Source organism: Vulpes lagopus, chromosome 6 (genome assembly GCF_018345385.1).
Source record: "Vulpes lagopus strain Blue_001 chromosome 6, ASM1834538v1, whole genome shotgun sequence".
NCBI lineage: Eukaryota > Metazoa > Chordata > Mammalia > Carnivora > Canidae > Vulpes > Vulpes lagopus.
In genome coordinates, this window is record NC_054829.1 from 12634825 (window position 1) to 13143489 (window position 508665).

Genomic DNA, 508665 nt, shown 5'->3' on the forward strand with positions numbered 1-508665 from the left:
GTTCATAGTTGAGAGTGGATGAAGGGAAGGCCTATTAAGTTTTTTGCAAAAACATTTTACAACCAGCATATTCTTTGATTTTTTTTTTTTCCTTTTAGACCACGCTTAAACTTTTCTTCCCAGAATTTTTTTTTTCTCTGCATAAGTTGTCTTTAAATAATAAAATCCGTACTTGTGTGCACTGCTTGTAATGACTTCAATGAAACATTTAGGTCATTTGAAGCACAGGACTGTTTTGTGATTCACATCATTACAAAATATGTCCCATTAAGATGATGCACAAGCTGAACTGGAGCTAATGAACCTGCCTTCTTGCAAGATAATTCAAACTTTAAGAGTGATATTAACTTAAATAAAATAAGAAAGGGAAGAAAAATCAGGTTCATTGTACACCAGAGATCATGATCCTCTCAGTTCATAAAAGCGTATGTGTTGCTTGGTTACTCTCAGACCATTATTAGAGTGGTTGTAGAGCCCATATACATATATAATTAAGTACCCCTCTGTGGCCATAAAAAGACTGCTGTGTTTCCACAGGGAGTGTGCAAGGAACTTGATTCATAAGCCTTTAAGAGAGTGTGGGTACCTTTAACCTTTCTGGAAAGCAGGATGGAATGTGTGGCATATCTCCACTTCGTATTCAAAGCAAGGGTGGGAACACTATAGCCTGAGGCCACATTAGGCCCACTGTTTGTTTTGTAAATAAAGTTTTATTGAAACACACCCACACCCATTTATTCACATATTGTCTGTGGTTACCTTTAGCCTGTAACAGCAGAATTCAATAGCTGCAACAGAGACGGTATGGCCCAGTATGGCTCTTTAAAGAAAAAGCTTGCAATTCTCAACCTAAAGAAAAACATTTGTTCCATAATTGATGGCCATATATGTAACTGCAGAATGAGTAAAGCCTATATTAAATTAATGAAATATTATTTCAGAGCACACTATTTACATTACACATAGTGTCAAAGTTCCAGGATCCTCTTGACCTACTTAGAAGTCTTTTAAATAAAAAAGCCTACGCTCGGTATTTTAAACTCTTCTTCCATTGTCAAGAAATAAAATAAATAAATAAATAAAAACAATAGCCACTAGTTTTGTAAACCCTCCTGAAACACAATGTCTCGTGTTCCCCTTCTGGCTCTGTGGCAGCTGTTAACCATCAAATACTATTTCTAGAACTGTGCTGACATCAGTTGACGATCATCCACAAAGCTGTTTGGCAGGACATGCCCTGTGCGAGTCTGTTAAAATGAAACGGCTCTGTTAAAATTAACTCTATTCACATCACAGGGAAAATATCTACATTTGCCAAATCAAACCCTTCCTATATCAGTGGGAAGAACCATTTCCAACCTCTAAAAAGGTAATTCAGACGCAGGAGAGGGAAAAAAAACCCTCCAAAATTAAAATGATAAAACAAAAATTTGCTTGACAGCAAAAGTACTTCCAAATGTATGAAATTGAATCCAAAACTGAGCCTGCAACAAATTTAACTGACAAGAAAGTCTGCATAATGGACTTGGTTTTATTATTAATGCTAATATGGGTACATTTTTGTTCTATTGTGCTGATGGCAAGAAGATAAATGCCCACCCAAGGCACTAAAATATCTCTACTCCGCTGAAACACTGATTGTAGTTAGAATGCAAACACTTATTCTTCACTTGTAAGGAAAAAAGAAAAAATATTTTTTTAAAGGAAGTGCTACTATAGAGGCCATTTCAGAATCAGGTATAAGCTTTGAAATAGAATTTCTTAAAATAACTAAATGCAACCCTTAAACACCAGCATTTTGTGAAATTTAAAATTATGTGGCTCTGACTCTGTCAAAATGATAACTCTATTCCTTACGATTTTTAATTAGCACTTACGAATTAAGAATTAGCCTTACAGAGTCCTTATGAGCAGTGATGGAAGTTTACATGCAGGGCAAACAAGTCAAACGATGTACATGTTTTATACATCTGCTCTCCCCGCCCCCCTCCCGCACATCTCCCTGAAAATCAATACTCAAAGTTCTCCCCACCCCAAGTCACCCCAGGGGACAAGCAGCAGCCAGACAGAGGGTTGTAAGAGGTGGGGACTGTGCCCAAGAATATCTGGCCGTTTTCAGGTCTGCAAGCCAAGGATGGAAGCTCCACAGTTGTTGGTAGTCAGCTGGGCCAAGCGTCCGGAAGCCAGGGAATTCAGGCCAAGCTGGGCTGTGTCAAGCCAGTAAATGAGTTCATCTGAGAAGGAGCCATTGGGTTCTGCAGACCAAGACGAGCAGAAGGTCAGAAATTCTGGGAGGTTAGTAACAGCAGGAACACAGAATGTAGGAATGTCAGCAGTTAAGATGAGTCTACACATACTTGCTTTGAGGGGTCGGCTGTGTGCAGTGTCCCAGTTGCAGACATTCTGAGTGAAGCTGTGAGGGATGAACCCTGATCCCAGCTGCTGCCAGCCACTAATTACAAGGAAGCTGTTACAGACCTCCCTGAGGTCAACATTATTTAAATAGCTATTATACCTGTGCTCTAAGCCTGTGCTAATTGGTCCAAATGCTTCCACCACTTGTCTTCTCTATTAATTTATTGAACCTTGTTCTACCTTCTAGATTGCTTCTATCTGTGGTGGACAGAAATTTAAGATGGACCCCAAGGTTCTCCCCCTTGCCTGGGTATACACCCTGTATCATCATCTCCTCTTCCTGAGTGTGGGTGGACTAGTGGGTAACAGGGCCTCTGATTGTTACTCGTCTCAATTGCCTTTTGAGTTAACACAAAAGGGAAAATACCCTGGATAGGCCTGACCTAATCAGGAAACCCTTTTGAAGAAAGTGAAGGGCCAAAGAGATAATATCCTGCTGGCCTCAAGGGGAAAAAATAAACCATTACATGGAGAGAAGAGGGAAACGCGTGGTAAGGACCACAGGAAGCCTCTAGGAGCTGCAAGAAGTCCCTTGGTCATACAGATATGACAAAAGAAATTCTGCTGACAACCAGTGAGTGGGGAAAACCTCAAACCTCAGGGGAGATCCCAGCCCACACCTTGATTTCAGCCTGGTGAGACTCTTAGCAAAGCCTTCTGACCTGTGGAAACTGTGACATAATAGATTTGCCCTGTTTTAAGCCACTAAGTTTGTGGTAATTTGTTACACGGGAATAATAAGAAATGAATACATTACCCGATGGAACTTTCTCCCATAATGGAAAAGTCTTATATTTACGCTGTTAATCTGGTAGCTGCTAGCCACATGGGGCTATTGAGGATTTGAAAAGGGGCTAGTGCAACTGAGGAACTTAATTTTTTAGTTTATCTTATTTTAATTAACTTAAACTCGAATGGCCTTATGTGACTAGTGGCTACCCTACAGGGCAGTGCAGCTCTAGATGAATGATAATGAAGACAACAATCCTTTAATTTGAATGTTCTAGATTACAAATAGCTCTCCTCCGAATTCAATTTTCAAAATTCGATCTTAAATCCTCCAGGAAGACCATATCATACAGTTTCTCCTAAGTCATGTGTGACTGGCTATGCATGACCCAGCTCCTGGTGAGACACACTCTCTGTTTTCAGCTCTTTCCCTTCTGCAAACTGTAAGGCTTCTTCCACTCATGCGAGTGTCTTCAGCTTGTGCTCACCTGAAGTCTTCAGGACCCTCTTCTGCATTTGTCTAAGACCTACTTAATACTTCCGGCCAAATGTCACTTTTCTTGGAGAAGGATTCCCCAGCGCCCTGCATTAGTTAGCTATTGCTAGGTAACAAACTATGCCAAAACTCAGGGGTTGAAAAAAATAATCGTGTTTTTATTATAGTCCGTGTGCCTATGGGTCAGTTGAGTCGTCTGATATAAGCTGGGCTCACACGTGTGCATGAGGGATGGCTGAAGGCTCTGCTTTAAACTGGAATTGACTGGGGCACATTAGCAAGGGCAGGTCATGCTGGGTATCACTCTTCCTTCTGGAACCAGCAGGCTGGCCTGGACATCCTCTTTGCAGGAAATGGCAGACGTGTAACAGGCAAGGATAAACACAGGTGGACTCCTTAGGTTTAGGTTCATGATCAACCCAATGTTTGCCTCCTATTGGTTAAATCAAGTCACAAGGCCAAAGCCAGAGATGAAGGGTGAAAAGTGGAGTAGCCCCTTTTGTGAGGAGGTCTGCAACAATCATATGACAAGGGCTTGGATCCAAGCAAGTGTGATGAATTGGAGGCCCAGTGGGATCTTCCATATTTCCTTCATTTAAATTAGATCCTCCATTCTTAATATCTCATAGAAGAGATTTTCTTTCAAGGCCCTAGTACTTGGCAATTGTGCATTTACTTATGAAATCATTTGTTCACTGATGGTCTTCCCCACAACACTGGGAGCTCAGTGGGGCCAGGAATCATTTTTATTTTATCCACTGCTGGGCCACCAGAACCTATGACACCCTTGATTATTTCTTGAATAAATGAATAGATCAAACGTCTGAAGACCATTTTAAAAGCTGATGTGTTCCGATGAGCAGGAGCCAATAACGCCTAGTTAAAGGTTATGCAAAATTTGGCAGCTGTCATCAGAGCACAAGGAGGTGTTTAACAAATTAATTTATGAAAGTCGAGAGTAGTTGAAAAGTGAGAATGTGTGTATGAGTGTGTATAAAATTTGTATGTGTATGTATGAATATATACAGGCCAGGGAGTTGGAAGGAAGACCGAAACAAGGAATTGACAAGTTTTAACAATCACAGACCAGGTCCCTCTCTCCAAGGAATAATGCTAGAATCTTCTAATAACCAATGAGTAATCAACCAGACTCTACTTCACGTAGGAGCCAATAATAGAAGAATGATAGACTCTTTGTATAGAATATGGTTTACATTTGAAGATGCACCTTTTCAGTCGGGCAGGTGTCTCTAACAATGATAGTCCTACGACCCAGCACACATCAAGTCCACTTTTTTAAATATAAATTTATTTTTTATTGGTGTTCATTTTGCCAACATCTAGAATAACACCCAGTGCTCATCCCATCAAGTGCCCCCCTCAGTGCCCGTCACCCAGTCACTCCCACCCCCCCGCCCACCTCCCCTTCCACCACCCCTAGATCATTTCCCAGAGTTAGGAGCCTCTCATGTTTGGTCTCCCTTTCTGATATTTCCCACTCATTTTTCCTCCTTTCCCCTTTATTCCCTTTCACTATTTTTTATATTCCCCCAATGAATGAGACCATATAATGTTTGTCCTTCTCCGATTGACTTATTTCACTCAGCATAATACCCTCCAGTTCCATCCACGTCGAAGCAAATGGTGGGGATTTGTCATTTCTGATGACTGAGTAATATTCCGTTGTATACATAGACCACAGCTTCTTTATCCATTTGTCTTTCGATGGACACTGAGGCTCCTTCCACAGTTTGGCTATTGTGGACATTGCTGCTATAAACATCGGGGTGCAGGTGTCCCAGCGTTTCACTGCATCTGTATCTTTGGGGTAAATCCCCAAGAGTGCAATTGCTGGGTCGTAGGGCAGGTCTATTTTTAGGTCTTTGAGGAACCTCCACACAGTTTTCCAGAGTGGCGGCACCAGTTCACATTCCCACCAACAGTGCAGGAGGGAAGTCCACTTTTGATTAGTAGCGGTTGCAGATGTTTTTACAGATTTTTTTTTTCTCTCATCACTTCATGGCCAGTCAGGATCTCAAAAATTTAAAAAGTCCCTCCATCTCCTATGGCTATATTCCAATTATTCTGTTATTTGAGAATTCTCTGCAATGTTTCTCAGGTTTGTTATTTGGGAATTCATAAAAGGCATATGGAAAGGATCACGGAAATGTAGCTGCCCTGGCTTAGCTGCTGTGTTGCTGGGATGACTGTAGAGCCATCTTTGATTGTCCCTGAGCCACACAGAATTTGAGAGCCAAACACAGGTTTTTGGGTTTGGTGTTAGTCTAGTTAATCTCAGATTCCGGTAAAGATTTTGCGCGTGTCTTCATTTTGTTTGCAGGCGTGATATGCATATGTGTATATGTCCTTTTGAATCAGGATCACAAAGAGCTGCAGGGTGTTAACGACATATTACTTTCTTTCCTACCAGCAGCATCTTGAACTCTGAGTCACCGACAGCAGTCTAATCATAGCCCTGCGAGCCAGCAGGGTGCAGAGTTTCTAAGGGCCTTAGACGCAGTGTCTTTTAAAAGTTGTGCATTTGCTGTTGATCCTGATGTAAATGCATGCAGAAATACTTATTGAGCACCTACTATCTTCTGGTGCTCCAGAAGGTGGACGACCAGTTCCCTGTCTTCACGGGGCATACCATCGGGTACGCGAGGCAGACATGCAGAAGCAATGGATTCCAAAGAGGTGGGCTGCGTGAGTGAGAGAAAGATGCGAACAAAGTCAGGGAGAAGGGGAAAGATGAACTGACTAATTTTGCTCAGAGGGTGCTTTGAGAGGAAGGTGATGCCTGAGCTTTGGATGAGTAGGAATGTGACAAGTGGGTAAGAGTGAAAGGCAGACCAGGCAGGAGACGAAACTTGAGAGATGTCAGGGTCATATCATGGAGGACCTACTTTGTTTAACTAAGAGGTCTGGGTCTTACTACTCTACCTCAGTTGTTTCTCAAAGGGTTGTTTCTGGAAACTTGTCAGAAATGCAAATCGTTGGTTCCCACCTCCGACTGAGTTGGAAATTCTGGAAATGTTTTCACAAGTCATCCAAATGAGTCGGCTGAGTACCCACATTTGAGAACCACTGCTCTTGGTACATGAGGAGACACCAATACATCTGGGTGGAGAAGTGGCTGGACCAGATCTAGATTTTTAGGAAGGTGTCTCTGGCCACGACGTAGAGCATGGATTTGACTTGGGATAGGGGGTGGAGGAGAGTAGAGGCAGTGATACCCCGAGGGAGAGACTGAGAGTGTCAGTGGGAGCCACGATGAGTAACTGGGATCCCCAGGGAGGATCTTGCCTTTGCTCTGAGTCAGACACACAGACCTTAAAGGTCTAGGTCATTGGGAGGCTTCACACCCCATCATGTAAATCAGTGGCAGAGGAGCCTCGAGGCTGTTGAAGAATTACTACAAAGGGTTTATGAATCCATGTACTCACCTAGACTCAATAAATCATGGTGCTCCATGTATGGGAGCTACAGCTTCCGCTGCACACAGTCGATTCACAGTAATAATATACATATTCATTTAAAATAACTTCCAAATCCTTAGCAACTTTTTGTCGTTCTGTGTTTGCATTGGATACTAAAATATGGCTACCACTCCATAGGGGATCCTGGAAATTCTGGAAACATTATAGGGAGTCCTCACACTTGATAAAGCTCATGATCCTCTAGATACAGTGTCTGGAGTGCCACTGTGTTAAAATCATTGGTAATGGAAACTCAGTGCAGCATTTGAAGCTCGCAGACGTGGAAGTTTTAATTTTTTATTTTTAAAGATTTTATTTATTTATTCATGAGAGACACACACAGAGAGAGGCAGAGACACAGGCAGAGGGAGAAGCAGGCTCCATGCAGGGAGCCCGATGTGGGACTTGATCCCAGAACTCCAGGATCACATGGGCCAAAGGCAGGCACTGAGCCATCCAGGCATCCCGACATGGAAGTTTTAATGCTGTTGCAGCGCCCTGATACTTTCTTTTGCTTTACAGGTTGCGTTTGTAAGCTCAGCACTCAAAAGACTGTTTAGTTCCTATTAGTACTTTGCATAGGATTAGGGTGCTGGCCGCAAGGAAGTGATGATTCTTACATTAGCGCTTTCCAGTCTAAAAACCCCACATCTCCCGAAGGTCTGATTAGCCGAAAGATTAAGTTATTTTACAACCTAATTATAACTTCTTTTTACAAAGAAGAGATCTCTTTATTAAAACAGATAACAAACATTAAAAAGCAAAGAAGATAGCCCCACAGAGCAAATTACTAAAGAAAATATACACCTAAGTATCTTCACTCTGTTTCTCCCCCATCCTTGAATCTTATCAATCATCGTTCATCTTTGTTTTAGTCTTAAAGCTTCGTGGACAATTTCCATTCTCAGTGGTTGGAGCCTTTATACCTCCAAAGCTTCTGGCTGCTGTGACTAGTCCCATAGCTTTCCCCAGATGCCCAACCCAAGTGCCCAGCATGAGTCTGTGTGCACATCTAGTAGGATTAATGAAAGAGGTGGACTTTCCGGGGCAATTGGCTCCTCTGCTCTCACCTACGCACTGCAAGGTTGAGGCCAGTGGGCTCATCCTTCATTTTGTTAAAAATCTAAGACTTGTTCTGAACTTCCTTCAATGGGAGCTGGGATGACTCTAACTCCTGGTTGCTCACAGCTACACCCACCAAAGCCTTGTTTCTCCTCAAGCTTTGAGTTGCACTGTTTTTCTCTCATGTGACAACTCTGTGTGTGTATGTGTGTATACATATACATATACATATACTACTCATATGTGTACAGAGATTTTAAGGAATTTTTGTAAATAGACTTATTTGTAGAGCAAATTAAACTTTATAGCAAAATTGAGGAGAAGTACAGAGATTTCCCCTACCCCCCCCCCCACACACACATAGTCTCCTCCACTTATCAACATCCCCAGCCCTAGTGGTACGTTTGTTATACTTGATGAACCTCCACTGACATATCATCATCACCCCAGAAGGCCATGCTTTACACTAAGTTTTACTCTTGGTGCTGGGTAGTCTCTGAGTTTGGACAAATGTATAATGACATGTGTCTGTCATCCCAATATCACAGAGTAGTTCACTGCCCTAAAAATCCTCTGTACTCAGTCTATCCATTCCTCCTCTGACCTCCCACCCCTGGAAACCACGCATCTTTTAGCTGTCAGAGTCTGGCTTTTTCCAGACTGTCATATGGGTGGAATCATGCCGTATGTAAGGCTTTTCAGACTGGCTTCTTTCACTCAGTAATATGCATTTAAAGTTCCTCCGTGTCTTTTCATGGCTTGGTGCTACCATTTCTTTTTAGCATTGAATAATGTGTACTTGTCTGGAGGTACCAGGACTGTAGTCTTCTTTATATTAAGGCATTCAACTGATTGGACGAGGCCCATCAAATTCGCTTTACACCAAGTCAACTGATTTTTTTTTTTTAATTTTATTTATTTATGATAGGCACACAGTGAGAGAGAGAGAGAGGCAGAGACACAGGCAGAGGGAGAAGCAGGCTCCATGCACCGGGAGCCCGACGTGGGATTTGATCCCGGGTCTCTAGGATCGCGCCCTGGGCCAAAGGCAGGCGCCAAACCGCTGCGCCACCCAGGGATCCCAAGTCAACTGATTTTTAACTGTTACTCTTATCTAAAACTTATCTTCACAGCAGCATCTCTACTGGGGTTTGGCCAATTATCTGGGTGCTATGGCCTAGTCAAGTTGACACATAAGATTAACCATCCCCTGTCTGCCCCCTGTATCCTTGGCACCCATATACATCCCTTAAATCGTGCTTTATCTCCAAATAAAGACAAAGACAAGGCCGTAACTCCACCTAACGATACAACTACCCTCCATACAACTGAAAACATGTTCACCCTTTCCCCAGAGGAGGATGAAAAGGTGGTATTTACCCTTCTCCTTGGTATCTTATAATATGAGTACTATGATGTAAAATTAGCAATATTTAAATAGTATAATAAAAAGTCATGTTGTACATAAAAAAATCATTTGTGTTACATTATAAGTTGATAACGGAGAAGAAAACAAAGATACTTGATATCTATATATCTTCCTATAAATATCTACCTATAAACATTTACAACGTAATGGTTACTATTCTTATGTCTGTAGCTGATTGCGTGCTCATAGCTGGTATTTATAAATACCTCTACCCCGTCCCCATCCCGTATTCCTTTTGCCCTCAGCAAGCGCCTCCACTGGTCATGGTTCTTTGCCTGGCTGGTGACCCAAACCTTCATTCCTGAAGGCTGTGGGCCACCGGTAGTGCTGGGTTGCTGGGGTTTCCCTCCACCTTAATCACAGTGCATGGGGATGGTATGAGACACTGTGGAATTTCATGTATTCCAGACACACACTTCCTTACCTACACCGTGGGGCGGCAGGCCAATTTCCCCTTGGTAACCAGGAATAATCACTCCATTCAGCACAGGACTCCTTCTTTGCCTGTTGATCAGAAGCAGGAGGAGGCCAAAATGTCTGGATGGCAGTCCTAACTTCCAGTTCAGTGGAGTCATTGCTGTAGACAGAAGACTACTGCCCCTTCCGTGATGGAAGCAGCCCAACATAATCAACCAGGTATCTGGTTAATGACCTTGGGGTGTGATGCTATACCAGGGGCTCAGTGTTGGTCTCTGCTGCCAGAAGACTGGACACTCAGCAGTGGCTAGAGCCAGCCTGACCTTGGTGACTGAAAGTCCTTGTTGCTGAACCCGTGCATGATGTCCATCCCTGCCATCCCAGCCATTTTGTTCATGGACCCATTGGTCAACAACAGGACTGGCTTGAAGGAAAGAGACTGAATAGTATCCACAGAGCTGGCTGTCCTACCCACTCTATAATTAAAATTCTTGCGAGGGTCCCCTTTTGGTGAGCACTCATAGGGGACATAGACATTCTAACATTTTTTACCCATTCAGAGTGGTCTGTCCACATACCTCTTCTCCAGACCAATTTTCACCAATTTTCCAATCATAACCCCTCCAAGTCAAACCACAGACCTCACATGGCCACAGACCATGAATCCGTATCTAATTGCATGTCTGGACATTTTTCCTTCCAAGCAAATGACCAATCAGGTACATTGCTCCAAGTTCTGCCCCCTGAGAGTATTTCACGTCACCGCTGCCCTTCACAGATGTTCCAGAAAGGCGCTGCAGTGTTGCAGCTGTCCACTTTTGAGGAGTGGCTACATATCACGCAGAACTGTTGTAAACAAGACACACGTGTTCTCTTCTTCCAGGTGATCACATGGAACTGTCCATGAGGGCATGGGTGCAGGCTGGGAGAGAAAAGGCAGTACAACAGGAGGAGAGACCCCGGAGAGTTGACACTGCAGCTTGACTCCAAAGGCAGCCTCTTGTCAGAATTCTCTCTCACTAGGTGGTGGTTGGTCTTTTTTAATTAAGACCTTCAACTGATTTGATGAGGCCCACCCACATTGTGGCAGGTAATCTGTTTTACTCACAGTCTACTGATTTAAATGCTAATCTCATCTCTAAAAATGCCTTCATAGGAACATCTGGAGTAATGTTTGACCAAACATCTAGGTACCGAAGCCTAACCAAGTTGACATGAAATTAACCATCATTATGTTCTTTTCTAACAGATAAAAGCTCATCCTCCCAACCTCCACCATTCCTCCTTCTTTTTTTCCTTCACTCTTTTTCTTTTTTTTTCCTATAAGCATTTCCTGAGAGCCCACTAGATTCCCAATCCTATAGGCCTACTGATGATGCTGAGCTGTCTCCTTGGTAACCATGTCTAACCCAGAATGGAATACAGACTGCCTTCTGAGGCAGACGATCTTCTTTAAAGGGATCATATATCCCTTTCCAAATTTAAACCCTAACTTACAAGAACACCATTTTACTATTTCTTTTAAACAGAAAAATAGCTGTTGTACAAAGAGATTAATGACCGAGGCTGGCAGGAGCACTAATTTAGATGCTGCTGATTTAAAATTTGTGGTGATTTGGTCAGAGATCAGCTCAGAGATTACTTTTGTATTACAGGGTTTGTCATGGAAATGAATGATTTAAAGATATTTCAGAGGAAAATATTAAACCCGCTTTAGAAAATAAACTGCTTTTACCCCATTTAGGTGGTGGAATATATAATTAATGAAACACGTAAGTTCCACTACATTTTAAAATACATTTATTAAAGCAGCTCCAACGATGTCCTATGTGTCAAAACAAACTAGAAAAATTTTGTAAGTCTACTTTAAATGATCATATTACTCACAAACTTTTTATCATGGGGACTGCTTTTCTAGACATGGGACTGCTACCCAAACTAGTACAGGAGGAGACTGAGCCCAGACCCTACGGAGTCACGCACCCAACGTCACACATTGCCATGCTGCAAACCTCATGTCTGTTCTTTCCAAATCCCCAGAATGGGCACAAACCTCTCACCACTGTCCAGGCTGCAGCAATGCTCATGGTTCATTCCCAGCATCAGGCTCCTCCTGCCAGTCCTAATGGTCTGCCGGTCTTTGGTCTGTGGCCATGATGTGCCTCAAAGTCTTGTAACACCGACATTTAAAATCCCTGGTGATACTCTGCCCTTGAAATTGGGTACAGTCTTAGCACACGTACACTTTTGCTAGTCATTAATGGCTCAAACATCTAACCAGAGCACAAAATGAGTATCAAAAAGAGAGTCCACCACCACTGAAACCATGCATTACAAGACTCTTTTAAGTGGCACATCAGAGAGCGAGAGTTTACTTTGCTTAAATACTAATAGTTCTGTAGTTCTTTTGCACTTTTCTGGGTATTAAAAAAAAAAAAGGCAATGATGGTGGTCATTAGGGAAATTCTGCTAGAGTTTTCAAGAGGAAACTTCCAACTTACCAGAGCATGACAAGATTGTGAACAGGACTATCAGAGAAGAAGATAGGAGGAGATTTCAATCTTAAAACACCTGTACATTTGTCTTTTTTTTTTTTTAGCCTCCATGCATGGGCCAGATACACACCTGCACCCATCTAAACTAGACCATAAGCTCCTCCAGAGCAAGAACCCAACATTCCTTGAAACGGCAAATGTCTGATTGTTAACATTTCTTCTTCCTTCTCTTTCTTTCCTCCTTGAGTTTCTCCTGAAGAGCTGTCTCCCTATCACGTAGGTCGTATTCAAATGTACCTTCCAGTTTATGGAATTATATGGGTAACTTGTTACTGTGCCATGACTCATTGTCTTTCCTTTAGTCACTGTTGTTTGGTCTTTCTCCTTCTTCATAATCTAGTTGAGAATTTGCTCTCTATGATTTAATAAAAAAATATTCAGAGGAGGGAGATTCTGACTACATCAGGAGCTAGATTAAGGAATGGAGACATAGACTTGGTTTTCTGTGTGTATGTGCATGCACAAGCATGTTGGTCATATAAAAAGCATACTTATGTTAAATATTCTTCAACCACTTAAAAGCATTTCCATATTTTATATAATCCATCCCACCAAGTGATCAAGAAACACTTCAACACTTCATCCTCTTCAAATGCAGAAACAAAGTGCATATTCCAGAAGCAAGTATTAGACAGAGGTAGATGATCTGTCTACTTAATAGTGTCTAGTGCCGGGGATGCCTGGGTGACTCAGTGGTTGAGCATCTGCCTTCAGCTCAGATCATGATCCTGGAGTCTCGGGGTCCCTGCAGGGAGCCTGCTTCTCCCTCTGCCTATGTCTCTGCTTCTCTCTCTCTCTGTGTCTTTCATGAATAAACAAATACAATCTTAAAAACAAAACAAAACAGAGTCCAGTGCCAAAGAGAGAAGGTTAGTGTGAACCAGGCCTCTCTTGGTTCCCTGTAGGTAGTATCAGGAGCGGGGGTGGTGGTGATTTTTTGGCATGCATATTTCCATCACCTCCATGTGCCCATGGCAGGCATTGTTAATCAGCCATGGGATTCCTTCCTGCTGGGCACAAATGTGAGCTCAGAAGCTTTCCAAATTTGTAACCCTCTGAGGACTATCCCAGTGGTAGGAGTTGACATGTAAGGTAAGACCCACTGAACATTTCTGGTATGCAAAGTGGGGTTTAGAATCCAAGAGGGTGGTTAAAAGATAAGAGGCTGCCTACTGTCTATAAAATATCCTTATGGTCACCTGAAGATGGTGGGAAGAAATCCCCAGGGCAGGGTTAAAGGCGATGTGTTTGTCATGAGGCAGGTGAAGAACGAGGAGGTAAAGTCCATTCAATCTTCAGTAAACAATTACCAAGAATATAAATATCTGAGCTGCTAGTAATTTTCTTTCCATTTTAGAGTTCTAAGTTACAGTTTCTTTTTTTCTGAATTCCTTGCTCTAAATTACAGAACTTTAAAACAATGGAACCTCCCCTGCATGAAGGAACCTCCTCTTCATCCTCTCCATTAATGAGCTATTGATGTCTCATGAATAAGTTGCACAAATCTGTTTATACACCACTTTGCTCCCCCTGCATCTGTCCCCCCTCCAGGCGTCGTGCTTTTTGCTCTTGCTTTGTCTTGTTTGGGTGTTGGTTTTTTAATTACAAAGGACATCGAAATGAATAGAGGCCCCACTACTCTGAAATTCATTTACTGCTTATTGACTTTTCAGTGTTATGAGCAAAACAACATGTATTTTCCTATCAATTTAGCTTCAGACAGTATGACTCGCTAAGGGCCTTCTTTCCTAGAGAATACTGCTCCACCTTTGTTTATGGGTGGGCTTTTTCGTTCACTCATTTTTAAACAAAGAATCCATTCTTCAAAGAAAATAGACTATGGTATTAGCTGCCATTCTTATTCATTTTAAAGGAACAATGCCTTTTTTGCAGCAATAACTACCCTGGCCAGAGGTCATTTTTTCAATCATGTCAGTCATAGAGAACACAGCTGAAAGAAAAAGGCCTCTGAGAAGTTAAAATGAGCACCATAGATCTCGCTCACTGAGCTCGTCGTGCATTTTATTTCCCACTTCTTTTGCTGTCACGCAGCAACTGCCTTTTCCCATTTTAGACATGATCTTAATAAACCTGGTTACCTAGTTTCTTAGCCCGCAGAAGATTAGAAACAACTAATTCAAAGGAGATCGAGAGGTCTCTAGAAATCGACACGATGGCTGGTGACCAAAGACAGAAAAAGAACTGGGCCCAAGGATGCAAGCTCCGTGGCAACTAGAGGCCGTTTGATGTTTGGTCACATAGTCCTACATAGAGCGAGCAGTAATCTCCATTACCCTGGAAATCCTGTTCCTAACTATGTCTCTGAATCGTCGAGTTTATTTCATGTTCAATATTTTCCATTTTAGGAGGGACACCTGGGTGGCTCAGCAGTTGAGCATCTGCCTTTGGCTCAGGCTGTGATCCTGGGGTCCTGGAATCGAGTCCCACATGGGGCTCCCCGCAGGGAGCCTGCTTCTCCCTCTGCCTATGTCTCTCTCATGAATAAATAAATAAAATCTTTTTTTTTAATAAATAAAATCTTAAAAAAAAGTTTTTTTCCATTTTAGGAGAGGTAGATATATAATATACTTCAAGAGACTCCTGGATAATGAAAGTAATACAGTAAAATGAGAATAGGGTGGGCTTCTGAGTAAAATAAATTTTTTTTTTCCTTCCTGCAGTTTAATTGAGGTCTAGATCTGAAGTATAGATACCAGGTATAGACCTCAAGTAGGGACACTGCCTGCCCACATTGGGCTCTGTGTTTAAATTGGGGAAAAAATGAGTACAGGAAGCATTTCACCTCATTCATCTTTTCTGAATAGTATTTAAAATTTATGGGGCACCTAGGTGGCTCAGGTCATGATCTCTGGGGCCTGGGGAGGAGCCCCACATCCTCCAGCTTCCTGCTCGGCAGGGACTCTGCTTCTCTCTCACTCTCCTTCCCATGGCTCCTTCTCTCTCTCAAATTAATAAGTAATATCTTTTTTGTTGTTGTTGTTTTTTAAAGATTTTATTAATTTATTCATAAGAGAGAGAGAGAGAGAGAGAGAGGCAGAGACACAGGCAGAGGGAGAAACAGGCTCCACACAGGGAGCCTGACATGGGACTCAATCCCAGGTCTCCAGGATCAGGCCCTGGGCTGAAGGCAGCGCTAAACCGCTGAGCCACCCAGGCTGCCCAGTAAAATCTTTTTAAAAAATAAAAATAAATTTTAAAAATTAAAAATTTTTTTCTAAAATAGACTTTTTTAGAGGTCTACAGCAAAACTGAGGGGAAGGTACAGACATCTCTCATGTACCCCCTGCCCCCACACATGCAAAGGCTCCCCTGTGATCAACACCCTCCACCAGAGTGGGACATTCGTTACAGCTGATAAATGTACACTGACACACCATTATCATCCAAGATCCATACTTTCCATCAGTGTTTGTTCTATGGATTTGGACAAATGTATAATGACATATGCCCATCACTATGGTATCATACAGAGAAGTTTCACTGCCTTAAAATTCCTCTGTGCTCAGCCTATTCATCCCTCCTCTGACCTCCCACCCCTGGAAACCACTGATCTTTTGACTGCCTCCACCGTTTTGCCTTTTCCAGAATGTCACATAGTACGTAGCCTTTTCAGACTGGCTTCTTTCACTTAGTCATATGCATCTAAAGCTCCCTCCATGTCTTTTCATAGCTTGATAGTGCATTTCTTTTTAGCCCTGAGGATTATCCATTGTCTGAATGCACCACAGTTTATGTAGTCATTCACCTACTGGAATATAGCTTGGTTACTTCCAAGTTTTGGCAATCATAAACAAAGAAGCTATAAACATCCATGTGCAGGTTGTTGTGTATTGTGTAGATGTTAAGTTCTCTACCCCTTTGGATAAATATCAAGGAGCACAATTGTTGGATCATATGGTAAGAACATATTAAGTTTTCTAAGAAACTGCCAAACTGTCTTCCAAAGTGGCTGTATCATTTTGCATTCCCACCAGCAACTGAATGAGAGAGAATTCCTGTTGCGGCACATCCTTACCAGCATTTGGTGTTGTCAGTGTTCCAGATTTTGTCCATTCTATTAGGCATGTAGTGGTATCTTGTTGTTGTTTTCATTTGCACGTCCCAGATAACATATGATGTGGAGCCAGTTTGGGAGATTTTTAAGTGAACTGTAAATGCAGTCCTTCTCTCCACTACAAATCACATAAAGTTCTTCACCAGACTGTAAGGATTTCTTTTCGTTGATTCATTCACTCATTCATTCATTCACTCACTCAGCTTTCAAAAATACAGCGTGCCTACTACATACCAACCAGCACATACCATACTGTGCTAGTTTCTAGGGATAAAAAAGTGAAATAATGGTGGTTGTTTAAAAAAAAAATAGTATCAAGAATGCTTCCTGTTCAACCACCATCAAAATCCTGGAAAATATGGAAGCTCCCCACTATAACACTTGACATGTGTCAACTTTGAGTTGACATTAAATTGGGTCAACATTCAGTGGTGACAGAGGGAGCAGGATTCATGTTTTTTGTTGTTGTTGTTGTTTCTTAAAGATTTATTTATTTTAGAGAGACAGCGCACACGAGTGTGTGGTGTGTTTGCGCCCAAGTGAGTGGAGGGGAGGAACAGAGGGAGAGGGAGGGAAAGAAACAGACTCCCCACTGAGCATGGAGCCCAATGCAGGGCTTGATCCTACCACCCTGAGACCATGATTTGAGCCTAAATCAAAAGTCAGACACTCAACCAACTGAGCCACCCAGGTGCCTCTCAAGATTAATGTTGTGTTTAATTTCCTCCCAAATATAGAGAATTAGATGAACTAAGGAAGATATAGGAAGAGAGGGGTTGGTCTTGAATTGGCAATCAGCAAGGAGAAGACTCCTCTTCTGCTCTGCTGTTAGGCATTGGCATGATATCAGCCCCTGCAAAGACTGTATAGATTGGATTTTGGTCAACAGGAGAAGGGTAAATGGGTACAACCCCTAGTTTTGACAAGTGGTATTTTGTTCAGCAATGAGAGCAGGTCTTCATATTAGGCTAGTCTTCTATCATATCTTAATAACCTATTGAAAAATATTTATTACTTATATTTACATCAAAAAGTTTATCTGAGATCAGGTTTGAAAGATGGATTTAGGGATGTCTGGGTAGCTCAGTGGTTGAGCATCTGCCTTCGGCTCAGGGCGTGATCCTGGGGTCCTGGGATGGAGTCCCACATTGGGCTCCCTGCAGGGAGCCTGCTTCTCCCTCTGCCTATGTTTCTGCCTCTCTCTCTGTGTCTCTCATGAATAAGTAAATACAATCTTAAAAAAAAAGAAAGATGGATTTATATGTTGTAGTTACTAGAACTAGAAAAGATGACTTTATTCATAAAGTGGTGTTTATTACTTTAAAGATTCAACAAAATACCAAAGAAAAGTTACTTTAATTTGGGGCGTAAAGAAAGGGGTCAAAGTTATATGGCATTCCAAATGGCCTATCACAGCTGTGCCCAAGAATAGAGGGGGAAAAAATCTCACATTATCTTAGAATTTATTTTCTTCTCTTTATTGATTTTGGCCCTGGCAAGTCTTAGAATTATGGTCTCAAAGACCCTGGGGATTCTCAAGTGATCACCTGTTTCATTTTACTGATCAGAAAATTGAGGTTCAAAAAGGTTAAGTGATGCTTATGGTTGTCTCTTGTATTGGAACAGAGAATTTACTGGACACAGACACGGAGGAAAGACACAGCTGTTGTTTTTTTCTCTGAAAAGCCTCTCAGGCAGCACAACATCTGGAACATGATATTTGGAATATCTTATATGGCTATCAAGAGTTTCATAAACAAGTCAGAGGTACTTTCATAAAAGGAATTATTAATCAGTTGTTGCCACATTGCTTTATCTGCAGTGCCTAGGTTAGCTCTTTTTTGCTAAATTTGATAGCAGTTAACATCAGTTTCAACTTTTGCCTCTTTTATTTTCCTCTAAGTGTGCCAACACAAAATGTCCAGGGTTGTTCCTTTGAATTTCACAGCTTCCTTCTGTACCACTTTGCTTTAGCAGCAAGACACACACTTGCTGTTTATCTAATAAAATTGTAAATGTGTGTATGCATGCATGTGTGTGTGTACAACCTAGTGGTCTAGGGAATTTAACAACCCAGTTTAACAACACAGTAAATGGGATTTTACATTACTAGCTTTTTTTCCTTCTATGTGGTGAAGAAACGATTGGTCTTTTAATTTAAAGTCTTCTCTTAAAAAGAAGGTTGCATCAACTATAATAAATTCTGGATAAAAATGTTTCTGCTAATTAATTTTTCACTGAGCCAACCAGTCTGCCAACCAAGCTGCTTCTTTACTTGAATTCACATTGATAGTGAAATATTTTAAAGCAATAGATTTGTGGTTTCTTTTCTTTTATGACTTTTTTTGATATTTAAAATCCAATACTGCAGAGTGTAATGATCTTTTTCAACAAATATTTGCCATGACTTTGGAATTAAGTTGTATTGTTTTAGGAGCACAAGGTAAATAAAAATGCACTGAACCAGGTATGGAAATCCTAGATTCCAAATGACTATATGACCATGAAGAAAGCTCTTAACCTCACTGGGTCTCATTGTCTATGTTTATAAAGCAATAGAAATGGGCTAGAGGATCTTTTTTTTTTTAATAAATATTTTATTTATTTATTCATGAGAGACACAGAAAGGGAGAGAGAGGCAGAGACATAAGCAGAGTGAGAAGCAGGCTCCATGCACAGAGCCCAACATGGGACTCGATCCTGGGATCCCAGGACCACGCCCTGGGCAGAAGGCAGGCACCAAACTGCTGAGCCACCCAGGGATCCCTGGGCTAGAGGATCTTTAATGTATCTTCTAGTCTAAGATGTCATGTCTCTGTATGCTTGACTTGGCCAAGAAGTATAAGAGTCTTACCTAGTCCCAAGGCTTCAAATGGCATCTAGATGTGAATGATTTCCCAATCTTTTATCTGTAGCCTAATCTGTCTCTGGAATGCTGGATCATGTACCAAAGTAGTTATTTGCTATCTCCATTTGGATGATCAGTAGGCATCTCTAATGTAACATAGCCACAGCAGCATTCCCAGTCTACCCCATTGACCTCCAAATGAGCTTTCCCTTAGTTTCCCCAAATCTGGGGGATGGCTTTACTGTCCACAAGTTGCTTAGGCTAGAAATCTAAGAGTTATCTTTAGCTCTCTCTCCTTCTCCACCAACATCCAGCTATTGACAAATCCCATTGACTCTGCCTTCAAAAGCTATCCTGAGTCTTTCCATTCATGTTCCTCTCCTTTCTCTTACCTTCAGCCAAGCCCTCTGTAGCCCAGCTTCTGGTATTCCTCTCTGCAAACTACTTCCTGAACAAAAGGTAAAGTGAGCTTTTAATAATATAAATCAGACACTGTTCCTCTCCTGCTTAACGCTGTTCTGTGGCTTCCTACCACAACTAAGATAAATTGGAACTCCTTACTCTGACTTATAAAGCTCTACATGATATGGCTTTTGTCTCTGTCCACTGCTGCATCTTCCCCTTTCAACTTTCCTCAGTTCCATTGAGTAATTCCATGACCTTATTTCCTTTTTTTTTTTTTTTTTTTTTTTACCATCCCAGTCCAATTCAGGGCTCTTCAGAGAGGACCAATAGTGCATTGATATTTATGTTTATATATACATTGCAGTTATATTTATAAAAGGTAAATTATAAGGAATTGGCTCATGGGATTACAGAGGCTGAGAAGTTCCATGATCTGCCATCTGCGAGGTGGAGACCCAGGTAAGCCAATGATGTGGGTTCTATTCTGAATCCAAAAGCCTAAGAAGCAGGAATGCTGATGGAATAAATATCAGTCTGAGGGCAAGAGAAAACCAATGGTTCAGCTCAAGTATTTAAGCAGAGAGAGCAAATTCTCCTTTTCTCTGCCCTTTTGTTCTGTTCAGGCCTTCAGTAGATGAAATAAAATGCCCATCCATTGGGGAGGGTAATTTGCTTTGCATAGTTCAACAGTGCAAATGCTAACCTTATCTGGAAACACTGTCACAGACACACCTGAAAATAATGTTTAACCAAGTATCTGGGCAACCAAATGTACTGTGACCCACTCAAGTTGACCCAGAAAATTAACTATCACACATGTCAACCTTACTCATCTCTTAGGGTCCTTGTGATAATTCTCTCATCTGCCTCAAGTATTTTTCCAATAATCGCACAGCTGGTTTCTTCATGTTATTCAATTATCACCTTGAGAGTCACCTTCTCCAAAAGAATCCTTCCCTAACCATCCAATGTAATCACTCACATTACTATTTATCATGTCATTATAATCATCAGCACAACACTTATGACTGTTTGATAGCTTTCTTGCTATTTATTTATTTATTGCTGTATTTATCCAAAGAATGTAAGTTCTATAGGGACAGATACCTTACAGTGACCACCAAAATACCCCTAGTACCAGAATAGTGCAGCATATGATCGAATCTCAAATACTTGCTGAATTAATGTTGAATAAAGGACATCTCTCAGAACCTTAAGAACCCTAGATAGTGTTAACCAGATAATATTGTTTGTCCCCTTAAATATTTGCTCACAAGTGAATGGTGATTTTGGAAGGAAATTTATGCATTATGGACACATTGTAAATCTCTTGAGATCTCTTAAGGATTTATCTAGTAGAGTAGAAGTGGTTGCATAAGGTGATACAGTTGTTATAAGTTCTGTGTGAAGTACCGTATCATTGAAAATCAAGAGGAAAAATAGTCAATAGAAACAGGCCCATAGATAATCCAGACATTGGAAATAGCAGACAAGGCCTTTAAAATAACTATGATTACCATGTTCAAGAAAATAGAAAAGATGACTTAGAATCCATTAAAAAAAGAATAACGTGAGAATTCTAGAATTGGAAAATCTGCTCTCTAATATTAGGAACCTATTGAATGGGTTTCATAGTATATTAGACACAGAAGAACACAAGAAAAACAAGTTAATTAACAACACTACCTAAAGCATAGATAAAAAGAGTAGGGGGGAAAACAGAAGAGAAGATAAAAGATATATGAGATACAGTGAAAAGTTCTAACATATACATAGTCAGAGACTTGGAGAGGAGAGAGAAAATGGACAGAAGCTATATTTGCAGTAGACTGGCTGAGCATTTTCCAAAACTGATGAAAAATATCAATCTACAGATTTGAGAAGTTTAATGAATCCCAAGTAGGATGAATACAAAGAAATCACACCTAGGAACATCATATTACACTGCTAAAAACTGAGAAACAAAAACAAAAATACTAAAACCAATCAGAGTTGTGAAGCTAGATGAAGCTGAGAAGGACATAGACAATCCAGAAACTGGGCGGGTTTGTCCTTGAATAATCTAGAACACAAGGTGAATTCATTTTAGTCATAGCTATACTTTTATTTGTTACAATAGCTTTGAAAAAAATAAATTATATATTGTCATACATTGAATTTGTCATTATTGCTTACTACTCAACATAATTTTCACTCATTCATTCACTTACTCATCCATTCAACCATTCTTGCAGGTATTTATCCAAGTGCCTTTTGTGTGTCAGTCCGGGGTTATCCTCTTGGGATATGGTAGCAAACAGGAGAGATACAGTTTTTGTCTTTTTGGCACTACCCCACATACTTAAAAAAAAAAATGTCTTGCTTACTACTCCCATCCATTCTACAAAAAATGTACATTTTACAGATGAAGAAACTTAAATGCAAAGATATTAAGTAAATTTAGCATGGTCCCAGAGCCTGAAAGCAAGAGTGGTGATTCAAAACCAGGTGTGTCAGATATCAAAGCTTAGATTCTCTCTCCTGAACCACCTTGTCTCTATGGAAAGTCATCACATTTCCCTTTGTTTATCCCATCCCTTCCGAGTGCAACTGAAATCCTTTATTCTCTCTGAGATCTTTGACTAAACCATTGACTCTCTTCCCCTGATGGCCTATAGCCACACAGGTTATCACCACATTTTATGCTGTCTTATTGAAAGATATTTTGAGTGATTTGTGTAGTCTTCCTCAAAGCCCTGGAGGATGAGGTCTTAGCATTCTTCTGGGTTCTTTTGTACCTAGCACAACACTGTCATTATAGATTTGTAGCTTAATTAAAATCAAAGTGTCGGGCAGCCGTGGTGGCTCAGCAGTTTAGCGCCGCCATCAGCCCAGGGCCTGATCCTGGAGACCCCAGATCAAGTCCCACATCAGGCTCCCTGCATGAAGCCTGCTTCTCCCTCTGCCTGTGCCTCTGTCTCCGTGTCTCTCATAAATAAATAAATAAATAAATAAATAAATAAATAAATAAATAAATCTTAAAAAAAAAAACTAAGTGTCATCCATTTATCCTAACTACTGGATTAAGATTGAACCAGAAGGCAAAGGACATTTTGATAAGCCCATAATGATCTTTTTAACCTGAGGGCTATGGAGTCCACAAATTACCCTGAAATCATTGCCATATATATTTTTTAAAGGATTTTATTTATTTATTAGAGACAGAGAATGAGAGCATGGGCAAGGGGCAGATGGAGAGGAAGAAGCAGATTCTCCACTGAGCAGGGAGCCTGACATGGGGCTCAATCTCAGGACCCCAGGATCATGATCTGAGCCATCCAGGCACCCTGCCATATATTTTTAAATTTCATTTATTTATTCATTCATGAGAGACACTGAGAGAGAGGCAGAGACATAGGCAGAGGGAGAAGCAGGCTCCCTGTGGGGAGCCTGATGTGAGACTTGATCCCAGGACCCCAGGATCATGCCCTAAGCTGAAGGCAGATGCTCAACCACTGAGCCACCCAGGGGCCCCACCACATTTTATGTCTTTATATATGTATGTGGTTGCCTCAAATTCTCAAGGGAGTGTGAGATCCACAGAAGGTTAAGAAACATTCAATGTCATCCCGATGGCCTACTTATTAATGCCCCATCTCACTTTTCTCCACATCTACCTTTTTTATCTAGAAAATTAGAATTTATATGTTCTGAGGCATCACAGGTCATTTCCCCTTTGACACTCATCCTTGTGGCCTGGAAGAGAAGAATTGCCTGTTTCCACTCTGGAACAACAACAACAACAACAACAAAGTTCAATCCTAATCATTTTGAGGCAATTATGAGAAGTAAGACATGCACCACTACATTTCTGACAGGCTTTTACAATCCAGTTTTATTATTCAGCTCTTACTAAAATGCTACTCCCCTGGGAGAGGAAAAAAAAATCTCTGTATGAGTTCTTTAGCACAACAAACATCTTAAATGAAATATGAAGTAAAAATCACATTGATGTAATTTCAAAAATTCAGTAGGGAGTAGGAATGACCAGGGACCCTCTATCACCCCTGAGAAAGAGAGGGATGATGGAATAAGTAGATTATATAAAGTAGGGTGAGCTGCATTGGGAGGTGGGAAGGTAAGGAGGCACAATTGCCTAAATCCCTGAGCCGTAGGGATAAGCCACTGAGGAGAGTTGAGGCTGAGATTTTCTGGTGACGTACACCCTAGTACAACAACCCAGGAATAATTTTTAGAGCAATGCTAGAACACATCCTCCCAAATAGATTAGCCTTCCTATCTTGACATTAACAAAAGCAAATCCTACCACATGATCTGGCTATATAGTCTCCTGCCAATAACAAATTTAAAGCACATCACGGGGGCACCTGGGTGGCTCAGTGGTTGAGTGTCTGCCTTTGACTCAGGTCATGATCCCGGGGTCCTGGGATCGAGTCTCACAGTGGGCTCCTGGCAAGGAGCCTGCTTCTCCCTCTGCCTGTGTCTCTGCCCCTCTCTCTGTGTCTCTCATGAATAAATAAATAAAACCTTAAAAAAATAATAATATAAAAAATAAAGCACATCACAGTGTTTCACCCTCACCACTATCAAGAAGTGGTGAACTTCTCATTTAAAAATTCTCCTGGCCACACCTGTGGATCTGCCCTTGGAATTCTGTTCTAGAAATTAAGATGACAGACTGTATAGAGCCCTATCTTACATCAGTGGGATGGACTAAATTGGTGCTTCTAAAGGTTCTTACTTCTGCCAAATTCCTATGAAAAGGAAACATTGCCCAAGGGAATGAATTTAGGGCTCTTGTTTGTGTTACTAACTTTGTCTCTAATCCAAGTTCCCATTTTGCTTGGCAGATATACTGAAGAGGCACACATGGTGATCAATCCCACTTTTCAGATAGCACGAACCAGGGCGCACGAGGATAAGGAGGGATGGCATTTTCACAGTAAAGGAAAGCTACGTGTCTAAGACCGTGGTTGGCCTTTGGGCACAGCAGTGTCCAAAGCTTCCTGGCTTGCCCTCTCTCTGTTCCACCTTAGCTCTGTGATGGGGCTTTGAATCTCTGAATCCTGTAAGGAGGATCATAGGGATGATTTCGGAAGCCTATCTCCAAACCTCAAACCTTTGCATATGTCCCTCTTCATCGAACTTTGTTCAAATATCAAAACTAGCTTTACTCCAAAGCCATGGTACATGCCTTGAACCCCCAAATTGATAAGTGGGTTTTTGTGTTGCTTCCCTGTCCTGCTAAATTATCTAGGAGCAGAGGCTCTCTAGGGAAAGCTCCTCAAACTCAGCCCTGGGGCTAGGGACTCTTTAATCACCAATGGAATATCTGAATTCAGACTGTTGATCTGGTTTCTGGGTCCCTGTTGCTTTGCTGGCTCCATACCTCAGCATGTGAGTGCACCCTGTGATGCAGCCACTGTACTAGGCCACCTGCTGTGGTGGATGCATCCCAGCACCTGTAAATGGGTTGATGCCATCCCAGTCCACTTCTGGGTCCAATTTTAAGTCTTGCTCTGGGTCCTGATGCTTCCCAATCTACTCGTCCTGTTACAGCCACGAGACTGCATCTACCTGGGTTCTGAGGTACAAAAATATGCCTTGCTCAAGAGCAGATCCTTAAAACTTCCCTGCCCAAGCTCTGGAACTGTTCTAGACTCTAGAAATTTCTATAACCTAAAGATTGGCTTAGGGCTATTGCCACACAGGTGGGGTTAATGGTTTCAGCTGCAAGGAGAGGAGAACTAGAAGCCGGGGAAATGGGGGCTGTCAAGGGAGTCGTAAATAAGCCTCTCCTGAGAACAGGAAGAGAATGCAAGGAAAAAACAATAAAGAGAATATTAATCCCAGCTTTATCTTCTTCTTTTATCTCTCTTCTGGTGATTCCTAGGCCCAGCTGGGGCTCAGACTCACTACGTGAGATGACTGATGTGAGTGGTCCAGGGATCGCATCCCAAGAAACACAGCTACGGAGGTTACCACTACCTGTGGCCCAGCGTATGTGGCATCACAGGGGAAGTCATGTTCACATCTAGAAAAGGACCCATTCGGACCCCAGACAGGACAAAATCCTGGTTGGGACAGATTTCAGTACAGCAGCCCCAGGATGTCCTCCGATCCTGCAGCTGTTCCGGACTGGAAAGGCCAGGCACAGTGCCCCGGTGGGGCTGAAAGCAAAGGAAGACAGACTTTCTCCGTCTGGGCCAGGGAATATCAGGTTTCATGGGTCTCCCTCCACGTTTCCATGAAAGGCCACCGAAAAACCTGTTTAAAAGACTAGTTTGTCATTTGTGCTAGAGGAGATCAGATTCAGCTTTGAAGAGCAGCAGCCATCCTCCAAGACCCAATGGCATCTCTTGGAAACCTTTACTTCATACAAGCTCATGCAGTGTTAGCTGGCCCTGAGTGGTGTACACAGTGGGTGCTCAACCTTCCTTGCCCCCACATGGAGGGCAAGCCCCATGCCCACCACCCCCTCATCACTAATGACTCTGAGCCCCTCAGCAGCAACACATTCTCAGGTCAATCTTTTAAATTTTTTCCTTAGTTTATAAAAGCAATATATAGTTATTATAAAAATTCAAATACAAAAAAAGGACTTTACTAAAATTGTTAAGGACTTACGAAGGTGCAAAAGATAGGCAGTTACTCATGCTCTGCTCTTGTGCTAGAGAAGAATATAATGATGTAAGGAAAGGACCCTGCTTTAAAAAAAAAGATTTTATTTATTTAGTCATGAGAAACACAGAGAGAGAGGCAGGGGCACAGTCAAAGGGAGAAGTAGGCTGCATGCAGGGAGCCCGATGCAGGACTTGATTCCAGGACCCCAGGATCATGCCCTGAGCTGAAGGCAGATGCTCAACTGCTGAGCCACTGAGTGCCCCAGGACCCTGCTTTTAAAGAGCAATCACTTAGCAAACCGTATAAGCCATACATGCAAGCATACAAATTACAAGACAGTATCTGGTAGGCTCTGCAAGTTGCAAAAACAATAAACACCTTTACAATGTTTTCCCATGTGTGATCTATGATGTCATCTATATTAGAATCACTGAGGGGTTTATTAAACATGTTCATTTCTGGACCTAACCCCAGACCTACTGAAACAGAAGCTCTGGAAGGGGGACTTTGGAAATTGTGTGACTGAAAACCATACCATATGAAACCTTGCACCACAAAGTTAAGAACCACTGCCTTGGAGCCTGGAAGATAGAAAGTGTTTCCTCCATTAGGTGACCCAATGTCAATGTGCTGGTGACATAGGAGATTCCCTGAAGCAGGCTCATGGGTAATACCACTGCAGAATTCATCACATTGTGATGTAACTTCCTTTTCCTTGTCCATCTTTCCAGTGGATTAGGAGCCCCTCGAGGGAGAGATTTGTCTTCTTTGCTGGAATTGAGTTGGGCCATAGCTGGCCCTCAATAAATGTTGGTTGAACAAATAAATAATTGTGTATGATCTAAACAGGTTTGTCATTTGTGCCGGGCGAGATCAGATTCAGCCTTAAAGAGGTTTGAACAACCTACAGAATGGGAGAAGATATTTGCAAATGACGTATCAGATAAAGGGCTACTTTCCAAGATCTATAAAGAACTTATTAAACTCAACAGCAAAGAAACAAACATTCCAATCATGAAATGGGCAAAAGACATGAACAGAAATCTCACAGAGGAAGACATAGACATGGCCAACAAGCACATGAGAAAATGCTCTGCATCACTTGCCATTAGGGAAATACAAATCAAAACCACAATGAGATACCACCTCACACCAGTGAGACATGGGGAAAATTAACAAAGCAGGAAACCACAAGTGTTGGAGAGGTTGTGGAGAAAGGGGAACCCTCCTGCACTGTTGGTGGGAATGTGAACTGGTGCAGCCACTCTGGAAAACTGTGTGGAGGTTCCTCAAAGAGTTAAAAATTGTTCTGCCCTATGACCCAGCAATTGCACTTCTGGGGATTTACCCCAAAGATTCAGATGCAATGAAACGCCGGGACACCTGCACCCCGATGTTTATAGCAGCAATGTCCACAATAGCCAAACTGTGGAAGGAGCCTCGGTATCCATCGAAAGATGAATGGGTAAAGAAGCTGTGGTCTATGTATACAATGGAATATTCCTCAGCCATTAGAAACGACAAATACCCACCATTTGCTTTGACATGGATGGAACTGGAGGGTATTATGCTGAGTGAAGTAAGTCAATCGGAGAAGGACAAACATTATATAGTCTCATTCATTTGGGGAATATAAAAAATATTTATGCATTTTGCATATTAAGGGAATAAAGGGGAAATAAAGGGGAAAGGAGAAAAAATGAATATTAAGGGAATAAAGGGGAAAGGAGAAAAAATGAGTGGGAAATATCAGAAAAGGAGACAGAACATGAGAGTCTCCCAACTCTGGGAAATGATCTAGGGGTGGTGGAAGGGGAGCTGGGTGGGCGGGCGGGGGGTGACTGGGTGACGGGCACTGAGGGGGGCACTTGATGGGATGAACACTGGGTGTTATTCTATATGTTGGCAAATTGAACACCAATAAAAAATAAATTTATATAAAAAAAACGAGGTTTGAGTCCAGGACAGGATTCTGGGAGAAGAGACACAGCAAAATTTTAGTGATGGGAAAATCAAGGTCAATAATCAAGTATGTGAGAGAGAAAGGATAATTTAGGTGAATAAGTGTTATAGGCTAGAGAGCAAGAATGTGAGAGAGGGTATGAGAGTCCTCGGGTGCTCACAGAGGGGTATAAACCATGTGCTGTATATTCTGTGGGTGATGGGAGTCACCGAAGACTGGGGGCCAGAAAATGATGGAACCAGAATGCATTTTAGGACAACTCATTACATGGCCACGGGCAGCTTCCCTGGGAGGAGGAAGTGAGTGGAGGCAGGTAGCCGTGGATGAGCCCTGGGAGTCACGAGGGATGGGAAGGACTTGCTGAGATCTTCCATTCAAGCATCAGAATCATCCAGAGTCCTTACCCCCCCAGACATTTTTGTTCTTTTTCTAGCATCCATCTTCTCAGACTCCCAGGTCTGATGGGCTTTTCTCCCCTCTACTGCCCAAGGAGCACATCTCACCTGGCACAAAGATAACTGGGAAGCATTGCAGAGGATGTCAGGGATAGAAGTAGTGGTCAAGAGATGAAGGGGGTTGAACCAAGGCAGAGGCTGTGGGGATGGTGTGGAGGGACCAGGGATAAGAACAATTTCCGAAGCAAAATCTACAGAATTTAGTGAATGAACAGTGCAGGCACAATGAAGGGCATGTTAAGGCTAATTTTGAGGTTTCTGGATGCTAATTCTAGAAATACAGAAAGAGGGTGCTTACAGCAGAAGGGCAAATAATTCAGATTGGGGCATATTGAATTTGAATTTGACATAACAGCAAAATTTCCAGGTGGAGGGTTCTTGGAGCTTACTTGAGACAGAGCTTTGAAGTTCAGGAGGAAGTTGAGTGCTGATTATTGATGATTTGCGTATCATTCGAAGGTGCGAAAGTGGATGTGATCACCAGAAAGAGCAGGTGGAAAGAAGAAAAGAGCCGATGGTAAAAACACCAGCATTACGAGATGGGCAGAGAAGGAAGAGCCAGTGAGAGAAACCAAGAAGGACTCGCCGGAAAGGCAGAAGGAAAACCAGGAGAAAGCGGAATTCGAGAAAGGCAAGGGTTTCCAGAAATGGCAGTAGCAGCCTTGCCCAGCGCAAACAGGTAGAGTAAGCCACAGGGCACTCGTTAGTGCATTGTGGGAGCCAGGTTGAGGAAGGCATGGGAGGAGGGGAGGTGGATGGAAACCCCACAGCCCCCCACTCTTTGCCCAGTATCCAGGGAATAGTCACCTTCCTCACTGAGTAACAGCCTCTGGACAACCGATCGCAAAGGAATTCCACATGACAGATGGAGGGCGGTGGTTTTCCTTGAGGCCTCTGCTTCGATTCTCTTCAATCCACCCTGCTTTCATTTAAGACCCGTTTATTCAGGGCTGCTAATGGTAGTGTCAGTGAAAGCCTTAATGATATCTTTGCCTTCTTGTTTTGTAAGAAAGTATTCCACTTCCCCATTTAACTTGTTTGGAGAATCTTCTGAAAAACTTGCCTTCCTGGTTTTTATCAATGGAAGTTCATATTTTCTCAGTCTTTTGAGGAATCAGCTCGTAGCTCATTGAGACAAAATGATCCATCTCACATTGAAAGCTTCTTATTGTCGAGTTCAGTGTCATCAGGAGGAGTCAATGGACGAATTACAAGTATTTACCATGATGTGATTGCTATGAGACAAAAAGAAAAGGCTGAATAAAGAGGATGAAGCCTGAATTGAAACATTTTCTTCTCTATTTAAAAAAACAGCAAGAAGAGGGGAGCCTGGGTGGCTCAGTGGTTTAGCGCCTGCCTTCAGCCCAGGCATGATCCTGGAGTCCCAGGATTAAGTCCCACGTCAGACTCTATGCATGGAGACTGCTTCTATCTCTGCCTCTCTCTCTGTGTGTGTCTCTCATGAATACATAAAGAAAATATTTTTTTAAAAAACAGCAAAAATGATGTTTTCCCTGTCACTATGGAGGTTTTGTTTTGCTTTGTTTTATTTTGTTTTCATTCTGGCTCAAACTCTAATGTTTTACATTGTTTGAAGTCATAGAAAAGACTCTACCCTGCCTGTGGTACCAGAAACACGAGTCTACAACCTACATTTTACCCATGCAGAAATATATCAACGTCTCCGGTTGATTCATGTATCACCAGCAGCCAAGGTAGTTAAATTCACCATAGGAGCACCTGGCTTATTCCACGGCCACGGATAGCCCCACATCTAAGTGTTATGGCAAGAGGAATCTGGTCATAAGAAGAGTGGGTGATCAGTGCAAACCCAGCACTACTGCTTGAAAAACAATCACTGGGTTGTTACAACTGGTATCCAAGAAAGAGACTATGGGACATGGCCCTTGTGTCAGTTGACAGAAGCTGACTCTGGATGATCTAAGCAGAAAATGCATTCATGTACAGCATGGTGGGTGGCAACAGGAATCCTCAGGAGGGCTGGAGGACTAGCTCTAAGATAATACAGCTTGGATCAAGGCCCAAAGTCATGTTGTAGACTGGTCTGCTGATGGCCCTGTCATTGCCCCCAAGGATGCTGTCCTCTGCCTTAAAGCTGCTGCCCCCTCTATGGCTACTGGATTCAGAACCGTCCCACTTCTTCCTATCATCAGCTGCAGGGAGGATCTAGAGTATAAGCCTCCCCTCCACTGTAAGAAAGGCTGAGGAAATGGCGTTTGGTATCTCCAGTTTTCAGTGGGGAGGTGGCTCTGCCTCCTGAGGTTGGGGATTCCCCAGACACAAGAAGGAGGTCCTGGGCAACTCGAAAGACAGATGTCATTCTTGCCCTTGAACCTGGGACTAGGTCTTCACCTTCATTATGGGCCTAGACCCATGCCCCGAACAGAGCAGATGCCAACAAAACTTTTGGTTATGGATGCTCTGCCAGCATCCATTCAGGAATGAGTCACATGGAGCACCTGGGTGGCTCAGCGGTTGAATGTCTGCCTTTGGCTCAGGGTGTGATCCCGGGCTCCTGGGATCAAGTTCCACATCAGGCTTCCGTGAGGGAGCCTGCATCTCCCTCTGCCTGTGTCTCTGCCTCTCTCTCTCTGTCTCTCATGAATAAATAAATAAAATCTTTAAAGTAAAAAAAAAAAAAAAAAAGAGTGAGTTACACGTCCCAGATTGCTATTAGCCTAGAGAGTTAAGCAGCTTGACAATACACGTAGTCTTTGCTTTTTAAAGGTGTGGCTCCTTTGCTGAGCCTGTTATAATGTGGCCATAATAGTCACCATATTATGTGGCCATATTATAGTCGCCTTTTTGTGAGGAAGGGGAAGGAGCAGGGAGAGAGGGAGATAGAGAATCTTAAGCAGGCTCCAGGCCCAGCGCGACATAGAGCTTGACCCTGAGATCATGGCCTGAGGTGAAATCAAGAGTCAGATGCTTAACCAGCTGAACCACCCAGACGCCCATACAATCACATTTTTTGATGGGATCTTTGTTAAGGTCATTAATGAAACTCACTATCCACTCACTGAAAATCTCCTTCTGACCCCCATGAATACATTACAATTTGCATGGCATTAAAAAAAGAAAAAAAGGGAATAAAAGTATGTAAACCCTCTGGTCTCTGTTAAGTGAGAGAGAGAAGAGATATCCTCAGCATTTTAAGATGAACATCTCAAAACCGTACTCGGGGTGGCAAACGATATAATCTGTAGTGTTATTTGACAAGATTGTTCTCCTCATCACTGTCCACCGAAAAGCAAAGCATGGAGCTGATTGACTGGCAAGCCATCCATTTTCTGTGAAATAAGGAAAGCACTGGGGGCTGAAATGGTAAAGTTATCAAATATCTTACATCCAAACAGCTACCTTAAAATGACTTCCACACAGGCAACGTTTTCTTCCTGACAGTAATGTTTGCCATTTTAGCGTACAATATGGTGCCTTGCAGACACTAGAAACTCAATGAATTTCTTGCTGGTGATAACTGCTAGAGATAACATAAATTGCCTCTTATTTTGGTAACAAAAAACTTGGTGGGTTTTATTTTTTATTTTTTATTTTTTGGACCCTAAGGCGGAATTTTCACGTCCTAGACCAGAAAGTATAGGTAAAGCGTTAGACCTACTGTGTAGGCATTACTGATTTTGATGCATTTTCAAAAGATTATTGTTGCTGTTGGAGCCTTTGTTGCCAAGAAAGAAGAGTTCCTGTACACCACTCATCCAACTTCCGGTAACATTAATATCACAAATAGCCATGACAGGTGTATCAGAACTAAGAAATTGACATCGAAATGAACCGTCAACTAAACTGCACACTTCTTCGAATTTCCCTACCATTTCTTGTCATTGTGAAACTTGAGTACTTATTTGAACTTGAGGGTCCCACCCAGCCGCAGAACCACATTAATTCAGATGGACTGGGATTAGATACAGAGGTGGTCCAGAAAGACTATAAAATCTACCATTTTATTTTATTTTATTTTTTGCTGAAGAATTTATTTTTATTACTTTCATTGTACTTGATTTATTTTTTAATAATAAATTTATTTTTTATTGGTGTTCAATTTGCCAACATTCAGAATAACACCCAGTGCTCATCCCGTCAAGTGCCCACCTCAGTGCCCGCCACCCAGTCACCCCCACCCCCCTGCCCTCATCCCCTTCCACTGCCCCTAGTTCGTTTCCCAGAGTTAGGAGTCTTCCATGTTCTGTCTCCCTTTCTGATATTTCCCACTTATTTTTCCTCCTTTCCCCTTTATTCCCTTTCACTATTATTTATATTCCCCAAATAAATAAGACCATATAATATTTGTCCTTCTCCGATTGACTTATTTCACTCAGCATAATACCATCCACGATGTTTATAGCAGTAATGTCCACAATAGCCAAACTGGAAGGAGCTTCGGTGTCCATCGAAAGATGAATGGATAAAGATGTTGTCTATGTATACAATGGAATATTACTCAGCCAAAATCTACCATTTTATATGCCAACCATCAATATATTTTAAATTTTGACTTCAAATAATTTGTGTGCATGTCCTGATGTCATGCTCCCTGGAAACCAAGAATGTGGATACTCTCATACCCCACTTTACAGCTAAAACAGCAGGATTTGGGATTTCCAGCATTGTTTGCAAGATAGTTTAGCTGGGAAATGGCATGGCCAGGGTGTGGACGAAGGCCTCCCAGGGTCCAAAGCCCATGGCCTTGGCCATCACTACTGCAGTATGGACTGAAGGACATTTATCACAGGTGTGGTACCTTGGCCTGTCCATCTGCAGTCTTGCCCAGGACCCACCTCCAAAGTTCATTGGGATGAGCTGGGGCAGGTGAGCCCGATTTGGGAGTTTGTCCTGTAATGATGACATGTGACTCTAAGTGAAGGAGGGTTTTTCTGTGATGTGTGGAATCATTTCAGCCCTCAACACCCACCCCAACCCAGCTCCCTCCAACAGGAAGCCCCCCCCCCTCCCCGCATGGCAGTGTGGGGCCACCCTGCTGCTGGACTGTCCTCCAGCCAGAGCAGCTGGGAGGAGCATGGTGCAAACATCTCCATGTGCCTTTTGCTTTTTTTTCCCCTCCTGTGTTTCAAGGCTCAATTAACGCTTGTAAAGTGATCTGAAATGCAGGAATAAAAAGAGCTGGGGAGCTGCAGAGTGTCGGTCATTACCTGAGGTGAGACAGCTGAAAGAGAGGGGCCTAGGGAGACAAAGGGGGTCTGGGGAGAGGCGAGGCGTTCAGCTCAGCAGCCAGCTGGTTGGCACAGAGCCAGATCGGGCTGTTTCTGGCAGCGCTCTGCCCCAAGCTCTGTGTCAAGGCCTCTATTACAGTTCTCAGAATTCCTCCAGGACTGAGCCCAAGCAGGACTGTAACCGGCCCCATGGAGAGGGGACGGGATGCCACCCATCCTCCACCGTTTGCCAACACAGAATCGTTTGCAAATTCCTAGATTCGGTCAGTGAAGGAGGGGATGTGACCAATAGCAAAGATATGAATGATGCAAAGTGAGCTTTGTTCGTTCCTTTTGACAAGCATGGGTTCGTGGTAGTGATTTAGTACTGTCACCTGTGGGAGGCAATAAATCCCTTATAAAGTGATGGGTGGAAATAATGAAGTCCGAGTCACGTCTCCCAAGTGTGTGTGAGTGAAAGGATGAGGCTACTGGTTTTGTGGAGAACGTTAAGTCTCATGACATCACACGGTGAAGGCAGGTGGCCTTTTATTGCAATGGAAACACGCAAAGAAGCAAGTGAAACATCTTGCTTTCACTACCACTTGATACCACCTGTATCTAGAAAGTCAGGGAGGGTTACACAGTTCGCTCCAGCAGGGCGAAGATTTCTGGGCACCTCTGTGTGTCATGAACAGTGGCTATCTATACAGCCTATTCTAAACTGTTTATGATGATGGAGGAGAAAAAGATTTGTTTGGATAACCCGAAGTTTATATTAGGCTTTCATCGTGTTTTTATGTCCTGCTTAGGCTAATGGTTGGGTTGTTCTCCATCTCTTGAGCCCACAAACTGAGGATGTGGCTGCTGGCAGCACCCTGCAGCTTGGCAACTGGAGCAGAAGGAGGCCCACTTCCCCTGACTTCAGTTGGAGAATTCCAGAGGACTCTAGTGGGTCTGGCAGGGGGCCGAGGGTCCGCTCCAGGGCCAATCCTATGGAAGGGGAGGGAGGGTCACCCTCTAAGTTGCCTTCTCCTGTTCAACACCAGTCCATCGTGTGACATGGAAAACCCCCAAAGGAGAGCCAAGTAGCCATCCCCACTGTCGTTTGTTCCAACTGAGCAGTAAGAGGCCAGAGGACGTTATTGTCTCCAGCCTGCCCCAGAGGACTTCTCTGTGGCCAGGACCCACGGCAGTCATCACCTTTGTTCTTTTCTGAGCATTGCGTTTGTGACTGACTCCCCCTGGAGTTGTGTCTGTGTAATACTCATTACATGTAATAGCATGTGTCGCCCGTGGGCCACTGAGAGGTTGTTTGAAGCCACCAGTGATGGTGTCCTTCAGGTGCGCATCGATTCTTGCCTGATCTAGTATAATAATAACCTCCTAAGTCTCCCTGTCTGTGTCTTGTTCCCTTCTAAATCATTCTCCCTACAGGTCCTAGAATGATCCTTGTAAGACAGAGAGAGTCCCTTTTAATACTCTGATGGTGCTTTTTATGTCAACTTGACTGGGCTAGGGGGTGCCCAGATATTTGCTCAGATACTAGATATGTCTGACATGGTGTTTTGAGTGAGATTAACATTCGATCAGCAGACTGAAAATAGGGGATTGCTCTCCCTAATGTGGGTGAGCCTCATCTAATCGGTTGATGGCCCCTGAATAGGACAAATCAGCTGAGTAAGAAGAAACTCCTCCTGCCCAACTGCCTTGAGCTGGGACATCTGTTCTTCTCTGCCTTTGGACTGGAACTGATACGTTGGCTCTTCCTAGATCTCGAGCCTGCCAACATTCAGACTGGAACCACACCATTGGCTCTCCTGGGTCTCCAACTTATTGGCTGTAGATCTTGGGACTTGTCAGCCTCCCTAGTTGTGTGAGCCAATACCTTATCATAAATCTTCTCTCTATATTTTCATCCTACTAGGTCTGTTTTTCTGGAGAACTCTGACTGATACAAATACCTTCTGATTTACTAACTTCATTCATTCATTCATTTAAAAAAATTTATTGAGCACCTATTATTGGCTGATCACTGTTTCACGTTCTTGGCATTATCAAGGAACAAAACAAAGAATCCTGGCCCATGGAACTTTTATTCGTGTGTGTGTGTGTGTGGTGGTGGTGGGGGGGTTGGTGATGGAGGGAGCCAGACGATGAATAATGGGAATAAGAGGATTAGTAATATGTTAGAAGGAAAAAGTGGAGCATGACATGAAGGATCAGGCGGGATCGAGAAGGGGACATTTGAACAAAGGCTTAGGGGAAATCAAGTGGCCTGCCACATGGACATTATGATAAAGTTCACACCAGTGGACACTGGCCCCCACAACATCTCCAGTGGGATCTGTAGGCACTTCTTCATTAGAAACCTTTGTTTTAGCCACGCTGCTCCCAAGCAGCACTCTGACCTGCCTTGACCTTTGCCCAGGCCTACAACATCCTGTCCCGTGAAGATCGAAAAAGATCATCTTCTCCCCACTTGTGTTTATATCTTAACCCCTCCTTGCCCTGGAAGGTTCCGTCTAATGGCTTCTACCAGGGATAACTACCATGGTGATTTCTTGACCGTCTTGAATTGGAGAACAACTGTCCCCTATTCATCGTGCAACCTTGGGTAAGTTTGTTCATCTCTAAAATGGGAATAAAATAGTCCCCTGGTTAAGAGGACTAGAATGAGAAAAAAAGCACATAAAATGACTCAGTGACTCTTAGCTGCTACAATTATTGCTCCTATGTCCCTCCTCCCCTGTTCTGTTATCCCAGAGACTCCAGAGTCTGCCCCTCCGCGGCTGGTCACATTCCAGAACCATTTCCAACCAGCCCACCTTCCCTGCTCCACACCCTGGCTGGATGTCCTGTTTCCTCACTCATAGCTCCCACCTTCCTCTCATCAACCTCTCCCCAGACCACGTTCTGGCTTCAGTGTTTTCTTGGCTTCCCTGGGCCTCTTATCCCTTGCTGGGTGGGATATTTCTTGATGTTTTAACTATTAAACTCTGTGCTTTAGCTCCCTATAAGCAAGCCCCAGACCTGCTAGATCAGGCCTATGGCCCCTGCTTGGGAAGGGAGGCAATGGGGTTTCTATAGTAGAGGGGAAACAAAGCCACCTCACTGTTTACCACAGAAGGATTTTTTAAAAGACATTATGTTTTTAATGACTGTTTGCAATGTACAGACAAATTGAGAAGATAGTACAGAGAGTTCCCACATACCTCATACCCAGTTTCCCTTGTTAGTAACAGCTTACATGTTAATGTGTTTTTAAATTTTTTACTTTGCTTATTATTATTTTTAGAGGGAGAGAGAGAGAGCATGTATGCAAGGTGTGGGTGTGTGGTGAAGAAGAATGAGAGAGACAATCCCAAGCAGGATCCATGCTCAGAGTGGAGCCCAACATGGGGCTTGATCTCATGACCCTGAGATCATGACCTGAGCCGAAATCAAGAGGCAGATGCTTAACTGACTGAACCACCTGGGTGGCCCCTTATATGTTAACATATGGTACATTTATTACCATTGATGCACCAATATTGATAAATTATTGCTACCTAAAGTCCATATTTTATGCAAATTTCCTTAGTTTTTCCGTTCCAGGATCCATCTGGCATACCACCATACATTTAAGATACATTTTTAAGGGCAGCCTGGGTGGCTCAGTGGTTTAACCCTGCCTTCAGCCCAGGGCCTGATCCTGGAGACCCGGGATCGAGTCCCACGTCTGGTCCCCTAAGTGGAGCCTGCTTCTCCCTCTCCCTCTGCCTGTGTCTCTGCCTCTCTCTCTCTCTCTCTCTCTGTGTGTGTGTCTCTCATGAATACATAAATAAAATCTTTAAAAAAAGATACATTTTTAAGTCATCTCTGTACCCAATGTGGGGCTCGAACTCGTGACCCCAAAATCAAGGGTGACATGCTATGCAGACGGAGCCAGCCAGGTGCCCCACACCACCGTACATTTAATTATCTCCTAAAGCTCCTCTTTGTAGTTGTTAGCATGTCCTGATTTGTACGACGTTGACCTTTTGGAGGACGTGCTGCTCAGGTATTCGGTGAGATGCCTTTCCCCTGGAATTTTCTGATTGGCACAGGAAGAATTTAATGCAGGGGATTGCTCACACAGGTGGTAGAGGATTTGAGACGGAAAGCAGAGACCATGAAGTTACCCACAGACTCATTTCAGCAGAAAGCCATTAACATTTGACGCTGGGATGTCAGCAGAATGAGGCAGTGTCACCTAGGCCAGGAGTTGGGGTCAGCTGGCAAAGCCTCACTCAGCCAGTTGCCGCCACTGGGGCAGATCCCATCACAGGCAAGAAGGAGGTGAAGAAATCCTCTTTCCTCCCATTCTCCACTCTTCTTTCAGCATGTCCTGTTAACCATACCTCACCTTTAACCAGCCCACCCGGGGGGCTGTGAACACAGCCTGCAAATCTGCTCCAAGTAGTACAGAGTAGAGGGTGCCATTGCCAATGGCCCATGACTGGGACAGTTGGCATTTGAACACAGAGCACCTGTGACGTGGTTTTACTATAGCACTAGCACCACTGTTGTGCAGTTCTTTGCTTGTCCATGGGCTCTGAATGATGAAGAGGGCTTTGAGGGCATTGTTTATTTTTTTATACCCAGAGCCTAAAAGAGTACCTTGATCACGTTAGGTTTTCAACATTTGAGGTATACGCAGTTGAATGAATGAATGAATGAATGAATGAGTTTCTTTGGACCACCCATCTCTTCTGATGTGCTCCAGCTTTGAGGAACCGCTCACCACCAGCACATCTTTTCAGCTTCTCATGACCTCCAACGGCTGCCAAGATGACTTGCATTTGCGACATTTGAAGGCCACGTGCATGGTGTGACTACCAACTAATTAGAGCAGTTTTCAACAAAGGGATCAAATTAATTCATCAAGGAAGTTTTACATTAATCCTCCTGAGCTGTTTTTCAGGAAGGTCATCTGCATCTTCCAATGATGCTGCCATGCCCAGCCTCTTTCTTATGAGCTGCCCAAGAAAAGGAATGAATAATTTTTAAGAATAAAATGTCTCTGTCTTTTCAGCTAAATGTCACCCAGCCCTCACCTGCTGGTATTTAAGTGGGTGGGACACATCATCAGAGAAGCTACATTTCCTTGCAGCAGAGGGGAGGAGGCAGTGGACTGACACCAACGGAACTGACTTTGGCTTTCCCATGGGTGCAGGAGGGCTGAGAAGCCACACCCGGTTGTCACTAGGTCTGGGCAAGGACACCCTAGATACCTCAGTAACAGGACACCTGGTATCTGAAACACCTGAGGTTCCAGAGTTTTTCGAGGACTTTTGGGGCTGAGACTGCATGTAGAAAACCAAGTTCCACTTGAGAGGACCTCATCCTCCAGGTGCCAAGGGGATCTCAGTCTCTGATAGGACGCAAAGGTGTCTAGGGAACAGGAGCCTTCTTCAGCCCCAGAGTTTTCTAGTTTTCCGTCTGCCCCAGACAGCCACGGGACAGAAATCTGACCAGCCAGCATTCTTGTTTAGTGGAGACTAAAATATTTTCAACTATCCTCTTGTTTCCCTTCTGGTTAGTTGCTCTTCTAATACAGGTAAGAAAAGGTGGCTACAGAAGGCTACTTGCATTTTTGTTTCGGATGCCTCATGTTCCAGAGCTTAATGGGGGAAATCGTTGGGAGGGCAGGTGGCGCACTTGAGAAGGCTGAGGTTGTCAGAAATGTTGGGGAGTCCCCAGCCTCTGGGTATACTAGCTGAGCTGATTTACCCTACGGGACTTCCACTTTCTCAATGGAAAATTGGGAATTAGAATGTCTGTCTTATCACAGAGGTGTGGTAAAGATATGAGATGTACGGGCGAGGACTTTGAAGATCTACAAGTGTGACATGTTACAACTAGGTTTTTTTTTGCATGGACATAAGGCAGCAGGAAAGGTATCTTTGATGTTTAATTAATACTAAAAATCCTCCATTACATTTATTGGCCATAATCGGGAAGGAGGTGAGCTCGAGTAATTTTCAAAGGGACCCTTTCTGCTCCAGAAATAGAACTCTGAAAACACATTATTTGATTTTCCTTTTGGTGTCAAACCACAGCACCATTGTTATGAGCAGTTTTACAGAATTGTGACCTTCAGACTTGGTGATATCAAGACTGAAGACACGCTCCCAGTCCTGAAGCCTTTCAACCAGGCCCTTCAAACTAAAGCACTTTTATTTTGAATTAAGGGCTAATAGAATTGCCCTCTTAAATGAGCACTTGCAAGTTTAAATGTTGCCTTCCAGGTGGGCTGCAGTCAATGAATGTGCTAGGAGGTTGCTGAAAGCCCTATTGGGGACCATGAGGGGAATCTGCTATAGGGGTCCATGTGACACCCTTTCCTGCAGTTAGAAGAGAAATCTAGACCTTCCATTTTCCTAATTGTTCATCAGCTGATCTGCGTATACATCGAGGACCATCATTTACTTTCAGTTTACCGAATTTGTGAATTTTTCACATTTGTTTCAATTCGTAATTAAGTTTTCTGTATGAGGCACGCCACATGCCACCATTAATTCTTCCTCCTTGATTGCTTAGGAGATACACGGGTGCATATTTTGATGCAATTTTTGAGGTCTTCTGGAAATCAAATGCCTCTGCGTTTGGCCATATGGGCCTTTGTTATTTAAAATAGCATAGGACAAAGTAAGAGGAAGCAAAACGCAAAGAGGACCTGTTAGAAAGCAAAACATTGGAAGCCTGCGTAAAAAAAAAAAAAATGTTATGAACACACCAATTTAAAAAAATTTTATAAATTTATTTTTATTGGTGTTCAATTTGCCAACATCTAGAGTAACACCCAGTGCTCATCCGGTCAAGTGCCCACCTCAGTGCCCAACACACCAATTTTCAATCTTTCTTTTCTTTTTTCTTTTTTTTCTTTTTTTTTTGCCTTATATTTTTGAGATCTGTCTTTATGGATCCCCCCCTCCCCCGCCCCGCCGTGTGTCTTCCCGTCTGCTAAGGTGCCGAATTACAAGTGCCACAGCGGGCAGGCAGACCGCTAGAGAAACCGGTTCCTGCCCCGGTGCCCGGTGCCGTAGAGACGCGGAGGGGCTGCAGATCCGAGCACCGGCCTCGGGCGAGTTCACTTGTAGCCGCGTCTGCGGCCAGGGCTTGACCCCGGGCGCCCCCCCGCCCGTCCGCCCGCGCGCTCGGAGCCCGGTTTTGGGAGGGGCCGACGGGTCGGGCCCGGGCGGCCGGGGCCGGGGGTGCGGGAGGTCCCGGCGCGCGCGAGCCCCCGCCCGGAGGTCCGGGCTGCAGAGCGGGCGGCGGGGCGGGCGCGCGGCGCGCACTAGGACCCAGCGGGGCTCCGGGCCCGGGTGGGAGCCGCGCCGCCGACCCCGGGCGGGCGCCGGGGCTGGAGCCGGGGTTCCGGCCGCGATCGGCTGCAGCTCGGCCGGGAGACGGCGCGACCCGGCGGCGGGGCCCCCGGCGAGTGCAGCCCCCGATGCGGCCGCGAGGAGCAGCGGGGGGGGGCCCCGGCGATCGAAGGTAACGAAAATGGGGCTCATTTCCTGCCTCCCGAGCTTGTGCTCGGGCTCCAGCATTGTCACGAGAAGCCCTCGCCGTTCTGGCGGCTGCATTTTGGGGGGCATCGTTTCATTTCTGTTTGTTTGTTTTTTTTTAAAGGTGTCGCCCCCTCCACCCCCCCACCCCCTCCACCCCTGCACGCTCCCATTTCCACCTGGGTTCGGGAGTGATTTATAGAGCTTGCAGCCCAGATGGGGGGGAAGATGCGGGCACATCGCAAGTTGACTATTTTTCATTAGTTTTGGCTCAAAAGTAAGTTCATTAAAAAAAAAAAAAAAGAAAAAAAAAGTTTCTCAGGAATTGGTGAATCGTCTTTCAAAAATTCTTTCGGAAGACCCGACGGATGGTTAATTAAAAAAAAAAATGTGTTTTGTTTTGTTTTGTTTTTTTGTGTTTTTTTTTTTTTTTTATTCCCTCCCCCAGGTAATTGATGCGATTCTGGTAATGACTTCCCAGGGCTTGACTTTTGTGGGGGGTCCCCGGGCGTTACTTTTATTTTCAAGGCACTAGCGTGTTGCATGGGGAGTTGGGCTCGGGGAAGAGTTTTTACAGCATTTTGCTGTCGCCACTGTTTTTTTTTTTTTTTTTTTTTTTTTTTTGCTATCAGTTACCAACCGTGTCCGACCCGGGGTGGGGGGAGGTGGGGGGGGGGGGCGGGCGGTGGAGACCCCTTTGCAAACCCTGTCGCTGGTTATCCTGATGTGACATGTCCAGAGGAGAGTTTCCTTTGAGGGCAGAAGCGAGGATCTCTGTCCTTTTTTGGAGCCGCGTTGTTTTGAGGAGCAAACCCCGAGGACTGGCTGGGAGGCTGAAGACAGACTATTTCTCATGCTTTGTTTATACTCCTGGGCTGACATTTGGGGGAGGGAAAGGCGGGCCTCCCCGGCAGCTCAGCTCTTAATCGTGGGATCATTAATTCACTTCATTGATTAGTTTCCACTGGCTGGGCTCGGGGAGCCCCGTGTCAGGCCCGTCTGCAGGCGGTCGGGACCCAGGCTTGCAGACTCGAGCTGCGCCTGCTGCGGCCCGGCTGCGGGGGCTCCCGCGCGGAGCTGTCGGGGGCCGCGTGCTGCGCGCCCCGGGCTCGCGGGGGGAAGAGGGGACCCTGCTCCTCGGCTCCCGGGGAGGCATCCTGTTCTGTTCCTTTTGTTCGCTGTTTCTCATTGATCGCCAGCTCTGCCTGGAGAGGGGAGAGCAGCCCAGAGTGCAGAGCGGAAGGCGGCCCAGATGACTACAAACCACTTCAACTCTCACCCTGATTGGTCAGCGAGATGGAGACTTAGGAAAACAGCCACCCCGGACCTCCTTTTTTTTTTTTTTTTAAGTCTCGCTGTAATTTCAGGTTAGCTTTTCCCAAGCGCGCGGATTCCTGCAAGATAAGATGGCTTTTTTAAAATTTCGGGTGCCGTTTGCTCGAGACAGCCTTGAAGTCTCATTTTTTTTTTCTCTCCCCCCCCCCCCCCCCCGTTGTTGTCTCTATCCGGATAAAGTAGGCCATTTTGGTGACAAATTTCTTTGCAGACGTCAGCTACTAGCTTGCATTTATAGACCTATCACTTTACGATGCATGCTGCATGCTTCTTTCTCCTCCGGAGCCGTACGATGCAAAGTTGTTCAACTTAGAATAATTTCTCCTTGGCGTGGTTTTTTTTTTTTTTTTTCTTCTTCTTCCTTTTTTTTTTTTTTGACCTGGATATTTAAGCGTCGCCATCGGCAGATGGATGTTTAGCTGGATCTTTACTTGGGTCGTTTAAGTGTCCTATGCATGGACACGGATCACGCACTAAATTTAAGTCTGCGACGGTTGAAGAAAAAGGCAAGGAAGAGCAAACAAAATGAGCTTGCACACTATTATAGGAAATTGTGGCATCTGGCTTGAGGAGGATGCGTTCCACGTCCAAGAAAAGGGGCATTCTTTGCCTTATAAGAATAGGAATTAGTAAATATCGTGGCATTGTGTATCTATAAAACCCCCCCAAAAAATGCGTAAGACCCGTGGACATCTTCATCTGAGCCTTAAAGCAGCTCAATGACAGAAGCACTGTCTCAGAAGTTGTTAAATGTATAAACACTTTTCTGATTGGCTTAAAAATTTAGACACAGGAAGTGGATGGTATCTAATAACCGATGAGTGGAGACTTGGTTGTCATGGAAACCGGGAATAGTAACCCCCACACCCCCATAGACTACCATAACCACCCCCTTAAGAAAAACAGCAACAACAACAACAACAAAAAAACCCTGCATGTCATCACAGATGCCTGGAGAACATGTTGGCTTCTGTAAGCTTTCCCACAGCATCTGCTGAAACCCGAGACCATGCCTGTCAGATCAAGGTCATTTTACAACAACAACCAAAAATGCAGCCTCCTGGATTTCGTAACTATTTTCTTAAAAATACGCGAGGAGGAGAACCTCTTAAGGCCAGGATGAGCCCACGTGCTTACTTAGCAGTTTGCTACCACTGAGCTGTGCAAGGAAAGGCAAAGAAGCAGGTATTGGAGCGCTTAATTGTGGAATCAAACTGATTTGTAGGTCTGCGGTGAGAAGGAAGCTCTTTTTAGAGCCCTAAAGACTAGAGCGTTACCTGTGGCTGAGGAGTCACTTGGGGAAGGTATAAATGACGAGTTTCTGTTTGCAAGAGGGGTCCAAAGTTGAACTGTGGCAATTGAAGTCAAAGAACTGGCATTTTGGAATCCTGCACCAAGGTTTCAGGAGCAGGCATAAAGAAAGGCTGTGTCTGGTGCTTTGGGAAGTACCGGGGAGGGTGTTCTCAGCGGCTGAGCAGGAAGGAGAGAACTCCTAACTAGGGCTACACTGTGCTCAGAACTGCAGTTAGTATTTGATGAATTTAGAACAGTTCCCTCTTCTCTTGCAGATGAGAAGGCTAATCCGGAATCAAAGTTGCTAATAGTTTTCAGCATCTCAGGGAGTGAGTGGTTTCAGTGAGGTGGGTGAGGAAGGGAGAAAAGTTTGGAGACCTTCCCCCTTTTCACTTTGCTGAGTGAGGAAATAACCAAGGAGGCCCTCTCCTCGAGGTTGACTTGGGCGGTCAGCGTGGAAGCTGGTACATATAATGTCAACGCACTTCTGACGTTTCTCTAATCTTGTCAGTGGTGGCCTTTAAATTCTAAATTCTTGATATTCCTTTAGTGATGGCTTCCTGCCAATCATGATTGATTGCATTGTACTGCTTTATCTTAATTGAAGATGGTCAGTTTGAAATCTTCCTTAACACTTGGATCTTTTTAAAAAGCAGCACATTTTCCTTGTTTTTATCAGCTAATTGCATGGGGCGGGGAGAGAGAAAGTGGAAAGAATCCTGACCGTATTTTAATGTTTATATAACATCCTGCCCCTATGCCAGAGGAAATACAGTGATAGAACAATCACCTGTTGGGTTGATGCAGCGTATATATTTCATGATCCCATGTTGTCAGATATTTAACTGACTGGGATTTGGTGAAAAAGGTTGCATTTCATGGCACAAGGCTTCTCTTTTAGCAAAGGATTTCCTGCAGGGAGCTTTCTTATCTATAAGTATGGTCATTGGCAGGAAGCAAGTCGGTTGCTTGTTTTTACAAACTGAAGGAAATGAATGGGATTTGTTGGTTTCTAGAATCTGCCTTCCTTCTCCATTGTCTGTCAAATAGTTTGCTCAGAATTTCTAAAGAGACTCCACATCTTTGGCATTTCTGTTTATTTGTTTTTGACTTTGGGGTTAGAAAAATTGGGCTTTAGACTGCTATGTACGACTTAAATTTTACCGATACAAATGAATAAGACGTTCAGTCGTGTTCAAATTCATTTTCAGTGGTCAGATGTACACATACTCACCTGAAGCTGGCATTTTTTGATAGCTATGCCAAATTTCTAATGATTAATCCAGAATACCAACCAAATGCCAGTTTCATGGAGAGGTAAAGAGAGAGGAGCATCTTCACTCTTTTCTTTGCATCCAAGAAGAAAATTCGTAAAGACTGAATGTCAGGTATATATATATATATGCCTCCTTTGCTGATGGCAGAAGGTTGGTGGGGGGGTGGGGGGGGAAGCCCGAAGTGGGGGGTGAGGGTGGGAGTGTCAGTCGTACAATCCAGATGAGAAAAACAAATCTTAACCTTGAAGAGATTTCTGGTGCAAAAACTCTGGTTTACTTTTAGGATATTGTAAATAAATGGATTTGATTGTTTTACTTTATGTATGTTTCAAATTCTGGAAGAGAAAACAAGGGTGAGCTTCCTCAAAGGAAAGTAAATACATAAACCTGCATTCCAAGGAAACAGCCCCGGGGGGAGGGGGAGGTAATGGGTGAAGAGCGTCTGGAGAGAATGATTTGTTGCAATGGTTTTCACACATTTTTGAAGACATCATTTTTGTTTTATATTTAGCACCAAAAGCGGAATCTTATGCAAGACCCTAGTACATGAGCGGAATAGGAACAGAGCTGCTTTGGGGGAAACCAGGAACCAGGAGCCCAGAGCCTGACGTCTTCCCCTGGGCTGTGCCCGGGGCCTCGCCCTAGAACCCTAGTACCTCCGGTGAAACAGTTTGAAAATCACTGCTTTTAAAGTGTCCAAAATATTCTCTAAAGAACGCCCAAGGGAACGGCTTGCAGAGCCCTGGAACCTCTTTCGCTGAAGAGAGAACTTCTGCCCTGACAGTTTAAGAGGCGCTTGTGCTCAGAGTGAGTAGGAAAAAGGCCTGTATACCGTGTCCTCTAATAAGCCAGCACGTCTATAGCGAGTGATTGGACTGGCTGTCGGTATGAAAGAGCCCCGGACCAGTCTGTACGAAGGGAAGGGAGAGGGTGTTTTGGGGGTTACTTCCTTTTTTTTTTTTTAATAATTTTTTTTAAAATTTTTATTTATTTATGATAGTCACAGAGAGAGAGAGAGAGAGAGAGAGAGAGAGAGAGAGAGAGAGGCAGAGACACAGGCAGAGGGAGAAGCAGGCTCCATGCACCGGGAGCCTGATGTAGGGTTCGATCCCAGGTCTCCAAGATCGTGCCCTGGGCCAAAGGCAGACGCCAAACCGCTGCGCCACCCAGGGATCCCGGGGGTTACTTCCAAACCAGGGCCCCCCTTCCTTTATGAGTCATGGGAACGTCTCACAGAGCCATTTGAAAGTACTTGGTTGCGATTCTTCCAGAATACGTGGATTTACTCTGTTGCCACCTCGGGATCTGTTATATCACTGTTATTCTAGTTGTCAGCGAAAATTATTTCATATTAAGTGTCGTTGATGAAATGAAAGTTTGCCAAGCTATATAATCTGCTTGGCAGACTCAGTAGTGTTTTGAGTGTTGAGTAAAATGATAACACACAGATGATGTTTGAATATCATCAAATATAGTCGCATTATCTCCTCTCTTGTGCGAGTTACTGAAACGGCAGTGTCGGGGTTGGGCTCTCCTAAACATCCCGGAGCTACGAGTACTAAGATTTCTAGGTGTGGTGGATGGAGAGGTCCTCTTCTGCTCCACTCTGGATTTTCAGGACCCCTCGGTTCACGTGAGCGCTGTTAGAGAAGCGAGGAGGAATCAGTGGACACTTCTGGCAAACTGTAGTGCCTCCTGCTTCTTGTGGCCACTGCCATCCTCCGTGCATCACTCCTTCCCTGGAGGATGCTCAGGGAGGGAGTTTGTAGAAGTAGGAAGGACAGGAGCGCCTGGGTGGCTCCGTGGTTGAGCATCTGCCTTGGGCTCAGGCCCTGATCCCAGGGTTCTGGGATCGAGTCCTGTACTGGGCTCCCCGCAGGGAGCCTGCTTCTCCCTCTGCCTCTGTCTCTGCCTCTCTCTGTGTGTCTCTCGCGAATAAATAAATAAAATCTTTTAAAAAAGAAGTAGGGAGGACAGACCCCTCTCTGCATTCTCCTTTTCCTCCGCTCTGCTTATAGTTCCTGTTACCTGCCCGGGGTTGGAAATGGCAATTAGAATAATCGTGTTCTGGGAAGTCGCAGGTCTTCCAACAGTTTGTGCTGGAACTTTTCCTTTTTCTTTCTTTTCTTTGTAAAGTAGGCTCCACATTCACCGCTGGAACTTTTCCGTTTTCTTTCTTCCTTTTCTTTGTAAAGTAGGCTCCACATTCACCGTGGGGGCTTGGACTCGCACCCCTGAGATCAAGTGTCCTGGGCTCTACCCACTGAGCCAGCCAGGCGCCCCCAGGGGAACTTTTTCTTTTCTTTTCTTTTCTTTTTTTAAGAAAATATTTCCTCTACAAAGATGAAACTAGGAAGAGCACAAAATAGTTGGAGGTGGTAGTGGATGGAGAGAAAATGATTGTGGTCGACTTTTATTTGTTGAGTTGTGTGGAAGAAAGCTTTTCATGTGTAGGCTGTTTAAAGCTATCTTATTCCTCCTCCCCCTGCATTTCAAAGAAGAGTGAGTGTGTACCCGCAGAAACCAATGGAACTGTCCCAAGGCAACCAATGGAACTGTCCCAAGGCGTATTCATGAAAATAGACCAGTGATTCCTCTTGAGTGAGCATTTAAACTCCGAGGTTCTTGGGGACTTGTGTTTTCCAACTCAAGGATATGATCCAGTTACTGGGACCTGGCAGGAACTGCTGATACTGGACTCCAGACATTATGCAGAGTGTGCGCTGGGTACCTTTGTGGATGTCACTTCCTTAAAATTCGGATAACAGCAAGTCCTCCTTAAAGAGAGGATTTTGGTTAAAAAAAAAAAAAAAGAAAGAAAGAAAAAGAAAAAAAAGAGGATTTTAGTGTATTATACCAGATAGATTTTAGATGATCTCAGGATCATCTCACACCTGGCAGTTTCTGATTCGGCAAACTGGACATTTTTGCAGCCTTTAAAACAATTACCGTTTAATGACTAATACAAATCTCTGAGTTAAAGTAGTCGCATTGTTTCGTGGGACTAGATTGAGCATTTATGATGGTCTCTTGAAAAAGAAAGAAGTTGCCCTGGGTAAGTTTGACAATATTGGGTAACAGAAAAAATTGTATGACACTGGTAAGAGGCTTTTCTTTACAAGCGCCTCCCTGGGGTGCCTGGGTGGCCCAGGTCTTGATCTCAGTATCCTGGGGTTGAGTCCTGCCTTGGGTACTGCGGTCAGTGGGAAGTCTCCCTCTGCCCCTCCTCCTGCTCATGTGCGCTCTCTCTCAAATAAATAAATAAATAAATAAATAAATAAATAAATAAATAAATCTTTTTTAAAAAAAGGTACCACCCCTATATGACTTTAATTGATTCTTAGAATAATCTAGTTTTCATATACCACTACTGTTGTTACTACTCAGTAATGATAAATATGCATTAATGTCCCGTTTTACAAATGAAGAAACTGAGGCCCTGTGTTCCTAGGGCCACATACTCATTGGTAGCCAAGCAGTTCTCGTAACTCCCAAATTCCAGGCTTTTTTTCTTTTTACCTACCTCACTGGGGCTACCTCACAACTGTTCAACCGTTTCTGTTCCAGGGTTGATGACTTCCCCTTCCATGCTTGAAATGGAACCTCCTCCTGGGAAAACTCAGAGGGCGGGGTAGGGAATATTTGATGTGATTTTGGCAAGAAGTAGGGTTTAGCTTCGTGACATTCTGTGTTCCCAGGTCTGGCTGTTAGGGATGCAAGGGGCTTTGTAGTTCCCTTGACAGAGACTTCCGTAATTCCTCTTCATCTTCTGAATTTTCTTTCATCTACCTCTGAGCACATTCACCTACTTGGTAAACCAAAGGCTCTTACCACAGGGATGTGACTTTCCTGAATTACCCAAGTATTACACCTGGCCTTTCTGTTGTGGCCTCCACAGAAAGAGATTTCCTGGGACATTCACTTTTGTAATTCCTGTGAGCTGCCCAACACACTCAGAGGTGCAAATGCAGTGACATCTCCTTTGTTTTCTGAATAAAAACCAGTGGGCCTAACTTGTCAGATTAGTGGGTTGTCTGGTATCTCCTTCCTGGGGGCCCCCCTACCCCTAACTCCTAGAAACCCCATATGGGTTTGTACAGACCCAAGTGGAGCGGGGTCACTTTGACTTCCTCATCTAAGCCCAGAGCTCTGCTGCTTGCAAGCTGGCAGAGCAGACTTCAGCCAGAGAAAGTTCCTGGGGGACTTGTTCATGCCATTGGCCGCAGTCAGAGGTTGGGCTGGCGCATGCTGGGATGTCAGCCCTGAACGGGAGGTGGCCAGGGCATCACCACCTCCTATGACTGCTCTTATTCTTTCACTCTTTCCACCAGAAAGGTAGACATTTTAGAAGAATGATAATTTTATTTATTTGTTTGTTTATTTATTTATTTATTTATTTATTTTTAAAGATTTTATTTATTTATTCATGGGAGGCACAGAGAGAGGCAGAGCCAGAGGCAGAGCCAGAGGGAGAAGCAGGCTCCCTGTGGGGAGCCTGATGTGGGACTCCCGGGGACCCCAGGATCACGCCCTGAGCCGAAGGCAGATGTGCAACTACGGAGCCACCTGGGCGTCCCAGAATGATCGATCGATCTATCTATCTATCTATCTAAAGATTTTATTTATTTATTCATGAGAAACACAGGGAGAGAGAGAGAGAGGCAGAGACACAGGCAGAGGGAGAAGCAGGCTCCATTCAGGGAGCCCGACGTGGGACTCGATCCCGGGACTCCAGGATCAGTCCTGGAGCCACCCAGGGATCCCCTGATCTTTTTTAAATAATCCTCTGAACTTCAAAATGAACGAAGGCCCTGGGAAAATGTCTTTTCAGTCCAAACAAATGAGAACAAGAGATGTAGTGCAAGTTCCAAGCATCCAGGCAGAAATTGTGAATGAGGGCGTTCATTTGGTTGTGGTTTTTCTCTGTTGCCACCCTTTATCCCATTTCCCAGGTTGGAAAACTTGTCCACCTACTTGTTCTAGATCCATGTATCTAACCTACCACCGGGGCTGCTTGCTGCTTTCTTGGAAATCCACCTTCTATTCATCTCCTCCTCTTGAGTTCTGGTGCCTCATGCTGGGGACACTGCAGGTCACCTTGAAGGGGCTCTGTCCCTCCTGGTCCCTTGCCTTCCTAGGGACTCTTGCAGACCAGTTGCCCCCAGAACCCTCTGGAAGTGCCTCTACCCCTTCGAGCTGTGCGTGACCTTGACCTAAGACCCAGTGATATGGAAATAAGACTGAGTAACGTGGAAATCCTGAACGGGTCATTGTGAAATCCTAGAGTCCCGGAGAAGCACTTGGCATGGAGCCTGGCACGTAGTCACAAATTATTGTAGCGATTTGTATTGTTGTGTTGTTACCGTTGTTAGGGCCCTCGGCTCCTGAGAGCCATGGCGGGTGCTGGCTCTCTGTTGCCCACCTTACCAAGTCTTCCTTTGTCTTTCAAGACCTTCTGTGGTCTGGCCCTCCCTGTTAGGGCTCAGGGAATGCTTCTGGAACTGATCCCTGAATTTGCTCTCTCCTTCCAGCTCCCCTGACCTTGTTTCTATTGTCCCTGGTTCCTATGATCCTCTGACCACAACCTTCTTCCTCCATTCACATGTTGGAAAGACACCAGTTTTACCCATCCTGCAACTCCACTATATAGAGAAAATGCAATTTATTCATTTTTTCCTACAGTAAACCTTCCTCCCCGGCGCATACCCATTATATCAGGAAAAAGAATAATTTTTTTTTTTTTTAGATTTTCTTAATTTATTTGACGGGGGCGAGAAGAGCACAAGCAGGGGGAGCAGAAGGCAGTGAGAGAGGGAAAAGTAGACTCCCTGCTGAGCAAGGACCCTGATTGTGGGGGCTCAATCTCAGGACCCTGGGATCATGACCTGAGCCCAAAGCAGACACTTAACTGACTGAGTCACCCAAGCACCCCAAGAATAATAACTTCTGATCCTCTTTTAAAACTCAGTGTGGTGATAATCCACATAGTCTCTTATAGTATTCCTAGTCTTCCTAGGAGAATAATGCCCATTTGCTCATGTTGCCCCCACTCCTTTGTCTGATGGTGTGTGTGTGGGAAGTAGTGTCGAGCACATTCCTTCCTTGTATTTCTGATTGAGGTGAGCAGATTCAGGCTCCTTAGGTGGGGTGACCACTGCTCCTGGGGGCTCTCTTGCCCACTGGTGCTTCTTGTTTTATATGAGCAGCTGAAGCCTGTGACTCTTATTACATGTAGTCTAATCCAGTGATTTTCAATGACCCACAATAAGATATAGACCCACGCTCTCTAAAATAAATAAATCTGGGGATCCCTGGGTGGCTCAGCGGTTTAGCACCTGCCTTCAGCCCAGGGCGTGATCCTGGAATCCCAGGATCGAGTCCCATATCGGGTTCCCTGCATGGAGCCTGCTTCTCTCTCTACCTGTTTCTCTCATGAATAAATAAATAAAATCTTAAAAAAAAAAACTATTTATTTATTTATTTTATTATTTTTTAAAAAACCGTGCATGACCTTGACCTAAGACCCAATGGCATGGAAATAAGACTCAGCTCAGCCTCCTCCTCCTCCCACCCAGCCCTGGACCTCACTACTCTCTCTGCTTGGGCCTGCTGTCGCACTGGGCTGATGAAGCTGTGCCCCACTGGTGTGGGTCATCTCTTCTCAGGGCTTCAAGGAGTATAGGGAGATGGGCACAAGGATGTCTCTCAATGGTACTTTCTGCAGTCAGGAGGCAGTCACCCAGGAGGGGTCAGGCCAAGCAGGAGCCACTCTATCCACTGTCCTCTTTTTCTTCTCTCCTGTTTCTTTCCCATAATTATCTGGACCCAGAAAGGGGTGGACGTCCCCTTAGCTCCCCTCCTTGCACCCTGAAGGCAGGAGATCAGGGACTGCTCTGTCCCTGATGGGTGAGATTAGTGTCTTCTGCCATCTTCTGGTAGATTCTTTTGTGTTGAGTCCTCTAGATTCCTGGTAAATGGTGGAAAATCCTGTCCTGGGACAAAGCCTGACTTTCAAGGCTGTGGAATTTCTGCCTGTGATAGCGTCTCCTAGTTTCCTATCTGTCTATTCTGTGCAAATTTTAGTGGGGATCAGCTAACGATCACAATTCTAAGACTCCATTGCAGCTAAGAATGGCAAAATTCTAGCTTCTGGGATTCGAGTAGATGTGTGGGGTGTCTGTGTGGTTTGTGTCCTTGTTTTTCTTTATAGCTTTATCACATATTTTTTTTTTTTAGCCCAAAACTACAATATTGTTCAGTTTTGCATGCTTTGGTATAAATGGAAACATTATAGGTATGGGTGTGTGTGTGTGTGTGTGTGTGTGTGTGTGTGTGTGTGTTTGTACTGTCTCATGGTTTAAAATGTTTCTTATTAGAAACAAAATGAAAAACCTCTGTATTATGGAAACTTCAAAAAGTGCCTGTGACAATTTATAATCCTCACAGTAGTGAATAGGTTTTTTTGTTGTTGTTTCATGTTCTCAAGACATTTAATATTGTCAGACTGTAGAAGTTCTGCTAGTATAATAAGTGTGAAATAATCTCATTGTTATTTAAATGGTTTTGGTTATTAATAAGTTTTAAATATCTTTTCATAAGTTTATTGGTTATGTATGTTTCCTCGTTTGTAAAGTTCCTATTTGCCTTTCATCTTGTAGTCAGAAACTTTTAGTTTCTTAGATCTTCTCTGTAGTATCTCTTTCTGTTTATTTTCCACTTGTATCTTTATTCTTTTGACTCTTTTGGGTTTATTATATTTTTTTAATTTCCTAAAGTGACAGCTTTTGAAGTTTTCTTTTCTATTTTTTCTTTTAAATATTTTATTTTAAAGTAATCTCTACACCCAACATGGGGCTTGAACTCAGGACCCTGAGATCAAGAGATGCAGCCTCTTCTGACTGAGCCAGTCAGGTGCCCCAGAAGTTTCCTTTTCTAATGCAAAAATACAAGCTGTAAATGACCTATATTAGTGCTGTCTCAGGAATTGTTATATGTAAAATTTTCACTGTTGTTCAGTTCTAATTAACTCCTAAATTTATTATGACTTTTTCTTTGTTCTATGAATTATTTAAAAGTGTTTTGTATCTTTCAAGTTATTTTTTTCATTATTGATTTCTAACCATTGTATTTTTGTCATAGAATACAGTCTTATGATGTCAATTATGGAACATTAAGTCAAGCTTGTTAACCTAATTTTTAAATCTTTACTATTTTTATCAATACTTTGCCGATGTATTTTTAATTGAGAGAGAGAGAAGTGAACTAAAATTTCTCATTGAGAGTAGATTACCACTTTTCTTCATATATTTTGAAGTTGCATTATTTGGTGTATATATTTAGAATTCTTCTGTCATCTTGGAGAATTGAATCTTTTATTATTATGAAGGAATGCACTTTAATGTTCATACTGCTTTTTGTCTTCAAGCGTATTTTGTCTGATGTTCATGCAATAATACAAGACAATTGTGGGAAATAATCAGCTTCCTCTTTATTAATTCTTGCTGCTTGTTTTTCCATCCTTTGTTTTTTTAAACTCTTTGTATCCTAGTATTTTGGATATATCTTTTATACATGACATAAAGGTAGATAATGTTTTTAGGCAGCCTGTAAATACTGAAATATGTAATGTTCATATTTATTGTAATTATGGATATGTTTCAATTTACTCCTTCATGTTATTTTATCCTTTCCATTTGTTTTGCCTCTTCCACGTTTCTTTTTCTTTCATTTCTTGCCTTCTTTTGAATTGATGAGGTTTCCCTTCTTAATTTATTTTTTCTATTGTGGTTTTGAAGTTTTACACTTTTACTATTCTTTTAGTGGTTCTCTGGAAGTTTGGGCAGGTATACTTATCAAAGTCTAAACCTAATTCATATCTGTCCTTTCCTCTCAAACAATGAAAGAATGTTAGGCTACTTAACTCTAGTCTCTGCCCCCCACTTCCCAACTTAGGTCCCATTTTTGATCAGTGTTTTAGTTGTATCTTATTTTTTTAAAACTTCACACATTAGACATTACTATTTTATTCAGATTTACCTACATATTTACTACTTTTTTGCTTATAATTCCTTCCTCTGCCCCCAGTGACCTACTCCTGAGGGTCACTTCTCTTCTTAGATTTCACTTAGAGGGGATAGGTTGAGGGAAAATTATTTCAGTTACTGTTTGTTGGGAAGTTCTATTTTTTTCCTGTTTTCTAAAAATATAGTTTTGCTAGGTATAAAATCTTTTTGCTAAATATACAATTTAGTTATTTTTCTGTCAACATGTTAACAATTTTCTGTTGTTTTCTGATTTCCTCTTCTGAGAAGTCAATACTAAATCTAATTGTTGCTTGTCATTGAAGGGTATTCTTTTTTCAATAGTACTTTATGACTGCTCTTAAGATATTTTATTGTCTTTGGTGTTCTGTGGTTTTATTGTAAAGTATCTAGATGTGAATTTCTCTTCTATGTATTTATTTTGCATGGGATTTTTCTGGGTTTTGTGTATTTGTGGATTGAATTTTTTCATCAGTTCTTGAAGATTCTCAGGTTATTGTCCCTGCTCTCTACCCCTCTTTTCTACTTCTAGATTTCAGAATAAGTATATGTTAGACTTTTGTTCCTTGTCTTCTCTATGTTTTAACCTCTTTTTCATGTTTTCTGTCTCTGTCTTTAGTATCTCTATGTGTTAGAGTCTAGATATTTTCAGTGTTTGTCATTTTCCACTATCCAATCTGTCTGATCTTGCCAGCAGCCTATATACTTATTTCCTTCTATTATTTAAACATTTATTTTATATTGTGTGTCTGATGATTTGAAAGTTTGACGTCTTTGTGTGTGCATTTCTACTATCTCTTGTTTCTGCTAGTTGTTCATGATGCTTTGTTTCCTTATGCATGTGTGTATGGGGGTTTTGTCTTATTTTACTGTGACTTAATTTCTTTTTTTGTGTGTGACTTAATTTCTTTCTTTCTTTCTTTCTTTTCTTTTCTTTTCTTTTCTTTTCTTTTCTTTCGACTTTGTCAATGGGAATTCTTTGAGGTTTGCACTGAGGTGAATTCTCTAGATTTTGCATTTGTTTCTGCCAGGTGCATGGCATCATAAACGATCTGCAAAGCGAGGGCTTAAAATTTTCAACTTGAGGTTTGGGGAGTAATCACATAATCAATTCATATTCAGAAATCCTGTGAGGGCTCTCTTGTGATTACAGATTTTCAGTAAAGACTTTTCTCTCCTCTACTCAATACTAATTTTGGAGACAGGCAATCCTGGTGGCCTTTTGGAGTCCTATTATAGCAGAGTACCTCCTAGTATACTTTCTTCGTACCTTGGTGAGTCCTGGCTTTGTGCTACCAAGATTATTTGCTGTCCCCTATGCTGTGCTTTGTTATAAAAACAGAAGCTCAAGTTCTCCTGTTTGTTACATGCCTTCAAGGTGAAAGCTGATGTAATTGCTATGCTCTGGTATGCCTCATTTTCTTGTTGGCTCATACTAACATCATTTCAAACTATTTTGAAGAAGTATTTTGTTCAGCATCTTTAGTTGTTTGAAGGATTGGACAGGTATCTTTTTTGCCATAGTGCCAGAAAAGGAACTCCCATCCTTATTTCTCTTTGTATTCCTTCTTTAATAGTGCCCGAACATATGAATGCCTCTGGGTAACTAGAGTAGAGATCGCTGTGTGCATAAAGCAATAGAGAAAAAGCACAATCATTATTTTCAAAGTATTACCTCCTTCTACACATAATTTAAGCTCTAATTTGTATTAGTTGAGGTAATACTATCTGCTTCAATAAAACCAACAGTGCATGACTCAAAACAATTCAACTTTATTCCTTACATATCCAAAGTGAGTGTCCTGAACTGGAGAATGGCTCTCATTCAGGTGGTGATTTAGGGAACCAGGCAGTTTTCATTCTGTGGCTCTGCCATGTTCAACCAATAGCTCCCAAGGTCATTCGGCTACTTTGGATCACAGTAGCAGAAAAGGGAAAGAACATAGAAATTTAGGAGTGACAGATTTTTACTGGCCATCCTAGATGGGCACCCTCCACTTCCTTTCCCCATAACCAGCTGATACTTGGTAGGATTGTCAAATCTGCCTGCGAGGAGGCTTGCTGGGAAAGGTAGTCTGGATGTGTGCCTAGGAGGAAGAAGAACAGGTGTAATAAACAGCCGGTCTGTCTGTGCCATGTATTTCTTTTCTGAAACTTTGGCCTAACCTGTTTCTCACTTCTCTGAGGGCCTTTTTCACTTAGAATCAGTGCCACCGAGTTTAGGATTTAACCGTCCTGAATTATTTCATGTTCATCCAGTTTAAATCCCCAACTATATAATAACTTCCTGGAGCGTGTGAGTTTTGTGCTGAACATTTGAAAATGTGCCTTGTCACGCAGTTTTGAACACACAGTATGCGCTACAGAAATTAAACCCCCAAATGAAAGGAGAGCATTCTTTTGTTTTAAGGAGATGACCGCTAATGTATTTAGGGATGCAGCATTGTGATCTGCAACTTATTTATTAATGTTATTCCTTTACATTTTTTCCTTAGACTTGAAATTTATCAAAATAAACATTTGGAGAAAAAAACCTTGAATTCCCTGAAGTTTGAAGTGGGCACTACACACAATAGTGGCATTTCCACGAGGGGGTCATTTTAATCTATCTCACTTGATTCTTCTGAAATGTCTTGTTGTCAGCCCTCTTGGTATCCTCCAAGTTGTTATGGAAATTTATCCCGTTCTTCTGGAAATATTCGTTGAGGTCTATGAGGTGCTAGATACTGTGGAGCAGATGGTTCTAGGGGTGTGAGATAAGACCCTGTCCCAGAGCCAATCAGGTGAGGGGGTGCAAACAACTGCTTTGAGTGGAGAAAGACCTTTGCAGTTGATTCTGTATTTGATACAGTTTTTTTTTTTTTTTTTAATAGGATGGGGAGGATCAAGGCTTGGTGCAATCTTAAGTCCTTTAGGAGGGACTTTTCACTTCTTTTTCCTTTGCTTTTAGGCCTTACTTGAGGCTAGCCCTTTTCCAGGCAAGTAGCAAACCAGCAAGTTGAGTGTAGCTCTTATATATTCTCTAGGGCCACAGATAATCCAGCCGAACTGGACCCTGGCTTATTGGCCTCAGTGTAACTCTCTGCTTGAGTTGAACTCATTTCTTTGTTGCTAGGCTCTATGTTTTCAATTCTCTATTTTTATTTTCTGTTGCTATTGGTCTTAGTAAATGAGAATGACATATGGACTTGAGTTAAACTGTTGGAATCATCGTTTGTTTTCTTTTCATTGCATAGTTTTCTTTCTGTACTGTACTGCACTGTGGATGGGAAAATACACTGACATCTTAGTAACTCTAATCTATTATCCACCTGCTCGGATGCAAGCACAATGCATGTGGCAAATTACTTTATATGCCAATAAAGCCTGTGTTTTGGAAAAATGTTGGGCTGTTTATATTCAAAACATTGTTTTGAATCAAGCCATCTAAAATATGCAGATTAGGAATAGGAAGTGGTATCCTGGATAGCATCCTCAAAATTCCAGGAAGGGTCAGGCTGCAAAATACAAGATGTGGTGAGTCTATAATTAGGTATCGACCAAGTTTTTTTTTGCCTGAGCTCTGACTTAGCTCGGCACTGGGCAGAGAATAGCTCTTGAGTCCAGAGGAGTTCACTTTAGAAGATGACCCAGCAGGTAGATGTGGCTCCCTCAGTAGCCAAGACAGAGCAAGCCATTGTTTCATTCATGGAACAGGACATAGAATTTCTGGCAGGTAAGAGCAGAGTACAGCATTTTTAATAAAATTGATGAAGTGCAGATAGGTGGGTGCACAGTGTTCTTCTTGGAAATTGTGTCTATTATATTCTTAATTCTAAAGCTTCTCTCTTTAGAATTTTTTCTTGTGTTTGAGAAAGTTACCAAAACTACTCTTTTGGAGGTACTGAGTCTTAGCCAAAGACATTAATGATATATACAGCCCAGGACCTAGCATACAGGGTAGAATTAATTTATATACATATATATGGATTTATTTATTTATCTTTAGGGAGAGAGAAAGCATAAGCATGGGAAGGACAGATGGAGGGGAGAGAGAGACAGAGAGACAGAGAGAGAGAGAGAGAGAATCCTCAAGCAGAATCCCCGTGAGCATGGAGCCCGATGCACGATATGGTCCTGTGACCCCCCAGATCATGACCTGAGCCAAAATCAAGAGTGGAACGCTTAACTGACTGAGCCACCCAGGTGCCCCGTTAAATTAATTTATATTTTTAAAATCAGAGTACTCTGTGCAGTATTATTGGGGTGACATATATCCTGACTTGTTTGTAATAGTTTTGGTGTATGCCTACTGCCTCAGTGTAATGACTCCTTTTATTTTCAAAGTCATTGTGGTTTATATGATAAATTATTGTCACATTACATATAGTGGTAGTCAGTGTATCTAGCAATAGTAGATCTGATTTGTTCAGACCAGCTCATCTGCTGAGAAAAGCTGCTTAAAATTAAAAAGAAAAAAAGTTTGGAAGCATTGGAGAGTCATCAAGGCAATGAGGAATGGTAAAGCCAAGATTCAGGAAAGGAAAGCCCTAAGAGATGAGCACAGCTTTTGGATCTTTTTCTTGAGACAGTTGTCACTTCTAAAATTAGTAGCCAAGAGACTAAAAAACTTAGCAGAGCTTTCAACAGACTCATGGGATTGGGGGCATTTTAACTGTATTCAAGTCCTGCCAAGGAGCAGAAGCCCTAGTAAACAACCTGGGGTTTCATTTGGAACCCTGAGTCAAGACAAACCAGAAATAGAAAAACTCACACAGGAACTGAAGCCAAAAATCAAATATTTTCAGATTAGTGTCCCTAGCTTAGTTGCTTGCCAGAAACAAAAGTTAAAATCCTCTCTGGAGGAAGATACATCTTACAGAGCCTCATGTTGTTACTAGAGTTTTTCATGTACTGTATCTATCACCTGGTGAAAAATAACTAGACCTATGAGAAGACAAGACATGATTTAGAAAATCAACAAATAAGACATACCTGAAAGTGTTTGTCTTTCTCTGAGTGACTTATTTCACCTACCATTATATCCTCTAGGTTCATCCATGTTGTGACAAATGGCAAGATGTCATTCTTTTTTATGGCCGAGTAATATTCCATTGTATGTTTATATCTATATATCACATCTTCCTTATCATTCACATGTGGAATTTAAGAAATGAAACAAATGAACAAACAAATGAACAAAGAGATAAAAAATCTGACTTGAATACAGAGAACAATTACTTGTGGTTGCCAGAGGGGAGGTGGGTGGGGAGATGGGTGAAATAGATAAAGTGGATCAAGAGCACACTTCTACTGATGAGTACTGAGATATGTACAGAATTGTTGAATCGGTATGTTTTATACCTGAAACTACTATAACACCATATGTTAAGTATTTAAAAAGAAAACATAAAGGATATAGGAAAGATTTAAAGATGTATTCTAGATAACTGAAGTTCTTTAAAGTGAGAAATAAAGATAAAGAAGAAAAAAAAGGTACACCTAAAATAGATCCAGAGAGTGGATTAATCAGAGGTGATCTCTAAAACAACTGTGATTAAATATTAAAGGAATTAAAAGGTAAGATGTAAAAATATTCCAGACAACTGAAAATTATAAATAAGAATCTGGTACTGAAAAATATATTTACTGAAGTTTAATAGATAACTTATAAATCGATGAACTTCTTGGGGTGATGGAAGTCCTCTAAGACTGGATTATAGTGATGGTGATGGTTGCACAATTGAATTAATATGCTGAAACCATTGAGTATATTCTTACAATGGGTACATTTTATGGTTTGTAAATTGTACTTTAGTAAGTGTTAAAACAGCTCTTGCTAAAGAATAGATGAGGTCAATGGAGTAGATGCAGTTGAAGAGAGAGTTAGTGAACTGAAATACAGAGGAGAAGAAAATACCCAAAATAAAACATAGAGAGACAAGATGATGGAAAGTAAATGCAATTTTTTGAAAGACGTGAAATATTATAGAAAGGCCTAATATAAATGTAATTGGAGTTTCAGTAGAGAGAGAATGGAGAAGAAATAATTGGAAAGAAATGGCTAAAAATTCTCCAAGACTAACAAATGACATAAAGCTGCAGAATAAAAAGCCCTAAGATAGCAAGCAGGTTCAACAAGTTGAAAGTAGTCATGGCTGGAAGAGTGGTTAACTCTTATTTTCAAAGGAACAATGATAATATTGACAACTAGCTCTTCAATGAAACAATAGAGATCAGAAAGAAATGGCATGAGATCTTCAAACTGCTGAAAGACAATAATTGTTAACTGTGAATCCTAAGGGATTCCTCAAAAATGACAAAAAAAAAACTAAAAGTACTTTTTAAAAAAATTATCATGAGCTCATCTACACTAAGGGAGCTGCCAAAAGGCATCCCTCATTTTTTTTTTTTTTTTTTAAGTAGGCTACATGCGCTCCATGGAGCCCAACGTGGGTCTTGACCTTAGGAACTTGAGATCAAGACTTGAACGGAGATCAAGAGTCAGATGCCCAACTGACTGAGCCACCCAGGTGCCCCTAAAAGGCATCCTTTGGATAGAGGTAAAATTATTTCAGATCAAAGCTCAGAGATGTAGGAAGGAATGAAGAGTAATAGAAATAATAATCAAGTAACTAAATAAATATTTATTCTACAAAATAATAAAAATTATTCCTGTTGTAAATATATGGTGAATAAAATATAAAAGGAGAACCTAAGTCTGAAGAGATTAAGGAAGTTAAAGTTCTATGATCCATGTATTGTGTAGGAAATGATTTTTAAAAAACTAATTTGTATTAGCTATTAATATATCAGGGGTGCATGTTTTAAGCTCTGGATAATCTTCGGGGTACATGGGTGGCTCAGTCTATTAAGTTCTGCCTTTGACTCAGGTCACAATTCCAGGGTCCTGGGATTGGGCCCTGCATTGGGCTCCCCACTCTGCAGGATGCCTTCTTCTCCCTCTCTCCTGCTTCTCCTTCTCCCCTGCTTGTGCGTGCACTCTCTTTCTCACTTTCTTTCTCTAATACATAAATAAAAGTCTTTTAAAAAATAAGCTGGATAATCTTTAAGAGAATGGTAAAGGAATATAGAAATAATAAGCTAAAAGAAGGGAACTAGAATAATATAACATACTCAGATAATTAAAAAGAGGGTAGAAAATGGAGAAAAAGGATCTTATAGTAGATAAAACAAATAACAATAGATTTAAGCCCAAACACACCAGCAATTATATGAAATATAAACAGAGTAACTACTCTATTTAAAAATCAAAGATAATCAGTTTGCATTTGAAAAACTTATATACTGCTTTAAAGAGACATACACTATTTAAAAAGATGCAGAAGGGCCAAATGTAAAAGGATGTAAAAAGATATACCATACAAACACTAGCCAAAAGAAAGATTGCATATATATATGCATGCATGTGTGTGTGTGTGTGTGTGTGTGTGTATACACACACATTTTTAAAAAGATTTATTTATTTATTTTAGAGAGAGAACACATGCATTCATGAGTGGAGGGTGGAGCAGAGAGTGTGAGTGAGAATCTCAAGCAGATGCAGAGCCCAGTCTCACAACCTGAAAATCACAACCTGAGCTGAAATCCAGAGTCAGGCATTCAACCCACTGAGCCACCCAGGTGCCCCACATAGCTATATTAACATCAGATAAAGTACACCCTTTATAAGGCAAGAAGAACCACTGGAGATGAAGAGAGATATTTCATAATAAAGAAAAATTTAATTCACTGGAAAAATATATTTCTAAATGTGTATGCACTTACTAAACATACATACACACAATTTTAAGACCTGCAAGGTGAACTAGAGCAATCAATATAATTAGAAATTTTAACACATCTTTCCTAGTAACTGATACACCCAGTAGACAATAAAAATCAGTTAAGATGGGGTGCTTGACTGGCTTAGTCAGTAGAGCATGCAACTCTTGATCTCAGGGTTATAATTTCAAGCCCCACATTGGCTACAGAGGTTGCTTAAAGATAAAATCTTTAAAAAAAAATCCATTAGGATATAGACAGTTTGAACAAAGTTAATTAACAAACCTGATCTAATTATGAAACCGTGCATTTCATAGATAGAGAATATACACTCCTTTCAAGTGCATATAGAATATTTGCCAACATTGCCCATGTTCAGTCATGAAGCAACTCAGCACATTTTAAAGGATTGAAATTACTCAGGGTGTATTTTTAGATCACAGTGACGTTAAACTAGAATTCAGTGACAAAAAAGGGTAACTGAAAAATCCCCATATGTTTTAAAATCAAGCAATCATGGGCCAAAAATGAAAATTAGCTGATATTTACTTATTTGTTTATAAAATTTATTTATTTATTTTAGTTAGAATGTACATGAGCAGAGCACAGCACAGAAGAAGAGGGAGAGAGAATCCTCAAGCAGACTCCCTGCTGAATGCAGAGCCCATTACAAGGTGCAATCCCAGGACCCTGAGATTATGACCTGAGCCAAAGAGTCAGATGCTTAATTGACTGAACCACCCAAACACCCCTCAAATTAGCTAATATTTAGAAATTAATGGCCATGAAAATATGACCAGCCAAATGGGGAATGCTGCAAACACCAAGCTTGAAGGGACATTTGTAGCCTCAAATGTATGTATTAGAAAAAAAAAAAAAAGAGGCTTAAAAATAAATAGCTTAAGGGCAGCCCGGGTGGTTCAGAGTTTTAGCGCTGCCTTCGGCCCAGGGTGTGATCCTGGAGACCCAGGATCGAGTTCCATGTCAGGTTCCTTGCATGGAGCCTGCTTCTCCTTCTGCCTGTGTCTCTGCCTCTCTCTCTCTCTCTCTCTTTCTCTCATTAACAAATAAATAAAATCTTTAAAAAAAAATAGCTTAAATATTAATCTCAAGAAGTTAAAAAAGGGACGCCTGGGTGGCTCAGCAGTTGAACTGAGCCTTTGGCTCAGGACATGATCCCAGAGTCCTACGATCGAGTCCCACATCAGGTTTCCTGCATGGAGCCTGCTTCTCCCTCTGCCTATGTCTCTGCATCTCTCTCTGTGTCTCTCATGAATAAATAAATAAAATCTTTAAAAAAAAAGTTAAAAAAGGACAATTAAATTTTTTAAAAAGGTAGGAAGAAAATAGCAAAAATAAGAGAAGAAAGTAATGACATAGAAAACACATATCCCATAGAATCATCATTAGTGCCCCCAAACTAATAAAATCAATAAATCCTGGTGAAAGTAATTAAGAAGAAAAAGGATAAATAACCTATATCAGGAATGACACGAGACGTCATTACATTTAAAAGATAATAAAGGAATGTGATGAATAACCCAGTGGCAATCTTACAGAGTAAAATTTTAGAAGAAAAGAACAGATTTTCTAAAAATGTCACTTACCCAAACTGACATAAGAAAAATAAGAGTCTGACTAGCCCTGTATCTACTTGTATGAATATGTAATTAAAAACCTTACCACAAGGACAACTTCAGACTCAGATGATTTTTCTGTTGAATACATTAAATATTTAAGGAAGAAATAACACATATTTTCTACAAACTCTTCCAGATAATAGAAAAAGAAAGCACATTCTCAGCTTGTTCTAAGAAGTCAGCAGAATTCTGATGCTAAAATCTGACGTGATAAGAAAGAAAAATTCTAGGCCAATTTTATTCATGAATGTAGATTCAAAACTCCTAAACAAAATACTAGCAATGTTGAATCTCGCAATAAATTACTACATCATGATCAAGTTGATTATGTTCCAGATATGCAAGGTTAGGGTAATATATTTAAAAATCAGTCAGTGTAACTCAGTATATAAAGAACAAAGAATAAAATATAGAATAATGCAGAATAAAGACAAAAATCATATGATGATCATCTCAATAAATGCAGGAAATGTATGTGTTGTAATCCAATATTTATTTTTAAAGACTCACTCAAACAAATTTTCTTATTCTAAGAAGGTATCTACAGAAAACACTCTTATCATTAAAAAATAGGAAACTGCATGCGTAACGGAGGGTAAGTTAAAACTTTCCCCATGCTGGTAGGAAAGGACAGACCAGTTATCATCACCTCTGTTCATCATTGTCTAGTGGATCCCTGCTAATGCAGTGAGTCACAGAAGTGGAAATAAAAATATTAGGATTAAAAAGGAGGTAAAGCTATAATTATGGGGAGTTTCAAGTACTATATATGTAGGAAATTCAAAAGAAATTTCAGGTAAATTGGTGCAACTACAAAGTGAAGTTAGCAAGTTTGCAGATACAGGTAAATATTTAAAAATGTGTTTCTATTTATCACTAAGAAACAAATTGAATTTAATTAGAATAAAAATGATCAAATACTTAGCAATAAATTTAACAAAAGTTATGAAGTCCTCCATATTGAAAAGCATTTAACCTTACTGAGAGAAATGAAAGGAGATCTAAATCAATGGAGGAATATATCATATATATGTATATATATATATGAAATATGAAGTTTTCTTTTTTTCTTTGTTTTGTTTTTTAAAGATTTTTTTTATTTATTCATGACAGACACAGAGAGTCAGAGATACAGGCAGAGGGAGAAGCAAACTCCCTGTGGGGAGTCCAGTGTGGGACTCGATCCCAGGACCCTAGCATCATGACCTGAGCTGAAGGCAGACGCTCAACCACTGAAACACCTAGGTGCCCCCCAAATATGAAATTTTCTAAAGATGTCAATCTCAAGCTGATATTCAGAGTCAGTGCAATCTCAGTCAAAATCCCAGGAGGATTTTTGTGAAATTCGATAAGCTCGTCCTAAAATTTGTATAGAAACATGGAGGACTGAAATAGCTAAGATACTCCGGAAAAAGGTAAGAGAAGAGGACTTGCTCTGTCAGATATTAAGGTTTATTATTAAAGTAGAGGAGTTGAAGCAGTATGGCACTGGTGCAATAGACCAGTGGAAAAAAATAGAGTCCAAAAAATAGAGTTATGGATATATAGACATGCTATTGGTGACAAAAATGACACTGTAGAACATTAAGGATGGAACCTATTTTTAAAACTTTATTAACAAAGTTTTTTTAACCAAGTTTTTTTGTGGGGCTTGAACTCATGACCTTGATATCTAGAGTTGCATGCTCTACTGATGGAGCCAACCAGGTGGCCCAGAATTATCTTTTTAAAATAAACAGCTGTGGAAAAATTAGGTGTTAATATTAAAATATAATAAAACTTAAACTTATACTCTACACCAAAACCCCTTCTAAGCGAATTCAAGAGCTAAAAGTGGAAGATGAAATAATAAAATATCCAGAAGATGATGTAGGATAGTGTATTAATAATTTCGGCTAGGGAAAGAATTCTTGCACAAGACCTTAAAAGAACCAATCATAAGAAAAAGATAAAATTGGATCATATTAAAATGAAGAACTTAAGTTCATGAGAAGACCTCAAAAGACACAGTTAACGAGAGAGGCAAGTTAGAGACAGATTTGTAACGTCATGAGGAGGATATACAAAGAATGCTTACAAGTCAATAAAAGAAAGACAAAATTGAAAAATGGGCAGTAGGCTTAAATGGGGACTTCCCAAAAGGTGATAGCCAAGTATCCCGCATACATGGGAAAAAGTGCTCAACCTCCAAAGTCTTTAGGGAAGTATAAATTAGAAACTACATCAAGTGTGACTACATTTCCACCACAATGCCTAAAATTAGAAATGACTTCAGGTACCAAGAGGTGGGGAGGATTGGGAAAAGTGAGAATTCTGCGCTGGTGGTGAGGGTGTAAATTGGTACTGCCACTTGGAAGAGGTTGGAGGCGTCATGAAACGCTAATTGAAATGGAACATAAGCATATTCCTTGAGCCTAAAGTTCTACTGTGATGCGCAGATTCAATGAAAAGTGGATACGTGTAATCCAGAAATCACAGATGGGAATGTTCATACGGTGGTGTTCATAGTGGCCCCAAAGGGGAAACTACTCAACAGTGTCCACGCACATACATGGACATACACACATTTTATTATCTATTTATGCAAACGAGAAACAATATGCGAGTAAACAAAGTCGAGCTGTTCAGTGTAGATGAGTTTCATCCACATGTGTTTGTGAAGGAAGCCACACACACGTACGCACACACACATCTATATCTCATTGGTATAGAGCTCAACAAACAGGCGTAACGGAACTATAGACGTTAGGGATACATGCTGAGATGCAGAATGATCAAGTGCTATACAGGTTAAGGTAGCTGTAAGGGAGGGCTGTGGTGATAATTAGGAGAGAGAATGATGAGGGAGTTTCAGGGATGTTGGCAAAGTTCTATTTTTTTGACTTGGGTGGTGATTACATGGGTACCTGTTTTGGGATAAATCACTGAGCTGTCGATTTTTGTTTGTGCACTTTTCTCAGTATATTTCACAATATCAACGTCTTAAAAATCAATAAATAATGTACCCTTGCCACTATTTTCTTGATTGTGAGTCAATGTAAAATATCACCTATTGACTTGCTATTATAATTGAGACCCGTCCTCCTTGCCTTCTTTTGAGTTGACACTATATTATGTAAACACAGTTCATCAGCGAGACCGGTGATATACTATGATGACAAATCCTTTCTTGTGCAGCTTTTAGGTTTTTTTTTTTTTCCTGTTGAAAACCATACCTCTTTTTGATTCATGTATATATTTGTATATTTACAAACATATGCTTCCCTCCTTCAGTCCTTCTTTTCTTCTTTTTTTTTTCCTTCTAATTCTTTGCATGCCTTTGAACAGCATCTTTCAATCCGATTTTGCTCTTGGCCAAACGTATCAGATAACGTACCAGTTCCATTTTGTTTCTCCTGCTCTGATTTGTCCTTGTTGCTCAATGAGCCTGTCTGGGAACAGGGAAATTGTGCGAAGATTTCTATATTGTTTCTGTTCCTTGGATCCCACATTTTCTTCTTTTTTGGTTTGCTACTTTAGGTGGGGCACGTCACTAACAATTTACTAAGCAAGCCTAGGAGATAAATTTTCCAAGAACTTAAATCTCTGAATATATCTTTAATGTACCCTCCTCCCCTTCATCAGTAGTTTGGCTAGGCATATAATTCTAGATTGAAAATCATCTTTCCTCCGCATTTTGAAGCAATACTCGATTGACTTTTAGCTTTTACTGTTGCTTTTGAGAAGTCATGGGCCATTTTGACATTCATCTTTTATATGTGAATAGATTTTTTTCTTCATGGAGGCTTCTGGAATTTTAATTTTATCCCTGCAGTGAAATTTCACGATACTATACTTTTGTTGTCTTTATAGATCACTTTGCTGTGGATTTAATCGGGCCTCTCAGTTGGAAGATTCAGGCTCCTGTTCTGTGAAATGGTTCTTAAGGATTTTGTGTTTATATGTTTGCTTCTTTTGTTTTTTAAAAGATTTATATATTTTATTTGAGAGAGAGAGGGGTTTGAGGGAGAGCACGAGTGAGGGGAAGGGCAGAGGGAGAAGGAGAGAGAATCCTCAAGCAGATGCTTGCTGAGTGTGGTGCTTGACCAGGGGCTTGATCCCATGACCCGGAGATCATGACCTGAGCGGAAACCAAGAATCGGACGCTCAACCAACCAAGCCACCCAGGTGCCCTTGTGTTTGCTTATTTTATTTTATTTTATTTTATTTTATTTTATTTTATTTTATTTTATTTTTTAAAGATTTATTTATTCATGAGAGACACACAGAGAGAAGCAGAGACACAGGCAGAGGGAGAAGTAGGCTCCCTGAAAGGAGCCCAATGTGGGACTTGAACCCAGAAATCCAGGATCATGCCCTGGGCCAAAGGTAGATGCTCAACCGCTGAGCCACTCAGGTGTCCCTGTGTTTGCTTATTTTAAATCATTTTTTTTCTTACCATTTTCTCTGAACACTAAGAAATTCTAGTAGTCGAACTTTGGACTGATCCTTTTCTTACTGTTTTCCTTTTTTCTTGATAATCTCTTCGTCATATTGCCTTACCTTCTGGATGGTTTCCTTTTTATTTCCAAATCATTGGTTTAATTTTTAATTTTTAACTTAGCCCATTGTATTTGTAATATCCAAGAGCTTAAAATTTTTTCCTGCATGTTTCTTTTCACAGCATCCTTTTCTTCTCTTTTTAACAGAAGCAGTTCTTTCTCTTATGAAATATATCAATTATAATTTTTGATATTTTCTTCTGATTCCTGCATGATCTCTCTTCTTTTGCACCTTCTTACTTTTTAAAAGATTTTATTTATTTATTCATGAGAGACACAGAGAGGCAAGACATAGGCAGAGGGAGAAGCAGGCTCCCTGCAGGGAGCCCAATGTAGGACTTGATCCCAGGACCCCAGGATCACACCCTGAGCCGAAGGTGTGATACTCAACCAGTGAGTCACCCAGGTGCCCCTCACACCTTCTCATTTTCCTGATCATTGAGATGTCTGCCTTTCAGTGTAGGTTTTACTTTCACTTCTAAGTGTAAGGATCAAAAGAGCTTATTGGGAGCTTTGTGCTTGAATAGGGCTCACTCAAGAACTGAGCAGCTGCCGTTTGGAGTGCCCAGGTAGTGAGCTAGTTTAGTTTCTTCAAATTTCAGTATGTGTCAGGAGTTGTCCTCTGGGGCCATTGCATTTTTTTTCAGAGAAGGATCTTCTAGTCCCGTGTGATGTTCTGAAAGTCAGATAGGCAGGGGACAGACTCTCCCTGTTCCATTTGCCCTCTGCTCTCTGCCTGATGGCCACCCCTGCTTCTCTTTGACATCTCCAGCATGAAGCCTGGCTCATAGTGGGAAAAGGGGAGGGGAATTGTGTGGTTAATGCCCAGGTGGGCTGAGAACTTGGGGGGTCTAACTTCTCACCGTTGAGTCCAAGTAACCTCCATATCTCACTCCCACCTTCCCCTGTGTCATCAGAGGCCTCCAAATACTGAACCTTTCTGGGATTCTGTAAGGCCAGTCCACTCATGTTGGTGGGTTTTCCCCTCCACTGGAATTCCGGTGTCAGCTTTCTTCATTATACTGAAATTCAGCTATCTCTTTCCCATTTACCCACCATCTTCAGGACATCGGTTGACAGCTCTCATCTGCTGTTGTCCCCTCTCTCATTCTGTTTGTCCCCATGGGCATATGTTGACTTTCTGAGGGCAGAAACCATGACTTGCACATCTTTTGTTTTCTTGCGGAGCCAAGCACAAAGGCTTAGGGAGCACTTGATTGATTGATCAGTTGATTGGTTGACTGATGCCTGCCTCACTCATCAATGAAGTACTCTGCCTTTCTGGCCTTCTTGAACCTTCCCTCCATGTTGTCTCTTGTTTCTTATTTGTGGGTGTGTAGATGCAGATGATAGCATCTCCATGGGTGATACATCCAGCTCTTGGTGGCTTCTTGCTCCTTTCTGTTGCCTGGGTGCCCTGGATCCTGCCAGGCATCACCCATCACCTGTGCCAAACACTTCCACCTCCTTTGGCCAAGCCATCTTGATTCCAAACTGGAAAGGAGGAGTAGAGTGGGGAAGGGGGACAACTCTCAGATGCTTGAAGGGGCTGAGTTTCCCTTCCTCTTCTAAACACAAACAGGGTGCTCTTAAAATAGCTTTTCAGAGATTTTTGATGTTGAATATAGCCACACAGCCCTTCTTAGGATTGGCTTATTGTTGAAAATAAAAATATCTGGGAACATATATGCCACACTTCATGCTCATGACAGATTTTGAGAAGCTACATCTAGATTGCTGTTTGCTGAGTGGTTTCAGGATAGAGAGCAGCCAACTTCCAGGCCTGGGCTGGCGTTCACAGCATCTCTAATTTAGGCTGCATGGCGCTGCTGCATCTGTAGACCTCAGCCGGGTGGGCTTTTTCTCCCTCTTCTCCTCGTACCTTTGAAGTTGGCAGTATGAAATATTTCCAAGGCTGTGTGCACTGTGGGATCCTAGAATCATGAGGAGCTCTGAGACCGTGCTCAGTGATCAGTAGGGCCCTTCTCCCTCTCTTTTCCTTCTTAGTAACTGGGAAATTGTTTAAGCATGGCCAGTTTCTTTGGCTTTCTCGAGGTTTTTTGTTTGTTTTGTTTTGTTTTGTTTGTTGTTTTGTTTTTTTAAATGAGACTCACTTGATTTTTCACCAGTAATTTGATTTGGTGGAAATTACTAAAGGTTCTGACCAGAGCTATTGTGTCTTGCTATTCCCATAACATCTCATGCCATCAAGGCATCATTTGCTTTCCAAAGACGAGGACCTGGAAAATTAAAAAGAAAAGAGTGTATTGTGTTTGAAGTGGCCCACACCTAGAGGTACACTTGAAATGCTTCCGTAAGTCTGGTTTCACGGTAATCTGGAGGGAAGAGTGCTCCTTATCTAGAGATTATAAGAACACATTGTTTTACACAAAGGCAATATGATTTTAGTCACATAATCTGGAAGGGCACGTGGTAAACACTGAGCTATGCTGTGTAGTTATTGCCAGGAAGAAAGATGGCTACAGTTCAAATATTCATTGTTTTCTTTTTTTTAAGATTTTATTTTTTTATTCACGAGAGACAGAGAGAGAGAGAGAAAGAGAGAGAGGCAGAGACATAGGCAGAGAGGGAAGCAGGCTCCCTGCGGGGAGCCCGATGTGGAACTCGATCCCAGGTCTCCAGGATCACACCCTGAGCTGAAGGCAGGAGCTCACCAACTGAGCCACCCAGGTGTCCTTCTTAAAGAATTAATAATATATATATATTTTTGCGGGGGGTAGGTATTTTCTTACCTTAAATTGGTTGATGGTTAATGATACCGTACAGCAGGTCCCTTAATTGGTGGCATATGTTTTGCAACTAGTAAATCTTTGAGGGCACACCAAAAAGTTGCACAGTTGAGTGGCAGATATGTTACACCCTGTAAAAGATGTGTGTTTGGTTATGTCTCACAAAATTCCAGGCTAGATGTATTTTGGGCATGGAAATTTGATTGCCCATTTGTCTTTATATCAAAGTGGCTTGAAATCACTTTTGCAAGGGGATTGTTGGCTCTGCCTACAGGTGCCGAGTGCTTTTATTTAGATTTGTATCTTTGCCAAGCCCTTCTTTTTGTTGTTGTTGTTTTTTTTTAAAGATTTTATTTATTATTCATGATAGACACAGAGAGAGAGAGAGGCAGAGACACAGGCAGAGGGAGAAGCAGGTTCCATGCAGGGAGCCCGATGCAGAACTCGATGCGGAACTCGATCCTGGGTCTCCAGGATCACGCCCTGGGCTGAAGATGGCGCTAAACCACTGAGCCCCCCGGGCTGCCCACACATCCCCATACTTAACTGACAACACAGGAGAGCTACATTCCAGATGCTGGCTGGAAGTTTTACCTCAAAAATACTGCTACCCAACACTGATTGGACCTTTGGTGGAGCAAGGTAATGCTTATGAACCATTGCACATTGTCTGGCCTATTCCCAAATTCAACTTGACCACTAGAAAGCTCCATACCTGCCATATTAGCCTTGAGCTTTCACCGAATTGTGCTTTGTTCTGATGCCATTGTGCAGTGTGGATGTCAATGCTACAACAAAAAAGCTTCCGGCACCCTTTGGTGTGTTTGTTACTGTATCCAAACCATGGTTCCTGGGCTTTATTTAATTTGTAGATAATTGTTGCTTGACCCAGACAAGGGGCTTCAAAAGTTTTGAATTTGATCGCCTACAGATGAGGCACGTACCTGGTACTCCAGGATCACGCCCTGAGCCGAAGGCAGGCACTCAACCACTGAACCACCCAGGTGTCCTTAAAGAATTAATAATATATATATATTTTTTTAGGGGTAAGTATTTCCCTACCTTAAATTGGTTGATGGCTAATGATACCATACAGCAGGTCCCTTAATTGGTGGCATATGTTTTGCAACTAGTAAATCTTTGAGGGTGCACCAAAAAGTTGCACGGTTGGATGGCAGATATGTTACACCCTGTAAAAGATGTGTGTTTGATTATGTCTCACAAAACATGATTCCTGTGGCCATTTGAGTTTACAAATCTTGCTTTACAGAGTGTGGTGGTTAATTTTATGTGCCATCTCAATGAGGCTGTGGTACCCAGATAGTTGGTCAAACACCAGTCCAGATGTCTCTGTGGAAGTATTTTTAGATGAGATTAACATTTAAGTCAATAGGCTTTGAGTAAAGCAGATTCCCCTTCATAATGTGGGTGGGCCTTATCCAATCAGTTGAAGACTTTAAGAGAAAAAGACTGAGATCCCTTGAGGAAGAGGGAATTCTGCTTCCAGACTGACTTAAGACTTGAGCTGCAGCATCAGCTCATCGCTGGGTCTCTAGCCTTCTGGACTATGCTGTAGACATTGGGCTCTCCAGTTCCCATAATCCTGTGAGCCAGTTCCTTAGACTAAATCTTTCACTCTATGCATGTACAGATCTGTTAGTTTTGTTTCTCTGGAGATATTTAATGCAGACAATGAACTCTTTATAGGGACCTGCAGGAGAAAACAGTTGGTTTCCTTATATCTTATGAATACTGAGTCATGTAATTGAAAATATTTCCTTCTTTGCATTAACTTTAAAAGCTTACAACCAAATCTGTGTCTTTTTTTTTTTTAAGATTTTATTTATTTATTCATAAGAGACACACAGAGAGAGGCAGAGACACAGGCAGAGGGAGAAGCAGGCTCCTAGTGGGGAGCCTGATGTGGGACTTGATCCCACAATCCCGGGATCATGACCTGAGCTGAAGGCAGACACTCAACCACTGAGCCACCCAGGCGTCCCCCAAATCTGTGTCTTAACTGTAGCTGCTTTAGCAAATACCTGATAGATACGGACTACACACACACACACACACACACACACACACACACACATACACACGCCACGAGCAGCAGAGACTCACCAAGAGAATGGTAATGGGGATACCGTATTAAGGTTGTATTGGGAGACCATTTGGTTTGCGCATTTGATTTGATTCTTCTCCATCATCCTCCATTTGGTAAATGTCTTAGTCCTTTCAAAGTGCTGTAACAAAATACACAAAGGCCGGGTAGTTTAGGAAACATCAAATGTATTGGCCAAGTTCTGGTTGGCTGGGAAGTCCATGATCCTGGCAATGGTGGATTTGGTGTCTGATGAAGACCCACTTCCTGGTTCTCAGATGACTGACACTGTGCTGCATCATCACATGGCAGAAGGGACTAGGGATTGCTTTGGGGTCTCATTTGTAAGGGTGCTGATTGTAAGGGGTCCACCTTCAGAACTGAATCCCTCTCCAAAGGCCCCACCTCCTAATACTCTCACATTGGGAAGCTAGCATGCCGACTGATGAATTTGGAGGGGGGCACAAACATTCCCTCTGTCACGATAAGCCATTTTAAATATTTTTAGAACAAGACAGAGGCATATGCGACCAAAAAGATAGTCTACCTTTTTTTCATCCATCTATTTCAAGGCAGCCTTACACTTTTGAGTCATGATCAGAGAGCAGTTTCAACTGAGCAGTTTACTAGCTTTGTTCCGGAGGCCGTATAAAGTCTTCAGCTGCCTTACGCAAATGCACCACAAGCAAGGTAGACCAGGTCATCTTCGGACCTGGGTTTTGTGAGTCCATCCATAGTAAGAGTCCCACTGTGCAGGGTGCTTTGGTAGCATTTTCTTTATTTTTGGCATTGAGCTCAGCTCTTGGAGTGCACTTTCTCCTACTGACCTCATCTCTTCTCTCACTTCCCTGCTTTTGTCTCGGTTTTCACATTTGGATATATTCCCAGCTGATTTGAAGCCTGACCATTCATTTTTTTGTCTGTGCACCATACAGTACTCTTGACTCACTTCTCCATGCTAGGCACTGGGACTGGGTGATTTGAGAGTAGAAATACAAAGCAGAATAATAAAAGATTATGGAAAGATTACAGGCATGAGAAACAGCCTTGTGGCTCCTCTCTCATTTCATTCAAGCTTTCCCGCACATGGTCCTTCTCACTTAAAGCCACCTGGACCACTCTATTCAAAATTGCAACCTGCCCCATCCCTGCCATCCCTGGCATTCCCAAATCCCCCTTGCCCCGCTCTACTTGTTGTTTATGCCAAGCACTCTTCATCTTTCAGCATAATATATAGTTTACTTATTTGTTGCTTATATTGTTTATTTATTGCTACTATGTGTCTCCCTCTGCTAGAATGTCAGCCCTACAAAGGCAGGCTTTTTTTTTTTTTTCATAGGTTTTGCTCACTGATGTATATACCAAGGGTCTCCAGTAGTGCCTGACCCATGTAGATGTTCAGTAAGTATTTGTTTATTGAATGAATTTCAATAAGGTAAACCTCAGAGATTTAAAGGACCAAATTTCTCTAATATGCATATAATGAGGGAATATTTTAAATTACATATGTTCTTACTTAACTATAACAACAACAACATAAGTAGAATTCAAAGTAGAAAGTTAGAAATGGCAGAAGAAAGAGAATTTTGGGGAAGTTTAGATGAAGAAACCATTACTCAAACTGGGCTCAAGGTAGGCTTGAGGAAAGTTGTAACACCTCAACTGGGACCTGAAGGGTAAACGGAAGTTGATGGGCAGAAATGTAGGTGAAAAAAACCATTAAATCACTTAAAGCAAATGGGACAACATAAGCAAAAATTAAGAGGTGCCTTGTTGGCTCAGTTGGGAGAGTGTGTGACTTGATCTCGGGCTCATGTGTTCAAACCCCACATTGGGTATAGGGATTACTTAAAAAAAAAAAGCAAACATTTAGACAGAAGTATGAGATGTGAGTGTAGGGCCTTATGAATTGAGTTTGACTGGAGCAAATGGTGCATAAAGAAAAATACTAGAAAAATCAGAAGAAAAAGTGAGATTGGCCAATTTAAAAAAATGGACAAAAGATTTGAACAGATACTTCACCAAAGGACTATGTGGATTGCAAGTAAGTATGTGAAAATATGATCACCATCATTGGTTATTAGGGAAATGCAAAATAAATCCCCAGTTCTGCACCGTCAATTTGAATGGATAACATTTTAAAAACTGACCATACTTAGTCTGACAAGGAAGCAAAGAAATTGTAACTCTCATATGTTGCTGGTGGGAATAGAAAATTGTATAACTGGTTTGAAGACGGTTTGGCAGTTTCTTAAAAAGTTAAATATGAGCCGACCATAGGATCTGGCCATTCCAGTCCTAAGTATTTACCTAAGAGAAATGAAAGCATACAGCCATACACCCCAGGGTGTGACCCGGGGTATACAGATCTTCATAGCAGCTTTATTTAGAATAACCCCAAAATGGGTTTAGAATTACCCCAACCCAGGGGTTCTTGGGTGGCATAGTCAATTAAGCATCCAACTCTTGGTTTGGGCTCAGGTTGTGATCTCAGGGTCATGAGATTGAGTCCCGTGCTGGGCTCTCCATGGAGCATGGAGTCTGCTTAGGACTCTCTCCCTCTCCCTTTGCCCCCCTCCCCCACATTTTCTCTCTTTCTCTCTCAAATAAATAAATGTTTAAAAAAAGAGAAAGGAATTACCCAACCTAAATGTTTATCAACAGGTGAATGGAAAAATTATGGTACATTCATCCAATGGAACACTATTGAGCAAGAAAAATAAATGAATTCTTGATACATGCAACAATGTGAATGAGTCTTAATTTTGTTAGTGAAAGAAAAAGAGTACGTATTGTCTGATTCTGTATATGCACATATATATTTATAGAAGGTGCAAACCAATCTATAATGACAGAAAGCAGTTGAGGGCTTGCCTGGTGATGGGAGGGAGGAGGGGTTTCAGAGGGACATGAGGAAACTTTTGGAGGTAATGAGTATGATCACTAGCTTGACTGTCATGATGGTATCACAGGTGTAGACAAATGTTAAAACGCATCAAACTGTATTCTCTAAATATATCTTGTATCCCAGTAAAGCTGTTTACAGAGGTGAGGCTGGAGTTAGTATACCGTGGGTCATCATGGGTAAGCCAAGGTGTTTGTATCCTCTCTGTTCATTTGTTCATCTGGATTAAAAAAAAATTATTATGCATGCTGATGGTACGCCAGACACTCGTTGTGGCCATTCATAGAGAACATGGGAGAAGGAAGTAGGAAGTAAATGATGAGTTTCATTCTGGAAACGCCAAGCTCAGGGTGTCTGAGGAATAGTCTAGTCGAGCTGTGTGGCAGGCAGTTGGAGACATTGAGACCTGCCTGGGAAGAGAGAGGGGTAGAGCTAATGATTCAGATCTGTCCCACAGAGAGAAGACTACTGCAGCCCAGAGGTATAAAGAGATATAAGGTGTATTAAAAGTACAGCATGTAGAACATGTGCCATGAAACCCGATGGGCATATTAGTTTTATTCTCCCTGAGGCAGAAGACCTCAAAGAGTTATTTGTCTTGCACCCTTCCCAAGAAAGCAGTGAAATGTTTGTATTCTGAGTCTAGACTCCCTTGCCTCAGAGGGTTGTGGCAATGTCTTTGTGTCCTGGGGCTGAATGTTGGGTTTCCAGATATTTGGAAGTTGACCTCTACCCAGACTTTCTTGAGGAAAGTAGATGGAAGTCACAGATGTGGGGAAGGCAGGTGCTGCAAAGTGAGGGTACAAGAACAGTTCGGTCTTGAAGATGGGAGTTCTAGGGGGGGCTGGTGGATTTCTGGAACTTTAGGAGAGGGCCTGGGGGTTAGGGGGAATGCCTGGAAGGAGAGGCCCATGCTTGCTTTCCTTGAGCATGCAAGAATGTGCTGAGTTCTATGATGGGGTGGAACGTGGATGCTGGAAGGACTTAACATCAAGCACCGTGGCCCCTGGAGCCACAACCAAGGACTCCTGTGGTCCCGATTGGTTTGAGGGTAAAGAACAGGTACTGGGAAAGGGGGTGGCTGATTGGCATCTTGGAGGCGGGTCTGGGAACTGACCCCCACAGAGCATTTCACCCGTTCTTTGGGCCCTGGGTAATCCCCCAAGATGTTTCTCTAACCCTGGGGAAGGGGGAAGGTCCCTAAAAATACTTTAGAAATAATTTCCATTGAAGGATGTCTTGAGATCCAGATTTAATTGGATTTGGAAGAAATAGAGTCACATCCTATCCCTTGTACTCAGTGTGCACTAATTATGGAGCACGGGGATGCCTATTGCAGGTGAAACCAGGTCAGGTTTCACATGCTACGGGGAACACATGCTATGGGGGAGATCAGCCTCTTCTGGAGAGTTGATTAGGCCATTAGGTGTTGGTACAAGGAATCGTACAGATGAGGACTGGGCAGGGGTGGGACCCTCTAGAGATCATCTCTTCCCTTCCCTTGCCTAAATCTTTCAGTGGGATGATATCACATCGTCCTTAAAGGGTATAGGGTGGTTCAGAGGTCGAGCGTCTGCCTTCAGCCCAGGGCGTGATCCTGGGATCCTGGGATCAAGTCCTACATTGGGCTCCCCACAGGGAGCCTGCTTCTCCCTCTCCCTGTGTCTGCCTGTCTCCGATCTCTCATGAATAAATAAATAGAATCTTAAAAAATACATAAAGGGTCTGGGGGAAGTTGGTCCACGTTTGGCAGTATTCTGGGGTCCTTTTGTGTCTATGTGATTACCCACTTTGAAAACCCCACACAGTGGTATCTGCACAGAACATATTCTAGTTAAAATGACACAGCATGGTAGTCCCGATTGTCCTCTGAGAGTTTATGAAACTCTTTATAGTCTGGAAGGAAAAGATTTCTCCAAGAGAAACTCATTTTCTTCACCCATTTTATAGATGACAACGTGATGGAGGAACAAATTCTGATCTTCCTACAACAAGTTCCCAGGTGATATGTTTCTGGAAAATCTTAGGAGTGGATGGTCAGCACTAATCTGGTGTGGGGAAAGATGGGCCACAGAGCCTTCGATTTGGGTTCTAATTCTGGCTTTGCCTCCAATTACTTGGATGGCCTTGGACGTATCCCTGGAAATCTCAACTGTCTCCTCTTTGAAGTAGGAATAATCTATCTCACAAACATAGGAAAATAGAGGCAAATGTATTTACTTATTCGTTTATGTGCTTACTGAGCAAACGTTACCAGGTATCTCCCCAGTGTGCCTGGAGATTGGTGAGTTGAGTGAGGAGGGAATGAAATGGCAGGATTCCATCGTGTCAGGTCTTATAGCAGGAGGAGCTTGGATTTTCTAGTAGGTGTAATGGGAACCTGCTAGAGAATTTGAAGGGAGTCACAGAGTCTGCTGCATTTTTTTAAGAGAACGTTCTGGCTACGGTGTGCAGGATGGAAGTGGAGAGACCAGTCAAGAGGTATGATAGTATCTGGAAGAGGAGAGGAGCTTCCACTGAAGTAGAAAGAGTCAGGATGCATTTTGGAAGTACAGTCCATGGATTGGAAGTGGAGAATGGGGGGAGGATAAAGGATCCACAGAGGATTATTTTAGGATTTCTTATGGTGATGTCCTTTCCTGAGAGGGGAAAGACTTAGGGCGGGGAGGTGGTGACCAGGGTTTCTGTTTTGGACAGCCTACCCCTGAGAGCATGTTGGGGACTTTAGGAAAGGCAGCTGGACTCTACGGGCACGTGGAGTTGGACGTGTGGTGCCACAAAAGCCAAGAGAAGAATCGCTTTGGCCAGCCAGCCTGGGACACACAGTAGACACTCAAGGAGAGTTAGTGTCCCCTTTCATGTTAATAGTATCATTCATTTATTTTAGGTCTCTTAAAAGATAAAATATTACCTTTCATCCCAGCATAAATTCAATTTGCGGTGGCATTTTTTTTCCCTCTTTCATATGTCTCTCAAAGTTGAAATATAGAGCCCCGAAGAGTCATGGGTTGGTCACCCCTCTTCAAAAGCATACATTTACCTGCCTGCAGATCCACCAAGTGAAGATTTCTCTTTTTCTGCCTTAAGTTCACATGATTTAATTTGCCCGAGTAACCTGCTGTCATAGGTTTTCATGGAGTCCTGGTATCTAACGGAGTAATTAATGCTTTAGGCTTTTAGGAACTGTTTCAGGTTTTTATTAATCACTGTTGTGATTGCACATATGAATTATGAAGGAGTTATTTTGGTAGTTGGATTTCCCCTTCAGAAAAATTTCCATATTTGTTCATTATGAACTGATAGCCTGGAGAGGAAGAATAAAAATGGAGAATGTTCCCTGGGTCCATTGCAGACATTCAAATTATCCAGAGTAAGGATCACTTTATAGTAAACAGAGAGAGGGTGAGTTGTTTGAAGTTGGTAGTTAAACGTTTTCTCTTTCCCCCCACTGCAAATTATTTGGGGATTCTTTGCGACTGCCCTGAATGTATGGATTTTGTGACCCCGTTTAAAGATGGGTGACAACATCCGAAGGAGTTTGTGGGTTTTGTGTGATTTGTCTGATTCCCAGGTTTGGAGGAATCACTCCTAGGACCTTCACAGTTCCATGTGCTGTTCTTTTGGGAGACAGAGCTCTACAGGTAACTGAGAGGAAACAGAAACCCGTCCCCCTTATTCCTTCTAATTTTTTTTAGGGAAAAAGTCATGGATTTTCAACATTATGTGATTATATTTTGAGATCAGCGTATGAAAAAGGACCGTGTGATGGTTGGTGTCAAGTGGTTAGAATTCAATTCTAAAGTGTAGGAGACCAGACCCAGTAACTATTTTCGTGGAAGCTCCTCCCCCTGAGGCATCCACCCCAGACATCTGCAGGCATCATGCATAATAAATGTTGGTGTGGCTGCTTGTGAGTCCTGCTCGCCGCTTTCCTTGGCATGGGGGAAATGTTGATCTCCCCCGTGTTTATAGGAAATTTTACTCCCTGCCTTTTACTCTGACAAGAGAAGACTAGTGGCTTTACTGGGAGCAGGGCTCTTTTCAGTGATGAGGGTGATTTTCCTCGATTCTCCCATACTTGGAAAAAATTTTTGAGCCTACAAATAAAAGACAGAGTAGTCCTATCACTGTATTGATGGAGGCAGCCACTCTGCTAGGATCCAGTGCCTTGACTATTAAGTGAAAATACCTGTTATTGCTCTAACTGCCATTTTTACTCTTCCTAAGTGGCCGGTTGGGATGGGGAGTTGGGGGGGTGGGTAGGGGAGAAGCAGCTGGGTTGGGCAGGAGGAAGTCCCATTTGCAAAGCCACCGGGGGAAGTCATCAGGTGGGGCCTCAGATGTGACCTGAGTTCTGTGCAGATAAGGGGAGGATCCTGTTCTGTGTAGACGGGCCACCCTGCTCGTTCCACGGTAACTTTGCTGTGACACACCGCGCCCTTCTCATCCGATGGTATTTTCATCTTAATGGACTTGCAACCTGCTTTCTGTAGGTAACAGCATTTCTGACAAAGGTGATAAATTTGCTAAAGCTTAACGTTCAGATTCCTTCCCCATATGAGTGTTATATAATTATATATACATTTGAGCTCAAAGGTCCCAGTCTAACAAACTCCCTTCACGGGAGTACCAGCTGAGTGCCCATTCTCTCATTAATTTTATTTGACATTTATGTCAACATTACATTCCTAGCCTAAAAGGAGAAATCACTTGCGTACGCAGGGGCGTGTTTTCAAGCGGAGTATGTAGTTTGGCAGTGCAAAGCAGCCAGCTAAGTCTGCTAAAGCGGAGTTTTCTAAATTAGTTAATATGCAATGGTCTAAAACGCACCAAATTTAAATTGTTCTAACAAAGCCCCAAAGGCCGGTGCACGTGTCTGTTTGGATATTTCTAACGTGTTTTCCTCCAGGGCTTCCAGGCTAAACTGGTGTCTCTGGAAAATTAAGTTGGGAGCCATCAGGGCTGAAAAGAAAGAACTGGAAAAGTAAGACATGATGGTGTCAGGAGGGGGAGAATTTGCCTCCGTGAGACCCGGTGCAAAGGCCCAAGACCCCCCCGATCCTTGTCCCACCTATGGTGACTTCGGAACCGGAGAGTCACCAGTTGGACCAGTCTGTGTGCAGTTTGCAGTTCAGCTGGATGAGGGGTTCACAGCCCTGCTGCCGAGGCGAGGGCGGCGGGCACCCCATCCGAGGGCAGGCGCCCCATTATTTCTCTGACCCAGCGATCACACGGCCACGGTGTGGCTTAGGCTGACAAAACAGTCAACAAAGGCATGATTTGGGGTTATTGGCCCTAAACAAGCAACGATTGTTGGGATACCATCAATACCTTGTGGCTTGGGGTCGAGGCTGCCCTTGGCATCGGCAGCTGCCCCCAGAGACGAAGGGCACTTACCCGTAAGCAGCATCCAAGGGACCAAACGTGGCAGTTTCTTTTTCTTTTGGTTCCAAAATGCTGACTTTTACATACTTTGTGGTTTGTGTGCTCTAGAGCTGGGGTTTGTGCGCGGCTCTAACGATGGATTGCAGACGGGGCTTTTGTTCTGCAGAGAATTCAGCAGCGCTGGAGAAGGCCCGGCCTTTGGCATAAGCGGGGAGCGGGCCATTGTCAAACCTCCCTTCCCCACTCATCTTCATTCTAGTATTCACCCCTACTCCCCATGGCCCCCAACCCCCAGCCCTGCCAGGGTTCACTGACCCCAAACATGCACTCGGGGCCCCTCCAGGCTGTCTTCAGCATGATTCTTGAAGTGCCAAGTGATTGGTGACCAGCCGTGGCAAGGTCCCTCTAGGGCGATACTAGAGTGATTTCAACTATGATCTTCTGGAGTCCTTGTCTCCTTGACAGTGTCTCGGGTGGGCTGGCCAGTTCACGTCATCCCTGAGAGGTAGGAATTCATCAGGGAAGAGGAGGAGGAGAGCAGTTGCAGTTAATGAAGGAGAAACTTGGCGTCCGTATTGGCTTTCGTCATCATCAGCTCAATGGCCACCACGTTCTCAGCATTTTACTGTAGCTTTGAGAATTTTGTAATTTTTCTTAAAACTGATCTCATCGGCTTTAGCCTGTGACTAGCCCTGGTAGGTATGTTTGCGTTTGGGGGTACGCTCTGGTGGCCGTGATACTGTGTTTTGTTCCAGAGTTCTGGTATATCCTTCCAACCCTCTTAAAGGCATGACATGCAAGACTAAGAGAGTCAGAGTTTTCTGGCTGTCAGGGCAATTCTGGATTTCCTAGGGAAGAGATTTGGAGAGGTGGAAGGGGCTTGGAGGTCTGGGCCACCTTTGCATGCGTAGATAAGCCCAGAGAGGTAAGGAGCTGGGCCTCTGGACACCTGCCCAATCATCCTTCCAGCCACATCCTGCAGGATGACCAGAGAAACTTCTCCCTGTGTCGCCCGCGCAGTGGGATGCAAAGTAGTAGCCATCCCTAACCAACTACGTTCCAGCACCCTTTGAGGATGTGGAGTTGAATCCCGAGGCAGGAGCTCAAAGTCGGGGGGCAGAGTGGGGGTGGGGGGAACTTGGGCTGACACCCAGCTCCCTTGAGACCTCAGTTCAGTTATTCTCTTCCACGTGTTCTGAGTGGAAGATGACTAGAGGCACCCCCTGGCACGTTCTCTCTCTGCTCTCTTCCTGCCAGCTACTGAATGCATCCCTGCCAGGCCTTTATCACCCCCAAAGAAGACCTAAAATCTTATTAGGGAAGTATTTACCACAGAACTAATCTGTCCGTATTGAGGCCATGGCTGTGTTTCTAACTCAGTTAAATGAACTACCATTCCCTCGGAAAATATCCATTTCTCTGGATCTCTTGCTGCTGGCACCAGCTGCTCACGGGGGTCTTAGTCTATAACAAAGTACCGCAGACAGGTGGCTTACAAACGACAGGCATTTGTTTCTCACAGCCCGGGAGTGGAGGTCTGGGATCAGGGTGCCAGCATCCTTGGGGGAGGGCTCCCTTCCAGAAGGTCGCAGACTTCTTGTTGAATCCTTCCCTGGTAGAAGGGGCTGGGGAGCTCTCTGGGGTCTCTTTTATTTACCTTTAAGGGGACAGGGCAAAACTGCATTGCAGCCAGGTGGCCACATGTCCCATTCCCTACACTTTTGGTTCTCAAGTAATCAGCAGCACCCCATTTCGTTCTCAGAAGGACCCTGGTTAGATGATCATGCTGCATATCACAGACTCAGCTTTTGGCTCAGAGTCTCCACCTAGTCTGTGGGGGCAGACCGCCTGTCCTTGCCACCTTGACCTCCAGAGGAGCCACCCCTGGGGAGGTAGGTGGCTCCAGGTTTGGCTCCGGGTTGCAAGGCAGTAGGGGTAAGAGAGCCTGACTTCGAAATCAACTTTTCTGATTTAGGAAAGCGGTCTCTTTCCTAAAGTCATAGAGGATTTACTTAATTTAGATCCTGCTTGATAGGTTAAAAAATAATGAAAAGTGTTTTTCATAGTTTTTAGTCTCCTATTGTGTTAAACCAAACCTCTAAAGACTCCAATTATTCCCTGGATAAATTTTTATAATGGAAAAAAACAAAAACCAAACCCCCCAAAAGGCCCTCCCTCTCCTAACACCCTCACATTGGGTATTAGGATTCCAACATGTGAATTTGGGGGGACATGACCATTCAGATCACAGCGAGGGGTGACACTTTTCAGCCAGGAAGTGGTCAAGGGTCTGTTCCATGGGGGACTGAGTGAGTGGCTGCAGGGAGCGGCTCAGATCAACGACAAGTGTGGACCGTGACCTCGGACATAATTCCCTCGGCCTCCAATCGCCTTAAAAATGACTCCTCTTTGCCACTAGGAGACCTTGCTTTATACGGATGTGCCCTCTGCCTTTAACCTTCAAGCCTGGGATGGAGAACTGTGCTTGAGTTCTTGCCCCCCGCCCCTCACCCTGGCACTTATTACAGTGCCTGGCTCATTGCCTGGCCTGGTTAGGGGAGCTCAGGTGAGGTCCACACTGTGTGAAGGGGAGCTCGTGTGCAAGCTTTCCTCTCTTGCACAGCTGAGAATTGACTAGTGAACCAGCTCAGCAGGTGGAGGGCCCAGTCGCTTCTTCAGCAAAAATACCCAGAAAGCAACAAGTACAGCTGGTCTTCTCCAAGTGCAGCTTTATTGGCATCTGGCGTCTTGTAATATATTTTTAATATACTATGTATTCTGTATCTGAGTAAATCAGCAGGTATGTTTTGAAATTAAATATTTGCTAAGGGCTAGGTTCTTCTGGTGTTAAATTATTGATAACAAACTTCACAGACACTGTATGAGACTTGATGATATATGATTTTTGAGTGACCTGCCATTTATTAGACTTTATCTGCCCACGAAATCCATTTCCAATTCAGACCATATCTACTTTGGGATTGCTTGCCAGAAATCTATTCCCAGGTTTCTCCTTATTTCAGTGAAATATCTCTGTCTCAGCACCTTTCCCAAGGTGGCTGATCTAATCGGGGGCCAATCATTTATCGCTTCTCATTTCCTTTGGCAGGTCTGTCAAACTGGGAAGTGCATCTCAGGGACACTCAGAAGTATTGGGCGGCCCACCCCCTTCGCCCTTTCCCTCTGCAGCGGAAGGTTGGAAGGAGGGAACTCCCCCAACCAGGGCCCTGCTCCGGGGCCTGTGAACAGAGACAGGACCACCTTCACGGCCAGGGGAGCAGAAGTGGTCCCCCTGCTTTCCCTTCTGTCGGGAGCTGTCAGGAACCTCTCTGCGCTGAATGGTGCTCAGTGACCCTCCAGCAATTAGAACTCATTTGCAAGGCAGAGAAGGCCACCGGGCCCTCAGATCTTTCTCAGCTCCCTCTTCCTGTGTGACTTCTCTGCAGGCAGGTGCATGCTTCTGGCTGCTGCAGGGTCCAGCTGGCGGGAGGACTCTCTACCTTGTCATCACTGAAATAAAATTTGTCACCCTGGTGTTCCCAACCTCTGTTCTTTCATGTTTAACCAGCGCTTTGAATCTTTATAAACATGTCAGGGTTTCTATTTTTATTTCCCAATTAATTCAGAAAAGGAGCAGAAGACGTTGCTAATGATAGAAAAGAGAAAGGGACACGTAGAACTGAGGGGGCTTTGGTTTTTGAGTTTGATAAAATTGAGTGAATATGGGCATCCAGCAATTCGAGCAATTTCTTGGGCTTGCTTGCCAGTACTTTGGTGATTCTTGGGCTGTCCTGGAGCTGGTCAGACTTATGAACAGGTCCAGGGGCACCTGGGTGGCTCAGCAGTTGAGCACCTGCCTTTGGCTCAGGGCATGATCCTGGAGTCCCGGGATTGAGTCTCACATCAGGCTCTCTGCAGGGAGCCTGCTTCTCCCTCTGCCTGTCTCTCTGCCTCTCTCTCTGGGTCTCTCATGAATAAATCAATAAAGTCTTTAAAAAAATTAATGAATAGGTCTAAACCTATCAAATACAGTGAGAAGATTTTCTTCCGATACTAACAGATGATGATACTTCATTTTCCCATGCACGAGGGAGAACAAAAGTTTTTGCATATATTAATCTTCAGATTATTTGAAATGTATTGTTTTTTTTTTTTTTAATTTTTTATTTATTTATGATAGTCACAGAGAGAGAGAGAGAGGCAGAGACACAGGCAGAGGGAGAAGCAGGCTCCATGCACCGGGAGCCTGATGTGGGATTCGATCCCGGGTCTCCAGGATCGCGCCCTGGGGCAAAGGCAGGCGCCAAACCGCTGCGCCACCCAGGGATCCCTGAAATGTATTGTTTTTAACACTACTTCTGAAATTATATTCTCTGAGTACACTAACCCTAATTTACCCTTTGTCTTGATGATTCAAAATCATCTTTCTAAATACATACAACTGTGGACTTTAGTGATAACAGTCTCAGGGGTGTAGTGTTTTAATTAAATGAGCATTTCCTCTGTCCCATTGTTACCAAAAAGGCTAAAATAGTAGACATGAAATAATGGAAAGAGTCCTTAACTTAGAGCCAAAACTCTGGTTCTATGTTTAATCGTTAATTAGCTGTTTGACCTTTAGCAACTACCTTAACCTCTCTCTGAAAATTTATTTCTTCATCTCTAAAAATGGAGGAATTGGACCATTGCATTCCCAAGGTTGTTTAGATTTCTAAAATTTTATAATTTTATGATGAAGGGCCAGACTATGCTGTTATGTCAATTGTCCTAAAGGCTTTTGAGTTTAGGATTATTTGTTTCTTTATGATATGGTCCCACATTGCTAAGATTTTCTAGATATTGTGTTGGCTTTGAAGCTTTTCACCAATCCCTGGGTTGTAAACTACAGCCTCCAGGCCAAATTCGACCCACCACCTGTTTTTGTAAATAAAATTTTATTGGAACAGAGCCACACTCATTCACTTACATCTCTAGCTTCTTTGGAGAACCGAGTAATCACAGCTGTGAAGGTATGAGCCAGCCACACTGCCTAAAACATTTGCTATCTGATCTTTATGGGAAAAGCTTGCCAACCTCTGCTTTCTTCTTTAAAAAAAAAAATCACACACAAAAAATTTTTCCCCCTTTCAGTCTATTACTTTTTATTGCAATCACTATCTCCCTCCAGGATTTTAGTTTTAATTTACTAATCCACCTGGCTAGAGGCTAAGATGCCAGTTGACACAACTAACCAGAATTAAGTTCAAAGAAAGAGTCCGTAGGTTCTAACAAAACTTCAAGGGGATGGTCAGGGCAGGTGCTGAGTGCTTGGGCTCTTTAGCTGCTTAGAGAGCCTGGCCTTTCTTATTTATGTTTCTGGATCATTCTTGATAGTTATCCTGTGGAGATGAAGTCTTACCACCCCTGGAAATTTCTAGAAATTGTTGCTTTAATTTTGCCGATGGTTCTGGGTTTGCCATAAAGTCTGCTGCCTGTACGGGTACATATACCACCTCATGCGTGTGGTTTTACCATCACGGGGAAGCTCCCTGGGAAGGCAATGAACTCAACCTGAGACCCAAGGGATGTCATGTGTTTCAGCATCACCCTTCAGCCGCCCTTCCCGCCGTTTGGGTGGACCGGTTGTGATACTGATCCTCCAAATTATAGAAAATGAGATGAGCCCCAAGCCATCGTGGGCAAGACACTGCGCCTTCCAGTCTCCCCCCCTGCATCCTCCCCTGCGTGCGGCCAGGTGAGTCAGCCTCACCAGAGCAGTGCGTCGTAGGCTCAGGTCATGAGACACTGAGACTTTGATCCCCGTGAAGCCCCTGTCCCCCCTCCACCTGGGTGGCTCAGTGGTTGAGCGCCTGCCTTTGGCTCAGGGCATGATCCTGGGGTCCTGGGATCGAGTCCTGCATCGGGCTTCCCTCAGGGAGCCTGTTTCTCCCTCTGTGTCTCTGCTTCTCTCTTTCTGTGTCTCTCATGGATAAATAAATGAAATCTTAAAATAAAAAAAAAATACTGACTCCGATATGTGCCAGGCTTCTGCTAGTTGTTGGAGTTAGAGCAGTAACAAGGACAGAGGAGGCCTTGCCAGGGAGGAATTCATATGTGATTAACAAGTAAACACGTGAAACAGTTGCAAATTGTGATAAGACTCAGTGAAGGATACAAATGTTAGGGACCAGCCCTCAAGAGGGGATGTTTACAAAGAGCCTTAAAAATCCAGAAGGAGCTTCATTATGCAGATGAGGGAAGAAAGAGCTTCCAGATGGTGGGCACAGCATGTGCAAAGATCCTGAGGCTGATGGAGCCCAGTTCAACAGGGTGAATGTGTGGCCTGGGTGGAAGGCCCAGGAGGTGAGCAGGGGCAGGCTGCTCCTGCGGGGGGGGGTTGGTTATTGTTGCTGCCATGGTGAGAGCCCCTTACCAGTTTCACGCGTTCAGGTCTGTATTGAGCGGGTCACTTGTGCTGCCGTGTGGAGTGTCCTCAGTGAGACCAGGCACGTGATAGCCCCAGACCGGACTAAGTAAAAGCTCTGAAGTAGAGAAGGTGAGGAGAACTTTCTTGTGGGTTGATGTAGAAGTCAGGAGGGGCGGGGAGGTGCTGGGATGCTGACATCTAGCAGGTGGCATTTCTTGAGATGAGAGAAGTTGAGGGGAGTGGAAGGACAGATGTGGGGGGAAAAAGTCTAAAGTTCTGCTTTGAAGTCAAGTGTGTTGGTGGCACAGGGCACCTTGTGGGGCCGGGAAAACTTGAATCAGGGCAACTGTTCTTATCCCTGCCATTCGTGAGTCACTCTGTGCTCGGATGAATGACTAGCCCTCCCCCTGCATACGAACCTCCCCCGGGCACCCCTCTGAACCCAGATTTATACCGTGTCGCACCTCTGTAGTTAGCACCATCGCCCGCGTGTGGTAGGTGCTCAGGCACCAAGCATCCCCAGCTCATTCAGAGAACCCGGTTCCAAAGCAAGAAAAAGAAACTGGTTGAAGGGGAAGCGATGCCAGGGAAGAGGGACTTTTGTGGTGTCCAGTGACAAAATGGCTATTTTTCGAAGAAGGGACTTGGGACACATGATGAAGAAATGGGGACACATCCAGAGGCCCAGCCTTCGCAGCACCTGTCTTCACTTGTGTACCTGGAACCTCGGATCAGCTGTGCCAGGAGCAGGCTCTCACTGCACACCTGTCTTCTCTCGCCTTTTCAATTTCTTCTCTTTTCCTCCTCTTTGCTCTCTTATTGGCCCCTTAGAAGAGGGAAAAAAAGGTAAAGTGATGAAGAGGAGGAAGAGGGAGAGCCAAGCCATAGGCTTCATTCAGGTGTAGGGTGAGGGATGTCATTTGGAATACGGAGCTGCTGTCACACACACACACACACACACACACACACACACACACACACACACGAATGAGTCGTGAGTCATTTCATCTCTCAAAACCAGCACAATGAACATTATTTTCGCTCCACGGTTTTCACTGTTCTGGAAGATTGAAGCTAGTGATAGTGGTACCACTTATTCACCTAAAAGTGCATTTCTGTGATAGGTCCCATGTCCCGAACTAGTAATTTTTGACAGTGCAAAATAATGAGGGCAGTGTCTTGCGATTTTTAGCAGCTGAGCATTTGTTGCATCGAAAAAAAAAAATTTAAGTTATTCCTTTCCCTGTAGGAAAGTAAAGAAATCCGCGATAAAATAATAATTAAATGCTGACAGTGCTAAATTTCTACCCAGCATGAGCTGGCAGCGGTTTCGTACCAAAACATTAGGTCATTTGAAGAAGAAAAAAAAATCTGATTAAATACCTCTGTAGGCTTCTCTGATTAGCCGTTCTTAAAAGAGTCTGTGACAGTAATGAAAGGGTGCAATTTGACAGCCGTAATTTCCCCTTGAAAGAAAGGTAACACAGAATAGTGGGTGCGTGTGAGGTTTTTACGGGAATTTCTTGTTGGTCTTTACTAGTGGGTTTGTTTTACTAATCACCAGTTTCTTGCAGGTCTGAGGAGCCCACCAAGCAGGAATTATGTGAGATGAAAAGTCTTCCGGGGGGTTGAGGCTTGGGGGGGACAATTTCGATGCCAGCCTTTCTCTCTTTTCTTCTCGGCGCAGTGGGTTTTGTATTTCTGGGGTTAAATGACCTTGACACGGGCAGGTTTGGGAAATGGAGTGTAGGTTGCAGAGATCCTCCGTGCATCCCGTGTATTAATTTTCTGCGTCTGGCAGCTCCCAGCGTCTCATTGTATTAACTCGCCCTGGCATGAGGGCTGGAGGCCAGATTTGACGGGAGATGGAATGATTATGTGGCATATGGTAAATGCAACAACCACCACTAATTACTCTTTCTTTTCACTTTCTCCTTGGCTTCCACGGGTGATGGGAGGGCTTCTTGAATTGGGGAGTGTTTACCTTGTGGCAGCCCCATTATATACTCTCACCCTCAGCGGATTCACGGGAACAGCTGACTTTCTGGGCCATAATGTAGTAGAATTGGAATTTCCAACCTACAAGCAGACTAAACTGCTCATCTGGCCCCAGCGCTTGGTTTGGAAGATGAAGATCCTTGAAGGGGAGGTCAGCCTGGGAGGCTGTTGCAGATTGGAGCCTACAAGTCCAGTCTCCCAAGCCCTGGGCAAAACAGGGTTTCCCTTTGCTGGCCTACCTCTCAGGGGCTGAAGGAGAGCCAAGTACCACATGCTGGGTGGCTCAAAGTCACAGAAATTTATTTTCTTGCATGTTGAGGAAGTTAGAAATCTCAAGTCAAGGTGTTGGCAGGGCCCTGCAGACTGAAGGCTCGATGGCTTTCTCCCCCTTCTGGTGTTGCTGACCATCCTTGGCAGTCCTTGGCTATGCCCGCAGAGCTCCGGTGTCCGCCTCCAGCATCGCATGGCTCTCTTGCTGTGTGTGTCTCTGTGTCTCTCCTCTTAGAAGGACACCAGTCAAGTTGGATTTGGGGCGCACCGTATTCCAGTCTAACCCCGTCTTCACTAATTGCATCTGCAAGATCCTTTTCTGAATGAGGTCACATCGGGAGGTTCTAGGAATTAGGACTTGGGGGGCTGAGGTGGGGGGGACATAATTCAGTGCCCAGCGGGAGGCGTGGGGTTGGGTTTTCCAGGGAGGGTTTTTGGAGACGTTTAACTGTGATGAATCGCGATCACCTTCAACTGTACTTTCAGAGCTTGTTCTGTCTTTATGCTTTTCCTGTCAAGTGCAGGAACCTGAGTCCTTTCCATTTATTATTAATGATGATGATGTGTAGCTTTCACTTTTTAGCAAGGAGCTAGAGGCATGTGAGTCAACCCAAGGATTAGCCATAAAAAAAAAAAAAGGATGACATTAAAAACGATTCAGAGACAAGATTTGCATTGTAGATATTTTCGTAGAGATTCTCTGGGTTCTTTTTTCGGTCTCCCAAAAGCCTTTCAGTTTGGAGGGTCCATCCTATTTATTTTCTATGTTTGTTTTGTATGCATTTATAATTTAGAATATACAACAATTTGTCCTATAATTTAAGCAATCCCAATTATCCCGTCTTTCTTCTTAACTGTTATTTATTTATTTTTCCCACCATCCCTCAGTCTAACTTCACCTTCTGCAAAGAGTGACCACTTTTAATTTCTTCAGTCCTGTCATACAGCATCCCTGGTGGCACCCCATTTCCTACTGTCATTATCAGCCTGCTGTGGCCCTCACACCAAACGGATCTGCTCCCTGACCTCCGTGGGGTTCTTCCTACCTCCCTACCTCCGTGCTCTGCTCTGGCTCCTCTTTGCCATCTGCTATGGTGTTCCCTTTCCCTGCTGCCCCCCACAACATGCCACCACCCCCAACCCCTCTCCAGGGCTTGCATCCCTCATCCTCAGCTTCCTGGATGCTACTCAGACAGGAAGTGATCTCTTCCTGAGTGAGGGCTGGCCCACCTCCTTGTCACTACCTCGTTTGGGTCCCCCAGGACTGCTCGGTGGTGCCATCTCTTTGTAAAATAGCGGCTGGGAAGCCACAAGAGCCCCCTTCTACTCATGCTGCCCTTCCCGCTTTGCGTGGCTGTGGGATGCTTCCGAGACGGCCTCCCTGCCTCTCTGTGGTTCTGAGAATCCGATGACATAGAGTATTAAAATCACTTGAAAGTCCTCTCCAAGAAGTGCTGTTCAAATATTTTTCACGTAATGTGCCTCCGCATCCTTACCTGTAAAATGGACCAGTGAATCTGAGTACCCGGGGGGATTAATTTGGTAAGGCACAGAGGGTAGTACCTGGCCTGCAGTGATTCATCAGCCCTAGCTGTCATCCTCCCCGTCATTGTCACTATCTTTGCAGGCAGGATTGTGTGCCTCTTTAGGACCGAGGTTGTGTTTTGGAATCCCCGCCATGCAGAGGATGGAGCCTTGCCCTGGATGATCAGTAAACATTTGCTGGCTAAACGGAGGGTCCCGATCTTGCTGTGTACAGTCCCTGCACCCTCCTCCTCTGTCTCCTTTTTCCTGGGACATTCAAATTCCCCGCCCTCCCCCCTCATCACTCTTTAGCCTGGAGGTTTTTAAATGAATAGAAATCAACTCTCTGACAGCAGTGTTGATTTTGGCTCTAAGCCTAAATTAGTTTGATAGGTGAATCTCTGTGGTAACGCGGATGTCATCATTCAAAAGTGGTCCAAATTCATTTTCTTTTGATACCTCCTCGTCAGGATGTAACACGGGCATGTGTTGAAATGGAATATCCTCGATTCGTTTAATTGGATGTGGTTTTGACAGCATCAAGGTTGGTGTAATAGCCCCGTGGTAACCCTTTGAACGCACCTGTGAGGACGGAATCGTGCTGCAGAACAGTGGGGCAGAGGGAGCCTGCTTCTCCCTCTGCCTGTGTCTCTGCCTCTCTCTGTGTCTCTCGTGAATAAATAAATAAAATCTTTAAAAAAGTGGTGAGGCAGAAAATTTCTGGTTCATTGTGTGGTGTAGGGTAGCTGGGTGAATGACTGTGGGTCGATGAGTAGAGAGAAAAACCTTGCAGGTGACTACTTGGAGGTAAACTTTAATATGTTGCCTAAAAACTCCTGGTACAATTTGCTCCCATACTTACAAAATTTGCCAATTACATGCTCTTTGATATTAGTGTGATTTTTGAATTCCTCTTGACCCTCCTCCTTGTGTGTGAATCTTACAGAGACACTTTCCTCAACGCATCCCATTCTACCCATACCTATTTTTTTTACATGGCCATAGGAATAGAAATTCCTTTGGGCAAAAATATGAGCAGATCTGTGTCTTCTCCATGTATCCGTCAGATGCCCTGAAGGGCGCTGACGCTCCAACTCTGTTGATAAGACAGACTCTTTCTAGCACATAGGACTTGGGTGATTTTGTCAAGAATTCGTGGTGTGGTAGCAAAAGTAGTGATGTTCGTTTAGGAAGAGTTTTCCTGCATGGAGCTGATTGGGAAAATGTTCAAGTCCGACTGCATAGATACAGGTCCAGGAAGACAAGTGGAGCCTCTACAGGGGGATCCAGGAGACCAAAGAAATCTTGTCCTTTTGATGTGATTATGAATGAGTATCATAATCACGCTGGAACCTCTACATACACACATACTCACGCTCACACACACATGTTCCCTTCTGAGCCTTGTTACAGGATCGCACCCACCCAACCAGAGCAGCAGTAATGATAATAAACAGCCTTTCTTGCAAATGCCACTGTGCATCATTCACGGACAACTCTTCTGTAGGTAGTTTGGGAAGATCCCCTCTTCAGTTTTCTTCTAAATTCACGTTCTGGAAAGCCCAACCAGTTTAATTTGGCCGATCCTATGGCGCTCTGCACAGACTCTAAGGGCACCCCATTTCCTGCCCTTGCTCCCCCCTTGTACTTGCCTCGCTGGGCCTCCCTGCCAACAGAAGGCTCCACTTCCCCACCTCCGAGTGTGCCCCGTACCACCCCAGCCCCGCCATCCTATGCTGTGCCCCTCTGGCCTTGTGGCATGGTGTCCCCTCCCCTGCCACCCCTGAGTGCGGCCTCCCCGCAGGGGCTCGCATCTGCACCCCTCCCTCCTGGACGCTGCCTGACAGGTGACATGCTCCCGGGGAAGTCCAGCGGGCCCCCTTGTCGGAACCTCACTCCGATCTCACAGGGCCGCCTGGGGACGCGGCAGGCCCTCACTGTGGAAGCCAGTTCCTGGTGAGGCCTACCGGCCAGGACCTAGTGCCTTCCTCCCTGTCCCCCTGTACCCGCCCCCCCGTCCCCGGCCCACGCAGACCCCCACCTTTTGCTCCAGCTGCTCTGCCTCCTGACCGCCCCGGCAGGGCCGCACCTGCTGCCCTCCAGCTCTTCCACCAGGTGCCTACGTGCGGCCACCAGGCGCCTAGACTCTCATCTGTCACCCGCTGCCTGCGCCCCTCGGTTGGCCTGGGCGCAGGGCACGGCAGGGGTCACGGGCTGTAAGGGATCTGGAGCGCCTCCGTTGGAAATTCCAGAACTGAAGCTCTGTCCGGAGCCTGCAGGGCAGAGTCAGGAGGGCCAGACCTGTTTTCCGGGCTTTGGCTGCTGTGTGGGCTCAAGAAAGTCGCTTTTGTCCCCCGAGAGCCACACCGGGCTTTGGAAAGCGTCTGTCTCCGAAACGGTCGCACAGCACCCATTCAGGGGGTGGCGTAGCCAGTTTTACGTTATCCAAATCCTCCGAGATAGCAAAAACGTAAATCCTTTGAAAGCAGGCACTACTGGGTGATGTAATTTGGGGTCCGTAAGGATAGGTCATTATAGAGCAATGGGACTCAGACGTGCAAACTGGCTCTGGAGCCACTTCTAAAACTGCTGGCCACATCTGCCACCGTTCATCAAGCCGGCAGAGTCCAGGGCTAGATTTTTGCTGTCCGCAAAGTCTGTGCCAGGAAAGTCTGTGAGTGGTGTGGGCACCTTGGGGCAGGGGAGAGCCCTGCCTCCCTGCTCCTAGCCGAGACAGGCTATGTGAGGGGTCCCACGTTCCTCCCCCAGAGGTCCGGGGGCTGTGTGGGACCACAGCCAGGCCAGCCGGGCCTGGGCTCATTCCTGGTTTGTGCAAGGAGAGCAGGCCGGCAGACCCTCACCGTTTTGGGAAGACTCCCTCCTTCCCCCAAAGTGCAAGTTTGAGCCTATACAGTTGTCTCTGTCCCCACCGCTGCTGCTGCCCCATCCCAGAGCTACCGAGAGAAACTGTCCCCAGGACTGGCACCCTCCCCTCGTCCTTAGGAGGACCTTGGCACCCTGATGCCATGCACGTGTGCAGAAGTTCTGATATGTGGCATCACAAAACTCAGCGTCCTGTGAGCTTGTGGTTGCGCTTTTCTTACCCCTTTTGGTAGCACCGCGCCTTCCAGGGGAGGTAGGCGAGGGTACGAAGGGCTGAATAGGAACGAGCTCCACGTTCAGACAGGCCTCAGGCTGCTCCAGTGCCAGCAGGTGGCACAAGATGTGTTAAGCATCTCAGGCAGTTAATGAAACCAAGCTGTGGCCCATCTTGCCCCCTTTTCCCCCCGGCTTTCTAGCCGGTGCCCCAGGGCCTCCTGGAGCCACCGTGATGCCACCGAGGTGCCACCTCGCCTGCTTCTTCCCTTACCCCGGACTGGGTCTGCCTAAGCCCTGAGCTCTGGAGGCAGCTGTCTCTCCTCACTGCACCCCCAGGCCAGCTCAGCCTTCCCTGAGGGATGGGGCTCACCCCTACCTGGGGGAGGCTTGACCTGAAGCAGTGTTTAAGGAGCTTGATCCTAGAATCCCCCCACTTTTTAAGAAGACTTTGTTTATTCATGAGAGACCGAGGCAGAGACACAGGCAGAGGGAGAAGCAGGCTCCATGCAGGGAACCCTACATGAGACTCGATCCCAGGACTCTGGGATCATGCCCTGGGCCCAAGGCAGATGCTCTACCACGGAGCCACTCAGGTGCCCCGATCCCAGAATCCTTCTTGCCTTGTCCCTTGTCCCCCCCAACTTTGACCTTGAGCCCTGTTTTTTGTTTTTTTGTTTTGTTTTGTTGTTTTCTTTTTTTTTATCAGTTCTCTAAATTGGTCCTCAGATCCCCACCCTGTTTCTGAGCCCAACCCTCCAGGCTTATGTACCTGGCCGGGGACCCAGGGACTTGGGGCTTGTGCTCAGCCTTGACCTGTCCATAGAGGAGAGCCCGCCTCTCACCACCAGCCAGACAGATGGGCCCTGCCCGCCACCCCCAGACTGTCTGCCTGTCAGCTTTGCGTGTGCGCTGCTCCTAACCTGCTTCGCTCGCCACGTCGGGCGTTCTGTTTTCTGCCTTTACACTGCCTTTCTCCTGCCCTACTACTTGTTTGTCCTGCCCTACCACACAGTGGGGATACTTCATGCAGGTTTTGACCATATGCTCCTGGCCCAGGTGGGTCGTAGATAGATATTATCCGGAGAAGTAGAAGCAAGCCTTCAGTCCATCTTCATTGTCCCGTCAGTAACTATATGCTGTGAATTTTTACATCTATAAGGTTTCTTTATCTTAAGCTAATTCTTAATTTTTTAAAAAGATTTTATTTATTTATTCACGAGAGACACAGAGAGAGAAAGGCAGAGGCACAGGCAGAGGGAGAAGCAGGCTCCCTGTGGGGAGCCCAATGTGGGACCCGATCCCAGGACCCCGGGGTCATGCCCTGAGCCAAAGGCAGATACTCAACCGCTGAGCCACCCAGGTGCCCCTAATTCTTAATTTTTAAAAGCAATTTTGTCTACACTTACATTTTGCCGTATGTTTTGGTGTTGGGACCTAATTTCTATGCAACATGAGGCCATGTTTTGTGTGACATGGAAGATATCCTCCTAGCGCCTGTGATAGGATCTCTGCCCTCTGCACCTGCCCCAGCCCAGTGACTGGAGCCCTGCGGGAGCCCTGCCCGGAGCCCCTCTGTGCAGCTCACCAGACAAGTCAGGTTATTTTTTTTTAAATTTTTATTTATTTATGATAGTCACACACACACACAGAGAGAGAGAGAGAGGCAGAGACACAGGCAGAAGGAGAAGCAGGCTCCATGCACCGGGAGCCCGATGTGGGATTCGATCCCAGGTCTCCAGGATCGTGCCCTGGGCCAAAGGCAGGCGCCAAACCACTGTGCCACCCAGGGATCCCGACAAGTCAGGTTATTGCACAGGCCACAGGCTGGGCATGGAGCTGGCTGGTTGGAGCCAGTAGCAGGGCCACCCAGAACTAGGTTAGATTCCCACAGAACGGCCCACCTTTTGGCTGTATTGCTGAATTACAGTGGCTCCCTGTGTCAGGGTAGGAGCTCCATCAGCCTGCAGTGGTGTTTCCAGACCACCCTACCATGTGTACGTGCTCAGGATTTTTCAGTGAGGTGAAGACCGACCCTCCAGTAAGAGCAGGAATGGAGAGGAGAGTTTTTTCATCTTTTTATGGAAAGGACTACTCTCGAAGGAAACCAACAGATGGATGTAACTAAAAGGATGCGATCGGTGCCTTTGCTGCAGGTGTAAGGTCAGACTTGTGGACCATCACTCATCCTGTGGTCCAGCCAAGCAGGCCTTCCCGACACTCAAGACCTTTGGTGATAGTGGCAAGGTTTTAGATCTAGGCCCCACCCGGTGCAGCTGGGCCGATGATCGCCAAACCACAGCTTAGATCCCTGAACCCCCGTCCACCGAGTCCTTTCCTGCCTATCAGGTTCTGGGTCGCATGCAGGCCCTCAGAGGCAGCTCTGATTGTGTTAGCGTCTTTCTCCTTTTGCCCCATTGCTGGCAACTCCGGATCCCTTGCCCTCTTGCCCCCTACTTTCCCCCTAATGTGGGGCAGGATGCATGTCTTCAATTTTCTAGCTTCTTTCTAGCCCTTTTCCCAAATCAACCGATACTTTCCATCCCATACCCCTTTCTGGCAAACTAGAGACCGCATCCCCAAAATGGACCAGAGACCACTTAGGAATCAAAATCCTAGGTTGGATCCAGAGGCATTCCTTGTCAATAGGCAAAAATTGACAGGCCCCTGTGGGATGTGACTGTCTTCTCTCTCTACCCCCACCCCAATTCCCAGGGGGGCTCCTCCTTTGCCCCATCCTGGGAGTTGGTGCATTCATTCTCCCCCTGAATGCTTCAGTAGGGGAGGCCTGTGCTTCCTGGAGAAGGGAGCATGTCCATCCTCCTCTAACCTCCCCTCCACCTGAACATCCTGCTCACCCAGGGATGACAGGCTCATACGCTGGTGATGTACATGGAGAGCCAAAGCTTCTCTAGGCTGTGGCCCAAACAACAGAAGGAGAATCATATAGTTTTGCCATTCTTTTTTTGCCTGTTATACAATGAAAACTGGCCAGGTAAATAGAAAATGCAAATTCATCCCTAAAAAAGAAAAAAAAGAGAGAGAGAGAGAGAGAACACTTCTTGTCTTTTCTACAATCTAAGAGGCTTTTTGATGCATAAACATAGGCATGCAGAAATCATTAGACTAGAAGGTAAAGGATGTGAATTCTAGGCCTGGCTGGGACTTAACTGTGAGTTCTTTGGCCAGATCTGCTAACAATCTAAAGCTCAGCTTCCTGAGCTCTAAAATAGGAATAAAATTGTTATGCCTCCTTACCAGCTTATTGCAGTTATTAAATTAGACAAAATTCTATGAAGGGGCTGAAGGCATTATAAAACACTCAAAGACCAGTCTGGATATTATTTAGTAGAGAGATTGCCTTTAATAAAGATAAAGAAAGTAGTAGAAAGTCATCTAAGACAGGAATGTGCAGATGGGGCACGTGGGTGGCTCAGTCAGTTAAGCGTCTACCTTTGGCTCAGGTCATGATCCTGGGGTCCTGTGATCGAGCCCCTCATCAGGCTCCCTGTTCAGTGGAGAGCCTGCTTCTCTCTTTCCCTCTACTCTCCCCCTGCTTGTGCTCTCTCTCTCTCAAATAAATCTTAAAAAAAAAAAAAAAAAGAATGTGCAGTGGATAGAAAAGGAAATAAATGGCTCTTAAATGTGTTGAAAGATGCTTATCTTCTCACTGCTACTAAGAGAAATACGAACTAAAACTTTTAAAGATCAAGTTTTTACCTGTTAGATTACTGAGGTTCAAAATACAGCTGGCCCTTGAACAACAGGAGTTCAGCTGTGGGGGTCCACTTACAGCGCTGAAAATGTGTTTTCTCTTCCTTGAGGTTTTGTTAATAAACTTTTCTTTAGATTATTGAGTCCAGTATATTGAGTGCAGTATATGGTACATAGAACAAACAAAATATGTGTTAACTGACTTGTCAGTAAGGCTTCTGGTCACCAGTAGGCTATTAGTTAATTAAGTTTTAGAGAGTCAAAAGTTCTATATGGATTTTGAACTGTGTGGGGTGAGGGGTGTCCTGTCAGCACCCCTAACCTCCTCCTTGGTCAGGTGTCAGCTGTGGTTGATGGTGCTCTGTTAGCCAGGGTGAGGAGAAGCAGAGCTAAATTGTCGATGGGAGTATAAATTGATACAGCCTCTAGGAAAAGCACATTGGTCATATTAATTGAAGCAGAAAATGAATATATTGGTGGGTAAGCAAATCCATTTCTTGAAATTTATCCTTTAGATGTACTTGCACTTGTACAAAATAAGGCAGCTGTATATGTACCACCCATAAGGAATGATCTCAAAGTATGCTAAGTGAAAAATGCTAAGTACGGGAGTTTACAAAAAAACATTTGATTTTTCTTCCCCCCTTTTGGTAGTATTTCCTGTTTTGCATTGGTTCTGTTTTTGTTTTTTGTTTTTCTGCTAAGGGGTGGAATTGGGTGGCTGGTGACAGGGGTGGTAAAATTTACTCTACTTTTTTTTTTTTTTAAAGATTTTATTTATTTATTTGTGAGACACACAGAGGCACAGGCAGAGGGAGGAGCAGGCTCCATGCAGGAAGCCCGATGTGGGACTCGATCCCGAGTCTCCAGGATCACACCCTGAGCCGAAGGCAGACACTCAACCACTAAGCCACCCAGACATCACTATTCTACTTTTCGATGTATTTTGAACCTTTCGAATTTTATACCATATGCAGATATTACCAAATTTTTTTTGAAAAAAAAAATCAAAAGTAAAAAAAGATCAGCCAAAAAGTATGGCCAAAGCCCCCAACTTTTTTTATTTTCCTCTGGCTAAATTAACATTTAAAATAAAATAACGAGAGGAAGAAAGTCAAGGAAAGGGAATTACTGGCTTCTTGGTTTGGTTTTTTTTGTTTTTGTTTTTGTTTTTTGTTTGCCTTTATCATGCTTGACTTTCATATGCCTTTTTGTTGGTTAAAGTGAAGAGTATTTTCCTTTCACTCTTTGGGTGCGGGCAAACTCGCTTACATTGACTCCTTACAGCGGCAAAAAGTGACATTATTTCCACGATTCTAATGAGCCAAACGGTCCTGTCTGTGCTTTTCCCTTGATCTGCCAGTCATTATTTCTGAGATCTGAGTAACCCTTGAAAAATTGTGAGCAGCAGACCTAACCTAGATACTCATTTTCCCTGACCTGCCCATGAGTGGTGGAGCTGGCGAGAAGGGAGCCTTGGGGCCTGCTGCCCAGAGGATTAATCCCATGGGCAGAGAGCTAGCTGTCTGGGGCTGGGGCTCCTAATTGGGTATCGAACATTTTTTTAAATGCCTCAAGTTCTACCTCCTTGCTTTATTAGAAATTACAAGTTGTGTATTTGGGGGTTATACTTCCAGAGTTCTGGTTTCTTGATTCTTTCTTCACTTGCCACATGTTTAGGCAAAGGGCTCCTTTCATGGGGCTGGTCTTTTAACTCAATTAAGCCATAAGCACTACTTTATAGTTCTTCCTTCCCGTCCCCTTTGTGTAACATGGGGAGCTGGGTGGCCTCTTTGCCGTGAAGGCCAAGTGGAGCCCCCCAGACCAGGCGCGCAGGCTTTTGAAAATTTTCAGATGAAGAGGCCCAGTGTGAATGAGTGCCAAGTGGGGTGTTTGAGAGAGCCCCTTCATGTTGACTTACTGTCTGTCGCCTTCGTTAGGAGAATTCACCACAGCCCACGTGGAGACCCCCTCCAGGCTCCAGTAAAGAGCTTGTTTTATTGTGTACATAGGCAATTTGGAGTTAAAGGCTAACGTCAACGCAGGGCCATGTTTACTTTTCTATTGTGAACCAGAGTCACTTGTTTGTTTGAACGGGGCTCAGCTCGGCTATCCATTATTCATACCTGTGAGTCGGAGATGACATGCATGGTCGTGACATATATGTGTGAACTGCGTGCTTATATTTGCTGGTAGGGACTTGAGTTTGGCTAATGTTTTCCCAGGACGTTTCCAGCAATCCTTACAGCCTCACTTAAGCAAACAAATAGTGATATCCGTCACGGAACAACCAGGCCGCAGTTCTGAGTGCTTTTTCAGATGCTCTTTACAATGATTGGCCCAAGGCCTATCCTAACATCGTGTACTATAGAAGCAACTCTCAGTTCTTTGAAGAAGAAGGATAAATCTCGGGGCAACAGATTTCCTTCTGTTTTCCTTCAAGTGTTTGGCTCTAATTCAGTAATTAGTTATACAGAGATCATCAAATCATGAAAATGATGGCATTCGGGATTATTACCTTTTCTTAAGTGACAATTACGAGGTTCTCAGAATCTCTGGGCTCCTGGCTTCTTGGGGTCTTGCATAAGAACTTTTGCCATGGCATGAGATTAAAACAAAAACAAATAAACCAAACAGCTCCAGCAAGAGAAGGTTCTGATGTCCAAGACTGAGTCACGGGTGAGGCCCTAAAAATAGCATACACCTCAAGACAGGCAGCTATCTTGCAGAAAGGAAAGAAAGAATGCTGGGGGTGGCGGTATCCAGACTGTTGTTCTACGAGCACCTCATGAGAATTTATGCTATGCTCAACACTGTACTGGCTGGGCCCGTAGTCAACCAGATAGACATGACCCACCTTAAGGAATAAACCCAAGACTAGATGCTCTAGAAAGCTGTGTAGGGACAGAAATGCTAACAAGGGTCTCCCTCATGCTTCTGTAGAAGATGATATTGCCCTTTGGACTCCAACTTGAGGGTAGGAGAGAGCTGGGGGTACCCCTTTTTGTAGGGGGTGAGAATGATTGCAGAGACATAGTGGTGTCGGTAGGAAGGACAGGTGTTGTTAGGGCAGGTGGGACAAGGGATGGGTTCAAGGGAGAAGGGAAGTATCAGGACCTATTTCTGCCTCGATAGCTTTGACTTGAGTCCCACACAAGTGATCTGAATAGTACAGAAGATTAAAAATAAAGGAGATGAACCCCAGAAAGCTAGACCTACACCTCTTGAATCCCTCAGCACAGTGGAGTGCCTCACAGAAAGGATGATTTCCCCTACCTCACCATCCTATCATTTGTAATTAAAAAAAAAAAAAAATTGGCTCTTTTGCCTTGTGCCGTGGTAAAAATATTTCTTTAATTTTTGGTAAGTAAATGGAATCTTAAAGCTTAAACCTCTGCCCTGGGCAAGGAACCAAAGGATGTCATTGTGCATAACTTCAAAGGCTGATAAGATGTTTAAAGTCACTACCCTCTGAAAGAGTTCCTTTCTTTTAAGGTCAGCCAGAAACATCCGTGTGCACCACGTCCCACCACGATTCTGACGAGAAGTAGAAGACCGTTTCTTCACCACATGTCTGTTGAGACTCCTGTGTGCATTCCTCTACCCCACAGAATATATTTTCTTTCTTTGCTCCCTACAACGGTCGTACTGTGCTTTAGATGATGGATGTCCAGTAAGCATGATATTAAAAACAGCACCTTTTCCATCTGGAGGAATCAAAGGAGCAGTGATCTGTGTTGTCCCGTTTCCATGTTGGGATGAAGCAGTCACCCAAGGACCTGGGGGTTCTTGATGTTTTGGGGGATTATGACCGGTGTGATCTATAAACTGGTGAAAAATAAGCTGCTTTCTCGCTGTCTCTGGTCATCCACCACTGAAAGCCTGTTGCTGACAGGTTGTACAGGTTTAGTTCAGAGTCTGCTGTTCATCCAGGACACTTTGCTCTCTTTTTTTTTTCAGTTTTATCCCTGGGCCACGCCGAATATGCTGGTTTCTCTCTCTCACCAGCAGACAGTTGGGCACAGCAGATGCCCGCAACCTGTGAAAGCAGGGGTGGAGGATTTTCAGTCAATTGTCCAGGAAATAAGGAAATACTGGCTGTGCTGCTGGAAATGTTTGATGTTCACTGCACATTCTTTCATGCAGAACATCTCCCAGTTATAATAATTTTTTTTCTACGTTTTGACTTTGCAAACAGAGGTCTGCACTGTCAAGTCTCAGAGGATGAGGCCTCGGAGTAGAATGGATGGAGTCCTGGAAATGATTCATTACCCCCCGAGGTAGAGGGTAGAACATGGATGCTTTGATGGCCCAAGATGGTGGCATTTCTTATGCATCTCTCTAGCCCAGCGCTTGGAGCCCTGAGCCCCTCCACCCCATGCCTAGGGGTTGCTTAATGCAAGTGTGATTTAGGTTTCTGATGGTTGCTTGTATTTCCCTTGCCCTGCACCTGACTTCCTGGCCCTGAGGATAGAGAAAGAATTCTCTAGTCCTGCCCAGTGATGCCACTGTGCATTGCTTGGTCCAGGGGCATCACGTTGTTGCCTTCCATAGAAGGAGCATTAGCCAGCCTGCCAGAAAAAAATGTGACGTAAATGAGGACTTGGGAACCTCACAGTTTGAAGCGCCCATTTTCACATTCCAGACTGATGCCCTCAGGCAGACTGGAGATAGCTTAATACAAGCATATTTGTAACACTCCGGTTCCAACCAGATCAAAGGGCAGAGAGCCTGCCTGGCTTGCGGCCTCCAAGATGAAAACTGGACTCTGGAACAGAGTCTGTGTGACTTGGCCATGCCTTGAATCCAGGAAGAAATACCAATTCTGTTATGGATATTTGAGCCATCAGATGGAGACTTTGAAGTCTCTTTGCCTCTAATAAATTGGATTCAGTGCCTTCCTCACCCTGCCCCCCACCTTGGACTAGTTTAAGATTGGGGGTTTCTCCTCCCATTGGGGCTCTTGGGAAAAACGAAGGGAACACACACAAGCCCGGGTAGGTGCTAGAGTGCTGGGAGCCAGGGAGGGCTCCGCTCAGACACTGGATCTTTAGGGGTGTTCCAGATGCTTTTGTGACTGGGGTGAACAGAGGAACTGAAGGTAGGAATTGCTCCTCACACAGAATATGGAACTGTTGCCAGCCTTTTGTAGATGCTTAGATTCCACAGACTAGTAACATTTCAAGAGAAAATTTCTATTCATCATCTTTTTGGGGGGGGGGGAAATAAGGGCTTTAAAAATTACCATTCGTTATCACCATAATTTCATAAAACCACAGACCTTTGAACAAACAAAACAAACAAAAATTCGGTAAGAATTTGGTTTCAGAACAAAAGCAGTCTTTTAAATATTATGCATTTAGCATGATAACAAACAAACCCTTAATACATATTGTTATAATTTTCCTCATTTTGCCTCTGGCCTGTAAAAACTTTGTCACTAAGCACTATTGGTCTGTGAAGAGATATTTGGAAACTGTGTTAGGTATTTGAAAATTGTATCAGGTTACGTAGATTATGTACCATATAAGACACCCATCTATCCATACATACACATATACATACCTGAAAGAAAAATTATAATTATTATGTTAATAACACATTTATATTACACTTTTAATTATGGATTACTTTCACATATATTATCCCACATGATCAGTTAGTGTATGCCCTTAAACATAAATTAGTCTTAATAGCCTGAGCTAAATAGAATTAAGAATTAGAAGGGAAATCTAGTGTTTAAATTGTTAGTGTCCTAGAGTCAAATATGAATAATTTTAAAAATTATCTACTGCTTTGATTTTTCTGCATCTCTGTTACCCTGCTGTATTAGCAAGAATAAATAAACAGATAATACTGTGATGTGCATATGCACAACATCTTCATAACCATATGTGTAGCCTGCTTGGATACATGCATGTATGATGTTCTTTCTAAATAGAAAATCAGGGCATATATTCTGAGAAACAAATATACTTGTGGGGAATAATAAAATTATCTAAAATACAGTATGAGAAAATCTGAGGGGTGCATGAGGCAGGGATTAAGGGGGAAGTGAGAGGAGGAGGGAGGAAGAAAAGGCAGGCGAGTAAAAGAGGGAAGTTTTACTCAGAGTAGGGGTGTTTCTAGTCTCAAGTTTGTGTTACTTATTTATATTTTTTTAAAGATTGAAGAGAGAGAGCATGTGCAGGAGCCAGAGGAGGGGCAGAGAGAGAGAGGGAGAGAGAGAATCTCAAGCAGTCTCCCCACTAAGCATGGAGCCCCCAAGCAGGGCTCGATCTCAGGACCGAGTCATGATCTGAGCCAAAACCAAGAGGTGAACGCTTACACTGAGCCACCCAGGCGCCCCTCAAACTTGTATTTAAAAACAAATAGATATTTTGACTTCCTCTTAAGTGTCTCTGTCTTGAACATTTGAAGATATAGGTGTTTCTGATTTAGAATGTTCTCTTTGAACAAGATAATACAGCATTTTCCCTTTGCCAGCTTCTTTTTCTTTGGTCTCCTAGGGTTACAGTTTCCCTCAGGTTCCCTAAAGGACGATGCTAGCATTAGCGTTCTGGTTTGCAGGTGTTCCTCTGAAGTAAAACCTATTTCAAGACCTGTAGCCTAGTTGTTAAGTCTGCAGTCTGCCTTTTGAAGACCCTCTACCAAGGAAGAACTTGAATTAGGCATTAATTAGTCAACTAAAGTCTTCAGACACAGATATTTACTGGGTGCCTCATCCATGTCAGCCTTGGTGTTAGGCAGGGGAGAGACTAACAGAGCTCAAGATAAAATAGCATCTACCTTTGGAGAGCTCATAGTCTATTGGGAAGACAGACCAACTAGGATACAACAAATAATAGAAATAGTGATTAATTCTGAATAGGAAACAAATGGGGTGCTATCATTGATAGACTTGAAAAAAGCAGGCTTGCAAAATAAATCAGATAAAGAGAAAATTCGACACCGATAATATTGTGTGTGTATGTATATTTATATGAAAAAGACAAAGATTATATGCTATGTTTGTATATGATATATTTATAACATAAAACATTATTTTAAGAAAGGAAACCATTAGGAAAAGAAAACACTAATTGAATTTTCTCATGGCATCTGCTTATTGAGTAATTCTTATGCAAAGCCACAATTTAGTAGATGACTTACAGGGAGCAAAAGGCACTCCGGTTGGAAGGGTAGAGCCAATTGATCAACTTAACATGAGCACTGTGGACTCTTTGCATGACATATAGCACTGGTGGTTTGACCAGATATCCCAGAGTATCCATAAACTAAAAAATAAAATAAAATAAAATAAAGAAAATAAAGAAAGAAAAAACAAAGAAAGATTTTGTAATCTTTTGAGGTTATATTTACATGTTATTTTGTTCTCTCCCAGTAAAAAACAAAATCATCTAACACACGATGAACATCTCTTCTGAATAAGTCCCTAAGCTTGCACTCAGAGGACAGGAGAGAGGATAATGATACATGAAGGTTGAATATAGAGTAGAAAGGGTTTGGTGCAGGAGCAAAGCTACCGGTAACAGAGGGAGAGCCTGGTTGGGGAGGGGGAGCCCAGCAAACAGTCTCTGGGTTGGCCTTCCAACTGAACCTTAAAGCGCGGCCAAGCATCAGACTTCTAGAAAGTGGCAGTGCCATGCACCTGCTCAGCCACCTCCCCAAGCTCTTGGGAACACCTCTTCTTCACATTAAAACTAACAACTCTTTGTTTCCTGAGGGCATATGTCTTGTTAGGGAGCAATAATAATATATCAGTTTCCATCAAGTTGTGTTTTATCATCCTAATGGTCACGGAGGAGGCTGCTTTTAGCTCCTGTAGTGCATTTTAATGTGTTGCAAGAAACATGGAACCTGACTAAAGGCGTAATGGATCCATAATGGGTGAGGAGCTGGCGAGGCCACAAATGGGACCTTCCCTGGCTGGACCATGAAAGCGCTTCACTTGCAGTCACGGTGGCCTGTGCGCTAGAAGGAGCCAATGAGCAGAGATGAGCAGAGTCTGCGACGTGTGGGCAGAGTTGCTGGTCTGCGTCGGAAGTGATCCGTTAGGAATGCTGCCAAGGGTGTTTTTCTAAAAGAGAAAGAAAAGTTTGCCACTAAGTGTGAGCCTAAGTTTTGGGCATTCAGAGGCCAGGCGGGAGGGCCTGCTTTGTACCAGACCCTGGGAAAGGACACGCGTGGCCTTTGAGCCATCGGCCCTGACCATTTTTGGTCTCGTTAGTCTAGTCAAGTGTGTCTTGGAGGTGGCTTTCATAAGTGAACACCATAGATGCCAGACTAAGTTTTTTTTTTTTTTTTAAGATTTCATTTATTTATTCATGAGAGATACACAGAGAGAGGCAGAGACACAGGCAGAGGGAGAAGCAGGCTCCCTGCGGGGAGCCCGATGCGGGACTTGATCCCAGGACACTGGGATCACGCCCTGAGCCACCCAGGGGTCCCGGATATTGTTGGTCTTAAAATAAAATCTTGTGTATCCCAGACCTGACCACCCGGTAGAATGAACTTTAGTCAGTCCTACTGTCTGATAAATTAGGCTTTAGTTGGGCGTTGGGATATTTTTTTTGTCTTTCCCTGTTTCCTGAGTTTGGAAGCGAGTGAGTTACAGTACATTTTGATTCAGTTTTAATCCATCAAAATCAAGTTAGTTATAAGTGATGGAAGAGCTCACTTTGTGTAGTCCAGGCTGCCTGGAGACATCAGCCACATGCCAAAAGCTTGCTCGTTGCCCGGCAACCTTGCCGGAGGAATAGATTTTCTGCCACTGGCTCCCTTTTTAGTCGAGGTGGAATCTATTAACACTACTATTCTGGTCCAGAGAACCGGAGCTGGAATTTAACTGAAAGGAATGGTCAGAGTTTTTTGTTTTCTTTCTTATTTATTTATTTTTTTTGATAACCAAACATCATGTTTCTAGCTTCTAAACTCCACTGCTAATTCCTTTGACTTCTAAAGAAAGGCTTAGAGTTTATTAATATTGCTGAACGTTGCTGAAGCTGAGCAGGCCAGTCCTGTGCCTGTTGGGCCCGTCGGGAAGCGCAGAGTTTGACTTCTACAGAAAGTGTCACACGGGGAACGGGTGGGATCAGGAGCCTCCCCATTGCATGTGGAACAGATGAGAAGGACCTCCTTTGCCCCCAGACTTTTCTAGGTTCTCCCCAGGTGTCCTGGCCGGCTCCCACTCTCAGAAACTTACCTTCCAGCTCTGGAAGCTGTTATTTCTTCAAGTATTCGCGATCTCGCTCTGATTGAAGAGCGGTTGTGTATTCCTTCCTTTTATCCTTCAATCAAAGAGTGTCTTTTCTCCTTTTGTAGCTAAATACTTCACCATCAGGATTGATGGTTTCCATGTACCAGGGGAGTTTGCTTTACTGTCAGCTCTATTGTTTTGCTCACGCTCTTAATGTAATAGCTTTGGGTTGTAGCAAGGGAAGATGTTGGTGAAGCCCAGCGTCTGGTGGCTGGAGTTATGTGCCTCTGCCGAAATGCAATTTTAATAATGGCCTGTATCAGCTCAATGTGTCTACTTGCCCCTTTGTAAAACAAAGGAAGCTCTCAGAGCGTTAACCCATTGGAGGCAGGAGAAATCAAAGTCACCAGGAAGCCCTTAATGAAATGACACTTGCATCCCAAATGAGAATGCCTGCAAACAGGCTGCAGAAATTCTCTGGATAGGAGAGGAGGGGGTTGTTCCTTTTTTTTCAGTGAGTGGGCATTAGCCACCTCATCAATCCCACTCTTTTTAAGGGCCAGATGCAGGAAAGTACAGTTTGTGATTTGGCAGAGAAATGAGTGAACTTGATAGAACTGTGACTAACTCAGTAAAACAGTCTTGGAGCGCATTTCTTTATTTGTTCCAATCATTCTAGACTTACGTTAGTTATGAGTAACTCAGGTATTTGGGTTTATAGTTTCCCAAGTAATCTTAGAATCTGACTGATGTAAGTAAGAGACCTTCAAATGCACAGTTCAAGTGCCCAGTTTTACAAAAGGAAACCAACCAGTGAGCCTCTTTCTCAGCACGGCCTGTGGAAGTGGCAGCCATGTCCTACTTGGCATCACGGCCACCCTCAGACCTCTAGCGGAGCCCAAAATCATTAAAGAGACGACCGAGGGGTTCATCTGGGGCCAGTCAGACCCATATGTCAAAATTAAGTGCGACTGGCAAAAACCCAGATGCATTGGCAATAGGGTGCTCAGATTTTAAGGGCTCGATCTTGATGCCCAGCATTAGTTATGGGAGCAACAAGGAAGCAAAGCCCATGCTGCGCAGTGGCTTCTGGAAGTTCCTAGTCCACAACATCATGGAGCTTGAAGTGCTGCTGAAGTGCAACAAGTCTCACTGTGCAGAGATTGCTCATGGCGTCTCCTCCAAAAACCACAAAACCACTGGGGAAAGAGCACCCCGTTGGCCCTCGGAGTTGCCAATCCCAATGCCACGTTGCCCAGTGAAGAAAGTGAATACACAACTTATGTGCATGTTGTATTTGTGTTAATAAAACCATAAAACCACCAAAAAAAAAAAAAAAACCCAAACCCCACCCAAAACAAAACAAAGGAAAGCAGTGAGGTGTAAAAGTTCACTCAGGGATGCATAGCTATGTCGAGAATGAAGAGCAGGGACTAAATCCTGGCCAATTGACTCCTAATGATGATACTGCCCAGATGATGTATTTGAGATGAAATGAGTGAGGAGAAGCGCCTGTATACATAATTCTCATTTCATTAATACGTCCTGCAGATATTAATGCACGTGGTGTGTGTGTGCATGTCTGAGGCTGGGTGCTGGGGAAAAACAAGATCTTTACCTTCACACAGTCACATTTAGAGGTAGGGAAATCCCATGGTGGACAATGAAGCAGGTAAGAGAAATACTGGGATAACTACTTAGCCAACATACAAGGTGAACACAGGCGACAGATAACAAAGTCTAAAGTACTTTAAATTTTATCTTTTTAAAGTACTTTGCTCTCGGGGAACACTTCCATTCTTACCACCATCCGAAAAGTGAATTGGATAAAACTTGAACCTCTGGAAGTGTTCATTGTCACACGTGAACATATCACAACAGAGAGGGCTGTCTGGCCAGGTAGTGAGCTCTCATGACATGGTGTATGCAGAAGATCTCTGCTGGTAACTATCTTAGGGCTCTTCCTCCAGTCATAGATACTGTGACCCCACCGTGTCATTTGTCCATCTATCCATCCATCCATCCATCCCTCCATCCATTCATTCACTTCCTTCAGCAATAAATACATATTAGACATTTTCAACCGAACCGTTGAAATTTTTTGTGCAACAAAAGAATATTCAAGACCCAGGTGGACACACTTCTATCGAGGACGATTCCATACAAACTTCTGTTAGCAGCAGTGTTGGGACATTTTATCCTAAAAAATTTGATTTTTTAAAAATTTTTATTTATTTATGATAGTCACACACAGAGAGAGAGAGTGAGAGAGGCAGAGACATAGGCAGAGGGAGAAGCAGGCTCCATGCACCGGGAGCCCGACATGGGACTTGATACCAGGTCTCCAGGATCGCGCCCTGGGCCAAAGGCAGGTGCCAAACCGCTGCGCCACCCAGGGATCCCAAAAATTTGATTTTTAAAGTCATAAAGCTCATTCTTTTTCTTTCAAATTGGTTGCTTTAGTGTCCCAGGCACTTTTATATGCAAGATTTTTTTTTTCTTAGGGTGCAATACTGTGCAACTCCAGTGTGAAGCTTTGCTTTGGGTTTGGGTCTGTATTAAGTGTGTTTTTTTAAAGGGCAGTTGGGAAAAACTAATTTACTTGGCCAAGGGAGGCATCTGTTTTTAGAGTCTTGATCTTACCATGTGCCACATGGTCACTTGCTGCTGGCTTTACCGCTCTCTCTATACTTCCTCAGAAATATCCTGGATCCCAAAATCTGCTATAAATTTACCATAGATGGATGGATTTTGCATTTCCCTCCACTCTCGTACTGCACACACCACTTGGAAGAAATGAAGTGAGAACACAACTAAAAGTGTTTATCCCGCTGTTCTTTGCATTTTCTTTGTTCTCCAGATGCATCATGATATCTGGAGATCAGATTTCATAGACAAGTAGAAACAGCTGGGGGCACTTGTTTTTGTAATTTCATTTTAACTTCATTTCCTTAAAAATTTGTCTTAAAAATCTGTCTTGAGAAGAGTTTTCTTCGGACTTTTCTCCCATTTTGGTGTGCTTCTTTTTCTTTCCCCATAGGGTTTCATTTTAGCCTGAGAAGACACAGCCATGGTGGGCGACCCCTAATGCACTATGATGCTTTCTAAACATGGAAGGCTTGCTTTGTGCTAAGCGCTCTGTGAATGATTTAACTCAGTAAATACCTCCACTCACTCTTAGGGGCAGGTAATGCCATTATTCCTATTTGGCTGATGTGGAAACAGGCTGAGAAAGCTTAATTAAATTTTTTTTAAAGATTTTATTTATTTATTCAAGAGAGAGAGAGAGAGCGAGAGCAAGTGTACTTGTGAGCAGGGTGTGGGGTCACAGAGAGGGAGGGAGAGGCAGAGAATTTCAAGCAGATTCCTGCTAGCTGCAGAGCCCGACACGGGGCTCAATCACACGACCCTGAGATCATGACCCTAAGATCATGCATGACCTGAGCTGAAACCAAGAGTCGACTTGGTTAACTTGCTTAACTGACTGAGCCACGCAGGTGCCCCAAAGGTTTAATCATTATTTTTAAAGATTTCATCTATTTATTCATGAGAGACACAGAGAGGGAGACAGAGAGGCAGAGACACAGGCAGAGAGAGAAGCAGGCTCCCTGTGGGGAGCCCAGTGAGGGACTATCCCAGGACCCTGGGATCACGCCCTGAACTTAAGGCAGACGCTCACCCACTGAGCCATCCAGCCATCCCAACTTTAATCAATTTTTTCTTAAGATTTTATTTATTTATTTATTCATGAGAGACACACAGAGAGAAACAAGAGACACAGGCAGAGGGAGAAGCGGGCTCCCTGTAGGGAGCCTGACGTGTGACTCGATCCCCGGTCTCCAGGATCACATCCTGGGCTGAAGGCGGCGCTAAACCGCTGAGCTACCCGGGCTGCCCAGTTTAATCAATTTTTAAGCCAGAGTCACACAGTGTAAGTGGAGAGGCAGACCAAAGCTTATTGTTTATATAATTTAACCAAAGTTAATTACTTATATAATTTAAAAATCTTTCTCTTGCTGTTGATGCTAGCTAATGCCCCCCCTTTTCTCCATTCTAGGTACCCCCCTTTTTCTTTTAATCTGTGATGGAGTCCTTAAAATAAAAAGGGGGAGGTGATTTGTGTATCATTTTCATTAGACCAGTATTTTCAATGTGCTTTTTTCAGAACACTAGCCTATAAGATGTTTCTAAAAAAACAAACAAAAGACTCTTGCAAATTAATTTGGTCCGAACTGCACATTACATCCCCTGCTAGGAGATTCTGAATTCAACTTTACATATTAAGAGATCTGAGAGGTCCTTCAGCAAAAAAGTGTTTTTATTTTTAAAATTGAAAAATTTTATTTTTATTTATTTTTTCTAAATTTCCATTTGACTGCACACCTCTTCTTCTTTTTCTTCTTATTCTTTTTTTCCCCTCCTAACACCTTTAAAAGCACAATTTGGAAAAGTCTTCAGTGAAAAGACAAATAATGAACTTGGTGCATCCGACTATGCAATTGAGGGTTTTGTAAGAGAAGTGGAAGAAAACAGAATGCTCTAAGGCCCCCTGAAGATCACAGCCTCCTGCTTCACTCCAGTTCACTTTAAAACTGTTTTATTTTTACGCAGATTCCTCCAAGGCAAGAAATGCAAGTCTCCTGCTCTTAATCACCTACCCTGAGACTTATATTTATATATATATATTTTGCCTAATATATGACTAGTTTTTTTTGTTTTTGTTTTTGTTTTTGTTTTGCAATCACTGCCCCTTGGCACCCACCAGTGTATGGTAAGCTCCTTGAGGGGAGGAACTGGGCTATAGCATCTTTATGGTTTGATGGTGACTTAGTAACTATGTAGAAAATAGAGAAATTAGCTGCATTTAGGAATAAAAGAACAAATGCAGTCTATGGATCTGTTTTTCTGAGTTGACTCTAGCCAAGTAAACAACCCTCTCTTTGAGTGACAGTGAGAAATTTAAGAAGCTGCAGTAACTCATTTATATCACTAGGGTTCCATTTGGAAAATGATACCTCCTGTAGTCTAATTTAATTAGTAATTGTGTTTTCAGTTCCAATTGAAAGCCTCAGAAGAAAGGATGGTAATAAACTGTGGTATTTTGTATTATTATTGTTATCTAATTATATTTACTATTGTGATGGTTTTAGATTAAGACACTTTTCAAGAAGGTACTTGTCAGTGTTATCTAATTGGTTTTTCTCCACCTCTGGTGTATTCTAATGTCCAGTATTAAGTAAGAGCCCTCTTTTACAGACATATAAATCGATGCACACAATTTTGTTATTATTGTTTGTTTGTTTGTTTGTTTGTTTTAACACATGGCCTGAGGTTTCATGGCAAGTCCATTCTGGATACAGAGTCTGAGTTTCAAGTGTTCTCTGAGAGAGGTCACCTGTACATTGGCAAAGGCTGTGTGGACCTGGGGATGATGGCCCTACAGGAAGTTGGAAGATGTGGGGTCTGCTTTGGCCCTGCCATTACTTATTGGGTGGCTTTGAACCGTTCACTCATTTATTCATCAGGCATTTTATGGAATACCCATCAGGTGTTCGGTGCTTGGCTAGATGCAAGGACTACCCAGATGAGTAGGGCAGTGCCTTGTTCCAAACAAACTTGTTTAGTCTGCAGACTCAGACCCATAAAGGAACATGTTCAGAAAAATGCCACGGTTTTGTGAGAAGTGTGGGCAGGTAGAGTGGGAGCCCAGAGGAGGGAGGAACAACATTGTGGCACTATAGAAAGGCTTGATGGCAGTACTGATTTGGGGTTGAGTTTTGGGGGAAAGAATAATATTATCAAGGGATTATCAAGGGATTGCATCATGATAAAGAGTTTGGACTTGATGCCTCAATTAGTTTTCTGATCATGGAAGCCAATGAAGAGTTTTAAATAGGTAACAATACAGTCATTTTTGCACTTTAGAAAGATGGGGTGGAAGATGAGTTGACTTCATCTCTGGGAGCCTCATTTTTTTCATCTGTAAGATGGGCTCACTTCTCTTGCCTCATTGGTTGGGTTGGGTTGCATTTCTGTCTTTGAAAGGCAGTAAGAACCACTGACATGCACTCACTGCTTTCTGAGCACTTGCTCCTCAGAGCAACCCTGTGAAGGTCAGTATTGCTCTTACGTGCGTTTTAGAGGTAGGGATGGTCACAGAGGTGGAATACGGACCCAGGGACACACAGCCTAGTGCTAGTGGCACAGTCAGGATTGGAACTGAAGTCTACCAGATTCTGGAATCCCGGTTCCCTGAGCTACCAATGCTGTTAAAGTGCTGGCAAGTCTTTCATCCTCATCGCTCACCTGAAACATCTTACCTGGTGGCTGTGTTTTTGCCTCTAGTGACTTTAGCAAAGAGTTGATGTAGTGGAAAGACTCAAATCAGCACCAAACAAATGTGCCATTGTTTTCTACTATTTAATCTTTGTCTCTGATAATATGGTCTTTTATCATTAAATAGGTCCACATTTATGGAGTAGAATTATGTGACTTTAATTCTTTTGTACTAACTGGGTGTTACAAACAATGTATGTTTCTGAGGGCAAAGTCATAAATCTTCCTTCCAGTGTTAACAGAAAATCAATCATGACTCTGACTCCATCCTTTTGGGGAGTTCTTTGGAAGATCCGTATTATGAGTAGGTAAAAGTAGAATTGAAGAGATGTAATGAGACAGATTAGAGCAAGGGAAAGACCTTGGATGGGGTAAGTTTGTCAAGAGGAGTTGCCAAAGAACAGAACAGACAAAGGTAAGGAAGTAGATTTGGCAAAGTCCGCAAGCTCAGCTTGTTGAAAAGACAGTCTGGAAAATGTTCTCCGAAATCACACACACAGGCAGTTGCAATCAAGGGCGAGTTAACAGCACCTCTTTGGTAAAAAGTTTATTCACTATATTTTCTCCATACTCGGTCACTGCAGGGTGAAAAAAGGCTGCATTTTCTGCTAACTGTGAATGAGTGCCTTCAGGTATTGGTGCTCGAAGATTCAGGAGGTTCAAGAAGAATAATTAAAATAAAATGCTGTTCCATGTCTTGACCTGTGTTCAGTGTGCCAAAAAAATAGCCCTGAAAAATGCCAGGGTTACACATTTTGTGGTCTGAGAGGAACGTTGTGATCAGCCTTCAGCTGCTCATAAAAAATAAATACTGCCGTGTTCTTATTTGGACTGTGTCTTGAAGATCTTTTAGAGTAGATTTTCAGCTGAAATTTCACCTCAACAAAAAAAAAAAAAAAAAAAGAAGGAGAAGAAAAAGAAAGAAAGAAAAGCAAAGCTGTGCCTTACTTAAAACATTAGGCATGTCATGCCAGAGTAAAATAATGGAATCAGAAAGAGAAAATGCTCCATTGAGATAAAACAGCTGTCTTTTATACTCACCACTTAAGTATAATTCACCTGCTGTTTGTAGGTTATGCTTTAATGGGAAGGAATATTAAGGGAATGAGAAAGAATTTCTTTATTAAATGGAAGCTCATTGCAAAAAAAAAAAATATATATATATATATATGTATATATATATATATATATATATATATATATATATATATATCCCCAACTGAAGCAGCTGTTTTAGAAGAGCAGGTTCTGGAATGTGAGTGAAAGTCTATCTCCCAAGATCCTGCCGCCTGGCATGTGGGAATAGTGGAGTAAATATAAGATGCACGGAGCTGTCGATAGAACAGACTTCACGGCGTCGGTGTGAGGTTTAGGGGGTGTCACTGCCCAGCTCACTGGTTCTCAAACTTGGATGTACTTTGGAATCACCTGGGTAATTTGGGGGGGAACACATAATGCCCGATTCCATACTCAGAGATTCTGGTCTAATTGCTCTGAGGTGTGGGATTTTTAAAAGCCCCCCCAAAGACTCATGCACAGCAATGTTTAAGGACCACTGGCCCAGAGGATGACTAATTTCTTTGTCCTCTTGTGTTCTTTGCAGCGAGGGCCCTTTACTCCAGGGACATAGGTTTGAAAGCCTTGGTCCTGAGTGGGGAGCTGAAACCTTCAAAGCTGGACTCAGAGAGTACTTCACTAAGTCTTCAGTTTGATGGATTCCTCTCTGTAAAGGGGCTAAAAAGTAACATTACAATGTTCTTTTGAAAAATGAGCCCTGAGATTTTTTTTTCCATCACAGAGAAAGTATAAGTGTGTTCTCTCTGAACTTCATCGTAGGAAAAAAGAGAAAATGAGCACATCCAGATGCAGGCAAAGTTCCGAGTACAGTAATGGAGAGATGGGGGAGCTATTGTTGTTGACCAGGGTATGGGGGGGTGGTTTGAGTCTTGATCCTAATTTGCTGCTGTTTAAAAAAAAAAGAAGAAGAAAGGAAGGAAGAAAAAGAAAAGAAATAGAGCTTCATTCTTGATTACAGGTCAGCAGATCAGAACCACGGATCCCAACTCAAGTGGGAGCTTTTCTTTTTGGGATTTCTAGGGAATGCCAGACAGTATGGTACAACCTAAATAAGAAGAAATGTGGCTTTTACTTGGTACTTTGCTAATGATAAGCTTTAACCTTCAATAATTCACTTTTATGAGACAGGTTTTCTTTCTTTTTTTGAAAGATTTTATTTATTCCTGAGAGACACACACAGAGAGAGGCAGAGACCCAGGCAAGAGGGAGAAGCAGGCTCCCCATGGGGAGCCTGATACGGGTCTCGATCCCAGGACCCCGGGATCACGACCTGAATGGAAGGCAGATGCTCAAACGCTGGCGTCCCTGAGACGGATTTTCTAAAGTGGGAGTAATACTTTCCCTTCTGTCTTCTACTCCAAAATCAGACACACTTTGATAAAGGGCTTTTAATTCCCTATAAGCAGTTCCCTCCTGAGCCAGTACCTTAGCATGGAGTGATTGAGAACCAGAGCCTTTGCTTCATCACCAGCCAGAAATAACGTTGGGAAGTCTCGGGGTGGGGAGTGGTGTCCAGGTGGAGCCAAGAGACAGAGAAGGCTTGAGTGGTGCTCCTCAGGTGGAACGTGCTCACGAATCTTGAGATGCTGTTAAAACACAGATTCTGATTCAACAGGTCCAGGGAGGGGCCGAAGAGTGCATTTCCCACAGACAGCACCTCCAGGGGATGCCAATGATGCCCATCTGTGGGTCACACTTTGGTGGCCTGGCAGTTCAGAACAGCTCTGTGCTGGGGTGGATGCTTTCCTTAGGGCAGCTGGAAGAGATCAGTTGTGGCCTGTGAAGGCTGGTGTTGTGTAGTTGCTGTCCAAGCAGCAGATCAGTGAAGCACAAATATGGGCATAATTTTGTGTCTTTGAGTTCAGGCACCTTGGTGTGATCAATGCCTATTTATCTTCGAGACGGCCCTTTTTATAGATGCTAATTTTTATCTACGTTCCATTTTCTATATGACCCTCAGGAGAGCCTGAGTATAAAAATTTAGGTTTTTTTCCCGTTAATTTTTCCCCCCATTTTTATTGAATTCTGGCATGTCTCGGCCTCCCATCTTTCTCTATGATTCAATCTACCCTATCTCTTGAGTCTTCATTCCCTACATGCAGAGAAAGGTTTCTTTTATCTGGTACCTACAACAATGATTTTTTTTTTTAATTCTATAGATAAATGCCAGAATTGCTCAAAATAATCATCCGGTTGACCTCATCCTCGTTGGCTATCAGTGGAAATGGTGGCGTAAAATCAGCCTGCCAGCACTGTTCTAAATAAGATCCTCTAATTATATATTTTTTGCCCAACTGATAGACTTTTGTTTTGCCGCTATAAGTTGGGGGCTGTGTTGTGTTTCCCCGATCACTTCATGATGTTCTTACACACTGTTTTTAGGTTTGTAAAGTTTAAGAATAGATGTAATTTCATGTGTTCTAATTTGAACATGGAGTTTGGAAAGGGAGGAGGGTTTTAAAAAAATATGGTTGTGACATGTTTATTATAAACATGTGACAATGGAACCAGTGATTATGCTGGTGGTATGTACATATTGTACCTTGTCAACAGAGAGCTTTTATGTTTGTGTATTTAACGTGGTATTTTCTTTCTTTAAAAAAAAAATTAGAAGTGATGACATTTCTGGGAAGACTTTAGATGCATTCTGGTTTGAAATAGTCCTCTATGGGGGTGCCGGAGTAGCTCAGTTAGTTAAGGGTCTGCCTTCAGCTCAGGTCATGATCCCAGGGGCCTGGGATTGAGTCCCACATTGGGCTCCCTACTCAGTGGGGAGTCTGCTTCTCCCTTTCTCTCTCCCTCTGCCTCTCCCCCTGCTTGTGCTTGTGTGATCTCTCTCAAATAAATAAATACAATCTAAAAAACAAAAAAGAGTCCTCTATAACTAGGCTTCTTTTTGACGTTTCCATGGCTTTCTCTCAGAACCACAGACCTTTTGAAATTTGGCTGATTCTGACCTGTCATTCCCCATTCTCGAAGCCCATGATTCTTGCACAGCAGAGCCTAATTAACACATGACTGCTGGGCTCCATCTCCAGAGTTTCTGATTCAGGAGCTGTGAGGTGGGACCTGAGAACTTGCATTTCTCCCATGTGGCCAGGTGATGCTGACGCTGCTGCCCCCCCCCCCCCCCCGCATCACACCTGGAGGACCACCACAGGTTAAGCCTTGGCGGAGTGCTGTCTGGAACCAGCAGCGTATCTTATCATACCTGGGATCTTGTCAGAAATACAAAGTCTTAGGTTCCAGCCTGCACTTACTTGCTGAATCAGAGTCTGCATTTTTCCCAAGGTCCTATGTAGTTTGTGTGCACACTGAAGTTTGAGAAGCCCTGCATGAAGTAACTTGGAACACCAGAAGTGCTCTGCCTATAGCATTGAGATTATATAGTCACCGACACATGGGGGAAAAAAAGAAGTCACAGCATCTTCTCTGGCAGGCTGAGGTCAACCTGGCCATAGTTGAGTTTGCTTAGGGGAGTTCGATTCTATACCATTCCAGAAGGAAATGTTTGATTATTCCTTTAATTCTGGGGAAAATTATGTGTGCATTTATTTGAAACCACTTACTTAAAATCATCATATTTACAAATTGCTTATTGTAAAAAAAGCAAGTGCAGATAATCAGATTCATTCATTGCATGTTCCGCCAACAAATTTTGGAAATACTCAAGAGATCGTAGCAGACAGATGGGCCCATAGATCTGGGAGATTTGTTAGGGGCAGAATTTTCACCACCTTTCTTTCTTTCTTTTTAATTTTTTTAAAAATTTTAAGTAATTTCCACACCCAACGTGGGGCTTGAATTTATAACCCTGAAATCAAAGGTTGCATGCTTTGTACTGACTGAGTCAGCCAGATGCTCCTCTTCCCCACCTTTCTCAACAGCCACAGGACTATATAGTAAAACCTGAAGTTCATAATTATAATCCGGAGATATTGGCTAATCCAGCGGAAAGTAAACAGCAACAACAAAAGGTTTTCTGGAATGGTCAGTTATTCAGAACCAAAATGCTCCCTTCCTGAATAAGTAAAGAGTCTGTGTTTTTTTTCTTTCAATCTGATTAAATGACAAACCTTTGGAATTCTCAGGTGTTACTTCCTTCAAAGAGGAAAGTAGTATCTGACATTGGCAAATGTATATATATATATTTTTGTCCCAGTTTTCCATTATAAGTGAAAAAAAAGAGGAGTCAAAGAAGAGAGTAGCAGTATGGAAAGATAATAAAAGTATCTAGGCTTTGCAATTTTGTAAAAAATTTTTGTATTCTTTAGTTGTAAGCAAAGAATACACCAAGAAAACAGGGTACATCTTCCTGTGGTATCTATTTAACATGAAGGATTGTGGCAGGAAATGTTATGCAATCTGGCTAGTAATTAATATTAAACATTATATTTATGTTCAAACAAACACAGACCATTTATGTACTAGGAAGTAACATGTACAAATTTTTAAGATACAGTGTGAGGGGGTTGCCTGAGTGGCTTGGTCGGGTAAGCGTCCGACTCTTGGTTTCTGCTCAGGTCATGATCTCGGGGTTGTGAGATCTTGCCCATCATCAGGCTCTGCACTGGGCGTGGAGCCTGCTTCACATTCTGTCTCACCTCTCTCTCCCTCTGCCCATCCTTTTCTTCAAAGAAAAGAAAGAAAGAAAAGAAAAGAAAAGAAAAGAAAAGAAAAGATAAGATACAGGTGAGACTTTTTTTTTAAAAGATTTTATTTATTTATTCATGAGAAACACAGAGACAGAAGCAGAGACATAGGCAGAGGGAGAAGCAGGCTCCATGCAGGGAGCCCAATGTGGGACTCGAACCTGGATCAATGGGATCAGGACCTGAGCCAAAGGCAGACGCTCAATCGCTGAGCCATCCAGGCATCCCAATACAGGGTGAGACTTAAAGAAATTTGGTTTTTGTGGCTGGTTGCTGTTGGGGTTACATCTCCAGATCCCCGGAGTTTTATTTGTTTTCTTCTATACAGATTCTTTGGTGGGAAACTTTAAGAAGCATGTCTTAAGATATCAGGTAATCTTTTTTTTTTTTTTTTTTAAGATTTTATTTGTTTATTTGAGAGAGAGAAGCAGAGAGAGGGGAGGGGTAGAGTGAGAGGGAGAAGCACACTACTTGCTGATTGGGGAACCCTCCGCCATCCCCAATACAGAGCTTGATCCCAGGACCCTGAGATCATGACCTGAGCCAAAGGCAGACGCTTAACCGACTGAGCCACCCAGGTGCCCTCAGGCAATCATTTAAAAAAAATACCTTTATTGAGGCATACTTGATACGTAACCCGCTGCACATTTACAGTGTGCAGTCTGATAAGTTTTGATATGTGTATCCACCTGTGAATCCATCCTAACAATCATGATAATGAAGATACTTGTCACCTGCAAAAGCTTCTTCAGTCTCCTTTGTAATCTCCCCTTTCATCCCTCCCTACCCTCCATCAAGTAGGCAAGAGACCTCTAATCTGCCATCTGTCACTTACAGGTTACTTTGCACTGTCTAGAATTTTATATAAGGGCAATCATATAGTATGTACTTTTGGAGGGAGTGTGTCTGGCTTCTTTCATTCAGCATAATGGTTTTAGGATCCATCCACGTATGCGAGATGTATACATATGTAGAGTATGACTTAACCCTCCGGTAGTATCCGGAGGGTAGTATCCCACTGAATGGATATATGGCCCTTTGTTTTCCCGTTCACCTTTTGATGGACTTTGGAGTTGTTGCCAGTCTATGGCTATCAGAAACAAAGCCGCCGTGAACGCTTGCGTACAAACACACGTATGGTCCTATGCTTTGTTTCTCTTGGGTAAATGCCTAAGATCGGAACGTTTAATTTTTTTTTTTTGGACCGTTTAATTTTTAAGAAACTGCCAAAATGTTTCCCAGATTATTCGTACCATTTTATATTCTCATCAGCAACGTGAGAGCTCAAGTGGCTTTATATCTTTGCTAAGACTTGGTATGATCTTTATAAGTTTTAGTCATTCTACTAGGTGTTTGGTGGTAGTATCTCATTATAGATTTCATTTGCATTTCCCTGCTGACTCATATTGTTGAGCATCTTCCCATGTCCTTCTTTGCCATTAATTTATTTTCTTTAGTGAAATGTCCATTGAAGTCTTTGCCCATTCTGTTGTTGGGTTGATTATCTACTTACTATTGAGTTTTGAGCTTTTAAAAAATATATTTATGATATAAATTCTTTGTCAGATGTGTGATCTGCAAATATTTTATCTGACTTGTGTTTTCATTTTTTGACCATGTCTTTGGCAGAACAGATATTTTTCATTTTAAAATCCAGTTTATCAATTATTGCTTTTATGGGTTGCACTTTTGGTGTTACATCTAAGAGGTATGGGCTTAACATGATTTTCTCTTTCGTTTTTCTCTAAAAGCTATATAGTTTTACATTTAGATCTGTGGCCCATTTTGAATTAATTTTTATATGTGATGCAAGATATGCATTGAGCTTTATTTTTTAAATATATGGATTTCAAATTGTTCCAGAACCATTCATTGAAACAAAGTTATTTCTCTACTAAATTACTTTTATACCTGTTTAAAATTGATTGACTGAGTATGTGTGAGTCTATTTCCAGACTCTTTATATTGTTGCATTGATCAATTTGTCTATCCTTTTTTAAAAAGTACTTATTTATGGGGCACCTGGGTGGCTCAGCAGTTGAGCATCTGCCTTTGGCCCAGGGCGTGATCCCCGAGTCCCGAGATCGAATCCCACATCAGGCTCCCTGCATGGAGCCTGCTTCTCCCTCTGCCTGTGTCTCTGCCTCTCTCTCTGTGTGTGTCTCTCATGAATAAATAAATAAAATCTTAAAAAAAAGGTACTTATTTATTTATTTAAGTAATCTCTACACCCAACATGGGGGTTGAACTCATGACCCTGTGATCAAGAGTTGCACACTCTTCCCACTGAGCTGGCCAGGTGCCCTGTCTTGATGCTAATCCCACAATATTGATTATCGTAGCTTTATAATGGGTCTTAGGGTCATGTAGCGAAATTCCTCCAAATTCGTTCTGCCTATTGTTAGACCTGTTCTCAGTTCTTTGTGTTTAAACGTGATTTGGTAATCAGCTTGGCAACTGCTACAAAAAAAACCCTGATGCTCAATTTTTAGATTAATTTAAAGAGAATTAATACCTTAATAGAGTTGAGTCTTCTAACCCATGAACATGGTCTATATGTCCATTTATTTAGGTCTTTAATTTCTCTCAACAATGTTTTACCATATGTAATTTTACCATATGAGTCTTGCACACCTTTTGTCAGATTTATCCCTTGGTATGTCCTTGTTTTTATGTTACCGTGAATTCTGCTTTTTAAATTTTAATTTCTGATTGTTTGTTAAGATAAAGAAATACAACCACTTTTTGTTTATTCATGTTGTAGTGTGCTGTCTTGCTGAATTCACTTATTCTGAAGGCTTTTCTTTGTAAATTGTTTGGTATTTTCTACCAAGATGATCATATTATGCAAACACAATTTTACTTCTTCCTTTCCAGTGATTACATTTTACTTCTTTTGCTTGCCTGATAATTCTGGCTAGACCTCTAGTGCAAGACTAAATAGAAGTGTTGGGATGGGGTGCTTGGGTTGCTCAGTCAGTTAAGCATCCAACTCCTCATTTCTGCTCGGTTCATGATCTCAGGGTTGTGAGATCAAGCCCCATGGTGGGCTCCGCGCTGGGTGTAGAGCCTGCTTGAGATTCTCTCTCTCCTCTGCCCCTGCTCCTCACTCTAAAAAAAGTAGAAGTGGTGAGAGAAAATCTTGCCTTGTTCCTGATCTTAGGAGAAAAGCATTCATTCTTTTAAGTATGATAGTATGATAGATACATACGCTATAGAATTTGGCTTTGTTTTTTCCTCTTTTTTTTTTTTCTCTAATAGATGCTCTTTAATAAGCTGGGGAAGTTCCTTTCTATTCCTAGTTAGCTGTTGATAGATTTTACCAAGAAGAAATATCATATTCTGTCAAATGCTTTTTCTCTGTTTACTGAGATGATCATATGATTTCCTTTTTAGTTGTTACTGTGTTTACTGAGATGATCATATGACTTTTCATTTTTAGTTGTTACTATGGTGAATTATATTGATTTTTTCTGATGTTAAATCAACCCCACAGTACTAGAATAAACTCCACTTGGTCTGTATTATCTTTTACATTTATTCTTAGATTTGATTTGTTCATCCTTTTTTTGTTGTTGTTAATAATTTTTGCATGTATATTCTTGAACGATATTGGTCTTTAGTTTTCTTTCCTTGTATACCTTTGTCTAGTCTTGCTACTGGAGTGATCTTGGTCTCATATAATAATCAGTGGAGAAAATTCTCCCCTCTTAAATTTCTCAGATGTTTTGTGTATAGTATTAGTTTTATTTGAAATGTTTGGTAGAATTCACCGCTGAAACTAATCTGGGCTTGAAGTCTTTGAAGGGAGATTTTTAGCCACAAGTTCAAGTTTACAAATAGATGTAAGATTATTCAGATTATATAATCTCTCTTTTTTTAAGATTTTATTTATTTATTCATGGAAGACACACACAGAGAGAGAGGCAGAGACACAGGCAGAGGGAGAAACAGACTGCCTGCAAGGAGCATGAGGTGGGACTCGATCCTGGGTCTCCAGGATCACATCCTGGGCTGAAGGTGGTGCTAAACCACTGAGCCACCCAGGCTGCCCTATATATCTCTTTCCCGTTGATTGCTGTTAATTTGTATCTTTTAGGGAATTTGTCAACTAAATTATTGAATTTATTGGCATAAAATTGTTACCACTGTCCACCTATTATACTTTTAATATCTACAGATGATAGTAGCATCACCTTTCTTATTCCTGATATTGGTAATATGTTTTTTTCCTGATAATACTGATTAGAGATTTATCAGTTCTATTGACCTTCTGAAAGAACTAGCTTTTGGTCTAATTAAAATCCCCTATTTCTTGTTTTTTAATTTTTTTCTATTTAATTGATTTTTTCCCCCTCTATTCTTTCCTTTCTTCTCTTTGCTTTGGGTTTCATGTGCTGTTCTTTTTCTAGTTTGTGAGGTGGAAGACACTGAAGTTACTGATTTGGGATCTTTCTCCTTGTCTATATAGACTCTTAGGGTTATAAATTTTCCTCTTATTCTGCTTTAGCAGTGCCCTACAAATTGTAATATATTGTTTTCATTTTCATTCAGTTTAAAATACTTTGTCATTTCCCTTTTGATTTATTCTTTGACTTGTGGTTATTTAGAAACATGTTATTTATTTTTCAATTGTTTGGGAATTTCTCAAATATTGTTCTGTTATTGATTTCTTTTTTTTGAGATTTTATTTATTTATTCATGAGAGATACACAGAGAGAAGCACAGATACAGGCAGAGGGAGAAGCAGGCTCCTCACAGGGAGCCCAATGTGGGACACAATCCCAGGATCGGGATCGTGCCCTGAGCCAAAGGCAGATGCTCAACTACTGCGCCACCCAGGCGTCCCTCTGTTATTGATTTCTAGTTTAATTCCATTATGGTCAGAGAACACATTTGTATAACTTTAATCCCTTTACATCTATTGATATGTTTTATGGCCCTGAATATGGTCTATCTTGGTAAATGTTTCCTGTGCACTTGAACGGGTAGTGTTCTGTTGTTGGGTTTGGTATTCTTGACATTATATCAGTTTTGTTGATAGCATTCAAGTGTCCTTTCTTTGCTGATTTTCTGTCTTCTTATTCTCTCAGTTATTGAGAGAAGGTTGCTGAGATCTATAATTATGGATTTATTTTTCCTTATAGTTCTATCACTTTTCTTCATGTATTTTAAAATTCTGTTGTTAGGTGTCTACATATATAGGGTTGTGTTGTTCTCTTGTTAATTGACCCCACTATATTTATGAATTATTCCTTTTACTTTGGTAATATTCTGTAGTTTAAAATCTACTTTGTCTGCTATTAATACAGCCATTCTGTCTTTAGATTAATACTAGTATAGTAGATTTTTTTATATTTGTGACGTTGTAGTTAAAGTGGATTCCTAAAAAAAAAAATAAATAAAAAAAATAAAAAAAAATAAAGTGGATTCCTTGTAAGCAGCATGTGGTTTAATATTATGTTTTTTTCTCATTTGACAATCTCTGTGTTTTATTTTTTTATTATTTTTTTAATCTCTGTGTTTTAATTGGGATATTTAGATTATTTACATATAATATAGTTATTGATTTAGTAGAGTTTAAACCAACCACTTAGTTATTTGTTTTATGTTTGTCCAATCTGTTCTTTAGTACTCTTTTCTGCTTTTCTGCCTCCCTTTGGAGGGATCATCCTTTTTTGATTCTATTTTATTGTTTGTATTTACTTAATAGCTGTATCTCTTTGTATTATTTTATTTTATTTTATTTATTTATTTTTAAAGAATTTATTTATTTAGTCATAAGAGACACAGAGAGAGGCAGAGATATAGGCAGAGGGAGAAGCAGGATCCTTGCAGGGAACCCAATGTGGGACTCGATCCCCGGACTGGGATCACGCCCTGAGCCAAAGGCAGACGCTCAACCACTGAGCCACCCAGGAGTCCCTCTTTGTATTATTTTAGTAGTTCCTTTAGCATTTGTAGTATATATCATCATCACAGTCAACCTTCAAGTTTTATTACACTAGTTATTGTATAGTATAAGAATCTTTCAAAGAGTATATTGCTATTTCTTTACTCCTGACCTTTATACTATGGTTATCATATCTTTTATTACTTCCATATTTGTTATAAACCCCACCGTTCATTGTTAGTATTTTTGTTTTAAACAATTGGATGCCATTTAAAGTTGCCTTTTAAATAATAAGAAAAAGGTATTTTATATTAGTCTCCATAGTTATTGTTTCTGGTGCTTTTTATTCTTTTGTGTATGTCCAGAGTTCCATCTTGTATCACTCTCCCTGGACCTGAATGATTTCCTTTATCATTTCTTACAGTGCTGATCTGCTGGAAGTGAATTCTTTTAGTTTTTGCATGTCTGAAAAAGTATTTAGTTCAGTTTGTTTTTAAAAGTTATTTTCACTGGATATAAAATCCTAATTTGACAGGTTTTTTTTTTCTTTTCGCACTTTGAAGATGTGTTTCCACTGTTTTGTGACTTGCATTGTTTCTGATGAGAAATCTACTGTCATCTTTATCTTTGATCTTCTGTCCCTAATGGGTTTTCCACCCTTTCTGAGTGCTTCCACCATGTTTTGTTGCTGAGTTTTGGTTGTTGTTGTTGTTGCTGTTGTTTAATCCCTTTTTTCTATTTTTCCCTTTTTGACTATTATGTGCCCAGGCGTGGCTCTCTTTATATGTCCCTTGCTTGGTGTTTATGGATCTTCTTAAACATGAAATGTGTGTCTTTTTTTTAAATCAAGTTTTTAATTTTAATTGCAGTATAGTTAACATACAATGTTATATTAGTTTCCGGTGCATAATATAGTGATTCAGCAATTCTGTATATTACTCAGTGCTCATCATGATAAGCATGCTCTTTAATCCTCTTCCCCTATTTCACCATCCCCCACCCACCTCAAAACTTAGGTCTTCAAACAAATTTGGGAAATTGTATCTTCAAATAATATTTATGCCTTGTTCTTTATCTTTCCTGTTCTCTCTTCTCCTTCTTAGACTTCAATTGCTAAACTTGGATAGATGGATAGATAGTCTTATAGGCCCCTGAGGTTCTTATTGCTTTCCATCTTTATTTCTCTCTGGTTTATAGACTGAATAAGTCTGTTTTGTCTTTGAGTTTATAGACTCTCTTATGTTCTTTCTATTCTGCTCTTAAGCCCATTCAGGAGATTTTTTACATTTCAGATTTTAATTTTTCATTTGGTTCTTGTTATTATGAAGTGTGTTTTGTTTCTCATGCATATTGATTTTTGTGCTAAGATAGTATGTGCATAGTTTTAATAGGCTTTTAAAATCCTTGTCGGTTAATTCTAATGTGGGTCATTTTGGGGTCAGTCTTTTTGATTGCTTTTGACTTTTCTCTGGAGTATAGATTATATTTTCTTGTTTCTTCACATGTCTAGACATTTTAGATTATAACACAGATGTTGTGAATGACATATTGTAGAGACTGTGGACTCTGTTATTCTTTTTTAAAGATTTATTTATTTATTAGAAAAAGAGAGAGCAAGCTTGCATGAGTGGAGGGGAGGGTTAGAAGGAGAGGGAAAGAGAGAGGGAGAATTTCAAGCAGACTCTGTGCTGAGTGCCTGGTGCAGGGCTCAACCTCACAACCCTGAGATCACAACCTGAGCCAAAACCAAGAGTGAAACACTTAACCAACTTAGCCACTCAAGCGCCCCTGGATTCTGTTTTTCTTGAAAAATATTGATTTGTCTTGTTTTGTGTCATTAGGCAGTTATCTAGAGTTCACTGTAATTCTAACCCTTGTCTTTTTTTGTGGTGAGCAGCAACTAAATCTCTTTATATTTCATTTAGCCTTAGCTTATCTGCTTGTTATCTTCCCCACATGGATAGTTACAGATTGAGGCAGAGTTTTTCCACAAAACGTAGGGCTTCCATCTCTCAGACTCTCCTTCCTGGGATTTTGCCCCTTGCTTTATAGCTTCTGTGTTTGCTGTGGACTCTGCCTTCTGGTGCTTCAAGCTGGTAACACCTTGAGTTTCCAGCTATGTTTTAAGAGCCCATATGGCACTGACTTGCTTTTTTCTTAAAAACAAAGTCCATCCATTACCTTTCCTTTTTATCAAGTGTAGATTCCCCTATAGTTTTTGCTTTCCACTACATTGAGGTGTTATTTTTGTTTCTTTGTTCATTGATTTGTTATTTAAAACCAAGGTTGGTAGTTGTTATTTTCAAGAAGATTGGTCTGTTAGAAACTACTTCATTATTATGAAAAGCAAAACCTTTCTCTTTCTTGAATTTTTAAAGCTCCATCCATGGCTCTAGGTTCTTAAATCTCCCTCGGTTTCACCCCCTACAGTGAAGACATTGCCTCCTCCCTCCTACCCTGGGCAGTTCCAGTCTTGATTCCTGTTCTTCCTTGAGGAATTGTGTACTCTAGTGCTCCATCATTTCAGGACAGGTTTTATACCTTTACACCTGATTTTCTGGCTCTAGGCTCTCCCCCTCTAAACCATCCTCAACATCTTCAGTCAAAACTTCCTAAATACCAACTGCACAGTTTCTGCCTTGCTCAGACCACTTCAGCAGATCTCTGCTGCCCATGATGGTGGTCTCCTTAGCCATAGATGGTGATATGTCAGTACTTCTGGAAGCTGGCTGCCCTTGCATTTTTCCCCACCCCTTTCTCCATAGTTTCTAGCTTTCCTGAGGGGCAGGGAGGCAGAATGAGTGGCAGCATGTCATCTCAGCTGCACAATTAGGACTGCACTCTCAGCATTAGCATAAATACCTCAGAAATTCGGGGAAAAAGGAAAATGTGGTTTTCCTTCAGGTATTGGCATCCTGTGGCTTGCAACCTGCTCATACACAGGCATCCCCATTTGGGCTCAGCCTACCTGACTGGCCTCAGTGAACTCCTCCAGCTTCACCAGTTCCTCTAGCTTGGCCCACCTTCCCTTTGAGCAGGCCGACCGTGCTCGTTCACATGACTGCTTGTGAAGAACTCATCCCAGTTCCTGTTTCTTTTCTTACACAAGCTCTTCCCCGATTGCCAACGATTGAAAGTTATCTTTCCCTATGCTGGGCCTTTCTCTTGATATTTTTGAATTCTTTAACAGGGTTTCATTACAAGTAACAGAGCCCCCCCCCCCTTCAAACAAAGGAGACCTGGGTGTCTGACTTGCCATTTTCCATTGTCTGAATCCTGATTCTCTCATCCTGAGAAAGATTATCTAATTGGTCAGGCTTGGCTCAGCTTTGTACCCTTTCTCTAATCCATCTGGGGCCAGGGAGCCAGGTGACATGGTTTTAAACATGGCAGCCTGGTGTAGAGCATTGGAAGGGGGGGCAAGCAAGGAAAAAGAGGTGCCCACTAGGTGGAAATAGTGTACACAAGCTTTGTTGGGCAACACTGAGGCCGGTTTGCCTGGGGCTACGGGGTGGGGGGTTGCTCCTGAGAGCAGGAGTTCAGAGACTGCTGCTGGAGGGTTGAGGAGGGCAGGGTCACTCCAGGGAGAGGATCCTTGGAGAGGGTCTCACACCTGTGTCTCCATGATGTTGTTCACAGCTCGTGGGGGAGGGTCTAGGTCAGGAAGCTCCAGAGGGCAGTAGTAGCATAGGGGCTTATACCCCACAAGGTTCTTTCGTATCAATGACCAGCAGATACTGGAGGTGGTTTTGTAAGGTGTATGAAACAGACAGGCTTTAAATAGCAAAACATATGCTTGTTTGGGCTATTTAAAAAAATAATGGGATGCATGAAAATTTGAATTTGGCACCAGCAGACTTTCGAGCTAACAGGTCTCAGAGTGTAGTGAAGAAATTATTAACAATCAAAGGGCAAGAACACATGGGTCATCTTTGGCTCATTTGTGTAACACCCAGAGTTTGTGTAACTTAATCTCTGTTGATGATGGTATTTGGGCGGAGAGTTGAAAGGAGGAGGAGACAGTTTCTGAAGAAAGCAGAGGCTCCTACCATTGTGTTTCCAGCACTTGTCCCAGTTGTCTCTGCGTTATAGATGTTGGTGTGTTCACCATCTCCTGTAAGCTCATTGGTGTATCACCTGGATTTCAGTTAAAGTAGCCTATACTTTTTTACACGTGGTAAATCCCATTTGTTGAATGAATGAATGAATGAATGAATGCTTTTTTTCTCTCTGAAATGCAGTCTACTTGTAGAAAGGCATATCCCTTACTGGTCTTCATTTCTTCCCCCCTCTTCTGGGCTTCTCTGTATTACTCCTTTGATACATGCCATCTTCTGTGGTTGTGTTTGCACTCCTACTGAGATCATAAACTTCTCAAAGGCGTGACACTGACATGCATCTCTTTAATCTTTCACCTTGTTAGAGTTGTGCCTTGCCCAGGGAGTGGGAAACGCTAACCCATCTGGTTGGGGTGCTTGCAAGCAGACGACCAAGCCCTCACGTGAATGGGAAGAGCAGAGTCTGGAACTTGAGTCATGTTTCAGGAGAACCTTGGCGTTGGCCAAACATGACTCATCTTGGAGAACCAGCACGAATAGAAGGTCACATGATAAAGTCAGTGCCGGGGAGAGTGTGGAGGAGAGCTGGCCAGGGCCTGTGGACCAGTGAGCAGTTCGGAGCTGAGACTAGGAACAGGAGATGCTAGGTTACAGTGTCTTTTCTGCAGGAGGTCTGCTTTGCAAAGCTACTGGAAGCCTGACACTTGGTGCTTAGCACAGAGCTTTGCATGCACAGCCACTAAATATTGTTGCATGTTCCTGAACCCTCAGTAGGATTTTAGTCACCAAAGTCAGAATGTGTATCACGGCAGAAAGACAAGCTATTGCATGTAGAATATGAAGTGTGTGCTCATCCTTGAAATTTCATTTGCTCATTTACCTCTACACCTTAGAAGAGTGGAAGCATGGATTTCCATCCGGCCACTGTAAGGATATAAAAGATTAAAGCAACAGAGAGAGCACAGAGAGAAGAAACTGTAGCCAGATTCCATTTTCCTAAAGCTCAAAGTCCCTGAAGCATTTATCTGCACAGATAGCCATCTCTGCACGCATAGTATCTGCACACAAATAAAATTCCCTTCTGTGTGTAGGTGCTTCACAAACAATGCTGTGGACTCTGCTTCCCCAAGATGCACAACTTGTGGATGAAATCAACTATTAATCTGGAGCAAGCGGGTGCTTAATTTGGACTGTTTGGATGTTGTTTTTTTGTTCACACCCAGTGGTGTTTTGGAAACCCTGCGACCGTTTCCAGTGGTGTGGCTTTGGACCGATGCTTTGGCGGAGATGAACACACCTGCTCCTAGGTCCCAGAGGCAACCAGGCTATCACAGTTACGGCCTCTAAATGCGCCTCAGGTACCATGGGCCTCAAGATTGGCTTCTGTTGCACGTCAGCACCCTTGGCATTCATGCCCAGGCGGTATCAAAACCGAACTTTTAACTTTGCACTCCGTGTGCCATTTGAACAGTTACGTGCGTGTGCACACACATTCGGCCTGGTTGGTTTCAACCTCATGGTCTTCAGGGTATTTGAAGCACTTCTGAAAAGTAAAACCTGATACCTCCCTAAATGACAGTGTGTGCCATGAGTTGACAACGGTGACCTTCTTGGTGGCCGTAAGCCCTGGGCGAAATCTTTCTCTGCCTTCTCCAGAGTGGATTGGGGATCTGGAACTGGCCTTTTCAGAATAACGCAGAATAACGCTCAACTACGAATGTTTTGGCATCTCTGTGCTGTGGAAACAACAAACAGATGTCGATTGATTGAACTCGTGGACCTCTCTTCTTTTGCGGAGAGCGCAACAGATAGACACACGGGAAGCGCTGAGTATAGGGAAGCTACTAGAATGGCAAGATGCACAGATGGAGTGGGGACTATAAAATTCTTCGAAAGCGCAAGCTGAATGTGTGATGAACTAAAATTAAATGTAGTTGTTTTCGGCAGTGTGAGTAGTGGAAAGAGGGCCGTCCTGACAGGCAGCGCAGGCTCTGTTCCTAGCAACGTGCGTGACCTTGACCAACCTCTTTGGGCCTCTGGTTTTCTAGCTGTGAGATCTGGTCGCAGCACGTCCAGTGCGTAGGCATCTGGCTCTAAGACTGTGTAGTAAGGAACCTTTCTTTGGCTGTTTAATTGCATTTAATTGGGGTAACGTTGCTGTTGTCCTGGCCCGTGATCCACACAGAGGTTCACCCCAGGGAGGAGGTGAGGACAGCCTGAGCTTGCACGGGCAGATGTTGAGGTCTCCAGTCCGATTGATGCGGAGGCCAAGGGCAAATCCATTTACAATAGCCCGCTCCCTTTGGGACCTGCAGCAGAAAAGCGCAGCGGGATGCAGAATGTTGCTCTGCAATTCCCGAAGCTCCAGCCCTGTGGGATGGGAGTGGAGCGCTTGCTTACCCGGCCCTTAGGACGGCTTCTCTCCATTCCTCTTCTCTCACTCACTGATTTTCTCTTTTTCTGGCATCTTCTCCTCTGTTCTGGCTTGGCTGGTTGTTACCTTGTCTTCCGTGGTCAGCAGCCCTCACCTGGTTCTCCAGTCACCCTTTCATAGTAGCTAGAGGAAACAAAGATAAAGCCATGTCCCCTCCCTTCTGGCTCATCTGGAAATGCTACCAACTTTTCTCTAAGTGGAGGGTGTGTGTGTGTGTGTGTGTGTGTGTGTGTGTGAGACAGAGAGAGAGGTAGAGAGGGAGGGAGGGAAGGAGAGGAGGGAATGAAATAGTAGGAGATTGTTACAGTTGGGGCAATAGTGGATCAGGCTTTGAGATAAAAAACAAACTCAAAACGGTGGTATGGGAGCCAGCGTTAGACAGCATGGAAGGAGGGTTTGGGGAAGCTGTAAATGCATAGTTTCTCTTTTTTTTTTTTTTAAGATTTTATTTATTTATTCACGAGAGACAGAGAGAGGCAGAGACACAGACAGAGGAGGAGCAGACTCCATGCAGGAAGCCCAATGTGGGACTCAATCCCTGGACTCCAGGATCACACCCTGGGCCGAAGGCAGGCACCAAACCGCTGAGCCACTCAGGGATCCCTGCGTAGTTTCTTTCTTGTATTTCCTACTCCTACTGCTTTTGGTGTGTGAAGGTCAGTCCCTGTGCCACCCAGCAGCCCTTGCTTCACGGTCCTAAAGGGGATCCCCACACCTGCCACTTTGGCATCTTGATTATTTTGAGCCGAAGGCCCTTGAAAGACAGCTGTTACCGGAGGGGCTCCCTGCTGACCCCATCTGTACCTAAGAAGGGCGTGCATTTCCTGTGAGGAAGGTGGCCTCCCGGGACCAGGAAGAGGAGAGCATTGTTCTCACTGGTGATGGGGAGCTGAAGCTCAGATGAGGCTGTACAAGGCAAACTTACTGCAGTAGCACTTATCTCCCTGACACATTTTCTCGTCACTTCCCACAAATCCCTTGTTCCTTTGGTTTGTCACATCTCCACAATGTATCCCTCTTTGTTAAAATGGCATATAAACCCCTGGGTCTAACCACTTGGGGCTCGTACTTCTTTCTGTGAGACCCCCTGTGACACATAAAAATGTTAATACCACATAAAATTTGCTTGTGTGCTTCTCCCCCTTTTAATCTCTCTCTCGTCAGTTTAACCTACAGGCCCCAGGTACCGAACCTAAGAGGGTAGAGGGAAAGTCTTTCCTCTCCTAGAGTTCTGAGCAGCTGTCCTACTGCTCACCCGGTGTGTGGCTTCCTGCCCTGCCCTGGAGGGAAGCAGACGTAATTGTTAGTTCGATGCCATAGGCAGATGGCTACAGGCAAACAGGAGCATGTGTCTAGAGAGTCTGCGCTGTTAGGACCGCAAAACCTCGTTAAGCCTAGGTTAGTGTAGGTCCAGCATCTTTAGGTGGTGACCCTTAGGCCTCAGGGCAAACTGAGCTGTGAGTGAATGTGAATTGTAATGTGAATTATAACTCAAGCGGGTCCTCTGAGAACCCTAACCCCTGGGGATCTGAATCTGGATCAAGTCAAGTGAGTCCGGACCCTCATGAATGCCCCTAGGCCAGCCCCGGCCAGGTATGCACATCTAGAATGGAACAGGAGTCGAAAGTGGCCTTTGGGGTAAAGGCAGGCAGGGGTGAGCTTGGTCATTTCAATCTATGACTTCAAAGTCCTAACTTTCAAGCTCCAAACATGTCTTGTCATTCTGAAGGTGACCATGACCACGGGTCCTCTGGGCCCTTCAGGGGAGCTGCCCACAGCTCCGCACTAATTGGAGATGTGTGCTGGTGAGGTGCTCAGCAGCATGGATCCTGGCTTCCGCGGGACACACAGCCCTCTCTGCTTGGTTAGGGCCTTTGGGGGGGATATGCTGGACTGGTCCCAGGGAAGGCCTGACTTTTACTGGTTCTGCAGATGTCACAAGACTCCTCTGGGATCCCTGTCCTGGGTCTTAGAACTGAAACCACTGTCAGACCAGATCCCATGTTCTGGTTATAAAGAGGAGCAGATGGCAGAGAGTTATTGGGGGTTTAGGCAGCTGTGGTTCTCATCCCAGCCCCACCACCAGATAGCACAAATGCACAAGTCATTTGCCTCCGTGAGCCACCGGCTTATCTCATGTGCAAGGAGGAATCACCACCCTGCCTTCCAGCTTCTCTCGAATCCTCCCCATGTGCATGCAGGAGTGGGAGGCCCCTCGCATGGGGAGGCCTGCTTGCCAGTTGCGATCTGCCTCTTGTCTGTGGGGGCCCCAGGAGGAGGAAGGAGGAGGAATCTGGGCTGAATGGTGAATGAGAGCTGGAAAACCAGGGGGATGCCTTTCTCCACGAAGCCCATACTCGCAGGACAAGATAAACATATCTCCTCCAGTCTAACATTTTGAAATATTGAAGAGGTAGTTTTCCCAGATTTGAAAGTAGCATATTAGATATAAGCAGGTGATCTCTGAAGTCTGTGAGGATGAATCTGGTTGGTACTTTAACAGTTTTATTAAAAACTAATTTTTTTCTTCATTCTACAAATACTGAAGAGCCTATCATGCCATTATGCGCCACACGCTGGAATAGGTACGGCAATGAACAAAACAGAAAAAAATCCTTGCCTTCTTGGGGCCAATTGGCTAGTGGAGAGATGGACAAGGAACCATGTTGGGTGCTGTGCCTGGCATAGAGTCTGCTTGTCCCTCTTCCTCTGCTCTTCCTCTTGCTCCCTTTCACTCTTTCTCTCTCTCTCAATTAAGTAAATAAATAAACAAAATCTTTAAAAAAAATAAGAGCTACTTGATAGTGATTTGATTTTTGGCTATGTGCAGAGTCTTTCTTTGGGAGCAGGAGAAAGGCCTAAAATCATCAGTCACAGAATATGTTCTAGATCCCACTACTCAACGTGTGGTCCATGTTGAGCTCGACCATCCCCCGTGTGCTAGTTAGAAACATAGTCTCAGGCCCTATCCTGGACCTACTGAGGCAGACCCTGCCTCTGGTGGGGCCTGTAGGTGATCTATGGATGTATTCAACTAAGAAGCACCATCTAGAGCCATCTGTGGCTTTGGGCTTCAGAAGCCTGGGAGTCTGAAGCACGGCCCCTGAAGACCCAGGCGATCTAGGGCAGGCCCGCCAGTACTGTCCGCCTGAGCCTCTTCCTCTGTGGAAGGAAGAGATGACAGTGACACGGACACGCCCCTGCCCCAGCCCTGCTCCTTTGCTTTTCCAGGCACACATCACTCTTAGCACCCTGCCCCTTATTCCCTTATTCACGGGACCACCCTCTCCGGGGTCATGTGGGGTGCGGGGGTGCTCCAGGATGCTGGTCTGCTGGCTTTTGTGGCATGTCTAGGATGTGTTTCAGTGGGCTCAGAGATGGCCTTTCCTCCTAGCAGAATGTCACCGATGGCCCAGGTCTGCGTGCGGCCTCTCTGCATCACGGGCTCCCTGCCCACTTGGGCGGGGCGGGTGCTGTGAGCCGCACCCCAGGCTCGGGGGCTCATCTAGGGACCACCTTCCCATCATCTTTCGCCGGGTCTCTTAATGGGCCCCGGGGTTGCAGGTGCAGGAAGGCTGGTTGCCTTTGCGGGTGTGTGCAGATGGCGCATCCCGGGAGGAGCAGTGCTTCTGCATCGTGCTGGCTGGTCCCCACGAGGACTGGGCATCGTGTCCTCAGCCTGCCCTCCTGGAGAGGGACAGCGCACGGCCCTGTGGCCTGGGTACGAATCCCGGGGTCTCGGCATCCTAACTGTGGCTCGGCTATTGTTAACTTCTGAGGAACTTCGGGCCAATCACTTCACGTGCCTGGCTATCAGGCTGCGCATTGATAAAATGGGGTTGTAATCATTTCTGCTTCACAGGCAGGTTTATTGAGGCTTCATTATATAAATGCTTCTTAAGTGTGTGATTTCCGGGCCTAAGTCACTAGGTATCCTAACCTACTTTTTTTTTTTATTTTAATGAGTGTGAAATCCTGTCTCTCCTTCTGTCCATTTAATGACTGCAGCATTGACGAGCAGATAGTGGCAAATGCCTATTAATGTTACTCGCGGATCAGCGTGGGTTAAGAAACAAACCAGACGTCGACCTTCCCTGGCTGTTTCTGCATTAGTCACACACTTCCCATTATTTGTGTATGTCAGCAGTATGACCCAAATAACGTTAGGGTTGATCTCTCTTGGAAAATATTCTGGGCTTCTCCTGACAATAGAGTTAAAGGCAAGCTGATGTATGGCTCGTGATCAAATAGAAAGACCTTTTCAGCATAGCACTTGCTCAACTAGGGAGTTATTATTGAACGTTGGTTTCTGGATGTGGTCAAATTCTCAGGTTTCTCAAGTGTTTCCTGGCCTGCTAAGGGCTGGAGTAGAAAGCAGGCCACATTTTTCCGTTGGTAGAGCAACCCGATCGCTCCAGTGGCCCCGCGTCTTACCTTACCACCTTGGAATTCCAGATCGGCCCCATGCTTGCTGGGCTTGGGTGTTTTCAGATCTTCGCCGTTGTGCCGATCCATGGCCTTCTGGGCTTGCCTGACTGACGACTTAATCAGCTGCTGTCCGTGCTGCATAAAGCAGCTGGGCTCAGGGACGCTATTTCATTAGCTGTGTAATCTTAGGCACCCTCCAGGTTAAGGCAAGCAAGCGAACCACACAGCATCCACAGCAACCACCCAACCACCGAACTCCCTTGGTCACCCTGGGTCTCTGATCAAGTTTAGGCTGCAGAGATAAAATCAGACCATCGCAGCTGAGCTTGGCAGACCCCACAGAGGGAGCCAAGTCCCAGATCGCCCGTGTTATCCAGACCTTCCCACTTCTGCCTTGGATTCTGTTTCACTGCCCAGTATGGAGATCATATTTGCCTTCTAGGGTACTTGAAGGCCTGTTGAAGAGGGACGTGCTTCCTGGCAAGTTCATGTCTGGTTTGGAAGCTCCTGGGGTGGCGGGGCGAGTGGGGATTGGATGCAAGAGCTCAGGGTCTCAGGTCTCTCGAAGGGCAAATTGGGATTGAAGAAGTGATCGCTGTTGGTCCTATGGGCTGTGACTGCTTCTGCAGGGAGTTTGGTCTGGTAACATTGCAATAAGTCATCTTATAAAAAGTTTGTACCAAGAAGGGCATCTCTACCAAGCAATATGAAGCCGCTCCTCAGAGATTTTCCCCAGACCTGGGGCTTTGAATTGGGGTGAGGAGCGGGGAGCAGGCTGGAGACCTGGGCAGTTGGACCATGTTATCATGGACACCAACACCGTCCTCACACTGAACTGTGGCTCTTTGCCCTGCTCCCTGCCCTTTGCTGTGCTCTCTGATGTCCCTGAGAAGAGCACCAGTCTTCATAAACTGGGGCTGACTGAAAGACCAGTCCATTGTTTTGTTTTGTTTTGTTTTTAAGATTTTACTTATTTATTCATGAGACAGAGAGAGAGAGGCAGAGACACAGGCAGAGGGAGAAGTGGGCTCCCTCTGGGGAGCCCGATGTGGGACTCGATCCCAGGACCCCGGGGTCACGCCCTGAGCCGAAGGCAGACACTCAACCTCAACCACTGAGCCATCCAGACGTCCCAAGACCAGTCCATTGTGAATTATTGCCAGGACAGACCCAAAAGAATGCTATCATGTCTGTTCTCCCGACTTCTTACCGAGTTGGTAAAAGATGGCACGCTTCTGTCACGAGTCCTGCCACCTACTTCTCATCTCCAAGTACATAGGAATCATAGCGTTGAGTGTTTGGACCTCTCCATGGCGTCGCCATCCTGCAAACACATGGGATGGATTCTTGACACGCGGCTTGGAAAGCAAGGGAGCATAATTATTGCCATAGATTTTAGTCTCCTGCCAGGGTTCGTGTCTCCCAAATGCACGTGAGTGGATTAGCAATGTGCGTGACCACTTGGCTGGTATGCTCCGTGACGGAGTGACCCAGTTAGAGGCTTGGCCCGGGCTGGTTGGGCACTGTCCGGGAACCTTCCCAGCTGGGGCCAGGGGCTTCTGCTATTCTAGTCAAGAGTGCAAACAAGCAGCAGAGCCAGGGGGACAGTCCCTGCTATTGGTTTAATCCCTGGCTCGTTTCCCTCCTAGCCATGTGGATAAATAGACTGGAGTAAGAAGACAATCCAACGGGCCCGACATGAGAGCTTGTGTCACCGTGTCACCTATGTCTTTGGGAAGCAGCCATTGTCAGAGGTCTTCAGGTTTTGCATCCAATTGCTAACCAAACCCGAAACGCTTCCAGACTCCTGAATGTGTTAATATGCCCAGTGAGGCAAGAATCATTACTGCACCCTCGGTAGTGACCAAGCAGACCTCCAGCGTGGTCGTGACCTAGTGAAAATCCCACACTAGCCAGGCTGGGACAGCAGCCCAGCCCCTGACTCCGTCTGCCCTACTATTGTCTCTCAGATGGTGAAGTGGCTCAATCTATAAAACGTGTGGTTGCTATGAATTACTGTTGTTGGTAAGGAGAATTGGAAACATTCGCATTTCTAGATTACCTTTCAAATATTCAAATTCATGCACCAGTAGCATATGGCTAGAACTTTTATTTTTTCACTCAGATGTCTTCCAATGTGCTGCATTGAATTCCAAATCCACATCAGGTTTGAATTTTGAAAATGCCAACTGTATACTAACTGAATGTGAGAAATGAAGAAAACTTTCATAAATGTTTTTTTTTAAATAAATGGTGATTTATTTTTCAGCATTCGGATAAAGCAGCTGTATGGATTTTTTTTTCCCATTTTGTTTCATTTGCATCTTGATAATATTGAGGGAACAATATTGCTGATGTATTCTTAGTTAATTTTCTAACAAGAGTTCCATAATAGCACGTATCAAACATCCAAGGAACACAGACCCTGGCATTCTTTCCCGTCATCTCTGCTGGCCAGGAACATGGACTAGGCTTTGGGTGGATGGAGAAGCCTTGGTTGTCCTCAGACAGCTGTGTCTGCTGTGTCTTCTCGATCTGTCCAAAATTTTGGTCCTGTGATTATCCGACTCTGTTTCCTTCCCGTTTGGAATTGAGTTTCATTTGCAGGTGCCGTTCATGTTTGTGTCACTTACCAGAGAAGAGATTCTCAAGCACTTTAGAACTAATAAAGGAGGGCTTTTATCTGCTATGTTTTCCTCAGTTGCAGAGAAAATTAGTCTGAATGTGCGGATTTTGCATGACCTCAGTCAGAGACACTATTGCTGGAAAGAACATTAGCGTGAAGTCAGAAAACTGATAGAATCCGGGGACGGGGTTCTAATAGCTTCATGAGCTTTGAGGTGCTCATTTGTAGAAACTTCCGCCAGCTCTACCGTCGAACGTATTACCACAAAGTGCGATTTATGCATTGTACATCTTCAAACCTAAGTCAGCATTTACTGTCAAAGAAAACCTTATTTTATGTACTGCTAAGAAAAAAATGCCGCCTAATATAATTAGATGCACTCATTTCAGAGAGCTGAAATGCAGAAAAATGTGCATTTTAGAATTGGTGAAATGTAACTTAATTATGAGTGGCGCTGCAGTTGGGTTGTTGAGATAATGCTAAATTTTATAATTTTGTACATGTTGATGGAGATTTATTTCTAACATGTAAAAACCTAAAACACCCATGTATCCATTACCCAACTTTGGCAGATCTGAACATTTTGCCACATTTACTCAAATATTTTAAAAAAGGAAACATTGGAGTGCCTGGTTTGGTTAAGCCTCTGACTCTTGGTTTTGGCTCAGGTCATGATCTCGGGGTTGTGAGATTGAGCCCTGTGTCGGGCTTCACACTCCGTGTGGAGTCTGCTTAAGAGTCTCCCTCCCTCTCTGCCCGTCCCCCACTCACAGGAGTGCATGCTCTCTTGCAAATAAATAAAAATATCTTGAGGCGCCAGGCTGGCTCATTTGGTTGGGCATCTGCCTTCACCTCTGGTCATGATCCTGGGGGCCCTGGGATTGAGCCTTGTGTCAAGCTCCCTGCTCAATGGGGAGTGTGCTTCTCCCTCTCCCTCTTCCCCTTCCCCTGCTTGTGTTCCCTCTCTCTCTCTCTCTCTCTCTCTCTCAAATAAATAAATAAAATCTCAAAAAAATTAAATCTTAAAAAAATAAAAATAAAAAATTAAAACATTGATGATACAGTTGCAAGCCCCTATGTGCCTCACGCTCTAATCTCAAAACTCCTCTCTCCCTCATGACCCATATAATCCAATACTGACTTGGTGCTTATCATTCCCATGCGTGTTTGTAAACAGGTTTGTGTCCACAAATACATTTAGCATTTTTAAAACACAGCTTGTTGTCTACTAGTATCCATTTCCTTTTAATCATAGAACCCCGGAGCTTTATTTTATTATTTTTTAAAGATTTTATTTATTTATTCATGAGAGACAGAGAGAGAGGCAGAGACACAGGCAGAGGGAGAAGCAGGCTCCCTGTGGGGAACTCCATGTGGGACTCAATTCCAGGACCCCAGGGTCATGACCTGAGTCAAAGGCGGACGCTCAATGGCTGAGCCCCCCAGGCGTCCCAAACCCCAGAGCTTTAGCTGAACGCTGCCTGCCAGCCATGGCTAAGTGACTAAGTTCTGGCTAATAGATGAACATGACAGGGGCTATACGACTTTAGGGTTTTGCCTTTAAAACAAAGGAAAAAACCCTTCATAGTAGTAGTGAGCTGCCTATCCAAATGTGGGAAACACACCAGGAGGTAATAGAGCTACAAGGTTGAAGAATCCTGCCTCAACAAGGCTCGCTCCCTAACCATATCCCACCCTCCCTGGTCCCACCACCAGATTGTCTATCATCTTAGGCTGGGAGATAAACAAACTTCTTTTTATTCAAGTCATTGGTCTGATTTGATCTCCATTTGATCCAAAAATGTTCCAGTAGAAGTGGTTTACATTCTGATGATGTACATTACTAGTGACCTATTGTATTAAAAACTTCCTTTTTCTTAGTAGGATTAGGATAAGGCGAATTGATCTAATTCATTGCATCCTTAGATTTAAAAAGGAAAACAATACATTTTTTAGCTTCCCCAGTGGCCATCTCTGTATTAGTGTCCAGTCCTGGAGTGGACATAACCCTGTTGAGAGCACATGAGTTAAGTGCAGTGATTATCTTCCATATGGAGATAGAGCAAGTTCATACACACTGGGGCTGGCTGGCTGCTCTGTCTAAAGCCATTGTCACAATGGAAAGGGAAAAGTTTCCATTCCCAGGAGGATTTTCTTCCCAACATGACTGAGCGTCCATGTGAGCATCGTAAAACTAGGGCCTTCCTGGTCATTTTCTCCAGGAGCTTGGCCCCCAAAGCTCCCCGCCATCTGCACGATGGAGTAGAACAATCCAGGAAAAGCAGGGCCCTCATTAGCTGGCTGGCATCCTTGCAGCTCTGTGCCCAGGCACCTTGCTCATTAGAATACTTGCTTCCTACAGAGTGCTGAGGTGGCTTAGGGGTTCCACGCAGAGGTGCAGTGTCTGTTTCAGAGCCATAGGTGGATACTAGGGGGGCACAGGGACCAGTTCTTCCTGTGCCACTTTGCGGCCCTGATTGTGCCTGAGGGGACAATCCTGCCACTACTCTCTCTGGTCAGTGTGAATTCTGGCCTTTGAGGCAAGTCGGCTTATTGGTTTCCCTCTCAAAGGGCGCTTGGAACAGAGTGCTGCAAGGCAGCTGGCCTCTCCTTTTGAGTGGTGGTGGTGCTATCACTGCCAGTCATATGGGGTACACCTTGACGTTGGGCCTTTTGCCCCCTTTTACCTTATGAATTGGATTCTTAAACCTAGCGGTTTAGCGCCACCTTCAGCCCAGGGTGTGATGCTGGAGACCTGGAATCGAGTCCCACATCAGGCTCCCTGCATGGAGCCTGCTTCTCCCTCTGCCTGTGTCTCTGCCTCTGTCTCTCTCTCTGTGTCTCTCATGAATAAATAAATAAATAAAATCTTAAAAAACAAATAATTTTATAACAATAAATAAATAAATAAATAAATAAATAAATAAATAACAGATTGTCAGGTGAGTAGTTCTCAGACTCCTGTAGGCCATGCATGGATCTGATGCAAAGATCATGGGTGTCCCCTATGCTGTTGTGCCGACCGCTTCCAAACACATGTCAGGGTCCCCCGGAGTGAACAGGAAGGTGAGCCCTGCTCTAAGAGATTCAGCCCATGAGTTAAGTTTACGGTGGAAAAGGCTCAGCCAAATGATACAAAATTCCTTCCTTCCACAGAGGCTGGAAATTCTGTGGCGCCGAGTCCAGCACAATAAGGAAAAAAGGCCAGGGTAGCATGCGAAAGTCAGAATTCTGCATTCTGCCTAATTGAACCGCACATTTCCTTGGACAGTTTTTCGGATTCTAAAAAAAAAAAAAGAAATAAAAATTCCCCTAAACCCGGTTCTCACATCGATTTGCCGAGTAATCGGTTCCCCAGAAATTCCATTCCATTTTGAGTGTTTTGGCATTCATCGCTAGTGTCTCCAGAAGTTATTTAATTTAAAAATGAAAATTAAAGGTAAGCTAGAATTTAAAAACAAGCTGGGTGTGCCCCGAGAGGGCTCGATGTATAAACCTCATCATGCCAAAGAAATGGCCAAAGAAGTAAAGGACATTGCTGCGTAAAAGCACTCAAAAAGGTTTTAAATGGTAGGCAAATTGCTCATTAGGTGACTGGCTTTAGGCTAATTGACCTGGAGTCAATGACATCCAAAAGTTGACACTTTTGTGCCAGGGACACTCTCTCAGGCCTGTATTCATCTTATTTCAGACAAAATTCTAATCAGCTCTCTTATTTGGTTTCCCAGCCCCTGGCATATTAGATGTGAATCAAGCAGGGAGGGAGTGGCGAGAGCCAGGCCACTTTGCCTGGTGAGAAGGCCAGCTGATACCCTGACAGCCAGGAGCGGGGAAGCAGAGGCCAGAGAGAATTAAAATGTAAATATAGGGATTAGCAAATCACAGTAGTGTGGGGCCTGTTCCTATGTGGGTGACCTCCTCCCCTGCCTGCCCATGCCTCTGTGGCTTCTGAGAGCACCTGTGTATCATAATGTGCATGATGCCAGTCATGTCATGACAAATATTTATAACAGGCTAAATCACATGCTCTGTGCTTTGCCCAATTCATTGTTTGGTTATACAGTCCAATTTAGAAGTGTTTTCATCCAAAGGAACCAAATTGTACTCTTGGATGGGGCATCCATTTGAAGGTGCCCAGTTTCCCCCTGCCCTCTGTGAGAAGACTGCCCAGGACACCTGCCCATAGGATGTCTTCCAGGGCTTTCTGAAACTCCACCCCCCACCCCCCCCCCCCCCGGCCAAACTACAACAATTCAGTGGTCTGGAAAAATTTCACTTCTAGGAAGTCCTCTTTCCTCCAAATATGTAGCATGACTGAATCCGGTTAACTCTTGACATTCAGGGTAATATGTTCAGGAGGCTTGTGAATAGCCCAAATCATGATGAAATGATGGTGGCTGTGAGTCCAGAGTGGCTTACTTCCTTAGGGTGGTGTGTTAGTCTAGAGGAAGAGAACCACTTGTTTGCTTGTTTGTTTCTGTCTTTCTATTTATAAGTGTTGTTGCTGCAGTTATTTTAAGTCCTTTACAACCAACTTCATTTGTGAGCACACCCGGGGGCATATGGAGAGACCACTACGTCGGGTAATAGAAGATAAGATTCTGCTGCTTGACATCTGACCGTGGGCCCATCACTGACTTTGAGAACCTCGGTGCTCTCTAATGAGAGATGAGGCTGGGGACACTTGCCCAGCTAATATTATCATAGTATAGTCTTGTCATAGTCAAATGGGATGACCTGTGTGAAAATGCTTGGTAATACCCAACAAATGTAGATACAGAAGTGCAAAGTAAACGTAAGGAGCACCTGCTGTATTGCTGTGGCTCTGCTCCTTACGTTGGTAAAGTACTGCTCATGATCAGTTAAAATAGGTCATCTCTACCCGCCCTGCTAATACCCAAAGGCTAGGCTTTATACTCACCCTAACATCATCTTGAGATGCTTTTATTTTATTTATTTTAAAGATTTTATTTATTTATTCATGAGAGACACAGAGAAAGAGGCAGAGACACAGGCAGAGGGAGAAGCAGGCTCCCTGCAGGGAGCCGGATGTGGGACTTGATCCCAGGACCCCGGGATTATGCCCTGAGCCGAAGGCAGACGCTCAACCACTGAGCCACTCAGGGGCCCCTTGAGATGCTTTTAAAAAGTGACATCCCTTTCACTACTAAGGTGTATTTATCTTTTTTCTGTTTTGCTTTATCTTCAAGATGAGTTGATTATTATCATAGTATGTAGCCAAAAGAATGATTCAATTTGGGGAAGTGATAGGAAATTTTTGCGTATTGTTGGTAGGATGTGTTTGCCATAATCCCCACGAATACAGTAGTGGTTTCTTTAAAACGTGCCAGTTCGGAGTCACGGATCTGCACTTTTCAAGCCTACAATTGATTGTTTAGTGCGAAAATTGTATTCAAGTGAAGCACATCAGCATGCAAATCTAAAGTGTGGCCATTTTCGTCTAGATTGAATATTATTAACTAGCCCAAGGGATAGGATGTAATTAAGATTTTGAACAGCTTACTTTTGTCTACTGCCATGAGTAACCTCAACATGTAAAGTGGCGTACTGGTTGGAATAATAGGAAGATGCCCCGATGTGCCCAATATGTATACATTTTGCCTCGTAGGTGTAATAAAAGAATATTTGACTTTTCGCCACTGGTCCAAACATCTGATGAGGGCAGCGATTTGAACTTGAGGCAAATAAGAGAACATTCCGATTCCAGGAAAATCACATTTCTTTCTGAATGATGGCGGATTTCCATCTTGTTAGCCATTCACTCATTCTAATACCTTTTTCCATGGGCTTAGGAACAAAGACCGAGCGGGGCCAGATGAAGCCCTTGTTGAGGGTTTATGCTTTTTGCCTAATTAAAGCTATTGGATTTACAGCCTGCTCATGCAGGCTCTGGTTCGAAGGAAGAACAACTCTTAGCTTGGATCCACTTCAGAAACTTTGCAAGACCTCCCCCTGCCTTTCCCAGAACTGATAAGGCACATGTCCCAAAGCATCTTTCTTTTGGTGCCACTCCATGGTGACTTCTTCTTTGGTGTGAGACAAGATGTTCACTTTTTAAAAATAAATTTAAAAATGAATGAATAAATAAATTAATTTATTTATTTATTTATTTATTTATTTATTTATTTATTTATTAAATAAAGAAACAAAGTTGTCGATTCCTCCCAGGAGAAGTTAGTGAGGGGCTCCACTGCCCTGCTGTACTACCTTAAGCGGCTACCCAGCAGGCTGGGTTGGCACACAGCTCATTTCAGCCATCCGTATTTTCAGGTGTACCGCACGTATTTAGTACATCATTTGATAATGCTAAAAAATATTAAAGCAGTGTGAGACTAAAGGAGAAAGAAGATGAATGTTAGCATTCCCCTGGGGTTCATGGGTGAAGGAATTAACACAGCGTGGCACTCTACCCTAGCTGTGTTTGTTTCCATGGCAACAGCTACGTACATGTTTCAGACTATCTACAGTGACACAGTTGCAGAAATAGTAGCTTGCAGGTTTCTGATATCGCATCAGTGGACAGGCAGCACGCACTATATTAAGTAAGTGTAAAAGAATTTAAAATATAGCTCTGATTCCGAGGTCTGTGAGCTCAGCGGAGCCATGCGTCGGGGGTGTCGACATTCCCCTTCCTCACGGCGGCAAAATCTGGGCAAAGTTGAAAGTTGCAAGATTCGAGTCCAACGATTGCCCTTGCTCGGGTAAATACCAAATGAAACAAATGTGAGTGAGTTGCAAAGGTAAGGAAATGGCCTTGGCGGATGACAGGTTTAAGAAGGAGATGGTCAGGGAAGCTAATTTTCGGGGAGGGGGGTTAGTGATGGGCGAGGAATGAAAGCTCTGGTTGAAAATAGCTGAGTCTGAAAGCAAAGCTAATGGGCAGCAATCCTTAACTGCTGCTGAGTTTATGGCAACTAAGGTCTTTGAATGTATCAGTGTGGACATCGCTTTCGTATAAAAACGATCAGGTGAGGAGCAGAGAGCTTGGTTAGGTGTGCAGTTAGAGGGAATTTGGGGCTCCATTGTCTTTTCTGAATGCTTATGTAAATACCTCTCTTCTCGCGGGGATGACCCTGGTTTGTCTTTGACATTTTGCCGCTACTTTTTGGTACCATTTGCTGGTCTCTCGTGTGTTTATGTTTTGCTGCCACATTGTAGCCTGATAAGACTCTGTGTTGCTTAGACAGCAGCCAAGTAAAGGATGATAGACTTTGTAAGTGTGTGACTTTGCACTCAGATTGTACGGTAATTTGGGAGAAGTGTTCAGATGTGTATTTATTTACGCGTTCGACCTCTGCTTTTGAATAGCAGCCTAGGTATTAGGTTAATGGATTTCAATGTGCACGTTATGATTGCAGGAGCTTTCAAGTATGTTGTAGTTCAATTTATACTGAGTCTTTAATGTCAAAATATTTTTATTTAGGCCCATTATTCAGTTTAAGCTACATTTACCTTACAGTTTTATTATTCATGTATCAGTGAAGAGAATGTAAAATGGCATGGTAATTTAAGCTAATCTATTCATTTGAGGAAGATTCATTTTCTGACCATAGGTGGACTTTTACAAAAAGTGGCATGAGACGTGCAACTCTTTCGGTATGCACGAGACTGTTTTATGTGCATAGGAAACTATCTACGGTGCCCACTGCATGTTGTTCTTCACAGCAGTTATTTGATTAGATGTTAGGAGAGCACCTATTGCAGGGGGAGAAGGGGCTGTGCTCTCTGGAGCTTCCCCAACACCTGGGTATGTGGGGGGCTGGGACCGACTTTGAATTCTAAATCAGGGACCTGAACCCTAGAATATTCAACACCCCAGTGGATAGGTATGATTTGCCTTTCTAAATAAGGTGGTCCAAAATGAAACTAAGGTTGAAGCCTTCTATCTATGCCCATCTGTAGCCTGAGCCTCCAGAGATGGGAAGGGAAGGATGTGTTTTCTATGGGGAGTTTGTGTTTTGGTGGCTCATGCCCAGGGCGGCTCCTTTCTCAGAGGATGAGCCCCCCCTTCCTAAGGCCGCGCTCATTTCTGTTTCAGTTGTGGGACACTGGCAGGGGGCGGGCAGGAGGGCAGGTTTGCAGACCTCCACCCCCATGCCCAGCTTCTCTCCATGACAGCTGCAGAAAGCCACCTGTGCTTGTGTCCGTCCCCCTCCGCACCCCCATGCAGAGGAACCAGATACCATTGGTATAAGGATAATGGATTCATTTGTATAAGGGTTTACATGATTATCTGCTATGACACTTGAGGGGCCCTGGAAACTTTGGGTTTGTTAACCTTGGGTTCTGAAACCAGAAATCAAAAAAAGCGTCAATGAACTACTTGGGATGAGTGACTCAACTTCCATCTGCTTGGAAGTACTAGAGCAAGCCCTTCCAACCATCGAGATGTTTGGGTTGGTTGGTTGGTTGGTTTTTGTTTATCGTCCTCCAGAAATATTTTCCAGTGTAAACCCCCACACGGAAAACAACAGCAACAACACATCCACCAGTCTATATACCATGTTGTTTTAACTCTTTTTTAGGAATAGAAAAACACATGAATCTAGACATAGAGCCCTAGGCGGAACCAGTCATCTGAATGTAAAATCCTGGCAGTGCTTGTAGGAAACTCAGTTGCTTCCATTTGAAGGTCCAGGAAATTGATTTGGAAAAAAATAAATTTGAGGGATTCCCAAATAGTGGCAGCATGGAATAAGTAAGAGAAAAATGAAGGTACACACTGATCTTATTACCAATCTTAAATGGTAATAAAATCGCCAGAATAAACGTCCTGCAGTGTTGCTCATTTGGAGTGTCCACTGCCCAAAACTTCTGAAGGTTCTTGGTGATCACGGCGAAGGCTGGCGTCCAGGGCTTTCCCCATTGGTCCCTCTTCAGAGCTCACTCTCTCTCTCTCTCTCTCGCTCTCTCGATCCTCTCTCCTTTGACCATCTTACGGTGCTGCTCAAGGGCATTAAATACCATGTCTTGACCGTGCCGGGAAGTTTCTGGGCTTTTGCTCTGGCCACTACCTTTGCCCAGATGCCTTTCCTCCCATCTTTCCAGCTTCAACCTTAAAGAACTCTCCCTTGCACTCTCAGTGGGATGACTCCTCCATCCTTCATGTTCCCATAACAGTTTCTTTGTCTGCAATCATAGCCCTTATTGCACAATATGAAGACTAGTTGTGTCTGTCCTTAAGTGAGATGTAAGTGTATTAAAGACAAAGGACCATGACTCACGGACTCTTGTAGCTTTTGCCACACCTGAACAGTACTTCAAGCTGTCCTATTTCATTGCATCCTTAACACCTCCTAAAGATATATGTCGTTGAGTCATCTCCAGTGCTCGCGTGCTCTGCTCGAAGAGGGTCTGTGGGATCCTGAGGCTCCTAAGGCTGCGTCTGTCACAGCACCGGGCATCCAGACCAGTTCAGCCTCTTTCAGATGCTTCCAAACTTCTGGCTGTTGGGCATCCTCTAAACACAGAAACCAAGTGAATGGCTGATTTCTGTTTTCATATTTCGAGAATCACAAGATTTTACAGCCAGAAGGAACCTTAAGGAACTGAACTCATATTACAGAGGAGAGAACTGTGAGTCTGACCTGTGAGGGCCTTTTCCAGAGCCACATGGTTGGTTAGCGACCCGGGCATGCGGATCTGGCCGCTAATCTCTCTACATGGTCCCATCTACGGACCCTTCCTGGCCGTGGCCTTGGGTTTCACTTAAGACATCACCAGTCAGCTCGAGCTTTCTGCCCTGTGTTAAGATCGGCTGGCTTTCCCTCTTTAAGCACCATCCTGGGACGGCAATCCTGTTACCCACTCCTTGCCCAGGGCTGATACTGCTGGGATAGAATGAAAAACAAAAGTGGGCTTGAGGTTTTTAACTCCGGGGCCCCAGGAGCAGCGCTGACAATTCATTAGCCATCGCCTCCCTGAGGACACGGCAGCTGCTGAACTCGGTCAGGTTCAGAGCCTTAAAAAGAGTGGAAAAAAGAAAGCACATACTTTCCAGGGCCTGGGCACCGCAGAGCCGGGCCAGCTGGGCGCAGCCCCGTGGCAAGAAGATCTCTTCAGTTTCGGAAACACGAGACCCCGGAGCTTGCACACAGGGCGGGGCGGGGAACGTGGCTGCAGCTGGAGCTGATTGGCATTGGGTCTCTAAGCCGCCTTCTGCCGTAGCCCTGTCAGGCCCTGCCCCTCTGGGGTGCCCATGAGTACCTAAGGAAAGAGCCAGCCCGCCAAGTTGACATAAGGAGCAAGCTGTGTGTGTGCGTGTGCGTGCGTGCGTGTTTAAAGCCCTGCATCTGAAGCCCACAAGCTTTTTCAGAGGAACTCCTGGCTTTCTGTGTAAACGTCTACTTCCTCTTGTCCAGAGCTGGCCTGGGAAGGGAATAAAGCGCAATTCGGGTTTCCAAGTTGGAAGCCTGATTAATCTCTCTGCCAGTTACATATGGAAATAAATTAGTAAATGGTCCATCTGGGACTAAACTCCTACAGAGATGATAAATTATCGCCATCATATATGTCAGTGTTGCCGGAGACTGAGTTGTGCTCACCAGGAGCTTGCTGAAAGATAACTGGATGCTCTATCGTGGTCGAAGGAATAAAATTAAAAAAAAAATATTACGAGTAAAAAAAAAAATTTGCCTTGAAATGTTTCTTGGGAGGAGGGTTTGGTGGATGCCAATTCGCTCCTTAGGCTTGCTGCTTCTGCAGCTATTTAAAAGGTGAGTCTCAAGGGCATAGGGAACATTTTGCTTTTATACTTTCAAAGGCCAATACAGTAAGTATTAATTCGTACCAAACGTCTCGATGGGCCGGATAATTCTGTACCGTACAGTAGCATTGCACTTTGAATTGTCATAGCAACTTCGGGTGTCTTTTCTTCTTTAGTCTCAGTGAAGGTGGAGCAAGTCGGCCTCTAATTCTCAATCAGTGGGAAACTGGGTTTGGAGGGTTAAGTCCCTTACTCCCAATGACTCACATGGCTTAAATGGCAGAACTGGGATGAGCAACCAGATACCGCCGATTCCAAGCCCCTTCCCAGTCCTTTTCCATTTCTGCCACAATCTTGTGTGATGTCAGGACGTTTCTATATCCGGTCATTCGCCCAGCAGCGTCAGGAACGAACACATTCTATTTATGCCAGGTTTCTAGAGGCAAAAGCCATACCTTTTTGGTTGTGCAGAGGTTTTTTTCCTTCTCTCATCGGAGATGTCGAGTGCTGGTTTAACGTTTTTCCTCCCGACGTGTCTTAATTTGTTTAAATTGAGGTATAATTGACATATAACAGTCTATTAGCTTCAGATGTACAACAGAGTGATCCAATATTTGTGTACATTGTGAAATGATCACCACAGTGTAAGTCTAGTTAGTATCCCTCACCTTCCACAGTTACACAAAATTTTGTTTCTTCTGATGAGACCTTTTAAGACCTATTCCCTTAGCGACTTTCAATTATGCAGTATTGTCTACTGGTGAACTGTAGTCACCATGTTGCGCATTTCATCCCCATGACTTATTTACGTTGTAACTGGAAGTCTGTAGCTCTTGATCCCTTTGCCCCTTTCTTTCCTCTCCCTACTGCGGGGCTTCACTTTTTTTCCTGTGATTAGGGCACACCGCCATCCACATGAATTATTTTTATAAAACTAAAACCACAGATGTCTTCAGGGGCTTTTTAGGTATGGTAACATTTTGCCCCTTTGCAGAATGGCCCGAGGCTACCGTGACATCTAGATTCTTGGGCCTACTTTAAAATTTTCTTTTGTGTCTTCCTCCCGGGCAGAACTGCAGCAGTTAATTCTTGAAGCAGTGGAAGTGCACCCTTCTAGAAAGTGTAGTGGGGAGAAAAAAAAAGTACAGAAAAGCAAACTGGCTTCAGAAATCTTTGAGTCATCGAGTTTATCAGACATAAATTTCTAAACAGAAGCAGTAGGTGCCACGGGATGGTCTTCACACAAGAAAGAGAAGCCGCAGGCCCCTAGCATTTACCTGTCTGTACTTGGAAGCCACCTTGTCTCACCCAGAATGCCTTCAGGTTTCTCACGTATCAGCCAGACCTGGTTGTGCCATCCACCTGCCTGGCCCCTCACACTTCCTCACTTCTGGGCCTTTGCTTCAGCTTTTCCATGTTCCCACCTGTCAAAATTCTGTCCAGATCTCAAGGCCCATTATTATTGTGACTGTCTTGATGCATTTCCTTACCTGCTTTCTCCACCCCAAACAGAAAAAAACATCTCCTCAGAAACCAGCTGTTTATTAGAGGAAGTCACACTGCCTATAGTTGTCTGCATATGTGTCTTATCTCCCATAGTGGATGATACATTTCCTTTTCTTTTTTTTTTTAAAGATCAATTTATTTATTAGAGAGAATGAGAGGAGCATGCACAAGCAAGGGGAGTGGCCGAGGAAGAGAGAGAATCTCAAGCAGACCCCATGCTGAGCATGGAGCCCTAGGTGGGACTCGATTTCATGACCTCCTGAGATTAGGACCTGAGCCAAAATCAAAAGTCGGGCGCTTAACCTACCAAACCACTCATGTGCACCAAGGACGATATACTTAAGGCAGGGATTTGGTCATCCTCTCTCTTTCTGACTCTTTGTCCCTCTACAATCCTTAGTTTAATGCTTTGCCTGTTATTAAAGGTTAACACAGGGAATCCCTGGGTGGCTCAGCAGTTTAGCGCCTGCCTTTGGCCCAGGGCTTGATCCTTGATCCATGTGTCGGGCTCCTGGCATGGAGCCTGCATCTCTGCCTCTCTCTCTCTCTCTAGGTCTATCATGAATGAATAAATAAAATCTTTAAAAAAAAAAAAAAGGGTTAACATACAGTAGAGTAGCATAGTTTTATTTGACAACTACAGAACAAGTGTCTTTGAATGGGTGGATAAATTAATAAAGGCTTCTAAGAATGACTTGGAAGTCTTGTTAAAACAGATTGCTGGGCCCCACCTCCAAATATTCAGATTCAGTAGATCTTGAGTGGGGCCCAACAATTTGTCTTTCGAACAACTCTCAGGGGATGTTCTGCTGCTGTTTCAAGGACCATAGTTTGAGAATCAGCGATCTACTGAATTTATTTCCTAGTGTTCTCCATGCCGAAGTTCATAAGATAACATCATTCTTTTCATGAGAGAGTCTATTAATTTGTCTTCTCCAAGGCGTAGGCTAAGAAAATATCTTCCATCAGAAATTATTGCGCAACCTATCTCCTGTACCAGCTTTCCTATTTTGTAAGATTATTGGTGAATGGTGGCCCAGTAATTGGTAGCCTAAACATTTAGTGGGATTGATGGGATCTTTTACCTCGGGAGTAGAGCCAGAGGGACTCCTGGGTGGCTCAGCAGTTGAGCTTCTGCCTTCGGCTCAGGGTATGACCCGCATCGGGCTCCCCATAGGGAGCCTGCTTCTCCCTCTGCCTGTGTCTTTGCCTATCTTTCATGAATAAATAAATAAAATCTTAAAAAAAAAAAAAAGAAAAGGAGTAGAGCCAGAGTAATTTTATTCGATAACAGAAGAGAGCATCATTGCCTTGCGGCCCGTTTACCTGGTCCGCCCAGTGGATCAAGGCTGGTCCACGTGTTGGAGTGCCGGCCTTGAATGCTTGCTGGTGCTCTGATGTTGTTCCTTTATATAGACAAGTGTTTCTGTGCCAGGTGTAGAGAAGTAAAATAATCTCGTAAATGTCACAATGACCATTGTAGTAAAATAAGATAGTCTCATATCAGTGGCATGTATTTTCAAATTTCTGGGTCCTTTTATGCCCCACAAGGCAGTTTCAAGAACACTCCATCCTGAAAGACCCAGTGATTTGATCACTTTCCAAGAAATAAGAGGTAACTGTTGCAATTGATTTTTTTTTCCCCCTGAAGTCTTACATCTTTTAGAGTCAGGCCAGAGATGACATCCATTGTGTTTGAGAGGGTCCTCTCTCCTCCTCTGCTCTAATCCTGACTCCCTTCTCTTCTTCTCCAGCAGTCACTAGAAGCATCATCTCTTAGAAGACCAGCATTCTTGTGATGATGGAGGCCTGTCTGTCCTGTCTGTGACTGGAGCAATGCTGACCTCGGCTTCCTGGACCCATTCCGACTCAGGTACCCAGGCTCTGTCTTCCCCTGCTCACCTGCACCTCGGGGGGGAGATTGCACCAAATAAGTGAAATACCAAAGCTGTATTTAAATGCAAATGCAAAATTGATTGTTTTCTTCATCAATTGGTATCCTCCCCAATCTTCTTAATGATTAATTTATGCAGCTGATCAGACTGACAATGTGGTCAATCCAATTTAGGCATTAAGATAATGAAAACATTCAATCACATCTTTATTTAAAATTTTGGTGTGTGTCCTAGACACACAAAGCAAGAGAAACACTGCTGGGAATTGTCATCTAGAAACTACCTTCTATCGTAGTTCCTCTAAATCAGTTTCTTTCCCATAATACCATGTGTTCCTTGATTTATATTAATCTTTCTAATCTTGTACCTTTTGATTGAATTCAGTAAGTATTTCTGAGTGTCTGTTATATGTTCTTGGGGCAGATGGGAATCAAAAAAATATATATAAGACGCAGATCTGTCCTTATAGAGTCACGGCTTACCCAAAAATTCATGACTCAAGGAAATGGCAGATGGTGGTGGTCAGCTTAGGGCCAGGGCTGTGTACTAATTAATGGTAGCTCTCTGGTTTAGGGAATTGAGAGACTTTGAGGATTGGGATTGAAATAATTAGGGAAGAATCTGTGGAAGAGAGAGGGCCTCTGGGGTTGGGGGAGGCCCCCATTTTTTTTTTTTTTTTTGCTGTGGTTGTTTTGGCTGGGTGGAGGAAAGAAGAGCAACATGGTGCCTGGATAAGATGGTGGAAATGAGCCCACTGGGAGCCTGGGCAGTGAGAGCCCTAAGTGTGTGGAGCAGATGGGGTTCAGAAGACCCTGATGCCCTGCCCCAGCCAGAGCCAGTTTCCCCCTCAGAGCCTGGGTGCCTGAAGGTTTCCCTGGGGAAGTGCCCTGCTACAGAGGCACCTTGCTTGGTTGGCAGCTTTCTTCATGAAGGGACCGTGGTCACTGTCATCCCGCCCCTGGCTTGGTTGCTACCAAGCTGGCCTTTCTACTTCTTCGGGTTTATCCACATCTGGCCTTTGCCTGTCTACCTGATTATTTACTCTTCTCTTACACACCTGCGCCGCACCCCCCCCCCCCCCGCCCCGCCCCAAGCTCTGCTTGGCAGGTGTGGCTTGACAAGGCCTCAGGGATAAACCAGAGGCCGTGTGAGGTCAGTAGCTCGGTGATTCACAAGGCGCGATTCAGAGTCGGGAAGTTGAAGGGTAGGAGGCAGAAGCCAAGAACATGAGTTTGTAAGTCGATGCTGAGAGTTCTGGAAGCCAGAATTCAGTGAGGGTCCTGGGGCTGGAGCTGGGCCCACAGTCAGGGATGGGGAGCCAAATGCGCTGATTAATTCTGGGATAGCCCAGCAAATCATGCCCACGCCGACCTCTTTTCCACTGCTGCTTTTGGATAAAGCAGTGGTGGCTTTTGCTGCCTTGGGTCTTAAAGATGCTACTGAGAGTTGCCTGCCCAGACTCCTGCCCATCCTGTCAGGCCTGTCCTGGCTGTGATCCACTGGCAGATTCCGGTGCTCCTGCTTTGCTGACCTAGGAGCTAAGGCCTTCCTGGAATCGGAGCCCTGGATCGCCAGCCACCAGGAAGCAGAAGTCCTAGAATAAGTCTTTGTGTTCTCCTCCCACTAAAGCCATTGCCTAATTGTGGGCCTTTGTCTTCTGAGGCTAGTCCAGGGATCAGTCAGCGCCCATCAGTCAGGTGTGGCCTGCTGCTTGTTTTGTGTGCCTTGGACAGGCTGAGAGTGGTTTCTACACTTTTAAATGGTTGGGAAAAATTCAAAGAAGGATATTTTGTGTTGCATGAAAATCAAATGGAATTCAGATTGCGGTGTCCCTGAAAAAAGTTATACTGGAACATAGTCCTGTTGATTTGCGGATTGTCTATGGCAGTTTTTGCACAAGAGCAGAGTTGAAAAGATGCGTCAAAAATTATATTTACTTTCAGACCTTTTGCGGGGCGGGGGGTTGTCATCCTAGCAAGTTGCCCAGGCAATTGTGTGACACAAATGTTTGAAAATTTGAGGTGCAGAATATTTTGCCCCATGAGGAAAATAAGATGGAATGAAAGATGAGTAAAATTTGCATAGGAGAGGAGAGAGTCCTCAAGAATCCTCAAGCGGACTCCCCGCTGATCAGAGGAGCCCCACAGGGCTCCATCTCACAACCTGTAAGATCATGACCTGAACCAAAACCAAGAGTTGGGTGCTTACCTACCTGAGCCACCCAGGCACCCCTGAGCTATCTTACTTTAACCAAATACATATTTTGTTTTAAATCAAGCAAACATTGAAGACTTATTAGGAGTAGTAAGTCATGCCATTTAACCTTGGCAGTACTTTCCCAGTCTGGTGGGGTTTTGTGATATTGTTGAGTGCAAACTGTGGTCAAAGTTGGAGATGCGGGATCTTACTCCTACCAACTAGCTGAGCCAGGGCAGGCTGTGGTATATCAGAGTAAAATGTACTCCCCACATCTCAGGCTTAGACGTTTATCTCTCACTCAGCCAGCATTGGATTGCACCAGAGTGGCTGTCCCGCATCCAGTTTTGAGGCTCCAGGCCTCCTCCCTCTTGTGACACCGACATCTCAACATGTGACTTCCTGATTGCTCTAGCATGTGAAAAGAAGAATTGAAAACACCCACCCTCTCTCAAGTGCTTTAGACCAGAAGCGACTCAGAGCAATTTCACATCCATAGTCCATTGGCCAGCATTAGTCACATGATCCCATCGTGTTGCCAGGAGGCTGGAAAATAGGGAGGAGTATGAGGGTGCTTGGGGTACCTTCTGGCCTTGCAACACTGGGTCATTGTGGGAAACCCTATGCTTTTTCTTTGCTCATCATTAAAAGGTAATTAACCCAGCTCTATGTTTTTTCATATAGTTTATGAAAGGGTCAGATGCAATGTATGAAAGAGCCTTAAGTGGTAGAATGAGTTGTGAATTTTGTAAGATATAATCATTACCTGATTTCTATGGAAGGTGTTGAATGCTGATAGACTAGGGTCAGGATAGTTGCCTACGCCCCAGTATGCCTCAGACCGTCCTAGCATTTGCCAGTTGACCTAATGTAATTATCATATAGTCTTCCCCTTCACACCCAGAAATATCCTAGCATAGACAACAAATTAAATGATCACCCCAGCTTGACTCCACTGGTCGTCCTTCAAGATTAATGTTAGCTACTGCTTAGGAGCCTTTTCTGAGTCATACTGTTCTAAGCTTTTGCCTGCCTGCCTTGTTTCATTTAATCTCCAAAACCAACTTGCAAAGTAGGTACACATAATCTCACTTAAGCTGAGGTAGCCGAAGAAGAAAGGTTTGCCTTGAATCCAGGTCTATCCTGCTCTTAAGTCTTCCATGGGACTGCTTCATTTTCCCTTCTCGGGGACTGTGCCCTGGACAGCGTGGGACCCCACTTTCCTGACACTGGCTTGGGAACTGTGCCCAGGCCACATACTGGTAGAGGGCTAAAGGCCTGAGTGGTGAGACTGGCTCTTTCAGGCCTTGTAGAGAAGATGAGACATGGACTCACTAGGTGATTTCTCCAGAGCCAGCCAGGAAGTAGCAGGACCCGTGAGTCCCTTCCCCCCGCCCCCACTACCCTGGCATCAACAAGCACAGCTTTTGTAAATACTGGGCACTACATCTGACACAGGGAGAAAGGTTTTATTTTGAAATCTAGGGTGGAGGAGAACTCTAACCAGTGAAGACTTGCCATATGCAATGCAGTTGATTCAAACAGGCTCCTTCCCAACACCAATTGCTAGGAGGACCTGAGCTCTGTTTTCAGGGAGTTTATTTACAAATTTGTTTGTTGAAAAAAAAAAAAAAAAAGCTGAACCACACCAACGACCAGTTTGCTTACAGAATGATATCAAACAACAACCCATTTATTCATGAGATGGTATTAATTTCCCCAGTTTCTGGCCTTCCTAATCAGTGTTCAGAACTGAACCCATGGAATCAAAGGGAAGAGTTTCTGAAAAATGAACCAAATGTGGCAGAGTCATCTATTGCATTGCTTGCTTCAAGAAACCCCCCAGAAAATGATACATGTGGTTTCAAAACATACAAAGAAAACTAAAGGAATTCCATTATGAAAGAAAAATTAGATGGAAATTTCTAATCCTGTCTCATAAACAATATAGGAATAACTTTAAAATATTCTGCTTTAAGCATGCATTTAATTTGTGCTCTGGGAACCAAATAATGTTGCTAAGATAAAACATTCTAATAATGATTTATGTAAATTTATTTGTACAAAGTAATGGTGTAGTTGCCTATAGCAAATTGCTTGGAATATGAAATGACATTTATGAGGTCTTTTTTTCCTCTGAATGAATACAATGGAGAAAATGAGAGACTCTAGAAAGGGAAAAAGAAATTCGTGTTCAAAATGGAGTCTGACGCCTTGGCAAGCAGAGATAACTGGACAGGTTAGAGGCTGTGTAAATAGTCAACAAACACAGTTCAACATATTTTCCAATGATGCTCCCATTATTTAAGCCATTTTTAAAGTCACACAAAGAGTGTGTGGGCATTAGATTCTTAGAAGGCTACAACCCTTTATTTTAGTGATCATAAACTCTGCAGATACCATAGCTCTTTCAGAATAGCCGATGACAGATCACTTGTTCCCATGGTGTCCTCATAGGCAGGGTGCTTACAACATGGGGTATAAAGAGGCCAAATGTAATTAAAAATTGGGCAATTAATCTCCACTCCCAGTTACTTTAATACCAAGGAGAGTTATGCTTGAGTCATAAATGGGGCCCAAATGTTAATAAACAAAACAAAAACCCTCCCAAGGACTGATTCACAGACCTACAGGGAATTTTCGTATTGGCTGCCCAGTTAGTATCTTTGATAATGGCCCTAGGTGTTTTCCAGAAATTTTTAATTAAATAGAAATCCCCATATATGTAACAGAGTGAGAGTTTCTGGAGCTATGTTCTGGCCTCCTAAGTGCCCAGTGTAATTTGCCATAACCTGTATCATTTGGAAAAGGTATGATATTAGCACCTTACTTTTAGAAGGCATTTATTTCTTTTTTCCCCTCCAAGTGTTTTTACTATCATCTCCCCTTGGTTATTGCAATCATTTTTGTGAGAGAGGTAACAAGAGTTTGTATTCTCTCTGTAGGGAAACTTAGAGCCACAGAAGTCGCAAAGCAAGGTCACGAAGCAAGACATCACAGGGTGGGGGTGGCCGGGTAGCCTCCACACTAATGCTGGTCCTGTTGTTACCACAGATGAAAGCAGATGAAAGAGATTTATGAATTTTGGAGAGCTTGGTTTAATGAAAACAAGTTTGGTTCTCTCATAAGCCATTTTTGAATTGCACCAACTACCCTGAGAGAAATGGGTTTGTCTAATTGGACAGAATGATTTTGTAATCAGGCCATTAGCTGTTAGTGTGGCCAAGGCCTGAGGGCTGAAGTTAGAGCTTCTGGGGGAGAGAGGCACAAAGCCTGAACAGGACTTCCAAACAGAGTGAAAATAACCCTGACTTCAAGGAAAGAGGGGATGTCCTGGGGTTTCAGCAGCACCAGTTAAAGTACATTACCTCAAAGGCGATGGCTGGTGGTAGGATTGGTTTCGGTGAAGCGGCCCAAGATTCCCAGGGCCAAGCAATGGATGTGAGGGCCACGGTTCTGGATTCCAGTCTTTGCTCTTCCTGGCTGAATGGCTTTGGATGTGATTTCTGAGCTGTGGATTCCTTGAAAATAATGTAAGGTTCCTGAGTCTCCATTTCCCCCACTGTGCAATGGGAATAATGGTATCTACCTGGTAGAGATGGCATGAGAATTAAATAAAATAATTTTTATAAAATACTGGGCACAGTGCTTGGCAGATAGGAAACACTCATTTTACGGTAGCTCTTAAAATGATTCTAATTGTTATTGCTTGACAATGTACGGTCCTGGCCGACAATTGGAGATAAGATTAAAATCCATCTTTCATTTAAATGAAAATTCATCTAAAAGATTTCTAAGTCAGTTGTTTCCGCGTATGAGAAGATAACAAGGTAAACATGGGAGTCCATTCATTTGTGCATTCAATAAATGGCGCTTAATGTCGAAGGCCCTTTGTAAACTGTTTTCGAGGGATGGCGAGGCCAGATACAGCATTCTGGTCTCAAAGGATAAGGGAGGGTTTTTGGTTTTGGTTTTTTGTTTTTTTTTCTTTCAATGTAGACACTGTGCAGGCCACATTAGTATAGATGGTGTTTGTCTTCCAAGAATTCAGGAATTAAGCTGATCTAAATCCTTAGCTGTTGCTGAAAGCCCTGGTTCTGGTCCAGACTCTGCAAGTTGGTTCCCTTTAGAACAGTCATCTTGGCTGGCTGTAGAGTAGGTTTATGTCAAGATAAATGGATGGAAAGTCTTCGGTCATTTGCTCCTTCTGCTCTTTCTGCCTGCAGAAGAAGCCATTCACATTATTTGCACATGTGTTCTTGGCCATCGTAGGGCAGGCCCTAAGGCCGACAGTGTGAATACACCCTTTTGTTAGAATTCATTTCCATTAGAAGCATATATACTACCTTCTTATCAAAGGGTTGAAATGAATCCAATGTAAAATGTGTTGACTTTTTTTTGAGATGGCTACGTAGTTATATCACCTTAGAGAAGGTGTTTCACAGAAATTCTCTGAAGGAAGATAAGGAAATGTGAAACCTTCTCAGACGAAATGAGAAAGTAAGTAATAATTCTCAGATTCCGGATCCGCTCTGGTCTATTTCAGTGGTTCCTAGACACCAGGCGGAAGGCAGAGGGAATGCTTAAGGTGCCCCCCTAGAGCCCATGGTCTAATGGTGGGGATGGGGCAGGGGGCAGACAAATATGCATAAATAAGCCTTCAAAGATGAACTTTTCCCTGGTCCGAGGCAAAGAGATAAATAAGCTCAACAGAGTGAGTTCAGTATCCTTACTTGGCAAAATAAAAAGTTGGCAACCTACGCTCGTCCCCAAAACTATTTTTGAAATCTTATTGTGGTGCAAAATCACGATCTGGGAACCTCCCTGACTTGAGCTCTCTTGCTTCTCTTTGGTGCTATTCTCACCTCTCTCCCTACTTTCCTTGCTGGCTCCCACTACTGTTTACAGGAGGCCCCAGCCTGTGGCTTATCCTTCTTATTAGAGAGGAGATTAGCAAGTGTGAGAGACATGCCAGCAATTAAGACTTTCTTTCTGATTTAAGGAGGAGAAAAAAAGCATTTGAAAAGATGAGTAGGCATCAGCCCATAGCACTCTGAATTAAGAATCCCCAGTCACACGTCTATCTCCTGGTGAAGTCTGGTCGACCCCATCTCAGCAGAGGGCAGAGGGTGAGCCGTTACTTTCCAAGGAACATGCTATAGTGTGCTAGCTGTTTCCTCACACTTGGATGTATGTATGTGTCCACAGTTATTTTATTCTTACTCTGGCATGTGCATGTGCACTCCCAAAATGAATACTTGGGTGTTGACAAGGGATCAAGTCGTTTGGGCCCAAACTCTTATCTATTCTTAAAGCTTGGAAGCTCCATCAGTGGCGGTAGCAACGTAGCAGAAGACAGAGCTTTTAGAGTTTAATAAGATAGAATTAGCCCCAAAGGAACAATTGAAACTCATACCAGGGGCATCTCCTGTGGAGTCCAAAGAAGAGCTGTCCTGAAGCTGGTACCCCTTGAAAGACAGTGGCATCCAGATTGGCCTTATTAATATAACAGCTCATAATAAAGGAGGGGAACCCACTTTTGTAAAGGCCATAATGCCATCCCCAGGCCCAAGCACATGGCCTCTGAGCAGGTGGACTTTTAACCGCTAACACTCCAAGCCTAGGAGAAGGTGTGTTGGTGAGTTGAACCTACCTGACAGCCGGTGGGGAAGCGCGCTCTCCAGTATGACTTTATTCCTGCCAGAAGCTGTGATGACCTCACAGCTGCTCTTCCCTAAATACCAGAGGATAGCATTCCCTCACATATAATACACAGTCTCCAGGTGAGCAAAAAGAAGCAGGAGATTGGTTGTAGTAGCTACCAGAAGGTCCAAATTATTCCCCAAATAGAGTCTAATAGCCTTTACCTGTGATTAGTTTGATCTGGTGAATGGATCCCCTCTCTCCTGAATCAGCCTGGGGTGAACTGGCAGAGATTTGGGCAATGCTAAGCTCTGTTCAAGGACTATGTGATTTCTAGAGGGTTCGCTCGGGCGCCGCTAAAGAAATGACCTGCTCTTTTCCAGACGTGTGGCTGTGTGTTAGGTAGTTATGGGCTTGATAAATGCTTTGAAACAGTGATGGAGCTATTTTTATCATGGCTTTTAACTTTATTCCTCCTGTGGATGTAACTGAAAGGTTGCAGTTACAAGAATCTATTGTTGTGCATATCTGTATATTCATGTAATGCAGACGTATATGTAAATATGTGTGTGTGTGTGTGTGTGTGTAAATAAATTACGTCATGGGACACATTCTAGGATTCACTGTTTTCTGAAGCTGTTGAAATATCTAAGTTACTACCATCGTAACTGGTCCCACTTCTCTATCATTCAGTCTCTCCTTTTTTAGCTCTTCTATCTGGGACACATAAGTAGCCTCTGGATATATATGCACTTAACTGAACAAAAATGTCAACAAGCTGCTATTTATTTTCTTAAACAGCCCGAGCAGAGATGTTTGGCTTGATTGCCGAAAATTGTTAGCTTATCACTGAACTGTCCTGATGATTCTTATTATTCAATTTGCATTGCTTACAATAGTAATTATTACTACATAAAAGAGCATGATGCTTTTATTTGTATAGGTCTTTCATTAATAATTTAATTGACTATTAGATCCAAGTGGTTCTGTGACACATACATCAATGTACTTAGAGACCAGCCCTGGGCACCTTGGGAAATCAGAATTTAAGTATTGTAAGGCTTGGGCTGGGGATATAGGTAGTAGGTAGGTCCTTTGGCCCTGACATCCAATTGATTGGCCATAAGTTTCTCGCATCTTTATTTCCAAGCATTTTATTGATTTACCAGCAGTGACTCTCATCTGGTTATTTTAACAACCCCAGAAATAAGATCATGGCATAGTTATCTTGCTCACTAAAATGACTGAATTGGTACTGATTTATAAGTGGAAAGGTATTGATGGCTGGAACGATATATTGACCCAAAGTGATTGACTCGGTGGCTTCACTTAGAATCTGTGTCTGTGGGGCCTATTCTTTAGAAATGGGAAGATTTTATGGTCACAGCTTAGCCGACGTTCCTAGATTGCACTGCAACTGTGTAGGACATATGTTTTGATACATCTTACTATAGAAAAACTGAGTTTGTGGATTTTTTAGTGTAGGAGAGTACTCCAACTTTTCTCACGTTTTATATATTAAATAAAATGATGACTTGAAATATGCCTTTGGAGGCATGAGAACCTGACTTTGGTGGGTGTCAACCCATAGTGATGTTCAAGGAACTGTATTTTAAAACTCTGGATTCAACAGGGAAAATAAAGTCAACAAAGGAATGCCCATGTGGCCAGCCCCCCACCTGACGTCTGGGAAGATGAATGTATGTGTTGGTCAAGAGTACCACGGAGGAAATTTTTCTCGTCAGTAACTGGAGTTTATTAAAATGATTGTTCGGGACACCTGGGTGGCTCAGTCGGTTGGGTGTCTGCCTTCAGCTCCAGTCATGATCTCGGGATCCTGGAATCAAGTCCCACATTGGGTTCTCTGCTGAGTGGAGAGGAGAGCCTGTTTCTCCCTCTGCTGCTCTGCCTGCTTGTATGCTTTCTCTCTCTCTCTTTCTCTCTCTCTCTCTCTCTCTCTCTCTCTCTGTCAAATAAATAAATAAAATCTTTAAAAAAATAAAAAAGAGTGTCAGGGTGCCCAGGTGGCTCAGTCAGGTAAGCCCCCACTGTTGGTTTGGGCTCAGGTCATGATCTCAGGGTTTCGAGATCAAGCCCCACATTGGGCTCTGCACTCAGCATGGAGTCTGCTTGAGACTCTGTCTGTCTGTCTGTCTCTCTCCCTCTGTCCCTAGCCCTCTACTCCCTGTACTTACTCTGTCTTTCTCAAGTAAATAAATAAATCTTAAAAAATAAATCAATAAAACGATTGTCTTCTCCACTGGCTTTGAACAACATTCTTTACATCCTTTAGAAAAATGGACTAGTTACCTGAAGTAGGATTGGCTTATTTCTTTAGTATTATCCTTTTCCAGGGACTGAACCAAGGGGTAGCCAGGGCTCTAGTGCCCCCATACTCTCTGTCTCACACACATCTAAGCAGATAAACGTTCACTGTGTTCATTATGCAGATACAGTATCACGTGAAGTTCTCTCCTGTCCCCTTCCCAACCTACCAATGCTCCCTCTAAGCTCTTCCTACCTGGACATTCCAGAAGGGCCACAATTCCTTGGTTTTCTCTTCTTGGCTCTTCATTGTGGGCTGTCCCAGTGTTTGACATCACCCTTCAGATTTCATTTTCCTAAGTGCGCATCTAAAGGTTTCTTTTTAACAAAGACAGAGCCTGGTGGGTGGGGGCATAGATCTGTGCGTACAGCTGTAAGGAGGGACGTGTTCTTCGCTCATCAGGCTCAGGGGAATTCCTGTTGTCCTTGCCTCCATTCTATCTGTGGCTCCTGCTGGTCTCCACCAGGCTGTTCCAGGGCATTTGCTGGAAGTCTCCTGGCCTGGAATGAGCCCCGGGGTCTGGGCTTGGGTTGTCAGCACTTCCATCATGGCCTTGGTGATGTTGTTCAAGGTCCCAAAAGGAATTTATATGCACCCAAGAGGGACTCCCTTAGCCAGCAAAATTCAGCTATCTGGAATTTAACTAGGAGTTGGGGAGAAACAAAAAATACCTTAGAGAGGACAAAACAGCTTTCTCCAAATCCAAGCATTAAACTTTAAGTAGATCTTTGCTGGTTTTGTCTTCTTAGTGTGACCACACTCCCAATTAACTTGGCTTTCTGATTCCCTTTACTTTTATAGATGGGAAAACCAAATCACAAAAAGGCTAAGTAATTTGTCTAAACTCTCCAAGAATGTCCTGGATGGTGACAGCAAGATAAGGAAAGGGGATGAACTGTGTTTAGCTCTTTTGTGTAGACCGTAGCAGAAAAAAATATATAGAAAAAAAAAAAAGAAAAAAATATATAGTAATTGCAGGATGATTCCCTTCAAAATGGCCACTTTTGTTTTTTAATTCTAGTGTGTGAGGAGTATCAGCTGGCTGAGAAATCCCAGCAGGTGGAACTGTCCTTTCTGATTCTGCCAAATGAATGTGAAGTTACTAGACTTCCCTTTGCTGAACAGCTAGTTTAGCTGGTGTATAAATAGATGCTTGTGAAATATTTTTTGTATCATCAAGATGAATGAAGCCTGGACTCAGTGTCACGATGATCAGCCTGGGTAGGAGATGGACCACTTCTGGAACATCTCAGCATGGAGATGGGCTTCTCCCACATGACTGAGGATGATTGCTTCATACAAGGAAGTCCCTGCATGGAAGCGAATGGCCACCAGCTTGTTGACATCCACCAGCAGCCTTCATTTGTGCTCCTTGGTTTTCCAAATAGTGCCATGCACACGATCTCCTTGGCTCACAGCTGTCCTGTGTGTTAGGCCAAGCAGGCATCGGTGTCATTCGGTCATCCAGGGGAGGACAGGCAGGCTTGGAAGGAGGTGCCCATGGCCTCAATGCTGGGGAGAAGCTGCTCTGAATGCCTATGCTCTTCCTGCCTGGCCTGGGAGGGCACCAGAGGGTAATAGAAGGAGATCCTTTCCTTCTTCCAAGAATCTTTCTTTCCCAGTTGAAAAAGGCCAGTTTCACGGAGAAGGAGAAAAGGGAATGCAAAAGTCCAGTCACAGCATGAACCTCTTTGCTCTCAGATGGAAGAGATGACTTAAGATGACTTAAGGAGGAGGAAAAACACCTTGGAACCGCAGGCAGTGTGTGGACAAAGCTATCGCCATTTGCCAGCCTTGGCCAGTGACCCTGCAGCCCGAAGAGCCCCACAGCCCTGCTTCCTGGGCCAAGGACGATACTGGGACATCCCGGTCTGACCAGGGAAATGCTTGGGACTGCTGGTCCCAAGGGGGTCGCTGACCTTAACCCTGGCAGCAGAGCGAGCCCCACCTACCTGCCCGACCCTGGTGTGCCCTGGCCGGAGAAGAAGAAGGGGGGTGCCCATAGGTCATCAGATGTTCTTGCTGGTCCTAGGGTTCAGGGCATCCCTCAGGTGGACCATCCTGAGATCTGGTGCAGGCTAGTCTCTAGAACCAGCTCAGGTTTGACTTTCAGCCAATTAGAGGGCCACCAGGTCTCTAGTTTTCTCATCTGTAAATTAAAGAGTTCCTAACCTTACTCATTATTTAAAGAGGTTCAAATCAAAACAACAAGGAGATACCACGTGTCGTTTGTCTGACTGGCAAGTATTTAAGAATTTCAGAATATCCAGTTCTGGAGAGGGGTGGGCAAACAGGCACTGTCCCTCAGTTTTAAAGGCAGAGAACCTAGGGGGTGCATTGGGCAACGTCTGCAAAAGTTACACGCAGACACCCCAGGGGTTCACCCTTACAAATGGATCCTGTGGATTTGCTCACTGAAATGTCAAAAACTAGTCAACGAGGGTATCTTAACATTGTTTATAATAGCAATAGCCCCAAGTTGGACACAGCCTCAGTACCCATCACTGGAGGATTGGAAGAGCGTAAATCCTTGGCCCAATGGTCAGCTTTGCACTTAAGAAATAAATGAGTCATGGGGTTGTAATGTACGACACACGGAATATAGTCAATAATATTTAATAACTTTGTAGGGTGACAGATGGTAACTGAACTTAATTGCTGGAATCATTTAATCATGTATCAAAATTTTGGATCACTGCGATGTATACTTGGAATTAATAGGATATTGTGTATCAATTATACTTACATAAAGAACAGGATGAGTTGGAAAGGGCACAAAGATATCATGGGAATAAGTAATAATATCTATTTCTGAGTGTCATCCATTTTCTAAAAAGTTCACACATACTAACTCAACTATTCCCCATTTTACAGATGAAAAAGCGAAGGCACAGTGAGATTAAATCAACTCGAGATTATAATCTCTCTAGAAAGTAGTGTGGTGACAGGAGTACAAAGCTACCATTCTGGGTTCATTGCCTTCTTCCCTTCGTTGATCTGGGCAGAAAGAGCACAGTTCAACATGTTTTCCTGTCATGCTCCTTTATTTAAGCAAAATACCAGAGCCTGGATGGCCCATAAACAACAGAAGTTTTTTTTCCCTCAGTCCTGGAGGCTAGAAGTTTGAGATCAGGTGCCAGCCTGGTCCAGTGAAGACCCTCCTCTGGGTCTCAGACCCCCTCTCCATGCCCTCACGTGATAGAAGCAGGTAGGGAGCTCTGCGACATCTCTCTTTTTTTAAGGTACTAATCCTGTTTATGAGAGGGGAGTGCTCCCAAAAGGCCCCATCTTCTAACACCATCACACCGGGGATTAGGATTTCAACATACGAATTTGGTGGGGGTGGCGGTGGGGCTGGGGGTCACAAAATTCAGACCATAGCACCTTCCTAAGTAAAAAAAAAAGCAAGTTGCAGGAAAGTGGGGTCCTATTTCTGTAAAAAAATCAAGTCATATATAAATATGTGTGTGTGTATATATGTGCGTGTGTATATATGCTCATACTTTCACAATTATTTTTAGAGCAGGATATACAGGAAGAAAGTAGGGGGAACTGAGGGTTCAGGTAAGAGAGAAGGAAACTTTGTATACATTCCTGTACTATTTTGTCTTTAAAAAAGGGGTATGTTTGTGATTTTTATTTTTTTAATGTTTGCATAGGGCTAATCTGTTTGCATAGGGCTAATCCATCCAGTGGGAGGAAGGATAATTTAAATTGTTATTTAAACAATTTAAACGAGGGGTATTTACGTTTTTAATTTTTTTCTATATTTAAAAATTAAATTTTTAAAAAAAATTTAAATTATATTAAAAAATCTAAATTCTGAGGCAAGCAGTGGAGTGATGAGGTGCCCGTGTACAGAGGGATCTTTCGTTTTTCCACCACTTCTAATCTAAGAGCCTTTTACTTACATGTGTACTGTATCTGTTTACAGACTGTAGGTGGATATAATTTAAAGGCTTGATTTAATAAACATTTAATGCCCCCCCCAAATAAAAGAAAAATAAAAAAATCTAAATTAAAAATTTTTATATTTAAAAATTAGCAAATAATCATACTTTTAAGTGAAAAGTTTGGATATAACCTTCTCTGACAGTCCCTTACAGGTTAGAAATGTCCCAATTGCATTTGTTGAGCAGGAACCCGGCTCTTGTCCTCATGTCGCATGTGATGGAACCGTGCTCCCTGCCCACAGGTCATGGTGGACAGTGATGAACATATCTGCCTGAGATGCGTCAACCTCCAGGATCCCACCATTCCCTGCTGGAGACTGGCTTGTATTGCTGGGCGGGCTCGTTTTCTTCCTTAGCAGAGAGCTGTGTCTGAATCCAGGGTGGGGAGAGCCATTTAGAGAAGGAGCCAGTGATACGTAGCTGTCTCTGTTCAGGGACTCCGGGCAGGCTCCAGCCCGACCTGGATCCTTCTGAGTTCATGATTATAACCACCATGGACAATGGACGCTAGCACTTAAATTTGTGCCAGGCACCGTGATAATCTCTTTATGTGCAAGTGCTCTGGTTACTGTTATTCTCCTCTTTTTATAAATGACGATGCACCTGTGCCCCCTTGCCTCTGCCTCAGTTTCTCAGTGGCGAAAGTGGTGTGCCTCTGCCCCTACTCCCGTGCTGTATGCCCTGGGTGATCAGCATGGGGGCCGGAACAATAATTGGACTGAGAAAACCCTTAAGAGAAGGGAGGGACTCAAAGAGAGTGGCCGAGATGCGTGTTCAGTTGTCCCGAGTGCCCCATAATTTTCCATCTCATGGTAAAGAGTCTGGTTTAATAGGGAGGGGGGTGCAGTTGTGTCTCGTAATCCCTCGTAACAGTCTGTTCCCACCTCTGTTACAGCATTTACCACGCTGTAAAGCAACTGCTGTTGTGGGTTGTGCCCCCCACTAGGCTGTGGGTTCCTGGTGGACCGGGTCCTGATTCAGTTCGCTGATCCACGTGGCTCACTTAGGTCTCTAGGACTGTGTCCAGCATGGGTAGAGTTAGGGTTTGTGGGCGAAATGGCTGGGTGAACAGTCAAGAGGCTCTAGGAACCAGGTGGCACAAAAACATATCCCCTACCCTGGCCTCCGATCGGAAGAGAGATGAGAAGGAGGAGAAGTAAGTGGAGAGTCCTCTTAGTTTGGCAAAGTTCTATTTGGTAGCAGAATGGCTGCCCCTGGGGGCCCTGGATGTATTGGTTGCTCTCATGGCACTTTGCTTTCAGCAGAGACACTTGTCTGCTTCAGTGAACAGAGTCATGATTTAGGAGGAGCAGACACGGAAGGAAGAGGGATGAAATGGAGGAAAAAAATAAGTGGCAGCGATGGACCAATGGTCCTGGGAGCTGGTGGGGCAGGAGCACCAGGGAGGCTCCCAGGGGGACGGGCCCTGCATTTGCTTGCTGTCTTCTCCCTGCCCACACACTCAGTGGTGTTCACACTGTCCTCATGTGGGGGCAGCTGGGAGAAAGTCTTTTTTTTTTTTGTATGTTTATGCATTATTTCTAGAAATGAATAAAGCTAGTGAGATGGGGGCCACCTCAGTATTCTATCTCAGTAATCAGTCTGGAAAAAAAAAATCCAAAAACGAAAAAATACCAAACACTGGTCATCAAAACCTAAATATGGAAATAAGCATTTAAAATTAATTTTGTAGGGCGACTGGGTGGCTCAGTCAGTTGGGCATCTTTTTCAGCTCAGATCATGATCCCAGGGTCCTGGGATCAAGCCCTGCCTCAGGCTCCCTGCTCCGCAGGGAGCTTGCTTCTCCCTCTGCCCCTCCCTCTGCTTGTGCTCTCTCTCTCTCTCTGTCTCAAATAAATAAAATCTTAAATAAAAAAATAAAATTAATTTTATGATACCATCCGAAATGACATCCTAAGCCTACCACGTGTAGACAGCTCCAGAGCTGAGATTCAAGTGGGGCATTTCAAGAGCGTCTTCTACCTCAGTCAGTGGCACCAACAAATCTTCCTCTTCTGGAGACACTGGAATAGGACCTCTCCGTATCTGAAGTGATAAACAGCTCAGGTTGGAAGTGTCAGATCACTCTTCCCATTCTTTGCAATGTTTAAATCTGTGAGTTTTGGGGAGACCCTTCTGCATGTGGTCAATGGCGTAAAACACACCATCTTGTGAGACCATCTTGAAAACTTCCCGGGGTGTGTAGTACCGAAGAGTTAATAAGCAAGAAGGTGGATCCCACTTCATAGACTAAGTTAAGGAAGGTTTCTCAGCCAAGGATTCTGGGGAGGGGAAATCACTTAGAAGTTTTACAGGTGTTGCCGGAAGGGTAGTAGACTCTATGGCTTGTGTTGATGACACCAGGATTGCTTTTTCGTGAGCTGTAGGGATGAGAGCTCTTGGCTGTGATTCTGGGGAGGGCGGTGTGCGAGAAGAGCTGCCTCTAAACGTCCAAGTTAGCATAGGCCACCCCCCGCCCCTGGTCTGGGAAATGGGGCAGATCTGGGAAATAGGAATAAGATGGAGAGACATTTCACAGCTTCCCCCATACAGGACACTATCTTATTCTTTGGTGCCCCATATCCATTCCGCTGCTGGAATCTGGCAAAGACAGGCATCTGTTCCATCTGCGTTACACAAGGCCGGGGACGGTGGACTAATAGACTTCTACCCCCCCATGTCTCTGATGCCCCAGACGTTGGTCCACAGCCAGATTATCAGGGGATCCCAGCTTCTTATGGCCCTGGAGCAGTGCTCCCATGTTTGGGCCCCAGTGGCTGAGGCCAGAATGAAGAGACCTGAGAGCCTCTGTGAATTAAAGGCTTCTTCAAAATCCGCTCTCTGTTCTAGAAGGACCAGACACTATGGGAATAACTAAAATGCAAAACTCTTGGCTGAGGAGGGCTCAGGATGGGTAAGAACTGGTCCCTTCAAAACCGCCCAACCTGTCATCTTGTAGCGTAAGGGGCAGAGTGCGCACTTTTGGTTTTAAACCTCTCCCCCTTGGGGATCCCTGGGTGGCGCAGCGGTTTGGCGCCTGCCTTTGGCCCAGGGCGCGATCCTGGAGACCCAGGATCGAATCCCACGTCGGGCTCCCGGTGCATGGAGCCTGCTTCTCCCTCTGCCTGTGTCTCTGTCTCTGCCTGTGTCTCTGGCTCTGTCTCTCCTTCTATCTCTCAAGAATAAATAAATAAAATCTTTAAAAAAAAAAAAAAAAAAAAATAAACCTCTCCCCCTGGAATTTCCTAATAATTTTCCAACTGTCTTCTCTTCCACCAATCCTGGTCCAGCTGGTTAGTGGGCATGACAGAAAAAAGAAATGATGTAGGAACGTGTAGGCCTTTGACCTTGAATGGCTTTTTCAATAGCAGGAGTTTCCTAAGTAGTAAGAAGAGTTTTTCCTTGATTTCTGTCTCGTGGTTGGGAGAGTTCACCAAAGTTGCCCTTCCCACAGTGAAGGGGTTTGCCCCTAATGGGTGAGGATTCCCGCTTCTCCCTTCTGGCCTTTCCTCTAGCTAGCGAGGACTCCGAAATACCAGGGGAGAGCTCCCTGCTGTACTATCAGGAAACATTCTTTAATGAAAAAATCCCATGTTTCCAATCTCATTTTACTAGATGAAAAGCTGATTACCTGGAGGGGATGCTCATGCAGGCAGGGCCTGTCTCTTTTGTTCACTGCCATGACCCCAACCCTGCTCATGACAGGTCACTAACTTCCTGAGAGGACAGGTATGGGCCTGGATGCCACGGAGGCTTTCTCTTTTTATACTGGCTTCCAGATTCTGAACACTCTTTCCTCCCCTTCCCTAGTTTGACCTCTCTTTGAATCCTGTCCATCTTCCCATGTCTGTCCAGGGAGTCGCCCACTGAACACCTTTTCTGACCACACCAGTCCTAGAGGGGTCTGCATCCTCTGGCACCTGCTCCGGATGTCACATTATATGTTTTGAGTAATTTCCTGCGAATCCCGGTTAAAGTGCTGCTATATTTGTCAGGGACTTGCTTTTAATTTTTATCTTTTCAAATTCGAAATCCTTGAAGGCTAATAGCATCCCTCTCTGCTTCAGTTTCTGGTACATACTTTTCTTCCTGAATGAGTTACCGTATTCATTATTCATTCCAAAAAAAAAAAATAGTCCTTAAGTGTTGTGGGCCAGGATCTGCCCTGGTGCAGGGGAAACAGGGAGAGAAACGTGCTGGGGAGGCTCCTGTTCTTGTGGCACCTACACCAGGAGGCGGAAGACCGACAACAAACAGATGAGAGATTGCTGATTACAGTCCGTGCACTCACTGAAGAAAGTAAAACAAACTGTAGGGAAGTGCCATGGTGCTTCTGGTTTGGGAAGACATCTCAGAAGGGAGGGCTTCTCAGCTCATTCCCAAGGAGAAGAGAGAAGGAAAGCAAGGGTTGGGGGATCATCCATACCCCGGGAGTCGTCGGGTGTGTGAACACTGAAAGCCTCTTTTGGTGCCTGGAGCATCTTGCCTTCTTTGGTATATTTTTTGCATTGTTATTTTAAAATACTCATAGACTTAGAAGTTGCATTAAAAAAAAAAAAACTATAGAGGGGACATATGTCCTGCCTCTGGCTTCCCCCGTGATAACATCTTCCAAAACTAGACTATCTCATTGCAGTAGGAGATTGACATGGCACATGACTCTTAGGTAGACCACAGACCTTATTTAGGAGACTTCACCAGTTTTTGTACATATTTATTGCATACAAAGGACTTGCCTGTGTGTGTGTGTGTGTGTGTGTGTGTGTGTGTGTGTGTTTTAAAGTCTACATTTCTTCATCTCTCTTGTTAAAGAAGATTTATTTGAGAGAGAATGAGAGAGAAGGTGTGGAAGCGGCATAGAGGGCCGGGGAGGGGAGGAGGGACAAGTAGACTCTGCGCTGAGCACGGAGCCCAACTCAGGACTTGATCTCACAACCCCGAGATCATGACCCGAGCCAAAACCAAGAGTCAGATGCTCAACTTGACTGAGCCACCGGGTGCCCCCTTGTCATCTCTTTTAAGCCCAGTTTGCTCTGTGTGTTTTGGGAATGCCTGACTTATTTATTCAGCAAACATTAATTGGACACCTACTACGTGTCAGTCCTGTGTCGAGTATTGGAGATATGAGGAAGATTGGTGCCGTGGCGAGCAGGGGCGTAGAGGCGGCAGCTCGGTGAAGGTTGAGGGAAGCTTTCCAGAAAAGGTGCTGGTGTTGGCCCAGTGAGAAGGTCTGGATGTGAGAAAGGATGACCCATCCTGGGCACGCCAGACGCAAGAAAGGAGTGAGGTCAGTCCAGAACAGTCAGCAGGTTTAGAGTACGAGGGTCCAGCATGCCAAGCTGGGGATTTGGGGCTCGGCGACTCTGAGGATTCCCCAGTGGCCCACCAGGTAGGGACTCAGAGAATGATTGGGATCATCGGCCAACCCTATGTAGTTTGTTTTCTCTCTGCTCCATCCTTTTGAGCAATAAAGGCAGGGTTTACTGTGTGCAGAGCTGACCTGGGAGCGACTCCCAGATGCCACCCAACGAGGCCTCTCCCAGGCAGAGTGCGCTAGCCACTCTCACGGAGCAGCATTCGGCTGTGAAGCGCACGTGTTTGCATATCATTGACCTTTGTTGTACATGAAGGAACTAGGTAGGGACACTAGTTGGACGTTCCCTGTAAGTTTCTGAAGAGGGAGAGAGAGACGCCTGTTGGTTGCTGGATCCCCACGGATTAAACAGCGCCCATTCGCTGAAGAAGGAATGTTCGAATCTAATCAGGGCACTTAGTATGTGGCTCTGACCTTTTGAGCATGTCGTTCGGGGCAGCAGCCCGGTTACACTCAGCCTGCCTGCACAGCTCCGCTGGAACACTCTGGAAACGTGTAACTAGGATGTCCTAGTCTTTTAGAACAAAATGCAAGAGGAAGAAGCCACGCCGCCATGTCCCCAACAAGCAGTGGCTTGGCTTTCTAGAGGAAGGAGAGAAGCAAAGGTGGACTCCAGGTCAGTGTGCTGAGTGCTCTCGGGACTTCTGGCACGGACTGGGCCGCCTGGGTCCCCTCCGTGCTCCTCAGCAGCCACCTGCGAGGGTGCTTGGCACCCACCCTCCTGCTGTGGGGCTGACGGGCCTGGGCCTGAGGTCATCCCACGCGGATGGGCACCTCGCTTGCTCAGCACGCCATCCCCTTTGAGCTGTCGGTCTGGCCACGGGCGCAGGTTGGGGAATGTGGCCCTGCGTGGGGACGCTGATGCTGCACAGGCCCTTACCTTCCTTGCAGAGGTTCTGGGTTTCGTGATACGTGTGATGAGCCCGGCTTCTAAGTCCAGGGGCCCTCGTGCAGACGGGAGAAGCAACCAAAGCTGTGGCTGATGGGGGAGGCTGGGTGGGCACCTGGCTGCTTGTGCCCTCTTGTGTAGTATAGGGGCTCCCCTCTGCCCTGCGAGGGTGCTGGGGCCACAAGTGGGAAGTGACCCCGGGAGCAAAAGCGCTTACTCTGCACAGCCCCCTGGACAGCACTGCGCGGCCTCCTGAGTGTGTAGCAGGTGCCAGAGGCCTAAGGGGGAAGAGCTAGACCAGGCGGCCCGAGCCCCATCTCACTGCTACCCCAGCCCTGTGTGTCCTGGAGCAAGCACCCCCTCTTTTTTTTGCACCCCCCTCTTTAAAGACTTTATTCATTCATGAGAGACAGACAGAGAGAGGCAGAGACATAGGCAGAGGGAGAAGCAGGATCCCTGTGGGGAGCCCATTGTGGAACTTGATCCTGGGACCCCGGGATCACGCCCTGAGCCCAAGGCAGATGCTCAACCACTGAGCCACCCAGGAGCCCCCTGGAGCAAGTCTCTTAATCTGGCTGGACTTCATTGTCCTGCCTGTAAAGTCACAATTGCCAACTAGATGATCCTAAGGTTTCTCCCAAAATGAATATACTGTCATTGTGCACTAAAGGCTAATGGTATGGGTGCAGATTTAAATTCACCCTGATGGGGGGGATCCCTGGGTGGCTCAGCGGTTGAGCACCTGCCTTTGGCCCAGGGTGTGATCCTGGAGTCCAGGGATTGAGTCCCTCATCTGGCTCCCTGCATGGAGCCTGCTTCTCCCTCTGCCTGTGTCTCTGCCTGTGTGTGTGTGTGTGTGTGTGTGTGTGTGTGTGTTTCTCATGAATGAATGAATAAAATCTTAAAAAATAAATAAATAAATTCACCCTGATGAAAAGGGTGTTTTGGGGCGATCCAGCTCATCAGGGGGTTTTCAAGGAATAGCGTGACCTTTTGGGAGTCCCTCTTCTCAGGTTTCCCAAGCTTTTACTGCTCTACAGTAGCTACAGCGTCATTGTCACCGTAAAGTCATTTAAAATGGCCCTGCAATGGGACACCTGGTGACTCAGTGGTTGAGCATCCGCCTTTGGCTCAGGGCATGATCTGGGCAAGAGATCGGGTCCCACGTCGGGCTCCTTGCTGGGAGCCTGCCTCTCCCTCTGCCTGTGTCTCTGCCTCTTTCTCTGAGTCTGTCATGAATAAGTAAATAAAGTAAAAAAAATAAAATAAAATGGGCCTGTTGCTTTTTTTGAAGGACACATCCTGCACAACTCTTTTCTGAACCCCCCCTCATTCAAAGGGCCCACTGATAGTTCACGATGCAGAGACCCCAACGTCGAGACTTCCGCAAAGTTGGGCCACGTTAGCTTGGCCTTCTTGCAATAGGAGGCGGACGGGGTGAGCAGCAGAGAATTACTTTTCCTGGCCCGTTTGGAGAGCTTGCAAATGAAATTTGTTTCCTTTTGTCCTTTTCTACTCAGCAAATACCGTGTTTGACTCTTGGCTGTGAGTGGGGCTGGAATGAGCGTGGCTAATCTCTATTTAAGGGCTTTATCTTCTCCAGGGCCAGATCAGCCAAAATCTTGTGCTGCTGTCGTTGACTGGGGCCCGGAGGGGTCTCAATGGTTCTGTTCGTGGGGCTCAAGGCTGGGGCTCACGGCGAACCGAGAGAGCTCCACACCCAGGACAAAGTAGCTGGCAGATTGGGAGGGCAGCTGGATAACTTTTTGGTAATTATTTGTTTTCAGGCGTGCCAAGGCTGCACTTGAAACTCAAATTATTCACAAGCATAATAGCCAAGTTCTCCGTTCACGGTGTATCTTCCTGCTGAGTGCAGAAGGAATGGGGCAATTTTCTGAGACCCGCATTGTAAAACACTTGTTAAAAGTGCATCAAAGAGGCAGTCGGTGTCCACGGCGGACCTACATGCTGAGTTTGGGGAAAGAACGATGGGCTTGTCCCGGGAGGAGAGGAAGTCCCTCAGTAGAGAGAGCCCAGGTGGCTGTCTCCACAAATGTCCCTTGTGCGTTTCTAACACAGGGACGAGCAGAGCGAAGCGTCCAAGGCCCAGGGAGCCAGCCCAGGTGAAGGCAACGAGAAGAGATGCAGATGGCAAGAGATAGAGAACAACGGATGCCTCTGGAAGGGGAAAGCCCTGAGAGCCGGCGTTGTGGAAGCAGCGGGCTCCCGTGGTCTGATCCGATGTCGCGCAGCACCGTGCCTTCCTCCAGATGTCCTGGTCGCTCTGGCTTTGAGCAGAGTGCCCGTGCAGGCAGGACAGACACCCTGATTGCCCTTCCCACCCCCCTGTAAACTCACCCACACCTGCTCCTCGGTTTTGCCCGGATCTCTGTCACCCGTGCTTCTGTGCATCCGCATCTCCGGCCTCCTCTACACGCCACGCCGTGCACAGAAGCAGCAAGGCTGTGGGATGGGGCTTCGGTGCCAGTGGAGACTGTGCAGGAACTGCCCCCACCTCACTTTTGTTTGTTCCTTCTGTGTCTTCCTTCATTGGTTTGTTCAGGTGATCCTTTGACTCGACGTGTGTTTAGTGAGCACGTACTGTCTGCTGCGTGCTGTGGGTGCTCAGGATCTGGCGGTGGACGTGGCAAAGGAGGGCTATGCCAGGGGGCCACCGTGGTGTGTGTGTGAACATCTGGGACTGGGTGAACATCTGGGACTGTCTCCGGATCACCTGTCCACAGTTAAATGCCCAGATTCTTCAGCTGTGACATGTCCCCACTACAAAAAAAAAAAAACAAAAACAAAAAACAAACAAACAAAAAAAACCACAACAGAGATTTTTATTAATACAGATTCCAGGCCCAGGTTCCAGAGATACCGAGATCTTCACTCCCTTAGTACGTACTTAGTTTGTTGGGTCAGACAGGTGTGATGGACTGTCAGTCTTTTGACTTACGAATCAGCCATTCAGTTCAACAGAGATTTCCTGAAGACCTACTGTGTGTCAAAGCGCTCTGCTTATGTTCTGCATCACTGCAAATCCTTTCCCCTATTCCTCAGAGAGGATTAGAGCGGGCCGTATGGGTAATAAAAATGAACGAACATGGGAAAGGTAGTCTCTGTGGCAGGGACTCCTGTTAGTAGGGTTTCTGCCGATGGGCTGGTTGATCTCCATGTTTTCCACCACGCCAGTAGGAAGTACAGTCTTCAGCTTCTTCCTCCCTTTTCTCAAGTAAGTACTGTTACTTGTCCCCATCTTCCAGATGAGAACACTGAGGTTTCAAGGGGTTAAGTAACTTGCCCAAGGTCATACAGTGAAGAGGGTAGAACCAGGGCTTTAACCTCAGCCTCTCACTCCAGATTCTGTGCTTGTAACCCCTGTGCCTTGTTGGATTGGCCTTCACAAGTAGGCTGTCAGGTGTCTCAGAGTCACATGTTGACTCGTAGGGCTGGGGCTGAACCAGAATTGCCCACAGACACTGCTGGTTCTCTGCAACTGGTCTTCACGTTTTCCTAGCGCACACATCTTTACCGGCACCTTGTCGGTGCCTGGAAGACAGCGGCCTAGCTGAAAACCTTCTGCATAGAGTTAGTTGCTTTGAAGGAGAAACCCTGTGGTTAAAAAAGAGGCCATTGCTGGTGTCAGTTATTAACTAGTAACTCCAAAGGGGTGAGTTGAACTAAATTGTGTGTAACTTTTCTGATAATTATGATTGTAACAGATGCATGGGCCGTAGTGAGTTGGGGCTGTGTTAATATTGGTGATACAATTAGTTCCCATTTTCTGAGACCGACTGCGAACCAGACATGCTGGATATCTGCCATATATTGTTCCCATCTTCCCCAAAGCCCTGGAAAGCAGTTGTTGCTCTTCTGCTTTACAGAAGAACCAAGGGCTCACGAAGGTTAAGTGACTTGCCCAGGACCATACAGCTTATCAGTCGCTAACCCAGCCTCGGCTGCTCCTAATAACACCATGCCTTTCCAGTCCCCTACTTGTTCATTAAAATTTATTTATTTTTATTTATTTATTTTTTTACTGACCACCTACTAAGGTGCCAGCTGCTCTTCTTGGTGCTGGGGATGCCATGGGGAATATGGTAGATGTGGTCTTTGTTTCTTGGGGCTTATCCCAGACAGTGGTGGCCTTCCAGAGCCTGGGACCCCTATGTAAAATAGGCAAGCGGGGAGAATGGGATCCAAGACATAATATGAAGGCCTTGAACCGACAAGGCCCAAAGCTTCTTCTGTAGTTAGGGTTTATTTTTTTTATTTTTATTTTTATTTTTTTTGTAGTTAGGGTTTAATCAGGCAAGTAACTGTAGAGATATGAGTCCTCCAAGGAGGTTTAATTACTTATCAGTGTAGGTTAAAGGAAAGTACAATTAGAAGATTCAGAATGGGCATTTTGGGGTTGGCAAGCTTGCAGTTTTAAGACCCGGGCTGACTTGAGAACAGCCTGCAGAGGGCGGGCCATCTAGCTGCCATCTTGGTAGTCTTGCTTTCCTGGGCCCTCCCACCCCCACCCCCCAGCACCTAGTCCTGGCCCCAGTCCTCCGGACAGGTGAGGAGGCTACTGATGGCTACTCATGCAGCTGGCATCCCTCCCTGTTACTCCACAGGCTGCATGGATGGTACTGGTGCGGAGCCGTCCTGGTTCTTGTGCTGCTCAAGGTCAGCATCTCTGGCCCACCTGTTCAACGCTGGTGGCATCTCCCTTCTCCCCATTGTTGTGACAAACCATCCTCACCTATTTGCAAGCATTCAATTCTCTACTTGAGAACCTTAAAAATGTGCTTGTTTTTCCCACAACACCAGTTCCCTTTTGCTCTCTTCCCTTGGCTGGCTCTACACGACCTCCAGATGACTCCAGTCAGACTTTCCTCGATTGTTCCTTTTCCCACGGTGTCCTGTTTTCGGGCCCTGGGTCTGTCTGGTATTTCCACAAATGTCCATCAAGTACCCCTTGCATGAAGGCTCTGGTCAGGGAGAGGTCAAGATCTTTATGTGAGAGAGAATATCAGACATGGTTCGCTGCAAGCCCTTCATCTCATGGATGACAAAGCTGGAACACGGGGGAAAAATTGGTGCAAGTGGACACTCCCGACTCATTGCCCGCACTCTGTCACCCTGGCTACTTCTCAAGCACAAAGTAGCTGTAGTGGGAAGATTTTGGAGGTGCTGGAATTTTGAACTCTTTATGCTGGAATTGCAAAGATAAAATACATAGCTCACAGCCACTATCTTCTAGAACATACAAGAACCAGTCCTTAGTCTCACTCCAGCGTGAGATGAGGGACGCAGACAGTGTCGTAGACGATCAAACAATGTGAAGATGGAGGAATTCACTTGTTAACCTCTGATTACATATTATTGTTTAATGTTTTTTGTTTTTTTTAATTGTTTAATGTTAAAAAAAAATAAAGACATTAAAATCCTGACGAACATAGAAATGCTTTTCACAGAAAGTTTAAAATCCTGCATGATCCACCCGTCAAACATGTTCTTTGTGCGCCTATTAACACATCTGATACTATCGTTCAAAAAAAAAAATAGGCTTGTTCTTCAGTCTGCAATGTGCGATTCTCCCCAAGCATCTGTTCTCACAAACACCTCAGTTTACTTGTTTCTTTTGAAAGCTGCAAGGGTCTGTTCCATGAACGAGCCGGATGTACTAAGTGATCCCTTTTTGATGGACATGGACTTCTCTCCTGTTTTCCTCTATCACGGATGATGCTGCAATAGTTCTTGCACGTGCATGGTTTTGCACGGTTGTGCATTTCTGGACAACAAATCCCCGTGGGAAGGGATTTTATTTAGCAATATTTATTTTAACTTAAATAAATATTGCTAAACATTCCTTCTTGAATGACAGGACTTACTGACACTCCCATCCACATAGAACGGGAGTGCTTCTTTCTTTACATCTTCATCTGCACCGGGTTTTCACCAAGCTTTGAAATTTGGGAGCTAAATATTTTTGAAGAGACAGTGTTATCATTTGGGACAATTTAAGTTCATTTTTCACATTTGTTATCTCTCTTTGTTATCTCCCACAAAGACTTTAAAGGTATGGTTACATTTAAGACAGGCATTTCTTTTAAAGGGTTTCATTTTTGGAAACCTGAGGCCCACATCTAGTTTCTCCCCAATCTTTTTTCCTGTGTTCCCTGCTGGAGCGGACTTGTTCTCTGGCCCCTGGCCCACAGGCTGTTGTTGAAGTAGAGGCGTTGGTCTTCTCAGGGCTATTGATAGGGGGACATAGCCCATCCCCAAGGCCCCACACCTTGATGAGGGCCAGGGCTGAAGAGACTTTGTGAAGCTGGCTGATTTTTTTTTAAGCTAAGCGCCCCCTTAAAGCGGGCTTCCCCCAGCAGGCTTTAGAGCACACATTTCCTAACCCAGATGGCCTCGCTAGCCTGGACACCTGGCTGGGGGAATGAGCCGGCACCCCCTGCGTCCGTATTAGTGCTGCTTCCGTGATGGTGCTGATGGTCTCAGCTGTGCACATTCCGCCTTCCCCCAGGAATGCTGGGGAGATGGAGATGGGTTTGGCCAAGGAGCCTTTCCATGGTGGCTCCGCTCAAGCACCAGTTAAGCCAAGGGTGGATAAATGATCCTTCCTTGGAAGGTCAGTGTTGTTGGGATGCCCTCTTTTTAAAGCTAAATTAAGAAGAAGCAAGATCAAAAAAAAAAAAAAAGAAGAAGAAGCAAGATCATCTCTAGAAAAAATAGTGCAGTGACCATGTTCTGGGTGTTCTCAGTCTGTTCTTTCTGCCTTTCTGTGTCCCAGCCCCTTAGGGACACACCCCGATAACATCCCTTTATGCCCCCTTGAGGGGCATGTGGATCCCTGCTTCTCTCCAGCCTGTTCTAGGGAATGACCTCGGTATTAGTCACTTCACACACTAGTGTGAAGGCAGGGCACCTGATTTTAGATATGAGGCAGCAGTACGTGAGGATTGAGCATCAGGTTGAGGCTTTTAAGGTGTGGTTCATTCTTGCTTTCTGAAATCACTCCATCAAAACAGTCCTCTCTTTTGTATCAAACGCCTTCAGAGTGCTGAGATGGTCAGACAAGGCAGACGGTGGAGTAGTCATATTCTCCGGAATCCAAATGATTTGGGAAACTCTGCAGGCCGCAACCGCCCATACCCGAGGGGCGACTTCCGAAAATATATTTTCAGGTATTTAAATGGTCTTTTAATTTAAACCATATAGTAGTATATCCACACCCACAGGCCTTCACAATTTTTCCAATGGGTAGTGAAAATGGAGCAAAAAAAGTGAATCTGAAGTGTTAAGGCAGGCAGGGGTGGTGAAGATTTCACTTGTGGGACTGTCCCCCTCAAGCTACAGTAATTCCCCAGAACACACACAAGGACTTGGCGTCATCCCATATATATCCTGGCCTGTTCTCAGGCTGACGCCTGTGTGGTGACACAGCACTGACAGGTAACACGATGAATTGAAAACATATCAATCCAAAGGCCAGCTCAAGGGAAGCCTTGTTAAACTAGAACGTGGTCTGGAAGCTCCGTTTCCAGAACTGTCGGCTGAGGGAGAGGACATGGGTGGCCCAGTGGTCATTTTTAGGGTGAAGGCCCTGATGTGAGGAATTACATTTCCTGACAACGAGGCAGGATATTCAGAACATCATGTTACGTGATGGGCTTCACCTTCCCCGACAGAGGATGGGCTTCACCATAGAATGGCTCCCGGGGTCGGATTGATGGCAGAGAGCTGGCTGCCTCACCCTGCACATCTGTGGATGACGTCAGCATCCTGGCATTGACGGCGACGTGAGAGCTACCCTGTGTAAAGTTGGTATCTGTTTGGGGATTATTCAATCACCGGTGGCTTTCTCCCTCCTTCTGTCTTGGCCTTGGCTGGTCAGCGTGAGCTTTCTATTTGCAAAATCCTGGGCTTCTCATTATGAAACAGACCTTAGGATTCATCCAGTTGGCCCAAATGCAAAATTGGAAAACTGAGATATCCCTCCTTAAGCCGTTGTTGCCTCTGGGCCATATGCAATGTCCCGTAGATACCAAGGAAGGAGAAGCTAGCCCCGAGGGACTTTTCTGGCATGCTGCATGTTCAGATTCCTTTAACAGGCAAGCCCAGAAAGTTATTTCTGTCAAAGGCACGGGGTACAAAATTTTAAGAAGATAAAATATACAATATTCATCTTCTTAGCTGAAAAGAACATTGGAGAAGAGCTGTTCCTGCCTCCACTGTCAGAAAAAGATACTGAAGTCCAGAGTGGTTCCAGGGTTCATCCAAGGGGATGGGGTTTTAAAGCAGACTTAGAATGGGGTTGGGTTGGGCTTCAGGGAATTGATGAAGTTTCAGCCTGGGGTGTTAACCAAGGAGGAGGAGAAAGAATAAAAAGGATGAGAGAGGGGAGTCCTGCCCCTAAGGCACCTGGGAGAGAAGGCATAGATGGCAGCCACAGGCCAAGAGGACCTTTACAGATCTGTCCCTCGGTGGGCAGATGCTAGAGGCATCCTTACTCATAATGCTCTTGGCCTGACCTGCTCCTCCATGAAGCTGTGATAGCAGGAGCTCAGTAAGATCTTGCAGAATGCATTTCATTAAGTCTAGAAACATCTCTGTGGAGGTTGGGAGATTGTGAGGATGCCATGAAATGGGCCAGAGCTGAGTCTGTCCGGGGGCTCTCATACGCGGGAGTGGTTGCTCCCTGGCTCAGTGATGCAACAGTGGGGAGAGTCAAGAGCTGCGGGAGGCCTCCTCTGGCCAGCTGAGGGCCCAAGCAATCGCCCACACAGGGCAGAAAGTGGAGTAGACCCAGCCTGTGGCTCTGCGCCCTTGGAACAAGCAGATCCTGCTGTCAAAGTGGCACCATCACTGGCTTAAGAAGAAGGGTCATGGCCAGTGTGCCTCTAGTGGCCAGGATGCCCTCATATTAGTTCTCTGCTCTGTCCACTTGCTGGACCCCCCACCTTGATCCCCTTCCCCCATAGTCCATTCCCCTTAACTCAAGAAATCTGACTTTTAGGCCAACTGGATTTCCTTAGAGGGCTGGCTTTCTGGCTCCCCCATGATCCCGTCTCCCCCAAGAGACCTCCTGATGGCAAACTCCCTTAGAGTTGCTGAAGGAGGCAGAAGTCCATGGGCAAAGCGATCCGGATCCCTGTGGTGAATTGGCTGAGCCTCGTACGCATATGGGGTTGTAGGTCTGGCAAAGCCACAGTTCCAAAAGAGAACGCAAAAGGTCCTATAAGTTGGCCTCCTGCCCCCAAAAACGTGGTAATTCCAAATGTCACCTTGGCATTTTCTTCTCAAATAAATTCTGTCTTGTTCATATCACAAGGAAACTGGAAACATGGACTTGAGAACTTCTGTGTTTATTTCTCAGTCCTCTGATTGACTTGCTGGGTGACATGTTGAACTATTACATTTCTTTCGTGGATAAATGTGAACATGAGCTTTGAGATTTTTATCTGTTGAGGACTGGAGGCCTGTGGTTTATTTGGAGTCAAAGAAAAGTATTTGGACTTCGGTATTTTGCGTGTGTATGTTTGTGTGTGTTTATAAAAATAGGATATAAGGCAAAGAGTAGCTTAATATTATTGGATGGTAAAGAGCCATATGGATTTGAAAAAAAAATTCACAGATGATTTAGAAGGTTGATAATGTTGCCGTCAGAAACCAAGGCGCGGGGAGGATTTGGATAGAAGTGCTGTGTCCGATTGCTAAGAAAACAGAAGGTGTGATGCTTTGGAGAGGTGCTTTGCCTCTTAGGAGACATGAATGATTTTTGCACTTCAGTTCTTTGTAGTATTCTCATGCAACACAGGAGAGATGCAGGGAAAAAAAAACCCATCTTGAAGATGGAGAAATAAAGACACAGAAGGTAATGTTGCTGCAGGAATTCTGGGACAGAGGTGAAATTTGAATCCAGAGCTTCTTGCGTCTCGGGCTGCAGCACGGAAGGCCTCATGGAGCAGGGGTGTGTGTAGGTGTTGAGCACCCTTCATCGCCGAGATGCTGGCTTCTGCGAGACTCCAGGTGACCACTGGCCCTGGGAGGCAGGAGCCTGGGGCTTTCTGGATCAGGATCTACACACAGCTGTCTTCATTTTCACAAATGACCTCCTTGACCTCTGGGGTGGAGGGAATGATGGATTGAAACACTCTGATGGACGTACGCATTTGGAATTTGTTGTGCTGATGTGTATTAGGAAGAGAACAAACCTCTTCCTAAGAAATGTATGTTAAAGGTGTGTTTGGGAGGTGAATCTTTAATGCACATGGAGCTGAAAAAAACATTTATTTTATTTTTTACTTATTTATTTTTTTGGAAAAAAAACATTTAGAAAGTACTATGGACTTTTAATAAACTGTGGATATTTATAGACAAGTCAACTAAAACAGACGTGGTGCCAGGGACACAGAGTTGGTTTGGGTTTTTGCTGTGTCCTGGGTGATGGGGGATGTTTCCTGGTTTGGGAGGTGGAAATGGGAGGGTTGGTAGTTCTCCGGTATTCGGTACCATGCTGTCGTTTTCAACAGAGAGGATGTCAGAGGGAGAGTGATCAAAGTTCAGAAAGATACTCTCTGAACTGTGTGGGGTTGCTGGATAGCACGTGAGCTTCAAGTCCCCTTAATTCCTCATTAAAACACCTACTTGAGGGATTCTGCATTTTCCCCTTGACTCACGTGCTCACGCCATGGAAAAGCTCATGCTTTTCCATCTCCTTGGTCATAGGTTGAAGATATAAGTTAGGATCACCTTTCTGGAGAGCCGTTTGGCAGTAGGGATCCAAGGCCTTACAATGTGAGTACTCCAACCCGGCGATTGCACTTTTGGGACTTCACACCGTGCAGGAGTGAGGCCGTGCATCCGACACGGTTCACAGTAGCAGAACACTGGAGATGTGAGTGTCCAGCAGAATGAGCGGGGCTGAGTTCCTGGTTACCCCACATAAGGCTCTCCAGGCATCCACTCATTCTGCATTGTTTATTAAGCACCTCCTGTGTGCCAGACCCACAGAAGGGGTGATGTCAAGGCTGACACGGCTTCAGCCCACCTGAAGCTCAAAATTTTATTGCAGCAACAGATTTCGTATAGCGTGAAGCAGAAAAAGGAAAAAGAAAAAGAAAACGGGCCCAAAGTGTTTTGACAGTGTGCTCTCACGTCCGTTGTATGAATAGAAAAACCTGGAAGACAGTCTGAATGAACAGAGGCCTAGAAGCTTTGGGCAGTGGCCATATATCCATGCATATTTTTTCCCCTTCAAATTCTTCTCTAGTTTGCAAGTTTTCCACAGTGACCATTATGATTTTTATACGTTTTTTCTTTTAATGTGCCTTGGACGATAGAGAAAAAGAAGTGAGCAGACCTGGATTCTAGATTCAGCTCTTCCTTAAACATGCGGTGAGCTCTTGAGCAAGCCAGAGAAGCCTGGGGCGCAGTCTGGGGAGAGAGGCCTCTGAGGCTTGCAGCCTGCGGTTCCCAGATCCCAAGCTCTCGTCTCCTCTGAGGACACTGGGGGATTGTGCCGCACGGTTGGCAGCCTGGGAGCTTTCCCAGGAGGCAGGACTGCGGCCAGGCTGCTGACGCCCCAGTCCCCGGGCACCCTTTTGGATGTCCTGGGTTCTGGTCCTCTAGGAATCTGGGGTGTGCTCAGAGGAGGAAAAGGAGTTTGTGTATCAGGCGTATGTAATTAAATTAAGGAAGTGCCTCTAACCTTGCAAATGAACATCGACTTGGATTATCTCAGCCAAATGTCACCGCACCCCAAGAAAACAGGTGACGGCAGCTCCACTGAGTGAGCCGTGTCTGGGGCCAGTTATGGTGTGCGAAGCATTTTGCGGACATTTTCCTAGTTGAGGCTCCTGGCAACACCCCTGAAGTGGGTGCTCATCACCCCTGTTTTATAGGTGGGGACCTTCCACTCAGAAAGCAGGTAACCGGGGATCCCTGGGTGGCTCAGAGGTTTAGCGTCTGCCTTTGGCCCAGGGCACGATCCTGGAGTCCCGGGATCGAGTCCCACATCGGGCTCTCGGCGTGGGCCTGCTTCTCCCTCCTCCTGTGTCTCTGCCTCTCTCTCTCTATGTCTATCATAAATAAATAAATCTTAAAAAAAAAGAAAAAAGAAAAAGAAAGAAAGCAGGTAACCTGAGCAGGCCACTCTGGGAGAAGGGGCTGGGAATCCAGTGCCGCTCTCTGTGCTCTGAAGCGGCGTCTCTAACCTCCCCTGGGTTGTGCCTCCCACTCCGAGAGGCGTCTCTAACCTCCCCTGGGTTGTGCCTCCCGCTCCGAGAGGCGGGCTGTATCGTTGCAGACCCGCAGGTGTCGACAGCTAGGCGGTGTGTGAGGGGCAGGGTGCTGGTGGCCTCAGGGGGGCCGACTCTCAGATTGGGCACAGTCCTATTTTTGTTGCAACCGGATGCAGAGCCGGCTATTCTTAGCTGCCTTTTCTGGGAGGGTTATAAACGAGGAAATTGGGGTTCCATGCACGCACATACACACACTCAGAAAGTCTAACCTCCCTGTGATAGCTGTAGTAACCTTTCCTCCTGCTTTGTGATTGGAAGTCAGAAGCCAACTATTAAAACCTCATCATAAAGAATGGGAATAGAATAGAATAGAATAGAATAGAATAGAATAGAATAGAATAGAATAGAATAGAATAGAACAGAATAAATAAAATAAAACCTCATCATATACCTGTGTCTCACCAAAGAGTGAAACCTTATATCAAGTCCTGACCTTTGTTGTTTGACTGTTATTCTTGAAATAGTTTCCTTGCAGGTTCCAGCTTTGCTTATTTAGTAGGTTTTTTTTTTAAAATTTTTTGAATGAGACATCGGGGAGGTATGGGGGACACACAGGTTGGAAACTTTAAAATGATGAAACTTTAAGATGAAGAGAAAGAATTGTTTCTTTACCCCCCATTGAAACAATGTTTCCATCGATATGATAGATACTATTTCCTGTGTTTCAATTTCAGTTCTTCTGTAGCTCAGATTCTTCTGATTCATCCTATATACCAGTGTCTCTAAAATACGGCTTTCATGTTATCATCTCCTCCTTCACCTAGAACATTCAGTGTCTCCCCATTGTCTCGGATAAAATACAAACTTGTAGGTTTTTTTTTTCTTTTTTAAAGATTTTATTTATTCATGAGAGAGACAGAGAGAGGGGGGCGGGCAGAGACACAGGCAGAGGGAGAAGCACGCTTCATGCAGGGAGCCCGACGTGGGACTCGATCCCGGGTCTCCAGGATCACGCCCTGGGCTGAAGGTGGCGCTAAACCACTGAGCCACCCAGGGATCCCTCCAACTAGTAGGTTTTGAACTCATGTTCCTTCTTCATCTGTCTGCAACCTTGCGTTTCCAGGGCCATCCTCCCAGTTATTCCCAGGAGTGATCTTGCTCACACGAACCGGTGTCTCCGGCACGGCTCCCTGAAGATACCCTTGGCTTTTCTCACTTTGAGCATTTGTTTTATTGCTCAGTGCAGGAGAGAACCAAGTAGAAAGTTCTCCTTTCCTTTTTCCTTTTTCTGAAGTCTTCCCCTTTCTTTCAGGCACTAGTCACATTTTCCTTTCTTTAAAACAAAAACAAACAACAAAAATGAGTAAACATTCCTTGAACATCCCAGCCTGGGGTGGCCCGAGGTACGCGATCACTCATTCTCTGCAGTTGGGGGCACATGGCCTGTGGGGCTAGACCAGCTCAGCACCTGCCCGTCACAGGGGCCCCACGGGCACCCAGTGAAAACAGTATGTACTGAACTGCTGGCTAACAAGCTTCCTGTCCCGGCCACAAAATACTGCTGCACCAAGACAGGACCTCTTACCCTTCTGAAAACAAATAGTAATTCTTCTTGTCGTGTGTGTATGTGTGTGTGTGTGTGTTCAAAATGCATATGTTGGGGGGGGGGGTATTAGCTAACTATTTGTCATGCATTTGCCACCCATGACTAATCCTATTATATGAATGAGATGGAAGCCCAGAGGTGAAAATACTTGTGTGACCTCACAAAGCTGAGCCTGTCAGTAGAACCAGCCCTTGAACCCACATTTCCTTCTGCTCACTTAGGAGGCCACTGTTCCTTTTAAACCATGAGTCATAGGCCGTCAGGAACTTCTGTAAATATTCTGATGGCTTTTGTCATCCTCCCTTTTTCTCGCTAAAGGGCCAGATAGTAAACATTTTAGGCTCTGCAGGCTATGTGGTTTCTATTGCAAGTCCTCAACTCTGGCCCTCTGGTGGGAAAGCAGCCATGGGCACTGCGTAACCCAGCGGGTGGGGCTGTGTTCCAATAAAATTTTATTTACGAAAACAGGCAGTGGATTGGATTTGGCCTGCGGGTTATAGGTTGCTGACCCCCTGCTAGAGAGATGGTTTTCTTCTCTCTGTTCCTCATATTGGGCTGAAAAGTCAAGTTTAGGCATTAAGGAAATTTCAGTTTGAATTCTGAGCAGGCCCGGCCATAAAGTATAGGCCAATATGTAAATTATGTCCGTGGCTGGGAAGGCTGGCTGGTTAGGGATAAACTGGGAAGTTGCAGATGTTCAAGGGAAAGACTGTGTACCCAACTAGCAGTAGACAGCAGGTCATTCCAGGAACACAGGTGTTGGTCTCAAGGGGGAACAACTCTCAGCATTCGGGGCTGTGCTAACCAGCATGGGGGTGCTCTCCACTGTAGAGCTGCACTATCTCCCCACACAACCAGACTGTTCTGTCATGCCCAAAGCTTTCACCTGTAGCCCACAGGCTGTCCCATTGCTCCCATCTGAATGTGGACCCCAAGAAAAGTCACAGTCATGACAGATGTCTTACAGTGAGCTCCCTGGTCATATCATCACCCACTGTTTGTATTGGTGGCAGAGTGGAGTGATCCAACTGCATGGACATAAAGGTGTATCATAGGGAATTGTTACTAGGAATGGCTGATACCCCTGTCCTGAAAGGAACAGGTGGGTTTGGGGGAAGAAAGTCTTAAAAACTAAGACTTAGTGTAGCCCCATGACTCCCTCCTGAGAACACATGCACACTCCAAGGGCAGCCCCCCCGACCCCCAATAGTGCTTTATCATTAGGGTTGGCAAGTTTATCCTGGTTCTGAGCGGGGAGAGCTATTTGCCCTTTTATTTCAACAGAGACTATGTGAGGCCCAAAACTGAGAACACAGACGTTTTCCCATCTTCAAGGAGTTGTAGAAAGTTATCAGGAAATCTTGATTAATCCCAGAAAAGGATTTTGATGTTTTTTTTTTTTTATTTTTTTCTGAATTGAAGTATTGTCGACACACAGTGTAACAAAGCTTCGGGTGTACAACATAGTGATTCCACGTTTTGCTGTGCTCACCCCAAGTGTAGAAGAATTTCTGTGGCTTCTTAGTAGCTTCAACTACAAAGAAAGAAAAGGAAGAGATGTTTGATCTTTACGCTTAGGAGAAAAACGCCCTGGTTTTAGGCAGTTCACATAAATCCTGAGCAGGTAATTCTTTAGGTTGGCTCTTACCTGTTGTTCTATTATAATTCTCTTTATTTTCTACATAATAATAGTAAACACTTGCAGGGCATTTAGCCTGTGCCCTGCATGCCTGTAGATGCTCTACATAGGTCTATGTAATCCTCCTGGCAGCCCTAGGTCAGTGGTATTACATCCCCATTTTACAGGCGAGGACAGGAACAGCCTGTGCGCTTACTCATCCTGCTGCCTGCCTCTTGACTTTTATTTATTTATTTACTGGTTAGTTAGTTTTTATTTTCATTCCAGTTAGTTAACAGAAAAAACATGGCATGCTTCATGAATCCACCTGTCATCCTTGCTCAGGGGCCATGCTAATCTGGCCTGGATTGTTCCAGTTTTCTTGTTTGTGCTGCCAAGGGGGCCCTGCCTCTCATCTTTTAAATGGATGTTGCGGCCGGCAAGAGCACAAGTGTATTCCTTCTAAGGGATCCATTCCTTCCAGAGTGGACTGACCAGCCCATCGTTCTATTCCTTACTCAGCAAAGATTCCTTCCCTTGTCTGCCGGGCTGGACTCTGCTTGTCTGGCTTTGCTCAGAAGGTTATGGTGTCTGTCCCAGTGGGTCATTGTGGCTGCCAGCAGTCTTGGGTGAGGTGAAGGAGATCCCCTCTGTTATGTCACCTCTGTGAACCGTCTTCAGCCCAGAGGGGCACACCTGTTTCCCAAGGGCGCACCTGTAAACCAAGCTCACAGGACAGGTGTGGTAAATCAGAAGGCCTGTGTGTTAACTGGCAGTGAGAGAGACTACTGAAGGGGTTTGGTGAACTTGGGAATTGGGAAGGGAAGGTTGGGTGATTTGAATGCTCAGGACCATTGGGAAAGTCAGTGGGCCACAGCGACCTCTCCCTCCCCTGCAGGAGGACACTTAAGTTCTTTAGATTTGTTAGCACAGTACATCCTGAGGCTGGGAAGTGGGTGTCTCTCCTTCTCTGGGACTTTGCATCTGTATACGTCAATCTTGCAGAAGGATGGCCCTTTCTATTCTAGCTGGTGGGGCTAGTAGGGCCAAGCAGAGACCCTGAGGTGAGCAACAATAGTGACCACTGACACTATTTCAATGGTAAAGTCCAAGGTCTTGCGTCCCACTGGTTCCCTGGGCTTCTCACTGCTCCAAGAAGGTAAAGCACACTCTGCCTTGCAATTTCATCTTTCTTTTTTTTTTTTTTAAGTAATCTCTACACTCAACATGGGGCTTGAATGCATGACCCCAAGATCAAGAGTCATGTGCTCCACTAACTGAGCCATCCAGTTGCCCCCACTTGCATCATTTTCATCTTTTAAACATTTTTTTAAATTTTTATTTTTTTTAGAGAGAGAGAGAGGGAGAGGGAGGGAGAATCTGAAGCAGACTCTATACTGAGTGTGGAGCCTTCTCACAACCCTGAAATCAAGACCTGAGCTAAAACCAAGAGCCAGACGCTTAACCACCTGAGCCATGTGGGCTCCTGCCATCATTTTTTGACATCAAATGAGCGGTACCAAAACATAGTGGGTCCTGTTGGGAGTGGGGAGGGCTGATGCAGAGGGTTCAGGTCGCTGGGGAGCAGAGCCTCGCAGGAGGGCCCAAGTTCTTCAGACACAAGACTGAGTCAGCAGGGAGTTCATCAGACAGGAAGCATTGTGCAGATGCTACAGTTGTTCTGAATTGAAGGGAAGACAGGCGGCCAGAGGCTGGGATGGGACCCCTGAGGAAGAGCCACCTGATGGGACCCGTGAGGAAGAGCCACCAGGGCTGAGGAGGAAGGAGAGCTGAGGCTGCAGCTGTTCAAGGCTTCCTTTTCTGCAGTCAGCCCAACGCTCCCTCTTTTCTCCTTGTGTCCCTCCAGCCGTCATCCTTCAGCTCTCAGCAAGACCTGGGCCTGTGGGCCCGCTGTCACCACACCTGTCGCACCATGGCCTCATCAGCATTGCCTGAACCATGAATAACATCAGAGCAGATGACTGGTCACTGACCAAGAGGTCGGGGCCACAGGGTGACCCACTGCAGAGTCCCACTGTTCCCAGTGACAAGGATTAAACCCTCTACCCCGCAGGGAATTGAAATAGGGCTCTTGTCTGCCCTGTGGGCTGGAGATAGCCCCTTCCTCCCCAGCCTTATTCAATTCGGGAGCCTCGTTTAAGAAAAACATGTAAAATTACAAATGATGAAAGAAATGGTGATGCTGAAAGAAAACGTAAACAAGTCTATGTTTAAAAAGCTGGCATCCCAAACATCACAAAATCCAGAAAAATAACACATGATTATTAATCGGCTGTTTCACATATGTCTGCATTTCCTTTTTTTTTTTTTCCCCTACATTTTTTGGGCTGTATGCTCTTTGATCACTTCTTCCTACAACAGTGATTTCAGAATACCATTTTCCCTCCAGATAATAGAAGGGTAATTCACTCATTTCTCTAGCTTGGGTGATTGGGACTTGTTTTCTATTATTGATGGATTAGGGAAAAAAGCTTGTTTGCTTCACAAGTGGTTATTGGTAATGTCATGTAAATTTTTAGGATGATTGTCAAATGTGGGGGCATCTCTCTCTGGTTTTTTTTCCTATATGAGCCATAAGACTTCAGGACATTTAAGTGCTTTTTAAAAAATTTTTATTTTTAATTTTAATTTTAATTTTTATTTTTAGTTTTTTCATTTAAGTGCTTCTGTGCGGTGACAAAGCCTGTGCTCATTCCACACGTCCGGGGTCCTTCAGGGCCGTGTGAACAAGGGGTGCTGATGCCTTAAGCTCCAGTATCTGATGGCAAATCACCCTCCTCGATATAAATGTTACGTAGAACCTATGTGATCATTTTATGTATTGACACTCATCTTTTTAATTTCATAGTTTTAGGATTACTAGAGAAAGTGTTCTCATTGACAATAAATATAATCTTAAATGAATTTGGTATGTGCAGTGCTCACTCCTTCCGTATCATTTGTTAATTGCCTACTCTGATCAACCTACCTCATGTTGATCACTGGGAAGCATTCGACGACATAAAGCAGATAAGACATAGCTCAGTGTCTTCATCTAGTAGCTGTTCAAAAAACAGCCACTAAGGCTCACATTACCCCTTCATTGGCACCTGATTTGGAACTGGGTGCTTGGAGATGTAAAGGTGGGTATTATCCCTCCAGGAGTTAGAGATGGGCCTAATTTTGGGTCCAGCTCCGAGACCAAAGTGGGAGTCAGGGGTTTGTCTCAAGTTATAAATAGAATGGTCCTCGGGGCACCTGGGTAGCTTGGTCGGTTAAATGTCCAACTCCTGATTTTGGCTCAGGTCATGATCTCAGGGTCCTGGGATCAAGCTCCATGTCAGGCTCTGTACTGGATGTGGAACCTGCTTGAGATTCTCTCTTCCTGTGTCCTGCTTCCTCGCTTGCTCTCTCTCTCTCTCTCTCTCTCTCAAAAATAAATAAATAAACCAACAAATAAAGAGAATAAAATATTTAAAAAATACAATGGCCTTCCCTCATTAGCCATGAATTCTCTACAGTTAATCTCTATCCATGAATTCTTCGGTCATCAATAATACTCTATAAACATAGCCACAGTTACATATTAAGCCATACTTTTAAAGAGCTCGATGATAATGTTTAGTTTGCTGTGTCTCCCCCAAATCTTTTGATTCTTACCAAGTTCAGCCACAGAGGTTGTCAAAATATGGTTTTCTATTTTGCAATGTTAAAGACTCTCCTGTGGCAGAAATATCTGTGTACAGGGAGTCAAGAAGCTGGAGTTGCCACAAACTCTGCATGGGTACCTGCTGGGATGCTTTTGGTTGCAAATGACAGCAAAGCCACGTTGAGTGTCCAAAAGACAGAGGGAGTCTCAATACCTAGTGTGTGCACTGGGTCCCAGCTGGGCCTGCTCGTTCTTTCTTTCATGCCCATCCAGGGACCAACCAGCGGGGTCAGTCCCACTTATTCCATGGGACTGGATGTTTGGGGTGCTGTTGAACACTGGCAAGGACACTACCTGTGTGCATTCTGTGACATGTGGGCCCTAAATCACTTCGCTCCTTTGGACTTTATTTGCCTCATTCAATTAGGGGCTCGTCTGACACCATTAGTAAAGCCCTTCCCAAGAGTAACCTTTAAGATTTTATTTTCTGTTTGCATTAATTGGTTTTTGTAATGAATAAACAAATCTTTTCTGGCCAGTGCTGTCAAGCCAAGAATGTAATTAGTAAATAAATAGCTCTGTGTAGATTAAATGATAAGTCAGGGCAGTCAGCCTTAGTGACTTTCTTCCTACTCATGAGTTGTAGATTTTGATCTAGAAAAATGGGCCATAGAGGCTGTGAGGGAAGAGCCTTGGAGCATGGCTGCTAAAACCTGCCCTGACTTAGTAAGCGCCTGACTTCGGAAGGGTATCTGTTGCACAGCAGACGCGACTTGGTTGTTCCTTCACAGGAGATCAGGGAAGGTCTGGACAGGCCTCCTGTTTCTTACCATAACCATTGGAGCTTTGCTCTGATGCCGGTATCGCAAGGAAGCCAGGAAAGGTTGCATTTGGATCCGGAGGGAGCTGGTGTTGGCAGAAGCCAGGAGAACTCTAAATGGCAGTGCAATCAGATCCCTGTGGATAGCTGAGGGTTTCTCGGGACCGAAACCACAGACCTCAGCTTTCTACTCCGTCCACTTTTTACAGAGCCTTTGGCTAGCCCTGAGATGAGATTCCAGTCATGGCAGCAGGAGAGCTTTCAAGGAAGCACAGGGAGGTGGTTCATGACAAAACGAACTCCTCAGCCTCAGTACCCAAATCTAGGTGCCAGAGATGGCAGTGAGCTTTGGGAACAGGTCTCCTCCACGTCTTCAGTGCCCGGGGCTGGGAGAAGATTCCAGAACACCTGTGGGGCCCAGGGCTGCCTCAGTAGTTTTACCCATCTGTCCAGGACCTACGGGGAAAAGTTAATCGGATTGGTAGAGCGGTCAGTCTATTTTCACTGCGACTTGCTGATTTTTGAATGAATTGATAGAGTTGCCAAAGGTTGGTCTGTGCTTTGATCGAATTCTCTGTAATTTAGCTTCTGGAAGATAGTTCTGGGGTGGTGGTCAGCACTGTTTCTAAACTGGCAGGCAATACTCTCTGACTTTGTGTGCAAAGTACAAAAGTGCAGAGCTCGAAAATGGTTTCTAGTGAAATGGAAGCATTAGCTTGAAGGGAAGCTATCAGATCTTGATCTCAGTGGTCATAGCAGATGGAGAAAAGGTTCATTTGTTGGCGTGGGGGAGGTTAGAGTATGGATTGAAGAGAGAGCACATCGTTCTGTGAGTTGCGTAATGGGCACCTCCATAGCACCTTGTTTGTTTCTGAGGATCCATCCGAACGGGAGATGCGGATAGACTTGGAGTTTCGGGCCTGGCCTCTGGAGCTGTCACTGTCATGAGTTACTTGTTGTTGTTGTTGTTGTTGTTGTTTTCATGATCGTCATGCTTTACGATCAGTAGGAGCACGGCGCTGGTGTACCACCACTGCCCTGGGTATTTTGGTATTTTTGTCCCTATGCTTGTCTGTTCAGTGAATGGTGTCTGCGTTCGGTACGAGCCTCAGGGGCTACCCCTGGCAGGACAGAAGGGATGTCATGGTTAGCGGCCCATTTTGCAATATGCGATGCAAAAAAACCAGATGAAACAGTCCCCCACCCCAAAATCTCTAACGAAGAAGCCCAGGATGTAGACTGCAAGCAGCAAGGTACATTTCTGTGATCTTGGAAACTAGGGATGGAGAGCATGCAGAGATTAGAGAACGCAGCGGTGAAGAGTGTGGGCTCTGCAGGCCCCAAACACACGGGGTCTTGCCTTTTCAAGCAAGCACCACTGGCACACGCCTTAATTTCTGGAAGCTCAGGATCCTCGTCTGTAAGAGGATGACCGCACCTCCCTCATCAAGGTAAGTGGAAGGAAGAAATAAATAATGCAGGCAGAGCTCCAGGCGAGTAGGAAGCAGGGGAGAGCTTTTGGCGTTGTGTATGTTTTATGAATCTTTGGATTGCAGGAATTGGGCACTTGGTGTTCATTGTTCCAGCTATTGCTGGGCAGGTGGTCCTCCCTCAGGAAAATAAAGAATAGGGCCGTGTCAGGAGTGTCTGCGGACCAGCCAGGTTTCCCACCCATGGAAGGAGAGGCAAGCTCGCTGGCAGACATGTGATCAACGTGCGGCTTGACTTCAAAGCCGTGTTTGGTCCACACCTTTCCCCAGAGAGGTGGCAGGAATCGAGTTCGCGGAGGGCTTAGAGCAGCCGAGTCTTCAGTGGGATGCCATTTGAGGCTTTTCCATTCCTTTGGTTGGAACCGGGTTTTCACACATGGTGTGATTAAAAAACAACAACGACGACACTGCAAGAACTCTTGCACAGAGGACCAAAGGAATGGCTTCTTAGTAGATACAGAAGGGTGGAGAAAAAAAAAAAAAAGACAAACCACCATGCCAAGCACGTGAAGACCAACCAGATTGCGTCGGTAGGTGGCAAAGTACTTGGCTATAAATATTGCAGGACTCCTCTTTCTCTACTTAAAAGAAAAATTGCTTTGCATTTCAGACGACAGAAATGGCCGGACAAGCCTTTGGTTCGTGTGCAAGAAACTGTGAAAACAACATGAAAGATTTTCCTAAAACGGGGTTTAAGTCAAAGCCCCGGTCTCGATTTGCCTTCCATGCATTATTTCTCATACGTTACGCAAGACTCCCCCAGGCCCCAAACCATTCATTTTTCCTGTAATCTCGAGGTGTGCGCAGGGTCCGACTGAGCTTCAAACCTTTCTGCTTTCACTTTTGGTTAGTTGGAACCCCTATCTGGCGGGATTTGAATATGAGTGTTTTCTGTGGCTTTTCTGTGGCTCCTTTTCAAAGTATTCAAAGCAGTTTAAAAATACAGAATGTTCAGCGATCTGACCAAGAGCTAATGTAAGTACTTATTTGGGGGCTATTTTTAAAAAGATCTCTTAGGGCAGGTTTGAAACTCTTAACTCTGACTCTGTCTTGGAAGTAGCCACGCCGATTAAACAAGGGTCTGAAAAACAGGAGACTAGTCCTCCGCAGTCACAATGCTTTCCGTAGCGACAGTTAGGAGCAAAGAGCACAGTCTAGGGAAACAGAAGAGCCAAAATTATTTAATATTAAACAGGAAACCGACCAGGGGAGCGTGCAGCAACATGGTGGGTTTTCAGCAAATCTGTGGCCGGGTTTGTCCGTAACAAAAAGCCTCAAGGAGAACTTTGATGGTGAGTTTCCATGAAAATCTTCACCAGAACGTGGCCACTGGAAGCAGGTTCTGTATTATAGAGTTTTGAAGCAACCCGTTTCCACCAGAGCCAAAGGAAATTTGGAAGCAAATTGAAAACCTCTCCAAGAGTGGAAAATGCTCTGCACTTGTGTTCCGCCTTTGTGCAGGGCTGTCACTCACCCAACATGTGCATATGAATATTCTTTCTGAAGACCTGGGCTTCATTTTAAGGTCAGCCTTCAATTTCTAGAGAATATAATTTGCTGCTATTTTTAGGGCCTCATGATTGCTCGTAATAACTAATGGAAAAAAAAAAAAACCTCAACAGAGAAATAAATGTGTAACAGCTGTGTCTGCTTAAACTTGATTAAAGGCAGTAAAAAAAAGTAAACAGAAGAATGAATGTGACAATAGACAAGGGGGAGACGAGTATCCCTCTCATTGGGAAAAGTTTTGCAGACATAACTCGTTCTCCTTCGGAGGCTGGCGATGTCTGTGTTTAAAGTTTACTTTACTGTTTGTCTTGAGTGGGATCAGTGTTGTAGTGAATAATTTATAGCCAGCATGAATGAGCTCATTAGTCACCTTTTCAGACTTTAAATGAGTTTTGTGGTTGTCATTACTCGAGCCTTCTGTTCAGCCGCCGAGCAAAATGACAGTTTGGCAGTTGGCTGCCTTGTTGTCGGGCAGCCTGCTCCCCTTCAGGTCTGTGTTGCTTTTGTATTTCATTGAAACCTTTCCTTTCTATCCCGGGGCTGGTCCACGGACTCTCACATTTCAGATGCCTTTTGCACCCCAAGCTTAAAGGAGAAGTTTTTCATGGATTAAAAAAAAAAATCTTTCAGTTGCGTCTGCCACAGAGAATGAAGTGGATGGAGTGAGCTTTTTCCAGCAACTGCTGTGTATTATTCTCTTTGTGCTTGGTTTGATATTCAAGTTATTCAGAAGCAGCAAGCTGGGGAGTCGTTGCTCAGCGCCTGAGCCGGGCACTCACAGGGTGGCAGGCCTTTCGGGGCCAGGGGGTGTCCCTGGTGTGTAGAGGCTGGGAAGGAGGTTTCGGAGCGGGTTTGCATTTTGACAGTCCTGAAAAATCAACATGAGGTGAGTGTGTGGGGATGAAGAAACGGAACTCCAGAAAATCTGCCGGGCCAGATTTCTAGGGCCAACAAAAACCATGTTTTTCCTGCAAAGGGCTGGAGAAGATGACCCTTCAGGATCCCGGCCAGCTGGGGGTCCAGATCGTGGGGCCTGGCCATGACGTCTTCCTCAATTCTCCGTCTTCCCCGTGCAAATCATTGAGAGAAAGCAAACTGTTGCAGCTGCCTGCCCACCGTGCCTTTGGAGGCTTGCCTGGGAGGCTGGTATGTGAGGAAGACGAGCCTGGGCATGCCAGTAGCAGGTGGGATTTCTTTGGAACGGATGTCGTGAGGTTCATCCCTCCCTTTGAACCTGGCCTGGGCCACCTCCGGAGCGCTCTGACGTCCACTCTCTGGGACTGGACTCCATCCGGAAGTCCAAGACACCGTGGCATGCCCACCTCGGGCCTCGGGTAGCCTCTGCTGGCACTCAGGCCGTGTGGAAACTTGCCCGGGGTGTCTCAGCCAATGGCCTGGGCCTCTGTTCTGAGGTCTCGTTGACGTTTGCTGTGAGCAACAGGCACTAATGGCTGCCATCGCCAACGTGGGCAGCGCACCCCCTTCCGGGATCCATATTGTTAGACAGCTGGCCTAGCACTGTGTGAGGCATGTAGGAAAGATGCTCAGTATTCCTCTCTGGAAGAAATGCCAACTTAAAAAGGACGCCTGGTTGTTCAAAGGGGGCCAAATCTTTGAAGCCAGCGATAGTCACATGTCTTTGAGCACGGGGGACTGCGGGGTGTGGGGGGGTACTAGGTGCATGGTGCACCCACAGAGAGACGGCGGTCCACTTGGCCACTTGCTTCCCAGCGCCCACCCCTCATGAGACTGAGTGCTCAGCGTGCACTTGGGCCTCACGGTGGATGGGCATGTTTTGCTTGCACCTGAACCAAAACAGTAAAGGCACGCAGGAGGCTGTTTCGCGAAGGAGGGAGGATTCGAAGCAGAAAGCGTTGGTGAACTGCACGACCTAATAGAGAAGAGCAGCCTCCAGGTTTGCAGTCATCATAAGCTGAAAAGTTGCTCATCCCCCAAGCAGAGTTTTACGCAGCAGGGAAATAAATATATTGGTGATATCTTAACCTAGGCCGTGTGTCCCAGAGACCCTCGTCAAATTCGTAGTTTTTACTTGTGTTTCAAAAAGGCCGTCTTGAAGAGGGGAACTGACTGTCTGCTTTCCCATCCTTCTGAGAAAGTAAAACAAGAGACCTTATTCCTTGGCATGGTTAAGGCTTTGGCAGACTTAGCAACTGCAGCCCCCGAGACCGTGGTACTTGGTGTACTTGGTGAATAGAGGGAAACAATGAGAGCTCTTCACAACTTTGCAGGAGGAGAAGGTTGATGGTGCTACTTTTCTTTGACTCATCTGTGTAGTTATTAGATACCAGCTTGAGAGCAATAAAAAGAAGCTTTTTTTTTTCTTTTTTTTTTTTTCCCTGTTAAGTGATCGATATTTTTGATTACTGCTGTGCCACCTGTGCTATGAGCAGAAGAGAAGTACAAGGCGGGGTCCTTGCCTCTCAAGGCACTTACAATTTGTTTGATGCTCACTATCTAGTTATATATATTTTTTTATTACAAAGATACACCATACCATATTGATTAGGACCCAGGAACATGGAACTTCAGCTTTTCGCAAATAGTGTCTTTTCATTCCGTTTAAAAGTCCCTTTTTCCTTCTTTCTTCTTTATAGCCTGCTCACAGTGTTTCCTCTCTCGAACCCTGCCACTCCTATCCTTCGTGTCCTTGCTACCCCACCCCCCCCCCGCCCATCCCAGGGGTTCTCCAAGAGGAATTCAGATGTTCTGCATGGATCTGAAGCTTCCCTTGGTTCCTACCTGGGACCCGGCTCCAAACTCTGGAGCTAGACTCTGTGGGTTCAAATCCCAGCCCTGTCACTTACCAGCTGTGTGACCTTGGGCAGGTGACTAAACCTCTCTGTGCCTCACGTTCCTCGTTTATAATATGGGCACAATAATATAGTACCCTCCTCACATGGTTAATGTGAGGCTGGAATGAGCCAATATTTGCCAAACCTTGAGATCCTGCCTGGCACTGAATAAGTGCTACCTAAGTGTTTGTTAAATACAGTTGGTCATTATTCATGTATTTATTCCATATTTGCAGATTCATGTACTTGCAAAAAATTACCTGTAACCCCGAAAGTAATGAATAACTCGGGGTGCTTTGATGGTCATTTGTGGACATGCACAGAGTAGCCAAAAATTTTGAATTGCCCCAATGCACACATTGCCAGCTTACGTCTAACAAAGCAACGCTCTGGCTTCTTCTTTCAGTTCTCATACTGTAAACAAGCATTCGTTCTGTGGTCTATTTTGTGCTCTGCTTTTTGTGCTTTTTTTGTTGGTGGTGGTGGTGATTTTTCTGTTTAACATGGCAGCCAGTCGTAGTGCTGGAGGTTTAGTGTTCCTGGGTGTGTGAAGGCTGAGTGCCTCGTGGACAATACGCAGAAGCCTTGTTGGAGAGGTCTTCATTCAGACATGAGTTTTATAGAGCTGTTGGCTGAGAGTTCAGTGTTAAGGAATCAACAATGTAAAGTATCTTTAGATGGAAAAGCATCTAAACATGGTTACATAGTCATCAGGTCACGAAAATGCTGTCACCAGCAGCTCACAGGAACCTGGCCGTGTGCTTCCCCCTGGGAGCAGTAGTTCAGTGTTTGCTAATTCATTGTTTGTAGAAACTTTATAGGACATAACTTCCACAAATAATGAGCCTCGGCTGTAGATAAATGGAGTCCAAGAGCTCAGAGTGGCAGCTTTTTCTAGGGCGAGCTTCTGACTGCCAGAGTATCCCTCAGAAGGCAGGAGAAGCGGAAGTAATTCTGGCCACGTGGAGTGCCTCAGCTGGGCACAGATTTTCCTATCAGATTTGAAAAAAGAAAAAAAAAGATATAATCAATCTGGTCTTTTATAAGCACAAATTGTTAGAGAAGATCAATCTGAAACTAAGAGTAAATCTTCCCCCTCCGCCCCCCTCCCCAGATTCCTAATTCAAGAGTATTTTCCCTTATCTTTGACCTTAAGAGGTTGTAGGGGAAGTTGGATACTCAAAACCTATAAATCAAAAGCCTTCCTACAACCAGACAATAGACACCATAACACAGGGGACCATGTTTGTTATACTTAGTGGTTCTCCTGTTTGCTCAGAGCACCAGCCTTTTCAAAAGAAAGGATTCACTTTGTTCCTTCTGATTGAGAAGATCACAAAATTAAACTCTAACTTGCTTCTCCACGCTCTTACTTTTTGAAATGTTTGCAAATTGTTTCACCCATATCCTACAAGGGAACGTGAAAATGATCATGAAAAAGGAAACCTTCACCGAAAATGACCGGAAAATCCAAATGGCAGGAAACAAAGGGAGCATGGGGCTGGGGGAGAGGGGTGGGGGTGGGGAGGTGGTGGCACAGAATATAATAATATGCCTGCAGCCTCTTATTTCAGCAATTTCCGAGTTTTCATGATTTTAAACAATGTCCCAGCAAACCTTCCTAAATACAGTGTTGCGTATTCTAGTGCATGTTTCCAGTAAGTGCTGCCCGCGTGGCTTGTGTGTGTCAGGCTCTAGGGTGAGTGTGTGGACCTTCCAGAACCGCTGGGTCACTGGGGTAGGTAGTCAGGTGGGCGACTTAGTGATCTTGTTAGAGTGCCTCCCTAGGATAAATTCCTAGAAGTTGCAAATTTAGGGTCCGTGGCTGGGCTCACTTAGGTTGTCATTGAACAGTTGTCCCCAGTCACATTCTTCCAGACACCCACACCAGCACGGGTAGGGTAATTTCTTTTCGGCCTGTGCCAGTCTGGTAGATGAAATGAGATGTCACAATCGCTTTCATTTGCATTTCTATGTTTTTTTTTTTTTTAACTGAGGTGGATCCTCTCTCCATGGGGGTTTTAATCATTTTTGTTTCTCTTTTGATGAATTGGCCCCTTTTCTCATTAGGGTGATGACTTTTTTTTCCTTTTTTCTCCCCTCATTGAGTTTTAAGGGTTATACGTTTAAATATTAACCCTTTTTTCCTATGTGTGGCAGATATTGCCTCATTTTTTTAATCTATCTTTTTGCTTGATTGATGACCCCAGCACGACACGCAAATTTTAAATTGGTGGGCAGTCAAATCTGTTAATGTTTTCCTTTGGATTTATTTACTTAACAAAAACTGTGCTAAGTGCCAGGGCACTGTTGTATGTGTTTTGCAAATATTAATTCATTTGATCTTCATCAGAACCCTATGAAGTGGGCCTTACTGGTAGTCTCCCTCCCTACCCCCCCCCTTTTTTTTAAGATGAGGAAACTAGGTGGGGAGAAAGAAGTTAAGTACCTTGACTAAGGTTACCCACCTCTTGTATGTAGTAACGTGAGAATATGCACCTGGCCCCAGGTTCTTAGGCTAGCCATCAGGCCATACTACCTCTGGCTGTGGTATTTTGCTCCGTATGTGTGTTTATCTGTAGTTACTTCATAAATGCTCCCCTAGTCTCCTAGATCCTTGAGGGCAAGTGCTACACCTTTTATTATTTCTCCAGGTTCCTTCCTGGTCCCCTCCACGCAGTCCTAGGCAGAGTAGCTAGATGCTCCGTAAATACTTGTTGACTGAATGCATTAACTAAATCTGGATTCTGGATCATTTGCTCACACTTGTGTTTATGCTCAGAGAGGAGTTGACAGGTCCTGTGTTTTCATGTTGCCTCCAGCAGGAGACTTGATAAGCTGGGGTTTGGCTTGGGCACCTGAGCTAATGAACTTCACTCCCCCGGTCTGGCTGTACTTTTCCCTTACCACACATCCCTCCTTCCCTCCTCAAATAAGCCTCCTGGCTCTGTTCCCTGCTGGAGAAACTTGAAGAAGCCTTTTCCCAGGCTACACCCTTCCAAACCTGTCGTGTAAACACCAAGAATGCACAAGAGGGAAATGCAAGAGAGGATGACAAGTGCCAAGATGCTGGACCAAGTCTTGAAATGCTCTAAGACTCGAGCGCCTTCCAGCCGTGCCGCTGGGTCTCTCTTACTTCCACGTCCAAGGCTAAGGGAAAAACGGAGCAGCTTTTCTACCAATACCAAGAACATTCTCTTCAAGGTTGAAGCGACTCAGTCAACCCATGATTGACCATAATCTTCCCCTCTTTTCTCACTTTAGACAATCCCTCTTGGTTTTGTCTTTGAAGGCTTTTATACATTCCTTCCTTCCAGTCTCATAGACTATTCTTCAGTAAGTCAGTGGGTCTCAAAGTTTGATCCCTCAACCACCGGCAGCAGTGTCCCTGTGAGCTTGCTAGAAACGTGAATTCATGCCACGGCCCCAACCTACTGAATCACAAACTCTGGGGGTGAGGGCCAGCAAGCTGCACGTTAATAAACCTTATAGGTAATTTTGGTGCACACTCAAGGCTGACAACCAGTTCTCCATGGGATCCTCCCCACTTATCATTAGAACATCGTAAACGTAAATGAGCTCTCATGGTAGAAAATTTAGAATATAATAGACATGAATGAAAGAAGCAGGCCAAAAAAATTATCCCCCAACTCTGCCACTCAGAGGGGATCACTATTTTAATATTTTAGCGTATTTTATAATTTTTGAAAACATAAAAAAACCTTTATTCCCTTTTATGTGGATTATGGTCTTGCTTTCTCAGGAGTTCTGCCTGCTTTGGGTTTTTCATTTTTTTCCCCCTTTCTTCTCCCCAAACTTGTCTTGAATCCACAGTTCCAGTCCTTTTTTTTTTTTTTAAATCAATCTTTAGGATTTTATTTATTTATTTTACAGAGAGAGAGAGAGAGAGAGAGAGAGAGAGAGTGCGAGCATGAGCTGGGTGTGGGGAGGAATAGGGGAAGACAATAGCAAGCCAACTTCCCCAGTGCAGGGCCCAGTGCAGGGCTCTTTCTCACAACCCTGAGGTCATAACCTAAGCTTTTGAAACCAAGAGTCAGATGCTTAACCTACTGAACGCCCCCCAGGTGTCCTCACAATCCTTTTTTTTTTTTTTTTAAATTGAGATATACTTGACATAACAACGTTGTGTGTGAGTTTAAGGTATATAACATAGAGATTTGATACACTTAAATTACAACGTGATTACTGGTGTCTCATTAGCCGACACCTCTGTGGTGTCACATTATTAGCATGAAAATTATTATCAATTAAAATCTAATCCCTTAGTTTAAATATTTCCAATACAGTTTTCTTGTTGATAATCACTGTGCTGTGTATTAAATGGTCTCTGGGACTTACTTTTCTACTAGTTCCAAGCCATTCTTTTCAAGCATATTTCTGATAGTGTCACTTCCGTGCTCAAAATATTCAGTGGGTTCCTCTTGCCATTTGAATGAGTGCATATAAACTGCTCATCGTAGCATTTAAAGAGTTTTGTCATAGAATGTTTCCCCTCTTATCCACCAATACACATACTCCATAAGGAACAAACCCCCTTTTGTCTCTGGCACCTAACAGAATGTTATGTACTTGGTGGCACTCAGTAAATATTTGTTTGAGGAACCAATGCATCTTCTAATACGGTCAGATCATAGTTGATAAATCTGCATGTGCTATTCATTTCTCCAACCCAGAACAGTAGCTCCTGCTGCACTGCCTTCTCAAAATGTATAGGCCTGGGGCCCATCGTAGAAGATTCTGATCCATTAGGTGAGGCTTCCTAAAATACATAAGCTCAGGCCTATAACATGCCTTCCTCATTTCTGCAGGTCAAACACTAACCCATCTTTATTGGATATCCTCCTTCTAAAGTCATCCCCAGGCCTGTCATGCCTGATGGTTCCACCATGGTCCTAGCCTCAGCTGATAGGAGGGTGTGGGCAGAAAGGAACAGTCACCTAAGTCAGGCTAAGCCAATCAGGTGATTTCCCTGAGAATATAAACCATGTCATGGAAGGCAGAGGCAGTCCGAGGGTGGCGGGTGCTGAAAGTCAGGAGGTTTGGATGTGGTGCTGGCAGCCACACATGGTCATAAGTGAGCAGAGAGAGCCAACCTGTTGGGAGGCGAGTGGAATAAATATGTAGAAGGAAGTAGGAAAGACTGTGGTCTCAGAGGGAAGGGGAGGTAGAGAGCGAGAAACTGCTTGATGACGTCCCAGTTCTGAGAAGCCCGGCGGGGCACCTGGGTTCCCGCTCATGTGACCCCTTTAGTCACTGGAGCCAGCTTGCAGGATCCCTGACCAGGAGACCATCTCTGCAGGCCTGCCTCAGATTCCTCCCCGGCTGTGCAAGTCCCCAGTCCACCCACCTGCGGGATCCTCTCACTGCTCATCTCTTCAGGTGTTACTGCGTCAGGGGGGCTGGGAGGCTTTACCCTGAACTAGTCCATAAATAATCACGTTGGCCAAAGAACCAGAAATGGGAAGGGCATGGAAGCACGTTGCAGGGCAGGGAAGCACGTTGGAGAAGAAGGAAGAAACCATTAAGGGGAGAGGCACTCTTCTGTACAGAGGAGGAGGAACCTGAGGAGACCTATTGGGTGAAGAGTCCAGGTCTCCCCTCCCTCCCCCCCAGACTCCTGTATACCCTGGGGGCGCCTGCCCAGAGCAGCTGGGGAAGGGTCTTAGCAGCTCCCCAGCCAGGGAATAAGTGTTGCCCAAAGTGACTTCCAGGGCACGCATAGGATTTTGTTGTCAAACCCGCTTATAGAACAATTGTTGAAATAGTGCCACTTGCTTTTTTTTTTTTTTTTTAAGATTTTATCTATTTATTCACAAGAGACACACACACAGAGGCAGAGACACAGGCAGAGGGAGAAGCAGGCTCCCTGCAGGAAGCCCTATGTGGGACCGGATCCTACAACCCCAGGATTACACCCTCAGCGGAAGGCTGCTCCACCACCGAGCCACCCAAGGGCCCCTAAACAGTTCCACTTGTTTTTTGAAGACTTCTCAGGGGCGAAGGCACAAGGGTAATTTGTAAATGTTTAGGAGGGGAATTGAAAATGGAATTTTTCCAAAGAATTTGGGCCCTGCCCCCTTTTTATCAGGGAGCATCTTTCGGAGCTGGGGTTCTGTGGAATTAGAAGGTGGAAAGGCCACCCCAAAGGCTGCCTTTGGCTTTCAACAAATGTCTGAGTGCCCCACGTCAGAGGGACGAATAGGCAGATGTTTGTGCTCCCCCCTCCCCATCAGGCAGTGCTGGTCCACCACTTCCTCTTCAGGATGATGTCTCTTGCCACATCCCCATGCCATCTCCATGGGAGAGAGAAATTAAGGAATACAGACGGTCCCTGACTTAACAATAGTTCGACATACGATTTTTTGACTTGGTGATGGTATGACAAGCAATATACATCCAGTAGACACCACACTTCAGGTGGGGAATCTGGATCTTTTCCTGGGCTAGTGATAGACTGTCTGATCCCCTGTGGGGAGGCCTGGCAGCTGCAGGCAGTCGGGGGAGACAGCTGCCAGGCCTCCAGCCATTCTCTACTCAATACGACCACTCCGTTTTTCACTTTGAGTACAGTCGTCAGTAAGGTACAGGAGATACTCACCGCTTGTGATAGACGATGTTGGCCTGGTTGTAGGCCGATGTGAGGGCTCTGAGCATGTTCAAAGTGACCGAGGCTGAGCTGTCGTGTGTGCTGGGTTAGGTGTATTAAATGCAATTTTGACTCAAGATATTTTTGACTTCTGATGCTGGGCTTCTTGGGACATGACCCCATCGTAAATAGAGGAAGGTCCATATGTTTGAGGATGGAAGAAACCAAAAACACGCAGAAGGAAAGAGAGGCTAATAAAAGACAGCTTACCTCACCGTACTCCACCCTCTACTTAGGGCTTCCCCTGGCCCAAGGCTTGTGTGCCTTAAAGGTGTTCGGCCTACACGGCTGGTTCACACACTGGAGGCTAAACACAGCTTGCACGGACAATTTTAAGAGCGACACACTCCACGGGCTTGATGAACTCTGAGGACAGAGGACTGGAGCGAAGATTAACATGCCACTTCTCTTACTGCGAAGAGATTTCTAGCTATGGCGTGAGTGTGGTTGGCCATGTGGAGGGTTGGGCGCTGGTCATGGAAGGGGAGTATTGCTCTTCCTCTTTTGGGTCAGGGGGTGGGGGTGCGGGGCAAGGCGCTTGGACCAAGGTCTCTGGCCTTGGTTTCTTTGATGGGAGATTCAGCCCACACAGCTGATATGCTGAAGGAGGGTGCCACATGCTTGACTGGTATCCGGTTGTCCCCTTGTCACCAGTTCTAATGCTTAGAATCTCTGGCTTAAGGCTTCCGAGGTATCCGTCTCCCTCACCTTACCCCTTTTGCTTAGCAGGTTTGGGTAGGTCACATCCAGCGCTCAGTAATTAAAAGGGGTGGGGCTGGATGGCCCCCACCTTGGAGTCATCTCCTGGGTGGGATTTGCCTTACAACTGCTAAGCAGTCAGGCCCTGTGGCCAGTGTCCTTGCTGAAGACTTACCATCACCCACCCCTCTGAAGCTCTGTTAAAAGCAATGACTTCCCAGATCCATTGGGGTTTCTTTGTTTTTTGGGAACAACAACAAAATAATATCCAGAAGCCCTTATGGATTTGTCTCTCGAACCTGGCCAGGTTCAAAGGGGCGGCAAACGAGAGGCCTTTCTGAGGGAGGGCGCCCTGGGCCTTCTCCCTGGGTTGCCTGCAGTTTTCAGGGAGCTCAAAATGGCCAGTCCCCTGGCTCAGGTGGGTTCAGGTGGTGGTGGTGATGGGGGGGGGGGCGGCCTTTTCACCTGGGCTTGTCTTCTGTGGAGGAGCCGACTGATGTGGCTGCCTGGGAGGGGTGTGCAGTCACCACCAGGGTGTCCTGTCGGACTCTCCAGAGGCAGCTGGCTGGGGTGGCTTCGGCGGTGGGTGGCCCTTCTCTGGAGGAGCCCGAGCTCCTGGAGCGGTCGCTGGGGGGCCCTGCGAGCTGTCTGCCGGGCTCTGGAGAACTCGCAGTGCGAGGGCGCGGAGGGCGCGGAGGGCGCGGGGGGCGCGGGGGGCGCGGGGGGCGCGGAGGGCGCGGAGGGCGCGGGGGGCGCGGGGGGCGCGGGGGGCGCGGAGGGCGCGGAGGGCGGGAGGGCGCGGAGGCGGGTCGGCCCCGCTGGAGAGGCCCTCCCGGCGCGGCCTCCAGGACGGGCCTCCGGCTCGGCTCGGCCGCCTGTAATGGCCTCCCTCCTGCCTCCTCCCTCCTCCCTCCTGCCTCCCTCCTCCCTCCTCCCTCCTCCCTCCCTCCTCCCTCCTCCCTCCTCCCTCCCTCGGCAGACACGCGCCGGCGGACGACAGCAGGCGCGGCCCGGCCGGGAGGCTGCGGTGCCTTTGTGCCTTGGCTCCCGGGGCTCGAGGTGGGCGCTGGAGGAGGGCCGGGCCGGCCTGGGAGCCCCGCAGGACGCCGCGGGCGGGGGGAGCGGAACCCCCGTGCCCCCCGCAGAGCCTCGCCCGCATCGTAATTCTTCTCATTCTTACTTTCGAGCCTTGTAAGGCGTGCGGCTGGGGCAGGAGCGTGCGGCCCGCCCGCGTGGCCCGAGCCTGGGGAAGGGCCGGCTGCGCCCCCCGTCCCGGTCCCGGTCCCCGTCCCCGTCCCGGTCCCGGTCCCCGTCCCCGTCCCCGCGGCGCCTTGGGAGCCGCCCCCCCCCCGCACCCCCCCGCCGGCCTGGGCCCCGGCTGCGCCCCCGGGAGCGCTCGGGCGCGGGCGCGGGCGCGGGCAGGGGCGGGGCGGGGCGGGGCGGGGCGGGGCGGGCAGGGGCGCCCGGCGGGTCCGCACCCCGCGCCGCCGGCGGCCCGGCCCACGTTTTCGCTGTCGCCGGCTCCCTCCGCCCCCTCCGCCCCGCCCCGCCCCTCCGCGCCCCCCCTCCCCGCGCTTCCCCTCCTCCTGCCTTGGTCATGTGTCGCCTTTTTTTGTTTGCAGTGGAAACAATTTCTCGCCGCTCGGCGCGCCCCGGCCCGACGCGCCGCGGCGGAGGCGAGCGGGAGGCGGGACGGGGCGGGGAGAGCGGCGGGGCCGGCGGGAGGACGCGCGGCGCGCCCGGCGGACGCCGCAGGTCCCATGCCGCGCCGCGACCCCCGCGCCCCTGCCGCCCGCGCCCGCGCCCGCGCCCGCGCCCGCGGCCGCCCCCCGCCGCCCGCCGCCCGCCGCCCGCCGCCCCGGGCTCGCCGCGCCGCGCCGCGCCCGCGCGTCCTCAGCCGGGCCACCGAGCGATGCCCGCTGGGCGCCCGCGAAACTTTGTCGGCTCCCGCTGAAGGGCTGCGGCGCCCCGCGCCCCCCGCCCCGCGCCCCGCGCCCCCGCCCCGCGCCCGCCAGGTGAGTGCGCCCCCCTGACTCGGCGGCCCCGGGCGGCGGCGCGCGTCCGAGGCCGTCCTGCAGGCGACCTCGCCGCCCTCGGCCGACCGGGGGCTCCGCGGTTCCTGGGGGGGCTCGGGCTCGGGCCCGGGCTGGGGTGGGGGCGGCGGGGCCGGCCCGGCGGGGCGACGGCAGAGTCCCCGGAGCCGGCAACTTGCCGAGTCCGGAGAGTTTCCTGCCCCGACGTGCGGGCTGCGCCGCGGCGCCTCGGCTCCCGACAGACGCCCGAAGGGAGCGGACCGGGTATTGTCCGCGGAGGACGGGATCCCGCCGTCCGGGCCCCGGGGGCGGGGCGGGGCGGGGGGTGCAGGTCTCGGGAGACCCCAGGGCGGGACACGGGCTCCTAACAAAGATGCCCCCGCCCCCCAGCCGTGCAGCCTGGGCGCCGGCACCGAGAGCCCCCCGAGCCCCCCGAGCCCCCCGAGCCCGGCCCTCCGCGCCCCGGCTCTCCAGGAGACCCTGCTAGCGCCCGGACAAGTTGGGGGACGGCGGGCTTTTATGGATGTGTTTTTAAGGCTCGCCGCGGCGCGGCCAATAAAAGGTTTATGACATCTGACCGGCAGTGAAGGTATGCGAGCTCCCAATTGCCCAGTAGACGGGAGCGGAGCAGTTTCCTCGTTGCCAGGCAACGCCGCTGATGGACGCGGGCCGCAGCCAATCGCTGCTCCCGCAGGTCCCCTTGAAATGTTTTTGACAAGTACAGTAGACGGGAGTGGAGCGCGTGCGTGTGCGTGTGCGCGGGGACGGGGCGGGGTGTGTGTGTGTGTGTGTGTGTGTGTGTGCGTGCGTGTGTGTGTGCCCGGCCCGGCCCGGCCCGCGAGGCTGCCTTAACTCCGTGAAGTTCACTTCCAGCCTCTGTTCAAAGCCGGGCCAGACCTTCTGATAGCGGGCAAGAGCCCCGCTCTCCTGCTGCATTTTCTCCTTTGAAAAGTAAACAAGATAACAAAACACAGCAAGGCGTATAGAAGCAAAAAGAGGCTGCGTGTGCATGGGACGCAACCAACAGCAAACCGAAAAGTTGTAAGGAGGTCACTAGTGAATAACTATTTGCGTATCTGGTGGAGCAGCCTTATTGGCAGCAGATTAAAAATGTTTGCTTAACTGCAGACTCACATGATCCGGATTCTCGCTCTCTCTCTCTCTCTGTCCTCTCTCTCTCTCTTTTCCTCCTCTAAAACAGGAGGAAAAAAAGATTTGGCAAATTATGTAGTTAGAGTATAATAATGGAAAACTCCTCAGCTGTGGTTTCTGGGAACTGTGTTTTTTTTTTTTTTTAAATGGAACTGTAGTGATCAGCAGCTCTTGATACGGTTGCTATGAAATGCTGGATTTATGGGGTTGCAGTTAACAGTCGGAGAGCATGGGGGGATAGAAACACAAAGCAGACAGATGATGCAAGGGTAGCGGGGGCCCCCGTCACCCTCTTTTCTTGACAGTGCCATTTTTCTAATAAAACCCACACTGCTGGCAATGTTTGTTTAAAACAAAAGGAAACATGGAGTGTAGTGTGTTAGTTCCTTTGGGAAGCTACTGACAAATAAGCAAATTGAAAAGAAAGAGCAGCATGTTGTCATAGCAACAGTGCAATTAAATTACTTTACTGTCAGCCATGATATAATTTTCCTGTTTGGAAGCTCAGGAGACATAAAACTTTCATCTGGAGCTGAAGTTGACTTCAGCGGCTGAGGATTCGTTCTGCTTTGTGTTCTGCGTGGACATTCCTGGTTCGTGGAAACTTAGGGTTTTTTGATGGGGATGTGGGAAAACTTTGAGAGAGACAAGCGGAGCTTTGATTTGTTCATAAAGAAGGTAAAAGAAGGTAAAAGACATTATCAGGTTGGTCTCTGGCCTCCCCCCCCCCCCCCCGCCCCAAACCTGAAGATACAAGATTCTTCTTTAAATTGTGTCCTGTAGGGAATCCCTGGGTGGCTCAGCAGTTTGACACCTGCCTTTGGCCCAGGGTGTGATCCTGGGGGCCTGAGATCGGGTCTCACATCGGGCTCCCTGCATGGAGCCTGCTTCTCTCTCTGCCTCTCTCTATCTCTGTGTGTGTGTGTGTCTCTCATGAATTAATAAGTAAAATCTTAAATAAATAAATAAATAGTGTCCTGTAGTACTCAGGTGAGGTTCCTTGTTGGACAGAGAAATAGTCCCTGTGGCTGAACCTGAGATGTGTCCGCTGGCCCACTTCTCTCGGACTTTGGTGCTCATGGAAGTTTTCTCTCTTTGGAGCTGGGGATCGCTCAGCCACCCCAGAAAGCTTTCTCATGCCTTCCGCCAGCGCGTACTCTCTGTCTGCCTTTCGACAGAGGGAGGGAGGGTGCTGCAATTCTCAGGCACCCTCGGCTGGCCGTTGGGTGCTTCGCATTATGCTTTCTAGAATCCCATTCTAGAGCTTCCGTAGCTGAAGTGGCAGTTACTTTCAACACAGTGTCAATGGGCATTCAGAGCCTGAGAATGATCATGTCTGCTTTTGTGTCCATTCTTTTTTTTTCTAGATAGTTTGCTTGATCTTCTTACTCAGGGGGACAAAATAAAGCGGACCTGCTTCTTAAGCCAAGCACATTGTGCGAGCGCTACAAGCGGACGGTGGGAGACCTCTTTCATTATCTTTACTGTTCTTTCTATCACATTGAGTACTCGAGGGTTGAATATGCTTTGTATCTATCGGGGTCATTCTGTTTGTGGACTTGCCACGTCCTCATTTTCTTTTCTCCTCAGAAGTTGTACTCCCTGTTCTAGGTCATTGATAAAAACGGGGGGTGGCCTGGGGGTGCAGAATAGAACTCTGTAGCCATTTCTGTCGAATTTGCCTTGCAGTCTTGAAGCGGCCAGTTGCTCTGCTGACGCTCTTCACCACTTCTAGTTGAAACTAGAATTAGTTAGACAAATTAATGGCTTGTCTTCACATTCGCATTTATTTGTGCGGTGCCCTGAGTTACGCACTTTTTCACGTGGGGTGTAGTGTCCTGACAATTGCATGCACTTTTTCCTCCGGTTCCAGTCTGCAGAATTCCTTGTGACCACTCTTCCACTCTTGCCACTTGCCAACCGTGATTAAAGTTGCAGAGTTTGGGGCCACTGCTTATGAAGAAAAGATACTGTCAGAGAAAACACGGCCAACCAATGTGGGCCGTGGTCGCAGTTTGAATTCTGGGGCAGTTGTCATGGTTTTCGTGTGGAGGCAGCTGAACTTAATCTGAAACCCGGGGCCTTAAACTTACAGGTATTTTCTTTTTTGTGGGGCAAGGATAAACCTCAAGGTAACAGGAGTGGTGCGTGTGCATTTACTTCGTAGTGTCTATCGTGAAGGCTTGAAAGAATTTTACTGGGGCAGATACTCATTGTTTGTAGAGAAACTGAGGCACCAGGAGATAAATGATCATTATCAGCAGGGGCACAGTGACAGTCTTCATACATCTGGGAGGAAGGTTTTGTGGATTTTCCCATTCTTTTCATACTGTATTTGCATATTGAGATACTGTAAATATTTCCACTTTCACCGTATTTAAGAAGTGACAGTCACTGTGCTACATGCGGAATGCACTGATTTTTACTTCTTAGAGCATTTCTTTGTGGTGGAGGGGTGGGTTTGTGTTGCTACCCAGTTGTGGGAGCCATGAGACGGTGTTTCTGTGGGGCGGGCCAGGGGGAGGGGTGTCCATCCAAGTGGCAGGGGTGGGGAGCGGGCTCCGAAGAAGTAGGAGGGCGCAGCTGCCTTTCCGTTTAGGGGTTCCCCCCAACTCATCTTTTCTTTGTGATGTGTTTACCAGGAGCCTTCACATAAATGGGTCCAGTCATGCCTCCCAGCAAGAAGCCAGAAAGCTCAGGAATTAGTGTCTCCAGTGGGCTGAGTCAGTGTTACCGGGGCAGTGGCTTCTCCAAGGCCCTGCAGGAGGACGATGACCTCGACTTTTCTCTGCCTGACATCCGACTAGAAGAGGGGGCCATGGAAGATGAAGAGCTGACCAATCTGAACTGGCTACACGAGAGCAAGAACTTGCTGAAGAGCTTTGGGGAGTCGGTCCTCAGGAGTGTCAGCCCTGTGCAGGACCTGGACGATGACACCCCGCCATCCCCTGCCCACTCGGACATGCCCTACGATGCCAGGCAGAACCCCAACTGCAAACCCCCCTACTCCTTCAGCTGCCTCATATTTATGGCCATCGAGGACTCTCCAACCAAGCGCCTGCCAGTAAAGGATATCTACAACTGGATCTTGGAACATTTTCCGTATTTTGCAAACGCACCTACCGGGTGGAAAAACTCAGTGAGACATAATTTGTCTTTGAATAAATGTTTTAAGAAAGTGGACAAAGAGAGGAGTCAGGTAAGCCCTTTGTGTCTGGAGCTCACATTTTTCTCTTTTAAATGTGTCATTTCTCCCTGTTTTTTTTGAGGGGGGGAATGTTACGGCATGTAAATTCACCACACTGAAGGAGTGGTCATAAATGAGTAATTTTATTTCATTCATTTGGTTGCAAAGAACTTCCCTTGCCCTTAAACGTCCCAGTTAAAGAATGTTTTTGGTGGTTGTGCTGGACTGAGGGTTTCCCACCGTGGTATCCGAACGTAATCACAAAACGGGAGTTTGCACACTCGATTGGTTCTCGGCATCGTCCCTCGACATGGGTGGGACACTATGGGTTTACAGTGCAAACACAGGGCAGCCGGTAACCATGAGGTGTGTGTATATACATTTGAGGAGAATTAGCCGCCTAGGGCGGGAGAAAGATGGCATTTCTTTTCTTCCTGAGTATGGACTTGGAGAGAGACCACGTCTCTAGGATTCTGGAATAAATGGACAGTCATGGACATTGGGAGGTGACCAAACAGTATACTCGAGGACCAGACAGAGACGTGAATTGCCCAGGTAACTCTCATCACAGCAGGTGTCTACGTAAGCAGCCACTTTGAAAGACACCCAGATTATGAAAACTCAGGGTAGGGTTCCAAAAAAGATTGAATTTGGACTGTAAAGCCTTAAGGCCTGGGTTTCCTGGCCTGCCGGAGTGAGATGGTTTCTGTGATTTGCTTTCCCTTTCTGGGAAGGAACATCATCGTAGGTGTGGTAGAAATAGGATGAGTAGGATGGACGGGCAGGGCTGGAACACAGAGCGGCGTGCTCGGACTTTGGAGATCCCAAACGTGACGTCGCTGCAACTCAAACAGAAGCTGGGAAGCAGTGTCTACAGCCTTTTCTCACTGTCCTTGCATTTTCCAGCTTCGTTTCTCGTGGTGGTAGAATTGCGGTGGGGAGCTGGCAGTCTGCTCTTTACCCTTTCTAAAGTTCAGGGGTAGGGTCGCTGTTGGGGCCTCTCTTCCTCTCCAGAAACATTTCCAGTAGAATCTTGAGCCTGAGAAAACCCTGCTCAGCTCGGGCACGGAGGCCTGTTGCATAAGGATGTGGCGAAGCCATGCTTCCCCTGGCTGCGGCTGGGCACGTTTGTCTGCAAGTGCTGTTCACCTGGAGTTTATGCTCAAGATGGGCAGTGGGCATGCAGGGCTTGAGGGGGTTGCCTGGGAACCCCAGGAAAAATGAGGACACTCAGGAGCTTTGCCTTTGGCCGCTGGTGTGTGCGGGGGCTGCGTCCAGTGTGCAAGTGCCAGTAGTCCCCATGTCCCGGTTTTTGCGTAACTGACAGTTGTAGGGTGCTGCTGTTGTCCTGGGTGCCCGCTGCTCTCCTTTCCCTCCACATCTCCAGACCGACCTCTGGACTCCGCTCTTGTCGCCCGCTTGACCATCATTCTTTGAACTTGAAGAGGATTTGCTGCTCCGCTGTAAAGACCAAGTCTGTGATATTAAAAGCTGCTGTATCAGTGGGTCCTGGTGGTTGGTTAGGAGGGGAACAGCTTAGAAAAGCAATCCCAAGATTAGAATATAGTGAAGAAAACGCTGTTCAGGTCCCCCCGAGCAATGTGTCACCACCGATAAAGCAACGAACAGCGCTCTTCGTTTGGTGTGAACCTGTTCAGCATGTTACTGCCTGCCTGGCTCTGTGTTTGCCACAAGGCCAGGACATATAAAAGTAATTTAGCAAGTGCTCGCCCTGAAATGTTTGACAAGAACAACTCTGTAAAGTGTGCAGAGAGACTTGGGAGGATTATTCATCAGCCCTCCGAGTGACAGGTGTGTTGGATGGGGTGTGTGTGTTAAGGCACGCTGGCAGGTGTGCCGTCTCCCCCCTTTTGCGCCCCCAGTCCCCACTCTGGGAGTCATGTTTCCCTGACTTACTGCCTGTTGTAAGGGAATGGCGTTTGGGATTGGAGATTGTTAATCTTAGGAAATGTTCAGTTCTGGCTTCCGAGCCATGCTCACCTGTATTGACATGTTTCTGATCAAATGCTAGTCAGTGTTGTGGTTGGGGATTGGTTTCCCATCGTTTGTGATCTTGTGAGAACAAAGCCTAGAGTGTCAGTTTTCCTCATTTCTCTTCCTTGTTTGGGCCAGCTGGTGGCTGCATTCAGAGGCATGGATTCCCCGGCACTCCCAGGTACTTCCAAGACACTGATGCTGTAGCCCATCCATTTGGGGTTTCTCCTCTGGCCACCTGAGTAAAGGGGAAGGCATCCTCCCTGCTACTTGGCCCAGTGAAAGCCCCTTTGGCTGTATGGGTAAACTTGTTTTTCCCCCAGGGGATTTTACTTTATGGTAGCTCCCACGCTGAGATTGGGCCCCAACATAGTTGGTCAAGTGCACCCGAATGTTGGTGACAGATACGTTAGTTGAAGGAGAGAATGGAAGGCTTGCACATCCCATTCACATTTTTTCCCTTCTAAAAACTTGGAAGAGGGTTTTAAGCTTGACGGGACTGAGAATGCAGAATCTTACGTGGTCCTTGTTCCCCAAGGGCTTGGAACATATCCCCCGTTGGACACCTGCCTGCCTGGGATGTGGGAGAGGGACCGACAGGATTGCACCAGCAATACCCCGGGCACTTCAAAGCAATGAGCATTTCTTGGCTCCTTCCTGGAGATTCTGATTCAGTTGGTTTGAGGTGGGTTGGGGACAATTGGTGGTTCTGATAAGCTCCATGGATGTTTCTGACTTGCAGCCAGATTTGAGAATCCCTGAACTAGATGCCCTCTTGGGTTCTTTCCAAAGCTGAGATTTCATCGGGAACATCTCATGAATGAGTAAGTCGGAAAGAATAGACAGTTCTGCTTCCGTTTTATCTCTGTCTCTCTCTCTTTTTTTAAACATTTTATCACTCATAAGACTTAGAAACATAAGGACTTAAAAAAAACGGACTGTAAAAGATAGAGTTTTATTTTTATTTTGTAATCCTGGGGAATTTCAAACATACGTGTAGCGAGAGTAGCGTGATGAATCCCTATCACCCCCTTTTGCCCATCACCAGATTCTGTAGTCAGCAAGGGCTTTTGGCATAAGTCTTTGGAAGCAGATCCTAGATCTCACGTCGTTTTGCCTTCCGTGTGCAGAAGAATAAGCTCCAGTTCCTACATCACCTCAATGCCAGCGTCCCCCTGAACAAAGTGAACACTTCCTTGGTATCACCTAATACCAAGTCCGTACTCAGAGATCCCTGAGGGTTTACAGAATGTTCGGTTGGAATAGGATCCCAGCATGGTTTTGGCTTGTAGTTGTCTGTTAGGCCCCTGATGTCTGTTTTCATCGACAGCCAGCCCTATGCCTCCCCACTTTCTGATGCCCTTCCTTGTCAAAGAGACCCATCTGTTGGGCTCTAGAGTGCCCCCACGTTCTGTCTGCTTCATTTGAATTTCATCTAGCGTGTTCTTCGGTCCCCTTGTATTTTGCATGAAATAGAAGTAAGGCTGGATCACCTTCTGAGTTCCCCCACCCCACCCCCCCTCTAGAATGCTTTTTATTTATTTTTTTTTTTAGAATGCTTTTTAGACAGTTCTTCTGTGTTCTCACATCAGGAAGGCTGGTTGGCCCCTCCTGGGGGATGGTGCTGAGCTGGAGCCATGGGTTCATGTGGGATCAGCTGCTAGCCACCTCTGCAAGGTTTTCCATCGGCTTTTCATCTTAAGAGTTTCATCTGTGGACGGACCTCTGCCTGAATCAAAGTAGAGTTTCAGAGTCTGAGAAGACGTTTTATATCCCCTAAATACAGATCTTAGTTAAGACTATAAGAGGAGCACATGCTAACCTGAGAACTTGTAAAGGAGGAGTAAAGTGCAATTCCTTTTCATAGGCCGGATGGTAATGGTTCATGCGCGTGTGTTTATTTCTGTGCTTTTTCTTACCAATTTAACAAAAACCATTGTTATCACAAAAGGTTTATAAAGGAAACACTTTACAAAAGTATGTTTATTATATCTGGGGCTGAGCACTTTGTTTTTTGCTTTATTTGTTTATTTATTTATTTATTTATTTATTTATTACTCTTTATGTGCAACATAGGGCTTGAACCCACGACCCCAAGATGGAGAGTCACACACTCTTCCGACTGAGGCAGCTGGGTACCCCCAGGCTGAGTGCTTTAAACACAGTTTCAGCTTATTAATATGGGCAACTTGTCTTAGTTGAAAGAGGAGTGGATTAGAAGCCAAGATACCTGGTTCTAGTTTTGATGCTGGTGCGGGTAGCTATGTTGGCCCTCCGTCTTCTCATGTATAGAAGCAGGAATTCGTAATTGCTGGGTTTCTTAATTGGGGGTCTTTGGATATCACAGGCTTTGCAGACAGCCTGAAATTATTGACTTCATACCCCGTGACTATGCATGTTGCATTTTCCTGGAGGATCCCAGAGTTCTGTTTGTTCGGTTTTTAGATTCTTTAATGGAACCTCCGACTCAGGAAAAGTGAAGAACCACCTGTATCTTATAATAACATCAGCAGACATAAATATGGAAACACCTTCTTCAAACTTGCCATATGCAGTATCCTACTTCCTCACTACAATCCTGTGAGGAAGGTCCCATTTTCCTTCTTAGCATAGGTGCTGAGTTGAGCTCAGAGTGGTTAAGAAACTTTCTGGAGGTCACACGGCTGATAAAGTAGGAGAGCAGTAAATCACTCTAATTCCTTCCAGTTTTGAAGGGCCTATCCTTAAATTAACCCGGGTGTTTAGTTATACCTCGGTTTACACGCTATTGTAGATAATCTCTACATTCTTCCTCAAAATATTCTATGAACATGAGTTATAGGGAACTAAAATGACACCAGTAAACTCAGAATTTACTGTGGGGGTGCAGGGTAGAAAAAGGTAAATATAGAGAGTCTTTTTGTGCTGTTGGGATGGGGCCAAATTCTGTTTTTATCAGCAAATGGAAAGATGGGGCATGTGTATGAAGCCTACCCATGCCCTCTCAGCTTCCGGCTGCCAGGCTCTATCCTGAGCCTCCTCCACTGATTTGGCCCAAGTTCAGAGTCCCTTCGCTCTGCATAGACACCGTTTATACAAGCTCTCCCTCCCAATTCCCAGCCTCCTGGATGTTTTGCTTTTCCACCCTGGTGGATGAGATTCTTTTTCAAAGGCGCTTTGGAAAATGCGGTGGCATCTCCTACGTGGCAGGACCTCCCTATTATGCACAGTTGGCTCTAATTCCCTCCTCTTGGTGGTGTCAACACAGTGTCAAGTGCATTCCCCTTTCCCATGATGCTGGTCAACGTACCCATTTAACTATAGTCATTTTAGAAGAAGGGGTGACTTATTTTGAATAAGTAATGCTCTTTGAAGAACTGCGCATCCTGGTTTTGATGGGGAGGGTCCTAAAAAGTCAGGGTAGTGTTGGGTGGTGAGGCATGCAAAAAATGTTTTGGGGTTTATCAATTTCTTCTGAGGCCTCTGGGGCAGGTGACGATCCCATTCATCCCTGAGTATGGGCTGCCTTTTTCTCACCAAGGCGCCCCACCCAGTGCACCGCTTTCTGTTGTTGGTGCTAAATGCAAATTTTGTTGCCTGAGGAGGTTGGGGTCTCCAAAGGGCCTGAAGTAAACATAACCCCGTGTCGCAGGCCCTGGAATAGGAAGCACTTCATACCAGCATCCTCCTTCATCCCAAGGAGTCTGCACCACCCTTGGCCATGCTTTCTCTCTGATCCTATCAACTCTGCTTCTTGCTGATTCTTCCAGGTATTAGATGCCTTGGCGGTGGGGAAGGGGGTCGTGCATTCCTGTTCTGGTCTTGCCAGCTGTTGATTGTCTGCTCATTCATTCATTCAAAGACTCGGTAAAGTAGTTATGGTCAGTACCAACTCTACTCAACTACACCAAATGCTGAACGGATACAAAGTTGAATGTGTGGTGGCCTGGGCCCTAGCCCGTGGTCCAGTGAGCCCTGCCCACAGACTAGTAGCCTCTTAGCTCTAAGAACTTAACCAGCAGAAGCCCTTCCTTCAGCCTACTTTCCTCCTTTTGTTTATCTGTTTCCTGTTTCTCCCATCATTCTTTTCTGGCCCTTCTGTTTCAAAGTTAACACTGCTTTTTCAAGTCCCTACAGTGACTCCTATTGTTGACCTTGAGAAGGGTCCCTACGAGTCTTCTAGAAAGCTTCGTTCTTGTGGACTTGGGAGCTCCATTGGTGTATCTGTCCAGTAGCTCTCCCCATGAACGTTTCAAAAAATGTTGCATTTCCTTTGGCAGGGCTTTGTGATACCTGGTAGGTCTATGGGTTGCTTCTTCATTGATGTACTGCCTGGATCTCTGAGCAGCAAGAAATTGCTCTCAGAACCTCCCCTGTTGAGCTGAAGAGGCTTTGGGATTTCCCTTTGAAATCACTTTAGCTGCAGGATAATTCTCTGCAGTAAATAATATGGGAAGTTGGCACACTGACCTCCTATTTGAGAGTCATGGGTTTTGCTTCTTTCACAAATAGTGATGAATTGTTTGGATTAATCCATACTTCTCTCACGGAGCCCTTGGTCATCTTAATGCCCTTAAGTTTTGGCGAGATGATGGCAGGCCTTAGATTTTGTAGAAAATTCCACCATCTGCCCAGTGGACATTTTTGCACTTGAAACAGATGATTATATATTTTAAAAAGGCTAACGTAATGTTTGATTTGATGAGACTGTAGTTTATTAGGCAGACCTTTGTTTATGGATTTTGGTTCCATGGTCCCCTTAAAGTACCTTATTCCCATTCCCTACCCTTGCCACTTTTCACTTGTCGCTTGTCCCGATGATGAACGTATCTAACTAGCCCTGTGAGAGTTTATCTTTTGTCTGCATTTGGTTCAACGCGGACCTGACGTTCCTGTCAGAACTTACCAAGTTGTTCTTGTGGAGTGCTTCCGTATTGGTAGGCTATCAATATCTCTTTACCTGTGATTTCAGGGACACTGGGGCCCTCTGCTTACTAGTTTATTTAGTGGAGAGATTTGGTAATCTGAAAGGTTAAGTTAAAAAGTGAGATTTGGTTCTTGCCTCTTAGGAGCTTATATTGCAGGGAAACAGGAGACAAAATAAAAAATAGAAAAAAGAATAAACCACCACAAGTATGGGAAGCGTGCCACATCAATAAGTGATAGGTGTCATTTGAGGTCAGAGAAGCTTCTCTTCCCTAAAATGGGGCATATGGATATTCTTCATGGGGAAAGCACTCAAATAAATTCACAAAGCATTCTTCTGGTGAGAGAATGAGCATGCAACCTCCAAGAATGGATGAGTTAGGATGAAATTTGACTATTTATTCAAGAAAATCCAAACAACAGTGAGTTAAACACGTTACAAGTGGATTGCTCGGACATAAAATAAGTCTTGAGGAGTTGGACAGAGACCCACATTCCACCTCCCCTTCTGCTCTGCTGTTCCTAGTGCACTGCTGGTTTCCATTCTCAGAGCCTTCTCACGGTTGAAGATGGCATCAGCTAGCATGCTCTCCATTTAGGAAGTAGGTAGGGGGTGTGCAGGGAAGGATCAAACGGGGTCCCACTGAGTTAGCAGTTTTAAGGAGCTTTTTCAGAAATCCCACACTCTGCTTTCATCTCATTGGCTATACTCTGGTCACATGGCTGCAAAGAAGGCTAAGAAATGGAGTCTTTCAGCTGAGACCATTGCAGTCCCAAATAAAACGTTGGTTTTGTTACTATGCAAGTGTGGGATTTTCTGTCAAAGAGGTCTAGAGGAGATAAATGTTGCTAGACCCGAGGGATATGTTGGAACAGTGTCAGAGAAGAGGAAGGAGAGAGATGGGTGGTTAGGAAGGTTATGTAAATACAAGTAAGGAGTTGGTGGGGGAGCTAGGACGCCAAGGGAGGGGGAGGGGACTATAAATTGCTCTGGTAACTTAACTAAAGCAGAGACGCTGACCTATTTTTTTTTTTTTTTAACATGGCAGTTAACCAGGATTTTGCTTCAAGATACTCTGGTTAAATTGCATTTAACATTTTCAAAAGCAAATAGCTTGATGTAGCCTGTGCCCAGTATGATAAGAAGAGAAGCAAGGCGGTGTATGGTGGGAGATAGAGAGTGGTGTAAAGTTGTTTTCTGAATAATAAGTTGCCAGTCTGCTGTGTGAGGTTGCAGAGCGTTCCAAGAACGGAATGCAGGCTTTGCTGTGTGCGCCTGCGCATGCACCGGGGAACTCGGCGGGGGACCAGAAAAATCCAGGCGGGGCGAGCATGTTGCTGCTCGGCGGCTGGCGGCTGGAGGAGGCTCTGTGCTTACCTGCCCTGGGTCTCCTCCCCTGGTCCCCATGGGAGAGGTGGGGCTCTGCCCTGCTCCCAGCGGGGTTGAGTTCAGGGCTGCCTTCCATTTACCAGAGCTCTGTGCAGGATACAGGACCGATAAGTGATTTAACTGATGTCATTAGACAGAAAATCATCAGCTTGCAGGACGTTTGTACACTTTGTTATTAGGGAAAAAAAAGAGGCCAAGTCACACGAGCGCTGCTCTAATCGTGGCTATGATAGTGGAGGGGGAAAAAAGAAATCCAGGGTCTCCCAGAATCAGAGCACCACAGTGTGGCCCGGAGCCTGGATGCAGGGTCTCACCAAGTACTCTCAGGATACTGCATAAAATGCCCAGGTCCTTCCAGTGTCTTCCACAATGCGGCCATGTAAAGTGAGACCCTGTGTTCATAGCCATGATTTCCAGACCGCAGAAGCCTTAGTTTGCAAACTAAAAATCAGACTCGGCATTTACCAAAAAAAAAAAAAAAAAAAAAAAAAAGAAAGAAAAAAGTTCAGTCATTTTAGAAGCATTTTTAGCAGTGATCATTCCTGCCACACATCTATGTGGAATGCCAAGCATAGTTTTGGGTGCTGAGGATATAGTGGTGATGTGTGGTAGTTAGTTACCTGGCTATTCCAGATGATCCATAGGGCGGGGAGAAGGGGAGGGGGGCACGTGTTGAACACTAGAGCCATACATGAACACATAGGTGATAGAGCAGAGAGTGATACACATGGTGAAGAAGACAAAACAGGGTAAAACCCTGGAGACGGGTGAGGAGGAGGGTGGGAGGCTTCCTGGAGGTGTTGATGGGGTCCTGCCTTAAGTGGCAAGAGGGATGCTGCAAAGCCTGGAACAGAGAGAGCAGCAGGTGCAAAGGCCCAGAGGTGGCAGCAGCTGGAAATGTCCAAGGGACAGAAAGAAGGCCAGTAGAAAGGACATTATATAGAGGAAATGTGAGGTTTTATTTTTTTTTAAAATTTTTTCCTTTTTCTGTATATTTTTTTTTATTGGAGTTCAATTTGCCAACATACAGCATAACACCCAGTGCTCATCCCATTAAATGCCCCCCTCAGTGCCAGTCACCCAGTCACCCCATCCCTCCACCTACCTCCCTTTCTACTACCCCTTGTTCATTTCCCAGAGAGGATGCGATGTTTTAAAGAGCCGTTCTGGAGAACCATGAACCTGGGACTGGCTCTGATGGTGCAGGTTAGAGAGGTCAGAAATGATGCTGGGCTTAGATCAGGACTGGGGTTTGCAGATGAAGGCCTGTGGGCAAACGGGGGTTGGGAAGTCAGATGGGGGATAGAGCAAACATTCTGTTTTGGCGATGTTAAATTTGGGGTAGCTTTTGAACATCTGAGCGGAGCTATCAGGTTGGGGGTTTGATATGTGAATTCCAAGCTCAATAGAGAAGTCAGAGCGGAGGTAGAAATCTGGGGCGCATTAGTGGTTAGTTGGTGGAAATGAAAGCGGATTTCTGGATTACCTCTCCATCGGAAAGGAGGAGAAATCAAACCTCCATTTCAGTTCTTATAAAAAATTATATTTCCATTGCTATTTTGACTGGAGAATTCACTTTAGGGTAGCTTTGGCATGGTGCATAAAAACAAAAGAGGTTCGTATTTAGGGGGAGAAATTCAGAATTATTTCAAAAAATAACTTAACCTGTAGTTATTGTAGTTCCTGCCAGTAGTTTTGCAGGCAGAAAACAAACCTTTGCTTTTTGTAATGAGATTGTAATTTCCAAAGGCGCTCGGGGCCGGTGGCGCCTCGATATGGCGATATGATGAGAGGAATGCACTCTAGTAAACATCCCATTTAGCAAAGCCCCCCTAACCCATGACTTCTCCCTGAGTTCCCTGCCATCTGGTCCCTGGCTAGAGAGAGGAATTTTTCTTGTATATGTGTTTCCATAGCAACGAGTTTGCAGTTGATATGGAAAGTAAGCAGTTGCCCTGGCAACGGAGTTGCTGATGTGGTGGCTCCTCGGCTTTCAGGAACAGGATAAGCTGACCAAACTAGTTTAGATGCATCGCAGAGGGCAGGGTGATGTAGGGCTGCACGCGGGCCCTGCCAGTGTAGCATCAGCTCTGCCTTAGGAGCGACGCAGCCCCTCCCTCTTCCCCCGGGAAGGCTCACGGAGGTAATAAATCAGACAAAAGTAGCTGCTGTCAGTTGAAATAGATTATAAGAGGGATTTCCCGGTGGAATTTATTTAGCGTCTCTTAAAGGGGAATGTTGTAGTCAGGGTACATTTGGTTGCAAAGAAAAGAAAGCCACCTGGGTTGGCATAAGTAAAAGAGTGTGTGTCTCAGAGACGCAATAATCGGTCCCAAAGGGCTGGTGGGTGATGCACAACCGAGCGCATCTTGGGTCCCTGGGCCTTTGGAACTGTTCCCTGCGTCCCTCGGTGGCCACATGGGATGCTCATCCCTGCCTTTCTCTGGGGTTGGGTTCCTGGAGTTCCTCGCAGTCTCGCTTCCTCTGCGTGGCTGTTGGTTTCTGCTTCTGAACCCCGTTTGGCTTGCCCCAGTGGAAGTTTGGCACCAGCCCCTTCAGTGTGATAGTCCCCTTGCCCAGTGACATTGGCCCCATCGTTTCTGTCCAGTGTCTCTGTCACAGTGCCAGACACACGGCCTTGGTCTCCCTGGGGGTTAGATGTCCAGCCCTGGTCACAAAGGGCCAGAGTGTCCGGGATCCAGGGACACCTCTGCACAAGGGCTGGGGCTGGGGCTTGAAACGTGCCCGTGGTGAAAAATTCTACAGGAGGCCTTTGGCCTTTCAAAAACATCTCAATAATGAAAATAAAAATAAGAGGAGCTTTTGACTATTTTGTACTTTCTGCTTCGCTTCGTGGCTCCTCAGGACACCTGTCACAGGTGTTGGAGACTGATACACCAGAGAACTCTGGGACTGCCCCAAGGCTCTCTGCTGCTTCTTTATCATTGCTGGGATGACTTCATCTTTCTTGCCTTTTGTTTCCAGAGATTTGGGGCTGAAATTTCCCAAACTAGCAAAGTTTTTCTTTGGTGGCTACTTCTTCCTGCCAGCTGCCCTCAAATTGCCTATAATCACGGGGTTGAGTGATTACCCAAAATTATGAACTCTAGCCCCCTGTTCTAGACAGGAATAAATGTCAGCTATCCAACACAAGTTGTCCTGATTTTCAAGATGAAGAGGTTGGGTAATGGTTCTTGCTAAGCAGCCCATGTCATCACGTTGTGATTTTCAACATGGGGAAAAAATGTAATTATTCTGAACCGAGCACTGGTGTAGACATAGAGAGATTACCAAACTTTGGTGTAGTAGACTGGGCAAAGATAAAAAGAGACCAGGAAGGTTAAAAGTGGCATTTGCCATTTGCCAGGGGATTGACCAATGGCCAAGATGAAACGATTTGGAAATCCACAGGAGAAGATGATCCCTAATGGTTAGTAGAACCATGGTGGGATGCCTGGAGATGATATGGAATTTCATTAGCTGAACCCTTCAGGATGGCCGGGGCAACAGGGGCTGATGGCAAGGAGAGAGGAGGTCACCAATTACCAGGGTTAGTAGCTTGCACACAGGTGGAGGGTGGGCAGGGAATGGAGTGGGAAGGCTCATGTGGGAGGCTGAGTGTGCAACATGGGAACTGATATTTTCACAGAGCCTATGGGGGGCTGTTTGGAATTGCGCGAAGCATTTGTATCCATGACCTGATAGCTTTTCAGCAACTGCAGAGTCGATGTTATGTTCTTTTTACAGGTAGGGAAACTGAGACTCAGATTCAGTGGCTTGCTGAAATGGCAAGACCAGATGTTGAACCAAGATTCTTTTTTGCTTTGCCGTTCCCCCAGCTGGCTGAAGCAGAGGGCTTCTATAGGACAGAGAGGGACCTAGGTTTAGGAAGGTAGGTTGAGCTGACTGTGGAGTTCTTGAGAGCCACTCCCAGGAATCTGGACTTTGCTCTGAAGGTGGTAGGCAACCCTTAGGTATTTCTGAGCATGGGTGCCCCATATACAAAGGTACAAAAGGAGGCAAGTGCTTCCTGCTTATGCCTTAGAGGTTTGCACAGCAGCCCTCTTCTCAGCACAGAAGGCCACAGTGGTCATGGAGTGATTTTCTACAGACTTAACTAACAGAGACCAGATTTTTCCACAAACAACAACAAAAAAAGAAACCCCACCCTGATCTGCAACTTATTTTTCATTTTAAGTGTTTCACTCTTATTTTTATTTAATGCATCCTGTTTTCATTGACTATTGCTTTTATTTGTTGGCCCCACCACTTCTATTAATGTCTTGACCCTTCTGGAATTCATAAGGGAATGAAATGAGTGAGCCCCTCTCTGGGGATTGGGTTATTTTTTTGACATTGGGGTAGATTTTCCCCTCTTGCTGTTTGAGATGGCAACGTCTTTGCCCCTTCAGCATTATAAGGGAGCTTGGTGGTATTAATCTTTTAGCTCTGTAGGGAAAAGGGGCCGAGTGGGTGATTTTCCTCATTCTTTTGTTCATTTGACCCTCTGAACTCTTGGAATATGGAGGACATTGCATTAGGTACTGTGGAACCTGAGGCACAGGGAGATGTAGGGCTGGGTCCTTGGGGGACACCTTGGGGTCATCCCTGATGCTTCCGTCTTCAACCTCATACCCAATCAGTTACAAAGATCTCTTGATTCTGCCTCCTAAATGTCCCTCCAGCTGGCTGTCCCATTCTCTCCAATCTCCACTGTTGGCTGGAAGAGTGACACAGGGGCCTCCTCCTCCTGCTTACTGTCTCTGCTCAAGTCCAGGTGATAGCAGTGCTGCTGGAGGCTTCGATGCCCAAATGCGAACTCGGCCACCACCTTTTGGTGGTTCCTGTTACCTCAAGTGGTTTGTCACAGAGTGTGGCTCTGACCACCAGCTTTAGAATAATCTAGAATGTTTATTAGAAATGCAGCTTTCTGGGCCCAAGCTCAGCTTTACTGAGAATTCGTGGTGTGGCCGCCTGGGAATCTGCATTTTCACAAGCTCTCAAAATGATTACTTTTTACACGGGTATTTGAGAAGCAGGGTTGAGAGGACCTGGTTCAAACCCTTCAGCACAACTTGGAAGCTCTGCCTTTCTAGTACTTTTCATGGTGGCAGATTTCAAGACTGTATGACAACGGACTTCAGAGTCCATTGTAGCTCTCACGGGAGACAACATTTCACACATATCATCTGTGTGGGACCCATCTTGTTTCATCCTTCCTCCCCTTGCCCCTTCCCACCCTCTTTACTGACTGATTGATTGAAGATTTATGTATGTGAGGGTGCACATGCCTGCATGCATGATTGGGGTAAGGGGGCAGAGGGGAGAATCCTAAAGCAGACTCCCTGCTTGAGCATGGAACCTGACTCAGGTCTCCATCCCAAGACCCCAAGATCATGACCTGAGCCGAAATCAAGAGTGCTCCCTCGCTGGATTACTTTAAAGCAAATCCCAAGCACCAAATCGTATCATGATGTCTACACATATTTCGGAATGTCTCTCTGATACGTGAGAACTCAGACACACACGCAGCCCTACAAAACCATCATCACTTCTAAAACCAAATTAACTGCGATTCTATACTGTCACCTAAAATCCGGTCCGTTTTAGGATTTACCTGATTATCTGTTAAAAAAAAAAAATCAGCAGTGGTTTATTCAAATTAGAATCCAAAGCAGGTGCGCATATATGGCATTTCATTGATGTGGCTCTGAAATCTCTTTTTGACCTGTGCTCCTTCCTCTTCTTTCCTTCTCACCATTTAAAGGACGCCGTTTTCCCTTTCATCCTCTTCTCCATCATTGTTGTGATGTTCAGTCTTTTTTTTTATCATATTGCCAGGCGCCGTGTTCCCACAAAGGCTGTGTGCTCCAATGCTGACTTTTGCTCACGTACGCTGTTCTCTCGGCCCAAAATATTCTTCCTCCCTTCTTCCCCTCCGGGTGCTGCATTCTCCACTTGGATGATCCAGCTGAGCCAGGCCTCTGCGAAACCACCTTTCCCATTGTGGTTCTTGTTCTCCACTTTGCCTGGTATTTCGCAGTGTGATGATCTCCTCAGACTCTGCGCCTGCCAGTGTTCCCCTTTCAGCTCTCCCACCACCCTGAGATGCAGGGCAGGGACACTACGTGGTCCACTTTTGCACCCCTGAGGGCCAGCACGTTGCCTGACATGTGGTAGGTACACTTGAAATACCTTCTGAGAGATTGGATGAGCCATCAGACACCAAATTCAAGTGTTTATAATAAACTTAGGTTCAGCTTTTGGGAAGTTACTTGACTGTTGACTCTCATGATACGGTTTGTGGTACCTGCAGGAGTAGCTTTCTCTCAATTAGGAAGAACACTGCTTTTTAATTTTTTTTTTTTTTTCAGTCCACTGTAAGACTAGGTTTGCCCAGATAACCGCCTCCGTCTCCCTTGAGGAACCAACAGTTGTGGCCATTACTGCCATCCTTTTGTCAAGAATTAATAAAAGGAAGAGCGTCTTGGCCTTCACTGTGCTGACTGGGGTGTGTTTTACAGTAGGGAGAGAAAGAGGTGGTTCAAGGCATGCAAGAGAATTGACCCTTGCCTTGGGAAATTCACTTAACTGTACATAACACACAACAGCCTGTCACTTTTGTGAGAATGAACCTGAGCACAGCCTGCTGGTGGTAGAGATCTTAGAGATCTCTTCACTGGGATCCCAGAAGGCCATGTTGGTTCATAGAAGAATCTGAGGTCCACCTGGTGCCAGTGACTTAGCTAAAAACCCGTATATCTGGGTGAAGAGCCCAGGTCTCCTGCTTCTTGTCTGATGTTCTTGTCTGCATTGTTTCACAGCTTCCCTCCTTCCTTGAGATTCTGATCGATTGGAAACGGACATGAGCTCGTGCCATTTATGTGAGGTGTATTTTCCTTCAAGTGTCTTCCTTTGAGTCACTGAGTGTACTAAATTTTTTAAATCAATGATGTGTCATTTCTGTTGGTGACCTTTGAAAATATGCTCAAAGCTATCAAACTTTTTTTTTTGTTAACTACTAGGAATATCATTGAATTTTAGGTTTTGAATGAATCTCTGGACACTGTTTTGAGTTACCTGCTAATTCATATTATAGCCATCCATCCTCTCCACACAGATCCTTCCCGGGGAGCAAAGGACCTGATCCTGTTTGTTGATACAGATACTATGTGTAGGGAATGCAGATTGCCCCGAAGCACTGGCAAGTGTGTAATCAAAGGACTGTTGGAACATTTTTTGACTTGAGTGTCTATCCTGATTAACTCTCTATTATCTCTGGGGGTTTTTTTGACCTTTTTTTTTTTTTTTAAAGATTTATTTATTTTAGAGAGAGAGAGCTTGTGAATGCATGAATGGGGAGAGGGGCAGGAGGAGGGAATCTTATTATTTTTTTTTATAAAGATTTTATTTATTTATTCATGAGAGACACACAGAGAGAGGCAGAGACACAGGCAGAGGGAGGAGAAGCAGGCTTCATGCAAGGAGCCGGATGCAGGACTTGATCCCAGGAATCCAGGATTACACTCTGAGCCAAAGGCAGACACTCAACCACTGAGCCACCCAGCCGTCCCAGGAGGAGGGAATCTTAAAGCAGACTTACCACTGAGCACGGAGCCTGACACGGGGCTCTGTCCCACGACCCTGAGATCATGACCTGAGTCAACACCAAGAATCGGACGCTTAATCCCCTGAACCACCCCAGGCACCCCTTGATTTATGTTAAAGGCTTTCCCCCATCCTTATAGCTCAGTTTATATCTAGGGGGGTTGTTTCTCTGAAATACTATTAACAAGTAATAAGGTCATGGTACCACTCCTGTATGGTGCCTAAAACATTCTCATAACTCGTTCATTCAACAGATGTTGATTTCATGCTTAGAAAGAGGCTTTGTGCTAGGCATCGGGAAAATGAGGATGATTTCAGTCCAGTGGGAGAGATGAGTGTCTAAGAAGTGCACGTGCAGCATGGCATATGACATCTGTACAAGGTGCTATGGGAGGGCGGGTGAGGGGGTGACCACCTCCCAGTTTTTGTATGAATCAATGAGCAAGGTTTCTGTTGTACAGGGAGGGTCGATAGGGAGAAAGCTTGGGAGGTGCACAGGGTGCTGAAGTAGATGTGGAGGGTGTCAGGATTCTGGAGCTAACTTGGTCGCTGACCTGTGACTGGGGTAAGTGCCTGCATCTCTCTGCATCTCGGATTTCTCCATTCAGTTCAGTCAGCCTTCTCTCGTGAGCCCGTGAGCCCGCTGTGCTTACTCAGCGTGTTTATTCAGCAACTCATGTGTGAGTGGAGCTGGCTTTGATCCATGGTTCCCAAACTAGTTGCCCCAGAGGACTCTGATTATCCTCCCTGGTCTATGCTTTTGTTTGACACTTAGGATGACCAGCAGTCACAGGGTCAGATCTGCCGTAGATCGCCGATCGCCGGGGTCAGCATGGTGTGCCACGGGGAAGAATGTTTCTACCAGGAGCACAGGGGCTCTGGGCGGCCGCTTGCAGAGCGACATTGATGATTTCTGAATGGTTTTGGGGGAGCATCGGGATGGAGCCTCGTCCTCATGCTGCTGATTCTGCAGAAGACCTTTTCCATTTGGGAAAGTGGCACCAGGATGTGTGTGATCTGCAGGCCTGTTCTTGCGCCGTAATTAAAATGTATGCAACTGCGAGAGTGGGGACTCACTGGCTGGCCGCTTACGTTGGATCTTGTGTCTCCCTGGGCCCTGCTGTGTCGGTCGCTCTCCCCTGCAGGTCACAGCCAGCAGTTGGGACCCTGCTCTTCCAAGCACCCTTCCAGGGATCCTGGCACCCCAGGATTAGGGCACATCTGCTCCACGCATCCTATTCCTGCGGAAATGGAATTCTAGAGTGTGCATGGCCGTGTGGGCATCGTTGACACACGTGTACCTGTCCGGATCTGTCAGGCTACCCTGCCCATGGTGGGTTTTTGGTTTTTCTCTCTGTGTACATTTCTCTCACTCACTCTCTCTCTCTCTCTCTCTCTGTCTTTGTTTTATTTTTCCTGTGTACATTTCTCTTAATAATGATGATGTCTCCTTTATCAAAAAGCACTTAATAAACTCCCAGTGAAATCAGAAGCTGTTAAGGGCACTTGTGATGGGGCTCGTCTTACGTGCCCAGGTCCCTGCCCCAGACAAGTGCTACCTCTGGGCTCTGTGCTCCCCTCTCCATTGCTGTTACTGAGTCACTTCTGTGTCTCTCTGGACAAGCCTGCTGTCTGTGCAGGCGTGATTTATTGCCAGATGGTTATTTTCTTAACAGTGATTGAGTTTTATGAAATGTAATCCCAGTTAGTAGCCCCCCTGTGTAAAATGTTTGGCTTACACACTTGGAGACATTTGTTTAGCCCAGTGTTGAGGTTTACCCCCAGGCTTGGTGGGGAGCTGTGTTCATGGTGGTCACCCGGCTGGGGCTGATGGGGGGCAATGCTTTACCCTCAGTACTTTGGGGACCACACAACGGTTTTCAGATCAGCCGTTCAGAAATGGCAGCTTACTCACATGGGGTCCTTGTTGGATTTCTCATGGCCCCCAGCATTTGCCTGTCCAAGCAAGCATTGTGGGTTGAGTTGTCTCTCTGAAAAGGTATGTTAAAGCTCCAATCCTTGTGGCTTTACTTGGATGTAGGGTCTTTGCAGACCCAATCAAGTCAAGATGAAGGCATTACTGGATTAGGTTGGGCCTTCATTTTAGTACAACTGATGTCCTTATAAGAAGAGAAGAGAGGCAGGCCTGCATTTAGGGAGGACGGAAGCGGAGGTCGATGTGACCTATCTACAAGCCAAGAAACTTAAGGCTTGCTGACATCCCGCAGATGCTTGAGAGAGGTGTGGAACACATCCTCTTTCAGAACTTCCAGAAGGAACCAGCTCTGCTGACACCTGGATTTTGGACTTCAAGCCAGAACTGTGAGAGAATACATTTCTCTGGTTCTAAACTACCCAGTTAGTGGCACTTCTTTCTAGTGGCCCTGGGACATGAACATAGCAATGAAAAGAAATAGTGATGAGTTTCTTTCTTCTTTTTTTTTTTTTTTTAAAGATTGTATTTATTTGACAGAGAGGGAGAGCACAAGGAGGGGGAGTGGCAGGCGTGGGGAGAGGGAGAAGCAGACTCCCCACAGAACCAGGGAGTTGGATGCAGGGCTCAATCCCAGGACCCTGAGATCATGACCTGAGCTAAAGCAGATGCCTAACTGACTGAGCCACCCAGGGGCCCCCAGTGATGAGTTTCTGCCTATGCTAAAGGCATAGGTGCCTAGGAATTATGCAGTGGGACTGTGTCCTTTACAGAGGAGGGAGCTTAGGCCAGGGAGGTGTGTGGCCACACAGTGGGGGCTGGTGATCAGCTTGGCTCCAGAAACCATGTCTCCAGAGCTTTGAACTTCTCCCACTGACAATTGCCTTTTCAAGTACATTTGAAGCCTTGCTCACATTCAAGAAGCAGCCACCTTCGGGGGCAAGTGTTTTCCAATTTAGATGGTAAGTGAGGGGAGCACAGATCTTTTCGACAGAGTGGGGAGGATTTATAGGGTGTTGTTTGTATTTGCTGTGCACACTGCAGGCAAAGAGCACAGGGGCACAGGCCACAGGTCCCAAATGGGACCCATTATTCTGGGGTGGTAACATATTGGTCATGCCCTTGAACTTGCTTCTCTTTATCAGAAGTGATTTATAGCTAAGTGCCAGTGGACCCCTTTCCTTCTAAGTGAATGCCTTCTATTAAAAAAAAAAAAAATCCCTTTGCACTGTTTCTGTCAGGTGGAGGTGGTATGGGATGATGGAGCAGAGGAAGGCTTAGCTTTCTCTTCTAGCTTTATTTGAAAGTCTTAAAGCAGATCCTCCTATTTTATCTTATTACTATTTTTAAAGTCTTTATTTTCTTGTTTAAGCCATCTCTACACCCAGCATGGGGCCGGAACCCATGACCCTGGAGGTCAAGAGTCTTCTGCTCCTCTAGCTGCGGCAGCCAAGTGCCCTATGTCCTCCTGTTTTAAACTCATGATGCTTCATTCCACCCTCTCAAAACCCAATGTATCATTCAGAAGACACTCTTCCTATAGCACTGGCGCTCATGGCTCACTGCTCCCTACTTTGGGTTGAGGTATTTATGGGCCTGGCTTGGGACCCCCCCCTCCTGGTCCTCAGGCACTAAGGCCCCCACCCCGGGCTGCCTTCTGCACCCAGGCACCTATCTCAGGGATCCACTCGCTTTGCCCCCATGTCCACAGCAGGGTGTTTGATGCGTTGAACCTGCAGGGTGGTAGGGTGGGTGCTCCATGTGAACTGGTACAACTAGGTGCTGCTACACCTGCTCAACGTTTCTTACTCAGGGCCTTGGACGTTCATGGGGACTCCTGTTTGTGTTAATATATTCTTCAGCCCCAAATCCTTTTGCTTGAAACTCGAAATCATGGGACTCTGCACAACTGTGGATGCTCGTGTCAGTTGAGTTCTTGGTGCAGAAGCGGAGGGACTGACTGAGTAACTCTGAGTCAGAATCCCTTTAGAATTATTTAATGTATTGGCTACTTTGTTCCCAACGATTCAGTGTTTGCGTGACCTCAGTTTTACCAGGCATCTGAAGGCACTTTTGTCGAGCGTCTTCAATCTGCCCAGTGTACCAACATTTTATTTCTGAGCAACAGTCGTGCCCTTGAACCTGGCTGCTTTTTAAGGAGGGCGTCCTGCCTGCAGCCCTCGAGAGCTGAGGTCAGTCAGTCCGGGGCTGGTGACGAGCAGGTCAGACTAATTCTTGGAGGCCAAGGTGAGTCTCTCTTCCAAATGTCTCACCCTTCATAATTGGTCCCAGGAGACCAAATACAAGTAAGTACGTGCCGTCCTCTCACGCCAGTCCACTTCATCTCTGACTTGGGGTGGGCTGGCTCCACTGTGCAGTCCAGCAGCTGGAAAGAGAACTTTCTGGAAAGCCACCTTCTACCCACAGCTTCATCAGCTCATCCATCCAGAAGCTTTGAGCTTCTTTTCTTTTGTCAGTGACCTTCTTTCCTGGGTGACTGACGAGGGCAGGGACTCTTGAGGAGTGGGACTGAGTGTTAAGTATGGACTCGGCCTCAGAGAGAAAAAGGTCCCCTCACACCCGTGAAGGCTTCAGCAGTGGCGTCCCCCACAGCATTGCCAGGGGTTGGCAGGGACTTCAAAAGGCTTTCTGGAGATTTGGGTCATAGAGTGAATTCAATTACTTTGGAGCTTCCTTGCACCATTTTTATTTTCTTTAATACCTTTTATTTTATTTTCTGGGCTTCCCCCTACCCCCCCCCCCTCCAGAATAAAGGCACATTCAATAATAAGAATTCTCTAGCATCCAATACAAAAATGATACCACTTGTCAGTTTGAAGAAAAAGCAAATTGTCTGCTCTGTGGGTTGGGATTTCCTCTTTTAAAAAAAAAAAAGCAGCTTAGAGAAAATCCCTGAACATAGTCTTCTGATTGAAAAATATATTAGTGGATTTCATGGCTTTATCATTTTCTTAAAGTAACAGTTTTCCTTACTTTTAAAACATATATATTGCTGTTGAGGCATATGACTGAAAACATTCCCAGTGCAGGATTTTTGATGGTTGACAAAACTGGAAAAAAAAAAAAAAGTCTTTGTTTCATAAAATTGTGTAGTTGAGAAGAAGCTTATTATTCCTTAGGTCAACCCTCAGCCTTGGGACAAAGGGCACGAGCCTCTTCTGCAGCCATAAGCAACGGCCTGGGTCATTTCTGGGATGCTTGCACGGTGGGGGGTGGAGGGAGCCTGCTGACCTGTCTGGACGCCCGCAGACCACCCTCTGTCTGCTGAAGCTGGCTTTCTACACGTCATCAACAAGCGGATGCTTTTAGCCATCCCACTGGCCTGCCAGCTAATACATCAGTTTCTACAGAAGCTGAACCCTTTGGTTATGAACCTTTTGGGTTAATGGTTGGGGGGACTTGGGGGGGGTCTGCCGTCATGGGAAAGAAGCAAAAGTAAGGGCTCGTGTGCAACACTGCTCACGAACAAATGAATCGTGGATGCTTGAGTCCAGAAGGTGAGGTATTCAGGAGCTGCTTTGCTTGCATTTGTGCTGAGCATTGCCAAGAAGGACTGCGGCTTCATACGAGTGAGGTGGAGGTTGTAAGCTACATTTTTGACTTTTGTACGTTTTACTTGCGAAGTCCATTTTCAGGAAAGCATCGCCCAGTGGGGGAGAAAGTATGGCTGTGAAAGCCCAGAGAGATCTGCCCAGGCCTTCCCTCGGGCTGCACTTCTACCCACTGGGGCCTTTCCAGATGCATGTTTCATGACAGCAGGCTGACCAGGAGGTCAGCAGTCTCCTGGTGTTTGCTGGGTCTCCTCCCCACTGCCTTGGATGTCCAGGTTCCCAGGATTTTCTGTTTTTGGATCATGTGACATTGGACTCCACCCACCCACCCCCACCTGCCCCGTTTCCCCAGGCTCCCTCTGTGAATGCTGCTTGGCGTGGCCGAGCGGTCCTGGGCCACTGCTCTGCTTGGACTAGTGAGCACTGGTGAGTGGCCCTTAGAGCCTTGTTCCGTCCTGCCTGGAATGCATCCAGCTTTATCACATCTTGTGGCCGCACCCCTCACCCCCCAGAGCCTTTGCTGTCAGCCTCAGGCATCAAGTTTCTGATTTTCCTGGTGCTTGCCCACTGGCTCCTTCTTATCTATTTGCTTCTTGCTTTAGGGACACCTCTTCCGAGAGGGGTCCTCCTTAAGCCCTCCTGCTGGGCTCCTTCTGCACTTCTCCCCCAGGAGCACTTAGCCCCAAGTGTGTTTATACATTCATTTGTTGCTTGTTTACCACCTGTCTCCCCCTCAAAATGTCAGGCAGTGCCTTGCACAGGGGACTCCTGAAGATCTCCCGCTCTCTGAGATCTCAACTGGGTGGTTATCTTTGATTTCTCATCTCCTCGGCCCCCGGTTTATGGAGCATTCACGAAGAGCAGAGCCCAGCAGCTGGCTGTCTACACCACACACCCCTCCAGGTACACCTGCTTGTGGCCCCACCCCTTCCACCCCTGAACTGCAAGCACCCCATTTCTTGCCTCCAGGCTCTGTCTTCTGTACCCCAAGCACTGTCACCAGTGTATCTCCTGCTCAAGGGGGCTTCCTTATGGGGCGCTGCCCCCATGGAAGTAAGTTCCCATCTCCTCCCTGACGTTCTAGACGTTTTAGAGTCTGTGTTCATCCTCTAGTATCCTTATGTCACGTTGTTCCCTGTGCATGCCCACCGCTGGAGACAGGCGGATCCCTGCCTTGCTCTACGAGACCCACCAGGCATGGTCTACTGCTCATGCCATCTTTACCTGCACCACCCCCCCCCATCTGAATCCCCTGACCTGGCTCTTTGCTGGGGACTCTGTTTAAATCTCATCTCCTTCCTGGCATCTCCTCCTCATTTTATTAATCTCCCTTTGGCCCTTGGCATTTATAGTCTGTCTATGCAGTTTATAATAAACTTTATAGCAGAGTCTGTCATCTGATGAAATCAGGAGCAGTGCGGATGATTTTTAGGAGCGTGGAGGTTGGAATCAGAAACCTGGGGATGAGTCTTTGACCATTTGCTAGCTGTGTGTCCTTCAGCGAGTTAATTATTGTTAATGAGCTTCATGTCCTCATCGGTGATGGGAGAAGAATAATGCCTTGCTCACGTCGTGGTTGAAAGACGAAATGCTACAATGATGGCACAGCTCCCGGAATATAGTAGACATTCAGTGAACATTATCCTGGTGATCATTTCCCCGTGTTGGTGCTGGAGACTGATTTGTGGGCCCCCCCTCTCCTAAAATTCATATGTTGCAGCCCTAACCCTGATGTGACTGTATTTGGGGATAGAGTTTTTAGAAAGTCATGAAGGTTAAATGAGGCCATCAGGGTGTGATCCTATAGGATTGATGGCTTCATAAGGAGAGGAAGAGAGAGAGAGCCCTCTGGACACGGAAACACCAATAAAGGACACTCAAGGACACAGCAAGAAGGTGGCTGTCTGTAAGCTGGGAAGAAAGGTGTCCCCAGGACTAAATCAGGCAGCCCTTGGTTCTTGATCTTGTAGCCTCCAGACTATAAGAAAGAAATTTTTGTTGTTTAAGCCATCCCTACTGTGGTGTTTCATGAAAGCAGCTGGAGCTACCTGATACGGTTGGGTTTTGCTCTGATTGGATAACGATTTGTTGAACTGATGTTAATTGAGCACATACTATGTGTTAGGTACTTTTTAGTTTAACTCACGTCTTTTTTTTTTTTTTTAAGATTTTATTTATTCATGAGAGACACAGAGAGAGAAGCAGAGACACAGGCAGAGGGAGAAGCAGGCTTCCTGCGGGGAGCCCAATGTGGGACTTGATCTCAGGACCCCAGGATCACTACCTGAGCCAAAGGCAGACGCTCAACCACTGAGCCCCACAGGTGTCCCTGACCTCACATGTCTTATGTCTCGATTCTCACAACCACTGAGGAGGTTGGTTTAGTAGCTTGGTCAGGCTCCATGGTCTCGCAGAACCAGCATTGGGATGGCGGCCTAAAGCTGGGGCCTCTGAGATGGCACCTTCTGGAGTTGAGCAGTATGAGGACCCTGGAGGCAGGCCCCGTGTCTCTAGGCCCCAGATGATGAATTCCTTGATGTCCAAGGCGGTGCCTTGTGCTTTTTCTCCAGTGGCACTTAGCAAGTGCTCCGTGTGCAGCAAGCAATTAAAAAATAATTTCTGGTTGGCTCATTGTCCCCAGACAGTTGTATTGCCTACATCTGGGCAAAGAGTGAAATTACCGGCCCCGACCCCAGGTCCCCAGAGTGGGTCCCCTGAGTGTCTGTTGGCAACGGGGGCAGTTGAGGTGGAGAAGCCTGCCCAGGAGGTTGCTGGGCTGCAGAGGGTAAAGGAGGATCAGGTCTTCGGTGGTTGGGCGTTCAACCTTTGTAACTCAGACCCTTCCATTTTATTCTCTCAGTGAGTAAAGTGAGTCTGCGAGGGTGGTATGTTTGGGTTTTTGAAGAAGATTAGCCGTGTGGAGTCTAATGTAAGGTTAGGGGATGATGGGTGATAGCTTTTAGATTTCCAGGTCCATGCCTCTACATAGACAGGGGCACATATTCCTTACCAGCATCCTTATAATTCATATCCCACTTCCCTTTAATAAGGTTAACATAAGGTACGTAAGACGTGTTACAGTCAGGCTGAATGTGTAAAAGTACAAAATAGACCTACTCTGTGGAGAGAGGACAAAGCAATTATTCCAGATTCTTAAGCTGACTATATGTGCTGCAGTCGAGTACCCTGACAGCCAAGGCAAAAATGGAAACTCGGCTGGTTTTATCATTCTGCTTCTGGTAGAATGCCAATTTAGGAGAGTCATGCAGACCTCAGGTGCCACGTTTCAAGAAAGACCATGTTGTGGGGCCCTTTCTCCAAAGGACATAAAACCACACAGTTTACAACAGCGCACTGGTTTAAGAAGGTTAATGAAGTTTGATCCTGGCTTTCGCTCATGCTCTTAGTTAGGGCCTTTTTCTTCTCTAATCCCTGGATGACTCCTGTTCATCCTTTCGACTTTGGGGTCTCCTCCTCCAATAAGTCTTCTGTGATGTTCTCTGCCCAGCCTGGGCTGAGTCTCTCTCCCCTCGGTGGAACCATAATACTATGGGCGCTGGTTTTTTTTTGGGGGGGGAGGGTACCTCCATATTCCCTTATATGGTCTCTTACAACTAAACTAGGTATTCTTAGGACTCATTTCTGGTGTTGTGAGAATCACACACTGATGTTTGTTGAAGGAAGGAAGTTTACTGACCTACATTAGTGAAACACTTTATTAAGTAGGTGAAACCAGTTTCTGCCAGTGAAGACCATCCGCTGATTTCCAGTGTTTGCCCAGAGCACCTAGCTCGTCTGTAATGCAGGGAGCTTGTATCTCTCACTGTTGTGACTGCCTCTCGTCCTGCTTCTTCCACCAAGATGTGACTCACACATTCCATGGGCGCAGTTTCTGCCTCTGCAAAGTTGAGGGTGTTGAATCAGTTCAGGGAGGACAGAGACGTGGAGTTCATCATCAGTCCCCCATTCCACCCCCACGGTGGGCATGGTGGGCATCCCTCAGGGGCCGCAGGGGCAAGCAGATGCAGGGTCGGGGCTCCATCTCTGAGCGTCACTTCTGGAGGCCACCACCAGACCACCAGTTCTTTGGGGTTGGTATCAGAGAAGAACTCCATTTACCATCTGTGGGATCTTTGATGTTCTTTTTAGCTCTGATGATTCTAGAAAATTCTCCAATCTTCCTCTGTCATCATGGTAACAGGATAAATGGTGTATTCTCCCAGAGTTCATTTGCTCCTGGAATCTCAGAAGGTGACCTCCTTTGGAAATAAGTTATTTGCAGATGTGAGTGGTTAAAATGACATTGTACAGGGTTCGGGTGGGCTCTAAATTCAATAACTTGTGTAAGTGGAGAGGACACAGACATCCAGGGAGGAGGAGCACTGTGTGACGATGAGGCAGGGATGGGATGATGAGGCAGGGGATGGGACGGGAGCAGCTGCAGGCCAGGAGCTCCCAAGATCACCCAGACCTGGAAGGAGACAAGGAGGGCTGTTCCCTGGAGCGTTCAGAGGGAGCACAGTCCTGGCGGCCCCTTGATTTCAGCATTCTGGCCTGTTTCCACCAAGTTTGTGGTATTTGTTATGACAGCTCTGAAAAACCAATACACTCACCTCCTTTTTTTCCTTTTTCCTTTTTTTCTTTTTTTAAGATTTTATTTATTTTAGATTTGGAGCACGCATGGGGGTGGAGGTAAGGGAGGAGCAGAGGAAGAGGGAGAAGCAGACTCCCTGCTGAGCGCAGAGCCCAAGGCCGGGCTCAGTCCCAGGATCCTGAGACCATGACCTAAGCCCAAATCAGGAGTCAGATGCTTAACTGCTTAACCAACTGAGCCACCCAAGTGCCCCACCTCTTATTTTTATTTAAAAACCGTCTGTTGCCTTTACTCTCTCTGATTGCTAATATGCCCCTCCTCGCCTCTATCTAGGGGAGGAGGCCGACAACTTAGGAAGACGTCTTTTTGCCCTGTTGCCTGTGGTGGAAAGAACCAGCCGTTTCTTTGACTGTTCATAAAAATTTAGACATTGATAAAAAGCCCCTTTTCCCAATTAATAGATGAAAGCCTATGAATTACTTTATATTTTTGTGGGACATATGTTTAGTTCAGACTCCCTGAGGTCTTATTCAAATTATCGAAAACCTGGCCTCTGCTGTATAATTCACAGATGGTACTGACTCTAGCCAAAAAAGAAAAAGACAGGGAAAAAAAAAAAAAGAAAAAGAAAAAGAACCGGGGGTTGAAAACACAAAACTACTCAAGTGTTCTGAGCACTAGGGAACAATGTTGGCCTGGGGCTGCCCCCCGCGGGAGTCCGTCCCTCTGGGCAGGGGGACTGACTGGCACTGGCCCTCTTGCACGTCCGGCTCAGTGCAGCCTCCGAGCTGACATCTGTCTTCTTCCTGCTTCAGACACTAGCTCCTCTTTGTCAAGGGTTTTCTTGTGTTGCTGCGTGACCTCAGCACTCTGCAGAGTGAGTGATTGGGGGTACCTGGGTGCGTGGCTCAGCAGTTGAGCGTCTGCCTTCAGCTCAGGTCGTGATCCTGGGGTCCAGGGATCAAGTCCCACGTCGGGCTCCCTGCAGGGAGTCTGTTTCTCTCTCTGCCTGTGTCACTGCCTCTCCCTAGGTCTCATGAATAAATAAATATGATCTTTAAAAAAAAAAAACACCCAAAATACAAAGTGGGTGTTTGTTGTCCCATTGCACAGACAGGGAAACAAAGATCTAGACTCCCACATCCTCCCAGCCTACTTCATAGGGTGTGTGTGTGTTTGCGTGAGGGGGGGACTATGACCTAAGCAACCTCAGGGGTGCACAGAGGTGAGTTAGGGGAACCTGAGGCACAGGGAATGGGCAGGCCCTGAGGGGAGGCCGGGATGCTGGGCCGGTACAGACCGTGCAGCGCGTGTCTCAGTCCTGGAAGGTAGGGTGCCATGCATATCCTTTGGGGGCTGTGGAAAATGGGAGTGGGGAGACTGCAGACTGTGACGGGGGATTTGGGGCAGGGAGCGCCTGGCGGCAGGGAGCAGAGTAGGGGGTCAGCACCCAGGAGGGGCTGGGGGCTTGGTTGGGGTGGGCCGCCCTCCTAGAGGTGGACTCCATGGGCTCTGATGGCAGCAGGGGGGAGCAGGGGTCGGGTGTAAGCCTGCCTGCAAGCAGGAGGCACCACGCACTTTGCAGCTTCACTGTCATTTAAGCAGAGGTGGCAAAGCCCTCCCTGGACTGTGGGCACTGGGCCGGCTGGCCTTGGGGGCGAGCTCAGCGTAACCGGGGAGTCAGGGGTGTAGCTCCCGTTAGCGGGTCGGAGGGGCTGTTCTCACCACCAGATGTGGGAAGGCTTTATGAAAATTAAGAACAAACCTGTAATCCGTGGGGTTTTGCAGGCGAGGCCTCCTCTGAGCCCTAATCCCCCTGTGAGTCGCTTCAGGAACAGGGGGAGTAACTAGTCCAGGGTAGAGAATTGTTGGGCTGTTTATCGGTAATGTTTGCAGATGCAGTTGAGTTACCTTGTTGCGGTCTTTGCAAGGATCCTTCCAGAAGAGGGCTTTCCTCCTGTGCTCCCTGAGCTTGATTTGGGGGTTGCATCGAGAGTTTTGGGCCTGGTTTGTGTTTAGTTGCGTGGATGAGCGTCTTTGCAGGCAGTTCTGAGGTGGCTCCCAGGACTGTCTGACCTCATGGGGCCAGTGGGTCACTATTGCAGCTTTTGGTAGGAAGGGGGACCAAGGCACCCAGCGCGTGGCCTCAGCACTGCGTGGGGAGCCGGGATCACCTGGCTTGTGGGCAGGGCTTTTACTGGGTGCAGACTAAGCTGAGTGTGGGGGTAAAGACAGTGATGTGTGCGGGGCTGTACTGCATTCAAATTGGGCTTGGAGTTAGAGATCCACCTGTCAGAACTTAGTAGTTTATCCTGCTTCAGGGCAGTAGTTCTTAACTGGAGGTGATTTTTGTCATTTCCCTCCACCCCCCTCGTTCTCCCCACTGGGGGACACGTGGCAATGTCTGCAGATATGGTTGTCACCACTTGGGTGAGGGGTCCTACTGGTTATCTAGTGGTTGGAGCCTAGAGATGCTGCTAAACTTCTGCAACACACAGAATGGCCCCCACAACAGAGGAGCACCCTGCCCTGGATGCCCCAGGTGCTGATAGGGCCAAGGTTGAGAAACTGTGGGTAGTGGCCAGCAAAATCTTTTCCCGTCCTCACTGCTGTCTCCCAGGGAAGAGTTGGAGTTCTGGCCATGGGATGGGGTTCCAGCACAGCTAGGGAAGGCCCCCAAGTGACGCGCAGGGTGGGGAGAGGCCTGCGTGGCTGTGGCAAGGAGCCCGGGGTCAGGCCACCAGCTGTGTGCTCTCAGTGGGCTCTGCCCTTTGGAGGTTAGGTGAGCGAGGAGAGCCCACCAGGAGATTTAAGGCCCTTTCCAGCTCCCACACCCCAAGATTCCAGAACTGACCTTTTGTCCTCATAACCCCGGGCACGATTCAGGTAATGGAGGCAAAAGAGATTTGAGGAGACTTCATTCTCTTGCCTTTCCTACCAGTTTTGCCTTTGCTTTTTTTTTGTGTGTGTGTGTGGGGGGGCGGTTCCAAAAAGGCTAAAAATTGCATACCGTTAATTTCATGCTTAAATGCCCTCCCGCTTTTTAATCAGTAAGAACCCTGATGACAAAACATGAGAAGGTTTCTTCTGTTTCAAGGAGAGATGATTTTAATGTCCTCGACACATTTCTGCTCGATGTCTGATTCCTTGGCAGCAGACAGACGTGTGCCTTTTCAGTGTCTCTGCGGAGGTAAACCCAGGCTACCAGGAGGTCCCCAGACAGCGCTGGCTCTGGGAGACGTCCTGTGAGTGTAAGAGAACCTGAGAGGCAGGATGTCTGGGTATTCCCCAGCTGATGTAGCAGACGTTAAGTCATCCCAAATAGCTGTCTTCACTCCAACCGCCCCCCCCCCCCACGCACGTGCATGCGCGCACACACACACTCACACACACAGATGCGGTATCCTGGGAGCTCATGGTCTTCTCCGTCAGTAAATGGGTAATACGCACAAGGAAGCCAGGCTGTTCCTCTGTGCACATTAGAGGAACAGTCTTTGTCCTTCTGGAAATCCTCCCTATTAGATGAGTTTGCTAGGGCTGGCATAACAAGCATCATAGACTGGGGTGGTGGCAGGGGGGGCCTTACGAAACAAATGTATTTTTGCACAGTTCTAGAGGCTAGAAATGTGAGATAAAGGTGTCTGCTGGGCTGGTTTCTTCAGAGGCTTCTCTCCTTGGCTGGTAGGTGGCCACCTTGTGTCTTCACATGGTCTTCCCTCTGTGGGTACCTGGGTCCCAATCTCCTCTCTAGGATATCAGAGCCCGACCTCATGGCCTCGTTTTAGCTTAATTGCCTCTTTAGAGACCCTGTTTCCCAAATATCATCACATTCTGAGGGTACTGAGATGAGGGCACCGTTCAGCTCAATACACCTGGTGCAGCTGGGTGAGGTACTGGCTCTGCCCAGGATAACCGACTTTACAAACGGCAGGACTGTCACCACTGCTGCTGCTGCTTCCCCCTCTTCTCATATTTTTCTGATGGAAAAACTCAAACATACAGAAAAGATGCAAGAATAGCACAGCGACTACCTATCTACCCTACTACCTAGAATCAGTCGTCGTTACCATGTTACGTTCACTTCATCTTTATGTAAAAATCACGAGACCCCATTAAGAGAAAGTTGTAGGCATCATGACGCTTTACCCTTTAAACCATCAGCGTGAATCTCTTGGGAACAAAGACATTCTCTCTTGTATAAGGGCAGCACGTTACCATGCCTAAGAAAATCTAAAATAATTCCCCACAACATCTAGTTAGTCTGTATTCAGATTCTCCAATTGTACCCCAACGTGTTTTTTCTTTTTTATAACTTTGTGGCTTTTTAAAACCAAGATGTAGCGAAGGTACAGGCATTGCAACTGGATTTTTAATATCTCGGTTGTCTTTACAGTCTGGAATGATCCTACCAGCCTCCAAAGCCCCCTTTTTTTGAAAAGATCAAGGCCAGTTGTTTTAGGGGAGGCTCATATTTTGAACTTGGCTGAGTCTTTCCTTGTGATGTTGTTCAGCTTGGCCCTGTATCCCTGGAAGTCAAATCCAAATGCTTATTTAGGTTCGAGCTCGTTGAAACAGTTGCCAGGTGGTGCTGGGTACTTCCTAGGCCGCCCGATCCACCAGGTTGTCCTGTTGTGGGTCATGCTAAGTTCGAACCCTGGCCTAAGGTGGTGATGCCTCATCTCTCCACCGCAGGGTTTGGTTTTCCCTTCGTGATTAACCTGTAAGCTAGGGGGAGATAATTTGGCACCGTGTGCATAGCCATTGATGATTCTTGCCTGAATCATTTCTCTGGGGGGTTGCAAAATGGTGATTTTTCTAATTCTGTCATTAGTTGGCATCACAGTTCTTGAAAAGGAACTGTAGGGCCGATTCGCAGAGAAAAGGATTGGTGTATAATCGCCTCTAATGGTGCCAAGTAAATCTCTGTGAATATCCTTGTGGACTCAGGTTTTTATTCAGTGTTTTATAATCAATGGCGGTCATTGTTTTGATGCTCAAATTATCCCAGACTTGGCCAGTAAGGCCCCTTTAGGCTGCCTTTCCTGTCCTTTGACCATGTCCCCTTTAGTCTCTGAGGACTCCTTGCTTTCTTGCACAGAGGCGTCCTAGGTTTAGCTTCTATTTTTCATTTCTAGCCACGGATTCATCCATTTCTCCAAAAAGCTCTGATTCCTTTTAGAGGTGAATGGTATTGAGAAGCCGAATCTGGATGCTGATGTGTGTTCATTGTGGCTGGGGTGTTAATTATTTTCAGGGCTTTCAGTGGACAGAACTAAAAGAAAACAGAATAACAAGGTCATTGATGTTTCCAAGTCACATCAACTTAGAACTTGGGGTTTCTTAAAGTCTGTGATTTTGTTTTTGTAGCTCTTTGCTTGGCTTCCAATGCTGTGAATTCTAGTAACACTGTTCACCTTTTGCTCTATTCTGCAAGATACATAAGATAACTTCAAAATTATACTGTTACTATTAATATAATAAGTCAGATCGAAATATAGTATTTCCCCCTCTTTCCTTTTGTCTTTAGTGTACATTCCACTAGAATGGACAGCTGGTATTGAGTTCAGAAGCCACGTGACAGAATCCTTTTCCCTGTAAAGCTATGTTGCCCATTTATTCTTCCAGTTAGGTTGTTTTGTTTGCTTTTTAAATTTTTAAAATTCTTTTTATTTTAAAGATTTTATTTATTTGAGAGAGAGGGAGAGAGAGAGAGAGAGGGAGCACAAGTAAGGAGCCCACCTTGAGCTTGATCCCTCAGGGATCACGACCTGAGCCAAAGGCAGACACTTAACCCCCACTGAGCTACCACCCAGGCGCCCCTTCTGTTTGCATTTTTAAAATTTATAGTTTGCTCTTTCCTAAGAAATCAACTTGATTGAGGCACAATTCAATTTATAATAAGCTGCACGCATCCAAAGTGTGCACTAATATGTGTACCTCTCTGTAACCAGCTACTGCAGCGGCCCCCAGGGCATCTTCGTCACCACAGTTTCCCTGTGCCCCTTTGAATCCATCTTCTCTCTCTTCACTCGAATCCTCAGGCAACCACTGATGTATTTTCTCAGGTTCACCTTTTCTAGAATTTCATAGTAATGAAATCATAGAAGAGTATACTTTTATTTCTGACTTCTTTCACTCAGCGTAATGTTTTTGAGAATCATCAATGTTGTGTGTATCAGTAATTCATTCCTTTTTGATTGCCAAGTAGTATTCCATTTTATGGAGAGAGAGTTTATTTATCCAGTCAGTGACTGGTGGGTTTTGGATAATTTGCCTTTTTTTAAGGTATTATGAATAAAGCCTCAGAACGTTCTTGGACAAGTCTCTGTGTGGATATAGGAATTCATTTCTTTTGGGTAAGCATCTAGGCCTGGCATGGTAGGGTCCCATGAGAAGGGTATATGTAATTCTATATGAAAATGGCCCAGCTATTTTCTGAAGAGTTTGGCTCATTTGCACCTGTCCCCACAATCTGCCACACTGCGGCAGCTTCACATCTGGGCCCGCACTTGGTATCATCGGTGTTTTTAATTTTTAGCCGTTCTAAGGACAAATTGTCACAGCTCATGATTTTCACTGGTATTGTTCTCCCTTTGCTTGACTTTTTCCTTTGAATAGTAAAACATGTTTTAGTTCCCAAGTCAATGTTCTATGAAAAAACATACACAGCGAAGCCTCATGCTTCTTCGCTCTCCATCGTACCATCGCAGGTGTGGCATGCACGAGGAGAGGATGTGTTTGTTGGGTACCTGTGTTGGTGTCAGCACCAGGTCATGAGCAAAGATGGGAATAGCCCCTACCTTTGTCGTGGTTGCAAATGACTAGATATTAATCAGATAACCTCACCAATAAATGTAAACTCGTCCCTTGGCTGCACACTATGTGCAGGAAAAGCTACCAGGTGAAGCCTGAGGCTGTTGTACCTGGATCCCCTCCCGGTTTCCCAAGAAAAAGACATTGTTTACCTGCTCCCTGCCTCATACATGTTGCAAAATTTCGAAAGTGCTGCAACTCTGGGACCTGTAGCAACAGGCTGAGGCCTGGGAAAGTAAAGAGCACCCTGCTGCTGGAACCCAGGTCCGTGGTAATGCCAACAGGAGCTTCCACATGATTATTTGGCTTGAGATGAAGTCCTGTAGACGTGTTCCTCGCAGATCCCTGGGTGAAACACACTTCACCGTTTTTTAAAAAACCTATATTGGTCACGCATGGTTCACATTTAATTTGTTAAAATCCCTTTTCTGTTTCATTTTCAACGTTGTAGATATTGATGATCCCTCAGCGGTGAAAGAATGTCAGTGCTTGTTATCAGTGGGGTTCCCCCCCCCATTACATCTTTTAGGTTTGCTGGCCATCCCCTCACCACCACCCCCTCCTCATGAGACATCTCATAGTTTTTAGATTTGAAACTTCAGTTTATGTTTTTAATTTCCTGCAGGTCACCCTGACCTGGTATGAAACACTGAGAGTCTTCGGGATGCTAGGTCTTAAATTCTTAGAAATTTTGATTCTGTGTTATTGTCATAATAATTGAATTCATCCCCCGTGGTTGTCGCGCACCCTGAAGTGTCTTAGGTAAGATGTAGTTTCGCCCGGCTGTTCTAAAACTGGAAACTTTACCCACGCTGTTGTCCTGTTTGTAATTGGGATGCACAGTTGACGTGACGGAAACACAATAGTCGTCACTGATGATGCACTTTTAAAGGAAGTCTGCAGAGAATAGTTTTAGAAACTGCACACTTTTTGGATGCCAGGATCGCGTTTTCCCGTTTGGATGCTTATTCTACTTTTTAGGAAGATGAATTCTGGTCTCTCAGGGTGTACAGCATGCAGTACGTCCCCAGGGAAGTGGTGGTGGTATTTTCTCCACCTCCCGCCCCGGCTATCCTCTGTGATTTGGAGAAATTACAGGCGGTTATTACTCTGCGCCTGTTGTGGCACGTAGATTCCAAGAGTGAAATTCTAGGGTGATCGATTTGGTTTTCATTTTGCCAAGTCGTTGTCCTGGCAGGAGACACTTGGCACACTCTGGCTGAAGTAACAGAGGAGTATTTGCTAAAGGCAAATACTGGACCCGGTATTTGCAGCGCTGGACCCAGGGGTACTGGGAACCGGTGAGGGTAGTGCATGCCCACCCCAACCACCCCCAAGGCAGGTTCGATGGCTGGCTCCTCTAGGGAGCTGCCCTCACCCCTGGTTCGGAAGGCAGGAAGGAAAGGGGCTGGTGTCTGGACTCTGACAAGAGAGGAGCTGGGGTGACAGGCCCTCGGTAGGGGCACGGCCTTTGCTGGCGTGATGCAGCCAAGTAACTCCCTAGAGCCAGGGGAGTAAATCCCGCTGTCATCCTCCTTCCACCCTTCACTTCTCTTACCCGTGCCGCCTCTTGGTGGCAGCAGACCGGAAGTCAGTGGGCAGGGAAGCCTGTCCCTGTGAGTCTACACATTGGTCTCCTCCGGCTGGGAGCAGCCTGAGTGGCTCTGGGGCCATTGAGGTTCATCCAGCACGCTGGGGAAGGAATGTAGGATGGGGAGGACCAGCTGCCATCGCCCCGAATGCCTCGTGCATGTGTGTGCTCTGTCCTGGCCAGTGCCCGAGCAGCAGGGCACTGTGAAAGATATTTTAGCATCTAAGGATCTTTCTTTAATTTAAAATACCTACACGAGGGTACCAGGGTGGCTCCATCGGGGAAGCACCTGCCTTCGACTCAGGTGAGGATCTCAGTGTCCTGGGATCGAGCCCCATGTTGGGCTCGTTGCTCATAGGGGGGGCCTCCTTCTCCTTCTCCCTCTCCCTGTGCTGCTCCCCCTGCTTTTGTGCTCTCTCTGTCAAAGAAATAACTATAATCTTTAAAAAAAATCCCCAAACAAACAAAAAATCTCTATATAGAGCCCCAGACTGGTCTCAGCTAGGTTCTGATTGCCTTTGCCTTCCAGCATCGGGTAACTGCTTTCTCGTCACCAGGCGGTGGCCCAGGATCCGAGCACCTCTGTCCCCAAGCAGAGTCTGCCTTCCTCGCCCGCCCCCTCTGAGTGCAGATGGTGGTGCCGGCCTTTCTGAGCACCCCAGGCCTGCAGGAAGCTTCTCGAGCAGGGTGGCGCTGGCCAGCGGTCGGAGCAAGCTTGCCGCCCAGGACTGCCCCCCGCGAGCTGCCACCCGGGGGGACGGAAGTGCTGCGGAAGCACACGCACTGTTTTGCCGTCACCGTCTTCATCTTGGGGAAGAGCTGCACAGTTGAAACACCCCAAAAGCGAAACTTCTTTCCGTTGTCTTAAAAGATTGATGACCTGGGTGCCTGGCTGGCTGGGTCAGAGGAGAGCATGTGACTCTTGATGTCGGGGCCGTGGTTCGAGCCCCACATGGGGGTAGAGACAGTCCTTAAATAAACACAACTTGACAAAATCAGTGAACAGAAGGTCGTTGACAGTGTCGTGTCGTATGACGTACACATGAGGACATAAGTCACCAGCGATGTGACGCGTGTCCTCCATGGGGTGTGCAGATCCCACAGGCCACGTAACCCTGGACCCCCGAAGCTGAGTGTAACCCGGGGCTGTGTTCATTCAGCCAAACAGATCCAGTGTTGATAGCTCAACAGTGGGCTGATGCTGGGGAGCTTGGCTCTCCCTCCCCCGTTTTAGACTGTGTCTGCCAAAGCAAAGCCCCTTGTCTCCTTACTCCCTTCAAGTTACTCTACAGTAGGCCGCAGTTCTGAGAACCTCCTCCGTGCCAGGTGGATCCCGAGACCGGGGGTCCCATCCGGGGGAGGGGATGTAAGCATTCGCATGGACACACTCAAGAGTCATCCCACACCTTGCGGGGGCCCGTTTGTCTTGGTGAAGACGCCGGGGCTCCCTGGAGCGCACACACAGACGTGAGAACACGGCCAGCAGGCTGGATTCTGCTCAGGGAAGCGTCGTGGTTTGCTAGAAACACGGAGGTGGCCCTGGAGCCTGAGACGTGGGTCCTGGCTCTGCCCATTGTGGGTTATGATCTGGGGCAAGCCCCTGTCTTTTGGGAGCCTGTTGCCTTGGCTGTCAACCGGCTTCATGTCAGGATTCTTTCGTGCAGTGGCTGAGGGCCACCGGAGCAACTGATTGCTTTTGCAGTTCATGGTACAAACAGAAAAGTGATGTGTGGGCTGCTGGTGGCCATGTGCCTGCAACACAACGTCTTCGTCGTCGTCCTCATAGCAGTGGGGACTCTTGACCCTGTTTCTCCTCTGATGCAAACAATGGAAGCGTATGTGCCCTCCTGGGAAAGGATGTCTGTTATTTACCGCGGTACGTGGCCCCTGGATCATTTGGTTTCACTCCGGAATGTGCTAGAAGGTCTTACTGAGGCCTACTGGCTGCAATGCTTGTAGCAGACTCACTTTTTAGAGGGGAGGGTGTCAGGTTCTTTTTTTTTTTTTTTTTTTTTAAAGATTTTATTCATTTATTCATGAGAGACACAGAGAGAAAGAGAGAGAGAGAGGCAGAGACACAGGCAGAGGGAGAAGCAGGCTCCATGCAGGGAGCCTGATGTGGGACTCGATCTCAGGACTGCAGGATCATGCCCTGGGCCGAAGGCAGGTGCCCAACCGCTGAGCCGCCCAGGGATCCCCGCGCGTCGGGGTTCTTGAGTCACCTTGTTGCATTGGACCCGGGGCAGGTCAGCTAACCACCTGACTGGGCTTTAATGTTATCCTCTGCGGGGTCCCACCACTCCCTCTGTTGTCCTAGGTTCGTGGGGAAAATTAAAGATGCTCGAGAAGTGCTCGGGATAGTGCTTGGTCGGTGGTCTGTTCATGGTACTGGTTATTCTTGTCGCTGCTACAACTGCTGCCACCACCACTGCTAACTCAAATGTTTGGGTGCACGTCGAATTCCAGGGGCGACCGGCATCTAGGCCAAATGACTCAGCAATATACCGAGCAAAACAAAATTTTGGGTGTGTGAAATTTCCATGGGTCCTCAAGGGGGTGGCTGTTTTGGGGAACCCCAACAAAACTTCATGGCGTGGTCTGAGACTAGTGTCAAGGTGCTTAGCTCTCGGGGTGCCCCCTGCCCCGTGGGGATGTCCAGAACACCGGCTGCAGTTGGCCTTCCTGAGGTCCCTTTCAGGGCTCCTGAAATGCTGGGCAGAGAGTACTTTACACCATCAGGTGAAATGTGCCGTGTAGAGTGTTAAACTGGAGACTTTCCCCTTATGCATAATAATCAGGTAACTCCTAACCCTCGGCCGACTTCCTCTCTTGTTTGCTCTCATGTCACCTCAGGTGACAGTTACTAACCTCATGAGCTCCTGGTTCTGTCTCGGGAGGGCCTTCTGCGTGTGTTCTGTGCCTCGGGTTGTAGTGGGTCCTCAGGTGAGCTGGGAAGTGCGCAGATGCAGGTGCCCCTTAGGGCCCTGGACCCATCTGGTGGGTCGCTGTGTTGGTAGCCCAGGTGAATCCCTGCCGTGAGTGGGGCTCCGTGTGGACACCGGCCCTTCCAGGCGACATACATCCCAGCCTCACTGTCACCTAGCAGCCTGGATAGCGATGCATCTTCGGAGGTTGGCCGCCCCCACCTCCTGTGGCACCTCCCAGGGATGCAAGAAGATGCAATGATGAGGGTGAGGACTTTAAAACTGGCCTCAGGGGGACTGGACTCTGTGTGAGGCCAACAAGGGGACAGGGTTTAGACCCCACCCTGCCTTGACTCTAGGCGGCCGCTGGGTCAGGTCGCTCAGCCTCGCCACAGGTTTCGTGTGGTTTCATGTGGTTCCCTGGGTCCAGGTCAGCTGGGCTTTTTGGGTAGATGCTGGTCACGTAAATGTTTCCCTCAGTGCTAGCCACAGGATTGGTTCATTCTCCCTCTGCATCCCTTCTCCATCTCCCACACCGCCCTTCCCTTTGCCCAGTACTCAGGGAGGCCTCAGTTACTTTTGGGGTTCTGGATTTGCGTCTTCTGACCTGCAGGTTTCTGGACAGCCCCTCCGCCTCCCTCAGCAGATTTGGCCTCACCCTCTGCTCCCGCAGGATCTATCCATATCTTGACCAGCACCCACAATATTTGAAAAGTAATCCACAACACTTACTGTGTCATTTGCTCCTTGTTGCTTCTCCCACTTGGGTTGGGGCTGGTTTCAGATTTGTCTTTGCGACAGATGTGTCACAACATCAGCTGGTTCTCAAACCCTGTTTGTTGAAAGGATCCACTTTGCTGCTGGAGTACTTGTGCTGAAATTTCAAGGTGCTGGAAAGGAAGTTTTTCCCTTCATTGTAGGCTGAGTTGGTTGTAGCAAAATGCCGCAGCCTAAAGCTGGATTCCTGGCCCCAGAACCCCAGCAGAGGCCCCTGGTGGACCCCTAGGGAGACTGGTAACAGGTTGGTCCCCTAGCCAGTGGCCACCCCTTACAAAGCAAACATACAAACAAACCAACAACCCAGTATTGCGTGTTTTCCTGAGAGAGAGTTTTTATTATTATTTTTTTTAAACAAAAGGATTAACTGTTAACGTTCTAACCCAGTTACATGCACACACCCCATAACTGTAACTTTTACCTGGCTAGATACGTTCAACAACCTTTAGTTATGGAAATAAGGTGATCAAATTATATGTGCCAGTTAGATAAGATCATATTGGAACATTTAAAAATAGATGAGTAACTACTGACAACCAGCAGATAAAGTGGCACTACGTGGGCCAGATGTAATCCAGCCGAGGGTATCTCTGTTTGTCAGACCCACAGGTGCCTTTATCACCCTCCATAAAACATTGTGTTAATTATCATTTGCAGTATCTGAATCACTTTAAAGAAAGTAGAGGTACTGGAAAGAGTGCAAGTTCAGTCCAGAACTGGAGCTGCCTGGCATCTTTTCCCCTCCTCACTTCAGCTGGGTTTTGAACTTTTTTTTTTTTTTTTAAGATTTTATTTATTTATTTCAGAGACAGAGAGAGACACACAGAGAGAGAGGCTCCATCCCACAACCTTGAGATCACACCCTAAGCGAAAATCAAGAGTTGGATTCTTGACCGACTGGGCCACCCAGGCGCCTCCTGGGTCTTGAACTTTTAAAATAACCAAGATTTTATTTCTGTCAATGGAACGAATGGTAAATTTACCTCCCTTTGTATCTGTTAGCTTTAGGTGAGTTTGCCTCTTAAACTTACAAAAAAAAAAAAAGAAAAGCATGAAAAAGCAATCTATGTCTTTTATCCTACCATGTGTCCTCCTGGTAATTTGTTTTTGCAGTTTTTATTTTAAGATTGCGGGTGTGATACAAACAGCTGTTATTAAAAAATTACAAGAAAGAATATATCCACATCTTGGACAACTTTATCACATTACTGTGCATTCCGGTTTCATATCAGATGACGAAACCTCCTACATCTGAATATCTTTGTATCTGCAATAAAGTTGTCAGCAGTTAAATGGTCACGAAGAACTTACTTATCTGTCCGTATATTGTGTGTATGCGGCGGGGCTATGAGGGGGGCCACACAATATCTGGAATTCATTTGATTTCAACTCTCTGAAGTGCTGTAGTCTGGCTATCATTAGAAGTGGATAAAACAAGCAGCTTCGGACATTTCCTGTGTGTTTTTGCAAGTGCCTGAGAGTTCTTTTTAAACCTGTCTGTGTCCACACTCCTCCTCCTCAGCCTGCCCAGGTAACACTGTGAGGTTTCAGATCGTTAACCCTTATTTGCTAATGGTCCCCAAAGGACAGATTGGTGAAACTCATTTGGAAGAATCCCAAGATTCAGTTGGATAAAAGCAGTGAATTTACGGATGCCAATTCTTTGGCCTTCTGATTTTAGAGTATGAGGGGTGTGTGTGTGTGTGTGTGTGTGTGTGTGTGTGTGTGTGTGCAGGTGCGGGTGTATGTGTGGGTGTTGGTGTTCCCTCCTCTATTAGAAATCACCAGTGTGGAGTTTGACAGTATTTGTCCGTAAATACATATTTTGGATGCTTGGTGATCACTTTATTATTGATTGTTATTATGGATTGTCGTTAGGCCCTTGCCTGGCCTTGGCAGTTGGGAAACAGTCACCTAGAGAGCCCGAGAAATAACTCATTTCAACCCAGACCCTCGCTAGCTCTGCCAGCCTTCGTGAGTTGACACGCCTCGGGTCTGCCCCCGGCCCTGCCCCAGGGAAACCGTACTGATGGGCGGTGGAGGACCGAGAAGAAACCCGACTGCCCAGATGGAGAACGAACTGAGGACAGATTCCTGCCAAGCAAAGCCCTGGTAAACTCGGACAAACGGGTCTCCTCTCACACCTCCCAGCCCTTTCAGCCACGCCTGGCTTTTCCTAGAGATTAATACAGTTTTAAGGCATCTCTAGGGTTGATTTTGGTTTTGTTTAGGTGTGGATGCGAGGAAGTGATCGATCATCCTGCAGTGTGACTAGCACGCACAGAGCCCGCCCGGCGTCTCCCCGGCAGGTGAACCATGTCCCGCGTGCCTGCAGCCGGCTCTCGCCTACCTGTCCCCACTTTGTTCCTTTGCCCCCGTGTCCACGGATGCTCGTGAAGGGAGCGGGGGTTCCGAGGTAGCCCAGGTGTGCACAAGCACCGCCTTGCAGCTTGTGTATCCGAGTATCGCGCCGGTGACGTCTTGATCGTGATTTCCGTCTTTGTAGCTTTGGGAACACATCTGTAAAAATAACAGCAGGACGGTTGCAGAATTGGGGGTGATTTGCGTATGTGACGTTCAGAGGACACCTTGCTCAGTGGCTGTGGTTATCAGGGGCTCTGTTTCCAGCTCCCGAGGCCAGCGGCCGGGAGGGTCCTGCCTCCCTGGGATGGAGGGAGACTGAGGCACACGGGGCTGGGGCCTTGAGCGAAGCTTCCGTACTTCTGTCTGGACCGGGGGTGTAGTTTCTCTTTTCTCATCCCTCCTCCTCTTGGGGGAAAAAACAATGAGAGAGGAGTGGGGAGAGCACAGTGAGGCATTTCAAACCGGGCCACGCTGTAAAGTTGTTAGGGAACTCCATGTCAGATCATGGAACTTCTTTTTAAAAAAATCTTTCTTCTGGAGTAATTGTCTGTTTTGGGGAAGTGAACGATGATCTATTTAGATAAAAACTCTTTGTGATCACTTTTGTTCTTTCTCCTTCTCTCTGTCTTTCATGGACTTGGCTAGCTCCTCAGATCATTTTCTTAATATTTAAAATTCAGAAATCCCCCTTGATGTCTTTAGATGATAAATGACAGAGTCTTAGAACAAAAAGGGCCTTTAGGAATCCCTCACTTGCCAAGCATTTTGGTGAGGTTGGAGGTCGTGGTCTTCGGTTAGCGTAACTTTTCTCTGTTCTCTGTTTCTCTTTCTCTCTCTCTCTTTTTTTTTCCTAGTGTCACCCAGCTTCTCCTGTGACTTCTTTTGACAGAAAGGAGAAATTGAATTGATTAAGCGTCTTTTACGTGCCGGGTTCAGTGTTAGGGTGCATCCTGTGCGTGACCCCGTTTGAGCCTGAGAGCCCGACGTGACTCAGAAAAGATAGTATTACGTCTAATACGGCGCCGGTCTGGGCGGACAAGTGGTTTATTTCCAGTAACACAGCAGGGAAGCAGTGTAGACAAGAACCACGTAGGTCGATCCCTTTGTTGCCTGGGAGCCGTGTGTGGGATGCATTCTGGAATGCTCCCCGGGAAAGCCCTGGCATTGCTTCTGGCCCCTGTCACGGGCACATGGGCGTATTTGCCTTTCACCATCCTGACGGGCTGGGAAGCGCGAACACGAGGGAGCGAGACTATGTGGGGGGCCCGGTGGGAAGGGGAGAGGGGGCAGTGAGAAGTGTCTGAGACACTGCGTGTTCCATCCGGGGGGCTGCCCTGCACAGGGTTTGTGGGCATCCCGTGGGTCTGCAGGAGGGGCTGGCCAAGGGCCCTGTGTGTGTGTGTGCGTGTGTGCACATGCATGCATGCACGCAGTGTTAACACCTTCCTCCCCGACAGGGTTTGTCTTTGTCCTCCTCTGTCAGGCTGTAGCCCTTTGGTCCCCTTCTGCAGCCCTTCAGAGTTGTTTATTGTTTGCCTTCCTCTGGAGGTCCTGTGCCCTAAACAGTGGACCCTGTCTCTGTGTCATGGTGTGTCCTGGTAACAAGTGTTCAGTGACCTGTTTCAGAACGAGACCCAAGGGGCATTCTTTTGTGAGGCCCGGGGAAGTCAGAATAAGTCTGTGACTTGTTGAAGTCCAGATTCAGCCTTGTCTGGGGGCCAAGGGTGGGTTTTCTGGGGAAGGAGGGAGCCTGCAGCCATGGATGGGAGTATCTGCACCTGCCCCCCCGCAGCCCCCCCAGCCCTCCCCGCCTCCCTTCCCTGTCTTCTTCCCTTAGGCCAGCTTGACCCCAGGAGCCTGAGCAGGAGCCAGCTCCAGAGTGGAGGAGGAACCTGTGGGGCTGGGGGCCTGGGAAGCATTCTCCCCTCCTGGGACCACCCTGTGTGTGTGTTGGGGCTGGTGGCTGTAGCAGGAGCTCTTTCCAGCAGATTTTCAGCCCGCTCTCCAGAGCCCGAGAGAACTTTCTATTTGTTGGATTAGAATGGCAACTCAATGAAAAATGTCATGTCTGGGGGCCCCCATCTATAAATGCTGCAAGTGTCTTGATGCAGGGACACTAGGAAGGAAGGAAGTGGGGAAACGAAAGCCCATGTACATTGATGAATCCCTAGCAACACGTCGTCAAAGCAAATGGTTACAAGCTCATGGGATGATGGAGTCTGACCACCTGATTTACAGAGGAGGAAACAGACCCAGAGAGGGAAAGGGACTGGACCTACATAGTCTAGAGGTCCAGAGTCTGTGTTCAGAGTCTGTGTTCTGAATATCGACAGGCTTACTTAGCCCATCTGCCCCCCACCCCCGTTCCCCACTCCTCTCCCTTTTCTGCCTCGAAGCACTCCATTTCGGCCATTATTGGCACACACACCCCAATCCCACAGGACCCAGCCCAACTCTCTTAGCCTTCGAAGACCCTTTACCTGGCTTTAGGTTCCCAGAACTACAGGAGCTTTGAGTCTGAACCCCTGGTTCGAGTATAGGAGCTGGGAGGCAGGGGGCAGTGGACGACGGGCTGTTTCTGATCAGTGATTACGGAAGGAACCACAACCCGGCCTGTCCTTCAGGCCTGTGGCTGCTCTGGTTCCTTAGTGGCAGCGTTGAGTAGTCGCCACAGAGACCTGGTGGCCTTTTGATGACTAAAATATCCACTCTGACCCTTTAGACAGAGGTTTCCCAGCCTCGCCTATAGAATCCATTAGTGTTAAACCTCCAAAGCCAGCCCACCTCGGATCCATCTTTGCTCATCACTGAGCTCCTGTCATGAGGGTTGGGGTCAGCGAGCCTACAGCAGAAGGAAGAGGTGGCCTATGTCCTGTGTCCAGCCAGTTCATTCAAGTACCTTGATCAGCAGTTCTTAATGCATCAGACACCTCAACGGTTCTATGTTCAGAGGGGTGCTGGACATCCCTCCCTCTCAATCTTTGACACGGTTAGTTGCTCAGACCAGACCATTCTTCATCATTCCCCTTTACCTGCCGCTTCCAGTCTGTTGCCAAGTCCAGTAGTACATCCTGAAGCTGCCCTTCCTCCACCTCCCTGCTGCCACCTGGTCCCCTCAAGCCTGGACTGTGACATCAGCTCCTAACAGGCCTCCACGGGTTCTCTTGCCCCTTCCAACCCATTTATCCCTACAATGGCAAGCTCCTGTCTTCTAACTCCTTACTCATTATTTCCTTCATGGCAGGCATTCCAGCTGGTGTGACCTTGCTTATTTATTTCTTTGCTTACTTGCCTGTCTTCTTCCCCCTCCAGAATCTGAGCTTCCAAGAGAGCAGTGCCTTTTTGTATTGTATTCACCCTCATGGCCCCCATGGTGCCTGGCATGCGGAGGGGACCATATGGGGGAGGGATTGAACCAGGGTAGGTGGTGTTGGAAGCACCCTCAGAAATGGCGCATCGGAAACATCAAGAAGAATCCTTTCAAATGCACCGAGAACACATACCCAGCTCCCCACTCCATTTTGACCTGGGCCCTGTGTCGTCTTCCCTTTTCCCCCAGCGGGGCTCCTCCCCTGTGTTAGGTGTCATGTTGAGATCATCTTCCATTACTACTTGAAGGAGGCTTTCTCCCTGAGAAGTGATGACAAGGTAGGGGCGTAAGGGGGATACCGTTGTCCTAGACCAGCATGTCCCACCCGCTCTTCTTTGACCCAGAATCCGAGCACGTGCCTGTTCCCTCGCCATCCAGTGTGCACCTGTGTACATTTTGCATTTCACAGATTGTCTTACTTACATCCCACACTTACTGCTGTTCTCGTCCCTTTGGTTTTCTTCTGTTGCACAAAAACCATGTTGGTTGTGACCCGTAATGTGGATTTCACGACCCACTCGTGTGATAGCCCACAGTTTGAAAGTCATGTTTAAAATCTAATACTTAATCTCAGGAATTCACAGCCTAACTTGGAGCCCCCACATGAAGGCCCCTACGTACTAAGGCAGGCTGATGGAGGATGTGCTGCGTGCGGGTCCGTGGAGCTGTGTGAAGGGATGGGAGAGGTTCACGAGTTGCTTAGAGACATCTCAGAAAAAATGTTACCGTTACAAGTTAGATTTAAGACTTAATTTTGTTGTTTTATCTCTTTTGTTTTTTAACCTTTCTAACTAATCAGTTCTTACTCCAATATAGGCTTCCTCTTGCTTACTGATGTTTTTTATTGCTCACAAGGAGCTGTCTATTATTCCCCAGGTGCTTTTTAATTAAAAAACAAAAGTGGGCTGCATCCGTGTCTTCTTAAACGATTTATTTTCCCCCTCTACTTTTCGCATTAGTATTTTTCAAGCTGTATGGACGTGTATGAAAGATCTTCACTCAGAGACACATTTTCGTCTTTGTAAACATGTATATAGATAGATGTCATCGGAAAGAATAGGTATACACAAAAATGTATCTCTCAGTGAAGATCTTTCCTTCCTTATTATTTTGAATTCCATCATATTTCCTGATGTATGGCCCTCCACAGTTGTCCCGGTTTATATTTTTATTTTTTATTTTTTTAAAGATCTTATTTATTCATGAGACACACACACACACACACACACACAAACACAGGCAGAGGGAGAAGCAGGCTCCATGCAGGGACCCCGATGTGGGACTTGATCCCCATGTGGGACTTGATCTCTGGACTCTAGGATCACACCCTGGGCTGAAGGCAGATGCTCAACCGCTGAGCCACCCAGGGATCCACAGTTGTCCCAGTTTAAAAAAAAAAAAAAAAAAAAAATCCCTGTTCTTTAGATGAGATGCAGAAATTTCTGTAAAAGTCCTGACTCTAAACTTATTACACAACTATAATCAAATTACAGCTGCCTTTCCCCTGTTAGGGGCATTAAATCCAATTTTTCCTGTCCTAAGAAACTTGAATATTCTCTCTGTGCATATTCCCATTACAAATTTTTTCGAGCTGACCTTTTTATTCTTCGGAGCCGTTACATGAGACCCAGAAGGACACTTGCAGATGAGCTGCAGTGCCAGGCTCTTTCTGTCCCTTTCAGGCTCTGTACAGCCATTGGAGGGAGTAGACAGATGATTGTGTCCCCGTGGGTGTGTCCTGAAGATGCTGTTTTTATTCAATTTTCACTCTTTGGGAATGGCAGGTATGAGATTTTGAAGTTTGTGTCTGGTCTGCAAAAACCTAGCAGTTCCAGGGGTCCTGGTGAAATGCAGAACTGATCCAGGTAGGAGTCGCCATGACCTGAATGAAGCTTGGGCAAATGTCTGTGGTGAATGACTGTAGTAGATGGCATGCTGACCAGTTTGAAGCCAGACCTCAGCTTGATGGGCTTGATGACCACCGTGTGAAGACCTGGGTGAAAGAAAACTTTGAGCATTGATTGAGCTTCCAGGCTGCCGTGAGTCAGAATTGGCGTTCTGCGCGAGGGACAAGTGACTGACCGAGGGACAAGTGACTGACTCCGCAGGCCCAGCAGTACCTGGGAGTTGCTGGAGGCTCCTCCCACTGCCGCTGTTGGTACTTGGTGCTTCTTTATGATGGACGGCTCTGGGAAAATCAGATCTGACTGAGCGAAAGGCATTGGATAGCCAGCTCTGCTCCTGTTTTTCCGCCAGAGAGGAGATGTTCATGACATCACCATCACGGTTACAGGTGTTTGACATCAGGCTATGGCTGGGCCTCACACCCCATTCCTAAGGGGGGTTTTATTTGGCCAACGAGGAAGCCAAGACTTTTTGGGGACCCTGATTTGTCCAGGACCACACAGGAACCCTCTCTGTGGCTCCAGAATTCCCGTTTGCTACTGTCACTCCTCCCCACCCCCAGCTTCTTGCATGTGGATCGTTAATTTGCAACCCATCCCCCCCCAAGTGTGGGTTTTTTCCCATTTAGTTCATAAATGGTAATGTAGTATAATAAAAAAGGAGACGCAGGCCAGGATTAGAAGAAACCACATTCTTGTCTTACTGTTATTTGCCTAAGAGGGTCAATTGTCCTCATTTCTTTGTCATATTTTTATTCCCTGTAAGATTAAACGGCCCCGCCCTGAAAGCCACCTTGACAACAGAGTCCTTAGGTTCCCAGAACTGAAAAAATGTCATTGCAGAAATGCCTGGGTTGCCAGAAATGCCTGGGTTGCCTGTGGACCCTGGCCCTCAAGGTAGCGGAATAGGGGCCCTGTGTTCCAGCAGAGCAGAAAGGTCCCATCCCATGGGGAGCCTTTTGGGTGGAGTCAGGCCAGGACCCGCCCCTGCCAAGGAGTTGCTAGCTTTTGTGGTTTGTTCTTTACATTACCCAAATTTGTAGTTGCTGGTCTGGCCGCTCCTCTGGAAAATGCGCTTTGCATCTCGTTTCCAAAGGAAAGAACAGGTGGGTCCCGGCAGCTCTTTGGTGACCTACCTGCTTTGCTGGGAGAGCCTCATCGGTGCCCCTGAACTGTTCTGGGCTTGAAAATGCATGCGTGAAAGGAAAGGCTACATAAGGACGTTGAATTTCTCCAAGTTGACATTTTTCACGTCTTTAAACATCCAGACGGTTACACTGGGACGTTGGTGTCCAGCTGAGGCCAGTTGGCCTGCCTGAGATGTGTGTTTGGGCTCAGGCCTGTGCCCCCCCACACTGGGGGGGGCGGGTAGGCTGGGTGGATCCGACCGGACGCTGATCTTGGCTTTCTGAGCCATTCTCTGTTCTCATTGCACCAGAAAGAGTTAACTCCAGTTTTTGCTGCTTCCTTGGTGTTGTGATAGTAAAGAATTTTAATGGGTTCCGTGAATAAGTCTGTAAGTAAACTACTTGCTGAACTCCTGACTGAAATACAGAGTTTTAAAAGGCTCTTTAAAGATTTTAGGAATAACTCATTTTTTTTGTTTTCCTTCTAAGGGGTTTTCTTGGAGTCTCTCCCCTCCCTCCCAGAGTTAAACAGTCTCATTGTTTGCTTTCTCAATGTTTCCCTAGTACAATAGTTCTGAAAAGAAGAGAGCCAGTCCCTTGGCTGCAAGCATGGGGTGGGTGCGGGTTTATGTAATTTGACTTCTTTTCTCTCCAAATCAGTAAATATTTACCAACGACCTTTTATCAAACAGCTTGGGTACATTCGGCGACTTGAAAGCGTGCAGCGAGAGTAGCGACTGCCCGGCCTGCTGCCAGTTCCGTGGGCCTCACAGGAAGGATTGACATTATTATTATTATTATTATTATTATAAAAATGCTGTCCACAGACCCAGAGTGGGCCTCCAAGCAAATCTTTCCATGGAACCAGTTTTAGGAAATTTGCATTTTTAAGTTTGACTTCTAAGGACTCCTCTGCCCTTAGGCCCCAGGGGGGTGGAGTACTGGGAACCTGGGAGTCCAGAAAATAAATACCGGCCTCTGGCTTAGATTTCCCACTGCTGCCTGAGTTCTTTTGTTTCTCGGGGAAGGTAATTACAGAATTCCATGTGAAGCTTAAATGTGTTCTTTGGTGAATAAGTAGGAAAAAACAAGCGGATTACTTTTCCGTTTTCTTGCGAAGTGGTCCCGAAATGAGCCGGTTTTCCAAACCCAACTCTCAGATTTTTTTTTTTTTTTTTTTTTTACAGTGGAGATGGGAGTTTGGAGACAGCCCACCCTCTTTTTCTTTCAACATGTGAAATCTGACCAAGTTAGGACTCACTTTTTTAGAAAGGGGATACCTGTGTCCTTCAGAGTTGACACTGAAAAATAATAAAGGAATCTGGGTTTGGGGGCCATCAGGATATGAACATCACAATATTACTGTCCTGGCATCACCTGGTAATAGTACGCTCATTTCGTCTGCCAGCCCTAATCCAGGTAAGACTGCCCCACATTTTACGGTGCCGTACCATCAGCGTCCAGTATTACATATTTCTGGCTGGCGAACAATGACAAATAAGTGAGAGGCTTTTAAAAATAAGTAACTGGGTAATTGCTCTTTGTCTACTTACTGCAGAATACTGAATGTTTCTTTATTAATCGTTTTTATGTTTTAATTCTCTTTGCAGAGCATCGGGAAAGGGTCATTGTGGTGCATAGACCCAGAGTATAGACAAAATCTAATTCAGGCTTTGAAAAAGACACCTTACCACCCATACTCACATGTGTTCAATACACCTCCTGCCTCTCCTCAGGCATATCAAAGGTAAGCAATTCAGAAGTCGTCTTCTTCTTTTTTTTTTTTTTGGTCTACTGAAGTTGCATTATTTTGGCAGAGACAGGCACTGAAACTAATTTAATAGGCTGTATGATATGAAAAATAACTGTAGATAAATGAGAAAGAAATGCAGTATTATTGGCGGCATACCCACTGTTGTGTTTCCTGCCAACCTTACCGCTTCTGCTGCTTCAGAGGAACGTGCTCAGAAGGCTTCACAGTGGGCGAAATACTGTCTTCCTGGGTAGAAACATTTACAAAGAAAAGTTGACAGCTTTAACATCTCCATGTGTCACGGTTTGTTGGGATAGAAGTACAGGCATGAGTCAGGTAAGCGCTTCCATCTTCCCAGCATCTGACTCAGAATGTCTACAGGTGTTCGCTGAAGGACTCACTTGATTGTTGTCATTCCTGGTCTCCATGTAGATGGTGCTCCAGAGCGATCATTTTGTTGTGGTTACTTGGTGTTTGGCTCTTCAAGGAGAATAGCAGAGAACAATGAAGACTTTTATTCCTCCTCACATGCCCATTTGTTTTGAGACAGTGAGGTCATGGGTGCCATTTTTACAAAGATGTAATTGGAGGGGAGAGTAGGAAGCCTGTCACTTAAAAAAAAAAAAAGATAAAAGAAGGTGTTATTGTTAGATTCCAAAAAAATAGCCCCATAACACAGACACGAATTTTAAAATTGATTTTATCTCACATAGCGCTAGAGTTGGAAATGGATCCTCTTACTCCTGAAGGGGTAAAAAAAATTTTTTTTTAATATAAAGAAGTGTTTCGATTGTAACCACCCAGTTGAGAGAAATCATCCTTGGGCTACAAGTTTATGTCAGTGAGGGATGGCGTGGATTCGTAGATTTCCGTGGTTTTATGGTCCACTTCCTTGCATTTTTTCCCTTGTCTGGTGTTTGCTCTGCAGAGGGGAGTACGGAGTGAGATCCTCTGAAACCGCATTAATGAAGTTCTTGTGTATCTTAGTTGAGAAGCATTCCATCACAGGCCCTAGACAATCAGTCTTCAGCAAGAGACGCGGAGGAACAGCTGGGCTCTCCGAGAAGACTGCTGTATGTCTGCCTTTGCTAGGCGATTAGCGTGATGGTAGCCATAGCAACTGGAGCATCTCCATAGTAACGCGTAGCCGAGACAGGTGCAGTTGCATCACAAGGCTGTTTGTTGCCTGGCAAAAGGACAGGCCATTAGTACTTAGATATACGCTGTTGCCTTAGAAACAAATAACCCTACATAGCAACTACAGTTGGTTTGAAAGATTTGGGGGAGGAAAAAAGAAAGGTTGTAGCGGCTTTTGTCTATGTTCATAAAAATCAGCGCAGGCATACTTTATTGGAAATGACAACTTGAGGTCATATAGCTGTAGGAGATAAAATGGGATTTTCCAAAGCAACCCAGCCTACATTGTAGAAATGTCCAGAAGGACAGAGCCATATGCTTGGTTTTCTCCTTGTGGCTGTAGCTACTCCTGAGATGGAAGGGAACTGGGATGCGAGATTCACTGATCGCTGAGGTTGGTGGGGGAGGCAGTGACACTTACTGGAAGTCTCCCCCAGATTCTCCAGGTCCTTTGTCATTCTACTCCCTACCCATCTCTCCAGACCCCACAGAAAACCCTCACTCTCCTCCCCAGTTTGTGTCTTGGAAGTATTTCATATCCTTTTGTTCCTAGGAAGTTAAGAACATAAGTGTTACTCACTGGGTCTATCATTGGTTCATTTAGACGGTATTTTGTTGCCAAATGCGACCCCAAGGGAGACACAGTAATTATTTAATAATTTGAAGGATTATGGCATAGCTCTGGGGGTTGCAGACGCAGGCAGAGGCTTACTGAGCTGGCCTAAGCTTAATGACTTCATTTGATTTTTTTTTTTAATATAGGCATAAAAATACAGACAAACCAGAGCTTTTGTAATGAGAATAATTTCTGATCGAATACTTCAGATCCCGCTCTGTCACCTCCAGTTCCTCTTCTCCCAGGTGACTGAAGAAAAAAAAGTTTCTGTATCTACCCACGCAGGCACTCAGATTTCACCTCCGTAAAGGTCACTGGATGTGTGGAGTGAGATGGCATATCAGATTCTCTCTAGCTGGCCTCTTCCGTGTCTTCAGTTCTGAGGGCAAGTCACTTTTCTCTGTCCTGGAGACGACAGTCCCTTCGTCTCATGCCTAGATTTTGTTCCAGGATCCTCTGGTGTGTGTCTGTACTACAGATCCTAAATACCGGATGACTACGGTATTTGTGTAGCTTACGGTGAAGTGACATCCCAGTCAATGCTAAGCCATCGGGCCACTTGTTGGTGTGACTCAGGGAAGATGGACATGGGACAAAGCAAGTCATTGAACAGGGCCCAGAAATGCAAGCTAGACCTGGTGTGGCAGGTCTGCTGGGCTGCAGGGAATCACTTGTCAGCCCCTTGCAGCATTGGCACGCGGGGCACCTGGGAAGTGCTCAGCAATCAGGAGCTGGTGCTTAGCCTGCTGAAGACGGTGATTAGACTCGATGGCTGGTTTCACTAGGACTTGCAGGTGTGCTTGGCAAGTAGTGCTCTGCACCGGGCTGCAGGTGGCTGAAAACTGCAGGGAAAACGAGGCCTCTGAAAACATGGCCAGTTATGATGCTAACTGTGGCAGCCCGTAGATCAGGCCCCTGGGTTCTAGCACGCCCTTTGGGAGGCTTGTTAGGCCCTGTACCTGCTTCATTTGGTGCCACAACCGTGAATGGTTTTTGATGGAAATGCAGAGCTCAGCGACCTCAGCCCTTGGCTTCGTGGGGCTGCGGTAACAGGGCAGGAACCAAGTGAAATAACAGAAATTTACTTTCTCACTGTTGGGAGGCTGGAAGTCAGAGATCAAGTTGTCAGCAGGGTTGATTCCTTCTGAGGCTGTGAGAGAGTATCCTTCCCAGGACCCTGTCCTGGTGTGTCTGGTGGCTGCTGGCGTTCTGTGGTGTTCCTTGGGGTGGAGAGGCATCACCTCGGCTCTGCTTTCATCTCCACGTGGTGCTCTCGTGGTGTGCTGTCCATATCCCAATCCCCCCTTTGTATAAGGACGAGAGTCGTGTTGGTGGAAGGGCCTACCCTCCTTTGGTATGATCTTGTTTTCACTAAGTAGACCTCCAATTACTGTTCACATCCTGGTACTGGTGGCCAGGACTTTCCCATGAATTTTGGTGGGAGGGGACACAAGCAATTCCACTCATAACAGCCCTTTCCTTAGTAAGGCATTATTTTTTTTTAAGATTTTATTTATTTATTCATGAGAGACAGAAAGGGAGGCAGAGACACAGGCAGAGGGAGAAGCAGGCTCCCCATGGGGAGCTTGATGTGGAACTTGATCCCATGACCCCTGATGTGGGGACTCGATCCCAGGATCACGGCCTGAGCCGAAGGCAGATGCTCAACCACTGAGCCACCCAGGTGCCCCATTACTAAGGCATTTTTGATGGTAAAGATACAGAGAACCAGAAAATAAGGAGTGATTCAAAACACAGAACAATGGGGCACCTCAGAGGGATACTGGAGCCAACCGGAAATTGTTCCCCGTGGCCAAAACTGGGACAATTTGAGGAGCAAAATAAATAACAGTGTTGGGTTATGACCCCGAATGTGAAGTAAATACCTAGGAGTCCACACTGAGGTAAATAAATGACAGAGTAAGTAAATGGGTAGGGAGACAAATCTCCCATACAGAAGACTTCCAGATGATTTAGGGAGATCCTCCTCCACTCCACGAGTTGGAGCTTAATTCCCCATCCTGAGTGACCACACTTTTAATGACTTACTTGTACAGAGTGAGTATGGACGGAGCAGAAGAGGAAGTTTATAGCGGGAAAACCTGGCACACACCACCTTGGCCAGGTGGTCAGAGCTAACGCCCATGGTGAGATTGGGACAGTAGGCACCTTTGAGATGATGTCATAGAACTGACAGTTCACCTCTGCAGTCTCCACGGGGCCCTCAAATCCATAACCCTGCCTAATCACAGGAAAAATGCCAGACAGGAGTTTTGTCCCCAAGGCAGGGGTGGGGTGGGCCTTCTACAAGATACCTGACCAGCTCTTCAAAGCTATCAAGGTCATCAAGAGCAAGGAAAGTCTGGAAAACTGTTACAGACCCGAGAAGGCTAGGGGCACACAAGGGACCGAATGGAAATGTGATATCCTGGATGAGTTCCTGGAACCCAAAAGACATTAGGGAAGAGCTAGTGAAATGTGAATAAGTGGTGTAGTTTAGTTGATGGTCATGTACCAGCATTGGTTCCTTGGTTGTGACAAATGTCCCTAATAATGTAAGCTTTTAACATTGGGGAAACTGGGTGAAGGGTATAGGGGAACCTTGTGCTGTCTTTGTAACTTTACCGTTGTGGAAAAAGCAGACTCCAATGCACAGACCAGTTGAGTTTTTCGATTTTAAATATCCACGTCATTTTTGGTGCGGTGAAAAGTCAGATCGTCACAGCAGTGAGCCTTTGCCTGACCTCCTTTAGGCCTCTGTCATCATTGTAATACATTTGAAGGGTTAATTATTGGGAGCTCTTGCTTTTGCCTTGTTCTCTAGGTAGATCTAGTAGATCTCATAGGATCTTCTGAGCCGTATGAGGGGACATGTCTGTTATTTGTTAAAGTTCATGGAGCTTTATTTTTATGAAACGGCACCCAATTTTGCTTTGTAAGGTCCCCAAGGCCAGGCTCGGGGAACTCCAAATGAGCATGCTAAACTGGCTTCCTATAGGACTCTGAACCATTGCCACTGTGGCCTTCAGATTCTCAGCCTGGGAAGAGGTGGGAGGGATGGTATATTTGGGTTTCTTGCCCACAGTCTTTCAGAAAAATTCTGTTGTCTGTTTTAATGGTTATGTTGCATATGCCCCCTCCATCCTACACATGGGGTTTCTCGTTGAAGGATATGCATATTTTATTGTTTTTTTCATATAGATATTGCCAGATTGCCTTCCAATTTTATACTGTGTTCCAATCTACACTCCCACCAGCTCTTTAGGAAATTCCCATTTTCTAACCTTTCTCTATGTCTGATGGTTAAATAAACAGCTCCCCAGTGGGGAGCTGTTCCTCCACTTTTGCGATTTTGATACTTTATAGCTGGAACATTTAAAGTTTACAATATAGATTAGTGCCCTGTAAATAGTGGATGTCCCAGTACAGTGTTTATAACAACAGACCGTTTTTAAAAAGTGTGTATGTGGGTGGAACTTACATAACATCTTCTCTCGTATAGCAGCCAATCCAAAACTGGTTTATAGAAGAAGCATTTTAGTCATCTCTTACCATAGGTGGGAACAAGTTTTAGAATCAGTCAAAAAGTATGGTTTGTAGAGCTTTTCCTGGCTGATCCATTCTCAGAGAAGGGAATTTGTTTTTGAGATCTATTTATTTATTTTAGAGAGAGTGCACACGGTGAGTTAGGGGCAGAGGCAGAGGGAGAGAGTGTCTCAAGCAGACTCCACACTGAACGTGGAGCATGATGCCGGTTCAGTCCCATGACCCTGAGATGATGAAGAGTCAGATGCTTTAACCGACTGTGGCACCCAGACATCCTGAGAAGGGAAATGTAATGAAGTGAAATGAATTTAGGAGCTAGACCCAGCATCATTTCATGCTTCCTTGATATGGGCAAGGCCATCTCAGCATCTTGTATGCCTCTGGTGTATGTGATAGGTTGGCCACAGTGGGGCTCTAGCTGAGCATGGCCCCGAGTGAGGGGACTTCTGTTTCACAACCCCTCTTCTATTTGTCATGTAAATATCTTCACTCTAAAAATGATGATAGCCTATTTTATATTTTGTATATTGAGTCCTACTATGTGTGAAGTTAGAAAAATCCACAAGACTTTGATGATCTAAGCCTAGAGAATTATTATTTGGATGATTTTATCTAAAGTTTCCAGGGTCAAGACATTAAAAGTGTCTGTTATTCTCACTTTTTTTTTTTTTTTTTTTTTTATAAAGGAAATCCTGGGGGCGCCTGCGTGGCTTGGTTCGTTTAAGCATCAGACTCTTGATTTCAGCTCAAGTCTTGATCTCAGGGCTTGTTGAGTTCAAGCCCCACATTAGGCTCCACACTGGACCTGGAGCCTACTTAAAAAATAAATAAGTTAAGCAAATAATAAATAAATAAAAAATGAAGACCCTGGACATTCACACTTGTCATTTAGCTCTTTATGTTTCTTGTTGCCTCTTCAGAACCATTTAATGAGCCACGAAAAATACATTAATGGCCTTTCCAAAGATTTTGGCCTTTTGATATTGAGGGTCTTAATTGCACTAAAATGGCTGGTTTTAGTGCTGACTCAGAGTGCTGCCTGCTACCCTATTCATGTGCTTTGAGCTTGTTCTTTGTAATTTTTTTTAAAGTGCCTATTTGGCAGAGTAATGCCACTAAAAATATAGAACGTGTAGAGAGTGGTCAGTATTTATTCAAATTAATGAAATTATCAGTGAGTCCTTATCAGGTTAAGTGAGCTTTGGCTGAAGGAGTGAGTTAGTAATGGCCAATGGGGGATTGCATTGGGAGGAGGTGAGAAGGGGGAAGGTGTTTGGGGAGCTCATCCTTTTAGACAATTAGAAGATTAGAAAATCCTTAGAATCTTAAGCTTGTTAACATAACTGTGTTAATTCCCCCACTAAAATGCTGAATTTGCACACAGCGAGGAAGAGCTTATTCATTGCTTGGATAGCATCCAGTAATTTTTTAACTTATAAGACATCTTTCTTTCCAGTTATTCAGAGTGGTGTGCATTTAATCGTTGGCAGAAGAACTGTAAAACCGCAATAAGATTGGTTTTAACTTGCACTGAAGGAGTTCTGTTGTTGGACTGTCGTGTCATTGCAAGTTTTAATTCGGCAAAGCATGAAAAAAGAATGTGAGGATTTAGATTAGTTGCATCATAACTACATTTCTAATATTTACTTGTAAACAATCTATTTGATGGAAACTGAATAGCTTTTTTAAAATTCTCATATTCAGTACACTTATCTGCGTACATTTAATTTAAAAGAGTGAGCGAGGTATGATGTATTTTGAAAGAGTATGCTAAAACCACAACTTTTTGCTTACAGTAATTTTTAAAAAAAATACCGAATTACAAAAAATCAAGATGAAGCCTCGTTGTGCTTAATATGTAGAAGGATATGCTAAATTCATGTGGTGAAACAGCTCTGGGAGTGAATGACAAGGTTTTCTAATGGTAGTACTTCCAAATGTAAAGTTTATTTTGTTAAAAAATTGGCAAAACAGGTAGTACAAAAGGCTGAAGATTGTAGGGTTTCACTCTTGCATACTAAAAAATAAAACAGTGCTCATTTACAGCGTGAGCTTTAAAAATCCACTGGTTGGCTATAATTTTATTTGCATCTCAAATCATACTATCTGTTGGCTTCCATTATATTTTCTGAGTTAGTCATAGAGTATTTTTAATCTCGTCTTTTGCCTTCATTATGCTGTTCATTGTACATTTCCTTCTCCTTCAGTCCTACATTATCTTATTTAAATGGCAAACAGCCCGTTATCTTTGAGCACTTAGGTACGAGGCGTAGCATGTGAATATTGTGTCCACTTGTCCAATTTCACTCTTTTCACACGCACTTTGAAAGTTGAATGTTCAAGCAGCAGGGCTGATCACATCCATTTTACTCAGGTGCCAGGAGAGCCACACAGACTTACCATTTGGTCCCCGATCTCTTTGGGTGCCCTCAGTCCCTGGTTTGTAGTCTAACAGCAAACGTGTTAGGAGCTCTTAAAATCCACCGATAAATATCCCGAGATGACAGGTAATGAGGAAGTTCTGTGTTCCTAATCTCCCTCTGGTTGGAAGGTAACAGTGTCGGTGGACCCACCAGGAGTTTGGGGTCTGTACCATATTCTCTTCCTGTTTATTTGCTCTTCCATGAGCAGCAGAGGACCAGGACTGGGGAACCCAGTGGATTCCTGATTGGAGCACCTTAGGCATCATTAGGCAGTGTCCACAAAGGGGGGGATGACCTGTGTTCTGCATATTTGTCAAACTCCTCATCTTCCCAGAGAGGGAGAAATTGAGCTCTGTGTTCGAAATATGAAAGAACTGTCAAAAATGCCTACAATCAATGCTGTACTGTGCAAAGCAACAGGCGGCATGTGCTTTTTGTCTTGCAGCAGTGTAAAATTGGCAAATTTTTCATCACAATAGAAACTAAAAATCCACCAGTGCCGTGTGTAAGCCTGCTCTTTCCTCATCTTCCCAATCAGAGCTAAAAACTTCTAGATTTTACAGATTAGAAAGGGAGGGGGATTAAACAGAGAGGTGTAATATAATTAGATTTAGCAATAGTGGCAACCATCATTCATAAAAGATGTGAGGGAGATAGAATGGGGCAAGGATTCGTTCACTCTAAGTGTGTCAGCAGTGAATGTTGGTCAGAAGGGCACCGTAAGTAGTCCTCAATAATATTAATAAATGACGAGTGTTTGAACAACTGATGGGATGGCCAGTAATTCCCGCTTTCAGCGTGGATCAGACCTCACTGGGAAGTTTCTGTCCAGCTGGGAGGGCGCTTGGAGATGATGCGGAAAGCAGTCAGGCTGGCTCTGCAGGTCCAGAAAGAGTTGGGAATGTGTCACCTGGAGGAGAACACCTTCAGGAGGTCATCACGCCTGCCATTTTGAGCTTCCCCCAGGACGAACTGGAGCCACTGGGTCAAAGTTACAGGGAGAAAGGTTGGAGCTCAATTAAAGAAGGTATCTCCCCTAGAATAGCATCTAACCCTCTGCCAGACACAGAACAGGAGCTGGACCAGTGTTGGGGTTGATGGGTAGATGTTTGGGTTGATTGGTGAACGAGCTACCCCTGGGGATCCTTGTCAAGACTAGACAACCAGTTAGTTGCCAGGGAGGGTCCTTTGGAAAGATTTAATCACCACTGGGAGAATTGCAGGGTTCTCCCTTCCAACTCTTGAGATGTTATGTCTCTGAGTCTGTTGAGCTGCTCTGGCAGGTACCGAGAGGGCACCCCCTCTATGGCAGAGTGTCTGCAGTTCTCCAAGCCTACGGGGCTATGCTGGAAACAAACCATGAGGAAAAACGTGCCTGGCTTTCTTACTCAGAAATGAGAGGTCAGATTCTTCTCATGAAATTGTTAAGTCCAGATTTCAAGACCGTGATGGGACTAATTTAGTTACTCTTTATTCTGTGTCACCCAGCCTTTGGATTCATGCCCTATAATTACCTCCCTTGTTTTAGTGACACTTCCTTGCATTTCCTTCCGTGTGAATAAAATTATCACTGCAGTGTTTTGCCAAGCAGAAGATCATTTCCAAAAGCTGTCCATCAAATCATCCGGACCTTCCCCCTATTGTTTACCCACTGAATTAATGAGAGCGACACCCACTCTTTATGTGAATCTCCACGCAAGAGCCAAACCGCTGTCCTTGTTCTGTAGCACCACATGTTTTTTGGCCAGAGCCTCTGATCACATTCTGAACCTTTTGTTTTTCTTATGTAAGGTCCACGTCATATTATTTGTCAAACCATCTTTGAGACCATGCCTACATGCGAAAGGTGCAGAAAGAGGGTGCGAAGTGTCAGAAATTTAGTTAATTGCTAACTCTGGCTGCTTTTTTAAGCCACGTAGAAAAAAACATCCATAAACCATTTAGACACATTTCTTAATCCTTATCTTTCTCGATGGACTTGCTTAATCACAAGAGTCCAAGTTGAGACATGTTCCCTGTGTATTTATCTACTTTTGAATGGAAAGTTTTGGTCAAAGTCTGCTAACCAGCTGCTTATTCCGCCCGTATCCCTGTGACAAACTGAGTACTCCTCACCCCCTGGCACACATTCCCCCAGTTTGGCAAGAGTCAAAGTGGGGGGTGGGGGACCCATTCAGAAGCAAACAACGAGAAGATTTTTACCAGTTTTCTCTATCTCCTTCCCTCTCCTTCTCTCCCTGACTCCCTTCCTTCTGTCATTGGTGGAGCTCGGGAGTGCTGGGTTGTTTTTTTTTTTTTTTTAATTTTTATTTATTTATGATAGTCACAGAGAGAGAGAGAGAGAGGCAGAGACATAGGCAGAGGGAGAAGCAGGCTCCATGCACCGGGAGCCTGATGTGGGATTCGATCCCGGGTCTCCAGGATCGCGCCCTGGGCCAAAGGCAAGCGCCAAACCACTGCGCCACCCAGGGATCCCTTTTTTTTTAACTATAAGGAGAGCAGAGTTTCCTATATTAGGATTCTTTGAGGCTACAAATTGACACACACCCCTTTTTCAGCTTCTAGGGAAACCGAGGCACATAGAGAGACTTTCCCCCTTCTAAACTTTCCAGCAAAGTCACCCACTGGAGGTGGGTATTCCGGCCAGTTTGGAGAGTTCCTCAGGCCCCCAGCCCCCTGCCCAGCCTTGTGCCTTCCTGCACCTGCTGTGGGGTGCCCCCCCACTCCCCCCGCTGATCCCACAGGCAGACTATTGGGTGCAGCCGCTGTGACATCCTCAGGAGGAAGAGAGAAGTCTGGGAAGCAGTGGAGCTGCAGAAAAGTGACAAAGATCTAGAGATCCCAAACTCTTAAGAGTGGTGCTGGCTCCCCAGCTCTCCCCCACCTCCCCATCTGTGCGAGTTGTGCCCCTTTGGTAGACTAGAGGTCAGACAATGGGCTCTGCTCGGGGCCTGTGCCTGATGAGCTTGGTGCCTGGGGCAGGGCCTTCTACCACGTGCAAGAGGACACTGACGAAGCCAGACTTGAGAGCCCCACACATTTGGCACAGACCAGGACTGGAGCCCCCCTGCTGCCCCCCGGCTCCTGCAAACCATCCACCGTGGAACCAGGCTCCGAGCAAATCCCACCAAGTCTCAGGAAGCCTTGCACGTTTGAACCTCGCTTGGGCGATCCACTGGCTGTGCCACCTTGGACAAGTTACCCAGCTTCCCTGAGGATCTGGGCCATGATTCTGACCTCAAAGGAGTGCCGGAAGCATTAAATGAAGTAAAAGGACATATCAGATGCTTAGCACTTGAGCCTGGCCCACAGAAAATCCATGTGTTTTAACTTCTCCTTCCTCACCATTGCCAGACTTTTCCTTTTGATGATTGTGTCGTCTTGCTTGTGTCCCAGCTGCACACTGGTTTAAGCCCTTGGAGAGATGGGGTTTGCATTGTAAAGTATCTTTCTGTACGTTGTGCTCTGTAGTTTCTACAGGATTTAGGACCTATGAACACCAGGACTCTCTCGGAGTACTCTCTCCCGGTTCTCTAAACAGCATTGGCCTACAGATGTTGCTCAAAAGATATTTATTGGTGATTTCTCTTAGAGAGCAGAGCGCAAATTATAGAATAGTGCAGGACATTTCTTCCAGCTGGTTAGGGATGCCCGAGTAAATTGGCCACCCTCCTCGCCTTTACTGTCACAAAGTAAGAGATGAGTGGAGGGGGAAGGAGATGCTCTGCTCCAAACCCCTTCCCTTGAAAAGATAATTCAGCAATTTTTGCAGTGTTGGTACTTCTGGCTTTTCCCCTTCTCCATCTGTCTGCCAAGGCCCTGGCCTACCTCTGGGTATCACGAAGCCTGAGGATTCAAGCCAGGTCATTCCAGAAGCCTAAGAGAGAGCCTCAGGCTACCCCCGGTTATCACTTCCAGGCTGTTGACTCCAAGGCACCAGAAACTTGTCAGAGGACTAAACATTTTGCAGCTGGTGTAGAAAATGCAAATGTGCCTAAGATGGTGCTGGCCAGGAGTTGGTCCAGCTTCGTCTCATTCATTATCCCTTAGTGAAAAGAAGCCTCCTCTGTATACTTCCTGCGAAACCCAGCCCTTGAAAGGTGAGGGGCTCCGGCTCTGCCTCCCCTGATCATAATGGGAGAAGTTTTCACCACAGGCCGGCCAAAACAGTCAATTGTGCTCATTCTTTACCAGATACATAATCCGTGTTTAAATCTCTTGGCAGTAACTCATTAGGCTCCCCCCACCCCCCACATTCTTTTCCTCTTTGATGAGAACAAAGCCTGTCTCCCCTGTGCCAGATCTTGCCCTTCTCTCTCTCTCTCTCTCTCTCTCTCTCTCTCTCTCTCTCCCTGGAAACCTCACTGCTTTACTTACATCCCTTAGGAAGAAAGTCACCCAAAATGTTACCCTTCTCTACCTGCTAAAAAGATGAAGATCTTGTTTCTCTGCACTTTGAAGTCTGTGTTCAGAACTCACAAATATGCTGTGGCTTCCACGGAGGTTGCGCTGGCGATGTACCTCGTGTCCTGACCAGCTCGGGACCCCTTGCTTGAGCAGTTCCTGCTTCCGGCTCTTTAATGGACTGTTTCTAGAGAAAGGAAGGCTTGGACCTCCGGTAACTCCAGTGGCATTTTATTCTTATTAAATCCCTTTGAAGTTCCCTCTTTCTGACACCAGCCCCTCGTGCCCTCCCCCCTTAGATGTGGCTGTTCTGTTCATCAGGGTTGTGGAAGTCAAAGTTCTAGGAAAAGCAGCCTGAATTTCTCTAAAACAGCTCTTTGATGCAGAGTAAAGCAAAAACCTATTTCCATCGAATAGTCTAGACTTACAAGACACAAACTCTGAACGTCAGCTTTTTTGCAGTACAGGATTAGAAAGAATTTTAAATTCAGTTAGTCCCTCCAGTTTTGAACCCTAAACGGGTTTGATTCTGGACTATGGATGAGAGGCAGAAAACCAAGCATTGATTAAACACCTACGATGCGCCAGGCTTGGTGTAACAGACATCACGTATGCAGTTTGTCTAAACCCTTAAATGGTCCATTGAGGTGGATTTTTCTACTGTTTGACATTGGAGAGAACCAGGTCTGAGCCAGGTCTCCTGTGCCTCTTGTTGGTTGAGGGAGGACCTGAGCCTGCAGTCTTCTTATTCTGACTGCAAAGACTCAGCTCTTCCCACCTTATTGTTATTGTTTTTAAGATTTTATGTATTCATGAGAGATACAGAGAGAGAGGCAGAGACACAGGCAGAGGGAGAAGCAGGCTCCCTGCGGGGAGCTTGAAGCAGGATTCGATCCCAGGACCCCGGGATCACGCCCTGAGCCCAAGGCAGATGCTCAAGCCCTGAGCCACCCAGGCGCCCCAGCTCTTCCCATTGTAACGCAGCATCTTGTGGTCACTGTCTTCTAAGGAAATATTCTTCAGTATCTAATTTTTGAAGAGGTGAGCCTGGGAAAGAAGAAATGGCATATCATCTTCTCAAAAGCATTGTAGGGTTTTATAAAGAGGGTAGGACAGATGAGGGCGAGGGGTAGGAGGCCTCAGCAGTGGGGTGGACAGGAGGGAGTAAAGCACCTGGCAGGAGCTCCGGGGGCTGGATAGGGAGGGGCGGAGCCAGCTGAGAGGTTCTGACCTGCGTAGCTGGAGGAAGGCACTGTTGGCTGAGAGGGGGAGAGAGGTGCCCAAGAGGACCACAGGACATGCCTGTGTGCACACACGTGCATGACGATCGCTTCTGTTTTAAACAAAAATAGACAAGGAAATGAGGGGTGGGGGAGTATCATACAGCATTTCTCCAACCTAGGATTTGGAGATTATTTATGCTGACTATTAACTAAGAGAAAAGAAATCCAAAGTTCACCAGATCAGTGCTTGCCATGTCCATGTGGTCCCCTTTTAGAGATAATTAGGAAAAAAGGTGTTTTTTCCCTTTTTCCTCGAGGCCTGCTTACTCAGTCATCCTTGGGAGTAAATGACCATACAACTACCTTTTTAAACAATTTTATTAAGTTTTTGGGGCACCTGGGTGGCTCAGTGGTTGAGTGTCTGCCTTTGGCTGGGGCATGATCCCGGGGATCACTTCCCAAGAAACTTGGAATCGAGTCCTGCACTCGGCTCCTCTGCCTGTGTCTCTGCCTGCTTCTCTCTCTCTCTCTCTCTCTCTCTCTCTCTCTCTGTCTCTCATGAATAAATAAATAAAATCTTTAAAAAATAAAATAAAAATTTTATTAAGTTTTTAATTTGAATTTCAGTATAGTTAGCAGACAGTGTCATATTAGTTTCAGGTGCATGATATGGAGATCAACACTTCCATACATCACCTGCTGCTCCTCACAGCAAGTGCACCCCTTAATCTCGTCACCTATCTCACCCATCTCTCTGCCTACCTCCCCTCTGGCAACCATCAGTTTGTTTTCCATAGTCAACAGTCTATTTCTTAGGAGATCCCTGGGTGGCTCAGCGGTTTAGTGCCTGCCTTCGGCCCAGGGTGTGATCCTGGAGACCCAAGATCAAATCCCACATCGGGCTCCCTGCATGGAGCCTGCTTCTCCCTCTGCCTGTGTCTCTGCTTCTCTCTCTCTTTCTCTGTCTCTCATGAATAAATAAATAAAATCTTTTAAAAAAAAAGAATCTATTTCTTAGTCATAGAACTATCTTTCTAATCATTTTTTATGTGTAATTTTTAAAGACTATGTCTGTGAGGAGATCCGACAGGGGCTAACCACCTTTCAGGTTTGAGTATTTTGTTTTGTTGTTAGTTTGGTCATTGTTGTTCAAGCAATATATTTTGTTAAGGTTCTTAAAAAAAAACCCAACCACTGGCCTGAACCTTTAATATGTATGGACTCAGTAAATATTTGTGAAATAAAATGAATGCACGTAATTATCATCTTGTATTTGACATTGAAATTATAAAATGGGCTTAAGACACAGGATTCATTTTATTTTGTCAAGGAGTAAGCAATGAAGATTCTTCCCCAAAATACTGACCCTTTCTGGTTGACCCAAGCATATAAAATTAAGCTGTAAACAACTATTAGGATAGTGCTCTGAAACTGCGTATTTGCTAAGGCAAGACTTGGTGGTAGGAGATGATAAGCCCTGCTGGTTATTTTGGTTTATTTGTGCCAGACCAGGTAGACTGCATGGTGGCAAAATGGCACATGGGAGGATGTTTTTGATAATCTAAAAAGGTGTAGGAATGATGCTAAATTTGAGAGAATCGACTGAAATCAACGTGCTATGCTACTGAGCTGTTTTGCCATTAATCTTGGAAAATTTGGTTCTAATAAAGTCTCCAGATCAACATTAAGGGCCCAAGGGGTAGTGTATCAGAATCACGAGAGGAGCTCTTAAAAAATTATGCAGGATGTTGATGGTGGGAGAGGCTGTGTGTGTTGGGGGAACCTTCCATTCAACTTGCTGTGCACCTAAGTTCTCTGAAAAATGAAGTTGATGGTTTTCTTTTAAATATATATATATATATATATGTATCTGATATATATACAGATTATATATATATATATCTGACCCTGGAGAGTCGGATGTAATATTTAAACATCACTGCCTTAGCGAGCTGTAGTTACCGTGGGGATATTTGCCTCCCGCAGTAGCATGAATGGGAAAATCATGTTGAGAATTACTGTCCTACATCGTAGGATGCTGGAGCAGAAAAGAACCAAAAATCACCCAGTTTAGTGTTGTTGGGTACAACAGTGAACAGTTTCCAGAGATGTTAGGACTTCACTTTTTTGGGGTAATACATGAAGTTTTCCATGACCAGTAAGTTTGGGAAATGTAACTTTGGGAAAGTATAACTTTTTTGTGGTGAGCTGATTCAGATGTTTCCCACACTGTATTAAACAGACGTTTTTGAAGGGGGAACACACTTATCAACACAGTCCAAGAATGCCAAATTGGGAACAAATAACTTAAAATAAGGGTGTTATAAAAGTAGTCACTCGATAATGGTTTAGGAAATCAGTTCAGGGGTTGCAACCATCCTTTTTTTGTTGTTGTTGTTTTTTAAAACAAAAAATAATAGAATAGCATAGAAAATACCAGAATGCTTTGCATTTAGGAAGGCTACTGTCATTTTGTGAAACTTTGCTTCAGTTATACACGTGACTTTATATGTACTTAGTCATAATGAAAAATCTATTTCTTAGATTCTTCTAAAGCTGATGACCACAGATCTTTTTGGAAAACACCGATGTAACAGTTCCTCATTTTTATAAGCGAAGATGCTGAAATGGGTGTCAGGGTCATGTGGGAGTCAGGGACAGAGTCTAGGTCTACTCTTTATCCTCCCCCACCTACGCCAGGGTGCTGCCAAATCCACCCATCATCCCTTTTAAAAAGCAGCATTGATGGAAATAATGCAAATATTCATCAGCAGATGGCTGGATAAATAAAATCTAGTTTGTATGTACTGTGGAATACTATTCAGCCTTAACCAGAAATGGAATTCTGAAACCCACTGCAACGTGGATGGGCCTTGACATCATGCTCAGTGGCCTAAGTCAGACACAAAAGGGGAAGTGTTGTGGGACTCCACTTGGGTGAGGTCCTCTGAATAGGTAAACTCATAGACAGAAAGTAGATTGGAGGTTGTCAGGGCCTGAGGAGAGGAGAACCAGGAGTGAGCGTTTTGTGGGGACAGAGTTCCGATTTGGAATGATGGGAAGGTTCTGGAGACCCATGGTGCCCATGGCTGCACATACTGAACATACCCATGGCCACTGAATTGTACACTCAAAAAATGGTTAAAATGGCCACTTTTATGTTAGGAGTATTTTATCCCAATAATAATGTTTAAAAGAACCGAGCCACAGGGACGCCTGGGTGGCTTAGTGGAGAGCGTCTGCCTTGGGCTCAGGACATGATCCTGGGGTCCTGGGATCGAGTTCCACATCACGCTCCCCTCAGGGAGCCTGCTTCTGCCTCTCTTTCTGTGTATCTCATGAATAAATAAATAAAATCTTAAAAAAAAAAACACTCAGCATAGTCTTGTGAGTTGGATGCATAACTCAGGGTGTTCCTCTGTGTTGTCACTGCTGACATTTGGGGCAAGGTAATTCTTTATTGTGGGGGCTCTCCTGTGCCTTGTGGGATGTGTAGCAACGTCTCTGACCTCTACCCATCAGATGCTAATATTGTCCCCCCCCCCCCAACTTGTGATAATCAGAAACATCCCCTGGAGGGCAAAACCACCCCTGGCTGGGAGCCAGTAGCAAGCTCCAAATACCTTCTGCTGTGTTTCTAAGTTTTAGCTGTTGAGGACATTGTCAGTTGTTATTCTGGAGATAATGGAAAAGTGCTTGGAGTCGGGTTTTTTTGTTTGTTTGTTTGAGTCCTGCTTTGTTAGTGCACAACTCAGATCTTTAAGTGTGTGCAAAGAATCGTCAGCTGGAAGAAAGCAATACCTGGTGCTGGTATCAGAATTAATCTGTTACCCGTGGAACAGGGTAGTTCCGTGATGGCTGTTAGGATTTCAAGTGTAGTGTCTGCTGGAGATCTGCATTATGGAGAGGGTCTGGGCCTCCTGCATGGTTATGGAGTAAACAGGAACCAGCAAGGAGAACCTGATGAGGCCTGCATTGGTAGCACCTGGGAATGCTGCTTCTGTTTTTGCTGCCTCTGCCACGAGCATGGCCGGACAATGTAAGCAATTTAATTCCTGTATCTCTGTCTCCTGCCTCTAAGTGGAGGATGACACCTGCTCTTCATCCTATTACATGGCCCTGACATGGTCACTTCATCTGTTGAGCTCCCCTCCTCTAGTAGTCAGATTTGTTTGAGACCATGGGATTCTTTATGCTTTCCTTGCTTGTTACAGAGCCCCAAATGGATTCCCAAGTTCCATCTTCCAAACCTCAAAATATCCATTTTCTTCCCCTAAGCCGGATTAGCTGGATATTTCTTTATTCACTTATCTAGTGTTGCTGGAGTTCCTGTGTGCCGTGCTTCATGTAAGTCACTTAGGACACTTAGATGACTAAGCCAGGACTCCTGTCACACTCTAGTTAGAAAGACGGACTTACAAATAAATCTAATATAACATGAGGATTGTTTCCTGTCACCTATACAAACTGCTATGGTTTAATCTTCATTTCATGCATATTTTGAAGCTCTTTCTAAGTCTGCAGAAACGACCATGGTTAATGACTATTATTTTTTAAAGATTTTATTTATTTATTCATGGGCAGCCTGGGTGGCTCAGTGGGTTAGCACCGCCTTCAGCCCAGGGTGTGATCCTGGAGACCTGGGATCGAGTCCCACATCAGGCTCCCTGCATAGAGCCTGCTTCTCCCTCTCCTGCGTCTCTGCCTCTCTCTCTCTCTCTCTCTCTCTGTGTGTCTCTCAAGAATAAATAAATAAAATAGACACACAGAGAGAGACAGAGACACAGGCAAAGGGAGAAGCAGGCTCCATGCAGGAATCCCGATGTGGGACCTGATCCCAGGACTCCGGGATCATGACCTGAGCCGAAGGCAGATGCTCAATTGCTGAGCTATCCAGGTGTCTTGATTAATGGCGATTTTGGAAGGTGTTGGTATGTAGCCTGGGAAAGCACTACTCTGGGAGCCTGGAAACATAGGATTTTTTATGTTGACACTGGCCCTGATGACCTGTGGGCCCTTATCCATGTCACTTTATCTTCCTGGTTTGTAAAATCATCATCTCAGAGGTCCCTTCTGACTCCAGCAGTCTAAAATATAATCATAATCATATTATAATTTTTAAATACCATTATGATATATTTCAGAGCTAGGAATCTCACAATTAGCCGGTCTTTGTAAGGAGGATTTATTGTAAGTTTTTAAATGGGTTCCTGCTCACTTGTGCCTGGTGGGGAGACTTGGACAGCTCTGGTAAGGTTTGAGGCCGCATTTAAGGGGTAAATCAGTAGTCTGAAAGATTGAAACCCATGTGATTCCCTGAAGTTCCATATGAAATCTGAATATACTCATCAACCTCAGAGGGCTTCTTTCCACAAAGCTTTTGGAGAGGTAAGGTAGGGAGCCTTTTTGGGGGTAGATGCCTTTTACCTGTATCCTTCTGTTTACCTCCAGAATCACATAAACTCATTAGAGGTTATTCGTTCCTTCTGCATTTGATTTTTTTTAAATTTTTACTTATTTATTCATGAGAGACGCAGAGAGAGGCAGAGACAGGCAGAGGGAGAAGCAGGCTCCCTGTGGGGAGCCCGATGCGAGACTCGATCCCAGGACCCCGGGGTCACTCTCTGAGCCAAAAGTAGACGCTCAACCACCGAGCCACCCAGGTGCCCTCTGCACTTGAATTTTAAACCTTGTCTTCACCTCTGTAACTTCTGGATCCTGTAAGCACCATCCCCAGGTTACCAGGGCTGGTGATCTCCGGGATGGCTATAGGCAGGTTCATGGCAAGGGATGCTCCGTCGGGGATAAGGTCCGTAGTCATAGGTCTGTTGTGTAACAACAGGAGAGAAATATTTGGAGCACTCCTCTCTTATTTCAAGACACTTAGCATACTTATTAATATTTCAGGGATGGTCTTGCAGATAAATCTCAACCATCAAGAAACCATCATGTGATCTCTCACAGCCCATCAGAAAAAAATTTCCTCAATCACCTGGATGATACTTGGCAGATATTGCCTTATACCGTGGTCCTGCGTGTACGTGTGCTATTTCTCTTACAAGACTGTAATCATCTCCTAGAGCTGTGATTGTATTTAACCACCTGGAAAGACCCCACGACCCGGGTCAGGCTGTGCGTGCACGCGTGTGTATTGGATACCTGGTTAATGTTGGGGGAATGAATTGATGGATCACAGTGTCAGGCGCTGGGAAGCACTCAATAAATAGTTGTAGAATTGGACTGAATTGTAAGCGGTTAAATATTTCACAGTTCTCTAGTCTTCCTACTTTATGCCACTTACCGCGGGTTAGAAAATAAGATGAAGCTGTGGAGGCACCTAAAGAGTAAAAGTGGTCACTGGTTGTCTGAAGAGCTTGTAGAGCTTTTAGCTGTTGTACAGTTCTGATTCTTTCTTTTCTTTTTTTTAAACAATATTTACTATTTCTGGCTATTATGCACACTCATATAAAAATTTAATTAGACCCTTTCTTTTCAATTAATTGTTACGGCCCTGTTTGTTTGCTCTCTCTACAAGAGCCTGCGTTATGGGAACAGGAGAGATCAATTTGCTATCACAAAATTCATTACTTTTGACTCAAGTCCAGCGTGCCTGTGAGGGTATGCCCCACTCCTGGTGACGTCTCAGGCAGTTGGAGGCTTGTAGATTGTGAAACAGGCAAGTACTCAAGTGACTTTTAAGAGAAAGGATCTTTTTGAGCCAGGAGGAGTTTTGATTTGGCCATTGGCCTTCTCAGGGCAGCACAGGAAGCAAAATGAAAATTCTGGACGGCTCATGAGACTGAAAGTAGACATGCGCCTTATTGTTTTATATTTAAGTATCTAGAGAGTTGAAATTGGGTACAGGGTTCTGGATTAGGAAAGCTATTTTCTTTGGTAGTATCTGTAAATGAAGGTGTGTGTTCAGGAAGGCAGAGGGGTCTATAGTTTTGTTCTTTCTGTATCTCCAGGGCCCACACAATGCCTGGCACAGCTGTTCAGTAAATACTTGCTGAATGAGACTCCATGAGATAAATAGCTTGTTTTGCTTTTGATCATCGATTACAGTGCTTTCTGGATTAAAGGTTCTCTGTGACCGTGTCTCTAAATCTCCGTGAATCATGTCTTGGATGTTTTTCAGCCTTGGGAAATACTACCACGCCTGTCTTTGGGAGCTATGGCTACAGTGTCTAACTTGGCAGGGCAGGGCGCTGGGCCTGGTCCTCAAGAGTCGTAAATAATGCCCAGCCTGGTCTACACAGCCCCCGAGGGCAGAGTGTGGCCTTGGCCGCCACACGTACCTCGCACAAAGCAGTCTGCCACCATTGCTGGCTCTGCGACATTGGGGCAAGTAGCAAAACCTCTTCTGTTGCATGTTCACCCGTCTATAAGGCTGAGCCGGTAAGACCTCCTGTCCTGAATGGGTGGTGGGTCTGAAGTGAGATAGCAGGTAACATCCCTTATAGAAAGATACTCAGTAACTGTGTCCATTTGTGATTCCTTTACCTTCCAGCAGCACGGGCCTCTTATGGACGTAGTGGTTTCCAGCTGTGCTCTGTACTGAATGGTTTACCTCTTGCTTTTGTGTGAAATGAGGAGTATGAGAGAAAGGACCCGGGAGCCTGAGTTCCTTGGTAACTCAAGGAATCTTTGATACGGTGCAGAGTCAGAAGCCAAAGCGTGAGTGCAGAAAGAACTCCTCCTCTGTGGTGTGGTGCTCGTGTGTGGGTGTGTGTGGGTGTGTGTTGGGGTAAATTAGGGAACAAGAGCTCCAGGAGCAGGACTGTCCAGTAGAACTCCTTGTGATGGTGGAAGATGTTCTCCGTCTGCACTGTCACCTGCACAGCCACCAGCCACACATGGCCACTGAGCACTTGACATGTGGCCAGTTTGACCGGGGAGCTGAATTTTTAATTTCATTTCATTTTCATCCGAGTGAACTAATCACATTCGACTAGCGCCTTGGAGAGCAGGGCTCGAGGGCCCAGTGGTCTGCTTTTTGCAGGGTCTTGTGAGAAACGCAGGATCTCAGACATCACCTCAGATCACCTGGATCAGAACCCACTTTTGGGGACGCCTGGCCGGCTCAGTCAGTAAGAGCACATGGTTCTTCATCTTGGAGTTGTGGGGTCGAGAGCCCCATGTTGGGTGTAGAGATTATATGAAAATAAAATCTTTTTTTAGAGAGGGTGCATGAGGAGGGGGGCGGGGACAGGAGAGGAAGAGAGAGAATTCGAAGCCGACTTCCCATTGAGCAGGGAGCCAGGTGGGGACTCCACCTCTCCACCCCTGAGATTGGGAGCAGAGCTGAAACCGAGAGCCGGATGCTTAACTGACTCCACCACCCAGACGCTGCAAAAAGAACCTGCTTTTTTAACAAGGTCCCCAGGTGGTTCTCATGCACGGTTGAGTTTGGGAAACGGGGTGTTTGAACTGTAAACCCAAGTGCTGTTGCAGTGCGCGAGCAGGATGCAGGCCCAGGGCCTCCGGGTCCTTTTTGTCATCCCTCTGCCTTGTCAGCCTCTCACACGCCCTACTGTGGTTTTCAGGGGACCCGTGCATGTGGCTGTGTGCGTCCCTGTGGTTCAGACATCAAACAAGAAAGTTATGTAAGCTATTAGCTCAGTACTAAACGCTGTTTTGCTTAATTCGTCCTCCGGAACCTTGTTAATTTCCATATTCTCGTGTTTTCTCCCCAAAAGATAGCTCCCCTTTTACCTTCCCATTCACTACTTTATAGCTTTCTTTTTCCTACTACTTTGCCTTAATGGAGTAAAGGTGTGGGAATGTGCTCACGCGCGCGTGCACACACACGCACACACACGCACACACATACCTTTTAGATGTTTCAAACCAAATCAGTACATTCAGGTTGTGGTTACCTTAATGCTTCCAGCTCACACCGGCTGGTGATAAATATTTCAAAAGGATAAATAGCATTTACTCTTCAAGCAAATTCAGAGGTATGTCCCCCATGTCTCTGGAAATACTGGTAATTTCTGTAATGGGGCCGATTTCACCAATCGAAGTAACGAAATTTCTAGAATTTCTTTGCCATCCACCAGTTGAATCGCTTTGGCTACCATGGGTATTGCATGGGTACTGATGCCAGCCAAAGTTGAAGAGCTCTGTGTTCGTTGTAGTGGAAACTTTTCACGTTGCCCATTTCATGTCTCAGCTCACAGATACCAGGAGCCGATGACTCTGTACTACCGTGTGCCTGTATCATGTTGACAGCAGGTTGGAAGGTGTTGAGAGAGAGTTGACATCTGGGGAGTGGTCAGGGGTACCACAAGGAAACTGAGGCTGAAGGGCAGCATGCTAAAAAAAGAGCCCCACCCCGGCATCGCATGTCCCTAGAACGTGTCTCTAAAACAGGGTCACAGCGCCAGTAAACGACAGCGCCAAAATCGAACCCCTCGAAGTTTGGTTCCCAAGTGTGCCCGCTTCCCCCACCCGCCCCGAGCCCCAGGGATGGGCTCCCTCTGATTTCCCTGGTACCTGCCCCTCCCTGTCCGAGCTGTCACTGTCACCGCTTCCCCTCCTCTTTCAGATCTCCCTCACATGTCACCTTGTCAAGGACACCTTCCCTAGCCACCCCCCAAAAACAGCCTGCGTGTGCACACCCACCATCATTCTTTATTCCCACTGCCCTTCTTTTTCTCCTTAGTCCTCACGATCACCCGTTCCTTATATATTTATTTGTATATATGTCCCTTGAGAGCAGGGCCTTAGTTTTGCTCATTGCTGGATCCTCCAAGTCTAGAACAGTGTCCAGCCCTTAATAGCACCAGATAAATATTTTTGAATAAACTGATGCATGAATGAATGCATGAAGGAAGGAATGAATGGGTCTCTAACCTGAGAAGCTGCTGTCATCCTGCACGTGGTCTCTTTCTTGCTTCTTCCTTGGGGTGTTCCCCTTGCTGACCTGAGAGATCCTTCTGGAACTTCTACTTGCCCCTGACAATTCCTTCCAGACAGTTCCTGGTTTTCTGACTCCTGACTGCCTCCGCGGCCCCTTGTCCTCTGCTGTACCGCCATGCCCTTGTTTTTGGATCATGCTCTTACACCTCCTGTCCCTCCTCGACCCCTGCCGCCCCGGGCCCTGGGTCCTCCTACTGGCTGGAGCTTGTCTGTCTGGCGTTTACAGCTTCAGGGCCACATATGGCTCAGTAGACTCGAAGTGTTCAGAGGGTAGGAGTCCTCTGTGTCTTGTTCCCCTGCACTCACCCAACCTCTAGGCCGAGCCCCCTGCTCTCACTAAAACACCCCATAATTGTAGCGGAGGGCGGATGGGGCCATTTCATCCTACGGGTTGATCCACACAGGATTTGTTGGAACCAGGTCTCACTTCTCTAGAATTAAGTGTTTCTTTGGCACTACGAGGTCTTACTGTTCAAGCTGTGAGATTTAGAGACAAAATGCTTCCTGCTAATTATTAACAGTTGCCCTGTAAGAACAGAGCCATTATGGGGCCCTGAACCCTGGCATGCTGCCCCCCTTCCAGCAGCGAACAACGTTGTGGAGCAGGGAGGAACAGTAAAGGCCCCTACCCCCCTGGCACCCGTAAGCCCTCAGATTACCCAAAGAGGATTGTAGTCTTGGGGCCAAAGGAGTAGAGAGTGGGTAAAAGGATTTGAAATGAGATTATGGGCCCTAAAAGCTCCTTGCTTTTTTATTCAGGAAATAATTTACCCATTTTCTTCAAGGCAGCAAGACAATCCAGTTTAGGGATGGGAGTGATAGATCAATGTCCTAGGGGCTCTTGAGATACTTAAAAATAAGTTGATATCTAGAGTGGCGCTTATTGGGCTTCTTGTTAAAAATCAAGGAAGGAAGAAAAAAAAAACACAACAGGAATGGAAAGAGGAAAGCTCCTAAAAGTCCTCGGAACAAACAAAATTGAACACAGGATCTTTTAAGAGCGAACAAAGACAGCCTCCGTTTAAAGAACATCTTACTTGGTCGGTGTGCCTGCCAGCCAAAGTCAAGCCAATGGGTAGTGTGATCAGAGGGCTGTTTATTTTGAACTCTGAGAAGGAAGGTCATTTCCCTCGACCCCAGCTCCCTATGTAAGATCCTTCATAGAAACCCTGCAGGTTTGGCGGGAGCTGAGCGAGAATCGAGCCAGCGTGCCCTGAGTTTTGCAGCCGTCCTAACAGTTGTCTTAATGCTCTACCCAAAGTCTTTTTCACTTCAGATGCTTCCTGGAGGCATATTTCGTTGGGCCTTTGGCTCAGGTGCCTCTTTACCCTAAATCCTCATTGGCGTCCTTCCTCTTCCCCACAGTGTTGGCCTCCCCGCCTTCTCTTCTGCTGACACGAAGTGGCTTTTTGCCGATGAGAAGTATACTTTTCTCCCTTCCAAGTTTGAGGGAGATGGACCCACAAGGGATTTGTCTCCCACCACTGATACATGGGTCTGATTCTGTCATGACCATGGGCGATTAGCCCACTCACTGAGGTATGCAAGAGGATGCTGGGTCATCTGAGACCCAGTTTACAGGATTGTAGATTGAATCCATCTTCAGCATGGGGAGCGGTGCATGGGGGATCCTGCAGGAAACACCTGAGAGATGCTTCATAGTGTGGAACCCTCGCGCCAACCAGTTTAGAAAACCAGAGCACGCCGACTACAAAACTTCTCACCAATTCTGAACCCATGGATCCGTTTGCTGCCAAAAGTAAGAATGTGCTGAATGAACACTTGAGCGTTGGGGGGATATTGCATTCTGCCCCTGGCGGTGTTCAGTTTGTAGTTATGTGGATGTCACGTATGTGCCCACTCTCCAGAGGTCGCAGGAAGTGCCTGTTTTGAATAGGTGACTGAGAGAAGCTTCTGACTTGCCCCTTTCTCTTCAAAGGGAAAGAATCTCCATCATCAGAGCCTCTACCCCCTGCAAATGTTCTTTATTTGAAGATGGGGGCTAGCCAGGTTTCAGTTAATTAAAGTTTTAATTGTGTTTGATTCTGCAGCAAACCTAATGTTTACCTACCTTAGTAATGAAATGCAAGGTGTCATCGTCTTGAAGCTCACTCTCTTACTGGACAGCAAGGGGAATAGAAGCAACCTGGAGTCCTGCCAACCCTCCCTGGTAACTTGTATTAGCTGTTTGTTTTGGTGTTATATTCAGGTCTGAGAAGAGTGCTGACCTAAGCTTTATAATGTGAACATCACGCAAGAATTGCCCTCATGGCTCCAATTTGTGCCCTTGTATGTTGGATGTAAAACATCACCCCTGTACAAAACTCAAATACTCGCTGTCCTTGTGTGCAGCAAAGAGCTAACAGAGCCTGAGCCTGCTCCCCTTAGAAGGTCTTGCTTTGCAAGGTTGACCGTTGGCTGGTGTCTGGAGATTTGGTTTCTGAGAGGTTCCTTACCATTCTGAGAACTGATTGTTCCCTGCACCTGAATAATGTAAGCAATGCAAGTGATGGAAGAAATCTGGAATTTTGGAATGCGCTAGGCAGAGGGTACCTATGCGCTGGGCAGAGGGCAGTCCCCAGTGGAGATCTTGGGCCCGGGTCTCTAATGAGCTTCCTTTGTAGGCAACACTTCATGTGCCATATCATGACCCATCGCCAGAGGGATTAACACATCCCATATGACTCTCCTCCGGGGGCGCTCTTGGAAGCTTGTACCTGGTATCCTCTAGGCTTTGTCCCTTGTGCCTTTTCCCTTTGCTGATTGCACTTTGTGTCCTTTTGCTGAAATCAGTCATAACCATGAACGTAATATGCTCTGTGCTGAGCCCTGTGAATTCTCCTAGGGGCTCCCCCGACCTGGGGGTGGTCGGGGGTTGGGGGGCGGGTGGCTCCTGACACAACCTTCTAAACCTGCTCTACCTCTTGAGTTTTTCTGTCTGGCAGTTTTTTTCCCTTCAACCCAGTATCCAAAGTCCAAAACCTCAGAATCATCTTTGATTTTTCTCTGATTCAGGTGCCCAATCCTATTGATTTTGCCTTAGAAATGTCTCTTGACTCCATCCTTCCCGTAGCCCTTGCTGCTGTCATGGTCTGGACACCACCACCCTCCGCCCCGCCTGCCTCTCCCTGGACTTTCCACAACCATGTCCCTACCTGGTTTTTCTGCCTCGATTCTCTGCTCACCCCATCACGTTACCTTACTCCAAAACCCGGGTGGAGCTGCCATTACCAATGAAATGAAACACAGATGCCTCAACTTGGCCTCCCAGGGTTCTTGTACAGCTTCATCTGGTGGCGGTGTGGCCCAGTGGTTCGGGCTCCGCTTTGGGTTGTCCACTCCACCACCCAGTAGCTCCTACCACAGGCGAGTTATAACTCCTCAGTACATCAGCATCCTTTCCTGTTTATGAGATTTCAGACAGTACCATCCTCCTAGTCTTGGTGCAAGAATGAAATGAACACATGTCTAAAATCCTCAGAACAGTACCTGGCACCTAAAAGATGCTCAGTAACTATTAGCTGTGCCTATTTTTATGGTTATCACTCAGCATTCTCCTCTCTCGGCTGTATGCTGCTGTCTCTGGCTCTTGCTTCTTAAAAATGAATGAATGAATGAGAAAGAGAAAGGGAGGGAGATTGAAGAAAGGAGGGTCAGTTAAAACATGGCTTGTGTTCTCTGGAAACCTGCTAGTTGGGGATGTAAGATGCCCTAAGAGATTAAACTAACAGTATGAAAGGAATATGGGTCAACCCGTGACATGCTGTAAAAGGATTCATAGAACGGAGGGGTCTGTGTAGGGTTGGAAAGAAGCAAACCGAAAAGTTTAAGCAAAGTTACGGAACTGGTGCTTTGCCATCGTTTCAGATCCCACAGAGAGAGGCAGAGAAGTGTCAGGACTTGGTGTGCTTCTAAGAAACAATCATAAAAGTGAAATCTTCCTGAGGGACCCTTTGACTCTACCCCTGCTGAAACTTGTCTTTCTCTGGGGTGACATTGTGAGCTACTTAACGGGGTGTGCGTACTTCCGAGAAGTCACCGTAGAATGATTTCTGAAGGATTGTCTCCAGAGTATCTGCATCTCCTCCTGGCTCTCTAGCGGGTAAAAGGCACTCTTGGAGAGAGGAAACTAATATATCAGCTCCAGAACAAATGCCCAGGAAGGATGCTTGCCTCCGAAAGCATGTTGGGGGAAGTGCTGGCCATCACCGAGTGTTGCATCACTGGATTGGTAGGAAGGGTCAGCACCAGTCAGTTGCTGTTGGTAATGGACCCACATCAGATGAAGACAGTTTTGTCCTGTCCGCTTCCTCGGCGACGGCTAGAGGCAGGTTACAGAAGGTGTTACCAAGATTGCTGGGGTGCCTGGCTGGCTCAAGTCAGGGGAGCATGTGACTCTGGATCTCAGGGTTGTACCCTCGAGCCCCGTGTTGGACGGAGAGATTACTGAAAAATAAAATCTTTAAAGGGGCCCCTGAGTGACTCAGTTGGTGAAGCGTCTGCCTTTGGCTCAGGTCATGATCCCAGGGTCCTGGGATGGAGCCCCGCGCCTGGCTCCCTGCCCAGTGGGGAGTCTGCTTCTCCCTCTCCCTCTCCCTCTGCCCCTCCTTCTGCTTGTGCTCTCTCTTTCTCAGATAAATAAATAAAATCTTAGTAAATAAATAAAATCTTTTAGGAATTGCTGATGCTGTTTTACTTTTCTGCATTAGGCACCCACGGGAGTCACCATCCTGAAGCTGCATTGCAGTTCTGGGACCATGGCTCGTTCACCATCCTGAAGCTGCATTGCAGTTTGGGATCGTGGCTTGTTGGGCAGGTTCTCGTATACAGAGCTTTGTATCGTTCAGCTTCTGCTACATAACAAAGTGACTCTAAGAATAAGCAACTCTTTTCTCAAAATTCTGTGTGTTGGTGGCGTGGGCTGGACCCTGCCGGGATGGCCTGTCTCTGTTCCTGGCAGCAGTGGTTGGGCTCACTTGCATATTTGGGCCTCAGCTGGGATGACTGGGAGAGCTGGCATCTGTCTCTGTGGGGTCTCAAGTTCTTTCGGAAGCTGTTCCAAGCTCTTTCACGTGGTGGCAGAAGGATTCCCGGCAATGAGAGAAAACAAGCCCCAGTACTCAAGCACTCGTCCAGTTTCTGCCTATGCCCTATTTCCTAATGCCCTGTTGGCCACAGCAAGCCACGGGGCCAAGCCAGAATCATTGTTGGCAGGGCCCACCTAAGGGTGTAGGGCTATTTCTGCAACAGTTGACGTCACTTAGTGTAGGGTCCTGCCAGAAACGGAAACAGTGGTGTCGTTGCCAGCTGTCTTGGCTGTTCTCCCCCAGACGGTCGTCCACAGTGGGCACAATCAGTGGATTAGACGCTCCACTCACCGGTCCACCTGGGTCCCCTTAGCCCTCCTTCTCTCTAGGACCAGCGACAGCACGGAGACTTTCAGCCATCTGGCTCACAGATTGACAGGCACTCCTAGTCCCAGAGGGCCCACCAGGAGAACGTGGCCAGATCAACACAAATCTGACGTTAATGCTAGAAAAGGAACTCCAAGTTGACCCAGCCCACGCAGACAGTTGTGGCAAAATGACATCGAAAATCCCCTGCTGTGTCTTCAGCCTGCACTGAGCCTGGTTCCCACCTCTGAGGCAATGTTTGTGGCCATCCTCTGCCTCAGCCAGTGGCCAGATGACACTCTGGGGACAGGAGAGCAATGGAGGAGAGTCTGGGGCATGAGAAGGAGGGAGACAGGCCTGGAACACCCAGATCCTCAGCAGGGTTGCCACCAGGTGACTGACCCCTGGCGTGCAGGGAGGGAGGGCTGGTGCACTTGATGATTGATTCATTCCCGTTCAAATAATCTGATTTTAACTTGTTTATCTTTAGAGGATTATACTGGTGAAGATTACAGTTACGAAATATTATTGAAATGTTGCCTCTTGATGATGGGCAAGAGACAAGAATTGACGGAACGGTTTTGAGATCAGAGACATGTTTTGAGGCAGAGTCTGGCACGAGTGAGGGAAGGGAGAAAAAGGTGGGTGGGCTTCAAGTCCTTTGGACCCCAGGCATCAGAGGCACCTAATCCCCTGCTCCTGGTGAGCTGAGCTGGGGGAGAGGCATAGGACCATTCAGGGCCAGAGAACTTCTACCAAGTGGGTTGGGTAGTAAACCAAGGATGGGACGAGGCTTCTGAGACATGGTGATGGGCGAGAAGACCCCGTTGCTGCAAGCCAAGAAGAATTAAATTTGAGCAAGAATGAATTTTCCATTCTCTTAGTTCAAGATGACGACTGCATCTCAGGTTGATCAAATTCAACTGCCGTGGTCACTGGAAGTAGGAGCCATCACGGGTGGGAACCGTGAAGGTTCTAGGCTGGTTCTGACATCAACATTGTTGCAAACGAAAGATGGCCAGAGTGACTACCTGTGTGTGTGCATGTGTGTGTGTGTGTGTGTGTGTGTGTGTGTGTAAGGATGTGTGCACATGAGTATGTGTAGCCTGGGATGGGAGCACATGTGGGGCTCCATGCTAACCTGTCCGTGTCATGTCAATCTTCCTGTCATGGTCTGAGAGTCAGGAACTGAGCTCATCCTGGCCACCATTGTGTCCCCAAGGTTTTGAGTGTTGCCAGGCACCTATTAAACACTTAATATTTATTGAATAAACGAATCAGGAAAGGCTGGAAGGGTTTTTTTTAAAAAAGCGTTAAGGTGGCAGTTTTTAAAGAATGAACTTAGACATTTTAATCAGTGGCAGAACAATGACTGTTGATATCTCTTAAGCTCTTTTGGTGGCAGTGAGATAAGAAATAAGCTGACAAAACAAGTGGCTAGAGTTAAATTTATACACTATTAAAAAACAAACATGCACTAACTGGTAAAAACCCAAAAAGCTAAGTGATACAGATTACCAGCCCAGTGTTGAAGTATACTCTCATTTTATAGTATATTTATATTTTTCCAGAATTAAAACAGCTTTATTGTATTTTCTGATGAATAAGTTAATATATATGTAGAATGGCCAACAGTAGCAGTGTAAAGAATTCAATAAAATACCCTTATTTTCATGTCATTAACAAGAATGAATAAGATTTTTTAAATTGTGATAAAATATACATAAAATTTACTGTCCTAACCACTTTTCAAGTGTTGAGTTCAATGGCAGTAAATGCATTCACGTTGTTGTGAAACCAGTCTCCACAACTTTTTCGTCTTGTAAGACAGACACTCTGTGACCAGCAGCTTTGTGTTTCACCCTCTCCTCAGCCCCTGGCAACCCCATTCTACTTTTTGTCTCTATGAATTTTGAGTATTCTAAAATTTATCTTTTTTTTTTTTTTTTTTTTTGGGCTCTGCCTTATTTCCCTCAGCATATAATGTCTTCGAGTTTCATTCGGGTTGTAGCATGGGTCAGATTTCCTTTGGGGTGATATTCCATTGTGGGGGTACATACATTTTGTTTATCCTTTCCTCTGTCAGTGGACACTTGAGTTGAAAATGCTGCTGTGAACATGGGCGTTGAACATGTTTTCACATGTTCCTTTACGCCCACAAACTCTACATGAGATCATGTCGTATGACCATATGTGTAGCTTTGTAATGTGTATTTTTATTTGGCACTGCGCTGTGTGCTCCTTCCCTTGTCAGCTAATAACAATATGAGGTACTCTTACAATGGTGTGTAACATGTGTGCCCTTGTATGGATTTATCTAATTGTGGTTGCATGTTGAGATTGTTTTTTATTTCTGGATATTATAACCGTGCCTTGGTAGCCATGTGAAATGTATACCTTTGCTTCTTTGCCTAGTAATAAAAATTGTAGTGGTTGCATCTCAGGCTGGATCATGCAGAAGCAGAGGCTGAGGATTTGGGTGTGAATGATTTCCTGAGAGCGTGTTCTCTGAAGAAGAGGCACAAGGGAGGCAGGATGGGGAAAGGGACTGAGTAGAGAAGTCCAAAAGTCTGGGTCTGACTGGAGCCTAATCACACTGGCAGGGTTGTCCCCTTTGAGTCAAGAGGGACTGTTAGCCACTTATCTTGTGACTCACACGCCTCTTGGGGCCCTTCACCAAGAGCAGTTTTCTGAGGAGGTACTGAGCCTGAGCAGTTAGTGCAGCTCTCACAGCTGGGGGCGTGGTGCAGCCCATCTGGTGTGGGTGGGTAGGACATCACCACCCCTGCTAATAACATTTCTGTATGCCCTTGATGGTGCTAAGTACAGCAATGCATATTTCATAGTCTTGTGGTCTGGGTGCTTATATTATCTCTAGTTGAGAGACGAAGAGCTGATACTGAGAGAAGATAAGTAACCAAGTGTCCCACAGCTAGTAAAGGGGTGGGTGGCGTTAGAAGGCGCACTTCAGGTCTGTCCTTCACCAGACCCCAAGTTCTTTATCCATAGGCTGCAGAACCTAGTAATTAACTTCCAGAAGTGGAATTACTAGACCAAAGAGATAGACATTTCAGATATACATCCATATCCAACTTTCCCTCTCTACCCGCTTCCCAAGTTGTATCGATTTATATTCATTCCAACACTGTTCTCATGCCATCCCTGGGTCTTATCAGTCTTTTAAATATCTGCTAATCCAATTGATAGAAAGTTTTGCCATGATTTTCCTTTCTTTTATTATTGCTGAGATTGACACCCTTCCCCATGTTTATGAACTAGCTGGATCTTTTTTCTCAAGGCCCAGTTTTTGGTTAAGGCCTTTTGCTCATTTTTGATGGTCCTTTACATGAGCGTTGGAATCTTCCAGATACCCCGCAGGGATTTGAAATGCTACATTTATAGTGCACTTGTTTCGAGCCAGTGCTTCATTCTATTTTTAGACTTTCACCGAGTTCTTGGTCTGACTTTTGCTAGGATCATACTCTTTTAATTATTGTACAGCTTATTTTAAAAGATAAAAACTTGTAGGATTTTTGTTGTCAGCTCCATGTGAACTGAAGGGTTGCCAAGTCTGGGTCATTTATGGGCCCTCTGGCCCCAAATGAGAGACAAACCTCTTTTTCTTAAGCAGTTAATAACAGTATATGCTGGTAGCTACTTTTCTTTAGTGAAGGCACATTTTTCTTTCCAGCTTTGTCTGTAATACTTCCGTTTGCATGGCAGTCCCTTTCCCTAAAGGAGAGTGGTAGAGGTAACCTTGAACTTAGTCGTTCTTTGAATTATCAATGTAGCAGCTAGGATTGAATTTGCAATTGAGAGAAAATTCAACTCAGAGTGGCTTAGGTGTAAGTGAATGTCTGGTAGCTTTAACTAGAAAGTCCAAAAGTGGGTCTAACTTCAGGCAGATCTTAATCCATGGCTCAGTCATTAGCGTCTCCCTGTCTGTCCTTTGGCATTCCTTCTGTGTTGGCTCCATTCTCAGGCAAGCTTTTGCCTCCTAGAGGCAGGATGGCTGCCCAGTCCAACTGAGTCTTTGAAGGTCAAGTCCACTGGTAAAGGACTGGATCTCCTACCCCCAGATCTGGGCCTGAACAACAGTAGCCATAACAGAGGACTGTGTATGCTTTTTGACCTATGCCTGGTGCCCAAGTGAACTTGGAGAGCTGTTACTAGAAGAATAGAGAATGGCTGCTAGCTGGCCAGGACATCAGTAAATGCCCTCTATGTTCACATTGGTAGAATGAGCCTTAATGGTGTTTTATTTTCATGATGGGAAAAGTTTGTAGTGTCAGACTCAGAAAGAGAATGGGGGTTTGCCCTGCGTCTGGTGTCTTATAGACAAAGGAATCCCCCTTTCAAGTGATTCTGAGCCTGGACCATCTTGGGAGCCTAGGGATGCTGAGGCCTAAAGTGATTATTCGCAGAGCTTAATGAGGTTCTCATCTTTTTAATGAGGAGAGCAAGGCTCAAGCCTGCCATTTCATTATTTAACCAGGAAATAGCTTCTCAATAGTACCACAGAACTTGCTTTTAGACAGTAAACCTCAGCTGGCTGCAGTGGGGTTAAACTGAGCATGTAGACGCTAGAGAGAGACTTCTCATTGGCCACAGTACATTTCCTCCTCAGCCTCTTATTTGGGTTTTGTTGTTACTTAAATGATTAGATATGCCCAGATAATGAAAGTTTTACTTAAATTTCTTTTTCTTTGCTTAAAACACAGCTTCTTCTTGAAATCCATCCTTCCACCCCTTTTTAAAATAAACTTCAGAGTCTAATACCAGAAGCAACCTACATAGTGAAAATAGCAGTGGTTGGTGGCCTAGGGAGGTTCAAGGGCATATAAGGGATGATGCTAGAGAGAGAGAGCCTCAGCCCTTGTGTTTTAGTTTGGGCTGTCGGATTAATAAAAAGCAAGGACAACCAGTAAAAAAGAAATCAAATTGATATATTAGGAGAGAAAATGGAGTCACATGAAATGCTTAGTTAAAGCTCCAAAATGCAGAAAAAGAATGGAAGACAAAACTAAGAACAAAGAACAATGAACAGAGGGACGCCTGGGTGGCTCAGCGGTTGAGCCTCTGCCTTCATCTCAGAGTGTGATCTTGGAGTTCTGGGATTGAGTCCCACATCGGGATCCCTGCAGGGAGCCCACTTGTCTCTCTGCTTTATGTCTCTCTCTCTGTATCTCTCATGAATAAATAAATAAAATAATAAATAAAATCTTTAAAAAAATAAGACAAGAAATAGAAAACAACAATGCATGTAGTAGATATTAATACAACTATATCAGTAACCACTCTGAATGGCAGTGGCCTAAAGGAACCAATTAAAAAACAGAGGTTGTCAGAGTGGATCAAGAAACAAGACCCAAATACATGTTGTCTACCCACTTTAAATATAAAGACTCATATAGATTAAAAGTGGACAAATGGAGGAGAATACAGCATGCTAAAACTAACCAAAAGGAAGCATCAGTAGCTTGTATTATTTTCAGACAGAGTTCAGAGCAAGGAAAGTTATCAAGGATAAAGAGGGAAATTGCATAATGATCAAGGAGCCAGTTCTTCAAAAAGTTATGACAATTCTTAACATGTATGTTTCTAACAATAGAATGTCAAACTACATGAGGCAAAAACTAATAGAATTGCAAAGAGAAATAGATGAATTCATCTATTATTGCAGTTGGAGAGTTCATCATGCCTGTATCAGGGATGAACAGATCCAGGAGGCAGAAAATCAGTAAGGATATCGTGGAAACAATAATACCATCAACCTACTGGATATAGTGGACTTCTATAGACTACTTCAACAACAGCAGATTACACGTTCCTCTCAAGGTTACATGGAGCATTCACCAAGATAGACCACATTCCAAGTCATAAAACACCTTAACAAATTTAAAAGAACAAAAATTCTACAATGTCTGCTCCCAGAAAACAGTGGAATTCAATTTGGAAATCAATGAACAGACAGGTAAATGGAAATGCCAACATACATGGAGATTAAAAACATACTTATAAATAACACATGGATCAAAGAAGAACCTCAGGAGAAATTTAAAGGTATTGTGAACTAAGTGAAAATAAAAACACCTTATCAAAATGTGTAGGATGCAGCAAAAGCAAAGCTTAGAGGGAAATTTATAGCATTGAATGCATATGTTAGAAAAGTTAGAAAGATCTAAAATCCATAACCTATGTTCCTGCCTTAGGAAGCTAGAAAAAAGAAGGGCAAATTAAATCCAGAGTTAAGCAGAAGAAAAGAAATAATATTACAGCAAAAAATCAATGACATTGAGAACAGAAAATCAATAGAGAAAGTCTGTGAAACCAAAAGCTGGTTCTTTGAAAAGGTCAATAAAAGCCAGGCTAATTAAGATAAAAAGAAAGAGACACAAATTACTAATATTAGAAATGGAAGAGAGGACATCACTGCACATCCATCCTATGGACGTTTTAAGAATAATAAAGGAATACTATGAATAATTATGTGCCCACAAATTTGATAATTTACATGAAATGGATCCATTCCTTGAAAGATAGTTTACCAAAACTCACACAAGAAGAAATAGACGATCTGAATGTTCTTGTATCTTGTAAAGAAATCAAGTCAATAATTAACCTTCCAAAACAGCAAGCACCAGGCCCAGATGGGCTCCCTGGTGAATTTCACCAAACATTTAAGGAAGAAATTATACCAATCCTCTACCATCTCTTTCAGAAGCAGAGGGGATACTTCCTAATTTATTTGGGGGCCAGCATCACCCTAATACCAAAACCAGACAAAGACATCACAAGAAACTACAGAGCTGTATCACTCATGAACATAGTTGCAAAAGTCCTGGACAAAATATAAGCAAATTAAATCTTACAACGTTAGGTTCAGCATAGACTAATACACTATGACCAAGTGGAGTTTATCCCAGGTTTGCGAGGCTAGTTCTACTTTTTTTTTTTTTTTTTAAGATTTTATTTATTTGAGGGAGAGAGAGAGCATGTGCTCTCTCTGTGTGAACAGCAGGAGGAACAGAGGGAGCGAGACAATCAGACTCTACACTGAGTGTGGAGCCTGATGCAGGACTGCACTTCAGAACCTGAGATCATGACATGAGCCAAAAATGAAGAGTCAGCAGTCCAATGCTTAACCATCTGAGCTACCCAGGCACCCCAGGCTCAACATTTAGAAATCAGTGTCATTGACAGGCTTATAAATATAAATAATAAATATAATTTACACTACTCCACGAGGAGGTAGAAAAGGATTTTTGTAGCCATCAAGGTAATCCCATACACCTGACAGGCCCACAATGCACAGGCCTCCGGAGAATACCTCAAGCTCCTGCGCGCTCTCCTGGGTTTCAGGTTTCCGCTCCTCAGGCCTCTCGGCCCATAGCCCCCCCCCCCCCCCCCCCCCCCCCCCCCCGCTTCTCTACAAGCCAGGGTGCTCTGTTCTCCTCCAGCCCCTTCATACTGAATCGAGCCCATGAAGTCCCATGTGGTCCACCTGCCTCCTGGTCTTCTGGTAGCTTCTGCTTCTATAGGTCTTCCTTGAGTCTATTTGAGGACACGGAATGGCTCAACTCCTGCTCTCAAGGTAGGCCAAGGAGGTTGAAGGTGACCTGAAGCTGGTGTCCATCGTGGTTCAAGGCTCTGCCCTGGCCCTGTCAGCTGGGGTCATTGCTGTGGGCTCATGGGCTGCATGCAGAACATGGTAGTGTGCCTCAGCTTGCGGTAGAGAGGCATTTTTCTGAAGCAGGCATGGGTAAGCAGCATCAGAAACAGTGAGTTCAGCAGGTATCAAGCTCACTGGGTATGTCGTTGATTTTCAAATACTGTTTTCCCACTTCAGCCTGAAAATACTAGGATTTCATTTAGAGAAGAGTGGGGCTATGGTAGCCCGGGCACCTTGTGTTCATCTGCAGAGAATGGAGTAGGACCTCCTGGGGGGGATTCCAGAAGATTCAAAGTCATTTCTAGGAGAGCTCATTGCTACCCAGCAGGGGTAAATGGGATTTTTTAAGTTTTGATGTTAATTACTCTCCTGCTCTTCTTCCAGAATTGTCACAGTCTTAAATACTGACAAAATGTGAAGATCTTTTGGCCCTTTTCTCTTTCTCCTGTCAGGTGCAGAGTGTCCCAAAGTTACTTATCTCTGGCACATCCTGGGGTTTTGATTAATGAGATTCCTTTAGGATTTATTGTCAGTGATTCTGCAAGGCTTGAAAAATTGCACTTTTTCTCAGCTTTCACTGGCAGTGGAATTGGGAAGGATGGTCAGATGATGAGGGCCATGGTTATGCACAAACCATAGACTGTAATATGATGCGAAACATGTGTCTGAAAGGATAAGCAGCAGTGCAGCCTGCCAGTGAGCTTCAAGGAGATACTGAGTCTTGGTAAATGGAGAGCCCCAGGGAGAGGGTAGCAGAAGCAGAGACCTTTGGCTGTGTCAGACTTCAGCAAGAGCACATCCAAATTTTAATCTGGATCAGTGCTTCCCTAGGAGAGTTTATGGACATACAGCATTATCCAGTGGGTGGGCTTATTTACACACAAAATATAATGGATTCCATATTCCTCTCAGACCTAAAAATAGTATGCATATTTGTTTTTAATAACAAAATTACTCAAGTTTAGGAAACGGTGTAGATTTACATAGATCATCTGATGAGTTACTCAAGAGGAGAAACAATCTAAGAAAAAATTTTTGAAGATTCCAAGTAATGATTCTTAAACTTAATACTAATTTAATTAGCATTCCATAGGGACTATTTTCTGGAAATTTTGATGTTGTGGATTCACTAAGCAGCCCAGACCCAATTCCTTTCAGTGGGAATTGGCTTATTTGCATGGTTTTGATCGTGTTTAAAGTTAATCCGAAATCAATTTCTTTTTCAAGAACTAACACGTCACTGTTATTCCTCTTCAGAGGTCTTCAAACTTTTGTTGTAAAGGGCCAAATACTGAATATTTAGTACGAAATCAGCATGTATATAAATGAAGGCGTGTGTTGTGTCTTAATAAAATATTATTTATGGACACTGGAATTGGGATTTCATGTAATTTTCACGTGTCATAAAATAGTCTTTTGATATATATATATATTTTTTTAATTTCAACCACTTAAAAATGTAAACACCATTCTTAGCTGTAGAACAGTACAAAACCTCTGGTTTCTGCTCTATCTTTGTAACTGGTATCTTGTCTTTTTGGGAGAATATTCCCATACTCTGCATATGATAGGGACCCACACTGTATGTGTGTGTGTGTGTCCTTTACTCCTTCAGCCTCCCTTCTAGGGGATGAAGTAAAGTCTCTAGACTTGAGAATTTTGATTGCTCAAGACTATGCCACCAGCAGTATAGCCCTGATGGCAGGAAGGCCAGCTCTGTGGACTCTGAAATAACTCTAGACTCGTTCTCCCCCCACCCCACCCCCCGAGAATCCTGAGTCACTCTTGGAACAGAAGGAATTGAGTGAGAACACAGACAAAGGTAGTAACTCTGAGAGTCACAGGCTGTTGAGTCTTCCGTCCCGATAGCTTTGTAAAAATAGTAAAAATGGTGGTGGTATCCTCCTAATTTGTTTGCAAGAGTATCTATTTTAAAAGATTTAGGTGTCTGTGGTGTTTCTTCTCATCCTTATTCTTAGAGAAGTAGGCAAAAGACATGCTTCTACAAAATGTAAGCATATGGTTTTGCTTTAGTACAATATTTAAGGAAATTAGGAAAGTCGCAAAAACATCCAGTTTCCCTGAAACGATCTGCGGGACGTGGGACAGTGAAACAAAGGCAGATATGCATTATATTTAGCTAAATCTGTTTAATAAGGAATCATTCTTATTAGGATGCTCTCCCCAAATCCTTAATAAATATAAAGCTTTTAAATATTTGTCCCATTTTGTAATTAGTCTAGATTTAGCTGCGGCTCTTCCTGATTTGGGAGGAAGCATGCTTGACTGTTGCCAGGCAACAGCTAATCGCGGTATTAGCTGCCAGCAAGCTGTTGGCAGTAACAGTAAATTCTTTTGTCTTGTTAACAAAAAAAATGAGTGTTAAAGATACAGCAGTATATAAAGTCTGTTCTGTTGTTCAAATATATATAACTTAGGCGATAAATTCCTGAGCTAATGTAACCTCAGTGTGCTGCTAAAATTTATAGTGGATTGAGAGTACCCATTCATTCTTGTGCTTGAGTCAAGTGTATCCTCTCATCACACTAAAACTCATAGAAGGGGACAGGGGTGTGATAGAGGTATTGTTTTCTTAAGGTCTCCTAAAAAGAACCCGAGGTTTTTTGTTAAAATGTGGATTCAGAAGTACACACGAACTTCTAGCATCAGCGTCCCAAGTGAGGACTCTGGTTCATGAACAGGTATCTCCAGTTCTGTGTCACCGACTTCTGTATCCCTTTCCCCCGGTGAGCACCAAGCACATGTGGCAAATCTGGTGGCAGCCAGGGCCCTTGTGCCCCTGCAGCTCAGTTCAGCCAGACCTGGGGCAAGTTTACTAGGACAAAACCTCATAAAAATAATTCTCACTTCATAAGCAAACATAGTGTGAATCATTCTTTGGACACATGGAATGAAGAAAGGAGAGAAAAAAAAACACTACTATTTCATTGGTGCTTCTGTGAAAAAAAAAGAAAAGAAAGGAAAAGAAAGAAAAAAGAAAAGAAAAGAAAAATAAGAAAGAAAGAAAAGAAAAGAAAACTGCACTATACCCCCAGAAAAGACCCCAGACCATTGTTGGCACTCTCTCTTCTGCTTACAAGTTTCTAAAAGACATAGTTGATCATCTCTCAGGGGTCACACGTTCCATCAGGTACATGTTTGCCTGTTCCACTCATACCCATGGTAGCAGGTGGGGGAGACACCGCAGGTCCTGACGGGCCACCAGGAGAGGAGCCGGAATGAAAGTTCATGTTTCCTCTGGTTTCCAAGCTAGTGCTCTGCTGTCCCCTCACTTTGGGTCCCGTATCCAGAAAGATCCAGTTGCCCAGTAAACCAGAATAAGGCATCAAAGAAATGGCCAAGATGTTGAAAGTACTTCCTTCTTTATTTTCTCAATTTCTTAAAAACAAAAAAACAAAAAAAGCAGCTTAGGTGCTTGTAACAAGATTTTTAAAAGGACCCATGTTTACAAATCCTCTTCTCTATATGACCGTATTCTTTGCTACCTCCCCTGCCCCCCTACCCCAAGCAGAGGCAGGAAATATCCCTGCCCTGTGTTTTCACCCAAGTTGCCGCTTACAGCTTTTCCCTGAAACCTGGCCATTTTGGATTTTCCCTGCCAGCCTCACTGTTCCTCCCAGGCTAGAGCTCAGCAGAAAGAAGTGTCGTCACCAGAGCTGCAAACCCATTTCTGTCCCTTTTCAATGTGGGTTTTTTTTTTTTTTTTTTTTTTTTTTACTATCAGCTGAACTACTTCGGCATCATGTAAACATGTTGGAGTCTGTTAACAGCTGCTTCTCTTTCAAAGTTGAACTGGCTCAGAACTAAAAGGGGAACTGCTTTCAGGTTCTGCTCAAGTTTGCATGTGACAGCATCAAAGCTATTTTTAGTGGAGTGATCACCGGGAAGAAGCTGAAAACGTCTGCTTTCAACTATAAACAGTGGAAAGGATCGCTTCTGCGCCGCTGCCGCTCTCAAGTCCATTTATATAGGAGACAAAGGGGTGTGTAAATCTCTTCTTCAAAGTTACGCTGGCATCCTGCGCCTGTTTAGAGCCCCGTCCCCTCTGCCGAGAAGAGTAATGTTAATTTAGCGCTTGGCTGCCTGGGCTCCCAAGTCCCAACTAGATGCACCAATGAATAGTGAATTACTGGAGTGTCATTCCTAGGTGTCCATTCGGAAAGGCAATGTATAGATGCTCTGAGACATCCAGGAAACTTTTATTTCCTGTAGATCACAAAACTCAAGAGACAACAGGAAATGCGAGGTGGGTTATATAAACATCCTACTCTAGTGGAAAGAGCATGAGTCACTGACTAGTGGCAGGACCCTTCTGACTGCACCTTTCAGCATGAAATTTTCTTAGCTGCAAGATGAGGATCATGATCCCAGCTCTGTATACTTTTTAAGGCTAGCCTTTGCAGCAGATGTTTATTGAATACCTACTCCACGCCATCAGCCTCAAAGAACCTCAGACTAATAGAACAGTCGCTATTCTCCAGAGACTTCATAGTCGAGCCATATAAACAAATAGATGACAGTGTGATACACATAAAGGGAACAGCATGGGAGTGGCTGGTTCCTTATTGGGCAAAGGGAGAGGCGGAAATAAGACAAGGAGCAGAATTTAAAAAAAAAAAAAAAGCCAAAGAGTTTGCAGAGAGGATCACAGAGGGAGGGATATTTCAAGCAGGGGCAGCTGAGTGGAGCAGAGACAGAAGTGAGCTTTCTGGGGTGCCGGGGCGGGGGTGGGGGGCTTGCACAACTGGGTGTTGCCAGAGCAACAACAGACAGAAGAAGAAGAAAAAAAAAAAAAAGACAAAGGATGGCAGCAGATGAGCAAGTTGAGCCAGTCACGTACAGCTAAGGTACTTGGAAGTGACACCAGGCTACAGGGAGCCTGGGAGGGTTTTGAAAACATGATGGGTTGGATTATACAAAAGTTAAATCGCCACCACTACCAGGGAAAGCTTGTGCACCTGCAGATACGAAGTGGTAGCAGTTCGCGTCATAAGTGTGCCCTCAACAGAAATTGTCACCTGGGAGAGGCGAGGGTGGGGGCCGCAGTCCAAAACCAGATGCCAAGTAACTCTTTTGCGTTGCTTTTGAAGAGGAGGAGCAAGTAAAAGGCACAGAATAAGTGTGCTGGGAAGGCCTTTTAGGGCCTGAGAGCTGGGCTCTCTACAGGGGAGTTGAGGGGAGAGGGTGTGTACCCCGAGGCATGAAGTGTGTGCTTTGTGTGGTCAGTGGACACTCAAAGGTGACTGTAATGACCAGGCACAAGGCATCTGTATGTAGGAGTTGAGTTCCCCCAAAGGTTTCAGGAAGTTAAGGTTTTCCTGAATATGCTTAAGGCTTCAATTACGTGGTAACTTTTATATGCCATGGCAATTCAAAGAAGAGGGAAGTGCAGAACAAAACAAAGCAAAACAACAGCAAAAAAAAAAAAAAAAAAGAAAGAAAGAAAAACCTCACACAAAGCTACACATAATGTTTGTGCGGGAAGGAATGTTCGGATGTCACCACATACCACCAAGTTTTGTAAAGCACAGTCTCCCTTATCTATAACCATGGCCAAGATGTACCATTATTTTTTTGAAACTGTCTTCTCTTTTTCTCTTTGAATTTAATATATGGTGAAGGAAGCTTAGCAACATTCTTTGCTTCATTTTCCTTTGAGGGAAGGAATGAGTGTTTCTGTAAGTCTTCTAGAAGAATCAAGTGGGCATTCCATTTTCCGGGAGTTATACGAGTCCATCACGTAGGCCCTCGCCCCATGATGTGGTAAGAGCACTGGTGCAGTTGGGTTTCCAACCACATAGTTGGCTTCCCTGAGCAAGGCTTGGGGCACACATGAGAACCCCATGTTTGAGAATAGGAGAAAGTCACAAGTAAGCAGTGACTTGGTACAGGTGGGTGGGGAGGTGGCCTCGGAGCCCATGTGAGGAAGGAATGGAGGGAACATCTTTGATGGGGCAGCCAGCTCTCTATGCTCAGTTGGAAGTATCGGGACAAAGGCACAGTTCAGGTACTAATGCCCATCACAATATTGCTACCTTGGCAGACAGAAGAGATGACTTTTTGGGGAATGGAGATTTGCTTTTTTTGTCGCTTCAAAGTCAACCGCAAATAGATCCAATGGATTGTAGGGAAAATGTTTCATAAACTTCTGCACTGTTACATGCAACTTCAGCGTTTAATTGGGTGCCTGGATGTGGGACCCTTGCTGTAACATTCAGGCAGGGGTGTCCAGCTCTTGGCCTTCCGCAATCAGCCTTCATATCTCTCATCTTTGTGGTGGGGCGTGGGATGGGACTGCCTCTCATGGGGAGGAAATGAGTAATCAAGGTAAATCACAATTTTCCCAAAAATAGGTCATTTTCCTGTCTGTGACTGGTATTCAGCATTGTAGGAAGGAGCGGGAATCAGACTGCATCAAAAACTTGGGTGCAGGCTTGGGCCTACATCTCTTGATCTCCACAGGCCTAAAGGATGAAGAGATCATAGTGACTTTAATATTTATTCGTGAGGTTTTTCTCTGAAGGTTGTAATAGTTCAGTGGAATAATGAGAGGTAAGGTTGTACTTCACATTACCTGTGTTGGGCAGCGTGTGGTTGTGTGTCATGGCCTCAGAATGAGCCTGCCATCCTGGGACAGAAGGTACCCACGTGCCGCCCTTCCTGCTTCTGGGTTAGGGGACAGGACCCAAGGATGTAAGTGACACTTGTCATTGAGTTCACGATGAAATAATATTTTCACTTAAGAGGCATTTCTTCTGAAGGGAGTCCATTCTTAGATTTTTAGATAAAGGTTTCCCCGCTGTCACCTGTCTCCAGCTATACCAGTTCTGTCTGCAGTCCCCAACTGGTTCCACATATTCAGCGGAGTTCCTGGTACTCTGTCAAGGTGTCCGCAGAACTGCTGCCCAGGGAGGAAAGATCTGGATGTAGTCAGTCGTGGAGCCCCTCCACGCCTGCACAGCCAGAGGGGAAGGCCAGGAGCTGTCCCTGTGCCACCAGCAGCCGCTCCATTGCAGAGAACTGCCATCAGCAGACAAACTATTCCCTGAGGGGGCTTCATGTCCCTATTCCTGGGGCAGCGATGCTGAGACAGGGAAATTCCATGGGAACTCCTCCAGGTTTCAACTCCCCAGGAATGCACCCAAGAGTCTCTGAAGCGACTGCTCCCAGGGCTCTGATGGTGGTCGGTGTTTAGGGAGCACTTAGTACAGGCCACATGCTGAGCATCCAGCTCAGTGGATGACACCTTTGGGGGAATCTGCAGCGTCCCAGGGAAGGCAGCTAGGCAACTAGCAAGACAGTTGGTACTGAAGTCCATGTGTCCAGGCCAATGCTAATCAGATTGCAAAGAAGCAGGTAAAGCTCATGTCAGATTGGTCTTCATGGAAGAGAGAAGATCTTTGGTGGTTTCTGTCCAACAAGAAGGGGTTGTGTCTAGTTTCATTCATGGATTCCTGGCATAATAGTCAAGGGACCCAAAGGCAGTGGTCTCACTGCTATGTGTCCAGACCTGTGTGTCATTCTCTGTGCCACCCCAAATCCTTTGTCTGTTTACCCATTCATGTCCCTGCCTCTCAAAGAGCAGGATGGTTTCTTTACTGCCATGTCCCCATAGCACATGTAAAAGTGTGTTTAAAGATTTTTTAAAAAGATTTTTATTTATTTATTCATGAGAGACACAGAAAGAGAGAGGCAGAGACACAGGCAGAAGGAGAAGCAGGCTCCATGCAGGGAGCCCGACGTGGGACTCGATCCTGGGTCTCCAGGATCACGCCCTGGGCTGAAGGCAGCACTAAACCACTGAGCCACCCGGGCTGCCCAAGCGTGTTTATTCAGTGAGCAGATAAGCAAGAAAAGATGGGCAAACCTGCTCCCCTTTCCAGACCCTCAGGACAGAGGAAACAGAGCAGCACCACCTGCCCCACCGGTGTCTGGCCAGTCACTAGGGAATGTCTGCCTATTTGATTATCTATCTAATCTATTATTTATTTTGAAGTTGTAGTAAAATACATGTAATAGAAACTCATTATCTTAATCATTTTTAAGTGTACAGTTTGATACCATTAAGTACATTCACTTGTTGTGCAGCCATTGGCATCATCCATCTCCAGAACTTTTTCATCTTCTCCGAAACTGGAACTGTGTACCCACGAAACAGCACTCGCGCGATCCTCTCCACAACCCCTGGCCACCACCGTTCTGCTTCCTGTCTCATGATTTTGACTGCCCTGGGCACCTCATGTAAGCGGCAGCAGACTGTGTCGGTCTCATTGTGACTGGTGTATCTCACAGGTTAAGGCCTCACGGCTCGGCTATGTGATAGCATGTGCCAGAATTTCCTTCTTCTGAGGCTCAGGACCATTGCGTGTGTATACCGTAGTCTTTGTCTATTCATCCATTGACGGACACTTGGGTTGCTTCCACTTTTTGCCTGTTGTGAATAGTGCCACTATAAACAAGGGTGTACAAGTATGTCTTTGAGTTCTTTCGGTTCTTTTCGTGTGTATCGAGAAGAGGAACTACTGGATCATATGGTTAATTCTATGTGTAATTTTTTTGAGGAACCACCCTACTGTTTTCCACAGTGACTGCACCATTTTAAGGGCATGTTTCCAGTTATTTGACTCTTCCTGGATGTGGCTTGCTTTCCCTCCCTGAGTTTTACAAATGCTGGCCTCCTCCCTTCTGCTCAGCTTGTGTTTGTTCTTTGAACCGGACTGAGTGAAATCTGGCCCTACGGATAGGTTTGGGTTAACCTGGCTGGATGGGCCACACCTGCAGTCAGGCCGTGGCTCTCTCCCATCCACCTTTAGATAAAGTTTATCCCGTTGGTGTATCCCTCCCCCTACCCTCATCCAGGCAGATGTCCTCTGGGGAGTCCCAGGCAGCTCTGAAGATTAAGCTAGAACCAAACTGGCCCTAGACTTGTAGCTCTTAGAACAGCTGCTCAGCTTCCCTCAACTCCACCATTTTAATTGTGATTAGTAGGTTCATTTGCATCTAAAAGGAGTCGTTTTCTTATCAGCACCATTGAGTTGGGAACCAGTGTGCTCCATTTATATAGAGTGGCCCATTTTAACCAGGCCCATTAAGCAGTAAAAGTAAATGTGGGTGTTTTACAAATGCAAATATATCATGCAAATAATGTACTTTATGCTGAATGATGCCTTGGTTTTCATATGTAAAATTAGAAACTGTGTGGCACGGAGATAATGATAAACACCTTTGCATCTGTTCATAAAATGTATCATGAGCTGTATGCATCTAAAATCATAGCTGGGGTTTCAAGCAGCATTTCTTCAGTGGACCCAAACGTGCATTCCATATTATCAGAAATATACATGTACTTATCTAGTTATTTATATATTCCTAAGTAATCAAGAAATCAGAGAAAAGAGTAATCTAAATTACCTAACCTATTACTTAACCATCAGTGATGAGATTTATCATTTCGTTTCCATTTTTAAAGATTTTTAAGTTTTTTATCTGAAATGATGACAGAGAAGGAATGTTACTATACAGGCTAGTTCCTTGCTAAGAGACTTAATTATGTCTCAGAGATTTTTTTTTTTTTAATCCTTAGTGTTTGAAGTAATTCTGAGTAGCGTTTCTGCTGTTTCATAAAATCACTTAGTAGAGTAAGGACACCCATCTTGTGTGTGCAGCAACGTTGGCCACGTTCTAGGAGGGAAGTCACCTTTGGTCTCTGCCCACATGGCATTTCTGCTCTTTGGAAGTCAAGACACAGACCTATGGAAAGTGAATTAAAGGTGTAAGAAGTCATCAGATCAGACAACATTGCAGAGTAGGATCAGTTCCCAAGGTAGTAATTACTAAACCAGTTCAGCGGAGGGGAGAGGTCCCAGGGTTAGGAGTGACCGGGAGCATCCGTTCTCCCTGGGACCTGGGATTTGAGTTGTGAAATGCTGGACAGATGGCACCTCAACAGGCAGAGAGAACACGGGAACCGGGGCATTTCAGGCAGAGGGGAACAGCACTGGCTTGGATGGATGGGCCTTGGAGGTATATGGGGTCCACGTGTGCTCCAGAGACCCTGTCAGGGTTGCATCCTGGGTAACAAGGAGAACACTCTGGGGAAGACTATCGAGACTTCCGAGGGCAGGGAACCTGTTGGCTTTGACTCTGCCCTACAAACTATTGGTTTTCCCCACATTTTTGTAATCACCAAACTCTTCAAATGAGAAATTATGTGGGAACTCAATACATAAGGCACAAGAAAGAATCACTGCTTTGTTGACACTGGCTCAGGACCGCACCAAGACACCCATCCCCAGCCCCACCAGAGGCAGCACCAGGGGCAGCTCCTGGGGGTTTCCTGAGGAGCAGTTTGCAAAGCAAGGGCACAGCAAATGGAGATGCCCATGCTTGGCTGTGCTTGGAGAAGGCTACTAAGGGTCTTAGGCAGGGAGGCCTGGGGTCAGGGGAGATTTGTTAAGGCACCAGTAAGAACACCCGCATATAGGTTGACGCTGTTGATCCTTAGAAAGAAAGTCTGGGCAGCACTGGGTGACCGCAGACAGGAGTGTGGGAGAGGCAGGTGTTGTACACTCCCAAATTTTGAACTTGAGAATTTTACAGGTGATCACTGAAGGATGAGTGATTTTTTTTTTCCCCTGCTTTGTTTTTGTGAGGAATGCTGAGTTACATTGTAAACTTCTATTCCCTCAACAAATACTTGATAGGTGGTAGCCAAGTTCCAAGCACTGCAGTAGGTGGCAGAGATTTAAGGAAGGAAGAGACAAAGGTGTCTAGGCGTTGTGGAGAGTGAGTGCACCACGTGAGAAGAGAGACCGCCGTGGACACTCTTAGGGTTTGAGTGTCCCCTCTCCCCCTCAGATACCTATGTCGATGTCCTAACACCTAGTACCTTAGACTATGACCTGATGTGGAAATAAGGTCATTGTAGGTGTAACTAGTTACAGTTAGATCACACTGCCCTAGGGTGGGCTCCTAAGCCAGTATGAAAAGGGGAATTTTGGACACAGACAAGTACACACCAGGCCGTGTAAACATGAAGGTAGAGACAGGGTGTTGCATGCAAACGCCAAGGAAAACCAGAGTTTGCCATCAAATCCAGAAACTCCGGAAGAGCCATGGAACTGATTCTCACGTATAGCCCTTAGATGGATCCAACGTTGACCTTGGACTTACAGCCTCCAGGACTGTGAGACAAGAAATTTCTCAACTCAACTGCCACTCAACTATGGTAGTTTGTTGTGGCAGCCCTGGGGGACTCACAGAGACCATGAGAGACCCGGGGCAGTGAGGAAATGCCCATGGGGACCATCGCCAGGGCAGGCAGAGGCGGGAAGCCTGACCCTTCATTGACAGGATCGATGGGGCAGGAGCTGAGGATCATGTCAGGACGCAGCCAGAGGTACATTCCAGAGGCGACCGCCAAGGTCAGCTGGAGATACAGAATTGGAAAAGGCGGGTTTCCCGTGGTTCCATAAACTCTTCTAGGAAAGGAGTAGGAGGTGGGAAGAGCGAGGGCTGACATCCTAGGAAGGCCCATCGTTGCGGGGCCGAGGCTGGGCAGAGAGCTCGCGGGGTGCGTGGAAAGGAGGGGAGGACGAGGAGAACCGGGCTAGGAGGGTGTGCTGAGATTAAAATTGGAAAGGATTCTAAGGGGTCACGTCGGAAGTCAGGGAATTTATGTCAGCCGGAGCGTAAAGGCAAGCCTCTGGCGGGTTCATGGAGGAGGGCAGGAGGCCGCAGGCGCAAGGGCCCTCTGCCCGGAACGGCCGGGGGACCGCGAGGCCCCTGCTGACGTCCACGCGAGGGGCCTGTGGCCAGTCCCCGCAGGCAGCCAGGCGACGGGGTGGAGGCCCGGCCGGCTCAGGGGCCCTGCTCGTGCGTGGTGGGGCTCTGGGAGCTGCTCGTCGGGGTTTGGAAATGGACGAGGTGAGAGAAGTGCTGAGCCCTCTGAAGGGAGGGGTCGGCGGAGACTCGGAGTCCGGGGGGCGGTGGAGGGAGCATAGGCCCCAGAGGCCACTTTGAGAGGAAGAAGGTACGTGCGCAGGTGGAGATAACAGGGCGAACGAGCTTCTGCCGAATGGCCTTGGTTTTGGAAAAGAGGAGGTGATGTTGCCGGATGGAGATGTGGAGGGAAAGGTTTGGGATTTGGCAAGTGGTTGATGATTGGGGCCGGCCTAGTCGGGCAGCCAGTGGGTGTGGGGCAGTGTCTGGAGACATCTGTAGTTGTGACAGCAGGGGAGGGGTTGCTGCTGGTACCCCGCGGGTAGAGGCTGGGGAGGCTGCCAGACATCCTCCGGGGCCCAGGGCAAGCCCCCGTGACAAAGAATTCTCTGGCCCCAACGGTCAGTAGTGCCGAGGTTATTAAGAAACCCTGCGACACGGGTCAACAAGTTCACGGACGTGCCCAAGGAGGGAAGCCTAAACTCCAGGGTGTGCTTGGGGGACCGTTTTTGAAACACTGATTCATTTAAAATAACACAGGAGCTTGTGCCCCACAACAGCCACCCGCCTCTGTCTGGTTCTCACAGGCCTTTCAGCCTTTCAGCCCCCACACATCCGGGGTCTTGGCCGTGATGGGCCCCCAAGAGCTCTTTATAGGGCGATCCATTTGGAATCTCTAGTTTTTCTTACTTGGCTGAGGTAACAGAGTAACTGCATTTCTTACCACGGTCTGTGTTTTGCCCTCAGGGTGATCTTGCCAGGCTCTCAGTTCTGGCTCTTGTGGTCTCGGATCCTTTTTGTCCATACGTTTTAGCAACGCCTTCTCGAGAATCCACCTGTCCTGGTCTGTTTCCACCAGACCCTGGAAGGTCACTATGGGCAGCTGTGCTCGCCAGTTTGGATCTCTGCAGGATTACAGAGTTATCTCTTTATTTTATTTTATTATTTTTTAAAGATTTTATTTATTTGAGAGAGAGAGAGCATGCACACAGGCGTATGAGCAAGGGGAGGGGCAGAGGGAGAGGGAGAAGAAACGAATCCCAGGCAGACTCCTTGCTGAGCGGGGAGCCCAACTCGGGGCTCGATCTCATGACCCTGAGATCATGACTGAGCCGAAACTGAGAGTCAGACACTTAACTGACAGCCACCCAGGCGCCCAGGGTTCTCTCTTCTTTGTTCTTAGCTTTCTTTAAAGGAGGTGGCCTCTGTGAAGCTGCTTCTTGCAGCTTGCAGCCTGTTGATTTTTATAAACTGTTCATGGCTGCCCGGGACTGGAGCATTCACGATGAGATGACCTCCAAGCATCTGGGAAGAAAAGAGGAGGATGAAGGCGGGGCTGCCTTGCCCATCACAGGAATAGAGAGCCAAACTGGGGGATGGCACAGGGTGTAGGGGAAGTGCTGGCACCAAGCACAGGGTCCTAGTCATCAGGATCACCAGGGGTTTCTCACAGTTTGCCCGTGTCCCTTTGATGTGCGTTTTCATGTCTCATCCCCGAGCTCCGGCTGCTGTCATTGTCCCCACTTTGTGGGCATGCCGTTGAGACGTGGCCAAGTGAAAAACCACTCAGGCGGTGTTTCGCACAAACTCCAGTGTCCACATCTTGTGCTGTCCCCGCCACATCTCAGTTGGGACCAGGGGGCCACTGGAGATGCCCTTGAAATGTCGTCATGCCCTGTTTTATTTGGAAGGTCATAAAAGTATCGAGAATGGCCCCAACCAAGGATGCTGAACTTTGAGCTCTTTCAGGGTGCTTCTCAAATTAGGAATGATATTTTGTGAAACTTTATACCTTCTTACTTGCCTCTCTCAGTCCAGTCTGCTCTGATGCCTTCATTCCAAACCTCAATGACTGGCCTCCTTCCCCCAGGGGGGTTGTGTCAGTGTGTGGTGTCGGTCACATTTGTTTTTCTGTTATTTCCTGGTGATGAATACACAGGCTTAAAACAATAGAATTTCAGATATTTGGGGGGAGGGATTCCCCTGCTATCACAAGTGCTTTGAGTGTTTTATTTTGCGGTGAACACAGTCTGGTGGTAGATGTCCAAGCATTGCCTTCACCCTCTGTTTCCGGAGCTAAGACTATGACAGGAGGCTGTTCAGTTGCCTACAAAGTATCCGTCAAGCCCTGGCCTCTGTAAATACTAGATTTGGATAGACTGGTTCTCACTATATCCTTTTTCTTTTCCTTTTCCTTAGTCAGTTCAGGCTTTCTGCTTTCTTAAGTGTGTTGTGGACCATTCTAGAAGAGATGCTAATTGTCCCTTCAGAGACACAGCACATAGGTTGGTCCTTCACTGACCAAAACTCTTTAGACTTTATTTCTTAGAGTCTTTCTTGCACATGTTCCTTCACTCATGCGCTCTCTTCCCCTCTCTCTGTTTCTAGTTTTACATTTTAAAAAATGTAATTGTGGTAAAAATATATTTAGCATTAAATATTAACCATCTTAAGTATTTTTTTGGGGGGGGGGTGTATGGTGCAGTACACTTGCATTGATGTGTAAGTGGAACTCTATCTTAGAAAACCTGGGTAGCCATTAAACAACTCTTAACCCTCCCCTCCGCCCCTGGCAACCTCCATTCTCCTTTCTGTTTTCGTGAATTTTGACCACTAGAGTCTAGCACAGTATTTGTCCCTTTGTCTCCAGCTTATTTCACTTAGTATAATGTCCTCAAGGTGCACTCATGTTGTAGCATCCTGTACTCTCTTTTAGATACCCCGGTTCACATTCCAGAGCTGAGTTCTTAGAGAAAAGTACCCTTTTTTTTTTTTTTTAAAGTACTTAGAAAAAAAAGTACATTTCTTATTCTGCTTTTCATTAGACTCACAGAAGGTCCAGGCCTGTGTATGGATCTTGGCAGAAGTTCCCAGGGTCTTGGTCACAGTCTGTCTGGTTCTCACAATGATGAAAGCTCATGAGTGAAGGGGAAAACCATGACAGGATGCATCTTTATGCCAAGAGCCACCTTCGGGCTGTATGACCTGTTGGCTCAATGGGTGTCCCCTTGGGGGTTCCAAGTAATGCAGCTTCGAGGGTCCAGCCCAGGAAGCGACTGGGGGCTGAGATCTGCAAACGCTGGGTATGCTGTTCGAGATGGTATCATTCCTCTCTTGAGATTTTTGCTGGCTTAGCTCTAGTTCCAATGATCAGCCCAGAGCTGTGGCCTCAAATGCCAGTTTGCAAACTGGTTTTCTGGCAGACAGAGCCCTCTTACCCTGTTGGTCAGCTTCCTTTGTCCCAAGTGGGTCTGCCATCTAGTGCTGAAGGTCACGGAATTTTGTTAAAGCGTTGAGATGAAACATTTGTGGAGTCTGAATTGTGCTGCTTCTGCTAATTATGAGCCCATGTGTCTGTCTTTCACATGTGATAAGCCTGATTGCTTTCTCTAACCTGGGATTTTGCCTTGAGATTCTTGTTTGCTTGCTTCACATTTTTATTTAAATTCTAGTTAGTTGTTATGGAGTATAATATTAGTTTCAGGTGTAGAATTTAGTGATTCATCAGTTGCATAGAACACCCAGTGCTTATCCCAGGTGCCCTCCTTGATGCCTGTCACCCAGTGACCCCATCCCCCCACCCACCTCTCCTCTCCAGCGACCCTCAGTATGTTCTCTCTAGTTAAGAGTCTGTTTTACAGTTTGCCCCCCCTTCCCACCCATACTCATCTGTTTTATTTCTTAAATTCCACATATGAGTGAACTCCTATGATCTTTATCTTTTTCTGACTGATTTATTTCTCTTAACATAATACACTCTAGCCCCGTCTGCATCATTGCAAATGGCAAGATTTCATTCTTTTTTATAGCTGAGATATATTCCGGTGTGTGTGTGTGTGTGTGTGTGTGTATGTATGTATATACACCCCACATCTTCTTTATCCATTCATCACTTGATGGGCATTTGAGCTCTTTCCATAACTGGGCTATTGTTGATGATGCTGCTATAAACATCAGGGTGCATGTATCCCTTCTAATCCATATTTTTGTATCCTTTGGATAAATACCTAGTAGTGCAATTGCTGGATCATAGTTTTATTTTTAACTTTTTGAGGAACCTCCATGCTGTTCTCCAGAATGGCTGTACCAGTTTGCATTCACACCAACAGTGTAAGAGGGTTGCCCTTTTCCTGCATCTTTGCCAACACCTGTTGTTTCCTGTGTTGATGATTTTAGCCATTTACCTTGAGATTCTTTGTGAAATACCATCCACAGCTTCCTTCCACGGAGAAGGATAGACAAGAGTTCAGGTGCCAACAGACTGGAAGATGAGTTGAGGTTGGGCCCACTGATGTGTACATTTTGACACAGTGGGCTGGCACTGGAAGCCCCCGCCTGGTCTTGGACTGATCATTTACCAGGCTTGTGATGCTTGGACAAGTCCCTTCACCTCTTGGGGCCTCCATCTCTTCAGATCCTCCTTCTGCCCGCCCACTCACTGCATGGAGGATCCCATTGGAAAAATTTTGATTGTTGTACTTTGTAAATGGTAATTTGCTATCTCAGCATCCTACCCTGTGTGTGAGCACGTGGGTGAGGTGATTAAAACCCACTCTGCTGGGTTTAAGGGGGCCCTGTTGGCCAGTTCTCATGGTGGTGACCACCTACAAGTCAACCAACACTTAAGTGATGGAGTGTAGAGAGCCGCCTACACCCACACTGCCCTCCTCTTCATTTGCCACATGAACGAATGGTTTCCAAGGTGGCTCCAGCAACTCCTATGAAGACTTCAATTAGCTTCTTCTCTAAATTCCTATGGTTTATAAACACTATTTTGGTAATTTCATCTAGTTTTTAAAAACCCAACTTTGAGCCTTAAAAGGCCAACAAGCTGGGAATTTGACCAGATGGAGGGCAGGGAAATTATGTTGCTGCCTCCCCAACTTGCAACCGCTTGAGCTGTATCCACTGGCCTTTCTGTATTCATTTATGTCTCTTTAAACACAGTCACAGGAGGTTGGTGCTAGGTGAATTCGTAGAGGCCATAAAATATGGCTTTTAGTATTTCCCCTGTGTCCCTCTCAACCCTAGGGATGGTTCTCAATAGGTACTTAATGAATCCTTGAGTCCCCTAACAGTTAGAAATAGCCATTTCGAGGGACCATCCAAGAGAAGCCTGCGGACTGTCTGGCCAATGATCTCCAAAGCTTTGCAATTAGCCTGATAGGGAACAGCTTAACTTGAGCTCATAAGAGACCGTAGGTGAATTCATCACTGACAGTGGGGCCGGGTAAGAGCAAGTGGGTGGGCCAGCCCAAACCTCTCTCCACGACTGGAAGTATCCATTATGTGGGCACTGCGACAGAAGGACCAGAATAGTGATCAGTGACTTAGGTACATTAAAAGGATGTTGTAGAAATTGCCGAGTAGATTTCTATCATGCAGAGAATTTTCCTTATCTTAAACCACTGGATTTACCTGACCTCAGTTCCCCACATTTACTCCATGCCTGGCGTCTGCTCAGCGTTCAGCCAAATCAAGGTCGGGATAAAGAGGAGATTTGGATGGAAGTAAGCTGGATATTCAGGCTCCTGCAGTAAGACTCAATTATTGAATTCTCTCAAAGCACCAACTCCTCTATAATGAAGTCCTCAGTTTTTAAATATCTTTAGAAATCAGGTGATGCAGAATTGGCAACAGCCAGCTTGCTGTTTCCTGCTTTCTTATAAAAATAAGATGGTAAAATCCCAGGGAGTTGGCAGGAAGTTGTTAAAAGATCATCTGGAGCATTTTAATGCACATTATTTTTCATGCATCTTTGAGCCTTAAAAGTCTCCATGGAATAGGACAGGAATCAGATGGAAGAGAAAATCCGCTTGCCGACATCCCGTGGCCCTGAAACCCCAGCCAGATCTGGTGCCCTGTGCAACCTGGCCACTCGGAGGCCACAACTACAGAGCTGAGAGGACTGCAGGAAAAGCTATAGCCTCGATGCGTTCTTCTTGCTTACTTTGAGTATAGGCAATCCCAAGCAAAACAAAACAAAAAGGTTCACTTATGTCAGGGCTCATAGTGTGTTTTCTAGCATATTTGGCATTATTTTGACATTTAACAGTATTTTTACGTGCGATCACTCTTTTCTCTCTCCCCATCTGCACCTCACCAATCATGTACCACGTCCCCATACCTGTTGTGCCATCTGTACCTGTCTAGTAACGGAACTTTGGTCAGCAGAACCTGTCACTGGCGTGTCTCCTTGTTAACACCATCAATTGCTGTCCTGTCCTAGCAAAGGCCCTGGTTGACTGGCAAAGGGTTCATTACAGAGCCCTTCAGATAGCCTGTTCTGTGTGCGCCTGCCCACCAAATTTACAACTCTGTTATCAGACCAACTATAAATTTTTCTATTGTGATTGACAGCACCTTAGCCAGTATCACTTGCCATGGGCTGTCTTCGTAAAGGTAATCTATACTGCCTCTTGGGTTGGATATAGTAACATTTTTGACTAAGTGCTTTCTAACATTAACCTAAACCAATCCTTGATTTACTAGAACCCACTTCCCACTCCAAGGACATTTTTCTGAGACTGGCTTGGTTATAAAGTTTCTCACCGGGCGTCTAGAAACAGTGAAAATGCTCCTCTGTATGTGTAGTAAAGCGTCTTTGTGTGTACTGATCGTACTTCCATGCCTCTCCTACTACCAGACAATGGGCAGTAGCACATCTACTAAATGTTTTTTATAGAATATGGAGTGCAACGTTTTAAGCAAAAACCTTAAAAACAGGATACAAGAGGATGGGGGAGGGAAGGAGTCAATCAAAGCCTTTTCTGCATATGCTGAGGGAAAAAAGGCCCAGAAAAGGCAAGTTTGTGTTTATCACAGGCAGGTGTGCCACGTAGTAAATTCATAAAACTGGGAATAAGTTAGCAGCCACTCGTAAGTTATAGGTTGTGATGGTGAACTATGTGACTTGGCCATTTCGTTTACCTACAAATGACTTCAGTGCCCAAGAAGGTAAAGGGTCAGGACAGGAAGCAGGATACCCACACAGGTAGGGTCTGTGCTGTAAAACACGAAGCCCATTCCCCTTAAAACGAGCCTCGTGGTTTTTAAAGACGTGTTTTCGGAGGGCATAGATAATGTGTGATTGGGAAGGCGTGTGGAGGCCTTCTGAGTGGCATGTTTGGAGAGCTGGCTGTGCTAAGTGCAGGGAGTGAGTGTAGATGAGCCGTGCTGACACTGATGTCTCTTCTGTTTCAGCACATCAGGTCCACCCATCTGGCCGGGCAGTACCTTCTTCAAGAGAAATGGAGCCCTTCTGCAAGGTAGGTCTCTAGGAGCCCCCCACCCCCACCCCACCCCCTGTCCCTGTGCCCTTGTGCTGGGTAGCACGCAGGACAGCTCTGTCCTCTTTAGCAGTGGGCGCTGTCTGGAGAAGTGTGGCTGTTGTGGGTTGGGGTCGTTTGTCCAGTTCTCTTTATTTCTTCCTACTCACGCCTCCTGGTTGCCATGAACCGTGAATCCGAAACTGGAACTGGTTCTTTGATTTGCCACCACTGATCGTATCTCAGACGTGTTAGGCTGGCTTTGGTGGAACTAGAATGATGTAGCAGTTAGGATATGACAGTAGCATCAGCCGAGCTGGAAAGCTGGTGAAAACAAACACCGTGATCTGTTTGGGGTGCTCTGGCACTTTGGTTATTGTGGTGGTGCACTTATTCCTTGCTGTCCCCTAGCCATCTGCATGTGCCTGGAGGATTGGCTGTGGTTTGTTCCCCAGACTGGGACTTCATTCACCCCTCTCCTGTTCCCCATGAGTGACCTTTGCAGGGGGGACAGCCTTCCTATTGTCCAGCCCACCCTTTGCTGCTTTGCTGTCCTATCCAACATGCTCAAGGATTTCCAACTGCCTTTCATCTCTATTTTGGCTATTAAGTTTCTTTTGAAATGACTGAATAATGTGAAAGAGGAGTAAATGGTTAAAAGTAGTCATGAGGTACCTTCTAGATAACTTCTGGATTAGAAGATCTGTGCAGATAAGCTGGAATTGGTGGGCTTCAGCTCCCTGTCCCCATCCGTCGGTCGGCTAGGTGTCAGAGTGGCACAACTGGCCTGCTGCAGGTGGGTCTGGGTGCACCAAGAGCTTTAGAACTGGACTGGGCGTATAGTGTGGAGTGGTCCGTGCATTTAGGTTGGTTTAGAGCTGGTAAGCCTCTTTTCCTGAGAAGCACATGCCGAGGGCCGGCCAGGTATGTGAAAGAATGAATATAAATGTGGCTGAGCAAAGGGACATTTATCTTCAGGTTTCCTGAGCAGCTCAAAGAGGTGGCATCACATTTTTGTTGTTTTATAGGCCATGCGATTACATACTGTCTTTTTAATAGCCCGTGAAATCGGGAACCGAAGGATTTCCTGGCCTTTTTGCTTGGTCCAGGTGCAATTTAGGCAGGCAGGTCTGACCAATTCTCATTTTAATGACCATTATAGATATCCTAAATATTTAAGGGAGAAAGGAAACTCCCTCTACTCTCAAAGATTAATACATAATTAAAAAAAAATCTGTTCTCCCTTCAGATAGCATAAATGGAGACCAATTATGATGAGCCTTTGGGAGTTTTTTCAAGTGAATTTCAAAGTTATGTGCATATTTATTTTTCCTCTAGATCTGTAACAATGATATCATTCATGTTTGGATTATTTTCAGAAGAGAGATTTTATTTAGCGAGCACATTTTCTTACAGGATTTTTATTCATTAAGTTTCACATTAAGTAAGGTTTGCTCTTAGGATATTAGTTTCTGGTTGTTTCTCCGGGCAAAAGCATGAAGAAAACATCAATAAGGTTCTGAAATTGAGTGGTTTCACTCTGAGATTCTATCTCATGGGTGTGGACCTTTTTTCCCTTCCTGATAGGGTTTAAAATTCTAATTATTCTGGGCATTGCGAATCACATTATTACAGATTTCAGATGCTTATTCAATCCACATTCACTTCAGTGCAGTCCTCCTATTTTTTTTTATTTTAATTAAATTAATTTTTTTGTACATGTGAAAATCCGAAGACTCTTGGTCAGAGTGTGAGAGCGTGGGCAAGGCTTTGTTCATTTTTTTTCCCTGCAGTATTTCCTTGCTGTATATGTGCTGTATCTGCAGTTAGAGTTCTCAACACACTTTTATGGTACTAAGATTTTTCAAACCCATGTGCCTGTTATCCCTAATTAATATTTGTGTGTTCCTTCGGTGGTGGTACTGGTTCCATCAAGAAATTGCTAATGCCCATGAGCAAAAGTTTTATAATAAAAATATGGATATATAAAGAAGGGAGCTGCCCAGTCATACCAGTAGACAGTTTAGGTCAGACTCAAGTAGAAGAAAACATGCCTGATTTATACTCACTTTGTCATCTTTTTATACTTTACATTTTCAAAATGCACACATGGTCCTCCTTTTCCCCTGTGGCCAGCAGGAGGGCATCTCTCCAGGTAGTTAGGCTAGGAAAGAACTCTGTGGGTAGGTCCCAACCACAGAGATCGGAACTGAAGGCAAGCAGGTGCCCTAAAGAACCCAGTTCCTAGAACCAGGATAGAAGGTGACCTAGAGGCCCAGAGACCTGCTGGCAAAGCCCAGCAATTGTGGGCCCCCCTCACAAGCAGAACCAGCCGAGCTGGTCTACAAGGGGGTCCTCGTGGAAAACCGGCTTTGTGCAGTGGCCCTGGCATTTGAGCCCAAATGCACGGAGGCTTGGCAGAGGAGCACATGTGTCCTGTTGTTTGGAGGAGGGAGGCCGATGTTTGTCAGGAGGGTGGGAGAGGAGGGACCTGTCTGTTCCTGGGAGCCCTGGCACTTGAACAAGACCTTGGAAGGTAGCTTGTGGGCATGTGGAAACAATCAAAGGCATGGCACAAATGGGTAACGGGAGTCTGTAGGCAGGGGAGGGCATGGCAATGCCTCAGAACGCTGTGATGTCCAGAGACGCGATGGAGGAAGTCAGACTCTGAAATCCATGGAACAGTAGGACACGATGGTTATACAGTGGGAACCCCTGGGTGTTGTCTAGTGGTTGTTGTGTTTATTAGCTATGGAGTGGAAACATGGTAGCGATTTTTTTCTTTTTCCCCCAGCATAAAACCAATTGCAAGAATTAACTGGAAGGAAGCACTTGAGGTTCTCCTTGAGTGTGGCCTCTGTATTTGGTTCTTGCAGAGTCACTGGCGAGAGGGCGTGCTGAATCATCTAGCAGTTTTGAGGATAATAGGGTAAGATTTGGTTTAGATTACACAGGCCTGGGTACTTAACATAATTGGTCATTTCATCAATTCACAGTATTTATTTTAAATGCCATTTAAGCTGCTCGAGACAATTTTAGGATGTTAGCAGTTTCGGGGACCAGAGAGTACTTTAGTTCTTGTACAATGGAAACCTAGCTGCGCGCCAAAAAGGGACAAACCCTTTGTTTAAAGGGGACCCAGGATGGGTCCAAATAGATGAGCGTGGCTTATTCGGGGCCCTGAAGGAGTGGCCAGCTGACAGGTGTCTCCAACTGTCCCCTCCTCATGGCTGTGTGTCTCTGTTACGGTCTCTGTGTGTTTGAAATACATTTTAAAAATGTTATCAATTAATAATATCTTATGTTTTTAATGAAAAGAGTAAGGAGTTTTATTTTTTTTTTCTTTTCTAAACTCCCTCGTGCCTCCCCCACACACACACACATATACACACTCATTCCATTCACCCACCAAACTTAAAATTAGGTTACTGTATTTAAACATCACCCTTGGATGAGTTATTTTCATGAGTCACTGGTTACTAATTAAAGACACTCCTCACCCCTGGTCTGACCCTTCATCTGGTCCCTGAAGATCTCATCCCAGCACTACATATGTTGTTGCTGTTCTTTCCGCTCCCTGCCTTCTACTGAAAGTTCCTACAAGCTACTGTCATCTTGGCTTCCACTTCTGGCCTTTTGGGCTTCGTAGGGCCTTGGGCCTCAGAGATCCCCATGCAGTTCCACTCAGAGAGCAGCCTCTGCCTCTCCCGTTTTGTGCCAGCTGACACACCACCACTGCCCCACCTCCAAGCACAGCTTTCTCATCCACCCCTGTGTGTTGGCCACTGGATTAGGCTGAGGAGCTACCCAGGGAGGCCCAGGGCCTGCCCCCTCAACCATTTACAGCCTGTTCTGGGGTCAGACTGCACATCCCAGCCCTTGCAGCAGAGCTACTCAAGCACCAATGCCATGCCCAGTTGCTAACCACTCCCCTCACCCCCCCATCGCCGGCCTTCCCGACTCTCCCTCCACCTTCCTTCTCTCTCTCTCTCTCTCTCTCTCTCTCTCTCTTTCATTCCAGGATCGAGCCACTAATTATTATTAAATCTGTTTCCTCTGGATGCAGTGGCGGAATTAAAATAAATTCCCTAACACGCATAACAGATTTTTGTTTCCATTCACTTCTGACAACCCACTGGATGAGCTAATGAAATGGAAGGAAGACCTCCAAGGCATTCTCAGTGTACAGAGCAGGATCATGCTGTCACAGGCCCAAGAGCAGAGAGGGAAAAGGACACCGGCTCCTTTGCTGTCAGCTGCACACCGCCCTAGGAGTACACAGATGTGCACCTGCTATCGGCCAAGCACAGATGAGGCTGACCGTGACCATGGGATGACTTGCTTTGGGGAACGCCAGGTTTCCAGGTTCCAGGTTGACATTAGGTGCTGCCTTTCCTGTCTTCCGCCCACTGTCCACAGCCCTGACCCTCTGCCACAGCTCTGCTAGGCATTTTTACTACTCAAATGTATGTAGTATCTCACTTTGGCTGTACTTCCTGCCACGAATGGCTCATGAGCAGGTATTTAGTGTATTACAAACAAGCTCTAGTAGGAGAATCACCGGATTATGAGCAAGGGGGCCTCATCATGGTCCCCACACTACCACTTGGTAACCTTCGTGAACTTGGGCAAGCCACAGAGCATCCCTACATTTTTCTTGTTCTTATGTGTGAATTAAGGAGTGGACCTTAGCCGTGGCAGCGGGTTCCTATGGAGTAGCAGCTCCGTTCCACTCTAGCAACTTGTTTCCTAGAAGTAGGTCCCAATGGATTTGAGGCTCAGCTCTAGCTCACTGGGAATAGTCCTACCTTGAGCCAGCTGTGTCTGCAGATAGGCCCACGGAGAGGAAACAGGGTGGTGGCGGCCTGGTTAAAGACTCCAGTCCTTGAACAAGACAACTCTGGAAGGTCCCATGGATCTTAGGGAGGCGGTATGTTATCAATTTGGATAGCCTGGAAGTGAACCAGTGAACCCTCTTTTGGCTTCTTGGGCCATTGGCTTAAGCTTCTCTGCAGAGGTAATAATAATAATAATAATAACAACAACAACAATGCTTGTCTACGGGGCCTTTGTGAGGATTCAAGAAATTCATATTAGGCATTGAGAACATGCTAAATTCCTAGTCAGAGTTAGTTATTAGAACATCTTAACAAAACTCTGGCTGGGAAAATAGACCTGAAATCTCTGAATAGGATTGATTTCCCTGTGTCATTTACCTTCCCTGCTAAAATCTCCCGCATCCGTTTGCTGGAGTTAGTAATTCTCAGAACAGGGCCAAAGACTGGGGATGCCCCAGATCCTGTTGGATTTATACATAGATCCGAAAGATTTGTTCATCCCTTTATCTCAGATTCCTTTCAAACAGACCTGCTTCCTTGAGAGGTCACCCAGTTCACAAATACGGAGCTACCCGCCTTGCTCTAAAATTGTATATACAGAGCAGGTACGTAGACAGACATGTGAGAGAGTATGGATTTAGCACCACCTCACCATGGGTTTGAGTCTGTCCCTCCCTGAGCACCAGCTGTTGGGCCTAGGGCCTCAGTTTTGATTGTCTCTACAGTGGGGCTACCAGATGTGTTCCCCAGAATCTTTGTGTTGGTTAAGGGAGAATGTGAATGTGCAGACATAAGTCTAGTCCAGTGCCTGGTGCCTCACAAATTGCTCTATCAGAGCAAAGATATTTTAACTTGAACTCTATCATTCCCAGGATTTCTGATCATTAATCCTGGCAGATATAGTCAAGGTGAAAAGTTCCAAAACACCTCAAAGGAGCAGACTCCCAGTTTCCCCTCCTTTGCATGATTTCCATTGTTGCTGCCAGCGCACACTGTTGTTTCCTTTCCCACAGAGCCAGGATGGCCCCTGCGGGACCCCATCTCTCCCACAGCCGTAGGCCTCCAGGCCCTGGCACTTCTGTACTTCTCTCCAGAAAGACCATGGGACGGATCTCTGGACTTGTTGGGCTTTGCCTTGACCCTCCCCCACTCATTTCTTTCATATTTGGTTGTAGCCCCTGGGCTCTTTGGCTCCTCTCATCTAATCTGTTCCACAAGCTGACTCTTTTGTCCGTTTTGCAAACGAGGGCATCCACCTAATGCATAAACCTCCTGATTCTTGTCCCCAGGCACACCCGTTTCAAAAAAATATAGTAATAACAGAAAGGGGGGCGGGGGAGGAAAGCCTCCCTACATTTCCCCCCAAGTCCTAATTGCCTTCTGTCCTCTTTTGGTCTGTGGAGCCCTTTGGTTCTTAGGAGGGGCCCCTTTCTCTTGGCATCGTGTGTCTTATTGTTCTGTACCAAGTTATCTGTGAAGATATTTACGTAACCACAGTTACAAAGCCAGGAGGCTGTTTTTGTTCCCAGTCAGGTGAATTTAAAGGCATGCTGGTCACTTCTCGAATCACTCATGTTCTATGTGGTCACTGACAACATGCTTTTAAGATTAAGCATAAGGAAATGCAAAAAATATATGGAAATGCAATTTTAAAGGAAGGCTTTGCTGAATTCTGACCTTACTGTGTCTTGCAAATCCAAGTGTACCCCATCTGTAGTGACCCTGACTTCCCCAGTGTCTCCAGCCTGACATGGAATATGAGAAAACATCGGTGTAGCCTGGATTTTCCCCTCTGGCTCGCACACCCCCTGGCCTCTCTCCCACTGTCTCTAGGAACCATTTTCACGGAAGTCCAGTGTTGCACTCTGAGAAAATGGGACCCTGTGGACAGAACTAGGGAAGTCAGAAGGAGTTGCCAGTCTGATGGAGGATGTGGCATTAAGAACTTCCTCTGGGTCAGGCACCTGCTGGGCAGGTCAGGCTAACCCCCTCCTGTTTCTGCATAAATGTCACTAGGAGGGAAGACAGCCTGGAGTTTAGGAGAAGGGAGGTGGGGGCTGGCAAGGGGTACTGGGAATTAATCTAGAAATAGCCACTGCAGTTAACGGGTGCAGATGAGATTCTCAAGGGGACATAGAATGCCAAAGAGGGAGAAGGTCCATGTTGAAAACATAGGTTTCTGATAGAAAGTGGTGGTAGCTGACAACACCAACAGTTAACAGCAGAGAAAAGCTTAGTTAGAAACTGGGGAAAATCACGGGCACCCGGGTGGTTTAGCGGTTGAGCGTCTGCCTGTGGCTCAGGTCATGATCCTGGGGTCCTGGGATCAAGTCCTGCATCGGGCTCCCCACAGGGAGCCTGCTTCTCCCTCTGCCTGTGTCTCTGTCTCTCTCTGTGTGTCTCTCACGAACAAATAAATAAAATCTAAGAAAAAGAAACTGGAGAAAATCACTGAAATGAAGGACAAAGAGTTTCGGAAAGAGGGGAGGGACAGGCACCCCCTGGTGCAGACAAGCCAGGGCAGATTGAAGAAAACCCTCCTATCGACTCTGATGGTTTCAGTGGCACAAGGGGCTTCAGGGCAGAGCCACTAGGCTACTTTCTATCTTTATGAACCTGCCTGTTCAGGAGATTTTTAATAAGTGGAATCATAGAATATGTGATTTTCTGTGTCTGGCCATGTATATTTTTCCTTTCTTTTTTAAAAAGATTTATTAATTGATTATGTATAATTTGAAGCAGGGAGGGGCAGAGGGAGGGAATCCCCAGCAGACTCCCCCCTGAGCAAAGAGCCCGATGCAGGACTTTATCCCACAACCCCGAGATCATGACTTGTGCTGAAACAAGGAGTCGGATGCTACTTACTGAGCCACCCGGGCACTCCAGTTCTTTACACGATTCTTATATTAGCATTATACGTTAGGTATTACGATTCCTGTTTTGTACATGGGAAAAAAATCAGGCCTGAACAAATGTCCTGCTCAAGGTCACAGAGCTGGGATCATAAACCTGGACTCACACTAACGGATCTTTGGTTGAGAATGGCATAAGTATTTTTTGAAGTGTTCCACTTGAGAACTGTGTTGTTCTGCAGACTGAGGCTAGGGAGCATCCTCTTGTAATGGTCAAAAGCAATTTGTAATGACAAGGCAGAAAGATGGAAATGAGTACTTAGGTTATCTTCTTTCATTCATGTAATCAAGGTGCTTCGTTTCTCTTTTGCGCCCCACACAGGACTATTGTAAACAGCTAAACATTAAGACGTTTTAAAGACTGTGGATAGAGAAAAAGGGAAATCCTCAAATTAGTCATTCAGAGATTAATACAATGAGAAGAATCCACACCTTTACAGAATGAATATCCTGATGTATCTGGATTTTATAGTAGGAGATAGCTATTTTTACACCAATTATAATTCATCAATAGGAATATATCCTGGCGGTTTAATTTTTGAATGTTAAAAATGTTTCTCTGATCTATTAAATTGTATCAGATTATAAAACACATAAAGATTATGCAATTTTGGATCACACTATACTGCAGAGCCTGCTTTTATCAAAGTGCTCAATCTTAAAATACAATTGGAAAAGTCATTCCCCTTGAAGTTCTGCTTAACCGTGCTCAGATAGAAGCATAGAAATATTTTTATGCAATTGCCAAGAGGTTTGCAAGTCAGGAAGAGTTTTTAAAAATATACTCACCTAGCTGTTCACATTACAGTTTCAGAAGTGCACTTGAAAGCATCTATCTACCTGTAAACTGCAAGAGGTCAAGTCTGTGTTTTTGTTTGGTTCCCTTGACGACCAAAAGGTGTGGCTGTGAGAACTCCTGGGTATCGTGCTCACTGCAGAGCACGTGATAGGTTAGGAGTGTACGTGTGCATGTGTGTGCATATGTGAGTGAATGTGGCCCAGGCACCCAGGCTTTCACCACCCCACCTTGTACATTTCTCCTGCCCTGGCCCCCTGCCCTTCATTTCTCTGGTGAGCCCACCCTACCCCGTCCTCCCATTGGCCTTTGTAAATGATAGCATGAGGGTAAAAGACCTCAGTTTTCAAATCAGGTGTACCTGGATCCCTTCCCTGCCTGGCTGCCCAACTGCCATCTGACCTCGGAAACGTTACGTGAACTCCTTCGGGCTGTGGCAAAATGTGAAAACACTGGTCCTGCAAGATTGGTATCACTGTGGGGATTGGCGATGACAGTCTGTGCAGCGTCCCTGGCACTTCTGCAGGAGCTCCACACTCAGGCTTTTGCTCCAGGGGAGGCAGCGTGCCTGAGACCGAAGAGTAGAGACCTTGGAGTGCCCAGTCTTGGTGCAGGGGCCAATCTCTGTGGTCCATCAGCTGTGTGACCTCAAGCAACTCCTCTGATGCATCTGAGCCTTTTCTTCCCAGCCAAACAGCAGTATTTCATGGGATTTTTGTGAGAGTTAAAAGATAGAGTATGTAAGGGGCTGGCATGGTGGTTGGCAATTCTTGAGTGTTTAGTGAATAGAATTCGTTATGCTTCTGATAGCATTTCTGCAGTTTCCTAAGGGTTTCAATATCTCCCATCCCCAAATAACAATAACATAAAAAAAACCCTTCCCCAGTTGAACTGATGTTATACCTTCAGGAGCATTTAAGGCTGTTTCCAGTCTCTCTCTCTGAAGCTCCTGATACATTAAGGCAAATACCCAGGAGATACCTGATACCCGCAGGAGGAGTAGAACTGGAGTTCTTACCAGCTGTTCTCAGGGACACTTTGGAGTGACTAAGATCTTGCATAAATGTGACACAGAGAAAGAAGGTTCCTTGGGGATGGCTTTGAATGGCTTGTGATCTCTGCTCCTGTTTCTTCCTCACAGTGTCTCTGTGCCAGAATACAAACTTTTTGCAAAGATACATCTCAGAGGGGGGAGGAGGAGAAAGAAAGGAGAAGGTACACATAAAGAACTTTAGAAAATCATTTAAAGGATTATATCGAACTTGTCCTCCACTTCATGGTCACCCTAGCACACATGGGTTTGCCCCTTTTTGGGCCGTGATCTTTGTTTTTTGTTTTTTTATGAAGCATAGTTAGGATGATCTCATGCTGCTAATTTGACACAAATTGCATTAAGGTGTTAGAACCACATGTCTGTGCATAGAATTGCTCTAACCTAGTGTCTTGGCTACGGGTTCATTTCCCACACTGCGAGCAAGACTGTGAAGACATCATGACGAGAGATGAGAAACCTGTGACCTGTAGAAAGGCCACTTCTGTTTATCATTTGTGTGTACTCTATTTCTCAGACTCTAAGACACTTCATTCTTTGAGTTTTGCCGTGGTTGGGAAATGAAACAATTACGAATGAGGTCCACCTCTGTGGTCCACCAGCTGTGAGACCTCAAGCAACTTTCAAACGTTCACAGCTATCATAAGCCTAAAATGGTGTCCTTTTGTGGGACCTGCTGTTCTTCCCCTACCCCAGCTTCCAATATATATTGCAAATGGGGGAGTTCCAACTTTTTATAGGAGCTCCCTGGCCTCAACAGCTGGTTGAGAGATGGGCATGTAACCCAATCCAAGGCAGGTATTTCTTACCTTGGATCTGGGGGCTCTGAAAGATGTGCTAGATTCAACAAAGGGTACATGTGGAGTCAGCCAGTGTCCAAGGAATGGCACCCAGGCAAAGAAGCAGAGATGAGGGGCCACTCTCCCACTCTCCTTCCCATGGTTGGAGTAGATGAGCTCTAAATTCCCTATTTTACTTAGCTTGATTTGGAGTGTATGTGTGTGTGTGTGTGTGTGTGTGTGTGTGTACCCAAGAGTCCTAACTAATAAAGAATCTCTAAGTGGGGCGCCTGGGTGGCTCAGTGGTTTGGTGTCTGCCAGGGTCTCAGGATCGAGTCTCACATCAGGCTCCCTGCAGGGAGCCACCTTTTCCCTCTGCCTGGGTATCTGCCTCTCTCTGTGGGTCTCTCATGAATAAATAAATAAAATCTTTATAAAAAAAAAGAAAGAATCTCTAAGTGAATAACCTCAGTTAAACTAAAAGTATGTCACTGATTTCTGTGTCAGTAAAATTCCAACCTCTCCATTGGTCTAGAAGGCCCACTTAGTAGTTTGGCTGTCCAGTGAAAGACTCCAAGATGAGCTTAGAGAGCTTTTCTGAGTTGGTGACTTAAGTACTATCATGGTAGTAATAATACCTGTTCTTTCTGTTCCCCAACTCAGCTTAGCACCTGGTAGAAGTAAGCTTGGAGAAGCTCACGTTGAGTTTACAAGGTGGCTGCCTCAGCCTCTTGGGCTGCAGACATCAGCTCAGAGTCTAGCATTTCCTCAGTGTCCTCAGGAAGAGTTCTGAGCAGCATTGTAATTAGACCAGCCTGGATCGCATGACCACTGCAAACTATCAGTGTGACCAGAGGAATTGGTGGGGAGGAGCTCAGATTGTTTTATGCTGAGGATGGACACATCACCTCGAAGCACATGCGTGGATTGGGAGATGAAAGGTTCTCCAGATGCACGTCTGGATCAGTTCCCGAAGAGGGGAAGAGGAACTGTCCGTTACAACAGCACAACCATTTTATTTAAAAAAGCACTTGGGGGACGCCTGCCTGGCTCAGTTGTTAGAGCATGTGATTCTTGATCTCAGGGTTGTAAATTGGTGGGTCATATCGGGTGTAGAGATTATTTAAAAAATAACTTTTAAAACATTGTTTTAAAAAGCACTAGATACAAAAAGTGTCAGGTTACATATGCAAGTATACGTAGCCACTAAGTGGAAGATATAAGGCCAGAATGCAGATCTTCCCACTTGGGACTTGTCTGGCTCTCTTTTCATGATAATGGCCATTATCCAAGGGTGTACAGGATTATCAAGATCTCAGGGCAGAAGGTGGTGTCAGTCAAGTTAAAGTAATTTCCCAGGGGCCCAGCATCTTCGCTAATGATGACATCCACTTTCCTGGCAGGGTAGGGATTGCTAAAATGTGTTGCCTTAACTAGACTCCCCGCATTGTTGATAAGGGAAAGATGGGAAACGGCTGCCCTTGACTGAGGATTAACCTTGAGTAACAAACCTCTGTATCCTCATGAACTTCCCTTCCCAGCCAGAGTTGGTCCCCAGAGCCCCATCGTTAAGAGTACAAGATGCTTGGACAGTTGGTGAATGTATTAATCACCTAGAGCTGCCGTAACAAAATACACACCGGCTGGGGTGACTTAAGCAACAGAAATTCATTTCCTTACAGTTTGGGAGACCGGAAGTCCAAGATCAAGGAGGTCCAGGGGGGCAGCAGGTTGGCCTCTCCTGGTCGTCCCTTCTCGGCTTGCAGATGGCTGCCTGTCCCTGTGTCCTCACATGGCCTTTTCTGCGTGCACATGCTTCCCCTGGTCTCTTTCTCTTCTTAGAAGGACACCAGCCCTATTAGATCAAGGCCCTGTTAGGTTCCTGTTGCATTAGAGCCCCACCCTTATGTCCTTGTTTAACCTTATCCAAATTCGGTTAAGGTCTCCACATATGAACTGGGGGTAGGGGAGAGGGGGAGGGCCTTTCCGTCCAATTCAGGGCAGTGATTCCGTGCATTCATCTCCCAGATAGGCCTCCATCTCCTACAGGGTGCCAGGTACCCACCTGCGGCCGGGGGATAGAGATCAGGAGGTCTCCTGCCTCCAGGAGCTTGCTGTCTAGCTCCAGAGTGGAACCGCCTGGAGTTTTGGTGGTGCACGCCCTGTCAGACTCTGGGGGAAGGCCGCACGCAGGGCTGGGGGAGGTGGAGTGGGGGGGGAGGGTGAAGTGGGGGGGGGTGGAGGACCAGAGGGCTGGGCAGACCGAGGGGGTGAGAGCCCCCGAATCGCTGCCATCTGGGTCATCTTTGGGCTTCTCATTACTCAGGCTTCTTAGGAAAAACAGTAATAATCCCGTTGTAAATCAGCGTAATTTGAAGAGTAGTTAGTAATGAAAATCCAGTTCAGGACCAGAGATGGAGCCTCTTCAGGCTCACTTGCTAGTTCCCACCTTAATTTCTTAAAATTAAGAGAGTGTTAATGGGGAGACTCAAAATTGTTCATAATCCAAAATGTAGCGGGGCGGGGAGGGGGGATGATAAGATGCTAAATGCAAAAACAAGTACCGTGTGAGTGTGCGTGGGGGCTGGGGTCACGGGGCGACAGAGTTCACATCTACGTAAGGCCATTTAACTGTAAATGACATTTCTTGCACATGTGCATCAGTGGATTCAGAGGAAAATGAGGTTTCCTAAAATAGCAGTTATGCAACACACAGAACTGAGTTTGGCATTGGAGGGACCCGGCTTTGGATAGGACTGTGAGGTTCTCTCCTACCACCCCTCTTCTGCCCACACACAGCTCCATGTTCACTTACACCTGTACAACTATGCCTCTTGGCTTGGTCAGATAGTCAACTCTGAACTTCTGTTTCTTCATCTGTAAAATCGAAGGAAAGGAAAGGATGTGCAAGCCGGGACCAAGTGACTCTAGCAGGGTGATCGCTTTGGTTCAGGGTTTGCCCCCTGCCAGAGTTTGCTGGGACATGCAAGGAAAAGTCAAGGTTGTGGCTTCTTTGGGGTGTAAGATAGTGACTGGAGAGGGTGGAAGGGGGAGCTCCTGAGGGGCCAGTTTGTTCTTCTGAGCGCTGGTTACATGGGTAAATCGCTTGGGAAAATTCATTGTGCTGGATAGGTATGTGAACTTTGCTGGGTATGTTACTTTGGTCGAAAGTTTCAAAAATGATTGGGCAACAAAAATTTAATTATACCTCCTTGATTTCAGATTTTCATTACGGCACATGTAGTGAACCTCAGAATTCTTACATGATTAAAGATGAGATTGTCATAGATTTTTATTAAATCAATGTAGTAAATTAAAGCTGCTGAAACAAAATAACAAGAATTTCTCTCACAATTCAAGCGTGTTTTATTAAGGCCCGCTGAACCTGCTTGTTATTGATATTGTTAATACAATATTTAGATTCCATTTTGAACATGCCAGCTGGCAGAGATTACTGAAATGTCAATCTTTCCTGAGAGTGAGTTTAAAAAAAAAAAAAAAATTCAGAACCAGAAAAGTTAGGTTCTTAAATGTAGGTTAAGATGAATTTATGGGACTATAAGTGAAATTGGGGGGGGTGAATGAGAACTCTGGAAAACTTCGAGGTAAGTTCTTTGCCAGAACACATAGGAGACTCCCACAAACCTGAAATTTGTACATAAATTTTACATAATTTTTTTTTAAATTTTTATTTATTTACGATAGTCAGAGAGAGAGGCAGAGACACAGGCAGAGGGAGAAGCAGGCTCCATGCACCGGGAGCCTTATGTGGGATTCGATCCCGGGTCTCCGGGATCGCGCCCTGGGCCAAAGGCAGGCGCCAAACCGTTGCGCCACCCAGGGATCCCCATAATTTTTAAGTAAAAGTTTGTTCCATCATCTTAGTGAATAAATATGTTGGTGAAGTAATTGATTTAGAAACCATTGTTAAAGCCTTGAAACTTTTGTAGCAAGCATTTCATGAATGAAGAAAACAATATATTGGAAAACTTGAGATTTTAAAACAAGCTGGCCAGGGTGAGGAATGGGCAAAATGGGTAAAAGTTGTCAAAAAGTACAAATTTCCAGGTATAAAATTAAATCCCAGGATGTAATATACAGCATCATGACTAGAGTTAACACTACAGTATTGCATATTTGAAAGTTGGTAGGAGAGTGGATCTTAAAAGTTCTCACCCAAAAAGAAAAAACAGTCTGTAAGTATGTGTTGTGATGGATGTTAGCTAGACCTATTAATGGTGGTCGTTTCACAGAGTATAAAAGTATCAAATCATTATGTTGTACACCTAAAAATAATAGACTGTATATCAAATATATCTCAGTAAAAGTAAAATAAAAAGTAAGATGACAATAAGCGGACCAGTTACACTGAGATTTATAGTTTCCAGGGAAATATGGAATAACCAGGATCTTTTTCCACTGGAAGCATGTATAGTTGTGCTTGTACCTTGAAGGCTGACCAGAAGAGTGTCCTTCCTCTGCAGCATTTGTCGAAATGATTGAAGTGTTGTTCAGGAAAGACTGTCAGATCTCTGAATCATTTGTTATCTTCACCTAAACCGTAGGGCCCCACATACCCATCCTTTGTAAATAATGTCTGCCTGGCTAATGCTGCCTCTTAAATTTTCAGATCTCTTAAGATTGTGTTGTAATTTAATACAAATAAACTTAGCATCATTTTTTTTAAGATTTTATTTATTTATCCATGAGACACAGAGAGAGAGAGAGAGAGACAGGTAGAGGAAGAAGCAGGCTCCATGCAGGAAGCCCGATGCAGGACTCGATCCCAGGTCTCCAGGATCATACCCTGGGCCAAAGGCAGGTGCTAAACCGCTGAGCCACCTGGGCTGCACACTTAGCATCATTTTTACGTTAATACTCATATTGGATTTTGCCTTCAGAGTGTCCCCAAGCCTAAGGCTGTGTGTGACCCTGCCATCGTTCAGGGATAGAGAGAATCCCAGGCAGGTCTGTGTTTGCTTTCCCAAAAGAAGACAATATTACAATATGTTTTCTTTCTCTAGTTAAGGTGAGGTACCCGCCTGTTCTGATTTTGACTAGTCACACCAAGGAATACACATTAAGGCCTACACACTAAATGATTCTGAAGGCCTTTGTTGACTTTTGCGGTCCGTCCCGACCAGGCTGAGAGGTGTCAGTAGCGTGGCCTGTATTCACACCCTTCATCAGCCCTTCCGGTATTTTCATCTCCCAGATGAGACAAGAAAGTACACACCCTGGCTTGGGAGTCATGTTATGGTACTAAAATCGAGTTGTGAGAGTGCCTCTGGCATGTGTCTCTTACATGTCTTCGTGTGATTTCTGATTTGTCCACATTCTTCCTTCACATCTCGTAAGAAAAGGTACTTGCTTGATTTTTAGGACAGGGTAGTTTAAATAGTCTTTCCTGTGTATTTGGGCTCATCATTTTGGTGAGAGCAGCAGAGCGCCACAGATCACATCCTGGCCTCTGGTTTGGATATGGTGCATGCATATATGCAGGGAGCAGCTCGGGTCACGGGGTGTCAGAGCCGGGAGCTCTCATAGACCCCTCACTGGGCACACTTTCGATGAACGGACAGGTGAACGTGGCCCAGAGTGCCGGGGCTGGCCCTTGGTCACAGGGCAGATTTGTGGTGAGCAGCTCCTCGGCAGGCCAGTCCAACTCTCCCTTTTGTGCCATCCTTTCAAATTGGAGAAACTCCCTTTTTCCTCTTGGTCTGCTAAAGATACAGAAAGGGAGAAAAGAAACCCCAAACGGACAATCAGTGAAGTAAGACTGAAGACTTCTTTCTCATCATACTGGCACCCCTCCTGGCCTGGAATCCCAGCTTCCTCCTCACTGGCAGCATCGTGTCTCAGATCTCAGTTTTTCCATCTATGAAATGGGCAGATAGGACCCCTACCGTGTGCTGGGTAGCAGGGAAAACTTACATGGGATTGCCTCAGTGCCTGGCATACAGTAAGCATTCCATCATTAGAAACCACCATGCAACCATTTGGTAGCTCTGGCTCTTCTTAGGCTCCTTCTGAGAAATTGCACGCCCCAGGCAGCCCTGGGTTTGAACCTGGCACACTGCTTATAAGTATGATCCGGAATCTGACTGAGGCTGACCCCAACTCACATACAGAAGCTGAAGAACAGAAAGGCATATGCCAGAAGAGTAATCATAGTTATTTTGAGCCATGGAATTAGGGGTCATTTTTTTATTCACAGAATACTGGCTGCAATAAGGTGGTATTGGTCACACCAATTAAAATGAAAGAATAAAAGAAAGTTTGCAGCTGCTAGCTTATGTTCATTACGTTATTGTTCATGGTTAGCTTCGATCTTCAGAGATCAAGCAATGTTGGCAAAACTGTAAAATGGCAAAATGTTTAAGGCATTCTGCACTACTTAAGTATTAGATAACAGGGAAGCTTTAGATCTCACCTTCCTTGTCCCTAGTGTGTGCACCTGAGAATCCTTTTAAATAAATCTCCATAACTTTGGATTATTTTGTGGAAGAGAAAACGGCAACGATGGAAGCACTCAGCCTTCAGGCCCCAGTGGCCACACATGTGAGGCCAAGGGCAGAGCCACATGGACCCAGACCATGTGGGCCCCAAGCCCTCTGGCAGGTTCCCATCCTCCTGATGCAGAGAAGGTGAGGGAACTGCTCTGTATTTTAACAGGATGGGGCGATCACCACAAGCAGAGGGGGTCTTCCTGCAGCCCAGAGCTCTGGTCCAGGCTGTCAAACCCCACCCCTCACCCCTGGACTCCTGGCCACCTCGGGAATGGTCCTGGCTCTGTGCCGAAGAGAACAGATCTTCTCACAGACCCAGAAAAACATTTCAGTTGGCAGATAACGATCTTTTTGATCACATTCATTTTGTCTGGTACACGGGGCCACAGACTTCCACCGTCTACTATTACGTAGACCAACCTGCTGCTTTTCCATAAGGAACAGAATTTTAGTTCAGCGTGTGGAACTGCCGCATGAAGTTGAGAGACCACAGATTTGGAATTGAATGTCAGGATTCCAGATTTTGAATTTGTATGTAGCTGTTTTTATTTTACTTAAAATTTCTTATAACTTTAAACGTACTTAATATGCACTTCAGATATGCTTCCAGATGTTCTCTGGCAACCAGAGCGGGTAGGAAGGTTTCTGTTCCGGGAGTTGACCCCAAAGCCAAAAACTTTCCTCCAAGCTATAGTCTTTAGTTGGGTGCTCATTACCATTTGCTCTGGAGATGCTGTGCTGCAAAGGGCTGCATGTCAATGAGTATATTTAATTAATTAGTCTAACATACCCCATCTTGGTTCAGAAAGCATTTGCAATAGATTGCAAAAATACAGCATAACTATAATTTTTTTTAAAGCATATACAGAAATCAAGACAAAGGGAAAATAAAGGTAGGAAACCCAACACTAATCTATAAAACTAATATCATAACTTCTCTATTGGTTTCAGGGATAGAGTGGTCCCTCATGAATTTGGCTTTGAGCTTCCTAGTAGCAAAGGCAAAGAGAGAAACATCACCTCTTTGGTTTATTTTATTTTTTTGATCACTTGTTTGGCTCAAATGTTCAGAAGATTAAAACAGACTCTTAACTGAGGAGGAATACAGAGGTCCCTGGTGCTAATTTGACCTTAAGATCCCACAGAGAGAGAGAGAGAGAGAGATCCTGAGTTATATAGCAGGATACAGAGGATGTTGTCTATCACATCTCTTCAGGCAGGGCCACTGCAACAAGACCTCTAGAAGCCAGTTCTTTAGTGACAGCTCTAGGATGTTGGCTTCTAGCTTGAATGAAGGTCTGGGGTAGGGCCATGGGAGCTGTCATGTAAAAAGCTCCCAGGTGATTCTGATGTACAGACAGGCTTGATAACCTCTGTTTTCAGGTAGTGAGAAATATGTAACTAACCCAGGTGAGTGGCCAGAGCTAGGAACACTGAGTCAGTGAGTTGTTGCTGAACAGGAGCTAAAAAGCCTGTAAGAGTGCGAAGCTCACAGAGGGAGTAGGCTGAGAGAGAAACTAGGGTGGGGATGGCTGAGCCAGAACAGACACCTGGATAGAGACCCTTGAAAGGAAAGGACAATGAACATACTTCTAAGTTACAAATATTTAATATTGGTTATACTTATCATCATTGCAAATTCTTTAAATTGTAAATATAATAAAGTTTAGAAAAACATTTACCAGTGAACAGGGCTCCAGTGATGCTGGCTTTCTACCCCAGGGGCAAGTGCTTATTACCCCTGCCTCTTGTGTGCCAGGCACTGAGCTTGCCACACACCTGCACACCCTCACTTGAGCCTCCCCATCACCCTGGGGGGTCGAAGTGGGCATTGTCCCAGACACTGGCAGCAACTGGGGAGGGGAATGGAGGAACTGGGATTTACTCCACATTTGCCCATTGCAGGAGCTCCATTTGTGCTTTTTAAGATTTCCTTTCGCCTCCCTCTCTCCCTTTCCTGATTTATTTTTTCCCCCCAGTGGAAACTTTCCATGGAGCCAAAGTAAGGCAAAACATGAAATCGGAACCTTTCCAGTTGAACTACGAGCTTTAGGGGCCAAGAGTTCTCTGGCTCAGGCTCCCCCTCGACACTAGTGTCACCCTGACAGAAAGGCCATGGAAACACTACTGTGCCAGGATCGCCCTGCCTCCCCCAGCAGTGCCCCATAGCACTTGTGTGATGTGACTCAAAGCCCCATTTGTCATGGCTCGGGTGTGTGTTCAAAGACACACCAGTTTCCAATCAAGAGACAGATGGTTATTTCCTATTTGATTCTTTATGATGTCTCATTTACTTTTGCAAATTAGGAAAACAAATAGGAAGCCTCTGCTATGGGATTGAGGAGATCACGTACAAGGTTTGGTAAAAGTGTACACACCATTGTCTTTTCATCTGTGTGTTCTGAGGAAATGCTTTTGCCCCTTAGCACTGACCTGCACCTGAACTACGCACTTTTTGCGTGATACGGAGGTTAAAATGGGCTGCAGATCTGATCAGCTGTCGTCTCCCACCAGGATCTCAACCAGAGACCAGCCAAAGTGTTTCAAACTTTTTATGGTGAAAATTCAACCTGGTGGGGAAGCCCAGAGGGGATTTTGAGAGATTTTCTCATCTAGCCTCCTCCCCCAGGATCGGATTATGCACAAATTGGTACTTACAGGTGGTAATTAGTTCTGTTCTTAAGAGATTTCTCTAGAGGATAATTTTACTACTTTCTCCAATAGTATGTTTTAGCCTGAATTTCTGGAAGGAACTTCTTCCCACTCTTTAATTTGAACCTCTCTTACGTTTTAAATACAATTTCCTTTACTTCTGTGCTCTGTGAAGAAGAAAACAAACAATAAAACAACAAAATGGTTTTGTCCCCCGCATCCTATTATAACACCTTGAAAATGTCAACCTCCCCATCAAACACACATGGGCCGCGTGGGAAGGTGGGACTCAGCCTTTAGCAGTAGAATGGCTGTGTATCCTTACGTGTCCCTGTGAGTCAGCAGAGGAGTTGTGATAGTGATTAGTGGGGTCCACCTCCTCCTCCCACCCCTGCCCCTGGGGACCCCCACCGCATACCTCCAGGGTAGGTGGCAAAGGATGGGTCCTTTTGGCACCTGACAAGAGACTTCTCAGAGATAACTGGTTTACACGCTAGTTAAATCTTAGGCCTCAGAATCATTAACTCAAGAATGTTTTTTCCTACTGAGCTCACCTGCGACTCACACACAAAGTAATGCTTTGCAGGATGGCCAGGTCTTAAATGAATAACTTGAGAAGTTTAAACTCCTTCAATGGGGCTGTGATTCTTTGAAAAGAAGACTCACAGAGGTCCCACCTGCTCAGGCTCCTGTTGGCAGGATATCAAACTGTGGTCTCATAGCCAGATTTTCCCTGAATAATGAATGAGCCAGTGCTGAGCAAGTCAGAAATAGAAATCGATAAAGCTAAACACCAAGAAGAGGCAGCCCTGCTGTAGAATGATAGAGCATCGAGGCCGGCGGATGCCAAACACAATAACACATATCCTTAAACTCTCTCCAGTTAGGGAAAGAAGAAAAGCAAACTTGAAACTTGGGAAGAGTCCTAAGGGATCAGACCTTGAGGACATATCAGGCTCAGCAGAAATGGGGAGGGATATACAGACAGTTGGTAGAGCAGCAGCTTCGAGCACAAATCTCCTGGGAACCCAGCACCAAACATCTTCATAAATCCTATGTTTGCAGCTGTGTGACCAAAATAGATCCCTACACAGCCTGTTTGTCTCAGCCTCGTGGAACGTGGTAAGGCCACGAGGCCCAAGAAGTAACCGTGACCCCTGCCCTTGCTCAGCACTGAGCTGTGCATCATGCATCTGCCCGTTTCTGACTCCCTACCCCCTAGCCGTTCAGGTGGGGGCCCGCACAAACTGGCTTTGATCACCGGAGATGCAGTCTTACTGATGGATTGATTTTTGTCCGAGGGAATGGTTGTTCCATGATCGACTACTCATCTCCCCCTTTGAAAACGACAGCAGGCATCCTTAGGAGGCAGGCCAGTGTTGGAGTGGGTAGCAGAAGGGGCAGGGCTGTGCCAGCATGCTGATTGTGCATGGCTGGCCAGCAGGCAACTGGACTCAGTCCTTTGGTTAGGGGCACATCAGGTGCATGCCTTGGGCAAATGTTCAGACCCCCTTCCACCCCGCCCTCCAGACTCTTTGTGAATCTCTGTCATTCATGAACAGGAGTCTTGTCCCTTAAATGCATTGGGACATTAAAACCAACAAAAAGCATGAGAAGCACTGGAGAATGGTTCTAGAAGGGTGGTAGGAGGGGTTAGTCTGCAGAAAGCACTAATGGATTACCATGGATGAGTGGCATGCCAAGTGGTGTCTCCTTGGGCAAGGGTGTGGGGGAGGTCACAATTTGCTGACATCTGAGTCCGGATGCTAGGCCTCACTGCTGGTTGACTTAGAATCCTGTTAAGAATGTTTTAGACACAGAAGGAACATTGGACGAGGAGCAAGGCCTCCCAGTTTGATCTTCGCACCGCTCCGCTAGTAGCCAAACCCACACGTGCAGTTTGTGTTCAAGTCTCTGGGCTTCAGATCTTCATTCAGCAGGATGGGGTGTGGGATGGGATCCGTTGTCAAGGTTCCACCCAGCCCCTGGCATTCTTTTTTTGTTGGAATAGACTTTTGTCTTAGGGCTTTTTGCACTTTTCTCGCCATTCCCCAACCCCAGTACTGTGTCTGACTCCAGCTGAACCAGTGCGTTGTGAATGAATGACTGAGTGTGTGTGAGTGGTTGAATGAATGAAGGAACACAAACCAGGGACTCATCTTATGCATCGTATATATGATTTAAATATGGAAAGCCTGGTTTCTCTTGGGTTTGACTTGAGTCTACACAGGTGGGGATTTGGACACTACCTGAAATGCCTCATCTGTAGGAATGAGCCCACAAAGAGGCAGACAGGCTCGTGGCTGGTGGAGACAGAAGTGCTGGCATGGCTGTGAATTTCTCCAAAAAGACATTTAACAGTGTACTGTGTCCTTAGCAGTCTGTGCCTTCATCAGAAGAGGGCTTTGCTGCTGTCGAGTCATGCACTCCCAGCGTGCCAGGGAGAACTTCATGGAGCAGACCCTGGCCTCTGGGAACTTAGCCTCTAAGACATTTGCACTGCCACAGATGCTCCATGTTCGGGAAATCCAAGTGGAGGAATAAAAAAAGCTCTAAATCAATACATGAGTGTCATTAAAGCACTTAGCTCTCCTTCAGATCCCTGCTAAGTGCCTCTAATGCATTGTTGGGGGGGGGGGGTAGTGCATCAACAGAAGGTCCATGTTGGGCTGAACAGGGAGGGGGTGGTCAGAAAAGGTGGCCTTGAGGGCTCTGGGCCTGAGGAATGGAGAAGGACACACAGCTCTTCAGGGGGCCGCCAGGGAGGGCCTCCTGGGAGAAAGGAGTATTCAGAAGCACCATTTGTAAATGACGCCACCCCACTGAGCATAGAGCACAGACTGGTGGCCCCGGGCTGGGGGGGGGGGGCCAAATCTGGCACACAGATGGGTTTTTGTCATCAGACAGAGTGATTTTGAACATTTTAATTCAGTGGTAATGCTTAAAAATCAGGACATTTCACATAATATCTAGACTTCTGGCTTCTCTTAATAACTGGGAGATGTGGCAGTATTGGGACTGCCGTGTTGTGGGGGCAGCAGCTGGCTGGGCCTGCATGGCCACACTCTGTGCTCTCCAGGTGCTGCTTCCCACTGCACCCTCCACCTGCCTCCTCTTAGCACTTCCCCCTTCCGCCTTACTAGCACATTCCACTCTGAGTCCCCAGTTAGAGAGCAAGCTTCCTGGTTCTGCGGAGGGGGAACGAACCTTCCAGGTTTGGGCAATTGATGCAGCCCTGCGGAAGGTAAAATAGGTGGTGGGGGATGGCAGCTGAAACATGCCCAGCCGCTCCCTCTGCAAGGATCCTCATCTAAGCACCCTGGGTGCTTTCACTGGTTCAACTCCACAAACACCTGGGAAGGTAGGCGCTGGCAAGACCTCTGTTTTCCAGACGGGGAAACCGGAGTGCAGGTTTCTTTACTGGAAATACCTGCCCAGCAACATGCAGTTCGTACATGACATAGCTGGGATTTTCGCCCAAGCAGGCTGGCTCCGGGGTCCGTGCTCTTGACCGGGAAGGAGTATTAACCATCACCGAGTGCCGGCGCAGGCCAGCCCTGGTGCCCAGTGCTTTGTGGGGTTCATTGCCGTGGATCCCGCACAGCCACCGGGACACGGACTATGCACAGATGAGGTCTGGGAGAGGTCGAAGAATTTCCTCAGGGACACAGCTGGGGTCCTGGAGGAGGGTAGCAGAATCAGGAAACCCCGGGAGATTTTGAGAAGGAAACTTGGGAGCTCAAAAAATAGACTTAATGCTGGTGGGTGAGGGGCCAAAAGCCTGAAAGAGGGAAGAGGCAAAAGATTGAAAGAATCCAGACGAATGTGTCTGTACATTCCTTTCTTTTTGACACAGTGTTAGGTTGTGGTTCTCTTGACATACCTTCCTTCGTGCTCCAGCCCAAAAGGAATTCGCTCCCACTAGCCCGTCTTTTACCTTAGGAAGTGACTCCGGGAATGAAATCAGATCTGATCTGTTCTGTGCCCTCGACTGAGATTTCTGCAACCCAGTCCGTTTCAAGGGAAAGAGCCATTTGATCTCCCACTTGGGCAGCATTTCAGGGCAAACAGGAGGGACCAGGCCTAATCGAGTGATGAAAACTTGAACCGAGTCTCTGCCTTGAAGCAGCGTAGAGACGTACCAGCCCTGAGCAGCTCTCCTTGGGGAGCCCCTGGGATTCACTCTTCCAGAACCTTCATGCCCTAAAGCGAACGCCAGGTTCCTGCTGGAGGCCCTTATCCACAATGCCCGTGAACCCTTCCGTGAAGAAGGCAAGAGGACGCCTCCAAACGCACGCTCACTCCACATTTCGTCCCCCCCAGGCCCAGGCAATCTCACATTATGCCTTGATGAGCACCGACAACCTGGGGCGGCAGGGGAGCCATTTATAGCTGAACTGTGGTAGCACAGGCCGAGCAACGAAAGGCAGCGCTCTCCTCCCTGGCACAGTCCGCCGAGATCAACACGAAGACAAAACAGCAGCCGCGCAGTGCCCTTGACAACCCTCCTGAGCTCTGTCTGACCTTGTCGCCCATCTCTGTAAAGTGACTGCCCTCTCCAGGTGAATCAAGTGGTTCCCACGGTCCTAAACCTACCCATACTTTGTGGTAGCACCCTTTGTTTTGCTGTGATTTCCATACTCTTAGTGGAAAACCTCTGTAAGTTTTATATTCTATTTCATACTGTATCTGTGTATCTATTAATCTGTTTTCCCCTTTAACTAGCCTCTAATTTTCATGTAAAACTGTGACTCAGATAAAATATACCCCGTTCAACTTGGCTTCCTGAACATCACACACCTTGCGTGGGGGCAGCATATGGCCCACTTTGAGGAGCTCACATAATAAATGCAATCCTAAGTTCTGTAGCCTGGCTTTGGCTTGTAGTTTATCGAGTTATTAGCTAAGTATCCTTAGTCAAGTTACTTAACCTGTTTTCTCATCGGTTAGACCGTTACAAGAATCACTGTATTGTAGGGTTGTTACAGGGATTAAAGGTGGTCATTTAAATGACTGTGTTAAATGGCACCTAGTAGACACTCAATAAATGGTTGTTTTTCAAGATGCAGTTCTTCCAAAGAACTTTCCCTGTTTCAACCAAGACTTACTGTCTGAATTTTTAGTGGGTCTATTGCGAAGCTACTTTGTATCTTTGAATCATTTAACTTGGGAGTTGTTACGACTTTTGTCTCACTGTGTCTTAATGCTTCAAGGTCAAGGACATGTATTCGGACTACTTTGCATTTTTCATCACGTAGCATTGGTATTATGTAAGTACATTGTATTATTTGCGTATAGAAATGATTTTATTGATCGAAAGTAGCATGTTCTATTAGAGTACAAATAACTTAAATATGAAGAAATACTAGGGCACTTGGGTGGCTCAATCGGTTAAGCAAATGACTTTGGCTCAGATCATGAATTTGGGGTACTGGGATCAAGCCCCGTGTCTGACTCCCCCCTTGATGGGGAGTCTGCTTCTCCCTCTCCCTCTGTCCCTCCTCCTGTGCTCACTCTTAACTTGCCCTCTCTGAATGAATAAATAAAATCTTGGAAAAAAAATTTTTTAAGACTTGGCAGTTGAGTGAGATCTTGATATATAGAAGGACAGTAGGATACCTTAGGTTGGCTCCTGTTAGCTCTGAGCACTCAGTATTTGGAAGCCCCACTCTAAATTATAATAAATTAACCAAAGTATACCCATCTCCCATATTGAATATAATTTTCTACATAAGACTTGAGCTGAATTGCACTTGACTGGTTAACATCTAAGTGAGCACTTATTTCAAAATTTCAGGGTGCTTTTGGCACAAATTTCGTTTTTCAGGTCTCATGTTCTCATAGGCCTTGGAAAGCTCAGAGACCGGAAGCACTTGAATGAGAACCTGGGATTCCTAAGGAGGAAGCAGTGAGTTCTTGGGAGCCAGTGGTTCTTCAGTGAGGGTGTTTTGTTGGAAGAAACATAAATCTAGCACTTTCAAATCCTAATCTTTTGTTCTCCTTAGATAGTTTTCAGTAAAGACTTGGGGGTGGGGGTTCCAGTCAGTGGGATGGATCCTATATTAATCTGGGGACAGCAGAGGCATTTTCTTGACCATGACGTTCCCCCATGACCCTGGCAGAGCCAGAGCCACGTGGTTTCTCAGAGTGCAGTTCCTCATCTGTAAAATGTGGGAGTTGGTCTAGGAGGTGCCAAGGCTGCTTTCTGTGACAACTGACAAATGTTTTTGTGGATTCTCTCCAAATTGTTCCATCGCTGTCACTTGGTAAACTGGAGTTAGAGCTTTTTTCGTTTATGGACACTAAAACTTGAATTTCATGTAATATACTAAAATTCTTTTTCAATAGTTAAAAAATACACAAACCGTTGTTGGCTTATAGGCCAACCATGCAAAAACAATTTGGGTCCACGGGCTGTAGTTTGCTGCCTTCTGAGTTAGTCTGTCCCCTTTCTGAGGCCAGGGGATTTTATCCAAGTTCCCATGGCAGTCCTGTATGCCACAGTGTCTCGTGTGGCCTTGTACCATCACCACATTTGTATCTGTTTCTCCCAGACATCTTACGAGCAGGAACCAAGATTTTCTTCTACAGCCACAGTCCCTGGTGGATAGTAGGTACTTGCTGAATGCTTTCAAATGAATGGTGTAGCAATTATCACACTTGCAGATGACTGTGTCTACATGAGACACTGGGAGATTATTGTTTCGTTGCTAGAATACAACATCTGTTTGGATGGATCCATAGTGGAAGGTAGTTTGTAGTATGGCAGTGTCTGCTTTGTTGAGTTGTCCTCCTGGCATTTCCAAGGCTGTGATGCTTGTAAATAAATTCTCCTTACCTGGCAGCCACTGTTTCAGGAGCTACACAGCTGAGCAGCTCTGTGGCTGTGCTCGTAAGTGAACGAGCTGTCGGGTAGAAGAGGAAAGGGCCTGGCAAAGGAGGGTGGAGAAAAGCTAGAGAGGACAGCAGCAGGACCTTGGCTGCTACAGGTGTTCCATAAATATACGGTGTGGGTCCACAGGAATCTTTAGAACACTCCTCTCGCTGTTGGCAGCCTTTTGAGAGTATAGCCTATCTGTAGAGTCCAGACTCTCGAGAGGCTCATTGGAATGAGGCCCTGAAATATTTATTTTATCCCTTGTTTGTAATTTTAAGGCAAGAGCTTTATAATTTGCACTGAGGAATGATGTTCGGGATTCAAGAACGGTGGTGTTTGTACTGGCCCCGCTTTCCCAGGAGAGCGATCCGGGGCACTCCGGGCAGGTAACCGTGTGGAGAGTGGGAGGGCAGGAGGCTCTAATGCCAGGATGCACAAAGAAAAAATTATGACCATTTACTTGTGTATTATTTTCTCAATTTGAAGCACTTGAATTCCAGAGCTCTTAAATCAAGAGGTTGAATTCCTGGCATTTTAAAGTAGACCACTTGAATAAGCTGTTAAACCATTAGAATGGCTTTTTAAAAAATTCACCCGTTTCCTGGATCATTTGCTCTGGAGGTTTACTTAATTGAAGTTTTTGCCATTTCATTTGACTTCAAATCAGAATGATTTCTATAGTTAAGAAGTTTTAATTTTATTCCTATGGGTTTAGTAGATGTCATACCTCAATCTGTTCCCCAACAGGTGACAGCAGGCAGTTTTCTACGTAGCCCTCAGAGAGCATCCTGTGGGCTTGCAGCAAGTGGGGTGTGTGGGGTAGGGAAGGTGGAGTTCTGGGCCCCTCCTGCCTGCTGTCTGTCTCATGGGGCCACCTTTCCCCTCTAGGGTCCTCAGGACTTTGTCTATTTGACAGAGCCCGCACAGGGAAGAGCTCCATGGTTTTGAGAAGTAACGAGAAATGGGACTTTTGAAGCATTCTGTTGTGTCTTTTACCTGGAAATGTCTTTTGCACTGACCCCTTCTTCCAAATCAGAGCTCTGGCGGTTGGAGCAGCCTTCTCCTTTACTTAATCTCACAAGTGGTTTATAACCTTGAGGCTGAAGGTTTCCAGACTGGGTGGGGGTCAGGGGATGTGTACAGTGAGAATCATCCAGTTAAAGAGAAGGAGACAGGAGGAACCAAGCACCTGTTTCTTTCCATTTTTTGTTCCTTGTGAGGCCTTTTGAAGGACTGAAAGACCAAGAAATTTTGAAATGAGAAATCTGCAGTAAATTTTGTTTTTCACTTTCAAACAAAGAAAACACTTCTTGCCCTTGCAGATTTTGTGCCCAGAAACGCTTTTTTAATCTATTTCAAGTTTCAGAGTAGAAGAGAGTTGTCAGCTTTTGGTCAGTAGATCCATGTGGCTTCATAAGGATGGAAAGTAGAAAGAACTTTGCTCGGTGCCCACCTGTGCATCTTGTACATATGCTTCTAAAAATAGGATGTGTTCATGATACTTGATTTTTTTTTCCTTCACCTTTATTAGTGTTTTAGTATTCCTTTACTGCATGAAAACACAGAAAGCCCAAAACTTAGGTGATCCATCTTGGCTGCTGCCTTGAAACTAGCTTTGCAACATGAAGCTTCAGTTTGCTCTTCTATAAAAATCATTTTTGCAGCGCCCACTGTGTATTCCATAGCACATCAACCACCTGACACTGTACGTCTTAATTTCTGGTCTTCTTATCACACCCCAAGAATGTCAACAGCTAAAGGCAGGGCATTTTCTTTTTCCATTCATTGCCGTATGCCCAGCATTTAGAATAATCTTTGGCGTGTGGTAGGTGCTTGGTTAATATGAGTTGAAGGAGATGAACACCCAAGGTGCTAAATGAAGGCAGGAAGTTGGACGTAGATGATTCGGCAGGGCCTCTCTGGCTTTAGCATTTGACCGTCCACGCTGAAAGCCTTCCCCAGAAACTGTTGGGGTACATTTTTATCTATGTATGAAGGATAACAGAGATTTCACATACCCCGATCTCAGTTTCTTGTGTGCTTCCTGTCTCTCTAATCTTAAGAAGAAAGCTAAGTCTGGGGAATCTTCATTCTTGTAGCTATAAGAAGACAAGGTAAGTGGTTTTTCTTTACAGTCTCCTTTGAAGTAAAATTCTTATACACGTCTCATCCTGAAGGGCAAATTTCTTTTTGGATGTATATGTCAGCTTACATATTAGCACATGCCCAGAGCCTATGGGAAATCAGACAGCAGGCCTTAAAAAAAATCTAATAGCTTTGCCTTTTCATACCCTTCACACTTTGTAAGGTTTTCATGACAGTTGGTAGGTGAACTCTGAACATATTTGGCCATAGGCAGATTCCTGTGTCCCTTGGCTTATGAGAGATACAATAGAAGGATTTGTAGATGACATCTGTAGGTATGGGTTAGAAAGGGAAAATATTTGAGGACTCCCGGATTATGTGGGGATCTCGCCTTGGGTTGCATTTGTATTATAGTGTGAAGTTTAAGGTCAGGAAAGGACACTCAAGGTGTAATATATTTATGTCCAAGAAAACATTTTTGTCATTTGCAGAGACTTGATTTCACTTTGCTTAGTTTCTCGGGATGATTCTATATAAAAAGCATGTCAGGATAGCTGATGTTAAGATTAACTGCGTGTCTCTACTAGTTGACTACGAGTTGGGTTTTGTAGGATGGGTGGTTGTAACTCTCTTCTGGGCATCTCTCTTAGCATCCGTACAAAAGAGATTTTCTTGTGTAGCCGGGGCTGAATATAGCTTTTTATTGTTTTCATTCTCCTGCGAGATGGAGCTTAGGGGAGCCCTTATGTGACCCGCTGCATCCCGGAGAGAGTGCTCACGTGGTTCTATTGGCAGAGGCAAGGCAGGCTGGGCTATGTTTAGATCTCTCCCTCACAGTTGCCAGGTGCCCATTCGGGGCCCTCCCTTACCTCCTCGGGTCATGGGAAATGGCAGAAATAGGGCTGTTGAGGTAATTTTTTGAAGCAATGTTATTGTGGTTGACATTGATCATTTGCTTCTTCAATTGTATCTTGTGATGTCAGATGTACTGTATTTACCTGTAGAAGGAGGAAAATAAACCTTCTCTCAGAAAAGAAAAGGGCAGCATTATTATGTGTTCATGAAGTCATAATACAGCCTCATCGTCTCCAGTTGCAGCCACCTAGGAGGTCTTCTCCTAACACGACAAGGCTGATGCAGAGAGGTTACGAAAGAACGTACACGGGTTGTCAAAAGTATATCTAGGTTAAAAAATGTTGCTATCCTCCTAGCCCTCCTTCAAAGAGGCTATTTATAATACAGTGCGGGTATTTGTGCTGCTTGCATTGTATGCATCCTGAATGAGGAATCAGCGCTTTAAAAAGAACATTAAAAATAAAACCCACGTTGTAGAAATCTGACTTAGGCGGTCAAGAGATTGCGGGCATTGTAAATGGCCACTCATTTCCTAAGGCTGCTCAGATGCTTCCTCTGGGTCATGAGATATTTTGGCATCTAGGCTTTTCTATTCTATTCTTTTCTTTTTTTTTTTTCTTTTTCTTTCTTTCTTTTTTCTTTTTCTTTTCCTTTTTTTTTTCTTTTTAATATTCTAGATAAGAAAATGCATCCATACCACCTAACAGTCACTCTGCAGGCTCTTCGGGGATGTGAGCCCCCAACATCCTAAGGTGGGAGGGGATGGTTATCTTCTCCCTTGAGTTGACTTCCCCCAGCCCTGGGGGCCCCACTAAGTTCTGGCTTGGGCCACTTCACTTACGTCTCCCACTAGGAGACAAGACCAGTTGAAGAAACTCTTAGGTAAAAAAACTGTAAATTACACCTCAAAAACGTTGAAGAAAAAAAAAAAACAAAACACCCTGATTAATGGACTGTGCCATCATTGTGTGACTTCTTGAAGTGTTTTTTTAAAAATGCCTCCTTTGTCTAGAGTGTTTTGGTGCAGGGTATGTATTCTTGGATTGTTTTTATTCTTTTTTTAATGCGTAGCATTGATAGGAAAATGCAGAACTCTTAAAATAACACTTGCAGTATTTAGATTGGATACATTCGCCTCTCCCCTTGGCACTGATTTCCCGACTTTCTCCTTTGCTTTTTCCTAGTACTTAAGCATCCGTTTCTCGAGCATTTTCCCAGTGTAATTGTTGATTAAGTGCTGCACATCCCGGGATGATTAGGAGAAGATTGTTGTATTCAGCTTTTAATCTTGTGAGTGTCAAATATTTTACTGTAATGGTATCTTTATTATTATTATTATTCATAGCTCTTTCTGTTTGAGTAATGCAATCAGGCAAAATAAAGGTGATGCCACACATTCGGCATTTTTAAAAGAAGTCTTTGTCTCAAAACTGGAAAGTGCCATCTGCAGGCCATTCTCAAATGCTGACTGGGATTTATGAAGTTGGGATTAGGAATAGTTTAGGCTTCTTTTGGTTGCAAGCAACAGAAAACAAGGCATTTCAGAAGAAATGGAGATGTGGAGAAACCTACTGGAGCCAGAACCGAGGGTCTCTGAGGATGGAGAGAGAGGCCAGGCACGTTGCTCAGCGGGAGTGGGAAGCAGAAGACTGCCAAGAGTGTGGGCAGCACCTGGGCCTTTTCTCTGCCTCTCTGTCCATCCTATTCCCAAGTGTCCGCTCTGGGGGCAAGAGCATGGCATTCTGAGGAAAGTGATTTCCAGCCAACTACCTGTTGCTTAGCTGAATGAAAGGAGTCCATAATATGAATACGTCCAGTTGCTATATTCACAGAACCAGCAGACTTTGTGGTTCTTTCCTTAGGTACTGATGTCTCCGCTTTAGAGGTAAGGAAGCTGAGGTTGGGACGCGGAACGTATCACCTGATGTCATACCAGCAGAAAGCAGGAAGCCAGGTCGCTTGTTCCAGCCAATTCCAAAATGCAGAGCCCAGGTCTGGTCTGCTCCAGCCACTGTGGTAGGCCGGGGTTGCACTTCCATGAGCTCACGGTGGCCGCTTAATGGGAGAGCAATAAGTAGTTAGCAGGAGGAAGGCTAGGTAGATGTTGGCCTGAAGTAGAAAATTCTCTGGGAATAACCCACATATTGAGTGATATTTGTGCACATGTTGAGGACTTAACCTTGGCATGAACTTTCTATACAGAAACCTGGAACATATCCAAACCTTTTGGTTGGCCCTTGAGCCGCAGAGCATCAAGGCGTTATGCAGTTGTTTCACCATAGGCAGACCGTCCCAGGCAAGGTTCTGTTTGGCCTAGCCACACACATCTCATCCCCTTCTTGTCACTCAAAAGATGCCAGGGTCCATGATACAGGGGATGACACTAACTGGAACATGGAGGCTCAATCAGAATCAGTGCTAACAAAATCACGGAGCCAGGGAAACGGGTGCAGTTTCTCCAAGAGTGATCATCTGTGGCAAGCACTGAGTGGGGCACAGAAAATCAGGCTGTCTGTAAGATGCTGCTCAGTAGAAAGAGGTCAGGGCTGAGGGTCAGGATCCGGGGAGCCAGGCCCAGCCCTGCCACTGACCACCTGCAGGAGCTCAGGCAAGTGCCTGCCCATTGTGCCAGTCAGGCTCCTTCTCCCTTTTCTTTTCAGTATGTTGTTTAAAAAAATAATAAAGTACATAAAAATATACAGTAGCCCTCCCTTGTCTGTGGAGGGTATATTCCAAGACCTCCAGCGGATGCCCGAAACTATAGATAGCACCACACCCTGTATAATAGTGTCTTTTCCTATACATACATCCCCATGATAAAGTTTAACTTAGGGACGCCTGGGTGGCTCAGTGGTTACGCGTCTGAGGCCCAGGGCGTGATCCTAGAGACCTGGGATCGAGTCCCACGTCAGGCTCCCTGCATGGAGCCTGCTTCTCCCTCTGCCTGTGTCTCTGCCTCTCTCTCTCTCTGTCTTTCATGAATAAATAAATAAAATATTTTTAAAAATAAAAAAATAAAGTTTAACTTATAAATTATGCACAGTAAGCTTAACAACTAATAATAAAATAGAAGAATTAGAACAACATCCTATCATAAAAGTTATGTGACTGTTGTCTCCCTTTCTTGAAATACCTTACTGCACTCATCCTTCTTGAAGTGAGGTGAGATGATAAAATGCCCACGTGAAGGGACAAGTGGAGTGAGTGACATGGCGTTAGGCTATTGCCGACCTTCTGACTGTCCGTCAGGAAGAGGGTCATCTGCTTTGGGAGGACTGTTGACTCGTGGGTATCTGGGAAACCACAGATAAATCAGAAGGGGCAGCTTATCTAAGAAAAAGTAAGTCATCATCCTGTCGAAGAAATACAGCTGTCCCCAGGCCCCCTCCTCACAGGTAACCCACGTGACCAGTGTCCTGTGTCATTTGCTGACTGATGCCTTCACACACTGAGTCTGTATGGACATCTGCTCAGATGGGCCCATGCCATCTGCGTTACTCTGCTCGTGAAGACTGTTCTGTCCCCACGCGTACAGAGCTGACCTTTTCCTGGGCCCCAGAGCGTTTCACTGCACCCCCAAGTGAAAGCACACATTGTGCAGTGTGCAAAGTGACTCTGTGTTATTTGTTTCCTTAAGTGAGTGAGGTTGAAGGCCACTTATATTTCTTTTTCTGTGTATCTCCTGCTCGTGTCCTCATTGGTTTTCCTTTTGAATTTTTTTCCTGCTTCACCTTGTTTTTCCAAAGAGAGAATGAGCCAGGGGCCAGTCAGTTTCTGGGAATAGTACTTCCTTAGCTTGGAGAGAGAGGGACGTGTGCCAAGAAATCAGGGGACCCAGGAAAAGGCCCGGTACTGGCTCTGGAGGCCAGTGTGGTTTACCTGGTCCCTCTTTCCTCCCCAGTATTGCTGAGGTGGGGTCATGCCAAGTTCCTCAGCAAGCCTCAGACTGAGTAAAGGGTCATGTCCACAGCACACAGAGTAGTGCTTGATCAGGGCTTTGCTAACTGAACGAAAGAGAGAACATAGCATCATGGGACAGGATTCTTTTTGGAGGTCAGCTAGTCCTGTAGACATTGGCCTGTGTTCAAATTGTGTTGACTCTAGAATTTATGAGCCACATGAAAGCTCTCCAGACCTCAGTTTCCTCATCTGTAAAATGGAAATAACAATACTGATGTTGAAGGCTGTTGAGCAATAGAAACAAAGAAATAACATATTTAAAGTACTTAGGATGTGATGAGTTTTCAATAATCGATAGCTTCTAGTATTAGTATCATTGTTATGACCATCACCGTTGTTATCATCACTGTAAATCAAATGAATTGGAATTGGGGGCGTGGGGGAAGGCTGAACAATTGGCTCATGAGGCAGCTGTGTTATATCAGACCGGGACTTCATGAACCTGGTCCAGAGGAAGCAGTGTGGTCTCTAAACCATCTGCATCTTTGCAGTAAGCACTAACTTGTACCCACGTGGATTTCATTTGTGACTCTAGCGTTTTCCCACAGGTCTTGTGTGTCTGTATGCTAGTCAGGGGACGAAATGGTCATCCAGTTTTCTGGCCTTGAAAAAGGAGCATGATGTGAAAGTATTCTTCTTGAATTCTAAGTGATAAAGACGTAAAAACTCTCCATCCCATCCTCCCTCCACCCCCAAGAAGTCTGAGGGACAAAAAAAAAAAAAAAAAAAAAAAGGGATCCCTGGGTGGCGCAGTGGTTTGGCGCCTGCCTTTGGCCCAGGGCGCGATCCTGGAGACCCGGGATCGAATCCCACATCAGGCTCCCGGTGCATGGAGCCTGCTTCTCCCTCTGCCTGTGTCTCTGCCTCTCTCTTTCTCTCTGTATGACTATCATAAATAAATAAAAAAAAAATTAAAAAAAAATTGATCTTTCTCTCTGCATCCCTTAAACCCAATTTACAAAATTAACAAAGGAAGATGGATGGACTGAAATAAGACTCCCAGAGAAGAGATGGGAGCCTCCTAATTGATCCTCACAAAGCTGCTGGTTATTTACAACCAGGAAAATTGCCTGCTTGGAGATACCAATTCAGCTTTCTGGTTCCGCTGGCTTGACAGGAAACATTCACTGTGCCTGGCTGGAAAAGCTCTCAGGGAGGAGGAAATCGGAGTGAGTTACGTCCGACTGTTTAACACCATCTCATTCACAGATTTCTGCCTCTTTCCCCAGTTGATCATTCACAGTCTCTTTTTTAGTATATAATTGTTCATTTTAAATTTTTGTGTTTGCTATAGCTGAGGGTATATTAATTACTGACAGTCTGTAATTATGTTGTCTCTTTGTCGTTCCTGTGGTGGCAAGGATAGTGAGCTAGAATTCTTCCAATAGCAAGAATTTTCATTTATAAGGCCCCCTCCCCAAACCATTTAGAAACTGATACATTTCAAGCACAGTCTGGATACAGTTGAGTAAATGCTGTGTAACTGATCTTTCTTACCAGCTTTTAAGCTCAGACGTGCCACTGTATTCCAACTTAAATGACCCAATATTTTGGTTTATTTACTCAATCCACAACCACTTACGGAACATCCACTGTGCACTAGGTGCTTGGGATATATCTCCGAATAAAACAAACAAAAACAAAATATCCTGCGGTTCTGTGTGTAGCTGAGGGAACTGCCCAGCTGACCACTAAAGCCACTGTCTGGCTGGTGGCAATGAGTATGTGTCCTCTAGGCTGCTGAACACTTGACCTTTCCCAGCACTGTAATAATGAGGAATATGGTAAGAAGTTAGAAGCCACTGGCAATCAAAGTTATTATTTCACATTACAGTCCCCCTATATGATATTGGCAAGCTGAGACATACTTGGAAAACATAATAATTTAAAGATTATCAGATTAGTTCCAGACATCCCCAGGGTCTGTGTGCAAATTAAATTAGAGATACATCGAATTGATCCAATCAAGAAACAGGGCTGCGATTAAGGGACATATTCTTGCTAAAGGGACCAGGTAAACAGAGTGTTGATACTGCCTGAAGCCACATTCCTCAAAGGGAGGTTCCAGGACCCTACCTTGAAATTGACCCCTGGGAATGGTTGCCAGGGTTGAGTTCTGTTCTGGTGCTAGAAAGGTGGAAGGTTGGGGAATTGGTTGGAAAGGGTCTATAGAACAGAGCTTGAAGACTAACGGTTCATCAGAATTGGAGTCAGAGAGAGTCCTACTGTTGGAGAATGTTGAAGGGCAACCACTTAGAGGGGAAAGGATTTGGAGGAATCCTGGTAGGCAGTTGGAAATACTCTAAGAAGGCACATGATTGAGTTCCCCATGCATTTTTCCTAGAGTTTGTAATGTGCTAGAGAGAGACCAAGACACAGGCCCTAGGCCCTGCTCATATGGAACTTACCTTTCAGAGGGTGAAGCAAGGCAGACCCACAAGACGGACAGATGGACAGATAGCCGGATGTGATGTGATCGCAAGTAATGCCATACGGTTATGAGCGCTACAAAGAATTACAAGCAGGATAAAGGAATACTCAAGATCCCACTTTACTAATGCTTTCTAGTGTTTTAGCAGTTCTCAGTATGAGAAGAAAACACTGCTTGGAGGAGGGATCCGTTTTTGTTTTCTGTTTTTGGTGGAGTGTTCCCAACTTCATTGCATTTTTTGTTTGTTTTAAGAGCAAGAGAGCAAGGAGAGAAGGGGCAGAGGGAAAGGGAGAAAGAGAATCTTAAGCAGGCTCCATGCTCGGTGCAGAGCTCGACATGAGGCTCTATCTCACCATCCTGAGGTCATGACCTGAGCCGAAATCAAGAGTCAGACACTTAACCGACTGAGCCACCCATGCACCCTTTATTGCATCTTTAAAATATCACAAAGAGGTTTGCGAAATCATATGGCATCCTGTTTTCTCTTTAGCCATACAACTTAGATCTTACTCCTTAGCGCACTGAACTGTTCTTTTTTTCAGAGACTTACATACCATCCCCAAAGTTTCTGAAAACCATGTTTTAACTGGTGCTGAATCCAAGCCACTGAATTTCATGCAGTTCAGTGTCATTTCCTTCAAGAATTAACTCATCTTTCTGGGCTTGAGATACTGAACAAGCAACACCTGGCCTCATCCAAACCCTAGGCATATAATTTTTGCCCAAGCAATTTCGGATTTCAACAAGAGACCCATTCTCCTGAACCTCTCCAACATTGATGTGGAAGGGAGCATACTGAGAGGTCATCTTGTAACAGAAGCACAGTGTAATGCCCTTGATCATGTTCTGTACAGGACACAGATAATGCACATAGCAGCCAGGTCCTTTCCGTTTCTCCACCATTTGTCAACCAGGAGCCTCTTTCTTTACAAGGAGACTGAGTTCTACACTGATTTGATTGAAGTCTCTGCAGGGTTCCTCTGGGGGCCTTCAAAATAATTGTGTGTCGCTTCAGAGTGATGTCAACATTTTCTGGAATGTCAACAGTCTGATTGCTGAGAATGATGCCACAAAGAGCAGTTGTTGTTTCTTAATTAACCTTTTGAGATAATTGTGGATTAGCATGCAAGCTGTAAGAAATAATACAACAAGATCCTGTTGTACCTTTACTCAGTTTCTCCCAGTGGTAACATCTTGCAAAACAATAGTGCCCTGTATGTATAATCTCATCTGTGTCTACAAAAAAGTCTTGCTGGGATTTTGATAGGAGTTGCGTTCAACTTGTGTATTAATCTGGGGACAAATGGTATCTTTACTGTATTCAGTCTTCTAATCCATGAATATGATATGCCTCTCCACTTGTTTAGATCTCCTTTGATTTCTTTCATTAGGATTCTGTAGTTTTCAGCATACAAGTCCTATATGTGTATTTCATTTTTCTTGAGCAGTTGTAAATGACATTTTAAAAACTTTTTGTATCTATTTGTTCATTGCTAGCATATAGGAATACAATGGATTTGGTGTATTTTCCTTGTATCCTGAGACCTTACTGAATGTACCTATTAATTCCTGGAGAGTTTGGGGGCTTTTTTTTTTTTTTTTTGTGGCTTCCTTAGGATTTTCTATGTAGACAGTCTGCAAATAGGGTGAGTTTTATTTCTTCACTCTTGATTTATATGCCTTTTATTTTCATTTTCTTGCCTTATTGCACTAGCTAGAACTTCCAGCCCTATGTTAAATAAGAGTGGTGAGAGCAGACATCCTTAATTGTTCCCAGTCCTAGGGAGAAAGCATTCACTCTTTCCTCCATTAAGCTTAATGTTAGCTATAGGATTTTTTGCAGATGCTTTTTGCTAAGTTGAATAAGTCCTCTTCTCTTCCTAGCTTGGTGAGCATTTTTATCATGATTAAACGTTGGGGTTTTTTTGTATGCTTTATCTACATCAGTTGATATGACTGTTGCAGTTTCTGTTCTGTAGCCTGTTGATATGATGGATTATGTTAATTTTTAAATATTGAACCAGCCTTGCATCCCTGGAATAAACCCCACTTAGTTATGGTATATAATTACATTTATATATTCCTGAATTATATTTGCTGATATTTTGTTAAGGATTTTTATGCCTGTTTTCATAAGGGATATTGTTGTGTAGTTTGCCCTTTCTATACTGCCCTTAGTGAGTCTGCTTTCTTCCTTCCACCTTTCAGAATCCTCTTGTGTTTGACTTATAATTAATGTTCAAGTGTTTTTAGTTGCATCAGTGGGAAGAATAGGGGAAAGTGCATCTATTCCATTTTCCAGGAATTAGGAAGTGCCTTCAGATGGTCAGTTTTTAGATATACTGTTAAACTGATATATAATTTGCTACCAGCAGAAAAGAAAATCCTGAATTCACATCCTGATGAATTAAAAATGCTACCAGGTGACCATGGTTTAAGTTGCTCAATTATTAAAGAAACTGAATAAAGAGATTTGGGCTCAGCAGAAAGACATAACCATGTCAGTGCCTCCCCATCACCTCACCTAGACTACCCAGTAGAAGAAAGACTCCATTAAGGTCACCAGAGCATCAGGGACATTAGACATTTGAGCAGCACACCCAGATAGAGACCTTTCCGTGGAACTCCAATCTGCTGCTGTGCCCACGGCATTCATTTAAATTGTGTCACCTGAAAACTGTTGGTAAAACCACGTGTTTAGAGAAAGGTGTCCTAGGCACTGCTGCAGGCTCTATGGTACTTCTCTCGGGATTATTTGCAAAATGGTTGTGTGCCAGAAGGGGTCTGAAACTTCGGTCAGCATGGTATTTAACTTCTTTGTAGACAGATGATGACAACAGGTAGAGGAGGTGGATTCTCAGTGTCGGGGATAATTTCTTTCTGCACTAGAAGAGCTGATAAATACTGGGGTCTACGTGGCCTAGGCCAGCTCCAGGAGTCAGGGTGCAGTGTATGGAAGTCAAAGGTATAATTTTTCAGAAAATAGAACTTTGCAAAGGCTTGAAACCCAGGCCTGCCCACTGAGTCTACCAGGCCAAAAGACCAGCAGCTGCACATGTCCCCATGGCTAGAGTACTTTAAGTCTTAGGGCGTGGGGGCAGTGGGAAAACTCAGCAGGATAACTAAAGGCTCAGCTTCTAAATAGCAGGTGCAAACTGAGGACAAATTGGGGACAAAGAGACTCCCTGCTTCTAGATTACTGTGACCTCATGGGACCCCATGGTAGGATGCTGGAGCTCCCCAAGGCACCAGAATCCTCACTGGTAAAGGAGTCACTGGCTACTACTGTCAAAGGCTCCTTCTAGCCCCCTCTTGTGACTGAGATCAGACTTTGAGTAAGGACAGCTTGCAGATGGGCCACCCAGGGATGTGCTTTCCCCCTTATCTGAGAGTCAGAGACCTCATGTCTATACCCAAGAAAGGAATGCATTGTAGGGCAAAGCCTGCTTCACCCAGAGCCATGTACCAGCCTTGGGTTAACTCTGTCGCTCTTTAGCTGTGTCCCCTGAGACAAAAGACTTCTCAACCTACCTGGGTTTTGATTTCCCCATCTGAAGGAGTAACTGGTCCCTGTAGGGGTTTCCCATGGCCAGTATAAGGAAGCGTTGCAAACTTGGTGTCTTAAAACAACACTAATTTATCTTACAGTTTTGAGTGTCATAAGTCCAAAATGTACCTATTGGGGCTAAAATCAAGGTATTTTAGCATGTGCCTTGTGGAGGCTCTAGGGGAGAATCCATTTTCTTACCTTTTCCAGCTTCTAGAAGCTACCTACATTCCTTGTCTTAGAACCCCTTTTTCCAGCTTCAAAGCCAAAATGGTAGATCGGGTTTTTCTCCCACGAAATCACTTACTCATAAGGACCTTTGTGATTCCATTGGGCCCACCCGGATAATCCAGAAGAATCTACTACCTCTAGTACCTGGATTCCCCCAGGCTCTGTAACCTGACATATTCACACATTCTAGAAACTGGGACATAGGGCAGCCCGGGTGGCTCAGTGGTTTAGCGCCGCTTTCAGCCCAGGGTGTGATCCTGGAGACATGGGATCGAGTCCCATGTCGGGCTCCCTGCATGGAGCCTGCTTCTCCCTCTGCCTGTGTCTCTGCCTCTCTCTCTCTCTCTCTCTCTCTCATGAATAAATAAATAAAATCTTAAAATAAAAAAAAAAGAAACTGGGACATAAACATCTTTGGGGAGGGAATATTTTTCTGCCTTCCATGATCTCTAAGACCCCTTCCAACTGAACATGCTGCAGTTCCAAACACCGAGTGCTGGGGCTCAAGGGTCAGCCCTTGATGGAAACCTCCAAGGTCATGGTGGCTGCTGGGGCCCACGAGTTGCTGGCGCTGAATGGTGTCAGCATAAGCCGCTCACATAGCCCTGCTCCCGTTCTTTACTTTAATTGGTTAGTTATCCTTTGGCCTTCCTTGTGATTTCCAAGAAATATGGCCCAAGAGTAGAGGTTACAGAGCTTCAGTAAGGGAATCAATAGGCCACAGGTTCTAACAGCTCCTGGTTCCAAAGGTCTCTCTCCATGGTGAAGTTTTCAAAACAGGAGATATTTATTTCCTATCTCCTCTTATCTTCTTGCCAGTTTACTTTAGCAAATATTTGCAAGGACCTACTGTGGGTACAGCGATTGAGTAAGAAGTAACCCCTGCTCTCAAGGAGTGGTAGGCAAAGAGGGTACAAATGACCATAGTTCAGGTGTCACCAAGGAACAGACAAAACAACATCACAGGCTGGGTGCAGATGACTTGGCTTTTCACTGGTGAAATTTGAGCTGGAGCTTTAAGAGAGAAGGACTTCTACAGCTGAGGGTACGGGTGGCACTGCTGGCAGTGGGGACTGTGCCGGCCAAGAGGGGAAACATGAGCATGTTCCTGGAGCATAGACCAGAAGTGCATAGGGCTCCATTGGGCAGAGAACTCTGCTTTCCCCATCTCGTCTCACCTTCCAGCCATTGAAAATAAATATCTTTCCCCCATACGACCACTAGAACCCTAATGCCTTTCTACTTAATATTTTTCCTTCCACTTTATCCTCCAGTGGACTGTGGTCCTCCCCTCCTGCATTTGTGCGCTTCAGTTTAGTTTTCAGTATGTGATTACCTAGTCTATGGGTTGAATTGTGCTCCCTCTAAAAAAGATAGGCTGAAGTCCTCACGCACCCGCCAGTACTTGGGAATGTGACCTTAGTTTGGAAATAGGGTCTTTGCAGCCATACTCAGTTTGCATCTTGTAACCGAGATGCAGCCATTAGCAAGCCCTGATCCAATGTGACTGGTGTCCTTATTAGAAGTAGGAAAGTTGGACACAGACACACACAGGAAGAGTGCCATGAGGTGATAGAGGCAGAGATGGGATCAGTGCAGCTTCATGCCAAGGGAGGCCTGGGAATGATGACCGCCACCAGATGAGGCGAGGAAGGAATCCCACCTACAGGCTTCAGAGGGAAGAACATGGCCTCACCAGCACCTTGATGTTAGACCTCTAGCCTCCAGAACTGTAAGACCTGCAAAGTCCCACTGTTCTAAGCCTCTCTGTTTGTGGTTCTTTGGTAAGGCAGCCCCTAGGAACCAACACTTTGCACTCAGCCCTGTTCCAGGCTAATTTGGCTTGGTTTCTACTTAGATGACCTTGGTGCATCAGGGAAAGTTCAGTTCTGCTGTTGAAGTCACACCGGTGGCCAGCAGGTGGAGGGGAATCTGGTCATCAGAGGGGCCCCTCGGTTTCCTGGCCTATTGTCTGAGTTCTCTGGGATGTACAGCGAGGGACAACGAGGGAGGGTGGGATGAACAGGCACATCCTCTTTGCGATTCCTTCACCCCCAGGGACTCTCCAGGCACCGCCAATTGTGACGTGGATCCTTTTAGAAATTTGGAGCTAGCCTGGAATCACAGGGTTTTAGGGCAAGGGACTTCAGAGTTCATTTATTCCACCTCCTCATGACAAATGATAAACTTCCCTGGGAAGCATCCTGTGATCCGTCCAAGGTCACACTGCTGATAGCCAAGTCAGGACTTGAGTTCACATCTTAAAACTTCACAGCCAGACCTTTAAGATTTAGAGGGGCTCTAAAGGCTGTGGAGCCAGCTTCCGAAAGTTTTCTTAGGAGCACAGAATTTTAACTTATGTATTTAGACCATTCTGTATTTACTGGGAGAGAAAACGCATAGGGATAGAAAGAAAAGAAAAGAAAGAAAAGAAAAGAAAAGAAAAGAAAGAAAAGAAAAGAAAAGAAAAGAGAAAAGAAAGAAAGAAAGAAAGAAAGAAAGAAAGAAAGAAAGAAAGAAAGAAAGAAAGAAAGAAAGAAAGAAAAAGAGCAAAAAAGGAAACATATTGACCTTCAGGAAGGGGATTAAAAAGTTTATGTGACTTTTTAAAAAGTCCCATGGATGCTTAGCTTTACCGTGTGTCATGGAAAAAGAACTCCACTCCCCAGCCTCGGGTGGATGGGCACTTCTGTCGGGCTCCCAGCTTCAGTAGTTGGCCCCCCCACCCTCCCCGGCCACCCCGAGTGCTGCAGAGTGTTGAATTTATTAAATCAGCAGCTATTATACGACCTCAGACACTACCAAGTAGCACTTTTCAGCCTTGTTGTGACTTTCCTGTCCTCCTGCCGGGTGAAGTGGAGCCGCTAATGTTGTTTCAATAGATTTCAGCTTTCCAGAGTCGCTTTAAATCACAAGTCCGGAATGCCGGGTAGATTCATTACGGCAGCAGCAATGCATACACGGCATCTTGGTAGCTTTAAATCAATATCTCTCCTGAAGGTTCCGAGGAATGTCCTATGCAAGGCACATTGCTTACGCGTGCATCCTTTGTGTTGGGTGCCCTGGAATGTAATTTCTATCAGTAAGACATAAAGGAGACGTGAAGAGAGATCATTTTGCTTGGCAGCACACGATGAAAGGAATGGGGGGGGGTGTATCTTTTTGTTGTTACTATTTCTGTTTCTTGGCCCCCTCCAACAAAGAAATGCTGGGTGGCTTTCAGGAGTCTTTCCGTGCAAAATGCATCCTGTCACAAGTGATCGGTGTCCTGCCATTCTGAAATGGTGCAAGTGGCTTTAGCAGCCCTTGCGAGATGACCGTTGCCATACCAGGCGTCAGAGAGCAGCTTTCCAGAGAAATCGACGCTGGTCTCTTTCCTCCTGGCCCTCTTGCAACTGCCAGGGCGCTGTCACTTTAACAAGCTATCACCCTGAGATGGGGTTGCTTCATCGGGGCTGTGGGAAAGCAAGGTTGGAAGGGCAGAGACTTTTGTCGATGGTGAGTAAGTGGGATTAGTTAAACCAATATTGAAAAATGGTTTGCACAACTCTCGGCGGCTCGTGTTACTTCTGAAAGGATGTGCTCTTTCAGCCTTCGTTGGCACAGATACAGTTAAAGTTGCATCAGGACCTCTGTTATATAATGCTTCCCGGTTATATAATTAAGGGTCCTGTTTTTTCTTGTCCTGGTTTATATTGATCGGGACGAGGATAGAAGATCACAACAGTTCATAGTCTCCCATAATAGCCGAGGCAGTAATTTTATTGATGAAAGCACATGGGGTCTATTGGTTGTCGGTAATGCTGTGTGCAAGATCAAGCGCACGCATGTGGCCAGTTGTGTTTGAAGAATAGAAGCGGAGTTTCAGACGCATGGATCATCCTACAGATGAGCACTTTGAAAGAACTGACCTTCGGATTCTGGCTTCGGGGAACCTTCTGGTTTCGGCCCGTGTCTCTAGCCGGTCAGAAACCTAAAACAGGCAGGGATATGGAAAAGTACAGTCACGTAGTGTTCCAGCTGCCATGGGGCGGCTCCTTTGGCTTTTGCCAGACCTGGCCCAGACACAATTAGGAAACATTACGACCTAAGGGCAGGTAGGCTTCTTGGGAGTTAGGTCCACACTTCACACTTGAGCAGCTGCTAGCACCTGCTCCCATCTGGGCCCGTGCCCAGCTCTTTGAATGTAAACTCAGGAGCCATAAATTGCCGCCCCTCCAGCCAGGCAATTTGAGCAGACCCAGAATTGGTCTCCGCCGTCCCCCTCCTACCATCTACCTAGTCTTAGAAGGATTGCAGAATAGGCACGTCCGCCCCACGCCCCGCACCGTGGGCCCAGGGAGGTAGGCAAGAAAACAGGACCACAGAGGGCTGCCCTGCTATCCCTTGATCTTCTCTGGCTCCGGGTGGGAGCGTTCCAGGGCCCTGGCACCCCAGCTGTGTGGCTGGGGACCTTCTCAGTAGCTTTTCGTCCTCAGGGACCGGTGCCCACATCCTGCTCTAACAAAACTCTTGTCAGCAGAACTTCAGAAGGCACTTTTTCCACTCTGCCAAGCAGATCAGATCCTTGCTTTGCCCCTTCCTCACCACTTGAACCTCGACCTCTTCCTCTTCATCCTCAGCTGTCCTCCCTCACAAGCCCCTGGCTCCTTAGTCCCCACCAGCGCCCTCCTCCCCTCAGGCCTGGGCTGTTTTGTTTTGTTTTTTAAGATTTTATTTACTTGAGAAAGAGAGAGATTGAACGTGTGTGCACAGAGGGAGGGGGAGAAGCAGATTTCCCTCTGAGCACAGAGCCTGACTCAGGACTTGATCCCAGAACCCTGAGATCGTGACCTCAGCTGAAGGCAGATACACAACCCACTGAGCCACCCAGGCCCTCCTGGCATGGGCTGCTCTTGACTCCCAGAATTCCATGTGGCCAGCACAGCCAAGAAGTGATGCTTAACATATCTTTCTGCAAAACAGTAATATTCTGTTGTCAATGCTTCCTGAAAAGCAAGCACTAATGCCAAATAGGGTTGTGGATAATTTTGATTTTTTTCTTTATACTCTTTTTTTTTTTTTAATTAAGTTTTCTACAATAAACATGTACTACTTTTCTCACTGGAAAGAAAAAAAAACATTTTAAAATAGCAGTTTGGGAGACCAAAAATAAAAGCAAGTAACTTTGCTTTTTTCAATGGAATCACAAAACAGCAACAGCATAGCTACCCAAGGTAAATCAGTGCAAAGATATTAGGCAGGCTTGCTTCTCCTCATCAAGTAATAAATGGTCTTGCACAGGTGAGATAGTGTGGGACATTATTGTCATTATCATCAACCTCAAGTCCTGATATTTTTGCAGAGCTGATGGGTATGTGCTACTCCAGTAGACACCATGGGGATTTATTACAAAGCTGTTGTGAGGCTCAAATGAGAAAATAGATGTGAAAGTACTTTATAAATGGAAGCTATTATTTCCAACAAAAAGTAGAAAACTTTCATCTACATTGGGAGACAAGATGCAGAACATTGTAAGGATATGTCTACAGTTTAACGTAGAAGAAAGCCATGGCCTCTACGATCTAAGAACTTCAGTTCATTTCGGTTCATTAAATAAATATTTACTGGGGCCAGCCATGTGCCCAGAACAGGTTATGGTGCTTGGGATTTATCAGTGGAAACACAGATACAAATCCTTTCCCTCGTGGAGCCTTGTGAGGGAGACAGATGAGAAACAATACATGTAATAAATTAAAAAGTAGTCATCAAAATAATAATAACTGTGACTGACACTCAAATAGTGCTTACGTTGTGCCAGGCCCGGTTCTGTGTCCTTTACATATAGTTCCAGGCATGCAGTAAGGTAGATACTCTTGTTAACCGCACTGGGGGAAAATGATCCACTCAGAGGTGAAGTGACTTGCCCAAAGTCCCACAGCTAGAAATGCTGCAGCCAGAATTCCGTCTGCGACAGTCTGGCCTTTGTCATAGAAGGTGTGTTGGCAGATGGGGGAACGTGGAAGAAGAAACAGAGTGGGTGGGGGATCACGCATTCAGCAGACATCCCGGGTGCTCTGTGCCTGGCATCATGTTGGATGCCTGTGGTGCAGAATGCGAGGGACCGTATCCCTGCACGGAGGAGTTCGTGGTCTCCTGGGCAAGATCGAGGGGTACACAGACATACAGTGAACCATGCGATCACCTGGTTTCCGAGGACACCAGAGACGCCATATTGGAAAAGCATTGGTTTCCATGATCCCTTTTTGGTGGGCTCGTGAATCCTGGCATGGACTGCCTTACCTTTCTCCGAAAGCCGCTGGCCAGTGCTGTTGTATGCTGTCTTGCTACAGAGTCAAATGAAGCCAGCAGCTACTTTGGTTAGACCTCAGGCCACAAAGCCAAGGGCCTTGGCCATCCTGAGCTCCTCTTCTCCCTTCTATACCAGTAGGGCCGGTTCGGTTCCCCTTGATGCCCTTCTGTTCAGCCGGTGCCCTGCTGCCATCGTCATTTGCTCTTTTGAATGTCATTCCACCTACCTATCGTCTGTCCTCAACGTCAGAGAGACCACTCTTTGTGGCCTTCTCCCTCTACCTAGCCCTGCGCACTGTCCTCTGTCCCAAGACTGGCAGAGGAGAGCCAGGGAGAACACGAGCCCCTCAAGAAGAGCCCTTGCAAGTTTGTTCCACAGCACATCTTCCATCTGTAACTACAGTAGTCTCTTCCCAGGTGCCCTGACACTGGGTCCTTTTCTTCTCCCACTTACGTGATCCCACCGTCACCAGGATAGAAGGATGTTCTGTGCCGAGCTACTGTAATCGCATGGTCAGAGCCAAAAGTCACAAGGAATTAATAGATACTTTTTTTAAAAAGATTTGTTAATTTATTTATGATAGACATAGAGAGAGAGGCAGAGACACAGGAGGAGGGAGAGGCAGGCTCCATGCCGGGAGCCCAACGCAGGACTCGATCCTGGGACTCCAGGAGCACACCCTGGGCCAAAGGCAGGCGCTAAACCGCTGTGCCACCCAGGAATCCCCAATTAATAAATACTCTTGTGCTATAGGGGGTTTTGTCTGTTAGGGATTCTGTTTGCTTCCCTGTTTCTTTTGTCTGACAAAGTCCATGACCAAGTCTGAACTGTCTTTGCTGTTGCTCAGGGTTTCTTGGGGGTGAGCACTGTCCCGGAGGAAGTGCCCCCTGACCTGTTTTGGTCCCTGGGACAAGCACTCTTACCTCTTTGCCCAGAGGCCTGAGTGCAGGAGGGTGACTGTCCTCATGAACTGCTCTCACAGCTCAAGACTCCCTGCCTTTCTTTGGGGCAGTGGAACCAGTTCCCTTCAGTAGGCCTATGGTGGTGGTTTTTGTGGCTCATTAGAAGCCTGGCATTAGGGACACCTGGGGGGCTCAGGGGTTGAGCATCTGCCTTCAGCTCAGGGCATGACCCCGGGGTCCCAGGATCGAATCCCACATCAGGCTCCCTGCAGGGAGCTTATTTCTCCCTCTGCCTGTGTCTCTGCCTCTGTCTCTCTGTGTCTCTCATGAAAAAATAAGTAAAATCTTTAAGAAAAAAACAAAACAGCAGCAGCCTGACACTAGGCTGGGTTCTTGCAGGACGGTTTTCTCAGTTCTCAACACAACTGGTTTTATGGTTGGGAAAACCCAGGCTCGGAGAGATACAGTAGTCTCTTCCCAGGCACACACCTAGCAAGCACTAGAACAGGACCTCAGTCCACATTTTGAAATACCAATATTTTGATTTTTTTGAATATCAATTTGATATATTTCGAAGTATACCATCCAAAAGGGTGTCAGGATTAGAACCTTTCAGGGGTTGTTATATTAGTTCTGAATAAATTCTGTCATGTGGGGAAATGAACTAAGCCTGTCTTCCTGAAGTGTCTTCATAAAACGCTTGCAGGCTCCTACAAACCATGCGCTTTTTTTTTTTTTTATCTTTTTAACCTTATTATTTACTTATTTTCTCATAAGCTAGAAGAGGCAAGATTGAAGACTTTCCCCTAATAAAATAAGAAATCACATTTTCTTCAAATCTGTGCTTTTCTATCTCTAAACAAGTTGAAGATGACATGCTATTAGGATGATGACTCCACCTCACAGGTTAAGAATGAAACGGCAATTATTTAAAGGCACATTTTAAGCTGTAGAAATGGGCAAGCAGGTGATGCTTATGTACTGTGACCTTGTTAGTTTGCCACACATTAGCAGGTTTTGCAGTAGATTTTACCGAGTAGACAGAAAGAAAGGTTCATAACGTGGCATCCAGGAACATCTTGAGGGTTCGCTGATGAGTTTTAAGGGCCTAGGCAAATCCCAGAAATTATATTCCAAACATGTGCCTTACTGAGCTTTTCTAATTAGAGATTCCTTCTTTTTGCGTCAGACCCTCAAAGAACATCTTCACTGTATCCGTGTTCGCTGTTGGGTGACAAATGACCATGAACAGTGGCTTAAAGCAACATGCTTTCATGTCTTACTCCTGCCTTGGGTCAGGAGTCCGGGCACTGCTTGACTGGGTCCCCTGCCCGGGGTCTCACCAGGCAGCAAACAAGTGTCGGGCAGGTGGTAGTTCTTTCTGGAGCTTCGGTCCTCTTTCAGGGTTACAGGCTTCAATCCTTGGCGGTAGGATGGGGGTTCCCATCTTCTTCCCAGCTCTCAGATGGGATCCACTCGCAGCTGACCGACTCTGGTGGCCGCAGCCACATGGTCCCCTCTGTCATGGCAGCTGATTGCTTCAAGGCCAGCAAGAGACCCTCCTTCCAGTCGGCTGTGACACCGTCTTATGTGATGTAAGGTACAGATACCCCACTTTTCGAAAGTTCACGTTACATAGTTTTGCTTTGACAAAAACAAAAAAACAAAAACAAACAAAAAAAAAACCAGCATTCATTTCTGTATTCTCTAAATGAAAGATCCAAGAGGATTTCCATTTTCAGACACACACACACACACATAAAAGGGAAAATAGCGTTCAGAGTTTGTCTTGCCCCAAGAAGCAGAGTGGTGCCCGTCTCCTGCCCCCCAGAACTCCATGTGGCATCTCGGCATCAAGCTGCCCGAGCGCTGACCCATGTGAGCGCCTGTGTTTTCTCTCCATTTATTTTGTGAATCCCTTAGTAAGATGTGTCCTAAGGTGTCAGAAAAACCTGAAAAGGTTATTTTTATTTTTATTTTTATTTTTGGCCTGGGAATGATCAGAAATTTTTTCATGTAATTTATGGGTGATTGCTTCTGCACTTATACAAAATTTCATAGGGATGCTCTACTTTCAGATGCTGGGGAAACACGTAACCCCAAGAGTGACTACTCACTGCCTTTGGCATATGTCATTATTAGAAGCAAGTAACAGATTCCATCTTCCCTGAAAGGGGCAGGGAGGTTCCATAAGGCCATGACCCACTGGGGGTAGGGTTCATCTGAGTATTTGTCTGACAGTCACCTCCTAAAAGCTCAGAATAATCACTGCTCTGGAATCTTCAGAAAACTACATGGCTGACATCCCACGAACATTTCATTCGTTCACTGAGGAGTTACATTACATCCACAGGAAGAAAAACAGCGTGGCTAAATGGGGAAAAAGCTGATCAGCCTTATTTTATCGAGGTAGAGTGGGCATCACGAAGGGCGTCCAGTTGGTGAAGTATTAAATGAGAGAAAAGAGCTTATTCTAGGCCATGTGGGAGAAGATCCACAGCAAACACGGTATTACAGTTTATGTCATTATCGTGGCCCTATCCACTCTAATTTTTAGAGACAAAAAAAAACATGGTTTGGACAAATGGGGTGCAGCCAGACCCCAAAACAGCTTAAAACTCCTGATTCGTGGCTGCTAAGGCATAGCAGCATGCTGACTCAGCTCATTCTTGTTTTACTCGGAGTCTCATTCGAGGTTAATGAAAAAAGTTAGAAATTAAGTGTTGAGTTGGTTTGTGGTAGAATTTAATGGGATATTCCCAAAGTTGCTTTTTCTCCTGCTCTGTGTACCAGGTGTACTAGTCCTAGGGCCACCGTAACAAAGTACGGACACTGTGTAGCTTTCACAACAGAAATGTGTTCGTTCACGGTTCTGGAGGCTAGAAGCCTGAGGTGAAGGTGTTGGCAGGCCCGTGCTCCCCGCGAAGCCTGTAGGGAAGGATCTGCTCAGGCCTCTCTCCTCACTTTTGGTGTTTCCTTGGCTTGGGGGAACAGCATTCCCATCACCATGTGGCATTTTTGCCTCTGTACTTCTGTGTGCCCACATTTTCCTTTTTTAATAAAGACCCCAGTCGTGTTGGATGAGGTGCCCACCCTGCTCTAGTGTGATTTCGTCTTAACTAAATTATATCTGCAACAGCCCTCTTTCCAAATAAAATCATGAGGTATACTGGGTACGGCTTCAGTGTAAGAATTTGGGAGGCAGGGAATGGACATGATTCAACCCATAACACTTAAGAATAATTTCCTATTTCCCTGGTACCCATTCTATTCTAGCAAGTAAATAAAAGTCTCCCCAGTGGATGAATGGTCAGAGAGCTTCCCCTCCCCACCCCTGACCCCTCATTTGGAAATTCATTATTTTCTCACTAGAATGGCAACTTTGCTCTTTGGACTTAATATTAGAAGTAAAGCTCTGTTCATTCTGCATCTACCCTGGTCAGTCATAAACCTATTTCTGGTAGTAGAGTACTGGGCCAGAGGTCAGTTATCTGGTAACTTCACCTGTAAGTGGGGTAGGGAATGGAGAACCCAGCTCACAAAGGAAAGAATTTTGAGCAGAGGTACCATAACATTCACAGAATAAACTCTTTCAGAGGACCCTGTGGGGGGGCCTGGATGGCTGTCATTAGAACATGCAACTCTTGATCTCCAGGTTGTGAGTTCGAGCCCCACGTTGATCCTAGAGCTTACTTTTTTTTTTTTTTTTTTTTTTTTTTTTTTTTTAGAGCTTACTTTTTAAAAGGTGGGGGGCACATGGGTGACTCAGTGGTTGAGGGTCTTCCTTTGGTTGAGGTCATGATCCCGGGGTCCCCTGTTTCTCCCTCTGCCTGTGTCTCTGCCTCTCTTTCTGGGTCTTTCATGAATGAATAAATAAAATATTTTTAAGAATTTATAAAGAGAGTGAGCGTGAGCCCTGTGGAAGTTTACTTATATCTTATTAGCTTCTATTTTATACATGATTCTGACATTTTTTTTAAAGTCTGAGTTTCCAGTTCATAGGATAATAGAAGCATGAATATATATACAGGGCAAACCCAGAACAATAGGTGGTGGCAGGAGGGGAATCTCACAGAGCAAATTCCAAACTAGATCTAGTTCAAAGAGTACTTGTGTTATGATGCCTTTATTGGTATCTTCCTGTGAATTCCAATATCACTTTATGCCTTCATTAGTCAGTTGGCACCTGTTTTCTTATTTGTAAACATATTTTTGTCTCATCGACCAGATGATTGTAAGAGCCAGGATGTGCCTAGCATAATACCTGACACATAGTAAGAGCATCAATAAATTCTTACTGAAGACTGAATAACTCAAAAAGATGATGTCACATAGGCAGGATGGAGATTCAAAGCATTTTGAGCAGAAAAGGTTATTTACTTTTTAAATTCTTTATTCAAAATCTAAAACCTTACCTTTCCGTAGACTTTGAAGAGCTGTTCAGAGATACCGTTATTTTATTTATAAGCCTAGCAATTTTTAACAATCACTTTTAAGGGGGCCTTTTATTAATGTTTGGTCTGATTTGCACACTTAGTTAATTAAACTCCTTTAAACATTTTAAACTGCATTTGTAAAGGAAATCGAACATATAAGGACTCAATTGCCTGATTCAACAAACAAGCCTCCCAGAGTACTTAAGCAATTCTTATAAATCTAATTAAGCTGAAAGTATGTTACATCTTATGGTCTTTTCACTTTTCTTATACTGTATATGACCTTCGTGAGATTTGGACTTAAAATTAAAATGTAAATTGGTTATTTAATTCCACATTTTAGTTGATGTTTCAAGGTTTGCCCACTATTCTTATAGGCCAATTTGCTTAATTATAGCAAATATTTAAAATACTAGACCGGCATTGATTTCTTATTAAAAAATTAATTCTACAGATATAATTTCTTAAACATTTCTGTGCTTTATTCTCGATCTTCCTTGGGTTAAAAGTGCTCACTCAAGTTGTTCAGGGGGAAAGACCCTCTCCCCTCTGTCTTCCAGAACCTTTGAAACATCAGGGATCTTGGGATACTTCTATTCACCAGCACCCACTAGTGTTCCCCCTTCTGCCCTTGACTGTCCACTGGAAGAATTGGCACATATCCCCATCAGGTGCTCCTTGAAAGGACCTAGCATGTGCTTTGGGCAGCTTTGAGAGAGAAAGTCTGAGCAATTTGAGGCTTTGTCCAGGAGCACAGTTAACTTCTGAGACTCTCTAAATCTTCCTTACCCTGAAGAAATTCACAAAGGTGGACAGGCAAGCCCTACACAAACTGCTGGGGAGCCATCAGCTGCTTATGCCTTGACACCTCCCAAGACATCCCAGCCTTCATCTTTATGACTACCTTCATGGCAAACACTAGATGGAAGGCCATGGGGGTCTGGCCATGGCACCACGGTCAATGGTCTGTAGCCCACTCCCACCCAGTGCTTTTCCCTCTGGAGGCCTGACATCAGGACCACCCATCACAGCCTCACCTCACCAGCTTCCTTTTGACCACAGTCACTCATCTTTCTCCCTCTCAGAGAAATCTAGCACACAGTGGCCAAAGGTTGAATTCAGAATGTGGGCTAGGGTCAGAACCATTACAATCACTCAAATTACTAGAAATATCAGACCAAATCTGGCCCTCTGGTTCACATTTTTAAAAATTTGAGCCCAAATATTTTCTTATCCTGCAGAAACACTAAGGGCACATTCCATTGTTCAAATATTTTCATCAGAACTTTTGCCCCCAAATAACAAGTTATAAAAATAAAGTTGCCCACATTTTCTTAAAAAGAAAAAAAGAAGGAAGGGATGCTTATTTTGACTGAACAACAATTAATTGTTCTTTGAGGTCATCTCACATAATTTGGATCTTTGCTTTCCTAAGTAAGGTTTGGGGGGTGGGGGGCCTTCTCAGCATGCTGGGATTTCATAATGACCAATGGGTGGGTATTGGCCTACACTCAGTTGAGTATCTGTGCCCCTGACTGCTGAGCCAAGCTGAACTTTTTTTGAGTTACTTTCTAAATGTGGCCACAACCTAAACAAAAGGATGTCACTTGGCCCACATGTCCTAGATTCAAGGCAAACACTCATAGAGGTCTGTATCGACTAACCTCTGGTGTCCCCAGAATGGATTTTACATTTTCTAAAAATCTTATGTATTGGAGTTGTCTTTCCATGAGAGTCCAAAGACCTTGCAAGCCAGTGGGTCTGTGCATGATCTTCATAGAATGCCAAATGTCGAAATGCCTGTGGATCCTCACCTTTGACCAACTATAGCCCCTCTCCCCAACCCCCATCACACCACCACCACCCCCCCGCCGCCATTCCATGAGTGACATTGGCCCTGAAAACCATCATGTGTTACAGCAATGCCCAGTGATTGGTTTCCATGGTGACGACTAAGTCCCTAAAGCAAAGATTATTATAGACGGGGCAGTATAGGGTACGGTTTTAAAATGTTGTTAAAATACTTAAAGGGAAAATAAATATTCCAAGAGGCACTGCTTCGTGTCCTGGAAAATTGTCTTCAAGGGAATGCTGTATTTCCCAATGGTGTGGCTAAGAGAGTTCTTGCCGTGTGAGACAAACATTTGTAAAAGTCTGACAAAGGCTCTTGATCCAATGAGGAAGTTGGTAAAAGCAAGTCCTTTATAACTGCGTTGAAGAAAAGCCAGAATAATGCAGTTCCGTTATCATTTATTTGTTATAAGATGTTAAGGGATTTGCAAGGCTTCCTGGCTTTTGCTACATATATCACGAGCCTGACTGTAACCAAAGGTTATATATAATATGGTGTGGTGAATAATGCATGGGTAGTGATAACAGACTTTAAAAGAGCGGGAGAGAGAAAAGAAGGTGGCTTTTAAGTACAGTGTGGCATTTCCTTTTCTGCCATGGTGATACATGATATAGTGCTCTGTGGTGTGCAAAATGTTACTGGTTGTCATAGCAATAGAACACCATCCCGGAGAAAGGAAGAAAGGCTGGCGTAAGACACTTCGCTAGAATAGAACTACGGTTACATCAAAACGATCGTTGTTAGCACGGTATTTATTGTCAAGTAGTAAAATACATGCTCCTTTTTTTTTCCCCCATTTAGTGGTAATTCTGAGTGGCCCTGACGGCTGTCCCTGGGCTTGGAGCTTGGATTATACACCCAGTCTTCTCCCTTCATTTGAGAATTTTGTGCCTTTTGCATGTGCTCCTTGTTGGTGTAAAATTAAAAAAAAAAAAAAAAAAGGTTATATTTTTAATGCCTGCCTGGACTCATTTTCAGCCACTGGCCCAACTCTGTAAGCTTCAGGGTTTGAACACCTCCATAGAGCCCGCACTTAATTTCTATGTCTCTCTTTGCCCTTGGGGTTGCCACCCCTGGGTGGTTTTTTTTCCAGGCATGTTTGATCTGGCTAGATCGTAAGTGAAAGACTCTTCCAGGAGAACCATCCACCCTGACACTAAGCTTTGCTCTCTGGTGGTTCTTGGGCTGTCCTCTTGTGATAGAGCCTCCAGTGAGTTAGAGCCTGTGTTTCAGAGTGTATGCTTAGATGCAGTCGATGGAAATTCCTCTTTTGCCCGGGCAGATGAGCTCCAGAGGGTTCTCAGAGGGCCAGCCAAGGTCCAGAGTACCTTTTGGGTCCAGATCAGTCATCTTTGCCACAGCCATGGCTGCATCCCTCCTGACTGTCCAGCCCTTGAATACACATTTGTGATCCAGCGAAGGGTGGGGTAGGTCGTGTGGCCAGGATTGTGTGTGCACACAGCCCAGAGGAATCCATTGTACTGCCTGAAAGCATAGCTTGGATTGTGCAGGTCCTTAAGGTAATGCACTTTGGGTGCATCGTTTTGGTCTGTAATGATGATACAGCACTTTGTGATCGCCAAGGTCTCTCCTCTTCGCTTTACACACATCAGCTCATTTAATCCTGACTGCAACCCTTTCTGCATCAGGAAGCTGATGCACAGAGAGGCAAAGAATCTAGTTGGATAGCACGCTGATGGGACGTGCAGAAGCTGGCCCCGGAGCCTGTCACATGCCACTCCGCAGGTGCATGCAGGGAACTTGGCTCCTGTAGGGAGAACCTCTGGGTTCAGTGGTGCACAGAAAGAAGAAAGACGGGGTGATGGGGAAGGAGGAAGAAAGGACTTTGAAACTCCGGGAGGAAGTGGGACTTGCACGAACTGAGGTGACAGGCCAGAACAAAGGGAAGTTGGCTCAGAGGTGGTTTTCCATACAGAATTAGACATTAGTACAATAAGGTGGATTATAAGTAAGCTAGCTACTAGCTTACTAGTACCATGAAAGGGGAGGGCCTGCCTCAGACTGCTTACACTGTCTGCCTTAGCCATCTCAGTGCTACACCCCGGCCATGTCAGTGCTCCCCTGAAGGCACCAACCCATGAGTCGGGGGTATCAGACATGCACAATTTATGAAGATCGCTGTAATAGCAGCTAACGTGAATTGACCATTTCAATGTACCAGGCATTACTCTGAGGGCTTTGCATGTATCGGTGTGATTGATCTGCACAGCAGCCCCATAGGGAGGAAGGTGCCGTTATCACATTTTCCAGTTGAGGAAACTGAGGCACGGAGCAGTTAAGTCAGCTTACCCAGGCTGCACTCCTAGTCTGCGGCCAGGCTGTCAGTCACCCACTCACCGGGTATTTGAGGACAGCACACTGACTGCCCTCAGCTCCTGGGGCATGGTGATGAGCAAACAGACAAGGCCTTTCCCTTGTGGGGCTGCCATTCCCACGAACGCACACACACTCACAAGTTACAAGCTCTGAGCATCTCTGATGAGGTCTGTCACATATTAAGTGGGGGGCAGGAGTGTCTTAGGAGGAGAAAGGAGTTCACAAAGATACAAGATCTGGGGTAACTAGATGTCTTAGAGGCAGAAAGTAAGGATAAATGAGCTCAGATTCTGAAAGACCTTGGAAGTAAAGAAGTCTTAGCTGGGGGTGGATTGGGAACAGAGTCTGTGTGTGGAGACAGGGCCTGCTCAGGATGGCCTCTCGTGACCCAAAACACCAACCAGGAAGAAGTAGAGTCACAATGGGCTGCTTAGACACCCTCATTTTGCAGAGGAGGAAAGCAAGGCCCAGAAGGTTTCTCCTGAGATGCATTCCTGGGAGAGCAGCCGCACGCGTGCTTGCTGCAGCTTCTTTGTAAAGGCCCCAGATTGAAAACAACGTAAATAAATGTCCAAAGATGAGCTCCATCCATCTGCACCCCAGATGAATAAAGGAGAAGACTTAATGCAGAATGAAACTTGTTTTTTTTTTTCCAGTTTTATTTTATTTATTTATTTTTTTATTTATGATAGTCACACACACAGAGAGAGAGAGACAGAGACACAGGCAGAGGGAGAAGCAGGCTCCGTGCCAGGAGCCCGACGTGGGATTCGATCCCGGGCCTCCAGGATCGAGCCCTGGGCCAAAGGCAGGTGCCAAACCACTGCGCCACCCAGGGATCCCAATGCAGAATGAACAAAGCAAGTTGCAAAGCAATGTATACATTTGTCTCCATTCATGTAAAACAACACTTCTATAAATAGTTTTGGAAAGATGCAGGTTCTTGTCTGAAGAGAAAAAGCTCTGGCCAGATACCAATCTTACAGGGAAGGTTACTAACCTTCTGAGAAGGGCAGGGCAATAGGATCGAGCAGCCCTTATTTGGAAATGGCCTCATTTTGAAAAGGAGCCACTACAGTCTTGTATTGGTCATGTGATTTAAAATTAAGTTTGTTTGTTTTTTAAAGGACCATTAACTTGTCTGATGGTACACATTGAGTTGGTGGAAAAGGCAAGGCAAGCCTGGCTCACAGAGCCCACGCAGGCACCTAAATATTCAAGCATGGAGGCGTGGGGTAGAGGGGACTCCAGAGCTTCGTAACCAGCCGTGCATCGCCAAGGAACCCCGGGAACCATACAAATGCCAATGAGTTAAACAGGGTTTTGCTAAATGAATGTGTGTTTTTCAAAAAAGACTCCCGTTTCTAATGGCATTAGTATTCCAAGCAGCTGAATCCCAGGCTGGAGAAAGGTACAAATGATGATTGCTCATTAGCAAATAGAATACAGATGTTAGGTTCATTTTGCCTGAGTGCCTCGGCACCTTGGGGAGCCACTGGCATCGTGAGCCAGGCCCAGCAGCAGTGCTGCAGGCTCCGCACGCGGGAGGGTTCCGAGACCGGGCCACTTGGAAGTTGATTGGGCTGTGTAGTTTTGTTGGGACTGATTGATCAGAGTGGGGAGCAGCTAACCCCCCAATTCTTTTTTAATATAGTCCTTATTTTACTTTTTTGGTTTCATTTGTTTCTTAATAACCATCTTAGGAACTGGGGTGCCTGGCTTCAGGAAGAAACTGAGGCTCAGAGAGGTGAAGCGACCTTACCCAAAGCCACACAGCAACTGAATGGTGCATCTGGCAACCCAGCTGCATCTGGCTCCAGAACTCTGACTCTTTGGGTGTCCTCTCTCACTAACCATTGAGGGTACGGGAAGTGGACTGCACAAAAACATTTTTTGAGATCTCACACTTGCCCTTTTCTTAAGACACCCACTCCTCTTTTGAGCAGTTTCCAGGAAATGCATCCCATTTCTCAGGAGCCTTTGAAAGCTAAAATGAGGTATTCTTTTTAAAAGCAGGGCAGAGCAGGTGCACGCTGGGGAAGGATAGATCCGGAGAATAGCAAGATGCGAATTCAGCATTCCTTGCCTGCAAGACGTGTCTGGCCTGGTCTTAGGGTAAAGATTGACAAGCAGATCATCACAGTGGAGTATAGTGACAGTTCCACACAACAGGAAACAGTGCGTGGAAGTTGGGTTTTCATTAAAGGGTGAGTATGGTTTCTTTAGGAAGAAAGGATGGGGCAGGGACCCCAGGTTAGTAATGACATGAATTAAAATGCCCACAGGGGACGGGACCCCTGAGTGGCTCAGTGGTTGAGCGGCTGCCTTTGGCTCAGGGCGTGACCCCGGGGTCCTGGGATCGAGTCCCACATCGGGCTCCCTGCATGGAGCCTGCTTCTCCCTCTGCCTGTGTCTCTGCCCCTCTCTCGGTGTCTCTCATGAATAAATAAGTAAAATCTTAAAAAAAGAAAATGCCCACAGGGGCTGAAGGTGGCTGGAGGGTGGCTAGAGGAGCCAGGCTGCTCAAGGGGAGTGGCCAACCATTTAGATTTGAATGCCCAATGGGAAGGTTGGATCATGTGATATAGGATGGAAAAGAGCTGGTAAAGGCTCAGAAGGAACAAGCTGGTGCCATGTGGACAGGGGTTTAGCAGCGAGATAGGTCAGGACAGAGCTTCTGGTGCCCTCGAGGCTTGAGGACGTGAGTTAGTGACCTGGGTGCACTCTAAATGGATTTGCAACATGATTGTGATGGAAACTCCTTACCTGCCAAGGGGTTTCCCACCTTGACCTGTCTTCTGCAGGTTATTCTGCTTGGGGTGAAATTGGGATTTAAAAAATTTTTTTGTTTTTTTTTACATACACAAAATTTTATTTTCAGTTTTTAAACCTCAGGATGATGGGAACTTTATACCTAATCAGGGCATAATGTCTTTTATTACTCCAGTGTTTTGTTCCCGGTCCTATCACACACACACACCCAACCACACCCTGCTTGCAAACTCTGCTTGTGTATCCACATGAACTCTTCTGCACAAGCCTGTTAACTACCTTTCCTATAATTGGAGGTGCCCCTGGTGAACTGAGCCACACCTGCTGCCAGTGGTCCAGCCCCATAAGGCACAGGGGCTGCTCGCCTGACCTCTGCGCTCATTGGCAAAAATGTCCTATTTCTAACTTCTGATCAGAACAGGTAAGCACACCTGCTCTGGCAACTCTCAGCAAGTTCAGAAACCTTTTCCTGAGAGACTAAGGCTACTTTATTAAGAAGGACCTGGCCCATGTTCAAGGTAAAATAGAGTTTGAGATACAAGGGCCCATTTTATTATTCTCTCAGCCTCTGTCCAGCTGTTAAAATTTTAACACAGCCAGTCATCAGATTTTGCAGCTGTCTCGCCACCAACCACCAGACACACGTATCGAATGTCACTATAGGTCTCCCGGTCCAGCAAATTCTCTGGACTCCTGTGCAACAGCAGCCGTACAAAGAAGCCACTTTCCCTTCTGTGTTTGGGCAGGCAGGGATAAACGACCGGCCCCATGCCCCATGAAAAACAAAACGAGGCTTTCAGAGACAACTGACTTCACTTCTTGTTCTGGACCGAATGTTTTGACTGTCTTTTACACTAAGTTCCCGTGCTCGAACTTTTCTCACCTTATTGAGTGGCTAGAATTTGGTCTGGTCAGATGCATTCTGCCTTGGGGGTCTAAAATTAATTTAGAAACGACATCTTAAATAGCGGAAGCCTTTTATATAATGATGTGAAAATTGTTCTGCTTTTGAAAATCAAAATCAAACATGAAACAGTATGTGTCTCTGTAAAGAAGTCAGATATCTTGCTGGGATATTACTTTGGCTTTCTGCCAAAAAAAAAAAAAAAAAAAAAACCAACCCCTCTATTTATTCTCCTAATTCTGAAGAAATGAAGCAAAAAGGTATTTGAGGAAGGAGGGGAGGGGTTGTGATTGTTTTATCCTCAAGACCAGAAGCCAGATTTGCAAAGCAGCACTTTTGTTTTTCTTTAACTCTAATCCAGACAAGAAAAATTGGACGCCTTCCCCAAATAGAATCTCTAAACTGTACCCAGTGAAAGCTTGAATAACTAGTTTGGATTTTGAAAGACAGAAGACCCTTCCCGTTGCTGACTGCAGTTTAATTACATAATTAACCGACCAGTCCTGTTTTTATCTGTTTTAGACGCCTTGCAAAATAATTTTCCATAGAATTACCCTGCCATTCTCATGTACTTTGCCTTGTTAACCATCTGAAGGTACATTCTTTTAATTCCCTTGCTTTTTTTAAAGGGCTTGGCTTTGCCTCACCTTACCTGATAAACAATTTACAGTCAGAAGCAGCGTCTGGCCCTCTGATACAGATCAGAAAATAGGAATTGTGTTACTCCCAAGGAGCCTGTTTTTTCTTTTAAGAAAATACTCTCCTTAGATAGACGGTGTTCACATTACTTGGTCTACTAGGCTGGGAGGAAAAAAAAAATCTGACAAAATACAGAAAATATGATTAGTTCCCATCAAAATTGAATCCGGGGGGGGGGGGCAGGGGGAGAGGGGGTGCTAATCCAGTGAAAGGGAACTTCTAAGAGGTGGGTCAACATCAAGTGTCTGCCCTGGAAAGGATCCTTTGCACCCCTCCATCTTTTCAGGGCCATAATTGAGTGAAGAATATAACCAACTTGACTTACAAAAGCTGCTGTTTGCTCCCTCCGTCTGCCCCAGAGCAAACAAAATAGGCAGGTTCCCAATTTGGAGTCGCTGGCAGGGGCAGCATGAGGCCCAGGCCTTTGTTTGCTGTTGAGTTGTCCGGGGCAGCAGAGCAAATAGATGTGAAGAGATTAACCAAACAAGCAGGCCCAGCGTGGGGCGGGTGGCCCTTTCTGTCCTGCCTGGGAAGTGCAGCTTGCCTGGAGGATGAGGCCCAGGCCCGGGGCCCCGGTGGAGCCTTCCAGAGACAGACCCCTTCCTCTCCCCACACTGGGTGAAGCAGGGCTGAGGTGCTCGCCGGGTGATAGAATCAGTTTTAGAGTTTCAGTCCAACCTCCTTACTTTTCAGATAAGGAAACTCCCTCATTTAATAGATAAGGACACAGAAGCCATTTGTGCTAAGTAACCTGCCTGAGACCAGTCGGTAGGTAGTAAAAAGAAGATACATCGTCAAAGTCTGAGAGCATACACTGATTTATTTATTAATCTCTGGTGGGGGAGGGGGGTGTTCTCACTTCTTTGAGAATGTTTTGATACTTTCTTGGCTTGCATGTTGCCCCCCCCCCCCCGACAGTTTTTCCAATCTTCAAGGATCTGTGTGAAAGCTCATAGAGGAAAGACCCATAATTAACAAAGCACAGTGATGGTCTCATCATCTTTGATACTGTCAAAGCAAGTATAAAATTTAGAAGAAGCAATAGCTTATTAAATTATTATATGCCCCTGAGCAGCTATACCATACACAGGTTTTGGTATTGCGTGCTTTTTTTTTTTTTTTTTTTTTTTTTTGTCTAGAAACACAGTTGTCAGATTTCCTCTGGGTGGTAGTCTTCCTGTCTCATCTACAACAAAAGGAAAGGGCCTTACTTCCTCCATTTAGGTGAGCTGGAAGGGTTCCACCGTCAGACCAGTGGCTTGCCCAAAATACAGGTTTGTTTGGTTTTTTTTATCTGTACAGACCTTACCTATCTCCAAAAAAAAGAAGTAACTCAAAATGATAAAAGTGCAAAAAATGACAGTGTCAGCGGTGCTTAATGTAGGAGTGTTTTTTTGGTTTTTGTTTTTTAAGTAGCTCTATGGGAAGGAAAGGGAGAGAAGTTGCGCTCTGCCGGGGCTGTCTTTCAGGGGTCCAGGCTGAGAGAATGACAGCCATTGATTCAAAGCTCCGAGTTTCCTAGCAGCAAAGGCAAAGAGAGAAATGTGGTGGTGCACACCACTCTCATTTCTAGTACAAGCACAATACCTCTGAATTGCCTGGCTCCGGGAACAAGGACAATCTCAGGGCTTTGTCCAAGAGAAGAAGTAGTGCCTTTGAACAGAAATTAGGGACAAATGCAGAAGCGTCACACGCACCCTTTCCTGACAAAGGAAGTATTCAGTGCTGACTAAGGTTGCTGTGTGGAAGGAGCACTCCCAAAGCTCAGAGAGGAGACCTGGACAAACAAATATCTAGTGCCTTCTAGATAATCTCACAATTAGTTTTCCTTCTTAATCGAAAGTGAATTTTTCCTTCTTAACAACATCATTCCACCCACTAGTGCCACAGTGGGTCAGTGCTTCCAGGAACATCACAGAGACAGACTTCTTTCCAGACATCATCTGTAGGGATCTGTAGGAAGACTGCCATGTCTTCAGGCAGTGAAGCTGCTGCCCCTGAGATTGGGGGGCGACAAGAGGGTGTCCCATTGAGAGGTGCCCCCACCCCTGACCTACTCCTCCCCCAGACTCAGCCACCACGTCCCTCTTCAGGAGCTACATGTCCTAATGTCTGAGGCCGTCCTCCAGCCCTACTCAGCGGGAGAGCTCTCGGGGGAGGTGGCCTGTGGTACCTCTCCTTTCTCCCTTTCTCTTACCACCTTTCCCACTCTGTTTGAGACTTCCTTTGGGGGAGGAGCAGAGGGAGAGAGAGAATTCCAACCAGGCTCCATGCCCAGCACACAGCACGGAGCCCAACACCCGGCTTAATCTCACGACCCTGAGATCAGGACCTGAGCTGAAATCAGGAGTCAGGTGCTTAACCGAGAGAGCCACCCAGGCGCCCCTCTGCTTTAGACTTCTCCTTCATCAGTCTCTGTCACATCCAGTGGCGGTTTGGATTACTGTTCTCTTTCTGATTGCCCAAGGGGCTCAGAACCACAACATTCCCTTCCTTTCATTACCTTCTTTTTTTTTGATGGGGTGGGGGATAGATGGAAGAGACTGAAATTGTTGGGGGTGGAGGGAAAGAGGCACATCAATATAGAGGGAATAACCAGAAAAAAGAAAAGTGATCTCTAGGCCATGCTGTGTGGAAGAAGGAGAGCATGGAATCACAAGTGTATTGTCACCGTCCATGGGTCTACTCTGACCCTTTCCTATGCCTCAGAAGAAACTGTGTATAAGCAGACCTCAGAGATATTGCAGGTTCACTTCCAGACCACTGCAATAAAGTGAGTATTTCAATAAAGTGGCAATAAAGTGAGTATTTCAGTAAAGTGAATCAGATGAATTTTGTGGTTTCCCAATGCATAGGAAACTTGTGTTTACAGTATGGTCTGCTAAGTATGCAAAAAGCAGTATGTCTTAAAAACAATGAATGCACCTTAATTTTCAAATACGTAATAGCTAAAAATGGTAACCATCCTCTGAGCTTTTAGCAAGTCATAATCACTAATCAGAGATCATCAGAGCAAATCGAATAATGATGAAGAAGTTTGAGATATTGAGAGAATGACCAAACTATGACACAAAAGCACAAAGTGACCAAATGCTATTGGAAAAATGGCACTGATACGTTGCTTAACTCAGACCTTCAGTTTGTTAAGGAAAAAAAAAAGGCAAAGTCTGTGAAGCACCATAAAAGAAGACATGCCCCTATGTGGAAGCCACTGAGGGGCTTAGCCAGGTATCGAGGAGCACACCCAGGAGACACTTGTATGCTCAGGAAAAAGGGAATGAGAAGACTCCCCCTTCTGCCACCAGCTTCATAAAACATAGAAGCCTATCCATTTTTGAAATTGTATCAGTTAAAGATTTTATTTTCTAAGTAATATCCACACCCAACATGGGGCTTGAGCTTTCAACCCTGAGATCAATAGTCACGCACTCTACTAACTGAGCTAGGCAGGTACCCGGGAATTGTATCTACAGTAAATAGATCTGAGCTTCCCAGTTTATCTTTAAAAACAGAGAGCTATGGAATATAACTGCTTCAAACTGGTTCTCATTTAACCAACTGTGCCCTCATTGCCCCTGCTGGAGGCAAACAGCTCACTGTGTCCTCTTCAGTGATGTCCTGGTGCTGTGGTCTGGGCTACAGATCAGGAGATGGCAAGTGTTCTAAGTGGTTGAAGCAGAAAGGGAAGCCGTACAGGGAATTTAGGGACTTAACAAAATTGTTGGAAGAGCCAGAAGAGAAGCCAGACTGGCTTTTCAGAAATGATTTCCAGAATCCTATAAAACTAACCCCCAGAGAGACCGATGTCACTGCAACTATGAAGTCAGAGACGCACTTCATGTCTGTGTCCCAGAGACCATTGCCATTTCCATACCAGCCCCCAGGAGGGTGCTGGAGGACAGCCACTGGACCACTGCTGCTGGGAGAGCTGGAATGTCTACATCCCTGTGTGCCTGCTCAGACAGCCAGAGGGAGCCCCGCCTTCCCTGCGCCTCCAATCACCAGTTAGCAGAGAGAATTCACACCCAGGGTGGTAGCCGCAAGAGAGTCTGGAAAATGAAGGGTTTTTTTGGGGGGGAGGGGTTAGAGGCTATATAATCCCTCATGTCTGCTGCACACAATCTGTGAATTACTGAATTCTGATAATACACCACCATCTGATAACACACCATCACCATGCCCACTCAGGAATAGGTCTGGGTTTGCTCTGGCTGCCGTAACAAAATACTACAGACCGAGTAACTTAAATGGAAATATATTTTCTCAGTCTGGAAGCTGGAAAGTAAAAAAATCAAGGTCCAGTGGGGTTTGGTTTCTAGTTTTGCTTCTTGGTCTGCAGAAGGCCACCTCTCACTGCATCCTCCCATGGCCTTTCCCCTGTGCTCATGGGTGGGGGGCGGGGGACGGACAGTTTTCTTCTCTCTCTTCTAGGACCACTAATCCCATCACAGAGGCTCCACCCTCGTGCCCTAATCTAACCCTAATTCTTTCACAAAGGCCCCATCTCCAAATACCATTGCATTGGACATTAGGGCCTCAACTTTGAAATCTTGGGGAGGATACATACATTCAGTCCTTAACAAAATGCCTTTTCCTTAATGTTGCAAAAACCTCAAAATTATTTCAAACCAAAGAATCACAGTTCTTCCTTTGAGCAAAGGGAGAGTTTTTAGTCCTGTCCTAATGATGGACTCTGGGGCAAGACTTCATCGCTGATGGGGGAGTATAAAGCCAGTGATTCTTACCCTGTTCTATATAATCCACCCCGGAGGAAGCAGGATAAAAGCTATGGACCTTTCTAGAAATGTCACAAAATACCAGTGTTTGCACGCACTTTCTACCTTCAATCTTCCTATGGGCTGCCCACGAACCCCCGCCCCTCATTCAGGGTTCAGTGTGAGCCACTTTCCTTCCTCACAAACTGCTTGTGTTAGGGTGGTCATCAAGCAGCCAGGGTGTTGCCAATCAGGTCCCAAGGCCCTAAATGAAATTCCATGGCTGGAGCTGAGATCCATCTGTCCAGATTGGCCAAGAGAGAATTGGTTTGTGTGGTTGCATACTACTGAGGCTCCGATTAGGATCTTTCCCATTACCTTTAGTTAATAAACATGACCGAGATGACTTGGCCACTTTGCAACGTTGAAGATTGTGATAAAAATGAATTTACTGGGGAAGCTTAATCTCCAAAATTGCTTCAGGTTTGGGTTCTCATCCTTCCAGCACTGAAAACTGCAGGGAGAGAAACATGTAGAATGATGCCAGCTGACTTGGTGGCACATGGTACATTCCAGATGAAAGGTAATGAAATAAAAGAATCAGATAAATTAACAATTGTATCCGAAATGGAATCAATAAAATTAAGTCCACTTTGGATTCATTAGCTATTCCGTTTGGGGTTTTGGCTTTTTGCAAAGTGCTTCCATGGAGAAAATAGGCAACTAGAGTGTGTGAAGATATGTAAAACGTAATTGTGTCCTATGGTCCAAACTGTATGGTTTCTTTTGAGAAAATAATGAAGCAAAACAGAGTCAGCTGAATTTGCTACTCAGCAGATGCCAGGGTTTTGCGATGTGGAAGGAATGTTTTGCTTTTAAACATACTCAGTCTGATGAACCACCCCAGGAAGGGGCTGACCTCACAGCACCCTTCTTTTTAACCCTTTCCATCACCCGGTGCTGGGGCCATGGCCAACTAATAGCTAAATGAAGTATGTAGTCCAGAACCAAAATTTAGGAAATGATGGTATTTAATTTGTGGCTTGTTACATAAATTACTGTAGCAAATAGCTCTTGGGGATAAATATGGTGGATGCTGATTTACTGAGCGGTAAAGCAAAGCTCTAGGGAACCAAACCTTTTTATGTTAATAGGATGTTTGAGTGACAACACTCTGCTAGGTGCTGGAGCAAGCCACGGTTCTGGAACCGTGACATAAGGGCAAGTATTTTTGCAAAATCCCTGTGAAGCATGGAATTGGAGTTTCTGGGCCAAAGAAGCTGCATGAAATGCTTCAAGAAATAATGTAAACTTGAAGAATTCCCCACAGAAACATTCCCCCTTCCTCATTACAGTGATAGAATGAACTTTTATCAATGCATTTGCATTGGTATATCATGCAGTGACTTTACATTGAGATGCAAATGAAGTGGTCTCAATTAAATACCTTTGTTGTGATGTATTTAGACTTGTTCCTTTGACTTTTCTTACTGAACCAAAAGAAAATAAAGTAGTAAAGTAGTATTTCTTTGTAGTGACATGCCTATAAAAGCAGTAAGGCAATTATTCTTTTATTTAAACTCTAGTTTTGGACACCTCTGAATAGTAGTTAAGTTTTTCTTTTCTGAATAGAGGAGCGTTTACAAATATAGAGAACCATAATTCACTCCTAGGCTGCTCAATTCAAGAAAACTACATTGGTTTAAAAAAAAAAAAAAAAAGTACATTTCTCAGGGCCATTTACGTGAAGCTCATGCCTCCGAGCAAGAATTGTCACTCGGCTGTATAAATGTTGTGACTTGACACTGTCTTATCCATTTGAAACTACTTGTATCAAACTTTGGGATTTTCGATCCCTTTTTACTGCCAGGAAAAGATTAGCTGGTGCTGTACCATCCCTCTTTCCAATTTTTCAAGCATTGGCTGAGGATTTAAAATACTGTTGGAAAGAACTTGGCTGTTTGTCAGGGTTATTTAATGACTCCTGGTGAAAAGTGAAGAAGCCGTGCTCCTCAGGAGTATGAGAGACACAGATTAGCTGCTTGGGCTTTGTGTTGGAAGCGGGAACTGGAATTAACGTGGCCACCAAATAAGGCTCGAACCACAAGTTGGCCATAAAATGTTTCTGTGCGTTCTTCACCCCATGATTTTGTACCATTGCTTTTGTTTCCCCTCTCTCTGGACCTGCCTCAGGCATTGCATCTGTAAGATGATTTCCGAGGGTCTCTTTTAGCTCAAAAATTCTATTTTTCTATGCTGAGAACTGAGAGCAATCCAGGTAGGTTTTATTTCCCCCGCAAAACACTATGTTATGTATAATGATTCAGGCTGTACATGCTAGAAATACTGCTAAGTGAGGCCAGTTAGGAGGTGTCATAAAACAACAATAAATCCAAATTTTTAAAGTGAAGTAGAGGCTCTGCAGCAACTTTACAAAACACTAAAGTGGAAAAAAATGGTCAGGAATTGATCTTTTCAACTTTGTTATTACATGGCTAATTAGACAGTAGATGCATGTCATTACCAGCATATTAATTTGAGTGGTTGCTTCTGCCTTTTTGCCATGGTCAAAAAGGCAGCGTAAAGCTCTTGGCTAGTCTCTGTCTCTTGAAAGAAAGAAAATATTTCGCAGTGAAAAATGATAATTAGTAAACCCCAAACAGATCGAAGTTCCACAGGGAATAAGCACGGATGCTTGGCCTCACACACTGCCTGGGGACTCTGGCTGCCCATCACTGCGACAGGGACAGGGACAGCCTGTACCCGCCTTTTATGTACTTCCCAGCGTGTAGGCAGCGCTGCCACAAGAGGTCAATTTGGATACTATGGTCACGTTTTAAAAAGAGAACCGTAATTATGACCTCTAATTATGTACAGTTATGCCTGCTGAGTTAAAGATAATGGCACCTCCTGCTTGGAAGTATAAGTTAATTGCCTTCAGGGGTCAGGAGGGCATTGACCCCTTTCCCCACCCTGCACACACTCCCCCAACCTCAACCAGGCGTGCACCATAAGACAAAGTAAATTGGGCCTGCTGTGCTTTATCATGCTGTTTAAGCATCGGGTTTAAGCACTGTTTAACTCTTACTCCAGTGGAAGGTCAAATTGAACTCCCTTTCAAGAGGGAAATAAAACTTCAGTGAGTCTAGACCCAGCCTAGATTCCCCAGCGGCCTTGGAGCCCAGCATCACCTGGAGCTCTGAGCCATGGGCCATATTTTTGTTCACAAAGAGCGCCTTCCACATCTGCTACAGTTGGTCTGGTATATCTTGCCATCTTTTTTTCGAACCATGAAAACTTTTTACTTGGAACATTTCAATATCTATTGCAAAGAATAAAAAAATAAACCTCTGTCACCTTTCACCCAGTGATCTGTAAATCCAGGCCAGGCGTATTGCCTCTGTACCTCTCCATTTCCCACCACCATCCGCCCCCAAGGAATGGGGATTCTGGGCATCCCTACATACCATATATAATTTCTTCTGTATGTATTTCAGTATATAGCTCAAAAAGAAAAGACATTTTTTTAAAAAAAGCACCATCACAGTATCAATAACACACCTTAAAATTTAAAGATATATTTATTTATTTGAGAGAGTGGAGTGTGCACATGTACACATGTGCACAAGTGGGAGGGGCAGAGGGAGAGGGAGAGAGAATCTCAAGCTGACTCCAGGCTGAGTTCAGAGCCCACCACGGAGCTCAGTCCCACAACCGTGAGATCATGACCTGAGCCAAAAGCAAGAGTCAGACACTTAACCAACCATATCACCCATGTGCCCCTTGATTACAGTTTTTTTAACCACTTGTTTTTCACATCAGGAACCAAATAAGGTCCATACATTGTAAGCATTTGATCTGTTCCCTATGTCTCTTTCAGTCTGTTGGCCCCCTTCCATAATCATCTGTGTGGTCTATCATTTTTTCTTCCTGCTGCTGCTGCTGTTAAAGAATTTGGGTTATTCTGTAGAGTTTCTGCAGCCTGAGTTCTGCTGATTCAACGTGTGTTGTCACTTAACTTAATCCTTTGTCCCCTGGATTTCCTATAAATTGAGTATTAAATCCAGAGCAGGGTTTTTCAGCCTTGGCAATAGATGTTTAGGGGCCAGATAACTCTTTACTGTGAGGGGCTGTCCTACACATTGTAGGATGTTTAGCAGCATTTCTGGGTTCTACACACTAGATGCCAGGAGTGCATGGACACACACACCAGTCACAACAATCAAAATATCTCCAGACATTGCCACGTGTCTCCAGATGGAACACTTTTTGGGGAGTAAGATTACTTCTAAGTAAGGTTTATACCTCTATCGGGTGATCCGTTGTATCTGTTTCTTTTTTCTGATGATATCAGCAATTGGTTATCACTCTTGCATAAATTCATTTATTTAGGGGCCTGCAAAATTTTGCAAATGCAAAATCTTATTCCATTTTCATGTATTATCTACAATACTTCTTTTTTTATAAGATTGATTTGAGAGAGTGCATGTGGAGGAGAGGCCAAGGGAGAAGGAAAGAGAAAATCTCAGACTCCATGCTCATCATGGAGCCCAGTGCAGGGCTTGATCTCACAACCCTGAGATCAGGACCTGAGCAGAACCAAAAGTCAGAGGCTTAACCACCTGAGCCACCTAGGTACCTCTTGAATACTTCCATACAGAGAAACATCATCTCTTACCACTTAGCTAGTTCAGGCATATTCCATATAGGAACGACAGAGCAATTGCTTGCTTCTTGCTCTCATCACTTTTCAAAGAATGAGTCTGTTCCCTAGCACTTGCCATAGGCAATCAGTGAGTTTCAGGATTTTTTAGAATACCATTACAAGCTATTGGGTGTAAGTATATTTGATGTATTTCATTTTAATGTGGTTACCATCCTCATGGGAGTTTAAATTGTCCCATCTTTGGCCAGTGGGAGGGCCCCTAGGTAGGTTCCTAAGTCCTTTAGGCATGAAGTCTATAGACTTAGTAGTGTGCTCATTTTCTAGAGCTACGAGGTGCTCTGGGCTTATTATGTGTATTTCCTGCTCCAGACCAGTGTCTATTAGTGGGAAACGGTAGAGACTACAGTCTGTTACCACTAGTAATTTTAACCATGTAGTTCTGTTTGCTGTGGATCTCAGGCTCTACCCAAATACGTTTGTAGCACCTTAATTGTGTACCTTCTTAGATGAGTTTACAGACTACTCAGAAGCACATCCTGTTTGCCTATAACCCTAAGCCCCTCTGGAGATGAAGACTAATGTCTCTTTCTTTGGCTTTTCAAGTCCGTGTTACAGGCTAGACCACAGTATATGGAAATATTAAGCCTGAGCTAACCACAAAGGAGGCCTTTGTGGCTGATCATATGATAGGTTCTAGAAGTAGCAGAGCCTAGAAACTAATCAGTTCTAGGAATGAATGAGACATCCTTAAAAGTCCATTTCTTGACCAGAAGACCCTTGATTGAGGCAAGCTCTTGATCAGGTCTTGACAACCTCATAGAGTCACCATCTTTATACTTTGCTGACCCTCTGTGGCAGTCCAACAAGCAAAAAGAGGTTCTTCCCAGCTCTTCATCCTATTCAGATACCTAGAGTTGTGGCTCACTTTGTAGAATGTGTGGGCTGACCAGCTCTGGCCCCCAGCACAACTTCTGCTCTTGAAGCACGTGAGTATCCTTCTTAAACTAAGAATTCGGTGACAAGAAGAATTCCTCCCTTTTACCAGAATTGAAATAAGGCAGGCTTGTTAGAAGAGAGATGCTGTTCCAGAAGGTGAACGATCCCTAATCTCCCACAGGGACTACAGAGAGGGTTAAGAGTGTCCCCACTGACAAGGGAGGTCATCTCTTTGAGAAGATGCTATGTACGGACAAGAAATGATTAGAAGATAACCCAAGGCAGGTTGCTGGTCACAGTGAGAAGAGCTCTGGGTGTCTGGGAAGGGAGAGACCATTGTGGAGGTTTGTGGAAGATGCTTCGTGGCGGAGTTACATTTGGCGGTGCCATGTACCGTGTGCCCACACACACACAGGCACAGCCAGCCATGCTTCTCCCAGCACCCCAGGACCCCCCACCTGGTTATTAGTGTACCAGATAAGTCTTAGACGTGATTTGGAGCCTTCTTTACCAGGAGGCAACAGGTAGGTGCTCTCAGAAGAGCATTGCTCAGAAGGGGGATACACTACATTTTATTTTTAGTTCATTCATTCCATTTTGCCATCAATTCTATCATCGATGTGTAGAATACAGCAGGCTGCATGAAAAAATAACTTTCAAAGAATACTGTGTTGAATATGTGAGTTCAACCTTAGGTGAGATTGGCTCTGTGAAGAGTATTTCTGTGTAAAAAAGCAAGCACCTTTTAAAAACAAGTTCTTTTCCTTACCTAGGAGAAGCAGAGTGAGAAATACCAGGGAAGGGGGAGGGACACAGGCCTCTCAGCAATTTCTCTCCATCATAATGAAAACCAAAGCCCAGATTTCTGCAGTGTCTCTTCCGTCTGTCTCTCTGTGTCCTGCACCGTCTTGCCTCACTGCACACACACGTTCTCAGGAGCAGTGGTCACTTTGGGGGGACAGCAGGCTGGTGGCACTGGCTCTGTTTCTGCCCGCTTGGCCTATCAGGGTAGACCAAATGCCCATCACCAAGAGTCTCGGTGGTCAGAGTTTGCACAAATAGGCTTTTCGGGCTTCTCCAGAATATGAACTGAGTAAAACTGGATATGCTTAAAAAACAGATCATTGGTTTGATTTCCCCGCTCCTCAACCCTCCCCAAAGCCCTTACTTTGAAAGGGCAGTGGCCACTCTGAGGCAGACTCCCAAACAGGACGCAGGCTTCGTGAAAATATGCTGAACCCCTTCCTAGAAGAATCTTGAATGGGTGAGAGAGCCCCAGGTGCTGGCTTGGTGGCAGCTGATCGACTTTTCCCTTTTCTGTCTTGCCGTTGTCTTTGTTCAGTTTTGCTTTGCATAATCCTTGCTGTAACTTTTTTCCTCTTGAAAGATGAAATATGCCTTTCATGCTAAGAGAATGAACTCCGTTGCTATCGCGAAGTAACCTGATCCACCAGCTTGCTGCGCTGGCCTGCAGAGCTGTCTCCAGATGGTTTTGTCCTCACTGCAGCCCCAGTGGGAACAGACCTTCCCTGACCACACCGTCACCTTTTGTCACTTTTACCTCTAGAGTCTACCCAGGTCTGTTAATCATATTGTCTGGTGATTGTCATCTCTCTCGGAATTTTTTTTTTTTTTTCAGAAATAGATATGCCCCAGACACAAACTGAAAACCTTTATTTGGCTTAGCGTTTATAGCTCTGGAATGAATACATAGCATCTGCAAGAGGACATCAGGTTTGGCCTGAACTCACCTCTTTTAAAAGACGCTTCCCTGACCAAGCTCTTGCCCTCAGCACTTGGACCTACTTTATCCCACATTACATTCATTATTTTTTTTAAGATCTTTTAATCTATTTATTCATGAAAAAGGCAGAGGGAGGAACAGGCTCCCTGCAGGGAGCCCGATGTGGGACTCGATCCCAGGACCTTGGGATCACGACCCAAGCCAAAGGCAGACGCTCAACCACTGATGCTCAACCACTTTATGTACTAGGTGTTTTAACCACTTACTCTGGGCTGAAAAGTAAGGAGGTCTTTTTTTTTTTTTTTTTAAATCAACACATCCCCCACTCCACCCCACAGAAAGGGGGGATCCTTCAAAGTAGACTCCTTACAACCCCAATACTTGTTTCAGAGTTGCAGCCATTCCCAAAAACTGTTCTAGAGACTTTTCTGGGAATTGTCTTCAGAACAGATTTCCCATTCACCCACCAGAAAATCGGCTCATTGCTTTATGGTTAGACTAAATTTTAAACCCAAGCTAATCATTCCCAGCCTCCTTACCTATGAACTGTTTGAGTTCAGGGCTCTTCTACCTATATAGAAGATTGGGATCTCCTTCAGGATTGGGGCAGGCTGGGCTCCTCCTCATTACTCTTCCAGTATCACCATGTTATGGTTAAGTTTTGTTGTGTGGAAAGCGTTAATCCTTTTATGGTCAGGATGCCTTTACTTACAGCCTTAATCTTGAACCTATATGTCCACATTGAACTGGATCTGAAAGGAATTGCTGATTATCAGTTCAATGATATTTTTTGTTCTCAACAATGGATGGATGGTGCCCATGTGTCCTTGTATGTAACTGAGTATGCACTATTCAGTGAAAACAGAATTAATAACCGTTATATTATTACAGCCTCTTCAGTGTACCCACTTACTCTGCAACCCCCCAGAAGGTTCAGGACATTCCAGGAGCCAGGTTTAAGACAGACATCAGGACAAGTTGCCATGTAGACTAAAGGAAACAAGTACTTTGTTGGTACTTTATTTTTTATTTTTCAACCGATTTATTTTATAATGTAGGTTTCTGAATAAATGTTTCAGAGAACTACACAAAGGTTAAAAAAAAAAAAAAAAAACCAAGCACCAGATTTGCTTTAATCTTTTTTTTTAATGTATTTGGGGGGCGGGATGGAAAGGATTAGACCAGAAAGCATAAAAGGCTAAGCATTAAAACTGAGGCCCAGACAAAGCTCAGTGACCAGTAATCCTAAGAATCAGCAGCTGCAGTTAACTTTGGAAGAATAGCCAAGGGGATGGGCTGGCAGGATTCAACATGGTTCCCTATCAAGACCACCTTCCAGCTGCCCAAAACCAGTGCCAGGGTCCTTGGTGTGTCACGTATGGACTGAAGCAGGAATAAGGATCTCCAAGTCTGTCATGGGAAATGTGCTTCCTCCTCCTTTGGTTCCTCTTTGTCCCTGAAGCTCAGGTCTCTAAGGGAGAAAGAGATGGCTTTCAAGGTCCCCCTTGCTGGCAGGTGTCAACAGATGATTGTAGAGAGAGAATGTTTGAGTATGTAGGGAAGGGGGCCTGCTTGTATCTGTATTTCCTTCTGATCTCCTGATAAGAGGCCCAAGCAGGATTTAAGTCACTAAGTTTTAGTAGTGACTAGTTTTCTTCTGACTTTCGTTTGGCAGTGGGGTGGCCAGAAAGCTGTTGGTTTTCTGAGATCTAAAGGTAGATCTCAGCTGGTGGATCAGAAGTCCCTGCCTCCCTGGCACCCTCTTGATCAGCTTCCTGCTCTGGGGTCCTCTGAACAGACAGGGACCTCCTGACTAGCTAGAAAAAAACCTGAAGGCCATCCTGCCCTGCCCTCCAGCTCCCTATCACACTCGGCCTCCCCAGAGTAGCACTTCCTATGGGTGGGCCTCATTGTTTTCTCCCACAGCACTGTGGGTCGGGCTCTGGTTCTGCTGCCCTCTGTCTCCTGACACACGCACTCCTGGCGGACTGGCCTCCCTTGTTGCCATGGACACAGGGCACAGCAGTGGAGAGAGCTGTCCTGGGCCTTCGATAGACGGGCCTCTCCCCAGACAACATACTAAACTTTCATTTGAAAATCAGTTGTAGCAAAGGGGGGCTATTATGCCATGTGAACTTGAACTCCCGTCCTCACCATGCAGGTGCAAAGGATCCACGTGGGGAACTGCACATTCCTCTGTCCATCCTGCATTCTCTGGTTCCAGTTTCTCGGGGCACCCTCTCCTGGGATGCTGTAACTGATGACTCGATGGGCTGTAAACAGATGATTTGTTGTTGTTCCTTATATACCCATCCATGTCCTCTGACTGCAGATGGGCTCTGAGAAGAGCCTCTGACTGGTCTTGGGAGTAGTAACAGAAAATTCTGGGTGTCACTCCCAGATGGAGAGCCTCACCACTTACCCACACCATAGTGTCACTGCTGTGGGGTTAACTGTGGAGTTGCAGTGGTCTCCCCTTCCAGGTGTTTGAGAAGGAGCTCTCAAGTAAGAGAGTTGATTTCAGCACAGGAAACACCTTCAGTGACAAGATCATCTCAGATGAGTAATTGTTGGTGGCGTAGGCCCATACAGGTGCCAGCACATTACACGGGGTGGTGTGTGGTTCTATATGGTAGACGTTTGTGCAGAAGGCATGGGTAAGGTTTGGCTCTAACACGTCTGTCTGATGACACTCTACTGTCAGAACTGGGAGAATCAATGCTTCCCTGGTCCCTTTTGAAATTCTTGTGAGTCAGCATAATACACACATTCCCAGACAAAGTGGGCCTTGTGTTCAGAGTTAGCCCCTCCAGTTCTTTGTGGCTTGGATATTAGGGAGGAAGCCAACCGCAGGCCGGGCAAGCCGCTGATTTGTACCTTGGAATTCTGATGTCAGGATTGTGAGTGATATTTACTCTCACTAATGCACCTGCCAGTGTCACTCAGAGACTGACTCTTTGCTTCTGGAAAAAGAGGCTTTGCACGTCTACCCAGTTGAAGACAGACCTCATTGAAGATGCCCTGCAAATGGAAATATTCAATTGTCAGCATCAGCAAGACTGCGATGCCTGGTGGGGGCTGGGCTGCCATGAGAACAGCTGGAGCTGTGGGAGAGTGTGTGCTGGGGTTGCCTGCAGCCCTATGACCTTGACTAGAGGAGGAAGTGGCTTCCAGGGTGGGGACTGGGCAGGAACTGATCTTCCCGTAGGCTGGAGGGAATTGGCGGTTGAGAAAGATGAGCCAACAGTGTGGAGAGGGAAAAAGGACTAAAGATAGATGCCTGGGTGGTCCCCAACACTCCTGGCCAGTCGTATGCCCTGTCTGTGCTCTGGTGCTCTGATTTCCCTGCTGGCTTTTGGCTCCTGTGTTGGGGATCTCCGGGGCCTGGTACTGTCACTGGCTTCTCTTCTGACATCCTTCTTCTGAGACATCAGCGTGGCCAGGCCTTTCAGTTCTCAGGGCTCTCGTGAGAGCTTTGGCTCTGTCACTGGTTGAAGAAGCCAGGACCAAGCAGGAGGTTTTCAAAGGAAAAGCAGTTCCAGAATCTAGAGGGCTTCAGCATTCATTCCCTGTACTCCTCCCTCCCTGCGTCAGAATCCCCTTTACCCAATCCCCGGATGTCTCGGATGTCTCCTCTGCCCCTGCCTGTCACTTACAGCATCCCCAGGGACGCAAAAGTCAGGGAACACAGTAAGTGGATTTACAACTGAATGAGGTACAAAGCAAAAGGCACCTGCGAAGAAACCTACAGTTTCTCATTCACCTGCAAAAAGTTAAAAAAAAATTTTTTTTTTACCTCATCACAGACAGGCCTCTGTAGCATAGTTTAATGAGCCAAACAGAACCAAACCAGAATGCCTTCCTTGCCTCTTCAAAAATGGTTATGACTCTTGGGTCAGAAGTCATACCCTGTTCTGGGTGTCCTGTCACCTTTACCCTGGTCTTAAGCTTCTAGAATTTTTTAGACTGTTTGTACTGTCACCCTGAATCCATGTGAGTCCTTTCCATTTGCTTCCAGGTATCTGCTAGAAAAACTTACCCCAACTGGTCAAAGACATTAAAGAGGTAAATGTGCATTGTTAGGGTAATTTGGAGTGTTGGCTAAAAAGAGGTGTTGGAGTGGTAGTGCCAGAGAGATGGGATGGATCCTCCTGTGCTCCAGGAAAGGGCTTGGAAGCATAGATTTGGAAAGACAGGCAGTGAACCAACAGACCTTTCAGAAATGCAGAAGCAAAGGGGACATTTGAATGGAGAAACCTAGCAGACGTCCAAGTTAAAGTGTTTCTCATTGCATGGAGAAAACAAGCTGGAAGTATCTGCCATGGGGAGTGTCAGTGAGATTTTACTTCTCAAGCAGAGAAGCAGCAGTGACAGTGATGGACTCAGAGAGTCCTTGGCCCTTGGGGGGGGGGGGGGTGGCGGTCCCTGGCTCAGCCACCCTAATGCCACATTAGAGATAGGGCATCTGAGACCTCGAGAGCCGACGCATCTGAGAGGAGAGACCTTGTCATCTCCCAGCCCAGGGTACACCCTGAGCTCTGGGCTTATCATCCAGAACCTTTTCCTAGAATCCCCTTCCATGTGAAATGGAATTAGGGGCAATAAATGGGCAATTTACGCAAGTTTAAAGGGAACTGACTTGGATAAATGGGTTCCTAATTTGCAGAGTTGATGGTGGCGCTGCTCATCAGAGCCAGTACAACCCTCCTTCAGAGTTCACTGCTTCTAAGCTGAGAAAGAATCGGAAGATGTGTGAATGGGAGCCTAATAATATCTAAAATGCACTTATCGATTATTCATCTCCTACTCCCTCAGCTTGATTTAGATTCTCTTTTGTTGCAAAAACAACGATTAGGTTCAACTGGCTTAATTGTGACTTTCAGCTTGCCTCATTTCTTCAGAGTGTCAAAGCTTTGGAGTTTTCTTGGACTCTGTTTTTTGAGAGAAGAGCCACTCTTGGTGTTCTCTAGCTCTAACTTCCATCATAAAGATGATTTTTAAAGTCACCACTTGGAGTCAATCTTTGCTTGAGATTTTTACTCCCTAAAATCCCATCTATCATGAAGACTATCCACTGGGCTTTGTGGTACCACTCCTCCCACACACACATCTATCTGGCTGTAGGAACCCCTCAGATCTTTGCATTTCTACCCATGGTGAATACCCTCTTAAGAATCTTCAGCCAACAGGGAAGTGAAATATTCGTGGTAAATGACCTCACTGTTTCTGACAGCACTACCCTGTGCTGCTACCTTAGAGCTATCTTGATTGATTGCGACAGTGGCCAAAGAGTGCCACTCCCTACTTCAGTGGTTTCAAAGCCACGGACACAGATATCCTTTCTTTTAACCTAGGCCTAGGGGACTTTGTAAAAAAGGGGGGGGGGGGAACACACCACAACAAAGTAAATTTCATATGTATTTATCTTTGATGTGTACTGTTTGAGATCCTTTGACTCAAAGACCTGCTCTTCTTGACCACAGCACATGGACCCTTAAGCTTAGTATAGGGTTTGTCAACCTCAGCACTGTTCACATTTTGGACTGGGTGATTCTTCATTGTAGGGGGCTGTCCTGTACACTGTACAATGTTGAGCAGCATCCCTGGGCTGTACCCACGAGATGCCGGTGGTACCCTCCCCTCCTACCCAGTCATGATAATCAGAAATGTCTCCAGACACAGCCATATGCCCTTGGAGGGAAGGAGTACAAAACCATCCCTGATTGAGAACCACTTAACTTAGAGCATATGGAGTGTGCATAAATGAAATTAGGCATATCCAGAATTCCCCCTGGAAATGTATACCTTGCTGGGATTTTTATTTTTTTGCTTGCTTATTTGTTTTCATCTGTTTCTTGTCTTCTTGGCCCTAAAAGTTATCCCGCGTAATTTTTTTCTCCGTTTTCATGGATTAACCAGATACTTTCAGATGTGTCACTCGTGCAGAGTTGCAGAAAGTGGGTAAAGATATTTCAAAGCAAAGAGACCTAGTGATGTTATAGATGATAACAGATTTCTGGGGAGCACTTGTCCTCCTCAGTGGACTGCTTTGGATGGCATCCATATGCCCTTGATTTGTTACTACCAAAGGTGGTTCTTCACCTTTCCTACACAACAGATTCCTCTGGTGAATTTTTGTAAAACTCAGTGTCGTCTGGGGTGGGGCCTGACATTTGCTTTTTTGAAGTTCCAGGGGGATTCCACTGCACATCAAGAGGTTTATGCACTGCGGTGCCTGGCCGGCTCGCTTGGTAAAGCATGCAACTCTTGACCTCAGGGTCACGAGTTCAAGCCCCACATTGGACCTAGAGCTTACTTAAAAATAAATAAATTTTTACAAAAGTGCTAACTTTCTTTTTAAAAAAAGGCCTATGCCCTGGAATCATCAGCAGCAGCAGCCTTAGATAGCTGTTGGATAAGCCATGCATTTGTTTGTTTAACAGCAATTTATCTAGCACCCCTATGTTCCAGGCACTGTTCCAGGTGCTGGGAATACAGGGAGCAGAGGGGGTTCCTGTAGCAGGGCTCACTTTCTAGTGGAGAATACGAGAGAATATGAGCACTTGGGTGTGTGCACTTGTTTGAATGAGCATCATGTCCTTATATCCCATGATTTCTGTCCACATGTGTGTCATCTACTGTTTGGTGGTTTCTTTATGCTTCTTGAATCTTTTTTATTCAGTTATATAAAGACCTGTCAACATCCTGTAAAACATTTCAGGTATGGAAGTGTAGAAATAAACCCATTAGACCTATGGACAATTAAATGATTTCTAGGAGAATCATTGATTATAATTCTCAGGCTTCCCGTATGGGATTTCAGTATCATTTGGTTAGATCGGTCAGTTCAGCCATGCTAGGGGTGGTACTCACATGTTGTAGCCCTCTATGGCCATGAGGACTGAACCAGGGGCTTCCAACTCACCTTTGTATTCTTAGTTTGTTAAAATAGATGGTCTCTGGCGTCGCTTCCCTATGACCCCAGGTCCCAGAGGAAGGAGAGTAAATGCAGACAGGAAGCTACCCTAGAGATCCACAAGATCCCTATGCCAGGCTGGATGCGTTCCTCAAAGTGAACCCCGCACATGCCCAGAATGACAGATCATGGCTTTCCAGAGACAGTAGGGTATTCTCCTAGCCTTATGAAGAGTGTCAGCTTCCTCCAGGGGCATTGGAACAAATACAGCATTTGGTAGGTGCCCCTCGGAGTCCATAGTTCTGGCAGCCATGAACCAGAAAGGGAAAAGGAAGGCAGAGGGCTTTAGAGGCAGAGCCAGAACTATATGGAATGAGGTGAAGTCCCCTCCCAAGTCTGCAGCCACCGCCCACCATTTTAAAAGAAATGTGCTCCATCCCAGCAAAACTAAAGTTTCATGTTAATTGGCAGCTTACCCACGACTTGACCCCAAGAATTCTCATTCCTTGACCAGTTCTTTTCCCATCACACTCACAGAGAAAAGATCTCTTCCCACCCCACCATACCCTCATCTTGGTGCCCCAAAGAAACCCGTCTCTACATTTTGGGAAAATGAAGTGCAATATATATAGTTTTGTTTTTGTTTTGTTATTTTGTTTATTTATTCATGAGACAGAGAGAGAGAAGCAGAGACACAGGCAGAGGGAGAAGCAGGCTCCATGCAGGGAGCCTGACGTGGGACTCGATCCCCGGTCTCCAGGATCATACCCTGGGCCAAAGGCAGGCGCCAAACCGCTGAGCTACCCAGGGACCCCCTATATAGTTTTTAATCCAAGAAGCTGAACCATTGGTTCTAGAAACTTTGCTACCTATTTCTCTCACTGTAGCATAATGTAATTGTGTATGTACCTTCACGAGAAAAGGATTTGAAAGCATCTTTGAGATGTGTGACCATTTTTTCAGTGCTGTACCACAGAGAAGAGGCAATGTGATAAGACAACCGCATTAAAGATGAAAATTGAAATGGGATGCTGGGAACTGGTCCAGAGGAGAAGTAACATTTGTTACTGAAGCATGAGCAGAGGAGGAATTTTTTTTAATCCAGGTTTGAGACTGGCTCCGTTTTAAGGATGGTCATCACTTTACCAAGCATCCATGATGGCAGCCTTGATGTTATACTGAATTAAGCCAAGGTAAATGATTTGGGGTTTCTGTATGAGGATGCTGAATCAGGTATTTTTGGAAGACTCTCCTTTTCAGAAATAGAGGGGATGTTCCTTTATTCTCCTGTACCCCTCAGCTCAGTTCCCCAGAGAGGCAACATGAAGGATACTCCTGCCAAGTGGATCTTCATTCCTAAAAAGAGTTCTTGCCCAAAATATCTTCTTCTTGTGCTGATAAAGTGGATTGAACCATTTTGGGGAAGAAAACCTCTTTTTTAAGCCCAGGGAAAATCCTATGCCGTCAACCCACTGCTCACTCTCCCCTGCATCTAGTTCTGGACCTTTTATCCTTCAACATCAGCTGTGCTTCCAGAGCAGAAACATCCCCTAGCTCCTAAACAGTTGCCTACTTGCCTAAAACCTCTCCAGCCAAAAAACTCCTAAGACCCCATGACCCCAAGGCCCACGTGTCCTTGATCAAAAGCATCCTGTTCAAAAATTTGCATCAGAAAGCCTCTCTCATACCTAGAGATGTATTGCCACCACTGGTGTCTCCTGACCACAGAGAATGTAATCTTTCAGGGAAACCCACAAAAAATAACAGGTTACCTAAGGTAGCAAATGGGGGTGGGCCCCAGAGAGAGAAGTTGAGGAAGTAAGAGTTGTGAGCAGCCTGAGGAGGGAGGGGATGGGCCATGCTTCATCCTCTTAGGGAGGGGGACACAAGGAAGGAGGAGGGGATTGCCATGCCAAGACTGAGTCCTCAGGGACTCAGGATTTGTAGGGAGCAGCAGTGCTGGGCACAGGTTACAGATGTTTTATTTTTGCTCTCCCCGTAGTCTGCAGCCTAAAGTACAGAGACTGTCAGTACTAACATTGTGGCATGATTTTATGCATAAAAAAGTCACCACAGGAATACTTCAGATAATGTATGTGAATATGAAAGGTTGCCAAGGTGTGTTATCTAGTGAAAAATTGAAGAAAAGTATTTTTCATATAAACCCCTTTTTAAAGAATGGGTACACGTGCGTAAGTATAAATACCTACCATTGGTGAGCATACCTAAATGTCTGTATCCTAATAGACAACTTTAGACAATTTCTGGGTGTCTGTACAAGAACAGATGTGAATCTGGGGGGCACCTGGGTGGCTCAGCGGTTGAGCATCTGCCTTTGGCTCGGGGTGTGATCCCAGGATCCTGGGATTGAGTCCCTTATCAGTCCCTTATCTGGCTCCCCACAGGGAGCCTGCTTCTCCCTCTGCCTGTGTCTCTGCCCCCCCTTTGTGTGTCTCATGAATTAAAGAAAGAGGAAGGGAGGGAGGGAGGGAGGGAGGGAGGAAATGTGAATCTGAGAATGGGTCTTTGGGGAAGACACTTAATTCTCAAACTATATCTACCAGATATATATTTTTTCTTACAGTGAGCACACACTGTCTTCATAATATTTTGTTTAAAGAGGGAAGAAAACTTAGACAGTAATAGGTAGATGCAGAAGCATGGGAGCATCTCTTTGGAGAGATTGCAGATTGTCGGCTCTGAAGCACACACAGGATGTCGAGGTGTGATGAGTAGGAAGTCATGGCAGATGTTTAGGAGCAGGTCCGAGAGACCTTTTTTCCATAGAAACGTGGCTGATCAAACTTCCCTCAGGCTGCCTAGTGTGCCCTAACCCACCTGGAGTCAAAGTGGGGGCCTTCCAGTGTTGATCTGTACAGTTCTAGGAAGTCTGTGCTGAACCAGCCTACTGGATGAAGAAAGTTCTGGTTGATGACTCCCATTCTCATTTACCTGTAAATCTGAGTATGGAACCCAGATAATGTGACACCAACGCATGAGACTGAAAAAGAAGCTGCTCGAGAGGGAAATCTTTGCACCTTGGGGGTAGGCAAAGATTTCTTAGTTAGGGACAAACAAAACTGAGTCTTAAAAGAAATTCATAAATTGGACTTCATAAAAATGTAACGCTCTGCTTATTAAAAGCTGCTGTTAAGAAACTGAATAGATAAGCCACGGATTGAGGAAAAGAATATCTCTCACAAAGGACTTCTATCCAGAATGTTTAAGGAACTTTACAACTTGACAGTTGGGTTAAACAACCCAGCTGAGCAGTGGGCATAGACTTGAACAGAATTTTCACCAAAGAAGATACACAACGGGCCACTTAGCTCATGAAGAGATGCTCAACATCATCTGTCATTAGGGAGATAAACATTAAAACCACAGTGAACAACCACCACACACCCACGAGAATGGGTAAAATTTTACAAGCTTGACAGTTTCAAGTATTGACAAAAGTGTGAAAAAACTGGAATTCTCAGACATGGTCCGGCCTCTTGGGAGGAGAGTTCATCAGTCCCCTGTAGAGTTAGACATGCTCTTCCCAGCAGCTACCCAAGGGAAGGGAAAACACATTCACAAAAGATAGATGCAGAAGCTCATGGGGGCTGCTTCTAGACGATCCCACTCTGGGATCTTCCATCTACAGGTGCACAGATAAAGTGTAGTTCTGTCCACACAGCAGGATCCTGCTCAGTAATGGAAGGAATAAGAAATCCACTGTGGTACTACATCAGGGAGAGAGAGAGAATGCAAACCAGGACTTGCCCAGGACAAGGGTGGGGGTCTGGCTGTGAATGGGCACAAGGAAACCTTGGGGTGATGGAAATCTGTATCTTGTGCTCTCTGTCTTCATGCTGGTGGTGGTGCCCCTGGTATACAGTTCATCAGACTGGACACCGAGGAGGGCACGCACTGTGTCCCCTGGGGAAAGGGTCGCATGACCGTGATGCCAGTGTGCACACGATGAACGTAGAATGCATTTTCTCAAACCATTGCACTTTGCCTGTTTGCTAATTCCAACTGCTGAGATGTCAGGAGGTGGACATCCCCCATGCCTTGCCCTCTCTTGCCTTCTGCCTATAGGGCTATGTGTTTGTGCTCTTACCACACAGGAACTGGTCCATTGGGATGCAAGGTAGGGCACTGTAGAAATGATCACGAATAAGATCATGACAGGACTGGGTGTGGCACCTTCCCTAAATGCCCAGAGACCAGCAGGAGGGCCAAGGTGGCATGGGAGTCTTTGTCTGCAGAGGCCTCCACGTGGCACATCTGATTGGGCAGAAGGATGGATTGGGAGACTTCTCCTAAACTTGTCCTGTGTTCACGTTGGTGTGTTGATTTCGCCCAGCTGGGATGGGGGTGGCAGTCGGGGTGACGTTTTTGTGGGTCCGAAGCACTTTCCAAGTTACCCCTTAAGTTCTGTGAAATCCATGTGGGTGTTGATGGTACTTTTTTCCTTCAAAAGCTGTCTTTCTTTTCTTTTCTCATTTCATTCCTTATGTCTATCCGTGGCCCTTTGCACCTTCCTCCTATGGTCCCATGTGTTTTTGAAGAATAAAAACCACTTTAATTTTCTGGGAAAATAAATGGGAAAAGATTCCTGATTTCTTTCCTCTGGATTTCGCCTTGTTCTGTCCCCATCGAACCTCCTGGTCATTGAGGAAAAATCTGGATCAGAGTCCCCTGGGGAGGCAGGGGCCACCCAGCCAGGCCAGCCCTGGGTGGCCAGCAACACTTGTGTTCTCGAATATGGTAAGGAACCTTCACTCGGCCAAGAGACAGGTGTGTTTTCTCAGCCCTAAGAGAGGAGGGGTTCTTTTCCAAAAAAAAAAAAAAAAGAGAGAGAGAGAGAGAGCAGGCGACTGCCTCAGTCCCTCCACTGCATCTTCTAGAAGCTCTGAGCCCTGCCTCTTGGCAACAGGCCATGTGGGGAGGGCACAGGGCAGCAGGAACTCTCAGAGCTGTGAGTGGGACCTTGAAGTCTTTCAGTTCAACTAATATATATATATATATATATATATATTTTACTACCAGTGGGGAGCAATGACTGTTTTAGGAATTTCACCCCAGGAGTTGCCAAATAAGTTAATTTACCTGTTTCTCATACAATATACTATTAAAATAAACCTTCACTCATTTACAGAGCATAAGTAACAGGCCTCCTGCAGGCAAAATCGAAAAAGGCCTACAGAATAAAGCTCCTTTCCTCCACCACCACCACCTCCTCCCTTTTTTTGAGACATTGTCTTCTGGAACCAGCGTCATCCGTATTATTAATCGCTTGTGGGGCTTTATACTGCATCACATTACTCCCTTGGAATTAAACTGCACATATAAAGTATGAAAAATGTACTTTTTTAAACAGTAAAAAAGTCATTTCCTAGCATAATACCCAAAATAAAGTGCCGTGGAGCCATTAGTAGTAAATTGAATTTTTTGGTGTGTAATTTGTACAAAAACTGACAAGTGCGAGCGCCCCTGTCCCCCATGCCCCCCCCCACCCCATCATTCGTCATTGGGTTTAGCGGACACAGAGGTGGTAATCTGCAAGGGCAAGCATTTTGATGTCGACTTCAATTGCACACTTCATTTATTTGGACAGGGCACAGGCAGCAGCTTCTGTCACGAGGCCTCACCGCACTATTAGCGCATTTCGCCCCAGGGCAGCTGGGACGCTGCGCTGGGGCAGATGTTCTTTTCAGCCTATTCAGTGACCATTCTTGGGGGTTGTTTACTGTTGCCATGGCAACTTTCATTTCCATAGCAGCAGCGCTGCTGTTTCTCAGAGGAAAATGAATTTAGTTATAAAAGGATAATATTTTTCTCTGTCTCTATATAACCTGCCATCTGTCAACTGGTGGATCAGTAAGGATTCAGAAACCTATTAAGAATTACAGCAACGAAGTGATGGGAATTTTTTTTGGGGGGGGGCATATTAAAAGCGGTAATAGATGCGGAAGCAGACATTGTGCCCCCAACATCGGGGCTTTAATTTTTTTCTTTAGATTTCCAAGTACGTTTTCTTTAATGCCTTCACCACCTCTGCCGCCACCGTGTGCGGGCACACACAGTCTTGTAAAACACAATTCACATTCTGCTGACAGATGGAAATGACCCGATGTCTTGTTTGTATCACACTAGATGCGGGTATATTTAGGGCTGTCTCTTCTTGGCGCTCTGAGCTTCCCCCGTCCATCAAAGATTCCTATAGCTGAACTTCGCATCGTCACCCCACTGCCTTACTCCGCCGTGCCAGGGTAGCAAGCTGCGGGGGGGCACAGATCACCAACTTCACAGGAACATACAGTGCGATCTGTGAAATTCGCAAAACGAGGAGGGACCGTGCTTTGTCTGAAAAACTTACAACCTGCCCCTTAAATTTCATTCTAGAATGCCTTCCTCTCAAATCCAAACTGGAAGAAAGTCACCTTTGGGATAGCTCGTCTAGTTTCTGGATGGTTTTTGGTTTTTGTTTTGTTTTGTTTTGTTTTTCTCTGTTGCTTTCATAAACTAACTTGCAGGGGGAAGAACACACACACGCACCAGCCCCGTTGTAAATAATGTTATTTATTGGTTGATTTTTCCAGATCCTGACATTGATGCTGCCAGTGCCATGATGCTTTTGAATACTCCCCCTGAGATACAAGCAGGTTGTGAGTAGATATTTCTATAGCCTACAGCACCATAGTTTGTGAACTTAACCTTCTCATTTATATACCAGGCCATAGGAACAACTAATGCTCAACTAGAACTTCCCTCGTAGAATCACTTCAGAACTACCTCAGCACATGATTACATGCATATGCGAACAAACGTGCAGCCATGCATATGTATGAATGAATGCATAGGTGTGTTTCTGAGATGACAAAGTTTTCATATGATCTCAGAGCTCAAGACTTGGGGGAAGGGAAGCAGACCCATAATGAGTCCCCATGGAGAGAACTTCCTTTCTCCCACAGGAGTAGTTCCTGGGAGTTTGTGGTTTCTGCTAGAAGAGGCTATGTCGGGCCAGTTTCACAGTTATGGAACTGAGCAGTGCCCATTTCTAGAAATTTCTTTCCCTTTTGGGACCTCATCAACAGCAGGCTACCATTTTATAGCTAGAGAGGAGAGGTAGCAAGGTAGGTGTAAGGAGCTTGGGGTGGCCTTGAAATGGACCATCACTTGGATGGGTGTCATTCCCACCAGCCTTCCAAGCTGTTATAGAGAAGAGGAGGCCAAATTTAGCTAAGCAGGGCTCCTGTCTTCACCTTCTGAGCAACATCAAACTTGAGACAGCGCTTTTCCTTCCTTGAACTTCTCTTCTATCCACTGCCTCGTGTTTTTTCCCACCTCTGGAGCTAGACTACCATGGTTTTAGAAAGGTCTCCATCCCGAGTGATGATCTTAAATGGAGGGATCTGTCCCCTCCTCCTCCTGACTTGAATCTAGTTCCTCTGCCCGCACTTCACCCCCAGCCAGAACCCTGTTCAGCAGATGGCCAACTCACTTGCCAGGGTCTGCTCAGGACATGGCTGCATGGTAGCCTCCCGTGGATGGAACATACCGGTTGGAGATGATAGCATAACACAGCAGACCCCACGAAACTCAGGGACTTGTGCCCGCTGGCTCATCCTTAGGGCTGGGGCTTCAGCTTATTTGGGGGTCCGGCTGCCTGAGGGCTGCAGGCCTCCTTAGAGAAATGCCCCACGTTGGAGAACATCCATTGTTGGGTGCTTTTGTCAGTAGCAGACTGATGCGCAGTTCCAGACCATCCTTCATAGCCCTCCTTGGGTCATAGCCTTCCCCAGAACTTTAGGAAATTTGACTCTATCCTATCTTTTTCCTTCCTTTAGAAGATTCAGGAGATGCGGCCACACATTCTCAGGGGAGACTCATCCCTCTGGGGCTGCCATTACCTGCTCTGAAAGGTGCAGAGTTCCCATTCTTTCTTCGCTCCACTCGGATTGCCAGCAGTTGAAGTGTTAGGCTGCCCACACCTCCAAAAAGCAAATGCCACTGCTTTTTGCCACTTTTGTAACTAGTACAGTCCAGTAACTAGTAATGTGGTTTTTCAATGATATTTGAAGTTACAGAGAAATTGAAACAAAACAAAACAAAAAAAAAACGCCATTCTCAGATAACATTGCAGGAAGAGTACAGACTAGGTTGTAACCAAGTTACAGTCTGAAATGGTTTCCAGAATCAGATTGCATAACTTATCGTGAGGAAACATACTTGTTTCATCGGAGCTGTGCAAGATTCTCTAGCATCTTCCTTAGCCCCCAGCCACTGTACATGGTGATCGTTGGCCTAAAGACATGATTTTGATGAACCAAAATAATGGAATTAAGAGGGACACAGGCAGGGGGTTTGGTCATTAAGGGATTCCCAGCAGCTTCCATGCAAGTCCATTATCCCAAGGTTCTTGAGCACAGGTAGAAAAGAAACAGGATTGATCTTGATTCGCTGACAAGTGAATGGTTTTTAATGTTTCCGTGATTAAGTGAGCTTCTCCCCACTCTCTCACCACAACAACCCAACTATAAATAATGACTTTTTTCGGGGATCCCTGGGTGGCTCAGCGATTTAGCGCCTGCCTTTGGCCCAGGACGCGATCCTGGAGTCCCGGGATCAAGTCCAACGTCGGGCTCCCAGCATGGAGCCTGCTTCTCCGTCCTCCTGTGTCTCTGCCTCCCTCTCTCTGTCTATGTCTATCATAAATAAATAAATAAATAAATAAATAAATAAATAAATAAATAAATAAATCTTTTTAAAAAATAATTACTTTTTTCAAGGTATCCAGAATCTTACGTGAAAATACTGAATTTGAGTTTCAAAAGCTTGATGTTCATGTGTTGAAGCCATAGGATCATTTTTAGGCTTTTCTTCCTCCCTCGCTCTTAACCACTGTGAGAAATCCAGCTTCAGCCTTCCTGAAGGGGGCTCCAAGGTCCTTCCAAGAAGGAAAGAACCAGGAGGCCCACAAAAATCATGGAAGGAGAGGCCCACTGGCAGGAGCAGCCAAGAAATCCATGTGTAAAGACTGGGGAGAGGGGTAGGAGCACCATCTTTGTATTCACCTTCCCATCGACATCACCCCATTGTTGAGTAAAAGCCCCTAGTGGTCAAGTGAGAGCTTGGTCAACAGCCCAGAGTTAAGCCCCCGAGGGTGGGGGAACAAGACTGTAGGAAGGACGTGAACCTGCCATGAGTGTCCTCTGCGTGCACTTGGGAAGCCAGTCAGCCTCCTGTAAGCCCGTGGGAGGTGTGTGTCTCCACCCATGGCCTTGGTCTTCTCTCAGCATTTCTTGGCTTCTCTTCCCCTCCCTCCTGTTTTCATTTTACTTGGGTCATGTTTTTTTTTTTTCCCTGAGATTCAATGAGTGCCTTTTGCAGCTGCCATCCCCCTGCCTCACCAGCTTTGCCCAAGGCCTGGAAAAAGCAGGAGGTGATTCCTCCCTGACAAGATTCAGAGGCACCAGCACCCAGCCACGGCGCTGGAGGACGGGCAGCCTGGCCCGTGGTGTTGGTGTGCGTGTGTCCCCGGGTGGACGTGTGAGCGCAGCGGGTTCAGGCGGCCCCGTGTCTGCACCGAGGCTGCTGTGCTCTGCTCCCCAGGCCGGGCGGTGGCTGAGTGCTGTTTACAGAGCCTCCCCGGGCGTGCTGCTATTTATAGCCTCTTGTTTTCCCCTCCTGGGCTGTGCGGTGCCCTGTTTGAACAGAGGCCACCAGCCTCGTCTGTCCGCCGCTGTCACTTCCAGCACTAAGAAGCTGGCCCTGGGTGGCTTGAAAGCCTTTTCCTTTGCCATCGACCTTCGTGGCCACTCCACTTAAGGTCACCAGACGGCAGCCACTTCGATTGTTTCCTGTCATCCTCCCCGGGCCCAGCATCTGCAAAGCCAGCTCGGGGCTGGCAGACCGGCCACTGGCCAGGCCAAGCTGAGTAGATCATACAAAGGAAACTTCTCAAGAAACTGGTGAGAATCCCAGTCGGCTGAGCCCCTTTATCTTTGAGGAGGGGTCCCACATTGCCCCGAGGGAGCTCAGCACCCCCCCACCCCATGTATTGCTTGGGTCCCCCGTGGGCCCTCTCTGCCTCTCCTGATGACCTGATGCTTCCTTTTCGATGAAGTAGCTGTGTGCATCTCCTCCAAACCACAGGCTTCAGTGTTTTGTCCCCACTCCCAGCAGCACAGTGATGAGGTTATCTTTTCCAGACTTTGCCATCTTGCAGCACGGGGATCATCCTACAAGCTGCGCCATTACATCTTGCATGTGCTCTAGGACACTACTTCCAGAAAAATCCGCACAGGACATTGCTGCCTCGTTATCTCTTGAACTTTGGATTCTGCTCCTAGTCAGATCCATCTACCTCCTCCCTCCCTCTCCCCATAAAAGTGGCTACAGAGACTAATTCCAGCTTCTAGAGTCTACTTAAGTACCTGCTTTGCAGTTCCCCTTTGACAAGCCCTGTGAGTCATCTTTAACCCCAATGGAGGGATTGTTATGAAGTCAGATCACCATTACTCATCTTCAAAGGCTTATATAATCCCTAGTTGGAATGTTCCCAGAGAGGAACACTGGATAATAAACAAAACAACAAAATGGGACAAGCCGAGGGGAGGGACCGAGGCGACGTTCCGCACCCTGCCTGGAAGAGGGAGATGTATCCAACACACCAGGCACTGGAGAAGGATGCCAACCGGGACACAGGCTCCCCCATTCCAGCCCCCTCCCCAGCATCCTTCCAAAGTAAGCAGGTGGAAAGGCCGACTTCGGGAAAGGGAAGGATTATCGGAATCACTTGCTGCTCAGCTTATGGCCTCTGGTAGCGTTAGCCAGGGCTGCCCTCCAAAGGCAGCAGTAGGAGCTCAGAGGTTAATTTTAGAAGCTGTGAAAATCAAGGAAGCTGAGCATCAGGAGGGAAGCTAGGGAAGCTGGGATGGGGAAGTGCTGAGGGTGGCAAAGCCTAGAGGGAAGTTTGTCTTGTGCCATAGACATTTTTTTTTTAGATTCTCAAGGTGATGACATTGAGATCCCAGTGAGCAATGCTGCTTGGTTCATGTGTGTATTACTTTCTTCCTGGTTAAAAATAAGGACGTTTAGTGTCACTCTCTAACGTAAGAGAAAGCAGTTGAGCAGCAAGAACTGGGAGCTCTGGGGCTCCTGTCCTTGGCACCTCATCCCAGCAACTAGAGAATCTCAGACGTGTGTCTTCCTGCATGTAAAAGCTGAATATTGAACTCATGTAACAGAACGGGATGGTGCTGGGGGCCTGTGCCTTTGCAGTGAGAGCCACAAACATGTCTAGTTTCTCATTATATCCCTTCACAGCGGGAGCTGAGGTACCCATTTCAGTGCATTGGGTGGGCTGGGCTGGTTGGAAAGTGCTTGGGCTTTAGGTGTTTTACCCCAAGGGTAATACAGAGTAAAAGGAAGGGAAAGACAGACGTGCTGACGGGCAGAGGGCTGAGGAATGCATACATGCTCCTTCACAGTCCCCTGAATCCAAGACTAGTTAAATATGGACCTCAATGCCTTTCACAGACATTTTAGACTGGCTGTGATTCATTTTCCAGAAGCCTCGTTCCTGACGCTTGGGGATGGAGACAGGAAGGAGAAAAGATGGGAGAATAGTTAAGTGTCACAGCTGGCTCCTGGCAGCCCGTGAGCAAATACGAACGCGTCGCCATCCCAACATGAAGAGCGTTGCCAGTGATAAGGACTGAGAAGTGGCAGGGTTGGCAGGAGGAGCACTCAGTTGCAGCTCATTTGAGAGCAAACTCCAGGAGTCAGGAGAAGAGCCGAGTTTACAATGCCAGAAGTCTTGGAAGGTTCAGGAAATAGCACAGGGAAAGCCTTTTAATGCTTCGGGATAGCTCTGTCCATGAGATTCTCTTTGAAGTGACTACACTTCATTCATCAGGAAGATGTTTTTGTGAGTGAATGCAGAGAACTACAAAAAGCATTAAAAGGCTGGAAGAATTTCCCCCCTGTCTTGACCCCTCACCCATAGGTCCTGTTCCTTAGAGATAATTAGCAGGAAGACGCTAGAGAGATGGGATGGGATGGTGGAGGGATGAACAAGATGATGATAATGAGCTTCTTTAAGGGACCAGCCACTGAGCTAAACAGTTTATATCAGTCTTATTTAATACTCAAAAGAATCCTATGAGCTATGTTTATACTGAGTTTACAGGTGAGGAAACTGAGGCACAGGCAGGTGAAGGCACTTGCCCAGAGCTGCAGGGCTAGTGGTGGGACGAGACCAAGACAGGGACAGAAGCCGTGCTGCCCTAGGCTTGTACCCTTAAGCACTGTGGAACACTTGCTCCCTGGAGGCTTCAATGAAGTGAGGCCCACCAAAGGACCCTGGTCTCTAGTCCGTGCTCACTGGGGACTGGCTTCCCTCCTTTGCTCTCCATCCTGTTGGACATGCCCCTGGGGCTTATCGTTTCTGGGCGCTTGGGCAGAGGACCCCGAGCTGGGGGCAGTGTCCTCGGGGTTGCTTTGTCTTCTGGCTGGCAGATGACTCATTGGCCGTGCTAGGGTCCAGAGAACCTGTGCTCTGTGACTCCCTATCTGCCGTCTTCACTTTCGAAGGCACCCCAGTCTCTGCCCCAGGATTTTAGGGGTTTCAGGCATTTTTCCCACAGGGGCGACTCTGACATGATTCACACAATGGGGACAGAAGCACCATCGAGAGTAGTCCCTACTCCTCCATGCACTGTGGCCAGAAGATGGCCAAGTTCTTCCAGCCTGGTTCTAATTCTCAAGGACTCGTCTCCTCCTGGAAGGAAGAAAGCCTGGGCTGCCTCAGGATGCTCCGAGGATGGTGGTGGTGGTGGTGGTGGTGATGTTGCTGTTGCTTATGTTGGTGACTAAGATGTATTTTCTTTATTAACTCAGTGAAATCTCCACCATGTGAGATAAACCCCATTTCGGTCCCCATCCTCTTACTGGAGTGGCTCGCTCAGGGGACACAGGCAGGAAATGACAGAGATGGGACGCAGACTCAGGTCCTCCGAACACCAGCATCTGGCTCTCAGCCACTACATGCCAGACAACTTCCCTGCTCGGAACCCTTTAATGGTTTCCCCAGTACCCATGGGGTGGAGCCCAAAAGCCCCTTATTCCCACAGAGCATCATATGCCCTACCAAAATTACTCTTTGTTCTTGTGCACATTGTGATTTTTACTACTTCCTCTCCGCCTCCGAATGCTGACTTGGATGGTGCTTTCTACAGGGAGTTTTTACTTTGGGTCAGGGGTCTCCATCCTTCTTTGCCTACAGACCCCCTGCCCCAGCACTTACCACAATATATTTCCCTTGCCTCTTCAGTTCTGTCTCCTGTATAACTGTGTCGACCCCTTGTCCCCTTCATCGAATACATAAGTGGGTACTTGCTATGTTAACCCATTAATGGACACAATCTATGTATGGGACTGTTATAATTTTGCTGGGAAAAATTAGTGATACTGATTTTAAATTGTTTAACTTATTTTAACAAGTAGTCCTTTCTATCAAATTCACTCGCTCTCCTGGAAAAGATCCCTAGTAACTGATATCTTCAATAATATTATAAGAATTAAATGGAGTCTACGGCTGTCTGGCCATTTCGAAGAGACTCCCAAGCAGCAAAATAGCTGAAAAACCCTTTGTCACAGTCCCCAAAAGAGACAAACAGAAAGTCTCTCTTTTCAAACAACCTGATGCATCTGTCTACAAACTCCAGAGTTCTATGGATTTTTGTATGTCTGTCCTTGAGAATTATGGGTATTTTTCCTGCCATGTTTTATTGTAAAAGTTTTCTAATTTTAGTTCCTCCATTTACATCTATGATCCGTTTCTAATTAACTCATTTATGGCATGAGGTGAGGACCAAGGTTCATTTTTTTCCCCAAATCTCCAGTTGTTCCAACCCTGCTTTTCCCCATTGTGTTGTCTGGATACCTCTGCCAAAAATCAGTTGGCCATGTATTTGGGGGTATATTTCCGAAATCTGTTTTCTTCCTTGATCTCTATCTCTCCACTTACACTAATAACCACCCTGTCTTGTAGCTCTGTTAAGAAGTCTTGAAATCAGCAACACAAGTCAGTTAATAAAAATTTTAGACACTCTTGCTTAGAACTCATCAGCTAAGCAAAATAGGATACTTACCTTCAGTATCACATTATGCAGGTTTCATGCTTTTAAGACACTTGGTTAAGTCTCCTGTCTCAAATGGTCTGCTATCTGAAATCAGGCTGCTGGTAAGGGATATGGGTAAGAGTTCCTGATCTAGTGCAACCTACTCTCACAGTTCAGTATGGTAAGAGAAGGGCAAGATTCCGGCCCACTGGACTGCACTGGTAGTACTGGCTTTGGGCACTGATTTCAGTTCTGTCTCCCATCCACCAGCAGCTGGGGCTTTACACTAACCTAGGAAAAAAGTGGCAACAATATTAGCAAGAGCCACAGAATTCTCAAGGACTTGGTCTGTTTAGCATTATCTCATATTCAGGAGTGGACATTGACCCTACATGAGGGACTTCTAATTAACCTTGGAATATTTATGTAAACATGTCTTTAGAAGCCTAAAAATTACAGGAGTAAAAAGTAATGTTTGTGTTTTGTCAAGAGCATGCCTCTCAATATGGACTTTAAAAACTTAATATCCAGAAGGGTTTTCATTTTTGAATGCATAATTTTCTAGAGCCTCTTTGGTGTGGCTTTTGTTTGAGAGAGCGTGATTTATCCACCTTGCCTCTGGATGAGACTGTGCCAGGGCTGCTAGATGAGCACAGCCAGAGCTCTGGGGAGTCCGGACGCCGTTCAGAGGAGGAAGCAGAGATTTCAGTAACTTGCACGAAGTCACACGAGAGGAACTAAGATGAAAGCTAAGGCTGTGAGCCCTGAGGACACGTGGAGGAGTGTTGGTAGTACGGGACGAGTATTGGCCTGAAACAAATGAACCTGCTATTTGGGAGGTTGAAAAAGATGGACTGTTGGGGGTTTCTTGGGGTTCCCCTGCTGTGACTCAGGTGTGAGGCCACTGGGAGATTGTCTGGAAAAGGACAGGGTCTCATGGTCGCTGGCAAAAAGGTTGCCCTACTGTTGCTCTGGGGATGAGGGTATTTCGGAGAAGGCAGAGGATGATGAGACTGAGGAGGAGATGGGAGGACTGGGGTGATGATGTCCTCCCATCTCCTCAAGCCAAATCTGTTCCCCAAATATGTCCAGTGGTGGCCCATCTTACCCACTCAGTTGCCTCTATGTAGAGAGATTTGTTTGGGGGAAGCTTCGAGAGAGTGGGCCCTCCAGAGTGGGCTCTGCAGGGTTCTGAGGCGGGAACCAGAGCTTTCCAGCCAACCCTCTACTTCCAGCCAACACTGAGGAAGGGTCTTTCCTCAGGCAGCAGAGATCATTGTGAGCATGAACTGTGTTGTGAGCGCTGAGGTGCCACGTAGCTTGTAAGGTCAGCTTTGCTGTTGTCTTGGCTCTCTCTTTCCCTTGTTGGATTAAGGACACGTAGAAAGGTGTTCTCAGCTTCTGACTACGACCAGAGAAGCATGAGGGAATGCTTTTGTTTGGTCATCGCTGCCAGACTTGTGTCTGTGTTCTTGGGGTCTTGTTAGGGCCTGACTAGAAATAAAAGCTTATCTTAATACATGCAAGGAAATCATGTCTGAAGCCCATTTTTTAATACCCTTTTTTAAAGTAATGCATCAGTAATTTGATTGTAAAGTACTGGTCTGACATGGCTGACCGAATCTCTTTCTCTTGAGGCATGGTATCTTTCTTTCTCCTCAGTGTGCATGCGTGTGTGCGTGTGTGCGTGCGCGCGCGCACGTGTGCGTGTGTGTTTCTCTCTGTCTCTGCTTCCTATGCCAATACCACTTTCTCTCTCTCCCTCTCTGGTGTATCCAAAACTTCTGACTCGAAGCAGAAATCGTCACACCTGAACTCACCTGTGGTGTCTCTCTCCCACTTGCTTTTGCAGTGCCCCCTGGAGTGATACAGAATGGAGCGCGGGCTCTGAGCCGTGGGCTGTTTCCTGGAGTCCGGCCTTTGCCAATCACTCCCATTGGGATGACGGCAGCTGTGAGGTAAGGGAGATGCCCCCTGGGCAGAGCCGGCCTAAGGAGCGCAAAGGGCGCCATGTGTCCCACAGGCCCACTTGGGATGGAGAGGCCCAGCCTCTCACTTGGGAAGACAGTACAGCTGATTTGGGTGTTCAGAAAAGTCCAAGTAACTCCCAGGGACCCCAAGCCAATAACCAGCTTTTCCTTCTGGGCTCAAATTATCTTGGTCTCTTTGCAGATACGGAGATAAAGACAAATTAAGCTTTTTTTTGTTCTAAGAAGCGGGGTGGGGGGCAAGTTGGGTAGAAGGAAGTGGTGAGCAAGTTAGTCATTCGACTCTAGGCTAACTGGTCTACCTCTAGAGTGAAATGCAAACTCGCAGTGAGTGGGATATAAATCACAGCCGGGGTCCTTCCCTTGCTCAAAATCAGATCAGTTGCTAAACCACATGAACTCTTCTTGTAAAATTGCTTCCCTCCATCCTTCTGTGACTCCATTGCCGGTCCTGGATTAGTGTCTCTTCTGGGGTGCCAGTGTGAGTGCCGCCTCTCATCTTCCTGCTGCTTCTTTGCCCCCCCTGCCACCCACCCATCAGCCACTGCTAGACTGATTGCCTAAAATGTGTCTCTCTGGCTGTCCAAAAAAGCACCTTCTGTGACTCCCACACATCAGCCTGACATCATCACCCCAGTCCTCCCATCTCCTCAAGCCAAATCTGTTCCCCAAATATGTCCAGTGGTGGCCCATCTTACCCACTCAGTTGCCTCTATGTAGACATCCCTCAGCCTCCGTGTGCAAAGCAGCACCCCCTTCAAGGTCCATCACAGGAACACTTGCTTTACAAAGCAACTGTGGATGGATTTCTCTTTGCTTTGAAAGCCCCATGCTTTGGTTGTGGCCATTTGATGAGTGAACCTGTGCAGTAAAGTTCTCTGTGTGTCCCCCTCTGCTCAGTAGTTCGCTTGCCATAAGCAGGGGCCAGATTCTCACTTGCTTGGCTGATGGCTCCTCATGTTTGCATGGTGTCAGGCCCAAGCTGTCACTTAGAAGGCCCATTGCGCTGAGCTGTGCACCTTCACAGCATCCTCTCCTTGCTCACTCTGCACTTTTGGATCAAGTTTGCATCTGAAGGCCATTTTATCTTAGTGAAGTCTCATGTCCAGCTAAGAGAAGAAAAGGAAGAGGTCCTGACCGTTGCCCTGCAGAGGTGGGACTCAGACTTAGGAGGAACTGGCGGTGGAATTCCTGACCTCTGATGGCCCCCTCTCCACTGGGGCTGGAGTCTCTGAGCTCAGAGGAGGGACCTCAGGAGATCTCAGGATCTCCTGCTTGTGCAAGCACCCTAAGGGAATGTGGAGAAGTTGGTTCTGTAAGCATTTGAGGGTCTATAAGCTGGATTCAGCAACTATTACAGGAATGAACCACTGCCTCAGGTGAACAGGATACACACAGGAAGAAGGGGCATGTCCTTTCTTCCTCCACCCTCTTCCCAGGGTTCCTGAGGCAGCTCCTGTTGTCTGAGCCTAACATGGAGCCAGATGGTGCAGCAGACCTGGGGCTGGCATAGCCCGTCCCAGCCCACAGAGCACCATGGAAGAGTAGATTTAGGGCTGAGGAGCACTAGCTTCAAAATGGCACCACTTGCCTGATGGCTGTCCACTGTGAAGGCACTCGTAGTCTCAGAATGACCTCTCTGAGCCTCAGAGAAGTTTTCGGTGAAATGCACAACTGTTAGTTTGCAAGACTAAACAGGTTACCATGTGCATAAATAAGAGAGAACCTGACAGTCAAGGGAACTGTGGTGCATTAGTGCATTATCCAAATGCCAGCTCTGCACCCTCCACCTCCGTTTCAAGAGAAATTAGGGAGAGGAGTGTTGCAAACTCTGTAAGGTCAAGAACCTTGGTCAGAGGACTCTGCTTCCTTCATGCCCCAAATGCCTGGCAAATAATGGACATGAGATGCTTTTGGAAAGAATAAACATAAATAATAGCCATGGGGGTGTTTGCAGAACCCAGTGTCTATATAAAACCCATGAATAAGTCTTTAGGGTGCTGAGGAATCTTGTTTTGCTCTTTCACATTCATTGTAATTTTTTAAAAAAAATTTTTTGTTTTAAATTAGACTATGTATCTGAGGTCAAAAGGAAAACAGTCCACAGAACAAGGGCAGATGTCTTCCAGACCCTGTGGCAGTGACCAGGGGTTCCTGGGCGTGTTTAGCGCTTCCGCCACTAACCCCCCTGCAGCTCAGCCAGGGATGGAGGGAGGGCCAGAGAGTCATTAGCACCCACTAAAGACCAGTTTCCTACTCTGCTTTGCGTGATAGGTTTTCTGTGTGAGTCTAAGCGACTTCTCCTTAAGTGAAAATATTTGTCTTTCAGGGATTTTTTTTTCCACCACTGAGTGGCAAAGGCCATGTTTGTTTGTCTTAACTCTGAAACTGTTATTGACATAGATGAAGTGTTACTTTTATTAGCTGATCATTACACAGCTTGTATTTGCTGGGTTCCTTTGCATATAATTATGATGTGAAATCTCCTTGTAAGAGTATCTGTCAATAGTGTAATTGACTTTACAGTGTTGACTTTTTACTCAATAACCTCAGAGATTGGCCCATCCTTAGGCATTGGAAACCTGCTTATTTTTAAATTTGCCTGGGCATGGAGTCCTCAAGACACATTATCCTCAAAATGACTCTCACACATCTTAAAGTTTTATGCCTGCCTGTGTCTTCTGTTTTCCCAGAGAAATTCCTTGCAGAGAATACACTGAATGGAACAAATGATGATAGCCCTAGAAGAACTGTTTCTGGCCCTTTCAGGAAACAGGAGCCCCAAATTTCTTAACATTTATAGCATTATGGGCTGCCTCCCAAGTAGGGACCACAGCAACTCTCTGGGATCTGGGTCACCTTGCTTCCAAAACTAAGGGCTCTTTTTGATCCCAAGTGATCATTCAGGTGGTAGAGAAGAATTAAATGTCCAGGGCTTGCCAAAAAGGACTGGGAGAGAATTGCTGAGGTTAGGGTCCTTCAAAAGGCTGCAGAGCCCCAAAACTACATCTAAGAACTCAAGAACCAAGTTTCCCCAGTCCTTATTCTGTGGCTGTGGGATGTTGGGCAGGTGTGCCTGGCACATGGCGTGCACGAAGTAGATGTCTGATAAAATAAGTAAACACAAACAACCCAATTCAGAAATGGGCAAAGGACTTGAATAGACATTTCTCCCAAGAAGATATACAAATGGCCAAAGCAAGTGAAAAGATGCCCTGCCTCACTGGTCATTAGGGAACTGCAAATCGAAGCTATGAGATACCACTTCACACCCATTAGGATGACTCGTAGCAACAGCAGAAACAAACAAGTGTTGACAGGATGTGGAGGACTTGGACCCCTTGTGTGCTATTGGTAGGGATATAACATGGTGGAGCCATTGTAGAAAACAATAGGGCCGTTCTCAAAAAATTAAAAATAGAATTACCATATGATCCAGCAGTTCTCCTTCTGGGTATGTACCCAAAAGAACCAAAAGTAGGGTCTTGAAAGGATGCGTGTTCATAGCAGCACTATTCACAAGAGCTAAAACGTTTAGGCAACCCAAGTGTCCCTCGACAGATGAATAAATAAGCAGCACGTGGTACATAACACACAAGGAAACATCAGTCAGCCTTGAAGAGGAGAGACATTCTGACACATGCTATGGTATGGATAATCCTTGCGGACATTACATTAAGTGAAATAATCCAGTCAAAAAAGACAGACTCTTCTGTTCCACTTAATGCAAGGTATTTAGGGTAGTCAGAATCATAGAGACAGGAAGTAGAATGGTGGTTGCCAGCAGTTGAGGGGAGGAAGGACTGGAGAGTTCGTGTTTATTGGGTGCAGCATTGCAGTTTCATAAAAGGAAGAATTCTGGAGATGGATGGTGGTGGCTGCACACTATTATGAATGTATTCAGTACCACTGACCTGGACAATTAAAAATGGCTAAGATGGTAAATTTTTCACATTTAAGTATTTTGCCACAATAAAACCAGTTGGAAAATAAAATAAAATTAATGATGTGGGGAGCCTCTTGAATTCAACTAGCCTGCCCTCCACTCACCTTCCCAGCTCCCCTTTCTGACCACCTGAAGCTGAGCCCCAAACCCCAGGAAAAGGCTAATATTGAGCTTCTTATGCCACCGTCAGGACAGTGTACATCTGTACCCATTGGTTTTAAGGGGTGGTGGGGGTCATCTGAACTGCAGCAATTTATAAAATTAAAAGAAAGTTCCATCCAGTCACCATCTAAACCTGCTTAATTTGGGACACCTGAGTGGCTCAGTGGTTGTGTCTACCTTTGGCTCAGGTTGTGATCCTGGGGTCCTGGGATCGAGTCCTGCATCGGGCTCCCCACAGGGAGCCTGCTTCTCCCCTGCCTGTGTCTCTTGCTTCTCTCTGTGTATCTCTCACGAATAAATAAAATCTTTTTAAAAGTTTGTTTAAAAATAAATAAATAAACCTGCTTAATTTTATTTGGACCTCAAATGAAAACTGCAGTTCCCATGAAACATATAGTGAGTCAGGAATGAATGGTCTTACTATAATGTGGAGCATTAATACCTAAGGTCCTGTCAGAATAGTCCCCAGGAAAATTCTCAGCCTAAGATCTGCTCCTGCTCACCTAACTTTGTCTTTCCCCTTGAGAAGATGTTTGTAGGAGTTCAGGGAGCTGACAACCTTCAGTGTTAATATAGGGTGTTAGTCTAATTACTAACCTGAGGGACCTGAGGGATGATTTGCCAGTGGTCTTTTTCTTTTTTTTTAAGATTTGATTTTTAGGTAATCCTTACACCTGTCCTGGGTTCAGGAGTCACCTGCTCTACTGACTGAGCCAGCCAGACATTCCTGGGCTCTCTTTTTTCAATTGAAGTATAGTTGACGTGCAATCTTCCATTAGTTGCAGGTGTACAACATACTTGGACAAGTCTGTACTTTATGTTGTGCTCATGACAGGTGTAGCTACTGTTGGCCACCGTACAATGCTATCACAATATCACTGACTATATTCCCAAAGCTGTACCTGCCAGTGGTCTTTTTATATTGTATTTTGCTTTGTTTTTATTTTTTATTTTTATTTTTTTTTTTTTTGCTTTGTTTTTAAAGACCAAGCACCTGTCAGCTTCGTCTTCTGAAATCACAGTCTTTGAAGGCAGTTCTGAATCTCAGGATTAGGTTATGCTTTATGGTAGGAGGGAGAGGAGGAAATAACTACTGGCATAGTATGGCTTATTTTTTATTTTTTTCTGAATTTATTATGATAACTGTAGGAATCTGTCCACTTCACCAAAGTTTTCAGATATATTGGCATAAAGTTACTCACAATGTGTCATCTTTTAAAACACCTTGGTAGTTATGTTCCTTTTTCATCCCGTATTTTAATTCAACATCACTCTTCTTGCTTAATCTTGACATAGTTTTTTGGTTTTCCTCTCAAAGAATCAACCTTTGGGTTTTGTTTTGTTTTGTTTTTTCATTTATAATTTCCTGTCTTTTTGCAGGTTTATTCTTTTTTCTCTTTGCCTGGATTGGTTTCTTGCATTTTAAACTTTTCTCCTTTTTTTGTATACAAGTTTAACATTAATGTCCTTGAAACTACTGCCTAGCTGCATCCCATAAGTTTTGATGCCTTTTATTTTCATTAATGGTGCAAGTATTTTCTAATTTCCATTTTGATTTCTTTGATCCACAGATATTTTTAGAACCATGTTTTTAAATTTTCAAACTGAGGAGAAGGTGGCCATTTTGTATTTTTAGTTACCTCCTCAACACTGATTACTAAGTACCAGGCATCACGGTCAGAGGGTTGCTCTGTAAGATACTGCTGCTTTGAAATTGGAGGAGACTTGCTATATGGTCTAGTATATGTCAGTTTTTATAAATATTCTATGTGTGCTTCAATATGCCTTCTTCATTACTAACACATGTCCTGTGTATGTCTATTAGATCAAGTCTGCATGCTAACCCTTTGTGGCGGGGGGGGGGAGCAGGAAGGCATGCACACAGGAGGGAAGGCGGGCATGCTTGATCAATTGAATACTGAGAATGATGTATTAAAATCTCCCATTACAATGTGGATTTGACCATTTCTCCTTGTAGCTCTTTCAATTTGGGTTGTATGTATTTTGAAGCTATCTCAGCAAAGATATCCATGTTTAGAACTGTTATATCTTCCCGGTGAATTGAATCTTTATGAATGTTTAATGACTCTCTTTATCTGTAGTAATGATTTTTGCCTCGAAAATCTGTCTTCTCTGGTTTTAATATAGCTATAGCTACACCAGCACGGGATGATAATGACATTTTCCATCCTTCACTTCTATTTTTTTGTCTTTGTATTTTAGGTTTTTCTCTTAGGAAAAAAACAGCATTTAAAAAAAAATTGTGTTAATGATCTTTACCTTTTAGTAAAGATTTTTAGCCCTCTTTAATAACATATTTGGATTTATTTCTGCTGTTCTCATTTTGCATTTGTTTGCCCTATTTCCAGATTCTTTTTCCTTTCTTGCATTATTTTAAATTGATCAAGAGTCTCCCATTCCTTTTTTTCCTTCTAATGGTTTAGAAGTTACATATTCTGTTTCTCTTCTTTTAGTGTTGATCCCAGAACTTGTAACATGAATATTTTAAAATGTTTAAAGTTAATCAATACTTTTAACCTCCTGATCAATACAAGGCCCTTGGAATGCTTTAACTGCTATTCTCTCTGCTATTCTCTCTCTCAGATGATGTGCTACAGTTGTCCATTACTTTGTTTCTATTTCAGGTTGTTGTTTTTTTTTAAGTCACTTAGTCATGATTATCATTGTGTTGTTCAGTCAATACTTGATTACATTTTTTTGCTTATCATTTCTTCTTGCATCTCAGGTCTTTTTTTTTTTTTTTTTTTTTTGGATCCTTTTCCTTTTTTCCTGAAATATATTCTTAAGTTCCTTATAGTGAGTATCTGCTTTTAGTTAAAAGCCTAACAGCTTCTTGTCTGAAAACATATTTATCTTGCCTTCCTTCTTAGAAGATAGTGTTACTGTGTATATAGTTCTAGTTTAACCATTCTTTCTTTCCTCTCTCACTTTGAGAATATTTTTCCACTTTCATCTCTGTTGCTTCTTTTATCTTAACTGGTATTCCTCTTTTTTTTTTTAAGATTTATTTTTTTTTTTTTTGATTTATTATTTTAGAAAGAGAGAGCTCATGCATGGCGGGAAGGCCAGAGGGAGAGAGAGAATCCCAAGCAGACTCCCTACTGAGCACAGAGCCCACCACAGGGCTTGATCCCAGGACCCTGAGATTACAACCTGAGCCGAAGTCAAGAGTCAATTGAGCCACCAGGCTCCCCACTGATACTCCTCTTTAGGGGATATGTTCTTTTTTTGCTACTTTTAAATTTTCTCTCTCTTTTTTTTTTTCAGTACCTTTCATCAAAACGGGAAAATTCTCAGATAGTTTTCTCTTCAGTGTTGGGTCTCCCCCCGTGTTCTGTTTCATTCTGGAACTCCAGTTGGATTTACAGTGGGTCTTCTTACTATAGTCTGGATTGCCCAATCTTTTTCCATATTTCTGTCTCTTCGTCTCTGCTGCAGGATTTATAGTCTCTTCAGATCCATCTTCCAATTCACTGCTTGCCTTTTTCTTTTTCTTTTTTTTTTTTTAACTAATTTTTCACTTTCAGCTTCATTGAGGTTAATTTCAGGGGTGATACTTTTTTCATCTCGGGCAACCCTGATGCTTTCCAAAATCTGTCTACTTAGATTTCATAATCTTTTCTTTTTTTCTAATATTTTTCAACTCCCACTTTCATTTCTGTGAACATGCTTGACATAATGTACCTACTTATTTCAGTATTTGCCAGCTTTGCAGTTTAGATTCTGTAGTTGGTTTTTCTGTTGTCTCTGGCTTACGGTAGCTTATTTCTTTTGTGGGCTTTTTTTTTTTTCCTATGAACCTATGTTCCTTGAAGTCTTATCTGCGTGAATTCTTCATGGCATGATATTATGGATTGTCCTTCCAAAAAGATTTTGTATTTTCTTTCAGTAGGCACCCCTGGGCACTGGAAATTAAATTTAGTTTGAGGCCTTTGGGTCCACACAGTGGACTTCTGGCGTCCTACCCACAAGACTCAAGGCTTGGGATTAAAAGAAACTCAGGAGGCTTTTCTTATTGTCACCTCTGGAGCAGAGGTTGAGGCTGGCTCTTATCCCCACTGTCTGCCTGTGAGGGGCAGTTACTCTTCCCTAGAACCTCACTGAACTGAGAGTATCATCATTCAGAGGTCCTAGCTTTTTACATTTACATAACATTTTTACATTTATACATTCCTAGTGGCCTTCTTGGTGGTTTTAAGTTATGAGCTTTCTACTTGAATATTTGATTAATCTTAGTATGTGGGGATCTTTGATGGCTTAAATTCAGGTTGCGTTCTTCAAGAGAGGATTTGCTTTCGAAACTTACACTGGGAGCTTAGGGACCAGTACACCTGAGGCCATCTTAATCCCCTTCGAGGAGCCTTGGTAACCGTGGAGCTGGCTAGAATCAATCTTCTGCCACTGTCCCCATCATCATGAGTTTGGGCTCTGTCCCAGTGCTAGGATAGACGTTTGCTCTGGGGAAGCCCTGGCTTTCTAGGTTGCCTACTACCATTTCAGAGTTGTCCCTTTATTTTTTTAACTTTGTATTATGTGACGTTCTTTTGGTACATGTGTGTTTGCATGGGTTTCTGAGATTCCCCTTATTTTCCAGTGAAACTAGCAATGACTTAAAACTGTGTTGTTGTACCTTGTCCAGGATCTTTTGTGTAGTAGTCAGAAGAGTGTCTTCCAGATGTCTTCTCTGCCTCCTGGCTGGAAATGGAAGCCCCAAGCCATCTCTTCTCTTCGTGTCTTTCTACCTGTGTTTGGTTTTAGACAAACCACTGCACTAGCTCCAGCTCCACAACTGTTCACAATCCCATTAATTGCATGCTTGACCAAAATCCAGAGTTCTCAAGTCAATCCCCTGAGAGAACAACTTCACCCTAAATGGTAGTCTCTAGATTTAAAACTTTCGGTTCCAGAGAAAACTCTTGTGCCCAGGGGCAAGGTAGAGGTGATAATGAACCAAGAGAGAAGACCACAAAATGGCCATATCTCATTAGAATCTGTACTTTGACTTGTTAGTTGCAAGCATTGCTCATTCCCGGTCTGAGCTAATATGATTTCTCACCTTTTATGTTTGATATTTCCCATCAATTTGACAAGAGAACGAATACCAGGTTTTTGAGATTAGTAACATGTGCTTTTGTCAAGGCTATGCTAACAGGATCATCATGAGTGGTGTTACATAGAAGTTCAGTTATATCTGTAAAATGGCAGACGTCTCTAATGTATCTCATGCTCATTTCAATGAATGATTTTGAAGAAGCAGTTGGATATTTACCGTCCAACATGTTCAGGATGACTGGTTCCTTCTTTTCAGTATGTGGCGTCCCGTAATGACAACCCCTGGCAGCAGGAGGTGTTCGACACCAAGTCCGTGCAGCTGGCTTGTTCCGCCACGGACAACATCACATCAAGTTATTCATAATTGAAGGAGCTTGTCACTCCCTGCTGGGTTTGTGTATAATTTATGGATTACACGCCCATTGCTACCATCTCAGGGAAAGTTAATTTTATCAACTAAGAGAGATACTTTTATATTTTAATTCCTACTCCTGGAACTTAACGTCTGCATACCTGTTTTTATCCAGAAATGTGATCAACAGGTATATTCGGTTTCCTGTGTTCATCACAACTTCCCTACCCGAGAGAGACAGAAAGATACTTCAAATTCCTACTTGAGCTGTCTTTGAGAACTAGCTGGGGCACCTTGGACAAGTCAACAGGACTTAGGTAGTTTCTGTTCGTTTAATCTGTAAAATGATTGGTTGAATTTGGCCAGTGTTCCAGCGTGTGGATTATGGAATCACTTTTGACGTGCAGCATGGTTCTGGGCGGTACCAGAGACCTTGCCATACAGAACATTAAACTCATGGGCTACAGAAGTGACATCCTCTTCTATTCTCCATGTGATTGTAGCGTGTCTTTAGGACTTCTCTCATGCTTGTTTATCTCCTTTAAGAAAGAGAAGGTCTCAGGTCCAGAACCTTTCCTCCTGTAATAGTCTGGAGCTCGAATGTTCGGTCATCGCTGTCATTCTGAGATCTGTCTCCCACCTCCCACTCCAGACTTTTCATTTTTAAAAAAGTTTCTTGTGGAAAAGAAGAAAAGCAAAATGAACAGCAGCTGCCTTTCACCTAGATTCACTAAGAATTAGTCTTTGGCAGTACTTGCCTTCTTTCATACTCTTGCTCCCATGATTCTCTCCCCCTCGCTCTTTCTCTGTGTATCCTGTTCTCCTGAACTGTGGTAGTGAAGTGAATTATTAGCTCCATGTTGTTAAAAAATAAGGTTTCAGAACTAAATTGATTTTCTCAAAGCCCGCCATAGCCCAGTTTGCTCATCCAAGTGTCGCTGGCTTCACTCTGAGACTGTTTTATGCCAGTTCAGTAGACCAATTATTTTGGATTTTACAGCTGTTACCTGAAACAACAAAGATCAAGAGAACCATTATCCGAGACTTTCAATTTCATTTGTTTAATAACTATTAATAGCTACCTGGGCAATTAGTTACATTTATCGAGTTTCATATTTGGAAACACCTCAAAGCAATCTTCCTAGCCACTTTTATGCACCCAAGACAGAGCCAAGAAACAGGAAGCCTGCAGAAAATAGATATCGCAGGGGCCATTCCCCAAAGTTCAGGGGCTGTGTTTGCAGGCAGGCCCATCAGGAATTCCTCTCTCGGGTCCTCTTTCCTCCAACTTTATACCCTGTCCCCATAAGCCTCCTGGCCCAGAATACAAAGAAAACAAGAGTGCTCAGGTAAGCATGTCCCAGCAGCAGGAAACAGCAGTGAGCTGTCTGACGGCAACAGGGGAAACCAAGGCAGAAGTCTCAAGTACCACTAAGAACCATCCTCTCCACTCAGAACTCATCATTTCACCATCACCCCACCCTGTGAGGGAGACGAGCCTGCTGTAAGTCACTAGTTAGCAGTGCTGGGATGTGAACAGAAGCCTGTCTGCCTTGAAAGCCAGGCTGTTCCTAGAAGGACTGGGCAGAGGTGGTATGAATCTGGGGTCACAGAGCACAGGACACAATCTGGGGGGGCCCTTCTGGAGAACGCTAGGACTTCATGGTGCGTGCAAATCGTCACTGTGGCCTTGTCTTTGCTAAGGTTGCCCCTGATGGCCCTCAAGCATTTTGCTGGTGCATATTACAGTGGGGCTTCTCACCACCAGCTTCTCTTTAGCAGAGCACTGTGGGCCCTGGAACCAGAAGAGGGGAGACTCCTTGGCTTCACTCCCTGCTACTCCATTTACACCAAGGACTCTCCTCCCCTTCTACTTTCTCTCTGGGCTGCAGCCAGGGTCTTGTGGAGCCTCACAGCCCACAGGGATGGCAAGAAAGAGAGGGTAACAGCTTGTGACTGAATCTTCTCATTGGGCACAACCCCAAAGGCCTGCCAGGTGCCATACGTTTCGGGGGTATCCAGTAAGGCGTGTTAGGGGAGACCCACAGTATCTCCCCAGACTTCGTGCTCTCTGCTGCACAATTGCATCTGCTCCAGCACTTGCTCAGTGTATGTTGTGTGTCCACTCTGGACCCGGCACATGCTAGCCACTGGGGGACGTATCATGACCAGGCCCCGTCTTGTGGAGCTAACACTCTTCACAGGAAGCACACAGACGGTGGGAAGTGCTCTCTGTGGAGGGAACGTAGTAGGAGTGTGTACAGTTGGGGGTGTGTAGGAAGGAAGGAAATGTGTGCTCATGTTCCCCAGATCTCCTAGAAGCGTGTCGTTGGGTGGATGGGCTTACAGGACACAGGGCGGGCATGAGGCAGGAGCACACCTCTCCTCCCTGCCCACAACAGTCAGCCCTCCTGTCCAAGGTCAGACGCCAGGTCTTCCACAGACCTTTCCTCGCCCTCCATCTATTCCCTCCAGCTCGAAGTGATCCTGAGTCCTGTGCGTATTCATCCCTGACCACCGCCTCTTCTGAACACCCACTGTGTCCTGTGCTCTATCAGAAATACAGCTGCCATCCAGGCAGAATCAGGGCCTGCCCCTGGGACTGAGTGGCCTAAGCAGGAAAGGACATCACAGTCCTCTCCCTCAGACCGGGCACTGGTCCACACGGATGGGCCTTCCCTCCTGCCTCGGCCCCACAGCCAAGTGGGTGCAGTCACCCTCCCCTTTGCCAGTATGGAACCACAAGGGAGTTCAGTTCATAACTCAGACGTAATGACGTGAGACCGTGGGTCCTGATGGGAGCGTATGAAAGGGAGCTAGTTCTAGGGAAATCAGAAAAACAGCGAGAGTCGGTCAGATTGTCCTAAGAGGCCATCTCAAGAACCAAACTTTGGTCTCAATCCCAACTTGGCTGCACACCAGCTGTGTGGCTTTCTAGACCCTTCTTCCAGCATCTGTAAAATAAGGATGTTCAGGTTGGCTTTCCAGAGCTGCGTGCACCCACCTATGCAGAGGGTGCCCGGCAGGGGGTGGAAGTGCCGTAGCTTACTGCTCTCCCACCTGTGACATAACCGTGACCTGCTTCTCTGTTCCACTGTCAGCATCTTTGTGACCGTGTCTGTATCTGGTCCCACCTAGGCCGCCTCCTCAGGACCCTCCCTCAAGCCATGCGTTGATGTGAGGGGTTTGGTGAATCTTGGCAGAACGAACTGGGGTGGGGGGGCCTCTGGAAGAGAACGGGCCCAGCCGGGTGTTGGCAGGTGTGCAAAACCAAGCACAGCTGAATCTTTCCAGTTTAATGTAAGAGATGGTGCTCCCACCGCTGCCACCTCAGAAGAGTGTGGTTTTGCCATCTATGCACAAGAGGAGAAAAAATGTGGGTGCTGGAGGAGGAGCCGGGGTCGGGTGGGAGGTCAGGCTTCAGGATGCTGTGATGTCTAGAGCCAGGTCTGCCGGGTTGGTGGGGAAGATGGGGTCGGGGGTCAGGCTTTGGGATGGGGGTGGGGGAACAGGGAGGGGATCTGGCTTTGGGACCCTGTCTGCAGAGCCAGACCTGCTGGGGAGGTGTGGGTGAGGACGGGGTCAGGGGTCAGGTTATAGGTCACTGTCCACAGAGCTGAGCCTGCCAGAGGTGGTGGGTGAGGACGGGGTCGGGGGTCAGGTTTCAGGTCACTGTCCACAGAGTTGGGCCTGCTGGGGGTTGGGGGGTGAGGACAGGGTCGGGGGTCAGGCTTTGGGATGCTGTGATGCTGTCTGCACAGCCAGGCCTGCCTTGGGGGCGGGGTGGAGGGATGGGGTGGGGGTCAGGCTTTGGGATGCTATGATGTTGTCTGCACAGCCAGGCCTACCTGGGGGTTGGGGGGACGGGGATGGGGTGGGGGTCAGGCCTCAGGACGCTGTCTGCAGAGCCGGGCCTGCCTGTGCGTGTAGCCCCCACCTCCCACCCCAGCTGGCAGAGCAGCAGACTGCGGGGAGCAGGGCCCTAGGCGTGAACACGGGCGCTAACCTGTGTCCCCTCCGTGTCCCTTCCCACTGCCCCGTCCGCAGGAACGGCCTGGGCGGCTGCCGGGTGAGGACTGAGAACGAGCCGTCGTGCGGCTCCCCGGTGGTCAGCGGAGACCCCAAGGAGGATCACAACTACAGCAGCGCCAAGTCCTCCAACGCCAGGAGCACGTCGCCGGCCAGCGACTCGGTGTCCTCCTCGTCGGCCGACGACCACTACGAGTTCGCCGCCAAGGGGAGCCAGGAGGGCAGCGAGGGCAGCGAGGGCAGCTTCCAGAGCCACGAGAGCCACAGCGAGCCGGAGGACGACGAGCGCAAACACAGCCCGAAGGAGGCCAAGGATGCCCTGGGGGACAGCGGCTACGCGGCCCAGCACAAGAAGCGCCAGCATCTCGCCAAGGCCCGCAAGGTCCCCAGCGACACGCTGCCCCTCAAAAAGAGACGCACGGAGAAGCCCCCCGAGAGTGACGACGAGGAGATGAAGGAGGCGGCGGGCTCGCTCCTGCACTTGGCAGGGATTCGGTCCTGTTTGAATAACATCACCAATCGGACGGCAAAGGGGCAGAAAGAGCAAAAGGAAACCACAAAAAATTAAAAACAAGTCACTGATTTGTTTTGAACTTTCGGCCATTTGGTTTTAGCATGTCAGGAGATTTCTAATGATTTGTGGCAATATCAGCAATTTTTTTTCTTTCTTTTTTTTTTTTTTTTTTTTCCTTTTGGTTTGGTTTTCTTTTCTTTTCTTTCTTTCTTTTTTTTTTTTTTTTTTTAATTTGCCCCTCCTTTGTTTTGGACCCTTAAGAATTTTATTTTTAAAGGAGATTGAAGCCATAGAACTCATATTGACACTCAGCTGTTTTACAAAAGCTTTTCATTATCTGAAGACAAAACCGAAAAAAGCCAAAATTACCATTGCTTCCTCCAGCTTTGTCAGAAACACGTGGCTGAATCCGCAGGGATGCCAACGATGATGCCACGGGAACACCCACTCGGCACCTAGAAGGCACGCGTGCAGAGTAATCATCAATCAGGCCCAACCCTTAGGTCTAAACATGGTCAGGTCGTCCCGCCCATTGGGGTCGCTGAGTGAGTGCGTGTGAGGCGACTGGGGAGAAGGATGAGCCCCTGGTCCCCGGGGAGCTGACCCAGGCTCTTAACCCCGGGTGTCCAGCTGTGCCAGGAAAACCCTTGGCATTGCCGTGGGTTTCATTGCCATGAATCGTGCAGGGGTGGGTGGACGGAGTGGGGAGCGGTCTCCAGTCCTTTGTGCTTCTGAGCTGTGCGGCCTGGTATCATCTTAGGAGGTGGACTCTGGGCCACTCATTTTACACCAGGTGTCCGCGACTAATGAGAAGAAACTGGGTCAGTTTTTAGTGACATTGCTAATCACTGAATTTTGTTCTATATTAAGAGAATGTTTCACAAGCCATAAGCCTGAAGGTTGGCCCTGTGCACGCGCACACAGAGAGCAAGAGAGATTGAGAAGAGAGAGAGAGAGAGAGAACTGACGCAGAAAACAAGCTCTGTCTTCTTAACTGCCCAAGTGAAAATCAAGTCCAGGAAATTACAATAGCTGTTAAGGAAGAAAATAATGGTACAGATTCTTTTTTCTGCCTGTCAAAACTATTTGATCCGAGTGAAAACAAAAAAAGCTACAGAACCTGCCATTAGTATTGTGGTGTATTTTTAAAAGATGAAAGGCACATTGATGGACAAACAAAAGTAAAAAACATGGCAAAACAAACAAACAAAAAAACTCCTATACTGCCCTCAAAATGGAGTTTGCAATTAATGTCAGTCAGGATTCTTCTTTGCAAAATCAGTGATTTCCACATTCAGCCAGTGTAGCCAGCAGAAATTTCTGATCCACAATGCATGGATTCCTTTGAAAAAAAAGAAAAAAAGAAAAAAAAAAAAGAAAAAAAATCACAAAACACAAAACTTTTTTTTATTCAAAAAATAACAAGTTCTTGTAAGGTAAATAATGTATTTAGCATGAAGCATGAATTATTTTCATATAAATATAGAAAATAGAGAAAAGGCTATGCCTCTAATTTTTAAGCCCTTAGGCTTAGAGTTTCTTTTGGTTTTCTCTTTTTTTTTTTCTTTGATTTTTTTTCTGTTGTTTTTTGTTTTTGTTTTTTTTCTTTCTTTCTTTCTTCCTTTCTTTTCTTCTTCTTCTTCCCAATGATTTTGTTTTGGTTTTTTGAAGCAGGTGTTTAAGGTTTAACCTTCTTCAGGGACAAATTCTGACTGTTGGGGAATCTTACTCTGCAATATAAAATATCTTCATGTTCTGGTAGGGCCTGGATGGTGGAGCTCTGTACTGCCTTGTCTGAACTTCAGCCCCCGACCCCCCGATTCTCTGTTGAAAAGTGTGTCCTTTCTCTTTGTACATGTTTACCATGACGCAATAATTCGAGGGCAAACTTAGTAGTGAGTGTGTATGATAGAATCAAGAGAATTCTGGGATGCTGACTTGAGGAGACCATGATCGTGATTTGGTTCTAGGAAAAAAGGCAGTGAATCATTATGCAAATTCGCCAGGAGAAGGGGAAGCACGCTAATGGGCCTTATTGCATGAGGGTGTGAGTTAGGGTACCCGCGAAGGAGGGAGCCACTCGGGGGTTGGAAGGACCAGCCCCAGATGGGTTTCCTCTGAAGCCACCTCCCAGTGGGACGGAGGGGCCGGCCACCTCTGCCACCTGAGCACACGACCCGACCTGGAACTAAGCCCACCTAGATTAGGAGAGCTGAATTTAGACCGGACGATGTCACGCAGACCAGAAACTCCCGTTATCTTTGCCTGAAAGGAATTGTCTTGGGAGATCCGGAGAGAAGTGTCTGAAAGAATAGGATCTCCCACCCACGTGGAGGGGAATTTTAAAACCCCAACAGGAGCACCCACTCCCGGGACTCAGGATGTGGTGGGTGAGGGAGAGTGGGGGACCGGGGCGGGGGGGACACAGTGATCTTGAAAGACGGGCCAGTGGCCCGCCCGGTGGCCACGGGCCATCACGAGTCCAGTGGCCAGGACGGACGGACGGAGGGAGGGAGCTGACGCATACCCCGTGCTTTGCTTCCTCTGGGTTGCTGATGAGAGAACCTGGGGGAAAAAAAAGTCTACACCTCAGGACAGGGTCAAGTTCAGTACCTGAACCTGAACGCTTCCAGCATATTAGTTCCGGGTGTAGATGCGAAGAGGATGTACTATTCAAGTGCTCCCTCCATCTCCCCCAAGTGTCCGACACCCCAAGAGCTGTGTCTGCTGCAGAGCTTGAGCAGCACTCTGATGGGTTGTCACCTGACCAAGCTCGGAAGACACCCCTTTCGGCCCCGCACCCCACCCCCAGGGTGAAGGTCAGACTTCCCTCCTGAAAGGCAGAGGCGACATCCAGGACTTTCTGGCGGGGACTTCTTCCAATCCAAACCCCCCCACAGTGGGCTGTCTCCCCTCATTTCATTTTTCTAAAGGAGCAAAGGCCTCTTTTAGAAAACAATAAAATGCAATGTGTGTGATTTACTTTTCTGATCTCTTTGAGAAATAGATAAATATAAAAGTGTGTTCTTAACTCCAGAACCACTCTTTTTGCATAAATACCTCATCGGGCAGCTTTCTAAGTGTTATTTCCTGAGTCTCCCTCGGCACCCGTGTGGGCGCCACCAGGGGGACTTCTAGGGGAAACTTTAGTGAGGGTACTTTTTTCTATTTTTCTTCTGTTTTTGGAGGCATACACATTATGCATAACCAAAACAATGGCTCAATTGTGTTTAACTTTGTATTTTGATCGTTGAGAAAAAAAAAAAAAACCAACAACAACAACAACAAAAAAAAACAAGTATCAATGTGTATGTGGCCGTTTGTAGTTAAATTCATCGCAGAAGGAGGTTGCCCGCGTCCTTGCCAAGCCAAGGGGCAGGAGGCACCCTCTCTCACTCCCCTCCTCCAAGAGCAGTAGAGGATTTAAGCACAAGCCTATTTGTGAAAGAATATTTTGCTCAAATGTAATTCACTTTAGTCTTGGAATTACTTCCCAAACGTCAGGTGTTCTTCTAGCTTCCAAACTTAGCCTATGTACTCATGAGTCTGACAGGTCGCCTGAGCACCGTTCAAGGGGTGTGGTGTTTTTGCTTTCATTTCTCCTGCTGGGAGAAGTGGCGTTTTCATGTGTCATTCCAGTATCTCACGTACTCACACGGGGCGGGGGGGCGGGGGGAGACGGGGAACTATAGCAATATTTAAAGATGCTTTGGAAAACAAGCATGAACACATCAGCACCACGACATCTACAGTTACTTGCTGTTGGCCCTCGGACCCATTTAAGAGGAAGAGACTGTAGCTCTTTTTTCTTAAATGCTCTACACATAGACAGTTATTTTTATGCTACTCTAATCGTCCTTTATCTAGTGCTACGTGGAAAGGGTCTGCATCATAGATTTTTCCCAGCCTTATTATATACCATAAGCTCCTACTTCCCTTCCCTCTCTGATCAGTACACTTTAAAGAGTTCTTTGGTAAACAAAGCTGTCTATTTGGAACCCACGTTTGGGTGGTGGTTTGAGATGGCCCAGACGACTGTGGCAGTTTCGGTCCCGGGGCCGAGTCTTTAAAGGAAGGGATGCGTCCCAGGCTTTTCCCCCAAGAGCTGACCTTTCCCGTGGAGGCAAGTCGGCGCATCCAGCCCCTGCCAGGTGCGACAGGAGCTATCCCACAGGGCCTTCTAGAAGCTGCCCCAGGGACAACTGCAGGCTGCGGGCTCTGCAGAGTGGACACCGGCCAGATGGCTCCTGTGGCCCAGCTCAGCCCCAGGACGGCCCGGCACCGAGGGCTAGCGACTCGCCCTCCGGTTATCCCCATGCCACGCCTGTGGGCTCTTGTGGGCTCTTAGCCTCTCACCGAAGGGCTTTTGGAGAAGGAATCAGAGTTCTGTACAAGTGACCTACATGGGAGGGGTTTGCATATGGGATGGGGTTCAATTCAATGTGACTTCTCTTTTCCCTCTAAACTTGATTCAGGTTGGGACTCGTTTCTTTCTGGTGGATCACAGCTGCCCAGATGTTGCAATTGATTTTTTATGTTTCTGTAGAGAAGTTTGTTTTTTGTTTTGGTTTTTTTTTTGTTTTGTTTTGTTTTTTCCTTTCATCTTCAGGATTCTTGCCACCAAAAGAACACATTTGAACTCTGTGTCCCCTCTTGATTGTGACTTAACCAGTGTTGACAGTTAAATCCTTGGTGTCGTAGGTCCCAGCCCTCCAATACTATATCAAACACTGTTATGCACATAATGCAGCACTGTGATCTAATTTAAATAATACTTTTTTATTATTTATACTACTATATATAATATACATCAACACTTTTGCTATATAACCTAAGTGATAACCCTCTTTTAGTTACCTGCCAAACTCGGGACTTTGGTTTATATTGCAGTTAACACAGTTACCAAGTTGTAATGGTGTCTTCTTTTCCTTTTTTTTTTTCCTCTTTGTAACGGAATGTGTAAATCAAAGTATATACATTGTGTGGTGTTCCTGTTTCTGGAGTTTCATGAGGATTTACACATGGCATCCAGTGTTCTGTATAGACCCGCCTACCTTTGTGAATTCATCTGTTAACCCCTCTTCCTTGGAGAGAGCGCCAGAGGTGGTTAACTCCTTGTTTTTCTCTCTCTCCTACTGGTTATTCTTGAATTAAGCACAGACTCGTCAGCTCGGTTGCTTTATCATGAATAATGCGTGTGACCTTGAAATTCTTCCACAGTTCAGCAAACAAGTGCTAGCTTCACTGACCAAAAATTAAGGAAGGAAAATAACTTTTTTTTTTCTTTTTTCAAAACGATCCATCTCGTAACGGCCGAAACCGATGTGTCTATGGTGCTGCATTTTGCTGTCTGTCCTTCTTTCGAAATCAGACCTAGGTGAAAGACCACTTCTGACTTTACTGTGATATGCTCACAAGTACCCTTCCTTGTCCGTTTCGTTAGCATTGAAATCAAGACTATTTATTTGGAATCTATTCAGCAGTGTTTTTTCCACTGTATTTCATTTGCAAAAGTTGAGAACAGCCTTCCCCACCTTTTGCAAATAACTGATAGTCCATATTGGAATCGCACAGACTTCGATATGGTGAGCCTATCAACCCTACAAATTGTATTTCATCCTTCCATGACTGTGGCCTGAGTTCCCCAGCCCCCACCCCCTTCCCCCTTTTTTTAGGTGAACCTTAGCACAGTTTCAGTTATTTAAACATGAAGCATTTCCTGAGTATGTATGTTGAGGCCATTGAAGCTCAGAGCTGATTCAGTAACCAGTTCCATGCCGTGTTATTCACACTCACTACTTATACTGCCGTGGTGAAAAATGTGGGTGGGGGGGAGTTATCCGGTGTGTCTGGGAAGCATTATACACTTGTACATTTTTTTATACTCTGATTCTGTACCATTTCTGAGTTTCATTTTTGTTTTACAGAAGAAAAAAAAACAGTGATAAAGCAATCAGAAGACTAAGAGGTTTACTATCGATGCTTATGGTCGTCTGACCTTTGCTGGCCAATAGACCCACATGGCCAAATTATAATTTTACTAGAGTAATAATTTTTTGAGAGCCAATTTTTTTTCCTCTGTATTTTCTGTATGAAACTGCCAATATCATGAATAGAAAGGGAGAACCGTAAAGGAGAAAGAAAGTGATGTTCAGTTGCGTTTGCGTTACCTAGAGGAGCAGTGTGGAGGCAGGCACGATCAGCCGAACTTTAGGGACCTGATGGTGTTGCTTTGGAGGCATCCATACCTGCATTTCGCATTCTTCATATGTAATCATATTGCCAAAGACAAACTATTTCATCATTTATTGTAAATAACACTTTTCCCCCAGACCTACCATAAAGTTTCTGTGATGTATTGTCTTCCAGTTGCAATAAAAATTACTGAGTTGCATCAATCGAAGAACAATGCCACGTAGTATTGTGTGCGCTGCGTCTCCATGTGCAAGTGCCGAGGAGTAAAATCATTTATATTTCTTACCTGCACTAGGGTGTGTGTCCTGTTTTTTACAGTTTGATTTTAGGGTCCCAGCCACACTTTGACTGTACCTACCCATCATGCATGCTTCCCGGGTTAAAAACAAAACAAAAAATCACATACCTTTTGCTAATACACAAACTCCCAGCTGAAGGCTGGGCTCGCTTGTGGGTCTCAGGACTCCAGTGGTTGGGAATGACAGCAAGCCTCCCACCACAGAACCTAGAGCTTGTGGTCAAGACAGACTGCCTTTCACTCGGAAGCTGTCAAACAATAAACTAAAATTCTACTTTGGGGCTGGGGGCTGCCAGCCTACGCTAGGTGCTGAGGGTTTCTTGTGGTGACTTGGAATCCTTAGACTTCCTTCTAAGATTTAATGTCACCAATCCATGACAACTGCAACACACCCCAAGAGCCAACAAGGAGCTGGATGGCAGAAGGAAGCGCTCAGGTGGTTCATAGATCACAAGCCCATCACCATACTGGAGGAGCAGAAAGGGTGTTCTATCTGGTGATGGTTTTGTTTCAGCGCACCGTGTACATCTGGGTTCCAGCGGCAGTGGTAACCTCAGGGGAGTTGGCCTGTGCACTGTTCTGCTGGGCCCCCACATTCACTGGCGTTTTACAGGTTCTCAGGCCATAACTCCTGTGGTCAAGGTGTTACTGCAAGGTCAGGGGGCACAGCCGTTCCAGAGAGGCCCCTCCTGACAAGACTTCCCAAAGTGGTCACCCAGGACCCCCATGTGGGCCAGCCTTGCTGCCATTTCCATTCCCACTGCTGAAAACCACCCATGAAGCTGTGGTGTCTCCTCCTGGAAGATAGACCTTCAGTATTTGAGGAGAACTGGTTGAGAGGAAGAGTCACTTGGGTGGAATCTATGAATCAGGTAGTTGACCAAGCTGAGTATACATGAGGTCAAATGTAACGGCCGGGTGGCCCCGGTAAGAAGCTCATATTAAACATTTTTCATTAAGTCAGCCTCAAAGTGGCTAGGAAAGAGTCACCCAGACTGAGGGATCTCTGCCCAGATGATAACACCTCCAAAATTCTGCTCTGCCCTCCAGGGGATTTCGACCATCCCACAGAAGAGGAGGAAACCCTGGTCATCAGTGGTGACCTGCAGGGAAGACCAAAATGCAAGGTCTCTGAGCTACAATATGGTTTAAGTGAGAAAGGAGACCAGTAGCGAAGAATTAAAATAATATGATAGGAGGAAAAAAACTGCCACCAAAGTCAAGTTCGGGGTATTACGTATTGCATATTATTTTTGTCAATGTCTCATATGCTACCCTCATGAGGCCCCTCTTGTTTTTAATTCAAGGAACATTTATTTGCTGTCCTGGTGACTGCTGGGTGACCGTGACAGGTGGAGCTAGCCTCGAAGGGACTTGCAGGCTAGTGGCAGAGGAGTCCTGAGTGTGCGTGGAAGGCAGATATGGAGGCTTAAGCGGTGCCCCAAAGAGCTTGGGGCCAGTCCTTCTGGAATAGAGCTTCCTGAGGTTGTTAAGCAGGAGCAATCTTACTGGACCCAGCCCAGGGTATTGCCAGGTGACTGATTTGAAAGGACAGCACTGAGATGCGTCCCTCCGCTGCTTCTGTGTGTGCTCACTTCCTTCCCGTGGATGCGCATGCCTCGCCTCCCCACCTGGGTTCTCTGCCCTCAAGTCGGTGCCGGACCACCCCTTCCTCCCTCTTCAATTCACACTCCCAGTTCCTTCCCCAAAAAGAGGTCAACAAAGGATGATCAGCGTCTTTATCTTCTTATAAAGGAGCTTGGTATAAATGAAGAGAGGGAGGAAATCAAGGTACTAATAAAACTCTCTCGTGTCCGTGACTTTCTTTCCTTTCTGCCCTGGTTCTAATAGCCACGTTCGCCGTGCTGCACTGTGCACTTGGTTGGGGAGCTATATGTCTAAGGGTTCTTTGAACCAAACTAAGAGATTCTAGACTCTTCCTTGAAGGTGTAGTTAGTTGCTAGAGAGATGCCTTATTTGCATATCTAAGTAATACTCCTCTGATTTTTAGGTAATCGAGCTGTGGGCTGTCCCTGCATGTTAAAAATTCTTCCCGGATGATTGAAAATGGGTTATTTTCCAAAAACATCAGGCAACAGTGTTTGGCAAAGTTGCATGACCCCTGAGAGCAGGGACATTCTCCCCGGGGACTGCAGGGACCCCGGAAGACCCTTTTGTGTGTTGATGCTGTGTTAGTGGTGTTTCTCCTCTTGTCTGCTCTGCGGATGAAAAGGAAGTGTCCCAACTAAGCAGTCACCACCCTTTCAGAAAGTTTTGAACAGATGAGGGGAATTTTGGAGGGAGCCTGGGCATGCTGAGGAGGCTTTTAGGTGTGGGAGGTCCATGTCTGGACCTGCGCCTCAGACCCCTACAAATTAAAAGGCCCTGCATTATGTACAGACATAGTAGGTTTTGACCATTTTTCCATTGATTGGGTTACAAAACCAAGGAACTGGGGCAAGACAACTATATATTCACTTATATATGACTCAAATATAAGTGAATATTAAATGTCCACCCCTTCCCTTTGTTCCGTGTGAATAAACCTTCCCAGGACGGTTCATTTCAGTAATGTCACAGCAGCAACACCTCAATTTGAAATCATTCTTGGGCATTTTTGAATAAAGTGTCCTAACGAACTGAGAGCTGTGTTACGCTACTTCACACTGAAGCACTCAGGGAGCTCACGGCTAAATTTCCTTCAAAATGCCGCAGTTTATTTGAGAAAGATCAAGGAATTCTATTTTTTCTCATCTGCTATTCATCTCAAAACTGATCCCTAAAAATATATAATGGAGAAGCAGTGGAGTCCGATGGGGGAAGTCGGAAAGCAAGACGGTGGCTGATTCCTTAATCCCTCGGGAATACAGTTTCTTCATGAAATAGAGCCACTCTCTTCCCATCATAAAGCTGGAAAGGGCATTAGACACCATTGAGTTCAAATTCTCTGGTTTATGGACTGGGCTGTTGAGGCACAGAAAAAAGGGAGGGATTTGCCCAAGATGACACTGCGAGCTAGTGGCAAATCTGGCCTTCAAAAGAAGAAATTACCCTTCTTATCTTTTGTCATCTCCATCTGTCTAGTATGCATCTCCATCTGTCTAGTATCTGTCTAGTATCATCATATCTGTGGAATTTTGTAGGTGGCGATTCCCCACAGGTGCACACATGTCATGTCCTCTGTGTTTTCCCTATGGCCACAGTGAAAATGACTTCTTAAATGATACGTAACATTCTACTGAGCCAATACCTGTCATCTTCATCGGTTACCTTTTCATTGTTTTTTTTTTTAACAAAAGATTATTTATTTATTCATGAAAGACCCACAGAGAGAGGCAGGGACATACGCAGAGGGAGAAGCAGGCTCCCAGCGGGGAGCCCGATGCGGGACTCGATCCCGGGACCCCGGGATCACTACCTGAGCCAAAGGCAGACGTTCAACTGCTGAGGCACCCAGGTGCTCCTCTAGTCGTTGTTTAAATTGCTTAGAGTAATACCACAATGAATATCTTCAGGCATGTGGCCATTTGCATATTTTCAACTCTTTTGTTAGCCAGCCTGTTGGACTCTTGGGACAGAGCTATTTGCAATGTACAGGCTTTCCAAAAGGTGTCAGAGCTAATAGCAGCGAATGAAAACACCAATTGCACTGCACCCTCCCCAGTACTGGAATTTATTTTTTCTCCCTAAGTTTTGCTAACAGATAAAATCTACATTATCACCATTTGAATTTTCATCCAATTATTAGCAAAGTAATTTTTAAAAATTTTTTCATAAGTTTAGGCTCATTTATTTTCTCTTTTCTAAATCATCTGTGGCCAACTCTCCAAGGGTTAAAAAAAAAAAAAAAAGAGGAAAAAGGAAATCAGATACATAGATTCTTTTGCCTAACGTTGCTGATTAGCCATTAAGTGGTGCCAAGATGACCAGACCCATCACCTGAACTCGGGTGGCCCCTTTGTCGTCAGACCCTCTAACTGCCCTTCTATTGAAACAAAAATCTCACTGCCTAAAACTTTTTACCTGAAAGTCCTTGGACTAGCCTGGAAGCCCACAAAAATGCAAACCTAGGCCTTCCTGCACATGGCAACCACCTCTACATGTGGAAACAATAACTTCCTCCCTTAGTCTTTTCCAGAATAAGCACTTCATCGTCTGGCTACCATTTTTTTCTTCTCTGGACATGTTCCAGTTTGTGACCAAGGTTGAGAGCTGAAAACAGAACTCCAGGTGAGTGTGAGGAGGATGAACTATCACCTCCTCCATTCTAGATCTTCTATTTCTATTCACGTAACCAAAGACTGAATTTTATTGTCAGAAGACTCATCACCCCACTGATTCAGATTGAACTTGCAATGAACTAAGACAAATCCCAGTCGTTGGTATATTTTTCCAGATACTCATTTGGGATCAAAGTGCAGGACTTTCTATTTATCTCTCTCAAATGCCACCTCCTTAGATTTGGTCCAGGTTCAAGGCTGGCTGAGATTCACACTAAAGTGGGTGTGTAAGGGTCCTGATTTTGTGCCAGCTGAAGCATTTGCTTTTCCCTAACAGATCTGAGAATGTCTTCTGTATACTGTTTAGGGCAGAGCTGGAGCCCTGCGGGTCTGGAGAACCCACGGTAGGTCAGTTCCTTTCCCATCAGCCTACTGGGAGGGCAGATGCACTTGGCTTTATGAAAATGTACCCTACGCTTCTCTGTCCGATCGAAACTGCCAAGTACATCCTGGATCTCCAGGTATAAATCCATAGTCTTCCTTTAGAAAAGAGGGAAGAAAGTCATACTCTGTGCTAATATGAATTATGCAAATCTGAACAAAGGCAAGTGGGAAAGAATACAGTCTCACTTAATGTGCAAAACTTGAAGTGATGTAAATCCCGCTTTATTCCTGTGGGAGAATTACTCTTGAAGTAGCCATGCGTTGAATGATATGAGGCCCGAGGGAACACATCCCTCACACAAGCACGTTACTCATCCATTCCTGCCTTCCTCCCCTCCTTCTCTGCTTATATCTTGGTGAGCCCAACCTGGCCTCCTTGGCAGGAGCTTACCAACCATTCTTTTTTTTTTTTTTTTTACCAACCATTCTTATAATGATCCATCCAAGAATATTGTCCAGGGGAGAATGGAGGCTAGAGATGTAGGGTTTACAGACGGTCTCCTGTTCACAATCAGGAAAATCCAGCGCAGTGCTCTGTGGTATTTCTTCGGTGGGTGTGCAAGCCTATTTAGAGGGCTGCCCTAGCTAGCCTGTACTTAGCCTCCAAATATAGTCAAATGCATCTAAAATAATTGGGCTTCCTTTAAAAACAGTGACGGTGACAACCCAGAAGTTGAGTTTGGTTACTTCTGGCACCTATTTATTCTTTAAGTACAGGACGCCTTGTCCAGCAGGGCGCGTATATTTAAGCCCACCCCCCAAAACGTGAAAGGACAGAGAAGGATGTAAGAAGAAACAGATTCAGAAAGTTTTAAAATAGACTCTCTCCTTCTCGCTCACAGTCAACCCACACTTGGCGTTCAGCGACTGCTATGTGCCGACGCGGCTTGGGTGCTGGGGGTGCAGAGGAGAGCTCTGGCTCCTACCTTGGGGCGTCGTCCCCTCCGAAAATCTAGCTGTGCCAGTGTCTCGCTAGCAGCTGCTCAGTAGTGGGTGGTGTTGTTTAGACATGAAAACGCCGGCTGCAAAGAACAGTAGGGCCTGGCCCCCCTCGCCCCCCTCGGCTCCCCACCTCTGCCAGTGGCTATGAAGGCAGGAAGCAGGGCCCCAGGCTGGCTAAGCTCAGCTAAGGAGCATCAAGGAATGAAGCGGCACCACAGTCCCCCTCATGCACCTGTCCCCGCACTCAGGGTGTCCATCCCTCACAGCCACCCCACCCTGCCCTCTGTCTGACATCCTCCCACGCACCCTAAGCTCTGCCTGCCACCCCGGTTCTCCGCAGGGCCCGGGAGCCCTCCATGCGGGGCCCCCACCTGCCCCCAGCCCGATCCCCTTCTCCCTGCGGGGCCCACCCCGAGCTCCAGCTGCTCGGTAAGTTCCACTTGCTGGGATGTCCCCTGGCATGGACTGTGCTTTCTGCGTTTCTGGAATGTTCTCTCAGGCCCCACATCTTCCCTCTGGGTTCAACTTCTGTACTCTCTGCTCCCAAGATCCCTGTAGTTTAAGTCCCTGCATTCTAGCACTTACCATGCTTCCTTCTAGCTGTTCGCCTCCGAATCTGTGCCACATTGTCCCAAGGAATAGGCGTCCTGCCCCATACATCCCCCCCCCCTCCAGGGCTGCCACAGCGCCTGGGGCTCAATGGTCACTCGGCAGCTTTAGGGCGCACAAGCTGTTGCTTGGACCCTCGCCTGGATGCTCCCCCGGAGAGTCTTGTGCGCCCTTCTCCAGCTGTAGCCAGAGCAGGATGGAGGGGAGCTGGACATGCGTGTGGGACACGTGGGAACACAATCTCACCTCCTAATGTGGAGTTTCTGGAGGTGAGGCCTTGTTCACCACCCTGCGTGGGGGTTCGGGAGTGGACCGGAGATGCTTTGGCCTGGCTCGGCCAGGCTGCGTCCTCGCCCGGACTTTCTGCCTGCAGACGATGCCGCAGCTGTGGTCAGCAGGGCGAGGGGACCACCAGCAATGTCGCAGCTGGAAGGGCACCTGGGGCCTCTGGACCAGCCCTCCCCAGGCCCCACCAGATCTCCCACCTGTCAGGCCAGCCCAGCCTCGCCTCCCACTGCCTGTGGGTGTTAGGGGTGTGGGGGCAGGGGGGCAACGGGGGGACCCCCAAGGCGACCCCAGCCTTTGGCCGGGCCTTGGTTTCCAGCTCCTCTGACGCAGGCTGGCCCTGTTGGCGCCTGTTCGCTCGGGGGAGATCACATCACCACATGTCCGCACCCACACTCTGAGCCCGGCTGAGGCGGAATCGTCGAATCATCACTGGGGGGACAATCGATGCTCTCGTCCGGCCTTTAATGACAATCAGTCCTCTTTGGGGCTCTTTGCTAAGTAAGTGTCACTGAGAACAGTTGCAGGTCGTGAACCTGCTCACCGGCCTGGAATCTGCAGCTTCCCCCCGCTGATGGGAGTCAGGGCGTCTTGCTGCCGGTGTGTCCTCCGTTGGTCACCCCCTGTGCTCACTGTGCAACTCATGTTCCTTCTGGTCCATTTTTTAAGTCAACATGACAGCTCCACTTCATCAGGAAAGAGAGTCCATACTTGTGCCTGAGCTCCGAGGACAAGGCTGGGGAATGCCGGGTGTCGGGGGGGGCCCTCTCTGCTGACCCTCAGACAAGGAGGCCAGATGCTGGAGCCAGGCACACTAGGTCCCCTGTCCCAGCTCTGCCCTAGACCAGCTGTGTGGCCTTGGGCACACCACTCACCCTCTCTGAGGCTCCGTTGCAGCATCTGTGGAAGGGGATAATAATCGTACCTACCACAAAGACGATCGAGTGTAGTGGTGCATATATATAGTGGTGCAATATAACACGTGTCACATTTAAGAGGCTCAATAAAGGACTACGATTATTAATAACAACTCTTATTATCATTTTATCCTTAAGAATCCCAGAATGATCTAGCCCAGCCTCTACCTAGAATCCAGATTGAGATGTGCTCTCAATATACTGGATTGTAGAGACTCAATATGGGAAAGACAATGTAAAACATTTCATTAATACCTTTGAAAATATTGATCACCTCCTGTGATGGTATTTGGAAATATGGGATTAAACAAAAAAAATATATTATTAAAATTAAGTGCATCTGTTTCTTTTTATTTTTCTTAAGTACCTACTGTTAGAAAACTTGAAAGGGCACAGGCAGCTGGGATTCTATTTCTCTGGGACAGTGCTGTTCTTTCTACATGGAGTTGCCCTCAACGGAGTCCCATCAAATAGCCGAAAGTAACCCACAGTGGCAACAACAAAGAGCAAACAACAAGCGAAACACTGAGGAATCTCGATCTTTAGTTTGTGTCTCTGAAAACAACACAGAAGCATCATCCCTGCTTCTCACCGTTCCTTCCGTCCTGTCCCAATTTCCTTGTACCCAGTGCTATTTTGAAGCTTCAGCTTCGCCACCTCCCCGCCCCCACTGCCAAGTACTCCCGACACCATCTCTCCACATCAGCCCACAGGACATTTGTTTGCTCTCCACTCTTCCACCAGTTTCACGACTACACCCTCTTCCTGTAGGATCCTTCCTCTCCTCCTCCTGCTTCTCCTGCCTGGCCTTTTCTTATCTATTTCCTGAATTAGCATCTCTGAGGAACTGCTCTCTGGCTTTGACAGCCACCCTCCCACCCCCACCCAAGGGACTTAGCTGGAGCAGAACAGACTCCCATTAACCAAGGTCTCAAAAGACTAATGACTAAACAAGAGTGCCAATGGGTCAACTGACTCTTCCTTGAGTCTTGGAGAGTGCGGTTATTCTCCATCTTGGGTTTACAAGACCAAAATAATTATTATACTACAAAGGCTCTTCACTTTATGTAGTTATTTTCAATAATGCTAGTGATTGGTGCCAGGATTGGAAGGATTATGAAATATAGAATTGATGCTATTTGACCAATAATAATAAAAGGATGTTCTAGGCAGAGAGTCTTTTTCAGGGACTGGATGCTCCCGCTGCCGTGGAGGAACACTGACCCTAGGTTTACACTACCCGATGGGTGGGGTGCACACTGAACAAGGCCAGGGGACATTTACATAGGGTGTACAGTGATGTCAAATGTACGGGGCAGTTCCCAGGATCAGGGTTCCCAAGAAGATGCTTTGGTCACCTCGGTGAGGTCAGTATTAGAACCAAGAAAATCTGAAGATATGTTTATCAAAGCCATGGGAGACCCTGGTGGACGCTTCCAGCCTGGCAGCCAAGTGAGATGACATGGAGGCCAGACTGCCCCAACCTCCGGATCTGCTGACTCTTCTTCTTGGCCAGGGCGTGATAAACACGGACAAACTCTTACTCTTTGGCCATCTCTCTGCAGAGGCTCCAGGAAGAATCATGCTGTTCTGATGAGGCTCTCCTCCAGCCAGGACAGGAGGCTTTGATGGGGTGTCTGCTCGGTGATAGGTCAGGTTTCCCTCCAGGTACACAGGCCCCCAGGACTTGATCTCAGGGTTCACCCATGTCCTTGGCTACTGTTCTGGGTTCAACTGTGTCTACCTCTCCTTTCCTACATTCACATAAGGAAGTCTTGACACACACATGCCGCACCCCCATCCCCGACCAGGACTTCAGAACTTGACCTTATTTAGAAATAGGGTTGTTTGCAAATCAGATTGGGTAAGGTGAGGGCATACTGGACTAGGGAGAGCCTTGAATCTATTATGACCGGGGAGTCGTTGGTTATGGTAGCCCTGGGGAACCAACACCTGCAGCCACCTTTATGGGTGGCTCATCTTTCTGCCTTTATGGGTCAGCTCCTCCTGGTTTCACTCTGGGAAGGAAGCTTACTACTCTTCAGGTTTTGAGAATCTGCTGTCGCTCGTGAGTACTAATCACAGTAATATTACGAAAGACATCTTTTGAAGAAAAACATTTAAATTCTTGGCTTTGTTTATTATCAGGTATCCTTGTAAACCCCTTGATGGAAACTTGCTTTAGTATGCACTCATCTTGTTTGGAGAGTCGACACGAGGAACTGTCACTACAAGGGAGTCGTCTGTGTGGGTGACGGTCATTGGAGGATGTTGGTCATTAAGTTACTCAAGGACTCAGAGCCAGAGCCCTAGTGACCCATGACAAAATCCTCTCAAAATTTAGAGCCAAGAATCTACTGCATTTCTGCTTATTTATTTTTGCCCCCATGACGGACTTATATACGATGCAAGGTATACACAGTGTGTATGCGTCGCTGTTTTTTTCAGACTGCAAGGAAGTTGGGATTTCATTCCCACCACTTCCCTCAGCCAAGAGTTCTGGGTGTTTTCTCCTTTCGCAGTCCTGCATTTCGTTCGTCTGTTTAGCTTCATGAATGTTGGTTTTATTGTTCCTTTACTATGACAATAGCCACCTCAACTCTCTTTTGGAGGAAAGCAGGATATGAATCAACAAACTGAAAAGAAGATTTTTAAAAAATGCAAAGCAATGAAGTTTCGGGAGATGGTGGGGAGGGAGGATGATTTTTTACCAGAAGCCTAGTCTTAAAAACAAAAACAAACAAAGCAAAACCCAGTATAGTCCTTTTCCAGCTGACATGTACCGCAGGCATGTGGGAGAGGACAGAGATGAACTGAGGAAGCGGGGAGGCGAGAATGTTCACATCCATGGGGCAAGAGCTGTAAGCTGACACAGGAGCATGTGGCCATGAGTCTTCTCTACAATTGTTTCCATGTCTCTGCTAAATGTGGAACCAGGCTGTTCTTCGGGGACCCAGTTTAATCAACTTACATATTCTTTTCTGCGTCTAGAGTAAACAGCAAGTCTGTTCCAGAAGCTCTACGAAAGGCCAGGCTCTGCTTCCAGCTTCCTGATTAACACCACTGCTGCTCCTATCTGGGACTAGTCATGGGACCCAGGGTGGAGCACAGTCACCAGGGTACAAATGTCTCCGTCTCCTTTCTGTGGGATTTCACAGGGGTCACTGAGGGACCTGACTCCAGTTCTGCTGCCCCAGCCCTCTCACTTTAGGAAACTCTGTGTGGTAGCCCTCCTGATCTAGGGGCTGCCGAGAGGCTGGGGCTGCACCCTGACCAGTGGGCAGGTGTCATGCCTAGATGTACTGCCACACTTTTCAGGAGCCCCGAGCTGTGGGAGGAACCATGGTGTCCAGTCCCCAACGTCATACTAGGCCACACTAAGAACAGAGGTAGGACCCAGTGAGACCTTGGCCATGACCCTGCCAAAGCCCTTTTTATCAGGGAAGAGTCTTCTGAAGCTGCTCTCTAATTTTGGCGTTTAAGAGTAGCTGAGGGAGTGTAGAGGAACCCCCATTCAGAGATCTGGAGGTCTGGCCTGGATTTAGAGCAGCCCAATGGTGTTCTCTGCACCTTGCCTGAGGTCCCTGCTGAGGGGTGGGTCTCTCTGGCTCCCTCAGTTGTTCTTAGCACCTGCACATAGGCACAGGCAGGCTTACCCCCCACAGGTGGGTGGGCAGGAGTCCTGGACAGGGAGGGCAGTGGAATCACGACAATCCTACAGTGTGGTGAAGCTGTCGGTGCCCATCCAGGCTCCTTTAGCATACATGCATAGAGCCCTGCCTGTGGGTCTTCTTCAGGCCAGGGTGGGCCAGTGAGCAGGTGGTGGACACCTCACCCCAGCAGCCCTCAGCCAATGACAGATGGCAGCTGGAGTTTAATGTTCCAGCTTTCTCAACCTTCTGCTAGGGTAGTTGTAAGGTGTGTGCTATACTCTTGCTACTCAGAGTGTGGCCCACAGGCCAGCAGCATCGACATCACTGGTAGCTTGTTAGCAGTGCAGAATCTCGGGCTCTACTCTGACCTGATGCATCAGAATCTGCATTTCAACAGGGTCCCAGGGGTTTTGTGTGCGAAGGAACCAGTGGATGCTCCATCCTCAAGTTTCACACCCAGCCCCCCTAAGGAGGACACCATAGTGCCCCCATCCAGCAAGCCCGTCACAAGTAAGAAAAAGAAAAAGTAGAGGCTACTGCATTTGTACACAAGCTCCAGGAACAAGCCGATGTAAAAGGAACTGACAACTGAAGTACTGTAACACATTTCCTGACCAATAAAACTGCGTTTTACTTAAAAAAAAAAAAAAAAAAAAAAAAGCCCGAGGACACCAGGCTCCAGACCAAAGGGCCATGTCCACAGTCAGGTCTAAGGGCTGAACAAGCAGAAGAAAGGTAAAAGGGCAACAGTGGAGTAGGAAATTAGAACAAATTTTATTTTGTGGGGAGGGCATGGTGGGAGATGGCACAAGGAGCTTAAACAGGAGGCAGAGCCCAAAACATCAAGAAGGCAGAGGGAGGGACGTGTCTTTTAGGGCAGCAGACCTGGGGTGGGCTGGAAGATAGTGGCAGCCGCCATGTGCTGAGCACATGCACCAGGCAAAGTGGGACATCCGTGGGCAACAAGGTCAAGCCTGAAACGCCTGTGCAGTGTTTAGCCCAGGGCCAGGGCCACAGGAGGAACAACTCTGTGGCATAGGTTGTATTTTCCCTATTCTTTCCCTTGAAGAGAAATGAAAGGTCAGAGAGCTAGCGCCTCAGGCCCCTGCCCCAAATTGACCAGAGCCGTGACTCCCATCCAGGTGTATGTGGCCCAAGGACTGCACACCTTCCAACCCCACTTCTGCTGCCTCCCCCATGCCCCATGGGTGCCCTGAAACAGGCAGGACCTCCCCCAGATGTCTCTGGCTCTTCTTTTTTTTTTTTTTTTTTTTTTTTGTCTGGACGATGGGTTTGGGAACTGAGGACTGGATGAATCCATGTGACAAAGCAAAAAAAAAAAAAAAAAAAAAAAAATCTTCTTTTTTTTTTTTTTTTTTTTTTAAATAAAAGTTACCCCAAGCTTTATTCCAAAAGTAGATATTAAATAACGTACAGAAGGAAAAGGAGCTGATGTTGAGTTCGGCTTGCGTCCCCTTCTCTTTATCCTAGCTCTTCCCGTGTCTTGCCTATTTTTTTGGGCATTTTCTTAGAATGGGGATCTTCTAGCTCCTTGGCTTTATAATAATGAGGAGCCACCTCCAGAAGCCAACTGCTTTCAATCTCCAATACCTGTCTCATGAACTCCTTGGTGGTCAAGACAAGTTCGTGGTAGAGCAACCAGCGTGGCTGTTCCTCAAAGAGGGAGGAGTTGGGGTGAATGAACACTGTCTGCTGCTGTTTGACTGTGCGATAGCCACTACGAGTCAACCGGGCCGTGTGGTAAAAGTAACCAGCTGTGATGGCCTTGCGTACACGGATATAGTCCGTGATCCCTGGGTGGCGCAGCGGTTTAGCGCCTGCCTTTGGCCCAGGGCGCGATCCTGGAGACCCGGGATCGAATCCCACATCGGGCTCCCAGTGCATGGAGCCTGCTTCTCCCTCTGCCTGTGTCTCTGCGCCTCTCTCTCTCTCTGACTATCATAAATAAATAAAAAGAAAAAAAAATAAAAATTCCTTTAGAAGTTTCCTTTATCTCTAAACCCCCCAAGATACAGGTTGGCGATCATCCCCCAAACACATGGCCAACCGATATCCATCTGAAGGGTCTCATGACTCAGGTTTTATAGAGAACAGGCTCTCCAAACCCCTCCTAACTCCCACGATATATAATCAGCCTCCCCTCCCAGGCCCCAGGGCAGCAGCTCGTCCTGTCCCTGTGCTTTAAAAAAAAAAAAAAAAAAAAAAATCTTTTTTTTTTTTTTTTTTTTTTTTTTTTAAGGGTATTAAACTGTTTTAATAGTAATTTGTCATTGTAATTTTTGACATAAATGAATGCACAATTTATTCTGAATGTTTTCCAGTAGTGTTTGTTCCAAATAGGAATATTACAGTAAAGGGGGAAGAAAAAAAGATCATTTAGTATTATAAAGATTCATGTTTAAAGGCAACTTTATAGAGTCCAGTGACCTCTTTAAGGTACCTGAAATATAAACTACAATCATGAAGGCAAATTCTAAATGAGTAATATTTATAAAAAAGTACAAATTGACTTTTACATTCAACTTAGTTAAATGAAGGCACTCAGTCTTCGTAATTATTTTGTAATAAAATAATCTTCATCTACTCTTATCACAGCTGTGTGAGGAGTTTGAGAAGCACTGTCCTATGCTGCTTCCCAAAGATCTCCAAAGGGATGAAGTCCCGGTTGCCCCATAGTAGTCTGCTCCATGCCATACTTTCACAGATTTCCTGTACCTTTGTGTCTCACTTACCCTGCCCTCCCCCCTGCTTTCTGGGATCCCCTGCCAAATACACTATGCTGTCTCCAGATCTGCTCCTGAGGAACCAACCTAAGACCCATGGCCTCTTTGGGATGAAATAATGGATCTGCTGCAAAGCCCAGCCCAGCCCTCCCAAGTTGTGCCATGCTGGGCAAGTGAAATGGGATGAAAGTAATATTTGGTTCTTAGAATTCGTCTGGGGACTAAATGAGATTGCTCCTGTGAAGAGTTTGCACCGTGGCTCTCACAGAGTAGCCCTTCCATAAATGTTGGTTATGACTACCCTTCTGCTGCTGCTTCTGAAACCCTCCCAGACTCTTGCACCCAGTGAGTGTCCAGACATCCAGGTCATGCAGGAACAGGGACATAGAGCTGTAGAAAGGGCTCTGGACCTGGAGTGGGAGAAAAGGGCTTGGACTCAGCTGTGCAGCCAACTAACTGAGCCTCAGTTTCCTTATCTGTGAAATGGGAATGTAAACAACCAACCTCACAAGGCTGTTGGGAAGAAGAAATCAAACAGTGTGTAGAAACCATCTGGCAGTAAATCTGGTATGTGGTGGGTGCTCAGCAAATGTTTGTGGAAGCAAAAGTAGAAGGGACGGCGCTCTGAACAATCTGCTGGGTTTGTGGCACCTCTCCCAGCACAGGGCATGACCCCAGAATGACTCATCATTCTTAGGCCTCAAACTTGGGCCTGGCCTTCTGCCCACTGGTACAGCCTCCCTGCGTGGGTCACCCCAGCACCTTTGCCTGAGCAAACAGGAAGCGTCAATAGGCAGAAAGGTTGGGCCTCTTGCCCCTCCGAATGAGGCTCACGTCCTTGCTTCATGTGCAGACAGGATTCAGTACTGTTGCTTGAACCTAACACTTTCCCCAGGCAAAGCCGGCAAGAGCCACTGAGGCCCCGCTGTTCCTCTGAGCAGATGGGCAGGCCCTGGACCAGAATGAGGGAGTGTATTGCGAGACAAGCCATCGCTCCTAGCCTGAAGGATGGAGGCGGACTCCCCACTGAAGGAGCGAGGAGACGCAGCCTGCTGTCCCAGATACGGCCCTCAGCTTTAGCATCAGCGGCGCACACTCGCCCGTGTTTTCCCCTGTTTTGCACACAGAATCCAGTTAAAACAACCCTCTTAATGTCCTTGTCTACTAGTTATATCACCATGTCATGTCTGGGTCTGTTTCTATTGACTAGTTTTTCACCTCATTTTGAGTTATAGTTTCCTGCTTCTTTGCACACCTGGTAATCTTTAAGTTGGATGCCAGATGCTGCGATGGGTGCTCCAGATGGGTGCTTGCTATTTTTGTTTCCTTTTACATATTCTTGAACTTTGTTCTCGGACGCAGTTAAATTATTGTAATCCTTCTGAGGCTTGTTTTTAAGCTGGGTTAGGTGGGACCAGAGCATACTTTAGTCTGAGGCTTATGTTTTCCCATTGCCGAAACAGCACTCTGAGGACTCTGTGTGCCCTGTACATCACCCATCTTGGCCAGTGGGAATGGGAACCACTCCTCCTAGCCCGAGGGGAGCCCCCTGGATGGCCCAGCCTGCTCTTTTTGTTGCTTATTTTTCCAGGTAATTTCTTTACATGTATGCACTGACCAGGGGTTAATCAAGGTCAGACCTTTTTTTTTTTTTTTAAGATTTTATTTATTTATTCCTGAGAGACACAGGTAGAGGGAGAAGCAGGTTTCATGCAGGAAGCCCTATGTGGGACTCAATTCCAGGACCCTAGGATCATGCCCTGGGCCGAAGGCAGACACCCAACTGCTGAGCCACACAGGTGTCCCTAAAAAAATTTAGGGATCAAGTCCTGCATTGGGCTCCCTGCTCAGCAAGGAGCCTACTTCTGCCTCTGCCTGTGTCTCTGCCTCTCTCTCTCTCTCTCTCTCTCTCTCTCTCTGTGTGTGTGTGTGTGTCTCATGAATAAATAAATAAAATCTTAAATTAAAAAAAATTTTATTGGGATAACATACACCTAACATAAAATTTACCACTGAAGCCATTTTTAAGCATGTGGTTCAATGGCATTAAGTCCCTCTGTCTCAGTTTTAAGAGAAAAATGCTTATTTTTCTTCTAATAATTATTAAACACTTACCAAGTGCTAGGGATTGAAGTAGCTGTTAGGGTTACACCTATTTCAAAGACAAGGAATGTAGAGCTTAGGATATAACTTGCAGAGGTGTCAGAGTAGTTGGTGGTATGGTTCAGATTTAGTGCCACAAGGCCGAGAGACGAGCTTCACTGAGAAAGGGTCTCTAGCTCTGATGGCCTTCACCTGTGTGTAAGGACTTCCACTGGAAAGCTATTTCTTGGCTCGGAGCAGGCATTCTGGAAATTAGCTCCCAGTCCCTGGTTATAGGAGCCTATTCACCCAAATAACAGAAGTGCCCTGGGCTTGGGGCCAGACTGATGTCTGAATGGTAGGGCGTCTGTCACCTGTGACCCAGGACAGGGCCAGGCTTGGCACACAGATCTGAGAGGGGCTCCATCCCCAAGGCCTTGTGCCAGGAAGGGCCGCACCAGCACTCTGCACGCGTGGGGTGCTGGTAGGACCCCAACACCACAATACACAGTCAGCCACTAGGAGTTAAATGTCAGCTTCATTTGCATCCCTGGCTTATCTTAAATTGCAATTACAAATCTTCTGAAATCCCTGTTTAACTCCTTACCAGCTCCAAATGGGCACGTTAGCAGCCATTGATCCAACCCATCAGGGATTCTTGGCTTCAAGGAGTCGATCCCTTTATGTACATGAATGAAAACAAGACTCTTGTCTCAGAAATACTCTAGCGGCCTCTTTGCAAAGGCGGTGGGTCATTCACTCCCAGCCTTTCACAACAAAACCCTAGAAGCACATTCCTTTGTATGGTTTCTGTTTGTGTCAAATGCACTTTAAGAATCACAAGTGGGGTCTTAGTTATTTCCCACTAGCGACACAGGAACTTGGAGCATTTGATAGACACTCCTCTTACCGGCGGAGGAGTGAAGGCCGAGGGACAGTCACCCTCACAGGCTCTCTGTCCAGTGGGGCCCGCGCAGAGGCCACACCTGCCCAGCACCTCTGTCCAGCCACTGTCCCATGAGGCTCCGTTTGCCTGGAGGTGGGTGGCCCCTCTTACTGTGTGAGTGGCTCTCTCAGCCCTGGGAGGCCCGACTGCACTTTTTCCTCTGTTTCCCTCCATAGGACATGGAACCCAATGTGCTCTTAGATTAAGATGTCCAACCTTCGCTCTTGCTTTATCTCTAAGCAGTCACAGTTTTGTGGCTCCCAACCATCACTGGTCTTCCCAGTAGTGACATGCAGGGAAATGAGGAAGCCGAATTTTACCTCCCTTCACCCAGCACAGAGTTTGCCATAAATCTCAGCCCTAAAGAGACTGCAGACAAGGAAACAACTACCTAACAGACAGATTCCCCAGAGCCCCAGCAGAACAAGAATTACGCATTGGGTAAAATAATGATTTGTTTAAAAAAGTTCTGAGAGTGTGCAATCCCAGGAAGTCTGCTTTTCTGGTGAACTGAGATTTTTGATTGTCCCAGTACTTGAGTGGTGACTGGGCATGGGAGGATGGGGCTGAGGTCGTCTGTGGGGGGTGATAGAGAATCTGAAGGGCATTGGAGCAGCTCTTCTTTGAAGGTCCAGGGACGGGGCAGGACATCTGGCAGCCTCACCTGTAATCAAGGAAGAGAACTACTCTGGGGATGAGGGCGTTGCCGGCATACTGGACACTCAGAACCAGGGCCAGCTTCATGGTTGTGTGACTAGGGCAGCCACATGGGTGCCACGTTCAGAAGACCTCCAAGCTCTACTCTCACCATCTTGAAATTCTCTATCACTTTTTGAACAAGGGCTCCTGTGCTTGGCTCTTGATAGTAGATAGCCAGACCTCCCCGGGGAGAGTCATTCCTAAACCCTCCTCTTCCCTCCATAGGACAGAATTATTTTCAGTAATGGGGCACCTGGGTCGCTCAGCAGTTGAGTGTCTGCCTTTGGCTCATGGTGTGATCCTGGGGTCCTGGGATTGACTCCTGCATCAGGCTCCCTGTAGGGAGCCTGCTTCACCCTCTGCCTGTGTCTCTGCCTCTCTCTGTGTGTCTCTCACAAATAAATAAAAAAAATATTTTTAAAAAATTATTTTTAGTAATAATCATGAAATGGAACAGATAATAACAATGACCAGAGGAAAATGTAGACATTGAAATTTTTCTTTTGTTGTATGTATGATATATATATAGTATATATATTTGATCCCTTTGGTTGCAGCCTGATATAATATTTTATGAAAATAATTTTAAAAAAGAAAATAATTGTCTAGTAACTAACAATTTTTCAGTAATGTTTTATTCTCTTGACTTGTTCTTTAGCTTCTAAACAATCCACAATTTGACAAGAAGAACAAATTCTGGTTTTAAAGATAGGATTTAAATCCAGTGAACAATTTCAGGCATGAACTAAAATTTGTACTTTCCAAGCAAGACCGCTATACCTCACGAATGTATACTTGGTTTTCTCTTACACTTAGACACAACATTAAAATTGTAAGTGCTCGCAGGGAATGGAGTCACTCAAGTTCTGTGCAGTCATTTTGTCACATTTCTGTTTGAAGGTGAGCTTCATGTATGGTACATGGTTGGGAATGAAGCTGTGCCCCAAGTAAACTCGGGTGACTTCAAGCCGTCGTGGAGTGAACCTTGAAAGGAATCTGACAAGCTGCTCCAACTATGTTCCAAACTGGAGGTGACCCCATAACTGGGGGTTCTCTAAATTAACTCCTATGCAAAAAATGAATTAAAGGATATGTGACCCAAAAAATGCACTAATTTTAAGATACCATCTATCTTATTAAAACTTAACCAGAACTGCAGTAGTTATTTACAAATTAGACCCAAAGAACTGTCTTTGAGGGATCTTTATCACCAGTAACGTTTAGTATTGCTGACACACGATGCTGGTAAAAAGCAGACCAACTTTAGGACATCTCGTTATTGTTTTAAAATTCTCCACCGACGACGTGCCACCTGATTGCCTACATCTGGGCAGGTGTACACCACTGCCAAGAGATGCCCTTTTCATTTTGCCATTAAAGTCACAAACTTTTTTGGTTTGAAGGGCAATAATAGCCAGTATTGCTAAGGATTTGGGGCTGCTAGCAGCAATAAAACCTTTGGGCAGGACAACATGGCCAAATGTCAAAAGTACATATCCGCTGACCTAGATATTTTGCTTCAAAGATTTTAGTCTAAATAGATGGTCATGGGGGTGCCTAGAGATTTAGGAGTAGAGACACTCAACACCGTATTGCTTATAATAAAGACATGGGAAGTAAATCAGTTGAATACATTCAGTCCATCTATGCATTTCGAATATGTAACAGCCATGTTTAAAATGTGTAAAACTATTTAATGGTATGGGAAACTTTTCATAACATATTCTTCAGTGAAACAATCAAGAGTATAAACCACGATGTATTATATTTCCCTTTTTAAAATAAATCAGAATATGCATATTATTCGTACATGCCACCCACTTCCCAGCTGGAGCACAAAATACGTGTACATTTTCTTTTATATCCAAATTCTGATTCCAGACTCCCGCTCCCACAAAGATCACGGGAGATCCATTTTTCCAGCTCCCAACTAAGGTCATTCTGGAAAGTAGCAGGAGAGTGCTTTGCAGTTTCACCAATCCGGCCTGCTGCTGCTTCTCTCAGCAGCCTTGCTTTGCCCAGAAGGCCCGGAGGTCACCTCCAGGGGCTGTCTTGGAGAAGCAGCTCTCTTTCTCTGGCCGCTGGCTCCAAGCAGGTTCCCCTCCTTAGCTGTCCCAACTGCCTACACCCCAAGCTCAGGTGTTTAGCAAACCTTTGCTGAGTGCTTGGGGGAATAATGCAGAGTCAAGTGCAGCGAAAGCCTTGGTAGCCAAGGGCTCACTATCCCTTTGGGCTCACAGACCCAAAGCCACCCTGCCACCCTCAGGGTCTGAACAGAGCAGACACCAGCCCAGCCCCCTTACCCCCAGAATCCTGATGAGGATGTGACTCCTTCCTGTGCAAGAGCAGACCCTCACGGCCACCCCAGATGCCCAGAAAGAGAAAGGATCTGTTTCCTCCAAGGGAGGCACCCCCACCCCTACCCACAGACACACACCCCATGTGCGTTCAGGCGCACAGGCTTCGATCTGACCTCTCTGATCTAGAAAAAGCAAAAAGTAGGCATCAGCATAATTCCCAAAGCTGGTTAGTTATATAATTAGATAACACAACGTAGGAAAACCAACAGTCCCACCCAAATCGTCATTTAGATAAAAATCGTTTCCCCAACTCCTCCAAGGCACAGTCGGGCCTTTAGAATCATCTCCCTGTTTCCGTTGGTGACTAGGCCATACTAGACGGCCACCGTCATACTTGTGGTCAGGCCACTTTTCTCTCAGTATGCTAGATAAGTCCTTCACATTTGTGTAACTAAAGAGCCCTGGCTGGGACTTTTTCGAAAAACATTAGAAATCTGCTCTAAAGGAGAAATGATGTCTCTGCTTCCAGAAACGAAAAATTGTTAACACGTTTCAAATGTTGTTACTCCTGTTATAGGCTTCCACGAGGCAGGGCGCATTCCTAGCACTCACCCTATTCCCAGGTGTGTGTGTGTGTGTGTGTGTGTGTGTGTGTGTGTGTGCAGGCGTGTGCAGGCGTGTGCATGCCTGTGTGAGCATGTGTTTTGTGTATGCATTAAAAATTGGTAACATGTGTACAAAATCACAAATCATGGCCAAATTAAAGTGAGGCGATTATGGGCAATGTTAATTTCCTTTTAATTGCCTTTTGGGTTTCTTTTGCTTAAATTTTAAGATTAGCTCAAAAAGTGGAACAAGCAGGGCAGCCCCGGTGGCTCAGCGGCTTATAGCGCCGCCTTCGGCCCAGGGCCTGATCCTGGAGACCTGGGATCAAGTCCCACATCAGGCTCTCTGCATGGGGCCTGCTTCTCCCTCTGCCTGTGTCTCTGTGTGTCTCTCGCCTCTCTCTCTGTCTTTCATGAATAAATAAATAAAACCCTTAAAAAATTTTTAAAAAGTGGAACAAGCACAAAGCTGGGCTTTTTGTTGCTTAATATTTTATTTTCTCTTCCCTTGATCTTTCTTCTAAAAACCAAAGCCCCACATGTCTGATTAATTAAGGTTTTCAGTTAATCAGATTTTATTAGATATTTTACAAGTTTTCTAGACAATTGCCTGTAAGCTGGTCTGATGAGAAAGGGCAGATGGGACCTGTCTCATCATGGAGAAGAGCCCAGTGAAAAGAGCAGACTGAACAGTGAAGGTGTTCATGTAAATCAATGCGATTTGGAATCGGAAGAGTTTGTTTTAAAAAACATCCATCTCAGCAAATAGTGAGCTGAAATTAGTGATATTTATTTAAAGCCACACAATGAGTTTTGAAACCGCAGGGGCACCTTGATTATCTTGTCTGTAGCTCACTTTTTGGGACTCAAATCTGATTTTTAAAAAGTATTCATTTTAATTTTAAAACTTTCAAGCAATTGTTTTTCTCTGTGCTTGAGCAGTTTCCCATCTGTCAGGTGGCAAATGGGCTGGTGCTTTTTAAAACAGTTTTTTATTTCAAATTACCAACGTAATACATATTCATTGATGAAAATATGATAAATACAGAAGAGCTCAAAGAAAAACAATCATCCATAATCCCACCATGCTGTTCATGAAAAAGCTGCTCATTTGAGGCTTTTACTTCCAGCCTAATACACACACACAAACATACACACACCATAGATACATACAGACATAGCTACATGTAAACACACACATTCAGGTATACACGATATGATAACCAAAGTGTCCTGGGCACACTAGTTCGTAATCTACTGGTTGTAACTTAGCAGAAGTTGTAAACATAGCTTTAGATATTCTCAGTTAACATCTTTGTAATGGCTGCATTGTGCTCTATCATAGCATTGGGTATTTAAATTATTTCCACTTCCTTGAGATCATAGTAATTACTTCAGTGTACATTTTTGTTGTATATTCCCTATAAGTAATTTCTTTTTTTAAAAAGACTTTATTTATTCATTCATGAGAGACACACAGAGAGAGGCAGAGACACAGGCAGAGGGAGAAGCAGGCTCCTCTAAGGAGCCTGATGCCGGACTCAATCCCAGGACCCCACGATCACAACCTGAGCCAAAGGCAGAAGTTCAACCACAGAGCCACCCAGGAATCCCTATAAATAATTTCTTTAAAACAGAATTGCTAAAGCAAAGGCAATGTGCGTTTTCAAGGTTTTTGCTACATATTGATACAACTCTGGACAGGTTGTACTAATGTGCATTTCTTCAAGCCAAAGGTGAGCACACTGGTTTCTCCCATATTGAGTATGCCAGCATTTTAAAGATATTCTAATATCTTTGGCTAGTGGAGCTGAAATATTAAGATGTGATTCTGTTACGACAGCCCTAGATAAAAGAATTAGAACATCGTCAAATACCAAACAGTAGTGTGCACCTGTCTTGCTTTCCGATGCTTAAAGCTGGATCCCCATCCTATGTCTTACTGCAGTATTGTATGAGCAACAGGGATGCTGGACAGGCAGAACAAGTATATATATAACAAGGAAATAAATGTGTAAATGCACACACAGACACGTACATGTATCGGTATATCCCAATTTTGTAAAAATCTGAATACGTTTGTATACAGACACTCATACACATACGCCCTCCCAAAAGACATAATAAAAATCCTAAATCACGATGTCCGCAGCAGTTATCTTAGAGAGGTAGGTTGCAAACAGTTTTTGTTTCCTTCTTTTTATTTACCTATGTTTTCAAATGTTCTATGATGACCATCTACCACTTTTGAAAACACATACACCCAAATAATCAATGTGGTTATTTTTTTCTGAGCAAACGAAACTCCTCCTGGCATTCTAGGCAATCGATTAGCCCCTTCCGCTGTTAATCTCTTCCTCCCACTCCAGTTGTCCTGAGGTTTGGAAACCAGTGTGGGTGAGCGGATGATTGAGTCATCAGACCACCCAGGTATACCAGAACCAGCCGGCCCCTAACCATCTGAAGCAAATTGCTGGGCCCCAGTTTCTTCATCCTTAAAATAAGAAATCAGGGAAAGGTTTCAACTTGAACATCAGCTAGAGTGGGGTACTGTGATGAGAACATTTTGGAGGCTGACTCCAAAATGGAATCTGGAAAGTCAGAAAGACTTCTGCGATTGACTAGTGATGTAGGCCTCAAGAAGAACTGCAGCGGTTGACTACAGATGTCTGCCGTGGAAACGAGAGCGGGAACCCTCGAGTCTCCTGCAACATAGTTGTCTTGCCTGGACCCCACATCTGGAACATCCCTTCCCAGTCTCAGACTCTGCTTTCTTGTGCTTCTTCATTCACTATGTCTTTCCATATTATCTCTCCCCTTTCTAAGTGCCTCCCTTTTTAATGAAAATCAGAAATTGAATGTGGTTCAATAAATACTTACTCTAGGAAATGTAAAGGTAAAAAGGTAGAAGGATCCCTCCCTGCACTGGAGGAACCTCCACGGGACGCTGGAGAAGGCAGTCCAGGACCACATTTCATCGAAATTTTTCTTGGATTATGAAGGAAGCTGAGCATAGTGGTGGCCAAGGAGTTCACCAGAAAGGGAAAGACCAGGGATGCAGGACCAAGATGCTGGGGAAAGAAAGGTCACCAGGCAGAGGAAGGATGTATGCCAGTTATCCCTGACCTGCTTCCAGCCCATTCGGCACACATGTGACCCAGTTGCGCCTCACCTGCCTCCATCCCCTGTGTCTGACCCCTAGGGGCTGGCAGGAGATTGCTGGCCATGCTTCAGGGGGAGCACTGGTGAGTCTCTGCTGAGTCTCTGCTGGTCTTAGACGGCGGCGTGGAGGGCAGATGGTTAGGGATGGAAGACCGGGGGAGATGTTGGTGTTCAGCAGCATCCTTTCAGTGCGCAGTGATAAGTGACAGGTTAGACCTGCCCATCCTAGGGAACATGGGGCCTTGGCTCAGGGACATCTGCCCTGTCAGCTGTGGTGAGAAGGGAATAGTGAATGCAGAGCTTTCATTGGGAGGTAGGCCTCAGGCCTGCTACTTTGCATGCTTTCCTGCTTGGGCAGAACTTTTTTTAAGATTTTATTTATTCATGAGAAACAGAGATAGAGAGGCAGAGATACAGGCAGAGGGAGAAGCAGGCTCCCTGCAGGAAGCCTGATCTGGGACTCAATCCCAGGACCCTGGGAACACTACTCAAGCCAAAGGCAGACATTCAATCTCTGAGCCACCCAGGTGCCCCTGGGCAGAACTTTAGATCCCAAGTATATACCCCTCTCTGGGAGATCCACTTTCAGCTAATAGGAAGCCAAACTTCTGACTCATAAAGGCACCTGAATGGGGACTTTGAGCCCCAGTGGAAAATTGGTCCAGATGTTCTCAAATATCCCTTCCAGCCCTGAGACTATACATCCCCTTCCTTCAAAATGCCACCTTGGTAGTCAGTGTATCACTCACTCTGTTAGATGAAAAGGTTCCGTTTACGTGATATGTCACTAAGGCTGCCTGGCCTGTGACCCCAGCATCTCCACTTACCATCTCTGTGACCTCGGGCAAAGCAATCAATCTCTCTACCTCAGTTTCATCACCTATGAGATGGGGATAACACTACAGCTTGTGACCTAGGGCTGTTGTGAGGATAAGATGAGCTAACGCGTGCTCAGTAATTATGTGTTGAGTGTTGAGTATGTCTGTTCTTCCCTGTAACCTGGGTACATAGACCATGACTCATCTTTGCGTCTTTAGCAGCCCGACGTGACGGCACCAGAACATTCAACTACAAACACTTCCCTCCGTCATCCTCTTTCAAGAGAAAGACAAGAGTAAAGAATAGGCAGATGTTTGAGATGTGGAAATAAAAAGAAACTTCCAGTGGAACACCAGAGTCAGTAGAACTCCAGCCAATCTCCTGTGTCTTCTCAGGCAACAAGTAGTTCTGTGCAGATGATCACAGTTTGCAGGGCAGGCAGGAGCCTCATCCAGCAACACGAACTTCAGGACAGGACCTTGTGTCAACAGTTTCCGTAGCAGGGCTTAGAGGGGTGCAGTTTAAAAATGTGAACTCATGGGGCGCCTGGGTGGCTCAGTGGTTGAACACCTGCCTTCGGCTCAGGCTGTGATCCTGGAATCGAGTCCTGCAAGGGGCTCCCCACATCCCTCTGCCTGTGTCTCTGCCTCTCTCTGTGTCTCTCATGAATACATAAATAAAATATTTTTTAGTGTAAACTTATTTATAGGCATGCCTGTAACAAATACAATAACAAAAACCCAATGAAAATGTAAAATCGTTAATGTATTTATTTATAGAATTGATTACACCCAACAGGACATACATTTATTTATTATATTCTCTGAAATACAATGTCATAACAAGAGCTGCCACATTGTAATCTTCCTACATAACACTTTCCATTCATTAACATCATTCTCACTGTAGGTGGAGCCTTTGAGAGAGAGGCAGGAATAAAAGGGGGTGTCTGACAGGTGAGGGTTGGCCCTAAGGTCCTCCCCATCACCTCTGAATCAGGAATTGATGGAACCGTTCCTAACCCCTCAAGCAATGGGACTCAACCTCAGCTGTGCATGGGGTCACCTGGGGAGTTTTTAAAAAGACTCATGTCTGGGGACCTGAAGGTGCTGTCGAGGCTGAGAACTGCTGGTTCAGGGCAGGTGTTTGTCATCCCTGATGGTAAGTGATGGGGGTCAGGGGCCTCCTTGAAAAGGGGCCAGCAGATGCCCATCTGTGTTGCATGGGTTCTTAGCACAGAGGCCTGGTCACAAGGTCTCGATCTGTTAGGTACATAGTGGCCACATCCCCTGCTTAGGGGATCTGCTATGAGCAACGCAAAAGGGATGGAAGAAATGGAAATGGTTATTCTCCTAAACAGCTGAGAATATAGGGAGGGTTTAGAAATGTGGAAATGCTTGAAAGCTGACTCATGCTCATCGACATTTAAAAATCCAGTTGCTGTTCTCAGAACGTTATTTTTTAGAGACTCAGAAAATGTAATTTTGTGTTGCAACCTGGCTGGCTCCCCTCAGGGAGCCTCCCTTCTAAAATCACTGAGAAGTCTGGAAAGGAAATAGGAGTCAAGTGCAGGGGACAGGAAGTATGTGCAGGAGGCCATGGTTTGTGGGCCATGCTTCTCTGCTTTGGTCATCAAGGAGACCTGCTGGGGGGAGTAGGAGGGAAAGATAACCTCAGCTGACAATAATTTAGTGGGAAATGGGAGGCACGGAGGTCACAGGTCCTGACCACAGTGTGACAGGGGCCAGGAAGTGTGTTCTGGTTGTGGCTTGTCCATCCAGGGACAAGATGTAGGAGAACCTTGGGACATCACATAATGAGCCTGGCTTTCACGTCTTCCTCTGGAAAAATGGGGAAAGGGTCTGACATAGTTGGTACCCAAGGCCTCCTCTAGCTCAGATGTTCTGCGGCTGGTGAGTTTTTAAAAAGTACGTTTAAAGTGGCTCTGAGAGGGAGAAGGTAGACCTCCCCCGAGGGAATTATGTTCAGGAGGGTTTTAAGAACAGCAAAAGGAAGAGCTGGATGACACATAAGGAAATGAGAGGGTCTCAGGACAGGCCTGAGCCTGAGTTGCTGGCTTTTTCTGCTGACCTGGATGCTGCTGTTCAGATTACGAGGCAGCAAATGGCAGTGGTACCAGCTTCTTCCCAGTTTCATGGGGACTTGCCGTTACCATGGCGATGGCGAGGTGGTGTGATGTGTGGCTTTGTGCTGAGACCACCTCCTTCTTTGTTCTCATCCCAACTACAGGTACTACCTCTGGGGCTGTAAGAAAAAGCCCAAGTAGGGGATTTCTGAGCATGTTTGACTCACCTCAGGAGCAAATCTCTTTTCTCTCCTGCCCTTGCTTCTATCCTCTGGGAATTAAGTTTCCCGATTAGAAGTGCTGAGGCTCTTGGGTCCTATTTTCTTGAAGGCCACAGAGAACAATATCTGAACTATAAAACCCACTAGGTGAGAAGAGAATAAAGTTTTGGTCGGTCCCTTTGTCCTGCCTCTGGCGATCCTAGCGAGAGACACTTTATGGGAAAGACACAGCAGCTGCCTTCAATGAAGTCTGTTCCTAAAGTTTCAGGATATGAGCCTCTTTGACTTGCCCCTTCATAGCTCTTTCTGGCTCCCGGATTCATGTGAGCTCCTCTAAGTCTGTCTGGAACTTACTTATCCTTGCAGCCTTTATTGGATTCCAAATGATAGAGGCAACCCCTGAGACTTGTGGCTGAGACGGGCCCTCATCAATCAGCTGTGGACTCTGATTGTGAAGTAATGCTCTCCGCAGAACATTCCCTGCTGGGGTTCTTTCCTCGGATCTGCCTCTAAAAACCTATGACCCTGAGCAAAGTCCTTCAATCTCTCGGAGTCTAGGTTTACTATCCTGGAAAACAAAAGTAGGAGCATCTGACCACCCCTAATTTCATGGGGTGGTGGTATTTTTGAGGGCAAGAACTGTGTGCCCTATTTATTCATCACTGTATCCCCAGGGCCCGACATGGTCCCTGGCACCACTGCAATGTCAAGTGGTACAGGTAAAAGGGAACATTATGTCACGGTGACACTTCTGTATCAGTTGGAACTCTTGGTGGCAAATGACAGAAAACCAACTTCTACTGGCTGAAGTAGACACAGGAAGTTTCCATCTCTCACACCTGGGAAGTCCAGGGGTAGCATTGGCTTCAGGCCTGACTGAGGTTCAAGGACTCTAGGAAGCCAGGAGAGCACAGACGTCGGAGTGAGAACTCATTTTGCTTGTTTGGGCCCAATCTCTATGCCCAATGTGGGGCTCAAACTTGACCCAGGGATCAAGAGTCACGTGCCCTTCTAGCCGAGCCAGCCACCCCCCGCCCCGGAGTATACTTTCAAATTATGAAAATAAATTGTCATATAAACTTACATAGAGATATTAATTATATCTAATTCTCCAGGTGGAATGAAGCATTTTTGTAAGTAAAGGGCATCATTTCCTCAGTTAAAAAAAATCCCTCCGGTAGGGGTGGAAAGTGTCGAAAGCTGTCCAGACTTCTCATCCTGCCCTGCCCCTTCCATGTTCACTGACCTTGGGTGAGTCACTTTTCTCCAAGTCCTGGCCTTCAACTCTCTGAGATGGATATAAGAATAACATGCTTTTCAGAAAATGGTTAAAAACTCCAGAAAAAAAAAAAAAGTAAGAATGTAAAATTTTCTCCTAGCCTTAAAATGGAATTTTTTTAAAAAATTTTAAAAATGGAATTTAAATGCAAGGTAGGTGACATGTACGTTATGATGGGCTTACGTAAGCATGAAAACCTAACGTATTTTGCAAGAATTCACTTTAGGGAAGCATGCTCAGAACCCCTCTTTACATAAGCCCGTGCCTGTGCTCACTTAGACCTACCAGTCAGTGCTTTATGTGGATTATCTCATTCAATCCTTACCTCGCTCCGTGTGGGGAGGCACCGCTGTTAGTTCCACCCTAAAGATGGGGGTGCACACAAGTAACCCCTCCAAGGACCACAGAGTGTTGGTAGCAGAGGCAGGACACTGATCCTCGGGTCTGACTGAGGCTCCCACGTGCACCGCGCCTGGGGATGTGCTAGCTCTGCCCTCCGGGTGTCCTTGCCCATCACAGCACGTTGGGGCCGGAAGGGACTCAGGGAGTGGGGGGCCTCCGCTCCCCTCTTTCTGGCCCAGCAGAACCAGGGCTTAGGTCCAGCTTTCTGCCCTCCGTTCTGCATCTACCAGAGACTCTAAGAGGAAGGCCCCAGACATGCAAACCGAAGGAACCCACTAGAAGACAGTCCTAGAGTTGCTGGAGAAGCTGGGGAAGCAGGCCAGGGTGGTGCCCTGGGAGCAGCACCCCCACTGTGCTGCAGAAGTGGTCTGCAGGGTACCCCACCACCTCTGGCGTCAGCTGGTGAGCAGCTCCCTGCTTCTCCCGGAGGCCATCTGCAGGCTCTGTGTGGGGTCCCACTCATGGGCATGCGGTGCTGGGTCATGTTGTACCGCAAATAGACACCTGTTACACGGAAACTTAAGGATCGAGGCCTCTGGAGCCCCTCACCCTGTCAGGCGCCCCACGCTGTGAGGGGGATAATGTTTGGCATCCGGATCCTCTGCCTCTGGGGGCAGCTGGCTGGGGGGTGGCTGCCCATTTGGGTCTCCCTCCTCACGCCATCCTCCTCCCCCGGCCCTGACCACCCCCGCCCCCCCGAAAGGCAACCAGGCATGGCTTGGAAAGGAAACCCTGGGGTGTGAGGGGTGACTTTTCTAGGGATCTCAGAGGAGACCGGTCACCCAGGATGGAGAAAACCCCAGCCGTTGGTTGGTCGAGGGCCCTTCCCACCCCACCAGCCAGTCTTCTGACTCAGTCTGGGACAGACCCTGATGGACACCCTGTGACAGCAGAGAGCTTCCTCCTCCTTTAAAAGAGCTTGAGTTCTTGGCTTATTTGATTTCAATATTTTAAATCGATTTGTTTGCAGGGCTATTTATGGCATGTCAGAGGCCGCTCTCCTCTGACACCCCATTTGCCGCGATCACAAGGCACTGGCCCCATATTATAGATGGGTGAACTCAGAGAGGGAGACAAATGACCCCCCACCTCCACCCTCCACCCCGACGCGAGGCTGGTTCCTGACGGTACAAAGATGGGAACCCATGTTGCTGGACTCCCAGCTCAGAGGTACTCTAGACCTAAGATTTTTTAGTCAAAATTCCCCTCATTTTTTTAAGAAAGGAAACTGGGGCCCAGACGGAGGCCAAATGCCTTGGCAATGTGGACACAGGTAGTCAGTCCCCGAACGGGCACCTGAAGTGGCACAGAGCATGACTCTGAGCATCAAACGAAACCAGGTTCAATTTCTACCTCTGCCTCCTTCCCAACCAGCCGCCCCTGGGAATGGGCACCGTGAGCTCCGTTTTGGGGGGCCGCTCACACAGTGAAACGGAATGAAAACCTGAAGACACCAGGGCGGCAGTGGGCACGGGGTAGGGATGTGATCCCCGCTAGGTCCTCTCTGCCCGCCCCATCGGGACTCCGAGGCTAGTGCTCCCGCTGCAGGCCGGGCCCCTCATGAAGCACAGCGACTTTGATCCAGCGCCAGCCTGTGATCCTCAAGGGGTCACACTATGAGGACCTACAAGAATTCCCCGTGGCGATCTTGGAAACGATCGTCCAGGGGCCCAGGTAATGGACATGTCCCTCTCGGGGGGCACGAGCCGAGATTTCGTGAGCGGTGATTTTGTCGTTCCGGGTTTTTTTCCACCTTGTCGTCTTGGAGGATTATTGATGCACAGGCCTCGCAGCTCTGCGTCCCCCACACTCCCAGGGCGGTGCCTGGCACCCCTCGTCCCTCCTCTCTCCTGCCCAGCCCTGACTTTCGGCTCCGGGTTATCTCCTTCTATTCTAAAGAGCTAGGGACCCACACGGCAGGGCCCTGCGGATGACTTAGACCTGCTTCTGTGGCAGCCCTGCTCTTAAGCAAAATATATCGATCGCTGAGGCTTTGGAGCTACTTTAATCAAGTCATCTAAACACGGCTTAAGCTTCAAAAGCCGAGCCATGTGCCCGGCTTCAAAGCGCTTACTTACACTGAATTAATTTATCCGGGATGTACTAATGCTCCCCACAACCCTGTGGATTATAATGTTAGAGGTCGCAATCAGGGCTCTGAGAGTATCCCCAAAGCCCGGCCGCTATTGATTGTCATGGAAAATGACACAGAGGAGTGGGGTGCAGGGGAGGAGGGAATAGAGGGATTGGACTTGATTAAGACTGAAGCATCCCAAGCCCACAGCTGTCCCGGGTCCTGAAGTCTCTGGGCACCCCCCCCCCACCTTGCTCCCAGGGCTGGTTTTGGGGTGGGATGGAGTGGAAGCAGGGTCAGCAGGAAGGCTTGCTGGGCAATGCTCCAGCTGTGACTCCAAGTGGCAGCCAGAGGGATGGCTCGTGCTAGGGTGTGTGTGTGTGTGTGTGTGTGTGTGTGTGTGTGTTGTAGGGGCTGAAGGAAACTAGACATCTGCCGTCCTGGAGACCAAGCTGCTGGTCCCCACCCTGCTGGTAGTTACCTCTCCCTCCCCTCCCAACACAGTCGGGAACTAGTTCTCCTTGACCTCAATTTGGGCTTTTGAGTGAGACCCTCAACCACATCCCAGGTCTGGAGACCATGACTTTGTTACACCTGCATTCAACAGGTGTTTGAGAACTTGCTACATGCCAGACACTCCTGTAGGTCCTGGGGACGCAGTAGTGACCGGGATAGACAAGAATCCCTGGCCTCATGGATTTGTTTGACACTAGGGGTTCAAATTCCACTAACAACATCCTGTCTTTTGTCCTTGTGACAGCCTGGTGGTGAGATGTACTCCAGAGGAAGGGAGGCAGGGATAGGGAGGGCATCAGGATGTGCAGGTAGCTGGTATCTGTGTGAATTTAAGTCCAGTGGTCCTCCCTGGGAAGGTGACATTTCAGCAAAGACCTGAAGGACAGGTGGGGAGCTGCAGTAGACTTCTGTGGGAAACGTGCTCAAGGCAGAAACATGTACAAAGGCCCTGAGGTAGAGTGTCTGCTGTGTTTGCAGGGCAGCGAGGAGGCCAACGTGGCTGGGACAGCATGGGCAGGAGCAAGAGTGTGATGACAGGAAGTCACAGACAATAGATTCAAGGGCCAGAAGGAGGCCAAAGGCAGCCGATGTATTTAGTCCCCTGGGCCACAGCGACTGGCTCAGGGATGGACCAGAGACAGGAACCATGAGGAGTATGTCCGAGGTGGTCAGCAGCATCTGGTTGCCACCCAGGGCCTGAGGACAGAGCCGCAATGGAGGAGAGTGGAGCCCAGAGATGGGTGACGTGGTCTCAGTCTCCCATCCTCCTGAGCCCAACAAAGTCACAACATTTGGGGTTTTCAGTTTATGGGAGCCAACATATTTTCCTTTCTGCCTAAACCGTTTTTGAATTGGTTCCTGAAGCCGCAAGATCCCTACTCCCTGGCACTAGCCCCAGCATCCCAAGCACCCGTTTTCTCTCCACACCAGGCTGGGGGCGCCCGGCTCACCTTTCTCCTTAGAAGTAGGAAGGACTTCAGTGGCTTCCTGCCAGGAGACTATGAGAGGGTGCATCCTCCCCACCAGGCCTTGCCCTGCTCCCTTCCTTTTACTCTCTCTGCCACGAGGGTGCCCTGGGCTGGCAGGGATGAGGATGCCAGAACCCAGAACCCAGAACCCCTCTCCCAATTCTGTCCCCCCACCACTCCACCTCCCTTGGTTGGACTGTCCTGTTGGCCCTCTTCTACCTGTATTAGCACCAAGGAAGGACCTAACATGTGCCAGATTTTCTCTCTGTCCACTCTCTACATGGGTCATTGCATCTCTGACGTTTTTGCACCTCTAGGAGCTCGCCCCTGTATCCCCCAGGATGACCCCAGTGGTGGGCAGGCCGGCCTCCAATTCTCATGCTCGGTGCCCAAGGGCCATGGGCTGCTCAAGCTCACAGCTAGGACTCCTGGGCATTATGGGCTCCTCGTGTCTCCGGTGTCCCGCAGGCCCGGTCCTCACATAGCCACATTGTGTGGCTGCAAATGCTGTTCTGTGTGTGTGTGTGTGTGTGTGTGTGTGCACGCACGCGTGGGTGTGTGGTCACAGCCAGCCAGGCTCCCTCCAATCTCCCTGGGGCGTTGTGGAGAGTGCAGGAGATGGCTTACATTTTCCCGTCCTCCCCTGGCTCCGAGCACCTCTGAGTTGGATCAGACCACAGTGCCCAGGTGCTGGCCCCCCCACCCCCCCACCCTGCACCCCAGCGTTAACACAAGGCATTGGTATGAAGACTTTGCTGAAAGCGGAGAGCCATGGAGGCGGGTTACATCACAGTGGCAGGTGATAAAAGAATTCAAGTATCACACCTCCCTCTGTTTCTTAGGCCATTTCCAACAAGCAGGCCCTGCCTTTTGCCTGTTCGCATCCCGCCCAGGTTGCTGAGCCCTCCCTCTCCTTCTAAACCACTCACTCATGCCTCACCTTTTGGGTTCATTCCCCTTCCTGCCCTTTCTTCCCATTCTTTCCCTCCCCTGTCCAACCCAATTCCTGGTGACTTTTGCAAAGAAAAGGAACTTGTTCTGCACTTCTGCTGAGCTCTGGCCTTAATGTGTCCACTTATCAAGGGGACTAGCCCTGAGATCCCTCATGCGAGCAGCACAGAGGAAACAGCTTGGATGTGTGCTCTGTCTCCCCTTCCTCCCAGTTACCCAGTCTCTGCTGGGGGAAGGCATGGATTCGTGATGGGTTCCCTGTTGTTATGTCTGAACGATTCCATCACCTGCAAGAGGCAGAAGCAGCTACCACGGCCAGCCTTGGTTTCAAGAAGTAAACTTTGCTTTATTAAACCCACACCATTTTACCAGCAGTGAACTGAATGCTCTGTGAGGTTAGATGGATAAATAACCTGTCCAATCTAGCACAGCTAGTACCCAGGAGACAGTGGATTTGAATCCAGGCGTGATGATGGCAAATTTATGCCATTTTTTATGACAGCATTATTGTGAATTCAGTAAAAATTTGCATTGTGGTCTCCACCTAGACCCAGCCAGACACATCCACTGAGTGCATCTTCTGTGAGAGCCCCAGGCTGGGAAGGTCATGGAGGGGGATTGGAGGATGCACGATGAATGGTCCCTTCCCAAAATGAATTCTTCATCTCACAGGGAGACAGGCCAGATGGCCCATGAACGAAAGTGAAGATTCAGGAAGTTCAAGAAAAACAAAATAAACTACTCCAAAAACTCTTTACCTGTCTGTTAAAGACACAGGACAGCCGTGCTATGACCTTGGTTATGAACCCATAGCCAGTTACTTACCTCCTCTGTACTTCACAGGTTTTTTTTTTCATATGCAACATGGAGATCATAACAGTACCTCTCAGGGCTCCTGGGTGGCTCAGCGGTGGAGCGTCTCCCTTCAGCTCAGGGCGTGATCCCAGAGTCCCCGGATCGAGTCCCACATCAGGTTCCCCGCAGGGAGCCTGCTTCTCCCTCTGCCTGCGTCTCTGCGTCTCTGCGTCTCTCTGTGTGTCTCTCATGAATAAATAAATAAATCTTAAAAAAAAAAAAAAAAAAGGAAGGTTCATGCAACAAACACTAGTTGTTCACCAAAATCTGTTCTCATTTTCCGTGGTGCCGGTGTTGTCAGGGACACATGCTGCCAGCTTAGGACTACATTTCCCATCTTGCCTTGAGGCTAGGGGTGGTGACCATGTTGAAAAGTTCTCTCCAGGGTAACATGAGTAGGACAAAGGGATCCCCTCCCAGGCTGGCACCTTAAGACCTGGGGTGTACCCCTTCTGTGTTCTTTGCCCCTCTTATGCCAGCTACAGAACTGGCCAGAGAAGAGTCGTGGGCCCTAAGGCACTGCTTCTCACACTACCTGCGTGGAAGAGCTGGATTTCTAGACCACCCTCAGTTTGTTGACAACCAAAATTTTGTTCTACAACCTATCCAGTGAGGGGCTTACTAGTTATACACTCAGATGTCCCGGAAATGTCAAATTGCAGTTTCTGAGAGCTAATTCTCAACGACGTGACTCAACTCGTGGTATTGCTACCAAGAAGTCTGTGTACTTGAACTTTCTGCAGACCCCACTTTAAGTAGCACTGTTCTTGGGGGATGCAGAAACAAGGTGGAAGGAACCAGGGTTCCTGATGACAGCGTGCAGAAAAGAGTGGCCTGTTGACCTTGGACGACTTGGATGCCTGTATAAAAGAAGGAATTTACAAATCCATATTCTCAAGCCATGGTATCTTAGGATTGCTTTCTTGGAGAGGTGCATTTTACCCTAATACAGATGGGGCATGCAATGTATTAAAAGGAAGAATGGAGGGCACCAGGGGAGCTCAGTGGTTGAGCATTTGCCTTCAGCTCAGGTCATGACCTCTGGGTCCTGGGATTGAGTCCCACACTGGGCTCCCCACAGGGAGCCTGTTTCTCCCTCTGCCTGAGTCTCTGCCTCTCTCTCTGTGTCTCTCATGCATAAATAAATAAAATCTTTTTAAAAATAAATAAATAAAAAATAAAAGGAAGAGTGCACTTTCACAAAGTGACCCCCTGATGCCCACGTGTGGCTACGCTGGCTCCAGTTGTGGGGACAGTACCACACCTCTACACAACATTCCTGAGCAAAACTGTGTCCCTTTACTAAAGGATGACACAAGAGCCCCTGGTTCCCTGCCAGCAGCCCTCTTGCCAGATGTCTTACAATTTGTAGGTTCTTCGCATTCCCTGAAAGGATTTGGATCCAAGTAAATCCATGTTCTGGGGTTCAAGTGAAATCATAAGTTGTTGAAGTGCTTTGAAAAAAAGCACGATAAGGAAAGTTTAGCTCATAAAGCAGCTGGAGACCCAGAAAGGATTGAAGTCAGGATTTAGGGACCCACAGGCAGATCTCCATGAGCTCTGAGAGACCCTCAGGGGCACCGAGCAGGATCTAAACCTGGGCGGTAGGCCAAAATGCTTTCGACGCCTGGAGTCCCACTGCTTCCAGGGGAGCAGCCTCTGGCGGGTCGTGTCGCATCCTCTCTGTGAAGGAAGATTGCTACGACAACATCTCAGGATTGGTGTGAAGGTCTGTGAGAAGGCGCCGTAAAGACCTGAGTGCACCTGTGTGCCAGCCGGGGCCCGGCAGGAAACAGATGGCACATCGGAGCGGAGTGATTTGAGATTGTGTATAAAGAACAACTGGCAGAGGCGTGGCAGCGATGGGGGACAACCGCCAGGGGACCGCGAGGGCGAGGGCCTGGCCGGCTCTGGTGCATACAGGACAGGGAAGGGGTCGTGATCAGCCCCAGGCCTGCAGGGGCAGGGACAGGGCAGTGATGAGCATCTAGAACTAGCTCCACCTGGGTGACGGGGCAGAGACAGTCATCCACAAGGAACGGTGGCCTGTGCTCAGACGGATGCCATCAGCCGGGCGGAGGCCCCGGAGGGAGTGAGTTGGGGAACACACACCCCGACCTTGCCTCCTTCTCATCCCCTGAAGTCCTGCTGCAGCCTCCCACTGGCCAGACTCTGAGGGAAGGGGCCGGGGGAAGGGAGTCCTTGATGCTGACAGCCTCCTGGGTGCAGAGGAGGGTGGAGAAGCAGGAGGGAGGACCCACGGGTCCAGTGCCTACAACCAGCCCCCCATATGACACAGCCCATCTTACAATGCCACTTTAAAAGGCAGGGTGATGGGGATCCCTGGGTGGCTCAGTGGTTTAGCGAATGCCTTTGGGCCAGGGCATGATCCTGGAGTCCTGGGATCGAGTCCCACGTCAGGCTCCCTGCATGGAGCCTGCTTCTCCCTCCTCCCGTGTCTTTGCCTCTCTCTCTCTCTCTCTCTCTCAAATAAATAAATAAATAAATAAATAAATAAATAAATAAAGGCAGAGTGATAGTCCGTGGTGGTCGTGACTGCTAATGAGCAGGCCACACGCCTCTTCCAAGGCCCCACTTAGCTGCAGACCCGGCCTCCTGGATGCCAGGCCCGCAGGCCTGTTCTCACCCTGAGCAGAGTTGGAGCAAATGGTTCTTTCTGGGCTGGCTTCTTGCCAGATCCTTTTCCACCTCTTTATTCCTTATTCTCTGTCGTCCTTGCCTAAGAAGCCGCCATCTGGCCACAACCTGCCTAAGGAAGGGATGGGTGAGTCGGGGCCCCGCCGTCCATCCCCTGCTGCCTCGAAAGATGACTGGTGGCTTCGTGTCAGCAGATGTAGCTCAGTGGCGCTTTAATATCCGAGTGTCCCCCCCCTCACCTTGCAGGGAGGGCTGCCGCCTTTTGAAGGCGTTTCACACAGAGAGCCGTGATTGCTGTAGCAATAATTTCCTTCAACAGCCATTAAAACACTCCTGAATAAGAAAAAAAAAAAAAAAACACTCCTGAATGTGTTTTCAAAAAGAAAAAGAAGAGGAAAAGAGGGCAGACGGGGGTGGGGGGGTCAGGGGGTGGCAGGAGTCCTTCCTATTTCCTGGCAAATATCAATGTTCGCAGGGTGAACTTGAATTGGATGGGATGTTAACAGTGGGGTGTTTGCTCAGGGCCCCCCTGTCACCCCGAGCTCAGCCTGGAGGTGTGGGTGCAGGATACGCATCAGGCCCGCCCTGAGACCTCAAGGTAAAGTGCAGGTAGAGCCCAGCTGGCCTGGGGGCGGCAGGTGCCTGGGCTGCCCATCTGCTCTGTCCCTTCCGAAGGGATGTTGTCTCAAGTCCCCTATGAGCCAATCCCACTCCCGCTCCCTCACTGGCCCCAGCCACCAGCTCTTGGCCAGGCCATGGGCTCAGTCCTGTGGTCCATCCACCAAAAGGTAAGCAAAATAGGGCTGCGGCTTCATTCATCCGCACCATGCCAGATATCTACAGGGATGTCTAGCAGGTGCCGGGCTCCCTGGAAGGGGAGGTGACAGTGGGAGCGTTTGCAGAATGGGTAACAGTTGGCACAGTGCTGGCCACAACTACACCCAGCCAGCATGGGTCCTGGACACGGGGCCGGGCCTGACTCTCACCCTCTAGCTGCTGGGTTCTGGAGGCCAGGGCAAGCCAGGGGAGATGAGGGGCAGCCAGGGCAGTGGGGTGGGGGGGTCACGCAGGATGCAGAGTGTTAACTGGTCTGGAAGGGCTTCAACATCTTGCCAATTGTCAGAGTCCTACTGATATTTGGCAGCTGCAAAACACAAATAAGCAAACAACCACCAACGTCTCCCATGTGGAGTCTGCCTCCCTGCAGGTCCCAAGAAGCAGTCGGCTTGCCTTTTCTACGCTTCTAGTAGGGATATTGTTTTAAAATCTTGCCCCAAGTGAAACCAGAGACCAAAGGGTTAAGGGGCTAATCCCAGGAGCTGCAAACTTTTACCCAAATCTTTTTTGTTTGCTGTTCAATTCCCCCCACCTGAGACTCCTAGGGGGAGGTGGGCTTGAGGCTGGCTCTGCTGCCCCTAGAATGGAGCCCCTCTCCTGCTGACCTTTCAGTGACTGGCTTTGCATCACACAGAGGAACTTGGGTTTGGTTGCACAACGGGTGGCAGCTCCATTTTCTGTGCTAGGCCGAGCGAGGTAGGCTCCATGAAACATCAGGAGACAAGTTCCAGGCCACCAAGGCACAGGGCTTGTGCAGCAGAATGCCTCGGTCTTCATTTATAGCAAGACTGAGCAACATTCCAGCAGGTCTGCGCCCTTTGGACTGGAGACGCGTCTAGACGGCCAGCACCAGCACCAGCACGGAGGTAAGAGAAGAGGAGGCGGCCTACTTACCTGGGTTCACAAGACCGTTGCTTCCAAAGAAACACGTTTGATCCCTGTTGCCTCTCTTGGGCCCCATGATGGGCTATTGTGACATCCAACCACAGCTTCCTGACACCGTTTGCCACACCGGAGGGCAGGCCTTCTCTATTGGATCTTTTTCCAGGCAGAAAGCTCTCATCTATGGACAGGAAAGTCATTCTCACAGCTGCCTACAGAGTGGCCTATGGTTCCTCACTTTGGAATGAGGCTCCCTGATGATGAGTTTAGTTTTGTCCCTGGAAAGTAAGAACCGTAACGTGGTTACTGCTGACATCGCTCATCTGTGAAAGGAAGGGGTTTTGCAAGCGCTTGGCAAAACCATTGTTCATGAATCAACCCTGGGTTTCTGGGCACCCTGTGTTCTGAGGGTTACGAATGCTACCCAGAAGGCAGAAGGGCCGAGAATCAACAGGAGGGAGGAGAGGATGCGGTTCATGGTTCGCGAGGATAGAAGCTGTGGTAGTATTTCTCTTAAAAATTACCAAAGGGGAGACCAGATGCCATCTCTGCTCTTCCGGCTTGCTCTGAGATCAAGTCTGCAGAAGGTTTCCTTAAAATCGGTGTTGATGTGCTAGTAAAAACCAAGTTACAGAACAAACCTAGGAGGATTGCATTTGCACAAAAAAAGGAAGGTACGTGCAAGGAATCTGTATATCTCCGGCTGTATGGAAAATGTTGGAAGAGTACACAGCTTAGTGAATTCCTTCAGGCTTCAGAAAATCTTATCTGTGAGACCACGTGAGTGATGAAACTCACCGGTTTCCGTCTTTGCTTCAGCTGCTGGGAAGCTTAGATTTAAATCTGTATTCTTGTTCTAGTCATGGTAGGTTCCACTTGAGAACAACGGTTCTCAATCTTGGCCTCAAGTTAGAATCACATGGGCAGCTTTAATAAAGCCCAGGGCCCAGGCCACACCCCAGGACGATGAAGTCAGGATCCCAGAGGGATGGGACTCAGAATTTTACTTTTAAAATCCCGGAGTGGTTCCATTGTGTGGCTGTTGGTAGGCTCTGGTCAAAAAGAAAGGAATCCTGCTCACCTTTATTTACATTTTCCTTGGGTTGGATTTTTATTAATGGGTAATTTTTCAATTTGATTTTGTGTATTCTTGTAAATTGCCTCAAGTCCGCTACTGAACAAGATATCACATAGACAAAATTGATAAACTTGTTTTCAGGCCATATGATCACCAGGTGAGAGCCGTGTAATTTCAGTGAGACTATTTTCCGTGTGAGGGCACCTACTAGAGAGGGGATGGGGGCACTAAAATCCCATCATGCCCCTGGGTGTGGGGTGAGTCTGCCCTTAGGAAAAGCCCGCATCTCTAATTCCAAGAAAGACGCCCTTGGGGGGCACCCGGGTGGCTCAGGGGTTGAGCGTCTGCCTTTGGCTCAGGTCATGACCTCAGGGTCCTGGGATCGAGTTCTGTATTGGGCTCCCACAGGGAGCCTGCTTCTCCCTCTGCCTGTGTCTCTGCCTCTCTCTGTGTGTCTCTCATGAACAAATAAATAAAATATTTTAAAATATAAAATAGAAGATGCCCTTGGGACTAGTAGCTGCCCAGACAGACACCCTATTTGTGGGTGGGAGCAAGGAGGTGTGGAGAATTCAAAATTTTTAAGAAATAAGTTCCAGGAACGTGTCAGTATATTTTCCTCCTCATTGCCCGAGGGAAAGTTGGCTACATAAGGCTTATGTGGAGGTCCAGGGGACGAGAGCTCTGACTCCCTCTTGAGGGAAATCTCCACATCATAACTTGCTAAGGTGGGGCTGACTGGGGTAAGTATCTCCCACTGGAATCATGGTCACTGTTGGGGGGGAGCCAGGTAGGGCTGGTTCCAGGGTAGGGGAGGATGGGGCACATCATTGTCTCCTCTCACTCAGATTGCCCCCTTTTGAACATCCCCCTGTAAGTCAGCCCTTGTACCCCTCAACAAGCTGATTGTCTGTGTATAAGTAGGACTGGAGCAGAGTGGCAGGAAGGCTGGCTATTGCCTTGAGTGCCGGTTGCAAGTTGAATGCCCACAGGGCCAGAGAGGAGAGAATTGTGAGCAAAGCGTTAGGGTGCAAGAGGATCAGGGGTGGCAGGGACTGTGATGGAGTAGCTCAGAGAGTATGTGAGGGACACGCAGTTCTTCATATTGAAGTGGAGTGGGACAGGGGTGGTTTGAGGGCAGTCGGTAGGTAGGGTGCTGGGGACACAAGAGCCAGGGGAGAAAAGATTTCCAAAGGGGAGGTGAGGCCACCAACTAATGTCATCTACTTTGAAATTTTGCCCAAGGGCATTGGTGGCCACCAGGTGGAACCCTGAAGCTCAAAAGTGTCACACACATGCATCTTTGGTCACAGGCAAGGGAAGGGATGTTGGGAAACTGTCCAACAGCTACTGGGGAAAGTGAAATAGCATCTCTCGTCAGCCTAGGGACTTCATCCACGTGCTCACGGATTTCCTGAGAGCCCCACATGGGGTTAGGAGGGCCCCTTACCCCCTTGGCATCCAGCTCTCCCATAAGTCCTGGGCAGAGGTGACCAGAGGTACCTGAAGGAAGTCAAGGTTTGCACTGGTGAAAACAGAAACTTCCAGAACCCTTGGGACGGATATTAGCCAGCTTATTGCCCAGGAGACTATACGAGAGAACTTAAAAATAGCATCTTCTATAATTGCTTGAGTCTCTGGATGTTTAGTAACCATGTCTGGCAGTCTATACCCAAGACAGGCTGGCTGTGGGGAAAGCCATTGTTAAAATAAAATCATTAGCTTAATAGGCTTGATGAAAAGGTTGGCAAGATGGGAATTTCCTCTTGCAATATGTTCTCCACGCAAAACAGTCCCTGAAACCAGTAGGCCATGTTAATTATTGACTAAAATGCCCCTATAGCTCTAGCAGTTGTTGTTTTTTTCTTATAGACCTAACACACATTACCTCTGAAAACAGCTTCAAGTTCCCAGAATTTGCAGCCTCAAATAGGGCTGTATGTTATTTCATTGTTTTCCTTTCCTTATTGTCATTTGTTTTGTTTCCTAGTGAGAATGTGCAGTACTCAACACATACGCACACACACACACACACACACACACGTGTGCACACTCACACCTGCACACGTTTTTGCCATTTTCCAAGGGAAAGAAATGTTAGCTAATGAACTGAAAGCATGGAGCGGCGAAGACAGTTAGCAAGGCCAAGTGCCCAGTGATGACACTAAAGACTAAAGACTATCAAGCCAAGAATGAGAACGCAACCCATGAAAATTGTGCCCAAGCAAAAAGGACCAGCACTGGGTAAGACCTGCTACAGAAGTGTGTCGAGAAACAAGTCCTTCCAAAGCCTACCTGCTGTAGATGAAGATGGCCACAAATTCTTTGTCAATCTCCCTTGCCCTACACCTCGGTCAGGAGAGAGAGTTTATCTCCCTTCCACTGACTGACCCTGGGATCACTTTGGCCAAGTGAAATCACTGTGCCAGGTCAGTGTCTGAGTCTTCTGTTGGTCTTCAGTTTGGAAGCCCAGAACTGCCAGGTGACGAGTGTGAGTCCCTTTGCTGGGAAACATGGTGGGACAAGTCTGAGTCCTTTTGCTGGAGAGCATGGTGGGAAGAAGAGGCTCTAAGACTCCACGGAGAGTGAGGGAGGCCCAGTGTCCCAATGCCAAGCATCCAGAAGACTGTAGCTTCAGCTGCCATCTGGCTGTGGTTACATGATCTCTCATACACCCAAGTCGTGGAAGAGCCACCTGGTCAACCCACAGAACTCTGAGAGAGAGAAAAAAAATGATTGTTACTGTTTTGTTTTGTTTTTTAAGATTTTATTTATTTATTCATGAGAGACAGAGAGAGGCAGAGACACAGGCAGAGGGAGAAGCAGGCTCCATGCAGGGAGCCAGATGTGGGACTTAATCCCAAGACCCTCGGATCACGACCTGAGCCAAAGGCAGACGCTCAACCACTGAGCCACCCAGATGCCCCAATTGTTACTGTTTTAAGCTGCTAATCTGGGGAGTGGTTCATCATGTAGAAAGAGCTCATCAAAACACTCCCCAAGCAGAGGCAGAGGGCATATTTCCTAGGAGACAATTTCCCGCCACTATCTAGCCCACTACTCCCTGATACTGACTATGCCCTTCCTTGGTTTTCTAGGTGTTGCCTTTCCTCAGATGGTGGAATTAGTCACAGTGAGGCAGGAGTCAAGGCCCAGGTGGAGAGGCCTTTCTTGCAAAATTGACTTCTTTTCAGATTAACTGGGTGCCACATCTCAGGGAGGACTGCAGGCCACAGGCGAGGGCAGCCAGCCAATGCAGGAGTAGGCAGGCAGGCAGGAGTCCTGGTAATGAAAGCAAGAGGGGGTCCTCATCAAGCAGGACAAAGAAGGGTGCCAGATTCTAACCAAAAAGGCCCGAAGTGTCTTGGGAAGATAGGTTACTGTTTTCCTGTCCTTATGACACCATTTTTCTGGCCAGTGTCTTAAAATAGAACTCTGACCCAATCCAGTTCCTCCCTGGAGGAAAAGGAGAATGGTTTGAACTCACAGTTACAGAGCTGGGACTTAGTATTGGGCATTGGGCCAGGTGCTCTCCTGCACAGTATCTCCTACATTTCTGTGCAGAGACCTGGTCACGCTGGCTGGCTTTTGGCTGCTTGAGATCCAAAAAAATTTTTAGAAGATTATTTATTTACTAACTTGAAAGAGAGAGAAAGAAAATGAGCACACACAGGAGCAGGGGGAGGAGCAGAGGGAGAGGGAGAAGCAGCCTCCTCACTAAGCAGGGAGCCAGACGCTGAGGAGCTCCATCCCAGGACCCCAAGACCAGGACCCGGGCCAAAGGCAGATGCCTCACCGACTTAGCCACCCAGGCACCCTGAAATCTAAAACTTCCAATTATAATTAACTTGAACCTTGAATCATGTGTTTTATTTATTTTACTTTAGCCCCCACTTCAATTCAAGATAGAAAGAAGGTGGCAAAAAATAATCCAAAGGAAACAGTGTGGGATTTGTTACTTTTGGTAGAAGCGGAAATGTAGCAACATCCGTGTTTGAACGCATGTTTCCGCCCCTGCAAATAGAAATGTGCCAAGAGGCATTTAAAATGTCCTTTCTCCTTGATTTTCTGATTTCACATTTCACCCTGACATCTGAGCAGTTTCAACATAAGATCACAGTTAAAGCATTTCCTTCTTGTTTAATAAGCAGGAGTTGAGGCCTTGGTTGTATTTGAATACACCAAAAGCTTACAGAGAGAGAGAGAGAGAGAGAGAGAGAGAGACTTTTAAGTACTTGGTTATTGTTGATTCATAGAAGAAATCAGTTCCTGTCACTTGCAAGGCATATAACGGGGATGTAAGGGAAGGGTTCATGGTAGGGATGACCTGTTGTTTTCTGTGTCTACTGCCAAGGGATGAAAGGACTTCTCATCACCAAGAACTGTTAAGCACCAGGAGCAGCTTGAGTGGTGACGAAATGTTTGTGTGAGGTTTTTCTTTTTGTTGTTATTTTCTAGAATGGTTTGGGAATGGTGGCATTTGAAGGCAGGAAGTCGCGGCTTTGTTATTCTTGCTACCCTTATTAGTGAGTCACAATTCATTTATGTTTAAAAGTAGCTATAAATAAAGCCAGGGCATGGTCTCAGCACTGTTCAGATTGAAAGGTTATTGCAGGTGGGGTGAATTGCCATATATATATATATTTTTTTTTACAAGTCTCCCATTTCCCCCTATTCTTACTAAATTCACTGAGCAGACCCTTTCCTTGTCTCACATGACCATATTGCTTTGCCCAAAAGAATGCAAACAGTCAAAACAAACCACCCCTGAGTAGAGGTTTTAAATGTGCTTATGTGGGTTGGTTTGACCATTTGCCCAGCTGTCTGGCACTGTGAGAAGAACCCACCCCAGGTAGTGGCTAATCTTTAAGCTCAGGTTTGTCTGTCTTTCTTTTAATATTTTATTTATTTATTTGACAGGAAGAGAGAGAGAGAGAGAACACACAAGCGGGCAGAGCGGCAGGCAAAGAGAGAGGGAGAAGCAGACCCACCACTAAACAGGGAGCCCATGCGGGGCTCGATCCCAGGACCCTGAGATCATGACCTGCACCGAAGGCAGACGCTGCACCGACTGAGCCACCCAGGCACCCCCTAGGCTCAGGTTTTGAGAAAAGACATATGAGGAGTAGATTTGGATTTCCCCAAAGCCTGAAGCCAAGCCATGACAGCCAAGTCACGAAACTCAGAAATAAGCATTTGTGGTAGCAAGGCACTGAGATTTTTGGAGTTGTTACACAGCATCAACTCAGCCATCGTTAACCGATAGAGGACATTTCAGATGAGTTTTAAAAATCCATTTTCTTTTTTCTCTACCTGTATCTCCAAACTTTCTACAACGAACAAGTGCCAGGTAATGGGCTCCGTCGGGAGTCCTGTGTTGAGCTGACATATGGGGACTGACTGGGCGCTAACCAGGTGAAGTAGTATAACACAACCTGGCTTTGAGGAAAATTAAGTTTGCTTCTATTTATCGGGTACCGCCTGCATGCCACAGCATCACAGGTAACATTTAGCCCGAGGACTAGATTACCATTGATCTTAACATGAACACGCTAGAGGCTAGACAGCAGGAGCACCTGGCCGGCCATCAAAACCCTCACTCCTCTCCCACCGTATGGGGCTGTGATGGGAAAGCAGCTGCCCAACCGTGAACCAACTCACGTCCCAGAGCCCCTTGTGCTCAGTGCTGTTCTTCTGACCGTCGGGACTGAGCCCCAGGGAGGAGTACTCCTCCTGGGCCGGGCCTGCTAGGAAGCAGGTGTGCCTTCTCCACACCAGAGCTTTGCCCTCTCCTCCAGGAGGGGACACTGACCACAGTGGGATTCTGAGTGACCTCATGGAAAGAAGCTGCCCATTGACCAGAAACACCTGCCTGGAAACACCCCCTCGGTCCTTCACGAGCAAGAAACAAACTACTCCGACAGACTACTGGAATCTGGAGGAGTATTTGTTGTCACATCGGTGTTACACAGGTTAATAGGGCACCTATTTTATTTTATTTTTTTTTTTTCAATTTTTATTTATTTATGATAGTCACAGAGAGAGAGAGAGGCAGAGACACAGGCAGAGGGAGAAGCAGGCTCCATGCACCGGGAGCCCGACGTGGGACTCGATCCCGGGTCTCCAGGATCGCGCCCTGGGCCAAAGGCAGGCGCCAAACCACTGCGCCACCCAGGGATCCCAATAGGGCACCTATTTTAAAAATTGACTTGGTGTTTTCTTGATTCACACGTGTACACAGCCAACCTTTTAACCGGGTGGAATGTTTCCTTTGTGTGAGCTGAACTACAGGCCAGATTTTCTTTCTTCCCCCACCTGGTAGGACCTTTATGGTGTGGGTCCTGTGTGTCACACCTGGCTGAGAACTGCTTGCTTTTATATACTATTAATTTTGCGTGTGCTTCCCCCACTTCCATGAATTCTTACGGGCGATGCTGACATTTCCAGCATGAGGAATGTTTTGCACAAATCAGAGGTGCTCTGCTGGAACCTGAAACACATTACCTTGAAAGAAATACCATATTTACTCACATAAATCTAAAAGGCCACATTTGCGAGGGTGGAAGCCAGACCGAGGAGCTTGATTTGGGAGGCAATGGGGAGCCATTGTAAGTTCTCTAGCAGGGGAATGATATGACTGAAGAGGTGTTTTAGGAAGATGAATCTGATAGCAACACACCAAAGAAACGAGAAAGAAAATAGCTCAGAGGCCTAGGGACCAACTGTTGCAACAACCCAGTTGTGAAATAAAGAGGTCTCGTCTGGGATGACGACGCCAGTGGGAATGGAAACAGGTGATGAGGTGAGGTTGCAGGAGGGAGAGAGCAATGCTTGCCCACTGTTCCCAGCTCATGGCCGGCTCTACCAAACCCCAGGGGTTCCACGGACCAGTTCACTCCTATGGTTCCCTCAGCCCTAGCTTCCCTGTGACAGTCACACTACGGACAGGATTATTAAAGTTACGCTCTTGTTTTTTAAAGAATGCTCATAAGAGAAGAAGGACTAATTGCTCCACTAATTAGGAATGAGACAAATGAACTATTTCCTACTCGTAGTTGACTAATCTCTAGAGAAGAAGAAAAGATTGTACGTCTTAGTTGCAGGGGAAGAATACTTGCACACGTCTTTATGCGGGAATGAGAAAGTCAGCTAAAGGCTAGGAGACCAGCATGAGAGCAAAGCAAATGCCTGAAAATGGTTTTTGGTTTTTTGAAAGCATTGGCAAGTCACTCCTATGTGTGCTCAGCTGGAGTCAAAGTCACGCTGCCAGGGTTGAATCTGGCTCTGCCTTCCTCCCCGACTTCACCTTCCCCAACTGGCCACAGGGCTGCAGAGACAGGTCTGCTTTCTGGTCCTCAAATGCACACACGCATCCATACCTCGGGGCCTTGAGCCAGCTCTCCGCTCGGCCTGGAATAACCTTGCATTGGCTTCTTCTTGTCCCTTACATTTCACCTTCAGTAGCCCGTTGGGGAGCTTTTCCGAAATCTCAATCTAATGCAGCCACCTCCCCCTCCCACATCATCCCCTACGGTGTGTCCTCGTTTTCATTCTCTCTGAGCATTTATTTCATTTTTGACATACTTCCATGTATCTGCTTGTTTGCTTGTTGTCAATTCCTCCTGTTAGAATGTAAGTCCCCTGAGAGAGCACCTAGCCAGCCTGATTCCCCATGGTATCTGCAGCTTCTAGAACAGTCCCCACATACAGTAAGAGTTCAATAAATATGTGTACGTCATTGAACAGCCACGTCAGGGACTAACGATGAAAGTGCTTGATGAATTAACCCTGGGATAAATATTCTCTTCTCAGAAAAGCTTATTCAATGAAAGACTTTTCCCCCTGTGGTTATATTTGATTAAGAAATATATTTTCGTAATTATGACTGAATTTTTCCAATCTGTATTTTATATCAGACAACTAGACTCTAGGAAAACATAAGGTTCCTAATCAAGGGGAGAAAAAAAACCCCAAACATTTAAAAAATCATCTCTGGGAGAAGTACAACCTTAAATGCAAGTCATGAATTTTATGCATGGTTTCTGTTGCTAATTAGCCTCTTCCCTATTCTTAAAGCTACAGTACCTTCTTGGTAGCACCAATCACAGGGCTGTGCACACATTCAAAAGTCAAAAAATACCAAATCGAGGATGAAGACACAGTGCTCATGATCTGTGGGCTTAGGTATGGCTGAGAAGTCCAAAATATACTATTTATTGCCACCTCCAGGAAGTCTTTCCTGATCCTCCTGGGCAGAATTGAACTTTTTCCTTCTCTGCTCTTACAGCACTACTTATTTGACTCTATAACCACCTGGGTATCTAATGCCAATGAGGCATTTAATATGTACTCAGTTATATGGATGCATAAATGAATAAAACTATATAAGAAAAAGCTGCGTGGGTAAAAGCTTTAGAAATCACCTAGCCCCTGTTTTCCCAAAACTTAATTATTTGCATCTCCCATCACAATTTTGGGCATACTATTAATTCTTACGGGTTTCTCTAAATCAGTCTTTCTACTTAAATACATTTATATCTTAAGAAAACTACGCATCATAATCAGTAGAAAACCGCTGTGGCTTGCCATAAGTAGAAAGTAATCCCCACCCCTCCAAAAACCAGTGAAAGCTAGATAAAAGCCTTAGCTTGGTCTTATTGGCTGAATTATAACCACCCCCCCAACTCCAATTCTTATGTTGAAGTCTGTGATTTGGGGATAAGACCTTAGAGGTGTTTAAGTTAAAGTCAGGTTATTTGGGTGGCCCTAATCCAATACGACTGATGTCCTTATAAGAGGAGATTAGGACACAGAGAGAGCAGACATGGGCACCATAGAGAGATGAGCAATGAACTAAAACAAAAAGACAAGCCAAGGAGTGAGGCCTCAGAAGAATCCAAGCCCACCAACCTTGATCTTGGACTTCCAGCCTCCAAAACCAAGAGGAAATGTCTGTCGTTTAAGGGCCCCCCTCCACCCCCATTTGTGGTACCTTGTTATGGCAGCTGGAGCAGACTAACGCGCTGCATATTACCACCAATGAGGGACACCCAGCCCAAAGTCTGATCTCATTTGGTTGGAAAAGGAGATTATAAAAGAAAGAGAAGTGTAAAAGACCTACTATCACCACCTGAGACTTTCTCCTTGACAAAGAATTACATAGAATTGAAAAGAAAATGATTTTTTCCCCCAAGATTTGAATTGGTCAGGCTGGAATATGCTGTGTTAGAAATAATCTCAGTGTCTTAACACTTTAAAAGTTTATGTCTCACACCTGTGTGCATGAGTAACTCACTTGCTGTGTGTCCTGCATAGGTTGGCTGGAGGGCCTCCCCACCAGGTCATGCAGAGCCCTGTGCCGATGAAGGCTCCACCACCTGGAGTACGCAGCACCTTCTGTCACCACGTGTGAGGAGGAAAGTCTGGAGAATTGTGCGTGGGCTTCCCACCCTCTGCCACCCGAAGTGATGCCCAACCTTGCTGTTCACAGTTCACTAGCCAGGACTTATCAGAAACCAATGGATTCTTCAGGGGATGTTTCTGTCTCTTCTACAAGATGCTACTTAATATCATATTCCTGTCCTTAAAATCAACTCAAGGGTGCATCCATGATTTGGAAAAGAAAAAAAAAAAAAGAAGATCTGGGATGATCTCTTAATTGCATAGCTGAAATTCACACCGTAGGTGCTTATTTGGTGTCATATACTCTCTTCGTGGTGGATTTGCAGCCAGAGCTCTGATCTCTTCAGGTCTATACTTAAGCTCTTTCCGCTCAGCCCCGTAAGCACAAAATTGTAGCAACTAAAACAATTTGGAGGTCTATTTTTGGTGTAAGAACTCTTCTTCGTTGTTTACAACAGGAAATGGTCCACAGGCTGATCCTGAAGAACGTGAAGGCAACTTGGCCCATTTAACATCTCATCCGGAACATGCAGGAACCTTTCCCACTCATGTTTGAGGCAACTACATCTGCGGAATCAATGTGAACGTATGATTGCTCAGTGTTGTCTGGTTAGCATCCAATTATGTACAGTGTATTTATTTTAAATTTAGAAGATGCACACAAGAGATTTCCAGGAACAAAATGAGAAGAAATTGGCAGCGCACTGAATGGAAAAAATTAATGACTTGAATTATACAGCCTGTGAATCAAAGCCGACAAGAGGGGGAGCGAGGGGGGGACAGGAGGGTGAACTGTTCGCGCTGTCGTCTGCCGCTGGTCCTGAGCGGGACCTGAAAAGTGTCACCCTCCATGCAGCTGCCACAGCCTTTATCTTCACGGCAGGGCGGGGCGCTTTGGATCACGAGCTTGGCAGTTTCAGGAGTGCCCCCAGACAGACCTCCACGGCAAACCTCCGTTTTCCAGAACAAATTCGAGCTTAAGGTGAAGTGAAATCACTCCATCAGCTCTGGGGGGGGGCCGGGGGGCGAGAGGGAGGTGAGGAAGGGGGAGAGCCGGAGTAAAGCCCACACCCAGGGGGGCTCTGGGCATTTCTGCCGATGGAAGGATTCGATTTTTGCTGAGCCCCACCTATTAGGTGTCAGGGACCTTCACACACGTTGTCCCATTTATCCCTCGGAATTGTCGCTGATTTTAGAGGCAAAGACACTGGGCGAGGTCAGGCCGATTGCCTTGCCCTGGGTGGCACTGCATCCCCTCAAACTTCATACATTGAAATCCTGGCTCCTCAGGACTTGGGCATAGGGTCATTGCAGAAGTAATGAGCTGACATGAGTAGGGTGGGCCCCAACTACAGCAGGAGTGGTGTCCTGATAAAAAGGGGAAATTTGGAGATGCATAGACACACACATAGACACACAAGGAAGATGCCATTGGAAGGAAGGCAGGGACAGGAGGGATGCGTCTAGAAGCCAAGGAGGCCAAAGATTGCCAGTAAAGCCTGTAGAAGCCAGGGGAGAAACATGGAGCAGATTGTCCCCCACAGCCTCCTGAGGAGGAAGCTACCCACCCAACACCTCAGTCTCAAGTTTCTGGCCCCCAGGACTGAGAAACAGTAAATGCTGTTGTTGAGCCCTCCATCTGTGGCCCACTGTGCTGGCAGCCCCAGCAAATTAATACAACACAGTCATGAAGCGGATGGCCCTGGGTCCACCTGAGCCAAAACAGGGTCTGCGAGGGCAGGATCAGTACCTGCCTTGGCACACCTGGAAGTTCCTCTTCCTTTTATAAGGAAGAAATGGAGGCCCAGAGGCTAGGCTGTCCTGTCCAAGGCTTCACAGCCAGACCATTTAGGACAGGGGCAGATTTTTCTGTTTTTTTTTTTTTTCTATATTGTATCATAATTCTTTTCTGTGTTGCTCAGATTTCAGAATGTTCGAGCCTGCTCCTTGGATTCATAGTAAATCAGGAGGAGAAAGCAAAAAAAAAAAAGAAAAAAGAAAAAAGAAAAAGAATGTCCCTGAGCTAGATGTGCCTGAAACCTGTTCATGGAGGAAGGAGTCGGGATCCTAGCAGGCTGTCGTATCACGGCATACGGAGACTGTGTAGGGTCGAGGCCGAAGGCCCAGGGGCTGGGAGCCTCCACGCACACGGAGGGCTGGCTGCTGGAATTGCACTATGTCCCCTTTATCAGTCAACCAGACTCACCGTCTATTTTGTCATTTGTCCTATGAGTTAGGTCTTACTATTCCTGAATTACATGTGAGAAAAGAGATGCGGGCACCGTGCAGTTGCTGGGGTCGGCCACCCGAACCCCAGCCTTGCAGACTCCACAGGCCCATCTGCGCACACAGACCACGCTGCCCCACTCAGGCCCCTTGGATGTGCTCTCTGACCGGGCCTCCCCTCCCTGAAGCTCAGGCTTTGGCTTCCCAGCCCTCTTGCCACTTCTCTGTCATTCTGTGGTTCCCTGTGCATGAATTGTATCATAGACAGTAGAAGCCATGTTCCAGCACAGCCATGGAGGAGCTTGTACAAGGTTAACGGAAGGTCAATTTGGGGCCCTTTGCTGACCGTCACCTCCAAAGGAGGACTGGGTTTTGGGAAAGGATTCTGGAGAGCACTAACCCCAGGGAGGTGATGGGGGCTGAGGGTTTTACTCTTGTCTCTAATCCAGTGAAAGAGACACCTATGTCCACTTGGAGGCCTTGGGATGTGCCCCTGACCGAGAACCATGGGGACATATGATGCATACCCAAGAGAGCCGTGCTCTAGGAAGCAACTGTGTTCTCACCTGGTCAAGGTGCCTGTGTGCCATGGACCACGGGTGGGCCAGGTGAGGCTAGTTCTGCTCTCTACTGTCACTTGTGTCCATTCTGCATTCAGGTGAATGGAACGAGTTTGAGTTCACCAAGTACACTGGGCTCCCTCCTACAACACCTTGCCTCGCCCTGACTCGCAGCCAACGTGAATCAGCCCTCCACCCCAGAGCTTAGATGGCACTTGCCCTGGGACCCCAACATGCCAGGTCAGCTTTCCCTCTGGGGCTCACTGGGATTCCAGATGTCCAGGAACTCCTTAGGTGAAGAGCAGAGTCTAGTTCACACTTTCCTCCCACAAGGCATCTCTCCTTCTACAACATCTACTCAGTGAATGAATGAATGAATGAATGAATGAGAACCTCAAGATGCTCCTGAACAGGCTTATTTGGGGGCCATCACACCCTAAGCGAACTGCAGGCTAGCGGTCCTTCTCAGCCCAGTTGACCCCCCCGCCATGTGATGCGTGAGCCACAGCAAACAGGGAGGAGGGCAGAGGGCCATCCCCCACCAGCCCTGCCACAGACTGGGGGGCAGTCGTTTCATGAGCGTTTCAGGGATTGGGAAGTCATTTAGAAGTGTGATGTCGCCAACAGAGAGGAGACAATAGTTGGTTTGCTCCCACGAACTCATGGAAGAAATTCCATCCCGTCCCTGAAATTTCATTTCCTCGGGGGGACACGGGCGTCACCGCATGCCCTTGTCCCTCCCTGATTTATGACCAGGCATAGTCAAATGCATGGAGGTACTGGTGAGGCAGTCCAGGCACACGAGGGGGCCGGGGCTGTGACATGGCTGCACCTGCACACAGGTATGTTCGAAGGGTGCAGCGTGTGAAGGGCTGCGTGTCGTCAACCGTCCCCCTTAGCGGCAGCAAGAGATGGACTTACACCCGACTGGCTCTGGGGTTGGTGGGGGACGCCGAGAGACACATTTCTGCCTTCGAGGGACTTACACTGAACTCAAGATCGTTGATAGCTCCTTAAGGGGCTGCTGTATGAGCCGGATGCTCGCTGCAACCTCCTAGCCCTTCGGGCCTCAGGAAGCTTTACCCAAAGCTCCAGGACTCCACACAGGTCCAGAACCATCTGCGGGGTTGGCGAGGGATCCTGGGAGGATCGCAGCCCCTCAACAGCAGGTGGGCTCCTGCTCCAGCCCTGCTGGCCGGAAACCGTGGCCCCTTAACTGCCTCAGTGAGCCAGACTCGGGGGATGCTGGATGCCCCCCAGATCCTAACTCTGAGAGCGCCGTGTGTGTGTGTGTGTGTGTGTGTCTGTGTGTGTGTCTGTGTGTGTGTTAGACCATACAGGAGGTTTGGGAGGAAGGGGGCACAAAGGTGTTTCCATGGCAAAGTTGCATGACTTAGAGTTGACCTTTGAATCAAAGAGTCTCCTGGGCCCCCGATGCCGAGGACATCACCCCATGGTCCCTGGCCACGTGCCGACTCACTCACGCTGGAGCCCTTCCTGCGTCTCCTGTGCTTCCCCAGGATTCTCACCTGTGTGCAGAGCATCCACCCTCCTCTTTGCAGAGCAAATCCCATCTCCCACACCCATCTGTCTCCCACACCTGTCTGCCTCCCTCACCCGTCTGTCTCCCTCACCCATCTGTTTCCCTCACCTGTCTGTCTCCACACCCGTCTGTCTCCACACCTGTCTGTCTCACACCTGTCTGTCTCACACCCGTCTGTCTCCACACCCGTCTGTCTCCCTACCCCTCTGTCACCAAACCCATCTGTCTTCCACACATGTCTGTCTTCCACACCCATCTATGTTCCTCGCCCGTCTGTCTCTACACCCGTCTGTGTCCCACACACGTCTGTGTTCCACACCCATCTGTCTCTACACCCATCTGTGTCCCACACCCATCTCTCTCCCACACCTGTCTGTCCCCCACACCCATCTCCCACAGGTCTCCCAGGCCCACTTCCAGTGTCCCCCCTGCAGATCCAAGCTCTTCTGGCAGGGCAGACCCAAGGGTCTTCACCATGTGTCTTTCTTTGGTCCCTATACTTGGGGCCTTGGGAGGCAGGACCGAGGCAGATTCCATGGGAGGAACCTGGCAGGAGGATCTGAACCTGAGGCCACAGGAGCAGGGACCATATCCTCAGACCACCAGTTAGGTGCCTGTTGAGGGAAGGACCGGCCCCAGGTGGTCCCACAGGAGGGACCGGGGCGGGGGAAACACAGCCTGGTTCTGCCCCGGCACCACACTGGCCTCTAGCTTGTTTGTTTGCTTTTTATTCAACTAGTAAATATGTATATACACACATATAATGTGTATGTATATATTTACATATAATATTATATGTAAATTTACATATGTAAATATGTATATTATATTTACATATAATATTTATATATATTTATATTTTATAATCTATTTATATGTTATATATTAGTAATATATGTGATTTAATACTTATCTCTGTGTGAGTATGACATGTATAAAATCTATTCACTGAGAGAAGTAAATGTGTATTTGTATTTACATTCACATGCAGCCTGTACCCCTGAACATCACCTGGCACCCAGGCCCTGAAGCAAAACATGCCAGTCCCCCATGTGAAGCATTCCTCTGTTTTTTTTTTTAATTTTATGTATGTATTTATCCATGAGACCCAAAGAGAGAGAGGCAGAGACACAGGCAGAGGGAGAAGCAGGCTCCCTGTGGGGAGCCTGATGTAGGACTTGATCCCAGGACCCCGGGATCACACCCTGAGCCAAAGCATATGCTCCACTGCTGGGCTACCCAGGGGCCCCATGACACACTCTTCTGAATATGAAGAGTACAGATTTGTTTTACCTGGTTTAGTACTTTATATAAATAGAATAGTAAAGTTTATCCTCCTTTCATGTCTGGCACCTTATTTGTGAGATGCATTCCCATTTTTGGATGCAGTCGTATATGGCTCACATCCCTTTCAGTTGTCACTGTGTGACTCTGTCATGATATATTTATATATTCCATTGTGATTGTTTCTAACTTGGAGTGACCGTGTGTCCTCTGCTTTTGAATCAGATCTTTGCAAAAGGCCAGACACCTGGAAGGAGACGGTGGACACCAAAGAGAGTCATTCATTCACTCTGCAGACATCAGCAGAGCACCCTCAGAGGTACTGGGCTCGTGGACCCTGGAGCCCAGCGGAGACCAAGGCTGATATGACCCAGCCCTCACAGAGGGAGGTGGGTGAGGACGCAGATACCTAGAACCCAAGACTTGGAGCTTAGTCAAGGGTCGAGAGGAGCCAGCAGAGGGGGGGCTTGAAGGGAATCAAGCAGGGTGGGGGTGGAGGGAGTGTGGTCAAGGAAGAGGATCAGTCTGCAAAGGCAGGACCAGACCTGCCTATGCCTGAGGTCTAGAGAATGGGGTGGGGTGTGGGGTGAGGTCAGGCTGCATTGGTTGGCAGGGGCTGGGTCCCCATGGACAGAAAGAGGTATTTTAGGGAGCCAAGGCTTATCTTGAAGACAGAGGGCCTCCATCTAGATGGATGAGCAGCCTCAACTGCCTTTTGGAAGCCCCTCTTGCTCGCAGTGCAGGGTGGGTGGAGAAGGCATGCATAGAGGCAGATAGCCGGGCAGGACATGCTTGGCCAGAGAAGCAGTGGTGGACCTGAGCCTCTTTCCCTCAATCCTGTTCCCTGACATGGACCTCACAGTGCAGTCTCCCAGGCAATTGATTTGCCAGAGACCAGGAACAGTGTCCTCCACAGGACAAATGCACCTGGGGAGTCCCACATGCTTCCTCTAGTCCCGCATGCTGTTTAGTCTGGAAGCCTCCAAATTAAACACCCACTTGACCTTCCCAGGTTTCTGGAGACTTCTCTTACCATCCAGAGTTCTGATCCCGGATGGCTGTCCTCCCACCCCCACTCTCACCCCCTGGAGTACCGCCTGGCTTGGTGACTCCGAGGCAAGGAGTCTGGGAACGAGGAGGCTTGGTCTTGCGTCGTTGTCGTGGGGAAAGAGAGGCAGCTGCTAGGCCACATTTCCTCCGCCTTGCTTACTCTGCATTTTTGGGTGAGCTGTTTTTGTTTAATGTAAGCAGAGCAAATCCATCCATAGCAAAATCAGAGAAAATAACTTGTTGATGTGTAAACCGGGATGTCACAAATAACCCTGTTTGTTTAATTATAGCAGGCTGAGTGCTGTGAGCAGGGAAGGGGGTGGTGGTGGCGGTGGTGCTGATAGAAGGGGAATTCAGGATACCACTGCCGGCGTCCCACAGGCCTGGCGCTGAGACCTTGAGGAAAATGTGAGCGCCTGGAGCCACGTGGATAAAGTGGGGCACATATGGTGCATGAGTCAAGCTCATCTGAGTGGGTCGACGGCTTTCGGTGCTAATGGGAGTCTGCTGTAGAGTCGCTAGACAGAAAAATTAAATCATAGGTAAAAGGATAAAAAAGATGCATGGAAATAATTAAGCTATGAGCGCAGGAAACTTCGACTTTATGACTAACCGTTTTACGAAGAAGATGGTTCTTCCTTGAGAAATGCATCGATCTGGTTGAAGGCAGAGGACACTGGGCAGGGGAAGAGGGGTCTCCCCACTGCACCCCACCTATTGTTGGCTCCTTTTCCATTTCAGGAAGAACATGGAAACCAGGACTTTAGAAAAGTCCAGAGGGATGTATTATATCATTTAAGATCATGGCCGCGGGCTTAGATAGACCTGGGTTCAAGTCTGGGTTCAAGTTTCTCTTCTCTTCTATGTGACCCTGGGAGTTAGCCCAGCATATGTACTTCTGGTCATCAAGTGTTGGGGTGATACAGGTTGAGAGGCATGGACAAGCTCTTGGCACCGTAGGTGGCACAGGGGTGAGTACCTGTGAATGAAATACAGGTATACCCCACTTTTTGAAAGTTCACCTTATGTCATTTTGCTTTTACAAAAGGCTACCTTAGTACCTGTTCTCACCGACTAAAGGGAATAAAAAGAGAAAAATTGCTTTGGTGAAAAAAAAAAGACAAAAAGCAAAAATAGTTCAACATTTGTTTTGCCCTGTGGGGCTGTTAACGGGGCATCGCACGCCCCCGGCGGTGAGAACGGTGCTGCCAAACTCCTTCCCCTGGAGCTACCCTTAGCATCCCAGCATCAAGCCGCCAGAGCTGGGCACTGTGTCTGTGAGCATCCGGGCTTTATCTATTTTGTGCATCTATTAACAAGATGTGTCCTAAGGCATCAGAAAAGCTTTCTTAGAAATACTCCACTTTTGGAGAGTGGGGGAACCCGGGATCGATACTCAGATGGGAAATGAAAGCGGTGCACAAAGCTGTGTTAGGTAATTCCCTCCCCGCACACACCACACATCCCTCCCTCCTGCGTCACCTCCCAGGAGCTGCCCCCAACGCCTCCACTGCGCCTTGTAAGGGAGAAGTTGTTCTAAGTGGCTTAAGACTGTTCTTCCTCCAATAAGGGAACACATTGGCTGGTCAATGCAGGTGCAGGGTTGACTTTTGGGAGATGACTGAACATGACAATCACCCTCAGAAACTTGGGGAAGGGCTTTGAGGAAAAAAGGTGAGGGTAGCACCACATTATAACTTTCCCAGGCTCATGGCGCATTTGCATTCACGGGCCTTTTTCCTCCACTGAAAAAAATAAATGAATAAATAAAAATAAAAACTCATATTGTATGGCTGCATTGACATAAATAAAAGATCAGTGTGATGTAGCTTGTCTTCATTATTATATATTCGTATAATCATTTTTATTCTGATTTTAAAAGAGATGAAAATATTCTTGTGGCCTCTAGGCCCAGTGCCTCTGTTGGTGGGCAGGAGTTAGGAGCATGGAAAGTAATCGCATCTTCTATCTAATTTTTATAAAATTAAGGTTAGGGTTGGGCGTTAGGGTTTTATAAAAATGCAATTTTTATAAAAACGGGAATGGATTGAGTTTTCCATAAAACTACCTTTCTTAAAAAAAAAAAGAACTTTTTATTGCACACTTTGTTTTCTGTTTTGTTTTCTTTCATGGCTAAAGCAGGCTTTCCCTTAGGAAATGATCACAAGAGTGCATAGCAATTTCATTTTATTTATCTTGTTTTTTTTTTGTTTTTGGTTTTTTTTTAATGTACTGTTAATCTGACAAGATAAAAACAGCCCTGGGTTCCCAGATTGCTTTTGTCTGCTTGCTCCTGGCTGGCTTCTGTATGGAACGACATTCCTTTGTTGAGTGCCCCCTCCCCAGCTGTCAGTGATTCTGATTCAGGTAGGGCCCTTGAAGTGACCAGGACCCAGCCGAGTAGTCTCCCTGTGCCATGATTGGTTCAATGATTATAGGCACCTGATTGCAGAGAGGCCAATAGGAGCCGAACCTGGAATTTTTGCTGGCCATTGTGGAAAGGAGGGGCTGCGGATGGTAAATACCCACCAAAGAGTGAAACCATCACAGAGGAAAACAAAGCAAAGAGGCAGAAAGACCTGAAACTCCGATAGCATCAGTTGAACACCTGGATTTACTTATGCCTGAAGCTAGTTAACCCTCGGGATTGGAATTATAAGAACCAATAACTTGTTGTTGCTGTTGTTAAATCTGTTTAAATCGAATTTTCTTTTAAAAAAAATCAAAACAAAACACTCTAATACAATTGACAACTTCAGACTTTAAAAAAAATTTTTAAAGCCTTATGAAATACACATATGAATGTCAGAGAATGTTTGTTTTATGCCTACCTAGAATAAGAGATAGATGTTCCCAGTCATGTTCAATCAGTATTTCCACTTAGGGGAACTGGCTTCTGCAACTACCCCCCGCCTTCCCTTTCTCTTACTTAGAAAAATATTACTTTTAAGGGTTCCTTCATCAGTAACAGGCTTTCTTGAAAGACATTCTTCTGAATTAAAAAAATGATCTCTTTTTGTTTATGAGGAACAGGTGGAATAGGCCTTCCCTCCACTGTGTCCCAGAAATGTGCTGTTTGAGAACTTCCTCCTAAGAGGAAAATCAGCAAACAGTGACAATCAATGCGTGTGATTCATTCACTACCAGCACGGTTTCTCAAAGTGTGGTCCCTGGACCACGGCATCAACATCGTCCAGGAACTTCTTAGAGATGCAAATTCTTAGGCCCCATTCTCGATTTACTGAGTCAGAAACTCTGAGGCTGGGGCCCAGCAATCTCTATTTTTATAACGCTGAGAACCACTGGCTTAGGAATTTCCTCTTTCAGTTACTATAGACACAGCTGCCGGGTGATTAAAATCAAACCTGAGTAACTGTTGTAGAATCACTCTGGATTGGAGCATTTGCTTCGCACTTGGAGGATAGGAGGGGGTCATACTATAATCAATTGGCTATTTTCTCTCTCTCTCTCTCTCTTCTTTTTTTGTCCTTTTTATTCATTAGTAGTTGCTAAATATACATTCGGTTTTTATTCTTTCTTCAAGCGTTTATTTTTCTACACTTGACTCAGCATATTTGCTATATATTTCCATCAGTGTTGAGGGCCAATCAGTCTCTATGACCTACCCTCATGTAGAAGGTTAGACCTTGTGGGGTGCCAGGTGGCTCAGTTGGTTAAGTGCCTGACTTGTGATTTTGGCTCAGGCCGTGAACTCAGGGTTGTGAAATGGATCCTTGTGCTGGGTTCTACACTTAGTGGGGAGTCTACTTGGGATTCTCTCTCTCCTCTGCTTCTTCCTGCATGCTCTTTCTCTGTCTCTCACAAAAAAAAAAAGAAAAGAAAAGAAAAAGAAAGAAAGAAAGAAAGAAAGAAAAGATAAAAAAAGGTTAGATCTTGATATTTCATTGCCTTCCCAACTCGCCATCCCCACCTCCATTTACTCTCCTTTTGCCCATTCTCAAGTTTTGTTGAAATCTTTTGGAATTTAACAGGTGGAATTATGTTCTTAACAATTTATTAAGCTTCATGGCCATGTCTTTGATGGTCATTTGGGACTTTACTGGTTTTACTAGTTTCCTTGCATACTTCTTTTGCCTTATAACCTAACTTCCTCTTTCTTGGATTCATTTTTCCTATTGTTGGAGTCCATCCTCTAGAGAATCTTTCAGAAAGCGCTCCTGGAAAGAAAATTTCTGAGTCCTTGTTCTTCTAAAATTGTTTTCATTTTGCACTTATGTTAATTTTTTGCCTGGGTATAGAAGTCTAGATTCAAAACCATCTTTCTCTACAGAACTTTGTGGTATTACATCTTATGGAATTTTATACTTATTGCACTTGAAAAGTCTGATGTCCCTCTGTTCTTCCTTTGAAGTTAAACTCTTGGCATTTTTTTCTTCTCTGGAATTGGTTTTCTTTTTTTCGTGGAAATTTTACCAATATGCCCAGGGCCAAATCCTCTGTACTCCTCTCTTGTGTTTCTTTCCAATACTTTGTGGGTTCTTTTAGTATGAAGTCTTGAGAATCTCTTTAGGTTTGAATTTTTTGTGTGTAATCTATTTGATAATTTTCTCTATCCATTTTCTTTCTAAATATTCTTTGAGACAGAGGTAGGCACTCCTGGTTCCGTTTTTTTTTTCTTTTCAAGATTTTTTATTTTCAAGTCATCTCGACACAAAACGTGGGGCCTGAACTCACAACCCTGAGATCAAGACTCACATGCTCCACTGACTGAGCAAGCCAGGTGCCCTCTGGTTCTATTTTTTGTTTTTTGTTTTTTTAATATTCACTTTTACATCTCCCATATTTCAATGGTTGGAATCTTGCACTATGTTCTGGGTAGACTACTTACTTCAATATTTCAGTTTGTTAATGCACTCTTCAGTTGTATGCATTTTATTTATCAGTCCATCATTTGTGGGGATTTTTTCATTTGAAAAGTTGTAAGCCATAGAAAATTGCAGAAGATCAGATAACATGCACCCATCACTCAGAAACAATAAACACTAACATTTTTGTCATATGTGCTCTGGTTCCTTTCTAATAAAATATCACTGATAAAATTGCAGTTTATTCCTCTCCCTACTAAATTTACTCTTCTCTCTACTCCTTTTCTTAATCTTCCTCAGAGCAATTACTATCATCAACATTATGTGTTTACATGTGTATTCCATCATCACCCCTGTCTTTCCTAGCTTTTGGTTTTGGCTTGTTTTATTTTGTTTGTTTGTTTGTTTTGGCATCTTAAGATAAATAGTATCACACTGGACTTACCTCTCTGTAACTAGTTTTTTTTTAGCTCAACAATAAGTTTTGGAAAATTTATTTAAGTTGTTGGGTATCTAGTTCATTCATTTTAACCACCGTGTAATAGATCCTTGTAGGAATATGTGCAATGCTTTTATTCATTCCTCTAGTGATAGATATTTGAGTGGTTTCTAAGTATTTTTGCTTTGAGAAACAACACTTCAGAAAACACATGTGCTCGTCTGCTGGTGCATGTGTGAGAGTTCCTCTAAGGTTTATATTCAGACAAGGAACTGCTGAGTCAAATGATATGCACATTTTTTATTTATTAGGAAAACTGTTAAATTATTCTCCAAAGATGATCTACAAGATGGTAAGATTGTTATATATTCCTGGCAACAGTCTTTGAGAATTTGTGGTTCTGTATGTCTTCACCAACCCTAGATATTGTCAAACTTTTCCATTTAGGACAACTGATGGGTGAATAAAAAAAGAAGAAGAAGAAAGAAAGAAAGAAAGAAAGAAAGAAAGAAAGAAAGAAAGAAAGAAAGCCAACAAGTGGAAATTGTATCTTCTATTGGACCTTCATTTTTATTAATCAAGATTTTAGTCTCCAAGAATCCTTTTAGTTTCTAAAGACTACTTTTCATAGAAGTTTTGTCTGTCTACCTGTCTGTTTATCTATCTATACAGCTATCTATCTGGATATGCAGCTGTCTCAACTGTCTCTGAAAACATTAATTATATTTATTAAAAAGCACTTCTTTCTTTTTAGGTTCTTCATTGTATGAATACTGTTCCTTTGGGTGTAAATTCTGGAGGTGAGTTGGTGCTTCTCTTTCATTCTGTTAGTTTTTCTAGAAGTATTAGCAGTTTTTAGCATCTGCTCATCCATATTGCTCTGGCAAGAGTGGATTTCTCACCCCACACAAGAATCCCTGTTTACCTGGCCATGTCTGCAGGTGCTTAGGAGAGAAACCTGGCTTCCCCGTGTGTGGGGCAAGGGAGAAGCATATGCAAGGGTTTGTGTTGAGAGCATGAGGTCTCCTGTGCACCATCATGGCCATAGATGGCTGAGGCACTGCTCAGCTACCCTGGCCAAAGTTTTCTCTGAGAGTCTTCTTCCTTTGTCAGAAGCCCAAGACTAGTCTGGTCACCTTCCTGTGGCCCAAGTCTTCCATCTGCTGCTTCTAGTCTTGGTGTTTGTACTGGTTTGCTAGAGTGTGGAACAAATACCACACACTGGACGTGTTCTCTCACAACAGAAATTCATTTTCTCACAGTTCTACAGGCTAGAGATATATCCAAGATGATGGCGTCGGCAGGGTTGTTTCTTCTGTGGCTTCTTTCTGAGACTTGCAGATAACCTCCTTCTCCTGTGTCTTCACTTGGTCTTCCCTCTCTGCCTGTTTGTGTCCTAGTCTTTTCTTATAAGGACACCAATCATATTGGGCTAGGGCCACCCTAACAGCTTCATCTTAATTTAATCACCTCTTTAAATGCACTACCTCTAAATAGTGTCACATTCTGAGATACTGGGGTTAGGACTTGGACATAGGAATTTGGGGAGGAAGGAACACAACTCAGCCCGTAACAGTACTATTCTAGGGTTCTGCTGGGAAAAACAAATTCTTTCGTGGAAGGCCTCTCTTTATTCTTATCTTCTTTATCTTATGTATGCTATAGTATTCAAACTGGACTGTTTCATATGAAGGTTAGCTAATTTGTTTAAGTGAATCCTGTGATTAGATATTTACTTGTATTTTTCTCTATGGCCCTTTCTAGTATAAACAATCTGGGCAGTAAACTTCTTATGGCTAAATACTTGTTCATAGGTATTTCTTCCTATATAGTTTTCATAATTTGAATTAGTTAGAATGTGATAGATGAATTAAGGAAATTTATTTGCATCATAGGGATCTGTAATGATTACAACTCAAATGCCTAGTGGGAACTAATATCAAACATGTAAGGGAAAAAGCTGTGGAACACTCTGGAATGAACAAGGGAACTTCTAGAGCGCTGCTAATGTTCTGTTTCTTGATTTTGGTGCCGGTGATATGGATATTATCCAGCTGGTAAAAATGCATTGAGGGACACCTGGGTGGTTCAGTATGTTGGGCATCTGACTCTTGATTTCAGCTCAGGTCATGATCTTGGGGTCCTGAGATCAGACTCTGAGTTGGGCTCCACAATAGGCACGAAGCCTGCTTGGGATTCTCTCTCTCCCTCTCCCTTTGCACCTCCCACCCCACTCACTCTCTCTCTCTCTCTCTAGAAGAAAAATGCATTGAGCTATCTGCTTATGATACATGTGATACATGCATATTTCTGTACAGATAGTATATTCTGATAAAAATTAAAAGAGAGAGAATCTGGTGAGTGGGCAGGCTAGGAACACAGTAACTCTAAGTACTGCTTGCTCGGTTGGCATTGCATTTTTTAAAGACAGTTATGAATTATATGCTGTGTGGCAATTTATTTTAATGGTCTGGTGGTTCTCAACTCTGGCTGTACGTTAAAATTGCCTGAGGATGTGTTTTAAAAATACTGCTGTCCAGCCCAGCTCCAGATCAGCTCAGTCAGAACCTCTTGAGGGTGGGGCTCTGACGTCAGTAGTTTTACAAAGCTCCCCAGTGATTCTAGTGTGCAACCTTGCTTTAGTGTGAGCAAAAGTGGTCTAGAAACAAAATTATTTTGATCACCTGTGGTCTGTTCAGATTTGCTCAGTGATTTCAGATATTTTTTTGTAAAGATTTTATTTATTTATTCATGAGAGACACAAAGAGAGAGAGGCAGAGACACAAACAGAGGGAGAAGCAGGCTCCCTGGGGAGCCCGATGTGAGACTTGATCCCAGAACCCTGGGATCATGCCATGAACCAAAGACAGACACTCAACCGTTGAACCACCCAGGCATCCCGACTTCAGATATTTTTGTCAATTTAGATCAAGCACTCCTTTTGCAATAATAAAAAATGCACATAGAGTTAAAATGTACTTTTTTACCAAAACTCCTGCAGGCCAAAACCTTTTTACCATGAATGTGAGTTTAGTACCTACTCATCTCCTTTTTCTTTGAAATCACAGAAACAATTTCTTTAATAAACCAATTTTTGTAAGCTCGGGAATGTGGTTTTTGTGTTACAGTATGATGGAGAGTGTTTCCTCCGATGCATTCTTCAAAGTAAAATTGTTGGTTCAAATGAGTGTTTTCTCTTCCAGCTTCTCGTATTGCTCAATTGCCTGCCAGGATTACCATGGATAGAAAAGCAAGCTTGCTGATACCCAGTCTTACTGCCTCCCCGTCTCCCTTATTTTTTTTTTTTTTAAGAAAAATGTGTTCATTAGAAAAGTCCTAACTGTATATAAAATATTAAGGAGAACATTAAAACCACCTGAGGTTCTGTCAACCAGGTAGCCGTTCTTAACACATTCTTGTCTCACCATCTCAGGGATGTACAGATGTATGTAATGTGCAGGTGGTGAGACAAACAGCAGCCTCTCTTCCTTCCTGCCCACCACCTCCCCCTGATGCTCTGTGGTCAGGACAGGTGGTTTGAGCCTGGCACCAGGATTATTATTATTTTAAAGAACTGAAAATATAATCATTTCAGAAGAATCACTTCATTCTTCTGAAATACATTTCAGAAGAAATGTATATATATGTGTGTGTGTGTGTGTGTGTGTGTGTGTGTGTGTGTGTGTGTTTCTTCTAGATTCAACTGAGTGGTCTTTGAAAATAAATTTTGGGTTTATTTTAGATGCTTTAGGAGAGAAACAGCCCCAACCTATTTCTTTCTTCTCCCCCTCACCATGTCCAATCCACACTTACCCTCACCTGACTAAGTGAAGGATATGATTGACTTTCCACCGCCCCTGAGGCTGCAGAATCTTAAGAAATAAGAGGAGTCTAGGGCACTGGAGACCTCCTCAATGGATTCTCTCTGCAGGTAATTTACATGGGGCACAGACATCTAAATCGTCTGCAGTTGAACTCATTACCCCATCCTGACTTCTTAGTCCAGGTCATGGTGAGTGGTGTTTCTCAGGCTTCTAAATGGGAGCTCAAGGTCACACTTGACCAGTCCTCATCCCTAAGCAGAATCTGGCCATTGTGCCCTGACCGATTCCACCTTTCTTGCCTGGTTGTAGGGTCAGGCCTCACTTCTCATCTGTCATCCTCTAGCCTATTCTCAGAGTTACCTTCTACTACATTTCTGATTCTGCCCCTTCCCTGCTTTCAAACCACTCTGGACTTCCTTTGGTCCCCGGGACCAAGTCCAAGTCCCTAGCTCAATGGTCAAGGCCCTTTACTATTAAGAGCCCTTTACGCCTTCATTCTGACCCCAGCTGCCCTCCATGCCACCACCAACATGCCAGCCACTCTTCAAATACCCAAGCTTCTGTGTCTTTGCAGGGCCGACCTTTGTCCTTGAACATCCTTCCTCAGCTGGAGAAGGCATCCTGATCTCTCAAGACCCAGTTTAGATGCCTTCACTTTGAGGGCATTTTCCTTAACTCCCCTATCCCTCCTAGAGCTATTCCTAGAGGGGTGAGGGGTAGGAGGGTCATTCGACCTGGGCCACACATTCAGAAATAATCTCAAATTCAGACTTTTGATGCTGTCTTCAAAAAGATGCATGTATACACACATACACCCACAGGATAATATACTGACCACATTGAAAAGCAAGATTTATCGTGTGCCTCTAAATATGTCTCATTACCCAACCACATTTGCCAATGTGTGCTATAAATTCATGGTTATTTTCAAATAACAAACTGTGATTATATAATGACAGACACAATCATACTGCCCTGTATTTTTTGTGAAAGTCATTAATTTGTGAAATGCAATATTTGAAACATCCCACAGGTTTTGTTACTCATTTTGTCTTCTTCTTCTTCTTCTTCTTTCTTCTTCTTTCTTCTTCTTTTTTAAATACACTGAGAGCAGTGAAGTCTGGGTAACTTTCTGCTTGGTCTCCTGCAGAAGTCAAGATACATCCGTTATGACTCCTATTATGTTAGGTTGCAGCAAAACCAGGTTATCCAACAGGCCGAGTTCAGTGGGTATAAAAGAAGACAGCTCTACTCTCTCCCTGTACTGCCATCCCCTTGCTTTGTGGTCTCTCCCTGCCCCCACAGCTTTTCAGTCACTTGTAGCTATGGGAACAGTTCTATGTGGGTCCTGAAAAGCTGGTCTAGCATAGATCAAGATTTCAATCACATCTAGTTCCACGGAACTCTCTCCCAGCTCAGGCCAGTGGTTGGAGGATAGGGTGGGGACAGGAATAAGACAGAGGTCACCCTTCCAGGTTGCTTTGTACTCCTTCCTTGCCTCTTACTGGTTCTTCCCGAATTGGGAAGGGGAGAGGTCACTTGAGGGACAGAGTTGGTGCTCTTGAGATGTGCATGGCCGGTGCCCTCCCTCAAAAGGCTCATTTGTGAATGCCTTAGAGAGTTCCCCAACTATCTGACTCATATACCCTCTCTCTGATCTCTAGCAAGCCCTTGTAGTTCTTACACTCACTTCCTGTGCACTCACAGGATATTGAGAATGAGGACCCTACAGCTGGCAGGAGCCTTTAGGAAGGTCCTTCCATGAGGCTCTCTGGGCCTTGCTTCCACTGTGGCCTTCCGTCTTCTCTCTCTCCGTGCAGGAAACTTGGGCAAGCCTCCTGCTTCTGTGCCCTGTACCCAGTTAGGAGACATCTGACTCCACGTTCATGTCACCTGGATTCCCGGGAATACATCACATTCTCTGTGGAACCATCTTCCTGTACCTCATGCCAGTGGCCTCTGTGGGACAGGCCTTCGAGTCTCTGCAGTTTGGCAAGTGCCTCCAGCTGAGGGGTAAGGGCTCAGCTCCTTTCTCAAAGCCCCCCTAGTCTCCAGGATCTGTTCTCTTAGGGACCCCATTTGGGGGTTCTCTCCAAATTGAAAGTGTTTTTTTTCTCCTACAAATGACCCATATTTGTTTCTATTGCTGTTATAATAAATTACAATGACTTAGTAGCTTAGAACAACATGCATTTGTTCTCTCACAGTTTCTGTAGGGTAGGAGCCTGACATGGGTCTCACTGTGCTAACATCAGGTGTCAGCAGGGCCCCTTCCCTTTCTGGAGCTTGAAGGGAGAGTCCACATCCTTGGCTCTTCCAGCTTCTAGAGGCCTCCACTTTTCTTGGCTATGGACCCAGCCGCTCATCTATTGTGGAGGTCGGCAACATTGCACCTCCCTGACCACTCTTCCAGAGTCACATTTTCCTTTCTGACAACAGCCGGCAAGGTAATTAGATTTGCCAACCCCCTACACCCTCTTCCCCTGCACACCCCCATGCCCAAAATATCCAGGATGATCTCCTCTTGCTATGGTCTTTAAACTTAATCATTTCTGCCAAGTGCGTTTTTTTGGGGGGAGAGGAAGTGGCCAGGTAAGGTAACATATACACAGGTCCTGGGGATTAGGACATGGCCTCTTTGGGGGAGTAAGATTGTACCACATCCTATTGTTTATATGACCCTTCCCTCAAATGTCTGGCCTTGTTTTTATATAGGCTGGAGGAGGGCAGTGGGATTGCCAGCTCTAGGACAGGCTATGCCACATTTCAATACCTCCTGCAGGGGCGGCTCTCTCTAGAATATAGGGCACATATTGCCTATTGCCCTCAGCCTGAAGAAGGCTGCAACTGGAATTCTACACATCTAGAAGAGTCACACGCCGTACACCAGGCTTCTCTCCCTCCAGGCTATGAGATCCTTGAGGGCAGGATCTGTTTCTTATTTGTCAAATATTGGTACCAGGCACAATGCCTAGAGCCAGCGAGCCTCCTGGAAAACTCTGTTGTGTGTATGGACAGAAAAGAACCAAAGGTTGTCGGCTTTATCACCTAGAGGAATTCAGGATATATGGCAGTTACTGTAGCTGCTGGATAAAATTACATAATACATATATTTTTTAAAAGTAGGTGGACTTTAGACAAATATCAGGCCACATTAACTTGCCAAGAAGGGAAAAAGATTTGTGACTCTCTGGATTGATGATGATGATCTCTTGGCCACTATGGGAGACTATCCAGTGGAGTTCTAGCCACCCTTTGCACAAACGGTTTGCCACACTGTCCGGGTCCGTCTACACGGGCTCCTGATACTGCCTTAGAGCTATGGCTCTAAATCACATTTCTTCTCTTAAACAGCTGCAAAGTTTACTGCAGGTAGATTATCTTTGGTGCTGCTTTAGGGGCCCTGGAAAGGTGGGGAACACTTGAAATACTAATAATTTTCAATGGATCTGGGCATTAACACATTAGGACAAACAGACAAACTGGCTTTCACCTCCGTATTGACAGGAGTGGACACCCTTGCTTATAGAGCAGCTCAAACAGCTCTGTGTTCCCTCCTATTTTTGTTTGGTCCCCAGGCAACCTGAAATTCCTCCTGTGACTTTTGAACAAAGCACTGTGTGTGTGTGGCAGGGGTGGGGAGGAAACTTGGGCCAGGCAGCTGGAGTTGGAGATAGTCTTTCACACTCTGGCTTCCTTATTTGAAATACCATGAATACTGGAAACTGAGTCACACCCGGATTCAAAACACAGTGAAAATTCCCAGATAACTTCTGTGTGTGTGTGTGTGTTCTCATTTATGCCCTCGTTCTTCTCTGTTTGGTGAAATAAGCTGAATTATGGTCTCCTTCATGGGTAATAAGAATGAATATTAGGTACTAACTCATGGAACCTGTACATCTTACATTACATGGTTAAAGAAAAAGGTGGGGGAGGACTTTGCAGAAGTGATCACGGAGGATTTTGAGACAAGGAGAGTGTTACCCTACATTTTTAGGGTGAACCCTAAGTGCAACGACATGTACTCTTGTCAGACGGGGCGGGAGCAGGAGGAGATTTGACTACCACTGAGTAGAGAAGGCTATGTGGCCAAGGAGGCCTAATTGGGGTGATGCAGCCACAAACCAAAGGATGCCAGAAGCCCCTAGAACCTGGAAGAGGCAAGGAATGGATTCTCCCCAGGACCTCCAGAGGGAGTACCTCCTGATGGCACCTTGATATCAACCCAGGGATACTGATTTTGGACTTCCACCCTACAGAGTCGCCAGAGAAGAAACTCCTGTGTTTTAAGCCACCAGATTTGTGGCAATTTGTTCCAGCCTTAGGAAACAAATACATTTGGCATATAGCTTAGAACAGATAACATTCATTGTTCACACTTTCAACAAATATTCACTATGGTACAGGCACACTTGAGCCAGGGAGTCAGGGAGGAGAGGGCTGAGGGTCACTCATGATGCCGTCCCACCTACTCAGTGATATAACAATTGCTCCAAATGGGTACATTTTTCTGAAGAGAAATTTTATCATTTGCATCAGGCTGTGAAAGGTTCACATCTTGGGAACCCTGGGTCGTGCAGTGGTTTAGTGCCTGCCTTTGGCCCAGGGTGCGATCCTGGAGACCTGGGATTGAGTCCCACGTCGGGCTCCCGGTGCATGGAGTCTTGCTTCTCCCTCTGCCTATGTCTCTGCCTCTCTCTCTCTCTCTCTCTCTCTCTCTCTGTGTGACTATAATAAATAAATAAAAATTTAAAAAAAGAGAAAGGTTCACATCTTAGAAGTTAAGAACCTTTAATGTAAATATGGATGGCCAAAGTTCTTCCTTGGCTGACGTCGAGGACAAAAAAAAAAAAAAAAAAAAGAAAGAAAGAAAGAAAGAAAGAAAGAAGAAAGAAAGAAAAAGAAAAAGGGCATTCTTTGCCTCCCTTGAAAGAACAGATAAAGAAATGAAATTTAAGTATTTTTAAAAAAGATTTTATTTATTTATGTATTTATTTAGAGCACATGCAAGCAGGGGGAGGGGCAGAGGGAGAAGGAGAAAGAGAATTCCAAGCAGACTCTGTGCAGAGCATGGGGCATGATGTGGGGCTCAATCCCAGGATCCTGAGATCATGATCTGAGCCAAAATCAAGAGTCAAACACTTAACCAACTAAGCCACCAAGGCGCCCCAGAAATTTAAATATTAAATTGCATTGTTTATATGAAAATTTAGAGATCATTTGTTTATGCAAATATTTACCAAGCACTTGCTGTGTGCCAGCTGCTGCTCTAAGCCACCAAGGGGTACAGAGGGAACAAGACAGACCCAAAAGGCCTTGCTCTCATAAAGCTAACATTCTAGTGGAGAGGAGCAAACAAAACAAACCAGATCACTATGTAATGAATGAGTCTGGTGATGTTAAGCGGGAGGCCGAGGGATAGAGGCTGGTGGTGGCCACTGAGGCATGCTTCACTTAGACAATGGTAAGCAAACTGATTAAAACTAGTCGCTAGTTTCCTTTAGCTGGTAAACAACCTAGCAGTAAACAGAAGGAAACCATTCAAATAAAAAAGAATTTTTTCCCCTGGTGAGATCAGATCTCAGGGTCACTCCTTACCTGGTGAATTGTCACCCAGAGGAAAAGAGGGAAGCTCTGTTGGGTTGCTGAGAATTCATTTCAGAGGAAAAAATATACACACGCTGACAGGCAAAGTGGCCAAAACAATCCAGAAGACAAATGGGACTTGGGTTTTTAGGTAAATGTGAAGGAGTAATGGACTGGCCTGAGAGAAGAAGCAGGAAGGACTTGGTTGGGTGTTTTGTTGGTTTTTTGTGTGTGTTGGCTTTCAGTATTTTGTGACTGAGCCTTTTAGGGATGATGTTTCTAACTTCCCTACTAAACATCAATGGTAAGCAGTTGTTCACGTTCAGGGGCATCAGACAGCAGGCCTGGGCTCCAACCCAGCGAGTTGGCCTTTGCAAGACAGTCCCAAGGATCCGGAGGGGAATGTGAAAACACATTGCTCCCTTGAGGGCCTGGGCCAGCAGAAATGAGATTTCCAGGGCCCTGGGCCCTGAAATGCAGTTAGGATGCTTGTGCCCAGCAATTTGAAGGCAATAAAACTCTGATTCAATTCCACAGATGGAGACAACTGAGAGGCAGTAGAGGGTGGTGACAGAGCGGATGGGATCGGACACAGCGCCAGCCGGGGCTGGAAACCCAGACCCTCTCCTCACTCCATGACCTTGAAAAGTTACGTCTCCCACCTTAGTGTCTATAGTGGGGTAGCGAATAGTGTTTTCCCCAGTTCCTGACCACCCAAAGATGAAGGTCAGTACAGATGAGTTGTCCCGGACGGTGGTGGGCCCTAAATCCAAGGACCAGTGTCTTTACAAGAGAAAGGAGAGGAAAATCCAGGAGAAGGAGGCTGCCTGACTGTGGAGGCAGATTGGAGGGAAACTGCTCGAGGCCAAGAAGGATTGCTGGCAACCACTGGAACCTAAAAGCGAGGGAAGGATTCTCCCCTAGAAACTTCAGAGGGAGCAGAGCCCTGCCAGCATTTTGATTTCAACTTCTAGCCCCCCAGACTGTGAGAGAATAAACTTCTCTTGTCTGGTATCATGTATGTGGGGTAACTTGTTGCTGCAGCCCTGGGAAACAAATCCAGCATCTTTGTCTATAAATTGAGATTATTTGAATGGTTTCCCTCTGCTTGTGGCTAGTCTGTTTGCCAGCTAAATGAAACTAGTAACTGGCTTTAACCAGGTTGCCTGGGAGCTTTCTCAGGATGCTGAACTGGGAAAGCCCCAGGCTCATGGGGAGCAGTAGGTCACCCTGCTCCCCCATGAGGCTACTGAAGGGTGGATGAGATGAACTCCGCCTCCCACCTCCCACTGCCCCCAGGGGCACACAGTAGGTGCTCAAGGAATGCTCAGTGGAGGCTTCCTGTAGGCGAGGTGGGGAATTTGCCACTATGCATCTGTTGGGTCCATCTACCCATCCTCTGACCATAGGCCAACAGAGGGACCCTCCACTTTGGTTTGCAAATGGCAGCACCAGGAAGTGGCTTCCCAGAAAGAATCTGTGGGCACCTCCCTTCTGCTCAGCAGTACCCCTGTCACTCCTGGAGAGAGTCACCAGTTGGCTGATCCTGGGGCACTTACCAAACTTCCCTGGGCCTCACTCACTTTATTCATCTGTAAACAGAGATGGTAAAACTCACCTTTTTTGAGATTTTTTGGGGATTGGATGAAATAAATCATTTACTTAACAAATATTTATAACAGCCTTAATACACCAGGGATTAATTATACAAGCCGATACACAAGTGGAACAAAATACACATAGCTCCTGACCTGCGGGATGATACAGATTAGCGGGAGGAGGAGGAGAATCATACAAGTAAATTACAACCCAGGGTAAGTGTGGCCAAGAATATAGAGGGAAGGCCTGGGAGGGTCTGTGTTGGGTTGAATGCAGAAAAAAGCCTCTGGGAACTGAAAGGTGCAGAGCCAGCTTTGGATATTTTTAATGAGAACCCATTACATATATAAACTAAGCGAGGGACAAGTGACATTTTTATAATATTGACTTTTCCTGTCCAAGAATAGGACAAACTTTTCCATTAATTCAGACTTCTTTCACGCTAAAGGGAAGTGGTATTTTCTGGGTTGTTTTCAGTGTTTTAATTTTTGTCGTTAGTGATGAACTGGCTCATCGAGAATAAGTAAGATAAACAATCAAGCACCCCCAGCATCCATGGGCACCTCCTGCAGGCTCCTCCTACATATCAGAGACCCTGCTTCCTGCCTCTAGGTAGGGGGCACACACTCCCCAAAACTATGTATGATTCCTTGTCTTCATTTTTAACTTTATACATTTCTGTGTATATCTGAATAATACATTGTCTATTTTACTTATTTTTTGAACATTCTATCAATGGAATCATACTGTCTGCCTTCTCCTGAAATTTTCTTTTTTTTTTTTTTTTTTAGAGAGAGAGAGAGAGAGAAGGAGAGGGAAATGGGGCAGAGGGAGAGGGTGGGAGAGAGAGATAATCTAAGGCAGGCTCCACACCCAGTGCAGAGTCCAACAGAGCACTAGGTCTCATGACCCTGAGATCATGACTTGAGCCAAAATCAAGAGTCAAACGCTTAACTGACTGAGCCACCCAGGCGCCCTGAAATTTGCTTTCTTTGCTCAACATCAGGTTGCTGAGATTGATACCTTTTGATGGTGCGGCTGCCACGCCTTCCTTTCCAAATGAGCATCGTATCCCACCGTGACTACACCACAATGTGTGTACCCATTCTCCTGCTGGTGGCAATCTGGGTTGCATGTGACTCCTGGTGCACATGCATAAGCTTTTCCAGAACATTTATGTGGGAGTGGAATCAATAGGTCATCAGGCATGTGCGTCTTCCACTTGAAAGGTAATGCCAAGTGTTTTTCCAAAGTCATTGAACCCATTTATATTCCCACCAGCAGCACATATACGTGCGCTTGGCTCCATATCTTTGCCAACACTTGCTATCGCCAAATGCTCTTTTTTCATATTCCCTTGGGTCAGTGTGGGTATGAAACGGTAGGTCCTTGCTTTAAATTAGCACTTCCCTGCTTACCGAGGAGAACCCTTTTTTCAGAGGTTTGTTGGCCATTATATTCTCTTCTGTGAAATGTCTTTCATTTTCTTGTCCATTAAAAAATTGGAATTGTTTTTCACATATTGATTTGTAGAGAACTTTAGACGTGTTGGATAATCAATCCTTTGCTACATAGGAAAGGCAGATATTGTCTCCCAGTTTGTGGAATATCTTTTAGTTTCTTTACAGTGTACTTGGTGGGAAAAGTTTAGAATTCTAACCTAGTCAAATTTATCACTCTTTTCCTTTATGGGTTGCCTTGTTGTTTAAGAAATCCTTTACACTGAGGTGACACAGGTACACTTCTAGAGCATGAGCTTTTAACCATTGTTGTATGCCATGGATCCTTGGGTAGGTTTTTAAATATATGAAATGAAACTCACTGGATTACAAAGAAAACCGATGGTATTGAATTATAGCTATCAAAATACTAAAAATTATGACATGAATGTATTTCTTTTTTATGTACCCAACAACGAGATTGAGCAGAAAATCTAACAGCTGCTATAAATATCCAAATACTGATGAACATAAGTATTATTTTTTTAATACCTACAGCAAATATCATGGGATATGAAAATGTCTGTATTCTTATTAGTGGCAAGATTACAGGTACCACACGACTGCTATGGTTTGTTGTCTACGTTCATGATTGGATCCCTAAATTTAAGAATGAAATAAATGAAAATAAATGTGAAAATAAATGTCATTTTTTTCCCATATGTGGTCACAATTTATTACAGAATATATCAAATACTGAAGTCTATTCCCTGACCCACTGGGGGTCTGTGGGACCTAGGTAATGAATCTCTATATAGTATTTTCTAAAAATTGCAGCATTTTATCTTTTTCTGTCTTTTATCAATCAGAATTTGTTTCTTTACATGGTATATCACATTTCCTTTTTCCCTTTTTATTGATTAATCTATTCCTCTCCCCCTTTGATCTACAATGTCTGTGCTGGCTTAAATCATGGTTCTTTTTAATGGTCCATCTGTTTCAGGGATCCTTATTCTACTCTACTTATGTAGTTAATGATCTGTGTAAACCCACATTGTCTTAGTTACTATAATTTTAAAGTCTGATGTCTAGTAAGGCAAATCTCCCTACCTGTGTGTTGGCTTCTCTTGGCCCTTTGCTTTTCTATGTAAATTTTAGAAGCAGCTTCACAAATTTTATGAGAAAGCCCACTGGGTTGTTGATTGGAACCTCAGCGAGTCTATAGACCATTTATTTATACCTTTCAATAAAATTTTATATTTTTTCCATTAAAGACGTGTATATCTTTTGTTAGAGCTGCTTCTAAGGCTCTCTCTCTCAGTCTCCCCCTATTTACCTATCTATTTTATATTGAACTTGGAAATTATGTTCTTAAAATTGTAGTTTTTCTTTGTGGCTGAAATATAGAAAATCAATTGCTTTTGAATATTGCTCTTTTATCCCTCAACCTTTCTAAACCTGCTTACTAAGTTTGATTGTTTGTAGAATTTTAGGGAATTTTCTATGAAAATAATTATATCGCCTTCAATTAATGTTTGTTTTGTTCCTTTGATTCTAAACCTCATATCTTCTATTTTTTTCTGTTTTATTGCATCACTAATACCTTCAGTACAATATTGAATAAAAGCCACAATTTTTTGACACTTCTAATCTATTTTTTTTAAGGTTTTATTTATGTATTCATGAGAGACACAGAGCAAGAGGCAGAGACACAGGCAGAGGGAGAAGCAGGCTCCCTGCAGGAAGCCCGATGTGGGACTGGATCCCAGGACTCCAGGATCACACCCTGAGCCAAAGACAGATGCTCAACCACTGAGCCACCCAGGGGCCCCCACTTTTAACCTTTAAATATGATGTTTGCTGTGGGCTTTTGGTAGATGTTCTATTAGGTTACAGAAATTGCTTTTTATTTATAGTTCATCCATTTTGTTTTATGTTTTTTAAAGACTTTTTTTTTTTTTAAAGACTTTATATATTTATTTGGAGAGAGAGAGCATGAGCAGGGTCAGGGAGAAGTAGGAGAGATGGAAAATCTCAAGCAGATGCTGCAGTGAGCATGGAACCTGACTTGGGACTCTGTTTCATGACCCTGAGATCATGACCTGAGCCAAAATCAAGAGTCAGATGCTTAATCGACTGAGCCACCAAGGTGCCTCTCCATTTTGTTTTAAAATCATAAGTGGATATTGTTGATTTTTTGCTTTTTGTTTGTTTTTATTTGCCAACATATAGTATAACACCCAGTGCTCATTCCATCAAGTGCCCTCCTCAGTGCCTGTCACCCAGTCACCCCATCCCGCCACCCACTTCCCTTTCTGGAACCCTTTATTTGTTTCCTAGAAGTAGGAGTCTCTCATGGTTTGTCTCCCTCTCTAATTTCTCCCCACTCAGTTCACCTCCTTTCCCTTTCACTATTTCTCATATTCTGCGTATGAGAGAAACCATATGATGATTGTCCTTCTCTGTGTTTGTTTTTATTTCTTAAGGATAGATACCAGAAAGTGTATGCATGTCAATGGAAAAGGTTCACTGAGGAAAAGGAAATTGAGGATGGAAAACAGGGAGGAGACAATCTAAACACTCAAGTCCTTGAGAAGGCTTGAGGGTGGATTTTTATGCATTTCTTTATGTATGTAAAGTACTTAACATAACGCTTATGCGTGGCCTGTTAACT

General features: G+C 45.6%; 1 protein-coding gene and 1 non-coding gene across 9 annotated transcripts; one reads left to right on the forward strand and one right to left on the reverse strand.

Annotated features, from left to right (window-relative positions):
- The first annotated feature begins 41495 nt into the window (after window positions 1-41495).
- FOXN3 (forkhead box N3) lies at window positions 41496-432972 on the forward strand. 8 transcript variants are annotated; one of them, XM_041758145.1, is made up of 8 exons: window positions 41496-41662; window positions 153409-153527; window positions 212877-213433; window positions 261899-262035; window positions 317544-317608; window positions 402896-402961; window positions 412275-412380; window positions 425991-432972. In XM_041758145.1, the coding sequence occupies exons 3-8, from the start codon at window positions 212891-212893 to the stop codon at window positions 426538-426540; spliced, it is 1467 nt and encodes a 488-aa protein (XP_041614079.1). In that variant the 5' UTR covers window positions 41496-41662; window positions 153409-153527; window positions 212877-212890; the 3' UTR covers window positions 426541-432972. The 8 variants fall into 8 exon arrangements, with proteins under 8 accessions (XP_041614079.1, XP_041614085.1, XP_041614081.1 ...); XM_041758151.1 differs by having other exon boundaries at window positions 402896-402958; XM_041758147.1 differs by having other exon boundaries at window positions 153412-153527.
- Window positions 189703-189808, reverse strand: LOC121494006. Its single transcript, XR_005988654.1, has one exon. It is a non-coding gene; the product is annotated as a U6 spliceosomal RNA (small nuclear RNA).
- Window positions 432973-508665: the final 75693 nt, after the last annotated feature.

Coding starts and splice junctions, on each gene's coding strand:
- FOXN3 (XM_041758145.1), top strand. CDS start 212,891: ATGGGTCCAGTCATGCCTCCCAGCAAGAAGCCAGAAAGCTCAGGAATT. Junction 262,036..317,543: donor TCTCCTCAGGCATATCAAAG/GTAAGCAATTCA, acceptor CTTCTGTTTCAG/CACATCAGGTCCACCCATCT. Junction 402,962..412,274: donor CCCTGAGATACAAGCAGGTT/GTGAGTAGATAT, acceptor TTGCTTTTGCAG/TGCCCCCTGGAGTGATACAG.